We start from the raw sequence: 513,410 nt of genomic DNA on the forward strand, positions 1-513,410 counted from the left end.
ATTAAATGCAAAATTGTGAGAAAAGGGGAAAAAAAACAGCAATGTATACAGCCTTCCAGAGATAAACTTAGTGAAGAATATATGATAGTGACAAACATTTAATGAGTAGCATGTGCAAGAAATATGGATATCCTATTCAAGTAGTCAAGTTTTGTGTCCAAGTTCTGCATGTGGAGGTCCCAGCTTATGATGCAATAAAGACATTTCTAGCCATTTGTCTTCCTGGTGATCTTTCTAACTACCAAGAAAGCATTAAGAAGAATATTCTAACTTTCTGTGCAGTCAGATGTATGGTCAGTGATTTTGGAGTTTAGAATAAATATGAAGGAAAATAATTTTTCCTAGGGTATTCACTTCCTACCAAAAAATGAAGTATATGTGATTAAGTAGTGACTAGACTGAGACTCTAGGTTAGAGAGATAGTTAAAGAGATATCTCTCTCTCATCCCAGGGGGTCCAATCTCATATTAGTATACATTTTTTCTGGTGGTAAATATTTGACCAAATATCTTTCACTTTGGAAATTTTTAAAAAAATGAGTTTATAGGAATTAGGGAGAGTGGCAGATTCTATTTTCCCAAGATGGTTGCACTGATACAGTTATCTCTTCCCATGGGCTCTTTGCAAGTGTGACTGACAGTCTTCCCACTGAGGTGTAGGTGTAGGCTAGCATTCCCTCTCCATATATCTAGGCGGGAGCTTGTGACTGCTCCAGACAATAGAGTATGATGCAGTGATTCAGTGTGGCTTCTAAAGCTAGGTCCAAAATAGATACAGCTTCCATCTGGCCCTCTCTCTTTGGGGCTGTCCTTGGAAGCCAGTCACCAAGTTGTGAAGAGGCCTGGGCCACGTGAAGGGACTACATGTAGGTGTATGGCTTGGAGTTGTTATTGCCATGAAGGGTAAGCCTCTATTAATCCCAGACATCTGAGGGAGCAAGCATTCTGATGATTCCATTCCAGCTGCTCAAATCTTCCAGCTGAGACTCCAAACATCATGTAGCATAAACAAGCTGTCCCTCCTATGCCCTGACTAAATACATGCTCCACAGGCTCTGCAACCATAATAAATATTTGGTTTTGCCACTGGGAAAAAAAAATTGCTCAAGTAATATTTTGGCTAGATTTGTATCAGTATAATATGAAAATATTACAGATAATATCATGCTAGGAGGTCATAGACACACATCAATGGCACCACACAGTACAGATATAACATAGATTCTATAGGAGCAAAATTTACGGAGAAATAACAGAGCACATGGAGTGTGGCAAACCCTCATTACCCCACCACTTTGGCCAGGCATGGATCATCTGTATGCACCGTGGCCAGCGTTCAGCAGAGGAAGGCCAGCTTCCACCAGCAGTTAGATGCACAAGAAATAGCACTGCTGAAGAAATGACCCATCCTCACACTGTGTGACACATTTAGGTTGTCATAAACTTAGGTTGGCCTAGGAGGGTACAGAAAATACCTAGACTCTCTAGATAATGAGAAATATATCAAGGGATCTCTGAGCCCAGGAACAACAGTAGGGAGAATGCACATCAAGAGCCCAGGTCTATAAGAAGAGTCAAAGTCTGTATATTGAGGGCCTTAGGAACAGCCTTGAAGAGTCTCTGTGTACCTGGGATGCTGACATCTGCCAAAGGCTTTGCAGCCCTCTGCAGACTGGCTCAGCCTGGGAGGAGGCAGGGGCCCAGGTCATGCAGATTTGTGTCCCATTAAATATAAGGAAACAAAATGGAAGTCTCCCCTAACCTTTTCTTCTGTCCTCTTTTCAAACCAATTAAAATAAGATCGAGTTATTTTTCTATCCTCATACTGACAGAATTTTAAAGATTAATAACATTCAGTTAGTGAGCACATTGAACAAGGTGTATGCCCATAATACTCACATACTCAGGAATATAAATCAATATAGCCTTTTTAGGCAATTTGACAGTATCTATATACAGATGCTCCTCAACTTATAATGGGGTTGCATCCCAATAAACCTATTGGAAGCTGAGACATATCATAAGTCAAAACAGCATTTAATATACTTAAGCAACTTAAGCTTAGCCTGGCCTCGCTTAAACACGTTCAGACACGGAGTACTCTCAGTCTATTTTATAACAAAGGTTTGACTATCTCAGATAAGGGTATCATACCACATGTCACTATTCCTGGAAAAGATCAAAATTCAAAATTCAAAGTAAGGTTTCTACTGAATGAGTATTACTTTCACACCATTGTAAAGTTGAAATCATAAGTCAAGCCATCATAAGTCAGAAATTGTCTGTAATCTATATAAGCAATTTCAAATATGAATGTCCTTCAACTCAACAATTCTACTTCTATTCTAGTATAAGTTTTCTAAAGAAGTACTTCAGCACTTGTTCAAAAAGATATCCAATGCAACAAAATATTGGTAATACCAATAGAGGGATGAGCAAATACATTCCGGTGCATTCTTCTGTAGAATACACTGTTGCAGTTAAAAAGAATAAAGTAAATGTATACATAAATCGAGCTCTAGAATGAGTTTTTGTTTGTTTACATTGTTTTACTTGGGTTGTGTAAAAATTTCTTACTTATAACTCTGGTTTAAAATATCCAATTTATTAGTGCTACAAAATTGCTATGCTGCTACTAGTAGTGATATCTTTTTGCTCACCAGCAGGTGAAGCCTGGAATACAGTGATTCCATTTGAATCCCAGAGCGTCTTAGAGTCTAGTACATTGTATTTACTCAAAAACTTTTTAATTAATTAGTGGATTATTTAGTTAGTTAATTGATGAAACAGACCAACAGCTCCAACTGCCTTCCAGCTTCAGTTCTTTGATTCTAACTGGGGAAAAACTGTCCTTATATATAAAATGATCATGGCAATAACTACCTCAGAGAGCTGCTGTGATGACAAACAAAATATGCAAAATTGAGCCTGAGGTTATAATTTGCTCTACAAATTCTAGGAGCTATTTATTCTGTTGTTAGTCTTCATTGGATAAAAGTTACTACTATACTGAGTTCAGATTCATTCTGGGACGTTTCAGAGAGCCTATCTCAGTGTGTATATAGGGAGTGAAGGAGAGAAGAGGAGGAAGTGTCAAACATTAAAAATATTTGAGAACCAAAGTGGCGCAGGCTTGCCAGTGGCAAGTGTCAAGCCTGAGTCCTAGCCATGTCAAAAAAAGGAACTGTCACAGAGAGGGAAGGCCTCACACTTGTTAAAACACTTTATGTACACAGACCATATTTGATCCTCACAACCAGGAAACTCTTGAAGTCAGAGATACCTCCGGAGAAGTTCCAATCCAATTTCCTCGCCCGTCATTCTTTGGTCATGCTTGATGAAAACCTAGATTACAGGCTTTTAAAAATTACTGGAGCAGAGACAGTTTGTAAACGTGTGGATTAGGGTATGCTGCTATGACAGATGTCCACAAACAGGGTGCCTTAAAACAACAGAAATGTATTCTCTCACAGTTCAAGAGGCCAGAATATGAAATCCAGGTGTGAGCTGGGTAGGTTCCTCCTACCCAGAGGCTCTGAGGAAGACTCTGTCCCTGCCACTCCCCTGGCTGCTGGTGGCTGCTGGTGGCAATCCTTGGCATCCCTTGGCTTATAGACTCCTCACTTCAGTCTCTGCCACCATCCTCACATCATCTTTTCTGTTTCTTCTTTCCTGTCTCTCTTCTCTTTGTTTTCTTCCCTTTTTTGTGTAGATCTAAGGGGCACAAGTGCAGTTTTGTTACATGGATATATTTCATATTGGTGAAGTCTGGGCTTTTAGTGTAACCATCATCCAAATAATGTACATTGTACCCATTAAGTAATTTCTCATCCCTTCTCGTCCCTCACCCCGCCCCCACACTCCCAGCCTTCCAAGTCTCCAGTGTCTATTATTCCACACTCTATGTGTGGACACATTATTTAACTCCCACTTAAAAGTGAGAACATGTGGTATTTGACTTTCTGTTTCTGAGTTGTTAATACTTAACATAATGACCTCCAGTTCCATTCATGTTGTTGCAAAAGTCATTTTTTTCTCACATAAGGACATGTGTCATCGGATTTAGTGCTCACCCAGATAATCCAGGATGCTCTCACCTCTAGATCCTAGACGTAATTGTATCTACAAAGACCTTTATCCTCAAATAAGGTCACATTCAGAGGTTCTGGGTGGACATATATTTGGGGTGGGGGCATTCAACCAGCTACAGCTTGTTTATGTGATTTTAGTGTTAGAAGAAGGCTACTAAAACAGAAATATCAACTGAATAGAAGTAAAAGCAAAATATAAAATGAAGGAAAAGCTAAAAATAGAAAATGGACAGTTTCCTGGACAGTTTCAAGCTAACAGATGCAAGTGGTTTGTGGTATCCGTTTCAAAACTTTATAATATCCTTTTAAAAAACTGCTTTGACCTAGGAACATTACTAAAACATTTACCACTTATCAAATAAAACATATCATCCTCCCAGTTTCCCTTCATGGAATTTAGTTACAGAAAACAAATATTCACAATTATAATATTCTGAGATATATAGTTACTTGAGAGGGAAAAGCATAAATAAGCCATTTAACAGAGTTCGAGGTGTCGTCTACTAAATTTAGATCCTGTTTTCCAGTAAGGTGATGAGCTAAATACCTGAATAAATCTTCCTGTTTAAAACAGCTAAAAAACTGACAAAAATCTTTAAAAAGTCAATGAACTATCAAGACTCTCATGAAAATAAATTCTCAAATCTGGGACTCTGTGAAGACAGGAAACTGCAGGGAAGTTGAGAGAGCATTAGCCAGCTATTTGTCAAATGGGAGAAGTGAGGAAGAGGAAATTGTAGTTTATATTTAATGGCCTTAGCAGGCACCATAGACACAGCCCAGAGCCTGCCCATATTGAGGAGTCTAATGGACATATTGCCCCAAAAAGTTGAGATCACAGCCAGGGATGGGGAACCTGCACCCTTAACCCCACATGTGGCCTTCTAGGTCTTTAAGTGCAGCCTTTTGACTGAATCCTAATTTTACAGAACAAATCCTTTTAAAAAGGGGTACAGCAGAGAAAGATAAAGCTTTTCTTGCCTCCTTTGATGCTTAAAAAAGAACAATCTTGAAATGAGAAGGCACAGAGAACTAGAAATAAACCCATATTAGCTCCAACCCCTCACTTCTCTCATCTCACCTCCAGCTCCAAAGAACAGAAAAGAAAATCTCTTAGATCAAATTTTAGGGCCAAGCTGAAATGAGGAAAAAACAGCCTTCTAAATATTAAAAACCAGAACCTGGACTTTGTACATATTTGCTGTCTAAATTCACACTACCTGAGAGAACTGGAGAAATCTCTTGCTGAACATTTAATTTAGAGTGACTCCAGAATAGTAGTTCTCAAACCTAAAGGAAGCAAATGAAAATCCTCTCTGAAGGACCCCATCTTTAACCAGCTAAAGAGAATTTCTGCAGGTAAAATTACAAAGTATCAAGCAGCTCATAGTACAAAATAACTAAACAGCCAAGGCACAATGAACAAGAACCAGCAAAAACAACAGACTGCATAAATATAAAACAGACCCACAATGTTATGATTAATATTTTGATTAATTCAATTCTATATGCCTGAGCCTGAAATATGTGTTTGTTTACATACTTATACATATGTAATATATATGAAAGTAAAGAAATAAAGATTGTAACCAAGAGAAAGCTCGTATAGACATATTACCAATAGAGAAAAACACCTTTTTTTTTTTTTGCAACAGAATCTCACTCTGTTGCCCCAGCTAGAATGCTGTGGCATCAGCCTAGCTCACAGCAATCTCAAACTCCTGGGCTCAAGTGATCCTTCTGCCTCAGGCTCCTGAGTAGCTGGGACTATAGGCATGTGCCACCAAGCCCAGCTAATTCTTTGTATTTTTGGTAGAGACAGGGTCTCCCTCTTGCTCAGGCTGGTCTCGAACTCCTGAGCTCAAAGGATCCCCTGGTCTCTGCCTCCCAGAGTGCTAGGATTACAGGTGTGAACCACTGTGCCAGCCAGGCCAGAGAAAACACCTTTTTTTTTTTTTTGAGACAGAGTCTCACTTTGTTGCCCAGGCTAGAGTGAGTGCCCTGGCATCAGCCTAGCTCACAGCAACCTCAAACTCCTGGGCTCAAGTGATCCTTCTGCCTCAGCCTCCCGAGTAGCTGGGACTACAGGCATGCGCCACCATGCCTGGCTAATTTTTTCTATATGTATTAGTTGGCCAATTAATTTCTTTCTATTTTTAGTAGAGACAGGGTCTCGCTCAGGCTGGTTTCGAACTCCTGACCTTGAGCAATCGCCCACCTCGGCCTCCCAAAGTGCTAGGTTTACAGGCGTGAGCCACCGCGCTCGGCCAGAAAACACCTTTTAAGCAACAAACATTAGCAGCAATAAAAGGAGTTGCTCCTGCTTGAGCAGAGCCATATCTTTAATCTTAATGCCCAAGAGCCAGCATCATGCCTTCATTTAGCTGATATTCAGAGAAATATGTATGGAATGAAGAAATGCAACCAATCTTAAAGCTAATATTTATTTGACAATCCAATGGATTTTATCAATGAACCTGGCGAAATCCACCTTTTTACCTTTCTCTGTTCAAGAACTCAGCAAGCATTTCCAAGTATCTCTATTTCCTGAATCAGGTCATGAAAATATGTTTCTCATAAACAAGGAATTGTGTCTTAGGCTTGTGTATTAAATCTTTACCACACATCAGACACTGTACAAAGTGCTTTATAGACTTTATCCATACAGTCTTCAAAAGGTTTGAGAAGAGGATTTTGACTGTGCCCATTTTACAACTGGAAAAACTTGAGGTTTAGCAAGGTCAGCAATTCCAGTAGTAATGGCAGAGTTAATAGCAAAACCCCGATATGAGAATGCTAGCCCTCATGTACAAATAAAACTCTGTATGTGTGTGCCCATACTCACAGAGTTCCCAAGTTTATAAAATTAGAGGTTGGTCTCAATGAGCCCTTGAGCCCTGACAAGCCCAGGACTCAATTCCATGAACATAAAAATGTTCTTTAAAATTTGGGATCTAGGTTCATTTCACTTAGCATAAGGTCCTGGTTTATCCATGTTGTTGCAAATGATACAATCCCCTCTCTTAAGGCTGAATAATATCCCATTGTGTGTGCATATATATGTATATTCTTTATCCATTCACTCATTGATGGATATTTAGGTCCATCTTGGCTATTGTGAATAACGCTGCAATAAACATAGGAGCACAAACATCTTTTCAAGGTACTGGTTTTTCAAGTCCTTTGAATGTATAGCCAGAAGTGGGATTGCTGGATAATATGGTAGTTGTAGTTTTGGTTTTTGAGGAGCCTCCCGACTGTTTTCCATAACAGCTATACCAATCTACATCACCATCAACAGTGTACAAGGGATCTCTTTTTTTCCATATTGTTGCCAACACTTGTCATCTTTTACCTTTTTTATAATAGCCATTCTAACAGGTATGAAATGATGTCCTATTGTGGTTCTGATTTGCATTTCCCTGATAAGTGAGGTTGACACATTTTCATATACCCGTTAACTTTTTGTATGTCTTCTTTTGAGAAATTTTTATTGAGGCCCTCTGCCTATTTTTAAATCAGATTATAGGTTGTTGTTTGTTAAAAAAAAAAAGAGAGAGAGAGAGAGTTGCTCCTTAAAATTAAAAAGATTCAATTCTTCAGAAACCATAATATTTAAAATTTATATTTACTAATAATAGCCTCAAAACATATTGACAAAACTCTAAACAGTGAAATGACTAATTTACAATTATAGTACATTTTAACATATTTCTCTCAGTAATTGATAGGAGAAATATGTAATGTATTTTAAAGTAAAAATAAAGAAGATTTGAACATCACAATGAACAAACTTGACCTAATGGACATATGTAGAGAACATGCCACTCAACAACCACAGAATATACATCGTTTTTCTGCACACATATAATGGTTACAATAACTGATCATATACTAGGCTGAATCCCACAAATTTCAAAGGAATAATATCATATAGAGACACAATATTGCATATAACATAATGCAACTAAGCTCAGAATAAAAAAAAATGATAACTAGTAAAATTCATTGTTGGAAATTAAGACACATGTTTATATAATCTATTGGTCAAAAATAAATCATAATAGATCAGCAATTGTTTAGAACTAAGTGCTAATAAAAATATATACATCAAACTTGTGAGATACAGCTCAAACAATAAAGAGAGGGAAATGCTAGTAATAGAAACAGAAAGTTTAAAATTTAAGAACTAAGCATGAATCCCAAGAAATTAAAGAAAGAACTGCAAAATAGGCTGGGCATGGTAGCTCACTCCTGCAATCCTAGCACTCTACGAGGCTGAGGAGAGAGGGCTGCTTGAGCTCAGGCATTTGAAACCAGTCTGAACAAGAGCGAGACCTCATCTCTACAAAAAAATAGAAAAATTAGCTGGGAGTGGTGGTGGGTGCCTATAGTCCCAGCTACTCAGGATCCTGAGGCAGCAGGCTTGAGCCCAGGAGTTTGAGGTTGCAGTGAGCTCTTATGATGCCACTGCACTCTACCCAGAGCAAAAGAGTGAGACTCTGTCTCAAAAAAAAAAAAAAAAGAAAGAAAGAAAGACTTAACTTGACACGCTCTCCTTCTTTGTCAGATTTGACACTGTATAGCTATTTAAAAATTATAACCGCTGCTGCTTTAAAATTTTTCTATTACAGAGAATTTCAAACACACACCAAAGTAGGCAGAATAGTATAATGATCTCCCACGCACCCATCACTGAGCCCAGCAATCACTGATCTACAGCCAACCCCTGGTCCCATCCACACTCACATCCACTTCCCCATCCAGTATTATATTAAAGCAAATTCCAGATCTCATATCATACACATGTATTAACATATGAATCTTTAAAAGGAATGACTTTTTTGAAACAAAACCAGTTACCAATGTTACATCTAAAACATTCCTTAATATCTTCAAATATCCAGTGTTTCAAATTTCCAGTTGTCTCATAACTGTCATAAATGGAGGGTGGGTGTTTTATTTTAGCATTTTTTAAAAGTCAGAATCTAAATAAGTCCCCCACACAGTGATTGCTTGGTATATCTTATAATTCTCTTTTCATTAATAAGCTCCCCTCCCTCATCTCTTTTTCCTTATAATTTATTTGTAGAAGAAACCAAGTTGCTTGGCCCTTGGAGTTTTCCACTGTCTGTATTATGTAGATCTCATCCTGTCGTATAAATTAACATGTCTCTCTGCCTTCTTGCTTCCTTTAAATGGCTCTAAAGGCCTGATTCAGATTCAGGTTCGATTTGCTTTACAAGAGTTTTGCATAGGTAATGCTTTATTTATTCTATCAGGACGCCCATGATATCAGATCATGTCTTTTTTTGTATGATGTCAGCAACTACTGATGTTCAATACTGTGATCTATCATTTTACTAGGGGCTAGCATAATGGCAAAATTCTATCATTTCTTTTTCATATATTAACCACAATCCTTTCGTGGCATAAACTTTCCTTTATCTGTTACAGCTTGGTTATCCAATTGTAGAGTCTGTGAAGGAAAGAAAGGATAAATGCATGCTTTCGTTTCTTCAATTGTTTTTCAGAATAATGAGCTGGTTTCCTAGGATCCTCTAATTTGTTTTGGTATCATTATGGATTCATTGAGCTAAACATATTTGATGAGCTTGAATTCTTCCAGTTAATATTTGTATTAATGCTCAAATCATCTCATCTTATCCAGTGGGAAGCTTTTCTTAAATTGACAAATAAAAACTGCATATATTTAGGGTATACAACATAAGCCAGGCACAGAAAGATAAATACCACATGATGTTCTGATATATGTATACATTGTGGAATGGCTGAATTGAGTTAATTAACATATGTTAATTAACTATTCACTATTCACTATTGAAATTCACTATTAACTATTCACTATTAACTATTCACTATTAACTTCACTATTAAAATTCACTATTCACTATATGAAATTCACTATTTCATATGTTTGTCATTATTTCTTGGTGAGAACACTTAAAATTTACTCTCTTACCAATTTTCAAGTACACAATGTATTAACCAGTCTCTGTGACTTACAAAAGATCTCTTTAACTTATTCCTCCTGTCCAACTGAAATTTTATATCCTTTAACCAATATCTTCCTAATTCCCCCACATCCCAGTGTCTGGTAACCTACTCGCTGTTTACATGAGTTTGACTTTTTAAAATTTCACATTGCTATGGTTTGAATGATGGTGTCCCTTCCAAAATTCATATTGAAACTAAATAGCCATGCAACAATATTAAGAAGTATGGCCTTAGAGAGCCCTCCTGAATGGGATTAGCATCCTTATAAAAGGGCTTAGGTTGAAGGAAGAGTTCTCTTGCTCCTCTGCTCTTCTGCCATGTAAGGACACAGTGTTCCTTCCCTCCAAAGTATGCACCAAATTCCATCTTGGAAGTGGAGATCAACCCCTCACCAGACACCAAACCTGCCAGCACCTTGATCTCAGATTTCTCAGCCTCCAAAACTGTGAGAAATAAATTTCTGTTGTTTGTAAATTACCCAGTCTGTACTGTGTTGTTATAGCAGCATTAAACAGATTAAGATACACATATAAATCAGATCATGTGGTAATTATCTTTCTGTGCCTCACTTATTTAATTTAACAGCATGTCCTCAAGGTTCATCCATGTTATCACAAATTACAGTATTTCCTTCCTTTTAAAGGCTGAATAGTATTCCATCATATAAACATATATATCACATTTTCTTTATCCATTTATCAATTGATAGACCCCCTAGGTTGATTCCAAATCTTAGCTATTGTGAATAATACTGCAATAAGCATGGGGTGCAGATATTTTATTTTAAAATATCTATTTGACGTATTGATTTCAATTCCTTTGAATATAGACCCAGCAGGGGCATTCATTAGTGGATCAGATGATAGATGTATTTTTAATTTTTTGAGGAGCCTCCTCAAAAAGGAGGCTGTTTTCCACAATGGTTGTACTAATTTACATTTCCACAACAATGTGCAAGAGTTCCCTTTTCTCTACATCCTCACCAGTACATTATCTTCTGTCTTTTTGATAAAAGCCATTCTAACAGATGGGAGGTGGTAAGTGGGAAGTTTTCCAAGTTGGCTCTTGTGTGTCATTGTGAGATAACCCCAACAGAATTTGATAGTTCCTTGCCTCCTGTATAACAAGACAGTTCTTGTTCATCTTGTATATTTCTTGTTGCAGGCCTCAAATCAGCTATTTCTCCTAAAAGTTTTGGTTCCTCTTGTTGGAAAAAGGATCTGGAAACTACAATCTGCGTATTCACGATATAACTACTCTTAAAAGACATGAATTTTCTCACGTCTTTTGAAGGTCATAAGGAATTTTCTTCAAACTGTATACAGTTCTAAATACAATTGATTATTGTATTAGAATTATTATTGTAAAGAATTTTATTACAATTTATTATTGTAAAGAATTCATGACTGTGAGCAGTGGCCCATCCCTGTAATCCTAGCACTCTGGGAGGCTGAGGCAGGTGGATCGCTCAAGGTCAGGAGTTCAAGACTATCCTGAGCAAGATCAACACCCCCGTTGATCTACTAAAAAAGATCTACTAAAAATAGAAAGAAATTAGCTGGACAACTAAAAATATACAGGAAAAATTAGCCAGGCATGGTGGCGCATGCCTGTAGTCCCAGTTACTCAGGAAGCTGGGGTGGAAGGATTGATTAAGCCCAGGAGTTTGAGGTTGCTGTGAGCTAGGCTGACACCAGAGCACTTTAGCCTGGGCAACAGAGCGAGACTCTGTCTCTAAAAAAAAAAAAAAAAATTCATTATCTGCAGCCTGAGCAAGAGTGAGACCCTGTCTCTGCCAAAAATGAAAAATTAGTTGGGCACGTTGGTGTATACCTATAGGTCCAACTACTCTAGAGTCTGAGGCAGGAGGATTGCTTGAGCTCAGGAGTTTGAGGTTGCAGTGAGCTATGACGACGCCACTGCACTCTAGCCTGGGCGACAGAGGGAGACCCTGCCTCAAAAAAAAAAAAAAAAAAAAAAAAAACAAAGAAAACAATTCATTATCTGGATCTCTTGTTTTTTATAGCTGCTTATATGTCTGTATCCTTTCTGAGGATAGGAGTTCTGAGGATAGGAGAACCATAACCTCTCCATCACCAGTACCCTAGCCCAAAGTTTGTAGCATGCTAGACACTCACAACATATTCCCTGAATGAGAAAAATCAGGCTTTAGATTCTGAGAGAAATTACCAAAAATGAGTTTCAGAAATATGAGAAGAAATGGCAGCATAATTCTAATTACTCAGTAGCCTCCAAAGACATTATTTTAACAGGCTGTACATTTCCTTTGATGTTAAATTCACATGTTGCTTTAAAAAGCAATTACTTACGTTACAGATCTATTCTGTATTTTGAAAAGAGCATTTCTGTGAAAAGACACAAGTCTTAATTTCCTATATCAGATAATCCTCACTGGAGCATCTCAACCTACAATGACTGTTAAATAGAGACAATCAAGGACAAGGCAGGTCCAAGATAACAGCTGGCAGTGTGGACAACTGTGCTGAGAGTAATGGAGATCCAGCCCTCCCTGTTGGGAAGGGACTGGCAGTGGCAGGGTGCATGGCTGGTTGGCTGAGACGAGAGGCATTTGGTTGGCTGGCTGGGGAAGCACATGGATCAAATGTGCCTATGAATACAGATTGGCCCCGGACAGTTTGGAGCCTTTGACTGTGAGGAGTGGGATCTAAAGGGTAGGAACAGAGGGCTCTGAGAAAAAGGTGGGTAGGATGGTAGAGGAGGATCTAGTTCTTATTAGGGGGCAAGGAAAAAATGGGCAAAAACAGTTGACTTTTCTTCCTCTGTCTCTCTCCAATTCCTTATCTAGATTTCTGCTGAATTTTGCTCATGCAAACTCCTTCATTGTTCTTTATCCAGCTGCTCTTTTACTCTGTCTTCTATTCCTCTTTCTAACCAATAGTTTCTTTCTCTAGTAGACCTTAATTGGCCATAATTTGCAATAGAGGAATGACATTTTTCATTACTTATGGCGAAAATCCAACTCTGACTACCTCCAGCAAAAGACAGGTTATTGCAAGAAAATTGGTAGCTACAAGAATCAATAGACAAGCTAAGAGAATGGGACTTGGAAATTGGCAGGATCCAGGATAGCTCTAAATATGAGAAAGCAAAGGATTGGTTTCCTAGCAGGAACAATCTGGTCAATGAAGTTGCTGCTGGGATAAAATCTCAATGACTTTGCTCTGCCAGGTCATAAAAGAAGGCTCTTCTGAAGGAAGAGGCAGACCACTAGATTTACTCTGTCACTCAGAGTACACACAACAGACATGTTTGGAAATTGCCAGTGCGTGCCCAGAAGATGATGTTTTTTTACTCAGACATCAACTTATCATTGTTATTATTACAATAATTTAGTGATTCAAATTCTGTGATTTCTGTATTGAATTTTTTAAATTAATATTCTCTGTTTCTTAAAAACAACTTTTTAATTCAAAACTTATGTCCTGGTTTGGTTTTTTTCTTCCTGTGAGTCAGTGACCTTAAGAATACAAATCTGCTCAGCCCTGGACTGAGGCCAGGAGTAAACATCCTTTACTAAGATTAGCTTACCCAGAAAAAAATGCTCTCTTCACCACCCTACCCCAAGTCCTTTCACAACTGTTCTCTTCCCCTCTAGAAATAATCAGCCATTGAAATCAAGTGGGTGTTTTTCAACTCATAATGAAATATTTCATAATATACAAATATAGAAAGAATGATATGATAAAACTCCTTGAGCCAACTTCAACAATTCATCTCTATTCACACAGTCTCACATGCATGCACACACCCACACACAATTTTGTTCCCCTCAGGAGAATGATTCCAAAGACAATTGTAGACATCATATGATTTTATCCTCCAATATTTTAATGTGATCTCTAAAATATAAAGGATTCTAAAACACAATCACAATGTCATTACCAAACCTAAGATATTTATTTAACAATTTTTTATATCATCAAATATATAGTCAGTGGTCAAATTTCACCAATTGTCTCACATATGTTTCTGGATCAAATCAGGATACAAATGTGGTCTGTACATTCCAGCCAAATTTTTTTTTTTTTTTTTTTTTTTAGAAAGAATCCCCCTCTGTTATCTGGGCTAGAGTGCAGTGGTATCATCATAACTCATTGCAACCAAAAACTGCTGGGCTCAAGTGATCCTCCTGCCTCAGCCTCTCGAGTAGCTGGGACTACAGGCGCATGCCACCACGCCTAGCTAATTTTTTAAATTTTTTGTAGAGATGAGGTCTTACTGTTTTCCCCAGGCTGGTCTCGAACTCCTGGGCTCAAGCAATCCTCCCACCTCAGCCTCCCAACGTGCTAGGACAGGTCTGAGTCACTGTGCCAGGTCCTCAGCCAAATTTTTAAGATCCCAATAACTGCCCAAACTTTTATAATCTCAATTTTAAATTTAAACACAACTTCTTCATTTCAATTTTCCTTTAAAATTTAGATTCTGATTGGCTGGTAGTCTAAGTCCATCTAGGCCCTGAAGCTGCCGTTGGTTGCAAGTGTGAAGTGATTCAGGGTTCCTCAGCCCATATCTGCAGAGTAAATAAGTCTATTTTAAAGTTTAGTTAAGAAAAACTAGCCAAGCCTTTCTTAAAAATGTTCTTTTTATTTCTTTTCAAAGAGTAGAGAAAATAGTAACTGTTCTCCAAAATGTAGAGGATATTTATGGTAACATTGTTTATGATAACTTCAGATTGGAACCAACCCAACTGTCCATCACAAGGGGTTTGGTTAAACAAACTACCATATGTCCAACCAATAGGAAACCATGCCACATTTTGAAACAATGAGGTTACTCTATCTGTAATAGCATCTGTAATACTGTATCTGTGTTAAGATATATTGGTGAATAAAATATTAAACAGTTTGAATAATGTGATCCATTTTAGCCTAAAAACTATGAGTTTCTATGTATACATAAAGAAATCTCAATGAATAAGCACCAAGTCTTGGAGGGAGGATGTAAAATTATGAAGGAATTTCACTGTTTACATTTTTGTGTCATGTAAATGCTTTTTACAGTAATTGTATATTAGCTTTATAATGCGAAAAATAGATACTCCCATGTTGAAATATTACATAACTTTAAGGTAATGTGTAGGTGGTCTTCCATCTTCGTGTAATCTTTCTCCAACATCAGAAATAATTTGGAGGTAACTCCACCAACAAATACATTGTTATCTTCAATTGGAAGAATATTGGAAGATATAACTCAGTAATCTTCCTCAAATCACAACAATAATATTGAACTGTGACTATATGACAAAGACCTAAGCTTTATACACATTATCTCATTTAATCTCTCAGATTCTGCTGATCCATGAGCATGGCATGTTTTTCCATCTGTTTACATCCTCTGCTTTTCATTTATCAAACCCAGGATTCTTTTACAAAAGTCCTTAGAGTTTTCTAGACATAAGATCACATCATCAACAAACAGAGATAATTAGACTTCCTCTTTTCCAATTTTGAGGCCCTTTCTTTCTCTTGCCTGATTGCTGTAGCTAGGACTTCTGGTACAATGTTGAATAGAAGTGCTGAAAGTGGGCATTCTTGTCTTATTCCAGTTATTAGGGGAAATGCTTTCAACCTTTGCCCATTCAGTATGATCTTGGCTGTGGGTTTGTCATATATGGCTCTTATTATTTTAGGGTATATTCCTTCTATGCCAAGTTTCTTGTGGGTTGTTATCATGAAGGGGTGCTAGGTTTTATCAATGTTTTGTCCACATCTATTAAGAAGATCACATTTTTTTTTGTTTTTAATTCTGTTTATGTGGTAAATCACATTTACTGAGTTGTGTATATGGAACCATCTTTGCATTCTTGGGGTGAAACCCACTTAAAAGTAAATCACCGGCCGGGCGCGGTGGCTCACGCCTGTAATCCTAGCACTTTGGGAGGCCGAGGCGGGCGGATTGCTCAAGGTCAGGAGTTCGAAACCAGCCTGAGCGAGACCCCGTCTCTACCAAAAATAGAAATAAATTAATTGACCAACTAAAAATATATATACAAAAAAAAAAAAAAAATTAGCCGGGCATGGTGGCGCATGCCTGTAGTCCCAGCTACTCGGGAGGCTGAGGCAGTAGGATCGCTGAGCCCCGGAGATTGAGGTTGCTGTGAGCCAGGCTGACGCCACGGCACTCACTCTAGCCTGGGCAACAAAGTGAGACTCTGTCTCAAAAAAAAAAAAAAAAAAAAAAAAAAAAAAGTAAATCACCTTTTTGATATTCTATTGGATTCTGTTTGCCAGTATTTTTGTTAAGGATTTTTATGTCTATGTTCATCAAAGATATTGGTCTATAGTTTTCTTTTTTTGTTGCATCCTTTTCTGGTTTTGGTATTGGGTGATACTGGCTTAGTAGAATGAGTTAGGGAGGATTTGCCTTCTTCTCCATCTTTTGGTACAGTTCAGTAGGTTTGGCAGCAGTTCTATATGCATCTGGTATAATTTGGCTGGGAACCTATCTGGTTTTGAGCTTCCTTTGGGGGAGTTTTTTTTTATTATTACTGATTCAATCTCACTACTCATTATTGGCCTATTCAAGGGTTCCATTTTCCTGGTTCAATCTCAGGAGGTTGTATGTTTTCAGGAATTCATTGACTTCTATGTTTTCTAGTTTGTGAGCATATAATTGTTCATAATATTTGCTGATGATATCTCATATTTCTGTAGTATCAGTTTTAATAACTCCTTTTTCATTTCTGATTATGTTTATTTGGATATTTTCTTTGTTAGTCTAGCTAGTGATTTATCAATTTTGTTTATCTGTTTGAAGAAACAATTTTTCATTTCATTGATCCTTTGTATTGTTTTTTGGTCTCTATTTAGTTTAGTTCTGCTCTTATCTTTTTTATTTCTTTTTTTCTGCCAACTTTGGGTTTGGTTTGTTTTTGTTTTTCTAGTTGCTTGAGGTGCAATGTTAGGTTGTTAATTTGTGATCTATTTTTTTTTTTTTATGTAGGCATTTAATGCTATAAACTTCCCCCTTAGCATTGCTTTTGTTGTATCCCACAGGTTTTGGTATGTTGTGTTTTCATTTTCATTTCAGAAAATTTTTAAATTTCTATCTGTATTTCTTCATTGACCCAGGGATCATTCAGGAGCAAGTTGTTTGATTTCCATGTATTTTTATAGTCTCTGAAGTTCCTCTTTGTATTGATTTCTAGCTTCATCCCACTATGGTCTGAGAAGATATGATTTTGAGTTTTAAAAATTGTTAATGTTTGTTTTGTGGCCTAACATGGTTTATTTTGGAGAATATTCCATGTGCTGATGAAAAGATTGCATATTCTGTAGTTGTTGGGTAGAATGTTCTATTAATATAAATGTCTGTTAAGTCCATTTGGTCTAAATTCTAAGTCCAATGTTTCTGTGTTGATTTTCTGTATTAATGATCTGTTTAGTGCTCTGCCTGGGGTGTTAAAGTCCCCTACTATTATTGTATTGTTTTCTCTCTTTCTTTAGGTTTAGTGATACTTGTTTTGTGAATCAGGGTGCTCTGATTTTGGGTACATGTATATTTAGGATTGTTAATTTGCTGAATTGATCTCTTTATCATTATATAATGACCTTCTTTGTCTTTTTTTTACTGTTTTTGATTTAAAATCTGTTTTATCTCATATAAAGATAGCCACTCTTACTTGCTTTTGTTTTCTGTTTGCATGGAGTGTCTTTTTCCACCCCTTTACTTTCAATCTTTATGTGTCTTTATGAGTAAGGTGAGCTTCCTGTAAGTAGCATATACTTGATCATGTTTTTTATCCATTTTGCCAATCTATATCTTTTAAGTGGAGGATTTTATCCATTTATATTAAAGGTTATTATTGATATATGAGGCTTGGCTTTTATCGTATTGTTAAGCATTTTCTAGTTGTTTTATAAATTCTTTATGTCTTTCTTTTTCTCTTTTTGGCTTCGTGGCTTGCTGAACTTCTGTCATGTTGCCATTTAATTCCTTTCTCTTGCTTCTTTGTGTTATTGTTTTACTAGACCTTTCAGTTTTATTTATGTGTTTTGTGACAGTAAATATTGTCCTTTCATTTCTATGTTTTTGGGGGCTTTTTTTGAGACAGAGTCTTGCTCTGTTGCTTGGGCTAGAGTACCATGGTGTCAGCCTAGCTCACAGCAACCTCAAACTCCTGGGCTTAAGCAATCCTTCTGCATCAGCCTCCTGAGTAGCTGGGGTTACAGGCATGCGCCACTATGCCCGGCTAATTTTTTCTATGTATTTTTAGTTATGTAGGTAATTTCTTTCTATTTTTGGTAGAGATGGGGTCTCACTTTTGCTCAGGCTGGTCTTGAACTCCTGACCTTGAGTGAACCTCCTGCCTTGGCCTCCCTGAGTGCTAGAATATAGGTGTGAGCCACCAGGCCCTTCCTTTTTTATTTATTTATTTATTTATTTTTGCTTTTGCAGCTGAATGCCTTGATCTACCTTATACAAGGCATTTGATATTTAGTATCTGATTATAGCCAGAAAGAATGATTCATTGAGGTTTGAAAAGAAAATGAGGGCTATATTACAAAAAACTTTGTTGTCCATGCTCAGGAGTGTGAAACTCATTTTGTAAACATTAGGGGCCACAATATACCACTTTTTTTTTTTTTTTTTTGAGACAGGGTCTTGCTTTGTTGCCCAGGCTAGAGTGAGTGCCCTGGCGTCAGCCTAGCTCACAGCAACCTCAAACTCCTGGGCTCAAGCGATCCTGCTGCCTCAGCCTCCTGAGTAGCTGGGACTACACGCATGCGCCACCATGCCCGGCTAATTTTTTCTATATATATCAGTTGGCCAATTAATTTCTTTCTATTTATAGTAGAGATTGGGTCTCACTCTTGCTCCGGCTGGATTTGAACTCCTGACCTCCAGCTATCCGCCTGCCTTGGCCTCCAAGAGTTGCTAGGATTACAGGCGTGAGCCACCATGCCCGGCCCAATATATCACTTTTAAAGGGAAGCGATGGAGCTGGAGAGACAGTGGAGGAAAGCCTGAAATAGCTTATGATCATCTCAACAAATGTAGAGGAAACAGAAAGGAAGAGCAGCTGTGCCCAAATCCAAATACTCTAGAATGCTTGCGCACAAAGTAAAATTATCCTTGCTTTGGACACTAGCAGCAGCCCTTCCTCGTGTGCCTGATTCTTTCCTTATTGAGCAGTTTTGGTGTGAGCATGCCCAACCCATCTACCTTTCAAAGTCAATAGTCAACTATCCTCTTCCCATTATGGAAACAGATATACAGGCCATTGAGAGAAGTTACTCCAACTACCTATGCTATTCAATTTTGTCTACTTTACAAATAAATGAGCCCCTATGGTAGGCAGAATAACGGTCCTACAAAGATATTCATGTCCTAATCCCCAGAACCTGTGACTATCTTATGTTACATAGCAACAGGGAATTAAGGATTGCAATTGAAATTAATGTTGCTATTCAGCTGACCTTAAGATAGGGAGATTATTCTGGATTGCCTGGGTGGGCCCAATGTAATCACAAGGTCCATAAAAGTGGAAGAGCAAGACAGAGAAGATCAGAGTGATCTGAGATGTAATATGGACTTGACCTAGAATTGCTGGCTTCGGTGATAGAGGAAGGGGCCATGAGCCAAGGATTGTGAGCAGCTTTGAGAGGCTGGAAAAGCAAAGAAATGAATTATTTTCTTAGAACCTTGAGAAAGGAATACAACACTACCAAAACCTTGAGTTTAGTCCAGTGAAACACGTTAGATTTCTAAGCCACAAAATTGTAGGATAATGAATTTTCATTGTTTTAAATTCTTAACTTTGTGGCAATTTATTAATATTACATTATCTGTAGAAAACTAATACAATCCCAATGACAAAAACCATTAGCATGACAGAATTAACATGATAAATAAACAAATGACCTCTTGGAAAATGACTGAAATAAGAGTTCTGATCTGAGAGATAGTTATAAATTTAAGTATTACAATTGACTGCTGTTTCCATTTTCTAAAACAAAAATAAAGCTACTACAGGTCAACAAGTGTATAGTAACAAAAAAGAATGAATAAAGAGAAGATCCAGCCTTGGCACTCAGCTAGTTGTAGGATCTTGGTCTACCAGCCTGTCTGAAGCAGTTTCACCGTATATAAAGTGAGGTTAATAACTGCCCTGGTTAATGCAGTGTTGATTGAATTAAATGTCCATACAGCAAGTGCTACACAAACATGAAGTATTTTTTAATCATTATTATTGCTAGCTTGTGGCTAAATCAATAGTGAGGGGACCACCTAAGCAATCATAGATGTTCTCTGTGATTTGGGGACCATCCAAATGATATCGTCATCACATTTCATACTGTACACTCAATAACTGTTATTGGCAGACATATAGTATGTTGTTTAAAAGCTTAGGCTATGGGCCAGGCGTGGTGGCTCACGCCTGTAATCCTAGCACTTTGGGAGGCCAAGGCGGGCGGATTGCTCAAGGTCAGGAGTTCAGCCTGAGCGAGACCCCGTCTCTACCAAAAATAGAAATAAATTAATTGACCAACTAAAAATATATATACAAAAAATTAGCCAGGCATGGTGGCGCATGCCTGTAGTCCCAGCTACTCGGGAGGCTGAGGCAGTAGGATCGCTGAGCCCCGGAGATTGAGGTTGCTGTGAGCCAGGCTGACACCAGGGCACTCACTCTAGCCTGGGCAACAAAGTGAGACTCTGTCTCAAAAAAAAAAACAAAAAAAACTTAGGCTATGGATTCAGACAGACATGAATCTTGTCTCTGTATGCCATTAGGTAAATTATTTAAATTGCTTTCTGTAAAATGTGAATAATAGAGTTATTGTAAGAATTTTAAAAAGTTAATGTCAATAAAGCACCTACCTAGCACAGGGCCTAGAATGTATCAAAGACTCAACTAATGGTAGCTATCATCATTAATATACATTAATCATTATTAACAGCAAATACTTGACATAAACAGGACATCAACCACCTTTGATCACTTAAGGAATTTTTATACATATTTCATTTGATTAGCACAGCCTTCTGCAGAAAGAAGAGCAAGAACTAGTTCCATCTGAAAAGACTTATGGGGAGCTACAATAGCTAGAGTAGTCAAGGAAGAAATTTTCTTTTGCTCCAATCAATAATACAAGATGACTAGCAGGAAATAAATAATGAGGATCTTCAATATATTTTATTCTTAAACAGCATCCAGTAGAAAGACTGTGGCATACTAGAAAAGGAGAATTCAGATGGATTTAAAAGAGCCAAACCTAGGACATGGAAATTTTCTCTTGCAGGCCATTCAATGAAGGGAGGTCAAAAGAGGGAAAAAAAAACCCTGCCAAGTATGTTTGGTCAGATTTTAGAGGATAAATCATGATAGGATCTACAAGAGGAATTGGAGCCATTACAAAATAAAGATCTGTATTTTTTCTCATTATCCAAAAGAAAAGCAGAGGATAAAAATAAACCTTACATGTGATCACTTTAAATAAGACATTTGGAATGCCTTATTTCCCATTACCTCATGGGAAAGTTTTCTGTGAGTTGCTTGGATTTTCATCATTTGAAAATAATAAAAGTCTAATGAGAATAAAAGTTTATTAAGAAAAAATAAACAACATTGGGAGGATTTTTAAAAAGATGTTTCTACCATTGGTATGGAGAAATCGCCTAGTGGTTCAAAATACAGTATAGGTATATGTCAGACAGCTACTGACATGATACCAATGATATTTTCCTTCTTTTTTTCTCCTTTCTTTCCTCCTTTCTTCCTCCTTGCCTCCCTCCCTCTTTTTCTGTATCCTTTCCCTTTTTGTTCTTTCTTTGACTTCTTCCCTACCTTCCTTCCTTAATGAATTAACTCAGTACCCTCTCACCATTAGAATCAGCTCAAGCCCAGCCACCTTCTCTGAGAAGTCTCTTCAGCCCCTGGTCTGTAACCCTATTATAATATTATCATACATCACTGTTACCATTTTGTTTCATTCTATGTATGATAAAGTAATATATGCAACCTGAATGTCCTTATAGAAGAGTAGTTAAATACATTTAAAAACATGTTTTTGGAGAATATTTAATGTCATGAGAAAGTGTTAAGTGAAAAAGCAGAATTTAACTGCATGTAATATATTTGTATATACATTTTAAAAAGTGATAAGGCTATACATCATATTGTTCCTTATGATTGCTCCTGTAAAAGGGTGAGTAGGACAGGAAGAAACAAATTTTATTTTTTACTTCATACACTTTTAAATTGGTTAAAGGGATTTCTTTTCTTTTCTTTCTTTTTCTTTTCTTTTCCTGCCTTTTCTTTTCTTTTTGAGACAGAGTCTCACTCTGTTGCCCAGGCTAGAATGCTGTGGCATCAGCCTACCTCACAGCAACCTCAAATTCCTGTGTGGTTGAAGGGATTTCTTCCCCCAATAATATTGCTTTTGGATTTTGAAATCAAACTGCTACAAAATAGATGCAAAAAAAATCTTACCAACATAATAACAACTCAAATCCAGCAATACAGGGGAGGAGGGGATGGGTATATACAAACACAATGAGTGAGATGTGCAATGTTTGGGGGATGGTCACGCTTGAAGCTCTGACTTGAGGGGGGAGGGGGACATGGGCAATATATGTAACCTTAACATTTGTACCCCCATAATATGCTGAAATAAAAAAAAATCCAGCAATACATAAAAAAAAAAATACATCATGACCAACTGAGGATTATCCTAGGAATGCAAGGTTAGTTTAATGTTTGAAAATTAAACAATATAATTCACTATATTAACAGAATAAAGGAGAAAATGATACAATCATTTTAGTAGGCATAGAAAAAGCATTTGACAAAATTCAACATTATGATTTCATCATCAGTTTTCATAAAATCTCCACAAGTTAGAAATGAAAGGAACTTCCACAATCTGATAAAGGATATCTACAAAATACCTATATTTAACATCATACCTGGCCAGTATGCTCACATCTGTGAGCTCACATGGTGGCTCACACCTGTAATCCTAGCACTCTGGGAGGCTGAGGTGGGAGGATCGCTTGAACTCAGGAATTCGAGCAAGAGTGAGATCCTGTCTCTACTAAAATTAGAAAAAATTAGCCTGGCACAGTGATGTGTACCAGTAGTCCCAGCTACTCGGGAGGCTGAGGCAGGAGGATCACTTGAGCCCAGGAGTTTGAGGTTGCTGTGAGCTAGGCTGACACCACAACACTCTAGACATGGCAACAGAGAGAGACACTGTGTAAAAAAAAAAAAAAGTCATACTTAATGGCAAAATAGCAAATGTTTCCCCCTAAGATATAACAACAAGGCAAGGATGTCTACTCTCAACACTTCTATTCAGCATTGTACTGGAGGCTTTAGACAGTGCAATAAAGTAAGAAAAACAAATAAAAACATAAATATATTTGTAAGATCTTCAGCAAAAGTAAATACATGAACCAATATAAAATTCAGTCTTACTGTAATTTTGGTTTGTAATTCCACTTCTTATTTTCTATAGGATTTAAAACACAAATGCATAAACATTTATTGCAAATCTATGTTAATGGGTGCATGATGTATAAAGATGTAATTTGTGATATCAGTAACATAAAGGCAGGATGGAGCTGTATAGGAATAGAGTGTACATGATTGAAGTTAGATTGTTACAAATTCAAAACAGATTGTTATAATTTTATTATATGTAATCCCTATAGTAATCATAAAGAAAATATCTATAGAATACACTCAAAAGGAAATGAGAATGTAATCAAAATGGGTCACTACAAAAAATCAACTAAACACAAAGGCAGGCAGTAATGGATGAAATGGGGGTGGAGGGAAGCTATGACATAGAGAAAATAAATAACAAAATGGTAAAAGTAAGGTCTTGCTTATCAGTAATTACAAGCTACAGCATGGATAAATCTTGAAAACTTTATGACAAGTGAAACAAGCCAGATAAAAAAAGGGCAAATATTGTGTGGTTCCGCTTACATGAGCTATCTAGAAGAATCAAGTTCATAGAGAAAGAAAGAACACTAGTGGTTACCAGGGGATGGAGTGAGGGAAGAACAGGGAGTTGCTGTTTAATGGGTACAAAGTTTCAGTATGAGATGATAAAAAGATTTTAGAAATGGATAGTGGTCATTGTTGCACAACAATGTGAATATACTTAATTCTACTAAATTGTACACTCAAAAAAAGTTAAAATTGTAAACTTTATGTTATATACATTTTACCATAACTTCTTTTTGAAAAAATGGTACGTTAGCAATTAGCAAATTAATTCCCTCCACATTTCCACCAGCATATGTCTTTTTCTGCTCATTTTTTCACTTTTTTGAAACTACTTCCTAGTAGAGCAGGTGGATCCTGATGTATTCTTTTTTGTTTTGTTTTAGTTTTAGTTTTTGTTTGTCTCTAGTTCCACTGTTCTCATAGGGTAGAAAAATTCTAATGTATTCTAATGCTCTGTTGCAGGGGGGGAAATCATATGACTAAGAGGACAAATTAAAAATGACTTATCTAGAATACAAAAAGGTCTTCCACAGACACATTTATGATGTTGAAAACATAAAAACCATAGAAGAGAAGAGTGGAGCTGTGATTAGATCTGATAAAGCATCCAGTGAGGCACTGAATACTATTTTCAGGAATATTATGTCCTTGCCCAAGGCATTCACATTCTCTTCATCAGGAAGACAAATTAAAGATGGTTTTGAATTATTATGTGAGGTTACTAGAAAGGAAAACCACCATATATAAAGACTACTTCTTATCATTTGCTTCACCCCCAAGTCATTGTCCAACTTTGAAAAGCTCAGGCTATAAATTGTCATTATTAATAGCTCTATAGCATCTCATTTTGTTATTCCCCTTTAATTGAATATTTGGATTGAATCCAGTTTTTTTCATTATTATTAATATAAACAATCCTACTCTAAATTTAAAAAGTGCTAAATATAGTTCACTGTACATACAGTATATATGGTCTCGAATTCATATACAAAAAATCAATCTAGGCCGGGTGTGGTGGCTCATGCCTGTAATCCTAGCACTCTGGGAGGCTGAGGCAGGAGGATCATTTGAACTCAGGAGTTCAAGACCAGCCTGAGCAAGAGTGAGACCCCGTCTCTACTAAAAATAGAAAGAAATTAATTGGACACTAAAAATATATAGAAAAATTAGATGGCCATGGTGGCACATGCCTATAGTCTCGGCTACTCGGGAGGCTGAGCCAGGAAGATTGCTCGAGCCCAGGAGTTTGAGGTTCCTGTGAGCTAGACTGAGGCCACGGCACTCTAGCTGGGCAACAGAGTGAGACTCTGTCTCAGGAAAAAAACACAATTTATACCACTGTGCATAGTCATTGCCTCCCAATACTCATTCCATCTCTAATTACTGTGTAGCAGCTATGTGGTTTTAATGGGACTGACAACCCCCTCAAGCCAACCAGGGTTGCCATACCCCTTGTCATATTGATTAGTTCACATAGTCCTGACTTGAGCTAATCAATGCCTGGAATTGATTGATTTAGAAGTAAGCACCTGACCTAAGATACTCTAAGTAGTGAAGCTTAGGAATCTTTAATAACAGCTCTGAGAGGTCTCTCTGTGGATAGGAACAAAGATGCATGTAGCCCCAGATGCTACTGGCAGCCATCTTGTGACCCCAGAAGATGACTAGGGAATAAAACTGGCACACAAGGAGAACAGAGCTAAAATTCTCCCAGAGAAATAAAGTCAGGGTACTGATTGAACCACAGCTAAATTTGGCCTTAACTCTGGACTCAAAGAAAAAAATTTATACATAGAGAGAGACAAATGTAGAAAATAATATAACAAACACCTCTATTCCCCCATTATGTTTTATTGTATTTTAATATGTTACCTATTTGCCTCAGGAATAAGATTTTTTCTATTGCCTTTTCTAATCAGTATACAGAATACTATGGATTTTTGTGCATTGATCGGTCTAGAAATGCTGTTGAAGTCTCTCATTGATTCTGTTAGCTTGAAATATTCCTTGGGTTTTCTACACAGATAATCATATTTATGCAAATTAGTTTATTCTCTTCCTAATTCTATATTGGATACCTTTTGTTCACTACTCCTGACCTCTTTGCCTAGTTTCACTTACATGCAACCTGATGGTATCTCACTATGTCCTAGAAATTCTTCCTGCCCTGGGACTTTCCACAGCCGCACTCACATACAGACAACCCTAAAGTGGGGCGAGGGGATGGGGGTTAATGCTCTATGAGGCAGTCCTTGACAGATGGGGAATTGGGGCAAATGGAAAAGTGCTTTCCCCTTTCTTCTTTGCAGACAGTTCTGAGATGCATTTCATAAGGCTTCTGAGAAAGTCCTACTGGCTCAAGCAACCAGTATCTGTAGCAGACATTTCCTATTTCTTTTTCAGGTCTCACCGCATTAGCCAAATTCTCTCTACAGCGTTGGCTGAAGTAGTGATAGCGGGAGTGCCTATCTTATTTCTGACTTTAATGGTAATTCCTCCAGTAAAAGAGGCATACGGATGACTTTCTTGGAATAGGCACGAAACGTGAATATTTGTGTCCCATGTGAATGCTCACCAAAGGGCAACCACTGCAGACGGACAAAGCAGCTTCTTTCAGTCAGCCTGTTTCCCCATACATAAAGTAGCCATAGTGGCAGGGGTCAATACTATGGCATTCCCCTCTCCAAGGCTGGCTGCCACCGTTATTAGATGCCTAATGTGCCAACAGCAGAGACCAACCCTGAGTCTCCAATATAGCACCATTCCCCAGGAAGAATCAGCCAACCAACCACCTCTTAACAGATCGATTATATTGGGCTCCTTACATCATGGAAAGGGAAGTGATTTGTCTTCATGTGAACAGACATTATTCTGAATTTGGATTAGCTTTCTCTGCCAGAATATGTACTAGCCAGCACCATCTGTACTTATGGAATACCTTATTTATCAGTATGATATTCCATACAGTGTTACTTCTAATCAAGAAACTCATTTCACAGCAAAAGAAGAGCAGCAACGGGCTTATCCCCATGAAATTCACTGGTCTTACTAGGTAACCCATGACCAGGGAACAAGTCATGGTAATTTAGCCAGTACCAGGCCTATTGAAAACTCAGTTATAGATAGTACCAGTTAGTGCACAACACCCTAAAAGGAGAGATTCTATCTTACAAAATGCCATGTAAGTATATGTAGATGTATGGTAACTCATGGTGCTGCTTCTCCTATCAGTCCAGGAATCAAGGGATGGCTGGGGGAAGTGATTCCTCTCATCCTCTTCTATCTAACAACTCAATTACAGGACTTTTCCTTCCCATCCCACAACTCTGAGCCCTGTTGGTTGCGGGGTCTTCGTGGCAACAACAATTGCTTCCTTGAACGGGAAGTTAAAACATGCCCCTGGCCACGTGGGGCTTCTCCTGCTACTGAAACAAAGAGCTCAGAAGGGCAGTATTCAATTGCAGAGGGGATAGATCTCGTTTACAAAAGGGGAATTGGATGGCTTCTATACAACGGGGTCAGGGAAGTCTGTGTTTAAACCCAGGGGATTCTGCCGGACATCTCTAAATAGCTCCGGGTCCAAAACTAAAAGTTAATGGAAGGTGCAGGGTCGGCCCCGGAGAATCCAGTAGAGCCGTGTCCCTGCGCAGGGACCCGGCGCCGGAGCTTCACGGGCGGGAAGCCGAGGAGGGGGAGGGGAGGGAGGCCAGGGCGCTGTTGGTCGGGGTTGGGGACGCCTTCTTCACTCTGAGGAAATGCAGCCACGGTCACTGAGAGCGGTGCCACCGCGCAGCACCCAGGCCTGGACTCCAGCTAGCCACCCCAGGCTTCTTTACAGCCGCGAGTGTAGACGGTCCCCGGTGAGTCTTCGCTCAAGTCTACTGTCTTCGGCCCCAGCTTGGGCACGGCCCCAGCCTGCTGGCGCTGTTGGACGTGATCAGGCCTCGGGGCGCCCGGGCCACCGCACGGAAGGCAGAGGGAAAGCGGACGCGTCTCCGCGGCAACCCGGCGCTTGCAGCGCGTCCCTGTCCTGGCCCACGCGGAGACCAGGGACCTGGGACCGGCCGCTCCAGGCCCTGGAGGGCGCCAGCCAGCGGCGGAAATCGGTGCAGAAAACGTCAAACCAAACCCATCTGAAGGAATCAAAGCCAGCTCTTTTCAAGCGACAGAGACACCCGCCCCCGCCCCGCCCCATTACAGTTTGCCCTTTCGCCGGTTTGGATTGCCCGCCGTCCTTTCCACAAGATCTTACCGTAAGCTGGACAAGCTTGCAGTTTATAGGCTGAGTATCAGATGCCCGAGAAAAGAGTGATTTTTTTTTATTTTTTATTTTTTTGAGACAGAGTCACGCTCTGTTGCCCAGACTAGAGTGAGTGCCATGGCATCAGCCTAGCTCACAGCAACCTCAAACTCCTGGGCTCAAGCGATCCTCCTGCCTCAGCCTCCCAAGTAGCTGGGACTACAGGCATGCACCGCCATACCCGGCTAATTTTTTCTATATATTTTTAGTTGGCCAATTAATTTCTTTCTATTTTTAGTAGAGATGGGGTCTCGCTTTTGTTTCGAACTCCTGACCTTGAGTGATCCACCCGCCCTGGCCCCCCAGAGTGCTGGGATTACAGACATGAGCCACCGCACCCCGCCAAGAGTAATATTTTTGGTTTTTGTTTTGATATTGCATGAAAATTCTCTACAGCTAACAGAAATGGAGGCCAAAACAACCACAGAGCAAAACTCAAAGAAAGCTTGAACAGGGAAGGAAAATTCCTATTTCAGGCTCTGAATGGCTTGGTATTGGGTATCACTATAGATCTTTTATGCTTCTCCTACTTTACAAGAGTCCTTGGGTTTTCTGTCTCCCGTGTTGCACATCAGAGAGACGTGAAGTTAACCACACGGAAGGCAGAGCTGAGATGCAGCGTCAGCCAGGCTGGGCATTAAACCCTGCAGTGAAGCATCTGCAGAAAGGGCTGATGGGGCTGATGGCCTCCCACAGCTCAGCAGGCTGTTATACCCCAGGCCAGCTTCCTCCACAAACTCTTCTTTTATGGAAATGTGCTTCCTCTGCCAATTACAGAGTCTGTTGGATAATTCATCCAGATTCCAGTCAATGAATTCCCAAGAGAGGGTAAAGGATCTTAAGGGACACACAAGAAAGGGAAAGATGGATCTTTATCTCCATCTGCCTTAGCTTTTATTCAGTAGCTGCTCCAGCCACATTTCAACCTCCATTCATATTGAAGTCTCAATAAAAAGCTTATTCTCTAAAAGTAAACACAAACTAGACTTTACACCTACTGCCTGGGATGCCAAAGGAAAAATTGTTCTATGACGTACTGAAGCAAAATGGTGCATGTGAGGATCAGGCCTCTGATATGCTTTGTTGAGCCAAGAACCACATTGCATTGATTAAGCCTGAAGAAAGAGGCATGATGGTGTATGGGCTTCTTACCAAAAAAGGCAATGGTCCTGGATTCAGTTAAAGATACTCACAGTTTCTAAAAATGGCAGGCTAGATTATATCCGTGCAATTCAAAACTGCTCCCAAATGAAGGAACAGAGCATTTACAAAAACAAAATGGACATTGCTTTTTATGTTTACCACTGGAGAAGTTGTCATGTGTGAGATTACCAGTCCTTTCGGTGCCATGATGGAACTCTTACTAATGAGGACTAACAGTAGCACTATTGGAAAAAAATCTGCTACCGAATTAACTCTAAATAAGGATTCTCTTAAATTCTAGTTTCCTTGTGGGTGCTATTATGCAACAAAATAGGTTCCGGTAGTTCTATCCTGTTTCAAATATTACACCCTTTGAAAGCAGCTTTTTAAGTGAACGTGTGCATGACAGCAGTAACTGTGCAAGATGATGTTGTGCCAGATAGAAAATGTCAACGTCCTGAAACATGAGTCTATTAATCCATCTCAGGAAATGAAATTGATACCTTTTGGAGATCATGCAAGTTTCTTTCTATATAATAATTATAACGACTTGTGTGGGACAAGGGAAAACTTGGACATTGGTTTTGAAGATATCAAACACACACAGCAGAATGAGGAGTTTTTCAGATCTGACTTTCCACTGAGGATTTTATCTATTGGTGTAACAGAATAAATCTTGCCTTATGTCCAAGATTCTTTTTATAAGTCTACCTTCATGTATTAGGGTCACCAGCAGCAACAGTCCTTGGTCCTCAGCTGAAGCTGCGGAGTAGTTACAGCCACCACAGCAGCTATAGCCCCCACAAAGGTATGAAGTGAAGCAGCAGCAACTGAGTCAGAAAATGAGGCATGGCAAGTTAATGGCAACTTACAGGTTGGAATTCTAATCAGTCCCTGTCTTTCAGTTGTCCCCGGCAAGACCTACAACAGTATAAGGTCTTCCCTAACTTCTATGCCACAAATCAAATTTTCCATAGAAATCTGAGCTTAATACTATGCCTCATATACAGAACTTGATTGCCTGTAACCAGTCTATGTCGCAATAGTATTTTAAGAGTACTCAATTGGACTTCCCTATAGGAAGTTTTGAACCATTGCTATATCCAGCTACTTCTAATTTAGAAGAATTGGTCAGTTATTTATAAGTTTCTGAAAACCAACAACATGAAAAAATGCAGTCTATGGCAGTCATTTCTCAGGCATGCTATGCCGGGGACATGTCAATATATCGGTGCTGGCTGAAAACTCTACTCAGCCATATGAATCTGATGGAATACAATTCAACTCCAAGCTCACAGACATTTTAAAACAACTTTCAGAATGAAGAAGTTTTTTTTTTTGTTTCAAAAAATTTAGAGGGTACAAGTGTTTTTTGTTGCATGGATGAATTATATCATGCTAAATAGGGCTTTCAGTGTACTCATTACCAAATAGTGTACGTTGTATGTGGTAGGTAGATTTTTATCCCTCACCCACCTCCCAGCCTCCCTACTTCTTAGTTTTCAATGTCCATTACACCACTCTATGACCAAATACATTCCTCATTTGGCTCCCACTTAGAAGTGAGAACATGTGGTATTCGTTTTTCCACTCCTAAGATACTTCGCTTAGGATAATGGTCTCAGGTTCCATGCAAGTTGCTGCAAAAGACATTATTTCATTCCTTTTTATAGTGAAGTAGTACTTCATGGTGTGTGTGTGTGTGTGTGTGGGTGGGTGGGTGGGTGTGTGTGTGTGTGTGTGTGTACCACATTTTCTTTATCCACTCATCAGTTGATGAGCACTTAGGTTAGTTCCATAGCTTTACAACTGTGACTTGTGCTGCAATAAACATTCAGGTGCCGGTGTCTTTTTGATATAATGACTTGTTTTCCTTAGGGTAGATACCCAATAGTGGGATTGCTGGATAGAATGGTTGGTCTACTTTTAGTTCTTTGAAGAATCTCTACGCTGCTTTTCATAGCGGTTGTACTAGTTTACACTCCCACCAACAGCACGTAAGTGTTCCCTTTTCACCACATCCACACCAACATCTATTGTGTTTTGACTTTTTAATAATAGCCATTCTGACAGGGGTAAGGTGGTACCTCATTGTGATTTTAATTTTCATTTCCTTGATTGTTAGTGATGTAGAGCATTTTTTCATATGTTTGTTGGCCGTTTGTCTATCTTCATTTGAAAAAATCTGTTCATGTCTTTTGCTCACTTTTTGATGCAATTATTTGTTTTTTTTCTTACTGATTTGTTTGAGTTCTTTGTAGATTCTAGATATTAGCCCTTTGTCAGATGTATAGTTTGCAAATAGTTTCTCCCATACTATAGGTTGTCTATTTACTCTGTTAATTAGTTCCTTCACTGCACACAAACTTTTTTGTTTAATTAAATCCCACTTATTTATTTTTGTTGTTGCTGTATTAGCTTTTGGGGTCTTACTCATAAATTCTTTGCCTACGCCAATGTCTAGAAGAGTTTTTCCTACATTTTCTTTTAGATTTTTTTTGGTTTCAGGTCCTACATAGAATGCAGGAGTTTTAAATGAAACATATCCAGCTGAATTAAATTGCATAACACTCAGACTATATTATACATCTGCAGCCTCTTCATTATCCATCAGAAACCAGACTTTCCCAGAATGACATTCAGTGAGTACTTTTAACTCCAAGCCTGATTTTCACCTTAGTTTTGGATACTATATAAATTAGCTTATAGAAGGTTGCAGAGTGATAAAACTGTGAATGTTCATTGTCAGCAAGTTCACATGGAGGCATTGATGTATATTGTTGGTATTGTCATTCCAAACCAAATTGTCATTTCTGTTCTTAGAAGATGAATTAAAAAATAAAATTTATATATGCAAATATCAGCTACTAAAATAGAAACTGTGCTGCTACAAATAGCAACACACTGTGTTTCACCTTATTCTGAGTACCACATTATATAAGATATTTATTTCAGCAAAAAATGTGTCTTTAAGATGCTTTCAAGTAAGACAGAATTTTCTCTAATTTAGTTGCATCAGAATAGAAATGAAATGCATGGGGTTTGAACTTCTGAGCTGTTATTAATATACCAAATACAAAGTTAAAGACTCTTTCTACATTTTTAGCTTCTGTTTCTATCTCATATGTTAAAATAAGTAGCGTGGTGTTTTTATGAAGAGAAAATCTTGGTCGGGCGAGGTGGCTCATGCCTGTAATCCTAGCACTCTGGGAGGCCAAGGCAGGTGGATCATTGGAGCTTAGGAGTTCAAGACCAGCCTGAGCAAAAGCGAGACCTCATCTCTACTAAAAATAGAGAGAAATTAGCTGGACAACGGAAAATATATAGAAAAAGTTAGCCAAGCATGGTGGTACATGCCTGTAATCCTAATTACTCGGGAGGCTGAGGCAGAAGGATGGCTTGAGCCCAGGAGTTTGAGGTTGCTGTGAGCTAGGCTGATGCCAGGGCACTCTAGCCCAAGTAAAAGAGTGAGACTCTGTCTCAAAAATAAATAAATAAATAAATGAAAAGAAAATCTCAATGTTTTCTTCTTTCACTTTAATCTAAATGCCTTATAATTTTTATGATCTGTAATAGTATAGGATTTATATTTTATATGAAATATACCATTTTCTCATTTAATTAAAATATCACTTCTGTACACCAATATTTCATTTCTTACATCTAATAGTTTTTATCAATTCTGAAATGTTACACTTACTTGCTGTATTCAGATAATATAAGGTAAATGGCAAATAATGATTAAAAAGAGAAATATTGCATAATCTAGTGGCTTCTAGACTTTAATGTTATATACCTAATAGTAAAAAATGTTTAAAAGGAAAATGAAAATCTTCTGAATTATTTCTTAATATTGATATATATATTAAGATGGTAGTAATTAAATTTCATAAATGTTTTCAGAAGAAAAAGATGTACTAATTCTTACTTTTATTAAAATCTCCATAATGATCATTGAATGCTGCTTAAATATATTTTTGAACTTTTGGAATGTGTAAAAAGTCTGCTGTTAAATGCCACCATTATTAAATTGCAATCAGGAGGGCAGAGAGTTAATGAAAATCTACAGCAAACAAGAAAAGATGGGACCACTGAGGATTCAACCCTTCAGAAATGGAGGTTTATTCACCTACGAGGTAAAACACCCTCACTTGCTGAAGTTATGGCTGAAGGTAAAGAAAACATGTTGCACAAGAAGTTATAAATATCAACTGCAGTTCTCTTTAGGTTTTCTAATTATTCTTGAATTAGTTTTTGATGCTTTATATTTTTCTAGAAAACACTGCACTTTGTTCAAGCTTTCAAATGTATTGCCATGAAATTATTTATAGTAGTCTCATGGTTTTAAAAATCTCTAGTATAGTTAAGAAGCAGCTGTTAGTTTTGCTGATGCTCTGTATCATTTTGTTTGTTTTTTAATTCCTTATTTTCTGCTCTCTTTATTATTTTCTCCCTTCTACTTTCTTTAGGTTTATCCTAGCACTCTTTTGATAGCTTCATGAGTTAAAAGCTTAATTCATTTATTTTCAGACTTTGTTATTTTTTAATAAATGGATGTAAGTTTATAAATTTCCCTTTAACTTAAAGGGAAACTTTAAGGGAAACTTCACAACTTCAGCAATGTCGTACTCCTCTTGTCATTCAGACATAAATATTTTGCCATTTCTACTATAGTTCTTCTTTAACCTGTATTTGGGGATTCACTATTATGTTTCCAAATATTTAGATTCATTTAAGTCTCTTTGTTGTTTATTTCTTATGTGATTATTACGATATGGTCAGATAATATGATTTATATGACTTGTAAAAATGTTTGATTTCTTTAAAGTTAAGACTTTCTTTGTAACTTAGCACCTGAAGCAGGAATGAGGTATGGTAATATTTGAGATTTGAATTGGTTATCATTGGAATTTAAACAAAATGGACTTTTAATAAGTAAAACTGACCCTACAGTTACTAAATGTGCCCAAGATGTCATTAAGGGTCAGTAAAGGGATATTTGGCAGAGCAGGGATGAAAGTAGTGACTAGAAAAAAAAATTTCTGTACACTTAAACATCTCCCACTGAAGAGAGACTTTTCAATAAGCTAATTACAGTAGGTCCTCAATTCATGCTTGTTGAAAAAAGTCTCTAAATCTTTTATCTTATATTGGATACAAGCAGAGCTAGACTTAGACAAAATTGGAAAGTTGAAAAGGCTGTTTTTATTAACTTCTCATCTCCCTTTCCAAGTTCTGGCATTTCCCCCTCGCCCACTTTCCGCCCAGTCTTTGCTCACTAGTCCCCCCTCTATGTGCTGTGGCGGAGCTGGAGGAAATACTTAACAGACCCAGGCACTCCTTGCACCCTACCTGAGGTGTACCCCAGAGCCATGCACAAACATTCTTCTACTTTCCCTCCATTCCTGTCAACAAGTCCTCGCTATCCTTACATCACACATCTCCAGTGTTAAGGAAAATTCTTTGATTTAATGAAGTTCCGGGCTGTGAATAACACTAGCAGGGATGTTTGTGACTTTAAAGAACTGCTACAAGGACTAACAAGGACATCCCACGTTGTGCCCAACAGGGGACGTGGGAGGGTCTCTGTGGCTTCCTTCAGTACACACCATAGCTGCCACCTCTTATCTTGTAGAGGTCTTGAATCTTTCTCATCACCCTTCCAGTGAGGCCACTGGGCCTCTCATTCTATTTTCTTTCTTTTCTTCCACCTTTTCCCTCTTAGGTATCTAAACTAACTTTCACAGTGTTTATGGTAAAAAAGATAATATATAGTTCAAAAATTTGAAAATGACACCTGTAATTGTGTTGATAAGTTATCTTTTGATATAAAAAATCATATGTAAGACTTTTTAAACATTTTTATGATAAATTACAGAGATGCCCCTGAAATGTACGCCAGTGTCTCTTGAGGACGATCGGCAATCCTGTAAGAGAACTGAAATGACCAAATCTAGACTTGTTTCCATGGCTTCTTGCATCTAGAAACTAAAAAAAAAAAAAGAAAAACTCAAACAACTGTAATCTGACAGCTCCTATCAGACCTGGAAAACATAGGCACCACTCTTGCATGTATTAAAGGGTGAAGAAGGAAGTAAAATAGAAAAAAATATATGATTTATTCAAGAACCTGAATCTTCCCAAAATGACTTTACATTTAGAGTCTCTTTTGCCTAACTCTGCCCACCTCAGAGGTCTTTTTTTTTTAATCCTTATCTGCTTTTATACCAAGTTTAATAAAAATTCCTGGCTATTTCCAAGTTGAAAAAAGCCTTTCTTATTTTCTGACAGTCCTCTGAGTTCCTAAGAGGATGCATTATTCTTTGGGTTGCTTGATGAATAAGAAGTTCTGCGTTTTACTTTCCCCAACAAGGAAGCAAGTACCTTCTTACTGTCATATTCTCTGGCTGTGTTGAAGAAAACCCAGCATTTCTAGAACTCTATACTAATAGGCCACTGGATGTCAGTCCTGAGCTGTAATGTAGGAAAAAAAGCGCCAAGCAAAGCAAGCAAACCAGAGTGAGGGATAATAATTTTGAGGGAGGTAACATGAAGTGATAGAAGATCAACCACTTTTGACCAATAGTGCCAAAGTAAGCAAAAGAAACCATAGCAGGAGAAAATGGAGGTGGTTTCCCAAATGTGAACTAAAATTTCCCAAGGTGCTTAAATAAAATTGGTACAAAACATCTCTCCTTTCCCTTTTATTATCAAGGTAACCTGCTCCAGAGTGGAGCTGAACGTTGACCCTGGGCTGATGGGCTCCTACCAACTCACTCTTCCCTTGTTTGCTAGGACTTCAAAATAAAGCACTAGAACTGACACTGTTTTACTCTACAAATCCCAACCCTGGATTCATCCTGAGTCCCCCTTCTCTGCTTTTATATCTTAGTGAATTAAGGCTGCTACAGAGACGTATAACCATGAGAACTGGTGTCTTCACAAATGTATAATTTCTAATCTCAGAAGGATTCTCAGTTCACCTTGTCAATACTTTTTCTTACCTGAGAGCAGCCTCTCTCCCTCCTCCTCTCTCTCTCTCTCTCTCTCTCTCTCTCTCTCTCTCTCTCTCTCTCTCTCTCTCTCTCTCTCTTTCTCTCTTTCTCTCTCTCTCTCCAAATGAACTTATCTCCATAGGGACTACTGAATCCACAAACCCTCAACTCCTCACTCTCCCACCTTGCCCCTGTACACATCCTGCCCCACACAGGCTTATCTTCATTTTCACTGATTCTTACTTCCTGTCTCACCAACCACAAGAAATAAGACAGACACCCTCCCATCTCCTTCAAGTGTCTTCCAGCACTTTGCTTCATGAATCAATTTCTGTATCTCTATAAACTTTTTAATCCCAAAATGTTAATGTAACTACATGGAGGAAAATTAAATTCTCTTAGCAAATGGCATGAAGACTCCCCTTGGTGATTTCTTAGAAAACTTTGTTGATAAGCCATTGAGGTTGAAGTGAGCTCTTGACTGTGGGATGATCATTCAGCTCTAGACAAGGAAAATAATTGCTCTAAAGAAGGAGAGAGTTGGGGAGGGTGGAAGAGAAGCCCTCAGGATGGCAGAAGCAGTGTAACTACCCTCAGGAGCACCTCCAAACTTACCTTAAAGTTCCTTATAAATTATTGATCCAATGGATTACTATTAATATAATTGTGGTTGTTTGTGTAGAAACTGGTGAAAAGGCTGAGATTTGCACTGAGGTGCCATAGGATGAAACTGAGACCACAGGGATAGATGTGGGAGTGGACAGCAAAAAATCCATGGAGGAGCAAGCTCTCAGAAATGCACTGACATCAGGACAGGTACGGTGGCTCACACCTGTAATCCCAGCACTCCGGGAGGCCAAGGTGAGACGATTGCTTGAGCTCAGGAGTTTGAGACCAGCCCAAACAAGAGAGAGACCCTGCCTCTACTAAAAATAGAAAAATTAGCCTGGTGTCATGGTGGGAGCCTATAGTCCCAGCTACTTGGAAGGCTGAGGCAGCAGATCACTTGAGCTCAGGAGTTTGAAGTTGCAGTGATCTGCAATGATGTCAGTGCACTCTAGCCTGGGAGGGCAAGATCCTGTCTCAAAAAAAAAAAAAAAAAAAAAAGAACAAGAAAGAAGAAATTCACTGAAATCATGAAGTCATGAAAGGAACCTTGGACTGTGGCTTTGGACCAAGTCTATTGATATCTCTCAGAAGCAGGGAGGCCCCAACTGACATTCACTTGCTCCAATTTCTCCCACCCTAAACAGAAGCCTTTCTACCTTGGGCCCTGTGTAGCTCCTTGTCACACTCTCATTCTCTCCCTCTCCAACCTTCTTGGAAGCATGGTCTACAATTGTCCTTGCACCTTCAGCACCTCTCATTAATTTCACAACCTCTGCCATCTGGCAACTGCTCTCACCAAGGTTATCGATGACATCATTGTCTCACAGGACATCTCTTCTCCATCATCCACTGCTGCCTGTCCTCCTTCTGCTGCTTAAGTGCTGGTGTTAGAGCCTGAGGAGCTGCATTTCCAACCAGTGTCCAGAAGGATTCTTATGTCCCTGGACTAGGGGGGATTGAATTTGACTACAGTTAAGTCACAAACTGAATGGTGCTGATAGAATGTGAATAAAGGAAAATAGGAAGGAACAAAGGGAGGAAAAGTTAGAAATGGCAGGGAAAAGAGGCCAAGAATTTTCTTGAATATTCTTGAAAATATTATTAGGAAGAATATTCTGAGAATAATATTGAGAAAAGTATTCTGAGAATAAAAGGAATGTAGTAGTCATAGAGCCAAATTGCAATGTGAAGAGAGAGGGTGATACTGTGAGACAAGATGCAGGTGTTCAGAGATAGGAGGAAATAATGTTATAAAAATGAAACTATATTTGTATGATTTAATAGAAGGCAAAGTAGCTCCTTGACAGGAAAAAATAATGGGAGTCACTGTACTACATAAATGCTACTTGAAATATGTTCATGAGGACATTTATCATAATCTTTCTGGGTCAGTGAAATACAATGATGTTCTTTTTATTAGCTACAGTAGGCGGCAGTGTCAAAAGGCATTCAGATTATGTTCACATTACACTCTAACAGGAAAATCAGTCAGTTCCCTAGATAGGTATTAACTATAAAACAGTGGAGCTTTCCAAAACATAAAATTTACCTGGTTTGTAAAACCAAATTTTCTTTCCTAGTAGATGCATGACCTTTCTTTGAAAAGCTTTGTCCTTATTCAGCTGTCACGCATGTGATGACAGCAGAGTTTCACTATAATCCTAGCTATTCCAATCCAGATTTTAGGATTGAAAAGTTCCATCTTGGACTCTGTTCAAGAAAATGAATCAGAAGAACTTCCAGAAGAACTGAAATACCCATTTATAGCCCCACACTGTCTTATATGGTTGCCATAGCCACCTGGGGCTACTTAAAGTTAAATATCATTAAAATTAAATAAAATTGAAAACTTTTTTTTTTGAGACAGAGTCTCACTCTGTTGCCCAGGCTAGAGTGCCGTGGCATCAGCCTAGCTCACAGCAACCTCAAACTCCTGGGCTCAAGCCATCCTTCTGCCTCAGCCTCCCAAGTAACTGGGACTACAGACATGTGCCACCATGCCCAGCTAATTTTTTCTATATATTTTTTAGTTGGCCAATTAATTTCCTTCTATTTTTAGTAGAGATGGGGGTCTCGCTCTTGCTAAGGCTGGTCTCAAACTCCTAACCTTGAGTGATCCACCCGCCTCAGCCTCCCAGAGTGCTAGGATTAAAATTAAATAAAATCGAAAACTTAATTTCCATTAAACTAGCCACCTTTCAAGCACTCAGTTACCACATGTGGCTGGTGGCTACTTCATTGGACAGTCAGATGAAGAATATTTCCATCATTGCAGAAAATTCTGTTGGACAGCATTGACACACACACACGCAAACACACCCTATAGTCATCAGTTAAGGACCATCAGAATAGCACTGAAGTAAAATTTCTATAGCAGCGCAGGAGCCATACACCAAACTTTAACGTCTATATCCCAGTTTTAAATTATTTGATCACCAGGTTATCTTATTAAACTAATACGTATTATTAAGATAATCCCCTCAAGTGTATGCCAGTCATTAGTTACTAAACTGAGTTACTAATGGATGTTATATCATCTCCTTCTATAAAAAATAATTTGGGGCCGGGCGTGGTGGCTCACGCCTGTAATCCTAGCACTCTGGGAGGCCGAGGCGGGTGGATTGCTCAAAGTCAGGAGTTCGAGACCAGCCTGAGCAAGAGCGAGACCCCGTCTCTACTATAAATAGAAAGAAATTAATTGGCCAACTAAAAAATATATATATATACAAAAAATTAGCCGGGCGTGGTGGCACATGCCTGTAGTCCCAGCTAATTGGGAGGCTGAGGCAGGAGGATTGCTTGAGCCCAGGAGTTTGAGGTTGCTGTGAGCAAAGCTGATGCCACGGCACTCACTCTAGCCTGGGCAACAAAGCAAGACTCTCTCTCAAAAATAATAATAATAATAATAATAATTTGGAAACTGCCCTTCTTGAAAGCTGGTAAATAGAGTTATGCATTCAGGAAACTCTGTCTGCATATATTTTGCTCAAACTGAAAGATTTTCACATCTAGCAAAATTCACAGTCTCCATAAACAATGCTAGCTTATATGTGCTTACTAGAGCCATGTATGTCAGGTCTCAGCTATACTGTTAACGAGATTATTTAACTTCCCTGAGACTTAGTTTCTTTGACCATAAATAGGGAATTATAATATCGATGTCACAGATTTGTTATAAAGATTAAGCATGAGCTGGTGCATCCCAGCTACTTGGGAAGTTAAAGTAGGAGAAGGATTGCTTGAGGTTAGAAGTTTGAGGCTGCAGTGTGCTATGCTGTCACTTGTGAATAGCCACTACACTCCAGCCTGGGCAACATAGTGAGACCCCCATCTCTAAGAAAAAAAAAAAAGAGTCCATGACTTTGAAAAAAAAAAAGAGTAAATGTGATACTGTGTAGGAAAGTGTAACGTTCTAGGAAGTAGGCAAGGAATGATTAAACAGCAACTGTCCGTGGTTGCAAGTCAGGTGGAGTGTTAAAGATTTAAAATTTTAATGACTTCCGTACCTTGATCTAGGAATTGCTTTTGTTACCAAAGTGCCAGAGGTTTGCAGAAAATCCCTCCTCTCACCACAAAGAGTGCAGAGCAGAGACCTAGTTCACAAGTAATCATTGGTGGATACACTTTGTGAGATGATTTTGTGATCATAAAAAGCTGCCTGTCAAAATACATTTGTACACCTGTGTTCTTAGCAGGTGTACAAGTGTTCTTATTTACAATAGTCAAAAAGTGGAAACAGGCCGGGCGCTGTGGCTCACGCCTGTAATCCTAGCTCTTGGGAGGCCGAGGCGGGCGGATTGCTCAAGGTCAGGAGTTCAAAACCAGCCTGAGCAAGAGCGAGACCCCGTCTCTACTATAAATAGAAAGAAATTAATTGGCCAACTGATATATATATAAAAAATTAGCCGGGCATGGTGGCGCATGCCTGTAGTCCCAGCTACTCGGGAGGCTGAGGCAGGAGGATCGCTGGAGCCCAGGAGTTTGAGGTTGCTGTGAGTTAGGCTGACGCCACAGCACTCACTCTAGCCTGGACAACAAAGTGAGACTCTGTCTCAAAAAAAAAAAAAAGTGGAAACAACCCAAATGTCCATTGAGACATACTAAAAATGTAGTATATACATACAATGGAATATTATTCAGCCATAAAAAGGAAAGAGAATTCTGATACGCCATAATACGGATTAATTTTGAGAGCATTATTCTATGTGAAATAACCTGGTCACAAAGGACAAATGCTATCTGATTCCACCTTTCTGAGGCACCTGGAGTAGTCAAATTCATAGAAACAGAAAGTAGGATGGTTTGCCAGGGGCTGGAGGGAGGAGGGAATGGGGAGCTGTTGTTTAATGGGTACAGAATTTCAGTTCTACAAAATGCAGAGTTCTGAAGATTGCACAATTATGTGAATGTGCTTAACACTTAGAAATGGTTAAGGTGGTAAATTTTATGTTATGTATTTTCTTACCACAATTATTTTAAAGCTGCATATAAATTATATTTATTACTATAGGGGTCAAGACTTCATGAGGAGGGGGGAAGGCTGCTCTTTTCAGTTGGAAGGCACACTTTGGTAGGCTTTAACTGTGCATAACAGGGCCCAGAATCCTGCTCTGATGATAATATTAAAACCTCTTTTCATTTTGGATAGAACATTGGTGAGCACTGTCATGTTGGATCCTGAGGCAAAAAGACAAATATATGCCCCTATATACACATACAAAATAAACTTCAGTATTTTGAACCAAGTGGAAAGAGTTAATAAAAGCTCTACAATTAAAAAACATGACATAGATAAAGCCCCCCATTGCCCAATCTGTTCACACACCAACATCACCCCTCATAAGCATGCCTGGCAGGTGGGCCCAGGAACCTCAAGCTGGTCCACAGCACCAGTTCTTTTTTTTTTTTTTTTTTTTGAGACAGTCTCAGAGGCTCGAGTGCCATGGCATCAGCCAACCTCACAGCAACCTCAAACTCCTGGGCTCAAGCAATCCTCCTGGCTCAGCCTCCCAGATAGCTGGGACTACAGGCATGCACCACTATGCCTGGCTAATTTTTTCTATATATTTTTTAGTTCTCCAGCTAGTTTCTTTCTATTTTTTTGGTAGAGGTGGGGTCTTGCTCTTGCTCAGGCTGGTCTCCAACTCCTGAGCTCAAATGACCTGCCCGCCTTGGCCTCCCAGAGTGCTAGGATTACAGGCATGAGCCACCGCGCCCAGCCATGCATCTGTTCCTTATTGCACAAAAATGCAGAGTCATTAAATGAACAACAACCTGTCTTTGCTTAAACTTTTGATATTTTGTTCATCATCAATTTTTTGCATTAATCTTGATTTTAACATATTTCATTAACATATCAGTGCTTTTGATTATCGAGTTTTTTGGTGCACCTTCAAATTTGTGCCCAAGGGCCTCATTGCCTTATGCTAATCTTGTCCCTGTGTTGAAGGATTATCATGAGGCTAACTCCTATTCCCTATGACTAGAGCTAAGAAAATGGGATGATGGAGCCATGGACCTTAGGATGAAGGAGAAAGTCAAGGAAATTCCCGTCTGTGTCAGTGGGGAGCAGACCCAGTGCTGTGGTCTAATGTTTGTATTCCCCAAAATTCATGTGTTTAAACCTAACCTCCAAGGTGATGGTTTTAGGAGGGGAGGCCTTTGGGAGGTGATTTGGTCATGAGGGCAGAGCTGTCATGAATGGGGCTAGTATCTTTATCAAAAGGACCCCAGAGAGCTGCCTTGTCCGTTCTGTGATGTGAGGACACAGCAAGAAGACTGCTGTCCGTGAATGAGGAACTGAGCTCTCGCCAGACACTGAATCGATTGGTGCCTTAATCTTGGACTTCCCAGCCTCCAGCACTGTGAGAAATGAATGCTTGTTATTTATAGGCCACCCAGTTTATGGTATTTTTGTTACAGCAGCTAGAACAGACTAAGACGGTAACTTGGAGACATCAGTGGGAGTGAGAGGGCAGGGACAATGAGGACCAGAGACAGCCTTTGTGAAAGGCCATGGCTGAAAGGCTTCAGGAGCAATGGGATCTGAGGGCCAACCCAGGGCACAGACTTTCCTTTCTGCATTGTCATTCTTTGACTTTATTTTCAAGTCTTCGGTAAACTTTGTTAGATTCCACAGTGATTCTTTGGGGGAATTAAGAAAGAAACCAGTAAATATTCTTCTAGACATTGGCCTAGGCAAAGAATTTATGAAAAAGACCCCAAAGGCAATCACAACGACAACAAAAATAAATAAATCTGACCTGATCAAATTGAAAAGCTTCTGCACAGCCAAAGAGAGCAAACAGACAACTCACAGAATGGGAGAAAATTTTCACAAGCTACACATCCGATAAAGGGCTGATAACTAGAATTTATTTAGAACTCAGGAAAATCAGCAAGGAAAAATCAAACAACCCTATCAAAAAGTGGACAAAGGACATGAACAGAAATTTTTCAAAAGAAGACAACATAATGGCCAACAAACATATGAAAAAATGCTCAACATCTCTAATCATCAGGGAAATGCAAATCAAGATGGCAATGAGATGTCACTTATCTCCAGTAAGAATGGCCCTTATCAAAAAGTTCCCAAACAATAAATGTTGGCATAGATGTGGAGAGATAGGAACACTCCTACACTGCTGGTGGGACTGCAAACTAGTTCACCCTCTGTGGAAAGCAATATGGAGATACCTTAAAGCGATACAAGTAGATCTACCATTTGATCCAGCAGTTCCACTACTGGGCATCTACCCAAAAGATCAGATGACACTCTACAAATGGGACACCTGCACTCGAATGTTTATAGCAGAACAGTTTACAATCGCAAAGTTGTGGAAACAACCCAAGTGCCCATCAACTCATGAGTGGATTGATAAAATGTGGTATGTGGCCAGGCGTGGTGGCTCACGCCTGTAATCCTAGCACTTTGGGAGGCCAAGTCAGGCGGATTGCTCAAGGTCAGGAGTTTGAAACCAGCCTGAGCGAGACCCTGTCTCTACCAAAAATAGAAATAAATTAATTGACCAACTAAAAATATATATACAAAAAATTAGCCGGGCATGGTGGCACATGCCTGTAGTCCCAGCTACTCGGGAGGCTGAGGCAGGAGGATCGCTGAGCCCAGGAGTTTGAGGTTGCTGTGAGCCAGGCTGACGCCACGGCACTCACTCTAGCCTGGGCAACAAAGTGAGACTCTGTCTCAAAAAAAAAAAAAAAAATGTGGTATGTGTATACCATGGAGTACTATTCAGCTGTAAGAAACAATGGTGATATGGCACATCTTCTTGTATTTTCCTGGGTAGAGCTGGAACCCATTCTACTAAGTGAAGTATCTCAAGAATGGAAAAACAAGCACCACATGTACTCACCAGCAAATTGGTATTAACAGATCAACTCCTAAATGGACATATAGGAATAACATTTATCGGGTATCGGGCAGGTGGGAGGGGGAGGAGGGGATGGGTATATACATACACAACGAGTAATATGTGCAACATTTAGGGGATGGTCACTCTTGAAGCTCTGACTCGAGGGGGGAGGGGAGCATGGGCAATATATGTTACCTTAACATTTGTACACTCATGATATGCTGAAATAAAAAAAAAAATACATTAAAAAAAGAAAGAAAGAAACCAGTGACCACAGGAGAGACAAATTGGCCAGGAGAAAGCTGCAATAGCAAGGAAAACAGTTACTTCATTGAATAGATATATATGAAAAAAAAAAAAAAGCAAAATCATGACATTATTCAAGTCACATGCATGACTTTTATATTCCCTTGACACTGATTAAGATTCTAAGTCCTAAGGCCTCCAAACTCATGCTGAGATGCAGGAGCGAGACCTAATGGTAAAACCACACACTGTGGTCATTAGATAACTAAGTCAAGTCAGGTCTGGAATGAAGGAAAAGGCAGACTAAGTAGAAAAAGAAATTACTGGGATTTATGAAATCAGATAAAATAGCTGGTATCTAGAATCATAGCCTAAAGGAAAAACCATGTGGGGTTTAAAATGTGGAAACAGGGAAACTTCAGAAACTTCAGAAACATCAAAGGTTGGATTGATGTGAATTGGAGCATATTTATAGTCCTTCAGTTTCCACAGGCAAGCATGCTAAGAGTCACTAAAAGACTAGATGCCTTACTAGAAATTATTGAGGCTTTATGTTATACGAGAAATACAAGAAAAGTTGGTTAAATATTGAATAAGTTTTTATGGCATTTAAATCATATTTCTGAACTTAAGAAAATCAATGTCAGTGGAAACAATGATCTGTATTAGACAAATGGTACCTACTGTACCTGGAAGGGCTTCATGGGCAGACATTAGAAGGTGGAACACACAGGGCATGACCTAAAATTCATTTATAGGAATTTTCATAAGTTCAAAGACACTTACTAGGTGGAAATTAAAGATTGCTATAAGTGTTGTTTAGACCCCTCGGAATACAAAGAGTACATCACTTCTATGTGTCCAGAAGGGAAACCGTGGAGAAGCTGGGAGCTGTGGAGAAGCTGAGCAGAGCACTATAGAGTGAGAAGTGAAAAGCAATACCTCCAAAACATATGTTCCCTGAGAATCCAAATACTTATTATGACTCAGAATGGAGTCCTAGGTCCTGATTGTCTGAATATTAAAGTGAAAAGTGACAACTGTTATTAGAAATCCCAATGGAAGAGTGTTCATGTTAGGACAGACCCACCTGCAGTATATAAGAGGATAAGTAAAGAACACGGATCCTTCACAACCGACAATATGCCAGGAGTCAGGTCCCAAAACAGAATAGGACCCAGAATGGATGATTTGCCTACATCTAAGATTTGGCTTGAAATCTATTTCCTTTCTATATTCTTTGCATATGTACCTACTATGAGAACCACACAATACAACTTGGCTGCACCTAGTAGAGAAAAATGGGGATTTGTCATTGGAATGACACTGCCTATAACTTGTGACATATACATTCCTGCTTGGGTTAAATGTTTAGCAAATTGTACTTAGTTCTTCTTCTATAATGTGTTTTCACTTACTATCAATGGATGACAGCAAAATAAAATTCATAAGATTCTGAATTAAGGAGCCCCTCTGGAGAATGCTAAAAATGATACCCCCAGCTGACAGCAATTCAAATTCTAGTGGGTTGGATTAGTCTAGAATGGGCAGAGTAATTAAGCAGCATATCTGACTTAAGTGCCAGCCACTTGAATTAGAATCATCTGGAGTGCTTGTTAAAAAACACAGATCTATAAGGCCTACCCCAGACTGCCAAATCTGAGTTTAGGAATCTGCCTGTCAACAACTTCCCCAGGTGGTTCTTAAGCAAACAACTGGGGGTGGAGCTTGTATTTTATAGCAGAAAAATGAGGGCATTCCCACTAAAAGGGGGGATTGAGATCTGAAATTTCTGCCTTTCTGAAAGAGGTTAAGGTGGGGGAGCCTCCATCAGCCCCCACAGCTGGCCTTTGAGGACCAGATGACACCTGCCCCTTTGAGCCAAGCCCAGGACTTTCCCAAATAAGTAGAAGAAAGTGGCCGCCACCAGCACCTATGGTGTGGCCAGATGGAGACCCCTAAGACCTCCATTCTTCAGATTTTAATCAGCCCCCCAAGAAAATCCATGGGCAAGATCCTAGAGAAACCTCCCTCCCCACCCCACCATCCTGCAGGATGGAAACTCTCAGGGATGCCACATACCCCTGCAGGTGTACAGCTGGAATGTTTGGAGAAAGAACTACTTCAAATGCTGGGGAATCGGCCTTGCTACAGGCTTCGCTCTTTAACACAGATATAACAGAAGCGCCTAATTAACCACCCTCAGTCTTTTTCTGTGCTCTTGAGAACCACTGGCTTGCACCCCAAACATAGGAAACCTCAAATGTGAGTTCCCAAACAATAATGTTTGGGAACAATTTAATGTTTTTACATTAAAGAAAATAAACTCCTTAGTTATAAATAAACAATAATATCCCAATGTCAGTTTTTTTAGCTTTGACAAATATTCCATGATAATGTAAGATGTTAACGATGAAGGAAACTGGGTGAGAGGTATATGGGAACTCTTTGTACTGCTTTGCGATTTTAAGTTTGAAATTAGTCCAACATAAAAAGTTTATTAAATATAAATAAACAAACGAAAGCCACCTGCTGTCGTAGCCTGCGGTCCCCCAGGTGGGCATGTCTCCTCTCACTTCTTTTTCAGATTCTGGCCTGTCACATGGTGGCTCAGCCTCCATGAGTGGGAGATTCTCTTACTCATCCTCCTTCAGGATGAAGTTCTGGCTCTGGCTTTCCTTCCCTAGTGGGACTGTTTATGTGTGCCTTCGCTCAATCATTTGTGTCAGCACATCCAGGCTGCTGTTTCTTGCCCCTGTCCCCTCAGCTCCATCTCCTGGGAAACTATTTCCCTCTAGTTAAGACCCTAAGATTGAAATCATGGGGAATTGATTTGCCCACATCTAAGATTTGGCTTGAAATGTATTTCCTCTCTGTTTATATTCTTTGTGTGTATACCTACTATGAAAACCACACAATGCACTCTGGGGAGGAGAGATTAAAGAAATAAAGATTTTGAGTTCATCACCTTTGCTTGAAATACTTGATGAGAGCATAGTTTAATTTTTTTTTTCTTTTGGAAAGTGGGTTCCTTAAGTTGTGCTCCACCGTGCTTATTTTCAGATGTAACTATTAAGAGGGACAATTTTTTTTACTTTGCAGTGAGTGTTGAACCTTTTTTAAACACCTCATTAAAAGAATATGAAGGAGGAAGAGGGAAATATTCTCTTTGTGAGGGAGCTCTGAATGGAGTACATTGTGTGAGGCTAAAAGAAAACTTCATTTGGGTAAAATTTTAATCATATTCTTCCATATTGTGCCAGAGGAGCTGACAACCTATATTTTACTTCTCAAAAAAGAAAATACAAGGCTCAACTTGTTTCTGATGCAAAATTCAGGTGCTCCTAAAAGAACAAGTGGAATGAAAGATTTCCTTTTTTGCTTTCTTCTTTTTCAAAACTGTTAATCCATTGTTTGGTTGGAAACAGTTGATGTGGTGTGCAGTATCCAGGAACACAAGAACTGACCACTTATTTATGCAATCTATTAAGCATACTGTGCTTGCCTAAAGCTGTGAGAGGCATAGCCTGTGCCAGTGCAGTATTCAATCTAGAACTCCGACATATGTTAAATTGGCTTCAGTATAAAGCAGTGGTTCCTAACCAGCAGTGATTTTGTTCCCCAACCTCTGACATTTGGCAATGTTTAAACACATTCGATTATGACCATTATGGCAATTATAACAACTGTGCAAACAGTGATGTAAATAATGCTGCTTGCATCTAGTGAGTAGAGGCCAGGGATGTCGCTAACCATCCTACAGTCACGCCTGTAATCCTAGCACTCTGGGAGGCTGAGGTGAGTGGATCGCTTTAGGTCAGGAGTTTGAGACCAGCCTGAGCAAGAGCAAGACCCTGTCTCGACTAAAAATAGAAAGAAATTAGCTGGACAACTAAAAATATATAGAAAAATTAGCCGGGCATGGTGGCACATGCCTAGAGTCCCAGCTACTCTGGAGGCTGAGGCAGGAGGATCGCTTGAGCCCAGGAGTTTGAGGTTGTTGTGAGCTAGGCTGATGCCACGGCACTCTAGCCTGGGCAACAGAGCAGGACTCTGTCTCAAAAACAAACCAACAAACAAAAAAACCCTAAACATCCTACAAAGTACAGGACAGCTCCCCGAAAATGAAAAATTATTTTGCCTGAAATGCCAACAGTGCCAAAGTTGAGAAACCCTGAATATAATGTAATTAATGCAGTGCACTCTGTGTGATACAAATGAGGTGCTCTAGAAGAGCCAAGAAAGAAAGAAAGGTCATGGCCCAGCACAGTGACTCACGCCTGTAATCTTATCACTCTGGGAGGCTAAGGTGAGAGGATAGTTTGAGGTTAGGAGTTCAAGACCAGCCTGAGCAAGAGTGAGATACTGTCTCTACTAAAAATAGAAAAAATTAGCCGGGCATGGTGACATGCTCCTGTAGTCCCAACTACCTGGGAGGCTGAGGCAGGAGGATCACTTGAGCCCAGGAGTTTGAGGTTGTTGTAAGCTAAGTTGATGCCATGGCACTCTAGCCCAGGCAGCAGGGTGAGACTCTTTTCTGAAGAAAAGGAAGGAGGGAAGGAAGAAAGGGAGGGAGGGAAGAAGGGAAGAGGAAAAGGAGGGAAGAGAAAAGAAAGACACATATCTAAGTGGGATGACAATCAGAGGTTTTAAGAACTCTTCAAATGGCTTTTTCTGTGATCCAGGGTTCCAATTTTTTTTTTACTGAATGTCTTAGAAGGCATCTAGGGTCCCTAAATATTGTATCTCTCTATTTCAGTCACTAATTAGTCAGTGAAAAGCCTTGCTTGGCCAAGTAACTCAATATCTCTGTGTTTCAGTTTTCTCTGCTGGAAAGTGACAGATTTGTTTAGAACCTCCAAGGTCTTTCCTTGCTTTGAACAAGTGACAATTCTCACTTTAACTCTCTACCTGGTGACCCTATAATCCATAAGACGTGATTCTCAGTCTTTTGTGGGTAATACACTACTTTGAGACTCTATCTCACCCAACATGCATGGAACACAACATTTTGTTTATAATTTCAGGATATCCATAGGCCCCCTGAACTCCGTCTCTGGACCCCTCTAAGAGAACACAAGCCTCAGAATAAATATTTCTGCTCCAGATGTTTCTGAGCAACAAAATCTTGTGTCGAGTCTACCTTATCCCTTGGAACTGACCCAGGTGTGTTCCCAAAACTACCAAACTCTCTCTTCCATGCCACGCTCACCGGTCTCACTACTGCTTCACCAAAATTATTTTAGCTAATTTCATGGCTTTATCAAAATCCAGTTCCTTTACCTGATGCTCTAACTCAGGAGGATAGGCTATAGCTATTAAATATGAAATGTCTGATTTTGACTCAAAAGTTTAGTTTATTATATCTTAAATAAGAAGCAATGCAATTAATCAAAGTATGCACCTAAACTATTGACATGGTTTTGCCATCTTTTTTTTTTTTTTTTTTTTTTGAGACAGAGTCTCACTTTGTTGCCTAGGCTAGAGTGAGTGCCGTGGCGTCAGCCTAGCTCACAGCAACCTCAGACTCCTGGGCTCAAGCGATCCTTCTGTCTCAGCCTCCCAAGTAGCTGGGACTACAGGCATGCGCCACCATGCCCAGCTAATTTTTTCTATATATATATTAGTTGGCCAATTAGTTTCTTTCTATTTATAGTAGAGACGGGGTCTCGCTCTTGCTCAGGCTGGTTTTGAACTCCCGACCTCGAGCAATCCGCCCGCCTCGGCCTCCCAGAGAGCTAGGATTACAGGCGTGAGCCACCTCGCCCGGCCAGGTTTTGCCATCTTAACGGTAGCTTGTTTATGCCAGCAGCAAAGGACTTCTGTTTTTGTTTTTTTTTTTTTCTTTTTTTGAGACAGAGTCTCACTTTGTTGCCCAGGCTAGAGTGAGTGCCGTGGCATCAGCCTAGCTCACAGCAACCTCAAACTCCTGGGCTCAAGTGATCCTCCTGCCTCAGCCTCCAGATTAGCTGGGACTACAGGCATGCGCCACCATGCCTGGCTAATTTTTTCTATATATATTTTTAGTTGGCCAATTAATTTCTTTCTATTTATAGTAGAGACGGGATCTCGCTCTTGCTCAGGCTGGGTTCAAACTCCTGACCTTGAGCAATCCACCAGCCTTGGCCTCCCAGAGTGCTAGGATTACAGGTGTGAGCCACCGCGCCTGGCCTAGCAAAGGACTTTTGACTGAATCCAAATTTTATAGAACAGATCCTTTTTATTAATTCCCTTTACAAAAATAAAGGAATTAGTTCTGTGAAGTTTGAATTCAGTTGCTGGGCCACACTTGGGGATCTGGAGGGCCACATGTGGCCTTGAGGCCATGGTTCCCCACCCATGAAAGGGTCTAGGATTTGTAACACACATTTATATTTAAAAAAAAAAAAATTTAAATGAAGATGGGGTCTTGTTGTTGCTCGAGGCTGGTCTCGAGCTCCTGGCCTCAAAAATCCTCCTGCCTTGGACTCCCAAAGTGCTAGGATTATAGGTATAAACCACTGCACCTGGCCAGGAATATACATTTAATTGTTCAGCACATGATCTCTTAGTGAGAATTACCAGTGTTTATGCTGTGACCATAAACCTTGAGTCAGAATTCCCTGGGATGTTGGTGACCTACCAGCACTCATTGCAGACACATACAGATAAGTTTTTATTATTAACTGGGGTCAGCCCCAGCAGTTCATTTTCAATGGTGAAATACATAGGCTGAGACTATGTAAATATCAAATATTTTACCTACTAATTTTAGCATCCATTGATGTTTCTTGGCTCAACTAATCATTACTTTGATGGTTGCGAGATGGTGATTTTCTAAATCTAAAATTCCTTTTATTTATTAGATGGAATTCTACTGTAAGATAAACTTTTTCTTCTCCCCATTTATTTATTTATATTTATATATAGAATGGACACATGTAATACTAGTTTATTCAATGGGTTATAATTTGTTACTATCATTATTTATTTTGAAACTCACATTGTCTCAGATTTCTCCAGTGAAAGCCCTATTGAAGCTAATTCTCACATCCTTTTAACTTGACTGCATCATTCTTTGATCACTTTCTTACTTTCTAGCACAAGATATTCCAAGATCATCTTATACTTTCCCTGTCCCAGCCTTGGGATCAGCCATTTCTATAGGAAACCCTGGTTCATTTTAGTGAAGCGTGATATTTAAATACCATGATCTGGGCATTAGGTGTGTTCATAGCTATTGGAGGGTTTGTGTTGCTCCTAGGACCTCTCAGTGGACAGAGCTGAGGAATTTACATATGTACCTACACATACTGTCGTCCCTCAATATCCATGGGTCATTGGTTTCAGGACCTCTCACAGATACCAAAATCCACAGATCCCAAAATGATGTAGTATTTGCATATACCCTACACAATCCTCTCATAGGCTTTCTTTTCTTTTATTTTTTTTGAAACAGAGTCTCACTCTGTTGCCCAGGCTAGAGTGCCATGGTGTCAGCCTAGCTCACAGCAACCTCAAACTCCTGGGCTCAAGCCATCCTCCTGCCTCAGTCTCCCAAGCAGCTGGGACTACAGGCATGTGCCACCATGCCCGGCTAATTTTTTCTATATATTTTTTAGTTGGCCAATTAATTTCTTTCTATTTTTAGTAGAGATGGGTGTCTCACTCTTGCTCAGGCTGGTTTCGAACTCCCGAACCTGAGCGATCCACCCGCTTAGGCCTCCCAGAGAGCTAGGATTACAGGCGTGAGCCACCGTGCCCGGCCCTCTCATATGCTTGAAATCATCTCTAGATTACTAATAGCACCTAATACAATATAAATGCTTTGTAAATAGTTGTTATACTGTATTATTTAGGAAATAATGACAAAGATTAAAGTCTGTACATTCCTTACTGATAATCCACAGTTGGTTGAATCCATGGATGCAGAACCCACAGATTCAGGCGGGCAACTGTATATGTGAATACATATTGATATTTTTATTTGCTTCTATATATCGATATCCAAATATGTGTTGAAAACTACAAATTCACACTGATAACTGCAGTCCCAATCCAATAGGACAGGTACATTCCAGTTTTCTCTCTTTTCATAATTATAACTCCCTTCTCTGACAGTGAGAAACCAGATTCCCATTATCGTCAGTATATTCACTTATTGGTTTATTTCCCCTTCCACTTACTAATAAACTGCTAATCTCCCACTGGTGCTACCATCACAATCCCTCAATCTCTGTGGGTGTGAGCAACCTCTTCTGGGCTCCGACACCCTGTGTGAGCCCACTGCCGCTGCCCCACATGTGAATACCGTTCTCACCCTTCTTGGCTCCAACTCCTGAACTTGGATTGCTATGGATACCACCAAGCCCAGATGCAGATACCCTTCTCGCTCCACTTGGGCTACAGGACCTCATCTGGGGCATGAGGCTGCCTGTCCTGCCAAAGACCTCCCTCCCTCTGCCCTTCCTCATAACTTTGAACTGAATTATTCAGGAGAGAGGGCAGGAAGGTACACATCAATTAAAATATCTTTGAGACAATTTGGAGCACAAGTATACCTATTTTATAGCTCCTTAGGACAGCCTAAAAGGTTCTTCACAATCTCATCTTATAGTAGAGTCAGGTGTGTACATTGTCAGAGTGTGCTCTTAATGTACAAGTGCATCCTTTCCATCTGTAAGAGGAAGCCTTCATTTAAAATGCTACTGTGGAGCAGAATATTCATTTTCACTGATACATGCCCTTATAAAAAGAAATCTCTGTTTATTAGAGTCAACATGATACTTAGTATCCTGGGTAAAGTTTTTTTTAATGATATCTCCTAAAATGATCTATGAGTTCAATTCATAGCAAGGAATTGATGAATGTTGCCAAGTAAGCCAATAATATTATGGAGAAGCAGTTGGGTAGAAAGTATTTCTCCTTCAGAATGAATTGCTGTATGAGGAATCACCATATCTAATAGAAAACAATGTTAAAGAGTCCCAGCCTGTAATCCTAGCTCTCTGGGAGGCCGAGGCGGGCGGATTGCTCGAGGTCGGGAGTTCGAAACCAGCCTGAGCAAGAGCGAGACCCTGTCTCTACTATAAATAGAAAGAAACTAATTGGCCAACTAATATATATAGAAAAAATTAGCCGGGCATGGTGGCTCATGCCTGTAGTCCCAGCTACTTGGGAGGCTGAGACAGAAGGATTGCTTGAGCCCAGGAGTCTGAGGTTGCTGTGAGCTAGGCTGACGCCATGGCACTCACTCTAGCCTAGGCAACAAAGCAAGACTCTGTCTCAAAAAAAAAAAACAAAAAACAAAAAACAAAAAAAAAAAAAACAAGTGAGTTCCAAACAAATAAAGGTTCTTCAGTCACTTTTCCTTCACTAAAAAAGAAAAAAAAAAAAAAAAAAAAAAAAAAAAGAGTCCCAAAGCACCACTGAAAAATGAAAAACATTACTATAGTAGAAATATATTAGAAAGAAGAATTAGAAATATGTGTCTATAACTACTTCAAGATAATGTATATAATAACTTAAGGCAATGGTGGCCCAGGCCACATATACATAGAAAGAATACATATACATATGAAAGAAATAAAGATACATGTGTATATGTATATCCTCCAAAATGCATAGAAACTGTGAATATTTTGAACATTTGTTTCCTAAGACTAAGAGATACAGTATTAAAAATAATAGAATTTTTTCATCAAAGTGACATAAAATTACTATAATAAATATAACAGAGCAGAAAAAGAAAAGTAGTATTCATATATACCTACCACCCAGATTTAACTCCTTATTAATATTTTGGTATATTAATTAGATCGTATTATTTGTTTTCAGAAATGGGATCATGCTATACATACTGTCTATATTTTGAATTTTTTCACAATGACACATCAAACATATTACCCATCACATTAGATATTCAATGACATTATAATTTTAATGCCTATACATTATTTTGTTGTATAGATGCACCATAATTTATTTAACCAATTTTCTATTATTGAGTATTAAAGCAGTTTCTACTTTTGGATATTAAAAATGATATTATAATAAACATCTATATATAAATTTTTCTTCATTTTTATGACTATTTCTTCTGAATAAACTTTCAGAAGTAGAAATTGAGTTGCTGGAGCAAATAGTATTAATGTAAAATATTATCTTAATACCATAGTTGTTTGTTTTTTTTTTCATAAATAGAGATGAGGTCTCACTCCTCCTCAGGCTGGTCTCGAACTCCTGACCTCAGGTGATCCTCCCACCTTGGCCTCCCAGAGTGCTAGGATTAGAGAAATGAGCCACCACACCTGGCCAATATCATAGTTTTGATTATATATAAATCAATGGGAAATGCAGAAAAGAATAGTGTACTTCATGAAGTATGTAACAGTTCATAAATATAATTAATTTGCTTTGTTAGCATTTTGGTTGAATTGTGTGCTTAACAATCTCTAGGAAGACCAAAGAACAAACTGTCCTCCAATAGTGTCAGAAAAACAGAATTACTACTTTTGTTCTGGGTCCAAGGGCCTTCCTTAGTTTTTATAGTAATAAAGAAATTATTGCCTCATATCATACTGGCAGAGTAATATATTGATTTTGGAATATCTGCTCTCTATCTGGCAGGGCTTTGACATTTAAAACCCTTTTCAAAATATTTCAGAACCACAAAGTACAATAAGCTTTGACTAAAGAATTAATTGAGCTGTTTGATCAATTTTTTAAGAGCCAAAAAAAATGTGGTACACAATACAATTAACTATTAGTTTTGAATAATTTGCTTAAAGGCAGACTGGACCAGAGGACCTCTTGAGATTCTTTACAGCTCAATAATTCCAACTTTTATATTCAATGAGCTTTAACTTGGAGGACTTGCTCAACCAAACCCTTTCCTCTTTACCACATATTTTCTTCGTGTTTTAATTTTTCTTTTATATTCAGAGGGTGTCTGCCAACCCTCCATTGGTATAATTATGGCAATGTTTTTATGGGAACATTAACAGTGAAGGAAACAAAGGAGCAGAATGCCAAGTTAAGAAATGCTTTTACAGTCATGAGCATGAAACATTCTTAGAACATTAAAAAAAAATTAAGTCTTGGTTTAAAATCTGACGTAATGTGACTGTACTTCAGAGTACAAGGAAATTTCTCAAATGCTTAAGCCTTAAAGTGCAAGGGAAAGTCGGTGCTCTTTTTCACATAAAACCTTCTACAGGAAACATGAAAGAAAAACTATCACAATGTCATGTATTATTTATCCTCTCTAGTTTAGCAAACTATAGTTTTGTAACTTAATAAAATTCTTATTTTCCATATGAGTATATTGCTCTAACATACTCTATAAATAATTTATGTTCACTTTTTGGTTATTTAGTTGTTGCAGGTTGCTGTGGGGTGGGGGAGAGAGAATCTATGTCAAACACTATAATGTTTACTTGTTGACTCCCCAATATCCATGGCCCCCTTAACATTTCCTAACAGTCCTTACTTCTCTTGGAGGTCTGTTGCTACCCTACCCGCAACTATCCCATTTCAGGGGTGGAACAAATGACATATAGTGGGCCCAAAAGAACATTCTATTGCACTGACTGCAGTCATTACATCAGGCATGGGTCTGTGGTCTAAGCCAAGAATGGATGTCAGGATTTTTGCTGGCAGTTCTAAAACACGTTTCTGTCTTTCTGCATAGTGTGCAATGTGGCTGTAAATTTAGAACTGCTATCCTCTCTTTGCCACCATGTAGGATGTTAACCTTAGAATGAATCCAACACACAAAGAAGGGAAAACGGCGAAGATTAAACAGAAATTTAACTCTGATTGATCCACACCTGAAAGAATAAATCCCCTTTGTTGTGTAGGGCAGTTTGAATTAAGCTCTCAGTTACTTATAAGTGAATTTATTCTCACTAATGCAGAATCTCAGAAATGGATATGGCCTTGGGAAACATGGAAGAAGCCAAAGGATTTTGGCCTTCTCCAAGAACAATGCCTTTCAAGAACTTCTTGGTTTAGGAAGAGACTAAGGGGAATTTTGAAGAGAGGAGAGGTCAACTCCACATATTTTAATTTCAGCCATCCTTACTGATTTTTTGCTGAGTTGTTCTATCCATTATTGAGAGATGAGTAGCTGGGACTACAGGCATGTGCCAACATACCCAGCTAGTTTTTTCTATATGTTTTTAGTTGGCCAATTAATTTCTTTCTATTTTTAAGTAGAGACGGGGTCTCGCTGTTGCTCAGGCTGGTTTCAAACTCCTGACCTTGAGCGATCCTCCCACCTTGGCCTTCCAGAGTGCTAGGATTACAGGTGTGAGCCACGGTGCCTGGCCTGTGTTTTTAAAAGTCTGGCCCTTTTGGGAGTTTTCCTCTTTTCCTGAATAATCTGTTAGTCAACCAAATATTTGGACAGAGAATATACTCAGATTTTATGGACTCTCTGTGATTTCTTTGCTTCTGGGAATTCCTCTCTAATTTTCAACTTCTTTGCCAACCTTGGACTCCATTCTATTATACCTCAAGTATGGCCTTAGCTTTCTGCTACCTGAGCAGTATATTATTGGGGAATGCACTCAGTTGAAAAGCAGGAAACTCACAGATCTCACTGTGTGTAACTCTATTCTTTGAGAGTAAAATTGTTTCTTGTCTCTGCCTGCTTTTTCACTATACTCCTTAGGTCTCCCCCAGGCATGCATAGTTAGTACAATTGATCCGATGAAACTTTAATTTTGGATATTGTTTTTTTTTTTCTTTTTTCTTTATTCTTTCTTTTTTTTTTCTTTCTTTTTTTTTTTTTTTTTTTTTTTTTTGAGACAGAGTCTCACTCTGTTGCCTGGACTAGAGTGCCATGGTGTCAGCCCAGCTCACAAACCCAAACTCCTGGGCTAAAGTGATCCTCCTGCCTCAGCCTCCTGAGTAGCTGGGACTACAGGCATGGACCACACCTGGCTAATTTCTTCTATTTTTAGTAGAGACGAAGTCTTGCTCTTGCTCAGGCTAGTCCCAAACTCCTGAGCTCGAGCAATCCTCCTGCCTTAGCCTCCCAGAGTGCTAGGATTACAGGCATGAGCCACCACACCCCGCCCAGATATTGTATTTTTCTGTTCTAGAAAGTCCACTTGATACTTTTGTTATTAATTCCAATCTTCTTTTAACATTCACCTTTTTATTCTTTTTATCTTTTTTCATCCATTTTAACATATTAATCATGATTATTTATTTATTTATTTATTTATTTTTGAGACAGAGTCTCGCTCTGTTGCCTGAGCTAGAGTGCTGTGGCATCAACCTAGCTCACAGCTATCTCAAACTCCTGGGCTCAAGCGATCCTCCTGCCTCAGCCTCCCAAATATCTGGGATTATAGGCATGTGCTACCATGCCAGGAAAATTTTTTTCTATTTTTAGTTGCCTGGCCAATTTTTTATCTATTTTTAGCAGTGACGGGTTCTCACCCTTGCTCAGGCTGGTATTAAACTCCTGAGCTCAAGCAATCCTCCTGCCTTGGCCTCCCAGAGTGCTAGGATTACAGGTGTGAGCCACCTTGCCCCATCCAATCATGATTATTTAAAAATCACTGCTAACTTCAACCTCTGAATCATTCTTGGGTATACTTCTATTGTTTGTTTTTCTCTTGACTTTTAAGTCACATTTTCCTACATTTTCACATATTTTGTAATTTTGATTGTATTCTGGATGTTGTGTGTAAAAAGAATCATGGAGGCTTCAGATAGCATCTTCTTCCACAGTGAGTTTTCTTTTTCTTCTGTAGATAGGGTGAGCGATTGATTACCTCAATCCAACCAGTGATTTAACTGGCTTGAGGCCACATAGTAATTTCAGTAAGCTAGGTCTGCTCTGGTTCATCCCTGATTTTTAGACATGATCCTCCAAAGCTTTTGATTGAGAGCCTGGAAGTCTTTGTCTCCTTAGTCCAGAGAAAGTACAGTACCAGTACATTCTGTTCTGCTCTCTGGAAATTCTAAGCTTATCTGTTTAGCCTCATTTCCTTAAAGCTTCAAAAATGGCAGATGTATTGGGGGGGAGTCCAGCTATGTATTTGAAGCAGGCCCCTTCTCACTAGCAGAAGTTTGTCTTCTAAGCAATGCAGAATTACATTAATAGTAGATTTCATTCTGCCTTTTTAAACCTAGCCTCTCAGTTCCTTTCTTACAACCCCAGAACCCGACTATTGTTTCATGGTAAAACCAATCACATTTGCAGCTCCTCAAATTTCCCATCTGTCTTGCCAGCCTTGCACAAAGCTTCACTGGTTTCTTTTTCCTCCTGCAGAGTCCCACTGTATAGCTAATAAGTCTGATCCTCCTTAGGTTCCTAGATTCAGCAAATGCCTTAATGAAGAAAACAGCAGGTGATCATCAGCTTACTCTACAAGGACTCCCCTGCCCTCTGGAATTCCAATTCATCTAGTCTGCGTTGTTCTCACAGCTCTCTGGTTTCTGAAAAATGTGATTTTTATAATTTACCCAGTTTGCTTGTTGCACAGGAGCATTATGCTACCATTACCTGTTTCATCTTACTTGAAAGTGCAAAGCCACTTATGGGTAACATCTTAATAAAACTGGTATTCTTGTGGAGTGACACAGAACTGGTCTTGATATTAGATCGTACTAGTTATCTGACCTTGGAGAATTTACTTAATATCTCTTAGGGACAATAGTGGCTACTTCTTTGTGTTCTTATATGAGTCAAGTGAAATAGTATTTATATAAAGCACTTTCAAGGTGTGAAATGCTTTAAATAAAAAGCAAGCTTTTTATTTATTTATTCATTCAAAGACACTGAATATTTATTATATGCTAGGCATTTTGCTAGGAGGTGGGTGGGAGAAATGAATGAATAAGACTGGAAGACACTATAAATAGAAAAATTAATTGTACAACTAAAAATGTATAGAAAAAATTAGCTGAGCATGGTGGCGCATGCCTGTAGTCCCAGCAACTCAGGAGGCTGAAGCAGAAGGATTGCTTGAGCCCAGGAGTTTGAGGTTGCTGTGAGCTAGGCTGATGTCACAGCACTCTAGCCTGAACAAGACTAGACTCAGTCTCAAAAAAAAAAAAAAAAAAAAAAAGATTGGAAGACAGTCTCACAAGAAGCTCACAATTCTAGTTGGAAAGAAGAACATGTAATTAAATAGCATTATATTTGTACCATTGTAGATGTATGTATAAGGTAAAATGGCAGCATAGAAAAAGGAGTAATTCATTATACTTTGAAAGGCTAGAGATATTATGGAACATTTCCCAGAAGAAGTGAGAGTTTTAGCCAAATCTTATGGACTTATAAGTGAAAATTAACCTATTGTTGCAGCTGCTACCTGTTGTTCACTTGAATCCATTCTCCATTTCTTCTGTAGAATAGAGACATAGTTGGAGATACAGCTACACAACTAGAGAATATAATCTCCCTTGCATGTAGGTATGATATGACTATATCTAAGTTCTCCCTTAAGTGAAAATAAGTGAAGCTTGCTATGTGTGGGTCTTGGCTTTAAAACTTCATATATCTTCCATGTTTCTTTGCTCTCTCTCTTTCTAAAAGCTAGAGTACAGACATTCCTATACTCAACTTAGCCATGCAGACAAAGACAGCGACCTAGGTGATAGTTGAGCAACAAGATGCAAGAAATTCCAGTCCCGGAAAAATCATGTGCAGCAGAGCCATCTTACTAACTTGGACTGCTCACCTCAAAATTGTTACATGAGAGAAAAATAAATTCTGTTTTTTTTTTAAGTCACTCTATTTGGTAACTATTTGTTGTAGAATCTTAGCTGTACCATAATTGCCATAAATAAATATTTATAAAAAATCAATAACTCAAATAGAAAATGGGCAAAGCCATGAATTATCAATTTATGAAGGAAGAAATATAGACAGCCAATAAACATATGGAAACAAATGTTCAAATTTATTAGTAATTAAAGAAATATAAATGAAAAATGATGTATTTTTGCCTATCAAATGATTATATGTAATAATATAACCTAGCAATTTACTTTTTTTTTTTGAGACAGAGTTTCACTTTGTGCCCAGGCTAGAGTGAGTGCCATGGCATCGGCCTAGCTCATAGCAACCTCAAACTCCTGGGCTCAAGCGATCCTCCTGCCTCAGCCTCCCAAGTAGCTGGGATTACAGGCATGCGCCACCATGACTGGCTAATTTTTTGTATATATGTTTTTAGTTGACCAATTAATTTCTTTCTATTTTTAGTAGAGGCGGGGTCTCGCTCTGGCTGGTTTCAAACTCCTGACCTGAGCAATCCGCCAACCTCTGCCTCGCAGAATGCTAAGATTACAGGCGTGAGCCACCGCGCCCAGCCTGCAATTTACTTTTAAGGGAATGTTTTTTAGAATATGGGAATATGTTTAGAGTTATTATAATTTATGTAAGTCAGAATTTGGAAATAATTTATATGCCCAACACCAGATTATTGAGTTAAATAAATAATGCTATAATTTTTAAAAGAATTTGCCTATTGAAGAATGTTTGATTATCCAAAATATAATGTAGTGGAATGCTATTCCATTATAAAATAATGATCTGATATAGGCCCAACAGACACTTCTTTTTTTTTTTTTTTTTTGAGATAGAGTCTCACTTTGTTGCCCAGGCTAGAGTGAGTGCCATGGCATCAGCCTAGCTCACAGCAACCTCAAACTCCTGGGCTCAAGCGATCCTCCTGCCTCAGCCTCCAGAGTAGCTGGGACTACAGGCATGTGCCACCTTCCCCGGCTAATTTTTTCTATATATATTTTTAATTGGTCAATTAATTTCTATTTTTAGTAGAGGCGGGGTCTCGCTCTGGCTGGTTTCGATCTCCTGACCTCAAGCAATTCGCCCACCTCAGGCTCCCAGAGTGCTAGGATTACAGGCGTGAGCCACTGCGCCCGGCCTCCAGCAGACAATTCTCGAAGTGAAAATAATCCTGGCTGACTGAGCAGTCATGTTTGAAGGACTATATTTATTTGTGGTCCCAGAGCCTAAGTAAAGAAAGACACTTTAAGAGACTGAGCCCAAGGCCGGCTGCGGTGGCTCATGCCTGTAATCCTAGCTTTCTGGGAGGCCGAGGCAGGCGGATTGCTCGAGGTCAGGAGTTCAAAACCAGCCTGAGCAAGAGCGAGACCCTGTCTCTACTATAAATAGAAAGAAATTAATTGGCCAACTAATATATATAGAAAAAATTAGCCGGGCATGGTGGCACATGCCTGTAGTCCCAGCTACTTGGGAGCCTGAGGCAGCAGGATCGCTTGAGCCCAGGAGATTGAGGTTGCTGTGAGCTAGGCTGACGCCATGGCACTCACTCTAGCCTGGGCAACAAAGCAAGACTCTGTCTCAAAAAAAAAAAAAAAAAAAAAAAAGACTGAGCCCAACCCAAGGTTCAAAAAAAGAAAGTTTGTCATTTTTTTCCAAATCCTTGTTAGTAGGAAAAAAAATCCCTAGAAGTTTTGGCTGTGACCTGGCAAATGAAGAAAATTATGTGACTTGTATAGGGCCCTGCCTAAAAAATTATTCCATGACAGTTGAACGTATTTGCTTAACTGCCGTGGTTCTGGCTCACCACAGACAGAGAACCCATAATAAAAATATAGTGGGTGTTTTTCTGAGGCTTCTCATAACCATGAAACAACAACACAAATTCTGTTCAACAGCAATTTAACTTTGAGTGTGGCTTCAACTTCTAGAGGAAGAAAACGTAAGTGAATTTTGTAGCCCTATTGGGGTTGTGTTAGATTGTTTTCTTATGTTTACCAATAGTGCAGTTGCCCTCAAACTACAGCATACAAGCCGCCTAGGACATTTATCCAGCCCTCCGGGTGTTTTTGCCGCCACTGCCTGTCCTGCTTAGCAGCCGACTTATCCCCGGGCCCACAGTGTGCACTCTCCAAAGGTCTGAGGGACAGTGAACTGGACGCCTGTTTAAAAGTTTGAGGGCCGGGCGTGGTGGCTCACACCTGTAATCCTAGCTCTCTGGGAGGCCGAGGCGGGCGGATTGCTCAAGGTCAGGAGTTCGAAACCAGCCTGAGCAAGAGCAAGACCCCCATCTCTACTATAAATAGAAAGAAATTAATTGGCCAACTAATATAGATAGAAAAAAATTAGCCGGGCATGGTGGTGCATGCCTGTAGTCCCAGCTACTCGGGAGGCTGAGGCAGCAGAATCTCTTGAGCCCAGGAGTTTGAGGTTGCTGTGAGCTAGGCTGACGCCATGGCACTCACTCTAGCCTGGGCAACAAAGTGAGACTCTGTCTCAAAAAAAAAAAAGTTTGAGGACCCCTGGTTTACAGAAAGAAAAATAATAAATCTCATTTTGCTGCTGCATTGAGTTGTTGCCTTTTATTAAGTCATTACTCAAAAGTGAATGAATAATATATAATAAATTGGTTTAAACTAACTTTAAATTGTCATTTTAAAAAACGCCAAACTAAGTATGATGAAAATGTTAAGATTTTAAAACAAGATAAGAAGACCATCTTGTTTTGGTTCCAGAGCATATTAGTAATATAGCTAAGTATGTGGATGCATATTTATTGCAGTTTCATTGAAAGGCTTTGTCTATTAAAGAATATTTGATTACCTAAAATACCTCAAAACATAAGGTTTCTAGAAATATATCTATTCTGAGAACTAGAAACTGTGGAGAGAATCAAAACCTTTTTTATTTTAAAGCCATATAATAAAACCACCAATGAAACAACAATCTACTTCACAGCAAAGTTGAAAAATAATCTGAAAGAAACATTTTCAACCTCAACAAAGTAAAAGTGAACTGTAGAAAATTCCTTTGCTGAAATTTCTTTTTCTTTTTTTCTTAGCAATAATTGTGCCTTGGATAAACCTCCTTGGCTATAATACTGCAACTGCACAAAGCTTAAAATTTCTAATGTTGTTTAAGAATATTTTTGTTAAAGCTGTCCACATGAATATAATTTATACTTCAATGAAGAAAAATGAAAGATATCATTTGTTACCAGAAAGAACAAACAGCAATCGCCATTAAGATTGTTTTATAAGAAAACATTTAAATGTGTATAAATATTTTCTTATGTTGAAAAGTATTTAAAATATTTTTAATGGCAAATAATCAACATTAATATTTTATCCATACTGAGATAATATGTAAGAAAAATATCACTATTTTTAATAAGCCAATATATTATGATATCAATAACTTAAAAAATAAAAGCCATTATGCTTCTGACATGATAAAATATATCTATGAAATCTGGGGGTTCTGCATTCATATAAAATGTTTTTATTGAAACTGACTTCACACAGTTTATGAAACCCAAGAATATTTTTGGCATCTCTGATTTTTGCCAGAATCAACATGACATGAACACATGGATGTGTATATTCCAGAAGAGAGGTGAATATTATTTTGCAGATGCTGAACTCAAAATGTTTATGGAATTAGCTAATTTACAGTCCCTTTTTTACTGTATGTAGATTTCTAATATCTCTAGTTCTATGTCATTTAAATTTCTTTTATTTGAATAAATTCACCATTTCTAGCTATTGCTTTTTAAAATATTATTTCATGGAAGTACATTTATCTACACTGGAAGATCTGCACAGTATATTAAAGGGAAATAGTAGGCTATGAGCTTTTTTTGTGAAAATATGGTGTAAGCATAGAAAAAAGTCTAGAGCAGATACTGGTTGTGTAGTAAGAATCACCTGGGGTGCTTTTGAAAAATCCAATGGCCAGACGCTACCTCCATCTGATTAAGTCAAAATCTCTGGGTAGGGATCTCAGGCATCTATGTCAAAAGCTTCCCAGGTGATTCTGGTGTACATCCAAGGTTGAGAACTACTGGTTTAGAAGCGTGTGCGCACATACATACACACAAACACACACAGTATGCTCACTCTGACATACGCTTACTGTCTGAGCCAAAGCCACTACCCCACTCCTAAAGCTCACTTTCCATGGTGAGGAGACAGTAGTTGAGCAAAAGGGCATTTTCCTTTTTTCTATCTAAGAGAAAGCCATTAGTCTTTCTTGTTTTTTTCACTTTTGTAAAAAATGGATACCTTGTTAAAACTTTTTAGGTGCCACTTATGCCCAAGAGCACCTTCTGTTGCTTATCCTTGGGTGACCACAGATTCTTCACTATGTAAAGCTTCACAAATCACTGTTAGACAAACTGTCTTGGCCTTCTACTGAAAGAACAGCTGCCACTACTTCCTAATAATGTCCCATCAATACATTTTTAAAAACCACCCAGATTTCTTTGAAAATGTGGCCAGGCCAGAATGTTGTCACTTGTGTCTAAATGCACAATCATTTTGCTGTCAGCCAGCATGATTTGACAGCTAGCAGCAGTAGATGACAAACAACAACAACAACAAAGAGAATCTAAGGGACAAAAGCTATAGAAGCCAGATAGAGTCAGGCAAGAGAAAGATACAGCTTTAATAAGTAAATTAACCATTTAAAGTAGTCTGTCAATCAAGTTTTTTTTAATAAATGAAGGTATAGAGCCCAACTTCCTTTTGTCACATACGTTTTCATATAGTGTCAATGCTGCACATCTGCATTTCAGTAATATATACTTTTTTGATTAATGGAAAATTTTTAAGTTAAAATGAAATCATTCTGATTTCTTCCTGACCTTATTTTTTATCATCTCCCTCAAGTTCCCATTAGACAAATCAAATATAATTACAAAATTTCAACATAGGCGGGGTGTGGTGGCTCATACCTGTAATCCTACCACTCCAGAAGGCCTAGGCAGGAGGATCGCTCAAGGTCAGAAGTTTGAAAGCAGCCTGAGCAAGAGCTAGACCCCGTCTCTACTAAAAATAGAAAGAAATTAATTGGCCAACTTGTCCCGGCCTGCGGGACCTTCTGTTACTCGCGGGGGCGAGGGGGACCGTGCCTGAAAGAGATGAGCGAGAGAGAGAAACGAGACCAAGCAAATGGTTGTCAAGGTCTGCTTTACTTAGATTTTTAGTAGGTTTTATAAGCATACAAAAACAAGGAAGTCAAAACAAAAAATAGAGTGGTGACGATGAGGCTTGGGTCTGGGTTGATTAGCCCTAATCAGTGTCTTATCAGTAACCTGTTTTTGACTGATTACTCATCTCCAACCGGAACATTTGCAGTCAACACATCCTGGAGCATTCCGTGGTCAGCACGTCATGGACTGCATTCTTCTCGGAGCTATAGCTGGAATTTTCCAGGGCGAAGTCCGTGCATTGGACAAGTCATAGGGGAGTTGAGGGTCTTTGAGGGTCCTTGCCTCTAACATCTCCCCCTCTCTTTATTAATATGAGGGAGGTTTATATAAGTTGGTGGAGAGCCTGTCTTAGGCTACGCGATGTGCTTCTGTGACTAGCACCCCAAATATAAGATCTGGCGATTAATGTGAAGGTGAGGCCTCTGTCTTAGGCTATGTAGGTGGCATCTAGCTCCGGCACTTCTGATTATGAAGCGTGCCCCCGGGCATGGACCTACAATATTCCCGTCATGGAGTTACCTCACTGCTGGCGGGGTGTGCACCTGGTACGCGGCATCGCGATAATCCCGTCATGGGCGTCTCCACAGCCTTTGGAACCAACTGCGTTCCATGTCTGAGGCAAGGTCTGAGAAATTTAAACCCTCTGTGGCTGAATGGGGAGACTCTGTATGGAGGTCTTCTCTGGAGCCTCTTTGTTCTAGCCGTTGGTGAAACACGGAGACCGATTTTTGTGTGGCTGCGTCTACCTGTGACTGCCATGTATAGTTGTAGATCTGATGGATGTTGGTTGCGATGGTGCTCTTGGTCACGACTAGAATCAGGCATAGGAGAGGCAGCACCTTTTTTCGGGGAGTCATTGTAGTTCTGGAAGAGAACAGAATTAAGAATTCTTCTCAGGGGATTCCCTGGGTGGGTTATATAACTTAATCGCTCTCTCTGGTAGCCATCTGGCGTTTCCTGCCTGGGTATCATAGATGCAGGCATGTCCTTTTCCCCATATGAGGACAGGGTCAGGCCCCAGCCATTTGCCTGTAAGCGGCTCTTTCCATAAGGTCTGTGCATAAGTATCTGTGGTGGATGGGTGCCAAAGGCGGTCGGCGGCCATTTTACCGGCAGTGTCAAAGCTGAGAAAGTTTAAAATGAACAAGGCATGATTAAGTAGGGTTTTGGAATTACCTGTTAAAGGGTACAAAATTCCTCCTCCCGATTGTAGTTTGGAGAGCGTATTTTTTAACGTCTGATGAGCTCTCTCTACAATACCTTGGCCCTGAGGGTTGTATGGAATGTCTGTAATATGCTTAATGCCTAACTGAGCACAAAAACTTTTGAAATTGGAGCTGATATATCCCGGGCCATTGTCAGTCTTAATAACTTTAGGCTGAGGGAGGGAGGTGAGACAGGCTATAACATGGCTGATAACGTGGCGGGTGGCCTCGCCTGTTTGTAGGGAAGCAAAGATAAATCTACTGCAAGTATCTATAGAGACATGTATATATTTAAGCTTTCTGAAAGGGGGGTAATGAGTGACATCTATTTGCCAGAGCTCCCCAGGGATCAGGCCGCGAGGGTTGACTCCTAGGTGTGGCTCAGGGAGAAGGGTAAAACAGGCCCTGCATTGGCGGACGATTTCTCTGGCCTGTTCTCTAGTAATAGAGAATTTAAGCCTGAGGGTATGGGCGTTGATATGGTGTAAATTATGAGCTTGGCGTGCAGCACAGACAGGATTAACAGTGATATTGCAAACAGCGCCTGCAACGCGAGTCGCCTGATCAACAAGATTATTTCTAGCTACTGGAGGCCCGGGAAGGCCAGTGTGGGCACGAATATGGCCTATAAAAAAGGGCGCAGAACGGGAGTGAATGAGTCCTTGTAGTTGCTGGAACATTTGAGTAGTATTGTTGAAGGGCCGAATATGAGGCACAGTTTCTAAGGTGGCGACAGCATGAGCAACATAAGAACTATCAGTATACAAGTTAAATGGTAATTGATCTACGTATTTGAAGACTGCGACTAAGGCTGCTAACTCAACCAGTTGAGCAGAGGAGAATCTGGTGGGAAAACTGCGGACCTGGCCATTAATGCTATAGGCCGCGGTGCCTGAGGAGGAGCCGTCGGTAAAGACTAAGGCGGCTCCTGGAATGGGGGAGACTCTTGTTTTTTGGGGAAATATTACAGGTGTTTGATAGAGGAACTGAATTAGTTTATCAGGGGGGTAATGATTATCTAGTTTGCCCTGGAAAGACGTACAGTTAACTGCCCAGTCATCATCATTCTGTATTAGCCACCGAATTTGGGAAGCATTGTAAGGGAGTATTATGATATTTGGATCTTTTCCAAAGAGTTTAAGGGAGTTTTCTCGCCCCAATCGAATAATCTTAGCTACTAAGTAAGGGTAGGTGGGAAGGACTTTAGGGGAGGAAGCCGATAGGTGAACCCAAAAAAGAGGTTTGCCCTGCCAAAAGAGTCCCGTGGGCGAAAAGGGGGTGGGGAGGACAATGAAGTACAAGGGGGAATCGGGGGAGAAGTAGCCAATGGCCTGGGCATTTATGGCCTGCTCGACTAAATCGAGTGCTTGCTGCCCTTCTTTAGTTAGGGAGCGGGGAGAGGTTGGGTCAGTATTTCCCTGCAGGATGTCAAATAGGGGTTTTAACTGTCCTGTGGTGAGTTTTAAATATGGGCGAAGCCAATTAATGTCGCCTAGAAGACGCTGAAAATCATTAAGGCATTGAAGAGAAACTTTTCTGATCTGTACTTTTTGGGAGAGGACCTTGTTGGGGAATAATTCAAAACCTAGGAACAGGTGAGGGGGGCAGACCTGAATCTTTTCGGGGGACAGGCGGAGGCCTCGAGCTTGTAAGGCCGAGACAACCTGCATAGTAACTTGATGTAAGGTTGCCTCGTTGGCTCTGGCTAAAAGAATGTCATTCATATAATGAATTATATATAGTTGAGGATGTTGAATTCTAAAAGAATCAATTGTCTGAGCTACATATTTTTGGCAAAGGGTAGGGCTGTTGGCCATGCCTTGAGGCAATACTCGCCACTGGAAACTCGGGGAGGGTCCTATACAATTTACTACCGGAAGACTGAAGGCGAAGCGCTTACGTCATCTGGGTGCAATGGTATGGAGAAAAAGCAGTCTTTCAGGTCAATGACTATCTTATAGTAGCCTCTGGGGATAGCTACGGGCGAAGGCAAACCAGGCTGGAGTGCCCCCATGGGAACCATTGTTTGATTAACAGCCCGCAAGTCTTGTAGTAGCCGCCACTTGCCAGTCCTTTTTTGAATGACAAAAATGGGGGTGTTCCATGGTGAAGTAGAGGGCTCTATGTGTCTAGCAGCTAATTGTTCCTGCACCAATGCTGTAGCTGCAGCTAGCTTGTTAGATGGGAGGGTCTACTGATTGATCCAGACAGGTGAGTCACTTTTCCAAGTGATTTTATCTGCCTGAAGTGCAGGGGGATCAATGGCCCTTACAAAAAATGTTCTTTGAACCCTAGTCCTGATCTGTCTGACTTAGGGAGGGTGGTTAAGGGTGCTCTTAGTCCCTGACCCTCTTTGCCTAAACCCTGTCCTGGGAGGAATCCCTGTTTAAGCATTTGGCTGGCTACAACTTTATTGGGGCTGCACATAATGACATTCATTTGTGCAAGAATATCACGCCCCCATAAGTTAACAGGCAGGTTTGGGACTACAAAGGGTTGAGTGGTGCCTTTGTTTCTCTCAGGGTCTTCTCATGTTAAAATTTTTGAGCTCTGGAGAGTATTATTAGACTGTCCTATACCTTGTAAGTGCGTAAGGGAAGGCTGCAGTGGCCATGATTGGGGCCAGGCGTTCTGGGCAATAACTGTGGAATCGGCGCCAGAATCAAGAAGGTCTTCAAAAAGTTTACCATCTAACTTTAACCGCAGGGTGGGTCGTTTTTTGGTGATAGCTTGGACCTAATAAAGATCAGAAGAGCCAGGGCAGGAAGCACCTCGGTTAGAGGCGATGGCTGGGAAGGATGTATTAAGGGGCAAGGGCAATGCCTGAGCTAAGCGCTGTCTCTTAGAGACACACACAGGGCCGGTGAGCGCACTGGCTAAGATGTTAATCTCCCCAGTAAAGTCACTATCTACTATGGAGGGGTGGACTATGAGCCCTGCAAGGGTGGAGGAGGCTCAACCCAGAATAAAAAAGAACATGTTAGCCGGTGGGGGTCCAAATGAGCCAGTAGGCAAAATTTGGACAACATCTTCAGGTCTTAATATTGTGTCGGAGGAGGCACACAAGTCCACTCCTGCGCTCCCTGTGGTCGCTCGGAGGAGTCTAGGGGCTGGGGATCCTCTTGTCGGCTGTTCCCCGAGGCCAACTGAAATTGAATAGGACAAGGGGCCCGGGGCTGACCCCTCAGGCCGTTTCCCGAAAGGGGTGGCAAGGGATTTCCAAGGGCATCGGTCTTAGAACGGCACTCACTAGCCCAATGGTATCCCCTCTTGCAGCGAGGACAGAGGGAGGGGGGCCGGGTTGGCCTGCCTGGTGGTCCACTGAGGTTAGGGGCAGCAGAGGAGGTGGCTAAGGGGCATTGCTTCGCAAAGTGTCCTGGCTGACGGCACTTAAAACAGCCTTTCTGTGCCACAGTGCCTTGAATGGCAGCCCCGACCGCAAGCTGCACAGCCTGCGACACCTTATGGGCGAAGGGGTCAGCATCATTACACATTCTAATCATGTCATTAAGGTCTTTATTTTTGAGTTTGCCCCTGAGGATGGCCCTGCAAGCGCTGTTAGCATTTTCATAGGCCAATTGTTTAATAAGCCTATTATTCTCATCCTCGTGCCCGAGGGTTTGTTCAGCAGACTCTAAAAGCCTGCCCACAAATTCACTAAAGCCCTCCTGAGCTCCCTGGGTAATTTTTGTCAGGGGAGTGAGAACAGATCCCGTAGAGGGAAGTGTTCGCCAGGCGCCGAAAGCGGCTGCGGCGGTCTGAGACAAAAGCCCGATTGGGAGTCCCCTTTGGTGCTGTTCAGTGGCAAATTTCCCTTGTCCGCTAAGTTTTTCAAGTGTCCAAGAGGCAGAATTGGGGTTTTTAAAATTATTAGTAGCCGTAGTTTGACAGCGGTCGAGAAAATCGGCTTTCCACGAGAGGAACTGCCTGAACCATCTTGGTCCATTCTCCGGGGAGCAGGTAGCCGCCTCCCGAGGCTGCCTCTAGGAGGGAGTAGGTAAAGGGTGCAGTGGGCCCATACGTCCTAACAGCAGAATTTAATTCTTTTAAAGTCTTAAGTTTTAGTCTGCGGAACTCAGTAGGCTCTGCAGTGGGCCCCGGGACTGCCTCCTCTGGGGGGTCATCACTATCACCTTCCCTTTCTCTCCCTTCCGTATCTTCATTATCTGAATCTTGGGGCGGGGACTGGCTCGAAGAAGGGGCGGCAAGGTCTCCTTGCCTATTAGACCTGGTAACTACCGGGAATGCTAGGGCTTTATGGGAGGATTTTAAGGATTTCTTATGTAAGGTGACGTGAGACTGGGCGATCTCATGACGTGGGTGGCTAATGAAAACCGAATCTTTAAGCGTATCTTGGAGGGAGGACAAGTCTTTGGAAAGCTGGGCAAACTCTTTTTGAAGTTGTAGAACATCCTTTAATTGCGTAACCCTTTGACTTAAGTCTTCTTTGGTACGCAAAAGTAAGGGCATTGTAAGGGGAGGTATTAACGAAGGTGCGTAAATCTGGGGCGTGTAAGGAGGCGGCCATTTGGGATCGTAATATTGGGCCGCTTCCTCTCCGAGGGTTGCCTCTTCGGCGGGGTCGAGGGACTCTCGGGGGGATTGTTTTTTGAATACCGGGTAATTAAATGCATGAGGAGCCGTAACCTCGGGTAAGGGAGGGTAGAGGGCCTTGGTGTCTGGCCTACTAACCGAGGGCTCATCTTTAGATGTCTGGAGCTCAACCAATGGGTCTGGAGGGGGCATATTAATACAAACTGAGGGGCAAGGGGAAGGGCATGTTGATCTTTTAGGATTATCAGGGGGGGCTGACCCTTCGGCCGCTTCTAAAGATGTTTTTGAAGCAGACCGCGACACGGGTCGGAGGCAGAATTCTGCTACTGAGAGCAGCTGCTTTTGATTGGGGTCTGAGTCTGCCCCTTCAACAATATCTCTGATTAGTCCCCAGTACGAAAAAACAGATCCAGGGACGGCATCTGGGCCTTGATTTAGAAGTAAATCGTTTAAATCTCTACCTACTTTTTGCCATTTGTGTGGGTGAATCTCAGGTCCACCAATAATAAACCAAGGACAAGCACGATCAATGAACACAAAAAACTTTACTAAGTCCTTTTTCTTAATTCTAATTCCTCTCTCTCTCAGTGAGGCCTTGAGATCCTTAATAAAAACGGCCTCCTTAGACAATGAATGGCCCATCTCAATGGGGTGACAATGTAAAAATTTACTCACCAGACCTTCGACTCTGTGAGCGGCAGAACGAGGGTCTCTGTAGGGTTTCCTTCGGCCGAAGAGCGCTCCGTGGCATCACCCGACAAAGGTCCGTACCTCGGGCCCCACGTTGGGCGCCACTTGTCCCAGCCCGCGGGACCTTGTGTTACTCGCAGGGGCGAGGGGGACCGTGCCTGAAAGAGATGAGCGAGAGAGAGAAACGAGACCAAGCAAATGGTTGTCAAGGTCTGCTTTACTTAGATTTTTAGTAGGTTTTATAAGCATACAAAAACAAAGAAGTCAAAACAAAAAATAGAGTGGTGACGATGAGGCTTGGGTCTGGGTTGATTAGCCCTAATCAGTGTCTTATCAGTATCCTGTTTTTGACTGATTACTCATCTCCAACCGGAACATTTGCAGTCAACACATCCTGGAGCATTCTGTGGTCAGCACGTCATGGACTGCATTCTTCTCGGAGCTATAGCTGGAATTTTCCAGGGCAAAGTCCATGCGTAGGACAAGTCATAGGGGAGTTGAGGGTCTTTGAGGGTCCTTGCCTCTAACACCAACTAAAAATATATATAGAAAAAATTAGCCGGGCATGGTGGCACATGCCTGTAGTCCCAGCTGCTTGCGAGACTGAGGCAGGAGGATTGTTTGAGCCCAGGTGTTTGAGGTTGCTGTGAGCTAGGCTGATGCCATGGCACCCTAGCCCAGGCAACAGAGTGAGACTCTGTCTCAAAAAAAAGAAAATAAAAAAACTTCAACATATTTATCAAGTTACTTTAGTTATTGGTTGGTAGCCCCAAATAACTTCAGAACCCCATATGAGAAACCTAAATAACCTCAAAGACAGGGCTGGTTTATTTGTTCCAAGAGTCCCAAATGCTCGAGGTGGTGCCCTTGACCAACTGGTCTTTCCTCTAATCCCATTTGACCTATGTCTTCCCAGGTAGTTTTATTCGGTAGGATGGTGTGGAGGAGAGAACACAAGCTCTGGAATCAGGCTATTCCGGATTTGAGTCCTGGCACTCCGAGTTATTGGTTATATGAGCTTGATAAGAATTGTCTAATTTCTCTCAGCCTTAGTTTCGACATTATGAAAACCGAGATTAAACTTTTTCCATGTGCTTCTTAGGAAAATTTCAAAAGTAAACACATATAAATTACTTAATATAGGGTAGGCATTTCACAACTGTTTGTATACACCCCACACCTGATGAATGTTAATATTACTCCTGGCCCACTTCTGCCTTCAGCATATCATCTCATTCAGTTATGGTGGTTCTCTCTGAAAGTCATACCACATTTTTTAGGAGACTACATGCTCACTGAAAGTCGGGACAATGCCCAATCTTTTATAAAGATCATGTAGGCCCCAGCTCCAGGAATAGATAATAACTGATGTGTATAGATAAACCGAACTTTCAACCAGGTATACTTTGGACATATGGCTAGGCCAGTGCTTGTCAATATCAGTTGGTTATTAATACACTCTGTTCAGAAAACCTGACAATGGCTGTCACTTTTCTTTTTTAGTTCTAGCAAGGTATTTTCAATATCCTATCAAAACAGATTTTTAAACCATTTAAATCAATACATGCTTGGCAGCAACATTTGAAAACATGCACTCCACTAAGACAGCAAATCAGTATTTTAGGGAGGTTATTGACTTTTTTATTTGCAAACACATGAGTCTAGGCTATCCTACAGGGCCATGCTGCTGGGCCCATTCATAGGTGAAACCACATTATAAAAAATGTAAAGTTTGTTGCTCTCTAAAATGGGGTCCAAGACAAATAGGCCGTAGAGCAAATTGTCCCCTGAGTCTCATAGTCTTCCAGATGCAACCTGTTATTTTGCCATCTTTGAGGTAGCTTCTGAACTATCTGTCAACTGAAAAATGTTCACTGATCTATAATATAAAACAGTGTGTGCCTCTAGGGAAAAGATCATACCATATTCATCTCAGCTACCTTTGTAGATCAGAGCATATAGTACTATAAATTCAGTAGGTGCTAAATAACTGGGTTGAATTGAACCTATTGATCAGTGCTGATATGTTTGAGGGCAGAAAGAATTAATGGACTGAAGAAATACTTTACTTTTCATGTTTTAATTTAAAGAGTGATTCTCACAATCTTATCAGCACCAACTGATTTTTCAAGACTGAGGTACTTGCCATCAGTTATAAAGTTTGTTAATTATGTGTGGAGGTTTGGATGTAGTTGTGAATAATCGAATTCCTTCTAAATATTCTTGCTTGCAAATATTTGTTCTCCAAATTCTGTCTTCTTCAGTTTCAAGCAGTTTAAAATATAAAACAGGGCTTAAATCAAGCTACAAAAATGTGAAGTCTAAGCTGACATTTGGAAAAGACAGGCTTCCCCATTTGTACATCAAAATAATGGGATGGGCCCGGCCCTGTGGTTCGTACCTGTAATCCTAGCACTCTGGGAGGCCAAGGTGGGAGGATCACTTGAGGTCAGGAGTTTGAGACCAGCCTGAGCAAGAGCGAGACCCTGTCTTTACTAAAAATAGAAAGAAATTAGTTGGACATAGTGGTGCATGCCTATAGTCCCAGCTACCGGGAAGGCTGAGACAGGAGAATCACCTGAGTCCAGGAGTTTGAGGTTGCTGTGAGCTAGGCTGATGCCATAGCACTCTAGCCCAGGTGACAAAACAAGACTCTGTCTCAAAATAAATAAATAAAATAAAAATAATGGGATGACTGAACATCATTCCAAGTGGGAGTCATTCCCTGTTGCAGAGATTGCTTTAAGTAGTTAAAAATCCCATTTCAGTGAACTGGTGAAGTGGTAAATTAGATATATTGCTAATTATCATGTTGTCCTGTAGCTGTAAACAAAAGCCAAGAGGGAGGCACCAGTTACTTCTTATTGAAATAGCAAAACTGTAAAAAGCTATGATATTCAGTGCCAAGGGAGTCTCAGTGAAACTGGTGCTCTTGGGCACTGCTGACTGCAACATAGAATGATAGCTTTCTGGAAAGCAATTTACGAAGCCACAAAAAAAGTTCATAGTCTCCAATCCAACTTCTGGGATTTTATCCTGAGAAACTTGTACTAACATGAACAAAAGCTATATGCCTGAATACATCCATTACAGCACGATTTATACTGGTAGAAAAGGTGAAGCAAAAAAAAAAAAAAAAAGGCAGTGTTTAAAGAAATTACAGTATATATACTCTATGGGCTTTAATTTCAAGAACAAGTAAAAAATTGGCTGGGCTCATACCTGTAATCCTAGGACCTTGGGAGACAGAGGCAGGAGGATAGCTTGAGGCCAGGAGTTTGAGACCAGCCTAGGCAAGAATGAGACCTCCCCACCCACCCCAGTCTCTACTAAAGGGGCATGGGCTTGTAGTCCCAGCTTCTCGGGAGGCTGAAGCAGGAGGATTGCTTGATCCCAGGAGTTTGAGGTTGCTGTGAGCTATGATGACGCCACTGTACTGTAGCCCAGGCAACAGAGCAAGACTCTGCCAGGCCACAGAGCAAGACTCTGCCTCAAAGTAAAAAAAGAAAAAAAAAAGAACAAGTAAAAAGAAAAAATCAACTGCAATATAAATAATGCTTAGAAAATGTCAAAGTAAAAAACAAATGAAATTTGTAAAATATAAAGTTGTATATTGTGTATTAGGAACAACTATGTAATCAATATACATAATTCAAAAAGAGTAGCCAAAGATACACCAAAAATGATAATAGTTGCTTTGTTAGAATTATATTAGTATAAGAGTATAGGCAATTTAAAAGCATTTTTATGTCCCAAATATTCCCTACTATGGTTACATTTAATAAGTTTAAAATACTAAGACCTTCAAAGAAGGAAATTAAATATTTTTCCTCTTTCTCCAGAGAGCAAGAAATTTAATTGTCGGTGAAGTCTTCTTAAAGTGCAATTTGCATTTCTCATGCTGTGGCTTAGGTATATTTTATCTTGCTCTGTTGTAAAGATAAAATTTCCATCCTCTTTATTTGTTATTTTGGCTAAGGGCACCATATTTCCATGTTAGAGTTTCTTTAGTTCCTTCTGTTGCCTTGAGATTTTATGCAGGTATCTTTGGAACAGGAGGTTTAAACTATAAATACATATTTAACTTAATAAAGAACTTTCTTTTTAAAAGCATGTTTCTCCAACAGTTGGTTAATAGGGCAATCTAATGAATAGTGTACTTATAGTTCTAAAACTCTATGGTAGTTTCTAGACTCCATTTGGGGGCTTATCATTTTAAGTAAGAAATCACATAAAAGCTTTACTTAAGATTAAACCAGGTTGGTCTGAGTGCAGTGGTGTTTACAACTAATCGATCACAACGAGTTACAGATTCCTTTGTTCCTTCTCCACTCCCACTGCTGCACTTGACCAGAAAATAAAAAAAAAAAAAAAGATTAAACCAGAGGCATGCCTTTTCTTTTACTCGAGAGCTCCTCTTAGCTTCAAGCTAAGTAAACTGGTATTATTCAGCTTTTGTCCCATGATAAGAAAATCAAACTTTTATGGTTGTACATTGAAACTTCACATTCCTTCTTTTCTTTTGAGTTGTGGAAACCTGAGCTATATTTATTCAAAAATAAAATATCCAAGATTGTCTTCTTTTGGGACTCCTTATGATGGTGGTGTTTGCTATTGTTGCTTTGTATACCTTTTTAGTTCTACAAACAAACTTACCTAATGGTGGTTGAAGACGTTTGCCTTAGCAATAACAGGTATAGTAACATTATAGCTAAGAATCTAGGTTAAAGTACTAGCTGTTTCACTGACAAGATGTGGCCCTTTGTTGAACAAAATAAATCAAGAGACTAGGCATGATGTCTCATGCCTGGAGGCCCAGCCACTACGGAGGCCGAGGTGGGAGGATCACTTGAGCCTAGGAGTTCCAGGTTGCAGTGAGCTATGATCTGGCCACTGCATTCTAGCCTGGGTGACAGAGCAAGACCCTGTCTCAAAATAAGTAAGTAAATAAAAATTAAAAATAAAACAACACAAGAAACTTTCATTTCTTATTACTTGTTAGTAAAAGTGAATAAGAATACCTAATGAGGATAATTTTTTTAAATGTATGATTTTTTTAAAAATAAATTCTGGGTCAGCCGCGGTGGCTCACACCTGTAATCCTAGCACTCTGGGAGGCCGAGGCGGGCGGATTGCTCAAGGTCAGGAGTTCGAAACCACCCTGAGGAAGAGCGAGACCCCGTCTCTACTATAAATAGAAACACATTAATTGGCCAACTAACATATATATAGAAAAAATTAGCTGGGCATGGTGGCGCATGCCTGTAGTCCCTGCTACTCGGGAGGCTGATGCAGGAGGATTGCTTGAGCCCAGGAGTTAGTTTGAGGTTGCTGTGAGCGAGGCTGACGCCATGGCACTCACTCTAGCCTGGGCAACAAAGCGAGACTCTGTCTCAAAAAAATAAATAAATAAATAAAAAATAAATTCTGGGCCAGCCGCGGTGGCTCACACCTGTAATCCTAGCACTCTGGGAGGCCGAGGCGGGCGGATTGCTCGAGGTCAGGAGTTCGAAACCAGCCTGAGCAAGAGCGAGACCCTGTCTCTACTATAACTAGAAAGAAATTAATTGGCCAACTAATATATATAGAAAAAATTAGCCAGGCATGGTGGCGAATGCCTGTAGTCCCAGCTACTTGGGAGGCTGAGGCAGAGGATCGCTTGAGCCCAGGAGTTTGAGGTTGCTGTGAGCTAGGCTGATGCCATGGCACTCACTCTAGCCTGGGCAACAAAGTGAGACTCTGTCTCAAAATAAATAAATAAATAAATATAAATAAATAAATTCTGAAGTGTTCTAAGATGTAAAATATATATATGTGTGCATATAGATATACATAATTATGCATTACTGTGTGGGAATCCAAGACATCAATACTAAGATGATGGTTATGTGATTGACACTGAAATATGCTTGCTCTGCCCCCCCCCCCCCCCCCCCGTGAAGCCAGCTACAGATTTTAAACATCTCAACAATTACTGACTATGAGCCCATGGGGGGCATATCAGTTGTAGACTCCTTATCACATTTCTGTCTTGAAAAGTATTTTTAAAATTACAAGAACTCTTAGCCCAGATAATCTCTGCTGTCACACATGGAATAAATATCAGATGTGTTGACATATGGATCCTCTCAGCCAAGCAGGGGCTGGGGATGTGCCAGAGCCCCTGGGCAGACGCCCTCCAGCTGAGAGCTGCCTTATCTTTTTATGCCAGTGTGCTGAACAAATAGACTCAGTATCTGTATGTGCACATAACAGACCTTTGCCTCACTGTAGATCATTTAGACATTCAAGTAATATAAAATACTTCTTTGACTTGCCTTGACTTTTCACACTAGATCTCATTCTCTCTCTCTCTATTTTATTGCTTTAAATTATTTATGCTTTTCCCACAGACAGTGCTGTGCTGCCTTTCCACATGTGGGGAGTCCAAGGACTGGAGCATCTGTTAATGAGCTGCAAGGCTCCTGGCAAAGTTTGTATCTGCTTGGAGGCATCATTAAAATGACCTTAGAACCGTGACCCAGAGCTAGACAAGACAAGAGGGAAATGCAGAATCAAATCAGATCTCAGTTACAAGACATGAAAAGAATTTCAGAATAAAATTAATCCTTAAATAAATTATTTTAATCTAATCAAATGATGCTCTAGATTGAGTTGCCAAACTAACCCAGCCTTGACACTTATGTAATGTGTCCCTGGTTCTCAGTGGACTTGGGCTGTGAGTTCACCCCATGTAGAGGGCTTGGAGTGGTTTTGGAGACTTCTACCTGCTTCCTGTGGTCGAGAAGAAAATTGCCCTGGATGTCTCGACTCAAGCTCTTTACCAAAGTCTCAGATGTGATATTGAGAAGATTGAATTGTTTTCTTCTTAGAAGTGAATTAATCCTGAAAAGACCTAGAATTTTATAGCAGAATGCTTTTTAAAAAATGTTATCTCTAGTATTTTAGGTTTATATTTGTGGATAAACTATGACTAATGTGGTATTTTAAGTAATGTAATGTTTAAAAGTTTTTGAATATATTAATTACATTATTGAATATATTAGTTTAATGGTTTCAAATTTAAAATGTGAAACATCATCATGGATCTGGACTTATTTTAGGTTGAAAGGTTCAAGACAATTTTACATAATTTGTAATGACTCACCAAAGATATGTTTACTTATTAAGTTTATTATGCTTATTTAAATACTTAGGAAGGTGGCCAGGTGAGGTGGCTCATGCCCATAATGTTAGCACTCTGGGAGACCGAGGCAGGAAAATTGCTTGAGGTCAGGAGTTCGAGACCAGCCTGAGCAAGAGCAAAACCCCGGCTCTACTAAAAAAATAGAAAAAATTAGCCAGGTGTGGTGGTGCTGGTCTGTAGTCTCAGCTACAAGGGAGGCTGAGACACAAGGATCCTTTGAGCCCAGGAGTTTAAGAGTAGCCTGGACAACATAGCAAAACCCTCATGCCCCCATCTGTACAAACAATTTTCTAAAAAATACCTGGGTGTGGTGGTATGGGCCTGTAGTACTAGCTACTCAGGAGGCTGAAGTAGGAATGTCGCTTGAGCCCAGGAGTTCCAGGTTACAGTGAGCTGGGACTGGGGTACTGCACTCCAGCTTGGGAGACAGAATGAGACCCCATCTCTAAAACAACAACAACAACAAAACAAATTGAAAATATTATGTTTATAAATGTCGCTGGAAATATTTAAGGAAGTTTAAGTTTGCAAATGGAACCAAACAATAAGCAAAGTCCATCAAAAATGTTAATTTTAAAATGCTGCTTTTATTTAAAAATAGAATTTTAAAATTTATAAAAAGAACTTACCTGTAAGAAAAAACTGAGCTTTTGCATCTGTTACTTAAATGAATCAAATGTTAATTTCAAAAACCCAAGTGACTGCTGAATAATTTGTAAGAATGATTAGAGATGCAAAACACTATTGATGAAACGATATCACATCCAAATGGTTATTAAAACATTCATTGTGAAGGGAAAATTTGTGAAATCAGTTGTGCTAAAAATGATAAATAATAATGTGTTTCATATAAAATAAATGTACTTATTGCCTAATTATGAAATTAGCGTTTTCATCATTAAAAATGGATCTCTTAGATCCACAGTCTCATTGATTACTCAGGATTTAGAAATAATTATTTTTAACTGAGTTAAATAGAGCTCTATTTTTTAAAACTTGCTATTAGCTTCAGAAAGAGTAGCAAATTTATAGGACTGAAAACTTCAGCTGATTTTGGATGAAAATTGGGATCTTATGTTTAAGCATGAAGGACATCCACTCTCCCTTGTTTATTTCAGTCTTTATCTCAGACACATTTAGAAGTAGAAGAGATATGTATAGTCAAGGTCAGCCTTCCCTATTGACAGTGAGAAAGCCTAAGATCAGAAATGTTAGGTCTAATTTGAGCAAAGATATATGGTGAGAGGCACAACATGGTATGGTTGATGGTATTTGGAGTCAGAAAACCTACTGGGAGTTTTTTTTGGGTTTTTTTTTTTATGATTTTTTAAAACCACATATTTGTTTACTAATAATGAACATTTACTGCATCCTTTAAATATTTCAATATGTATTACATTCATTTATTTCATTTAAATTCCAGAACAACTTAGTGAAGTGGGTGGTATCCTCATTTTATAGATGGGAAAATTGAGGCTCAAAGAGGTTAAGATACTTATCCAAAGCTGGGATTTAAAAATTTACATTCAGAAGGCCTGGTTTTAAGACTGGCCTTTATCATTTGTGCCCTGTGACCCTGGGGATGTCTTCCTACCCAGACCTTACTAACCTGGGGATAAAATCCTACTAGCTAGCTTAGCAGATTTTTCTGGGGAGCAAAAGAAAAGTATAGGAAAACACTATCTAAAAGGTACATATTATTAGTTAACAATAAGGCAAAGCCTAGAACCCATTTATCCTGATTCTTAATGATATTTTGCTGACTAAGAAATCAAGTGGTTTTTTTTTTTTAGTTTCAAATGATTCTATTTTCCATCTTTGCCCATAGTGACCAATTTTTATTGAGTATGCATCTTGTTCCTGGCACCATTTGAGTATCATGCAGGGCAAGGTATATGAACACTTGGCTCAAGCTATCCAGAGACTTCATGGTATGATGAGAAATGCAGAAACAAACTGAAATTCTGATCTTCACTTATTTCCTTCACCTTTATGAACCTCAGATTTTCCATCTATTATATAAAATGAGTGACAGTACTACCACATGAAAAATCATATAAAGAATTTACCACAGTACCTAGTAAAAGTAAACAAATACAAACCATATGCAATAGTATAGATGAATTCTAGTAGAACAATTATCAGGGAACTGAAGCTAAACAACTCCCAGAGGACTGGAAGAAGTTTAATTTCTGACCAACCAGAGTAGAAAGACCTTGCTGAATACATGGTATATTTACTAAAAACCCCAGAAAAGCTGCACCTTAGGAGCAAAGCTAAGGTAGCTAATGGAAACGGCTACTCCAGACCACCCCTAACAAAGATTAAAACAACCTTTTAGCCAGAAGCAGTGCCTGTAGACTCAGCTACTCAGGAGGCTGAGGTGGAAGGATCATTCAAGCCCAAGAGTTTGAGTCCAGCCTGGGCAACATAGCAAGACCCTGTCTCAAAAAAAAAAAAAAGAAAAGAAAAAAGAGAAAGAAAGAAAGGAAGGAAAGAATAGAAAGAAAGAAAGAACCCAAACTTTGAAAGGATTGAGCTGATCAATAAGGTTGAGAATAAAACTCAAAAGCTGTTATCTTGAAAGAAAGATAACGAAGTCCATACACTAACTAATATAACCTTCATAATGTGCAGTATTCAAAGATTCTCATGCAAAGAAGCAAGAAAATGTGAACCAAAAACAAAACCAGAAAAACAAATAATCAATATATAGAGAGATGGCTCGTGCCTGTAATCCCAGCACTCTGGGAGGCCGAGGCGGGAGGATCACTTGAGGTCAGGAGTTTGAGACAAACCTGAGCAAGAGGGAGACCCCGTCTCTACTAAAAATAGAAAGAAATTAATTGATCAACTAAAAATATATAGAAAAACTTAGCTAGGCATGGTGGCGCATGCCTGTAGTCCCAGCTACTTGGGAGGCTGAAGCTGGAGGATAGCCTGAGCTGAGGAGTTTGAGGTTGCTGTGAGCTAGGCTGACGCCACGGCACTCTAGCCCAGGTGACAGAGCGAGACTGTCTCAAAAAAAAAAAAAGGAGAGAGAGAGAGAGAGAGTGTTTAGGAAAGCAAAAGCAACCAAATGATAAATCTAATATTTAAGATCAAGATATCCTTTGAGGGAGGTGCAGTGGGATAAGACAAGAAAGGTATAGGTAGGTAAATATAAGTTCCTAATAACATTCTGGTTCTTGGATTGAATGGTGTGCATGATATTATTAAAACAAAAGGTACTGTGAATGGATCACAGTTGATGGTATATCAACAATCAAATGAATGACTCGCCCTATTTTACTCATCTGAAGTGCAGGGGGCGGAGGAAGGTGGAAAGTAAAATGAAAAGAAAAGAAAAGAAGGCAGCACAAATGAAGAGCCTATGGCAGGAAACAGGACAACCTTCTAGAGCATGAAAAAAGGCCAATGTGAACATGGATGGAACTAGAGGACATTACGTGAAGTGAAGTAAGCCAGGAACAGAAAGTTAAACACTGCCTGTTCTCACTCATATGTGGAAGCTAAAAAGGTTGATCTCATAGAAGTAAAATGTAGAACAGAGACCCTGGGAGAGGTAGGGGTAGGGAGAGATAGGGAGAGACTTGTCAAAGAATACAAAATTACAGCTAAGATAGCAGGAATAAGTTCTAGTGTTCTATACCACTGTACAATGATTATAGTTAACAATAGTATATTACATAGTTTCAAATAGCTAGGAGGATACTCAATGTTCCCAAAACAAAGAAATGATAAATGTTTGGGATGATGGATATGCTAATTACCCTGATCTGATCACCAGACATTATATATATCAAAATGTCCCGGCCCGCGGGACCTTTTGTTACTCGCGGGGGCGAGGGGGACCGTGCCTGAAAGAGATGTGCGAGAGAAAGAAACGAGACCAAGCAAATGGTTGTCAAGGTCTGCTTTACTTAGATTCTTAGTAGGTTTTATAAGCATACAGAAACAAGGAAGTCAAAACAAAAAATAGAGTGGTGACGATGAGGCTTGGGTCTGGGTTAATCAGCCCCAATCAGCGTCTTATCAGTATCCTGTTTTTGACTGGTTACTCATCTCCAACCTGGCAGGTGGTCGGGAACAATTGCAGTCAGCACTCCCTGGAGCATCCCGTGGTCAGCACGTCATGGGATGCATTCTTCTCGGAGCTATAGCTGGAATTTTCCAGGGTGAAGTCCGTGCGTAGGACGAGTCATAGGGGAGTTGAGGGTCTTTGAGGGTCCTTGCCTCTAACATCAAAACAATAGTATGTACCCTACGAATATGTACAATTATTATTATTTGTCAATTAAAAAAAGAAAAGAAAAAAGGCCAATGTGGCTGACACATAGAAAATCAGCAAGATATGTCTCTCAGGGTAGACTCTCACCAATCAATCCCATAGAGGCTATTATCTAAGCACGAATGTTCATTTATTAAATGAAATAAAGAATGTTCATTTAAATCACAATGTAAAGTGCAACAGTCATAAAGTCTGGAATGTTGAACCCACTTAGAGTGGAAGAGGGTAGAGAAAGCGCATAGTAACACTCAATAAATGTTAGTTCACAACCCCTCTGTAACTATAAAGTTCTTCTACACAAGGCAATATTACTGTTTATTATTCACATGGAGAAATAAAATAGAACAAGCACGATATCACGAAAAGAGCACTTACAACGAGAGTCCTGCCTCTGTCAATAACTAACTGTATGATATTAAGCAAATTATTCTCATTGGGTTCCATCTGTAGTAACCAGAGTTTGGTATATTGGAAATTTCCAAATTGAGTTCCACAAAACATTAGCTTCCCTTAGGTTGTTAAAAGGAGCTTAATGAGAAAGAATTTTGTCATTATACAAGTTGGAAGTGTGTTGTTATGGACTGAAAATCTGTGCCCTCACCCCAAATTCATACTGAAGCCCTAACTTCTTCTTCTTCGTCTTTTTTTTTTTTTGAGACAGTCTTGCTCTGTCACCCTGGGTAGAGCGCAGTGGCATCATTGTAGCTCACTGTGACCTCAAACTCTTATTGAAGCCCTAATTTCAAGAGTATTTGCTGGGGCCTCTAAGGAAGTAATTAAGGTTGAATGAGGTCATAAGGGTTTGGACCTGATTTGAAAGGATTTGTGTCACTATAAGAAGAGTGCTCTCTGCTTCTCTCCAAGGCCACCCTCCAAGGAAGGCCATGTGAAGATAGAACGAGAAGACACCTAGCTATATACAAGCCAGGAAGAGAGCCTTCACTGGAAACCTAACTGGCCAGCACCTTGATCTTGAACTTTCAGCCTGCAGAATATGAGAAAATAAATTTCTGTTGTTTAAACTACTCAGCCCATGGTATTCTGTTATGGCAGCCTGAACTGACAAATATCGTTGTATATGTCCCCCCCTCAGAGATTGCTAATGCACAGTAGCATGTTAAATACTTAGAAAAGTTCTACAGTGAAAATACCAAGGGAACTTTACCTAACATACTGTTTCTAAAACGTATGTGTCTATAAAATACCTTTTTTTAAAAAAATTACCATCTTTTGAAACAGGCCTTGGGAAATAGCCAGGATTTTTCAGCTCTTTTTCAGTCTGAAACTAAGATTCTTTCTGAAATCTATAGCGTGAATGATAAAGCTAGTTTAACTCAATTTATAAATTAGGCTAAAGCAATGATATGCAAATGAGGTATGTAAGGGCAGAAGCAGTGAAATTAATAAAGTGAACAAGTAAAAAAACAGTATCATTTTTTTATGTGGAGGTAACCATCATATTCTTTCAGGATAACTTGAGAACTTTCACCAACAAAACCTCTTCTGAGATCTCCATTTGTTCATTCCACAAATATTGATTGAGTACCTACTATGTGTCAGGCACTGTTCTAAACACTGGCATGATAGAAGGCTCCATGTGACACCAATGTGTCAGAGTAGAGCTCCTCCTTATTGCAAACCTGAATTTGTCTGTCTAGCTACCACCTGAGCAAGAGCACAGCAACTCTGCCAACTACCGGCAGATGGCAGTAGCAGCCACTTCTTAAGCGGAATTTTAGATTTAGGAACAAATAGAAGTACTATAAATCTCTAACCCAACCTGTAATCAAAACTACTCTGTGGGATTGATATGTGACCCACGGACAGTTATTTAACCTTCCTGGAGTGAAGTTTCCTTATTTGAATAAAAGAGATAATAAAAGCACCTACCTCCTAAGTTGTCTTAAGAATTAAATAAGATATTTAAAGTGCTCAACATGAAGGAAGGGCTCATAAATGGTTTTTTTTTGAAGAAAACTGTAAAACTTTACTGAGATAATTTTAAGTCAAAAAGTTTTTTCAAGAAAACTGTAAAACTTTATCGAGATAATTTTAAGTCAAAATTTTTTTTCATAAATGTTAAAGCTATTAGTATGGCTGATACTGTTTTCATGCCATTTGACAAAATATCTGTTTGACAAAACAGGAATAAAACCAAATGTCTAAAAATAGTATTGTTTCATAGAGCCATGACAATATTAGCAATAAAGGAAAAGAAAATCTAAATGATTAAAAATATAACAAAGGGTACAGTACAACCTTATTTGAAAGAAGGCAAGAAATTAGACAGATTTTTAAATTATTGCTTTTCCCACAGGTCACTTTTAGAGTATCTTGGTTGTCTGATAACTCCCTAGCTGCAGCAACTCAAAGTAAATGTGAATTATTTGTACAGTTTCTATTTATCAGAGGAGTAGTTGGCTTACAAATAGAGTTCCTAGCTGGATAGGCAAGGGAACCACAGGGCTATTAGAAAGTTAACAGTTTCACTTAAGCTTATTGTTTCTTGAACAAAGGAGAAATAGTTTCAAGATTTGGACCTCCAGAATTACTCAGTTAGTTGAAATGAGCCAGAATTCAGTATTTAGAAAGAAGTCTCAGAGCCAGCTTTCCTCATTTCTTGAAAAGATTTGAGGGAGAAAAACTAGGGAAAACTGAGTTGGGGTTGAGGTGTGGGTAGGAGGACTGGAATCCTTTATATACCCTTGAGAGCTGTCTGGACAGTAAAGATTTCCAAAAAAGGTTATGTCTAGAGATAATCCACATATGAAAATATAAATGTGTATTGATGAATTCATCCATATGGGAGTGATTATGATGCTTCAGGGCATAGATGATTTCAGTACAGTCTCAAGAGTTCAGTTAAAGAGGAAAACTGTGCTTCCATTTGCAATCCAAACACCCCACACATTTCTCTAGCAACTAATAGTGATGTCTCAAAAGAAATGTTATCCTTTTTGGGTGATCTCCACAGCCTGAAATGATGAGCAACTGAGCAGTAATAATCTTATTTTTATGACAATTCATGTGATGAAATTGAACAAGGGTAAAATAGAAGATAATGCTGATGAAATGTGTCAAGGGCTTAGCATCATTGAATGGCAGCCATTATTATTACTTTTACTTCTCATGTGACTTGATGTTTTAACAGAGAATTTTCTTTTCTTTCTTCTCCTTTTTTTTTAGATACAAGGTGTTTTCTGTAACCCAGGCTGGAGTGCAGTGGTGCAATTATAACTCATTGTAGCCTCTAACTTTTGGGCTCAATCGATCCTCCCACTTTAGCCTCCCGAGTAGCTAGAACTGTAGTAGTTAGAACTATAGGTGTGTGCTAGTATGCCCAGCTAATTTTTTTATTTTTTATACAGACGGGAGTCTTGCTACACTGCCAAGGCTGGTCTCAAACTTCTGGCCCCAAGCAATCCTGCCTTAGCCTCCCAAATTGTTAGGATTACAGATGTGAGCCACCTTGTGTAATTAGGGATTTGAAAAGATTTCACAAACTGCTATCTTCTTTTTTTAACTTGACTTATTTTTTTTATTTTTTTATTTTTTTTATTTTTTTTATTTTTTTTGTGAGACAGAGTCTTGCTTTGTTGCCCAGGCTAGAGTGCCATGGCATCAGCCTCGCTCACAGCAATCTCAATCTCCTGGGCTCAAGCAATCCTTCTGCCTCAGCCTCCCGAGTAGCTGGGACTACAGGCATGCGCCACCATGCCCAGCTAATTTTTTCTACATATATTAGTTGGCCAATTAATTTCTTTCTATTTATAGTAGAAACAGGGTCTCGCTCTTGCTCAGGCTAGTTTCGAACTCCTGACCTTGAGCAATCCGCCCGCCTCGGCCTCCCGGAGTGCTAGGATTACAGGCGTGAGCCACCTCGCCAGGCTAACTTGACTTATTTTTTACCCCCACTCCAAAGATGCCTTCTTGAGAGTGCTCCCGATGTCAGGTTCCAGAGAAGATAAGTAAATATAAAGGTTAATCCTGAGTATATAGATATTAATAAAAAAGAAAAGGAGTGTGAAAAATAATTACATTCACTAATAAAAAGCACTTTAGTATCTTACATTTCGTGATTGATCAATATCCTAAAAATGCAAAGCACATACATTCACAATCCCCTCCATGTTCAGTAAAGCAAAATAGAACAAAAACAAGTGCAGCCCATCATTCAGCATCCACAACACCATGATTTGCTGATATTTCTCCTAATTATTTTTTTCTAAGTTTTATGCAAACCTTATTGTGGTAGCAGAATTCTAAAATGCTCCTTGCCCTGGTATATTCCCTCCCCCAGAGGGTGGAAGGGACCTGTGAATATTAATATGATGGAGTATCCCATGATTAGGTTACATATAACCTGGGTGACCTAAGACCAAGGGGAATAATGATGACCTGAAAACTGTAGTGGAAGTGAATCCATCTCAACCTATGTGTGAATTAGCAGCAAAGTTTGACATTACTATTCCAACAATGTTGGACCATTTGAAACAATTTGGCAAGGTAAAGAAGCTGGTACTGTATGAATTAAATGAGCATCAGGAGAGAAATCATCTCAAAGTTTGTCTTTTTTTTGCTGTCATGACAGAAAGACGAAGCATCACTATATTGTTACGTGTGATGAAAAATGGATTCTTTTTGGCAATCACAAGCGTGCAGCACAATGGTTGGATAAAGTGGCAAAACACAGTCCCAAACCAAATATTCATCAAAAAAAACTAATGGTGTCTGTTTGGTGGTCCCGTGCTGCTATTATGTACTACAGCTTCATGAAAGCTGGTCAATCAATTACAGCACATGTGTACTGCAACCAATTGGACAAAATGATGAGGATGCTCATAAGCAGCCCAGATTGGTCAATAGAGACAGGCCAATCCTCTTGCAAGACAATGCTCAACCATGTGTCCCACAAACAGCGTTGCTCAAACTACAGAGGCTGGACTTGGAAACTCTCTGTCATCAGCCGTATTCACCAGACCTTGCACCAACTGACTACCACTTCTTCTAGGCTTTGGACCACTTCTTGCAAGGAAAACATTCAATTCTCACAACACTGTGGAAAACGTCCATTGCGATTTCATTGCCACTCGCTCTCCTTTGCTGCTGCTCCTCAGCTTCTCCTCAGCTTCTTTGCTGCTGGCATAAAGAAATTACCATTAAGATAGCAAAGCTGTGTTGATAGTTTAGGTGCATACTTTGATTAATTGTACTGCTTCTTGTTTGCGTTACAATAAACCACACTTTTGGTTTGAAATCGGACATTTCATATTTAAAAATGACCTACAATGATAGCATAGTTGACTTTAAGAAAGAGAGACTATACTTGGTGGTCCTGACCTACCCAGGTAAGCCCTTGAAAGTAATAAATTTCTTTCTTTTTTTTTTTTTTTGAGACAGAGTCTCGCTTTTGTTGCCCAGGCTAGAGTGAGTGCCGTGGCGTCAGCCTAGCTCACAGCAACCTCAAACTCCTGGGCTCGAGTGATCCTTCTGCCTCAGCCTCCCTGGTAGCTGGGACTACAGGCATGTGCCACCATGCCCGGCTAATTTTTTATATATATATCAGTTGGCCAATTGATTTCTTTCTATTTATAGTAGAGACGGGGTCTCGCTCTTGCTCAGGCTGGTTTTGAACTCCTGACCTTGAGCAATCCGCCCGCCTCGGCCTCCCAAGAGCTAGGATTACAGGCGTGAGCCACAGCGCCCGGCCTTAAATTTCTTTCTTGAAAGGGAAGAGATTAGAAGCATGAGAGAAATTGATAAAAGAAAGATTCTAATTTTACTCACTTTGAAAATAGTGTGTGTGTGGTGGGGGGCGGTGGGGGCCAAGGAATGTGAGCGGGCTCTAGGAGTTGAGAACTGGTCCTGACAGCCAGCAAGGAAACAGAGATCTCAGTTCCATAACTACAAGGAACTTAATAAATTCTGTCAATATCCTGAATGAGCTTAGAAGCAAATTCTTCCCAAGAGATCTTGGAAATGAAAGTTCCTGGTAATATATTATAAAATTCTGAGAGTTCTTTTATCTTCTCTGATTTCTAAAAATACTCATGGGTCTAATTATACTATTTACAGATATTTTTATCAACCTCTTTGTGTATAATCTACAGACAATAAAACATAATCATTGTAGGTTAGTTTAATGAGGTTAGACAAATGTATGCATCCCTGATACCACAACTACTGTCAGGACACAGAACATTTTCATTGTTACCAATGGTTCCCTTTTGCCTCTTCTTAGTTAATCACCTCCTAGCCCCAGACCCCAGGAAACTGATCTGCTTTCTGTCAGCGGAGATTAGATTTGTCTTTTCTAGAGTTTTACATCAATAGTATTATTCAATATATAATCTATTGTGTCTAGGGTTTTTTTGCTCAGCATGTTTTTGAAATTCATCTATGTAATATTACATAATATTAGTTATTAGTTTCATTCTGTTTTATTGCTGAGTATTTTTTCATTGTAAGCAAATGCTAAATGAATTTATCCATTGATATGTTGTATATGCTTTGTTTGAGTCAAGTTTTTGGCTATTATAAATAAAGGTGCTGTAAACATCATGTATAACTCTTTGTGTGGACATAGGTTTTTCTTTCACTTAGGTAAATATATAGAAGCAAATTGCAAGGTTGTATGTTAAGTATTTGGTTAACTTTAGAATAAACTGCCAAAATATTTCCAAAGTAATTATTTGACATTCCTACCAACAATTGTATGGGAGTTCTAGTTACTCTATGTCTTCACCAACACTTAATATTGTTAGCCTTTTTAATTTTAGCCATTCTAGTGGATGTGGTAAGACCTCGATATGGTTTTAATTAGCATTTCTATGATGACTAATGGTATTGAGTACCCTTTCCTATGCTCTTTGGTCATCTGTATATTTCCTTTGGGGAAATGTCTGTTCAAATATTTTGCCCATTTTTAATTATTGAGTCATAGAGTTTTTTGTATCTATATACCATATTTTGTTAAATATATGTACTGAGAAAAAATTTTCCCTTTTCATTTTCTTAACAGTGTCATGCAAGGGCAGTAGTTTTTAATTTTGATGAAGTTCAATTTATCAATTTTTTTTCTTTTATGGTTTGTGCTTTATGTATACTATCCAAGAAATTTTTGCCTACCCCCAAACCATGAAGATTTTCTAGCACGCTGTTATCTATAAGTTCTATGGCTTTAACCTTCTTTTTCTTTTTTCAAAGATTAGTCAAGTGCAGTAGTGAAAAGGGGGAAGGGAGTAGAATAAGGAGTTCAATCCGTAAGAGATTGTGAACAATCAATTGAGATAACTTACTACCTTTGGACCAGCCTATAGCTTTAACCTTTATGTTTAGGTTTTGATCCATTTGGAGTTAATATTTTTTATGGCATGAGGCAAGGTTCAAAGATATTATGTTCCCATTTGGATAACCAGTTATTCCAGCAACATTTGTTGAAGAGGCTACTCTGTCCCATTGAATAATCTTTTCATCTTTGTAAAAAATCAATAGATCAAATGTGTGCAGGAGTATTTCTGTACTTTCTATTCTGTTCTGCTGATGTATAAATCTATTCTTACACCAATTTCATGCATCTTAATTGGAATAATTTTATAGTAAGTCTCAGATTTAGGTATAAGTTCTACACTTTTCTTCTTTTTCAAAATTGCTTTGGCTAGCTTATCTCCTTTAGATTTCTATATGAATTTTAGAATCATCTTGTTAACTTCCACAGAAAACAGAAAACCCTCCTTGTATTATTATTTTTGAGATTTCATTAACATCTCTAGTTCAATTTTAGAATTAACATCTTAACTATATTGAATGTTCCAATCTATGGAAATTGGTATATTCTCCAATTATTTAGATCTTCTATACATTGTCTGAGCAATGTTTTGTAGTTTTAATTGTATGTCTTACATATATTTTATTAAATTTATCCCCAAACAGTTAATCTTTTTGAGGCTATCATAAATTTTATTTTTAAAATTTCAATTTCCAAGTTTTCATTGCTGGTATATGGAATTACAATTCAATGTGTATTGACCTTGTGTCATGCAGTCTTGCTAAATTCACTTATTATTTCTAGCAGCATTTTTTTGTTGTTTGCTTAGAATTTTCTCTATATATAATCATGTCATCATCAAATAAGACAGTCTGTTCTTCCTTTCTGATCATTAGGCCTTTCATTTCTTTTTCTTGCCTTATTAGGATAGCTAAGAATTCTAGTATAATGTTGAATATAGGTAGGAAAAGTAGATATTTTTTTCTTGTTTCTGATTGGGGGGGAACTTTTAGTCTTTTGTTTTTTCTTTTTTTGTTGTTGAGACAGAGTCTCGCTCTGTTGCCTGGGTTGGAGTGCAGTGGTGTCTTCATAGCTTACTGCAACCTCAAACACTTGGGCTCAAGTGATTCTCCTGCCTCAGCCTCCTGAATAGCTGGGACTGCAGGCACATGCCACCATGCCTGGCTAATTTTTCTAGAGATGTTTTGTAGAGATGCAGAGCTTGCTATGTTGCCCAGGCTGGTCTTGAACTCCTGGCCTCAGGTGATTCTCCCATCTTTGCCTCTCAAAATGCTAGAATACAGGTGTGAGCCTGGCCGGTAATTTGTGTCTTCCATCTTTTTATCATAATCAATCAACCAAGGTTTGCATCAAATTTAATGATTTTTTTCCCCAAAGACCCAGACAAGGTTTTATCGATTTATTTTTATTTTTATTTTATTTATTTTTTTTGAGACAGAGTCTCACTTTGTTGCCCAGGCTAGAATGAGTGTTGTGGCATCAGCCTAGCTCACAGCAACCTCAAACTCCTGGGCTTAAGCAATCCTACTGCCTCAGCCTCCGAGTAGCTGGGACTACAGGCATGTGCCACCATTCCTGGCTAATTTTTTCTATATATATTTTTTTAGTTGGTCAATTAATTTCTTTTCTATTTTTAGTAGAGACGGGGTCTAGCTCAGGCTTGTTTTGAACTCCTGACCTCGAGCAATCCGCCCACCTGGGCCTCCCAGAGTGCTAGGATTATAGGCGTGAGCCACCACGCCCAGCTGGTTTTATTGATTTAAAAAAAGCATTTGTCCAATTTCAATTTCATTGATTTCTTCTCTGATCTGTATTATTTTCTTCCTTCTATTTACTTTGAATTTTATTGTCTCTTCTTTTTCTAGTTCCTTAAAGTCTCCACCTAAATGTCCATGCAGATGAGAATAGATGACTTCTCATTTTGGCTGGTCACAACTCAAATATCTCTCTGCCCTGTGTGATCACTAGGAATAGTTCAGCTTACAACTCTCCAGTTGGTTTTTGCCTGCTTTGTGGAGTTTCACCCTACACATGTCTGGCCTAAGGACTCAGCAAAGACTCAAGAGGACGTCTCTGTAGATTTCTGGAACTCTTTTCAGCACAGCTCCCTCCTCCTTGGAACTCTACCTCATGATATTCAGCTTCCTCAGTCTCTCTGCATTTTACATCTTTGTGACTCTGTGAACTCTATTTAGGATCCTCCTATTCACACCCACAATCTAGGTTATTTCCAGAAAGAAATCCGGGGCATAGTGCTCACTTTGCTTGTTTCCTTTCTTTTACAGCTTACAATTCTACATCTAGTCCTACCTGATGTCCTATCTGATGTTCAATGCTTGAAAAACTAGAGTTTTTTTTTTTATGCTATACAGTTTTTTAGCTTTTGGTGGGAGGGAATGTCTAATCCTTGTTATTCCATTATAGCCAGATGTCAGAGGTCATCCATTGTCAGATGCACCATTGATTCAATAACAGATTTTATATTTGTGTTGGGGGTGGGGTGTGAGAAGCATGACGTTTACACCAGTTGTAAATGCATTTTGATTTCATTAACATTAAAATGAGAAAATGCTTTTTTGAATCAAGACAATATAGTGTTGTTGTTTTTTTTTGAGACAGAGTCTCACTTTGTTGCCCAGGCTAGAGTGAGTGCCATGGCATCAGCCTAGCTCACAGCAACCTCAAACTCCTGGGCTCAAACAATCCTCCTGCCTCAGCCTCCCAAGTAGCTGGGACTATAGGCATGTGCCACCATGCCCAGCTAATTTTTTCTATATATATATTAGTTGGCCAATTAATTTCTTTCTATTTATAGTAGAGATGGGGTCTCCCTCTTGCTCAGACTGGTTTCGAACTCCTGACCTCAAGCAATCTGCCCGCCTCGGCCTCCCCGGCCTCCCCGAGTGCTAGGATTACAGGCGTGAGCCACTGTGCCCAGCCGACAATATAGTGTTTATTGAAGTGCTCAAGTGTTCTGATTGGGAAACCCTTATATAACTGTGAGCTCTGATTATGACACATTCAAATAGATGTTTTCTGAATTAGTGACTGAGTTGATTTTCTTCCTTGTTCAGTCATATCTGTCTGTTTGTCATGCTTTACTATTATTGTTATGGAACATTTCAAACACACACAAAAGTAAAAGGAATGAACTCCCATATATCTGTTATCCAGCTACAATGAAAATCAACATAAGGCCATTTTGATTTCTTTCTTTTTTTCTTTTTTTTCTTTTTTTGAGACAGAGTCTTGCTGTGTTGCTTTGTTGCCCAGGCTAGAGTGAATGCCATGGTTGTCAGCCTAGCTCACAGCAACCTCAAACTCCTGGGCTCAAGCAATCCTGCTGCCTCATCCTCCAAAGTAGCTGGGACTACAGGCATGTGCCACCATGCCCGGCTAATTTTTTCTATATATATTAGTTGGCCAATTAATTTCTTTCTATTTAAAGTAGAGACACGTCTCTCTCTTGCTCAGGCTGGTTTCAAACTCCTGACCTCGAGCAATCTGCCTACCTCTGGCCTCCCAGAGTGCTAGGATTACACGCGTGAGCTACAGTGCCCGGCCTTGATTTCATGTATATCCCTATTCAATTCTCCCCCTCTAAGAACATCCTCCATGGATTAACAGATTTTCAAGCAAATCTCAGGTCTGATATAATTTCATTTGTAAATACTTCAAGTAGTGTTTAATAGCCATTTACCTCCCATTGTCTTTATTTATTTATTTATGTATTTATTTTTGAGACAGAGTCTCACTCTGTTGTCCAGACTAGAATGCTGTGACATCAGCCTAGCTCACAGCATCCTCCAACTCCTGGGCTTAAGCGATCTTCCTGCCTCAGCCTCCAAAGTGCTGGGACTACAAGCACACACCAGCACGCTAGGCTAATTTTTTTTTTTCTATTTTTAGTAGCAATGGAGGGGGGAGAAGGAGGGAGGAGTGGTGGTGTCTCACTCTTGCTAAGGCTGGTCTCAAACTACTGACCTCAAGCAAACCTCCCACCTCCTCAGCCTCCCAGAGTGCTAGGATTACAGGCAGGCAAGAGCCACTGCACAGGGGCCCCCATTGTCTTCTAATCAGAGATAAACTAAGCTTTTTTTAGAGCTGTTTGCAAGCTTAGTTTGCACTGCATACTTCTCCTGAAAGGTCTCCATTAACCATGTTGGTAAATATACACTTCCATAAGACGGCCTCTTAACTAATGGTAGGTAGTTACTGAGTACCTACCTACTAATGGTAGGTAGTATTGAGTTTGTGAAGTTAGTCTTTAAATCATTACTTGAGGATTGAAATGCTATTGGTTCCCACGTTTCTGAATACCTTCCAATTTTAAAACCAGTTCTACATGCAGTAGGCAAGATCAGAGACTGACCTAGGTGTGTGAGGTTTTTTGTTTTGTTTTGTTAGTTTGCTGAATTCTTCTTTTTTGTTTGTTTTGTATCCATGAGTTTAATCATTATACGATACAGTTTTAATGATAGTGCGTTGGGTCATTATAGAGATATTCGGTATTTTCAGCAAATTCTTTCAATTGAGAGAGTGTTTTCTCACTATTATGTATTACCAAATATACTATATAGATATGAATGTATGCCCATGAATTAAAAATAAAATTCCATCCCAGCACTTTGGGAGGCTGAGGTGGGAGATCACTCACTGAGCCCTGGAGTTCCAGGTTACAGTGAGCTATGATCAAACCACTGCACTCCAGCCTAGGTGACAGAGCTAGACCCTATTTCTTTAAAAAAAAAAAATCCATGTATGATTTTCCAAAATAATTTTATCACTCAGTATATATTAAATTTGTTGCCAATGTGTTTAACATTTTAAAAGTTCAAGTGCAGTTAAGATTCTCTGAAAAACTTTTCTCTGACTAGCAGGTTTCAGATTATCGGTACCAGCTGTAATGCTTAAACACTTACTTAGATGAAGTTATGGCCAATCACATATGCAATAGCAATCAGTATAGTATAGTAGTTTGACCACTCCTTTAATTCACAGTATATAAGCAGGGATGAACTTAAAAGTTGGAAATTGGAGAGCAGGTATGGTCAGAAAAGTCTATTTTTGCAGCATTAGGAGGAGTGGGCAGATTTCAGTGAACAAGCACACATTTCAGAGTGTGAATTGCAGTCTCTAAGCTGGCACCAAGGTTTTACTGTGCTAGGGATATTTACTGCTTGTTGGGTTTTACAGCTTTATAAGCAGTGCTCCTTGGAGTTCTCTACTTGCTTTTCTGAAATATATTTGAGTTTTGCACCTAAGAAATTAATGACTTTGATTTCCAAAATCAAGTCATTTTTCAGTATTGTGATAGGAGATTCATTGGAATCTATTTCTTCAGAGGTGTAGGAGCCAATCAGGATCCTGCTGCAGTGAAAATGATTCTTTCATTGAAATCCCAGTTTCCTTTAAAAGAAGCCAAGGAGTACTGTATTACAGAACTGCCATACAGCCTTCTCTTTATTCTTTCCACTACCCCAGGACATAGAAAAAAAAATCTTTTGTTCTTATTTTCACAAGTTATCACATGGTTTGGAACCTTCAGAGCTATTTCTGAAACTTCACTGCATGTGCCAAAAAAGTCCTCTAACACACACGGTTGAATGAAAGACAGTTTTGAGACAATAATTTCCATTTAGTGTAGAAAAGAGATGTTTAATGCACTAAAGAAATGTCTAGCTTAAAGAAGTTGCTAATTTTTTTTTTTTTTAATTTTTTTGGGACAGAGTCTTGCTCTGTTGCCCAGGCTAGAGTGCTGTGGCATCAGCCTAGCTCACAGCAATCTCCAGCTCCTGGGCTCAAGTGATCCTCCTGCCTCAGCTTCCCTGAGTATCTGGGACTACAGGTGCATGCCACTATTCCTAGCTAGTTTTTTCTATTTTTAGTTGTCTGCCTAATTTATTTCTATTTTTAGTAGAGATAGGGTCAGGGTCTTGCTGAAGCTGGTCTTGAACTCCTGACCTCAAGTGATCCTCCTGCCTCGGCCTCCCAGAGTGCTAGGATTGCAGGCGTGAGCCACCTGCTCTGCCAAGTTGCCAACTTTTAGATGTGCACAGTGGCTCATGCCTGTAATCCTAGGACTTTGAGAGGCTGAGGCAGGATGATTGCTTAAGACCAGGAGTTCATGACCAGCCTGGGCAACATAGCTTAGAACCTGTCTTTACCAAAACAACAACAAAAATTTAGCAGCCTGAGGTGGCATACACCTATAGTCCTAGCTACTTGGGAGGCTGAGACAAAGGATTGCTTGAGCCTAGGCGTTCAACGTTGAAATGAGCTATGATCACACCACTGCACTCCAGCCAAAAAAAGAGGGAGAAACGAAGAAATTGCCAACTTTTGAAACAAATGGTTGGGGATCTGAGGTCCAAAGCTCTAAAATCAGTTTTAAAATGTTTATTGAAAACCTACTTTGCACAAGGCTGTTGAGAAAGTTCAAAACTCCAAGATAAAGTCCTGCCTTCAAATTGCCTACAGTTTAGTTGGGCAGAAAACCCCAAACTCAGGGAACACTGCAAGAGTTAAATAGCAAAACTAGACAAATACACAAGTAATGTCACAAGGCACCCTATGGTTGGGCTTTTGAATGTTTCCGGCAATACATTCTAGTGGTTTAGGGATCACAGTGATCTGAAAAATCCCTGGAAAATCTTTACAAAGAAGGTACACATTGGGATGGATTTGAAAACATAGATAAGAAACAGATGGCCTTTAAGAGGAAGGGAGGAAGTAAATAGCGAGTCTGGAGGTAATAGAATGGGAGGTGGGAGAGGTTGGGAGGGTGGGAAGGGGCCAGATTGGTAAATTCCATAGGGGTAATGGCTGGCCCTGAGGCTGAAGATTATTATCAGGGATCCAAGATCAATAGCAATGTTTAAAACTGAATTACCAAATGCGTGGGATTCCCTCTCCTTTCCTCCCTTCCCTCTTTCTGTCCTTTATAAGCAGAACCCGATTCGACAGGCTGGAACGTTCCCAGCCGCTGGGCTGTAAAACAGCGATGGAGGCACACATATGTATTCTTGGCCCTGAAACTTCACCCTCCGGGGAGACCTCAGGGAAGTCGGAGGGTCAGGTAGGATCAGATCTATCAGCAGGCTTATTCTGGCTTATGTGACTAATACTTAGCTCCCCAAATAAGCCCTGAGGATAAAAGAGGCTCCACTGCGAGTAAAAGGCATTTTCCAAGGCGCTCTCACAACCCCATGTCTGATATTGCAAGCGGAGGCTGCAGAGCAGCCGCTGAGCACACACAAGAAAGTGTCTTCTCACCATATGGTTAGTGTTTACAGGCTTCGTCTAGCTCTCGCTCACAAGAAATGGAAAATTAATAACGCTGGTGAAATGACATGCCACAGGGAGGATTGAAAAAGTGTGTAAAGGGTCCTGGAAAAACCAGCTTCCGTGCAGACGGGTCTGCAGAATCTGCAGTCTCCCGTCCTCCAGGTCCCTCGGCCGCCGGGAGGTGGGACGGAATCGGGAAGCCCGGGCCCAGCCGGCTCTCCTCCCTCGCAGCCAGCAGATGGCTCCCGGGCTCTCTCTCACGCTCCCTCGCCCCCTCTCCAGACGCAGGGCTTCTGCGGTTCGGGAGGGAGGCGGCGAGAAGGGGCGCCGTGCCCGCCAGCCGCCGCGCGCGGAGCGTGTCTCCCGGGGGTGCGCCCCGCACCGGGGACCCGGCGCCCGGGCCCCTGAGGCCGGCCTGGGACCGGCGCGGAAGCCGGCTCTCGCGAGGTGAGGAGGGAACGCAGGAGCAGGAGGAGGAGAAGGAGGAGGAGGAGGGCCGGAGCTGCCCCCGCCCAGCCGCAGCCCGGCAGGAGAGCGAGGAGAGCCTCCCACTCCCCCGCCGCGCGCTCTCCCCGCCCTCCCCACGCCTTCCGCTCTACCTAGGGCCCTAGGTGCGGCGCCCAGGCCGGCCCGAGCTGCGCCGCGGACCAGCGAGCCGGAGCAGCCGCGCCCGCCCGCCCGCTCCGAAGCCTGCCCGCTGCCCTTTCCGCCGCCGGGAACTGCGAGGAGGCGTCATGTAGCTGCGGCAGCAAACCCACCTCCTATTTGCAACTCTTTTTTTTTTTTTTTTTTTGTGGGGCGGGGGCGCGGCAAAATTGTATCTCCGCTCCCCCCCTTTCTTGCCCACTCTCATTTGCAAGCTGCATCTGCCTCTCTCAAAAAATTGAGAGGTTCAGGGAAGAGCGGGGGGCCGTCAATCAGAGTTAGACCTGCAATACCCCCCGCACCTAGAGGGCAACCATGACCGAGGAGAGCGCTGATGTTCCCAGGGAGTTGATAGGTAAGCTTCGCGTGGTTGTTAATTTTCCATCTTCCTCTGCGTGCTCCTCACCTCCACCTCCACCTCCCTCCCACCTCTGCTTTCCCGCAGGTCCCGCGAAGTCTCGCCGCCCCGTAGGTCGGAGTGGTGTTGGGCAGGGGCGCTGGGGGGCGCCGGGAAGTTTGCTCCCCTTCGACCTCCTGGAGCCAAGCCTGGAGAGGGGAGGCGTGGGGGAGAATCAGGAGCCCCCGAGGGTCTCTGCCGGGAGCCCCAGGCGCCTCCTCCAGCCCCGACGTGGGGTCCGGGTTGGCGGAAGAAGGGGGCGGGCTACCTCAGTCTTGGGAGTTCTGGAAGCGGGAAGAACCGTTTGCGGCACCCAGCCCACAGCCCCAAACTCGGGAAAGTCCGGGGAAACCTAGCAGAAGGACAGCTGGCGAGCACACAGTAGGTCGTCTCCGGCATGTGTCAGGCACCCTCGAGAAAATGCCCGTGGGAGGGGCCCCTCGACACACAGACTTGGGGGGAGGGGGAGCTGGTCTGGTAAAATTGAGTGGGCCCGGCAAGGCGTGGTTTGGTGTAGCGAGCTGGGAGCGAAAGGGTTACGAGGCTGACGCAAACCCTGGCCAGGAAATTGAGGGTTAATGATACAAGCCTTATTTTAATAATGATTAACTTACCAATTCTCCCTACCCCGGATCTCATAGGGAACCAGTGTGTGGTACCCCGTACAAGGTGACCCATTGTTTGAGTCCCTTAAGGTGTTTTTTTTTTTTTTTTTTTTTATATGGGGCGGGGGAGGTTGGATTTTAAGTCTTGGGTTTAACTTAATTATCTGGAGGGTTAAAATGGCAGAGCTAAAACAGGGTGGATAGGAGTGTTCGAAAACCTAGCGTTTAAGCGTGTGTGTGTGTGTGTGTGTGTGTGTGTGTGTGTGTAGAATGTTATATTGTAACAAGGTACGTGTGTCTGTTTAGATGTGTTTGGGGCCCCAGTGACCTATATTCCCTGCTGTACCATCCTTGGCACACTACACAGCTTTAGCCCTCGGGTAGATGCTGTTTAATCGGTGCTTACAACAAGAGGAAGTTCTAAGCCCCCATTTATCTCTATGTGGAATTTGGCCCTCTGTAGCTAGTTTTATCCATACTTCGGAGGAATTTGTGTGTGCCCTTCCATTAGTGACTTAACTCAGCAGGTAAAACTTGAGGTAAAGAAGCTGTTGCTAGATTTGTACAGAAGCCTCTACTTTTGTTGAATTACGAACAAACCTGACCCTTTATCAGAATTTAGAGTATGAAGTTCTTCTCTCTCTTTTTCTTTCTCACTCACACACACCCCATCATACTCCCAGCAGGTCCTCTTTTCTGTTCCCAACTGAGTGGAGGCTGCCCCTTTGCTGGGGCGAGTGACCTATCTGGTTCTGGAGGCTGAGACCTTTCCAACACTCCACTGGAAGAGGAAACAAACGCCTGAGGCTCTGAAGATACCTTCATAGGGAGGTCCTGAGAAATGGTTTAGGGAAGGGCTTGCCTGGCTGGTCAGGCAGGGGATAAGGATTAAGAGGGTGGCAGATTTTTAATTTGTGTAATGAGTTGTCCTTGAGCCTGGTAATGAGAAGTTTAGGTAATTATGTAGACTCAAGTGAAGGGTGAAGGATGGAGTGGAAATAAGGTATCTGGTTTGTATTAATGGTTTTCAAAATAAATAGTTTGGTATTTTTTAAAAGTTAAATTTGACCCGTATTTTGAAATAGAACTTTTGTGTGTATTGAATATTGCCTATGTCATAAGTCTTTCAACAGAGTGACATACACTTTTGTGATATGCCTGAAGTGATTTTTCTGGGCCTTTCACGGTCAAGTTCCACTAGTGTGATAGGGGAAATTCCTGCACCTGCTTTGCTCTCTAATTGCAAATGCTCATAAGAGCTCTGTTCTTATCAATTCAAAATGGCATCCATGTGAAAACCTCAGTATATTTACTTAAGCTAATCCCCTAAGACATTTAAAAAACATATTGTATATCTTTCTGATTAAAAAAGTAATACTGGATTTTTGTAGAAAAAATTTTAAATGTGGATGAGATTATAGGTCACCCATATTACCACTTAGGGATAACTATTTTTCATCTTTTGGTGTATGACTTCCCAGTCTCTTTCCTTCTGTGTATACTCTTAATTCGGTTTCAGATGCCCATTTACCACAATTCTTTTTTTAGGAGAGGGAGGAGCAGCCTGTACTTGTTTCAAGTTCTGATAGGAACTGGGTAAAGAACTCCCAGTGCAGTGGGCTCCCACACATGTGCTCTTGCCCCAAACATTCCACCTCATTGCCCTTCCTTGAACAGGCTGTGCTTTCTTAGGTTTCCATGTTGTTCTCTCTGCTGATAATGTCCTTTTCTCCCCCTTTTCACTTTTCTTTTTTTTTTTTTTCTACCCATCGTGTCTTACTGAATTATTATTATTATTATTATTTTTTTCACTTTTCTTATCTAACTTAGTGGCTCTAAATTTTTGTGATGGCTCTAAATTTTTGTGATGGTGTGTTCCCAATAAGAAAATTTTGATCACCCCCTAGTAGACATATATTTGTTAAACTACATAACGTACTTCAGTTAGTGTGTAAAATCTAAAACATAACCTGAAAAACACACTGTAAATAGAAGTAAAATTTCTCTTTTTTTCCTGCATCTCAGTGGATTGTTTTGTACCCTCCACTTTGGAAACCAGTGTTCTATTTCCTATGTCTTCAAGATTCAGCTCAGCGATTCCTTCCTACCTGAATGAAGCCTTCTTGTGCTCCCTAATCCATGACCTCGGATACTGTGTGAAGATTTGTTTCCTAGCATTCCGTCCATGGCCTCCACTAGATTGTAAACTCCCGTGATAAGCAGAGACCGTTTCGATCTAGCACTGAGTAGAGTACCTGACACACAGGTGCATGTATTTGTTGAATATATAAATGAACCAAAATGATCATGGAATACAGAGCTGTGGTAGCATACAGGAAGGAGCTATATTTTGAAGGATAAGTAGAATATAACCAGGAAGAGAATAGGGAAAGGGCATCCCAGGAAAGAGAATAATATATAGAATCCTGCTGTAAAAGATGACAATATCAGGGATGATTGGATCTTTAGGTGTGTGCTGAGATGTTTAGCTGAAAAAATGTGAAAGACCTTGAATGGCATGCTGTGAGGTTTGGGTTCATGCAAAAATGACTGCAGCTTATACACCAGGATGGACCTGATCATACTCATGATTTTGGAAGGGTTTCTGTGGTTATGGAGGTGACAGTGGCTGATAGATTAGAGGCTGTGGTGAGACATTCTGAGGCTTTCAATGCAGTCATGCCCAGGTGGTCAGGAGCTGTTTAGAAGGAAGGTTTTAGGAGATTCACTTCCTATCTGAGAGAAAGGAGTTGTCAGTAAGCAAAGTTTCTAGCTTCAGTAGTGGCCAGAGGAGAAGATAATGAGTTTGATTTGGGACATGTTCTGTTTGTGGTACTCATGGGAGTCCTAGGAAGACTTTCAATCTTTCTCTCCCAATTTCTCCTTTTCCATTGCCTTTGACCACTATTTGGGGTGTTGTGCAGTAATGATTTTGAAAGGACAGATGGCTGGAAGTGTCCTCTGGCTAAATCATTTGGTCCAGTTCTGGGTTCTTTGTTATATTCCCCACCCATCATGTCAAGACAGTCATAGAAAATGCTAATATTTGTATGGCCCTGTGATGAACCAAAAGGTTCCTGGGGACCAGAGGTAACCAGCCAAGGGTTGAGGGAATTTATGAATTTCTGTTGTACTTACGGTCTCCATGCAAGATAGTATGCATCATACTGCCCTGTGTTGCTGCTTTTTTTTTTCTTATGCATGTATCCTGTTTTCCAAGCAAGACTATGTCATGTCTTGCATGAGCTGGTATTATGTTAATATGCTTTTATATTTGCCTCAGCATGTGAGCACACAATACAAGGTACAAAGTAGATGTTTATTAAATACTTGATGGCTATTAAAACAAATAAAAAAAAGACAACAATAAAAACTATACTCCTCCAAATATCCTCTCTTCCCTAATGCTTTTTTTCTTATTAATAAAAGACTGTAATGAAATTATTCCCTTCTTTCAGAAAGCATAAAGGATGTTATTGGCAGGAAGATAAAAATTGCAGTGAAGAAGAAAGTAAAATTGGAACTTAAGGGAGACAAAGTTGAAAACAAAGTGCTGGTAAGTATTATTGTTTATTTTTACTAAAATGTTTGGAAGTGAAAATATCTCTTCCCTAGATTGTTTTGATAGCTTAATTTTCATGCAGCAGTATGTCGGTTGTTTTATATATATATAAAAATATAAATTTTCGATTGTTAATTCAAAAAATAAAACTTTTCTGTTTTTCTGTTTTCCTCTTATAGCTTCGGAGAAGACTAGAACAATTATTCATATATTTACATTAATTGTGTTCTATGTTTTGTTCAAAAGTTCTGATGACCAGTTTGTCTTAGATTACTTGGAATATTTCTTTGTCAAAAGTTAAAAATGGGGCAATTAGGCCGGGCGCTGTGGCTCACGCCTGTAATCCTAGCTCTTGGGAGGCCGAGGCGGGCGGATTGCTCAAGGTCAGGAGTTCAAAACCAGCCTGAGCAAGAGCGAGACCCCGTCTCTACTATAAATAGAAAGAAATTAATTGGCCAACTGATATATATATAAAAAAATTAGCCGGGCATGGTGGCGCATGCCTGTAGTCCCAGCTACTCGGGAGGCTGAGGCAGAAGGATCACTCGAGCCCAGGAGTTTGAGGTTGCTGTGAGCTAGGCTGACGCCACGGTACTCACTCTAGCCTGGACAACAAAGCGAGACTCCGTCTCAAAAAAAAAAAAAAAAAAAAGGGGGGGCAATTTAAAATTTAGAGATCAAAGGCTTTTAAATTATATTTCTCAAAGTTTTATTTGTTTACTTATTTTTGGGACAGAGTCTTGCTCTGTTGCCTGGGCTAGAGTGCCGTGGCATCAGCCTAGCTCACAGCAACCTCAAATTCCCAGGCTCAAGCAATCCTCCTGCCTAAGCCTCCCAAACAGCTGGGACAACAGGCCCATGCCCACCATGATAGCCAGCTAACTTTTTCTATTTTTAGTTGCCCTGCTAATTGTCTCTATTTTTAGTAGAGACAGGGTCTTACTCTTGCTGGTCTCAAACTCCTGACCTCAAGTTATCCTCCTGCTTTGGCCTCCCAGAGTGCTCAGATTACAGGTGCAAGCCACCATGCCCGGCCTCTAGGTTGTAATAGTCAGTTACCTATGTTTACATCATCTCTTAGAGCCTGTTTTCATATTATTCAAAGTTTGATGTTAATTAGAGCTTATTTATTTGATGTAGTGGCTGATTACATGACTTTATAAGGTCTTGTGGAGGAGTTTTGAAAATTCATCTCATCTTGGTTTAATTATTTAATTCAAATTTCTCAAATGGTTATATCTGAAAAATGTGATGATCTGAGAATGTGAACAAAATGCTGGTCATTTTACGTAGGTTTTGGTGTTTTGGCGGGAAATGTCTTCTGGAGCCAGTATGCATTAATGTGATTGGACTTGGAATTGCACCCTGTTTATGAGAAGGGTTGTTGGGGACCCAGGGATTAGACCTTGCTGAGCACAAGTTCCTAGAGACTCATCAGTGACTGAGTTGTACTTTTAGAGAGGTGAAAAGTCTTTTGTAGTATTTTATTGGTTTCTAGGTTAAGATTATGGCAAATCTAAATTTAAGCTTAAGTGGAGAGAATATTCTGTTTATCACTGGAAATTCTCAAACATATGCAAACAAAGAATAATACCTTGAACCTTGTGTACTTTTCATCCCAGCTTCAATAATTTTTGGCATTTCACCAATATTGTTTTATCTATCTACTTCATTTTTTTTTTCTTGGAGTATTCTAAAACAAATTTTAGGTTTATGGTATTGAAAGATAATGAAAGAGAATATTCCATTTCTTCAGTTGAAGTTGCCACAGAATTTGAAGTATCTTTCTGATAACATCTGTCTTGAGAATCTTCTAAAATATCTAACCCCAGGTTATGTGTCTGTCTTTTCTTACAGATGTAAGTAAGGATTATGTTATTGATGTATGACTTCTATTTCTTTGTTGTCTATGTATACAAGTCAGGATGGCAGAGGCTTTGAAGTAGGAAAACCTGAGTGACTTTTGCCCTGCAACAAAATATGCTCATGTAAACTGCATGACTAAGGTTATCAATAGCTGAAATGATCGATGCCATTGTTCTATTTAGCTTAATAAGGAGTACATTTCCTTAAATTATGTTTTTTAAATGTTGTGTTACTTTTTGGAGGTGGTAGTATAGAGAGAAGAAATATTGCTTCTATCATGTTTAAAGTAGATTTTTAAAAAAATTATTGATTTATTTTAGAGACAGGGTCTTACTCTGTCACTCAGACTAGAGTGCAATGGTGCAATCATAGCTCACTGCAACTTCAAACTTCTAGGCTCAAGTGATCCTCCTTCATTGGCCTCCCAAAGTGCTGGATTATAGACTTGAACCACCATGCCCAAACAAAGTTTTTATTATGTAATAATTTACAGGATGAACCCACCTCTCTACAATTTAAATGTCAAGTAGTGGTTGCTACAAAAGTATAAAAAAAATGGTACTTTGGTATTATTTGGTGTGGACACACTATTCATTATACTAAGAATAAACCCATGTCACAATTAAAATTGATGATTAAATTTCAAAGACAAATTTAAATGTCCAATATAAAATAACTATTTAAAAGTAGTTATGAGTCCTTAATGTTATGATTTTTTTTGGTTCATTTTAACATTAGCTGGAGTTGATTAAAGTTGTAACCAAATTACAAATATATTGAATTTAAGCATTTATCTCCCCAAATTTGAAATCTAAGTAGTTTCTAGGAGCTTGGCCTAAACTTATGAGGGCTGTTACTTATGTGCATAGGCAGGAATTATTATATTGTTAGAAATACTCAAGGTCCGGCTTTCTTTGAAAGGCTTCAAGTTTGATCAAGAAGATTTAAAAAGTAACCTGAGTAGAGTACAGTGGCGTCATCATAGCTCACAGCAACCACAGATTCCTGGGCTCAAGCAATCCTCTTGCCTCAGTCTACTGAGTAGCTGGGAGGGACCACAGGCCCATGCCACAACACCTGGCTATTTTTTCTATTTTTAGTAGAGAGGGAGTCTCGGTCTTGCTCAGACTGGTCTCGAACTCAATCAATCCTCCTGCTGCGGCCTCCCAGAGTGCTAGGATTACAGGGGTGAGCCACCTCAAGTGGCCTGGAGTTTTTGACTTTGCAGAAATTTAATTACTTGTTAGTCCACTAAAATAGGTGATAAATAAATAGATTTAATACTTTCAGTACAGTTTCTTTGAGTTGCTCTCCTGTCCCTTTTTTCCAGGGACCACTATCATCTACTTTTCTTTTTATAAAGTTGGGAGTGTGTTGTATTTATTCCTTCTTTTTATACTTTGAGACTTTATACTAGTTCTAGTTTATCTTTTGTAGAGAGTTTATCTTCTTTCTTCTCATGATCACAATAGCTAATATTTACTGAACACTGACCAAGTGCTAGAGACTGTGCTGAGTACTTAATTATGCATTACCTTATCTGATCTATAACCCTATGAGGTAGGCACTTTTTACATCTCCATTTTCCAGATGAGGAAATTGAGATTTGGAGAGGCTAAAGTAACTTGCTTCCGGTCATCCAGGTACAGAGCTGGGATTTGTTTGCAGATCTGCCTCACTCAGAGCCTATCTGCTTTGCCTTTATGCTCCAAATAAGGAGGAAACAGCCTTGTTTAGTGGTTGCTGACTTCAAGCAATGATAGGGGATATTTGGACTTTAAATGGATCAGTACTCCCCATCTGTGTTTGATTTGATTGATTTATCCATTAATTTGTTTCATATTTATTGAGCATCCACTATGTAGCAGGTGTATGGTATGTACAAGATGGGTGCAGTCTGCAACTTCATGGGATTCTGAGCTTACAGTCTAGTTGGAGAGGTAAACATGTAGGTGGTTTGAATGTGCTATGAGTGGATGAATGGGGACTTCGAGAGCACAGAGGAGGAACCCCAAACTTAGGCCTGAGAGTCAGGGAAGACTTCCAGATGGAAGTGAAGCCTAAGCTGACACTCAGTGGATGAGTAGGAGTTAGCCAGGGGAAACAGTGGAGATGTGCTCTGGAGAAGGGGAATAGAATGTACCTGGAAGTGCGAGAGAGCTTAGCATGTTAGAGAAACAGTAAGTACAGCTAGGGTAAGGAATGCAAGTTGGAGATGGTCAGGCACAAAGCCTGATTCCTTTCTTTGCATTTGGGATATCAGGTGAAAGTTGGGACTGGTTAGACAGGTCTCTTCTTGCCACCTGTTTCTGATGAGCTTCACATGAACTTTATTCTCCCTTCTCTCAGGAGGCAATAGAGTTAAGGGCACAGATTTTGGAATCACACTGGGTTCACACTGGTGCTCAGTAACTTTATAACAATGTTATTAATAAGCATCAATTCTTTTCTCTAATGAAACAAGCATTATAACAGTATCTTTTTGGACATAATTGCTTTGAAGATTAAGTAGAATATATTTAAATACTGGTTAGCACAATGCTGCACATGGTAAACACCCAACAGATGATAAAGCAAGAGAAACCAAGGGGTCCTGCATTGTGTTTTCTCAGGGGCACAAAAGAAAATTTGTCTGAGCATGGTGGCTCACACTTGTTAAGTGCAGCACTTTGAGAGTTTGAGGTAGTAGGATGGCTTGAACCCATGAGTTGAAGGTTGCAGTTAGCTGTGATCATGCCACTGCACTCCAGCCTGGGCAACAGAGTGAGACTCTGTCTCATTCATTCATAAATATATACATAAGACAAACAATAAACATATAATGAAGACTAAGTATCTGTTGCTTCTATTGAGGGGTTGAGATTAGTTCACTATAAGGCCAAGTTTGGAGGATTGCTTGAACCCAGGAGTTCAAGGGTGCAGTGAGCTGCGATCGCATCACTGCACTCCAGTCTGTGTGACAGAGTGAGAACCTGTTTCTAAAATGAATGAATGAATGAATGAATAAATAACTTTAAACATATAATGAAGCCCAAGTATCTACTGCTTTTATTGAGGGGTTGAGATCAGTTCACCCCAACGCCAAGAGGGTTTATTTCAGTTTGTGACACCTTTTTAGCAGAATAGAGGGCAGCAGGCTAGATCCAAAATTTCTATGGTGTGCTCTGGTCAAATGAAATTGGAAATGCTAGAAGAGTGTTCTATGCTTAAATAAATTTGATGATTGGGTGTTAAAGATAAATCAGTTTCTTTATGGCTTTTCAGAGACATTAATACACCTCTTTGCATTTTAAATTTCTACGAATTGGATAAGGTATGCTAGCTTTCCCAAAATTATTTGACTAATAATGACCATAGGCTGTGAAACTGGGATGGACAGGCCAGAGCTGGTGCCACTGGGGCAGTAAAGGAAAGAACAGGCTGGAAGAGGCTATCCATCGTTTAGAGTGTTCTCCTGGGGAATGGTCCTTTACCCCCCTCCCCCTTTTTAATCTAAATGGTGAGCAGGTCTGCTCTGGGCCACACTGGCATGACATGTCATCTGTTGCTGTAATACCTTTCTTCACTGTTTTCAGAGGATGTCATTAGAAAGAGATTCTGTGTTTCTTAGACTCTTATTCCCTTCTCCCACTTTCTAATTGAATCTTCAGCCAATTTTTCTAGGACTCAGACTTTTAAAAAATGTATTTTAATTTATGTATTTTTAAAAATTAAACCTTTCATTTTTAGATATAGATTTATATTACAGTTATAACAAATAATACAGAGAGGTCCACTTTATGCAGTTTCATATCTTGCAAAATTATAGCATAATATTACAACTAGGACACTGACATGGATAGTGTGAAATGCAGGAGGTTTCCATCACCACAAGGATCCCTCATATTATCCTTTTATAGCCATGCCCCCATCTGCTTCTTTGACTACTGGTAGCTGCTAATCTGTTCTCCATTTTTATCATTTTTGTAATTTCCAGAACATCATATAAGTAAAATCATGCAGTATATGCCTTTTGGGGATTGGTTTTTCTCACTCAGCATAATTCCCTGGACCTTCATCCAAGTTGCATGAATTATTTCCCTTTTTTTAGCTGAGGTGTATTCCATGGTATGGAGGTACTACAGTTTCCTTACCCATTTATCTGCTGATGGACATCTGGATTGTTTCCAATTTTGGGCTATTAGGAATAAAACTGATATAAACATCTGTGTTCAGATTTACGTGTGAACGTACTTCTCTATTTCTGTGTGATAAATGCCAAGGAGTGCAATTGCTAGTTTGCATGGGAATTGCATGTTTACTTTTATGAAACTGGTAAACTGTTTCCTGGAGTGGCTATACTGTGGCTATGGCCCTTGTCCTACAAGCAGTGTGTGAGGGATCTGGTTTCTCTAAATCCTTGGCAGCATTTGGTATTGTCTGAATTTTTTGGACTTTATTTATTTATTTATTTATTTTGAGGACTAATGGTTGAAAGAAAAATATTGTCAGGTGGGAGCAAGGGCCTTGGTGACCTCTTCCAACTCACACTTCTGTTGTTTGTCTGGGGGAGAGGAATGTGACACTCCTCTCTCTCTAGGATTGTGGCTCTGAAGTGTGTGGAATGTTCATTCCTGGTCTCAGCTTTATTTTTTTCTGTTTGATTTTGGAATTTGGGTTACATCATCTTTGCCAGCCCCTTGTTCTTCCACACCCATAACAAAATGGGTCAGAAGCAAGATTCTCTTTCTTACTAGACTAAGTAGGTAGGGAAGTGGCATGCCAATTTAACCATTTGGTTTATTCACCTATTCTCTTTAAAACTATTCATCCATTGTCCATTTATTTTGTTTTGAAAAGTTAATCTGAAATCTCTTTAACATATTTCTTTTGTTTGGCTATGTATTTATGCCTTTCAGTCAATCTTAATTAGGCTTGATTGGAATAACTGTAACTCAATTTTTATTTTTACTTTATTTTTTTATTTTATTTTAGTGTATTATGGGGGTACAAGTGTTAAGGTTACATGTATTGCTCATGCTCCCCCTCTCCCCTTGAGTAAGAGCTTCAAGCGTGTCCATCCCCCAAACGTTGCACATCTTACTCGATGTGGTTGTATATACCCATCCTCTCCTCCCCCCTCCCACCCTCCCGACACCTGATAAATGTTACTCCTATATGTCCACTTAGGTGTTGATCCGTTAATACCAATTTGCTGGTGAGTACATGTGGTGCTTGTTTTTCCATTCTTGAGATACTTTACTTAGTAGAATGGGTTCCAACTCTATCTAGCAATATATAAGAGGTGTTAATTTTTAAAATGTTGAAAAGTATAGGGACATTATTTTGGGTAACATGTATTCCTAGAATATTTTGGTGGCAGTGCCAGCTTCCCTTAACTCAAAATGTAAACTTTACTCCTACCTGTTTATTTAAAAAAACCCAAACATTAAAAAGGGAACATCTCTCACAGAAAAGTGTTATAAGCATTTGGTTTACTTAATCAATTATGAATTATGTTAAATTTCAGATTTTCTCCAATAAAAACCACTGTTCTTTTACACTGGATCATGGTCATTTTTCATGGCCAGTCTGTTTAATGTTTTTCCAGTTTCCCAGTCTTTAATACCTAACTTGATTGAGTAGCACAACCTGTGCCATAGTCATTTTTCAGGCAAACATCCACTTAGAATTTGTGTTGTGTAGCTCCTTTCGGCTGATGTCAACCTTGGGTAATGGTTTCCAGGCTTCAAAAAAAATTTCACTTGTACCATTTAAAACACATAATTTTTCATGGAAGCCATGAAGTAGTGATATTTTAGGAGTATATTTTAGAAGTTCATAGTTAAACCTAAAATAATGTAAACCTAATCATTGATTTCAACAAGGCTGTTTTGATGAACACAAATTAGAAATAGAAAGGGAGATTGGATTTTGTTCTGGTTGCACGGTATAGAGAGATTCCCTATTCACCATTTAAGCAGTATAAATATCACAGTTTTTTAAATAGCTGGTCTTGTAATCTCAGGATGCTTTCCAAGTAAATAGAGATGGCAGGAGAAGCTTTATTCTGAGTTCTGCACAAAAGTGGTTATACTGGCAGCACAACTTACCTCAGTTGATCTCTGATATGTTAAATGTGGTGTAACACATCTGAATGTGTGTGTTGGTGTTTTATTCCAGTAGTTAAAATAGCTGTAAGACTGAAATTCATATCAAATGTTTGTAGACGGCAATGGCTTCTGAAGAATGCTGTTGGAAAAATCATTATTCTAGGCCCCTGGGTTTGCATCTCTCTGTGAGAGGCTCTTGTACCAGTTGTCGGGTAATTTGAACAGTTCCCTTTGTGGTACCATTAGGAGTCTCAACTTTTAAGGATCACTTACAATTCTGTGCATAGGTGATTTTCAAAGCGCCTGGGTGAAGTTACATGGCTCTAGAAAACTGAGCTTTAGAAAACAGCAACAACATTGAAATGATCTTCAGGAGCGGGTTATCAGAGAGCATGCATTGTTGCCAAGGATCCTGGCAAAAGTTCTGGGAAATTCAAAATAAAAGAATCCATATTTGAGTGCTTTAGAATTTACCTGAACTCAAAACTGGAGTCAGCTCCCACCTGTTTCCACTGATCTCTGGGTAGGGGGCAGGGTGGGGATGTGCATAAGTTTCAGGGAGGCAGGTCTGGAGACTTGACTTGTTATCTGAGCTGCATTTACACTCTACTCTCTCCTCATCTGCAACTGTCCCAGTTTCTTCTGTAGTTAGGACAGGCGAGTCAAATGACCTTGGGCAAGTAAGCTGTTGAACATATACCAGGCTTGGTGTAACTTTTCATTGTTCTTAAAAAGATACTCTTTTTCCAGTCTCTGGGATTTAGTCACCCTGGAACCAGTGCATTTAGGTAAACTGGAGAGGGGAGGGAGGAAAGCAAGGAGGAGCAGGAGGGTAGTATGAAAGGGACATAGTGGAAATTGAGGAGCCAGGAGATCTAATCAAAATATGGAATGAATAGGGAGAATTTGTTTTCATAGTTATAACATAGTTACAGTGAAAAGAAAACAATAGGACTTTAGCAAAATGTTACTGTAACACCTTTAGGTTTCATTTTATTTCATTGGAAACAATATCTGTTGTTAAAGCAGATTCAAAAATGCAACTAAAATTAGATGAGGGTTAGATTTTTTTTCCCTCCTTAACCATCTTCCATTTTCTAAAATGCTTTTTATTTTTTAATAGAATATAAGAATTTGGATTGGTATATATGGACATAGTGTTGTCTAAATCTTTGTTACTGTGTCCTATTACTCTTTCTCTCTCCCTCTCTCTCTCTGTCAATAGATCACTTTCCCCCACTCTGAGGAAAGAGGAGTAAACGGGGAAGGAAGGATGCTTGGGGTGTGTGTGTGGGCTTGTGTGTGTGTGTGTTGGCAGTAAGCAAAACAGACTGCTTACTTTCACTTGCTAGATTCTTTTCCTCATCTCTGTTTCTTGGGAGAAGGTTTTTCTTTTTGAAAAAACATTATCTCAAAAAAAAAGTTATCTCTTGTTGAACCTTGATCAACAGGTGCCTTGGTTTCTTTAGATATGGGTAGAGGCATGAAGTCCCTCTTACAGGTAGAAAGCAGGCATTGTACAAATGCCCTGAGCTGTGCTTATAGCATCTTTAACCTTTGCCAGGGGTTTGAGACAAATGTGCTTTGTCTGTGCAGATGACTCCATTGTTCAAAGTATATATTTATATGTAAGCATAGAAAAATATGGGAAATACTTACTGATTTTTTTCCAATGATTATATCTGAATTGACAGGATTAGATAATGTTTCATTTGTGCTCTCCGGTGTTTTATCATTTGTTTTAGTAATGCAAATATTGTAGATACTTCCGAAACTTAAAAAACAACAACAAAACAATGCCAAAGCAATGTGTAGCTGGTATTCTTCAGCTGGTATGCTGCACCTAGGTCAATGTTCCCCACACTGTCTAAAGGAGCAAAGATTCTCTGATGCCACATGCTGCATATCCCCTTCAAGAGGCAGAGTTCACTGAAGCTCATTAAAAACTCTGAGAAAGTCTGTTTAATTCAGTTCAAGAGTGCCATTTAGGGTCCTTTCATATCTGTCTGCGTTGTCTGCTACTACAGTGTTTTTGTAGGAATGGCGAAGGCCTGCGGTTCTTTGACTGCAAATGTGGTTCCAGGATCACAGCTCCTGAGTGTCATTGTCTCTGCAGAATCAGCCGTAACTTGTCCTTGGCCAACCATAACTAGGTGTGAGACTGTATTATATGACTTAGATCTTCGGCCCTTCTTGTGGGACTTTCCTATCTTGGGTCTTTGAATGCTTTAATAAATGGTAGTTGAGTAGATTTGCAAATGATAAGGCACATGGCACTTTTTTTTTTTTTTTTTTTGAGACAGAGTCTCGCTTTGTTGCCCAGGCTAGATTGAGTGCTGTGGTGTCAGTCTAGCTCACAGCAACCTCAAACTCCTGGGATCAAGCAATCCTCCTGCCTCAGCCTCCCGAGTAGCTGGGATTAACATGCACCACTATGCCCAGCTAATTTTTTCCATCCATATTAGTTGGCCAATTAATTTCTTTCTATTTATAGTAGAGATGGGGGTCTCGCTCTTGCTCAGGCTGGTTTCGAACTCCTGACCTTGAGCTATCTCCCCTCCTCGGCCTCCCAGAGTGCTAGGCTTACAGGCGTGAGCCACCACGCCCGGCCCACATGGCACTTTTATTAGGTGAAATATAATTAACAAGAACCATAAGCTAATATGTATGTAGAGCTAGTCCAGTGTCTAATAAGGTAATACAGTATCATAATGAAAGAAGACATTGCTTTTCTCCCCAGACAGTTCTGAAGCCAGTCAACTTCACCTGTGTAGCTAACAACTATCTAAGTCCTGTGCTCCTTCCTTTTATTCTCACTTAACTCTCCCAGTCCTGAGCCTTTCCCTGTTCCCCTGCTGGGGGCTGGGGGAGGGGTCCAGGCGATGAGACCTGTGGAGAGTCTCTTCGGCTATAAGTAGCTCCTCATGGAGCCCCTTTCTTCTTGCTGAGGCCCTCATGGGTTTAGCCTGCCTTTGTATTTTTTTTTTCTTGAGACAGTATCATGCTCTGTTGCATGGGCTAGAATGCAGTGGCATCATCTTAGCACACTGCAGCCTCAAATTCCTGGGCTCAAGCAATTCGCCTGTTTCAGTTTCCTGAGTAGCTGGGACTACAGGTGAGCACCATGATGCCTTTTTCTATTTTTTGTAGAGATGGGGTCTCACTCTTGTTCAGGTTGGTCTTGAAATCCTGACCTCAAATGGTCTTCCAGCTTCAGCCTCCCAGAGTGCTAGGATTGTAGTTGTGAGACACCACACTTGGCTCAGCCTGCCTTTCTCTCTCGTTCAAAACTGCCGTCGTGTACTACATTGTTTGTGGCTGTCTTTCCTTCCAGCACTGGTAGATAGGATGACATTTCTCTGGGACTCCATTATTTGCTGCCTCAGAAAACAAGCACATGGGACCCTTTCCATTTTCAGGATGCACTCTTAGTCACTCTGCAACAGGCAAGGAAAAACAAGAGAACCAGCTGTGGGAAAGTGACTGAGGTTTCAGAAGCCTTGCAGGGTTCTTTTAAGGAAATCTTTTTGCTCTCTGATTCCTGACTCCCCTGCCCTACAAGGCACAGCCACGTTCTCTTGTTGAACCTGAGCTAAAATATGATCAGAAATCCGGGCTGGTGGGGTAGGGTGTTATCAGTGGGCATTTTTTTGGTTTTCTGAATCCATCTGTCCTAAATCAATTGTCACTAGCAACCAAAAAAAGATTGTATCATCTGTCATAGGCATGACCTAAAGAGAAGCAGCTGTGTTTTAAATTTTGCTAAGTCTTGGTCAGTTCAGTTTGGCACTTAGAGCCTTCCAGCTCCTTTTCTTTTAAATTGCTGTGGACTAGTTTCTCTTCTTTGCCTGTGTCCTTGGGACAGCACAAATGTTGAAGTTTGGAGAAACATTTTGTACTTTGTTCACTGAGTCACAGTCACTGCTGACGTTGATGATAATCAAAACTAGCCTGCAGATAGTGACTTAGTTTAATACTTGGCTTATGTTTACAGATGTTTCCATTTAAGTCTCTTGGGCATCCTGCTCAGAAATTTTAACTCCCCAAAATTCATTGTTTGTGAATTAACTGAGAAGTTCTACAAGTTATTTCCTTTTCAACAGCTCGTCTCTCTAGTTCAGAGCTTAAATAGCCCTTAACCCTCTCTCATTTTACTCTTTCTTAAGTGGTCTCCCTGGGGAACGTGTTGGGTCTTTTCTGTTCAGTATTTTTTCTCTCTTTTTTTGGACAAGGCCTGGATGCAAGAGGTTGGTCCAACAGTGTTTTCTGTACAGTGTTGCTTGTTAACAAAGCAACTGGAGCAAAGGAGAAGCTATATTGGCACCTTGTCACTTAGAGTTTCTTAAGCACTGTCCCATTTGTTTGTTCTCACTGCAGAGATTTAATCAAAGTGGCATCTGTCTTTACATCTGCCATATGCAGGTTGTCTGCAGAGCTGAACCAGTGGTGCCAGCAATGTTGTATATGCAGGAAGGCTTTACATTCAGTTCCATTTTATCTGGCTGTGTTCTCTGGGAATAGCCAGTTTCTTTATTCATCAGAGTAGGGCTCTACATTTTACTATTTTAGAGAAAAATGCTTGTGGTGTATTTAGTCTTAAATTCAGGAATGGCTTGTTTTTTCAATGTCTTGACAGACATTTTATGCCTCCCATTCTTTTAGGAGCTTTCTCTGTGTTGATAGAGGAGTTTGTCTGGGTTTGAATTCTGAAACGGCCATTTGCTACCATTTAACCTTTGGCAAGTTATTTAACTTCTCTGTGCCTTACTTTCCTCATCTGTAAAATCTACTCAATAGATTTATTTTGAAAATTAAGTGAGATATTACATATAAAATGTTTTAAAATGGTGCCTGATGCATAGTAAGTCATCAGTAAATCTTACCTGTTATTGTTGTGGGGGGTAGTGTACTGATAATGTTAAATGCTTTGATTGTAAGACTCTGTATGTTCAAAGTCAAAGATTACTCCAGTATATTTTATATAAATATTTCAAAAGAAATAACTCAACTCGTATCTCTTCCTGGCCCTGCACCAGGTACTTGTGATGTTTTCTCTGCTCAGAGCTATTTTAAGCTGGTATAGGCTATCTACAGAAATGGGTTTAGGATTTTTCCCCCCACTCTGTTCCTCTTAAAAGAGGGTACATTGCTTTTAAAAAATCTTTTGTTAAGAAAGCGTTTAAGTACATTGTTGAGAAATATGTCTCTGAAGACAGCACTGTGCATTTTCTGTGGGTATTTTCTTTTGCCTCCCTTTTATTGCAAATCTGAATGTATTTAGGAATATGCTCTAGCCCCTTGTTCACTAACACGTTACTCAGATAAAAAAAAAATCAGCAGTTGGCTCCTGTTCATCATCCACTTAGGGATTTTTGGCCCTTTTGGGGCACTGCCGCTGGTTCCTGGTGCCTCAGATTGCTTCCTGCTGGATTTCAGTTGCGATTGCTTTTGTACTGGGAAGTGGGGGTAGGGGTAGGGGTGGGGGTGCATTATTTGGCTTGTGTAGCTCTGTGTCCCACACTCAGGAGGATTCCTGGGTCTGCTGGATTTTTAGTCTCCAGGCCAGGCTGGACTCTCGCCTTCTACCCAAACCTGGGGGTTCTCAACCTCAGCACTATTGACATTTTGTGCCAAATAATTGTTCCGGGGGCTGTTCCATGCATTATAGGATGTTCAGGAGTATCCCTGACATCTACCCTCTGGATACCAGCAGTATCACTCACCCCTCCTGCAATTGGGACAATTAAAAATGTCTCCAGACATTGTCAAATGTCCTCCTTGTGGTATAATAGAATTGCCCCTGGCTGAGAACCACCGGTTTAGGTCAGTGGGTTCCAAAATGTCAGAGAGCAGATGTATATCTTGTCATATTTAGCTTCTAGAGTTATACTTAAGTCTCAAAATTTGCAGTTCTATAATATTTAGCTATGGTCAATTTATCTAAAAATCTATTTGCATTTGAAAGTACTTAATTTTAAAGTATTTAGATACAAAAATCTCTATAACAAAAGTAACAAATCCTACCACAGTTTTTTTGTTTTAAGATAACTAATAGGTTAGCCCAGTAGTTCTCAGTATATAGTCCTGAGACCAGCAGCATTAACATCATCTAAGAACTTATAAAAAATGTGAAATGTAGGGGTTTTATCCAGACCTACTGAATCAGAAACTCTGTGAGTGGGACCCAGCAATACATTTTAATAATACCTTCAGGTCATTTTGATGCACATTGAAGTTTGAGAAACACTGGATTACTTAGGTAACTATGTAAGTTACTAAGTTACTTTAGGTAATTACGTTAGCTCCAATTAGATACCCATAGGATAAGCCTTATTGAGAAATAATCATAATAAATCTGCTTGGAAAGTGACTTTTACTAGACAGGTCATGCTAGGCGTCTGCTGGTCATATTGGCCCCCTCTGGGAGCCTGTCAAGCCCACATCTTCCTTTGAGGATTTCCTTTTGTCAATATCCTCAAACTTGGTGCATGAACCTCCACCTCCACACCACACTTTGGCTGTAGCTGATTGACCTAGGGATGCTTATGCCTGACCACAAAGGCAAGCATCTGTAGGCTAACCAACAGCCTGTATTGGGCAGAGATTCTTCCTTTTGGGAGTTTGAGACAGAGAGAGGGACACACACAGAAATGAGAAGAAAGCAAAAGGCACCAGGCAGGTAAAAACCCTTATTGAAGTGGAAACCATGAGGAGGTGGAGAGGCTGTTAGTGAGGCTGTTAGTGAGCTGGTTGTTGTGACAAGAATAGTAGAAGAGGTGGCATTATGTGAGAGAGCTCTAGGTGGCTGCTTTGGAAAGGGTGACTCCTAAAGTTGAAGTTAAATCAAACTATGTTAACATGTCTATGCACAATATTTTTCAGTTCTCTATGAGGCCCAATTGAGCACCTGCTGATAGGGGTCCCTGTCTTGCTTTTTTTCTAGGAAGCCTCATACTGGACCATTACTAACTGAAGCAGCCTCAACATATGCCTATTCCTTGTTGCCTGCAAGAGCCCATCAAATATGTACCTGTATTAAAAGACCAAGTGGTCTCTGCAGATGGGTTTCATGTCAGGCTGCATCCTTAAAGCAGTGATTCTCAGCCTGGCTGTGCCTCAGAATCACCTGGGTAGCCCCTGCCTCTTTGTGTAGAAACACTGTGCACATGGGATTCTGATGTGCAGTTGAAGTTTACATTACAGGAAAGAATGAGAGAGGGATGCTTTTCATTTTAGCTTGTTAATATGTTGACTTTTCCAAAGGAAGCCTGCATAGGGCATATTTCAGAAAACCTCAGGCCCTGCTTCAGTTCCTTAGATCAGACCGAAAAGGCCAAGCCAACCATATTCGTTCCAGAAATCTGTTTCTTTAACTCCAGTAACATTTTCTCTTAACATTTCCTGTTAAGGTCTCTCAGTACCATCTCATTTGAGGGAGATGCTAATAGTTAGAGCCTTCAAACAAACAAACAAAAACAGTGGAAATACAGGCAATAGAGTGTTGAAATCAGCCTTGTGAATCATTTTCTAAAAATTCAGTAAGCCCAAAGAAATTTATTTCTATTTTGAATTATTGGCATTGACCTGTCCAATTGGTTAGTGCTTCCCTTATCCTTCCATTCATTTCTTCCTTCCTCTCTTTCCCATGAAAACCAGGGAAAGTATACAAGTATGTACTCTTTATGCAGCAAACCCACTGGATTCTCTCAGGCAAGTCAACCCAGAAGGCATTGAGTGGAGACACAGAATGTTTTACATTGTTGCTCAGATGGCTGGCTGAGTTCCACTAGGGTAGTAGATTCTAGGAATGTGGGCGAGTGCTTGTTTTCAAGGCCAGTTTAAAAGATTTGGGGTTTGGCTGGGCCTGGTGGCTCATGCCTGTAATCCTAGCACTCTGGAAGGCTGAGGCAGGGGAGGATAGTTCAAGGTCAGGAGTTTGAAACCAGCCTGAGCAAGAGCAAGACTCCGTCTCTACTAAAAATAGAAAGAAATTAATTGTCCAACTAAAAATATATGGAAAAAATTAGCCAGGCATGGTGGTGCATACCTGTAGTCCCAGCTACTCGGGAGGCTGAGGCGGAAAGATTGCTTGAGCTCAGGAGTTTGAGGTTGCTGTGAGCGAGGCTGACAACGTCACGGCACTCTAGCCTGGGCAACAAAGTTAGACTCTGTCTCAAAAAAGATTTGGGGCTTGACCAAGAAGATAATCAGGATTCTCTTATTCTCAAGCTAGTATCCTTGAGGAGATTGTAAACTACTCTAGAATCCAGGAATATTCCCTTATTATACTTTTATATTAAGTTCCTTTACCCCTAATGGCAATCTTTTCATGATATATACAGAATATTTGCCCAGTAAATGACCCAGGCCTGGAGTGCAGATTTCAAGCCCAAACTGGTTTTCTCAGGGGCCTGGTATGTCTCTTTGCTCAGCAGCCTTATCTGTCGTAGCCCATCTTTAATTTAGCTTTGTGCAAGATGCAGGGATCAATAACAGTGATGCAGGGAGGGAGGGAGGAGGGAGAAAGGCCAGCTGCAAACAGCCGCCCATTGGCAGCACTTGAACTGAACTCTGCTTTGGTCAGAATGATTAGTGCAGTCAGGAAAGCCATCAAGTGCTCTCTGACTAGTTTATTTGAGCTCTGCTTCCCATTATACCCAGCTTCGAACCCAGAAGATTACAGATGCTTTAAGAAGAGAGGTTGTCACGTCTCCCTGTCGTAGTGCTGTATAATGTTTGTGCCAGTGTCTCAGGAATGTGAATCACAGTGCAAATGAGCTGCTTCTCTTGTTTCCTTTTCTACACGTTATTTCGGAGCGAGTGATTTATTTCCTGTTTGTGAAGGCTTGATCTCATCATTTAGATGGGAGAGAAATGGATGTAGTTTCAACTTTTGGCTGGTTATAGGCTTCTCCTTTGCCTGGAAGAACAGGTTTTTTTCCCCCACATTGTGAAACTTGTTTATGCCCATTGAATGAAAAGATTCATTTTCTTGGGGTTTCAGTGATGACATTTCAATTCTCTTGTGTGATAAAATTATAATGTGTGATTTTATTATTTTTAAAAAATAAAACTGTCACCTCAAATTTCATCTAAAGTTGTTGGAAAAACCAAGAGAGGGTTCCATCTCCTATTGATTCCACGGGCAACCTGTTTTAGCATATAAACCAGAGGCCTTTGTATAGCTTTAAGCCTGTGTTTTTCAAACTGGGAAGGTAACAGACCCTCTCCCCAAGATATGAACAGGTGTCTGGGAGCAAAGTGCTCTGTGCTTAAGGACTTTGACCCTGCATTTTCCAAACTTAAAAAGTTTCTCCGTTTCTCTATTCTCAGAATCTTTGGCATTCTTGTACTTAACATATGTTGCACGTTTCATGAAGCACCAATTAACATCTCACAGGACACTAGCATTCTAAGGAACTCAGAAAAAAGCTGACAGGTTATTTTAGCAGTTTTTAGATAGAAACTGTGTATTAGAATTTGCCATATTTACTTTTGACATTTTACAAATTAGCCAGTTGGAAAAAAATATGTCAAATATGGGTGAACAAGACACATTCATCCATCTGACTTTTAGGCAGATCACTGAAACCTTTCATTTGCCAAATAATCATTGAACACCATCTGTGTGTAAAGGAGCTGTGTGTTAAAGGAAGAAGGCAGTGACTTGGAAATTTACTGGCATAAAGTCAAGGAAGAAGTCCTTTTTCTAGGTATCTCCTTCATTGGGTTTGGCTTGAGAGGATCAAGTCAGATTAGATATTGGTCTGCTTATTATTAAATGTTTAAAATAATTTCAGATCATTCTGTTTTAAAATGTATTGAGAAATGGGGCTGGGAAAGGTTCGTTTAATATATTTAATTACTCTTCTTGGTTGCCTGCAGTTTATAGTATGAGCCTGCCTCCTCCACAGGTGTGCTCACGTATGGGGGGGGGGCTGTCACAGTGAAATAGTAGATTTATTATCTATGGTCCTGAACTAGGCCAATGGATACAAACTACAGGGGAATGAGGATTGGTTTGAAACTCAGAAGAATCTTTCTAACAGAGCTGTCCAATAACAGAATGTGCCAATTTGTGGGGGTGGGGATGAAGGGATGGGGAACTGAGTTCTTTTCAGCTGGCTAATTTCAAGTATAGAATGCTCAGCCTCTTAATGGGATGTCCTATAGGGCATTCAAGTAGGAAAATGCTTCCTTTGGTCTAAGATTCTGGAATATGCAATGTCGTTGCTTATATGTCAAGTGATATATGTTAGATCTTATAGTTATCACAATTTGACTGTTTCAAAACTGAGAACTTCTGTTAATGAGGCCAGGACAGAGCAGTTGCTAAGGACAGTTGAACCTCACTGACTGGATTGGTTCCATGTTTTAGGATTGAATACACATTATCACTTTGATGAGATTTAAAATCCAATTAGGGAGTCTGGCCCTTTGGCTACTGGCTGGGTTTGCTGCTTTTAGTTCTAGTAGAGATGTGAGAAGCTTTTTGCAACCATAGTTAGCAGCATTTGATTTTGGTACTTCTGGATCTTATTCTGAGAATAATTTTCTTCCTGCTTTCCTGGTGGCAAAAGACAATGGACATTGTGTGTCTCTTTGGGAAAAGATACAGGGGCATTTAAAGAGCCAGTCTAGTTTGAGGAACTTAGGAATCAGGAGACCTGAGGACTAGTGCTAATGTTTTAAAACCATCCATAGATCTGCAATTTTAGTCAGTAATGTGGGGATCAAACAGCCTTTTTCCAGGAATTTTGTGAAAGCAAGTGGGACATAGAGCTTTTAGAATTTTAGGAGAAAAGGGCCTGGCTAGTTCAGTTAATAATAATACTACATGAAGAGATTTTATCCTTTCAGATTTCTTATTTCTTTGCTTTTCAAAAGGTAAGACAATCCGTTAGCTGTTTTTTTTGTTGTTGTTGTTTTTGTTTTTCAGGTGAATTGTAGAGTTTTCCTCTAAATAATATGGTGTTAACTGACATTAACTTTGCTCAGTGAATAAAAGCAATAGCAAGTTGATGAGGTCTCTGCTAAAAATAGAAAAAATTAGCTGGACATGGTGGCATGTGCCTGTAGTCCCCGCTACTCGGGATGCTGAGGCAGGAGGATCGCTTGAGCCCAGGAGTTTAAGGTTGCTGTGAGCTAGGCTGATGCCATGGCACTCTAGTCTGGGCAACAGAGCTAGACTCTGTCTCAACAAAACAAAACAAAACAAAACAAAACAAAACAAAACACCAAAAACATTGACTTCTCATTCTACCTTCCCTTAGGTGGTGGGTAGTCACTAATCTATTTTCTGTTTTTGTTTTTGAGACGGAGTCTCACTCTGTTGCCCAGGCTAGAGTGCAATGGCATTATCATAGCTCACTGCAATCTCAAACTCCTGGGCACAAGTCATCCTCCTGCTGCAGCCTCCCAAGTAGCTGGGACTAAAGTTGTGCAATATGGTGCCTGGCTAATTTTTCTATTTTCAGTAGAGATAGGGTCTTGCTCTTGTTCAGGCTGGTCTCGAATTTCTGACTTCAAGCAATCCTCCTGCCTTGGTCTCCCAGAATGTTAGAATTACAGATGTGAGCCACCATGCCTGGCCTTACTTTGTTTCTATGCATTGGCTTATTCTAGATATTTCATATAAATTAAATTATATAATATGTGGCCTTTTGTGTGTGGCTTATGTCATTTAGCATAATGTTTTCAAGGTTATTCCATGTCGTGGCATATATCAGAACTTTGTTACTTTTCAAGGCTGAATAATATTCTGTTGTATGCTTATACCCTTTAAAAAAAAGTTCATCCATCTCTCAATGGATACTTGGGTTGTTGTCACTTTTTGGCTACTGTAGATAATGTGAACATTGGTGTACTAGTATCTGTTTGAGTCCCTGCTTTCAGTTCTTTTGGTTGCATATGCATAAGTGGAATTGCTGGATCACATAGTAATTCTATGCTTAACTTTTTGAGGAACCACCTGTTTTCTGTAGTGCCCTGGTCATTATAAAAGTAGGCAGTAATACCTGTGCTTGCAAGAAATGTTCACAAATACTTATCAACTCTTTGGAACTTTAAGTTACAAAAGTGAGTGGAGTGTGTTTTTTAGCACTTTGATTATATACTTACATTATGTCATAGAATTTGTTATTTGTCTTCCTTGAATGTCAGTAGTTTGGGTACCTGTCTGTGTTCCCCACTTTATTAAAAGTTCCTTGACCTGAGCCACATTTTTCCATCTTTGTTCACCTTTTTTGTATCTCATACAGCAATAAATGTTTGTTGATACATTGATTAGATGTGCAACATATTCTAAAGTATTATTTTAAAAAGCGAAATCAGTTTACAAGAAACACATTAGAATTATTTCCAGGTTTTGTTTTGCTAAAGTTGAGATATAATATTATTTGTTCATTTCTCTTGGTTGCAGAATAGGGTGTATTCCTGCTGTTAACAATAAATGTTAAAAAAGAAGTAGGAAGTAAACAGAAAAATATTCAGACATTGGGGAACAGCTTCCATGGGAGCTGAAATAGTGTGGGTAGAGACTTGATATTGTTGGGGTAGTTGTATGCCATGTTAGCCCTTATTTTGTTTAGATAATGCTTTGGGGTGGGGGGGCCACTCTGCAGGCATCTAAATAAAAGTTTAAAGCCTTTTTTTTTTTTGAGAGATGAAGGATGAGTAAAAGATGGGTTATTATGGTCGTTGGTTTTGTTTTTAATAGACAACCAGAATTTTCATCTCTTGGGTTAGAGTGTTATCCACTTATTTATAGCAAGCATGCATTGTTATGGCAGGTGGCTGTGGATATTGGCATTCAGACAGACACTGATAAGACCTTGAATGGGGTAGCCATCCAGTTATGTTCAGGCTAAAAATGGCTGTGTGCGGATTGAGCTACATATTTCACGCAGTTATAAAAATTATACTTTTATTAAAAAATGTAGCAGTGTATTGCTTTCGTGTTTTTCGTTTCCCTGAGCCATTATTTCTTGTCTCTTTTGGTGGTTAACTCTTGTCCATAGCTGAGCTGAAGCTATATTTGCAGAAATTAAGCTTAAAATAGGCAGTTCGAGGTTGTAGTCAGCTGTGGAGTATGATAAAACTTTGAGCAACACAGTTTCCAGCAGCACCCCATTCTCACTGTGGTTGAGAAAGCATTTATAAAAGCAGGATTTCATGTGAGGGGCTATGGAACACACTATTGTATAACTTTTTTTTTTCTTAAAGAGTAGAATAGGGAAAAATATTATTTCTTTAGAAATGTTTTCAGTTTATAATCATCAAGTATATTATTATAGAATCTGGATATCTTGTAAGTGAAGGTGGAAGTCAGTTAATGAATGAAATCCAAGCCCATTTCCTTCCTTGAGTGATTAACCTAGGGCTGCCCCAAGGTGGAAGATTTACCTGGCCATGAAAGCCCATCCGGCCATCGTCATAGTCAGTTACTAAGTCAATAAATACTCACGCAGCCTTTGCCACACATCTGGTCTTCTGCTGGAAGTCAGGGATCAAGGGTAAGACAACTTCTGCTCCTGCCTCCTGCAACTTAGTCCGCTTCCCAGGTCTCCTGCTAGATTTCTCTCTTTTTAAAAACAGCTTTATTAAAGATGTAATTCATATACCATATAATTTTAACTTTAAAGTGTATTATCGGTGGTTATTAGTATATTAACAGAGTTGAGCATCTATCACCACAATCAATTTTTGAGCCTTTTTTTGGTTTGTTTTTTACCCCCCCAAGAAGAAAAACCATTACCCTTTAGCTCTTACCCCCAGTCCACCCATCTTTCTCAGCCCCTGGTAACCACTATCTTTCTGTCTTTATGGATTGGCCTATTCTGGATACTTCATATACATGGAATTATATAATATATGGCCTTTTGTGTCTAGCTTATTTGACTTAGCATAATATTTTCAAGGTTCATCAATGTTGTGGCATGTATCAGAATTTCATTTATTTTAATGGCTGAGTGATATTTCATTGTCTGGATATACCACATTTTGTGTATCCATTCATTCATTGATGGGTGTTTGGGTTGTTTTCACCTATTGTGAATAATGATGCTATGAACATGCATGTACACGTTTTTGTGTGGACATACGTGTCAATTCTCTTGGATCCCCTCGGTGTCCCACAGATCCAGGCCATTATACCACAGAAAAATGTAGAAGGATCATAAGCTATGGGAGCATAAAGGAAAGACACATAGCCCCAATTTAGGGAGTCAGGATCATCTGTCTCTGAGGAGACCATGTTCAGGCTGAGTGAGACTTGAAAGGTTATATAAAAAAGTTTTCAAACAGTAGCTGATATCACTTATTACTAGGTTGTGAAAACAATTTAATGAATCATGGCTAGCATTTTTTAGTAGGTGAACTAAAATAGAAAAGTAGATATCAGAGAACATCCCATGTAGTAAGGGTAGGTATTGTTGGTGAAATTAATTTATGCTAGCCACCCGAGCACGTATAGTGAATTGCAGTTTAAGATGTATTCTGTATTCTGGTTTGCAGTTAGAAAGTGTGAAAGCCACCGAGTTAAGGAGTTTTGAAAAGGAGATTGGATTAGTTATTAATCTGGAGCTTTAAATATGGTTCTACTAGAAGATGGAGAGACATAGGACTAGGAGAGAGGATAACCTAGAAATCTGAAGATCCTTTAAAAGTTTAAAGTCCTGTGATCTTTACACTTTTAAAATTACTCATTTGTTCAACAAATATTAAAATATAAACTGTGCACCTAAACCATGCTGGGTTCTGGTAGCATACTGTGTGACCCCCTTTCTTTTGGACTTTAGAATCTGACAGGGAAGACATACAGTTAAAGAAGCAATCACAAAAACTTCTGATAAAACGTGGTGGGTTGAACACATAAGTATCTCTAGTTCTTCCAAAATACTTCTAAATGAGAAAGCAATAGAATAAAATAGATAAAGGTGTTAGGTTTGTTCCCGGTGGGCACCCCAAAAATATCATAAAGCCTGTGAAACAAAAACCGCAGGAGGCTGGAGAGTCCAAGGTCATAAATCCAACTTTGACCTGCAGCCAGCTGGCCTTCCTACCCCCACCCCACCCAGATAAGGACGGAAGCTATCCCCTCCCCTGTCTCTGTAGTTGTTACTCCTCCAGGAGAAACCCTCTAGAAAATCCAAGGCCTTCCCTCCCTCAGGGTAGACACTTTTTCGCCTCCATCCATCTGCACCCAGATACTCCAAATAATCAGCATTTTGCTACATACAAGGCTTCAAGTGTCTGTCTCTCTCTCAGCTCCGAACCTAACATTTGGTGCCAAAACCTGGGAGGGCAATCGGGTGGACACGACTTCCGGGACTCTAGCAGGCAAGGCTTGTAACTCGGGAAGCAGTAGCAGCAGCGGCTCATCCTGGGCTAACTCCTGAATCCTGCCTTCCTCTGAGTCCCTGGGTCACCAGTAAGGTTTCTGTGGATCTTTGACTAAATTGAGAGGAGCCAGTCCCCTGGGTTGATTATGTCCCCTTGAGACACGAACCTCCGTTGTCTCTGACGAGGTGGCTGGGAGAAGTCCTGAACCGGGCAGGGGTCCGCTCTAACTTGTCTCTGCTCCTGGAGTGTAGGCAGAGTGTTCTAGCTCAGCTGAGGTAAGGTAATTGTCCTTCTGGACCCTCCTGAACCAAACTGAGAGAGAGAGAGAGAGAGAGACCCTGGGCTGGGACTCAGATCATCTTTGCTGACCTCCAAAATCTACACTCTCAGATATCTTGTTCCTGGTGAGTGGGGAGCTCACAAGCCCATTCTCGTTTCCCAATTTTTCTCATTCTTGCTTATTCCTCTAGACTGGAAAAGTCCTACTGGTAAGCGGGAGGACTCTTGGCCCCTGGGGCCTTTTTGGACACAGGGATGCCTGATCTGACTCACCTAGCACTGGTCGTTCTCTGGTCACTCCTGTGCAATTCCCTCGTTCTAGGGAATGCCTGGAATTGAGTAGAGTTGGCCTCATGTGACCCCTGCTCTTTTCAGGAACATGGGAAACTCTCAGTCTGCTCCTCCTAAAACTACCCCTTTGGGATGCCTCATCTGAAGCCTTAAGACCCTAGGTCTCACTACAATTTCTGTCACTGAAATGGCAAATGGCCCGACATTTCTTTCCTCAATGTGTGTATTGTGGCCACTCCCTCTCTGTCTACATCTCTCTCTCTCTCTCTCTCTCTCTCTCTCTCTCTCTCTCTCTCTCTCTCTCTCTCTCTCTCTCTCTCTCTCTCTCTCTCTTTCTTTCTTCTTTCTTAGGGAAATAAATAAACTTCTACTTCTGTATATCCTAATTACTGTCTGAGAATTCTTTTTCCCCTCCAGTATGGACTTCATACCATAACATTTGGTGGCCCATTGGGGAGGAGAAACTGAGTCACTGAGTCTCTTCTCTACCTCCGTACAGGGAACTCATCTTTCATAATTGTCATCAGGGACAAGATTAAGTTACATGACAAGAAAACCAGGCCCAAAAATGAATCCTTTAATCACAAAGCTATTCTGCCACTCAACTTTCTGTTGCCACTGGCACAGCAAGGGGGTCTAAAGTTCTTTATGTTCAGCCCTTTCTTAAAACCTGCTAGAAATCCTAATCTTCACTCTGCCTGCCATGTGTTACTTTTTACTGCTGTATTACTTTTTACTGCTGAGTCTGTCTTCACTTTTCAGATAAGGTTTCTTTTTAGTCTCCCCCTGTTCCTCCTCCTCCTCTTCCTTCTCTGTCTCCACCACCCTTGCCTGGCTGCACTTGCTAAGGCCAGCGAGGCTCCCTCCCCACCTGTACGCCAACTCCCTCTTTGGGAGACTGCAGGGATCCGAAGACATTGTAAATTACTCAGAGCCGGGATAAAAATCCAGTCCTTTTCCTTTCAAAACCGTCCTCTTTACTACTTAGATCCTGAAACTGGAAAGGGACAGTCCCTTTTAACAATGCACTTCATCTCCCAGTTAGCCCCTGATATTCCATATAATTCCAAAAACTTAAAACGGGGCCTGACTCCGCAAGTGGAACTTTTAAACCTGGCCTTCAAGGTCTTTAATAACAAAAATGGGGAGAGGAGAAGGCAAAAGAGTGGGACTGACAACAGTCCCAAAACAGGAAAAGCTTTTCAAATAGTGGCTGCCCCTATAAAAAACTTTTCTGGAGAGTCACTCAAAAAGGCCCCAGGCAGGTAGACAACAAGGCGACAGTCCACACCCTTCTATGGGAACTAAAGCCTGCTTCCACTAGGACTCTGGGTCCCTTGAGTAAAAATGCCCCAGGAAAAGGGCTCTCCAGGACTGTGCCCCCTCTGAGGAAGGGCAACTGGAAGAGCAGTGGGGAGGTCGCACCTGCTTTCGGAACTGGCTGCCTCACCCTGAATAGGCATCCTCCATCCCCACGGACCCTCTGACACTGCTTCAGTCTGACAGGCACATCAGGCTTTGAAACACTGAACTTTGACACACCGGGCTGGCCACACCTTAGGTAACTCTCTGGCGCAGGTAATAACTAATGCTGGAGCCACGTCCTCTGCTCTTCCTGAATTTTCAGTGCCTCTGTTTCGCTCCCCTACCCCCATCATCAGAGTAAAACATAAAATACAACCCCCTGTGTATTCTACAGCTTCTCTGTAGCTGGGAGACAGTCTTTGCCCACCTGCTTTTATACTTCCCAGTTACCCCCACTGGGAAAAGATCGTATGGCTTCCTTCCTCTGACTTATGGAAAACACTTAACTAAAACTTTATATGCAACCTTTTTCCTTCTTTTGATATACTCTAAACTTTCAAACTGTAGAACTTTCTGTCTTGTTTCACCTAAAATTGGCTACTTCTATGTTTGTGTGTCCATATATGTCATATATATGTAGTGTTTCCCTACCAAAATATGCTGGGAGCCCTAATAATAACCTTATATTCTATCCCCCCACCCCACTATGGACGCTCTGTGACATCTCTATCTGCCTACAGTCCAAAAAAATCCCTCTACTTTTCTCAAAACTATGAGCTCTTCTCACATTATCTGATCTTAAGCTCTTAGCTAAAGCCCCTGGTGACTGTACTTTCAGCTCTCATTTTCAAACCCTACAATCTCAACTATCTAGTAACATTCATATAAAACCAAATTCAGGCCCTGTTTCTCTTCAGTAAAACCCCATCCTGCCTCTATTCTAACTTCAAGAAGGTCCATTCAACCCCTTCCCTTTAATAATTCAAACGAACTCCATAAAAAGATCTCTTTACCCCTTCTCAGTTTAGAGTGGCTACAGAAGAAAGATCTCCACCCATTTTCCCAATTTTTGAGTTCATTTTACTTAAAAATTTAATTTTAACAAAAGAGGGAGTAGCTTTAAATCTCCCAATTTTCTTTTCTTTTTTTGAGAGTGAGTCTGTCTTTTGTCACCCAGGCTACAGTGCCATGGCATCAGCCTAACTCCCAGCAACCTCGAACTCCTCGGCTCAAGCAGCTGGGACTACAGACAGGCATGTGCCACCATGCCTGGCTAATTTTTTCTATTTTTAGTAGAGACGGGGTCTTGCTCTTGCTCTGGCTGGTCTTGCACCCTGAGCTCAAGTGATCCTCCTGCCTCAGCCTCCCAGAATGCTAGGATTAGCCACTGCACCTGGGCCTAATTTTCTAGTAACAACTAAAAATCAATTCTGAGCTCTCCCTACTCTTTGCTGTCTCTCTACCTAACAAGCATCCTTGCTGGAACTCTGTTTTCACAAACACCTAAAAGAGCCCAGAAAAGAAATGTAAATCTTTCTCTTTACATTTCCCCAGCCCACAGCTTTTAGAATTTGTTTTACCGCCGGGGAGTAAACTCCAGGCCTTTGTTTTCTGCCCCAAACTATATCTCAGGGGCAAAGATCACATCCCCTACAATAGGCCTGATTACATTTTAGAGAGAACCAAGTCTCCAGAAACTGAAGAAACGAGAAAAATAGAAAGATAAGGACACCTACTTCCCAATCTTTCTAATTTTAATGTTTTCCCTTTCCATAACTTGTGCTTCCTTTTCTTATATGTATTTAATAAAAAAGGGTGGAATGGTAGGTTTGTTCCCAGTGGGAACCCAAAAAGTATAGTAAAACCTGTGAAACAAAAGCCTAAAACCTGTGAAACAAAAGCCGCAGGAGTGTGGAGGGTCTCCTGGACCAGCTACCCTGTCCCCTATCTCTGCAGGTGTTATGCGGGAGAAACCCTCTATAAACCCAAGGCTTTCCCCACCCTCAGGGTGGACACTTTTTTGCCCCTCCCCATCTGCAGCCAGATGCTCAAAATAAAAAGCATTTTGCTACACTTGAGGCTTCGTGTGTCTCTCTCTTGGCTCCGGACCTAACAATAGGCACCCCAAAGATAGGATAATAGGAAAGGAGACCACAGCAGACAATAGCCACCATCAGATTTTCAGGAGGAAGGAGCCACTGTCTTGGCAGAGTAGAAGAAGCTGGAATTTAAGGGTCTCAAAGAGGAATGCTTATAGTCCCAGGAATTGAAAGCCTCAGGTCTTGCATAAGGCTGCTGGATATGGAGCTGAAATGGAGGGCGTTAGATGAAGATCTGTAAAAGTTGTTAAACCCCAGTTTCACCCATCAGATCCAGGTGACAACTCCTCCCCTCATCCTGAATGTTATATTGTGAAGCTGTAAATCATTAGCCACCCCCCAAGACACACACTTGAGCAATCTGACCCACACCCATCAGAAACAATGGCGCCATTAGGCAGTGATTCTCAAATGGAGTCTGGGAGGAGGAAGGGGGGAAAGAGGCCTAACACCTATGGATTTCTCATAATCTTGGAGGGCTGAGGAGGTGATTCTGAAAACACTATCCTCCCACCCCTGCCCTTGCTTCCCAGACACTGATTTTGACCCAGGAGGCATTGCCACCCATCAGTCTGCTGGTACATTATTTTCCTCTTAGTCACTAAAAGCAGTTTGACATCCATGGCGCATACCGTGTGCCTAGCCTTGTGCTAGTTCTCGTGAGAGGCAACAGTGACAGCAAAAGTGTAAGATGTTGTTCCATGTTCATGAAACTTCAAATCTAGTTATTAGATATTATATAAATTCTAAAATACTTTCAAAATATGATATTTTGTCAAGGCGGAGGGTAAAAACCTTTCTGTTTCAATCTGTTCCCTCTCTCCTCTCACCCTCTTCCATTTTGAGAATTTTAAAATGGAATAAATAAACCTCAAGGCACCTAAGATTTGTAGCACTCCCTACAGCAGCCTTGCCAAAGACTGGGCTTCCTATTTGTAATAAACATGTTGAAATTTTGTTTGACTGCTTTAGTGCAAGAGTATATGTTCCCCAAGACAAGAGACCTGAGAGTTTTCCCGTGGTTAAGATACCAAGAATGATTTCCAAATTTTAGGCATCCTTCCCCTTGTTCCACCAGTTTTTTTTTTTTCTCTTGGGAAAATAGCCAGGATGATTGCAAAACATAAGCTTTTAAAAAGCCAAAATTCCATGAATGTAAGAAAGCAAAATTTTCTTGAGGACCACACCCATAATAAATCTAGGATTTTCATTTTAATTCCTAACTCATTTTTTTAAAACTCAAATGTATCATAATTCTCTTTAATTGAGGTCATTTATTTGTTTGGGAGATTAATATTCTGATGTGGAAACTTTCTTTTTAGAGTTGATATCTTTTTTTCCTTTGGTTACTTAGTATTACTATTGGGGTAGCTTTTGGAATTCTCCAGCCCCCCCCCTTTCCAAATTACTTTTGTCTTTTTTTTTCACCCTGAGAAATTACTGTGGACATTTTGAAATGTTGCCAGGTTGTAAGAAGATTTGCATTATTTAAGGAAACAGCTGGCAGATCTCCTGTAATGTCCCACCTCTGTTTGTGCAAGTGCCCCAAATTTCCTTTGCATGACTCAGTAGAAAAAAGCCAGGGGAAGGGAATGAGTGGGGAGGAGAAACTCTTATTTCCCTTTCTGAGTTGCAAAGTGCTTTGAAGATTTTCATTTAATTTTGTTCCTGTCCTCTAGTGGATTGTAGCATGTAACAAATTCAAAGAAACCCTCTTTCTTCCCAAATAGTCCTAGAAGAACTCTGCAAAAACTGTGTATGAGTTGGGCTTACCTCCCACAATTTTAGTTTGAAAATAATTGTTTTCCCTTGCATAGTAAACATTATCATTTTCGTGAGTGTGGGAATGATTAGTTTAAGAAAAAAACAAACTGCTTAGATTTGCAAGATGGGTGACCTGAAGTTTTGCCTGGAGGGAATAGGGTCCTTTCTTCCTCCCACTCCTTCCTTGACTGCCTCTGCAGCCTGCCCTGGGGGAATGGGCTTCCTCTCAGGGTAAATATGCCCCCAGGCCTAGCTCCCACAAACTGGCCTGTTTCCCTGGTGCTTATTCTCTGCTGCCCTTATCTTTTTTTCAGTGCTGGTATGCACTTGGGTCTATATGGCTGCAGATATAGTGGGCAGAAAGATGCGGCAGTGAGGGCACTTGGCCTGCAGCCTATCTGGAGGGACTGTGTGTACCATGAGGATGAGGGGCAGGGCCCTTTACCCAGGGCCACAGCTAACCAGTTGGCAGTCAGGCGAATTGTCGAGGACAAAGACCTTCTTGTATATATTGATAGTGCCAGCATTTTTAAGATCTTTACCCAGGGAAAGCAATGTTTTTTTTTGAAGGTTATTTGGGAGAAACCAGAAATAGTGTAACTTAAAAAAAACAACAAGACATCTTGTACTTCCAGTTAAATGTGTCTCAGGGCTCACTTATCTGGGAGTTGGCTCATTCCATTCTCTCTCTGACTTCTTGCCATTCAACTATTTCTTCATCTCCTCAGAGTGGGCATGAGAAACTACAGGATATAAAAACATGGAGTGAATTTTGTTAAAGCAGGCCCCGGGAGACTTGGAGGAGACAAGTGATGAAAACTATTGAGTCCAATGAGATTTTTAAATTACGTGTTCAATTATTTATTCTATATTTTCTTTTCAGGCAATCCTTTTCTAATTACAGTGGTTCTAGCGTTTGAATGTAGGGAAAATATGCAAGGTTAAAGGATGTAAGGAATCTTAGAGGAAGTCTAAACTCCAAACTTTAGGCAAGTCTCTTTCTGCCTGAATTTTAAAAGTAACCTTTTCTTTTTCTTTAAAAAATGTGTGTGTGTGTATATTCACAAGTATAGTTAAGCTAATTTTTGCTCCCCCCACATCAGTATGTCTGCTATATCCATGTTTCCTGGTATATATATATACAGCTGTTTCCTTTATGGGACCATCTCCATCTTTTTCTCAGATATTTACTAACAGTTGAACATATACTTGGCTTCATTGCAAGACCTGGCTATGATACAGATGGATGTACTTTGTATAAATGCCCCAAAATAACTTTTATTTGTATGATGGTTAGGTTTTGCCTATATATTTAAGGTTTTGCTGTATACACTGATTTCCTTTTGAGTCAGAAAAATAGAATCAGACTCTGAGAAGGGACTGAAAAAGTATCACTGAATCATAGGATGTTATAGCAGGAATGGAACTACAGAGATAGCTTGTGCGTCTGTTTTGTGAAATAGAGAAAAATAGTTATAGCTCCCATTTATGAAAGGCTTCCTGTATGCTAATACTATATGTGTTATCTATTTTAATCTTCATAATACCTGTGTGAGTGGGTCCTACTATTATCTTCCTTTATGGATGAGGAAAGGGAAGCCAGAGCCTTTAGGTGGCTTCTCAGAGTTGTGGAATGAGAGGCAGACAGTGGAGGAGGCTGTATGCCTCAGATTATAAAGACAGTGCTCATTTCCATTGCATTAAGGAAAATGTCCTAGTCTACCCTGTTTCATCCTAGGAACCCTGTGGTATGGTGAGGCTTTCTTCAATTCCAGCCTCAGCTTGGATCCTTTGTTTTGGTAGGTGTGGACTTGTCATCTGTTGCTCACTGGTGAGAATGGCAGGCACTCCTCAGTTACAGACATCCCCCTCGCCAATGTAGGTTGTACACTCTTGCTCCCTCCGCTGTCTACGCTAAGGGCTCCCCAAGTGCCCACCTGTGGTGGAGGGTGCCAGACTGGCATCTGAGCAGGTCACTGGCCCTGCCACAGTCCCTTCTGTGCCGTTCTCTTCCCTTTTTCTCTCTGGCCTCTTCTCACCTCCTCCCCCATCTTTTTGCCTTTCTCTCTAGGCAGGTTAGTTAATTCCGTTTTGGATAATATCTTATTTTTTCTATAACACAATGCATTCTTATTTTTACAGCACTGTTACACAAATAAACTCTTTCCCATAAATTGGGGATTGGCAGGATTTGATTCATCAGTATTCTTAGCTTTTAATTTTTCTTTCACTGTGTTCACCCAGAACAAAATACAACAGAATTAAAAGAAAAGAAAAAAGTAACAGATACTGTCTAGTACCTTGCTACTCAAATTGTGGTCCTGACCAGCATCATTGGCACCCTCCTGGGGGCTTGTTAGAAATGCAGACTCTTCTTTTGCTTTTTTTCCCCTTTGGTTCTTTCTTTAAGACAGAGTCTCAGTTGCCTGGGGTAGAATGCCCCTGTGGCCTCAGCCTAGCTCACTGCAACCTCAAACTCCTGGGCTAAATAAAGTGATCCTCCTGTCCCAGCCTCCTGAGTAGCTGGGACTACAGGCGAGTGCCACCATGCCCGGCTAATTTTTTCTATTTTTTTATTTGGGCAGATAATTTTTTCTGTTTTTAGTAGAGACGGGAATCTCACTCTTGCTGAGGCTGGTCCCGAACTTCTGACCTCAAGCAATCCTCCTGCCTCCACCTCCCAGAGTGCTAGGATTACGGGAGCTGCTAGCCCACCTGAAAGGCAGACTCATCCCCTCCCAGAGCTACACAACCAGATCCTGTGTTCTAACATGAACTGAAGGTGATTATATGCACATTACATTTAAGACACACTGTGAACCTACTCTACTTTGTCTTTTTTTTTTTTTTTATAGGCTAAATTTTAAGACTTGTTCACAGCTGAAAGCCTTCAATGCCATTATTACAAATGATGCTGATACTGAGGGGGTTTGTGTATGACATTAAACTGAGAAATGATTCTTGACATTAAGCTGAGAAATGCTTCTAACAACCAGGAAGATAGAATTGAAAGTAGCTTTAATTAATTAGTGCTGTGATTACTCTAAAACAGGCTAAAATTCTTTGGGGAACAGCACCAGCCTGGCGAAATATTGTGTGGTGTAAGGCGTGGGCATAGACACAACACTCAGGTGTTTTGCATTTGTCAAGAAACACTGTTTTCAGATCCCAGGCCTGGGGGCTGTTCCCTGGGGACTGCCAGGGCCTCAGTTTTGAATTGCCTTAACGATTCTGGATGAAATGGTTTATGTTACAGAGAGCTAATTGTTAAATCCTCATTATTCTGTTGCTGTTAAATCAGGTTGGTGGAAAGATGTGAACCTAGAGATCTGGTACTTCTGTCCTAGCCTGGTCTTTCTAAAAGTAAGATTTAGCATTAATTAAGCCCTTAGTTTTTAAACAGGAAGTTGAGCAGATAGGGAAGATTTGAGGACCGTTTCGACAATTTTAAAACTAAAAACTGTCACTGAAGGTACTGAACATTTTGTTTACTCTCTCATGCCCAATTTTGTGAGATAAGCTCCTCTCAAAGTTGCGTTAGGAAGATGTTTTCCTGTTTCCTTTTATTCAATAATGAGAGCCGTAACTAATAATATTATTTCTGTATTCTTCTTGTCTTCCAGGAATTCCTAAATATTAGAAGCTTCCCTTTATTTAGGGCTTCTAATTCACCTTCCTTTTCCTCTTGTCTTGTAGTTCTTGTTTTGTAGGTTTTTAGAATCTTCATTTTAAGTCGTCTCAAATTCCTTTTGGAAGTAGTGAGGGACTAAATATTAACGTAGTGTAATTTGAAAAAAGAAACCACAAAGTGTATTAGATTTTTTTCTGCTTCATTAACTCTACCTTATTTGAACATCAGCTATATTCAGGGCTCTGGGCTTGGAATGGGCTAGACCACGCCATCTTTAATTTAGTTCTCTTTGAACTGAGGAGCTGAGGAAGTGTGGGGCGAGAGTGGAGTTCTGCTTGGGAGGGTTGCCCTGGCAGCTGTGTGCACAGTGGATTGGGAAAGGTTGGCAGGGTATCAGTTTGGCAGCTGTCTCAGTCGTCTCAGGCTAGAGCATTCACCCTGAAATTGGAAAGGAGAGAGAGGATGGGGATGGGAAAGCCCTTCTGGGGACAAAATGGGCTGATTGGGCTACTGGTGAGGTGTAGAGAGTAAGGAACAGGGAAGGATGTATAAGACCCTGGTTATCAGGTTTTGATGTTACTTTGAGAAAGTCCTCTCCAGTTTTTAGTATTCTTTTCTTGTATCTGCGGAACTTGATAAACTAAACCTTAAGTCAGCAGAGTTGCTTTCTTTGTTTTTTTATCCTTTCTGCTCTCTTTGTCATAAATCCTCCGAGGGAAATGTGAGGCAGCTGCAGTTAGGTGCCTAACCTTTTCTTGTTTCTTTTTCTCTGCTCCATACCTCAAGTTCTCCGCCGCTAGAGAGGAGGTGGACTGAACTTCCTTAGCAAGATCTCTCTCTTTGGGAATATCCTTTCCTAATACAACTTCTGACCCATCTTTACGTCCTGGGTGTGAAGCAAGAAGAAATGTCTCTGAGGCAGCCACCCAGGATGCTGTGTTCCCTTTGCTGGGGAGAAGCTCCTGGGAGTTGAGTTGGGAAGGCCAAGTCAGTAACAGATGGCTGTCCTGGGGTGCCTGGCTGTCAGCCCAGCCCTTTTCTTCAAGGCTGTTTTTTGCACTGGTTTGCAAGGGATTCAGCAGGGACACAGGTGCAATTAGAATAGGATGAAATGCCCTTTTTCTTTGGACCTGAAATGGGACCCCATACTTAGTGAAGTCTTACTCAGTGACTACCAAAATTTGAAAATTGTTGTTTCTTTGAGGCTGGGCTTGTTGACTGCCATTAGTTCTTTATTTATGAATTAGGAAATTTAACGTGGGTATTGGAGGGTAAATCAAATGGGAAGGAATTGTCATGTTTAAAACAGCTGAGAACATAGACTCTTTTTAAGGGGTCCTGCTTCAGCCTACAGAAGCCTAAGCTTACTTGTTGAATAAACTAATTAGACTAATTGTAACTCATTCTGATTTATTCATCAGAGAAGTCTTTTGCTCTACAGCCTGTGCTGGGCTGGCTTCTTGTTCAAACTTTCTGTGACTGTTTGCAAGTAATAAAATAACTTTACGATTCATACTTTGTAGTCATTTAGTGTAATAATTTAGGTAAGGCTTTATTGTGTATAGTAGCATGCATACTTCTAATCTATGCCCTTTGATACTAAAAGTTATGCTAATTTCAAAGGGCTGTATTTCCTTAAAAGGAAGGGAGTCTATAAATCTGGTAGTGGCTACTGAAGAGAAGATGACAGTCTTTTCAGTAGGGGAGGGGGATGCACACAGTTTAGTTTATGTTTTTGAGACTAACTGTCCTAATCTAGGACCCCTTAGCCTCCTGAAAGTTACATGCAAATTTAATATGTATTCACTTTTCTGGGACACACAGCTTTTATTACATTTTCAAAGGAGTAGATGGCTCCTAAAAGCTAAGAACCTCTGCAAAATAATTTCTTTTTCTTTATTTCTCTTTTTTTCTTTTAACACTATGTTGTGAACCTTTACCTATTTTTGCTGCTTTAAAAAATATATTGTTATAGCTCCCTGAATTAGTTAAGTCCTGTTTACCCTGCCTATCAGCAAAACCCACTTCCACATTTTATGTCCTATTAGTCAATGAAGATTAGTCATTGATGACTAGAACATGAACAATCTTGCTTCAAGACCCAAATGTGCCCAGAATATGGTGTTAATTGTGCTAGTTTATTACATTGTTTCTAAAGAGAAAAAGCACTCCGAAAATGTAGGTAAGATAGTATATTCTGTGTTCTCTTCTTCCTGTCTACCTCACTGTAGAGATTAGAGACAAGTTTTGGAGGAGGTTTGGGCACTACTGGGTGATTTCTAGTGGGGTTAGAGTAGGGCTCCTCAAACTTCTTAAACAGGGGGCTAGTTCACTGTCCCTCAGACCATTGGAGGGCCAGACTATAGTTAAAAAAAAAACTATGAACAAATTCCTATGCACACTGCACATATCTTATTTTGAAGTAAAAAAACAAGCGGGCAAAAATACCTGCATGTGGCCCGCTGGCTATAGTTTGAGGACGCCTGGGTTAGAGAAAGCTAATTTGCTGTGTCCACCTAAGCGAAGACCTTGCTCTAGACTCGTGGAGGCAGGTATCCTCTGTTTGTTTGTCTGTTTGAGGATCATGATTTCTCAGGTTTGTTAATTTGCATGGTGACTGAATAATGAAACAGTGGACACTTCAGAGGTAAGGAAAATAGCTATCACAACAATGTCATGATTTACCTTTGTTCTGATTGAATGGAAAAAAAAATGTTAATAGCTAAGGATATTGAGTACTTACCATTTGCCAGGAATTGTTTCTAAGTTTTGTTTTGTTTTTTTTACATATGATAACTCATTTTATCCCCTGCCCACCAACAAATTGCATGGTTTGAATAGGCCTTGTTGATAAATAAAAAGGAAACAAGGTTGTGGTCTCTTCCTGCAGGCCGGTTGGATGTTTGAGATAACATTCTGTACTATTCTTGGTTGAAGTGGTGATTTAGCTGTTGCTTTGGCGTATAGGTGGGAGAGGAGGTAGGCTTTGGGTCTTGCCAAGGATCTCTGGAATGGGAGGGACTGGGAGAGACTTTATCAATCTAGACCTTTCTATACTACTTGTGTCCACCGCCCCCCCCACTCCCAAAATACACATTTGACATTCTCTACACACTAGTTGCTTTCCCTTTGCTTGAATAGCTGACTACCTGTCTTTTCTGAAATTATGCTTTGAGGAGAGATTTACAGTACCTTATAGCATAGTAAAATAGGCAACTAGTAGTTGGCTAGTAAAATGTGGTTGTTTAATATGTTTCAACCTTTATTGAGCAGCCACGCCCCTAGGTTGCAGAAATTTAGGATGCAAAACAAAGATAAAGATTCTTTGCACTTGATTTGTCCCCAGACTTGTGGGGATCTACAGGTAACGTAGGCATTCTCATGAGAGGTGCTGTACAAGATGTTTTGATAAGCTGAAGGAGGATCTGGTTCAACCTTGAGGATATAAGGAAGGTTTGGGGAAGGTGGCATTTGAATGAATGAATAAATTAGTGGTAAAGGTATACTTTTTTTTTTTTTTTTTTTGAAGAGACAGCATCTGGCTCTGTTTCCCAGGCTGGAGTGCAGTGGGACAACCACACAGAGCTCACTGCAGCCTCAAACTTCTGGGCTCAAGCAATACTCCTGCCTCAGCCTCCTGAGTGGCTGTGACTATGGTTATGTGCCACCATACCCACCTAATTTATTTTTATTTTTTTGTAGAGGTGGAGTCTCACCATGTTGCCAAGGCTGGTCTTAAACTCCTGGCCTCAAGCAATCCTCATTCCTCTGCCTTTCAAAGTGCTGGGATTACAGGTGTGAGCCACCATGTCTGGCCAAGGAATACTGTTTATTGTAAAGCTCAAGAATGTTACAGCCTTTAATATTTTACACAAATAGAAAGGTTAAGGTGTTTTTTTTTCCCAAATAAAAGAACAAAAATAGCTTCTAAAAATGGTGATAACTAAATCAACAAAACACAGGCAAAGAAAGTTAAGCATTTGATACTGTTTTGACTGAATCTTTCATTCTTTCAGTTAATTTTAAAGAAATCCAGTACTTTTATACAAAGGAATAAATAGGGGGCTTTTTAAAGTGCTCTCTCTCTCTCTCACTCTCACTCTCACTCTCTCACACACACACAGTCACTCACTCACTCTGTTTAGGCAACAAATGTGTGTGGCTATCAGTGAAGGCTGTATTTTCCCTAAGTTTGTAACCTTTCCTTTGTTAACATTGTCTCTACATTATGATGGCCTTAAAAAATGCTACACCATAGTAGTGCTTTCTTTGATCCAACTGGAGTTGGATCAAAGGAGTTACCAGGTGAGTTATTCCAGGCGAGTCCATCTTCATTTGGAAGGCTTCTCTCACAGTAGTCTGCTGTCTAGGTAGCTTTTGAATTCCAACAGATACAAGCAGAGACACAAAAATCTGCTAGTTAGGTGGGAAAAAAAGTGACTTTTATCTTGTGCATCTTACTTGGATCAATATTTGGAAAAGTATTGATAGAAAATATTATTCTAAGCGAGAAGGGGAAGGAATGGGTAAAAGAATGTGAACTAAACAGTAATTCCTAGAGCTTGGTTAGTTGTCTTAGTTACAGCTGTACTTAAGGATTTATAAATCATTGGGAACATTTTTGAAAATCATAAAGGTAGTTCTTGGTTACTTTTTCTAGTTTTCATGACAGCTAATATTTTGGATAGTCACTAGATTATGAATCTCTGGAGATTGGGGGTATTGCATTAATCTTCACATTCCACACTGTGCAAAGCACAGTTTGCTCATTTGTTTCATTTTTTTCCCCCTCTCAACTATAATTTTCACATGTAAATGATCAAATTATAAGAGATTAAAAGATAGTTTAGGATTTGAGGTACTTTGGTTTTCTAGCTCAGAATAGAAAGATGAAAGAGCAGCGATCAGTTGTAGTAATTAACCATTATTGCAAAAGGAAAAAAGGCATAGAGCAAAAGGAAAACATGACTATTCTGGCTGGCAACCCAAGTCTTTAGGTGACTGGTTTGGGAGTGCATGGTTCAGTTAATACTCCAGGTTATCAGAACTCCATTTAATGTCCCACAAAGAAGTAGACCTGTAGGAACACCTTTTCCTCTCTGCAGCTGCCGCATAGGGTAGCAAACCTCATGCTAGGGAGTGCAGAGGAGACTGGGCATGCCCCTGGAGGGAGATTCTGCTACGCTTCACTTACACAGCTGGGAATGCCCTGAATAATGTCAGAGCTTACAATGCAAAGTGCTAATTATGTTCAAGAGTCTGATACCTCAGGATTCAATAGATTTTTTTGGAGGGGGGGGACTCATACTCATATGCCATTTATAGAGGGATTATTGGAGTAAAGCTCTCTTAGACATTAAACATCCTGGTGGGAAGAAAAAGAGAAGCAAATTCCTGATGTCGGGAAATTGCAGCAGGTTTTTGCAGCTTGCTTAAGCCTGACACAGCAATCCTAAGGGTGCTGTTCAGTTTCATAGTTTTTCCTCTCATATAGGGCTGAATGTAGCTTGCCCTTCCTTTATTTAACAAATATTGGATCTAAACACTTTCTAGGTGTTGGGAGTAATGCAGCAAGCAAAGCAAACCCCCGATCCCTATGTTCTCGTGGGGGAGACGGAGAATAAACACCTGATAAAGCACCTGGTAGTCATAGGCTGGGAGGATAAGGAGATGGAGTGGGGTGCAGGGGGCTGCTGAGATGCTGTGGGGACATTTGGTGGAGACCTGAAGCGAGGGAGAAGGTGTGCTAGGTGAGGGTGCCAGTGTGAGCATAGGCCCTGATGTGGAACTGTGTGTGTGGCCCAGTCAAGGAGATAGACCCAGGAGGCCTGCTGAGCTGAAGTAGAAGCACCAGGGAGGAGGGCTGGGGGTGAGGGTAACCAGGGCCCAGGCCACACAGGCCTCGTGGGCACTGAGCTTGCTCACTGGGCTCCCCTTCCTCTGCTTTGGAGCCGCCTTTCCTTTGCAGCAACATTAGTTCTAGGATGATAAATACTAGTGAGAAAATATTAGTGGGGAATTTCCATATAAAATTTACTTCTGGAAACAGAAGGATTCTTGCTTAGACCTCAGCTGTTGTTGGGTGGTGGATAAAAGGCCTTTTCCTCAACTTTCCTTCTTTTTTTATTTGTGGTAAAAAAAAAAACAAACAAAAAAAACCCACATAGCATAAAATTTACCATCATAGCCATTGTTAAGTGTATCATCCAATCAGTAGTGTTAACTATATGTACCTTGTCATGCAACAGAACTTTTTCATCTTGCAAAACTGAAACTATCCGCATTGAACAACAGCACCCTTTTCCCTCTCCCTGCAGCCCCTGGCAACCACTGTTCTACTTTCTGCTTCTAAGAGTTTGGCTACTTTAGATACCTCATGTTAGTGGAATCATGCAGCTTTTGTCTTTTTTGTGACTAACTTATTTCACTTAGCATAATGTCCTCAAGGTTCATGCATGTTGTGGCATATGACGAGATTTACTTTTTTTAAATTTAAGCATGAATAATATTCCATTGTGTGTACATGCCCCATTTTCTTTATCCATTCATCTGTGGATGGATATTTAGGTTGCTTCTACCTTTTGGCTATGGTTACTTTCTTTTGAACACTGCTTGTGTCAGGCACTGTGCTAGGTGCTTGGATAGGAAATGAAGGCAGCCCAGATCTGACCCTTCAGGATGCCACAGTGTAGTCAGGAGGAAAGACTGTTTCCATATGGTCTATGGAAGAAAAGCTATGGTGGAGATAAATGCAGACAGAGGCATTTGGGACTACATTTATTTCACATAACAGCTTTGAAGGAAAACTAGAGGGAGTCAGATCAGGGTGGAGATGGTCTGTGGAAGGGCTACTGGGCAAGGGACCTTGACCTGAAGGAATACAAATTTGGTTACACAATTAGAAGAGATTAGAATGTGGGAGTGTTGAGAAATGTAGCTGGAAGCATAAGCTGCAGCGGAAAAATAGATCAGGAAGGGTCTCTTGAAACATGCTGGAGAGCATAAAGTTTTCTTGAAGGCCTCTGGGAGCCACTGGAGGATTTGGAGAAACCATTGGAGAAAGCCACTGGGGAAAAGTGATGGTGTTTTAGAAGGAATACACCAGTGGCAGTAACATTACAGAATATTGCTGAAAATGCCCATGATGCATTATTTTATTTGTTCCATCCTCAATAAATATTTGTTTAAAGAGCAAGCCTGGAATGGGTCTTCTATCAGGGACCAGAGATGAGCAGACACTATTTTTGAGGTTAGAGGTAGAGGTTTATTTGAGCTTTAATTTGCCTGATTTGTCACTGAGTACCTATGGTGACCAGTTCCCTGAACTGTGCCCTGAGATGAGGTTTCTGTCACCATGTGGTAAGAGAATTCATTGAAACTTGAATATTTCCCATCAGGTGAGACAGGAGTATATTTTCTATGAAAGGGTGTTTGAAATATTTGTCATATGCCATGAGCTGTTTAATCTGGAAGTATTTATAAAAGTGTCATCTGGTGTGAAGGCTGATATTTAATTATCTTAAGAAAATACTGGAAAAGACGATTCACTTCCAGATTTTAGGGTTTTGCTGTGGGTTTGTTTTTGTGGAAATGATTTGTGTTCAGTGTGTTTCCCCCACCACAGCTCTCATATGGTATTGTTTTGACTTGTTTGGAAGATAATTTACTTATGTTAAAGAGAATGCTTTGAATAATCTGGGAAGTGTGTTTAATCACATTAGCTAGAAATTAGAAGTTATTGCCTGTGTTGAAAGGTTCATTATTTATTCGTTCATTTATCCATTCATTTATACAATACAAATTCACTCAGCATGTACTATGTGGCAGGCACTGTGCTGGGACATATAACAGATATGGCTTGACTTGTTTTGCTAGGCAGCAAGAGAAACAAACAAGTAAATGTATGCATACACATACACACTAATTGTGGTAAGGGCTAAAAATTGTTGAAAAGTGCGTAGTGTTAGGGAATTTGGAGTAGGGTAGGGAGCTATGTAGGGTAGTCAGATGATACATTTTTGAGAAAATGACATTTAAGAGGCGACCTGAAGGAAAACAGAGAGCCAACCATTTGAAGAGTAAGGGGAAGGGGCTTCTAGGCAGATTCAACAGAATGTGCAAAGGCCCTGGGGAAGCTAAAAAGATAACGAGGCTTGAATATCAGGGAAGTCATGCTGGACCATACATACTGTGGTTAGTAAAGAGCTTGGATTTTATTTTAAATAGGGAAATAACAAAATCAGATATATTTAAAATGATTACTGAGGCTTTTAAGTAGAGAATAAATTAGAGGGAGGCAAGACAATGGGAAAAGTAATAAGGCATTACAGTAGTAGAGGTGAGAGGTTAGGCTTGGTCTAGGGAAGTCTTCTCAGAGTGGGATCTCAGGATCAGCCCCATCAAATCACCTGGGTGCTTATTAGAAATGAAAATTCTCAGCCTTCTCATGGACCTGCTGAATCAGAAACTTTGGGGCTGGGGCTTAGAAATCTGCTTCAACGAGTCATCTGGGTGATCTGATGTACAGAACAGTTTGAGAGCCACTGGTGTAGGGATTGCTAGAGAAGGTTTTGAGAGGTGGACGGATTCAGGATACATTTTAAATACACAAATGATAGAACTTGCATATGGGACTTGAGGAAAAAGGTGAAATCAGTGACGAGTTTGAGCGACTGGGTAGATGTGGTCCTTATTTAGTGTGCTGAGGGAGATTGATGGGGGTGGGAAAAGCACCTAACTTTTGTATACATTTTGATTGAGTTTGGAATTTCCATGAAATGTTCAAGTGACAATGTTAACCTGTTAATGGCAATTTGAGTATACAGCCCTCAGAAAATATGTTTAGTTTCAGGAAAGGAGTTGGGACTTGCCAGTGTACAGGGATTATTTAAAGCCATTGGAGGCTGGGTGCCGTTGCTCACAGCACCTGTTATTCTACAGCACGCGTTATTCTACCACTCTGGGAGGCCAAAGTGGGAGAATTGCTTGAGGGCAGGAGTTTGAGACCAGCCTGAGCAAGAGTGAGACCCAGTCTCTACAAAAAAATAGAAAAAAATTAGCCAGGTGTGGTGGTGCCTGCCTGTAGTCCCAGCTACTTGGGAGGCTGAGGCAGAAGGATCGCTTGAGCCCAGGAGCTGGAGGTTGCAGTGAGTTATGATGATGCCACTGCACTCTAGCTGGGGCAACAGAGGGAGACCCTATTTCAGAAAGAAAAGAAAGCCATTGGCATAGGTGTGACATCACTCACAGAGAAGGGTAGAAAGAGACAGAGGGCACACACACAAAGAACTGCGAGCTAGAAAAAACTCTGGACATTCAGAGGAGTGTGAGCCAGTGAGAAGAGAACCAGGAAAATGTGGTTTCATGGGGAAATATTTCAAGACCAGTGCTCATCTGTGCTTAATGCTTCTGAGAGTTCATTGTGATGAAGCTGAGATTTGTAGCATAGAGATCCATTAGCTAGGCATTCTATTTGGACTGCCAGTGAAATTGAAATAAAAATTAAGGATCAAGTTGATTTGCATCAGGGGTTTAAGATTAGAAGAAACCAGAGAAACACAGCCCCAGTTTCTATTTACTAGTTTTCCAAACAGTGAGTTTTCATTGATTTCCCTGGCTCCCCTCCGGCTGCTACTTGCTGTGCACAAATAAACTCTGAATGAGCATTTTGTAGTCCTGAAAAGGAGTAGCATATGGGCTTCAACAGCCGGTCATATTTTCTTTTATTACTATATTTAAAACAACATCCAGGATTTAAAAAAAATTCCTGGCAACTAGCATAACAGGCTGCAATAAAAATTATTCCTGACTATTGATACCCACTTAAGCCCACTACTTAAGGGCCTCATGTCATGTTACTGAATCCAACTTCTTGGAATTGATAGTCTTAGATAATTTGTCACTCAGCAAATTTATATTGGTGAGTAAGAAGAAGTAAAAGAGAATTTATAGCTTGCATATCTCTACCAGTTTCTGTTTCGTATGGTCAATATTTGAGAAATTTCTATTTTTAACATTTGGGTTATAAACTATAAAACATTGGGGCTTAGGTGGGAGGATGTGAGCTTGCAGAGAGGAATGGATGTTGGACACCATTTATGTTTGAACCATTCAGCTAGGGTCTTTAGAGTTATTTCATCTGACTCCTACTCTAAGGTAGGTGGTATTTCCCTCATTAGGAGATGAGGAAATGAGCTAGTAAAGAAAATGCCTATTTAAATCTAGGTCTAAAACATCCCTTTCTTCTGTGCCAAGCTCCTGTGGGAAGAACATGTATGGAAGAGGAGTTGTGGGCATTGGGCTCACAGAATGGTGTCTAGCAAGACAAGCCGGAGGTATAGGAAAGGAATAAAGGATAATGAGATACTTTAATGGAGATTGAACCACAGCAAGCCATTTAAAATTTAGTTTTACTGGCAAGTCCTGCACAGAACAAAAAGAATCTTTAGGTCGGGGGCGGTGGCTCACGCCTGTAATCCTAACACTCTGGGAGGCCGAGGCGGGAGGATCACTTGAGGGCAGGAGTTTGAGACCAGCCTGAGCAGGAGTGAGACCCGGTCTCTACTAAAAATAGAAAAAATGGTGGTATGGGCCTGTAGTCCCAGCTACTTGGGAGGCTGAGGCAGGAGGATTGCTTTACCCCAGGAGTTTGAGGTTGCTGTGAGCTAGGCTGACACCACATCACTCTAGCTTGGGCAACAGAGCGAAACTCTGTCTCAAAAAAAAAAAAAATAGTCTTTATATGCTCAGTGTATAGCTTGGTCCTTAAAGGATGGCCTCGGAGTTTTCTAGATGGTACTATGAGTCCTGCATTAAAGTAGCTTCAGACCATGAGCTCTGTTGGTCATTTCATTAAAAGCCTCCTTTCTACTTTGATGTCCTATTTCTTTCCCTCTTGTGTGCCTGTTTAATTTATTTACCTTTTCTTCCTTACTGAGCTGCAAGGCCTTATTTCTTTTCTATGTAAGTTACATTTCTCTGAATTCAGATGTCACCTCTTCCTTACCCTCTCAAGTTTCACTATACTTATGACAGTCTTCACCTCTTCTCTCCTGACTTCTTGTAAAACCAGTGATTGAAGTAATTAAATTGAAATGTCAGGGGAAAAGAATCTCCTGAAATGGTGAGCTAGACAAAACTTCATGTTAGCTAACATGGATATTTTAATACAGCTGTTTCTGAGCACAGGTCATTAAGTCTTTGGCTCTACAATGGGTGCCAGTCTTAGAAGGGTCTAATGTATTTCTAGTCACAAAAGATCTTTCTGTTGTGTTGGAGAAGACAAAAGTTCATAAGAATCAGTTGGCCATTTAGAATGATAATGGGCAACTAAGCCTAAAGCAGATGTCACAAGCTGGTGGCTTGCAGTCTGCTCCAGTGTACTTTAAATATACAGTGTTTAAAAAATAGAAATTGGTTCCCAACGTGTACACATTGGGACATTTCAGCCATAAGTTGATATTCTACCTTTTCTTTAAAAAAAGGAAAAAGCAGACCTAGGAACGCCAGGCCTAGTTTGTGCCTAGCAAGAATCGGAAGAGCTGGGTAGTGACCGGGCCCTTTCTTTCATCGGTGGTAGGCTCTCTCCAGTTTGCTACAACCCTCAGAATGCCCTAGTGTTTCTCATTGGCCCTGAGGCCCATGCTGACAGCGATTTGTCATTGTCTGCAAGACTGTTGTTTTCCATTCAGACTGCTTTGCTTTTTTACAAAGTCACCTTGTCCTTCTTATACATTTGAGTTTGGTGGCCCTTGGCCTAAATGATCAGGATGTGGCACATTCAGAAGTTTGTAGTATCTTTGCAAAAGCAGAGGATGGGAAAAATCATCCTGTCTACTAAGACAATGCTGGTATTCAGATCAAGATATGAGTGAGAGAAAGCACATATATAAGTGGAATGCATTGTGATCTTTTGGAGAGGTCAAACAAGAGATCTGATGACCCGTTCAGTCATACCTAAATGCAGATTTCTTCTTGTTTCAGACAGAATTTTTCAAAGATACTCAAAGTATCTCAGCTGTTGTCTCTGTATATGTATTTTGAAAGATAGGATTGAGGAAAATAATGAGAAAAGAAACAGGGACATCTTCCCTCCTCTCCCCCCCCCCCCAAGTCAATCAGGCTGTTCCTTGTAGAAGAGGATATTTACAAAGTTTCAGTCCCCAGCCTGGGCATCAGCTCATCATTCATCTAGGGAGACATTCTTTGATATGAGTTGTTTAATGATGACCTTGTGAAAAGCATGTGATCGTATTCAGCATCAGGGATTTATGGTTAAAAGAACCCATTTGTGTGCATTGAGGTACACAATTATAGGTCAGGAAATTGAAAGAAGGGAGTGGAAGGGGAAGTAAGGTGAGTTTCATTCTGTTATTATTAATAGTTCAGCAAACACCAGTGGAGTGCCCTGATGGGTCAGGCCTTGTGCTGCTACTAGGGGTGGGAGATAAGTAAGACAAAGAGAACATGCAGACTCCAACAAAGAATTTCAGTGCAGTGTGGTAAGACGTATGCCCATGGCACTGTTGGATTCTAGATTGGCATTTGGCTTAGTCCAGGGCTAGCAGGATGCTCCCCCAGAGAAGTTGATGACTGGTTGAGCTTTAAAGGCCGAATGAGAGCTACCTAGGTAATGACAAATGAGAGAGGAATTTAAAGGGTGAAGTTCAATTTGGGGAATAGAGGGGCTAAGTCATAGAGGGCTTTGCTGAAGATTTTGGGGAGCCAGGGAAGGAGAGAGATGATCAGATTTATATATATTTTTAAAAATTTAATTTTAAATAGAGGCAGGGGTCTCGTTGCCCAGGCTGGTCTCAAACTCCTGGCCTCAAACCATCCTCCTGCCTCAGCCTCCCAAAGTGCTAGGATTACAGGTGGGAGGGACTGTGCCAGACATCCAGATTGCCATATTGTCTGCAGTGTGGTAACTGTATTACCGTGTGGTAGGATGGAGACTGGGAGACCAGGCAACTTGCAAGCTAGTTAGAAAATCCTTTTCGGTTGTGGAAGACAGGTGAGGGTGGGATCTGGAATGGCCCTAGCTATGATTTACCTGCTGCATTAGGTGAGACACTTTTCAGAAGTGCTGGCTCTTTGCCATTTTGAAGAACCAGTTTAGATGCTCCATTAAGGGCTTAGATTGAGAATGGATTGTTGATCCTTTTTATCATTTTGCTGATTTATATTTCAAGAGATTTTTTTGTGTGTGTTTTTGAGGAGGAGGGTAGGGGAAGAGGGAGCTTAAAATTTTGCTAAAAGTTTTGCAGAAGTGACTCATGTTTATCAAAATAAATTGTATAAATTCGTTTGAGTATAACATTGTTACTATGGGGAATCAGGCTTCAACAAGAAGCCCCAAACTTCCTGGGAGGAGGCAGGCAGGCAGGCAGTATATTCTTCTGCTCCCGAGGAAGCTGAAGATTGAAGCATTACCTTTGCTCACACACTGGAACTAGTTAATTCTAAGCCGCCTCCAGCCTCCTAGTATAAAAACAACTTTTCGGCCTGGCGAGGTGGCTCACACCTGTAATCCTAGCTCTCTGGGAGGTCGAGGCGGTGGATCGTTGGAGCTCAGAAGTTTAAGACCAGCCTGAGCAAGAGCGAGATCCTGTCTCTACTAAAAATAAAAATAAAAAAATAAAAAAAAAGTTAATTGGCCAACTGAAAATGGAAAAAAAAATAAAGGAATAAAAAAAAATAAAAACAACTTTTCTTCTGTTTATTATTATTATTATTCTGTTTATTTTATATGGAAGCTGCACAATTCAAATGTTCTGTGCTATGCAAGGACCTCCGTAGAGGATGCTACAATAGCCCTCCACAAAATATTCTGGGAAAGGATTGCATGTTCCTGGGGCGCCACTACTGTAATAGATACTCCACTGATGCAGCAGCTAAAGAGATTTTGTAGGTACTAAGTTCAATTAACATTTAGCTCAGGCTGTCATCACCACCATTCTCCATGAAAACTTCAGTAGCCTCTTTAGCCCCCACCCCCCCACACACACCCAGCCTGTGATCTTTCTCTGATCCATTGTCTGGTAGAGTGATTTTCTGAACTGCAAATCCAAGTCTATCATTCCCCTACTTAAAATCCTTCAGCAGTTCCCCAAAGCTCACCAGTGGGAGTGGGAAGGCAAGAATGTGCATCTGTCTGCCCCTGCAGCCTACATCTTCCTACTCTGCCTCACCAGCCTGTGCCGGACAGTGAGGCATCTTTCCCCAGGGAGTCCGGTTCAGTCCTCCTTGTTGTCGGATCTCTAGAGAGCTACCTGGCTTGAACCCCACTATCCTACACTCCTGGAAGCCCACTACTTTAATTTTTTGATGTTTGTCTTTGGCTTTGAGCAAAAAGTTGATATGCGAAGCCAAATGTGAAGGACGTGTCCATGGTTTTTATTTTTGTTAAAGGAATCATCAGGCCGTTTTGCGATTCAGTGCTTTATTTAAGGACCTATGAATATTTGTTGAATGAATAGCTCCTATTCTAAATTGCTTTTAGCATTTAGTGCCAGGAAAAAAGAGCTTTTCTCATTTAAAACTTGTATGCTTCCTTTTTAAAAAATCAATCAATTATAAAAATGCTGTGTTTGCTTTTTACTTTAGTTGCCAGGAGCCTCAGAGCTAAAGATTTCAGTCATAATAGTCGTAAAAACCCAAGTAGTGGTTGAACGGGCAATCTGCTGTTTTTGTCTGCCCAGCCTAGCAGCTCTTTTCCTATTTATCCATTTGTTTATAAATATTTATTGAGTGGTTGTCATGTGCCGAGCACTGAGAATATTGTGACTAGGACAGGCAGGCAGAAATGGAAGTGGGTGGACTGCCCTCGTCTGGGTATGAGGTAATGGTGGCTTGGGTGAGTGTTAGCAGTGAAGGTGGAGAGAATTGGGTGGGTTGCAAATATATTTTTAAGGTAGAATCAAGTGGATTTGCTGAAGTTTAAAAGTGAGGAGTAAGGGGAAAAGAGGAATCGAGGATGATGCTGAGGTTTTGATTAGGTATATGACAGTGACTTTTGTTGAGGCTGAGGACGGGAGGAGCAAATTGGGGAGCAAGGGATGTAGAGCTGAAAACATCTGGGTTGCCCTAATTTGAAATACTGGTTACATATCCAAAAGGAGATGCCGTTTAGGTAGAGATTCTGTCTCCACTCCTTACCCACGCCCTCCCTGCACAAGTACGCACATATGCAAGGCTTCTTTTAGGAAACTTCTTGCCTGACTGCGACCGTGCGATTCCAGTGTGGCTTCAGCTTCCCCAGCCACAGAAGATCTGATGCTTCTGTGCCTGCTGGTACCCATGCCCTAGTCCCCTGGCCACAGTGATTAATCCAAGGGGTAAACATGTGACCCAAGAGTCCTTCATTGGGGTCGTTGGAAATACTGCGTTGGAAAGAGCCCCTCTCTTTTCCCTGGAGAGACTAGTACATGCTCAGAGCTGCCTGTGCTGTGGTTTCTGCGCCTGGAGGAATCTCATCTGAGCAGTAGCGAAGGATGCCTCATCTCCCCGCTGTTTGCTACACTGCATCCCTTGGAATGCCAGTTTCAAAGGTGTTAAAGGAATAAAGTTTCCTTTAGTCAAATAAGTTTAAAGAAAGAAGGGTCTTTCTTTAAACAGCTGAACTTTTCAGAGCCTTTAATATTGAATACGTTTTGTGCTTTGTCAAGAGTGGGATTAGTACGCAGTGTTTCCCAAATCTACGTGACAGTGGAGGCTTTTTGTTTGTTTTTTTAAGTGAGACATCTATAAATATCTCTCAGTAGAAACCCAGCTTGAAATGTTGCAACAGGTTGTCATTTTCTTGGGGGTGGGGGTGAGGATAGGGTTGTTCTTTCTTTCTGGGAAAACCGGGGGGCTCTGTATTACCTTTGTTACTTCTTGATGTTTTATAGGTTATTAAGGAGACAACAGCCTTTTTTCTTCCAGCATTTTAACATGTTAATACCAGACATTATACTTAGGCATGAATTTTGGTTCAGAGACTTGCTCAGCATCACTGCAATGAGGAGTCACAGAACTGACCCTGAATGTACTTTCTCTGTATTTTTTCTCCTCTGCTGGTGTTTTCTGAGGGTGAGTGAGTGTGTGAGTGTGTGTGTGTGTGTGTGTGTGTGTGTGTGTATTCAGGATAACACTTAAAACAGTTATTTTTGTCAAAGTGCTGCTGAACACACCCCTGGCGGCTGATGCAGCTCAGAGTTGAATAGTGATTCTGGTGTTAAAGGTTACAGAAATTTGTTAGAAAAACTTGCAGCTCATAGTGGCTACCTCAGGCAGAGGGTAGAACAGAGTTAGGGGACCATGGAGCTATAGGTCTTCCTGCTTCGAGAGGTTGCTGGAAATAGCATCTTGGTTTCTCCACTCTCATCAATTCACTTATACCAATTAATTACTTAGAGTGAATGAAATTGTGTGAACTTGTACTCACTCCTTGGCTGTCTCTCATGCTTTGGTGATTGTGGTAAGGATAAATTGCTTTTTTGGCTTTTGTAAATTCTGTTTTCTGCTATGGACTGCTAATCATTAACGCCTAAATCAAACAGGGAATTTGCAGCTACTCAAGTTAAATAATCTCCGTGTTCACATCTCTGGGTTCTCGTCCCTTTTTTACTGTCCCAGATCCTAGAAAACTCATTCTGGATTTTGTTATCAAAACCTTTTCAACTAGATACTTGATATAATATTATTTTATTAATAATCTAATTCTTTTAATTAATTAATTATTTATTGTCATTTGCTGAGTTGGTAGGTATTTATCTTGTGATTTCTTTAAAAAATAGCTCTGAGATGGACCTCGATCAGTCCCATTCTGTGGCAGTCTACTAAGAATGATATTGGGGTTTCTGGAATGTTCTGAGACAAAGGTCAGCTGCTTGCAGACCTAAGGGAAAGGATTTGCTGGCAAGTGTTTAAATGGCCAGTCTTGACTACATCTGATCAAAGTCGGGAAGTGAGCCGTTGGAGATGACGACGTCTTCTGAATCATGAGCAGCAGTAATCTGAAATCATAGACTCTTTCCCATCTCTTCTGTCATCTAATCTTCACCACAGTCCTGTGAAATATCCCTTCTTTACAAATGAGGAAACTGAATCTTACATCGGTTCAGATACTTGACTGAAGTCATACAAATAAGCTGATCTGGAAGATAAACTCAGGTTTCCTGTCTTTTCAGTTCATTTCATCGTTCTGTGTGGGTTTATATATTTTTCTTTCAATGAAATTTAGAAAGGCTTGTCTCTCTGGGAATCACATGTGCTGATCTCTGTGTATGTGTGTGTGTGTGTGTGTATTTTACTTTTTTTTTTTCTTTTTTTTTTTTTTTTTTTCTTTTTTCCGTTTAAACAGTTTGAGGATGTGTGTGTATTTTAAATTGCAATTTATGTTGCAACTTGTAGTTTGGGTTTTTGTATTACTGAGGCCTTTTCTGTAGATGGGTAGTCAATCTGTGAGAATCCTGAAAGCATGAAGTTCTGTTGATTTGATTTCCTTATAAGATAAGGAATGGATAATAACTCCAGGGTTTAAATGATAAGGATGTGTAAAATTATGAAAATGAAATGAGGTTTCTGAAAATTCTATATTCTCGAAAATGTCATTAAGCAGTTTCCATTTTGATGCAATGTTTATTTTTTTTTTTTGAGACAGAGTCTCACTTTGTTGTCCAGGCTAGAGTGAGTGCCGTGGCGTCAGCCTAGCTCACAGCAACCTCAAACTCCTGGGCTCAAGCGATCCTCCTGCCTCAGCCTCCCGAGTAGCTGGGACTACAGGCATGCGCCACCATGCCCGGCTAATTTTTTTTTTTTATATATAGATCAGTTGGCCAATTAATTTCTTTCTATTTATAGTAGAGACGGGGTCTCGCTCTTGCTCAGGCTGGTTTTGAACTCCTGACCTTGAGCAATCCGCCCGCCTCGGCCTCCCAAGAGCTAGGATTACAGGCGTGAGCCACAGCGCCCGGCCGATGCAATGTTTATTTAAAAAGATGCATTTTCTAAGAATGTGTTGGTGCTCTTAGTTTTAATCTCTTTGTGATTTTCCGAAGCTGCGCTTGAATGTGAACAATTGTTTAAACTAATAAAGGAGAGAAATAGGATGGAACATTTTACTAATTCTGACATTTTACTAATTCTCCCCAAGTGAGAGATGATATTCAGAGAAATGGTATTCAGAGACTACCTATACAAGGAGGGGACTTACGGTCCATTGCTAGCCTGATTGCAGAAAACTGAGCACCTGAGTGGCCACATGCGCTGTTCCAGGTTGCCCGCTGTGGACTGGTGGGGTGAGAGCTGAAGCCACGAGCCCATTTTCAATATGCCTTCCTTCCCCCTGTGCTGGCCTCTGTAGTTTTGCTTCTTGTCTCTAGTCTCCACATCCCTTGCAGGCAGTTAAACTCATTCTATGTAGAAGATGTGCATGTCTTTTATAGGAAGGGTGTGCGTGCCTGGTGGGGTCTCCCTTCTGCTCTGTTACTGTAATGGTTGGTCTCCTGACCATTTCCATCACTTCGGTGTAGGCCCCTAATTGCTTCCAAACTTGCCTCCTTGTCCAAGTTCATCCCCCTTCCACCTAGAGGAAAAAAGAAATAAAAACCCTTCAAACACCCATGGCTCCCCTATCCCTAGCTTTCAGGTATTGTTTTCTGGTCCCTCCCCCCCTTTCCAGCTGTTTCTCCTGCCTCTCCTTGTACTTTAGGAACTACTTGCTCTCTTGACAATTATGGGCTTCATCTCTCCAGGCTTGTGGGTTGTTGCACCACCCGAAGACCAGAATACCACCCTCTCCCATTCCCTTCAGGACTCAGTGTCTGTGTGTGCTTCCTAGGAAGCCCTTCCAGTGACAACTTCTCTTCACTACCCTCCCTGAACCCCATGAGAGGCTTAAAGCCACATGGTGGCAATGAGTTATGGGCTGTGGTCCCAGATTGCTCGGGTTCAAACCCAGCTTCCAGCTGTGTGACATTGGACAAGCCGCTTAACTTCTCTGTGCTTCAGCTCTCATCTGTACATAATAGTATATTATTTGTCTCCTAGGGTTGTTGTTAGGATTAAATGGCTTAATGCATGTAAATCATTCATGAAAATGCCTGCACAAAGATCCTATTACTTATTATTTATATTTTTAATCTATTATTACAAGCTTTTATTAAGCCTGAAAAACTAGTCTTATTCCATTTTTATATCCTTAGGTCCCTTTTATAGTACATAGTATAGTACATGGTAGTCAATAAATGTGGTTTACATGAATAGGTGAATCAAAACAATTAATAAACATCCAGCAATTATTTTAGCATTTGTCAAGTTATACTCTGCTTTGTTCCAGAGAATGATTTATTTCACTCACTCTTTTAGATGTGCCCTTTTAGGAACAATGAATATACACAAACTTTAGTTTCTATATCTTCCTCAGAGTCAGGAACCATTTAGAATTTCATTTTGAAATTCTCTTTCCACTAACACTTATAGTTTTGGCTTAGTTGCCCTTTAAAAGGCTCTTTAAAAGTGTATAGATTAAACCTAAATATATTGGGTTTCAATAAACTATGCCTGCTCTACTAAATGAAGTACTTACCTGTCGGGCAGTTATTATGTTAGATTATGATGTTATAAAGTTTAAGAAAATTAATGCTTATCATTTATTTGCCTTTTCAAAAATGTAGAGATGTCCAAAATATATTTCTTTACTTCCTTATTGTCATACATCTGTAAGTTAATAAATGTCTTACTGCAAATCAACCATGTATCTATTCGAAATTCAAATGTTGGTGGTTCAGCTCCCAGTATTTGCTCCCATATATTATATTTTCACTTCGTATCATTTCCCAAGAACTGTTTAAAACTCATTTAACATTATGAACTATCAGAACCTATTTTCTTTGTGCATTTCTGTTTTGTTATTTGTATTATGGTAATTGGTCACGTTTCTTCTGATCTTGATGATCTCATCTCTCTATAATATAAGGATGTTGGAAGTAAAATGAGATCTAGACCAATTCTTAAAAAATGAATGTCAAGTTAATTGTCTTATCACACAATGGTATAACCAGCCAACATCCTCTAAAAGATCCCATGTCCCTAATGGCATCATTGACATCTGAACTGTGTAGTGTTGTTCTCTGAAAGGTGCTATAGAGAAAACACAAGTGTGAAGGGCGATTGTGGTGGTTGTGGGTCAGAGGCTCTTCAAGTGGAGTGAATGAGACCAGCCGGGAATGAGAACAACAAGTGAATGATTCTTTTGTTACATCGTGAAATAAAATACTAGAAAATGTTCTCTTCACAAAGAGTGCTATTTGGTCAGAGTGGACATGACATAATGAAGAGTTTTTGCAAACTTTCATTTAGTGACTAATATTTTTAGCTCAGTAAAGATATGAAAAACATTTCTTCAATCAAAAAGGCTTAGAATACAAAGAAAGGTACTATCTATTATAGCTATAAATAGTCATTAACGTGACAGGAACATGATACTCCATTTGCTATGACTGTACACTGCTAAGTTTTATCAGCAGAACTTTTGCCCCCTGGTAGACTGTCTTATGTACAGGTTACTTGTCAGATCAGTCTACGTATTTTTTGTGCATAAGATGTAAATAGCATGCAGGTTATTTCACAGATGGCCCTCGTAGTTCTGTCTTTACATGTTAGTTTTACTGAAAAGAGCTGGTCCTACTTTGTTTATTTCTTGACTGGTTTTATTAGGAGAATTTATATTTTTGGTAATGGTTTTGCCATTATGTCATTACCTATGAGCAAATATAAATTGTTGCATTTATTTTATACGAGCAGCTCAGAAAATTTTATTCTAATGAAATTGTTTGTGCTCAACACTTTTCCAATGAGTGGACCATTGATTGGATTTTAACAACTGTTTTGATGAATGAGTTGTTTTGTTTATGAAATAGGATTTCACACTTAAATGTTGCTCCTGGGGTTGTGCTATTTTTATTTTTTATGTAACTTCTGAAAATTATATAAAATGAAAATAAACAGCACATAAGTTTTATATGCTGAAAACTGAAGGGTGATCCCATTATTTTAGAATTTGAGTCTCTGCCAGTGTTAATCCTCCCTTAGAGGACCCCTAAAGGCTATATTATAGTTTTGATGGAATTCGTACATTCCATGAATGAAAAAAAAAAAACAAAAAAACACAGAATTCCTCTTCTTGGCTTTTATCATTATCCTGGTTCCCGTTTATTCCCCTACTAATATAACATAAATTAAAATCACCACAATAAACTCAAGGAGGTGAAAATCAAGAAGTTGTTGCTTATACTATTAGACAGGTCAATAGAATCACTACTCCCATGCACACCCACAGTCTCTTAGCCTGGGCTGGGAAGGAAAATGATTTCCTATCCTTAGCCAATAAACCCTCTTGGGAAGTCATTTGAATATGTGAGTTCTGGACACTGTAGATAAATAGCAGGCTTCTAGCTAGCATATGAAGGTAGTGTTAGGTTTTCCTCACCTCCCCCCTCCCTCTTCTCTTCAGTGAGATTCATGGAGGGGCTAATTGGAATCTTCCCTGCCACAAAGTTATCCCCTTTAATATAGCATAGGGAAAGGAGGTCTTTTTCCTTTTATAGATCCTGGCTGATCCTTTTTGGGCTCACTTTGATTTCTGTCATGGAGTCTGTCCAGTTTTCAGTCTGCCTCCTTGTGTGGTAGATATTAAGGTATTAGATATTTCAGCTATTCTTCTTTGATTAGAATAGCATCTCCTAGCAGTATGGCCTTAGGCAATTTTGTGGTATTTTTGTCTATAGTGTCCAGTATCAGTAAGGGCACAGAAGCTTCAGTTCTTAGAAGGGTCAAGTTTGCCTCTGGCTGGGAAGAGGGCATCAAGATGCAAGGATGCTGATGCAGACCGAGGACAGTGAGTGAGGGCTTTGCACCTTCAGTCCCACTCTTGCTCTGTGTGACTTTGGACAAATTACTTACCCTTGTTAAATTTCAATAATCTGTGCTGTAAGGGCCCTTATAAAGATTAATGAGGTATAAAATAAAAACACTCTTAGCATAGTCATTTACTGGCACATGCTCAGTATGTGGTAGAGGTTGTGGTGATTTCAGTAAAATAGAGTTGACTATAGATGCCTCCCTCCCCACTTTATAAGATCCCAACATCATGCCCATTCTGCCTGCGTTGTTTTTGAACTTAAACTGTCAGCTTCATTATTTATTTTGCTCATTGTCACTTTTTCCTCCTTACAAGTTCATTGCTTATCTTCTTAAGATGTTTTCTTTAGCCTTACTATAGTCAAAAGACTATTTTCTAAATAAATCTAAAATAGAAATTTGATTGAGCCTCTTAATCTGACCCTCTCCCCAGGTAACCCAGTGGGGCAGATCTTCCTTTAGCCTGTCATTTATTTTTCAAGCTACATGTAAAGAAGGAGAGGGTGTCTTGGTGTCTAGTTACTTCTAAAGTCAATTTCCATTAAAATCTTTAGTGTTCAGTGTATATCTTAATGTCTGTTGAAAGGATTATTGTTTTTTTTTTTTTTTTTTTTTTTTTTTTTTGAGACAGAGTCTCACTTGTTGCCCAGGCTAGAGTGAGTGCCGTGGCGTCAGCCTAGCTCACAGCAACCTCAAACTCCTGGGCTCAAGCGATCCTCCTGCCTCAGCCTCCCGAGTAGCTGGGACTACAGGCATGCGCCACCATGCCCGGCTAATTTTTTTTTTTTCTATATATATTAGTTGGCCAATTAATTTCTTTCTATTTATAGTAGAGACGAGGTCTCGCTCTTGCTCAGGCTGGTTTCGAACTCCTGACCTTGAGCAATCCGCCCGTCTCGGCCTCCCAGAGAGCTAGGATTACAGGCGTGAGCCACCGCGCCCGGCCAGGATTATTGTTTTTGAACTAGTGTTTATGTCACAACATTTTAGGTATAGAATATTGGTTACCTGACAACCCTCAACTTATAGGACTTTATGAATGACTAGGAATGATCTGATTAGAATGTGTTGCTTTTGGCTAAAGCCCAAGAATGTTGGGTCATTCGTTTAGGGTTTAATACGTAAAAGAGGCCAAAGACCAGAGGCAGAGGTTTAATTCTTAGATAGGCCAGTTAGTGTAGCTTTGTTCCACAACTTCAGATTGAACCCCGATCCCTGGCCATCTATATTTGAAATGCATGCCATTGGCTGTGAGAGCATTGGTCACCCTGGCCAGGGGATAGCAAGGTTCAGAAGACCTTGGGCCACTCACTACAAAGAGAAATCCAGAATGCCCCGTGTGCAGGATGGTCAGTAGAATCAACTTCTACAATAAATGCTGGAAAAGGCTATTAAGGAAGTTATTGTTAAAATAAAAAGCTGAATAAAAATTTCTAAGTGACAGATAAGGTTCTAGAGGTCAGGAGAGTTAGGAAACTCTGAGATATTTAAGTTCTGACCATGTAATAAATGATCCCATTGCAGAAACTAAGGGGAAAGTACCAAAAGGAGTGAGTGTAACAATGTGGTAGTTTTCTAATGAACTTGAATCTTAAAAGGAAACACACAAAAGATAGAAGACTCACAGTCAAGGGGGACCTGTGGTCACGTGCTGTCAGGCACTCTTCTGAGCACTCTATGTCCTTATTTGACCCAGGATAACTGTATGAAGTGCTGTTATTATCGCCTCTTTACAGAGGAGTAAACTGAGGCACCGAACTTTTGGGTGTTTTCTGTAGGTCACACTAGTTAGGTAGCTGAGCTGGGATTTAAATTGAAATAGTCTGAATCCAGAGAGTTCTGAGACTTGCAGAAGATGCCAGGGACATTATAAAGATTGTTAATATACATATTTAAAACTAGAAGAAAAGAATATAGTTGCATCTGAGTGGAACTGGTGGTGAGCATAACCACAGAGCATAACCCTTTAATTCCTATTGTCTGTTTTTTATTTACACATACGTACACACACAGACACACACACCCAGAATGTTAAAAATACTAATATGTTGGAGAAGTAATAACAAAGACCTAGTTTTTCTAAATGCATTTAAACCTCTTAGCCCGACAGAATTTCTTCCTAGGGTCCTGAGAACATTATGGATACAGATTGTTCAACCGTGTCCATGATCTTTGAGGAAGCACAGAGAACAGAAATCAGAAATAATACTGGAAAGGTGGAGGGGGCACATGTGTACCTTGGTGAGGAAAAGGCTGGAAAGCGTTGCTTAAAAGACGTTTCTATCTTTAAAGCTTACTGTGGTTAGTCGTCTAAAGTTGCAGTGAGTTTCTTCATTAGCTGGGAGAGGCCACATTTGGAAGAATTCAGGGGTAAGATGTGAGAGACTTTGGCATAAGGATATTGTGGATGGGACAGGAACATCATGGGGTGATTAGATCATTAAGATTTCTTGAGAGAAAGTGACTTAGTATCTATGAAACTGGGCCTGAGATTTATTTGGATCTTGCATTTTCCATCTGTGAGGAGGTCGTTTAATCTCATTTTCTGATGAAGAAACTCAGGTTCAAAGAAGATGAGAGAGTGACTTTCCAAGGCCACTCAGTTGTTTGGTGGCAGAGGCAGGCTGGATGCCTCCCTGCTCTCTTCCTGCTCTTCTCTTACTGCACATCACAAGGGGATGGGGCCATTGGGAGTCTCTAGGAGGCAGCACCAATTTGGGGCTAGGCCAACCCAGGTTCAAATCCTAGCTCTGTCACTTACTCTGTAACCTTGCTAAATTGTTGTGAGGAAAAGGTGAAAATGAAGTGCTTTAGCATATAGGAAGGGCTAAGTATATGTTCTCTTTCTAGTAAAGCCTGAAATCTTTCTTTATTTTACATACATATTATTACTGATAAATTTTCCAGCATCTCTCAAACCATGACCAAGAAGTTTCATTTTTGCCTATTTTTCTTGTTGGATAATTTTTATAAGGACTTTTTTTTTTTTTTTAATAGTTTCACTATATGCAAAAACACTGTCTAGGGTATTTAGGTGAAGGATTCAACCACAGGGTCTTTAGAAATCCTTTCCAGGTTTGAAATTATGAGATTTAATTCTTTTTGAAAATGATGCCTTCTAACTTTCTCCTCCTCCAGCTGTGTACCTAGTTTACTGGTTACCATGGTAACCACACTCTAATAATCCTGTCAGGAAATATGATGCAACTATCTGTCTAATCTTATTTTCCAGACATAAAACAAGCACACAGCTTCCTTCTAAGAATCCTTCTAAAGCGCTCTGGCACTACTCCTTATTGTTCTGATGCTGTGTGAGATTGTACTTGGAGAAGAACACACCTCATGGGGTCTTTCCTCAATTTAGAATGTTTATAGTATCCAGTGACCAATGTGTCACCTATGTGTTTTTCTGCTCACTCTGCTGTGGTTGATGACATTTTGAGTAGTTTGAACTGTGATTTTTAAAAATGCAGAATAGTGGATTCTATGGGATTTAAATTTCTTTTGGATGTAAAGGATCTGAGGTTATTGCTAGGATAGCTATCTCAAATCAGTATTTCCACTTTTTTTTTTAAGAGCCAAATTTTATAAAACATCCCTCTGCTGGCTCATGAGCCATGGGTAAGTTTGCACCTCCCCAGCCCCCTGCCTTCCCCACCCGAGGACAAATGGGATCCCTGGGAAGACCCCCTTGAACTCCCAGCCTCCCCACCAATCTGTGCCTTGACCCTCAGAAGCAACCTCCTCACACCTCTTATCCCTGTTTATGTCAGTCACCATAGGAAGCCTGGCCTCCCCTGTCATCCCTCACACCTGTGTCCTAATCCTCATTTGACTCTTTACTTCAAGTTTTCTAATCCTGCCTCTCTCCCCTTGGGAACTTGTGCGAGAACTTGTGCTGTCACAGTCAGCCACACCCACCGCCTGCCTGTGCCTGTGCCTCCGTATCCTTGGGTACAGTATCCCATCTCCATCCCCACACCCTACTCAAGGACACTGCTGCATGAAATACCCCCCCCCTTCCTATGTCAGCATTTTTCTTCTCTGGACCAAATTCCCACTGGCATATAAGTGATTATTTTTCCCATTAAATAAAAACATCCTCTCTTGACTCTGATTTTTCCTCCAGCTGCTAACTACTTTTTTTTTTTTTTTTTTTTTGAGATAATCTTGCTCTGTTACCCAGGCTTGGAGTACAGCAGTATAATCATAGCTCACTATAGCCTCAAACTTCTGAACTCAAGCAATCTTCCCAGTTCTGCCTCCTGAGCAGCTGGGACTACAGACATGCACCACCATGCCCAGCTAATTTTTAAAATTTTTTTGTAGAGTTGAGGTCTCCATACAGTTCCTAGGCTGTTCTAGATCTCCTGGCCTCGAGTGATCTTCCTTCCCCTCCCCAAGTGCTGGGATTATAGAGGTGAGACACCATGCCCAGCCTAACCAGTTTTTTTTCCCCTTGCTCTTATAACAAAATATTTGAATGAGCTTTCTGTATTCATTATGTATAATATCTCCTCTTGCATTCTGTTCTGAGCCCATCACAGTGTGGGGGGTGCACCCTTCTTTCCTGTTCCCACTGGTGCTGCTCTTGTCAGGGCAGTGACATTCCAATGCTCAAGCCCATGGTCAGGTCCTTTTACTTCATCTACTAGCAGTGTTTAACATCATTGATTCTGCTTTTCCATGAAATACATTCTTCACTTTATTGCCTGGACTTCCCTCTCATGGTGTCCCTTCTCTGGCTGGTCTTTTGGAGTCTCCTTTGTTGGTTGTGCCTCAGGGTACTTGTTCCTCTTCTCTGTGCTCATGCTTCAGATGTTATCTATGTGGTAAAGACTTTTCGTTTATATCTGTAGGCTGGCTCTCTCTCTTGAACTCCTTTATTAATTATGTATGTATATGTAAATAAATGAATGAATGAGACAGAGTCTTACTGTGCCGCCCTACGTAGAGTGCAATAGTGTCAGCATAGCTCACAACTCCTCGGCTCATGCTATCCTCCTCCCTTACTCTCCTGAGTAGCTGGGATTGCAGGTGCCCTCCACCACACCCAGCTAAATTTTTTCTGTTTTTGGTAAAGATGGGGTCTTACTTTTGCTCAGGCTGGTCTAGAACTTCTGACCTTCCTTAAACCATCCTCCCACTTCAGCCTCCCAAAGTGCTGGGATTATATGTGTGAGCTGCCATGCCGGGCCTCTGAACTTTATCTGGCTGCCAGCTGTACATCTCTACTGGAATGTGTCTAATGGGCATTTCAAACATAACATGTCCAAAAGGGAGATCCTCATTCTCCACTCATCTCCAACCTAACCTGCTACCTCACAGTCTTTCCCATCTCAGTTAACATCAGCCTATTCTTGCACTTACTTGGGAGAAGACATTTGGAGTCATTCTTGATTTCTCTTTCTCTCATACCCTGTCAGCAAATCCTGTAGACTCTACCTTTAGAATATATTCAGAGTCGATTTCTTATCACCTGTGCTGGTCTGAGGCACCATCATTTTCAGCTGGACTAATGGAGTGTCCTTCTAACTGGTCGTTCTGCTTCCGGCCTTATTTCCTTCAGGCTGTTATCAGATGTGCTCAGATCATGTCACTCCAAAGTGATAACTGGGACTGACATGACATTTTGAGCTCTCCATTACCCTCTGACTTCATGCCCACTTCCCTCCCATTTGCTTTCTGTATTTCCTCCACTCTGATTTCCTTGTGTTTCTTGAATCAGTCTAGGCCCACTTCCACCTCAGAGCTTTTGCATTTGTTCTTCCCTTTTCCTGGAATTCCCTTTCACTTCTCAGCCTGTGTCCATGTGCCTGGCTCCCTCACTTCCTTCAGGTCTTTCCTCAAATGTCACTTTTTCAGTGAGGGCGTCTCTGTCCATCCATCTTAACTTTCAGCACCCCTCCCCAGACTTTCTGTCTCCCTAGCCTCATTTATGATTCCTTAGCATGTAGCATAATCTAATAGAATATATATTTTGTTTATTTATCTTGGTACTTATCTCTTCTTTTACCTACTAGAGTGTAAGTTCCACGAGGCCAGGGACCTTTGTTTTGCTCACTGTTAATTCCTAGGGCCTAGAATATAGCTTTTGTCATGGTAGAGCTTTATAAATATTTGTTAAACAAAAAATGACTGCTTTTTGCTCTGAGCCTTCTTTTGAATAAAGTCATTATAAATCTGCTTGCCACAAATCACTAATAAAACTATTTTATTTCATGTTTTCTTTTAAAGTATATTTATTATACATGTCAAATTGATTTAAGACCATAATAATAGGCATGGCAGACAGAATGCAAATAGAGAAGAGTTCCTACAGCTTTTCACGCTGTTTCATTTAAGTGAGTACCATTCTTTGTATGGTTCTTTCTACATACCTTTGAAATATATCAGCTTATTTATTTATGTGTATCTTGCCTTATTACAAAAACAAAAAGGATTTAAGGGGGCTGGTTAGAAATGTGATGATGTAAGGATGCTGTGACTTACCATGCTGTTTCAAGTGCTGGGTGATCTAAAGAGATAGTGCATTATTTATGTCAATAATCTCCTCTCCAAGAGGTACTGATATCTGCCTATTGTGCAGTTTGCAGTATTCCATGCCAAAGTTTTTGTATTTATTATTTCAGTTCTGCCTCTCTTGTTTGGGAAATAATGTCTCTAGTCTTCCAAATGTAAGCGAATTTATATTCTAAGGCAAAAGCTATTGAGTGTTTGGAAACTTCTCAATCAAAGCCAAATTAATCATACTTATCTAAATTTAGCCATTTGATATTTTACTAAAAGTCCATTGATTTTGTGCCCCACTGACTACTTATTGCACATATACTGTAAAGCAAAGGATAATACCCACTCTGGTGCATTCTGGTTTTCCTTAGTCTCATCATTGACCAGAGTGAAGAAGATTCAGAGCAATACATATTTCTACTTACTAGTAGAACTATTTACTAGTAAGTTTTTTAAACATTCCATTAAAAAATTAAGATACTGTAAAATTTGTATTTTTTTAGTAGGTTGTGGTTCTCTGAGCTTTTTTAAAAAAACATTTTTATTTGAGAATTATTTTAGATTTATGGGAGAATGGCAAAGATAAAATAGTCTAGATAGTTCCCATGTACCTTTTACCCCGCTTTCCCTAATGTTCACATCTTACTAAACTGTGGTAAATTGATCAAAACCGAGAAATTAACTTTGGCATAGTACTATTAACCAAACTACAGAACTTCATGTGGATTTTTACCAGTTTTTCCACTCAAATCCCTTTTCTATTCCACAGCCCAATCCAGGTTATCATGTTTCATTTACTCTTTGTCTCTCAGTCTCCTGCAATCACTAGCACCTCTTTCAGAGCTTACATGTGTAGAGAAGGGAGTTAGAGAAAGCTGTAGTAAAGTTATGAGAATGTGCAGAAAGTCCTCACTCAACATCATTGATAGGTTCTTGGAAACTGTGACTTTAAGCAAAACAACACATAAGTAAACTACTTTTACCGTAAGATAATTGATATAAATGAGTTAAGATCCTACTCCTTATTTCTGGTCACAAAAACATCACCAAACTTCTACATAAAGACCCAAAGCTGTTATAATAGTAAACATCGAAGTAACTGTGAGTTATGTATATATTTAAGAAAGATTAATACAAATAAGTAAGATAATTGTTTACCCAATTTTTGGCGTGTAAATCTGCTTGAAGAGAGCAGAGAGACCAGGAAGCGACTGCAGTCACAGTGGTGGTGGGTTCAATAAAGGAATATATGTTTGCAAACTAGAAGTTGTAAGGAGCCCCTCCTACCATCTCACAGTTGAAAATCAAACAAGAACACATGTGGCGGGCTTGCCGAGCACTTTAATACCGCATCGTTTATTGTTGTGCATTTGTTTGATTAGCATATGCTTGGCAGATTTTTATTTGACAGTAACATGTATTCATTCATTCATTCTTTTACAACCTGCTTATTCCAGTTCTGGGTCAAGGGTGGCTGGAGCCTTTCCTGGAAGCTCAGGGTGCAAGGTGGGAGCCAGCTCTGGACGGGATGCCATCCCATCGCAGGGCACACTCACACCCTCACCCACACCAGGACCATTCAGACATGCGATTCACCTGATTTGCACGGCTGTGGAATATGGGAGGAAACCAGAGTAGCCAAAGAAAAGCCATGCAACATAGGGAGAATGTCCAAACTCCACACAGACAGTGGCCCGAGCCTAGGAATTGATTTTTCCCCTCATCTGTGTTATAACCAAAAAAACATTGAATGAAATGAAATTATTCGAGTATGTGCTGTTCAGGTGTAAGGCAAGTAGAATATAGGGGCTGGGAGATGCTCTGATCCAGGGGCCACAGATAAATGGCCTTATGGGCTGAATGTGGCTTATGTGGTATTGGAAATATTTGAATTTGTGAAAATTTAGTGATTAGAAGATTTTCCAGAAAAATCTATATTTTTGGCTTCTTTTCAAGAAATGGGTGGCCGCTGCTATGCTGGGTCTGTGTTCACTGCTGGGATGATCATGTCGCCTGAGAGGGGGGTGTCCCTTCTCCACAGGCAAATGTGTTCCAGCTCACCTTGGATCCTGCCCTCCCAATGCTGCCCTGACCCAAACCAGCACCCCCATTTTGTAGATGAAGATGCCCCAGGAGACCAGCACAGTGGCAGAAAGCTGCCCTGCCTTTTCAGGCCTTCTTCTCCTTTGGTCTCAGAGAGGGCACAGCCCATTTGGTAAGGGCTCCTCTCTAGGACAGCAGAGGTGACGGCTGAAACCAGACGCAGTATTAACTCCCCTCATGGTCCAGCTCCACTCTTAGTATTTTTGCTTGTTTCCTCAAATACCAGAGTTTGCAAACTGCTTCCCCAAGGCTGCATTTGCTTTGTAGTTGCTTCCCATTGAGTTGTGCATTGTTACTACACTATTATAAGTGGTTAAAAGTTAAAAATCAGGGGATGAACCTGAAGATCCAGATTTGTGACTTTTGAGAAATCAGATGACCCGGCAGCACTGGGGCCACATTCTCAGGGGCTCTCAGGCTGGGGTTAAGGCTGCCCCCACAGATGGTCACAGGCTCACCTGGCCCCTTGTTCCCGGCATTTGAGTTTATAATATTTGCCTTAGGTTTTTAAGTTGAAAATCAGAGAAGCCCCAGGAGTTTTTGTGTTTTTTAATAATAGTTATTCTTCACAAGGAGTTACTGAAATAACTCCTTCATGTTCTTGTGAAGAAAGGGAATTTGGAACAGGGACTTGTGATAAGATCAGAGACAAGATGTGCTGAAAGTTAGCCATCTGATTTTGTGTTCTGTGGCCTGACCATCTCCCCATGCATGTGCTGTCAGTTCTGTTTATGCGACCTAAGGTTTAATAACGGACAGATATTAGCTTACAGTGTTCCTCCTTTCATGGGCATTTTTGTTTAAACACAACTCAAAGCACACTATATTTAAAGAAGGAAGTGGAAGCTACTATGGCAGAATTTCAGGCATTCACTGGCTGGTATTCCTGTAATCCCATCCCAGGAGTGTATAAGCATAGAAACGAGAGCAGAGCATTCCCTCTTTGGATTGTTATAGAAACATGGAACAAATTATTGAAGGGTATTGCATGTGTGTGTAACTCTAAAGGTCTAGATATGTGTGGCCCTATATGGTGGCTGCTAGTCACCTGTTGCCACTGAGCACTTGAAATGTGCTTGTCTGAGTTAAGATGTCCTGTAAGTGTAAAGTACATCCAGGTTTCAGAGACTTAACTATGAAAGAAAGGTTGTAAAATGTCTCATTAATAATTTTTTTATATTGATTACATGCTTAAAGTATAATGTTTTGGATATATGAGGTTAAAGAAAATACTATTAAAGTTAACTTCAACTTTTCTTTAAAATGTGGCTATAAGAACATTTAAACTTACATACATAGCTCCTATTCTGTTTCTATCGAACAGAGCTACTCTAGGTTCTGCTGTATTTTATAGAAAGGGTGAGCAGCCTGTTTTCTAGGCCTTGGTAAAGTGCAAAGAACAAATGTGGATGGGCTGCAAATGGTAAATTGTTTTCACAACTCTTGGCTTTATTAATAAAGTTTATACTTAACTGCTCACTTCATAAGTGGATTTTTTTCCTATTCACTATTTTCATGGCACAGGTTTTCATTATATTAGTCTCTTCTTGATGTTCAGTATTTATTAAAACCCATCAGTGGACTAAATGTTTGGGAAAGTATTGGACACCTTGAATTTTTACAGAAGTTGGGAGCATATATATTGAGTACAGTAAAGAGAGTATATTCATCTACGGGTTACTACATAAATGACCCCAGGTAACAGGAATTGGACAAGTGAGAATGGGCGCAGTCACTAAAACTGATGTGATATGGGAAATGCTGACCTGGCCATGTTGCTCTCTTTCTTTGTGGTTTTCAGGTACTTGCTGGGTACTTTGTAAATTTTTTTTTTTTTTTGAGACAAGGCTAAACTTTTATTATATGCCTTCAAACTTCAGTAGTATTCAAACTTTTATTGTATGGTTCTGGAACTTATTAAACTTAGTGTAAGATTAATGTTTATGACCCAGGGGAGCATCTGTATAAATTAACTACTAGAGAAATTCTGATGGGGAAAAATAGGGTATCAGGAAGAATTGATAGTTTGTGTGGCCTTTATCCTTTCTGTTTTGGTCATGAAAGAATTGGGACCCAGAAGCTGGGAACTTGGGCAGAAGGCCCGTTGGTGGCCTGCTCACAGATAACAATGCACAGATTGATGAATTTTTTTTTTAACAGTTTATCTATTTTCTCTATGTCTGTTAAAGACACTACATCAGTCATTCTCTGGTTCACACCCACGTCTCTTGTGCTAATAGAAGGCAAGTCTTGTATTTCCTGCTTCTTTCCACTGTTTGACTTTGCTTGGCAGTGGCTTTTCAAATGATTAACAGAACTCTGTCTTGCTACAGTAGCTCTCTGTTACCTATGGACAGTTTTATTACATCCATATCAATCAGATAGCATACGTAGGAATGCTTTCCAAGCTAAAATCCCTTTATAATTGCAAAGTCTTATTACTAACCTGACCATGCCTTGACATTCACTTGATTTCATCACAGGTCCCAGCCAACCCCTCCTGCCATCACCTTTTGGTAGGTGTGGATGGTGCTTCTGTAGGGCTTCTCCTGCCACCCTGCCTGGATCTCAGCCAGTATCCTGTGGCCATCAGGAGCCTGGCTTTTCCCACCAAGTACAGTTTCTGGCTGTCCTACTCAGGATACGACAGCCACTCTTTAGCAGGTATCCTCTGATTCCTGACATATGACCCTCTCTTCCTGAATTATTATAATATTAAATAATATATAACTCTCTAATAATAATAGAGGCTAACAACTGATTGTTTACTATGTGCTAGATGCTCTTATAATTGATTTGCTTCTCTCAGTAATCCTAGGAGATAGACATTGTTCTTTTTTTTTTTTTTTTTTTTTTTTTTTGTTTTTTGAGACAGAGTCTCGCTTTGTTGTCCAGGCTAGAGTGAGTGCCGTGGCGTCAGCCTAGCTCACAGCAACCTCACACTCCTGGGCTCGAGCGATCCTTCTGCCTCAGCCTCCTGAGTAGCTGGGACTACAGGCATGCACCACCATGCCCGGCTAATTTTTTATATACATATCAGTTGGCCAATTAATTTCTTTCTATTTATAGTAGAGACGGGGTCTCGCTCTTGCTCAGGCTGGTTTCGAACTCCTGACCTCGAGCAATCCGCCCGCCTCGGCCTCCCAGAGAGCTAGGATTACAGGCGTGAGCCACCGCGCCTGGCCTAGACATTGTTCTTATGCCCATTATTCAGATGATAAAACTGAGGTGCCAGACGGGTTAAATGACTACCCCAAAGGCTTAGGTTACAGTCTGTCAGAGAGTGGATCCTGAGCTTTTCACCACACTTGTTTTCTGATCTTTGTTTATGTTGTTTTCCTTCTTTCCTGCCACCTGTATAAATATTTCTGGTCTTCAAATACAAGTTCTACTTCTGAAGTGACATTGTCATTAAGGACTCCAGGCTACACTCTTATGTATTTTTATCCCCCTCCCCCATCTGAAACAACTAAAGGATGTCCTGCTTGCCTCTGTGGTTTATCTATCCTTGTATTGTTTATTTTTCCCAGTTGACTTTTTGTGTATCAATCCTGATTTTCCAAACTTTATTGTCAGTACTTCTAAGATAGGGGTACTTTGTATGTTTCTCATAAATTCTCCAACATAGTTAGCATGGTAGCAAGTAGGCTCATTAAGAAACATTTAGGAACTAGGTATGGAGAATTTGCTGCAGATCTTGTTGGTTGACTTGGGCTAATCCATTCACTACTTTCTTCATTTACCCTCCAGAATGGGGATTATTAGTCTGAGTGGTTCTTAACCAGAAGCAGTTTTGCCCTGCAGGGGAAGTTTGGCAATATCTAGAGACAGTTTTTTGTTTTTGTTTTTGTTTTGAGACAGAGTCTCACTCTGTTTCCTGGGCTAGTATACAGTGTTGCGTCATTATAGCTCACTGCAGTTTTGAACTCCTGAACTCAAGTGATCCTCCTGCCTCAGCCTCCCAAGTAGCTGGGACTACAAGTGTATACCACCTAATTTTTAATTTTTTTGTAGAGATGGTGGTCTCGTTATGTTGCGCAGGCTGGTCTCAAACTCCTGGCCTCCAGCAGTTGGGATTACAGGTATGAGCCACCATGTCCGTCTTGGAGATAGACATTTTTTATTGTCACAACTGAGGGTGGGATGCTACTGGCATCTAGTGGGTAGAGGCCAGGGCTGCTGATAATGCACAGATAAAAAAATTACTTGGTCCAAAATGTCAGTATTGCTGAGGCTGAGAAACTCTGGTCTAGATATAGCCATATGACATGTTCTAGCCAACTAAATATAAGTGGATGTCTGCTTGACTTTCTAGGAAAGTTTTGCTTTCCTGAGTCAAGAGCTGCCACTTCCTGTGTTCAACTCCTTCTGCCTTCAACATGGGCTTGAGCCTGCAGGTAGGATATCCATCCATGTTGTGACCAAGAGGCAACGGACATGAAGATAAAAGTTAGTATACTAAGGATGGTGGAGTGAAAAGATAAAAAGTATTTGTTTGTTTTTTTCTTATTTGTAGTCAGAGATGAATTCCTAAGCTAATATACCATAAGAACTTGAGTTGGTAAGGACCTAAGTTTAGTGTCTCACCTAACCAGAGCCTTCCACTCCAACATTTCTGGTCACATAATGCACTGCTTATGGAGGGAGTCTGATATTGTTGCAGATCTATGACCATTTAAAAGTTCTCCCTTACAATGAGTGAAATTTGACTCATGAAGCTTCTTCTCATGGACCTAGTTTTATGCTCACCTGGGATTTACCTGGACAGTCTCTCCCACACTCTCACAGTCACTGGAGGGTTATCCTGATCAGGTTGGCATGTCTGCTGACAGACACCTTCTTCCAATATTCTGGAGGGATGTACATATAGAACATAATATCCTCTTCTGGGACAGGTCTTCAGAGCCACGATCTAAAGGCAGGCCCATCAGTAAAAAGAGGGGATGTTACCTTTGCAACCCCTAAGCCCTTTGGATTCCTACCTAGGACTTTGGAATCAACACAGGTATCCTATGTGCCTCTGATATTACGACCACATTAATGGGCTGAGAAAGGAGCTTTCAGTGGCATGAGTGCCTTAATCTGTCTTGTGTGTCTTAGATGAGACACCAGGAATACTGCCTTCCTCTTGATACCTTATTTTCAGTCCAGTTCATAAAGAAGTGCCACAGGACCTCTCAGAGTAAATACTTGAGATCTATCATCTTGACCTGCTACAGTATGGGATGCTGCTTCTGCTGAATATCTTTTTTTTATTTTTTATTTTTATTTATTTTTTTTTATTTTTATTTATTTATTTTTTTATTAGTACTGCCTCTATGGAATCTTTTTTTTAAATTAAAACATTTTTTAGGGCTGGGCGCAGTGGCTCACGCCTGTAATCCTAGCACTCTGGGAGGCCGAGGTGGGCGGATCACTCAAGGTCAGGAGTTTGAAACCAGCCTGAGCAAGAGCGAGACCCCTGACTCTACTAAAATAGAAAGAAATTAATTGGCCAACTAAAAACATACAGAACAAATTAGCTGGGCATGGTGGTGCATGCCTGTAGTCCTAGCTACTCGGGAAGCTGAGGCAGGAGGATCATTTGAGCCCAGGAGTTTGGGGTTGCTGTGAGCTAGGCTGATGCCATGACACTCACTCTAGCCTGGGCAACAAAGTGAGACTCTGTCTCAAAACAAAACAAAACAAAACATTTTTTAAATTGTAGTAAAAAAAACACATGAAATTTACCATGTCAACCATTCACGTTGCTATGCCACATGTCTCTAGAACTTTTCCATCTTGTCTGCTGATTCTCTTTTATGGCAATGTAGGGTGAGACATATCTATATTACATACATATTCATTTACTGCTTGCCCTGCTATTTGCACCCCTCCCACAAAATGCTCCTAGCTTATAGTGCAAGGAAAGAGGTTCTTTTGGCTGGACTTTTCCTTCCTCTAAGACTTCTTGGGCCAGCCATACAGTGAGTTTGCTCAAGTTCTCGTACAGTCTTTACAATCTCATTAGTTGGAAGTCTAATTAGAGGTGGGTTTGAAAAATGAGAGATTTGGTTTAAAGAGAGGGAATGTCTGGGGACAGCAAGGATTCTTGGTTGATAGGGTATAAAGCTCACCAAGTAACTCAGCTGAAAATACTCTCCCAACCTAGCACAAGAGCCCAGCATGGAAAAATATACACAAGGTTGTTTTTCCTGGCAAGTCTCCCTCCCAAATGTCCCATATGGTAGCGCCCTTAGTTTTTAATGCCCTTTGGCAGCCAAGTCCTTAGCTTGCTGGAGCTAAATCTAGGTGTTGGGTGCTGTTTAATTTTGAGTTAATTGGGCTTTTTGCTGCTAGAGTCTTCTGCGGTGGTTTCTTGAATTCATGAATTAGTCATGAAGTTGTGTTTACCAGGCAAGCACCCTGGCAATCTGTGGTCTGTCCAGCTGATCTCCTTTTGGAAGGATGCTCTTTGTGCAGACTTCAGCAAAACGACAGTGGGAAAAACGGAATCCTCTTCAGGGACCCTTTAATGGCAGCTTTAAAAAAATTTTTTTATTTCCAGCTCTAATCTTTGCAGGTGGGTTTGGGCCTTAACTTCAGAATGGCTACTTTATTGGGGTTATCTATGGGGTGGGATGGGGGCTGTGTTCTGAGACTCGAAAGAAGTGGTTGTGTTGTTTTTGTGGCAGCCTATAAAGGATAAGGAAAGTTGGTTATTTGAATAAATTTTTCTCACGAGGAATCACCTCTAGAATAAACTAAATTAATTGGTTAATTGGAATTTCCTAGGTAAGTGGTTGTCCTAGGTAAAGGTTGTCAAGTTCTGTTTCCTTTTTACAATTGTGAAGGCATTTGAAATTTCAGATTCACAAATACCACAAACAGTCTAAAAGCACATAGATATTTGTGGTGTTATTCTAATTATTTAATGTTTAATAAGCCTTGAGAGGCTGTAGATCACTCCATCATGAGTAGGGGTAAGTCCCTCAGCTTAGGGTAAACAACCTGTAATTCTGTAGTTAATGAAATAAGAAGCTCTAACTACTTTCTTAAGTTAGAAGTACCTTTCCAACAATTACATGGTAAATGAAGTGAACAGAACTATTTAAGTTTTAATCACTAAGGTTAAATTAATGTAGTAGAGCAGGCACATTACTTTTGATGGAATATTTATGATTGCTTTAGATTTCTAGATGCGAGCATCTCAGAGTTTGAAATCATACACTTTATGACTTTATGCCAGTGCAGGATGGACCTTTATAAACCTAGCTGGTTGTAAGCTTTTAGCCCGTAAGCTTGGGCTGACTTGTCATTTATACTAGTTTTGTCCATAGAAGGAGTATCACAGAAATGCCCTACATGCATTTTAAAAGATCTTTTTGGTAATAAAAATTAATAATTGTATTATGTCTTGGCTGCTGCCTTAAAAACATCAGCAGTGTCACATTGGCTTTATTATTTTCCCATGGAATAAAAGATGAATTTCACTTCTGGGTGAAACATTATAATTGTCTTATACTTTGTTTCTGGTCATTTAAGTAGGTGGTAGGAAAGAAGTGGATGTGTCACGGTAGGAGAGGTGTTACTTTAATGTGATGTGAGAAAAATATATCGGGTTTTCTGGGTGTTAGAGCACATGCTATAGATAAAGAAGAATCAAAATTAGAAAATCAATTAAGATATTACCTATTACACTTAAAACATTACAATATTTATAAAATATTTCATAAAGTATATAAAGTGGTCATTATGAACTTTCCTCACCCCAGGTCAAGCATAAGTCCTTTCTCAGGGAAAAAAATCATTTGGTAAATCCCTCACCCCACAATAGTTAGGGCATCTACAGTCATTTTATTATAAAGAATTGCTGTATGTGTGAAGTAAGTACTAAATAGTCACTAGCTTGTGTGAGAATCTGTAACTTTTTCAAAGCTGAACTCCTAGCAGACAGTGGCAATGTGTACCATGTATTTCTGAGAAATAATGCTTGGAAATGCTCTGCAAAACAGAAGGACTTAGTATGCATATAATTTAAGAAATATAATGACTCGGCCAGCTGGGCGCAGTGGTGCACACCTGTAGTCCCAGCTACTCAGGAGGCTGAAGCAGGAGGGTCACTTGAACCCACAAGTTTGAGAACAGCTTGGGTAACATAGTGAGACCCCATCTCTTTAAAAAATAATAGTAATAACAACTCAAGGAGGATCCAAAGATGGGAACGGTTATGGATTCTCACATGTTAATGAAGGCATTGTACTATAGAAATATCTTAATTGTGGCAATTTTATTATATGGTTCTTGTGACCAACAATACTAATCATTTAGTCCAGTTTTGGAAGCTAAATGTGAATGTATTATCATGCTATGTACGATTTGTTTTGTGGTGTTTGTGCATTTATTATTGGGATCATGGTTTGTCCTTTTTCTGCCAAGATAGAGCCTGGGCACCATGGTCACAGGCTTCTTGGGTGCTATTAAGGGAAGGCTCCCTCTTGGCTTGCCCTGCTGGGCAGAAGTCTGTGAAGGCCATTATGGCTAAGAGGCTCTCCCATTTTGGCCAGAAAAGGAAGCCGGAAGGACTTGGACTCACTGATTTGTGCTGACACCCATTCAGCCCTGCTGCTGGAAGCCTTTAATGTACTCTTCAGTGAGTTGCTGTTTCAGAACCGCATGACAGGGCACACTGATTTCTCAGTCGCACGCTTCTCTGATTGCTGGCTTATTCTAGCTCACTGAGGCCCATTCTGCCTCTTGATAAGGACGTCCTGGCAGATTTGACGCTGGACCCTGAAAGGTAGCATCAGCCATTAAGCTGGCCCAGGACTCGAAGATAAACATGAAGATACTCAACAGAGCGAAACTTTGAGGCTGGCACACAAACTCTTGGCGCAATCTAGCATTTCAGGCACGCTGGTTTGTGTTTGGAATTTGAGAGGAGGCACTCTGATGATCCAGCAGCCATTGCGCTCCAATGGCATGCTGATTTTTTTTTTTCCCTAACACTGGAATTGCCTTCCCTTGACTATTGTAGCAGAGAAACAGAAACGGGAATCATTTCCTGTGGGCACCCTATGTGCAAGTGGGCGGAACCAGGAAGCCAACCCAGAGGCATTTTTCTCATTTCTGGATCCAGGAGTGTGTCTCTTCCCCTTAAGGGTATTGAGCCAGTTGCTACGGTATTTCCTACTGTGTAAATTGAATGTTTGGCCAAATCTGGCTGAATGGTTTAGTCTTTTATAAAAACTAAAGCAGGCCGGGCGCGGTGGCTCAAGCCTGTAATCCTAGCACTCTGGGAGGCCGAGGCGGGTGGATTGCTCAAGGTCAGGAGTTCGAAACCAGCCTGAGCAAGAGTGAGACCCCGTCTCTACTATAAATAGAAAGAAATTAATTGGCCAACTAATATATAGAGAAAAAATTAGCTGGGCATGGTGGCGCATGCCTGTAGTCCCAGCTACTAGGGAGGCTGAGGCAGCAGGATTGCTTGAGCCCAGGAGTTTGAGGTTGCTGTGAGCTAGGCTAATGCCATGGCACTCACTCTAGCCTGGGCAACAAAAGCAAGACTCTGTCTCAAAAAAAAAAAAAAAAAAACAAAAAACTAAAGCACTCTTTCAAAAAGATGAAAAAAATGGAAAAAAAAAACATTTTAACTTGTTTTTGAACATTGCATTATTTGCCTAAATGAAGTCAGGCATGTTAACAGAGTAAAAGGGAGAACTTTTTACTGCAGTTTGGCAGGGCCTGTCACTTTGCAGGTGTATCAGTGTCCAAATGGGGGGCTGCCAGATAAGACAGCATGCAAGAGGTTTCCCCAGAGGTGGGCCACAATACAGTCATTGTTCATTGTCTTCCCACTTACAGTATTGTAAAACCTGCACTACATTTAAAATCCTATTAATAGAACATTGGAATAGGAAGAATACCTATGCTTTCCCCTTCTTCCATCAGTTTTAAAAGGAATTTAGGAAAATCACTATTTCTTGTGTGTATAAGTGGGAGAGGGAAAGAAGGAAAGAGAATAGAAACAGACTCACTTTGCCTTTGAAATAGGGAAAAGAACATTTTGCTGTGAAGCACTGAGAATTTACAGGATTGCTGAGCTCCTTTGTAAGACAGCTTTCACAGACCAATTATTCAGCAGGTAGATTTTTAAGTTTTCTATTGACTTTCTTATCTCCAATTTGTTTAGTCTGTGGGGGCCTTGATTTCTGGAAGCTCATTGGAATCACTGTGAAACCATATAGACACCTTTCCCCTTTGTATCAGGTTCAGCTCATCTATAAGAAAATATCTATCTTCCTTTCCTTTCCTTTCCTTCCCTTTCCCCTTTCCCTTTCCCCTTTTCCCTTTCCCCTTTTCCCCTTTTCCCCTTTTCCCCTTTTTCCCTTTCCCTTTCCCTTCCTTAATACTTAATTTTTTTTCTCCATCGTATTTTCTGGGCTGATGAGGGGAGAAGGCTGGGACAGCCAAGGCAAAAGCTGCTCAAATTACTGTGCCCAAAAGGACAGATTTGGCACCATGGCACTGCAGGGGGATTCTGAGAAAGATGGGGAGGGAGGGGTCACATTGGGAGGTGTGCAGCTTGGACTTCCCAGCTGAAGTCTTGGCTTATTTGAAGTGCTATGATTACACCTAGCCTTGTGCATACTTAGGAATGGATATGCTGACAGCCATAAGTATGTGATTTTAGGATTATTAAGTGTAATAGAATGTTCAAACCATTGCTCAGTTTTACATAGAAACCTTCAAGAACTGGAATGCTTGGGTAGCAAGGCTCTCCCAGTTAAATGGAGGTTTTATCTGAAGCCCATTTTGTTTTGGAACATGTTAGAAATGTTCCTGAAAATGTATGGGTATGCTCAGTGAGTCTTTATTCCTGTCTTTTAGTGATTGAGACATTTTATATAGTATGTCAGTAGGGCTTATGATAAATTTGTCCTTTCTAGATCTTTACGTAGAAGATGTGTGTAATTGAGCTGATTTTGAAGTTTTCCTCAAATGTTTTATGTAGTTTTTTTAAAAATATACATTTTGTACATTTTTTCTTATACATTATTCTGATTAGTTTTTCTTTTAAAAGTAGCAATGTTTTTCAGTTAGTTTACCTTTCTATAAGTTGGAATATGAGTTATTCCTATAAATGGAAATGTGTAATTGTAAAGCTGCCATTGGCCTTGATTGACTTGTGAATTAAGTGAAAAAACCAGTTCTTTCTTTCTCTTGGTCTTTACCGTCCTCCCTCCCATTCTTTTCCCTAATCTAAGCCTGATCTCAGCAAATTCTTTGACTTTTGCTAATCATTTCTATGACTTTAACCTTAGGTCATCTTTACGAAAATGACTTAACTTTAACTTGTTTCCTCTTATTTATTTATTTAATTTATTTATTTATTTATTCATTCATTCATTCATTCATTCATTCATCTACCATTATTAGAGCATTTTCCTTATTTTTGGTATGAAAAACTTATATACTGCTCAAGGAATTTTGGGATCTATAGTTTTGATATTTTTAGACATGAGCTTTGCTGTGGTTTGAATGTGTCCTCCAAATTTCATATGTTGGAAACTTAATCGCCAGATGCATACTTTGATTGCATTTGAAGGCGGGGCCTTTGGGAGGTAATTAGGATTAGAAAAGGCCATCAAGGTGGGGGACCCCCAAGGTGGGACTGGTGGCTTTGTAAGTAGAGAAGGAGAGACCAGAGTTGCCTTAGCTGGCTCACGTGGTCTTGTCCTCTCGCCATGTGACACCCTCTGCCGTGTTACTACTGCAGAAGGCCCTCACCGGATGTGACCCCTCGATTCTGGACTTCGTAGCCTCCAGAAACTGTAAGAAAAACATTTCTTTTAAAAAATAAATTTCCCAGTTTGTGGTATTGTGCTGTAGCAACAGAAAACACACTAAAGATAAGCTTGTTCCCAGAAACCTTATAATCACATCAGGTTGTAAACTGCTGCTCCACTTGTGAACAGCTGCCACTCAGGCCAGAGACTGCTGGCATAATGGAAAGTCTTTGCACCTGAAAGTTTCTAAGGTGCTTTCAGAAAATTCCAGACAGGAGTACTTTTGTTTTCTTTACTAAGTGAGAAACTAAAAAAGAAAATCAGCAAGTCACTTCCCCTATGTCTGGAGTTGTCATCCTGAAATTGTACTTGTATTAAATTCAACTCAGCAAATATTTATTGAAGACCAACTGAGTGCAGTTAAAACCACTACACTAACTGTAGAAAAAACACTCTTTTCTCTTCTAAAGTATATAATGGGTGAAGAAATGAGGTAATAAATACCTGAATGATTTAAAATGACTTTTAAAATTCTAGTCGGCACTCTGGGAGCCCAAGGTGGGCGGATTGCTCGAGGTCAGGAGTTCGAAACCAGCTTGAGCAAGAGCGAGACCCCCGTCTCTACTATAAATAGAAAGAAATTAATTGGCTAACTAATATATATAGAAAAAAAAAATTAGCCGGGCATGGTGGCGCATGCCTATAGTGCCAGCTACTCGGGAGACTGAGGCAGAAGGATCACTTGAGCCCAGGAGTTTGAGGTTGCTGTGAGCTAGGCTGACGCCATGGCACTCACTCTAGTCTGGGCAACAAAGTGAGACTCTGCCTCAAAGGAAAAAAAAATTCTAGATTTAGGAGCATTTCTCAGGATGCCAGTAGAAATGAAAAATGTCTTTTGAGCAAGTACATTTGGATAAAGGTTAAGTGAAGTTGGATAAGGATTTTCTTTTTTTAACTAGAACTTCCAGAGGGGGGTGGTATATGCAGCATTTCCCCAATTTATTTGGACAGGGATCTCATTCATTCATTCATTCATTCAGGAGCATCTCAGGGAATTAGTGTTTCATGGAGAACATTTTGGCAAATGCTGCTCTAGACCACGAAATAATTGACCCCCCCTCCCTTTTAGAGTGCTTTTTTATAATGGTGTGTATGTATTCATTACTTGGAGATAGAAAACTTTTAATACTGTGGTGAATGAATTCTTGTTTGTACGTTTCTATATCAGTTATATAAAGAGTGTTTGCATTTCCCTTGGATATTAGTGAAGTTTTGAAGGGATAGGGTAACCACCATTGAATGAGCTCTTACTTGGTGCCAGGTACATTGCTTAGCATTACTTCTACAACCGCATTAGTGTGAAGTAGAAATTAACAGTTATGATTTATAGTTGAGAGGATAACTTTACCAATATGCCATTTATGGAACATTTACATTATGCCAGGCATTACTATAAGGTAATGAGATTTTAGAAAAACATTATTTAAATTTAGATCTGTGTGCCATTATAAGAAATAATAAAGAGAGATCCTGTGTACCTTTCTCCCAGTTTTCCCCAATGGTAACATGTTGCACTATGATATTACAGTAGCATAATCAAGAAATTAACATTGATACAGTTATCAACCCTTTTTAGATTTCATAGGTTTTACATACACTTTCTGTATGTGTGTTTAGTTCTGTGCAATTTTATCACATGTGAAAATTTATGTGACCACCACTGTAGTCAAGATGCGGAACAGTTCCATCACAAAGATCTTGGATGGTACCCTTGCATAACCATAGCCAGCCCTCTCTCCCTCCCATCCCAACCTGACAGCCACTAATTCTTCATCTCTAAAATTTTGTCCTTTCAAGCAGGCTCTGTAAATGGAATCATACAGCATGTAACCTTTTAACATGCTGGCTACTTTTAATCCACTGTTGCCAATCCTGGCAGCAATTCTACAGGGTAGGGATTATGAATTCACAGGTGAGAAAGTGAAGCCTTGGAAAAGTAAAATGCCATGGCCAAGGCCACACACCTAGTGGACCAGGGAGACAGAAAGGAAACCAGTTACCTCTGACCCTCAGCCTTGGCTTCTTTCACTGGGCCTTGCCTTTCCTCTGGGTTCTGACTATTCACATTTTGTTTTTACCTACAAAGTTCTCCTTTTCTTCTCCTCTGTATTAGACATAAAGTTTCTTATGCTTTTTTTCCTTTTTAAGTTTTAACTTTTTAGAAAGAAGATCACTATTATTTTGGAAGTGTAAAGATTGGGTATTTTTTTCCATCCAGCTCTATTTTGGGTTTGTTACAATTTTCAGCATTTTTCTGTGCTGACCTTCTTCTCCACCTTGACATGGCACAAATGATGAGGATGGCTGTAGTGTAGGGAGTAAACGTAGAGATTCTTGCATACTGTTTCTTGAATACATATCCAGGCATCTTTGGCTTGTGCATATCTGAGTGCCACACTGGGCCTACTGCCTTTGGTTGCTCTGGTGCTAAACGTACTCCCAGAGCCCTTGGGACTTAACTCAATGCAGACAAGAAGCTGTCAGTGCAGTTGGGGATGGTGGGAGAGCAAAACACTTGAAATACTTTGAAATACATTGAAATACTTTTCAATGAATCACTGTAGTCCCAGATGCCGTATATGTAAGAGAAAATTTCAGTCTGGGGAAACAGTTAAGCCTTTTGAAATCTCTGTGTGGGATGCAGTTTTTAACAAGATATGAAACAGCAAAGTGTAGATTATTGTTGCTTATTGAAACTCTCCTCATCCCAACATGGTCTTCTTTTCAGCGTCTTTGATCTCTCTGTTCCCTCTGCTCGGAAAACCCTTTCCCAAGATTTCTATGTGGCTTGGCTCACTTCCTCACCTTCCTGAGATCTCTGCACAATGTTACCTTTTCTCAGTGGCCGCCTTTTATATTTAACATTGTAATACCCCATTCATCTCACTTTGATAGCGTTGAACACGCCTATGTATTGTTTCCCTCTGCTAGAATGTAAATCTCCTGAGGGCAGGGATTTTTGCCTATTTTGCTCACTGTTGTATACCCAGCATCACTATATCTCAGTAGATACTTGAATAAATTAATGTTTTCAAGAGTAAAGATCTGTTTGAATTAAGTTGAACAACAGCACCCTCTTACAGGACACAAGAGAATAATCATATCTGTACAAGTTAGCTCTTGGTAAGATGCTCATTTAAAAATGGTTGAGTCAGTGTAGTACAAATGTGCTCTTTTCTTGCCTACTTAGAACATGTTTCTAGCTGTGACTTTGCTGTTGGAAAATGATTGACTTTGGGGAAACGCTTTCAGATGTAAAGGAAATTAACCAGCAGATCTAGGTAATTGAACCTTGCAAACTATCCTAGAAATGTTTATACTTCTGCCAAATTGAAGCATGAGTTCAATGTTTGCATAACCACCTGTGTAATTACTCACATTAGCATTTCAGCATCTATTTGCTAAGCTACACTCTTCAATTTTGCAATAAAAGTATTTTCACATGTTGGCTGCTACTGTGAAAATTAGTTTGGGGGTGTGGTCTAGTGCTGTATAACATTTGTTTTTTTGGTGGAAGGGGAATCCATGATAGAAATAAACTTTTGGTTCAATTTCTCTTTTTTGGAGCTGTTTCTTTAGTACTGGGAATAGAAAAAGAAATAAATATTGCTCTAGGGATACTTTAGGTAACATATACTCTGGTTGAAAAAAACCAAACAATATTGTCTTTGACAAAGTTGGGTTTGGTGTGATGGAAGCTGCTGAGCCTGGTGAAGATCTGGTCTCCTTGGGGCCTTGGGGCTGTTTTGTGGTTTGGAGTGTTGCAGCAGTGTACAGCTAGCGTTACAGCTTGTCACAGCTCTTACTCATTTGACCAGGGAAAGAACCAAGCGGCACACAAAGAGTCACAGAACAGCCTTTATCCTTCTACAGCAGGCTCAGCACACCTAGTATTTCGACTTTCTTGATGTCTTCTGATCTTCTCATCCTTCTGCCCCTTCTGCTCCTGCTTTTATACCCTTGGTAGGGCTCAAGAAGCGTCCAATCAACTACAAGCTTTAGCATCCAATCAACAACAGTGGTATTCAAAAATTACCCAGTCAGGATCACGCATGCAGCCTGGCCAGCACGTGGGCCTGGGGGCATTCCGGCAGGGGGCCCTGGGCTGCTCTCTGCTGCAGGGCCTGGCCCCAGCAGCGTGCCCTCTGGGCACGCACAGCGCTGGCCTGCGAGCAATGGGGAGGCGACAAGTGGCAAGTGGCGGAGTCCAGGCGCCTGACATTTTCTGTATCAGGAGGATGGCTGCAGGAAAGGGGTTTTCTGCTGGGCCTGGAAAGACCTCCTAGGGGAGAGCCAGGACCTCCTCCCCGATCAGTGCCCCAGAACTCACAGCTGTTAGTGTTGTGTCTGTGTGTGCCCTTGCTGTTACTTGGTCCCTCTGGAGTTAAGGATGCCCGGGAGGATAAGGCTTGGACAGGGAAGAGTTAAGGAGAGAGAATGCTAATGCAGTAAGGAAGTAATTCATATTTTGGGACATGCCCTCTTGTGAACGGCTTGACTTCCAAACAACCCGCACTTTCTTTTGTTATTTACAGACACCCCTACACCCCGCCTCTCCTGTACTGCATTCAGGCTTTTCTGTGTCAGCTGAACTATCAGGAAAATTCTGAATACAATTGTGGGGGAAATTCAGACAGAGTTCAATCATTTGGTATGCCAGAAGCAGAGCACCCTGATCCTCATTGGAGTTGACTACAACACCTTCTCTTTGTTAGTTAAATTTAAATAGCTAATAGAGGTCAGACACTACTTACTTAGTTTCTGAGAGCAGTTGTTAGCTGTCCTTTTCCCAAGGGAAATAAGCTCAGTTGAGTTACTTAAATCACAGTTTTTCCATTTCTTGAAATGATTTCCATTTCCCTGCCCCAGAAAAAGTAGGCGGCTGCAGAGAGATTGACGGAATTATAAAGCCATTTGGGTTAAATTAGCACAGTATATCACTCTCAGAACTCATTGAACAGACAGCTCACACCTTCTATTTCATAATAAGCACCAGCTGCATACAGATCAGTATTTTTCAAAGGAAACCAAAGGCGGGCAGTCAATTAGGGAGACAAAGCAGACATGACTGAGGAATCTCACGGAATCCCTGATGCAAAATGATATGGGATGACCAATAATATAAGACCTACCTGATTGTTAGTTCTGTGAATCTTCCTATTAAAATGTTTAAATTTTGCACCCTTTTCTCTTGAGTCTTCTATCCACCTGACTTCAGAAATGGTTAAAATATCTAGATGTGTAATTAATGAGACTTTGCATGTCTGTAATCTTGCTTTATGTACTTTAATATGATAAATGGCATCACATATGTATATCATTGTCCCTTTCCCAGACTCTTGTGTTTTGACTAAAATGTTTAATTGGCCAAAATATATTGTATTGATCAATATATATTATATAGAAAGATGCAATTATTGATTTACTGTAAATAGTTATAATAGAGCAATTCTGTTAGGAGGGTTTGTTTTTGCCATTTTAGCAAGGAAAATTTCATATGGTCCTATTTGCCAGTTATTTTGATTGAATTGGAAACCCTTACATGATTAGATTAGATGTGTTTTGATTTGTGTTATAATGGAGGAACATAGCAAACAAAGTTTATCTGAAATTTTAGGAGTCTCTTTTTAGGCTCAAATTAGTTAGTCTGGTGTCTATCCTGGGCCTTTGTTAAAGGCTGGATTTAAATATTGGGTGGATCTGTCTTGGATCCTGTTCTAGGGAATGCTTCTTGGAAGTCCCAGACGGGGAACTCATTATAACCTGGTTTTACCCCGTAGCATGGCCCTGTGCCATGGACACCATTAGAGCAAAACTCAGTGTCTCAAGCTTTGGTTCTATTTTCAACCCATTGATCGTTCTTGCAGTCTACTTAACAGTCAAATGCAATGCTGTATTTTGTTTTTGTTTTTTTTTTTCCTCCAAAACTAGTTCAGGAATTACCACAGCTGCTTTTCAGTTAATCAGATGCTTAAGACACCCGTTTCCACAGTGCTTGGCTGCTACATTTTTATAACACCACAGCTGTTTGGGTCTAGCTTATGCCCCCCACCCCTACCCCTTTCCATCTGCCACCTCTCACTACTTCCTCACTTGCTATGCAGTGAGGTGGCAGATTCCCAAATAAACTGCTGACTTTCCTCCTCTGCAGGAAGGCTGGGGCTTTGGTTCATAGTAGCTTCTTTCACCAGGAAAATTCTCCTAGGCTAGGAACCAGCCCCGGGGGGCGGGGGTGGGGTGGGTTCTGCTGCTCTCAGAAGTACAGAGGTTTCCTCTGGAGCTTGGCTTTGTATGGTTGGGTGTTGATTTTCCCCCTTGACTTGGAAACTTTCTGGCAAAGAAACTGAAAGGTGCTTTCAAATTAAGTAGCTATGGCTTCCCCCTCCCATCCACCCCGTTGTTTTTAAAGCTCAAAGTCTCATTGAAGTGAGGAGAAGGTGGGTAGGTTGCAGTCCAGGCTCCCCTGTTTATGAATGGTGCTGCTAACCTTGGATAATCCCTCTTCCTAAGGGCTGCAGTTCCAGTCCTGGCCTTTTTCCATATGTGTGTGTACCCTTCACTGGGAGCTGTTTTTCCTCGTCACCTCCTTTAAAGCTTATTCAACTCCATCTCCAGTGTTCCCTCAGCAAGCTGTTACAGTAAGCATAAAAACAAGCGCATTAAACTAAGAATAAAATGCCAAGTTTCTATCTCCTTGCCAACCTCATTAGAAAACAGTGATAAAGTATGTATGCATATAATTACAGTAATTAAACATTTGAAACCAGCTCAATAGGGGACCTTCTTAATGCTTTTATAAGTATGGTATTTTCATTTTAGAACTGGAATCCTGGTGGCTTCTGTTCTACACAAGACCTTCATCTTTAAGGCCATAGGAGGGGAGGGTGAGGGAGAGGAGGATGTTCCTTTTGACCACAGTGCTGAGCTTCTGCAAGAGTGGCTTTATTACAAACATGTTAGCAGGGAACAGACCAACCTTTCCATCATTGTGTTTATTTTTGAGGGTGTGTAGTCAGATGTAAAACATAAAGACATGAATGACCTGGCTAGTAAAAAAGACACGTGGAAAATAATCCTAAGCTGTCTGTGTCATATGCTTGCTCTTAGGAGTAAAACACAGGAATATCTTGTCTTTTGTGCCTCCCCAATGTGGTCCTACAAGCCCCTGTTTTTGTGGAATGATGGATTAGTACTATGGGGTTTGTCTGCTTCATAGCTCTTCCCGCCCCCCCGCCCCCATCCCCGAGAGCTTTTCTGAGTTAGAAAGTAGAAAGACTCAAGGGCCAGCTGTAGGTTGAACCAGGATTTTGTGTCTGTCTTTATTCACTAAGCAGGTTTAATTGAGTACCTTCAGGGTGAGAGAGGTAGTGTATAATTTAAGGACCTTTGCCTTGGAATTAGACCATGGCCAGAATCCTGGCTCAGCCACTTTCTAGTTGTATGGCCTCCAGCAAGTTTAACATCTTAAGTCTCAGTTTCCTTATCTGTAAAGTTGAAAGGTGGCAATCACACCCACCCACCCTTGGGATTCCTTTGAGAATTAAATAAGATAATGCATACAAAGCATTTAGCACAGGGCAGGACTCAATGCTATTTGGTGTTAGTGTCATTATTTTCTTGTATTACTGAAGTATATGGTGCAATTCCTCTCTCCGGGAGATTGCAGTCCAGTGGGGCCCTAAGACACATATTTAGGAAAGAGAAAGGAAAAAATCAATCTGCTGTGATGTGGATGGGAGAGACTTTCTGGAGGTTTTGGGGCCTCTGTATTGTACATCCCCAGGGAGCATCATTCACACCATCATCTCTGTGAACGGGTCCCTCTGGCGTGATACAGTTGCACTGGTTGGGGTTTTGAATGGGACCATGAAGGATATGTGGACTTTGGATAGATGGAAGAGATGAAGTTGGGTTTGGTAGGAATAAAGTTTCTTTCAGAGGATGGTGAGACCTCTCAGCTGGCAGGAAAGCTTTCTGCATTGAGTAGAAATAGGCAGGCCAGGTGGCTTGACTAAGTCCCAGGGCTTTGCTTCTTTCTGATCATTGAAAATTGAGTGGAATGAACCTTCTGGTGGGATGGATACAAGTCAGGGAGAAATGCCTTTGTTTTCTTCAACTTGTCTTTATTGAGCCTCTTTTGCGCAGGGCTGCAATTGTTGTATTTCCAAAAGAGCACTTTTCTGTGATGGCCTTTTTGCTTTGGTTAAGCAAACCAAAAGGTTTACTTGCTTTTTCTGCCATTTCTTTTTCTTTGACATTACTGAGACCTCATTTTGTTAAATATCACATTTATGCAATATGTAGAGTGATCAAGGTGTGTGTGTGTGTGTGTGTGTGTGTGTGTGTGTGTGGTTACAGCCTAGTTTTATTTTGTATAGCCTTAACTTTTTAACTTCCTTCTGCAGATTCTCCCCCCGCCCCCTTCTTACCTCTATGAAATTTATTCTTCTCTTTAAGGATGCTCAAAGGCTTTAAGTAGATAATGGCATAAATTAGGTGGTAAGAAAGGTTTTTTATTAATAGACTTTTTTTTTTAAGCCATGTCTTTGGTAAGTTTCAATTGTGAAGATATAAATAAAACCATACTGACCAGAAGCAAACAGAATATCCAATCATTTTGCAAATAATCTTAGCTCAGTACATCTTCCAACTTATTTAAACAAACACTATATTTTACTGAATATTCAATAGTATATGATGCCCTGAAACAGAGGTCAGCAAACTTTAACGCTAAAGAGCCAGTTATTTTAGGCTTGTAGGCCAGTTCTCTATTGCATGTACTCAGTTCTGCCATTGCAGTATGAAAGCATCCATAGAAAATATACAAATAGGTGGATGTGGCTGTTTTGCAATAAAACTTTGTTTATATTATAACAATAGACAGTGGGCCTGATTTGGCTCTCTGAAGCAGTTTGCTAACCCTTACCCTAAAGGAAAGATAGTTTTTTGGCTTAGGAAGGTAAGTGGCAAATTAAAATTAGATGAATTAAAAAATTTTCAGGTAATTAATGCTATAAAAGGCTAAAAAAAATACTTTTACCATTGTTTGAATTAAACTTCATGTTTGATAATGAGTTTGTAAATAAACCTCAAATATCTTTACGTACAGTTCTTTTTCTAATCTAGCATTTGAGGTTCAAAACAAACCTCTCCTTATTAAGCAACCATTCATTATTTTCTTTGTACCAGGCACTGTGTAGGTCATTGGAAATTTACAAATAATTTAGACACAGATTTTCCCTTTAGGGAGCCACAGTCTAGACTGTGCACTCATTTTTGCCAGATGTGGGCTCATGCCTTGGACAACATCAAATATTTGGCTTAAGGTAACAAGGAACCTGCATTGCAAAAGGGACTTTTGGGGGTATGCTCACCTTTTTTTCCCTCTTTCTCCTGCATATGTGTTTGAATGGCTATATTTCTGTTTCTCTTCATTTGTATGTTGTTAGAGAAAGTCTGCTAGAAGAATTTACAAATGGTAAAAAATATTTTAATAATTTAGTTGCCAAAATTCCTAGTCTTGATGATTCAAGTGTTATGTTTTCCTACTCTTTATAGTTTTTACTTAGTCATCTTAATTCCTTTCTTGAATTTCTGTAAGTTCTGCCTATCCAATTATAAACAAACCTACTAGATCTCAGAGGGTTATATTCTAATAGCATTAAAATACACAGTTATAAAAAAAATTATCTCATCTGTTTCTAGTAGCCCCTCCAGAGTGTTTTCCTTTGGACCTGAGTCATTCTGGCCCTTGCAAATTGGGTGGGTCTGTGATCTGCTTCTGCTCACAACACTTCTGACACCAAATGGCTGAGTTTTTTTTCCTCACACCAATAAGCAATTTTTCAATTCTGCAACCAAGAGGGCATCTGACAATTCAATGCAATTTGGACATTCCCCAGAGTTAGCACAGACCCCACGGGTTAGGGGCTCAGAACAACAAGACTGTTCTCCACTTCACATTCCAATTGCAAGTTTGGGCATTCTGTACTTCCGGCCAACAGATTATAAATATGGGGTTCCTATGAGCCCCCTCCTCCAATTCAAAATTTGTTAGCATGGCTCACAGAACTCATGAAGTCACTTGACTTACTATTACTGGTTTATTACACAGGATGCAACCCAGGAATGGCCAAATGGAAGAGATTCATAGGGCATGATATGGGGGAATGGTGAGGAGCTTCCATGCCCTCTCTAGTTCACCACTCTCCTAGCACGTCTGTGTGCCCACCGACCCAGGAGCTCTCTGAACCCTGTAATTTAGGGGTTTCATGGAGGTTTCCTTACATAGGCATGGTTGATTAAGTCATTGGTAGTTGGTGATTGGCTCAATCTCCATCCCTTTTCCCCTCCCCAGAGGCAGGGCATTGAAAGTTCTATCCCTCCAGTCACATGGTTGGTTCCTGTGGTAGCCACCAGCCCTCCTCCTGAAACTGTCTGGGGGCCATCAAGAGTCATGGCATCAGCATAAACTCAGGAGTGAATGAAAGGGGCTTATTAAGAACAAGAAAAGATGCTCTTCTCATACCTATCTCTCAGGAAATTCCAAAGGTTTTAGAAACTCTGTGCTAGGAACTGGGGGTGAAGACCAAATACACATTTCTTATTATATCTTAAAAATCACAGTGGGGTTGGGTGGAGGTGAGGGAGGGCAGTATATGAAGGAGAAAGGCTCTGAAGTCATTTGAGTATGGAATGTGGACCTTTCTAGCCTGAGGAGTAGGGCCCATTAAGCACCTGGGAGTGATTGGATTGGACAGTGATTGGATTGGACACTTTAGGAGCCACAGAGACATTTAAATGTGATGGGATAGCAGAAGAGAAGGAAGATTGTTCCGTTAAGTAGGGGAGTGGCATGAGAAAATGGGGCTTTAGAGAGATGAGTTCTTTCATCCACAAATGCAAGAAGGTTGAGGGAGAGAGGGAGAAGAGAGATGACATAATGGCTTCAAGATAAGAAAGGTCTGGGCTCAGGTGACTGTGGAAAAGGTTTAGGCAAGAAAGAGGCCTTTCATTTCCTTCTGCTCTACGTAATTATAGCAAGTATCTGAAAGAACTGCTTTTGTAGAGTTTATTGAGGCAAGAGGAAGTACTTTGGGTTATGATGAGGAATGAAGCTAAAAAGATAGAAAATAAAAAAATAAAAAGATGTTTCTACAAGTAGAATTGGCAGAATATGTTAATGAGGAAAACATGATGAGAGAAAGGCTTTTTTTTTTTGCTTAAATAGTGTCTTGTTTTGAAATATAGGGAAATTCTGCTTTTCCCTTTGGGGTCATGAAGAGTCTGCTGGTGGGAATAAAGTAGGCTCTGATTGTAGTTTTTGAGGGTGCCAAGAAATGGCCATATAAGGTTTTAAACATACATAAAGAAGAAAAATCTTATCTATCTAAAGAATTTTAGAAATGAAAACCAAAAATAATATATTTATTCCAAAGGTACAAATAATTCCAATAAATATATAATTCATAGACCAGAATATAATCTGCTTCTGGTGATACTGAATTATTCTCTACCAGGTGGAATGAAATCTATGTTTAAATCTACTGGAATTAATATTAGCATTTTGGTATTTTCCTTTCAACAAGATAATCTTGATAACCTCACTTTCTTGCTTTTTGTGTCCTGATTACTTTGGAATTAAAGTCCTGAAATAGGAAGACTATAACTTATATGTTTTTATAATTTGTATTATGCAAAATTTCTTGAGAATAAATCATTATGGAAATTTTTAAATATATGCAAATAGAATAGTATAATGAATATCCCATTTACAGTTTTTGTTTTTAAGACATGAAACTTTCAAAATGTTTGCTTTTAAGAAATAAAGACTGATTTTTATTGTCCCAATGCTTTATTTGTGGGCAAAGCCTGAAGTACAGGAGAAGGACATGCTGGGACATCTGCCATCATTACTAACACAGCCCAGACATAGCAAAACACTTTTTTGTCTATTTTAGGTAGTGTTGATTATCAGCTCTCCCATGGCCAGCAACACCTAGCACCTGTGCTAAACGTGACCGCCTCAATTAAGACACAAACTGAAACTGTTTTCTGTATAGAAGTTTGTGCAGTGTCAGCCAGTTGTACCGCAGGTACTCAGGCTTCCGGTTACTTCCTCTTCTATTGGAGAGAGGGCTGGGGCTAGGGTGTCCCCTGGGTGATGGCTGAGGCTGCCCTGAGCCAGTCCCTCTCCTGGTCCACTGAGTGGAAGCTGTGTGTGCCTATGTGGTGCTGCATGGATACCAGTTTGTTTTCCTTAGCATTGGCTGAAAGCCATTTATATTTTTAGATTTGCCTTCAGAATGTTATCCCTGGAGCAGAGAATCCAAGAATATGTAGCTACCACCTCATCTCTCCTTTCTCAGGGTTATCTATATCTCACTGTCTTGAGAAATTAAGTGAAAAATCCCAGCAGGTACTGTCTTACATGATGAGTATAAATTCTATAATCATTGCTAATAATGGACAGTATTTTGTTATGAAATTTACTTAGTTTTATTTTCTTTTCCTCTCAGCAAGCCTAATATAGTCATCTTCAAAAGCATGGCTGCCTATAAATTTTTCTGGGTAGGTGTAATACTATTTCATTTTGCCCATCCATTCATCTGTGCACACATCCAGTAAACATTTTTTGAGTACCTACTATGTGCTGAGTACTTTTCTAGATGCTAGAGCTATACTGATTAACAAGATAATCTGCCCTGGCAGCAGAGCCCCACCTTTTTGGCACCAGGGACTGGTTTCATGGAAGACAGTTTTTCCACAGAACACAGTCACCTAAGGCATCCAGTTTGTGGAAGGGAGGAGAGAACACCATGCAGGATGTAGGCGTGAAATTCGCTATTATTGTCTGTAGTCAAGGCCAAGAGTGGTGAGAGAATACCCTAGAGATGTAACAAAGGTGCTCTGTGACAGACAGCTTGCTGGTGAGGTGTAACGAAGTCTGTGAAGGGGAATCAACAGTTGAGTGACATGGTTATATTTATGTTCTGGAAGAATCCTTCTAGTGGCTACGTGCAGTGTGGTTTTCAGGGAGTGAGGACTGGAAACACAGTAGATAAGTGAGTGTGCTGAGAAGCCTAATTATTCATTCATGCATTTTACTTAGTAAATATTTATTGAGCACTGACTATGTGCCATGCCCTCTGTTCTAGTTTCTTGGAATTTATGTTCACATAGACAAAAGAGAATTATGAGTAAGTTTGGGAGGGGGGTTGATTGATACCAAATAAATTATGATGTGTGCTGGTTTTGATCATGATAAACTTTTGAATACATGCTTATTTTCTAGTAGAATAAATTGATTTGGGGATATTTTATCTTGGATTTTGGAGTCTGTCAGTACTAACATAAAAAATAGTCTCTTCTGTAGTACAAATGAGTTTTAGTGTTTTAGTGTCAGCTCTTGAATTTTTCTAGGACTGGTTATTCCAGTCTGTAGATTATTCTGGGCCTTGGACTCTCATTTTCTGCTCTTTAGAACCTCAAAGAGTAGGGAGGTGGGAGAAGAGAGAAACTTAAGTCTGACTTTGCACTTGCTAGCAAATTTGACAAAGAAGGTGATGAAATTAATATTTTGTTTTCAAAATCAGGTTGCAGATTGTCTTTGGGCTTCTTCATGTCTGCAATTCTTGCTTTCTCCCAAGCATGGATAACTCAGTCTCTAGATATATCTGAGTATGTGTACAATTAAACTTGGAAATTTGGTATAGATAAATAGCTCAAGAATTAATGCATTTTTTAAAATAAAAACCCTTATAAGGTTAAAAAAAGAATTAATACATTTAATTATTTTAGCAATCACATTGGTCATTTGCAGTGTCAAAGCAGTTACCCTGCTATGATATAAAAACATGGACAATTTATTTTGTTATTTGTAATCTAATTTCTTGTTACTTGAACTTTTTAGTATAATTTGGGGTTAGAAACTTTAAAATGAAAACATACAAAAACTGCAGGGCATTGAAAAGAGAACAGTATCCACCTCATAGGGTTGTCTTGAGGGTTAAATGAGTTAATATAAGGAAAGCCTAAGGTCCAGCACCCAGGAAATATTCTATAAACGCTGCCCATTATTATTGATTTGCTTTTGAAAATCAATTTGAATGACAGTATCAAGCAACAGGTGAAAATCGTGATAATGCTAGATAATATGAGACAACATGATAGACTAGATAAATACCATATCGTGTCACCTTTTCCTTTCCTAGCAACACATTTAAAGTGCAGACTTTACATTTTTAAATGCTCAGATTCAAGGAGAGTTAAAAGTGCTTTATAGTTGTAGACCTGTGCTTGAAAAATACTTGTTAAGAACTGAGGAATAGGCAAACACAGCATTTTGGCCATGACTTTTCTTCAGCAATCCCCAAAATAATAATTCTGAAAAGCATATGCAGAGACATAAAAGCTGACGAATAAGTGAATAGCTGAATCTATTGAGCACTATGCTCACAATTCCTATTTCAAAACAAATGAAACATTAATGTAAATTGTTCTAAATTTTCTAAGTGAAGATCACTATTCTTCCTTAAGATAAAGGATTTATAAACTTTGAAGTGGCAATATATATTCTGCAATCCAGCAGCTTTTTAATCTATGATTTTTAAGACCATCTTTCAAAGATGCAGGATTTAGAATTCCTACTTGGGGGCATTTCATCCAATTCAGTGAGTCATTTATGAGATCCAACTGATGAAGATAATCAACACAGTGAGAGTGAGGGGTGGAAGCGAGAGCCACCTGTTTCTTGCCTGCAGTGACTTCTAATTGAAAGCTATACCAGCTATACATGTGGATAGTGATGACTTCATAATTACAACGAAAATATTTTCAGCATAAGAAGAAGGCCTCAGGGTAAAGAAGTAAACATATATGCATTGTATGAAATGGAGAATAATCACCACTTAAGACTGTGGGCCCCTTTTCCTAGTGGGTAATGGCTGCTTTGCCTCTAGCTGTGAGTTGGCACATGGACTTTGTCATTTTGGAAGAAAAGGGAGAAACAGCTATGAGGGAAGCAGTTCATAAGAAGAAAAGGGAAAAAGATCTTGAGCTGACAGGCAAGTGGGAGAAAAAGTTGTAACTGTGTGGGGCCTCCAGACCTTGTTGAACAATGGTTGTGATTGTAGCATCACATCTACAATGTGTCTGCAGGCATTCTGGATGTTTCAGAAACTCTTTTGATGTAGAAGCAATTTTTTTTTTTTTTTATATTCACAAGTTGATAAATGTTACATTTGGCATCCTTCTCTCTAAGAACTCAGAACTCCTGGAGAGTAGAGGCTGGAGAGTACTGAAAGGCCAATGTTTCTTTTGATGATGTCTGCCCTAGTTAAAACAGCTAAAGTTCTGTGATAGAAATGAAAGCTTCGTGTTACACTAACACTGTAGGCTTCCTAGGTATTTAGCACAGACAACAGGTTTGATTACTTTTTCACCTTTAGATGTGGATTTCTCTACTAGTTATAATAGGCACTGCCAATAAAGTAGGAATGACTGCCTGAGGCGGAATTCAGCTTCCACTCCTTTCTGTGGTGATTTCCTCCCTCCACTACTGGGGAAATCCACGTGTCCAAGTTTGTACATTCAACACTCATCAGGCATTTTTAAGTGCCTGAAACTGTGCTGCATACCATGCTTCTCTCACTCCTACTCTTTCCTGCTAAAAAATGGAGTGGTTTTAATTCAGAAGAGATGAGGAGGACTTCCATTTCTTATTTGGCATCTGTAGACCAACTTCTAAAGAATCTGTCCTTCAGCTTTTCATTAAATGTTTAAAAATTATGGTACTTTCCAGTGTATGTTTTTCATAACTTTAAGTCTTCTTTTAGTCCAAAAAATTTTTTTAAATACAGGGTTTTGCTATGTTGCACAGGCTGGCTTCAAACTCCTGGGCTCAAATGATCCTCCTGCCTCAGCCTCCTGAGTGGCTGGGACTATAAATGCAAGGCATAGTCAAATTGTTTCTCAGAAGTGTTAGCTGCTTAAGATTTTCGTCACATTGTATGTCATTGATCTTTTCTCCAAAGTCTAAAGTGGAATAATTGCTGGAGGTGAATATTGGTGCTTTTAATTTTAGACACTATGAAACATGACTAATGGTATTGGGAATACTTGAGTCAGCACGTGAAATAAAAAAGCAATGCGTTCAGCTTCTGCCCAGTGATCAGAGCCAATTAAGCAGGGTTAGGCAAGTTAATGTTGGTGTGGGCTGCAGCAATGAAGATTTCTTCTGCCTTGTTCTCTGGGCGTACGACTCATAATAATTACAAGAGGCATGCAATATCAGCAGAATACAGTTTAGGAATTAAGAATCAGCAAGCAGACACTGAGTTTCCTGCATAGGAAAATTTCCTGTATGAGACTAACCAGTGGTGTTGCATTTATGTGCTAGGAAACATTTCGCTCAGTTGTTAAATATATGATCAGCTCATAATGTGTAAGATTTTTCTTGTAGCAATTGCCTAGTTAAAAAAAAAAACCTTTAAAACATTGCAAAAGTAAAATATTGCAAAAATAATAATACTTTCCTAGATGCATTATGAAGTACTTCCTAAAATTAGTCATGATTAGGCACTGTCCTTTCACATGTGCTCATTTGAGGTCTGACTCTCTAGTGCTATAATGATCAATATTATTAATTTATAGGTTAATAGATTTATTGTCAAGCTTCTTTGAAACTTCTGGAATATGCCTGTTATTGACTTTATCTGGCAATTTTTAAAAAGGAAAGTTTTCTAGACTGTTTACATTTTTTTAAAAGAAACAACTGAGACAGCTCTTTAAAAAGTTACACTTTCAGGCTTTGAATATTTGTGTGTTTTCTAACTTGTAAAAGAGCTTTTATGTTGATTGCATAATTTGATTTGAAAACTAAAATAAATCTGATGGTGTACTTCATAAGAGATAGTTAACTAATTTAGAAGTAGCTGTTTGTATCCAAGGAACATTATTTTTCAGTAACATTTTTTGTTATTACCAGATATTTCAGTGATAAACCATTAATGTTTTCATATTAGGGTAAGTGGCTGGTGGTATTTCACATAGGGCATTGCTCTTCACAGGTCATCTTTCCAGGAAGGCTGATAATTACACTTCTTTATATTTGAATGTGGAGCCCAGCTCTGGACATGCAGAGGATAAAGGGCTAATGGGCTACCTGACCTAGGCTACAGGGTTGATAATGAACTGGACAGGCACTAGCTGGCAGAAGCCCTAAGGATCTTCTGTTTTGGGGCCTCAGATTTTTATCCCTCTTCCTTTTAATACAGCAATTTATGTGGTATTGAGATCTTGGAGGAGATGATGGGTTGAGATTGGTTTGGGATTTGACTCTCACCTTCCGCAGCCTTGGCAGGCATCATTAGGGATTTACTGTTCAGTATGGTAGCCATGAGCCACATGTTGCTGATTAAATTTAATAAATTACAATGAGATAGAATTAAAATATTTTAATTAAAAATTCCTCAGTTGCACTAGCCACCTGGCGAGGGCTCAGTAAACCACACGTGGCTAGTGGTCACCATATTGAACAGCAGGGCAAGTTCCATTGCACACCGACACCTGTAGAGGTGTGGCAGCTTGCTCAGTGTCACATCGCTAGTCAGTGCAGAATCGGGAGGAGTTTGGACTAGTTTAGCAATTATGCTCCTACATCATGCAGCCTTTAAATTGTAGGTATTAAAACTTGAGCTAAAAAGTTTGTTTCCGGCATATCCACATTCTTCTAAACTTAGAAACTCAGCAATATAGTTAGAATTTAGTTCTTACTATATAATTCTAGCTTTACAAATATTTGTGATTCATTTTAGACAGTTTATGTGTGTGTGTGTGTGTGTGTGTGTGTGTGTGTGTGTGTATCACATGTGATGTGGTGGCAGTTTGCCATCCTTGCCATATATGGCTACCCTGATCTATGTGATGCCTATCCATAGGTTTATATGGAATCTAGGATCTCAGGTTATTGGACTTGGGCAGGATTTTTGAAGGTATCTAGCTTAACCTTATATATGTGTAGAATATTCCTGACAAAGCTGTCGATGTTGAGAGCCCTGCCTTATAAAAGAGTTCATTGCTTTCTATAACTTCTTATTGATCATAGAGTTTCCTTTATATCAATCAAGAATGTTCCTTCCTATAATTTCTATATATTGGTACCAGTTGGCTCACACAGAAGAAAGGTTTACTCCCTCTTACATATGCATCCCTGCCATTATTTAAAGACGATTTTCCTATCATTCTTATGTCTTTTCTCCTATAGGCTAAGCCGACCTAGTTCTGTCAGCTATTCCTTATATGACATGCTTTGCAAGCTGCTCACCACCCTGCCTGCTTCTGCCTGGACCAACTTCAGGGGATGGTTCAGATCTGTGTGATTGAAAGTTTTGGCTTTCATCTGAATGGGGATGTCATGCTAGATACATTTGGAAAATCTCAATAGGCCTTTCTTGAGGGGGAAAAATGGTAACTAGTATCCACATGTAGGAAATAAATTAGTTTCATTGGTAAGAAGTAGTACAGTTGTAATAAATGTTTTACTTTTATAATCAGAAAATATGCAATTTTAGTAAAAGTAATACTTCTCTTTACAATCGCTATATTGGGTAGAAATTAGATCTAGTAAATGGAACACAAATTATGTTCCTGATCTTCCCTGCTTTCTTCTTTCCTTTATTCCATCCATTCAGCAATCTGTGTGTGCCTGCTATGTGTCAGTAACTGTGGTGTTAAGGAAATAGTGATGAACAAGAAAATGGATTCTTTCATGGAGAGAGAGGCATTAAATGAGTGATTTAATTATTCTGATAATGGGAAGCATGCAGTAGAACTCTGCTCAATTCTCTGTTATAACTTATTGACTGCATGATCCTCAGTAGTTCTTTCATTCTGTTCTTGTTTTTGAATTTCTGAAATGGGAATGATGCTTAGAATAGCTTCCTTATAGGATTGTTGTAAGACTTTTAAAATAAAAATGATAGAACGCAGTTGGTGAGGTTTCTATAAAGATTAAGGTTATTATTGCCATTGCTGTTATCGATGAATAATACTTTTAAGGGGAGCTATATGGCCAATCTTCCATGCTAATCTCTCTTTCTTTTTCACTTATTTCTACCCTTTATCTGGTGATTTTGCTATTTTCTTATGAAAATTTTCAAACATACAGAAAAGTTGAATGTTACAGGGAACACCCACATACCACCAACTAGTTTCTACCATTTATTTACATTTTACTTGCTTTATCACATATCTATCCATTCCTCTGTCATTATCCAGTGTTTACAAACTTGCATTTACAGAGAAAGATGGTAGTTATTTTCCCTGGGAAATGGATCCCTTTCCTACCGTGATTTGCTTCATCTTCTTGGCAGTGATAATGATGGTTATGATGATGACACAGTAGCCAGCGCAGAGTACTATACTGTTAACTTAACAACACTAGGAGACAAGTGCTATATTTCATCTAGAAGGGGAACCTAAGGCACAGAGAGGTTAAATGATTTACCCAGTATCACATAACTACTGAAGGGCAAAGTCAGAAATCTGGTAATCCCTTGGGTAAGCCTTGCTTGTTTGTTTTTAATCTGTAGAATTAATTGAAAGAAGGACTGAGATACCATTTAGGAACAGGAAAAATAACCTCCCTTGCAGCTCCTTGTGATTCAGGTTGATTTGATGACTGCTTTGTGGCAGCCATTGTGCCAGACACTGGGTTAACACAGATAAATAAGCCATGGTCTCTCCTCTCAAGCCAGTCTAATGGACACAGCTACTAGGAGTTGTGGGAAGGACTGATATTTTGGTAGAAATGACTTTATTGGAATAATTAGAAATGGAGGGTTTCAGTAAAGGAGAGTTACATATCTAATTTTACTAAAAAGAAATATTTATGCATAAACATTTGCTTTTTGAGCAGGTTTTGTGAGAAGATAGATTATTCCAGCAAATGAGCACTACCTATTTGGAAGTGTCTTACGTTTACAGATTTTTTTTTCCTTTTGCCTTAGGAGAGAAAAATAATGTAGGAAAAGTGCATCAAGGAATGTTTACTTTAACCATAAAATATATTCCTATTAACGGTAGCTCTTAGACTATTTATGGTAAGGTGTATCTAATTACATTTTACAAGGCATCTTGTCACTTGAAAAAAAGATCATCCCTTCAATATTTTCCCCCTTTATCTCTTCCAATTATTTTCTCTAAATTTACCAGCACGGCACACACACACAAAAGAAAATTAAAATTTTGGTGGGGCCAGCAGCTTGCTGAGGTGGCTTCTATCAGTGTGAGTGTATGGACATGGTTCTGTGTGTTGCTGTCCTCAAGCCCATTGCCTTAAGGACATGCATTGTTGGGATGAGGATGGGGGGAAGAATTCACCTGGGAGAATGTACAGGATGCAGAAATAAGTGACCACTGTGAAATCATTAGTCAACATTGGTTGAATGACAGAGTAAAGAATTTTTATACATCAAGAACAAAGGCATCCTCTGTGATAAATGATTAGTGCCATTGAAAATGTAGAACCTTCTTGCTCCAGGCTAATTAGCTTCTTTGGGCTGCATAAGGCCTTTTTAAGTTAAAACAAACTCCAAGTTAAAGGAAACTATTTTTTGTTGACCCTCATTGTGGCCATTCCTTGATCAATATCTCCCTGAATAAGATTATTAAACTGAATAATGCATCTTCTGTAGAAAACGAGATATGGGAGACAGTTGGCAGTTTTGTTTTCATTCATTTCTTTTTGTTACAAAATTTAAAAAATGACATTAATTGTTAAATTTTTTTTTGTTTATACATAAATAGATAATCATTTATTTGGGGACTCTCTTTAATGATTTTTTATTTTTTATTTTTTTGAGACAGGATCTTGCTCTGTTGCCTGGGCTAGAGTGCTGTGGGATCAACCCAGATCACAGGAACCTCAAACTCCTGGGCTCAAGCAATCCTCCTGCCTCAGAGTCCCAAGTAGCTGGGAGTACAGGCATGGGCCACCACACATGGCTAATTTTTGTATCTTTTGTAGAGATGGGTCTTGCTACATTGCTTAGGCTGGTCTCGAACTTGTGGCTTCAAGCAGTCCTCCTGCCTTGGCACTCCAAAGTGCTAGGATTATAGGTGCCTCACCTGACCTTTAATGATTATTTATATGGTATTATTTACTTTTTGAATCAGTGATCTGCCTAGGCATTGCAAGTGATCCTTCTTAGCATTACTTTAAAGTTGCTGTTATAAATGATACTCTGAAGTTGCTGTTATAAATGATACTTTTGTGCAGAGGTTGGAGGAAACAAGAAAATTGCATTCATCTTTCTGTCAAGGTAAGATATAAGCAAGTGGAAGGGTAGTTTCCAGCCAGAAATGAAGCCTATTGTTCAGGCTGCTTACCCAACGAGGAATGGTTAGTTAATGGCAGAATTGGGATGAGAACTCGACTTCTGATCGCCAGTCCAGTGTCTTCTCCAACACGTGGGGCTGTGTAGTGTGAACCATCTCTCATATCCCCCGATGATTAAGAATGTTTGTGTGCAACCTAGCTGATGAGAGAGATTGGTGAGAGGCTTCATTGAGGACGTTGTCTTCTGGGGAGGCAGTGATGGGGAGATGCCAAGATGAAGATGACTAAGCCACTGTCCTGCCCTCAGGGGGCCAGCAGTCTAGAAAAGGGTTTCCAGGCTTATTTACAATTAAGTCTTACAAAGAGTTAAGTGTTCTTAAAATTCTTTCTAGCTCAGTGATTCAAACTTCTTTTTCCAAAATCTTATTTTCACATCTCCACAAAAACAAGTGCCTCTTGGTCAAACCATCGTAGAAGGAGGTGAAGTGCTGGTGTGTGATGTCTACGACCTGGGGCCCAATGGATTAATTGTGGCCCAAGTCCCATATCAAGAGGGTGTCTTCAAGCAGGTGGTCAGAATGAAAATCTTGATGGTTTTTGGTAAATGGCAGCAATAGACCTTGGAAAATAAGCAGTCAACAGGAATGAGGGCACCTGGAGCATGGGCTGGGGTGGATAGCAAGTCTAAAGAGGCAGAGGGAAATTGATGAAAGTTGCAGCTGTAGCTTCCAACCAAAGGGGGGCTTTGTGTGCACTTTTGCCACTGGTTATCAAAGGCACCTGCCATCACAGTACCTGTGAAGAGGCCATTTTTTGACATACTGAGGGTTTCATTAAAGTGAACAGCACAGTATTCACAGGGCTGCTTAGGGAGTGCTATTATCAGGGTAAAAGATGGTGCTGTCTCGATTAGCTCTAGTATGTTTTCTTCCCTGGGACATCATCTCCTTTCCACTAATGCAATCTTAGGCATTCCTCACTCAGCTTAGTTTTCCTGGAGAATCCATGAAATGTGAAATCTTAATTTTAGACATGTAAAATTAGGAAAAAGCATATACACAAATTTCAAATAAATTTAGGTTTATCTTCTGTTATTCCAATAGCTCTGTGTGTGTGTAGTGAGGGGAGATGCTTATATCTTTTCTTGGAATATCATTTAATATTGATGCCATTTAATGTAAATTTGAATGATTTAAGAATATTAAAGGAGAAAGAATTACATTTTCTAAGCAATCAGAAAAGAGCCATGTCTCTGAATATTGGGGTACTGCAAAAGAGGAACAACTGGATAAAGAGCTGTTTCAAAATTAATGAACAAGATAATTATGACATTTTCCTGATAAGGGTGGAACTTTGTACTTCCTCTAGTGAGACTCCATGATGTTCATGTCTAGAACCTCTTCCACCAGGAGTTATCAACTAGGGATCATTCATTTGTTTGTGTTCAGAATTCACAACCATGATAAGCCTCTTTGATGACCAGTGACAAAGGAAAATCTTTGGTCATAAAAACTCAGAGAAATCAGCAAGTATGTTAAAATAATGGATACTTTTCTTTCCTTCCCTAAAAGTCTTCCACATAGGAGTGTCAGGAGTGTTCTTGATATGAGTTAATCCTTTTCTTCATTTGAAGTGCTTACCAGTGCAGGTTTTAACTACCGTCTAGCTTGTTAGTGAGTAGAAGGAGATTTGTTTCCAAAGCTTGATGTTAGCAAGTCCTGCTCATGTGATAATCAGATGGAGAAGACACAGGCTGGCTGCATTCTGGTTATGAGAAGGGGAGATTTAGGTCAGACAGTTGTCTTCTTTATACCAGACACTGTGCTCCGTGAAGTGTGACACAAACTAGCCCTTCAAAGGGCATATCAGTTATAGCTCAACATGAAATTTCTTTTATGAGTAAATAAGGTAACTAAGGATACGTGTCTCAATAACTGGTTTGGGGCATTGATGAGAAGCATGAGCAGTTAGCGGCTCACCTCATGGGGTGCTTACAGGGAACATGAATTTTGAAGCTGAGAGTCATGGGTTTGTATTGTAACTTCTATCAGTGCCATTGGGGCAAGTTAAATTGAACTTCTCTTAGTCTTGGTTTCTTTGTCTGTAATGAGGATCCCGGTACATTCCTCACAGGGTTAAATGTGCTAAGGAAAGTACATTGCCAGTCCTGGCTTACAGCAGATTTCAAAAACATCCTCCTTTATATCTTCCCCTCTCACAGAGTTTCAGATAAGGGAGAGCTATTATGACCTGCGGTGTAGAGAGATACCTTTTGATCCAGAGTACAGGCCAATGTTTGTGGTTAGAAAAAGGCTTGAGCCACTTGGTTTTGCAGATATAATACAGATAGCAGGGGCTGCATTGCATAGCTGCCGTGACAGTTGTTCCAAGTATGTCTGCTAAGGATTGTGGATGTCTTAGTGTTGGGCTCTCAGAATGTAGATGTAAACCTGCCCAGGTGAGCATGCAGCCCTTACATTAGGGAAGCCCCTTAGCACTCATGGTCCCTTTGACTGGGGAGGCTGATAGACCCAAATGGCCTACTTCTGTTGCAGATAGTTGTGTGTTTGTTTGGTGACTGGGTGCAAGGCAGTTTCCTGGGAATGGTTGCAAATTGGCAATAGCTGCAATGGTGCAAATTGGTTGTAAAAATAGTAGAGACATTGAAACTAGATATCAACCTAGGCCCTGAACGTTCAGAAAGTATAACAAACTGACTTCTAATTAGTGGAAAATGAAAGTTCTGTTTAACTTATTAAATTTGAAAATAACACTAATTATTGTGGAGGGATAGTTTGAGTGAAACCTGTTCTGTGTGGGTCCTTCATGTAATCGATACAAAACATGTTAAATTATTCCTGGAGGGAATTTTATTTCCAATTTAGTAGATTTATTGGTATGTTAAGGGAATTTTAAAAATATTTAGCTTGGCCTTTCAGAGGGCTGTTATTACTATTTGAACTATGACTATTACTGTAATTATCATTAGACAACTTATATTTATTGAGCCATTACTGTTGGCTCAGGCTCTATGCTAGAAAGCGTTTACACATATCCTCTCTTGTAATCTTCATGACCCGCAAGGTGGTGGATACTGTCTTGTATGCATTTACAGCTGTTATGTGAGGTGTAGGGGATCAGGTAACTCGCCCCAAATCATATGACAGGTAAACAGTGGAGCAGGTCCAGGCCTGTCTTGAGAAGGACTGTATCATGCACCTACAATTACGTCTATAGGAATTGTCTGACTTGCAGAATCCGTGTGGTACATCTGCAGCTTCCATTTCTGTACTTAGCTTCAGTTCCTCTCTGTCTTTACCCTAAAATCTCCATGTAAATCATGCTAACTGAGCACAATCCGCGGTACACCCACTTGGCATTTTCAGGGAAAAGAAATCAGGACTGTAAGGCAGAGTCCACACCCAGTGCCTGGTTCTCTCTGTGCCCGTTCCGATTGCTTTATATTCTCTGCTTTACACCAGCACATGTCTTCCTGGATGCTTTCCCTTCCTGTCTGTCTTTGGAAGAATTCCCAAGCAGAATCAGAAGGATGTTTTAAGCATAATGACAGAAAATTTTGACTCATTACCTTTTATTCTAAAACACTTTGTAGATTAGAAATAAATAGATTATATTTCCTCCCACACCCCTACCCCAGCTGTGCTTAATGGTAATGACCCCCCCCCCCCAAATGTTCAGGATTAAGACTGGGAATTTTTGAAATTCATATCCTTAAGCTCTTTTTATAATTTATAACTTGAGGAACTAAAACAAATCACTGGTGAAGGAAATGTAAAGTTCTCTAATAGTGGCCATCAAAATGATCATAACACAGCCAGCAGCCTTCTTTGGGCAGGTAACCTATAGCAGAGTGAGGACTGCCTTATTCTAGCATTTCAAAAACCAGTCATCACTAGCATCTTCCTTGTCATCACGAAACATGGATAAAGCCCCTGCCTATGTGTAGATGCTCCTTGACTAATGATGGAGTTGCATCCCAATAAACACATCTTAAGTTGAAAATGCATTTAATACACCTAACCTATCGAACATCATAGCTTAGCCATGCCTACTTTCAATGTGCTCAGAACACTTACATTGGCCCACAATTGGGCAAAACCATAATATCTCATGTAATTTATTGAATACTCTGCTAAAAGGGAAAACAGAATTGTTATTTGGGTACTCAAGGGTAAAGATCATACTGAATGAGTGTCACTTTTTGCATTTGCACCATTGTAAAGTTGAAAAATTAAGTAGAAACATCATAAGTTGGTAACTGTTTTTTTTTTTTTTGAGACAGAGTCTCACTTTGTTGCCCAGGCTAGAGTGAGTGCCATGGCGTCAGCCTGGCTCACAGCAACCTCAAACTCCTGGGCTCAAGTAATCCTTCTGCCTCAGCCTCCCAAGTAGCTGGGACTACAGGCATCTGCCACCATGCCCGGCTAATTTTTTCTATATATATTAGTTGGCCAATTAATTTCTTTCTATTTATAGTAGAGACAGGGTCTTGCTCTTGCTCAGGCTGGTTTCGAACTCCTGAACTCAAACCATCCGCCCGCCTCAGCCTCCCAGAGTGCTAGGATTACAGGCATGAGCCAGCGCCAGCCCGGTGTAACTGTCTGTTTTACATTTGAATTATTGCTAAGGTGGGGGAGTAAGTTTGAGTGTCTCTGCTCACTAAGAGAAATTGTCAGTTCAGACTTGCCCAGGCTCATTTAGAAGACCAGACCAACCAAGTCATCATTAAGAAAAGGCCTTCTAAATTCCAGGAAGCAAAAAAATATTTTTTTTTTACTAAACAGCTGATATACTCATTTTGGTTTAGATTTATGATATAGTTTTGGCTTTATGCTTTTCCTACAGACTGCATAGTACTTTTGTCCACACATATAAATGTATTTGTTATATTTATGCTTATTTTGCTGGAACTAACACATATAATTTTAAATTATTTTAAGTTTATATTTGTTTTATCTGTGCTTTTATAACATTGTTATGTCTCAGCTCTGATTTAATAATGTTATTCAAGGATGCAGTCACTAATTTTAATATCCCCCATGGGAGAAATTTTATATATATTTATGACACTGATGATTTTGCAATCCTATAGTTTCTAGGAACACATTAGAGTGAAAAGCAAGGATAGTCAGACAGCTCCTTTTAACTGCTTATGCAAGACATAGGAACCCAGGTTTGTTTGCTTGCTTGTAAAATGAATAAAATTGTGTTCTTTTGGAAATGTCACCATGTTTGTGGGACTCATGTTCCTCATTCTCAAAGAAGGAATTTAACTGATGACTTCAAAGATCAGCTCTAAACTCACTGAATTGCCCTATTAATCTCTTGGGTCATGCAACTCAGTGATATAACCAGGGTTAGCCTGAGTATTTCAAAGGCAAGATTAATGAAAGCTCATTCTCCAGCTGTTCCGGTTAGGAGATTATTCACAAATGTTGTCCTGTCATTTGAATCTGGTAGGGTTTGCTGATGAATAAATGAACCCTTGATTAGGGACAGCCACCTCCCTAATTGAGCCCAGCCTAGCCTCGTTATCCTCTTTACCTTCCGGTTCTGTCGCCAGCAGCTTGCCAGACCTCAGGGACATTGTTGGGACTCGTGGAAGTTCTGAGATATAGGCCCCAAAGGACCGACAGTGCCTCCAACTGTATTTATCAGTCAGCATTTTTGAGACCTGGCTCTTAGCCTGTTTGAATATGACAGCCAGGGATTTGCATGTAGTTTTCTTTTTTTTTCTTTAATTTTCAGCTGATTTTCCTTTTTATACCTTCTTAATTCGTTCTCTTTTCTGACTAAGCTATAGATTTACACTGTGAGATGGAGTGTCACTAATCTTTCCCTGCCTTGATTTGCTGAAAAATGGCGATACTAATACTAATGCTTTCATTCACAGTGATCTTGGGAGGAAAAATGAGATAACTGATGTCAGAAAGTACTTTGAACTTACAGCAGGAGGGTAGTTCAATTATAATAAGACTCTTCTATCTTTACTTTTATGTGACATTTAAAATGTTAACAATGAATACTCATTAGGGAAAGAAATTGCATTTTGAACGACATTGATAGAATGATGGCCCATAGGATATTAGAGTTGCATGCAAAAACTGGGAAGATATGTTTAAAAACTGTTAAGACCAAGCCATCTACACGGTTTCTTTTCAAAGAATATATACAGGAATAGGAGAATTAAGTGATAACTTAAAAAATAAAAATATGTGCTTTCAGATTTTACAAGTCAATTTTGTGCTTATCTTTATTTTATAATTAAGTTTTAAGAGAAAAAGTGTAATGTATGGTTCATGAATGTTTTGCTATCTAGTAACTTTTTTTTCTTTTAGAGCTGTATGGTCCAGTATGGTAGCCACTAGCCACAAGTAGTGATACCTATTTAAAGCAAATAAAAATTCAGTTAGTCATACTAGTCACATTTCAAGTGCTTAGTAGCGCATGTGGCTAGTGGCTTCTGTATTTGGATGTGCAGATATAGGACATTTCCAGAAAGTTCTGTGAGAAAGCACAGTTCTAGGGGAACTGAGAAAAGGCAAAAGGACATGCCATCCACCCTCTTCCCAAAGTTGCCTTTTAGAATTCAAATAGAATTTCTGGGTTCATATTACAGGTATTATATTTAAAATGTACATTTAAAATTACTAAAGTATGAGGATGGTAGTTGGACAGGAAAGCACAATTCACCTCAAAAGATCAATTTTCCTTCTGAGAACAAACATACACTTAATTTGATAATCTTCAAAAGAACACTTGAAAAATCTTGAAACCAGTTTGTCACTTTCAAGTTGCACTTCTTCCATAAAGATATTCTTACTTTATTAGGTGACATTACCTAGACTAATCCAGGATTCAGTTGATCATGTGCCATCTTGAATTGTTATCTAATTATTCTCTGAGTATAAACCAGACTGTCACCTTTAACAAAATAATTAATCCTCTGTTACATTCCAAGTTCACTCCATCAACAGAACCAGTTGGGCACGATCATCAGAGTATATCCAGAGTCTGACCACTTCCCACCACTCCTACTGACCACCATGGCTTACCCATCATTGTCTCTTGCAAATCATTGTAGTTGTCCCCTGGCTGGGTCCCTGCTTCCACTCTCATCTTCTCACTCACTTTTCAGTCTGTTCTCAACATGGCAGTCAGAGCATCGGCCTTCAGAACCATGATCAGTTTTAACAAAGTGTGGACAGTAGCCTATAAGGACTCACAAACCCTGTGGCTCCTTACTCTCACCTGCACCTTGTCACCTCTCTGACCTTACCAGTGCTTACTCTTCTTCAAGCCACAGTGAGCTCTTCTTTATTCTTCAATTGCCCCAGGGTCTTTGTATTTGCCCTTACCTACTCTGCCTGGACTGCTTTTTTTTGGAGACTGATTCTCCCTCTGTTGCCTTGGGTATGGTGGCATCATAGCTCACTGCAGCCTCAAACTTTTGGGCTCAAGTTATCCTCCTGTCTTGGCCTCCCAAGTAGCTGGGACTACAGGCACATGGCACCACATCTGGCTAATTTTTTCTATTTTTGGTAGAGACGGGGGTCTCAGTCTTGTTCAGGCTGGTCTCAAACTCATGACCTCAAGTGATCTTCCCCTCAGCCTCTCAGAGTGCTGAGATTACAGGTGTGAACTATGGTGCTGGTGCCAGGCCTGGACTGCTCTTATTCGAGATATCCATGGCTCATTCTTCAACATCGCATCATAATGAAGTCTTATCAAACTATTTAAACATCCACCCACCTCCCCACTATCCTTCTCCACAATCCCCATGGAGCAAGCATTTTCTATTCCCTTTCCACATTATATTTTTCTCCATAGTGCTTATTACCATTCCTATACTAGTGTTTTACTTATTTTGTTGTGTGTAATCTCCTTTCAGTAGACTATAAGCTGCTTGAAGGCAGAGCTCTATGTCTTTTTATCCTTAGTATCCAGCTCAAAATAGGCACTCAATAATTATTTGTCAAATGAATGAATGAAAGGAATAATTGCTCAAATATTTAATGACAACTGATAAATGCTACAGAAAAAGAGAATAGACTAGAATAAGTGCATTTAAAAGGGAATTATATTTTTTGGAAATAAAGAATGCTAACCTACTTGAAATTCATTTTAGCAAGAGAATCACAAAGACACATGCTCTGGTGTAACCCTGCCTCCTCCCCTACTTCTGTCTAAGATTACTCTGATTTCAGTCTCTGCTTTCTGCCTGACTCTACAAGGGGCCTCTTTCCCTCTCCTTCCCACTCTTGAGGAACCACATAGAGGGGAGTTGGAACCAGGGCTTCAGGGGCTTTTGTGTGGACAACTTCTGAGAGAGAGGGAATTTGCGGCCTCCAGGCTTGGCTGGTCCCATGGCTGGCCGTGCAGTTCTTTGTCACCATGCCAGCACACTCAGAGAAGGCAGAAGGGATCCTCTCAGTTGTGGAGCTGGGCTACTACAGGTATTTGCTTGTTCTAAGGGAGTAGGGGCCATAGGTGAAGGACCAACTCATTGTTTGCTGCCATGGAGGAGAGATGGGGAGTTTTAGAAATAGGTGGAGTATCTCCTGCCCCACACTAGGAAGTAATTGATGCCAGACTGGGGCACCCAGCCTGTTTCTGGGAAAGCGAAGGAGAGGGGAAAGCTTGAAAGGGGTTGGTGGCAATAAAGCTAGAGAGGGGTCACTTACAGTTTGCTGGTTGCTGCCCAGGCAGGGAGGAGGAGGAGACAGAGCTGTGCAGAGAGCCTGGGTTGCTAATTTCTACATTAGAGGGCGTAGCATCAGCAGTGTTTATGCCCAAACCCATGAACTTTTCACTTCCTCCCATTGTATGAAATCTGGGTCTGGCTTATAAATGTCTGCCTGAACTTTCAGTTTATCTTGAAGCTTTGAGCCTTTTGGCAAAGTGCTCCATTGGAATTCTTTTAGTAAATGAATGATGTTTCTGTGTTCTCTGAGCAAAACACTTTTCCACATAGCCGATCTCATTTACTTGAAGCTTTGAGAAAGAAAAACAAATACTTTCTTTTAAAAATAGCTTTCTTCTCTTTAGCATGCACATTGAAGCTGGCTTTAAAAGATAGGTTGTCTTATGTTTAAATGGTTTAATTGTCACTAAAATAATATATACTGATTTCTCTATTTATATAAGGTCCCCCTCATCAGTACCCTGACCCACTCTCTTCGTCCATTTGCATTGTTATAAAGAAACACCTGAGGCTGAGTAATTTACAAAGACAAGAGGTTTATTTGGCTCAGGGTTCTGTGGGCTGTACAAGAAGCACAGTGCCAGCATGTGCTTCTGACAAGGGCTTCAGGGAGTATCCACTTGTGGCAGAAGGTGAAAAGGGATCAGTCATCACATGGTGAGAGGAAGAAAGCAAGAGAGTGAGGAGGAGAGGGAGGTCCCAGGCCCATTTTAACAATCAGTTCTCAGGGGAACTAATAGAGTGAGAACTCACTCCCAAGAGAATGGCACCAAGCCATTGATGAAGGAGGGATCCACCCTCATGACCCAGACATCTCCCATTAGCCCCCACCTCCAACACTGGGGATCACATTTCAACTTGAGATTTGAAGGAGTCAAGCATCCAAACTATGTCATTCATCCTTTGTAAATTATTTAGTTTTGTGCCTGTTTGTACAATCAAGGGTAAAATCAAGATATAGAAAGCCACCAGATGTCTGAAATCTGACATCCATTGCCAGAAATGACCTTTCCAGACTATGAGAGCTGCAGGATACTAGAGCTGGAACACCCTGTCTTTCTGTAACGAATGAGTGAATGAAGAAGTTCTTTGAACCTAGTAGGCAAAAGGCAGGGATGTCACTGCTTGACACTCTATGCCTTTCTTGTTCTATTTACCTTCATTTTGGCAGGCAAGCTGGGAATTAGCTAGTAGATCTGTTTTAAGTGGGTAAGCTGCAAACAACAGGTTTTCAGGTACTTTCCTTATAGGATATGACTATTAAATAGGAAGGATGTGCCTGTCAATTACGTGGTAAGCAGCAGGAGAAAGTAGGCAGGACAGAAAACTTTATAATCAGGTTCACAGATTAAACAACTTTTTGCCTTCTAAAAGCCTGAATTTTCACAGCTGAAAATGGGGCGAGGAAGAGCTGTAAATCTTGTTGCATTCAGTCATTCCACAGATATTTGAGCACCTACTTTGTGCCAGGCACTGTACTGGGCACTGGGAAAAAAAGCTTTAAATAGGACAGACATGGTCCCTGCTCCCAGGTACCTTATGGTCTAGTGGGTCTGGTAGATATAAAATATATAACCCCACTGATGATTAAAATTGTGATAGGTATTCATAAGAAAATGTGCAAATACTGTATCAGTATATGAAAGGGAGACTTAGTGTAGTCAGACTATCTTAGAGAAGTCCTTTGGGCTGAGACCTGAAGGATGAGTACATGTGAGCCAGGTAAAGGTGAAACATGGAGGGGATGGAGAACACTTAAGGCAGAGGGTGGGGCTTTCCCCTTGGGAGATGAACAGAGGGCCAGTGTGGCTGGATTGAAGTGAGGCTGAAGGTGGAGGCAGGGGCCAGTGTAGTGGTACTGACCCAGAGCAGAGGAGGGATGTGATAGTGTTCACATTTTACAAGATCACTTTAAGGCTGGGTATGGTGGCTCAAACCTATAATCCCAGCATTTTGGGAGGTAAAGGTAGGAAGATTGCTTGATGCTGGGAGTTCAAGACCAGCCTGAGCAACATAGCAAGACCTCCTCTTTACAAAAATAAATAAAACAAAAAGAAAAATTAGCCGGGTGTGGTGGCACATGTCTGTAGTCCCAGCTACTCAGGAGGCTGAGACAGGAGGATTGCTTAAGCCCAGGAGTTTGAGGTTGCAGTGAGCTAGGCTGATGCCAGTATACTCTAGCCTAGGCAACAGAGCAAGATCCTGTCTCCAAAAAACAAAACAAAACAAACACACATACTCAAAATAAAAAGATCACTTTAGATCTAGTGGGTAGTTGATTTGAGGGGACAAGAGTGGGTCTGTTTGGAGGGTATTACAGGTGGTCAAAGAACAAGACGATGGTGGTTTGGAATAGGCAATGGAAGGAATGGAATGGATGAAAGAAGTATTTAGGGAGGTAGACTGCATTGAACTTGGAAAATGACTGAGATAGAAAGTGAAGTTACAGGTTCTTGAAAGTTCCTGCAAAGGGGTGTGGGTTGTAATCCAGAGCCCAGGTGAAGGGATGGGCATTTATCCACAGCACTTCAGAAGAAGAGGAAAGAGCAGAGGATGGATGCAGCTGCAGGTGCAGGCAGTTGTGGAGGTTTGGCGTGGGATGGTAAATGATGGCATTCTGATAATTTCTGTTTTCTCTGTTAAGTAGGAGGCAAAAGTCATCTTCCCAGATGGAGGAAGTAGAATCAGCTTGCTGGGTTAGATCATTTCTCTAGCTGTGCTTGGCAGCTACCACTGCAAGCATGGAATAGGCGGCCATGGTGGGTTCATCCAGGGTTGAAGTTGTATTCTATGTGTATAACAAAAGGACAAGGAACACGAGGGCTGAGGTATTAACAATGGAGGAATGATTTCAGCTGGGTTTCAGTGGCACGAAGGTAGGTTAAGGCTGATGGAGAGTGACCTGACAGCGTTGGGAGCAATAAGCATAGTGCTGGGAGTACCTGAGTAGAGGACTAGCTACAAGTGCTTCTCCGACTGTAGTGTACATATGAATCAACTAGGGATCTTAAGAAAATGCAGATTCTGGTCCAGCAGGTTGAAGCTAGGGCTGCAGATTCTAACAAGCTGTTTCTAACAGGCTATTCCTAAGGAGAAATTAAAAGGTTGTGAGCAGACAGTGGGAGGCCTGAATTAGAAATCCTAGAAATGGTTTCAGTGCCTCAGTGGTTTCACACCCAGGGTATGATAAGAAGGTCCAACAGTGAAAAGACTTCCTGATCATCAAGTCTCTAAGGATGCACGGTTAGTGATGCTAACACTGACTATTACCAACACTTTTCTAAGCACCTTGTGTGTATTGCCTTGTTTAATCCTTACGACAACCTTCAGTGAAGTATGTATTATGATCCCTTATTTTACAGGCGAGAAAAGTGAGGCAGTGAGAAGCCTTTCCCCAAATCATCCATGCTTGAGAATGATGGAGTCAGAATTCAAACTGTGGCAGCGCATCTTCAGAGCCCAGTGCTCTGTGCGATTGGATGCTACATTGTCCCCTGATGAAGGAAGTGGGTGGGTGCATATTGAGAGCTTTTGAGCCAGGCATTAGCATCACCTGTGAATGAAGTTCAATGTGTGTAGGAGAGTGCTAGTCGTAGTGCTAGGTTTTTTACACGTTATCTTGTTTAATCCTCACAACTGTCCTACAGAGTCTATATTATACCCATTTTATAGGTAAGAAAAATAAGAGGTTAGGTAGTTGATGAATGGGGGAGGTGGCAAGTAAATTTAGATTGGTCTGGGTTCAAAGCCCATCTTCCTTTATATCAGGTTTCACTGTATCACCACATAGAATGGAAATTCTCTTCTAATTCTTAGACAGGTTATAGTTATCATGGGTTTAAACTTCTCCTTGCACTGAGTTAAGCCATATCCTGGAGATGATGTGTTGTGAACAAGGCTGAGATCAGGAGATCAGACTTCTGGGCTTGGCTCTCTTTCTAACTAACAAGTGTACATACATCTCTGTAGGCTTCAGTTTTTTATCCCTATAGATCACGTTCAGAGCTGTATTCTATAAGTATGAGGACAATTATAATGGCTCCTTTTATATTATTAATAGTATCTACAGTGGCTCAGCACTTGATAGGTTATCTGTATTTCTTGTATTAGGATACATATGGCCTCCAACTTAGAAGTGAGGAAACTGCAGCCTGCAGATTTAAAGTAACTTAATACCCCATAAACTCACAAAATGGCAAAGCTATAATAGGATTTCTCCTGAAGTTTGTCTTGATTCTAAAGTTCATGTTCTTGCCATCTGATCACACTACCTCACAGCCTCACAGTGGATTATGCTTATAGGAGTTTATGGTGCCATAGGCCAGCATTTATCAAACCTTCAAAGCCTGGACTCAGAGTGAACAGTACACTTTATATTGATATTGAGAAGTGCACACACACACACACACACACACTTGCAGGCAAGTGCTATATATATATTGATATCACTGAAGCACATTTCATGAAACAATGCTTACATTTTCTATTTGCAATGCCTTGACTTTCTTTTCTACTTCAGCTTATTTTATTAATATGCTCATTACAATCTATTGAATTATTTTAACCACCACCCACCAATAGGTTATAGCCCTTAGTTTGAAAAGCACTGCCATAAATAATGTCCACACCTAGCTTTCTTGATATAATCACTCCAAATCCTCTATTCTACTTTTTATTTCTTATCACTGAATTTTACGAAGACTCTCTCCCTCTCTCTGATTATTTATTTAATGGCATTAAATCTAAACCAAGCCTCCTGCTGTGCGCAACCACGTTTCTGCAAAGTGGGAGACTATTTCATAACTTTGCTTTGAGAGAAGGAAAGAAAATGTGTTTTTTTTCATTTGATGAAAATACTAATGTGACAAAAAGAGAGGAAAAAAGAAGTGTCATTTTTGCTTCCTTGGCTTGAGAAGATGAAGACATAAGGCCAGGAAACATAGGCAAGTTAAAATGATGTCGTTTGGTGAGAGACTGCAGCTATAGACTTACAGTAAAAAACAAATGACACTTATTTTTTGTTCTAACTCTGCCATTTAGCTGGTGGTTGGCTATTATTATTACACTTGTCCAATGATATGCATTTATTAGACTCCTTCATGTGCCAGAGTATTTCACATGTATTATCTCAGTAGGTGATACTCTTGTCTCCGTGTTTTTACAGGTGAGGAGACTGAGCCATAGGAGGCTACGGTCACCTGCCCAAAGTCACATGGCTAGTAGTGAGTGGTCTAGTGGGAATTCAAAGCCAGGTTCTCTGCCCCAGGGAGTCAGTGCTCATTGTCTCTAAGCCATAGCTCTCTTGTGTCTTCTTTTGAGTAATTCTATGGTCTTTTTAAAAACAAATTTTAATTAATTAATTAAGGTGAAGGGAATGAGGAAGGAGGTTCAGTTTCTCAATTTTCTTTCTTTTTTTTTTTTTTTTTTTTTCCTGTCACCCTGGGTAGAGTGCAGTGGCGTCATTGTAGCTAACTGCAACGTCGCACTCCTGGGCTTAAGTGATCTTCCTGCCTCAGCCTCCCAGAGTGCTAGGATTACAGGCGTGAGCCACTGCACCCGGCCTCTGCATGGTTTTTATTGGGCGCCTGGCCCAGTACAGGGGACTTGTGTCCCTTAGGTTTTGGATCTTGAAGAGAAGTCATGCTAAGGCGAAAAGTGATTACAATCAATTCATTGCACAGGGCAGCTAGAAGAGACTCCTCTTTAGTTCCTGCTTCTCCCATCTGTACAGTCAGTGCGGTTTTTGTGTCTGTTGAGCTCTGATTGTTCTTTTGATAATGAGAGCTACTCCATTTCCTTTAAATTTATTTTTGCTTAGAATTCCATTACTTGAAATAAAGAAGGAGCCCTAATGGAGGCAGAGGAATCGTTTAGCCTTTGCTAGTCTGTTTCCTCATCGTTAAATAAAGGAAAAAGACACACCCATCCCCAGATACTTCTTAGCTCTATGATTATTGGCTAGAAATGGGTTCTAGTGATTCTCTCATGGATGTGTTCAAGAAGAGGCTGGCTGGCCCTGTATTGGGGAAGCAGAAGTTTTGGCAGTTAATTGTGTTAATATGAGCTTTATAGTCATGTTGTATTTTTTCCGTACCCCTTGCATAACTGTGACTCTATCGCTTGTGAATTTATTTAAAACTTAAATATGACAGTGATGACCAGACAAGGTCTCTTCCCATGCCTGCCCATGCAGACCTGTGAGCCCCCTGCTCACCCAGTGCTGACAGGCCTGGGCAGGATCTCTGCCACATGTGAGTGCCTTAACAGGAAACCTTTCTGGACATGCGGGACTGGAGCTAAGTGACTTTTCTTCACCCTTAGCCTAAGAGGTGACCCTATCCTAAGAATTATGGTCATGCCACCACTTAAAGGAGGCATGGTCATGTTTGTGTGTTGCTGCTAAAGTGCTGTCATTAAAAATGGTGTATCATTACTCTGCCTTTAAAATAGATTATTCTAAAAGAGTGTGGCAGATTCCAGAACTTTTTATCAGCTAGTGCTTTGAAAAGAGGATCTGAGATGTAGTGGCCCCTGTGTGTACCTGTGGGGAAGTATTAGATATGTTTGTTTCTTTCATGCTTTGATAACACTTTACACCTTGAAATAGTGGGACTGTGGAAAGAATGAAGTGATCACTGTGCACAAGCTGTATGTAAACATTCCATTTCTGCGTAACGTGAAAAGAAATGGATTTGCACAGGTGTAAAGTGTAAAGACTTCCCCTGGAACTAGACATTAGAATAGAAAACCAAACTTAGGGGCTTCTTGCTCCCCTATTGAGGGAGCATCTGTCATTCCAAGGACCAGGGTCCCAAGGAAGAATTAATTCCTCTTAGCAAATATTTACTGTGGACTTGTCATGCCTAGAAGTCCACACAAACTAAAGAGTGGGGGTGGGGAGGAGTCTTAGGACTGGGAGAATCCCAGGGAGAGCCAAAGTCATGGACCCAGAGTACAGGAAGGTAACCTCTCTTCTTAGTTTAATACCATTATGGACATATTTTAATTTTAAAATGTTAAAGCATAAATAAATAATAATGACAGATACCATGTAGCACCTCCCATGTGTGAGCACTCTTCTGAGCACTGTAAGTATTTTAACTCATTTAACTCCTCACAGCTCCATGAAGTGTGGGTACTATTATTTCTCTTAATTTAAAGAGGAGGAAACTGAGGCACAGAAAAGATTCAGTAATTTGCTCTGTGTCACATAGATACTAAATAATGATGCTTGGGTTCAAACCCGGGCAGGCTAACCCCACAATTTGTACCCTAAGCCATTAGATCAGGGGTTGGCAACCTGTTTTGTAAATATTTTGGGCTTTGTGAGCCATGAAATCTCTGTTGTGTGAAAGCAGCCAGAGACAATACATTATATAGATGGGTGTGGCCGTGTCCCAATAAAACGTTATTTACAAAACTACTTGGAGGGAGGGTGCTGCCTCTGGCCCATGGGGCTGTAACTTGCAACTAGACTTACTGCCTTGTCAGGGCACCCTCATTAATGATAGTATATCCCACAGCTGCCTGTGAAGTATGATGCTCCAATTTTAAAAATAATTTGGGGCCAGGAATTGCACGAAAAGGATGCATTTTTTTGGTGTTCCTTTTGAATGAAATGCCCTGCATCGGCCAGAGAGAATGGTGGCCATCAGAGCTGTGTGTGGTGTTAGGAGGCTTAGAGCCAGGAGAGAGGTTTTATTCCCCCTCAACTTTCTGGGTGACCTTACTTAAGTCTCTTAGCATTTGTCACTTCTAACTCTCCACATGGTGATAAGGAGCCTCTCTCCCTTACCTAGGTGTGCCTCTTGGATTAATGAGGTCTTATTGGTAATGCACTTGGAGCTGGGGGTTTGGAAAAGGGGAAAAGTATTAAATGACATTCATCATTTAGTTGATTACAAATGAGAGAACACTTTAGGGGGTGTAAGGCCACTTGTTGAATGTTTGGCACACAGACCCCAATTTTAAAAGAAAGGCATGAGAAAATGTGGATTTAGAGGGCATGAGTTTATGGATTGCCTGCACAGCAGTAGGCTTTAGACAATGGAGTTATTTAAGATGGTGAAACAGGTATTTATTTCAGTTTTTAATAAGTGCACAATAAGATGGTTCAATAGCCAACATCATTATACATCACCTCCATAAGAAAATTTAGGGCTTTGTGCTAAACTGTGAGTCTTAACAGGAAGGAGAATTTTTATAAATGTTTCCAAGTGCAATTTTGAAGTTAAAAGTTGAACCAAGAAGCCTCTGAGGGAACTGGGCTGCTGCTTGCATTTCAATGAAAGGGAGAGGAAATTCATTATAGAGGTTCAAAATGTGGTTTGCATGTTAAGGCCTTAGTGGAAGAATGGGCCTTCCCGGGGGAGGTGGCAGGGAAGTTATAGCTTGGCCTTTGTGGTTAGGGTTCCTTGGCTAAGCACATATACTCCCTCTGATGCCCCCTAATTTTTTTTAACTTTGCAAGAAAATTCTCCTTCAAGGTCAAAGTTGTATTGAACAGAAAGTTTCAGCCCAGAATAGTCTCAATATCTTTGTCTCAATATCTTTGTGGTTTTTGTTGTTTGTTTTGTTCTGTTGACAAAAACAGTTATTTAAAAATCCAGTAGATATTACTGCTTAATCTTACTGGGGGAATCTAAATCTACAAGGCTACTACTTAAGTTATAATAAGAGCTGATATTTAGAAAAGACACACGAGGTGCTCGGCCTGGGCTTTATCTGCATTTGTATTTTACTTATATTCTTGTTTGAGCACCTCTTGTATGAGGCACCTCAGTTTGCTCAATTGTAACTCGGTTACCTCTAAATGTCTAGAGGTTAACTAACTTTATCAGGTTTATGCAGATAGAAAGTGGCAGAGTCAGAATTTGAATCTAAGCCTTTCTGATTCCAAAATTCAAGCTAGTAAGTTGATAACAGTCTTGATTTTCTGGGATGCAGGATTCTCAGCACTAAAACGTTTCCTGTATTGATCAAACGGGAAGAATTGGTCAATCTACCATTAAGATACTTCCTATCTCAAGCACTGAGGAAGTGCTCATTATCAAGAAACATTATTTCTGGTAAATCAGAGAGGAGTTTTCCTGTGCAGTTCTCTCCCCATCCTGCTAGAAGCCATACGTATGTGCTGTAAATCCTCTGAGACTGTAAATAAATCCTAGGGCAGTTTTGGAGGCAAACAGAGAACCTGGGAGAATGAGTTCATTGGGATTCTCAGTGTGAATGTATAGCCCCATTTATTGGCTCAAATTTTGTTGACAGGGCAAGAGGTACAATTCTGCTTGGAACAGTAGCATTTATAGTTTTCACTATTGCTTCATAATATTGCTATACTATTTATTGTGCTTGCAAGTGAGCAGTCTTAGCAAAGACTGGGTCCACTTTGGAAGATTTCCCACATTCTCTCCCATGCCCTTTCATCCCCTTGTTTTTGGGGACCCTAGCTGACCACCAGAAATGGGGACCAACCAGCACAAAGCTTTTGTGGCTTACTGGTTTTTCTTTGAAGCCCGGCTCCCTCAAAGATATGTCTTATTTCAAACAAATTATTTTGGCCTGTGTCCAGCTTCTGAAGGACACTGTGTACTTACACTGCCTTTAAGATATTTCTTTAAAAAGAGAGTTGACACATAGGGCCACAGACTGTGAACTCTATTACTGCCAGGGTAAAAGCAGAAATGACCATTATATATCTCATATATCTATATGAGATCAAAAAGTTGATCTTTAAGCAAAAGGTGAATCCATGTGAACACTGTATTTTTCCCTCCTTTTGTTTTAAATGCACTGACCTTATTTAATGCTCTGTCGGTCCTCCCTAGAAATCCCCTATGGTGACCATTCTGGAAAGGGCAGGTCAAGGGAATAGGAACAGGTCATCTGATACTTCTGGCTGGCTGTGAGAGAGTTATTCCCCAAAATACAACAATTGTCAAAGGGTGGCATGGCCAGCCAGTGCCTTGTGCTAATGATGACTGCTGTATTTCAGTTGTTAGGGTGCATATTTTGAGATTGGTCTTTAAGACTTATTAATTACACTTACACAGGGGACCTTGTAATCACTTAATTACCAGCATGCTTATTGTGTAATGATGTCAAAAATGGTCTCATCATTTGTAGTTCATTTTTTGTTGAGGTTTCTCTGTGACTGTGTTACAAATGAAATACTCTTCCAGAATGCAGTATTTCTTCTGTGATTGGTGTCTATTGTTTTGCAAAAGACATAAATAAAAGAACAAGCTCTCAAATGATTCCTGTAGAGAAAGGACTGAGAATAGAGGACCAGAATTAAGACAGGGAGGGTCCCAGGGGAGGGAAAAGAGATGGTGCAAGATGGGGTGGGCATGAGTAGGACACCAGCTGCGACAGCACAGAGGGAGGTCAGAGGAAGGATGAGGAGCCAGCAAGGAGAGACACAGGTAGATTGAGAGGTACGTGTGTAGAATCACGTAGACAGATACAGAATAGAGACAACAGAGATGGAGAGAGAGTAGGCGCACGTGTGTGCAGTACTAGGGGCATTGGTCCTTTTTCTTATGGTATCCAAACATTTCTCATTCTGATGACCATTTTCCTGTTTCTTTCTTTCTGGTGTTAAAGTTCTGTGACTTGTCTACATTTCCATATGTGCAGACTATCAAGGAATCTGGTTCTTGGAATGGTGAAATTGGAGAGCCAGGATAAGTAATGAGGAGCACTGTCTCTGGAACCACTGGTTAGAATAGCAGTTTGCCACTGACTTACTGAGTGACCTGCATGAGTTACTCTATGTGCCTCAGTTTCTGCATCTTAAAATGGGGATAATAGTAGTGTTTCCCTTATGGGGTGCTGTGGAGATTAAATGAGATAAGGTATGCAAACCTATTAGAACAGTGTGTCCAGCAGATATTGGCTACTATTAACTGCTATACTTGTAAAAGGATTGTGGATTCCTTTGAAGGAATGTTTGCAGAGCTAAATAAATTTTTATGAATACTGAAAAGGTTACAAGTTTCTGTCTGGGGCTTTTGGTCTTAAAAACCTTGTTGCTAATCTGAGGTGAGAGTGAAAAGCTAATAGGTTGGAAGTGAGGAGTTGCAGCTTTTAGTTCCAGCTGTGCCATGAACTAGCTGTGAGATGGTGAGTTTCTCTGGACCTGCTCTCACATTATATATAAACTCAGGGGTTTAAAAACCCTGTCTTTGACCATGTGATGTTGGGACGTTTCTGGATGTGACTTTTATGATTTGGCTAATATTTTACCTTTATGCGGAGGTTTTATGGACTTAGAGCCTTGAATAGATCAGGAACTGATCATACAGGTGCCCCTGGAAGAGAGGAATATATGTGCTGCTTTGTAAATAATAGCGGGCGAAATGGTGAGAATGGGGGTCTGGCTTCCTGTGGCTGTGCTTGTGAGCATGGCTGTCAGCATTATCATCCTCTTTTCTGTTCCGCTGTGGGGGAGCATCAGTATTTGAAAGAGGGGTCATATCCTGGGGCTGAAGTGAGATTGGAGACTCTAGGTGTGCTATGGAGCTTGGTTCAGGGAAGGCGAGTATTTCATTTTTTAATGTGAGTTCTGATCTCATAACCTGCTCTCCAGACCTAGGCAAATGGCAGTGCAGGCTAAGCCTGCCTCTGGTGCTTTTTGATCTTACTTTCCAAATTCCTCTTTCTTATTGTCATACCTCTTCTATCTGACATTTATTACTGAACCTTGCAACAAAATTATCTCTCGCCCTTTCCTAAAAGGCCTCCAAACTCTTAATTCCCTGAGTGCTGCTGTGTGAGCCAAGGATTGACTAGTGGAAATGGTGGAAGAGTTTAACTCTGTGGGGCATACTTGGGATTTTAAAAAGAGAATTTTAAAAAAATTGTTGAAATATTAAGAAATGTACCCCTTGGAGCTGGGAGCTTTATGGGTCTCTCCTGGTCACAGGCTGCCCTCTGCTATCCCTTCCTACCCCCACCCTAACTGACCTGCCAGGGGCTAAAGCACAAGGAGGCAGGATTGGGTGGTAACATGTAAGTATAGCCTGGTGATTAAGAACATAGGTTTTGGTGTTAACAGACAAAGCTACGTGTGAATTCTATTTCTGTCCTAATTGTGACCATGGAGTGAGTTACATCACTAGGTCTTGGCTTGCTAATCTATAAAATGGAAGTAACAATGACAACGAATGTGGTGGTTGTGAGTATTAAACGGGTCAGTGTATTGAAAGATGTTCCCCATTCGTGGCACATGGGGAATGCTGCTACTCAGGGACAGCTTCATGGCATGTAACCTGTACCGTTGCACAGGACACCATGTTCAGAAGTGCCTTGCACTTTAGGTGAATGCTTTGTTGTCATCATCTTGAAATTCTTAATAATTTTTGAACAATGATCCTGCAAATTATTTAGCCAGTCCTGCTACTACTGGGCTACACTTTACCTTCACTCACTCATCCATGCTTTGTACACTTCTCTCTCCTTTCTGCTGCCTTTGCTTTGTCCCATTCCCGTACCCCCAAAGCCTCACTTTAAAAAAACAAACAAAAACAAAACAAAAAACCAAGATTCCTTAGGGAAAAGCTGTGATTTGGTTCATAGCATATGGAATATTCAAACATAGATATCATCTGTTGTCTATACTTTTAGAAGTCATTTTATTAACGGGTTTGCAGAGCATGTCAACTCTAAGATGAAGTAGTGACAAGGATACCAGGTAAAAATTGATTCTGTGCATAACAGTGACTGTGGCATTTTAGTGGAAGGTCTTGAAATGGGCCGTGCCTCTTTCTTCTGCCCTCCTCAGACTCTCCCAGCCAGTGTTGGGTTACTTCTCTTGGTCATCTGTCTCATAAATAGTCCTGGCTTGAGTTATCCCCTACAGTGGTGACCTATGATTATTTGTAGAAGGGTTTTATAGAAAATACACTGTTTCTGTTTGGGGTTGGGAGCCTGCAGAGAGAGGCACAGAGCAGGCCACAGAGGCATACTCATTGATTCACCACCTGTGCTCAGATCCGCAGTTCGGCCTGTGGGTTGAGTGGGTAAAGCTGTGCGACTTTGAATAAGTCCTTTAACAACTTGGGGATCCAGTGTTCTTGACTTATTATTTCTAAAGTTTTGTTCAGATCTAGCATTCTTAGACTAGCACAAAAGCATCACTTGCTAAATATGGATTTAGTGACAAGGAAGTTCTTTGGAAAGTGAAAAAAGGCAATCCTCCCATCAAGACTTGAGGAGCCTTGGGGTCTTTCTTGATCTCAAAGGTTCACGAGGTCTGCCTGAACCTCAGAGTTGCAGAATAGATGGTTAGACAGTGAGGGTTGTGGACATGGGATCCCTTCTCAAAATTTATACTCCTAGTTCAGCCCTTTTGCATTCATGAAGGTCCCTGCTGGGCAAGAGGGGCCTATAGGCATATGGGGGCTATATATATATGGGCTATATATATGTTCTTAGCTGAGTATCAGAAAGGAAATTTCCATGAATGTTCTGAGATGGAGAGAGGCACAACTGGGAAGCAAAGTTGGGGATGATTTTTTGGAAGCTTAACCTGATTTTGCTGCCTGTGCATTACATAAAAGTTATCAGCTGGAGTACAGAGAATGGAAAGCAAAAGGGCAAATGTGGGTGGTGGTTGTAATTTAGGGATTGTGAATGAGTACTTGGCCTTTTCATTAAGTTTCCTGTTGATATAGTGGGGCTGTGACTATTTATAAGATACCTGTATTTTAATATCACAGAGACCTGTCTTGCTTACTCAACCAAAATCTGTTGGTCCTTTGGACTGCAGACTGAATTTTCATCTTGACATTTTACAGGTGACTTGTTCAATATGGACCTTGATATGGGGACTCTTAAATTAAAAATAATTCTATAGGGCCAAGAAGCTGTCTTGGGTCACTTAATTATTCTTACTTAACAGGAGCCAAGCCATGTAGCCTTTTGAGGCTTAGGTGTCATTAAAGTCTGGTGGAGAACACCAGAACCCACCAGGCCCACTCACTGGTACTTGTACTGATGCTGCCCTCCTGTCTTGCAGGTGCTTACATCATGCCGAGCCTTCCTTGTGACAGCGCGAATCCCCACCAAGGTAAGCATTGATGAGCTTCCGCCTTCTCCCTCTCTCACACACACACACTCTGCACATTCCTGTGCACACTCACATGCACACACACGCTTACCTGTACTCCAGCACAACACACACGCACACCTCACTTACATACTTATGATTTAGCCTAATGTGTTCAGACTTCTCTTAGCACACTCTGTTTTCCTTCCTTCTCTGCAGACAGCAGCTAACGTTTGTGATGACAGACATTTTTTACTCTTTTGTTCTCTTGTTATATAAAGACATCCCAGGAAAAGTGGTGAAGCATTTTGTGTCCTTGTGTCCCTGAGGCTTCATGTCCCAGTTGTTGTTCCTTCACATTTGGGGCTTAGTTTCCACTTTCTTTAAGTCTACTTCTTCCTTCAGTCCAGTACTGGCAGATTTTTCTAAGGCTGTAGATCTGTGGGAAATGACCTTCATAACTTTAAAGGTTACACTATCTGTAATGTAACCACTTTAGCTGTTCTCCATGTACTCTGGTATTGCTTATAAAAAATAACATGGCACCACTCTGTTCCTTAAAAGATCTATATAACATTTTTTATGAGATACCCTTTATTGCATGGTGCAAATTAAAAATTGAACTGGTAGCTAATGAATTAGGCACAGTAATGGCTTCTTTTGTTTATGGTAACTAAATCATTATAGGATGAGGACTGAATGGTAACAGGAAATTCGGATTTTTTCCTGCTAAAAAGATAACTAAAATTTAGTAACTGCTGTTTAAGTAAATAATTTAATCTTTAAAAGAATCTCATGAGAACCATGGGTCCTATTATTATCCCCATTTTATTGATAGAAAAATTGAGGCACAGGTAGGTTTAGTAATTTGCCCAAGGTCAAACATGTAGGTGATAAATGATTCTAATAGAAGGAATCTGGCTACAAAGCCTCTGCTTAACTATACTCTTATTACTAGAATTTAATAAGTTATGTACTAAGTGTACTATTATTATTATTATTATTTTTTTAGATACAGGGCCTTACTCTGTCACCCAGGTTGGGGTATAATAGCACAGTCACAGCTCCCTGCAGTCTCGAATTCCTGCGCTCAAGCGATCCTCCCACTTTAGCCACCTGGGTAGCTGGGACTATAGGCAAATGCCACAACCCCTGGCTAATTTTTAAAATTTTTTGTAGAGATGAAGTCTTGTCATTTTACCCAGGCTGGTTGGTCTCAACTCCTGGGCTCAAGAGATCCTCATGCCTCCCAAAGTGCTGGGATTACAGGCGTGAGCCACTGAGCCCAGCCCTTAAGTGTATTTTAAGTTCATTATCTCAATTTAATTCTCACAGTAACTTTGTAAGATGCAAAATTGACTTGTCTAAAGATTCACAAGTAATGAATGGGAGAAAGTGGAATTGGACTCAACATGTCCTACGTTTTTCTACTTTTTACTGAGCTGAACTGCCTCCCCTGCCCGCATACTCAGGAAAATGGGTGAGGTTTGGTACATGTTTTCAGCCTATTATAATACGATGTTTGGGCTGCAGTGTTATTTGCTCATTCTCTTGGTACTTTTTTGTTTCTTAAAATTTAACATTTAGCCACTGTTCTGTGAATTTCTACTTGTGTGCCAAATAGAATGCTATATAATGTTACAGGTACAAATGAAATGGATCTTTTAGAATTTACAGTCTAACGATTTGCATGATTGTCACTGAACTTTGGTAAGATACCAACCCACCATTTGCTAGTCATAGGCTTAGGGTACTTGCTGCTTTTTTCCCTTCTGATCATATAAATTGTTAGCTTTTATAAAGTTTCGCCAAAGAATAAGGCTTTTGGTCTCAGCCCTTTTGATAATATAAAGTGATTCTGTATGTTTATAATGTTATACATAAAATCAATTATTATGTTAGTGAAGTTGGACTAAGCTACCTATGCGTAAAATGCCTGAAGGTAGGATAGTGATAAGGAAGTGAATTAAGTATTATCCCACTGGTGAAAAATCTAATTGTATAAGGAAATTTTATGAGCTTAATAGTCAAACACCCTGTTGAATAGAAGACTCCTGAATAATATGCATATCCTAAGATGGTTCCATGCCATGGAAGGTGTATTACCTCTTGGGAATTCACCTGCCTGCCTTCTGCTGGACGATCTTATTCTAACCCCTTCTTGGTCTATTCCTGATGGAAGGCCTGGCTTCCTCTCATGATACGTATAATGTTCACAGCTAGTCTGACCAGGGTAGTTTGGACATTGGTTGATTTCTGATATTGTCACCATCATAAAAAAATAAAGGCAGATTTTCCCCTTGGAAAAGGCTGATTTTCATGTGCCAATGTAAATTGTTATTTTCTGGGTAAATAATTATTTTCAGAACATTAGTGTAAAATAAGCACTGCTTATGACATAGATGTCTTCTCTTTCTTTGGGGGCTGATTAATATGTTTTTCCTTTGACTTTTTATTATGAAATGTACCACATATATAGTCAAAATGAGCAAAACAGATTTACATCTCAGTGATTAATTACAAAGCAAATCCCTCTGTAGTCACACCCAGATGAAGAGAGAGAACTTTTCCATGACCCCAGAAGACCCCAGCTCTGCTTTTAGGGGTTAGGTAATTATCAGATCAGGGAAGGGTTTGCAGAGAAGGCTGTTTGAAGAGTCACCTGACATCAGCCTGGCAAATAAGAGGTCTGACACTGGTCAACGGCTTAGCAGTCTGGAAGACCACAGTGCATTTGGGTAGTGGGAGTGTGGGCTGAAGGTTGTAGAGGAGGCTGTGGTGGGAGGGAAACAGCTTGGAAAGATGGGCAGGACCTAGGCCTGGCTGCATAGCTGAGCATGGACTGTTGCCTGAGGAATAGCAGGAATTGCTAAAGGATGGCCACATAATCACACTTAGATTTGCTCTGCCCTTGCTAGGGGAATGGAGTGGGTGAGCAAGAGACTGGTAGAAAAGCTATTGATAATCTAGGTTAATTCCTTCTTTTTAACTAATCCATCACTAATATCTAAGGTTCTGTCTCAAAAATGTCCTCAAGTCTTCATGCAGCCTGCATCTGTCTCAACTTCCTATCTGTTCTTCCTGCCTCCTCCTGCCTGTACATCTAATCTAGTGACATTCTTTAAACTGTCTTTGGGGTGGGCTGGAGTTGGGGGGCGCAGTTATCATTTGTGGGGACTAGGCTCAAAGGCCTGATAAAAATAGCCATGGATGAAATGAGAGAATGATTTGAACCTTGCTGTGATGTCTTTCAGTATGTCTCAGAGACTTCTTTTCCCACTGTTAATAATAACCTGGGACTTTGGCTAATCATAGACTCAGCTAGTCATTCCTTATTGATTGGTGACACTGCAGGATCTACTCCTTTTAGTTTCTGCCTTTTCCTAGTACTTATAAAGCCTCTATGCTTTTGCAGATTCTTTTTCTTCTGTCTGAATTTCCCTTTCCACCCCTTGTTTGCTTGACAAACCTGGAGTCATTCTTTAAGGGCTAGCTGAAGTGTTAGGAACCACTCGTTCCTAACTCCCAGCACTTGGCTATCCCAGGAACAGCCCTCGGATTCGGTAGAAGCATCTTAATTGACCTCCCACTAATCTTGCTGGACCACATTTTGGCCAAAGGTGCCCATTTCTGTCCTGATGATGCTGACTGATGCCAGCTGTATTTTCACAGCTGTAAGAGTGGAAATACAGCTGCTCCCACCTGCTCCCACCCATTGAATGAGATGCCATTGAGGGTCAGTGCTTGGTCCCAAACCTGTTCATAGCAGTCATAATTATGGTAGCAAATGTTTTTAATGAAAGATATTTCACGTAAAATGAAATATGAGTGTAAAAAGAGTGTGTATGAAATACTGAATGTTGATAAAAGTGAATTGCTTAAAAATATGGCTGTCTTAAGAACCAGACAACTGTTAAAGTCTGAGGAATGCACGGTGTGAGGAGCATAGTAATCTAGGAAACTTCTACCCTCAGGTTGCTTTACAAGTGTCTTCCAGTTCTCTCTCCATTTTTAAAGGGACTCTCTCCATTTTTAAAGGGACTTGAACCAGTAGCTGGAAGCCCTTAGTGTGGGTGTGACTCACAAGAAAAGGCCACTGAGTGCCAGCTTGTGTGCTTAACTCAAGAAAAACATTGGCACTATGTTAAAGCATGGCAAATGCAAATATGTTTATAAATTAAAACCACAAAGGGAGACAGGTATATAATTCCTTGCTTTAAATATCTTTCGAAAACCAAACCATGTAGAATGTTAATAATGACAGGTAAGAAAGCTTCCACTTTAATTGAATGTTTTTAGGCATGTGCCTTCAACACTGCATTTAATTCCTGCAGGACAAAACACACGTCTCATTGCTCTTTCTAGTTCCAGTGCCTCCACATAGTAGGCTTGTCATAAATGCCTGTTGGTTGACTGAGTGAATAGTGAAGGCATGAGTTCTCTTTGTACCCCCAGCCCTCATCAGGATACTTTGAGATGTTTAACTGGAGATTTAGGGGTTTTCTGCTCTAAGCTTTATCCTACCAATCAATGTATCATGATACAAAATACCACCAGAACTAAATCCCTTGTTTAGAAAGAGAGGAAAAGCAACAATAACTTTATCCTGATGTGTGTTTCTGAAGCAAAATTTTGAAGTGAAAAAGGGAAAAATGTATATTTAGAGGGTTCCTAACATACATTCATTTCTCACTGAATAAATAGTGGAGAAGTGCAAAAACTTGCCTTGGATTTGTCCCTGGATGAAATTCAGAAAGTCGAGCATGCAACTTCCTTTCCAATCCCTTAGTAAAGTGAATAATACTTTTTCCAAAATATGGTAAATTATGGTTCTAGATCATTGAATGAACAGAGATATTAAACCAGCCTGCCTTCAGAGGATACCCAGTATCTTATTTGCTCTTGGGCTGTTTCTAATTATAGTGTTTTTACCTTGAATTATATATTTTAAAACCCTCATTACAAGTCTGTCTTTCGCCTTTTCCCCTCATCACAGCTCGAGTTAACCTTCAGCTATTTGGAGATTCACGGTGTCATCTGCAGCAAGCCAGCTCAGGTGAGTATGAGCGATAGAGAGCTGTCACTGCAAGGTCGTGGTCTTTCTTGAGTTCCTGAACCCATAGAATGTTTCCTATTTTGGTTTTACTGTTGCAGATTTCTTGAGACAATGTGGATAAACAGGATTAGGAAAGGAGTTTTCAGAATGAGAGACTCCGACAGTGGCTTTGTATGCAGGGGTTGGAAATTTGCTCTGATAAGGGAAACACATTCTCCATAACCCAGTTGGAGAAGAACTAATTAGCTCTTACGGTAGCTGGCTATGTAAACATGAGACTACTGTTCCTTAGAGAGTTTGTACAACAAGCTTTAGTGCTAAACTTTCATAGCTATTATACAGTGCTATATAAGGTCTTTCTGGGAATGTGATGATAAATGAGTTTTCTGTTATTAAGAAAATATAGATTTTACAAAACAGCATTATTAAGCTATAAGTAACTGCAGTTAACTACAGTATACACGTGTCAACACGTGCATGCCCATGAAACCATTGCCACAATCAAGATGCCGAATACACTCATCATCTTGCCGTTTCCTCGTACACCTCAGTAAACACTTTCTCCCTCCTCTTCCCCATCTGCAGTCAGCCTACAGATATCTGCTTTCTGTTGCTATAGAGTAGTTTGCATTTTTAAGAATTTTTATATGAATGGAATTATACAATGTATACTCTTTCCTGTATGTTTTTTTCCCAGTCATTTTAATTATTTTGAGATAGATTTATTTTGTTGCATATCTCAATAGTTCATTCTTTTTATTGCTGAGTAGTGTTCCATTGTATAGCTGTATCACAGTTTGTTTACCTGTTCACCTGGTGGTGGGAATTTAGGTTGCTTCTCATTTTCGCTATGACAAATAAAGTTGCTATGGATATTTATGTACAAGTCTTAGACTGAACTTTCATTTCCCATGGGTATATATCTGGGAGTGGAATGGCTGAATCATATGGTGGGTATATGTTTAACTTTTTGAGAAAGGGGGCCCAACTGTTTTCCAAAGTGGTTATATCATTTTACTTGCTATTGGCATCATATGAGAGTTCTAGTTCTATATTCTCCCCAACACTGGTATCATCAATCTTTTTAATTTTAGCCATTCTTATTGTGGTTTTATTTTTTTTTATTTTAGCATACCCCCATTTTATTTTTTATGGGGGTACAAATGTTAAGGTTACGTATATTGCCCATGCCCCCCCCTCAAGTCAGAGCCTCAAGCGTGACCATCCCCCATACATTGCAGATCTCTCTCTTTGTGTTTGTATATACTCATTCCCTCCTCCCCCTTCATTGTGGTTTTAATTTGCATTTTCCTAATGACATAATATGTTGAGAATCTTTTTATCTGTTCTTTTGTCATTGTATATCTTCTTTGGGTAGATATCAGTTTAAATCTTTTGCCATTTTAAAAATTGGGTGTTGGTTTTCTTACTGAGTTTTGAGAGTATTTTTAAAACCATATTCTAGATAACAACACCTTTAAAGATATTTTCTCTCAGTCTGGCTTGTCTTTCATTCTCTGAACAGTGTCTTTCAAAGAGCAGAAATTTTAATTTTTTTTTTTTTTTTTTTTTGAGACAGAGTCTCACTTTGTTGTCCAGGCTAGAGTGAGTGCCGTGGCGTCAGCCTAGCTCACAGCAACCTCAAACTCCTGGGCTTGAGTGATCCTTCTGCCTCAGCCTCCCGAGTAGCTGGGACTACAGGCATGCGCCACCATGCCCGGCTAATTTTTTATATATATCAGTTGGCCAATTAATTTCTTTCTATTTATAGTAGAGACGGGGTCTCGCTCTTGCTCAGGCTGGTTTTGAACTCCTGACCTTGAGCAATCCGCCCGCCTCGGCCTCCCAAGAGCTAGGATTACAGGCGTGAGCCACAGCGCCCGGCCTCAGAAATTTTAATTTTTAATGAAGTCCAGTTTGTCAATATTTTCTTTTATGGATTGTGCTTTTGGTGTCATATTGGATAAATCTTTGCTTAACCCAAGGTCACAGAATATTCTATATCTTCTAGAATTTTTATAGCTTCAGGTTATACATTTAGGCTTATGATCCATTTTGAAGTAATTTTTGTATATAGAGCAGTGTATAGATTGAAGATTTTTTTATTTTGTTTTTCTTTTCCTGTGCTTTTTTGCATATGTATCATCTATTCACTTGTTCCAGTACTATTTGTTTGAAAGACTATTTTTTCCTCACTGAGCTTGTTTTTGCCTCTGTTGAAAATCAATTGTCCATGTAAGTGTAAGTCTATTTCTAGACTCTGAATTGGTTCCTTTGGTCTGTTTGTTTTTCTTTATGCCACTATCATCTTGTCTTGATTACTGTGGCTTTACAACAAAACTTGAAATCAGTTGGTGTTAGTCCTTCAACTTTGTTCTTATTTTCAAAATTTTTTTTTAGGATTCTAGGTCCTTTGTAATTCCAAATGAGTTTTAGAATCTCCTTAGTTCCTACAAAAAGCCTGCTGGGATTTTGATTGGGATTGTGATGAATCTATTGATCAATTTTGGGTGAATCGACATGTTGATAACATGGAGTCTTCTAACCCAAGAAAACTATATTTCTCCATTTGTTTAGGTCTTTTTAAGTTTCTCTCAGCAGTATTTTGTTGTAGCTTCCAGTGTACAGGTCTTATATATCTTTTGTCAGATTTATTTCTATGTATTTTATACCATTTTGATATCATTGTGAATGGTATTGTTTTTTAAATTTCAATTTCCAGTTGTTTCTTATAGGTATTAGAAATACAATTAATTTTTGCACATTGATCTTATATCTTGCCACCTTGCTGTACTAATAGCTATTAATTCTAGTAGCTTTTTTAAAAAAATAGATTCCATCATTTTCTACAGAGATAATGTCATTTGTGAATAGGGATGGATGCCCTCTATTGCTTTTTCTTGCCTCATTGCTGTTGGGAGATACTCCTCTGTTAGTCTCTCATGCTCCTACATGTCTTGCTGGGTGTGCAAGAAATCAGTGCTGTGAATACTTCCTACCAAGGCTATTTCTCAGGGTTATGCTTGCAGTGAGCAACCTCATGGGATGATGGAATTTTTCTCTTTTGAACAAAGAATAGGCTTGCTTACTCCTTACCTTGAAGACAGTAGAATGGGATTCCCAAAGCCCAAGGGTTTCTTTCCTGTAAGCAGTCTACTATGTGTACAGGCATCCTTCTGAATCCCTCCCCATCACCCTGTGGGACTTTGAGGGCAGGGGGGAATCTATGCAGACATGGTGCATAGATTGTTGTGCTGTAAACAGTAAAAGCCTATGTCTGTGACCCAGGCATTTTCTGTCTTCTGCCAGCATCTATGAAAGAGTAACAGGTTCATAAGTAGGGTAAACTCAAATCTCAGACCTTGACAATTATATGGCTACCACCTCCAGGACAGTGCTGAATAGACGTGGCAAGAGCAGACCTTCTTGTCTTAATCTTGATCTTTGAGGGAGAGCATTTAAGTGTGATGTTAGCTGTAGAATTTTACAGATGCCCTTTGTCTTATTGAGGAAATTCCCTTGTATTCCTTTCCTAGTTTGCTGAGAGTTTTTATCAGTAATTAGTGTTGGATTTTGTTAAGTGTTTTTTCTCTGTCAATAGAGATTATTGTGTGGTTTTGTTGCTTTGTTTTGAGCTGGTTAAAATGGTGAATTATATTGATTTATTTTTGAATATTCAATCAACCTTTCATACCTAAGATAAACCTTACTTGGTCATGAGGTATTATCCTTTTTAGGTTGATGGATTCCATGTGTTAAAATTTTGTGGAGAATGTTTTACATCAATGTTTGTGAAGAGTTACTGGTTTATGGTTTTCTTTTAACAATTTTGGCTGTCTTCTGTATTAGAGTAATCATATTTATAGAATGAATTGGGAAGTAGTCTGTCCTCCTCAATTTTTTATGTTGAGTTGTTTATTAATTCTTCCTTAAATGTTTAGTTGAATTTACCAATGAATTTATTTGGGCCTTGAGTTTTCTCTTTGGGAAGATTTTTTACTATAAATTCTATTTCTTTAATATATATGGATCAATTCATGTTTTTCTTCTTGAGTGAGCTTTGACAGTTTGTGTCTTTTAAAAAATGTGTCCATTTTATGTAAGTTAATGAATTTATTAATATATATAAAGTTACTCATATTATTCACTTATCCTTTTAATATCTGTAGAATATCTTTTTTGACATTGCTAACTTGGTTCATTCTCTCTCTCTCTCTCTCTCTCTTTATTATCAGTCTGCTCAGAGGTTTATCAATTTTATTGATCTTCTCAAAGAATCTGCTTTTTATTTTCATTGATTTTCTTTGTTGATTTCATTGATTTTCTGTTTTCTGTTTCATTAATTCTTGCTCTGATCTTATTTCCTTTCTTCTACTTTTTGTTTTAGCTTTTAAAACTATAAAGACAGTGTGTGTGTGTTTGTGTGTGTGTGTGTGTGTGTGTGTGTGTGTGTATGGAGTTTGTTGGTAATGTCCCTAAAAGAAATCGTCAAAATTGTCACTTTTTGTTGATCGAGATGCATACAAATCCTCGGAATGTTCTATAGTTCATCTTAGAGAATGTTTTATCTTATGTGTTTATCATTCTCCAGAAACGAGTTTAAAAGGAAAATCACAGCACCATTTGTTTGCCCAAATGGTCAAACATATGCAGCAGTGAATGATCACTCATGAGTGATGACATCATGACATACCATGTCCTTCTTGCTGGTCTTAATTCCAGAATGTTTATGATTTGGGGGCAGAAGGGCATTAGTGAAATACTAATACCAAGTTTATATTTAAAATATGATTTGACTTTGGCATTTAATTATGAGAAAGTATGTTGATGTGGCAAGACTAATTTTCCCATTTGGCTGCCAGAACTGGTCTTACCATGCTTTGTAGTTCTGCCCTCTTCAATATGCCCATCATCCAGAGGGACTATACATAAAGCAGTCTACCTCAGCCCCATGGAGCTCTTCTATCAGTGTAAGTACCAAAATAATAGCGTTACAATAGTTCTTTAGTTTATCTTTGTCTCATGGTATGGACCTTGGAGAAGAAATTATAGTGAAACATTGATATGACTTCCACAAAGGGGCTAGCAGTTCAAAGACTGGCAATACCAGCAACCTATTTGGTATTCAAAATTTGATGTGTTTCAGAATTGCCTGTGGTGCTTTTTAAAAATACAGATACCTTCAGCAGTACCCCTCTCTCTATCACATTACACCTCCCTGTACACACACATACACACACACACCCCATACACACAGGACCGTTAGGATTCAATGTATCTGGGGTGAACATTTGTATTTTTATCAGGTGTACCATTTGACCCTATTGTGTTCTGAAGGTTGAAAACCATTAACCTGTGTAACCTCAAGGTTACTTAATTCTCTGGTTTTGGTTTTGTCTTACATAAAATCATAAGGATGGTAGTCTGCTCACAATCTAGCTTTGTTTAGGAATTCTTTTCTAATGTTTCCTGTGATTTATTAATTTTTTGTCATCATTATTTAATTATGGTTTGTAAATTCTGATAAAATACCTGGGACACACCCATTGCATTGTGTGTGACAGTGAGTGAATGTGTCATTGAGTTAGTGAAATGTGACTTTTACTATTGCTATTTTCCTCTTCTTTGCAAAAATGTGAGAGATGTTAATCTTATTTTACAAGTCTCAATGCGATAGCACTTACTGGTACTGCAGTTCTATTGCTTTCATGGTTAGTAAATTGAGGCCAGCAGTTATAGAACAGTTTTACAGTTATGGATTTTGGACCATTTCTTGTACAACTGAACATCTGCTGTGATTTTTTTTTTTTTTTAATTATAGGGTTAATTGTTTGCTGTGTCACAGAGTGATAAAACATCCCCCTGGCTATTTCTGTTATAGGAGAGAAAAACACCTCACACGTCTGTTGGCTGGCCTTTAGTAAAAAAAGGCTACCCTTAAAGTTTAGTCAGGTTTTTCTACCTTAACAAAACAATTGGGGTGGGATTGAAAATTTGAATCATAAATAAGTTACTATGAGCTTGTATCTCTGATTATTATTTTAAATGTGTATCAGAGATCATGGGTCATGTCCTGCTAAGTGTCTAAGGAAAATGTGTTTCAAACATTCTGTTCCTCCCCAGCTGAAATGGGAAGGAAAAGGATATTTGATAGGGAGTTCTTTTTTCCTCATGAGATGATTTATTGTACTGGTTCCACCTCTATCACTTTGTTGCAGCCTTTATATTATGCAGAGGTGGAGACATCATTCCCAAGGCTGTGTGAACGCTCTCACGTGAGGTCGAATTGAAAGCCCCATTTCTTATCCCACCTGTCACCTTTTTTCCTTCCCTGTCATTCTATTCAATCCTGTGCAATTAAGGATGATTAGGTGTTAAGATTAAGTAGAATTAGAATAAGCTAATTACTAATTACTCACACCCAAGCTGTGAACTGAATAGATGCACTAGATGTGAAGAATGTAAAAGTACCCTGTAGTGAAAAATATAATTACCCATGGTGGGAAGGTTGGGGGTGGAATGTAGAACGCAGACACAATGGCGCACCCAAAGTGTCTGGCTTTTAGAAATATGCAAATGCACAGATACGTGCACATGAGACATATGAGCCTAACTGCACAAAGTGGCTTGAGTCTTACTTAAGACACTTCATGGACTATTGGGATTGGTTAATAAACACCTCCAGGTACAATAATGCTTGCTGGGTTTTTTTGAGAGAAATACCTCTTGGGCCAGCTTTTACAAGACAAATGTAATCTTTACCTAGAGAATTTGAAAGGCTTTGATGTTCATTTCCTGAGGAATACGCTGAAAATTAGGATATTTAAATTTTTTTTTGCACACAACTAATTGGCACAGAGGTGGTACTTCTTAAATATTTTTTGACAGATTCCTCTAGGGGGATTTATGAATAAGAAACATCTTAAAAACTCAGACCACTTATATCCTTTTCTTTGACCTCATCATTTTGACAAATATCTTGCATTACTTTTACTTTTAACAGAAATATTATGAAAGACTTACATTATTATTATTTTCAGTTTGACTAATTTTAGGAAAATCTAATGCAAAATCTAAAAATTGCTTTCTTAATGTAATTGGGTATTTGTACGTTATGGGCACTGCCCCCTCATCATATTTTTATAGAAATAAGTAACAATAGGAAGTAAACATGTGAGGATATTTTGATGCAGTCATAATCTAAAAGAACTACATTTACATAATTATTTTTGAGATTCAAGATAATGGCTTTTTTTTTAAGTGGTTAAAGTTGATTCTTTTTATTTGAAATGTGTCCATCTTTAACCTGTTGTCCCTTTGGAACCAGCCCTCTTTTTCAGGTTGATTTATGCTTATCCGACTAGCTGTGTGACCTCAGACTCAACATTTTTTTTGGTATTTATTTTGGACATTTCCAGCAGTTAATTATAGGAATGAATCTTTGCCTAGCACTAAACCTAACACTAAACATTTTATTACCCTGTTACCTTAATATAATTCTTTCTAAGTATCCTCCTTTCTTAGAAAGGTTGAAACTTTTATAAGCGTTTGATTTTTCTTTTGCTCCCAGGCAAAAGGCATTAACATTTCATTTAAACATCTCGCAAGGTTTCTTGTCTTTTAAGTGTGTTTTTTTGTTGTTGTTGTTTTTTGTTTTTTTTTTTTTTTTTTTTTTTTTAGAAAAGGTAGCTATCAGATTGTCATTGGGTCTTCACAGGAGGAGATAGTCATAATCACAATGGATAGCAGGGCTATGACAACTTTGAAAGATTGTGTCTCAAAACAAAACTTGGCAAAAGAAGTTCTGTTTGAATGTGGGAGTTTATTCTTTATCACATAGGTCGTCTATTTGAATCTGCCAGCTTGATCCTTAAAAACATTTGCTTCAGTGCCTGGATGTTTCTGACAATACTTTCACCCTTTACCCAAACTCTTCCTTGAGTATTAAAAGTATTATTTTAAGGAAGTGTATTATTATTAAGTGTATTCATTATTAATTATTATAATTAATTGATTATTAAGTGTATTAATAATATCTAAGAGTATTATTTTAAGGAAGTGCTTCTTAAAAAGGGGATATCATAATATATTAGTACATAATCTGTGTGACTATGTAGTTTATAATATTTAGAATTAAAGATGGAAAGAATTGGACTCATCATTAAGAAATATCCAACCCTGTTCTTGCAGATGGTTGTGGAAACTGAGAAGTGCAGCATCTCCATGAAGATGGCGTCGCCGGAGGACGTCATTGACGTGCTGGCTCACGTTGGCACCTGCCTGCGGAAGATATTTCCTGGCCTCTCTCCAGTGTGAGTTCCCCTGGGGGAGGGGGAGGAGAGCAAGGAACTTGTTCTTCCTCAAAGTGGTGACTGGGAAACTGCCTTTCTCTTGCCCCTTCACTTATTTCCTCTCTCAGACTTCTCTTCTTAACCATTACATATCAAAACCCTAATCAAACTCTTGTGTTTTATGTGTGACGTTTTCTATAATTCTGTGCCTTATTCTTTAATGAACTTGAGTGATGAAAGGATTTGGCAGTCTTTTAATTTCTACTCACAAGTCTAAACAAGGAACATTTTTTTTTTTTTTTTTTTTTTTAATATTAATTTCGTGGACGAGGTTCTGGGGCCCCCAAGAGCAGGGGGCCCCGGAAGTCGCCCTACAAGGAACATTTTAAATAGAATTTCAGATTTATCCTAGCCTGAATTTTACTCAGAGTTATTAGCAGACTGCCAGGGGCTGCATGCTTTGTGTAAAGACATCAAATATAGGGTTAATGGAAAAAAACAGCTCTTTATTTCCTTTGCTTTTTGCTTTTCAGTAAGAGGAAACCTAAAAATATGGAACATAAAAATTAACTTTTTCATTGTCTTCTTAGTTTTTTGAAATATACATTATGGATATTACTAAATTTTGTCTGTCCATGCCTATATATATGTGTGTGTGTGTGTGTGTGTGTGTGTGTATTTGTTTTATGGCAGGGTCTCCCTCATTGCTTGGGCTAGTGTGTAGTGACACCATCATAGCTCACAGCAACCTCAAACTCCTGGGCTCAAGTGATCCTTCTGCCTCAGTCTCCTAGTAGCTGAGACTACAAGCATGTGCCACTATGCCCGGCTAATTTTCTCTTTCTTGTAAAGACAGGGTCTCGCTCTTGCTCAGGCTGGTCTCAAACTCTCGACCTCAAGGGATCCTCCTGCCTCAGCCTCTCAGAATGCTAGGATTATAGGCATGAACCACCTCTCCCTGCTCCCTCATATTTTTGTTAAGCACTTTAAATCAGGATTATGTGCTTGGCCTGTCAGTTTGTAGTTGGGGAGCATGTGGGCTGCTAGAATCGGGGAATTAGATTGGCTGAAGTGAAAGATAGAGAGCTGCTTATGTCAGAAAGCTTCCTAAGATAATAGTTGCTCATCAAAATACCTTCCTGTTGGAAATGCACAATACACAGATAGCAGAAATGCCTTCTCCCATCACTCTGCCAGCGGTGGAGGTATACACAGGGGAGGCTGGGATGTGGGCTGTAGCACAGTTAGCTTTGCCCTTGCTCAATGGGGGGTGGGAAGGGAATTTGGGGGACTGTTGCCCTTCATGGAACATGTCCTTACAATGTGTCACCTGCAAATGAAGAGGCAAAGCAGCAGGAAAACCTAGCCTAGCCTTCCAGTCTTCTACATCTTTTTTGTGTATTTGGAGACAGAGTCTTGCTCTGTCATCCCCGGTCGATTACAGTGGGATGATCATAGCACACAGCAACCTCAAACTCCTGGGCTTAAGTGATCCACCTGCCTCAGCCTCCTTAGTAGCTGGGACTGCAGGTGCGTGCCACCACACCCAGCTCATTTTTTCTATTTTTAGTAGAGTCGAGGTCCTACTCTTGTTCAGGCTGGTCTCAAACTCCTGACCTCAAGCAAGCCACCTGTCTTGGCCTTTCTGAGTGCTAGGATTACAGGTGTGAGACACTGTGCCTGGTCTCTTTCATGCCTTCTAGGTGACTAAAAGTGGCACTGTGGGGACAGGAACTTCTTTTCAATGTCATTGGTCTTAAGAGGATTGTGCTTGGTTCTCTTCATGGATCTTCGTTGGGCTTTCTCCTTGTCTCACTTTGCAGGAGGTGACCCACCAGGACATAGGGGCAGGCCCTGTGCTTGCTGGCTGTTCACTTTATGCTCCCTCCTGTCTGAAGCTGAAGTCTTCTTGTGCTCCTCTGATTATGAGGGTGGCCGCTTGCTGAGGGAACCAAGTGTCAGTGGAGTGAGGGGGCGAGTTGGGGCTGCCCTCTGACTTCTGCCTGGCTAGCATGCCAGGTATGAGGTATCATAAAGGCAAGTCACACTTCCTGGTGTGTGTGGAGGAGGGGTGTGGGCCAAAGGGGGTGGTAAGATGAGGTGAGAGGTGAATCAGTAGTGGCAATGGGGAAATAGCCGGAAGTAAAACTTTCTTGGGAATGGTTTCCACATCATCCTTAAAGCTGCCAGAGAACTATATGGGGTAATCATGAGTTAGCAATAACTGCAACCCATTTTCCTAAACTGCATTTAGTAATTTGACTTTGTACATGTGTTTCCTTATAATGTCCTCCCTTGTATTCCTAATTAACATGGATGAAAAAAGATATTAAGCACAACCTTATTTAGCAAGAGCTTATAATACCCTGAGCTTTAAAGATGCTTCACAGCAATATTGAGAATCTCTCATTTCTTTAAAATGCAGCTGCATTTGTTTAATATTCTAGGATTTTGGGGGGAATTACCAGTTTTATTTTCAGTTTGCATACTTCCATTTTTCTTTCCCAGAGAACAGAGAATAATGTTTTCATTTATATCTTCCAGTTAACTTCTTGTTAACATCTTCAGGCAAGTATTAAACATCTCTGTTTCTCTAGAGGTAGTCACTTCATATATGATGGTTTCTAAATCTATGACATCCCCTGTACCCAGTTCTTCATCCCTACCTCCCAGCTGCCTGTTGGACATCTCCACAAGGATACTTCTGGCACCTCATACTCAGTATGTCCCAAACTGAACTCCTCACTTCTTTCTCTAAAACCTACCCATATTCAATATTTTATTTCAATTAATAGCTTCATTGTTGTCATTCACATAGTCTCAGAAAGCTGAGCTATGTTGCTTACACGCGCTCGCGCTCGCTCGCTCTCTCTCTCTCTCTCTCTCTCTCTCTCTCTCTCTCTCTCTCTCTCTCTCTCTCTCTCTCTCTCTCTTTTTAAAGAGACAGTGGTCTCACTCTGTTGCCCAGGCTGCTGTGCAGTGGTGCTAATATAGCTCACAGCAACCTCAAACTCCTGGGCTCAAGCGATCCTCCTGCCTCAGCCTCCCAAATAGCTAGGACTACAGACATGCACCACTATGCCTAGGTAATTTTTTAATTGTTTTTTAGAGATGAGGTCTCTCTGTTGCCCAGTCTGGTCTTGAACTTTTGGCCTCAAGTGATCCTCCTGCCTTGGCCTCCCAAAGTGCAGGGATTACAGGCAGGAGCCATTGCTTCCTGACAATCTCTTGGTTCTTACTCTTACATTAATTAGTTGCTACAGTTTTGTCGTACTATTTTAACATCTCTTGGTCTGATCCTTTCTTTTTTCCAGTACATTGCCGTAGTTCAGACTGTCTTACTTCCTCTAGTGCAACATCTTTCTAGCTAATCTCTCTGCCTCTAGTCCTCCTTGCAAATGATCCTTTATACAGTCCTCAGAGTTATCTTTCTATAATTCAAACAGTATCTCTTCCTTGCATGAGCTCTGTAATGATTAGCCTTCTTAATAAAATCTAAATTGGATAGCCTGACACAGAAGTCCATTGCTTTCCTGCCCCATAAGCCAGCCTATTCTTGTACTCTTCAGACTCTTTCATATTTTTAGCACCATTTTATAGGCTCTAATCCTGACAAATTCCTACTCCAAAAGATATAACTCAGGTGTCTTCTCATCTGGAAAGAGTTTGTTTATTCATAGTTGCATATAACTTTCTGATCACTTCTCATATTAGCACATATCACATTGTGTTATAATTGTTTGTTTATACATTTATATGTTCAGGGAGTATTTCATGAGTTCCTACTGTCTGTTAGGCAGAGTGCTAAGTGTTAAGGTCCATGCCCACGTGGAACTTACATTTTAAATTGGGGAAACAAACTTCCCAAAGAGTGAAATGCATAAATTCAGTAACTACATTTGAGTAAGTGCTGAGTAGAACTAATATAAAAAATAAACTTCTGTCTCTAAAGGCTTCCCTATCACCATGGTAACTTGTACAGACCAAGAGGAAGAGAAGGAGCCTAGCATATAAAAATAGAAGCAAAGAATATTTTCTTCCCAGGGCCTTTGCTCATGCTATTTCTTCTGCCTAGAAAAGGGTTGGTGTCTCTGAGGAACTGGCAGTTAACAACTTTGGCTGGAGTAGAACAAAGAGCAAAGATGGGAGGGGAAGAGGAATGGGGCAGGAGGAGGCTGGCACCAGGCCCTGGCCAGTTGACATAGAGCCTCATCGTGAAGAGTCTGGCACTTAGTAGTCTTTCCTTGGGAGGCCATTATAATGTTTTAAGCAGGAGTGTGGCATGAATCCTTATATAGTTTATGAACATCATTTTTGCTGCTAGGGGAGAGTAGACTGGGAGGTGGCAAGAGCAAATGCAGAAAGCTAATTTGGACACTTACAGTGATCTAGGAAAAAGATGATGGTGGCCAGGAGTGAGGCAATGGTGTTAGAGAGTTAAATAAGAGAGAAGGTAGATGTTAGCTTTATCTTGGACACAAGACTTGCCAATGGATTTGGTAGGTGTGGGTGAGGGCAGGGAAGAAAGGGAAGAACTGAGAATGGCTCCTAGCTTTCTGGCTTAATAACTTAGTGACTAATGTGCCCTTTTACTGAGATGGAGAAGGCCTGGGGTAGGTGTGGGGATACGTTTTTTGGGGGGGAAAATCCCCAGCCATTCTATTTTAGGCATGTACAGTTTGAGCCTCTATTTAGGACATGTAGGTGGAACTGTCACTGGGCAGTTAGATATGTAAGGTGGGGCTTGGAGGAGAGGTCTGGGGGTGGAGCAAAGGTGAGCACTAGGTGTGTAAAGATGGTCTTTAGTGGGTGGCTGTTGGGGAGGTCACCTAGGGAGAGATTTGGACCTGTGACAGAAGGTGTTCTGGGAATGAGCCCAACATTTAGAGGTCAAGTAAAAGAGGAAGAACTGCAAATGGAGTTGGGTGAGGACTGTCGAGGTGGGAAGAAACCCAGTGTAAAGCCAGGGCCTGGGAAGGAGTGGGTGGCTCTGCAGAATGATGCAGGGGCCAGACAAGTTGTGGGCAGAGAGGTGTCCAGGGGACAAGGGTGTCCAGGGGACTGGCCATGGAGGGCACGGGCAGCCTTGGTGAGAGCAGTTCTAGGGGTTGGGTGGGGAGGGGCAGACTGCCATAGCTGAGGGACGAGTGAGGAAGTAGACATGGCATAATTGGGCAACATCTTAGAAAACTTCAGCTGTCAAGCAGAGCTGGTCAGTGGGATGTGGCTAGAGCACTCCGAGGAATTACAGGGGCTTTACGTTGGTATTAAGAATGGGAATACTAACGCATGTGGCGACAATGAGGGGCATGTCAGTAGAGAGAGACTGTTGCCAGAGACTGCCGTAATAAGTAAATCAGCAGTACCCTGGTGAAGGTGTGAGGGATACAAAGTGCAAGTTGTGCCTCTTTCCTTCTAGGAGCTGCTTGAACAAAGCCCATGTTTTTACTGACCTTAACTCCCTGGTCCACAGCACATGGTAGACACTGACCAAGGTTTGGGTGAGCACGTACAATTTATGCTTACTCTGCTCCCTGTCCCATGGTGAGTGATGTGATGTGGGATGTAGGGAAGTCAAGACAGCAGCCCTGCCTTCTAACCAGGGACTTGGGAGCTCAGATGACAGGAAGCGGATTGGACAGTCAGTGATTGGGTGTACGTGGGAGGTGAGGGAACACAGGATGGCTTTGCTGAGGACACTCACCCAACAAGGGCAGAGAGAATTTAGAGGAGAGGGCAGGGAAAGGAGAGGCAATTCAAATGAAGAGATCAATATGGGAGAAGGCGCAGATTACAATTTAGAAAATGACTTGGCAGAGAAATAAATAACTATATATAGGTGACTTACATTTCTTTTTCCTACCCAGCACACAGCTTGTCACAATAAACTCTTAATATTTTGTGGGTTGTATATTATACTTTTCCTCTGGAAGTTCCTTAGATTGTATTACATGATTTTGGCAGGGAAAATGTACAGTTATATTGATATTGGTTATTGTGGCTAGAGACAGTGGAGAGGTGGGTAATCGTACACTTTCTCCTGCATTCCTACCATGAGTAAGTCAAGACTGTCAGTAGGGGGAATATTTCCTTTACGTAAATAATATAGAACATGCAAAGTAAAATACGTTTCCAATTATGTCATACATACCACTCATAATAAGTTGGAGGATATGAAACTATATTTGAATCCTCAAGCCTCGTATAAGTCATTTGTCCCACCAAATATATTGCCTGGGCCCCTCATGGGGACCTTGGGCCCCCAGCCCTCATCCCTCTCCTTGCTCAGGACATTTCTGGTTGGGACCAATGAACAGGAAAGTGTCTCATGAGCAGGTATCAGGAACCAGAAGAATCAGGAGGAGGTAGAGCTAGGGCAGCCCTCAGTTTGGGTGATCTCTTCTTCAATAATCTATGTTTGGCTGTATGTAAATGAAACAACAACCTCTAACGATCTGGATTTTTGTATTTACTCAATTCGAATTGTGAAAATAACATCCAGGATCAAAATCAAATATATAAAACTTTAAGAATATAATCAGTTCTTTTGTAGTCAAGAGAATACAGGTAGGAAAATAATGAAGAATTTAAATTTAAATGTATAATACTCACATGTAGTATTTTCTCCCCATGTCTCACTTAGAAATATATGTTAGCATGTTTATCTCTCTTTCCTTCCCTTCTAAAATGACATTTTCACCTCATTAAATAAGGAAAGTTTATTTTAAAATATAGAGAAAAGAATATAAAGAATAAAGAAGATAATTTAAGGTACATTTAAAAGTTACCCCAAATCAAATCACTGTTAACATGTTTTAGTTAACATTCCCATCTTTGCCGTTCACTATCTTTGGAGGCCTTCCCTCTAAGACGGTGACAGTTGGGGGGACACTGGGGAAATATTTCCAGCCTCGGTGTTGTTGGTCTGTTTCCACGGGGTTGTCTGTGGCGTCCGTTCTCTTCAGGAAGAACTTCTGTGTTAGAGCCTACAGCTTTTCTCATATCAAGAACCTCGGCTGTTCTCCAAAGCAAAGCTAAATTTTTTAAAAGAACATTAAATGAAGTCATTAGAACAGGTTAGAGTTAATTTAGTAAATGTTTACTGAAGAACCTCCTCAGGCATATGCAGATGAGTAAAAAGTTTCCTGTCCTCTAAAGAGTTCGTAGCCTACAAAGTTCCACAAATAATATAGTGAAGAAAGTGAAGGTAGAGTCACATTTAACTCAGGATGGCAAGAAAATAACCTTTGATTTTTGTTTGTTTTCTTCATTTTTTGAGAGGAGGAATTTTTGCTGTATGGGATGAGCGTGGGGAGAATTCTGTGGGGAAAGGGTGAAGGAAGTGAGGCTGGAGGCTGGGAGAGAGAGGGGACAGAGGGCAGGTGCCACTTGCTGCTAGGGGACAGCCACCAGGCTAACCTAGTTGGAGTTGTGGAGCCTGCAGGTACTACCATGAGATTAAAGGTGAGGTCCCGCTGTAGAGGGCCTTGAATAAAAGCCTCAGTGACGGGCACTAGGGAGCTGGTGAGGGCTTTAGAACTTTAGAATAAAATACTAGTTACTTTAAAGGAGGACCAGTCCTGTTGTGCTGCTCTATGAACCTGAGTGGAGAGAGCCTGAAGGTAGAACTGGAAGCTGTCAGGTTGGCTGGGTGTTTTAGAGGGTGAAACTGTAGGCAAGTTAATTCACTTTTCAATGCCTCATTTTAAAAATGGCAATAATGATATAAATTCAGTTTTGTGAGATTTGCATTAACTCCATGTAAATTGCTTGGGGAATCTGTGGCCTTAAGGCCACACATGGCCCTGCAGATCCCCAAGTGTGGCCCCTCTACCAAATCCAAACTTCACAGGACAAATCCCTTTATTAAAAGATTTGTTCTGTAAAATTTGGATTCAGTCAAAAGGCCACACTCAGGGATCCAGAAGGCCACATGTAGCCCCATGGCTGCAGGTTCCCCACCCCTCTGGAAATAAGTTGCTTGTGTAAAAGCATTTCTTTGGTGTTTATGATTTTTTCAATAATTAAACATAAGTTGATTGCATTTGTGTGTGTGTGTGTTTTGGTTAAATGTGGCTAATAGCATCCTTTTCAGATGGCAGAATAGTAGCCTTCTAACATGATTTTTTTCCTTATGCCTTTGGCATGCTTGATTCTTTCATGTATGTTACACATTTGAAAGTTGGCTGAGTGTTAGTATCTGTATGTTAGAACAATGTTTTCTTACTACTATAATAAAAATGGTATTGAAAATTCCTTTATGAAGCCAAGAGCCAACTGAAGTATGAAAATGTGTGAAGAAAAGTGGTGAAATAGAAATTTATATATGAACAAGAGAAAGGTAGTTGACATGTTCTGGTAGTCCCTTCACTTTGCAAAGTGCTGTGTTATGGTTTCCATTATTAAAGCATGTATTATTCTGGGGACAGTTGCCATATTACATAGGATGAGCATTGGAATTGAATTTTAAAGAAATAAATTATTTTAGTTGGATTAAAATAATTTATAGGTTTTTTTTTTTTGATCAACTATTTATCATGAGATTTGCATAGAGAGAGAGCTTGTCATCTTGTAATGATGTGCTTGTCATCTAGTTTGCTATTTCTTGCTGCCACATATAACTATTTTCTGACTCTTGGGTAAATTAAATGTACATAATGCAAATGTTGTTGATTCAACTCTAGTGCAGCCTGCAAGTGAGTGACAGGCTTTGGATATCTGTTTTCTAGGATTTTAGTTTACCTTTCATGATACTTACTCTGACAGCAAATCCTTTGTCAGTCTGTGTGACACTCTCTCTCTGTGTGTGCATGTACTTACACGTACATGCTGGTGTCCTATAATATTAATACTTACACTGATGTGACTCTTTGCTGTCATTTAACCATATGCAGAAATCCACTTCTGTAGAGTAGATTTTCTTCTCATTATTGCTGTGCACAGTGGTAGAATATCTAAGAAACAGTTCCTATCTCCTGGAAATTTAGTTCTTAAAACTTTATCTCTTATGGAAGTTAATACACGTTCCATGCAACTTCTTTAGCTCCTGAAACCTCAGTTAAAAAAGGAAGATGAAATTAGCCAGGTGTGGTGGTGCACACCTGTAGTCCCAGCTTTTTGGGAGGCTGAGGCAGGAGAATTGCTTGAGCCCAGGAGTTTGAGGTTGCAGTCAGCTATGCTGATACCACTACACTCTAGCCAGGGTGACAGACCTATCTCTGAAAAAAAAAACAAAAAAGAAGAAGATGAGAACTATTAAACAAATGGAACCAGTTGAAAAAGCCTAGCCAGACAACTCTGTAGATTGGTTCACAAGAATGTCCATACTAGCTGCTTTTGGAGTAAAAGTGAGGCTCTGGTTTCCAAATCTACCATAAAAAGATTAGTTTGTTTCTTTGTATAATCCTAGCCTGTGAAAGATTTTTGCCTTATTTTCTTCTTGCTTTTGAGTAGCTAAACTCCATCTTCGGTGTCATTGAAATGGCATGTCCTGCAGTCTTGTTGAAACAAAGTCAGAATTTTAAAAGAGAAATGTGATTCCAGATAAAGGCAGACAAAAGTCTAGCTTACTGTGTTCCAGGTTTACTTAATTCAGCTGTATAAATGCCTGGGTTTGCTTCTGACAGCACTTCTGTTTCTTTGCATAATATCTAGCTTCGCTGTAATGATGTAACCAGTATATAATGCACTAAAATACCAGATGGTGGTATTGAACTTAGGTGAATCATTCTAAATTGCCAGATTCTGTAACATCACTTTAATTTTAAATGTCTTCTTAAACACAGTCATCCTAAAATTAAGTACTTTTAGAATAATAATACTTAATCACAGGTGCCTTCAGGTAAAATATACAAAAATCATGCTACACTTGTAGATTTTATGCATTTACACAGAACTCTCAAACTCTGTTGCTGCTTTATCAACTAAGTTTATCTAATAGTCTAAGTCCTTTATTGTTATTTTACCAATTTTCACAGCATCTTCACCAGGAGTAGATTCCATCTTAAGAAACCACCTTCTTTGCTCATCCATAAGAAGCAACTCCTCATTCGTTACAGTTTTATCATGAGATTGCAGCAATTTAGTCACCTCTTCAGGCTCTACTTTTAATTCTAGTTCTCTTGCTATTTCTACCACTTATCAGTGACTTCCTCCATTGAAGTCTTGAACTCCTCAAAGTTATCCATGAGGGTAGGAATCAACTTCTTCCAAACTCCTATTAATCTTTATATTTTGACCTTCTTCCATGAATCATGAATGTTCTTAATGGCATCTAGAATGGTGAAGCCTTTTGAGAAGATTTATAATTTACTTTACCCAGATCCATCAGAGGAATTACTATTTATGGCAGCTATAGCCTCACAAAATGTATTTCTTAAATAATTAAGACTTGAAAGTAGAAATTACTGTATCCATGGGCTGCAGAATGGATGTTGTGTTAGTAGCCATGAAAACATTCATCTCCTTGTACATCCCTATCAGAGCTCTTGGGTGACCAGGTGCATTGCCAATGAGCAGTAATATTTTGAAAGTACTCTTTTTCTGAGCGGTAGGTCTCAACACTGGGCTTAAAATATTCAGGAAACCATGCTGTAAACAGATGTGCTATCATCTAGGCTTTGTTGTTCCACTGATAAAACACAGGTAAAGTAGATTTAGCATAATTCTTAAGGGCCCTAGGATTTTTAGAATGATAAATGATCATTGGCTTCAACTTAGAGTCAACAGCTATCAAGAGAGTCAGCCTGTCCTTTGAAACTTTGAAGCTAGTCATTGACTTCTGCCTAGCAATGAAAGGCCTAAATTTTAGCCATCTCCTTCCAGTAGAAGGCTGTTTTGTCTACATTGAAAAAATCTGTTCTTTAGTGTAGTTACCTTTATCAATGATCTTAGCTAGATAGATCTTCTGGATAACTTACTGCAAATTCTACATTGGCACTTGCTGCTTCACCTTATACTTTTATGTTATGGAGATGGCATATTTCCTTAAACCTTATGAACTAACCTCTCCTGGCATCCAACTTTTCTTCTGTGGCTTCCTTACCTCACTCAGCCTTCATGGAATTGAAGAGAGTTTGGGTCTTGCTATGAATTATATTTTGGCTTAGGGAATGTTGTAACCCATTCAAATCTTCTATCTAGACCACTAGAACTTTCTCCATATTAGCAATAAGGCTCTTTTGCTTTCTTCTCACTGCTGTGTTCACTAGCGTAGCACTTTTAATTTCTTTGAAGAATTGTCCTTTGCATTCATAACTTGATTTTGTTGTCGTTGTTGTTGTAAGAGGCCTACTTTTCACCCAATCTCAGCTTTTGACATGCTTTCTTCTCTAAGCTTAATCATTTCTAGCTTTTGGTTTAAAATGAGTGACCTGTGACTCTTCCTTTCACTTGAACACTTGGAAGCCATTTTAGGGTGATTAAAGGACTTAACTGTAATATTGTTATGTCTCAGGGAATAGGGAGGCCCAAGGAGAGAATGGGGAAGAGCGTATTGGTGGAACAGGCAGAACATCACACCATTTATCAATTGGGTTCACTATCTTATGTGGTTGTGATTTGAGGCACCCTAAAACAATTACAATAGTAACATCAAAGATCACTGATCACAGATCACCATGACAGATTAATAATAACAAAATTGTTTGAAATATTGCAAGAATTACCAAAATGCGACACAGAGGCACAAAGTAAGCACTTGCTGTTGGAAAAATGACACTGATAGACTTGCTCAATGCAGGGTTGCCACACATCTCCGATTGGTAAAAAACACAATACCTGTTAAGTACAATAAAGCAAAATACAATAAAATAAGGTATGCTTATACCTGATTACATCTTGATCATAAAAACAACAAATTAGTATGAGGAATATTTTCAGTGCTAAGAGAATGTTTATATTTAAATGCTTTGGTATGTATTCGAAGTTTTCTCCAGGAGTAGAATAAGCTGACCAGGCAAAGTGTCAGGCTCTTGAGCAATTTATGTGGAATCCATCTGCTTGGAAAATGGGTATAACAGGGAATATTTTCTTCTAGTCTCTACAAGATGATTGAAGTTCATAAAGATGTCTGGGAGAGCATTATACTTAGCAGGGTGCTTTTACATCATTAACGAAAGATTAAAATATGTTCAATTTGACTTAAAATAAAATGTTTCACCACCTTATACCCAAGTCGTGTCATGGTTCTGAGTAACTGATCTACCAGCACCCTTCTTTCCAGCTCATGGCCTTCATTCACCTTTACCCTACTTTATCCACTTGCCTCGTGGCCACATCCTAGAGCTTGTCATCTCCTGAACAGCTTCTCCCATGATGAAATCACTATCTGGGTCCCTCTCTGACTACAGCCTTTCACTCTCTGTCCCTTGGAAGTACTTGGACTTTGTCAAGGATTCCACATTGGGGATGCTTTGGCTTTCTCTCCCCCCTCCATCCCCTTCCTGCCTTCCCTTCCTTCCTAACCGCTCAGCCCACAGCATCCATGACTTCAGCTAGGCCTTGTCAATATCCTCCACTCCTTCTGTCCCCACTGTTTTTCTGGCACACCTTTCTGGAAATCCCGCAACCTGCAGCAAGCCAGCTGTCCCCTCCTCCACACACGATTGGGCTTCTGAGGGCTGCAGGAGAAAACCCCCCAGCTATTCAGCCCTGTGCCACTAAAAATTCATGACCTCCACTGTTAGCTGGGCTCTTAACAGTCCTGTGCTTTGTTATTTCTTAACCTGTATTTCTCTCCTTATTTCACAGCTTTGCCCTGCTCAGGCAGACATTTGTTAACAGTGCCTGTCTAATCATCTCACACTCCCGCTGTTGTTAATACATAATCCATCATGGCCCCTCATTGGCCTGAGAATAAAATCCAAAGACTTTAACTTGATCTGTAAGGCTTGCCATGGCCCAGTTCCTGCTTAGCATCTCAGATTCCTCTGTTACCCCTTTCCCTGTCACACATTATTTGCTAACTATTTTGAGCTGTATTTGGTTTCTGATAAGCATGTGCTTTCTCATGTCCAGGGATTTGCTGTCCCTTTATCTGAAACACCTGGTGGACCCCTGGCCCCTCCTCCTCATTCCTGGTTCACCTGAATCTCTTTTTGTCCTCTCAGGTCTTAGCATAGATATATTATGTACCAAAGAGTGTCTCTAAGCTCTCTACTCTCTGCCCCTTCCCTCCACCAGAAAATAAAAGCACCTCAACTTTGCCCTCTCTTCTACCCTGTGCTTCCCCCGTGTTAGAAGTTCTCCTCCCATATTGCCCATTTATTTGTCTGTTTCTCAGAAGAGACCACTGGCTTTGCGAGTGCAGGGGCAGCATCTGTTTGTGATTGTGATTGTATTCCTAATACCCAGTGATGGGTCTTGGCATTCTGTAGACCTTAATAAAAACATTTTTAGTTAATTAATGAATTCACAAATTATTTGTTAAGTGATCACTATATGATAACTGCAACAGCTTCAGCTGACATTTATTGAGACTTCACCATACACCAGGGATTGTTATAATAACTCTACAGGTGTTATTATTTTTTTTTGTTCTCACAATAACCCTAATGGGATAGGTTGCCTTATTTTATGAGTTCTATGAATAATGAAATTTTGGGGTGGTAGCTGCACTTTTTAACAACTACTTTGTCCTTCCTCTGCATAAGTGGGCAGGAACTTTGTGATTTTCTGAGAAGGAGGATGGGGTTTGGGAGGAGCTGCACATGTTCTCTGCCCTAGAAGAATCATAGCCCAGGGGATGAGAGAGTAAAAGGAATAACTATTCCAATATGAAATGATCGATTTCCTGATGGACTTTTGATCAGGGCATTATGGAAGTACAGAAGAGATTTTTTATTTTAATTCTTTGAAAATTAGCAATTTAGATTTGGTATATGTATAATCTAATAACTCAAGTAGAACACAGTATTTTCTAATTATTCCAACAAAATCTAATGTTTATAAAACAATAACATAGAGACTATTTACATTGCTAACTATCTTTTACTTACAAAGGAAAGTTAAATAAAGGGATTTGTTGTTAAGTTCCTATAGATTTTCATCTCCTTAGTGCTCAAAAAATAGAATTATATTTGCTAAAATTGAAGTGACCCTCATCTTTGTTTACAAAGAAGACATTTGACAAAATATATCTCTATGTGCAATTCAAAAAACTTGGTTTGTAAAATTTGTTGTTTTGTTGATCTTACAGGAGAATCATGAAGAAGGTGTCCGTGGAGCCATCTGAGCGCCTGGCTAGTCTCCAGGCTCTGTGGGACAGCCAGACCGTGGCTGAGCAGGGCCCCTGTGGTAAGTGTGCATTTTAAGACCAAAATGTGAATGGCTGGATGGATATCCCAGTGCCAGGAAGTTAAGTCTATTCCTAGTGTGCTACTGTAAAGGTACAGTTAGTTTTAAGGTGTAATTAGCAGCGCACTGACTTTAGATTTAGTGGACAAAGTCCTATATTTAAGCTGTATTACATCCTGCTGTGTACTTACTATAGAACAGGGAGGAGAATCTTTGCTGTTTTCCCCCAAAAAGGGAAAAGGATAATCAGCACTGTCAACACCGGCCATATTTAAGCTTTTAAATTTTAATTTAAGAATCATTTTGCCAAAAACCCATCAACGTTTCTGTTGTGTATTTCAGGTGGATTTTCTCAGATGTATGCCTGTGTTTGTGACTGGCTTGGATTTTCATATAGGGAAGAAGTACAATGGGTAAATATATCTGTGTACACGTATGCACATGCACGCACACACACACACATACTCCTAGAGAATATTCTAATACTTGGCTGACTTATTTTTCTTTTTCCCCCACCAATTTTTTTTTTTTTGCTTAAAATCTTTGTTTCTGAAATTACATAAAAAGTCTACCTTTGTCATTGTTTAATTCTTTTTGCATCTCTCTTAACTTCCTTGATCATCTACATGAACTAATTACATGACTGAATTATATTTCAAATAGGATGTGGATACAATTTATCTGACACAAGACACCAGGGAATTGAACTTACAGGACTTTAGTCATCTTGACCACAGGTAAGCCACTTCTTCTCTTCTCTTCTCTTCTCTTCTCTTCTCTTCTCTTCTCTTCTCTTCTCTTCTCTTCTCTTCTCTTCTCTTCTCTTCTCTTCTCTTCTCTTCTCTTCTCTCTCTTCTCTTCTCTTCTCTTCTCTTTTCTGCTAATCCAATTTTTTTTTCAGAGCTACAGTTCTCTGTTGGCACTTTGAGCTGTACATTATTGCCAGAGAATCATTTTATAAGGGGAATCAGGAGAATCTAAGAATCTCTAGATATTGCCTTTTAAGTAATAGTTTCAAATATATTCATCACTACAGATGGCTTGTCAAGGGCCACATATGTACCTAAAATCTAGTATGTGCTGAATTTCACCATAGAAGCAGCTTTTATACCACCCTACAAAAGTCTATTTACTCTACCCTCTATATGAATTGTTTTACCTAATTGCCATTTATATCATTTTGGGGGGATGAAATATTTTACTGAAATCCTAACAAATGACTTTTAGTTCACAATTTATTTATGAATTGGGCATTGCTAAGATACATATGCATATATTGGTGAAAATTGCTTTGCCAATATCTGCCTTTTGATAGTGATAATGAAGTCATGAAACCTGTTATAAGTTATTTGAGAAATTTTTAGGTTTTAAGATTTTCACTTGAATATATTTAGGGCTGTTGCTTGTATGATCAAAACTCCAGAGAAAAGCTTCATTTGGTTCCTGTATCTCTTAGCAAGAGTAGACCTGGAAAATTTATTTAGTTCCCAACAAAGTCAAGTCTTAGTTCCCCTCCACTATGTCTTTTCTGGTAATATTTATCCTGGACTATCTCAATCTCTTTAGTCCTAGGTATGCTGCTGCTACTTGCAGGTGGGCAGATACCGGTCCCACTGTGATGAATCTTTTTACTTTGTGGTCAATAAATCTTTTTACTTTGTTTGGAATTGAAAGGGAAATCTGGGATTCCAGCAGTACCTTTTGTACCATTTGGACAACTGGAATGTCATGGAGGGTTGTTGTTGCCCATAGCTCATCCTAGCCCCAGCATCTTGCCCCCCAATCACCATTTCAACTTATTTTTCTACTTATCTAGCAGGAAATCCAGAATTGCGGTGGCTCCCTGAAGAGTTCTAGCCAATTGAATTGGGCAAGGAAACAGTATGCTAGATGGGCATGCCTCCTCTTTGCACAGTCTGGGTCAAGGGAGGCTGGTGAAGCAGGCTCAGCTATGTCTGTATTTATGGCTATTGTGCCTCAAGCCTCCAGTTCTTAAGGTTGGATTTGCTTCCTTTTTGTGGGAGCAGGCAATTTTCTCCTGCCTGAAGCGATTCTTCCCTCTTCTTATATGTGAGGGACTTCATACTCTCAAATTTAGTCAAGATGCTTCCTGTGTGGTTCATAAAAAAGTAAACTGAGGTAAAAAATGGAAATATTTAACTTTGTAAGTATTTTCCAATAAAACAAGAAAATAGCCTGTAGAGTAAGATAGGAAAAGTACATAGACCTGCATTATCTGGTTTTAGTGTTTTTTTGTCCCAGGACCCCTGTATATTCAAATGATTGATCTTTTGTTTATGTTGCTCATCTCTATTGGTATTTACCATATTAGAAATTAAAATTAAAAGCATTTATTAATTAAAAACATAGCATTCATAAACCATTGCATGCTGACATAGATAACATTTTAATGAAAAATAACTATTTTCCAAAACAAAAATAAGTCAGCAAGAAGCGTGACATCAGTTTAATTTTTTGTAGCTCTCTTTAATGTTTGACTTAATAGAAGACAATTGAATTCTTATATCTATTTCTGCATCCAGTCTGTTGTGACATGTTGTTTTGAATGAAGTATGGAAAGAAAATCCTGCTTTACATAGATGTGTAGTTAGTAAAGGGAAGATTTTTAATAGCCTTTTCAGATAATTGTGGATATTCTTTGATACTTCATGGCAACTCAACAAGTGATAGTTTCTTAAGGATTAATTGCAATGTAGAATTGGAATCTGTATCAATGAACTTTTTGTATTTTGTTATATTAGAATCCATTTAGTCTGTCTTGTACTTTGAATGGGTCTTATCCATATATGATTTTGTAGCATTGTGCATTGATAATTTAGAAAATATTGGTTAACTGAATTATACATAGTCTTCAAATATTTACTGTTGTATAGTAGCAAAAACCCCCACATTTGTTAAGTATCAAACTGATTTTATCAGAATAGTCTTAAATAGTGCAAAGCTATCCAGCTCATAGTAGCAGATAAAAAGTTTCCATAATTCAAATTTTTGCTTGAAAGAAGTAATGTTACTATTGGTAAAAAATACTATTGGGTGATTTTCTTAAAGTGACTAGCTAGCTCACTTCTTACATTTTAGAGGGAATGTCTACCTAATCTCAAATCTGAATAAGTGTACTCTGTCATTTTTTTTATGTTATTCCATGAAAAAAGCAAGTTCTGCTTACAACTTTATCACAAATTTGAGACAATTTTCACTGTGGTATATAGAGGAAGCATTTTGTACATATTTTCCATTTTGTTATACAGAATATTAAAAGGCATATACTCAGGGCCCAAGATTTAATTAAATGAGTAATTTTTACTGCTTCATCAAGGACATTCCAGAATGAAATTGACATTTGTTTGTTGTTTTTTTTTTGTTTTTTTTTTAAAAAAAGACAGTGTATGGCAGTGAATATTGCTGCGTTGGTTTGTGCTCAGGGGCCAGCAGGTTTCCCCACCATTGCTTTTGCATTTCCATGCAAATGTTAACATAGTGAAAAGACAAGTTTGTTTTAGTGTTGTTATGAAAATAGTTTTGATTTTGTGAACCCCTCAATGGATTTCAGGGTCCCCCAAGAGTCCATGGACCATGCATAGAGAACATCTGGCCAACAGGAGTGAAGACACCTTAGGGCAGCTTAAGGTGTTTCCATAGTTGGTTTGTTACACCTTTAATGGTTTTTATGCCATTAATATTAATAGTTCATGCATGGAGTGAGGGCTAAACTTCTAGTTGATCTACTGTGCTTCATTTAGTCATTAATCTGTCAGCAAAGGGAAACTATTATTTAAAGAAGCCACTAAGTATACTTACCTGAAATATGAGTGTAGTATTCAAAATTGAGAATCTTCGTCAAAACTTTTAGAATTTACCTGCAAGTGGATTTACTAATTCCTTAGCTGGAGAATTTTTAGTTCATCAGTAAACACCGCATTAATGGGATAGACCAGAATCATCTACTTTTCTTCCTTGATAAGGGGCTAAAAGGAAGTTTTTCATTATTGAGATTCTAGACCAGGAGTAGGAAAATTTTGTCAAGGGCTAGATAGTAAATATTTTAGACTTTATGAGCCAGATAGTTGCTGTTGCAATTATACAACTCTGCTGTGGTAGCTTGAAAGCAGCCCTGGAAGAAATGTGAATGAATGAGTGAGGCTGTGTTCCAATAAAATTGTAATTGCACTAATAGGCATTGTGGGCTGTAGTTTGCTGACCTTGCTATAGATCAGTGGCTCTAATGTGGAGTGTATATACTCAGGGGAAATCCAAGATGAGCTACAAAAAAGCATTAGACCTTATATTTATTATTGACTCATTTTAAAATTTCTTTGTTTTATAATATGTATAAATATTACTAGTATTTAGAATATAATAAATGAATATTAAAAATTAGGTGATTCTTATAAAAATTCTTTTTTACTATAATGGGCTCAATCTATAAAATATAGGGATCACTGCTCTAGATGCCATCTCTACTGCTAATGCCTAAATACCTTGACTTTTTCTCAGAGCTCTGTCTTAATCACTTTAATCTTCAATGTTTAGCCCTTCTTCTTCTTCTTTTTTTTTTTTTTTTTGAGACAATCTTGCTCTGTTGCCCTGCATAGAGGACAGTATCATCATCATAGCTCACTGTAGCCACAAAGTCCTGGGCTGAAGCAATCCTCTTGCCTCAGCCTCCTGAGTAGCTGGGACTATGCAAAACACCACAGCACCCAGCTGATTTTTCTATTTTTAGTAGAGATGGAATCTCACTCTTGCTCAGGCTGGTCTTGAACTCCTGAGCTCAAGCCATCTTCCCTCCTTGCTTGGACTCCCAGAGTTCTAGAATTATAGGCATGAGCCACCGCTCCTGGCCCTGTTTATCCCTTCCTTTCTTTAGAATTTAATTTTTTCTTGTGAGTTTTCCTATTAAAATTAGAGCCAGCTTCTACAGAAAAAGGTTATTCTCCTCTTGGATGGCCTTTTTTAATAGTCGATTCACAACATGTTATTCGGTGAACATTTCTGTGTAGCAGAAGTGTGAACATACTTATCCATGAAAGAATCAATCTGTACTTAAATAGTACAGTTGTCTGGAAGGATTCATTGTGGCATAATCTGAGCATGATGTGGGTCATTTTTTAAATCTGAGAGGTTTTTACAGAACTTTTCCAATACCTCTTCTGGTATTTTTCTTATTTGGGTGTAAGTAATAGAAAAGAGAATGGAGGGGTTAGGCAAATTGGAAGTGTAAGAGCAGACATTAAATGGGCTATGAGTCCAACTCAAGTTACTTAATAGTTTCAAATAAGGGCAACAGTTCTCATATGTATACATGAATTTTCCCACTATGGCAATAGTTTTCCATGTTATCCTTATTGAACATAATTCAGATACAAGTAAGTAATCTTGTTTATCATTTGCATTTATTAAAATAAGATTCTGCGTGCATTTGTAAGTAGATATCCGAACTTACTACTGACAGCCAAACTTCATTGGCTGTACCCATTTCATAGGCTGTATGAAGGCTGTACCCATTTCATAGAGTTAATAAGAACACTTTCCTGCTTGGCAGTCATTCAAAGCTTTCCTTTTTTTTTTTCTTTTTTTTTGAGACAGAGTCTTGCTTTGTTGCCCAGGCTAGAGTGAGTGCCCTGGCGTCAGCCTAGCTCACAGCAGCCTCAAACTCCTGGGCTCAAGCAATCCTGTTGCCTCAGCCTCCCAAGTAGCTGGGACTACAGGCATGCGCCACCATGCCGGCTAATTTTTTCTATATATATTAGTTGGCCAATTAATTTCTTTCTATTTATAGTATAGACTGGGTCTTGCTCTTGCTCAGGCTGGTTTCAAACTCCTGACCTTGAGCAATCCGCTCACCTTGGCCTCCCAGAGTGCTAGGATTACAGCGTGAGCCCCCGTGCCTGACCAAAGCTTTACTTTTCATTCCACTTTTTCTTACCATTGTATTTAGTCATCATAGTTAGAAATGTTCATTCTTAATAGCCGTAAAAGCTATTAGTGTCATGGGAATGCAAATTCAGTGAGGACTGGGCTATGTCTGTCTTGCTCATGCTTTATGAAATGATACTGTCAGTTAAACCACTGTCCCAGAATAAAGGATTGTCAAGGGAAACTGATCTTCTCTAGAGGAGAAAATCAGAATACTGAGAGGTTGAGGGATTGTTTTGAGAAAGCCCATCAGATTACTGGAATACTTTCTCCCCCATACTCAGGCTGGCAATTATTGCTTTAGTGGCATTCTTAACTCCATTTTGCTCCTACCCATGGCTAAATCCTATCTGGATTCTTATACAGTTCCATATGTTTCATTTAGTTTATTCACCCATGTCATTGTTTTTTGTTTTTTTTTTTAATACCTCTGGGTTCATAACTACCATTTTGCCCAGGGCTAGTTTAGATCCAAAGCGGGAGACTTCGGTCATTGATACAGGTCTGGAAACAGGGAGGACTTAATGTGGCTTTGGCAGCCTGTTCAACTGAAGCACAGAGACGGAGGCAACAACATCCTGTGTGCGTGCCCCCCTCACACACGTGGGAGGTGGTTTTAGAAGAAGGCACAGGTGTGGCGAAAGGGCAGTTCCTTTGTCACAGCTCTTATCAAAGAGACCCTATTAATGTTCTTACCTCTCCAATTTGCCTTGGATCTGCTCTTCTTCAAAGATAGGCCCAGTTTGAGGACACTATGACCCTTATGTCTTGTGATCTGTTTAGCCTCATGAACTGAGGACTGGAGAGATAGGTGCATCATCCCAAGGCTTCTTTTATTAGTCATCCAGCTGGAGTTCGCCCTTCTTTATAGAATAGCCATTCTGTTTCTGTATATTCTGCTACCTATCTGGTGCTTCAAGGGAGATTTACAAGCAACTTAAATTCTGCAATAATGTTTCCTTTTCTTTATTTATTTACTATGGCTTTATCAGAACTGAATGTAGGGCCCTGCATCTGTTGTTGCCAAATAAGCATCTAGGTGTGAGGATGAGTGTGGTTATGCTAGATCCATCCAGTTAGTCTCTTGAGAACAGTAATTAGGAAGTACTTGGAGAAGTGCCCACTCAACAGTTTTTTATAGGTTTCAAAATTTTATTAAAGTATATTATTTCAGTTTGTTCTGGTTTTGGTATCAGTGGGCCAAAAAGAAGCATAGACTGAAAAAGGCATTATAAATTTCTCATGGGATCTCTTGAAGGTCTGTGAGCTGACATGTTAAAAATGTAATTATACTGTAATTTTGACTGGCACAGAATTAAGAGGGTATAGGTAATGGTGCCAAGGGGAAGAGAATATGTAGCTTTAAATACATCGATTTCTCTTATTCCCAGCAGATTTTTAGGAGGAGCTAATCTCATGAATCCTTCAAAGACTTAACAACATGCATCATTGAGTTTAAACTTGGCTCATGAGAGCCCATCCAGCAGACTCATGCTTTTGTGTAGTCATATTTCTTACTCATCAAGGTGACATTTTTGGGTGTGATATCAGGAAAGAGTTCTGAGTGTGGATTATGTTTGACAAGGTTGTCCTAAGGGCACTGGTGTAATTCTTTCCGTATCAAAGCTCCATTTTTTTTATTCCTGTGCTCGTTTAAAAAGGAGGAAATACCATTTGGAGTGTGGCATCAGGTGTGTGCAGCATTGGTTTCTGTTTCCATTCCTCACTATTTCTCTAAATGATTGTTCTGTAGAACAGTGATCCCCAGTCTGGGTGAGATGAAATCAGTGGGGTGAATAAAGAATAAGGTGATGATACATTAGAGAATGTGAAGCTAATAGTAGAACTTTTTTGTTTATTTTTTTCTTATCCATTTTATTTATGTGTGTGTATGTTTTATACTGAGCCTAATATATGAGTACAATAGCACATGTATATGATTTATAAACACATTTTTTTTGGGGGGGGGAAGAAATGTTCAAAATACTTTGATGTTAGGAATAAATGATCAAAAAATTTAGAAACCACTCTCTTAGACCCCTGGGACTGTCCTCATGTTTCAGGTAGTCACATCCTTCACAGTTGGTGAGTGGTCAGACTAGTAATTTAATAATACACAGGACATGTCTCTGTATGAGTTAGGATACCAGGAAGGAACAGCTAATTCATGACATTTTAAACATTTTAAAGATCTCCAACTTCCATTTTCAAAGTAGATGTAACAGAGAAAAGACTCAAATGTCCCTAGAAAGGCTGTCAGTGACTGTCAGGAAGGTGATAATGCTGTGACATGGAGTTTTCCCAGCCTTGCCACAAGTCGTGTTGCATTGTGTGCAGGCACAGAGCATGAAGAGTGGCAAGACATTGCGCTCCTGCATAAAACACCTCCTTTGAGCCTTTAAATGTTTGTGAGATTTATTAGGGGAAATCTTCACTCCTCTGGTATGTGGATAGACTAAAAATAATCATGATGTTGTTCATTGAATTATTATTGCTCTCTATATTTGTGCTTTCCCCACATAGTAGATTGTGGGGCTTGCTAGACAGCCTTCAAATCTGTCAATTATTTTTGTTCTTTAACACTTTCCTGGCAGATTTCACACTGTCTATTTAAAAGTCACAGTGTTTTTACAATTGCAGGGAGATGGCAGGCAGGGTAAAGGGAATCAGGAGGGAAATTTTGCCTGAAAATAATAACTGGGAAAATTAAATTCTTATGAAATCACACAGATCAGAAAGATGAGTTTAATAATAGGATGAGACCAGTTTAATAATAGGTTATCTGGAATCTAGACTAGCAAAGAATTTGGCAAGAGATCTAGACTCTGAATCTCTCGCTGATTTCTTAGTTTTTACATTTTTCTTCTTAAAATAGCCCCACATATTAGCAGTTTATTGTTGATGTTTAGAAACAAGAGTAGTATACAATTGTTATTTGAGAAATCACTTCAGAATACATATTAGATAATTAAAAAAAGAATACATCTTAGTATTGACTTTAAAATCAGAAACCAAATGATTGACTAATTGTGATGACAAGTTTTTGATTCTTCAATCTGAAAACCTATGGACATACAATCCTGGTTCCTTTCTAGAGTAGGCTGAAGATTATTTTGACAAAATGATGAAAGTCAGATTAGTCATTAGTGAGATGATAGTCCAGTGGTTAAGACATGGGCTCCTGAGTCACAATGGCTGGGTTTGAATCCTGGCTGTACCTCGACTAACTTTGTGACCATAGGTAGGTTATCTAACCTTCCTATGCCTTGACAGTCTTCATCTGTAAAATGGGATAATAATAATCCCCCCACCCAGTTATTGTGGAGATTGTATGGATTAATGTATTTTAAACCATTTTGTGATAGTATTCAAAATGTTCACATAAATGGTTATTTCTATATCCAAAAAGGTTTGTCTTCTTTTTAAATGAATAATTCTATAAAGTAGATGAGTTTCTGAATTGAAAAAAAAAAAGAATTAAAGTTACAAAATCCCTACATTACAGAAAATTCTGGCTTTCCAGAGGCATCTTTTCTATGATGTTCTTATTTTACCAGTTTTATGATCGCTTTTTCTTATAGAAAGATATAAGAAATAAATTTGATTCTTTTGAGTTTTAAGGGAATTTTTGGATTATTCAGAAGTGTCAACTGAAATAAGAAATAAAGATGCCAACTTTTCTCACAACTCATGATCGGTGATTAGATTAAAAACAAAACAAAACAAAATAAAAAACTCTGTATAATAAATTTATCTGTAAAAATATTAGTGAATGTTGACTGTCTCATCTCTCTTCAGTGTTGTGTAAGAAAGGATTATGCCATGTGGCTCTAAGAGATGTTAATGCTGTACTTTCTCAGGCTTTGAAGTCTTAAAATATTTTTGCTCCCATTTTAAGGAAATGGTAGAAGTGACATATGGAAATGGAGAATGCTATGTTGCCATGTAGCTAAGACTCATGAGAGCGTTCCCTAATCTGTTCTAACTCTTTAAGGCTAACTTTCCTCTTCAGATCAAAGGTCACATTGTAATTAAGATTTTCTTAGGAAGTCAAAGCAAAACACAGTGGGATGAACAATAAATGTCATGGACTGATGGCAAAAAGCTGTTCCCACTTCTCACCATGAGAAAATCAGTCAGTAAGATAATGGCTGATGTTTAGAAACCCTTCTACTTGTGTAATGTAACCACAGTGGCACTTAGTGAACACATGAGTAAGGGTTCTCATAAAAATAAACTCCACTGGAGGAATCCAGGTAGTTCTTTGCAGTGAGGTGGTATCAAAACAGCAGTGGGGAAGCCCATGTGAGTGTCAAATTGAATATTTATCCAAGGTTTGCTTATGTGCTCACTTATCCAAGATTTGCTTATGTGCTCACTTATTATTGTGTCCTAAGAAAGCCATCTGGGAAAATGAACTCTCAGAAATGAAATTACTTATGTACTGTCTTGTATATTTTCTATTCAAGTAGGACCGCATCAGAGTTTTGATTATTACTGTCTCCACAGTTTTTTGATGTATGCAGAATTATTTGTTGCATGAAGCTTGGGTCTCCCTGGTCCTTAGTCTCCATGTTTGTTTTAGCTGCCATGGTGGCTTGATGCCCAGAGAATAATGAATTCTAGAAGTCCTGAATGTCATTCAATTTAGACCTTGACTTTAACATAGGTGTTTGCTGAGGTACTTCCTGGGGATTTGGTCTTTTTAGACTGAAAGTTCCTCATTCTCTGCATATTGCAGCCAGATTGAGAGGTATTAAGAATCTAAGAAATAGAAGTATTACATGTTGATGTGTGTAGCTATAGTTTATTTACTTTTGTTTCTGTTTTATAGTCTAGTATATGAACATTTCACAATTTATTCATTTTACTGGATGTTGGCCAAACATTTTGGTTAGCCTATTGCCTTTTATGAACAATGCTGCTAAGACCATCCTTGTACTTGTCTCCTTAGAGAAAAGTGTGTAGAGATGTACTAGGATGCAAATAATTGTGAATTCAACCACTATGTCCACCACTTTAGGTAAAGAAATAGGCTGTTGCCTCTCCTTAGAAGGCTTACATATATCAATTTTAATCACAGTTCTCTCCTTCTCCCCCTCCCCTGCCCAGTTATAATAATTATCCCAGTAGTTCTTGTGTTTCTTTATAGTTTCCTCATAAAAGTATGCATATTTTGGCCGAGATTGCATTAAATCTATAAATTAATTTGGAAAAAATTCTCTATTTTGCTTTGGCTCTTATTTAGCCCCTCAACACACCTGCTGCTTCAGACTTCATTTGCATCTCTGATACATCCTGCCTGCACTGCAGAGACTGTTACTTTGCCTCTGATACCTCCTAGGGACGTTGCAGAAATTAACTTTCAAAATATTTCTTGCTTAAAAGCTTTCTATGGCTACCTTGCCTGCAGTCAATGCTTCCTTAGTGTAGTTTTCAAGACTTATTTCTAGATACTAAGTGTTCTGTTGTCTATTGCTGTGTAATAAACCACCCCAAACTCAGTGGCCCACAGCAAGAACAATTATGAGTTACAGTGAAGGCTTTCTCATTCACTTGTCTTGTGGTTAGATACTGGCTATCTGTTGGGAAACCAGTATGTGGCCTTTCTGTGTGGCCTGGACTTCCTCACAGCAAGGCAACTGGGTTCTGTGGGCGAGTTTGCCAAGAGAGAGAACTGGGTAGAAGCTGTGTTACTGTGTTTTCTAACCTATCCTTGAAAATCATGCAGTATCTTTTAAGGACATCTGTTTCCAGGTTCTTGCAATTATGAACACAGTTCTTATAAATAATAGCATATAAGTTTTGTGTGAGCAGATTTTTATTTCTTTTCAGTAACTACCTAGGAATGAGATTTCTGGGTCAGATGGCGAGTATATGTTAAACTTAAGATGCTGTGAAACTGTTTTCCATGTTGAGTGTGCTATTTTGCATTCTCGTTAGCAATGTTTGAGAGTTCTGGTTGCTCTGCGTCCTTGTCAGCACTTGGTATTATCTGGGATTTTTTTTTTTCTTCTTTTTTAAGCTATTCAATAGGTATATGGTAGTGTCTCATTTTGGTTTTTCCCTAATGCATTTCCCTAATGCCTAATAATTTTGAGCATCTTTTCATGTACTTATTTTCTATGGATATACCTTATTTGGTAAAGTGTCTATTTAGATCTTTTGCCCATTTAAAAAAATTGAGGTGATTGTTTCTTATTGTTGAATTTTGAGAGTTCTTCATACATTCAGCATGAAAGTCCTTTGTCAGAAATGTGATTTCTAAATATTTACTCCCTGTATGTGGCTTGTCTTTTCCTTCTCTTAACATCTTTTTCAGAGCAAAAGTTTTTTATTTTGATAAACTCCAGTTTATCATTTTTTTTCTTTTTGGATCATGCTTTTGCTGTCAGGTGTAAAAACCCGTAGACTAAACTATACTTTGTTGCCCATTTCTTCTGCCTAGATTATATGTCTCATCCCACTCCCTCATCTTTGAGGGCTCAATACCTTCCCATAAGAAGCCTTTCTTGACCTGCTTGATGAGCATCCCTTTTATATGCACCCATAGTATCTTGTATTCCCCCTACCCTGTGGGGCTTATTTCACTCTATTATATTAATAGTTGCTTTTCCTTCCAGAGTCTCCTGCTAGGCTGTGCTAGGCCGTCACTGTCACAGGGCAGGGAACATTTGCTATGTTCATTATTATGTCTAGGCCAGTGATTCTAGTACAATGGGAGGCACTTGTTGATTATATGAATGGATGGAGTTGCTGGGCGTGTTCAGGTTTCCATGCCCGCATATATGCTGTTATTAATTACTTGAAATGCTGTATTTTTATCTTCCTGCCTGGTTGGCCCCTTTCTATCTTTTAAATCCTGTGAACGCTTCCCCATCTACTCCAGACTGAATTGCTTACTGTTCTACTGCGTTCTTATGGTTCTTTTTAGCATTCCCTGTATTCAGCATGTCTCCCATTGTGCTACAGATAGTTGAGCAGAGGTCTTTCCTCCCCCCTGGAGTGTGGCAAGGAACAAGATCTACTCCTTTTACTCATGTTTTAGCCCTCAGAGCCTAGTAACCCTGCCTTGTACTTAGTAAGTACTAAATAAATATTTACTGAGTGACTTAAGATATGTGATTGTCTCCTTCTAATTTTTATTTATTGATTGATTGATTGAAACAGAGTCTCGCTTTGTTGCCCAGGCTAGAGTGCGTGCCCTGGCGTCAGCCTAGCTCACAGCAGCCTCAAACTCCTGGGCTCAAGCAATCCTGCTGCCTCAGCCTCCTGAGTAGCTGGGATTACAGGCATGCACCACCATGCCTGGCTAATTTTTTCTCTATATATTAGTTGGCCAATTAATTTCTTTCTATTTATAGTAGAGACGGGGTCTCGCTCTTGCTCAGGCTGGTCTCAAACTCCTGACCTCAAGCAATCTGCCCGCCTTGGCCTCCCAGAGTGTTAGGATTACAGGCGTGAGCCACCGCGCCCGGCCAAACTGTTATTTTTTCAATCATTAAAGAGCCTAGACATTAGTATAAGTTAGAGAAACCTGGTATCAAACCATGCCAACATGCTTTATCTCCATCATCTTCATGGATAATTTTTTCTAGAACAAAATTGTATTTATACCATCCTTAGAACATTTAATTTTATAACTCTTTTAGATTATATATGTGAATCATTATAGAAAAAATTTTACAATAATACAAGAGTTTTGTTAGAAAAAAATTAGTATCACCTTTAATGTTAACACCTAGACAAGGTATCCTTATGATGTTTTATTATATAAATTTGTGAACATTTATACCCATCATTTTATATGTAGTTTTTATCATAATTGTTGACTGTCACACAAATGTACATCTAGAATGTTGCATTTTAAAAAATTTAATGCTATTATATACCATAAGCATTTCTGGTGTTATTAAGTATTAGATTTGACTTGTATTGTACCAGAATATTTTTTCCAAGGGGTTTGCATATTGTATGTGGAGATGATGCTGTTTCACCCACGCATGCATCTAAAACCTGGTTCTATTCATGATGTGCCCTTCAGTTCCTGAAAGTGACTTTCTCTATGACAAAAGCCAGTCATACTTCAAATCAGATTCAGTGAGAGAATAGAATACACAATAAAGAGGTTCTGAAGTGTGGTTGCTTCTTGACATAGAATCCGCAAAAGGAGATGAGATGAGAATGCTTTGGCATAGTTCTGAATGTTGAAGTGTTTAACAAATCCCTTGAACAATGTGGGCTTTGGGGCTCTCTCTAACAAAATAGAATTCATTCTCAGAGAAGCTACAACCTGTCATTAGGCAGTAGGGAGAGATGCTGGAACTTGTTCTGAGCACAGAGCACTTGGTCAATGGAAGGGGATGAAGATAGGGAAGAAGACCATAAAACAACTATGAAAGAGTTATTTTCAGTTTTTAATCTAAAACTTCTTTTTAAATTTTAAACTTATGGAAAGTTAATAGAGAGCCTTGTCAGTAGAAAACCTGGCATATGGAGACAGATGACTGGGCCTACTTATTCCTTAAACGATTGCATTGTTTTTCCCTACTACCTGTGGGAACTCATTTTTTTAAAGCATGTCTAATGAAACTGCACACATGTGGTGCCTCAGAGTCTGGATTCACCATAGTTCTGTCCCTTTGGCCTAGTTTCACTTTATTTTCTGAACATCTGTTCCTTCATCTGTAAGATGTAAACAATAATGCCTTCTAGAGTTGTTTTGAGATTTAAATGAGCTGGTCTATGTAGAGTACCAAGCACAGGGCCTGGTACCCAGAAGCTATCAGATAATATTGATTCTCAGCCATCTTTCCACCTTCTGTCTTTCTTTTCTATTTCAGTAAAAATTGAGTATCTGCTGTTTGTCATGCACTGATGATAAAACTGATACGGACTCACTAAAGCCAAAAAACTGAAATAGACGATGACTTGGTTTTCAAAGAACTTAAAATTGAGGGTGGCAGGGAACAGATGCTTAAGGCAACAAACTATATTAGAAAATAGAATAAAATAAATGCTAAATAAAGATGCAAGCAATGTGCTAGGGGTTGAACAGGAGAGGAATTAGAGGAGAGAATATGTAATATAGTCATTTAAGGACACATAGATTTTCATAAGTGAACACAGCAGTAAAAGATAATTCCAAATATGAAATTGCATATCATGTTAGATGAGTAGCACATTGTTGGCTTTTTTTTTTTCTTGTGTATGAGATGGGACATGTTTTGGGCGCTCAGGCTGGAAAATTAGAGTGGAGGCAAATCTCTCACGCAAATAGCTTCACTTTCTGGCTGAAGAGCTGATATGCAGCATTGGATGAAAATGCACCTGGACGATCTCATGGATGTAATCACTTCTAAGAACAGAAAAAAAAACAAAAAACAAAAAACAAAACCTACCAAATGGTTGCAAAAATGCTTGCTAAGCATTGGAAATCCATCTGATGTCACTTATTGTCAGGGTAGGCACAATATTTGCTTGCAATGTAAATTCCTGACTAGAGACTTCTCTATGAGATAATTGATGGTTAAAAATTTATGAAGTAGCAATCTAAACAAATAAAACTTGTTGGTATGGAATTCGATGTATGATTTCTCTTAGATCAAAGAGATTCTCCAAGCTACACTGCTGCCAACCCTGTTTCCTTTGGGAGTAGGAATCAGAGTCCCTAGAGGCAATTTACTTCAACTTTTGGGAATTCTGCTTGCTTTGTATAGAAGACCTGTCTTAGAGAATTTAATTGTTGTCCAGTGGTCAAAATAGTTTAGGCTGGATATTGGGTTTGTGAATAATACGAATTAAATCTAGATGTCATGTATTAAAAATCAAGTACCAATGTTTCTTTTGTAAGAATACTTTCATGTACTTTGTTATTTCTGCTTTTAGGGACCTAATACCTATCATTGCTGCTCTGGAATACAATCAGTGGTTCACAAAGCTGTCCTCTAAGGATCTAAAACTGGTAAGTGATCAAAGATACAGAAAATATTGCTTGGCTTTGCTGAATTTCAAAAACCTGATAATTGTAAAAATACCAAAATGTTTTCTACCATGCTGGTAAGCTACATACATTTTGTTTCTTGAGGAGCTATTTTCCTGTAAATGATTTGCATAACATTTTATAAAGTTTATATTGTGAGATGCTTCAAAGAAGTATTTCCTCATATTTTTAGCTGCTTCTGGCAATTTTAGAAGATGAACTGTGGATGAAATGTGGAAAGATACATTTAATGTAGCCTTCAGTACAAACTCATTACAGTTACATCTGCACAGCTGCAAATAGCAGATTTTATATTCCTGTCCTTTTGTCTCCACAAAGATTCCCATCCTGAGAATTTAGGAAAGAAAATGTTAACAGGTAGACCTGGTTGAGTTATGATAGTTAATGTTGATTTTCTGAATGGGTTTTTAGGCAGATTTATTTGTAAGTAAAATGAAATAAAAGTGAAATCAGTTAGTTTTCATAAGGTATGGAGAAGTCAAATATTTGGACTATTTTACTAGTGGAAAATAAGATTCTCTGTTGGGGATTTTGCAGGTTCAAAGCAGTCATGTAGACAGATGCTTATCCATGACTTAACTTTCTGATGCTTCATTTTAGGATGAGAAATAATTTAGATATTGTTTTATTGGAGACTCTTAACATTCAAGTCTCCAGCTTTCAGAGATTGTGGAATCTGGGGGTTTAAGATTTTCCTAGTGAAGAGATTGGATTTGGATTGAGAGATGGATCTGTATGAAGTAGAGGGTTGAGACTGGCTAGTAGGCGGGCTCATGGTTCCCTGAATTTGCCTAGAGTTGAGGTGGCTTGAGGGATTATGAGAGTGGGCTGAACTCATTTGGGGTCTCTTAGGAGCCATTGTGGTACAGGAAAAGAGTGTGGACTTGGAATCAGAAGCATCAGTTTCAGATTATGACTCTTATTACAAGGCTGTGTGACCTTAGATAAGTTACATGACCTTCTAGAACCTCAGCTTCATACGTACCTATTGTTGAGAGCTACTTGGAGTTCAGTTCTTATTCATCTATATCCAGTCCTTATCACATGGTATAGCTCATAGTAGTACTCAGTTAAAATTGGCTTAATTATAGATGTCAGATATCAAATAACTTTGTTAAATGAACATAGCAATATAACTAATTTGCTGGTGGTTGAGATGAATAAATGATGTGTGTAGAAATTCTAACATAATAGCTGACATATTGCAGGCATTTCATAACTGTTAACTGTTGTTACCATCATCACAATCAGACTAGCTAAGAGATTGAGAAATGAATAAATATGGGAGTGTGAATTACATGAACTGTTTCGATGGAACAGCAGTTATGTTCGAGCAGTGATGATGGAGCTAGGGGTGGCAGGAGTGGGAGCCAGGTGAGCCCTCAGGGAAGATGGGTAGCCATGATGGGAGCCTGGGAATAGAATATTCTTGTTTGATGCTTGATGATTTGGGATCCTTTCCAGGACTGAGCCAGCAAAGATTATAGGTGGGAAAGGGGAGGCATTGGAGGAATGAGAGGTAGATTAGCCCAGGGATCGTGGGATCGGAGAAAACAATGGCTTGCTACCAAGTCAGTTTTCCTGGTTTATTCAAACATTCATATATGCTCATGGTTTTCAAAATGGGGTTCCTCCAGAGGGTTTCCAGAAGGTTGTGGATATCCCACTTTTGGAAATTGTTCCAAGTTACTATTACAGGAAGGTGTCCAAGCAATTGGTGCTGTCATTCAGTCATTATTCCCCCCAGGTATCATCTCCTTTTAGCTGGCTTCGATGCTTAGGACAGAAAATATTCACCTAATTTCAGCCCTGGCAAAACAAAGCATGTGAATGTTTGTATGCTTTCTTGAGTGTTCTGGGATGAAAGGAAGTAGAGTGACAGGATTTGAAGACTGCTGCTATTGCTTTTCTATTAATTGAGATTTAAACACAAAAATACATTTGCATATATTTTTAATATTTGGTATTTTAAAATAAAACGTGATCTTCCTAGCTATCAATATACAGGTCTTCAAAAATAATACTAAATTCTTCATGTTTTTCACCCAAAGTTAAAAAGAAATGATACTTTTCCTTTTGGTGGGAAATGGGCAGTCTCAGAACACTTTCTTTTTTTTTTTTTTTTTTTTTTTTTTTTTTTTTTGAGACAGAGTCTTGCTTTGTTGCCCAGGCTAGAGTGAGTGCCGTGGCGTCAGCCTAGCTCACAGCAACCTCAAACTCCTGGGCTCGAGCGATCCTTCTGCCTCAGCCTCCCGAGTAGCTGGGACTATAGGCATGCGCCACCATGCCCGGCTAATTTTTTTTTTTATATATATATCAGTTGGCCAATTAATTTCTTTCTATTTATAGTAGAGACGGGGTCTCGCTCTTGCTCAGGCTGGTTTTGAACTCCTGACCTTGAGCAATCCGCCCGCCTCGGCCTCCCAAGAGCTAGGATTACAGGCGTGAGCCACCGCGCCCGGCTCAGAACACTTTCTACTTTGGGTTTATTTGAAGGAAAGGGCAAGATGGAGAAGAACATCTTCTTTGGATTTTTTTAAACATAAAGTGCATGACAAAAATAAGTGGCTTCTTCTCAAATTAGATGAGCTATCTGGGTTAAGATTGTTCCTAGCCCATTAAAAGCCTCCTGTGCTAAGGTACCACAAGAAAAATAAGATTTATTTTTATGCTTTATGCTTATGAAGCAAATTAGTAGTCACTCTTCCAAATTTAAATAAAAGATTTTTTTTAAAAAGCTACCAAGTATTCTGCCGTTAGGACTATGTTTCTGCCCAATAGTTTTGATTCATTTAAAAAGCAGTAGAATTGGAGTCTTGCTCCACTTCTTTAGTTTTGTAACCCAGGCAAGTTGGTGAGCTTAATGGCATTTTGTTTTTTTTTAGTCTTTTAAAGATGATGTGGTTGGACCAGATAATGTATATGGTTTCTTTTAGTTCTAAAGTTCTGTATTTACTTTATTTTTATTTTGTACTATTTCATTTGTTACTTTATAGTGCCTTTAGTTTTTGTTGTATACGTTTGATTTTTAACTAAATGTAAGCTCTTGGAGAATCATTATATTCATTTTTAAAAATTCTTCCTAAATCAGTGAACATAGTGTTGAGCATGCAAGTAGGCATCTGGCAAGTACCATTGTAATTATCACATTTTACTTAGTATCTAGGTTTGTGTAGCTCTTTAAATATTGCATTTCTGTATATTCTTCAGAGGAGAAAATAATGCTTTTCATATAGTTGGCACTTAATAAAAATTAGTAAAATGCATGTAATCATGAATGACATGTTACACTTCTCCCTTACTGGCATCTGAAAGAAAGCTGAATATAATTTCCTAAATTTTCTTTAGTAAATTTTTATTATAGTGTTTATACCCCAAAGGGCATTAACTCTTCAAAGCCCTGTTTTGGTAAATTATTTTCCTGGATGCTCTCTGCAAGGTTGCCTAGAAATGGTAATGATCCCAAGGATTATTTCTGGAAATTAGGATAATCCCTGCAAAAACATTATCTAAGCAATCACTTTTTATCATGACAACACAGAATAAGATCAGTTCCCTTGAGTATACATTGTCAGAGAATTATACTGATAAGGGTGTTACCACTTTGAAAATCATAACCGTCAGCATAATGTAAATTTCAGGCATCAGGTCAATTGGAATTAATTTTTCTCCTTCCTTCCTCAATCAGAGAGAGACACTAGAATCCCAGGAATAGTGTGAAAATGGCATTATAGACTGAATGGAATCCAACAGCATTTAAGAATTATGAGAGCCCTTAGATGCTGTGGGACTTGGGATGTTTCCAATTTAGGTTTTCTTAAGGACATTTTAGCTAGAGAACTTGTGCTACATTTCAGAGTCTGTTCCAATTATGGTTAACCCAGTTGGGTATTTGTGATCTGATAAGTCAAAGAACTGTAAATCTTTTTTTGTGGTATTGTAAGAAAATAAAGTGCTTTGACTACTGTATGCCATGGCACACAGAACATGCTTTCTTTTCTCTTCTCTTCCCCTTCCCTTTTCCCTTTCCCTTTCTGTCCTATCATAAAGGATTTAAGTAGCACCTAAGTTGTAATGAGATTTTAAAATCACTTTTTAATGTATATAAGGTTAGGAGCCACCTTCAGTTAGTTTCAGAATAAACTGAATTCTGTTTCAGAATAAACTGAAACTTCATTGGCAGGATATAAGTAAATATAGAAACATTAATAAATATTCAGAAGGGAAAATTATGCACAATTCTATCACCAGGGCACAACTCTTCATTTTTCATACTCCCTTCAAGATTTTATTACATATATTAGTCATTTCAATTATTATAATCTTATTAACATTTTATTCTAATTATGCGTTTTTATTTAACATTGTATCGTAACCATTTAAAATATTTTCATAGACATAATTGTTATATAATTGCATTATGGCTTTTTTTTCTTTTAATCCAAATTCAGCATATTCAGTTTTATGTTCTTTTTTTGAGAAATATCTAAAATGGATTCAAAAGGATTAACATTATCAAACAATCACTCATCTAACTGTATGATTTCAATACAGTTTGATACAATAAGAAAATAAAAACCATAAAAACATACATTTAACTTTAAAAATGTTTAAAACTACTCATTTATTTATTGACTACTACAAAATTTTCATTCTTTAGAATTGGAAATTTCTAGGATTACCACATGTGCCATGAAGTATATTTTTAAAAGGCAAATGTATGCAATTGGAAACTACAAAATTAAAAATCAAACTTATATTCATTTTATAGTATGTCAAAATAAGTCTCATATTCAATAATCTAATACATAATATATTAAAATTATGCTTTTGAAATAAACTTATCACTAACCTTCCTGTTAGAAGCACACTATAGGATACATAATATTTTAAAAATGGTATCCCAAAGTTTATAAGAGCACTTTATTAACATAAAAGGCATAAAAAATATGCCTTTTAGGGTTGTAATAACGATTTAAAAACAATAATCAATGAGGCGTATTTGTTGCTGATTATTCTTCATATGCTGTTAATATGCTCATCCTGCGGGAGGGCTCTTTCCCATCTTCTTCTTCAGTGGTTCTTGTGCACCTTTGCATGAGTTAAGATGTGAGCTTTCAAGTTAAATTTGACTGAACAAACCTCTTGCTTCAGCCTTGAAAGGGACACACAAAACATTTCTCCCCAGTGTGGATGCGTACATGTGTATGCAAATTGAAGTCCAGGGAAAAGCACTTTCTGCATCCTTCAAAAGTGCACTGAAATGGCTTCTCTCTGGTATGAACCAGAAGATGTCCCTTTAGTATGAAGCTCTCAGCGAATGCCTTTCCACATTCTGCACACAGCGTGGTCTTGGGCAGCATGAATGAGGAGATGCTTTTTCAGGGCAGCTCTGTACCTCAACCTTTGTGGGCATCCACTCTCAGGACAAGTGATTGACTTTGGAGAATCATATTCTTTATTTTTAGGGGGCTTCTTTCTAGCAAATTCTGCACTACCAAAATTTTTTTTTTTTTTTGAGACAGAGTTTCACTTTTGTTGCCCAGGCTAGAGTGAGTGCCGTGGCATCAGCCTAGCTCACAGCAACCTCAAACTCCTGGGCTCAAGCGATCCTTCTGCCTCAGCCTCCCGAGTAGCTGGGACTACAGGCATGCACCACCATGCCCGGCTAATTTTTTGTATATATACTTTTAGTTGGTCAATTAATTTCTTTCTATTTTTAGTAGAAACGGGGTCTCGCTCAGGCTGGTTTCGAACTCCCGACCTCGAGCAATCCGCCCGCCTCGGCCTCCCAGAGTGCTAGGATTACAGGCATGAGCCACCGCTCCCGGCCAAATTTTTTTTTTAATCATTATTGTATATTTTCTGTGTCTTAGTCCCTTCATGCTTAGATTGGGTGGCTTATAAACAACGGAGGTGTATTTCTCACAGTTCTGGAGGCAGGGAAGTCCAAGATCAAGGCTCTAGCAGATTTGGTGTCTGGTGAGGGCCTGCTTTCTGGTTCTTACATGGTGTCTTCTACCTGTGCCTTTCTTCGGGATAAGGGACAAGGTAGCTTTCTGGGGCCTCTTTTATAAGGGCACTAATCTCATTCATGACGACTCCACCCTCATGACTTAGTCATCTCCCAAAGGCCCCACTTGCTAATACCATCACATGGGGCATTAGGTTTTCAACATGTTGGTTCTTGGGGGGACACAAACACAGACTATAGCATTCTTTTTGATTGTTTCTCCTGCTGGATGGCACACTTTTGAAGGCAGGGACTTTGTCCTTTATGTTATTGTATTCTCAGGATCTTCATTGTGCTAGTACATACTAGTAGATGCTCATTCAAGCTGTATTGAATGAATGAATGTATGAATGAATGTTGTATTCAATTTAAACTTTGCATTGCATAGATTTATAACAATGAAATGAAGCTTTATTCTTTAGATTTATGGAGTAGTTAAAGAATGTTTTCTGTTACAGTCCACTGATGTCTGTGAACAGATCTTGAGGGTGGTGAGTAGGTCCAATCGACTGGAAGAATTGGTGTTGGAAAACGCTGGACTTAGAACGTGAGTATTTTCCTGAATTTATGAATATGTTACTTTAAAACTTTATGCTATTTGTTCTGCTAATTAATGCATAGTTTAAAAGAAAGTTGGGCTACTCACATACACAGTGCTTTCCCTGCTGAGGAAAAAAATCCCTGTGATCCCTATCATTATTGTGAAGACCAAGAATCTGATAACATCTCTTGCTGTTGTATCACTTGATTTTTTTTTTTTTTTTGAGAAAAGATCTTGCTCTGTCACTAGAGTGCAGTGGTGTCATCGTAGCTCACTGCAACCTCAAACTCCTGGGCTTAAGCAATCCTCCTGCCTCAGTCTCCCAAATAGCTGGGACTACAGGCACTTACCACCATGCCCATCTAATTTTTCTATGTTTTGTAGAGACAGGGTCCTGCTCATGCTCAGGCTGGTCTTGAACTCGCCTCAGGCAATCCTCTCACCTCAGCCTCCTGGAGTGCTAGGATTACTGGTGTGAGCCATTGCACCTGGCCTTGATATTATTGAGGGCACATAGTATAGTGGCTAAGAGCATGGATCCTTCAGCCAGAAGCCTCCTGGCTTGTTTATGCTTTCTGTGCCTCAGTCTCTTCACCTTTAAAATGGGAATAATAATAGTGCCTGCTTTGTAGAATTAAAATTGTGATGATAAATGAATTAATATATGTAAAGTACTTGAAAAAGTACATTTCACATTGTAGATGCTATGCATATCTTTTATTATCATCACGGCTGGTAGTTGTGGTAATAATATACTTCATGTGATTTTACCGCTTTGCTTTGATCAGTTTTAGTGATCTCTCTCCCTTTTCAAGTTAACACTTTTATATAGTCTTTATATAGTGGTTTAGTAGTCACTACCTAAGACTTACTGTTAGGAGCATTAAGAGTTAGAATCTGTTAGAACAAAGATTTTACTGCTGTTAAGTGAGGAAGGTTGACAGTTTCATAATCAAAGCACTTAGTATGTTTTTTCGAGTTACACATAACTAAAATAGTGATTTTGATTTTGTTAAAATTGTAGCCTTTAAACTCAATAATTAGAGTAATCAGTTTTGCATTCATGAGTGCATGAAATGAGAAATAAGATATAGTAAATAGCCTAACTATAATTTACACGAAAAGCAGGTTCAATCCAATATATATTTTTAATTATGGAGGGGCCAAGAAGTACTATTAATAGCATACAGCAATGTATCTTCAAAGGGGCAATTTTATATTTTCTTTTTGCTTTTGGCCAATCAAAATGAACTATCTTCTGGCTTTACAAATTCTCTAATGAAGTGTTAATGGGTATTAACAAATATATGATATATAGACTAATATTTCAAGGGAGGTTTCTCTTTTTTAGATATTACTCTGTTCTAAGCTTTAAATGTTTTATTTGAACAGTCTTATACTTTGTGCTATTTAATCTTATTGTTTTGTTTACTTGCAGAGATTTTGCACAAAAACTGGCCAGTGCTCTAGCGCATAATCCCAACTCAGGACTCCACACAATTAACCTTGCTGGCAACCCACTGGAGGACAGAGGTACTGTGGTGTTCATGTTATCACTGATGCCAGAATTGTAAGAGGATTAGGCAGTTTTAATTTAGCCATGCCTGAAGAGAGTAGTATCAAGCTAAGTTGTAATTAGGTTATAAATGCTATTGATGATCTTGTTGGTTTCTAGTTCTTTTTACCCTTTCATGAAAATACTCATGCTAAAATTTTATAATCTGCTTAACATTTTTTGCAGTATGATACAAAAGGAAAGGAAGATACTGTTTTTAAAATATCTTATTAGTTATCTATTGCTTCATAACAAATTGCCACATACTTGGCAGCTTTAAATGATAACAAATTTATTATTTCATAGTGTCCTTGGGTCAGTAGTCTGGGTATAGGTCTAGTTAGCTGAGTTCTGTGCTCAGGATCTCTCTCATAAGATTGAAATCAAGTTGTCGACAGGGGCTGCAATCTCATCTGGGACCTGTAGTCCTCAAGTTCACTGGTTGTTGGTGTAATTAATTTCCTTGGGGATATAGGACTGAGTTCTCTGTTTTCTTGCTAGCGAGGGCCACTTCCAGCTCTTAGAGGCTGCGCTCCTAGAAAGGTCCACGCCATGTGGCCCCCTCCTCTCACAATACAGCAGTTTGCTTTGTGTTTGAGGCCAGCTGGAGCACATCTCTCTGACGCTTTAGTTGCTTTTAAACAGCTTACTTAACTCAGGCACACCCAGGACAATTTCCATTTGATGAATTCAAAGTCAACTGATGAGTAACCTAATCATGGTAGTGATATCCCATTACACTTAACCCTTGAGCAATGTGGAGGTGAGGGGCGCCGACCACCTGAGTAGTCAAAAATCCACATGACTTTTGAATCCCCCAAACTTGACTACTAATAACCTGTTGAATAGAGAGGCCTTACCGATAGCATAGTCAATTAGCACATATGTTATATGTTACATGTATTATATACTGTATTCTTATAATAAAGTAAACTAGAGAAAAGAAAATATCATTAAGAAAATCATAAGGAAAAGAAAATATATTTCCTATCCCTTAAGTGGAAGTGGATCATCATAAAGGTCTTCATTTTCATCTTTATGTTGAGTAAGCAAAGGAAGAAAGGGGTTGGTCTTGCTGTCTCAGGGGTGACAGAAGTGGAAGAAAATCTGCATATAAGTGGTCCTATGCAGTTAAAATCCATGATGTTCAAGGGTCTACTATTCACCAGCCTCCCTAGTACCTGAAGTAATTGTACAGGGTTTGTATACTAGGGCTGAGAATCTTGAGGGAACTATTTAGAATTCTGCCTCCCATAAATATCTTTTAATATTTAATAAGATTTGAGTGTGAGAATAGGGGGAGGTTGAAGAACTAGAGTTTGTGATGAGTCAGAAAGTTTCATTAAAGGTGTTTGTGTGGATTGAGGGAAGAGTCAATAGGTTTAGAAAGGGAAACTTCAGAATTTGAATTCTTAGTAGTAGAACATCGATGGACAAAGTTTAAGAAAGAATCGGTTGATCTCTAGTGGGACAATTTTGTTTTCATTTCCTGTTGCAAATGTTTTCCAGCTTTGTTGAATAAGGACCTTTTACTTTTTAGTGCTATATATTTAGTGCTATATATTTACTTTTTAGTGCTATATATTAATAATTATTAAACTAAGTGCAAGATACTGATACAGATGGTCAGTTTTTCTTTTTGTCCCTGGTATAGACATTGTTCTGTGTTGAAAAAGATACTCGTGATATTCAAGCAAAAATCTCAAGTAACTTCCCAGTATCTGAAGTAGTGAATCTAAGGGAAGTTTGAGACTGAATTAGAAAACTAGATCACATGAAAATCACCCTTATAGAATAAGCCAAAAATGAAAATAATGGATGCATAGTACTGGAATAGGAGTTTCCCTGGGGTATACTATTAATATAATAATTTCTAAGGAAGACAAATGTTTCTCTGTTTATCAAATGCTATAGAGAGGTGAATGTGATGAAGTAGAAATCATGGAGATAACTTTTTTATAAAAAGGAGGGTTATTTTGGTTTTGTTTTTAAGATGGAAGGACCTCAATCATATTTATCTACTGACAGAACAAATCTTGTAGAGGGAGATAGTTGTTGGAGGCAGGTCTTTAAGCAAATGAAATTCAGAGTTCAGGTGGACCAGGAATGGGGCACTCCTTAGTCATTAGGGAAATGCAAATTAAAAACCACAATGAGGTACCTACGTGACAGCCAGTAGTATGGCTATAATCAAAATATGTGTTGGAGAGGATCAGAAGAAACAGAAACTTATACATTAATGGTGGGAATGCAAAATTGTACAGGCACTTTGAAAACCAGTTAGGACTGTTTCTTAAAAAGTTAAACTTGAATTTGCCATGTGACCCAGCAATTCCACTCGTGGGTATATTGCCCAAGGGAAATGAGACACATGTCCACACAAAGACTTGTGAGTGAATGTTTACAGCAGTATTATTTATAATAACCCCAAATTGGAAACAACCCAAATGTCCATCACTGGTGATTGGGCAAATAAAATGTGGCTTATGTATACAATGGAATACATAATAAAAGACAAATTCTGACACATGCCACAACATGGATGAACCTCAAAAACATTATGTGGAGTTAAAGAAGCCAGACTAAAAGACAACATATTGTTTGAGTTTGGGGGACTGGGAGGGGAGAAGGAATTACCCTTTGTTTCCTTTCCTGTTGTGCATCTCATGTTCCCTAAGGTGTAGCCACATCTGGCGGTTTGTTGCCTCAGGCATAAAGTTTCTTCTATCTTGCCCTCACCTTGGAGCCTCTGTGCAAACTTCTGTGATAGCACTTCCTTCATTCTGCCTGCATTATAACTAGGGGTGGATGATTCTTCCCCTAGAAAGTGCCTCCGCCACCTTACTTCCTCTCATCCCAACTCCTGGCCCTTCTTTCTCCCTTTCCTTTCTAGGACATACAGCATCTAGTGTAAGACCTTGCACATAATAAGTAGTTTCTTTAAATTGAGTTTGATTTTATTTAACTCTCTTATATAGTACTTGAAATGGCACTTGAAAATCATGGTAAAGTGTATAGAGGTTACTTATGTTTGGAGTGAGAACATGTGTTCAAAGATGGTGTTTGCCTGCCTTTCCCCTCTGCATTCCTGCCTCCCAGACCTGGTTTTGTGTCTTTTCATCTAGTTGCGCACTGTTTCCAGGTGTTGTCATCACGAATCATTCCAAGGATGGTTTCTTTAGCCTCAAGTGTACATACCAACACTCTAGTGTGACTTCTGTTTGCATACCCTCACATTTTGGCATTCTTGAAAATATTTTCACAGGTCCAGACTTTTCTTATTTCTGCCCCTCGTAGATTCATTCATTGCTGTATTTGCCAGGCCTCATGGACAGCTGCCAACACCTGTATTTCCCTCTTTTCTTCACTCTTGGGGCTGAGCCTCCTGAACACAAATTCTTTATTGTTTCTTTTTATTCAGGCTAAATACCTGAAGATGATTGGTAGTTTTTCTGCTCATGGATGGAAACCTCACAAGAAATCCAACTGAGTATAAAATATTATTGAAATTTCAATCTAGAGAAAAATTTTAGTCATTTTTGTTTCCAAGCTTTTCAATGATGGTATTTTATGTTTGAAAACAAACAATACAAAGGATGAGAGTGGAGCCTGTAATTAAATTGTATAGAATATAAAGCAGACCAAACCAGGGAACATTATTTACAAGGAAAATCAAAGAAACACAAGGCAGATAGCGTCTAGTAGTTAAAAAGCACAGAATTCGGAGGAATTTAAATATCAAATGGGATGTGATTTTGCACCTTTACCATCCACTCAGAGGCTTATTTGGAAACTCTCAGAGAGAAAGTTTGGCTCCTTACAGTTCAGTCGTCTTGTCACACCTATGTATAAAGGACAAGCCTGCAGCCTTCTGATTGTTAAGGGGCATATGGTGAAGCAGGTTAAAGTATGATTTAGTCAGTAGAGGTACAGTGTATAGGAGGAATGCTTCAAATGCGGGGTGCCCTGCCCCTTCTCTGCAAGAGCCACTCAAGGTGGTGAACAGACCACCCACACACAAGCTATTCTTAACCATGGTCACAAGGCCACACCTGCTCACCAGCTTGCTTTGGCCTTCATCTAACGCAGTATTTTTTCTTACTGTGGATCAAAACCCATTGGTAGGCCATGAAATCAGGCTAATAGTTCATGACAAACATTGTTTTTTTTTTTTAAAGAAATGGACTAGAATAGAAAATGTCAGAATACATTATTTAAGGAAAACCTTTAGTTTTCTAATACTAATGTATGTGTGTGTATTTATTTTTATATGAAGTGCCTACATCATGATGTCAAATCTGTTTCTTTATGTGGATCACGGTAGAAAAGGCTTGAAAACTTCTGCTTCGTAGCAGAAGATCTGAATATTAACTAATTTTGTGGTGAGTCCTCTTGAGATGAACAGGTACCTGCACCAGGGTGTTCTTAGCCATTGTCATGTGACTCTTTGGATCTGACATTACTTCTTGCTAAAGCTGAGTATTTTCAGAGAATGCAGTTTTCTCTCTGCTCATATCACATGCTTTACTTCCCTAAACATTGCAAACTCCATGTTCTAGTCTTCCTATTTATCCTTCCCAGTACCCTAATTTTTATGATCTCAGCCTTGTTAGGAATATTTGTCCTCATTTCTTCCATTCATTTCATTGGAAATTAGATTATGTCATTTAAAAACCATTTAGATGGGATCTGATCAAATTAAAAAGTTTCTGCACAGCCAAGGAAACCATCAGTAGAGCAAATAGACAACCCACAGAGTGGGAGAAAATATTCGCTCTCTACACCTCTGATAGAGGTCCAATAACAAGAATCTATGTAGAACTTAAAAGAATTAACAAGAAAAAAATCAAACAATCCCATCAAGAAATGGGCGACAGAATTGAAGAAAACTTCTCCAAAGAAGACAGAATAATGGCCTGCAAACATATAAAAAAAATGCTCAACATCTCTAATTATTAGAGAAATGCAAATCAAAACCACAAGGAGATACCACCTAACCCCAGTAAGAATGGCCTATATCAAGAAATCCCAAAACAACAAATGCTGGCGAGAGACAGGAACACTCTTACACTGCTGGTGGGACTGCAAATTAGTGCAACCTTTGTGGAAAAGAATTTGGAGATACCTCAAACAGCTAGAAATAGAAATAGCATTCAACCCTGCAATAGCATTGTTGGGCATCTACCCAAAAGAGCATAAGACATTCTGTTATAAAGACATCTGCACCCAAATGTTTATGGCAGCACAATTCGCTATTGCACGGTCATGGAAACAACCCAAGTGCCCGTCAATTCATGAGTGGATAATTAAAATGTGGTATATGCTCACAATGGAATATTATTCAATCCTAAGAAATGACTGTGAGCTAGCACTGTTTATGCTATCCTGGATTAAGCTTAAGCCCGTTATCCAAAGCGAGGCAACACAAGACATGGAAAATGGGCCCCACATCTACTTGCCATCAAATTGGTACTGACTGATTAAAACTATGGTTTTCAAATGGTGGCAATGCTCACCAGGGATTTAGGGGGGAGACCCAATCTTAGGAATGTGGTGGGCATTTTAGAGGGGAAGGGCATAACTCTAACCCTTCTTAGGGAGAGGCAAGGATATACAATGTAACCAAAATGTCAAAAAAAAAAAAAAAACACAACAAAACAAGCAAACAAAAAAGGGAAAAAAACCCACAAAACTTTTTATCGTGTGGTGGGCAGGCGGGGCGAGGGGAGGAGGAAAGGGGTGTATGCTTACATGGCGTGTGGTGCACACCACCTGGGGGTTGGACACATGGGGGGAAGGAGGGGGGATGGGGGCAATGTTTGTAACACTAGCAATATTTGTGCCTCCATAATATGATGAAATAAAAGCGAAAAAGAAAAACCATTTAGAATCCTAGCTCAGAGTGTTTTTGTTTGTTTTATGTTTTTGTTTTTTGTTTTTTTTTTTAGCTCAGGATCAGTTAATATCAGAGTGTTTTGTTGACCTGATATACCCCAGTATTTTTTTCCCTCCAACTCTCTTGTGGTGACTCCGATTTGATCTTCCAAATTAGACAAGAGAAATAGATTCTAGGATTGCTTCTCTTTTCTTTTCTTTTCTTTTCCACCCTTTCCTTTCCTTTCCTTTCCTTTCCTTTCCTTTCCTTTCCTTTCCTTTCCTTTCCTTTCCTTTCCTTTCCTTTCCTTTCCTTCCCCTTCCCCTTCCCCTTCCCCTTCCCCTTCCCCTTCCCCTTCCCCTTCCCCTTCCCCTTCCCCTTCCCCTTCCCCTTCCCCTTCCCCTTCCCCTTCCCCTTCCCCTTCCCCTTCCCCTTCCCCTTCCCCTTCCCCTTCCCCTTTCCTTTCCTTTCCTGTTCATTGTATATACATCAGTGGGTTCTTGAGTCAAAATACATGGGTTTAATTCTGTGGTCCACCACTTTCTAGCTAAGTGTCGTTGGACAAATTACTTACTTTCCCTTTGCCTCAACTTCTTAATCTTTTTTTTTTTTTTTTTTTTTCTGAGACAGAGTCTCACTTTGTTGCCCAGGCTAGAGTGAGTGCCATGGCGTCAGCCTGGCTCACAGCAACCTCAATCTCTGGGGCTCAGCGATCCTACTGCCTCAGCCTCCCGAGTAGCTGGGACTACAAGCATGCGCCACCATGCCCGGCTAATTTTTTTTTGTATATATATTTTTAGTTGGTCAATTAATTTATTTCTATTTTTGGTAGAGACGGGGTCTCGCTCAGGCTGGTTTCGAACTCCTGACCTTGAGCAATCCACCCGCCTCGGCCTCCCAAAGTGCTAGGATTACAGGCGTGAGCCACCGCGCCCGGCCCAACTTCTTAATCTTTAAAATAAATAATTATAGTACCTACCACATATGGATGTTCTAAGGATTAAATGAGATAATACACACAAAAGAATAAGAATAGCATTTCACATATTGTGCAATAGTAAATGTTAGCTTTTACTTCCTCATTTGATTCAGAAAATATAGCCTTGTGAATTTAAATGTTACACATGTTATTATTTCTGTTTTATGGATGAGGAAACTGAGTTTACATGTTGTGGACAAAGCTTGCAGAAGGGTATCTAATACCAATTGTACTCCCTTCTAAGAGATCCTGACTAATCAGTCTCTCATACTGTAGTTTGTGATTTTCTGTTTGGTTATCTTGATTTCCTTTGGAAGTAGAAGGAAACACTTCTGTGCATGCTATTTGAAAAAAATTGGCTTATTTCATATTATGTCAATAAATTTTCTTAAATAATCATTTTAATGTTTGAAGATGCCAGGTTAACAGAAAATAGTTTTCTTTGGATACATGATTTTAGACATATTTAATTGATATTTTAATGGTTACACAAGGTAAAACAATATTTTTTAAATGGCATAGATTTAGATTTTAGGACATTCATTCAAAAGTTGGGTGTGTTGACTCCATTTTTTTCCAGCATCCCTTTGTTCTTATATTTCTGGTTCTTGATTCTTTCTCTCAGCTTTATTTTTGAAGTGGAAATATTTCATTGTATTTTATTTGTTTATTCACTTACTTTTTTCTTTAGTGTTTCTGAACTCTCTAGGGAAGCTATAAAAATTGGTAGCAATCTAAAAATTTTAACTCCCCTAGGTTCTGACATCTACAATGTCCCAGTCTATATGCTTTCTGACAGAGAAGAAAGGCCTTTCGTTTCTCCTAGAAACCACTACCAAGATCAAGAAATGGAACATTATTAATGCTGTCTAGTCTTACCTTGTACTTTGCCCCAGTGATCACCACCCCTGCCTTCTATCTCCTCAAAAGATAACTGCTATTCCAACTTGTATCAGGATAGATAAGCTTTGCCTATTCTTGAACATCATAAATATGAAATTACATAGTATATACTATATGTATATTTGCCTCATTTTACTTCTTTTTGTGGACAGATTTGTTATAATGGATTTGGTTTTTTTGAATAGATAGAGAACTATTGAGAATATCTATTACTTCTTATATTAGCTTTGGTCAGTCATGATTTTCATAAGGAATTTGTCCATTTCTTCTAAAATGATAATTTTTTGACTTACAGATTTTTTTGATACCCTTCAGTTATATCTGCAATGTCTGTAGAATCTCTACTGATATTCTTTTTTCATTTGATTTTAATAATTTGATCCTTCTATTTTTTATTTATTTTGGTTACCAGTCTTGCTGGGATTTATCAATTTTGTTACTGTTTTTGAATAACCAGCTGTGTTAAATTTACTTATTTTTACAGCTGCTGTCTATTTAATTGATTTCTTCCCTTTTCTTCATTATTTCCTTTTGTTTACAAAGTTGGGATGGGGATTGATTGCTATTCTTTTTCAAACATCTTGAGATGGGTAATTAGATAATTACTTTCCAGCTTTTCTTCTTTATTTATATATATATATATGACTATGAATTCTCCTCTAAGAATTGCTCCAGTTATATCCCAAAAATACTAAGTCATAGTTTTTTATTTAACTCAAAATATTTTTAAAGTTTTCATTGTGATTTTTTTCATAGACTCATTTGTTACTTAGAAATACATTGCTTAAGTTATAATTATTTGGGAATTTTTAGTTATCTTCTTATTATAATTTCATAGTGATGGTAGCAGAGAACATACAAGTAGAGAATATTCTCTGTATGATTTCATAGTACTTAAGGAACATTTTATTATTTGTTGGGACTTGCTTTATGGCTCATCACATAGTCACTTTGGTACATTCAATGTGCACGTTGAAGAAGTGTATTCTGTAGTTATTGGGCATAGTGCTTTAAATATATCAATTATATCTTATTTCATTAGGTAGTTGATTATCTTCTATGTCTTTTTTTATCAGTTACTGACAGAGATGTGTTAAAAACCATTATTTTTACATATATGTATGTGTATACTTGTGTAATATATACATTTTTCTTTTTTTACTGTCAGATTTACTTTATATATATTTAGGCTAGGCTAATCAGAGCATACAGATTTAAGATAATTGTATCTTCTTCATTAGTGAAATGTTCCATTTATCTCTATTAGTGCTTCTGAAAATCTAACTTGTCTTATTACTGCTACACCAGATTTCTTTTGGTTAGTATTGGTAGCATATGTCTTTTTCCACATTTCTACATTCATTTATTCTGAATACTAGCAGCAGGTGTGTCTCTTGAAAACATCTGATAATTTTATTGAAATAAGCTATCTTTGACTTTTTTTTTTTTTTTTTTGAGACAGAGTCTCACTCTGTTGTCCGGGCTAGAGTGCCATGGCGTCGGCCTATTTCACAGCAACCTCAAACTCCTGGGTTCAAGCCATCCTCCTCCCTCAGCCTCCCGAGTAGCTGGGACTACAGGCATGCACCACCATGCCCAGCTAATTTATTCTATATATAGTTTTTAGTTGGCCAATTAATTTCCTCTTATTTTTAGTAGAGACAGGGTCTTGCTCTTGCTCAAGCTGGTCTCTAACTCCTGACCTTGAGCGATCCACCTGCCTTGGTCTCCCAGAGTGCTAGGATTACAGGCGTGAGCCACAGTGCCTGGCCTATATCTTTGGCTTTTAATTTGAGTCTTAGCACATTTATATTTAGTGCAATTTTTTATTTATTTGGGTGAAAGTCTGTATTTCCATTTTTTCCTCTTTTTTTTTTTTTATTCTTCCCTTTCCTTTTTCTGTATTTTGGATTAATCAGGTTTTAAAATTATTCCATCTTTCCCTCTCTCCCCATTAACTTATTAGTAATTAATTCCCTTACAAGAGTATATCAACTAAATATTAGGCCTGGTTTCATTTTGTAATTTACAAAATGGATCAGCATGTTCAAGTCTCTAGATATAGTCCAATAAAAATCCTGTTTAACATTATTTAATACAGTGACTTTTAAACTTCTTTGACAATGAAACACTGTGGGGAACTAGTGGCTCCCAAAATACCCACTGTCCTTAGGGATACACCCATTTCAAGGCTTATTCAAGCTGCATGATCTTTATGTTGTTTCTATGTAGTTATTTCTTGTAAATTTTGATAAGATTTTTAGAGAGTTTGGGATTATGTAATAGGTCAGTAACCAGCACAGTAGTTTCTTATTGCTACCTAGAGTTTGAGAATTAGTCTAAGGGAATTAGTATTAGCTTTGTTTAAGGAGGCTTCCTGAGAACATGCCCCTGAGGAAATTATAGCTCACCTGTAGCAGAAGGACCTGTAGGAAGGGTATATATTTATGTTACTTATATTTTCTCAGAAAACTGTCTGTGCTCATTGCAATCCTTGGATGAGTGAGCTGGTATTTCCAGTCTCCCACTCCGGCCATTAAATTTAGAGGATATCTGATTTTAAATACTGTAAATTCCTGGTGAGTTATTCACAGTTACATAACTTACCTTTAAGAAGTGAAAACATACTCTGAGGCTCTGAAGTTGTTGTCTATAAGCCGATTAAGTATTGGAATCCATCTGCTATTATCTGAATAGTTACCATTACTCCATTTTTCTTGACAATAATTAAATAGCATACATCTGCTCATTTAGAAGAGAGATCAACTCATTAAGATAGAGGTTAAAAAGAAAAGAGGGGAAAAGTTATATCACCCTTCCCAAGAGGGTTTACATTTGAAATTAGATGATGAGAAGAAGTTAACACTTGGCCCAAAGAAAAATATCTCTAATGGAAAAGTTTCAGATATTGTTATGCTTAATTGAACAATCTTCCTCTTCTCCTATCTTATAGGTAGGATAGAAATGAAATAGCATGATGGTAAATGATTACAAAACAAGGTCTGACATTAAAGAGAAAAATATGATCACTTCCATTGGAATTAAATTTAAGTTAATTTTCATTCATTGTAAAACAAATGAAATTCTGAGAACTTAAAAATTCCAATAATCTCTTTTCTTTCCTTTTACAGGTGTATCCTCTTTAAGTATTCAATTTGCCAAACTCCCAAAGGGATTAAAGCATTTAAATTTATCTAAAACCTCATTATCACCTAAAGGTATAGTATTTCTTATTTACTTAACATTGGGTCTATAATATTTTCACTGCATCTGCTACCATAAATAGCTAGAATTACTATTATATACTTGCATTTATTTATTTTCCATTTACTAACCTCATTTTTTAAAAATTTTATTTTAATAGATTTAGGAGGTACAAGTTGAATTCTGTTACATGTATGTATTGTGTGGTGGTGGAATCCGGGCTTTTGGTGTACTCATCACCTTAGGACTTGTACCTAAATGTAAAGATAAATGTATTACATTATTCTGGCAGTTTGAAGGTAAAAAAGCATTATGTAATTCAAATTCTGATGCTTTAAAGTTAAGTGATTTCGTAGTAGAAAATAATTTTGAAATACACATACAATCTTTAGCTTTTTAAACTTCGAGTCAAGGAACTCTCACCTGGCTGCCTCTAGCCTCATGCCTCACCTTCCTAGAGGCCCCTGGTTGTGTTTCTGTGGTTTATCCTTAGAAAAGCCAGTAGGCCTTTCTGACGGTCAGATAGACTGCTTTCCAGAAAATTGTTGAGCCAAACTGCTGGGTGACTGCTGCAGCTCCACACCTTCTATTTCTGTCTCTTGAGATTGCCTTATCTTCTTCCCAGGTCCATTTCTAACCTCCCTCATTCCTCTCATTTATCCAGTTACTCATCATATCCTTTCAATTCTATTATTTTATCATACCAGCCCCTTCATAATAATATTACAGATTACCTTGCATTTATCGTGCCTTCATATAATATATCTTCATATTCTGCTCTGGATGCCTGAAAAGTTTTTCTTGTATCCCCAGATATTCTTGTAGAGCTTCACTTTATTTTATAAAACCTTTATCTGTAATCATCTTTGCTCAAATGTGTTCCCTATTCCTGAGGCCACAAGAGAATCAATTATTTTCCCTTTGTTTTACTTCAAGATTTTACATATATCAATTATATATATTTCATATAATATATATATTATAAGTATTGTGTTTTTCCCACTAGCCTGTTGTGGCCTGTGCTTCTCTCATCTCTATATTTGAAGTACCTGGCACAGTGCCTGGACAACTCTTCAATGAAAGTTTCTTGAATTTAACAACTTGCCATTCCTTAGATAGATCACCAGGGGCAGTGTGTGCAGTGGTTCAGAATGTCAATTCTCTAGTCTGATTGTCTAAAGTTGAATCCTGACTTTTTCACGTACTATAAACATGCTTTTATAATTTCTTTGTTCCCAAGTTGTCTCATTTGTAGGATAGAAATAAGAGTATCTACTTCTTCATAGGTAGTTAGGATTAAATGATTTACTATGGATACAGTGCAGTTTCTAGCACAAAGGGCTTAATAAATACCAGCAAGCCACTGCCACTACTATTACCACCACCATTACTATCGCCATTGCCATCATCACTACCGTCATCTTGTGCTGTCACATGTTTTTGTATGCTTTTATTTTTTTTGAGACAGAGTCTCACTTTGTTGCCCAGGCTAGAGTGAGTGCCGTGGTGTCAGCCTAGCTCACAGCAACCTTAATCTCCTGGGCTCAAGTGATCCTCCTGCCTCAGCCTCCCAAGTAGCTGGCACTACAGGCTTGCGCCACCATGCCCGGCTAATTTTTTGTATATATATTTTTAGTTGGTCAATTAATTTCTTTCTATTTTTAGTAGAGACGGGGTCTCGCTCAGGGTGGTTTTGAACTCCTGACCTCGAGCAATCCGCCCGCCTAGGCCTCCCAGAGTGTTAGGATTACAGGCGTGAGCCACCACGCCCAGCCTTGTATGCTTTTATTTTGCCCTGGGACAACCTCAGTGTCCCTCCCTGCATATCTCCTGAATTACTGCCCATCCCGTAAGCTTCTGTCTCGCTTCTCTTTGAAACCTTCTTGGGCAACCCCATTTCACTGCATCCTACACAACTCAATGTTCCTTTTCTGTGTTCCATAGCTCTTTGTAAATTCCTCTCTCTTAGTGTGTTTCCCACTGCATTTGATTGTGTCTTAGCCTAGAAGTTTCTGGACAGTAGGGGCTTTGCCTCAATCATTGCTCTGTCCTGGCACTTGGCAGGCTCTCACTGAGTGTAACTTGGAGAAATGACTGAAGCAAAGCTGTCCCTTCATGATTTTATATCCATCCCAATCATACATTATTCTGCATATGCAGTTTTATTAAGAATGATTCGAGATTGGGATTAGTCCCATGATTTTGTGTGCACACATTTATACAGGCATGTTTAAGATTAAGGCATTACAATAAACTACCACAGGGATTTTCCCAGGAGTCAATATTTTCTGACCTAGTGCCTGAAGCCATCTACAGATCTTAAAACTGATCTTAATAATATCTACAGATATTAATAATCTACAGATATTAATAATCTTACATTATTCCTTTCCTACTTTAGCAAATCAGTTTTGTGAAAACCTCTTTCTGATAATTATCAATGCAGATGAATTTATGGTAAAGATTTAGAAGATACCGAAAAGTATAAATAAGAAAGGAAATGTTACTTTTAATGCCAGCAGCAAACCATTACAAGAGTGCTGCTGATAACAATTTGGTGCCCATCCTTTCATTCTGTTTCTGCATATACAGTTTGTGTTTATATATATATATATATACACACACACACACACACACACACACACACACACACACACAAACACACACATGCCTATATGGGATTACTGTGCTTACTATTTCATAAACTTTTCCCCCATATAGTGTATTGTGATCATTTATGTCAGTAAACACATGGTCACTTTCAATGGTGACATGATATACCAGAGTATGGAATTATGTTCCATAGTTAAAGTAGTTTGTTATTGTACATTTAAATAGTTTTTAAGTCTTTAGAAATGCAAACACCACTAACATGAAGCTGGTTGCTAATTATTGATCATTTAAAAAATTTTTGCCTTGGGATAAATTCTTATAAGTAGACTTGCTAGATAAAGAGTATATGCATTTTTTAGAGCCTTTTTTTTTTCTTTTTAGTATGTATTATTAACCTGTCCTCAAATATTTAGTACAAATTTTTTCACCTTCTCACCATCACTAGATATTATTCTTCCCTTTCATTGTTTGTCAGCCAAATAAACAAAACTGATGTTTTAATTTTGGTTTCTTCAGTGATTGCTTAGGTCATTGTCACCCCATTGTCACCCACCACCATTGTTCCTTAGTCATTTGTATTTCCTTTGGGGAAATTGCAAATTTCACATTTTCTGTTAGTTTTCTCTTTATAGTATTAATCTTCTTTCTTAATTTATATGACTTCTCTACCTATTAAAACTACTCATTATTTATCATGTGCTCCATAGATCTAATTTAAGTCTTTTAATAAGATAGAAGTATTTTTGAAAAACATGATTATATTTATAATCCTTAATTATATATTTTTATTTTAATTCATTTGTTTGTTACTGGAAAACAAAGAGATGCAGTGATGGTTTACCCTTCCTAGGGCAAGTTTTATTCTGAGGTCCCTCAGCGTCACCCTCCCCGATGTCCCTGTGTCCTCCTTCCCACCTCCCCACGTCTGAGTGAGGAGCCCCATGGGCAAAGCCGGGCTCCTCAGCATCCTTATGATGAGAACGGCCTCACGTTGCCTGTACCCTCCACAGATAGGGGTCTCCCCATGTATCTCTTCCCTGCAGTAAAATATGTATACATCAAAAAATGTGTTTTGAGAGTTAGCATTGTTTTATAACCTGAATAATTTTAAGTTGCCCTTTCTAAGACAAATACCTTGAAATGTTTGGTTTCTTTTTTTTTTTAATTGATTTCTTAAAGTTTTTTACATAGGATCTGAAAGGTTTGCAGATTTAAAATAATTCAGATTAAATTGCAGTGTTAAACTTCTGCAGAATTTCACTAATAGTTATATTTTGCTTCTCTGAAAACCATTTATATTCATGGCTCAATAATTCAAGATAGATTTTAAAAAATCTCCCCATGACATCCCCACTGCCTACAAATACCCTTTCTTTACCTCAGATGTAGCTAACTGATAGTTTTCTGGATTTCTAGCAAATGTCCTGCTGGTTGCCAGATTATGTCAAGGCAAGGCCATCTGGTACCACCTTTTTCCAGCTGTAAACACTACAGTAATAAATAGGAAGAATAGTAAAAATCACTAGGCAGCCAGAATTGAGAATGGCATGTAAATCTCTCTTTAGTTTGGGTTGGAACAGTGTTGATTTTTTCCCTCTAGTCCTTATACTTTTTAAATTTCCTGCTATTAGTGGGCTTATTAACACAGGCCTCACGTGAACGTGGGCTCAGGAGGCAGGGGGAGGAAATCCTTCATTCTGTTTCAGAAGCATGAAGCTGAGCTGATAACATGATTCTCTCCCGAGTCTATTCAGATGTTGGCCAACTGCCAACACCTGCACTTGTCGAGGAGCATTTTGCTGTCAGGACTAATTTGGCCTTCTAATTTTGGAATTTATTTACTGAGTTTGTTACACCTCGCTAAGGAAATGATTTTACAAATGATTGTCTTGATGAGAGTCTGGTATTCTCCATATGTTTTGGACTCAATTATTCCATTTTTAAAAATACAGTAAAACTAATAGGACAAATGAAAGGAAGTTGGTCATTTAAACAATCATAGAAGATAACCTCTAGATATTAACCTTTTCTATAGGCTACCGCAGATCCTGCTTATCTACCACAATTAAATAAATTTCCACCTCCTCTACTGCCAAGCTCTTGTTCCTTGCCCCTTTGATAGTTGTTGCCTTACTGGATCACGATTATTCAGCTGTCTGTGTCTCCCACTGAACTGGCCTTAGCAGGTGAGATGATATATCTCGGGACTCAGAAGCCTCTGCCTGGTACACAGTAGGCTTTCAATAAAGGATTGTTGAAATGAATATATATTCCTTGTGTAGCACTGACTTTTTATCCTGGAGTCCAATTAATTTTTTCCTAATGGTCTTTGCACTTTTTGAGGGTAAAAATAGGTCTTATTTACATTTATCTCCCAATCCCCAGCATTTTGTAAGCATTGTATCAGTATCAGTACTTAATAAATGGTGAGTCAATGGCCAAGAAGTTCTTTCTTATACTTAACTAAAATATTTTTCATTCAAAGCCTTTGTCTCCTCCTTCTACATGCCTAAATGTGCGCTCATCGGTGAGAAATGGCTCAGTAGCCTTTACTAGGCACACATGGAATGAGTTCTTTGTAATTGTAACTCTCTGAAGCTAGAGGATAAGGCAGTGTCCCCTTCATTATCCACACACTGAACATTCTAAACTCCTAGCAGGAAGGTGCTCCAGTGGGAGGCTGTACCTATATAGCCCTCAGCTCTTTTCTTAAGAGTTCCCTCATTGGATCTTGCCACTGTGACCAGCTCTGTCTTACTGGCAGGCCTGACCCCTGGTCCCTTATCTGTATGAAGGCTCTGCCCAAGTGTGGATAAAAACACCCTTTCCTGGTTCTCTTTAGTGGGGTTGAGACAGGCTGGGATTTGCAAAAAAAATAATTTTACTGAAAAATAAGAAAACTAAAATAATTTATAAAAGTATACCCAATTTGGAAATAGCCATATTTTAAAATATAATTTGGTATCAATCATGGGCTTTTAGTAGAAACATGAAGAGCTTTGTTATATCCCATATTCACATTATCCTAAGAATAACCATCAGTGATATTGTGAGTGTATTGAGTCCCAGTCAGTAACCAGACTCATCTGGGCTCCCAACACACCTCAGAAAGACTCTACTTTCTATGAGTACAAGTAGTCAGATAAAAATCTATCCACTAGAAGGCCATGACTAGCAGGCCTATGTCTATATATCTACATATAATAGAACGTAGTTTTCTTCACACATGACAGTCACCCTCCTTGTGTATTCAGTCTTTGTTTTCTGAGATGGATTTGTCAGCTTAGTTCACTTGACTTTAACTTGAGCCATTCATGTTATATATGTAAAGAGTGTATAGAGTGTTATTTATACATTTTTTCTTTTGTGCTTACATTGTGTACAGGTCATCTCCTTATTCTTTGTAAAATTCATTTCAATCCAAATCTTGCCTTGAGTGTAATACATTTAATTAGAGCTATAATATATATTCCTTTATTAACTTCTCAGTACTTTACATAGCTTAAATTATCTGAATTTGGACATGCATCATTTAAATATCATACACTAAATCAAGAATCACCCGGCAGGATTAAGAGCAGGGTGAACATTGTCAATTAGACTGCTTGCATCCTTCTAAGGCTTCAAAGTCCTTAACGCGCTTGGACACATCAGATGTGTTGCAATGTGAAGCAATTGCTTCTGGATTCCATTGCTGATTCCATTGCTCCTTCTGATTCAGTGTCTGTGACTAACCTGTTCTTCTGAGCGTGTGTCAAAAGAAGACACAATTATAGTGCCACCTTTTGGGGATGGTGCTATGGTTAACCTCAGTCCTGCAATTTGATGGGACTCCTGGGCCACTGGTGGAGACTCACAAAGCTCATTTTGTTTCCTGGGATGGAAATTGAGTCTGGATTTTCTGGATGTTGCAGGGGTGAACAGCCTTTCTCAGTCACTCAGTGCCAACCCATTGACTGCCTCTACCCTCGTCCATCTCGACCTCTCAGGGAACGTCCTTCGTGGTGATGACCTCTCGGTAGGTTTTCCTTATTCAATCTTCAAAGAAGCTATATTTAATAAGCTGGGAATGATTCAAACTTGACTTTCTAACTTATTTCCTGTATCTCTCTTTCTCATGCCACCTTAAAATCATTTAGTTACAAGCTTATGAAGCATTTTAGTGAAAATTCCAGAGCCTTCCATAAATGTAGCCTGTCACCATAGTTGGTTTTTTCCTTATTTCACAATACTGAAGTTCAAATTTTGGGGGGAAATACTTTTTCTGAAGGAATTTTTTTTTTCGTGCAAAAACATTAGTTCATTTGTCAGAATTGCTTGATAAGAAAGATTGGTAACATAAAATGAACTATTTCATCAGTAAATAATATTGTTGGGAAGATTGGTAGTTATTTGATAGTTTGTAGTTGAAAAGGAGTATTGGGATAAATCCCAGTTCTGGTCTATTCCACGAATAAAATAGGGAGACAGGTGCGCTAGATGTAACCTGGGGCCACTCTTTAGAATGTGAAGGCAAAAACTACCCCCTCAATTATAGTAATATTTTTTATGTAGCTGAATCAATAACATAAATGTTTTGCAGATCTTAATGACACAATGAATTAGGTATGATCTTATTGTCATATGTGGTGAAGGGTTTCCTCTGGTCACCATGATATAATTTAGAAGAAGTGCTTCTTCAGTGGCCATCTTTGAAGGGCCCAAATTTGCATTCCACTGCTTTTCCACAGGGCTGAAAAACAGTGTGAAATTTATTCTTATTTCTCTTGTTTTACTTACTTTACCTGTAAGACAGGGAATACAAATGAAGGCCTTTTTGTGTTTGTTTTTTTCCTTTTCCCTTCCCTCTTGCTTGAAATCATTTAAATAATCTTTGTTTTCTGGTGTGCCATGACTTTTTCAATACATTTTCCAATTTCAGTTGTCACCTTCACTGATGGATTCATAAATCTACTCCCTTCCCAAAATGCCATAAGGAGTCTGATGTGAAACCACCAAAATATTACCGTGACAAAGGAAAGGAGTAGAGGGAAGGGTAAAAGTAGAGACTGAAGATTAAATAATAAGACTCAGCTGAAGTAGAGGCATTAATAGTCACCTAAGACAATAAAATAGGCTAGGATGGGTCTTGTCCCAGCTTGCGTCTGGGGAGAGGGAGTAGTAGAATGATGAAGCCTGAGTGACAGTGGACTTCCAGCCTGGGGCAGGTTGAAGTTCTGTGAGCCTGGCAGCAGGTACAGGGGCTTACTTGGCCCTGTGCCCTCAGGGTAAACAGCCTAGGCAGGCCTGCCTCTTTGGAGAAGTATTGGCTAAGTCTGGTCCCCGTTTCATGGTGATAAGAGCTCCCCCAACTGGTGGCTTGGAGCAAAGCCACACTAAACTGAAAAATCTCAAGGCCCCTCATCCTAGCAGTGACAGAGGCAGAGGATCTTCATGTGCATAAGAGCAAAGTTGAGTTTTCCAAATCAGAACTTTTGATAATACAATCCGTTCTGTGTGTATGGTTATTCTAAAGTGTTTACAAACTAATTTTTTGCTCTTTTGAAATCCTTTATAGAAAGGATCTTTCTGAAGGACCATATAGCTATAGCCAAACTACTGCACTTAAAGTTTGCAAGGACCAAGACATTTTCCCTACAAGCTTGTTTGTTTTTGCAAGCATCTGGTGGCATCTAGTGAGGCAGAGGAGAGTTCAAACTATTTGGCTGGTGGCAAGGAGGTTGGACTCAGTTTGTTATTGGTTGGCTCTAGCAGTTGCTACTTAAACAGGGTAATTAGAGAACAACTGAGAGTGATCAGTTTCATTTTTTGATGGCTTTGCATGAAGGAACTAAGGAAATGTAGGCATTGTGACCCCCTGAAACCCAAAGTGTCTTAGCTATTTGTGAAATTTTAAAAAAATCACTAATAGTGCTGTAAGGCCATGCTTGTTAGATTTTGGAAATAACTAAGGATAGAAAAATCATTATGTTCAACAGAAGAGAGTATATAGCCTGAGACCATCCTGTGGTTCAAATTCAAATTAGCGGTTCCTCGAACACTTTCAAAAGTGATTAGCATTTTGATAGGGTGACTGCAATTCAGGTGGTATTTCAATCTCAAGAGTTAAAATTAATTAGCACTGTTCCAAAATTGTACCAATAAAATTGAGCTAATCAGGAAAACTAAGTCATGTGTAACAAAAAGGGGGGTTGTAGTCAAGATTCGATTTTGCTTTTTTTTTTTTATTCAAACATAATTTGATTTCAAATATTATTGTGGTTTTTTTGTTGTTTGTTTTCTTTTGCTCTCAGAGAAGGTAACCGAATGACAGAAAATTCTGCTAATCCTCTGGGGAAGAGCAGAGAATGATCTTGGAATGAGGGCAACTTCCTTTTAAAACATTAACTTACATTTTGTGTGTGTGTTTCTAGATTCTAACATTTATTTTTGTTTTTTCAAGCACATGTACAATTTTTTGGCCCAGCCAAATGCCATTGCTCATCTGGATTTGTCCAATACAGAATGTTCCCTGGACATGGTAATGTTTTTTTTTATATTGCTCTGGGGGTCTCAGAACACCTATTTAGATGGGACATAGGGGCTTTCTCTCTAATAAAATATTCTCATGGACCGAGAAATATTTGAAAATAAGAATGCCTTATTTCTTTCACAGGTCTGTGGAGCTCTTCTCCGTGGATGCCTTCAGTATTTAGCTGTGCTTAATCTCTCCAGAACGGTAGTCTCTCACCGGTATGGATTTATTTCTGTTATCATTGTTATCTAGGAGTTTCTTTCTCTGAGAAAAAGTTGGAGTGATAATGAAAACAGAGTGATAAAGGGTGAATATTGCACACGTTGAAGGTGGTTTTAACCATTATCTGTGATTATTAGACCTTGACATTTCAAGTTTTGTTTTATCTTTTTTAGTTCCAGGTTAATGCTCTTGTCAATCAATAACTCCAGCCTGCCTATATGAACTATATGATAATGTACTATTTCTGATATGTGGACTGGCACTCTCTCTTAATATAGTAAAAACCCTTTTAGAAACTTCTATTGGTATTTCTCAATGATGAACTTAGAAGTGGGTATAAGCTACTTGGGGAGCAAAAGCCATAGTCATCCTAAATCTTATGCATAGAAAAACAGGATTCAAGAGTCTAAAGTGGGATTTGAACACCTAGCTTGAATAAGTTGCTTAAATTTCTACCTTCCTGACTTATAATTATTTGGAAAATAAGGCAGTAGATTATAAGCAGCAAGGATTCACACAGCACAAACTCAGAATGGAAAGAGAATACAGAGGAATTAGGAAAAGTACATGGGTTATATAGGTTTGGAATTTGGGGACCATCTAATGAATTATTACGGTTTAATACTTAGCATTCACAATTATGACCACAAGTTATAAATAATATTTTAGCCATTATGTACTCTTTAATAACATGGAGTGTTACATAATATTAGAAATTTCTTCATTTTTACTAGTTAACTTTTTAAAAGCTTTATATATTTGAAAGGATAACTCTTATGTGGAAAATTCAGTTTGTGACATGCATTATTTCATAATTATGCCTTGAAAAACACTCTAAATTTTAAAGCATTATTGATCTATTACTTCAACAGTGATGTAAATCCTTACAATAACAAAGATATTCCACAAACACCTCAATAGCATAAGGTTAGGGATTGTGACGTCTGAAAATATAATGGTAGGAGAAGTTGAGTTTTCCAAGATACTTTATATTAGGGGACATTTGGAAGTATTAATTGAGGCTACCTACTCAACTCATGTATTTTAAGACGACTTATAAAACCATGCTTTGATGGAACTGTAATTGACTGGGGAACTGGTTTACAAGATGATAGCATAGACCAGCAGTTCTCAACCTTTATGGTACCGGGGACTGGCCATGGACAATTTTTCCACAGATGAGGCAGGAGGGTGGGGGTTGGGGGGAAGGTAGAACTCAGGTGGTGATGTGTGGCCCAGTTCTTAACAGGCCACGGGTACCAGGCTGCGGTCTGGAGGTTGGGGACTGCAGACATAGACTGTAAAGGTTTTTGTATAATCACTACTTTTGAGTTCACAGAACTGTGAATTCTGTGATGACTGGTCTTCAGTAGAACTGTTAAGCTTGTAGAGCAGAATTGCACTAACAAATTGCCTTGTCTTCCAAATGAAAGGTTGTGATTAAACTGTTTAATACTAAGTACCTTACTTACATGTAGTTGTAGAAAGCCTTTAGTAATTATGTGGAAATTACTGCATTTACACTGAGGTGTGGATTGTTAGGCTATTTATACTTTTGTTCACAGATAATTTCATAATTGTATCAGTCAGGACAGGTTAGATTGTTCTACAGTAACAATGACCCCTTGCCTCCAATCTCTGTGGCTCTCAGCAGCAGTGGTTTTGTGACATGTCCACTGTGGGCTGGCCACATCACCTCCACTCTAGGAGACAATGGCCTGTATCTCAAGCATTGAAAGTCACATAGCAGAGAAAAAAAGAGATCATGGCAGTATACGTATTGGCTCGTAAGCTTCTCTCTGGAAGTCATATACATCATTTCTGCTCATATCCCACTGCCAAACAGACTCACATGGCTAAGGGGCAGTGAATACTTGGAAACAGTGGAGCAGTCAATGCCAAGACAAAGTAGCAGGAGGAGAAGTATATTAAAGAATAATAGCATTTGCTTATCAAAAAATGAACAGGAGAAAACAAGCTTATATTGTTGCACTATCTGGAACCAGAGTTGTTTGAATTGTCTTATGTCTTATATACTACCAGAATTTTCTTTCCTCTAAGTTTTATTTTTTGTCTTCTCAGAGATTTTGGTTGCTTAGCTATTTCTTCTCAAATAGACTGAAATTGTTCTATTCTAAAACTTTATTTTAAAAAAACCTGTCAAATATCGTGAGGTTTTCACAGACACCTGTATATTTAATATTATTGAATATTATCTAGGATGCTTTCTGTCCTGAAATTCTGTGAGTCCCTCCACAGAATAGGTATAACTATAGTTAAATGAGTGCTAATTGTGCGTCAGGTTAAATGCTTTACATATGCCAACTATTTAAGCAAAGTGTTCAAATTCTATCTTATTTTTCTTAAACCCTTATAGTGTGGTTTTGACTCTAACATTATTGAGCTGTATGATTTGATCCACTTACTTCCCTCTTTAATAGCAAGAGGACATATTTGGAGGTTATAGCCATTTCATTTTGTAGTTTTATCTTTATTCTAATATTTGAGCTGAAATGATTAGGTTTGTGTATGGATGTAATAGACGATTTGTAATGCAGGCTTCATGCCATTCAGACTTCCTATGCTGTTCCTCAGTTCAATATCTGGTCACAATCTTGTTGCATCTGAAACCTACATCTAAAAATATTGCCAAATGCAGGTAGCGATCCTTAACATTTTTTACCACTCAATGAGAAAACTTTTTAAATTGGTGAGAAATGTACATCTTCCCTGACCTATTTTTTTTTAAAACTCCAAATTTGGGGTTTCCTGAAGATCAAGAGGTAAAATACAATGAGTTCATTGGCTTTAAAGAATAGGAATAAATTATTATGTGGACTTAATGATATGTCTTAACCTTTCTTGTGTGATTCCTTTAATTGTAAGGGATTTGATCATTTAGGCTTCAGATATTTGTTTCTGTTTACCTTAAATTTCTACTGAAAATGTGACTGATTCGTAGATCACTTTATAGTGTCTTAATAACTAACAAGTAAATTTGATGGAAGTATAACCATTTGATGATTCTTGTGTTTTTTTCAGTAAAGGAAAAGAAGTACCCCCATCTTTCAAGCAGTTTTTTAGTAGTTCAATGGCTTTGATGCACATCAACCTTTCAGGCACAAAACTGTCTCCTGAGCCGTTGAAGTAAGTGGTTCATTCTTTTTCTCCAGAGCTTTTAAAGTTCAGCTTGTTTCTACAAATGTGCTCAAGAGAAGGGAAAAGATAATCCAAAGACAGAAAAGGCAGGTGAGAATGCCTTTTTACTCTGGTGCATGAGACTTAATTAAAATTTTTTGAAGTACATTGTGTACTCTTGAAACTATTGCATCTTCTATGAAAAAAATCTTTTGATTTGTGACCTTGGCAGTAGTCACCAATTTATAAAAGTTGTGCTCCCAGGTAGTATTGCTTTTATTTTAACCTCTGTTCAGTTCTTTCTAGGCATATCTGTGTGTGTGTGTGTGTGTGTGTGTGTGTATGTTAACATTTGTTCTAAATATTTCTACTAACTATAATAATCAAACTCCAAACACATTGTGTATATGCAGCAGAATCAATTTTTGGGGTGCTTAGGTTTCTGAGTTATCCAGATCAGTATAGGCTATTTGGCATTTTTACTTGGCAGCCAACTTAATGTTATGGGTTAATATTCCTGGTGTAGGTATAGAGGTGAAACTAAAATGTTTAGCCAAATTGAGGTTTGAGAATGAGTTGTTCTCCTTGAGATTTCAGTTTACCATTGCCAGAAAGAATCAAAAGTTCAGTGTACAAGTTCAGTGAATTTGACTGTAGAGTCAAATTCTCTGAGTCTAAAAGAGATATTTTCAGGTAGTTACGATTATGCAAGTTGTCAGATATGCTCAAATATATGCACAGATTTCTCCTTTCCCCGGCTAATTTGTAAATCTGCATTTAATTTTTTCCTTGCAATTTGTATGAAATGTTAAAACTAATGTCTGCTATTCATCTTACTAGAAAATTAATCTTCAACTAATTTATAAATTACCTTTTCTTTCTTCTTTTTCCCCGTTTTGAGAGATGTGGAGTTCTTGATTCTGCATAGTACCATATGACTAAAACAATGGATGCCTTTAAGAAAAGTGGACAATGCTAAAAAAAAAAATGTCTGATGTTATAATGGCCTTTTAAAAAAATATTTAATATATCTGAGGTCTCTAATGTGAAAGTCACACATAAGCCTCATGATTTGGCTCTTTATGTGGATATTAAAGAAGATAGCAGAATTAGTATTCTAAAGGGGTTCCATTATAATAATCACAGTCACTTATTCATTCAAGTAATATTTATTGAGCATCTACTATGTGCTAGATACCATGAGGGCACTGAGTAGAAAGCAAAACCAGACATGGCCCTTGTCCTTATAGTGTGTTAGAAGGAAATTAGCATATTCAAAATGGTTTTAGTGATAGGTACTGGTATTCTAATTCTTTCAATGTTTTTGACTCCTGTATAATATAGAGCAACTTTTCATTGGTTAACATAATTTATTTTATGGACTATTCTATACCACGATGATACTGAATTTATTGTAGTTTATTATAAATATATACTTGTAAATTTTCTACTTCAAAGATATTTTGTATCTTTGACCTGTTAATTATATGAATGTTTAATAATGCTAAATTTGTAGCCTCTTCAGCTCTGTGTTTTACTCCATTAAAAAATGTTAATGTGAGGGAAAAGGCTTCATGGTTGAAGATTCTGTAAAAAAAATTCCATGCATACATTTAATATGATACAATAATTTGAAAAGATAGCACAAAACTGAGATACTCAGGTTTACCTGTGGAAGGGAATTTGCAAAGAACTACCCTAAGCTAGACACTGTGCTGAGTGCTTATATATGAACTGTCATTTTATATTGCAGCAGTTGTGGGAAATTGATATCATCATCTCCATTTACAGTTGAGGAATTGAGGCTCAAAGATGCTAAGTAATTTGCCCAAAATCACTGTCACAGGTTGGGTTTCCTGGGAAACAGACTTTGAAGTAGAGGTTAGTGTGTAGGGTATTTATTAGGACATTCTCTTGGGATTACCACCTGTGAAGAGGGCTGAGGGAATAAAGCAGGATTGGACAGAGCGGGGAGTTGAACTAGGAGGCCATGCTAATGAAGAGGACCGACCACTGAGGGGGTTCTGGGAAGTGCTTGGCAGCGTCCACTGCTCTCAGCCAGCTGTTAGGGCTCAGTAGTGTTCCTTACCCCATATTGCCTTCCACTGCACCAAGAGGGCGGAGGAGGTACCTTGTTTTCTTGAAGGGTTTGGGATCAGTAGCCAAGAGAAAATAAGCTAAAGAAATGCAGTTTCATTTGAGAGTAACACTAAGTTTGGACACATTATTTTTGAGAAGTTTCTTGCTTAATTTGGGGTTCTTTAAAAGCGAGACAAAGAATATGCTTGCTTCTTAGTTAACTATGCTTTCCTTTGAGGCTCTTTTTAGTCCACATTAATGTATTTCAAGGGCTTTAAAGAACACTGTGCCACTGTTTCTTGGTGTTTCCTAAAATCTCCAGAATAGTGTGGCTCATGTGCGTCCCAAGGGTGCTCTTTGCTCCAGTCACTCAGAGTATAGCATGAGTTCCTGTTTACTGCTCATTCTTGTTCTTTCCCTTTCTCTCTCCCTAACCCCTCTCTTTCTGGAGCCCTCCTTGGTCTCCTGTCATGTGGTTCCCCTGTCTCCCATCTCTCTGACTATTTTTAATAAACCTGCTGAATGTGCTACCCCCAAATTATAACTAGTATCAACTATCCAGAGCTGGAAAAATTAAATACAGATTCTTCTCTTAAGCAATTTTGTAATAGTGATTAAGGATTGAAAAGATAATTGTTAAGGCAATTTGCCATCGTGAGGATAAAAGAAACGACATATTTTGCCATAGAATTTTCCCTGGTGCCCACTGTGCTTTATTGTAGTTGTTCTGTTTTGTTTTATTTTACTAAGGACAATTTATATGGGTTATTTATTTTTGCTAGTCTCATGAGTATTTGCCTCCTAATCATTGGCCTTCTATAGTTGAATATCTTCAAGCATATCATTTGTTTCCTTCGCCTTAATTAAGCACATGTAGGAAAAGTAGGAAGTATTTTTCTTTCATTGAAGCATTATAAAAATGCAATGTTGAAATTTACGGCTAAACCCTAGAAACTCAGCATATATTAGAAATACTCTCAATTCACTGATGAGAACCTGAGACACACATACAAAAAGTGATGTACTTAAGGTCACACAACTGTTAGTAACAGCCAGGACCCAGAGGACTGGCCTTTTGTTTTTAGTCCCAAGCACTTTCAGTGACTCAATATTGCCCCCAAGAAAGAAAGGGGGGGAAGGAATTTTTAGGAAAAGAGAAGTAATTTAATGAGTAATTGAACATGTACACAGATGAGATACATCCAGCCTTTCTTACAGGACAGTATTTTAGAATAAGGGACCAGTGAACTGGATTAAAAGAGTAAAAAGAAAGGCACTCACCTTCAGCCTCTTCATGGGGGTATTATTTTCATAGGTGGAGGCAGCCAAGCTATACCTGTTGCAAACCACTTCTAGAATTCTCTGTCGGTGAGTGAGGCAGAGGATTGCTAGAAGGAGAAAATCTCAGAGGCTTGGGCAAGAAATAATTCCCTACCTTCTCACCTCACCTTTACCTTGGGGTATTTTTGGAATATTCTGGGTGGAAGTCCTTTTTCTGGGGACATGGAGAATAGGTAGTCACCCCCAGGTAGCAAACTGTTGCCTGGGTTCCACTCTTCTGGCAATTGTCACTGTCTGTCTTGTATGAGAGTTATTTCTTTCCCTTTCTTGAGAGCATGAATAGTCTCATGTTTTTCTCCAAAGTCTCACAAAGTCTAAGTTAGAGTCTTCTGTCCATTCAGTGTAATTTAATGGATGTGTGTGCATGTGTGACTTTTTTGTTTCAAGTTTGCTTGGTGATGTTGAATTATATAGGACTGATTTGTAAAAGTGGATCTGAGCGATTAATCTCCTCAATTTGCAGATGACAAAATTTCTTTTCAGCGCTGTGCTGTGGTTTGTCCTGGCCCAGTAGGGAGTTCAACAGGCAGGATCCTGGACTCAAATTCGAGACATGTGCCTTCTGGTCTATAGTGGTTTTATACCCTTGCCTACCCACTACTGTAGGTCATCTAATAAACTCATCTAGATATAATTTTACATCCTGGAATACTACAGAGCCTGACTTCCTCCCTACCATATTCATTAGGGACAATGAGCTTTACTTTGCTACTCTAATAACAATTGCCTAATAAGATTCTAAACATTATTAAAGCTGTTCTCAAGCAGATGCAGGTGGGAATTTATCTGTGATGAACACAATTTAATTTCAATATGCAATTAAGTGTGCTGTTGGTTTATTTGCATAGGAATAGCAGTCCTGCCAGGTTTTACATTTATGATGGGCTCTCTGCCTGTCAGACAGAAGAATGCTGCAGAGTCATTTTTTCACTGTTGTTGGGAGGCAGAAATGCAGTTGGCATTTTAAAAAGTGAGAGAGTGCCTGGTGCTTGACCTGTGATTCTGAAAGGGCATTTTCCTTTCTCTGGGCTTTGTTCAGTGGGCTTATATATAGTTTCTCGTTGCATTGTGTGGAATTTGTATCTAATGTGTGTGTTTCCTCCCCTCAGAGCGCTGTTATTGGGCCTGGCTTGTAATCATAGCTTGAAAGGGGTTTCTCTTGATCTCAGCAACTGTGAGGTAAGAGCACTTTTAGACTATGCACTGGAATAGATAACAGCTTCAAAATTGCCTCATCTTTTTCATGGAAAAAGTATGATACTGTGATTCCACAGGGTGTTAACAAAGCAGAAAAACACATTATGCAAGTTTCTGATGTTCTATATTTTGCAAGTTTTATCTACAAACAGCCACAGAGCACCATTCAGAAAGCTTTCAAGTGTGTTTTTAATGACTTTTTTTTTCCCTATTGTTGGTGCCTATTGCCTAAGTATTTTATGATGAAGCCTTGAGATATAAGCCATAAACTAGCATGAAAATGAAACATATAGCATTCGTTGCAGGGGACAAATCTGTACAACCTAACTGGGATTTGTAGAGTGTGAAAGACAATGGCCTTCTTGTCATTAATTATACTTTTTAATATCATGATATGAAACAAGAAAATTATAATGTCTCTGGAAATTATAGCAATTTCAAACACTTCCTACTAAAGAATCTAGAGAGAAGAATTGAGACTAAAAGCATCTACATTTTAGAGGGCATTTAAACTTTTACTATCTTGAAACTTTTAGTTTGTGTGGTGATAAGTTAGAAAATACTCAAGTGCGAACCACTTGCCCTATTCAGAGCCTGACTTTACCCGACATATCAAGCTCCATCTCTTCTTAGGAATGGAGGTGGGTGTCTCCTCATTCCTATTCCTGGGCCTTTACGCCCACTGTTTTCTCTCCAACTAAGTCCATCTCCCCCTTACCCCCCAGGGCCTCCCTCTCTTTGAGGATCTAGCGCAAGTCCAGTCTCCTACACACACACGCATCATACTCTCCTAGGTTATACAATCCTAGATGAATTGGTTACTATCACTAAATCTCAATTTCTGTACCTGAAAAGTAGAAATAGTATTAATATCTCTCCCAGTGGGTTGTTTCGAGATTTGAAGGAGCCCTTCTTTAAAAAGTGCTTCTGGCACACATGAAGGTTGTTTGCTCTTGCTGTTTTCCTGTCTATCTGTCTGCCGAAGTTTTTCTCTGACTGCTTCAGCCCTTTGTGATCTCGATCTTTTCTAATTGTCTAGCACTTAATGAGAGTAGCATGCATTTGGACACTGAACCACACAGTGCCTTGCATAGCTATTAAATTGGCTCCTATATACTCTCCCAACTAGGTTATAACTTTTTGGAGGGCAGCATTTGTGTCATACTTTGTTTTGTGTTTCCCTGAGCTCCTAACAAAATTCCAGGCACCAAGCCAACACTAAATATTGAATACAATTAATGCCTTGCTTCTCTGAAAATTCTAGAAACTGGCAAGTCTGAAATTTTACCATATAAATTGTTAGTGTAGAATTTTTCCTTAATTTTGAGATGGGGTGAATACCAACTATGTGATTTACTAGTCTTGTTTTAAAAAAAGAAAAACAAATAACAAGCACACACACAGAAAAAACCCCCAAAACATAAAACTCTAAAATACTATCCTTGCATTATTGAATTTTCACCTCTCATTTATAAAGTTAGATTATAAAGTCGAAATCAACCAGCACTTTATTAAGGTGTATGCCAATAATAAATTTGTTTTTCATTGGAGGAAGAATGAAATGAAGGGGGATGGGAAGAGCTAATCTATCAAAAAAAGCTAGTTGGTATAAAGTTGACTACTCTATCAGATCAAACTACTGAATTAGCAATGACTTCTAGTATGGTTTTACTATCCCGATTAAATGTCATGACTGCTACCAATCTAACATTTTTCATTTAACTCTATGATAAAGCTGGAATGGGCATAAATTATCATCTGGTTACCATAGTTATAGATGAGGAAACAGATCTACAGAAGCTGAAATAATCCAGCTCACTAATGACAGCGCCATAATGAAAATAAACTGTCCCGATTTTCTGTTGTTAACAATATTGACAGTGGTAATTATTAGAATATTAAGTATGGTCAGGCATTTTCTTCTCACATAAGTTGATGAGGCCATGTGCCCAAAGAATGCTATTATATTGCTATATACTTTGTTCCTTAACCTCCTTTGTGATCTCTTGGGACTAACTTTCAGACAGTTATTTTGGGTGAACCATGTAAAATTGACATTTTTGTATGTCAAAAATAGCAGACTATTATTAATTTCATAAGGTTCAACCTATTGCTAGTAGACTTTCTTTTATAACTTTTTTTTATTAAGGTAGGAATTCAGATGATTAATCTCTGATGATGTGATTGACCTTTATTATGATGATAATTCCAACTTCATTTTAGCCTTTTTTTTTTAATGGATTCTGTGGTAAATTGAGATGGGGGAATCTTAGAAGTATTTTAGTACCATTCCCTCACCATCGTATAGCTTGAATTATAGTACTGGTGTCCACATTTATAAAGTCACACATTATTATGCTGCTCATGAAAATTGGTAAAACAAAATTATTTTTCTAAACTATATTGCAGTGTTTTGTCACACTTTGTTTCTTAGGTCTAGATATCCACATTTAACTATGTTTTAGTTTGTTTCTCTTCATGATATAGTAAACCTCCCCACAAAAGTGTTTGAATTTACAATAGAATCCATATTGGAAGGCTTGACACTTGAGTGTTAACCATTAGTCTTTAATCATCTATATTTGGTATTTCAGAGTTTACATGATCCTCTCAGAAAGAAGCTTTCACTAGCTGGGAAGTTTAAAATCATGCTTATTTTCTTTCTGCTCATTTTCTAATTATCCACAGTAGACACAGACTCTCTCCACTCTTAGCATACCAGTTGAAATCATGGAAACATTCAGCACTTAACTTTTCCTGATGATCAGATAAATCTAATCTTAAAACCTAAAAGGTGGTGAGAAATGAAATTTCTCGTGTTGGGAGGTCATTTCTACAGGGATGACTTACTCAGGCTGAGGGGCTGGCAGACCCGAGATGAGTCACACGTCTGGAGCACAGTGCTGGAGAGTGCTTAGCAATGTTGTCCTGCAGTTTCTGGTGTGGGCACTGTATGAGTTCAGCGCCACCTACAGGTGCCCCTAATGCAACAGTCCATCCCAGCCTTGGGAACAAGGAACAATTGTAAAACCTTGATGTAGTCTTATAAATAGGTAATTAACTTTAATATGAATCATCCGCCATGTAGAATTTTTGATCCAGATTTACTTTTTCTCCTGGGAGGGAAAAAAATTCAGTGATTGATTTTAAAATCAGACTTATTTGCATGTCATCCAAGGTAAATGATGATAAAAGATGGTGGTTGAGATTATTGGGAGGAAAGGGGAAAATAGCCTTAAAGTAGGAATCAAAAGTGTCTAGATAGGAAACTTAGAATAATTTAAACAAATTATTTTGGCTTTTATCATAGGCTGGTTTCTTTACTGTTCATTCTTACCTTTCCTAGTGTGTTGGTTTGTAGTTCTTGGGCAATTTCTTTATTCCCCGAAAGAGGCATTTCACACTCATCAATTTGAATGAGAAGAGATTTATACCTTATGCTATTAAAAAAAGTACCAGGTATTATGCAGTTGCTTTCCTACAATTCAAACATCATTGTTATTTGGAAAACTAAATCCAAAATTTTGGTCTCTATTCTTTTGGATTTGTGATGGCCAAGGTAATAAGTACTGAAATTAACCTTACATTTACAGATAACGTCTATACTTACAAGAAAAAAACTTATGTGTTTTTTAAGGTGGTTCATATTAATCATTATCACTTCTTTTTCTTTCCCTTGGTCTTTTAGTACTGAGAAGGCGTCTCTTTTGTATAAGAAAATGACTCATATTAGTTGTGGTAGACAAAAGAGTGTCATAGCTAATGGCAGGCACTTTGAAATTAAAAGGTCCCCCTTTGAAAAATGGCTTATCAAGTGACTTACCTTCTTTCAGCCATTGTTTCTTATCTGTTGAATGGGTATGATAATAGTGTTGGGGGCTAGCATTTGGCACAAGTCACCAGGCCAGGCCCAACATAGGTGAGCCATTTTCTGGAGTAGGAAGACGATTACTATGGAGGAGCTTTATTCCAAATGTCAAAATTTATAGGATGGAGCAATATTGCCTTTCTAAAAAAATTTTATTTAGAAGCTTTACATTTTTTTGGAATTGCCTTCAAAGCTATTTTATGCCTTTTCAGAAGAATTAGTCTCATCAACTTTTTGTTGAGATTATTTTTTCTTGAAACTTGATTTTTTTTTTTTTTACATGAAACAGTATTACCTTCCATGGCCTATTTGCCTCTGAATGGTCATGGCTGATCCTAATTCACTCTCAAAGGGTAAGGATTTAGCATGAGTACAGATGTTCAAAGAAATGTGTGTGTTTTACTGCTCTCTTCTAAAAGAAATGTTTCAAAACTGTTTTATGTGGTAGTAGGGATGTAGGTGTTTATGTTTATTTTCCCACATACCCAGCTGTCTGAAGGGAGTCAGTGGATCTATGCATTCTGGTCTGTCTTTAAAAATCTTATTCCTCATAGCCATACTTCAAGAGAATAATTGGTAAATGCTGGAACCAAATTCTTCAAACTTAGTCTCCTTCCAAATGAGAGAGAAAAATCTGATACTTCAGACAAGATGCAAAGGCTAATTATAACTAAGGATTGGTTGTAGGTCTGGGTGTGGGAATTAGTTCCTTTAAAGTGAAAACTTTTCTGACGATTATTCCAATAATTCATTGCAATTGAAGATGAATAGGAAAAAAAAAAAAGCCCCAGACATTAAGATTTGTAATGAGTAGTACATTGCAATAAGAGAATAGAAACTTTCCAGGCAATTCTATTGGATTTGGTAGTCACTCTGCCAGCCTTGAGTGAGCATCATTGTTGCACCCCTCACCTATGACCTTCCTATCAGCCCAGGTACAGAATGCAAAACTACATGTTTCATGTGACAGGGTGAATGCATGTATAAAGCAATAAAATGCATGCAACTATTTGCCCCTTGAAAATGGCTATATTTATCTACATCTTTCTCAGGTACCAAATTGCCATTTGGTATCAAACACTGCTAGCAATTGGACATTTTGAACTGGATGTTGTCTAATCATTTTTTTCTGCCCTTAGAGAAACCTACACAATTCAGTTATTCTTTTCTTTCTTCTTTTTATGTTAATATAGAGATGGGGTCTCACTTTGTTGCACGGGCAGGAATACGATGATGTGGTCACAGCTCACTGCATCCTCCAACTCCTGGGCTCAAGTGATCCTCCCACCTCAGTCTCCCAAGTAGCTGACACCATTCAGTTTTCTGTGTGAAAATTTATCAGGATGAAAATTAATTTTTAAAAATTAAAATTGGAATCCCTATAACAGAAAAGTAGATAATTTGGGGGTTATTTTACATTTAATTTTATAATTTCTGCCACATCTTTTTAAATGGCAAATGATCTTGAGGAAGAAGAACAAATTATTAAAACTTCTCACTAGATTTTAGTTTTTGTTGCTTCCCTTGTCCCCATGATGGATATTTGAGTATTACATGTAACTTTTCACTTGGAACTATGAATAACATCTGAAATGTTCCACCTTCCTTGAGTGAGAGGATACTACTCCCTTGAAAGAAATGTAATTTTATTTTTAATGTTTCGAAAAGTGTTCAGTGATTCAGTCCCATTTACTTCTCTTTGATCTTGCTGTCTTTTAAATAATGCTAGTGTGTGGGATCCACATCAGGGTAATTGAAAAACCAGTTTTACATGCACACATGCAGACACAGCCTCTCATTATGCAAATTCATTTAAAAGGATTTTCATTTACAGTAATGGAAAAGCTTTTACTGTTTTGGGAAAGCTTTAGCTTTTGGGGAATTTTAGGCATTTAATAACCTGTGACTTCAATTGAATGTTCTTGGTAACTGAAGATCAGTTATTCTCTTATTTAAATTTTTGATTTTATTTTAGGGAGAAAATTGTAGTTCAAAGTATTTTTTTCTGACTCTTTGCATTTTTACATTGTGTATTGATAGAGACTGTCAGGTCCTTCACTATTCTTGTTCTACGTACTGCTGATCATGTTTTTTGTTTTTTTTCCCCTTGGGCTTTCCTTAGCTTGGCCACTGTGTAAGTACATTATGAATCAATAAATTAAGATATGTTGATATATTTGATTATTCTTTAAGCATTGGAAAATGTTTTATATATTAATGTACATTTTATAAATACCAGTAAAAATATTTATAAAATAAACAGAATTAAAGACTTAATTAATTTAACTTAATTAATTTACCTATATTTCATATAAATAAAATATTTTCAGTACACTTTACAATGATGGAACATAAAGATTTTCTTGTGGAAACTTATTTCTCAACAGAATGATGATTATCAGCACATATGAAATTGTAAAGACTTACGCACTTATGTTTATCTTCTCAAAAGCATACTTTTTTTCATGCTCTCAAAATCAAGTTATGGTTTTTTGAAGTATTTGCTTAAATGAATTCTTGCTTTAACTTTGACGTAGTCTATGTACACATTTACTTCTTGAAGTGTTAACAAGCTGTGACCTGGAGCAGTGCTTTTCAAAACTATCTGTTTTATTTTGTTTTTTAAATTTCCAATCTATCATAAAACAATATTTTTATAAAATATAATAGAAATGAAATACAAGAAAGATTTAGAAAGACATAAAATATGTAATTCTAAGTTTGATTATTAGATGCAAAAGACTTAAAAGTTTTTACTACTAAGATTTCTAAAATGTTTATACTCAACTTTTCTGCTTTATCTTGGACTAGTAGCAAACTGTTTGCAGACTAGCACCAGTCTGTGGACCACTCTTTGAGTAGCAGGGTGCTGGGGAAGATCTCAAGGTGGCATTTGGGTCATCTGGAGAGTTCCTGAGAAAACAACAAAGGATAGTAGACTTGGTCTGGTGCTTATTCCTAACAGCAGTTTCGCACACTAGAGTTAGTTAAAAGCCCTCCAGCCATGGAGTTGATGTAGGTTTTCCTGAAGTATGTGGACCAGTCTTTTTGAGAAATCTGCCTCTCTGTAATACTGTGCTTCAAGCTCACCTCAGAGCAGTCTCCTGTCATCTTAAAAGGTAGGAATTTCCAGTAATGGTGGTGCACTCCTGTAATCCCAGCTTCCTGGAAGGCTGAGGTGGCAGGATCGCTTGAGCTCAGTTGTTTGAGACCAGCCTGGGCACATAGCGAGGCCCTGTCTCAAAAAAAAAAAAAAAAAAAAAAAAAACAAAACCAAAAAAAACCTACAAACAGCTGAATTTAGACACACCAACTGAAATACTCCTGAGCGATCCCAAAGATCTGTGCAGAATTCTGCTTATCATAGAAGAGACCAGAGATGTTGACAGATTTTAGTCCCAGATACTATAAAAATATTGCATCTGAAATAGGGAAATGAATTCTTTAAATTCTTATGTCAAAACTTAGACAAATAGAAAATAGCACCTTGTATTATAAATTTGATGTTGACATTTATATAAATTTTAATTTTTCTACATGAATAAAGTACTTGCCATGTTCTTTAGTTCATAGCAGATTCCCAATAAATGATAGGTTCTTTTTCCTCATTAGATAGTAAGTTTACTGAGCAAAAGGGCCACAGCTTGGGAAACTGCATCTTTCACAAATACATTACACAGGGTAGGAACTCAGCAAATATTTGCTGAATGGAAAACAAAAGATATTGTGAACTCTGTGAAAAATGCTTTGGTTTCATGGGAAAAGATGAAAAGTATTATATTGTGTTTTTCAGGTTGTCTTTCTCATTGAAATAGGAAATGAGATGAGAATAACAATTCATTCTTAGTTTTGTTCTATACCAATCATAATAATAATATTTTGATTAATTCACCATATTTTTCTTCTGTAGCTTAAAGATTTTGTGCAAATTATTTTGTAATCACTTTCAATTATCTAGTATCTGCTTTATAGTAGTGAGACCTAACACCCATTTCTGTAGAACAGTTAGGGTTGGGTCCTTCCTAAAGTGTGTAACATTCAAAGTAAGTCTTTATTGTCCCCTTTGATTGTTTGGCAGCTACTTGAGTGGAGAGTGTATACCTTGAAATCATCAATAATCAAATACACAGTGACTTTCTCATGTATAAAAGGGATTTGTTAGATTTCCAAAAGTCAAAAATGAAGAAAGTTCTTCTGGATTGACACGCACTATCTTGCTAGTAGTGGGCCTGGGTGGTCTCTATCTTTTTTCTCTGTATTTTTCCGTGATGATTTTAGGTTCTATTTTTGGATCATGTAATACACAATGATGGCGCCAGGTGCAGTGGCGCATCCCTGTAATCCTAGCAATCTGGGAGGCTGAGGTGGGAGGACTGCTTGAAGCGAGGAGATCAAGAACAGCCTGAGCAAGAGTGAGACCCCATCTCTACAAAAAATAGCAAAATTAGCTGGGTGTTGTGGTACATGCCTGTAGTCCCAAATACTCAGGAGGCTGAGGCAGGAGGATCACTTTAGCCCTAGAGTTTGAGGTTGCAGTGAGCTATGATGACACCACTGCACTTTAGCCCAGGTGACAGAGCAAGACCGTGTCTCAAAAAAACAAAAACCAAAACACATATACACACACAACAGCAGCAGTGACTAGTGATTGGCTCTTTACCATCAACAATAGCTTTTTTGGAGTTGATAAACTTTCACTTTTTCTTTGATATTAAGTTTATTTTAAGACCATCTCTCTCCCATTTTTAATTTTTTTTGATTACACTTTTAGTAGGGTGAAGACTTTACCTTGTGTTTGGCTTGTGTTTCTCTAGCTGAGATCAGGAGGTGCTCAAGTGTTAGAAGGCTGCATCGCTGAAATCCACAACATCACCAGCTTAGACATCTCCGACAATGGTAAGTCAGAAGTCAGAAAAGAAAAGAAACCGAGATATTATTTGAAGCAAGTTAGTAAAGGGAAAATGATCCACCCTAATCTAGACAACACCTTAATAGAAATATTACTTCATTTCTTGACTAATAGCGCTTTTAAATTTAACAATAGACTTTATTTATAGAATAAATTTCTGCCAAAGTCTTATGAAGTTAATTCCATGGCCAAATATGCAAGATCTATGCAGTAAAACAACTCTCTCAGTTAAAAAAAATATCATCAGTACATTGATAAAGTTTAACCTTTTGCATGCTTGGTGTCAATAAAATTTTACTCTTATTTATTTATTTGGAAGCTTATTTCAGTAGTTTTATTTCTGCTGATTATAGTACCATGTTAGGATGAACCTGTTAAATTTTTGTAGACAACTTTAATTTTAGTTACCTCCCAGTGTACGGTATGTTGGAATCTTCTCTCACAAAGTGATGGGGAGAGATGAAACTTTCTGCTGTTATTCATTCCCAATTCCTGCTGACTGCGTTTAGCCACTGATTGTGTAAGAGATTTAGATAAATCTTTGTAGAGAATGGGTTTATCTCCGTGAAATAATAGGACATGAAAAGAGAGCAAAGTGCCTTTGAAAATAAAAGATGAGAATCCCAGGGCCTTCAAATGGTAAAGGAAGTCATCCAACTGCATGCCACCTTTGCGTAATTGTGTTCCAGCTGAGAATTCATTTATACACATGTGTTTTGATGCTTTACTTACTCTGATTCTTTCCAGGTTTAGAATCTGACCTATCTACCTTAATAGTGTGGCTCAGTAAAAACAGATCAATACAACACCTGGCGTTAGGCAGAAATTTTAATAATATGAAATCCAAGTAAGAGTTTTGAATTTTTTTATATGACAATGATGAAAATAACCAGCCTCCTGAAAGCTTTTGATTTGATTCCACTGTCCACATCTTTAAAATCTCTTTAGAAATCTGACACCTGTATTGGACAACTTAGTACAGATGATTCAAGATGAAGAATCAGTGAGTATTATTTTAAACACTTTTGCCTAAAATCTTTTGTTTATTGCCATTCTTACTGATTATTTCTACTGCGTTAATGCCAAAATGCTTTCAGATAATTTCATCTATGTGTATATTTTCTATTACTGTTTTTTTTAAATGGAATAAATATGTATGCTTTAGTAGAGTTATAGAATGTATTTAAAAATTTACTTATTCTTCATTCAACTCACCACCAAGTAAAAGAAGATCGTAATGGATTGAAAGAAGTATAAGTTGACTCCGGATCCTATCTTTTAATTAGCCTTACTATTTCCTAACTTCAGTTATTAAACTAATCTGCAGGCATGAATTTTTACAATCTAGTTGACTTTACGACCTTATATAATGCTAAGAAATATCATATTGCTAATTTGAATTTCATGCAATAATTATGCAGAACTCCAAGAGACTAAGGAATTTTTCTTCCATCTTAAATTGCTTCTTGAGCTCTAGTAATTCTCCTTGTATTTTTATCCCCTTTAGAGGTTGCTAAGGCTTAGTTCAGGGTAAAGAAATTTAACTTAAAATAGTATCATATCTTGCTGCCCTTTAAAATGCATTAGAAAAAAGAAAAGATATTTTATGGGTAAAGTAAGAAGCACTCTACCATGAATATATTTAATTTAGAGCTGGTATGTCACATCTTATATTTTACTGATGGTTTTTAAGGTTTTCGTCCCTTTCCTTTCAAAGTTCTATTTGGTCACCAAACCTAAAACCTAAATCAATTTGTATTCCTACTATGAAGAGTCACATTATTCATGTTTTGTTATAGTTACTTTTATAGCTCATGAGGGCAAACTTTTATATTAATCAAGTGAGGTAATGTCACATTTTGAAAAAGTATCAATTTCCCTTTTGAGTTCATACCAGGAAATAGCAAATTCTATCACGACTGTAAGCTGCCTTTTCTGAGAAAGGTAAGGGGCCGGGGGAATGAAGGCTGGGACCTCTCCCCACTTCCCCCTGCCCACACTGCTTTGGGGCTCTGAGCTGGTGGGCAGGAGAGAATCCTGTTCTCTTGCCTCTTCATTGTGTGGATATAATTTCTAACCTGTGGGCTAGAAAATGAAATTCATTATTTAATGAATTCAGGTACTTCTTCTTGTCCTCATTTGCTAATAAACCCCACATTGTGTTATTCTTAGGCTGGGTTATTAAAATTAAAGGTATGATTAGAATGTAATTTACACTTTTCAGAGTTTATGCTATTTGTTTTACGTATTTAATTTTAATTTACATCACTGCTGTATTTGGTTTTTCTTTTTTTTTTTTTTTATCTCAGCCACATTGTAAGGGAAATGTATTTGCTTTCTGATTTCCCAGTATTGGCCCAGTTTGAAAATATTGGGGAAACTAATATTGCAGAATTATACTTAATATTCATCCAAAAATATTTGTTTCTTAGCACATATTTTAGGAAAATTTATATTTTATGTAAAGTATATTTATTTTCATATTTTTCTTATTATACAAGGATTTTCAAACTATTTCTGTAATTTTAGAAGTCTCTTACTTAAAGATAATCTTGATAGTTAAAACACACCTAAAAACACATTTGCAGTTGATAAAGTTTGCTATGGAAATGTGAATCAAGTCATAAATTTGAATAGTGTGTAGCTAATAATGCTGTACAATGAAAAGCTTTTTATATTCATGTCATTGAAAAGTAGGTAGCTTTTTTAGAAAGCAATTATCTTTTTTTTTTTTCTATTTCTGAATCAGTAATGTGCAAAACAATTTAAAATAATTAAGAGTTGAGTCTTGTGACTATGGACAATAGCTAGTACAATTAAGTTCATTTTTTGTTTTATTTAAGAGTTTTATGTATATATAAAAGTAATTAATTTACTTGCTTTAATTTTCTTGCTTTTTACCTTCTGACCTTGTATTTGTGGAGCTTGTTCTTTGATAGCCCATGGAATTCCTTATTCACTCAGTGTGGCACATTACCTTAAGTTGAAAAATCTAGACACCTGTGGGTTCCAGTATCACCTTCCGCTAGAGACAGTGGTTTTCAGGCTGCTGCTCCCAGAGACATGGGATTTGAGGGGCCAAGATGACAGGGAAACATGTTCTGAAGTATTACATACAATCTCATGTTGTAACGAAGAGAACAAAATATGTTTCTCCTGGAAGTGCCTATAGCCAGGAGACAGATTTTCAGATTAAGCATATTCAGCTATGAAGAAGAAATAGTAAGATTTCAAATAGTAATGTTACAAGGAAGTACAATAAATCAAGGAGGGATGACCTTATAAATATGCATGCAATCCAGGCTGTTCTGTTCGCATTAATGACTCTGCCTATTATTTTTAAGTGTTAACTGGGGTGTATTAGAATTTGAATATTGTACTAGAATTGACACTCACTAGTTTGAAGAGTTGGCAGTTTTCCAGTATTATGAAGAAGCCATAATATATCATTTTTGTAGTGGTTGAATAGAGATTATTGAAATGATGAGAGAAGTGATTACATCTTTATATTAAAGCACTACTGCATTTGTTTTTATTTAATATATTGTTTCCTAAGTCTGAAGCATTTTTTTTTTTTTTTTTTGAGACAGAGTCTCGCTTTGTTGCCCAGGCTAGAGTGAGTGCTGTGGCGTCAGCCTAGCTCACAGCAACCTCAAACTCCTGGCTCAAGCAATCCTCCTGCCTCAGCCTCCCAAGTAGCTGGGACTACAGGCATTCGCCACCATGCCCGGCTAATTTTTTGTATATATTAGTTGGCCAATTAATTTCTTTCTATTTATAGTAGAGACGGGGTCTCGCTCTTGCTCAGGCTGGTTTCGAACTCCTGACCTTGAGCAATCCGCCCGCCTCGGCCTCCCAGAGAGCTAGGATTACAGGCGTGAGCCACCTCGCCCGGCCAAGTCTGAAGCATTTTTAGTTGTCTTTTCCATTTACCTGAATGTAGGATGTTAAGAAAATTGAAGCAACCCCACTAAATTTACCTGAGTCTAAACATATGCAGGCTTTTTGGCTAAGGTTTTAATGGCCTCAGCACTTAGCAGTCCATTTTATAGATTTGATTCTAATTAATATAGTATTACCTTTTGATTTTATCATAAATGTATTAAGTTTGGAAACCATGGTCAAATTTAGATAATAAGGGCTATAAGTATAGTTACTTGGTACTAACCAAATGCATAGTGATGCTTTGTTGATATCTGAGTCTTAAAACCATCAACACCCTCATCCTATCTCCTACAGCCCCTTGGGTAGATACACTTCTCACAGGTATTGCTTTGGAAGTCAACGTTGAGTGGTTGAGTGGACACAGATACACCCCAGGCTGTGTGTGGGACCATCATGTAGACCACCAGGCACATCTTGAGAATACCAATCCTGCAGGCCACCACGGGAACTTGATCCTAAATAACCCTTCTAGCATCTACCTCTCTATAATGTCAGAGTTGCTTACGCAATAAGCATGTAGAATTATTTTGTGTGGGTAGGACAATATAGACCACCCCAACTAACCCAGAAGACATCCAGATCTCCCAGGGAGGTCTGAACTTTTTGGCCACATTGGTTCAACATGGTTAACCTGGAATTCTCAGCTACTTTGTTAACTGAGGTACAGTTTAAATCCAGGATTGCAAACTCAAATGACCATGAGGTTGGTTAGGAAGACAACATAAACAAGTGTAGCAAGCTTGGTATAATTACAGAGCCTATTTTCTTTCTTCCTTTCTTTCCTTTCTTTTTTCTTTTTTTTAGTCAAATACTATGCAGTCCAATCAAAACCTGCCTCCAGGCAGAATGGCTTTCAGTCTCTGACTTAAATGGACAATGAATGGGCTTGTTTGAATTCTCCATACAGCTTACAGTAAAATAAAAGGTCACACAAATGTGCTTTTTAAAATTGTAGGTGTATCTTCTGATTGATACTCAAAAGATAAGGGGTGATAATTAAGGAGATCTAAAATAAACTAATGAGGGAATGTGGTATAGGGTTGAGAGCATGAAATCTGAAACCAGATCTCCTCTGGATTTGAATTCCAGTTCAGGCACTTTCTAATTATGTGACCTTGGTTGAGTCACTTAACTTTTGTTTCTTTTTTGGGAAATAGGGATAGCCATAGCACCTAAGCGTTGGGTTACTGGGAAGATTCAGTGAATTAATATATTTAAAAATCTTAAACAGTAGCTAAACATAATTGCCAAGTAATCATCTATTATTAGTATTGGTGGGCTTTTCTTTTGCTTTCATCCTCTATTAATATTTTAAGGTATCATTTCACCTTATATAAAAATGAAATGGGTAAAAAGAGGTAACATAATCATATTGAAGCTGAGAAATTTTGTGTTGTGTTTTGATTTATCTCATCCCTTTCTCCATTTAAACAGAGCTGGCACTTGTCACCCTACATGCCTTTCCATGGCTTCCCTTAGAAGCGGTAGGTGGTATTCAGCATTAAAACACAGGTTCTCCAAGTATGACTCTAGAGGTCCGTTTTTTGCCAGAACCTTGAGGTTCCATTCACCAGTGTCTTTGAGGCAGCGGTTCCAAAATCAGACCCTGTGCAATGTGTCCATGCCCTTGTGATTCTCCACAAACTGGGTTTTCTCTTTGATGAGACTGTTGAGTGCTGCATGTTGTTTGTTCCACAGCCTCTACAGTCCTTGTCCCTGGCTGACTCAAAACTCAAGACCGAGGTCACCATCATAATCAATGCCCTGGGAAGCAACACCTCCTTGACCAAAGTGGACATTAGTGGAAACGGAATGGGGGACATGGGAGCAAAGATGCTGGCCAAAGCACTGCAGATCAACACCAAGCTCAGGTAGGCAGGTGCCGCCCTCGTTCCTGAAGAGTGGTTGCTCCTCATGAGGAAGGCCTGGAGCAGATTCTGAACTGCAAGTGGAGGAAAGAGTCTGTGCCCGAGGGGAGCCTGCGCTTCCCATGAGGCCAGCTGGGAAGAAGAGGCGACAATGTCAAGACTTGTCAGAGTAGTGGGGAGGGCATTCCCACATTTAGACACAGCAGATCCTTCAAACTGTTGTCTTATATTTTTGTTGTGGGTAAAACCTGATTGAGAACTGTCACAGTTTCCTGTTTCACACCAGTGTTAACAGCTGACTGATGTGTGGGTAAAGGCAGTGAGAAGCAAGGAGGGTTTTGGAGCCAGCACTAAGTGAGCAGAGCCAGGCAGTATGAAGTGATGATACAAGGGGTCTTCCTGTACTTGGCTGTGAGCCCAAGGTCTTATCTCCACCTCCCTGCCAACATAAAGACTTAAGACACGTGCAGCATAAGAGAACCACTGGTCCCAAGGCAAGTTCACACTGGGTGCTAACGGTTCTGTTTAGTTGTTTGCATCCATCGTGTTCCCCAAGCATGGCTTTTCTTACGGACTCCACAGTCACCCCAGTCACCCATCATTCAGAGAGGTGAGGGTTGCTACCTCGTCCAGCAGTCTGGTGAATGAAGAGTTAATTCATTCCTCATTGTTCCTCAAGGGCTCTTCCGTGATATTTCCCTAGGGTCTGGCATAAGACAGAGTCTGAACCTTCTGTCTAAACTGAAACCCAAAGCAAAAAACCACAGTGGTTTCTTGGAAGGTCAGTATATATGTAAAGAAGGTCATTGAGATTAGGAAGACAAAAGCAATACCAGTTGTGAGCCTGGGATCATCCAGACAAATCTATTTTATGTGTCAGGGCGAACTGACAAATCCTATAATACCTCTGAAGTATACTCATTCTGAAGGTAAAATGATATTTTTCTTCCAAAATAGATTTTGTGTTTAAAAAGTAAATAACCTCCTATTGATAGTAATAGGTTTTGCCAGCAGAGTGTGCCAAGTTCCTAGGATTGTTAATTATGTCATGTCAGGGAAATGATGAAAACATAAGGAAATATGACAGATTTTCTCTAGTGTTTTAGAATGGGCAAAAAGAAATCTCAGTAGCTGAAATCCTTTATGTTGGGCTTGGGACTGTTTAGCATCTTGTGTAAATAGCTTTAGCCTCAGACATGAATACTAGAATACTATTGGGAAAATATCAGAGAAATCAGGTTTTATAGTTTTCCGGCTAGTAAAAGTTAGATAACATGATAATTTAATGTTTGTGCTATTGCTTTTCAGTACAGCTTTTCTACACTATCCAAGTGGTAAATGTGTTAAGATTAAAATGTTGGGAGAAACGCTAATACTTGTTTTGTTCAAAATGAAGATGAACATTTTTCCTCTGCTGTGCTGAACTATCTAGACAGTGGTCCTATAATAGGTTTACATTCAGTGGGAGAATCATTTCCTCCATTCCTAAGTTGTCTGATCATTTATATGATTTGGTTTACAAACAGGACTGTGATATGGGACAAGAACAACATCACTGCACAAGGCTTTCAAGATATAGCTGTTGCTATGGAAAAGTAAGTTTTAATTAGGAGTCCTTTCTGGAAAAATACAGAAGAACCAGTGATGCCTGTGTTATCTGTGGGATCGTACAAGCAATAACAGATTGGAGATCAGAAAATCTGGGTCTGACTTCAGTCTATTGCTGGCCAGCCATGGGATCTTGGAAGATACTGACTTTCTCCTGGTGGGAGAAAGTATAAAATGAGGGCAGAGTTAGCCTGTTTTGTCAAAGACACTACACTGTCGTGGGGATTAAACAAGATTATGGGAAAGGGCCACATGATGGTTGCCTTATTTCCTTTACCCTTTGTGGTTTCATGGTCTATTTCCACTGTCCCTTGCTCTTTTGCCTATTGTAACAACTCTGAATTCACTTGAGAGAAGAAAACTGGGATCCAGAAAATAAAGGTGAAATTGATAAGTGGCAAGCTCAGGGCTAATTCGCTTCATTACTGTAAAAGGCTTTCTTTATTACTTCAATAACTGAAGCCTGCAATTATTATTTATTGTCAAATTTACTTTCCTAGTAAACTAAATGAAGAAATAGCAATACTAGCTGTGGTTGAAAATAGTACTAGGAATCTGGTTCTTTCTGGGCTTTTCCATCCTCATATTATAAAAGCCAAAATAGTCAAAAATAGATTTATAGCATTAAAAATGAGATGCTATAAAATGTGTGTGGGAAATTAGAGACCATTAGCATAGAAGCCATTTCCTTGGGGAAAGGGAGGAAGTGCCCATTATCCTGTTTCCCCAAATTCCTTTTATATGTGAGGCCTCCTGGGAGGGTCTCTCATGCCAAACATTTCCTAGACCAGGAATTAGGAGTCCTCCATTCAGTCTTCAGCTCTGTCACCAACAAGCCTAAGATCTTGATCAAAACATTTTACCTCTCCGATTAATTCATTTTTTCATAAAGTGAGACGATTAGAGTAAATGATCCTAAGTGCCTTCCAATTCCAGATCCTGTTGCTCTACTTTACCCAGGAGGTTGAAGTTGTTACACTAAATATCACAAAGGCTTGGCCCCTTGGCCCTTTTTCTCTACTGACCTCAGGCCATCACTAAGTCTGGGTAAGGCAGCTTCCGCCATTGAATCACCATTGCCACCTCTCTCCAGAGCCTTCCACAACTGCTGAGCCACCTATGGTTATTCCTGTTGCACCGCAAAACCTCGAATGAGAACATTTATTTACATTTAGCTGCATTGGGGTGCTAGCAACACAGTTGTCACTGTGATGTTGCTGTAGATTGTCAACCCAGACCGCTGCCCGAGAGAAGCTGGGAACACGCACACCCGATGCCCCGTGTTTCCAGATTGATGGTAGGGCTCCCCAGATCTGCTCCAAGATGCCAATGCTTCAGAATCAGTTTGGTTTAAATAAACTAGGCTGGTCTGTAACATAAAAATGGGATGAGGATAAAGAAAATTTCCAAGACTGTAAAAAAGACATATTGTCTTTTCGTTTTAGTTGGCTGGCTCCTCTTAAGGCAAACAAAAACAATTTTGCTAAAAAAAAAGCTAAGATAAAAATTAAAGTTATAGAAATTACAGTTTTCTCTTTGATTATTTTACATGAAACCACCCTATAAGTTGGACTGGCTGAATATTTTTTTCCATAAAATAATACCCATCTAGACTATTACTATTATTAAGGTGGTTGTTTTCTTTATTATTTCTTCATTGTACCTTATTTTAGGAATTCATTGTTAATTTGCTCTTCCAGTGGATATCATCTAAAGATGCCTGAGAGGCACACTGTGAGTGCTGCTGTTGGTTTAGAGGCCTAAACAAAGCAACTGACTGTGCAATTCCAATGTCCCAGTTGCCATCAAGTGGCCCAAAAGGACATTCTTCCTGACTGCCGTGTTATATAAAGGGAAAGATGCATTTTGGGGTGGGGAAGAAAAGACATTGTTAATGCAGGAGTTTGCGGTAGAAGATCAGGTGTTAGTGGTCCTCTGGGCACATAGCAGTTTGTAGCAGGGTCAGGATCAAAGGCTGGGGACCAGATTCAGAGTTCTGTGTGTTCTCCTCACACAAAAATGACTCACCCCTGCACTCTTATCTGCCTGCCAATAGCAATGAGATAATATATGGACATGGCACTCCATAGTTGTTTCACTTGGCTTCTGGTGAACTTGGCTGATCTTGGAAAACTGAAAGGGCCTGGAGAGATCAGAGGCAGCCCACCCTTTCCCAGCAGCTCATACAGAGACAATCCCTTGTCTTGGACTTGTTTATTTAAAGCTGTGGTCCCCAACCCCCCAGCCAGGGACCTGTCCCAGTCCATGGTCTGTTAGGAACCTGGCCCCACAGCAGGAGGGGAGCAGCAGGTGAGGGATTTGTATTTTGTATTTGTAGCCACTCCCCATCACTTGTATCCCTGCCTGAGCTCCGCCCCCTGTCAGATCAGCCTGGCATTAGTTGCAAGAAAACAAGCACAGGGTCCCTGGTGCCAAAAAGGTTGGGGACTGCTGATTTAAAGGATCCTGGAGACTGAATAGACTATTTTGTGGATGCTAATGGCCTTACTTTGGAAGCAAATGTTTTTTGTTTTGTTTTTCTTTTCTTCTATGAGTTACAAAGACCCATGTAGCAAATTGATGCTGGACTTTTTTTTCTAGGCTTCTCTCAGTCCATCTTTCCAGTCCCAGAGTGAAAATTCTGTCCATGATATAATTCAAAATTGAATTCCCAAAGTTGTGTCAGTTCTGCAAAGACAGTATGAATTAAAAGGCTTCCTGTGGTGATGTATATGGGGATATTAACGAAGACTAGTCTGCAGTCTAGGGCCTTAAGATCTGGTGATTTCAAATTTTCTAGGCTACTCCTGTAACTATCCTTTTGGTTTTCAAAAAAAAGAATGCTGAATTAAGGTAATAGGAAGTATTTTTAAATGACTGTATTATTTTCTCCTTTTTTCTAGGAACTATACGTTGAGATTTATGCCAATTCCTATGTATGATGCTTCTCAAGCCCTAAAAACAAACCCTGAAAAGACAGAAGAAGCTCTGCAAAAGGTATTAAAGATTCAGTAGCTTGATTATAAGAAATTCACATTTGAATTGTGTTAATAATAATTCTGAACATATGAACAGTACTTTGTTATTTTACATAACTTTTTCCCCCACGCTATCTCATGTTCTTATGATCACTGCTGTCATAATGCATAGCTGGGGGAGGAATAAAATAAGGAGGACTAAAACTTGTCATGCAGTTTAAGTGGAGTAAAATAACATTCTGACAACATCAACATGCCAGAGCTTTAGCGTAGTTAACTTCCTGACGGTCCTTTGGAGAATGTGTGGAACTGAATGTCAGTTTGTACAACTTCCCTCCCCTTCATCCTCAACAGATAGAACCTGTTAACTGAAGAAAATGACATGGCTTATATATTTGGAAAGGAGAGCTTTATTTTTCATAAAAGGTTACAGCCTGTGGGTGGCCATTCCAACTGCCTGGGAAGCAGAGCCTCTAGCCAGAAGCCAGAAACACATGCTTCTTGCTTGGAGGGAGGGACGAAGATGGGAAAGGAATATATGCTAAGTGGAGTGGCCAAATATACATATTGAACAAGCATGGGAGTCATGAATATTTATGAAAGGAGAACATATGCCTACACATGCTAGCTTTATGCCCCTTTATGGGCTCCATATGCAGAAAATGGTGGCCCTCTGATGTCAAATTATGAAGTGGAGGACATGAAAAACTTCTCCGTGCATGGTCTATAGTCAGGGTAAAACCACTCCAGCGTTGGGGTGGTCTCTTATGGGCAAGAAAGCTGGTCTGGATCCTGAGATTTGTTTCTGTTTAGCTCTTAGGGTGAAGAACTGATGGCTGTTAGCAAGGGACAAGGGGGTGTGAGGAGGTGTGTCTGACCTCCCACCCTGTGTGTGGGGGGGAACCTCAGTTTTAAGGTTTCTCTGGGTACCGTTGGCTGAGAGGGGGTTTTTTCAGTCAGCAGAGGGAGGGTAGGATTTTATCTTAGTTCACAAACATTCCTCCTTTCTTCATCAAGAAATTTAAAGTATTGGCCAGGTATGGTGGTTCACACCTATAATCCTAGCACTTTGGGAGGCTGAGGTGGGAAGATCGCTTGAAACCAGGAATTCAAGATGAGCCTGAGCAACTGAGAGACCCTGCCTCTACAAAAAAATTAAAAATTACCCAGGCATTGTGGCATGCACCTGTAATCCCAGCTACTTAGAAGACTGAGGAAGGAGAATCACTTGAGCCCAGGAGTTTGAGGTTGCAGTGAGCTGTGATAATACTAACCACTAGATTATCTGGCTAGATAACACTCTAGCCAGATCGCAGAGCTAGACCCTGTCTCAAAAAAAAAAAAAAAAAATTAAGATGTTATTGAGCTCTCACGTCACCATATTCATCATAAATATATCTAAATCCACAGCCATTCCTTTCTCCTTTCTGACAAACTCAGAGGATGATAAGCACCTTGCCCTTACAAGCCCAGCCATTCACTGGTGGCTTTGACCTCATATTCTCTGCCTGGTGCTGGAAACCTGCCCTGAGAGCCATTCCTTTGCTCTTCCATGTCTTCACCCTTCTCTTTCTATGGCTACCTCTCTCTCCATTTTAGATTGCTCAAATTTTCACATCTGAAAAAGCCTATTCCGTCCACACTGTGGTGTTACTTGGGGACTCTTTTAAGTCCTCCTCACTTTTTCTCTTTTCTTGGTGGTACTATTACCCAAACCTCAATAATTATTCACAAGGCAGAATCAGAAGAATAAGGACAAGTTTTGGGGGACAAAGGAAAGAGATACTTTATTACTTTGTCAGCAGAGGAGGAGGATGGAGACTCCTGTCTAAAAAGCCGTCGTCCTAATAATAAGCTGAAATCAGAGCTTTTAAAGGATGGGCTCTCAGCTCCAGGCAATTACTGTTCATCTACAGTCCCATCAATCTCAGGACCTCCACTAGGACCTCCCTTTACCAGGTTTGGGCTGAGGCTTCTCCTTTAGCATAAATACCAAAAGATTTACCCTGCCCCTCCTAACCACTGGCCTGAGGCAGGGATGCAGATTTTAATTCTCAAATAAGGAGTGCAGGATGTTTTAAAGAGACAGAAAATATTTTTGCCATTTTTTCAGGCCAGTCCCTCTGTTACATATTCCCCACTCTCAATATTTCCCTTCCATATCTATGAGAGGAGGGGTGACGACTATGTCACAGTACCACTCTCCATCCAGTCTTCCAAGATTGCCTTTCCTTTCCCACATCTTCTGCAGCCAGCCAGTCACCAAGTCCACTGATTCTATAGCATAAATCTCTTCAGTTACTCTGCTTTGTTCCTGTTACACCTTCCTTCAAACCTCATCAACTCTTACCTGGATTACTGTCACATTTGCTTCCTCCTGTTAGTTTTCCATGTTTGGGCTATTTTCCAAAAATAGCCACCATATTTCTGGTCAATCTGAGCAGACTAAAACCATCACTCTGTCTTTCCCTAGTGGCTTTCAGAATACATAAAGCCTGGACTTCTTAACACAGCAGAACATTCTATGCAGGATTTGCCTCCTGTCCACCTCCCACTTCATCTCTTACTAGCTCTTTACTTTTTGTTTTGCTTCTCAGGCAACTCATTAGAAATGCAAATTCTCGAGCCTCAGGAACTAGGGTAGGATTTAGCAGTTTGTGTTTCCACAAGCTCTCCTGGTGATTTTTAAGTTGGAGAATCATGGCCACACTCCAGGCATCTTCCTGCTTTCCCCACTGTCATGAACAGCTGTTGAGATTGAAACCAAGTGTCAATTTATCTGGAAAGACTTCTCAGAGTCCCTTCCTTCCCCTAGGTGCGAGGTCTTCCCAGGATTTCCTGTTCTTTTCTCTGTCATTGGCCTTGTGACATTGTTTTAAGTTACTTGCGTCCATATTTTTTTCTTCTAATGAGTGAACTGTGAGCTCCTTGAAGACACAGTCTGTATAATTTTTCATCTTTTTTATTCCCAGGAGCTAGCACAGTGCCCAGCATGCGTGCCTGGATACTTCTTAGGCATTTGTTGAATTAAATGGAGTAAGATTGGGGGTGAGGGAAGAGATAGCTGTGGTATAGCAAAAGAAATTATCCAAGATTTGGATTCAGATCTGACTTCCAGTCAAACTCTTCCTGTAACCTCCAATAAGTTGCTTGATTTTTCTGATTTTTTTGTCATCTATATAAGTAGGAAAAATAAAGCTATACTGTAACTATGTTTAGCTGACAGTTAACATATAGTTATTACTGGGTGTCTGGCACTGTTTTAAATGCTTTACATACATTAATATATGTAGTCTTTAAACTGCCACACTAGAAAAACATTTTTTTTTCCCTTGGGGCCACAGTGTTTTATTGCAAAAATGAATAAAAACTTCAAAAACAGAATGATCCTTTCTAATTTAATGAAAAATTTGTTATTTTTATATTGTTTTCTTTGTGTGAGTTTACTTGGCTCCCAAGGTGAAGAGACATGTGACTCATGAAACACAGAGGCCCCGGGCTCAAAACTAGCGTGAGTTAAATACAACTCACATGGCAGTTAACGTGTTAAGATAAGCCCACGAAATAAGCTCTATTATTACAGATAAAAAGAATGAAGCCCTGGGAGAAAAAGTAGTTTGCCAGAGGTGACCATGGAGATTCAAGGAGGTAGTATGGGTGAAAAGCAGTTTGTTAATAAATGTTAGATATCTTTATATTTTCTAAAGGGATTAGTCAGCGTCAAATCAGTGACATACTCTAGGGAAACCAGGTTTCTGGTTTCAGATTTGACATCTAAAGAGCTGGAAAGTCATCACTCCCATACTTACAACAAGGAAAAAAAAATGAACAAACAGAAAATCAACTTTTCTTTGATCTATCAGACAGCTGAGGACACAAGGCAAGCTGTCACCCTGGAAACTGGAGAGACGGGCAAGTACAGAGAATCACAGTGAATTAGTGAATCATTGCCAAGATCCGATACCAAAAGCCAAAGCTGGTAGAGTCAGTAACTCAAAGGAGCACTTAAACAGTAACTGATGAATTGCTAGAGGCTTAGTGTAGAATAGCTTAAGAACTAAAAACACTTAGGAATCTACTTTTAAGGAAGCCCCAATCTTTTCATGGATTTTATTTCCAGAAGCTCCATCAGGCTGTCATGGTAAAGAATGGAGAAGACTTCCTTATGTTTCTGGCAGGGAGAAGGGGGAGAAATTTTGAAATACACCTAGTATATTCTGTTCTATATAACAAAGGCCTACTAGCCAGAGAACTACTTTACCAGAGCCTAATCCAAATTTGAGAAAAGATAGACAACTCAGCCCCCTATAGCTCTTCTGTCTTTCATAAGGGGAAGGGGAAAAAAGGCTAAGAAACATTTCTGAAGGCCACAGCCCAGGGACCCAGGACCCATTTAAAAACCCCTAAATTTAATCATAAAATTATAGAATGCTTCCTCTCCCTAACATCTTATCACCACATCAAATAAAGTAACAGTGGATTACAATTGAGCAAGCTGCAAGACACAGACTCTAAGAAAGAATTTCTGGGGAAACCTCAAAATGACAGGGAAGACAAAGACAAGAACACTGGAGGAAACTGAAGCCTCTGGCCCTTATAGATACAGCAAATATTAAACACAGCCCAACTCCCAGCCAGGTTAACATAAAAGCCTGGTTATCATAGTTCCTATTACTGGATATATCATGCCCAGCTTTCTACCAAAAATTGTAAGACATGCTAAAAGGCAAGAAAAAACACAATGTGAAATAGACAAAGCAAGCATCAGAGCCAGGCTTGTATATGACACAGATTTTGGAATTATCAAACAGGGAATTTAAAATAATTGTGATTAACATGGTAAGGGCTCTAATGGAAAAAGCAGACAGGATGCGAGCACGGATAGGTAATGTAAGCATAGAAATGAAAACTCTTAAGAAAAAAATAAAAGAAAATGCTAGAAATCAAAAACCTGTGGCAGAAATGAAGAATGCCTTTAATGAGCTCATCAGTGGACTGGACACAGCCAAGGAAAGAACCATTGAGCTCGAAGATTCTTCAATAGAATCTTCCCAAACTAAATCACAAAGAGAAAAAAGAATGAAAGAAAAAAGAAGAAAAATAATAAACTATCCCAAAACTGTAGGACAATTATAAAAAGATGTACATGCATGTAATGGGAATTCCTGAAGGAAAATAAAAACAGAAAGGAAGAGAAAAAACTTCAGAAGTAGTAATGGCTGAGAGTTTTCTGAAATTAATGACAGGCACTAAACCACAAATCCAGAAAGCTCAGAGAACACCAAGCAGGCTAAATGCCAAAATTTAGGCATATCATTTTATGCCTAAATGATATGCACATAGGCATATCATTTTCAAACTTTGGAAAGACAAAGACAAAGAGAGAACTTTAAAGAGAAAATTTTTAAAAAAATATTTAGAGAGAAAACAATCACCTTACATGTTGACAAACCAGGATAAGAATCACATCAGACTTTTTGTCAGGAACCATGTAAGCAAGAGGAGAGGAGCATGAAATACTTACAGTGTTGATACCAAAACCCCCAGCAGCCTAGAATTCTATGTCCAGCAAAATTATCCTTCAAAAGTGGAGGAGAAAGACTTTCTAAGATGAGCAAAAGCTGAGGAAATGTGTCACCAGTAGATCTGACTTGCAAGAAATGTTTAAAAATTCTTCATAGAGAAGGAAAATTATCTGAGTTAGAAAATTGGATCTGCATAAAGAAAGAGCATCAGGGAATAAAAGAAAGTAAATAAAATCATATTTTCTTTGTTATGAATCAATCGAAGAGATGACTGTTTTTTCAAAGTAATAATAACCACAATGTACTAGGTGATTATTTAGTATATGGGTAAGTGAAATGAATGACAGTAATGTTATAGGATCAGAGGGGGGAATTGGCACTATCTGTTGTAAGGTTATTTGAAAGTATACTTGAATTATTTGTAAATGTATATTTTAAGCACAAGGACAAGTACTAAAAATAATTTTAAAAGAGATATAATTAATATGCTAAGAGAGAAGAAAAATGTAGTCATTTAAAACGCTTAATTAAAACCATAGAAGGCAGAAAAAGAGGGGAAGATAAAAGAACAAATGTGATTAATAGAAAACAGTTACAAATGTGGTAGATATTAATCATGTTATATCAAGATATATTTTATAGGGCAGAAAATTGAAAATAGCTACAGAAAATGGAAGCTAAGGGCAAAGGAAGGTACAAATATGTTAATTATAAAATTTGTGCTCTTTAAATAAACAATTGGTGACTTTAAACGCAGATTTATTGGATTTCCTTATAAAACTCACTGTGCTCATTTATTCAAGTTTTCATTTTAACAGATAGGTCTCTGTCTTCTGGAAGAAATATGGCAATTAACTTTTATTCTACTAAAGAAAAAATATTGTGATTCAATACTCAATCTTTGTAAGTTTCTTTTTTAAATACAAGATTCCTTTACTTAAATATAGTTTGTTGGCTTCTTATGCTGCTACTATTTTCAGCAGAGACTGGAGATGTCTAAGTGGCTCCAGACTACCTTCCAGCTTGCTCTCTGTTGCCCAGGGGCCTGGGTGAGCATGATAATGACCCTTTGGGTCCTTCACTTTCTGTTTGACCTTAGCCAGGCCCTGAGTCCGTAGCCTTCAGGAGCTGTGTTTTCTGTCCTTATCCTGAAATGGTGCCTACAGGCACCATTACGCTGTCAGTCTAATATGCAAATCATTTCAATGGTGATGTGTACATGACTTATTATTTCAAGAATAACTTGAAAGTTGTTATTCTTTCTTCCTCTTGAGCTGATTTTTAGAAACAACCCTTGAGTATTATTTTTCTCAAAAATTCCTTTCTGGCTTAAGTCTGTGAAGCACCACTAGTGCATCTGGGGAAAGGTCTGGAAAGGCATGAGGCAGCCTTGGGTGCACTGCCTGTGTGTGAGATGGGCCTCTTGAATAAGCAAACTGCTCTCAGACCCAGGCCACGGCCAGCACTCTGTGAGGCCAAATGTAAAAGAACAAATAACAAAGCAAAAGGACTTGAAGCTGAGTGATAGTGTGTGCCTGTCATGTTTCAGGCAAGAATCTTACTAGCAGAAAATTTTGCATTGATGGTCATGTCACCTTGAAAAGAGATGACTTCTTGGGAAGCAGCAAGAGAAAGTTAATGTAATATAATGTCAAGGCATTAATGTGTCACTTTAATGATGTTTTATTTCAGAGATCTTTTCGTTTTTACAATTTCTTCATTTGTGTTTAATAGAAAGGTACATTTTGTTCTGCTTTGTAGTTTCCAGGGGTGATTGTAATTATAGTCTGTACTTTAATTGTTCCTAATTGGTATTAAGTAGTAGTCATTTTAGCATATGGAAAATTAAAATAAAAATGTAGTAATACTTAGAGCTTCACAGTTATTAGACGTTCTTAACCAGGGAAATGTTGTGACAAGTTAAAAGCCAAATGGTTAAGTAGTGTTATTAAAAATAAACAAAACCAATAAGGAAAACAAAACAACAGATGGCATAATTTACCCTCCTCAAATTATTCTTTAGAAAGCGTCTTTACAGGTCTCCATCATTCCCAGTAGTTAACACTATAGTTTTTTCTTCAATGTATATTGGTTGCAAATGGGTCCTCTTCAATGCTTTATTTCAATCTAGTTATCATTTGTACATGTGAATTTTTCATAGGAGATTCTATATGTGTAAAAATACAGATTGTCAAGCAACTTAAAGGTTTCTCATTTTCTGTGGAAATCCGTTTGCTTATTTTCTATAATTTTATTAAAATCAGTCTTATTTTGAGAAAATATGAAAATTTGATGAACTAATGAAATTGGTCTGTGTCTTTGAGTTTTACTAGCCTGTTTCCTTCAAATTTTATAGCTGTTTTCTGTATCTCTTTATACTTTAAAATCATGAATTTTCGAAGTACTGGTGGATTCCATGACTGGAATAAGGCTAAGAGATTCAGAGAGTACCATCCATGTTTTCTTTGGAGCTATTTATTTAACTTCTGAACTGCTGAATGGTTAAAAATTCATAAGGGAAAAGGATTGCATTGTGTGCTGAAGAGTGATGAAAAGTCAGGAGGTGGGGTCTCTGATCCTACAGGCCATTAACCACTTGCTTATCTTCCTCAACTGAGTCACATAACAATTCCTCCAACTACCTGCAAGTTAAATATGTTTTTTTGTTTTGTTTTGTTTTGTTGGTTTGTTTTTGCACCCCAGTAAGTTGAAAGCAAGTTAAATTTCTAACTAAAAACACCAGTAATAAATCACAATAAAAGCCAGTTTTCTCATCCCATGTGTTTTGTGGGGTCAAAGCACTGTGGCAGGACGTGTATATTAGTGCTTTAGTTTTTAAGTTCAGCAACTGTTTCACTCACAATTTTATACTCCGCTGAGTTGAAACATGTTCTTGAGGAGTACATGTGCTTAATTTTCAGATAGAAAACTATCTGCTGCGAAATCACGAGACTAGAAAATACCTTCAAGAGCAGGCTTACCGCCTACAGCAGGGTATTGTCACCAGCACTACTCAGCAGGTAAGTGAGCCAGCAACTTTCTCCTTTTACTACTACCTGACCCTTCTAAGAGCAAAGGACTTTGCACATTTGAATCATTTTCAACGGGACAATAAGGACTGGCATCTGAAAGTAACAACGAATCTAAGGAGAGCTTGAGGGAATATGTAGAGGGAGGAAAATGTAGTCTAATTCTTGTGCTAAATATGCACTTTTAATTGTTGATGATTTTGTTCCTTTTAATATTGCCAGTAAGATACATTTTAGATTTATGTACAAATATTAGGAACTTCTGCTTATAGGCAAAAAATCTGAAGCTGATTAAATTTGCTCTTTTGGAGACATTCTGTTCATTTCTCTCTATTCCTTCACACTTCTGTGAGTAGGCCGTACCCACGCACGCCTGCTTGCTGAGCGTGGCCTGGAAGCCCTGGTGACACCGGCAGCTGTAGGAGCCCGGTGCGTTGATGCAGTCCCCGTGGTGACAGGGGCTGCTGGTGCACTCGTCCACGTCTACGGGCAGAGGACCCTGAGCTCCCAGCTCGGCAGGACTTGCCGTCCCCCTGCTCCCGGCCGCCGCTCACCCACGCACCGGCCCCGCATGCCCGGGGCGTGGCCCACGCGGCACTCGAAGCGGTGGCTGGACGGGGCGGGCCGGCAGCGGCCGTAGGGGCACGGGTGGGTGAAGTGCCGGCACATGTCACTGGTCTGGTTCAGGGCGACGGTGCCTGTGGGTGGGGCTGGTGGGGGCACCTGAGCACCTGCTGGGCTTTGCCTCTGGGTCCCCCCACCCGCTCCAGTGCTGGGACCTGGTCCCCCTACGTCCCGGAGACGCCTGCCTTAGATTCAGACCCCAGTCCAGAGCCTAGACCCAGCTCAGACCCTACGCCGGGCCGGACTCCCCCTGCAAAGCCCCGATCTTCTCTCTGATGCCTGACCCAGGTCCCCCCCTCCCACCCCCGTCTCGGAACCGTCCCCGGGAGTCTCAGGCCTCACCAGCGTCGGAGTTGCCAGGGCCCAGGCTGGGGACCCCACGCCCACTGGACACGTGGGGGCCATGTCGCGACAGCCCGAGGCCAGGACCCGCACCAAAGCTCGGGAGGCGGGGGGAGAGGCCAGGGCGGGCGGGCAGCAGGGGGAGCCCCTGCGTGCACAGCCACTGGAACTTGTCTGCAAGGAGGCAGGGGTGAGGCTGGGTGGGTCCTTGGAGCTGCGGCCCTGGCCCCCGTCCCCATCTAAAGGAACAAGCTTGACTCACCAGAGCCCTGAGGCGGACACAGCTCCGGGATGGGCCCGGCCGCCCAGCACCTGCCCTTGTCACAGCAGCACTGCCTGCGAGTGTGGAGGCCGCCGAGCCCTCTGGCGCAGTGGCCCCCCAAGAGCGCCGAGAAGCAGGTGCCTGCCCGGTGGTCTGCAGGAGTGAGGGCGTGGGGCCGGTGAGCACAGGGAGGGGAGTCGGGGGACATCAGCTACCCGGCCTGGACCCAAATCCCAGCTGCACCAGCACTGCCTGTAGGACGGGTCTCCCTGCCTCTCTGTGCCTCAGTTTCCCCATCCATAAACCGGGCACATTCTGAGCACCCACCTCATCTTGCAAGTGTTGCCCGGATGATAAGTGTGGCACGTGGCCACTTCTCACTCAGTGCCATCTTTTCACAATTTTTTTTTATCTTTCCCTATGGGGCCCACAATCATAATTTTGTAACTACATTTTAGAGGGTTTAAAAATTTAATATCAACTTAGACAAGAAGGGCAAACGTAATTATGGTTACATAACAGAATGTAAATGTTGAAAATCTTGATAACGTAAAAGTAATGAAACTAAAATTAGGGGTTGAAGAGGGAGAATGTTGAATGGTAGCATAAGTATGCTAAATTTTTAGTCTTTTTTTCATGGAATCAACTACTATTTTCTCTAATTCATAAATCAGAAATATAAAAATAAGTATACTATTTAAATTTAAAGTGGAAGCCATCAGAAATAATAAAGAAGCAGGAAGTTTTCAAAAATGTTTACCTCTGCAGATTGAAGGGAACTGACTGGTAGGGAAATTTTTGTCATTTTAAACCATTTTGTATGGTTTGTACTATGTTTTTTTCACCTTATTCAGATGCCATTAATTTTTTTGTTCCTTTTTCTTAAAAGAAAATGAAAGAAAAGTGTCCACAATAAATAAATCATATATAATATTCCAATTAGGTAAAGTTTGGATGACTGCATAAATATGTATAAAGCTTTGTAAAAGGGTGTTCATCAAAATGTTAATGATGGTTATCTCAGGTGATGTGATTAGGTACATTTCATTCTTTTATACTTCTCAGTATGATTTGAATGTTTTGCAGTAAACATGTATTTTTAAATATGAAAAAGTAAACCAGCATATGTTGAGGAAAAAAATAGTTATATTAGTGAAGTAGCAGGACTTTTGCAGTAAACATGTGTTTTTAAATAAGAAAAAGTAAACCAGTATGTGTTGAGAAAAAAAAAATAGCTATATTAGTGAAGTAGCAGGACTTTTGAGAAAGAAAACATTATTTTGACTTTACTAGTGCCTTAAAAATCTAATTTCTTTTCCTACAAGAGACTAATATTAGCTTAGTACTTTATGGTTTACAGTTATTTCCTGGTTTGAGTGTTTAACATTAAAAGCAATGAGAGTTACATTAAAACTTTGCTTCATGTTCCTTTATGAGCTACCATAATGCAGGCTTCTTTTCTTAATACAGTATCTTTCCAACTTTTTTCCTAATTCAAAGGGGATTTTGCTCATCCAGAAAAATTACTGCAGCAACCTGTAATGCTCACTCTTAAAAGTACATTTCATCAATTGAGAGAAAATTATACACAAGAGGGGTATGTGGATGTTTAATTCTGCATAGATGGCATTATTCTGAATTATTTGAGTCATTATGCAGTAGGTATATTGCCACCATTTCACTTTGGGAATTTCTTAGGACATTATGATTAGCAGTTTTCAGACTTTAATCATTTCAGTCACTTGAGGAGGGATTTACCTTCAAGTTTCCAGAAATCTGAATATAGAAAGAATAGACCCTCTGTGACTAATACCCCTGCCAATTCCATAGCCATTCATCATTCTCAGGTGACACTGAGGCATTAATGTGTAATATGTTTTCATGAAACATTAGTCTCATAACTATTCACATACTTCTTGTTGTCTGTTGACTTTGATTTAAAAAGATTTTTATAAGATTCAACCTTCCCCCTCTGCTTTTGATCTGAGAAAACCTCTTTTCCATCTGAGAAAACCTCTTAATCAGGAGTCAGCAAACCTTTAGTGTAAAAGGCCATATGGTAAATGTTTTAGGCTTTGAATCGCAGAGGGTCTCTGTTGAAGCTACTCAGCTCTGCTGTTGCAGAGTGACGGCAGCCGTAGATAGATGTAAATGAATGAGCATGGCTGTTATGATAAAACCACACTTATAGAAACAGGCCCAGAGCTACCTGTCATTTACCAGATCTTCTCTTTAGTCTTCTCACCCAAAAAAAGAAAAGAAAAAAGGCAATTTTACTGCTTAGAGCTATTTACTCAGCATATTCTTTCCATTCTTTCATATGCAGATTTTTATACTGGAGTCATGACCACAGTTGCCGTCCAGTCACTTTGTAACCTTTTGAAACATGGCCTCTGTACCTACATATGTACTGAAACGGCTCTCTCAATGGTCATTTCATTACCAAGTCCTGGGGGCTTTTTCTCATTCATCTTTTGATGAAAGGAGGCAGGAGAGTACTTAGGAACTTGGACTCTCAAATCAGATGATCCCAGATTTAAATCCAGGTTCTGCTATTCCCTATCTGTGTGAACTTAGGTTAGTCATTTACTAACCTCTTTCAGCCTCATTGTCTTCATCTGTAAAATGGGAATGATGTTAGTACGTCCCAGAAGATATGTTAGAATTAATTGAGATAAGACTTGCAGTATGGTACCTCACCAGGAAACATTAATGTTTGTGACTGTCATTTTTTTCATGATTGCCATCATTATTATTGACCACCTTGTCTTTTTATAACTTACTTCTCAGTTCATTTGACAGTATGACACTCTTTCTGCCACTTTTGTGTCTTATCTGTCTCCTTACTCTACCACTCTTTCTCATCTCCCAAGTGCAGCATTTTTTCAAAGCTTCATACTTAGTGTTCTTTTCCTTTGGCTAGCTAATCGACTTCTATTTGAACACTCTCATCTATGGATGACTCCTACATCTAACCCTTCCTCTTTGTTTCCAGAAAGTCCTATCTTTTCGATTACTTTTTCAGCATCTCTACTCATGGCCCTCTGAGATATCAGAGTCATTAAGACCAAACTCATCCTTATGAACTCCTGATTTTGCCATGTCTCTCAGTGATGTCATCATTCACTGAGGATAGAAGCCTTGGACTCATCTTGGACTCTTAATTTGCCTTCCTATCCAATGCCCTGTCCATTTACCTTTGAAGGATCGTTCGCAGTCATTCTTTTCTTTGTGTTCTACTGCTCTCTTGCTAAGGTCTTTTCACTAACTCCCTCCTACCTTTTTAACAAAAACCACAAGAACTAATTTTTCCATCTTCCATGTCTCCTGCTTTCTACATACTTTGTATCAGGGAGGCTGAGCCACCATGAGTGTTTATGGGGCAAGGGATTCCTAGAACCTCACAATCATGGAAGGAGCTGGGAAAGTCACGCTTTGTGCCTTGGCCATTTTGTTCAGCCTCAGCCTGTGCTGGAGTCCTATATCGTCGTGCCTTAACCCAACATTCCCAGTCTGATCTCACTCTATAAGGTGCCTCTGTTCCCAACCAGGAAATAGGAGTTACAAGTGGCTGGATGTGTCACTGCTTAGGTTTGTTCTTTTACTTAAAATCCCCGTGTCTCTTTTCAATCTGTAGAAATCTTTCAGATTCTACCTAGCTGAAAAGCTGTCTTTAGCCACAGCTAAGTGTGATTCCTCCTTTGGCTGAAATTTTTTAGAAGTTTCTATCAATTCATTTATCATTGAACAAACACTTACAAGGGTCTATGAAGTGGCAAGCACTATTGTAGGAAATCAGAGTTCAGCAATGAAGAAAATAAGATGTTCATGTCTTTGTGGATATTATTTTATGTAGCTCTTTATATCTTGTGTTGCTGTTAATTGTGAATATTTCTTTCCACTTTTAAGTTTTTAAGTTGCTTGATGGCAAGGGATATATCCTGTTAAGGACTGTATCTCCAGGTGTTCAATATATCTCTCAAGAACTGACTGGAGAAACAGACATGTAGGAAGATAAAATTTTCCATGAATAAGCTGTTTGCTGGAACTAAGAACAGTTGTAGCAAGTTATGAGGAACAAAAGATGACATTTATTGCCCATAGTTCTGAGTCCTACACTGGGGTTTAATAGCCCTGCATATTTGAAAAAGCCTAAGTAGTCACCAGCAAGCATGATATGAATTAGTGGCATGACATGGCTGCCAAAGAAGCCAATTTGACTTGTACTACATTAATGGATGTATATGTTACATTGTATAGTGAGAAAGGTGATTCCTGTGTTCAGCTCTGTGCTTACGGGTCCACAATCCATTTTGCTGAGGAGGGCATAGCACACTAGATGAAAGACAGAATGCAGAGAAGTGACTGGGGAAAGCGGGTGAAGGACTGCAGAACTATGTCACTGTGAGAATGGTAAAAAATGGTAAAACACTGGCAATGTTAAACCTGAAGAAAAGAAGATTGAGAAAGAAAAGATATGTATGCTCAAATATGTGCAAGACTGTCACATGGAAGAGAGTGTGTGATTGTTCACGGGGTTCTTAAGTGGAAGATATGGGATCTGTAGGAAGGATATAGGAAGACAGATAAGGACTCAAAATAAAGAAAACCAAGTCCAAGAATATAAGCTACATTTCCTTGGAAATAAGTGAGCTTCTCAAACTGTGCCATTCAACAACTTTTCTGTGTTGCTTTAGAGAGACTGAGCATCTGGGGGTTAGGGGGAAGTAGGGATGTTAGACTGAAGAGCTCTAAGACTGTCACCCACCATGAGGTTTTCTGATGGGATAACCCAAGAGATTGCAGTCTTTCAGATTGTATCTCCTTTAGTTTTCATATGTATATACTTTAGGGACTTGGATTATGAATTGATAGTCAAACTCCTTGATTTACTTTTTAAAAAAATTTTAATTTGCACTCTGTGTAATCATTCTATGTCATCTTAAATAAATAGTTTACCATTTCTGAGTCTTGAGCTCTTTCATTATTAAGTATCCACATTTGGTCTGTTGAGCTGTGCTCAGAAGAATCTTTGAGACATGAGGTTTTGTGTCTATTTGAATTGAAGAACTAAATTTTTATGCTTCTTTTGGATATGATTTAAAAAATGTTCCACTTAGCCGGGCGTGGTGGCTCACGCCTGTAATCCTAGCACTTTGGGAGGCTGAGGCGGGTAGATTGCTCAAGGTCAGGAGTTCGAAACCAGCCTGAGCGAGACCCCGTCTCTACCAAAAATAGAAATAAATTAATTGACCAACTAAAAATATATATATACAAAAAATTAGCTGGGCATGGTGGCACATGCCTGTAGTCCCAGCTACTCGGGAGGCTGAGGCAGTAGGATCGCTGAGCCCCGGAGTTTGAGGTTGCTGTGAGCCAGGCTGACGCCACGGCACTCACTCTAGCCTGGGCAACAAAGTGAGACTCTGTCTCAAAAAAAAAAAAAAAAAAAAAAAAATGTTCCACTTAAAGACCATTTTTGTTGAGTTCATTTTAACCCTCTCTCCTTGGTGAATGCTTAATAATATATATTTCAGGAGTCTCTTTGGTCTCTCATGACGATTAACAATGATTAGCTTTATAGTGCTGCATCCATATGCCTCTCAAATTAGTCTTTTTTTTTTTTGTCCCAGGTGTATATTAGTTCCTTTCTTAGTGTGTGGTGTGTGCCTCTTAAAATTAGGTATTCATTCTTGGTAAGATATGAATTATTGATGACTATTTTTGCTTTAGGAAGCACAGATCAATACAACAGTTAGAAGAGTTAGAATTTATATCAATTAAGAAGGTTTTTAAAAACATCTATTTAGCTCTATGCAGAGCATTGTGTAAACATAGAAAGTTAAGATATGATTCCTGCCTACAAGCTTAGATTTTAGTTGGAGAGAGAATATGACATGGGAAGCATTATCCACATAACTGCTTTTTCCTACGAGGAGCTCAAGATAGCTCACTTATGTAGCCTCAACACACGTACAGCAATAGGAGCTGCTCTTAATATACATCAGTGTTGGCATTACTCAGCCTTTGTCAACAGAGTAGATGCTTTGAGTGGTATTATTTTATTGAATTGTCTTCTTAATACACTAAAAAAAGAAGATGGGGTAGACATTATAAACCCGATTTTACAAAAGAGAAAGGCAAGAGAGATGACGTTGCTACAGCAAGTAAACACAAGTTCTATAATAAGACCATAAATAATCAGACCATAAATTTTCTGGATAGTGAAGTTAAGTTTCTGTCATTTTGGAATTTATGGGGGAAGGAGGGCAGACTTTAGCTTCCCTACAGTTGTGATATCAAATAGTTCAAAATAGATAAGTTTGAATTTAACAAAAAAAGAATATTTTTAGATTCTCTCCTCTGCCAAATGAATTATCTGATGGGATGGGACTCTTGACATGTAAAGTCTCTGAAGAATTAATAATATTTTTTAAGAACATGAAATAAATAGCCTGCAGCTCTGATCAAAATAGTGGAGAAGCTTTTTAAACCACACTGTGGTTATCTTTTTCTACAGACTTCTCTGCTTTCTTTGTAAGTACAAAAATAGAAGAGCATACTCTTACCCTTCTGTAGTATTTTTTGTCTACCATAGTGATCCCCCATTTCCCCTTTGGGTTTTGTGTTTAAGTCCATGGAACAGCTGAAAATGATTGAGCTGCAGTTAACCTGGGTGGGAGATCCTATTGGAATAGAAATTAGAATGTTATTAACTTTGTCATTACTTTTGTTAATATAATGAAACCTCAACTTTTGTTTTTTGGTGACTCTTAATTTATAAATATTTGATGTAATTAAATTAATTTTAAAAATATCAATTTTCAGGGGATTTTTTTGTTTTTGTAATATTGACAACTGACTGTGGGCATCATTTTGCAGTCATTGCAACAATCTCAGCATTCCACATTTCATTTCTCTTGTTCCTCAGTACCTAACACTATGATGCACATATAAGACACTCAATAAAAGTTAATGACGGGGAGTTACAGCAGAATGTCACTGAATAGCTACAAGATTCTGAATCATCAAGAAGTTTTCACTTTTGTTCTGCATGCTTTATTTCCTAAGGCAGGAAAGGGAAACCAAATTCCTTAAAAGGTTTTCTGGAGTTAATGTTGCCAAAGGTTTCTTATATGAATAGTTAAGTTAATAATTGGATATAAGCTGCAGTCTTGAAGATCCCAGTTAAATATTTTCATTCTTGTACATTCTGCATTTCCTGAAGTTTTCTCATCTTCCTTCATTCTGTTTCCTTCTATCCAAACATCGGCTGGGCTGACTGGGATGCTTGCTGTCCTTTTTCTGGTTTGAAACAGATGATTGACAGAATATGCGTGAAAGTACAAGATCATCTCAATTCCTTACGAAACTGTGGGGGAGATGCTATCCAGGAAGATTTAAAGTCAGCAGAACGGCTCGTGCGTGATGCTAAGAACTCTAAAACGGTGAGTTTCACCTCAGGCTATGTGAGAGACTGGTGTAATAAAAAGATTTTTAAAAATTTAATTTTAGAAACTGGTTTCAACTTTATTTACCTCTCTACCCAATTCCAAGGTTACTAACCAGTGGCAGAGTAAACTGAGTAAGTTTTTGCCTCCTTTCTGTAGCTGTGCTGATTTACCAGTAATCAAGATGTAGGATAAAAAGAAGCCAAGGACCAGTGTGACTTACAAGGGTATGATTGGGCCTTGAATAACTGAAAAGGCAGTTGTAGTTTAAATGAGTAATAACTCATTTAAAATTGTTCTACTTCTAAACTGATAACATGGAACTCCCCTTTGTCACCTCTAAAAGGAAGCTTCTCTCCCAGTAGAATATGGTTCTCAAAATGTACCTCAGTAGAGAAAGGACTTAACTGTGAGTCAGAAAAACTGGGATCTGATCTTGGTTCTGCTATTAGAATCACAGTCATTGAATGTCATGAGTATGAGGCATCTTGTGGATGAGTCAGATACTCTTGCGATGCAGTGATACCCAACTGGGCAGCATGATGGCAGTATGCCGATCATTGGTTTATTCACGAGGCAGCCAAGCAAGGAGATGGGAGAACAGGTCTCAAAACTGCCTTCTAGAAGATAGGGTTTAGGGATAATTATGGGATAAAGAAGCAGGGTGGACTTGAGGCATGGGAAAAGGTGATTGGTGGTGAGAAAAGTGAGGTAACTGCTGGTCTGCAAACAGTCAAGCTCCGTGGCTCTTTATGGCATGTTCAGGAAACAGTGGCATTAGCATGATGAGGGTGGAGTTTTTGGCCCTCTGACATTAAAAGATCACACATTGGACAGTTGCACAGGTCCAAATTAAAGGGTCAGTGGTCTTATCCAGACTGAACTGGGCAAGGGCTGACTCTAAGTTTCTGAAAAACAACTTAGGCAATCATTACTGATCCATTTGTCAGAGATGTTATCTATAAGGAAGCTCGTGGAGATTTAGTTATGCTTAGCTACATGACCTTTAGGTATATAGCTATAGAGGTTTTAAAATCAACTAAAAACAAATGTCTAAAAGCAAGCAAAGCAGGTTAAGTTTGATGGGCTCAGTTTCATAAGAAATATATATTTGTTCTTTATCCTTAATTCCTGGCTCAGAGCTCCTAAAACCTTTGCAATTTCCTGAGTGATAGAGATGATTTGTTATTGATAACAAACCCCTTTCACCACACCAGAGTTTATCCTAATGAGGTGACTCTTCGTGGGCCCCTAGCTAGCTTTAGGATGAGGGTGTTTGCTAGACGAACCAACCATGAGGTTAGAGCTTTGGGTCTTGCAGCTCCACTCCCTGGACCTCCTGGGAGGGAGAGGGGCTAGAGATTAATTTTAGTCACAATGGCCAATGATTTACTCAGTTGTGCCTATGTAATGAAACCTCCATAAAATCTCTAAGCAGTGGGGTTCAGAGAACTTCCGGTTGATGAATTCATCAAGGTACTAGGAGGGTGGTACACCTGGAGAGGGCATGGAAACTCCCCACATCTCTCCCACCCCCATACTTTGCTTTATACGTCTCTTGTTTGGCTATTCCTGAGTTGTTTCCTTTATAGAAAAACACTAATAGTAAGTAAAATGCATTCCTGAGTTCTGTGAGGTCTAGCAAATTATCCAACCTGAGAATGGGGTTGTGAGAACCCCTTGAATTTATAGTTGGTTGGCCAGAAGTACCAGTGACAACCTGGGACTTGAAACTGGCATCTGAAGTGGGGTAGCCTTGTGGGACTGAGCCCTTCACTTGTGTGATCTGATGCTAGCTCCAGGTGGATAGTGCCAGAATTGAACTGAATTGTAGGACACCCAGTTGGTGTATGTAGAGAATTGGAGAATTGTCTGCTGTGGCAAATGCCTACACTTTGGCAGTAGAAGTGTTGTGAGTAAAAGCAGCTCAACTCTTATACTCCAGATGAGACATTAAGACACAAGGGAATAAGGTATTTTTCCTATGGCTTTAAAGTTGACAGAAGTGATCAAAATGGAGGTCTCCTAATCGCCAATCTTTTGTTTCATAGGGTTGCTGTGACTTATTGAGTAAAAATGAATGCCTCTTTTATTAATCTGGGCAAAGAGCCTTTGGTCGAAGATAGATTATCCAGGCTGGGTGTGGTGGCTCACACCTGTCATCCTAGCACTCTGGGAGGCTGAGGCAGGAGGATTGCTTGAGCTCAGGAGTTTGAGACTAGCCTGAGCAAGAGCAAGACCCCATCTCTACTAAAAATAGAAAAAATTAGCCAGGTGTGGTGGTGCCCGCCTGTAGTATCAGCTACTCAAGAGGCTGAGGCAGGAGGATCATTTGAGTCCAGGAGTTTGAGGTGAGCTAGACTGACACCACCAGGCTCTAGCCCAGATGACAGAACAAGACTCTGTCTCAAAAAAAAAAAAAAAAAAGATAAATTATCCCTAATAATATTTCTTCACCTTTTCATTAACTCTGCAATGACTCTGTGCTTACTAAAATATTTGTTTAGTTATTGAGAGGATACTTTTTATTTTTCTTACAGTTGTTACCAAATTTATACCATGTTGGTGGTGCGTCTTGGGAAGGAGCCACTGGTTTATTATCCAGTCCAATTCAGGAGACCCTGGAATCAATGGCTGGTGAAGTTACAAGAGTTGTCGATGAACAACTAAAGGTTTGTGGGTTTTGTTATTTAACTATGTGTGATAGCGTTTCATACCATACTATCTATGTTTCATAGATTTGTGGGGCGGTTCTGTGCATGTCAGACAGATACACCTGTGGTAAAAATTGAATACTATGTCTTTTCCAGCTTCACTTATAAGTTTTGGGATAACTTCTTACATACTTCAAGTAAAAATCAATTTCATTTTTAATGGTAAACCTCTAAGTGTACTTTATCTAATAGGTTGCCACTGATAAGGGAATGGGTGATTTCTGCTTAGACTAGGGCAGAAAGACAAGTATCCTTCAGGACAAATTATCTTCTTTTATTTTTTTTTAACTAATTCTTTTTTTTTGGAGGCAAGTTCTTACTCTGCCACAAGCTAGAGTACAGTGGTGGTATTACTGTTCACTGTAACCTTGAACTTCTGGGCTCCAGTGATCTGCTGCCCCAGCCTCCCAAGTAGCTGGGACTATAGACACACACCACCATGCCTGGCTAATTTCAAGTTTTTTTGTAGAGCCTGAGTTTTGCTATGCTGCCCAGGCTGGTCTTGAACTCCTGTCCTCAGTTGACCCTTCCACTTTGGCTTCCCAAAGTGCTGGGATGAGATACCATACCCAGCCAGGAAAAATTATCTTCCATTGTTACCTTTGATTTAGAGAATGGGAAACATGACAGGAACTGTAATTACAGTACCTAGATCACTGCTTATATGAGGAGCTTGCCACTAAGTAAATAGATAACAATCCTTGTAAAAAGCTGATTGAAAGACTAGGAAAGGCATTTAGAATACAGTTGCAAGGTACCCAAAATAGCAGAGACCTACCTATAGGCTCACTAACTGGAAAAAAAAAATAGGAAAAAAGTCTCTGAAATTTTTTAGGGGGTAGGGTAAACTAAGACTAGGTTTTTCTTAAGGTAACTTCAAAAAACAGCTACATCTGAGAAATTTTACATTCAGAAAGTTTACATTGTTTCAAATCTGTTTTTCAAGGATGCCTTAAAAACCTAGTATGAAGTTCTATAATTATTTGGTCTGTTTTCTTCTGAGAACACAATTTCCTCTGCTCATAGGGATTTGATATGCAACTCAATAAAAACTTTGCAACATGCTAATTACTGTCTTTGAAAATTAAGTTAATGAGAGAGAAAATGTTGTGGAGTTTTGAGGGGTTTAATTCCCTGTCTTCCTGTGCATATAATACAGAGAGACTCTTGTGGGTCATTTTTATTTTATTTAATTGTGGTTATTTTGAATCCATCCTGAGACAGATGGATAGAAAAAAGGACTGTTGAGTTCTGCCAGACCATTTGTTACCTAATAAATAGCACTTGTTTTATCCTTCATGAAGAATAAAATATGTAAGAAGGATACTTTCTTACATATTTAAAACAAAATCAGCCTTGTTGCGTATTTCTGACTACAAAAAATGAAACTTACTCATTGTGAAATGTTTAAACAATACTAACAAGGGGAAAAGAGGAAAGTAAAAATCATCTGAAACACCAAAGATAGTGTCGCTGTTAATATTTTAGTGAATTGCTGGACATTCTGTGCCTACACATACAATTTTATATGTATACGATCATACTATACACACTGATAATAACCTTTTTATATCTGGCACAATGTCATAAATACAGTTCTGGATAGCAATAATCATTATTTTTAATGGCTGCATGGTGTTGGGTTATATGAATAAACCAGCATAATTTATTTTCTAATTTCTGATTAATTCTGTTAGAGTCAATCCTTATAATTGATCCATTGCTAGACCAAATATTAATAGTACATATATGTTTTGTACTTTAATATATATTTACAAACTGCTGTCCAGTAGTACAGGCAATTGCTCATTTTGCTACATCCTCTGCAATACTGAGTATTTAATATTTCAATATTTTTCAATGTAAGTTGGGTGCACTGGCACATACCTGTTGTCCCAGATACTCAGGAGACTGAGGTGGAAGGATTGTTTGAGCCCAGGGGTTCGAGTCCAACCTGAGCAACGTTGTGAGACCAGACCCTGTGTCTCTAAAACAGGGATCCTTAAACTTTTTAAACAGGAGGCCAATTCACTGTCCCTCAGACTGTTGGAGGGCTGTTGGAGGGTGCGGCGCACATTCCACACATGTGCACTGTGGGCCCAGGACGAGTCGGCTGCTAAACAGGGTAGGCAACAGCGGCAAAAACACCCGGTGGGCCACAGTTTGAGGATGCCTGCTCTAAAAACGAAACAAAACAACAAAATTTTCAATGTAGTGAGTAAAAAATTAAAAATCTCAGTGTATCTTTTGGATTTCTTCAGTAACCTAGTGATTCATCAAATAATTTTATTATTTATTTGTATTTCTTCTTTTGTGAAGTACCTATTCATATCTATTGCCTAATTTTTTTCTTTAAAATATTTCTTACATACTAAGACTTGGCTGGCATTTAAATCAGCATGAAACATTGCAGCAAGACCTTCACTGTCAAAGAGCTTCCAATTGTCAATTGTTATTTCAAATGGGTCTGAATCACAAATTATCCCTTATACCTTTGGTGTCCATTTCCTTTTCATCTCATCAAATCTTTGAAATGGACTCCTGCCAGTCTTTCTTAGAAGGGAATAGAAGGCAAACATCAGCCAGGCGTAATGGCTCATGCCTATAATCCTAGCACTCTGGGAGGCCCAGGCAAGAGAATTGCTTGAGGTCAAGAGTTCAAGACCAGCCTGAGCAAGAGAGTGAGACCCCATCTCTACTAAAAATAGAAAAATTATCTGGGCATCATGGTGTGTGCCTGTAGTCTCAGCTTCTTGGGGGCTGAGGCAGGAGGATTGTTTGAACCCAGGGGTTTGAGGTTGCAGTGAACAGTAATGATGCCACTGCATTCTAGCTGGGGTGACAGCAAGACTCTGTCTCAAAAATAGGAAGAAAAAAAAAAAAAAAAGAAGGCCAATATCTGAAGTGCCAGGCATTTGAATTTTTAAGGGCCTGAAATACTATAAATATATTTAGGACCCAAAATATTTTAATGTAAATAGACATTCCCTACATTTTATTTTTGATGTTGACTTTTCTGACTCCTTGTTAAATGTTACCAGTTCTCCATTCATCAATGCTTTCTTATTTGCAAGTATCATAACATGCTTTTCTCTCATTCTCACTGTCTCCAAGTTCCCAGGTCCCCAAATGGCTTGTTTTTTCCTACTCACTTATTTTCAGTACTTTCAGTTTTTCTGAGTTTCAAGTTTCCTTCCTTTTGGGGACGTCTGGCATGAATCAGAGCAAATCCTTAACTAAACTTCTTAATTAAATGTTATTTATTAATTTTCTTTTAACTGGGTACACATTTAGTTTTTGATGCTTTCAGTAGAATATAGGCAGTTTGCTTCCTTTCTATTTCCTTTCAATTTACCTGAGAAGTGGACATCCTTTTGCCATTTAAAAAAATTTCCCCATTCATCTATTTATATAGCCTCTAATGCATTGATTTTCTTAAAATTATGTAGGAAAAATATCTTTTTAATACAATCAGATTGCAGTTTATTATTAAACCATTATTGCCATTATTTATTTCACTACTATTGTGATACCAAATTTTCCTGACTAAAAAGAATCTTTTTTCTATTTCCCAAATTTCCTAAAATTAACATGTGTGCTAGCAAAACCTAAAGTAGATGCGTTAGTTTGTAAAAACAGTTATGTTATTTTGTAAAAATAAGTTTTTATTATATTGAATAGGGGGAAAAAGGAAAACCAGGAGCTAGCAGGCCTAGATTTGTGTCCTGGTTTTGCCACTACCTGTGTGTCTAACTTGTTTGGACCAAGTTTCCTTGTGCAAGATTGTCTTAGTCTCATGATATTTGTTCCAGCTTTAATATTTGATCATTCTGTATCGTGGCCAGTGATAGACATTTTGAATATTGGATGAGAATAAGTTCAAATAGCTCTTTGAACCATCTTTCCAAAGGGTTATTTCAGAAAACAAAAAAAATGGCCAGATAAGCCACCTTCTTCAAACTTTCTGGAGCAGAAGAAAGCAATAAGTTTGGAGAAACTCGTCTTTGAAACAGGGGGTGTTTTCTCTGGACTGGCCTGATTTAGGTGTTTTTAAATGATATCTCTCCTCCTGTTTTCCCTCTTTTGATCCTAACATTTATTCCTGGAGTAATAGTAGATGAACAAGTGGGATTTGAGTGTTTTAACATAAGGAAACTTTCATTTTTCCCTTCTGGACTTAAATTTTAGGGTATTTGTTTTGGCCTGGCAAATTCTTGATTTCACTCAAGCATTCAATGGTAAAATACTTCACTGGTAAATTTCAGATTTACTTAGGATATGAGGCCTGAGGGATTAGGTGGCATATTGTCAACTATTAACTCAGTTTGGCCAGAAGAGTTCTCTGAGTTTTCTTTTTCTACACTTTATATTTTCTAAAGCAAGAGAAAAGAAGATTTCAGGGCATGTCAATATAGAACTTGTATTTGCTTGTAATGAATTGCAGCAAGTTATTGGCTCACTGCAAGAATATAGAAGGTCTGTCCGGAAAGTATTCCGCCATGTAACATGTTCTCATTATATTAACAGTGGCTGGATACTTTCTGGACAGCTCTTGCATGTATGAGCATAGCTGCCATCTTAAGGATGTTTATCCAATTTATTTTACAACTATTATGCTGGTTTCCTAATACTACTTGTTATTTATTTTTACAGTTAAGAAATATAGACTCTCATAAGTGTCATGAGGGAGATACATGAACAGGCCCGTTCACTTGACATTGTCTGAAGGTAGTAAAATACAGAGAGACTAATCAAAGGAAGAATATATAAGAAAAGTTAAGAAGCATGGATACAATGAGAAAGTTTAACATAAGCCTAATTTAGATTTCCAGAAGGAAAGAAAAGAGAAAATAGGGGAAGTTAACATTTGAAGAGATGGTGGCTGAGAATTTCAGGGATCGATGAAAGACCAGAATATTTTGATTCAGGAAGCTCAGTGAAACCCAGGCGGGATAGGTAAAAGCAGAGGCACATCTAGAATCTCCATAATGAAAAGGTAGAGAACACCAAAGACACTGAGAAGATCCTAAAAGGAGGCCAGTGTGGGGCGGCTTTTTTTATTACTTAAAAAAAAGACCAATAGTAAGACTGAAAGCTCGCTTCTCAACAGTTAATGGAAGCCAAAAGACGATGAAATAATATCTTTAAACTTCTGAGAGAACATAGTGTCAACCTAGAATGATATACCCAATGGACCTACTTTTTTCTTAAAATTAAGAAAAGGATAAAATTAAGACATTTTTATCAAAACAAAAACTAAGATAGTTTACTGTCACTATCCTACACTAAAACAACATCTAATGATATACTTTGGAATAAAGGGAAAATTATCAGAGAAAGAGAATCTGAGCTACAAAAAAGAATAATGAGCAGGGAGATGCCAAATATTGGTAAATATTAATAGAAACATTAACTAAATGAAACAAAGACATTAGTGTTTAATGTGCTATAAAATTTTAAAAAGCAAATAAAGCACTAGAAGTGAGCACATGAGTCAGTAGGAGGTGAGTTAAAGCAGTCCAACATCCTAGTTTTATTCTAGAGAAGAGTTAAGAGCTCAACATTAGACCTGCATTTTCCAACATGTTTCCCATTAACCACATGTGGTCATTTAAATTAAAATACAGATTTCCATTTGCACATTTCATGTTCAATAGCCATGTGTGGCTAGTGGCTCCCTCATTGCACAGCACAGATATTCCCATCATCTCAGAAAGTTCTATTGGACAGTGTTGCTTTAGACATGAAGTAAATATGCATGTTAAAATTTCTTATGTAACCACTAGAACAGAAGCACTAAACTGTGGTTGTTTGGCATTCCTAGAGGAGCATTAGGAAATATTGGGCTATATTTAGTTGTCACAGTTACTGGCAAGGGCAGCTGATAGTGATTCTAAACATCCTGTAATACATGGTTCAGTTTCACACCAGAGTAATTCATCCCACCCAAAGTGGCAATAGAAGAGACATCACTAGAGATAAAATATGTCAGTCAATAATGACAAATTGTCCAATTTTCTGGAAATATGTAACAATTTCAAGTGTGTAAGCATCTAATCATATGGCTTTATACACACACACATATGTAAATATAAATGAATGAATAAGTGGACAAAATTACAACAAAAAATTGACATTTGCCCATTGTGGTAGAGATCTTTAAAAATGACTATCAGTAATTGGTAGTTCAAGTAAATTAAGAAAGTAATGATAAAGAAGATTTGAACAACAGAAATTTCAGTTGTGATCTAGTACACCTATGTGATCAGTGCACAATAGGAGAATATCAGATTTTTTTAAGGGTACATGGAATATTTATGAAAAATGCCTATGAAGTCATTAAGAACAGCTTAACAATTTTCAAAGACCATATTCTCTGGTCCCATTTCAAATAATTTAGAAATTAAGAACAAAAAAACAACTAAAAGAGAAACTCACATTTATAAATTGAAAAATTACTTGTAACTCATGGATCAAAGGGGAAGGCAAGCATAATTTAAAGGATATATAGAATTGAACAATAATGTACGTAGTAATATCAGACACTGTGACATGCACCTAAACCAGTACTTAGAATGAGATGCATAGTCTTAAATAACAATACTGGAAATGAGGAAAGGCTGAAAACTAATGAGAAGCATAGCTAATTTAAGAAGTTAAAAAAAAAAAAAAGAAGTTAGGAGTCAGGCTCATAATGACTACAGCTTGCTTTCACATGTTTCACAGAGGGAGAAGCACATGCCACAAATTATTAGCTAGTAAATTTTAAGAGAAGGGTGTTTGTGGTCCTATTCTTTTAACTTTTTGTAGGTCTGGAAGTTTTTGAAATGGGGGGAAATGTAGTTCTTTTAAAATCAAGAATAAGGGAAAGATGTTCATTATCACCACTTCTATTCATGTTTGTACTGGATGTCTTAGTTAATGCAATATGACAATCAAAAAAATGAACAATATAAGAATTATTAAAAAATTGGCCATAATTTGCATATTTTATGTTGGCCTACATAGAAAACACAAAAGAATCTGCAGGTAAGTAATTGAATTAGTAAAGTAAGGTTTCCAGACATAGAGCAATATGTAAAAATCTATTACATTTCTACATGTTCAGCAACAATTAGTTAGAAAATATCATTAAAAATAGTCACCATATAAAGTAGCAACAGAAGAATGTAAAGTACCTAGGAAATAATCAAAGATGTGTAACACCTCAATGGAGAAACTTAATTGAAAGACTTGAAAGAAAGTCTAAAATAAATTAAAATATGTGTCATGTTTATGGGTAAGGAAAGTTATTGTCACGGATGTCAGTTTTTCCTAGATTCATCTATTATTTGATAACAATTCTAATAAACATTCCAATGGGTTTTTAATAGAACTTGAAAAAGCTGTTTCTAAATATATGGAAAAGCAGTGCTCAAGAATAGCCCAGACACAAGAAGAATAAGAAGATTGGTGGTCTTCGTCTACCACATGTTAAGATTTATGATAATTAGGGCAGTATGCAGAGGTAGATGAACCAAAGATACACAGAGATTCCAGAAATAGACTGTACATATATACAAACTTTAGAAATGACAGAGGTAGCATTGAAGATCAGTAGAGGCACTGTTCAGCATCCATGCTCAGTGAGTCCCTGGGCCTGCAATACTTTTTATATTTTCCTTAGGGATTGTTTCAAGAAATATGCTAGGCCCTGGGGATATAGGGTAAGACTTCACACTTGCTGTTAAATCCAAGTTCTGTATCTAGAGACTGGTGACCCTAGCTCTCCATGAACTTTCAAAATTATATGTAAAATTGAATACTAATTTTTCTGGATGAATATTCATCAGATTCTCAAAGGGGTTCCTTGGTCCCAAAATGTTTAAAATTCACTAGCTTCTTGACCATATTACATATTTGATCACTGAGTTTCCCACTGGGTATTATGACATCACCTAGGAGTATGTGCTATCAAATACAGCTTAGAGTATGAAGGGAATAGGGGGAGAAAGAAAGCTTCTCAAAGAGAAATACTGAGCTGAGTATGGGGGAGTACAAATGATTTGTTCTGGCTATAGAGGGAAAAAAGATAAAAGGAGGGATCTAGGCTAAGAGAACAGTGTGTGCAAAGCATGGAAACAGAGCCTGGATCATGTGGGGGAACTGCAACTGTGATTGGATTATGATTTGTTATAAAGGAAATATAGAGATATGGCAAGAAATGAGGCACGAAAGTTCTGCATCTGCCAGATATATTTTGTGAGTTTTTATTCTGTGCTAAAGAATAATTGGACATATTTCCACTTTTGTGGAAATATCAAGGAGGAGATTTGGAGACAGATGTGGTGGAAAGAATTGAGGTAGGTCATGTCTAGGGAGACTTACAGATTTCTGACTTAGTTTGATGCCATTCCTCACAATAAAGAACTTAGCAGGAAAGGCTGATTATGTGGCTGTAGTTGTTATTGTTTGGGTGGGGGAGGGGAGGACAACACATATTGACCTTTCCATGGCGGAAGATCCTGGTGGCAGTGCTCACTGGGCTGTATCCTATGTGTATTATGTCATATGTATTATATAGGTGACTGTAAATAAATATTTAGTTGAGACTCATTAGAATATAGGTAGTAATTGGAAACCATGGGAAGGAAGAACAGGGTCTGCTATGCAGAGAACCATGGGACTTGGAAGGATATGCTGCATTCTTTCTCCCAGCCCTGCACACAAAGTCTACCTGGCTGCCTTAGATACCTTTAATCAAGGGAACAGAGGAAGAAACTTTTAGGTGAGGAAACAGAGAGGAAGAGGACATTACTTTGACCAATGATCAGAGTATTAGATGAAGATGGACAGTGTAGGAAACAGAAGACCTAAGTCCCCATCTCACCACTTTGAGTTACCTGCTGAGTGACCTTAAGCAATTCACTTATCTCCTCTGATCCTCAATTTTCTCATGTATAGAATGGGGGTGCTAAAATCTACCTTCACTTACAGAGTTGTTATGTGGATCATAGGAAATCATGGATGAAATTATTTAGTAGAGTGTAAAGTGCCTCATTACGCTTTCGATCAGTATAGGGGTAGAGGTGGTGGTAGGGAACTAACACCAAAATGTCTGTTGAATTGAATGCCTATGGCAGGCTAAATTCCTTTTTACAGGGTCAAAGTTATGCAATCATGGATTTGCACAGCAGAAAGAGGCCTTAAGTAATTTTATAGGTGCAAATGCAGAGATCTGCAAAGGTTATTCACTTAACATTCCGCAGCAGTTTCACATCGGGGCTTACACTGGAAGCCAGGCCTCTTCTCACTGGGTCTGGAGTTCATTTTGACTAAATTAGCACTGTCTTGCAGGGAGACTTTTCAGAAATTAACTAATATGCTGATGAACATGACAGAATTAAAACAGTATTGATACCTGAGGTTGTTCTTATCAGTAGTGCTGGACTCCTACTCAGTGTGGAACACAATGTGTTTATTCCGATGCCAAAGAGGAAAGTAATTAGCCTAAAACTGATTTATTTGTATCTCTTGCAGATGGTTGGCCTAGGGACTTTCTTGAAATAATGTAATAATTCAGTGATTATTCAACCAGAGTTATAAGAGGAACAGAGCACTGTCAAAATGGAAATGGCTTTTGGACACTTCTCAAGTGGTTGCTTCCCATCCTCTTCCTCTGGTTTCTACACAATCCTTATAATCAGCCTACTACTCTATGGCTTATCCTGCAGTGTACTGAGGCATTTTACTAATGGGAATGTGCTTTGCATTTGAATATGTGAGCAGATATACCCCTGTACAAGTCTTTCAATAATAGTGCTTCATTGGTTCTTGTTCACACTGGAACAGTAAAAGGATCCAAGCCTGGCTTTCAAAAGCTAGGTTCTTATCATTAAGAATAGAGCCTCAGAAATCAGATTAATAATAATATCTGTGATATACTGAGCTTTCATCGAGTGCTAGAGACTCTACTGAACAACTTACATATGTAATATTATTTAATCCTCAGTAATCCTATGATGTCAGAAATTCTTTTTATTAATATTGCCTTTCATAGGTAAAGAAAGTAAAATTGAAAGATGAGTAGCTTTGCCCAGTGTCACTCAACTAGGTTTCATATTTAGGTCTGACACTAACGCTGATGCCCTTTTCCCACTTTTTGGCTATATCATCCATCTCTGGCAAATCATTTAACTTCCCTTAGTTCACATTCTTCAACTATAAAATGGAGATCACATGAATAGCTGCTCTACCCATCTTCACAGATGTTGGAAAGATAAAATGTGCAGAAACAGTTTTCAAATTCTAAAGTGTTATATAAATATGTTTTGACCATTACTATGAATGCTGTTTTATAAAGTGCTCTGTAAATGTTTTTGTCTGTTATTATTCATATTATTTATTGTTGTCATAATAATCTTATCTAACACTAAGCATTTTCTTTTTAAAAAGTAAAATTGGCTGTAGTTTCTGTGATTTTTTTCTGCTACAGCTGTTAGAAGAGAGCAATTGAATGGTTCCCTAATTTAGGGTTTCTGTGATTTGCAAAATCTCACAAGCATTCCAATCTGATGTATTTTCTAGGGATATATGTAACTTTATTTTCTAGTCTCAGGAAGAACAATCTGATGGGATAAATTGTTGTATAAAGGCTTGATATTTTTGTATTTTTCAATCTTCTTCTTACTGGCTTTGTGTTAAGTAGAGCTGCCACACCATAACACTTCAGATGCCAGCGTGAAGCTCGCGTCGTTCTGCCAAGTGTCTGATTTAAAGTGATTACCAGAGATCAGGGATCATCCAGCAGTCACAAGTCATGCCAGGGCAGCTCAGAATCCTTGGTTGTGCCCCGGGACTCTATTGTGTCGCTGTTCTCTGAGGCTCGATGTCATATATAACCACCTTTCAGTTTTATGGCGGGCGCCTCTGGTGCAGCGTCATCATCTCTTCCACTCCACTTGTGCTGCATTGCAGGCATTGCTTGAGTCCATGGTTGATGCTGCCGAGAATCTTTGTCCCAATGTGATGAAAAAAGCCCACATTCGACAAGACTTGATTCGTGCCAGCACCGAAAAGATTTCCATTCCACGTACCTTTGTAAAAAATGTCCTGTTGGAGCAGTCTGGAATTGATATCCTTAACAAAATTAGGTAGGTTTATAATGTTAATAAACCTAAGATCTGCAGTTTCTGTGAATGCAGTCGAGGCAGTTGTAAAGAGGGTTATTGTTGGCTTTATCCATATAGAATGTGTTTAGGCATGTTTAATAGGCAGAGACTGTATATAAATATAACTGTGCATAATGCAGAGGTTTTTTACATTTCCAAAATAAAATGACCACGTAAATGCCTGCATTACTTAAGAGCATAGAGTTATCTACTCTCTTTAAGAGCTTTATGTTTAAGAGGGGGGTACATGTTTGTAACCCCTATTTGCTGCTTCTGAAGTTTATCTTTCACCTTTACAAAGCACTAGCTTGAAGATAGAGATCCGTTTGCTGTTGTGAGTATACTGTTGTGAGCAAATACACAGCCTATAAATAGGCAAAGAGGCCCACTCTGACCTTACCTAATTTTCCTTCTGGGTTATTTTGGTGGGTTTGTGATACCATGTATATGTTAGTGGTGCCTTTGGGGTGTTTACATAAATTTTTGTTTGAAAAAGTTTGAAAAATATGACAAGATATAAATATTTAGAAGCTGTGATTACTGGACACTTTCCTGAATTTTTCCATGGAAACTAATAAGTATTACATTATAACTCAGTTATTATGAGATCAGTTAACTCTCATAATGTTTCTTAGTTGGGGAATCTGATTACTAAAAACCGATTTCAGAAACATTTTTAATTTCCCACTTTAACCATTTCTGAATAGTGATAAAATATTTAGATGTAGCAGGAATAATAGCTCCTGTCTGAAGAGTTGGGAGTGGTTTTAACACATAAATGACAATCCATAAGGAAAATGGAGTCAAAAACAAAACAAGCCAAAAATTATAGTATCACTCTCTAGATATCAAAGACTGACAACCTTAAAGCTGTTATTAGATTATGTAGAACTTTGAGGACTTAGGAGTTCTGCAGTAACTGGATGGTCTCGGGTCTAAGGTACAGCTATTTTTTTTTTATTGTTTTTAGTTTGTTTTAATAAAGCTTCTAGAACCTACTTAGCTGAATTTAAAGCAATTGGTAGGACTTGAGAAATTAAGAAAATACTTTTAGAGAGTTTGTAGGACCCCATAGATTAGCGATTTATGAACTCTTGCCCTTGCTTGGTATGCTTACGTATCTCTGTAACCTGTGGTTTCAAAATTTTTCTTGAAGGCCCTTAAATATTAAGGAAAAAATGTATTGGCCACTATTCTTTTATAATAGTGGGTTCAACACTAATAGATCATACTCTGGTGCCTTTACTGGAGTATAGAATTCTGTCAAATATGGTCACTTTCTTTGAAATGGGCAAATCCTGAAAGTTGAACAGGAATGAATCAATTTTATGCTCATTGACTCCTTACTTAGCTGTTTGTAATGCATTATGCTGAGCGTTGATAGAATGAAAATATGCACGTCCACACACGCATGTTTGTATACATTCATATACATGTGTACATATGCAGGTTAAATTGATTCATTTCCTCTAAAACTTTTGCAAACTGGAAGCTCAATAAGGAAGCATAGTACCCAGTAGCAAAATAATGGAAGAATCCTGAGACATTCAAAAATAGTTGCATTTTTAAGATTCTGTCTTTTTTGGTATAATTTGGAACAGATAAACCATTCCTCCCCGCCTTCAGCGAGAGTGAGAGAAAAAGACAAACTATTGAACCTATAGTTTTACAATTCCCAAACACATCTAAAAATAATGAAGTATTTGCAATTAGATTTCTAGGCTCCTCTGGAAATTTGGGATGGGACCTAGCAATCTGTATTTTTAATATGAGACCTGTGTGACTTACCAGTGGACACCTCTGGGGAATAATAAATGAAGTATGAGATAAACCTAATAGCTGGTGAGACCTTGTTTCGGGGATGGGAATTAAAGAAACATCCTTTTATCTTTAGCCCAGAAAAAGTTTTACTGTAAGGCATCAAAGAGTTCGTGCTTCATATTCTTCTGCCCCATCATCAGAAACCTTCCTGTGCAGAGAAATCTCCATACAAATTATTGCCTTTAGGTTAGCAAGATTTTTTCCTATTACAGAAATACATTTTCAACTTCAGCTTACAAGACAATATTGGAATATGGCTATATATTTCTCTAGCACATTTACCTTCAAATATATCGTGCATTTATGTACATTTGTATATATGTGCATTAAGGTATTCCTACTGAAAACACATATGGAAGTTGAATTGTTGGGAATACTAAATTGTGAAAATGATAACCAAAATGCCAGCCATCTTACTGAAATGTTAGTGACTGCATCTGTGTATTATTGAAAACTACAAGCCGCTTTCTGTTATCTGAGCAACTTTCTGAAGTCAGGCAAGAGGCACCCAAACTGAAAATTTTAGGAATCTCTGTTCATAAAAGAAAAGGGTTACTGTGAATTTATAACCATTCAAATTAAGAAGGTTAGTCAAAGCAGAAGCAGTGTAATATGGTGCCATTTGCTTGGTGAGAAGTTTTTTTAAAGGGTGGGGGATATGCATATTAAAGCAATAACTGATTTAACAACTAGACTAGACTTTCTTAATTTACTCGAGCCCACATTTGTTTTCATTTATATCAATGGATGAATTGTTCCTCACCACATGGTACATCTGGTTCCCATTAAGTTTGTCTCTATTCAGATGTTTTTCATTTCTACCATTAAATCTTGGGTTTTGATTTGAGGCAGGTTGAAATTGGTGAAGAAAGTCTGTTACCTGTGTGTTTATGGGAGTGTATAAAGCTTATTTTTAGAAATCTTTAGCCCTGTTCACGCATTCTTATATTCCAGTATTTAAAGAGAGAAATAGAATCATAGTTGATCTTATCAGCATAGCATCAATGGTGGATGATTCTTTTCCCTTTGCACATATTAAAATGCTACTCTATCCTTTTGATTTTCACATAGTGAAGTAAAGTTGACAGTGGCTTCCTTCCTGTCTGATCGAATTGTGGATGAAATCCTGGATGCACTCTCACATTGCCATCATAAACTGGTGAGTGCTGTGCACATGTTGTGCAGGACCTCCTGTTTCAGCTCTGCTGAGATGAAGGATGGCCTCCAGCATGGGGGGTATGGTTTCTTTTCTACATTTTTTTACTCCTTTGCAAATTTATGGGTTAAGATCCTAGTTTTCCTCATGGCTCTTTTCCATCACTTGTAGCCATTCTGGAGCGTGTTTCAATTTCTCAAGAGGGAATGACAGGGGAAAGTAAAAGTGATCATATCCAGAAATCTTGTTCATTTATAGTACATGCCAAAAGTTTTGGTAGGAGATGATGTTGAGACTGAGGTTCAAAATTATCATTTTAGTTTATTTAATATATCTGTACTCATTTTGTTGCTGTCTGATAAGATTATTTGAGGATGGACTATTCTGAAAACATGGGAGAAATGAAACATTTGGAGGCTAAAGAAAGTATAAGAGTAGAATGGGCATAATCTAGTGATAGCTGCTGACTGCCCAACAGGTGCTTCAGATATAACCAAGGTGAAAAATTAATTTCCTTCATCTAGAATCTGGTTCTATATCCAGGTAAGGGACTTTACTTCCAATATCAGTGCATATGAAAAAATATATCAAAAACTTCATGTTTCTCAAACTTCAGGAAATTTTCTGAGGCACAGATGAATTTCTTAGAAGTGGTTATATGTTATGTCTCAAAAATATTAGCAATATGATACAGTAGAAATCTCCCAAGCAAGTTATAACAGCATTCTAAGAAAAAATTTCAAGTTAACTGTGTAGGGTGGAGACATCCAGTTTCATGCCATTGAATTGTTGGATGATGCTGGAGAACTGAAATAAGAGGAGCAGCAACAGCTTCTTCTACATGAAGCAGACAAAATGCATATTTTGAAAAATTCATTTGAGAAAAATATATAAGACTATCTCCTAAAATTTAAAAGAATAAGACAGACATCTCTAGTGCCACTACTCAAAGTATTGCCTGTGGACCGGAGCTAGCCCACTGATGGCTCCCCAAGAAGCAGCATTGAGAAACATCTCGAGAAATTTGAATGGCCACAATATCCAAATACATGTTATTTTTCTAATTTTTTGTTTATATTGTACCATGTCAATATGTTGGTTTGTGCCAAATTGGGCATATAAAAAACTGGTTCGTCATCACATTGAATTTAAGAAGCATTGTTCTCTAGTTCCTGACACAGTAAAAACCTACATCAATTCAGGCCTTTCTTTTTTTAATAAGCACAAGCAAAATCATTTTAGAAACCCATTTTGGGGTTTATTGATAACCCATAGCTTCAGGAACTGCCTCAAAATGCTCATGTGATGACACAAATACTGGATATTGTATCAACATAACTGCATGTGACAGCTACACCGAAAGTTTGAATTTTTCAATTCTTTGCATTTGTCCTTTTTTGAAGAACTTACTCAGAGTTTGGACTTTTTTTAATAATTGAAAATGAATTGCGTGAATGCATTTTTGTCAGTTTGAACTTCATTTTAGCATTAATACTGCTGATTTGGATTATAACGAAAGAGATTATTGTATGCAGAAAATAGTATCGTCAGAATGAAACTTTGTTTTCAATGACATTCAGACACTGTTTTCTCCAACTTAAATTTAGAAGTGTTCCCAAAGGTTTGATGGACTTGTCAACTAGTTTTCATCATTTCAAAATAATTAAAGTTCATGGTGTTGGATCAGCTTAGCACTGGAGTTTTTTCATTTCAGCCTAGTTTATTCTACCTCATACTATTTAATTTTTATTGTTTATCTAAAGTATAACACTGCACTGAAAATTAATTATATCAAATATGGTAATCATTATATGAAAACAGCGAAAGCTAGCAATAAATAAAATTTTGTTACTGATTTCCCTCCTTTAAGTCCTTTAAAAATAACAATAGTTGGAATCGTTTTATTTCCCTCAGATACTTGTAAGCACTAGTTATAGGAGATTCCTTCAGAGGAAATATCAAATAAAATTAACAAAAAAAGAACACTATTTTATTCTAGGCTAAGTAGTTTCCTCATTTACTAAGGGAGATTTGTCATTTCTTTCTTAAAACACTCTGTTCTCCAAAGAAAGATAATAAAAAAGGTAAGTTATTCTGTTGTAAATTTATTAAGAATTGAGCTCTAGGAGGAAAAAAAGAATTGTCATTAACCGCTTGTCAGCATCGTCCTCCACTGCGCCATCTTGTGGAAGACATCTTCAGGAGTCCGGCTAAGCAGCTCTTCCCTTGTCTCTGAACTTGAAATTCTCCTTGTACATGTCTTGACCCTCTAGGCTGACCATTTCAGCAGACGTGGCAAGACCCTTCCTCAGCAAGAGTCCTCAGAGATCGAGCTGGCCGAGGAGAAGCCAGTTAAACGCTCCATCATCACAGTGGAGGAGCTAACAGAGATAGAGCGTTTGGAAGATCTGGATACCTGTATGGTAAGACACAGCCTTTGGCGGCACCATTATCCCAACTGGACTGTGCTATTGTTTTTCTAGAAATATCTCACTTTTTGAAATCCATCCAAACAACCCCCTCTCGCTCCCCCAACCTTCCAAGACAATTCTTTCAGAAACTTATTGCCATGCAGAGGATGCTAATGAAGTTAATAAATTTGTACAGCCCCCTTCTAAGGCCCTGTAGTCATAGTAGAAAAAATTCATAAATTAATTAGGAGAAATGGATTAAATAACTTATAAGGTCTTTTGTAACAGAAAAATATCTTTAAATAAAACTATAAATAAGCCATATAAGAATGGGAAAGGACTTTTTCTCAACTAAAATATGTAGGATGACTATTTCTTGGTCCTATCATTTTTTTCCTCTATTGCTGTTTCCTGTTTTTGTTGTTGTTGTTGTTGTTGTTATACAATTTTTGGTACTCCCTTGAATTTGGGTTTCCTGTTTAGATGAGATTCTGTTTCATTCTCTTGACTCTATGTGCTTTAGAAGATGGAATACACACTGAAGTGTTTACTTAAGCAGTAGGTCTTCATTCCTTACCCTTTTCTAAATTTCATATGGTGCATCCATCTGGCCCTACAAAAAGCATTTAGATTGTTGATACTTTTTTACTCTGAGAATAATTTTACTTTAGTCCTTCATTATTTTAAAATTCATATTTATCAGTATAGCTACTTCTCACTTTATCATGAAAACAGTTGTATGTGCCCATTTAATCCTCTGGATTCAATGTGTTTATGTTTTCCTAAAATATTTACTTTTTAGTAATTCCTTATAATCTGAGAGGATGGTAATAAGACTAGGTTTCATTATATACCCAAATGTTCCTATGTTAGTTTTTGATTTTAGTAATTTTTTAGATGCAGCCATTGTTAAGAAATAGCACTTACTTTTATGGCCAATACTATTTTTCTAGCCAGGAAGACAATGTAATGTGTCCTTATTTTTAACTGCTATTATCATTTTGTAAATTATGGAAATAAAATAGTCAAGTACTCACCATGTAAAGCCCTGTCATAATATAAGGAGAGTCACAAAGAAAGTCTAAGGTATAATCCAAGATTTCAAGTGACATTCTAATATCACTATATAAAGCTGAAAAATGACTTTTTATGTTACTACATAAATCTACAAATATATTTGATCTGTGTGGAGGGAATTATCAAGTTTTTGAAACTTTGCTTATCCAGTACATTGTAAAATGTATATTTCATAAGTATTTTAAATCTGTTTGCATTTTGAGGTATTAGAAGTCAGACACTATGTTATCATAGGGTAATTGTCCTGGAGAGCTCTTAGACTAGCCCTAAAAGAAGATAATTAATAGGAAATATATTTGAATTAAAAATTTAAAATTAAGTCTACATATCATGTTTCCTGCCAGAATTACTGGTCATGTGTAAGCTAGAAAGGGGTGAAGGAAACATGAGCTAGTGAGATGTATCTTGCTGGGTTTAGAGGTGACGCAGTTTGGGATGAGGGAGAGCTGGTTGTGAAAAGCTCACTCAGCCACTGTAACATTGGTTTTTAAGTTGTGTAGGCTTTGTTTGAAAGTTTGTTTTGTTTTTTTGTTTGATTGATTTGATTTGATTCTGCAAAAGGGAAAAAAGGTTGTTATCTTTAAAGTGGGTGAGGTGAGGGTAGTGGAGAGGAATCATTTTTTAAAATGCAGATGCAGGACCTCCGTGAGAACCTAAGGGAGAGGCATGCCGCAGGTGTACCCCACATGGATGGGCTTCCATGTTGTAAAAACGTCCGTGTCGTCATGATGCATACAGAGGCAGGAGTAGATGTGGATCTCTTTGAACAGAACTCTCAGGACAAACTGGGATAGGAGGGTGGTATTTATGTGGTTCAGAGGGCCAAGGAGGGTAAGCAGTGAGGACCAGTTTTGAGATGAGCACCTGTTGAATCTCAGGGTGAGGAGCAGGGCCCTGGGTGTGGGAGTGACGGAGAAACCCAAGACAGAGCTCTCTATAGAAAAACAAAAACTTAGATGAGCAGACATTTTAGTTGTGATAATAGCATTTTTTTGTCTAATATATTTTGTCTTCAATCATTGTTCTAACTAATAAGTTGTTAAGTAGTAGAAAACCAGAATTAAGTTTACTGTTAGTTTAATGAAAAAGAGTACTTTTTTGTGTAAAAAGGGCAAGTGAGTGGGTTTTGTACCGTAATGATTTCTCTATACTCTTAGTCTAAGCCACCCAAGATAGCACCATTTACATGGCAGCAGCTACCCCAAGTACAGGGATCTCTCTCTTAAAGTAAATCTATTTTCTGAACTTGAAGTATCTTATTCTGAACCAGTGGTACAGCTCACAGCTAACTTGGAAGAAGTAGAGTATTAGATTGGTCTTTTAAAATTACCTGCCCTTCCTGCTTTTATAATCAAAGTAGCAAATCATTATTGTTTTCATTGACATCTATTACCAGATATTTCAAGTTGTGATCCTCATGACGTTGCTTGGGGCGGTAGGGGGAGCAGTACATATTTCAAAGGGAGTGACATTTAATTTGTGATGGTTCTCTAATTTTCTAAATGAGCGTATGCATTTTCCTTGGCAGCATTTCTATCTTAAGTGATCCAGAAAATTAGGACACAAAAGTAACTGTTGTGTGGAACATTTCAGAAACACAAGTACATAAATACATGCATTTAACCTTACCCTCATGGAATTAAAAGCAGGTAGAAATTGTGCCAGAGATGGAGCTAGAGCACTGTTGAATTTGATTGCTTTGGGTGATGTTGTAGCTTTACTATTACCTAAAATCGTTTTTTTAATAGCCCAAAGAACTGCGAAACTTTCCCTAGGACATTCCAAAGTGACTTTGACACATCACCAACCTTCTATTCACAGATTTAAGATTGTTAACAGATCCTGGCACTTTTTGTCCAGATGTTCATGACATCTACTGAATCCATTTTTGAACATTTCTTTAGCAAACCTAGTAGAGATCTAGCCACCTCTTTTTTCCCTGACCTTGGATTTCTGATTTTCATGTTTTCTTCCATTTCCCCCTGGTCCAAAAGTCAATTATGTTTCAGTGCTTAAGTGTCTTTAAAGAACCAGTAGTTATAATTGCACTAGGGAACGTGTAAGGGCGTAAGTTAGGCATAGAAATTCATGTTAATTTGAATTTAAGGATTACATTCCTGGAGTTTAAAAACAATAATCCATATGATTGATTTCTTTGAAAAGAATTCATCACTTAGTCAACAACTATTAAACTTTTGCTTTGACTAAGTGAGGGCTGCAATAAGAATGATTGAGTGATTCCACGGGGCCTGTTATCTGCTGGAGGCTGACCAAGCTTCTAATCAAACTTAATTTTATAAAGTTAAAGAAAAAGGCTGTTCTTTTGAAATAGAGTGTCAGAAAGAGGAATTATTTAAAAGAAAATTTGTCTTAAATAAGATAAATTATTTTTTTCTTTTAACTACTAAGAAACTAAAAGGTAATCTAGTTCACCTGGTGGGATAAGGCAGGCAGGAGAGGATCAAGAACTATTAGAATAACCTGTGGGGTTTTTCAACCGATATGCACTCTCCCAGCCCAGAGGTTCATTCTGATACCCATTTAACTCCAGAGCAGAAAACCAAATGGTTTAAAAACTCTTCTTCGTGTTTTAAAACACTTGTGTAGTACTTGTGACATACTTGGCACTATTCTAAGCTTTTTATGACTGTTAACCAGTTGAATCCTCATAACAACCTATGAATAATTCTTATTCATATCTTCTGTTTGACAAATGAGGAAACTGAGGCAGAGAAAAGTTAAGTAATTTTTCCAGGGTTACCCAGGCAGGCATTTTGGTACCAGAATCTGTGTGTTTAACCAGCCTTCTATAATCAGTATATAGATTTTATCTGTGATATTTCCTATGATCAGAATTAAATTTTGCATTAGATTCAATTACACCATATTGATTTCTGTAAGATAGGTGCTTCCTAATCCCAGATGAACATGTGAACATAAGTAAAAGGCATAGTGTTAGATAATCATAATGAAAGCCTGGAGTTTTTAAACATTGTTGGAAAAAAAGTGTGTCAAAAATCTGCCGTGCTCCATGGTTATCCAATTGTTAAAAGTGATTTTTCCCACTTTTGGCTTACCTGTAACAATCTGTGCCTTTCTATGTGTTTTTTTGTTGGTGACAATGACTAATTAGCTTTCCTATATAGTTCTTATCATTTCAATCGACATACCTTATATGTCATGCTGAAATGTGTATTTCTTTAGAATCTTTATTGTTCATAGACCATCTGTTCTTCTGCAGTCAGGTGCTCTCAGGAAATCAGTATTCATAACTGTATCTTTCAATGTATTGGCCCTTGGGGTATTGAAGGATGCAGTTCTCGCTCTAATGATTAGTTATCTCTAAATATGTAATTTGTCACCATGTATAGTATACTACCTTTAAAAAGTAGCAGAATTTTGGGATTTAGGGTAGTGTGCCAAGTCAGTGAAGAGCCAGTGTCTGCTCCTTAGGCGTAACTAGTTCACTAATTGTATGTAATTTTTTCAGTTATTTTAATGAGTGTCATACCCATTTTATTTTTTTTCTTTTTTTTTCTTTTAATGTTTTTTTTGAGACAGAGTCTCACTTTGTTGCCCAGGCTAGAGTGAGTGCCGTGGCGTCAGCCTGGCTCACAGCAACCTCAATCTCCGGGGCTCAGCGATCCTACTGCCTCAGCCTCCCGAGTAGCTGGGACTACAGGCATGCGCCACCATGCCCGGCTAATTTTTTTTTTATATATATATCAGTTGGCCAATTAATTTCTTTGTATTTATAGTAGAGACGGGGTCTCGCTCTTGCTCAGGCTGGTTTTGAACTCCTGACCTTGAGCAATCCGCCCGCCTCGGCCTCCCAAGAGCTAGGATTACAGGCGTGAGCCACCGCGCCCGGCCTTTATACCCATTTTAAATCAAGAGATATTCATGCATAGAAGCAGTTCATCTGCCTATTGCTATTTCCTAGGAAAAGAATTTTAAAAGACTTGAGTTATTACAGAATATATCTTTGTGAATCCTGTCTCCAATGATAAAATAGCAATTATTTTTCCTTAAAAAATTCAACCTCAAATTTCAATGTATAATTTTTAATCTTTTTTATACAGACTAAAGACCTTTTTCCCTGCAGGAGATAGAGCAGACTTCACCCCCAGAGCCTTAAAGCTCCCAGTAGGAACCAAACTCCCGACAGAGAAGATGGGGAGTACTTAAAAAAAATCCCTGCATAAAATGACTTCAAACATTAACCAGTTGTGACAAGTCAGGATTATTCCAAAACCAGCCTCCACATTGGGCATCTGATTTGTTGATTGGAAATAATGATTCTTATGACCTAAATTTTGACATGTAATGATAATTATAAGGGACAATTTTGGTCTTCCCTCATGAACTGAATTAAACAAGTGACTGATAACCTGCAGGTTTGCAAAATAGAAACCATGCCATTGATTACGTGTATGGAGGAGAGTGTGGATGACACTGAGGTATACCTACACTTTCCTAAAAGAGAAAAAAACTTTTATGCTCATCATGAACTGGGTTTAAAATAAAAGAAAGAAAAAAATTAAAAATTTTAAAAAATAGAAAAAAATTTTAATGAAGTCCAAACTAATGAAGTCCTTTACAAGCAATCACAAATTTAGGAGAGCCAATAATAAATAAAATAATTTCTCTAAATTCTCACTTTTCAACTCTTAGAAACCTCATGTTTTCAATGTATCACAATTACATTTGCTTCAATAAACTTTAATGTTAAAAAGCTCCAAATTCTCACTAATTGCCAATTAAAATCAAAGACCAAATCCCTGTAGGATGAAAAGTTTTCTTTTTAATTGCTAAACAAAACAATATTCCAATTGGAGAAAACAGGGATATTTCCTTTAACTACGAAGGAAATTCTTCTTGTATTGTGAAAGAACCTGTCTAAAGAGAAAGAAAATAGGAGGTCCTTAAAGAGGACATTTTTACCTGAGTGATAGGGTAAAGGAAAAAGCTGGAAGAAGACAGGTGTTGGCTCTCAAAAGAGCCCAGGGGACAAGATGGAAATACTTAATGTTGGTGAAGTCTTAGGTAGTGGTGAGCTATCAAAAGACCTCTGAGCCAAAAATACAAACCAGAAGGCCATTCATTTTTTCAACAAATGCTTAGTGTTGATCACTGTGTACCAGGTAGTTTTGGCTTCTTGCTAGGAATGGAAGGTGAATGAACCAACATATCACCCACCAAGTTTGCTGTGTTTAAGGGCAGAAGTGGCAAAGCTAGTTATGGTGATCATAGATCTTCCATCTGGGTAAACCCCACACATGAATTTGCTTGGATGCTGGAAGAAATGAACTCATGAAGAAAGACTTGAATTCATTTAGGATACATCTTTCAACCCTTTGGTCAAAATCCACTAATGAGTCATGAAATCACATAATGTTGTGACCAGGATTTTAAATAAAATGATCTGAAATAAAACAAAGTATCAGATTACATTCAACGTTTGTTTGTTTTACACACAAGTACATATTAATTGGGGTGTGATATAAAATGTATTCATACAAATGAGTTACAGTCAAGAAAGTTTGAGAAACTTTCATCTACAATACTTTACCTGCTGTGTTTCAACCTTCCCAGAGTACTAAGCACAAAGCAGCTCCTTGCATTGACCTTATTATTTTCCCTGCAGAGATGCAGAGGTAGAAGAGATTTGGTATCCTGGAGAGTCTCTGCTAAATCAACTTGCTCCTTTTTCTTCATATTGTTTTGAACACCCATAGAATTGCGTTTCTGTAGTATGCGTTTGCTTTATGTCATTAATCATTATTAAGTACTACTTTAATAAATAAGGAGACATTGCATGTCATTATGAGGAGTTCCTAGTAGTTTGCTCTGTATCTTGCAGACAAAATGAGTTTTGCCATGACTGTGTCTCACTTGGGTATCGTCATTTGAGAGGCTCAGAGCTGAATGTGCGTTTGACCTATAAAAAGCGTTCAGTACTTGAAGAAGTGGAGTTTGTTGTGGTCAGCCGTAGTCTGGCTTCATTTTTTGTCATCTTTATCTTAATTTACTCATTAAAGAAAAATCTTGCTGTTATTTATGGTTCCTCAGATTATTTTTGGATCGAGGTGGTTATCTATTAATAAAGTGAAATAGGCCAGTCATGGTGGCTCACCCCTGTAATCCTAGCACTCTGGGAGGCCAAGGTGGGAGAATTGTTTGAAGTCAGGGGTTCAAGACCAGCCTGATGAAGAGTAAGACCCTGTCTCTACTAAAAATAGAAAAAAATTAGCCAGGCATAGTGGCACAGGCCTGTAGTCCCAGCTACTCAGAGATAGGAGGATCACTTGAGCCCAGGAGTTTGAGGTTGCTGTGAGCTAGGCTGACGCCACTGCACTGTAGTCAGGGTGACAGAGTGAGACCCTGTCTCAAAAATAGATAAGTATGTAATCCTAACACTCTGGGAGGCCGAGGCAGGAGGATTGCTTGAGATCAGGAATTCAAGACCAGCCTTAGCGAGAGGGAGACCCCCATCTCTACTAAAACAATAGAAAGAAATTAGCTGGACAGCCAAAAATATATAGAAAAAATTAGCTGAGCATGGTGGCGCATGCCTGTAGTCTCAGCTACTCAGGAGGCTGAGGCAGGAGGATTGCTTGAGCCCAGGAGGTTGAGGTTACTGTGAGCTAGGCTGACACCATGAGCCTCTGTCTCATAAATAAATAAATAAATAAATAAATAAATAAATAAATAAATAAATAAATAAATAATACAGAGTGAGACTCTGTCTCAAAAATAAATAAGTAAAATAAAGTGAAATATTAGATATAGTGGGAAAGTGCTCTGATAGAGGTAGGTAGGTTACTATGGAAACACAGAGGCTCTCAGCCTGGGGGAGGGGCATTGTCAAGGAAGACTTCCTGGAAGAAGGTTCTAAGCATCACGCCTGGCACATAATAGGCCCTTGGTAACTGTTGGTGCAATGAGAGGTGGCATTTGAAAGAAAATTTAGCTGGGAGGAAAATGAGTAAGTAAATTTATTAGAGCAGCACATATAGAGGCTTGGAGTAAGAACAGCGTAATTCAAGGAACTGTTGTAGCATTATGGGATGACAGGAATAAAGGCTAGGAGAGAGTCCTTGTGGTTAATCAGGCTGTGCTACTTGCCCTGACTTTCAATTTGACGGTTTTCCCTCTTGCCTTACAAAATCTGAGATTTAACCAAATATCCCCTGAGAGTATAGACTTACTGAGAAGGGAGCAAGCAGGGTGGAATTACTTAGGCTGAAATTTGGGAATGACAAAATCTACAGTGTAGATTTGGATGGGGAAAGGAAACTAACATATAACTCTGCATTATGCATTTGATTGTCTAAGTTAAAAATAGGTCAGGCTAGATAAACTAAGTGATTATGTCTAAATTTCTAACTATACCAGTTGTAGCTTAGAATCACTGATTGGGGTTGGGATGAGTTAACTCGCATTCTTTAGCTCACATGTAGAAATTCAGAGAGTGAACTTGGCCTACCCAGATTCTTAGTTTCCCCAAATGTGCTTCAGAGAAAACTTCTATCACTGCTGGAATTTATATCTAAGATTTCTCCCATCTTTCAGGGCTCAGGCCAAACCTCCATCACAAGCTCATCCCTTAACAAAATTAAAATATAAAGTAAATGGTTTTAGCTTTGGCCTTTGAAGTGTATACTGAAGAAAACCATACTGACTTTCATTCTGAAAACCACATGTAGAAACTAGACCAAGAAATTACTTCCATGCTCCAGATATAACTGCAAGGAGTTTCTTTGATATATTTTTGTCTAGATTGTGTAACCTTATGTAAATGTATTTGTTGGATTTATATGTGTTCTGACTTTTTTAAGAAGCTATTTTAGGTGGCAATTTTAATAATTAGTAGAAATTTAAAGTGGGTGAATAGAGTTAAGAGGAAAAAAAAAACCTGAGGGAGTTATAGTAAACTTAAGGATCAGTCCCCATGGTAGGACCACATGGTACTCTGTTCTGCTTGCTGGTTAAGGGTGGAGCTTGAACTTGGGAGCTAGTGCTACAAGTTTTAGACTTAGCATTTGATTATCAAAATTGAGTTACATGATCATTTCTCTTGCCCAGACAGAGGACCATCTAACTGGAGCTGAGCTGTAGGGTGGGTACCTATAAATCAAGCCAGGACTTTTCTTTGGAAGCAGCTTTAAATCCACTTCAGCCCTTGAGAAAATATGCAATTGAAATTTACAAATACTGTGCTCAATTCAGCATGGTCAAAATGGCTTTTTCGTGTAAAAGATTTCAGAGCATTCTCTTTCATGGCCATAAAAATACCTCAATGATGCTTCTAGCTGCACACTATGTAGCCTGTACTCCCCAGGTAACTGAATGAATTGGCCACCTGTATGCAGTTATTTGATACTGAAACCTTAAATATTGGAGAATGTCAATGAAAGATTCATATAAGGTTTGTTTAAGTGAACATTAAGTCAGGACAACAGATAAGAGACTGCACCCATATGCTCTCAAAGCCAGCTTTGTTTTATTATAAAATAATGTCATAATGGCATATAAGAAGTGTGTTGGATAGAAAATTTACCCGACTTTTCACTGTAGCTTGGCTATAAATCATCAATTCATTCTGAAACAAGATCAAAGCAAATGAAAAATCCGAAGTGACAAACAGTATTGCATATTGTTATGGACAGATGTTCTCATAGGTGGGATGCAATATATTAATAACACTGATGATCTAAAGTTTTTAGAAAATAAATATCAAAATAATAGATCTATAGAAAGGGTTATCTTGAGAATCTACCCTCTTTTGAGAATCTCACTTAAGAGATTCTCATCCATTCAGAAGGGATGTTAATTAAAAGAAATTAAATTGAACATGACAAAGATCTTGGTTTCCAAGCCAGACCAGGTTTCTCAGAGTTTGGTAGTAAGCCATTTTTACCTGAAGATCTATTTGAAATTGTTTGTTTTGTTTCAGATAGTCTCACTCTGTTGCCGTTGCTAGAGCACAGTGGTGTAATTGTAGCTCACCACAACCTTGAACTCCTGGGCTCAAGCTACCCTCTTGCCTCAGACTCCCCAGTAGTTGGAACTACAGGCACATGCCACAATGCCCAGCTAATTTTTAGTAGAGACAGAGTCTCACTCTTGCTCAGTCTGATCTCAAACTCCTGAGCTCAAGCCTCCCGGAATGCTAGGCATGAGCTACCATACCTGGCCTCTAGTTGAGGTTGAAGAGTTAAGATAAAGGGATTTTCAGGACCCAATTTCAGAAAAGCATGTGGATCCATAATGTTTGAGTCACTTGCTCAGTGAGTATACATCAGGGAGAACCAGACGTCCTGATTACTGCAGTTCCCACCAGAGTCATGTCACCAGGCCTTAAATTCACCCTCCATTCTTTTTACCTGGCACCATTGCAGTTTATTGGACTTAAGTTTTTGAAAGCAGTAAAGCAAATTATTATAGGATTTAATCTGACTCCTACTGGTGGTTTTGGTAGTATTGTTGTTAACGGTTAATTTTTGTCATCTTTATAGAAGTAATAGTCTATGGAGGGAGCAAAAAGCATTGTAGGCTAGTTGTGATTATTCATCTTGATGTTACTGAACCATGATATCCATTTTAGAGGAGAGTATTTAAATCTTCTCCTAAATTCCTTATTCTTGCCTTCCATTCTAACATGGACTTTCTAAGATCTAGACTTAAAATACATCTCTCAAGTTTAATACGCAGTGGGGTTTTCCCTTATTGTTTATTCTTTCACAATAAATAAAATGTTAAAGTGCTATTTAAGTTTTATGACCACTGGAGTAACATTGTACTTAATAGTGCAATAAAGTAGTTAAAGAATTTTCCCAATTTCTTTTTTTTTATTTTTTTTTTTATTTTTTTTTTCCAATTTCTTTTTTATTATAATGCTACCGGGGCATATACTTGACCTTTTATCAGTAGACATCATGCTTCTGTGCCCAGCCCAACTAACATATATTCTCAGGGTAAGATATTTGCTTGAAATCAGTACCAGATAACACCATTCTTTAGAGTGCTTTTAAGAAAAATGTGTTAACATATATTCACTTTCTAAGGAAAATATTCAAGTATGAAATTTCACTTATGTGTCAGTTGCAAGATGAGTTAAAATGCATAAAAAGTGAGCTGTTTCCTAGACAAAACATGGCAAAGTTAGAAAGATAAAGATTTAATTTTCTCATATCAGAAAATTATACAGATTTGGAAAATAAAGAAATGAACCATTTTAATTTCAAAATAGCAATCTATCCTGATCTTTACAATAGTCTGTCATCATTGCTGTTCCCTGAATGTTTTGTTTTAATATCATGATGCCAGTTTAACTTTTATGTGAAATGAGACTCTGGATATAAAAGTTAATGAGTGTAGTGTGAATAGTTGGATTTAATGTTGTGTTCAGTAGGAAATGTGGCACATCACTAAATCTCTGTGTATCGTTCTTCCTTTGTCCATCGATTTATTGCAGCCTTCTCCGAGTTATGGCTTCTATACACCTACTCTTCCTAGGTTTTCAGGAGAAGGCTCCCTGCTGCCCAACAGTCATAGAAAGAATTAAGCATCTCGTTTTCTCAGTGGGATTTATACCACATCAGACTTTTTAAAGTGGAAAAGCATAAAAATTACTTTTTCAACCACAAATGTGATAATATGTTAGGTTAAATGTTTGAGGAAAAAAATCAATTAAGAATTACTGAGTTTTGGTCCCCCTGGAGCATTGACTCAGCTGAAAAGCTAGTAGGAAATATTTAATTTTTATAATCTAGTTCATTAAACAGGAATTGCCCATATCCATTTTAAAAGTGCACAGAAAAGCACAAGGTGAGCCTAGGATATCTTGTAATAAAAAGCAAAGATTGGCTGTATATCCAATAGAATTATTTCAAAGAACACAAAATCTAGATTGAAAGGGCTCCAATGGGACACGCTGAGCACCAAAAAGAATGATGATAGTGAAGATTTATGATACATTGAATTAATGAAAAAAATCCATGAGTTCACAGTAATGCTTAGAAAATATAAAGAGAGATGGAAGTGCAGAAGGTTTTAAAAGAGGAAAAGTTGATCTTTACAGAGGAAGGGCAGCTAATAAGTATAAGAATAAAGAAAGAAGTAGGGCTGCATGCGGTGGCTCACATTTGTAATCCTCACACTGGGAGGCTGAGGCCGGAAAGTTACTTGAACTCAGGAGTTCAAGACCAGCCTGAATTGAAAAATCAGCTGGGCACCAGTGGCACACACCTGTAGTCCCAGCTACTTAGGAGGCTAAGGCAGGAGGTTTGCTTAAGCCCAGGAGTTGGAGGTTGCAGTGAGCTATGATGACACCACCGCACTCTACCTGGAGCACCAGAGTGAGACTCTGTCTCAAAAAAAAAAAAGTAGAAAGTTATAATTTTGTAGCTCTGATCATATTCATTAATTCAGGCAAGAATTGTCAATGGTTGCTTAAAAGTAGGTTCATCCACATGGACTAAAAGTATCGCCTCATAGAGTTGTTAGTTACCAAGGAAAATGGTACTTTACAATGGAGCATTTGGGAGGTCTGTACCCTAGATAAACTTAGCCCCACCAGTAGTGGAACAACATGACATATATCCACCGTTGTGATTAAGTCAGTAGTTACAGTGTCCCTAGGTGGCATTTGTGCTAAGAATGTTTCACTGAATCTAATTATGAGGAAACCATCAGACAAATACAGAATATGGTACAGCCTATGAAACAGTTGGCCTGGATTCTTCAAGAAAGTCAGTATTATGAAAAAGAAAGGCAGGGATGGTGGCAAGGCGAGAGGATTTGTTAGGTGGAACACCCAAAGAGACATTACCATATATAATGAGTAATTCTCCATTAAGATTTCAAAAAGGGAGAGGTGCTATAAGGCATTCCCTATTGAGGAATAATTGGGGGAATTTGAATATGGACTATAGTGTTTACATTAGATATTATATAATTGCTGTTAATATTCTAGGCATAATAATCATGTATAGTTATGCAGGAGAATGGAATTCTTAGGATATTCATGCAGAAGTATTAAAAGGTGAATGTCAAATTATCAACAACCTTTAAATGGTACAGCCAAAAATTTTGCGTGTGTGTGTTAGGGAGAGGGAGAGAGAGAGAGAGGGAGGAGAACAGAGGAAATAAAGTAATTTTGTGTGGCAAAATGTTAACAATTGGTGAATCTAAGTGAAGATTATACTTGTATTTATTGTGCTATTCTTGTACCTTTTTCTTTTTTGGTAAGTTTGGAGATGTTTAAAATAAATAGCTGGGGGGAAGAGTAGGCAGATATTGGAGAAGTTTATTAGTTAAAGAGGTGGGCACCAGTCCATGAACCACTAGGGTCCATGAGGAACTCTTTATCAGTCTTACATGAAATGGGAAAAATAAAGACACCAGAGGAAATTTTTCATGAAAACAAATATATCTAAAGGACTGTTAATTTATAATAGATATGTCATTCCTATTTTATCTTTATGCCTAAGTGTTCTTTTTGGTAACAATGGTTGTAGTAGTAACAGATTTTCTTTTTAAACAAGTCTGTACAATATGAATGCTGGGAGAGCACTGGGTTAAAGGTTCAGTTCACTCGGTCATTCGACAAATGCTTCTTGAAAGCCTATTACAAAGCAAGCCGTCTCCAGGCTCTGGGGCTCTAGAGGTGAACAAGACAGAATCCTGGCTTATTCTTTCCACCCAGAGATGTTCATTTTTGTCTTCCCCGGGGATGCCCATGAGTCAGTCTCTAGGCATTTTTCTATTTCAGCCAAATTAGCCCCAACTATGTATTTTTGACACACTACTTAAGATGTTTCAAAATGTATTCTATCAAAATGAAAACACATGATAAGAAAATCACTGGTTTTGTGGTAAAGGATGCCGTAGTGAATTTTTTGGCCATTAACTTATAGAAACAGTTTATCTCTGCCTATGTGCCTCCTGTTTCTATTCTCAGCTTATTTTGTAAAGTAAATATACTTGACTAGATGTTGAAATTCTTGTAGGTATGATACTTGTTTTCCCCTGGAGACTGAGAGAGGGCTGATGAGGTAAGGGCCAAATGGCCCCTCTGCCAGTCTTTGGGCAGATTTGCCTAAACTGCTGTGCTTGGGGGTAAACTCTCCATTTCCTTATTTTTCTAACTAACTGGCTTTTCCCCCTCTTCAACCAGTCAGTTCACTTCCAACAATCTAGTCACCATCTCTGCTCTTTTCTCTTTTTTTTCCTTTTTTTCACACCCTTCCACAGAGACTAATGTGGCATCTCTGTTCTTTTATTAAAAGGAAGTGCTAAAGTGGCTGGCAAAATATTTGTTCATTTTTGATAATTACAGGGGTTCCCAAAAGTTGCTATACATAGGGAAAAATGGGAAATTTTAGGTAAATGTACCCAAAGGGTACAAAATTTTTCAAAGGATTTTATAATGAATATACTTTATAATGAATATACTCTAAATAAAGGCATATTTAGCTACGATTTCCTTATGTATGGCAACTTTTGGGACACCCCACAGAGTGAACCCTCTTAAAGTTGATATTAATTTTTTTAAAATCCCTCACATGTGAGGTTCAAGATAAAGAAAATGAAGAGCGTGGATGTGGTACTAGGTTTCTGTTTTAATTTGGGTTCTTAGACTCTGGAAAACAGTATCCCCTAAATGTTGGGGAGCCCCAGCTATTCTTGAACACTCAACAGGGCAACAATAACACTTATACAACACTTACATATACTAAACAAACAACCCTGAGTTACTTCAGGAACCTTTAAATTTCTTTCTATGTGTAATAGTAGATTATTTTCCACCCTGAAACTATTATAATCAAATCGAAGCCTTTGTCATCATTAGTGGTAGGAGTATATGGTCATTTAGACATATGGTCATTTAGCATCTGCGAAGTACGTCCAGATAATCAGTAAACACCATGACCAGACTGATTCCTTTAAATATTCCTAAATAAACTTTTGGGGAATTCCTAAGAAATTATACAAAATTATCCCCAAAATGCCTGTGTTCCCGCAGCTTTGAAGAGCAAGCTGTGAACACATTAGAAGCTTTGGTTTGCCAGTGTACGCCAGAACACCAGCTTGAGGAGCACAAGAGCGCATTTGTCTTATTCACTGCTACACCTACGGCTTTCTCCAAAAGTACACACTGCACAGTAGGTGCTTTACTAGTATTTGTTGAATCTTGAATAACGTAAAACATTACAGATAACGTTATAGCTTCATTTGACCACCACTGACAAACTCACTCCTCTTTTCCCTTCTCCAGAAGCACCCTCACAAGTTTAATTGGATACTTCCTCTTTGTATTTTGTGTTCAAACATACATGTTTTCATGAACAATATATAGTGTTGTTTTGTATGGTTTAGAGTTTATATAAATGGCACCCTACCATGTGTATCTTTCTGAAACTTGCTTTTTTCACTCTATGTTACCATCTGAGATTTGTTCATGTTGCTACATATAAAGTTTTTTTTCCTTTTAATGTTGTTCCTTCATGTGAATATACCTCATTTGGTTATTCATTCGCCTACTGAGATGCTTTTAGGTTGTTTCCACTCTTTGGCAGTTATAAATCTACCTCTTATTAATGCCCCCTCCATTCCCACTATTTGAGAATAGAAGAACGGAAAAATTGTAATATTAACAGTGCTCATAATCACTGTGATACACTAGAAGGTCACTGATTGGCACTATGTACCAAGCACTGTTCCAAACACTTTTTATTCATTCATTATCTAGTTTAATCCTCATAACAATTTAGAAAACTGCAAACTAGAAAACTGAGGCCTGACTATACGACAACATTGGCCACAGTCCTACAACTCAGTAAGTGGCAGATTCAGGATTCGAAACCAGTGCCTGAGGGCCAAAGCTGTGAGCACAAGAAAGAATGGCCTGTCTTCCCTCACCACTGCTTCCCTCATCCTGACAGGGAGATGCTGAGTTCCACAAAGTGTATAGGAGTAGAGGAATGAACTGATGATCTCCACCCCATTGAAAAGCTGAAATGCCTGTTACCATGGTTTCTCTCTTCATAGGAACATTTTTGCTTGACTGTCATTTTAGGAGCTAAACCAATTGAAAGGTCCTTCCCCTTCACTTATAATGATATTTAGGCAGATAATTGGGACAAAGTACTTGTCTTATTGAATTAACCTTTCACAAAGAGACAGAAAGTCTAAAATTATTCATGGAGCTTAACCATCAACAGTAACTCTCTTATGTATGTATCCATAAAGGAAGCTTCTGAGGGGGATGTGTGTTAAGATAGGGGCAGGAGTCTTTACTTTGGGCAATTCAAAAATATTTGAAAATGTATTTTTACTTTTTCTCCTTTCATTCAGCAAGACTATTTACATGCTAACATAATGAGTCATAAAATGAGTTATATCTGAAGAAAATTGCCTAATAAAGTATGAAATTGGAAGTCTAAAGATTGAAACTTTTTCAGGACATTGCTGATAGAAGCCTTTCTGATAAGCAAATATCATTGATTATGATGTGGTGATGGTGGTGATGGTTATGGAGAATGCTTTTTACTTCCGCGCTGCCTTTTCTCTGAAAAGACCCAAACATTCACAAATTGAGGAGCCCTGTATTGTCATCCTATCTATGTTGAGAACAATTGACACACAAAACATAAAGAATTTAGAAAAATGAAGTCAGCCCCAGGAGGAGGGCATAGCTGACCTTCCTTAGCGTGTGTTTTCAGGAGCTTTAGAAAGGATTCCCCAACACCCCCCCCCCAACAACTAGACTAGACTTCTTGTTTTTTTGTTTTTCAAATGCATTTATAAATTTTTAGAAAAATAAGAAAATGCTTCAACAACTGTTAATGATGACTAATGGGGTTTTAAATATTATTTAATTTGAGATTTAAAGTAAAATGTGAGGTAACACCTCAATTCCCACTAATGTATAAGGTATTAATATTTAATTGCACTGAGGGTAGGTAGCTATGCTAAATCCTGGCATCAGATACTTTCCTGAAAAGCTTTAATGACTAAGGAGTGAAGAGAATTCACAACTACTGCATCCTAAAAGGCAATGGGGAACATAGCATGATGCAGATGGCTCCCAGAAGGGACACCTGTACATGTTCACCGGTACACTGTCCCAGCTGTCTTGTGGGACTAGCCCTATGGCCCAAAAGCCAAGGCCTGCATGAGATTTTCTAATATCCCAGCTAGTGTTCTGTCCATTATGTGACTTTGGAGCTGATAATGCCACTATCCGCCAAATAAGGTTAATGCTTTGTGGAGTTGGTAAATGGCATCTTGTACACACTTAGCAAAAGAGGTAATATCTGTAGGTATGAATTTCTGCAATTTTTCAAGCTGTAATTGTGCTTCTGCTTATAAAAAGCTAGGTTGGATGCCTTAAGCCATTAATATTTTGGCTTCATTCTTGCCTTATTCTTTTGCTATGATGGCTTTTTATGTATTTTAGCTTTTTTATTTCATTGTTTGTGAATAGTGTCTTTCTTCCTCCCCTTTTCTAGTAATGCTATTGCTTTATCTCTCTTCCATTCATATTTTTTTCCTTTCTTTTTGCTGCATGGAGACTCTCTGCTGTACAAGTGTAAGTATTTTTTGGTGGCTCTGCGGTTTCTGGCCATACTAGTTTATATTCTTGTGTTCCATTTGCTTCTGTGCTGCTTGGCTGGTCTCCCAGGAGACTGTAGTGTCGTCGTCCATCTGCAGATCCTGAATGAAATAGGCAACAATTTAGAGATAAGATTGGATTTTACAAGATGGTTCAGCTAGCAAAACAGCCGATGAATTTAAAATATCCCCAGTCATGTGCCTGAAAGCAAGCAGAGTGTTGATGAAGAGGATACAAACATTCAAGAGAGAAAAAGTGCTTACTCCATTTATGCAATAATAAAAATGAAAAGACATGATTTACTTAAATTTCCAAGGTTTTTTTTCCTGATTCTTGTCATATTACTTGTTTCGGGCCCTGGCTTATGAAAAATCAGCTCTACGATTTGCTTCTTGTATTAGAAGAATTTCCCTAACCTGTTTCCCAACTGGTACTGTTTTGCTTTTTTCTTTTAAGCTTTGGTGGGGGTTGAGAGAAATTATAAATTCTTGAGCCTGGAGTAAGAGTGTTATTTATTATTCTTTGTGCAAACTTGGCAAAAACAAACAAGGAAACTACCTCATCCTATTTTTGTTGTAATAACAAGCAATTTTTAACTGTCATTAAAAAGTAGTATGCATAGGAATTACATGCTAAAAGTGAGTTTGACAGGAAAATATGTTGCATTGTTTGTAAGGTTCCAGTGTTAATCTTTTAACTTGTGGTAAAAGTGGACAGAACTCTGTTGAGCTACAGGCAGAATAGTTTTAAATCCATTGTAATCTATTATAAAAATTGGATGAAATAAGGTTTCAGAATAATGTAGATATTGATGCTGCCTTTGGATTCTTAGGAAATAAAGCTATGGCATATTGTCTGCCACAGTGGGGATTTATTGATGCTTTATGATATTAGGACAAGAAATCTGTTGGGGATTTCCCTTCTAAATTACATTTAAATTAAGAGTTTAACACATTTTTTTCTGATTTCTTTAGGGTGTGACTATTGAAAATTACTTATTACTCAAAATGCATTTTTAAGATAAGTTAATTTATCTAGGCTTAAAGTTGATGTTAACCATGAACTGATTTGTGAAAGGTCCATTTGGAGTGTGTATTTCTTCTGTCTCAGTTGCAGCCCCCTTCGTCTGATGGGCAGTTTGTGATTTCCCTGACTCAGAAAACACTTAGGCATTGACCAGTGTCAAGGGAAGGTCAACAAAGACTAAGAAACAGTCTGAAAAAATTAACCCTTTCACTTTGATACAAAAAAGGGAAGAGAGCTAACAGTTCCAAAGAAGATGGTAAAATCAGATTTTTTTCTCCCTAGGATGTAATTTATCAGTAAATCCAACAGTTGAGGGGAGGAGGTGGGAAGAGTGAAAATAATCCAAATTTCTAGAAAAACATTGAATATTTGCTCCTAAATATACACTTACGTGTATTAACATAGTCCATTTTTACATTTCTTCTTGCTTTAGATTTACATGTAATGGGATTGTAGGAATAAGCCAATAAGATTGAGGAGGTCCAAATTTTCTGTAAAACTAAGGAAGAATAAATTCCAAAGTAAAGTAAGAAAAATATGAGGGAAATAAGATTCGTTTTTTGAAATCTCCATTGTTATACTGAAACCCCATGAAAGAAAGAGATAGAAACTAGGTTTCATTCTTCAGACCAATTGCAGAAACTAGCCTGATTACAAATTTTTCTCTATTTTAGCAAAAGTCCATTGGCCCTGTTGCAAAACTTTAGAACTAACAGATATGATAAGTACAAGTGAAAGGGTTTTGTGGGAAATATAATTAGAAGTTATTTACACTTGTAAAAAGCACACAAAATAAGAGGAAACAATGAAATGCATTAGAATGCATTTTTCTGGCATTCACACTTCGTATACTGGGCTTTGAAGCATTACAAAATGAGACCAAGAGAAGAAAACTGGTTCCCCTTTGATTGATGGCAACCATCAGAAAATACTGATGATTTTGTGTTTCTTAATGTCTCTAAAATTAGGTTGAGCTGAATGATTCATTTACAGATGGACATCAGTTTGTAAATGAGTCTTTCAATGCATATTATATATTCTGTCCTTTTGTATGTATAACTATATTTTCATATATTTAAAAAATTGCACTGTATTTGAAATGTCATAATTTTCATATATTTTACATGTATTTGGTATCTATTATAAAGGCTTCAATGATAGAGAAACTTGAGCCAGATTATTTTTGCTCATGAATACCCTTCCTATAAAATAAAATCAAGAGTCACAGGAAACAAAAGATTTCTTCAATTCATGCATTTTTAAACTTGTTTCCTATTTATTTATGACTATGTAAGTGAAATTGGCTAGAAATTATATCCCAAGCTGCTACTTGATTCTTTTTCTACCATGTTTGTATACAAGGCGGATAAAATACTGAAGAACTTTTCACAGCTAAACACAGCATGTATTTTGGTAGTTTATATCTCATGAGAATTAATTATTTTCAGAGGTTTCACCTGTGAATAGATTAGTCCTACCACTAACTTATTCAGCCAACTGCAAGACCAATTTTGGGGAGAACTGCCTTCAAATTGGATTTCTTTCAAGTTGCATTGAGTTGACTATGTTTTTATTGAACCTGCAAAGCCTGTTGCTTTATAAATAGATACTCCTCAGATGTCTGCCTTTTAGAAAACCTTGAAAGAACCAAATCAGCAAATTTCATTTTATATTTTAGGAAAACCAGCCTGGATTTAAATACAATTGCTCATCATTTTTTCTTTCCCTTTTCTTTTCAACAATTAGTAATAGCAAAAGGATATTATTATTAAAACTGGCATATTTATTTGTCTAAACTGTAGAATTGTTTGCTTAAAGGTCAGTATGAACAGATTTTTTTCTTTGAGCCAAAGAATGTTTTTCAACCATGTGGATTTTTATTATTTTTTTTTTTTTTGAGGAAGCTTTAGATGACAACCTATTAAATGAAGTGAAAGTATACAAATGAAGTTCTTTCAGTTCTGTTAGCTCTTAGTTCATACAAGTACCAGTTTCTAGTACCAAACCAGTTAAGACATCCCTACAGTCCATCCATCTGTATATTGGTCATGAATGGGGTGGCAGGAGGGACACTGAGCTCCTTCATCACTGGCTTCTGTCCTGGCACTGCTCCTACTGCCAGTTTGAGTGTTAGCCTTTATCATCTCCACGACTCAGTTTTGTCCTTCGAGTTTCTTTGTATAAATGATGACAAAAGGTCCCTCCACCTTTGACATTTGTGTGATCGTGTTGAGGGAGAAGATAATACCTGTCTGAGGGTTGGCTTTGCACCATAAATGGTTGACACCAATGCTAGGAAAATGCTGTTAAGTTTTGGCCTTGGTTTGAGTTTGGGATTCATTTTTTTAAAAGACTAGCAGGATCAAAGTGGTCTTACTGAGAAGTGCCAGCAGATACAGACTTTTGAATCCTGGCATCTTTTCCTGGTCTTTGCCCATGATGGAAAAATCAAAATCTCGGTGGCAAAATGTGAAATAAAAGAGTTAAACCACTTAAATCATTGAAGTAACACAGAAAGAGTTCAGGGATGTGTACATTGATGTTGCTGTGACAATGAACAGTGAAGATTTGTGTTTTCAATTTTCTGTGACTGATTTTTGCTGTCTTTGAATTTTATTTTTATATCTATTTTATAACATCCTCATGTACAGCTTTGAGTTAAATTCTCTATCATACATTTTTCTTTCCAGCTATATAAATAGAATTTAGCTGGTTAGGCTGGGGGTAAAAAGTAAGAAGTTATTTGAGAAATTTAAATGTTTAGAAATACATCACTTCAGTCTTTTCAGTTAGGCTACCAGCCATCCTCTAAAGCAGTGAAAATGATGTTTAAATGCTGAATTTAAATAATCAATCTGGAATGTTTCTAAAGTTTGAAAGGGGAGTTTTCTGTGACTACTTGTCTAAATGTTTTCTTTATTTTATTGCTAGATGACTCCTAAATCCAAAAGGAAGAGTATCCATAGCCGAATGCTACGGCCTGTTTCTAGGGCCTTTGGTAAGTGAGTATTTTGCTAATGCCAGTCATTTCCTTGTACCTGTGAAATACCCTCAGCAAGGCTCTCAGACCATTTTAGGGATGTCCCTTAGGGATGTGGGTAAATACTAAGAAAGAGAGTTAAGTGATTTGTGAATGAGTGTTTGCTATTCCATGATAAAAATACTTTTAGGAATTTTTTTATCCATTTCTATATTAAGCTTTGGCCTTGGACTTTTTTTTTTCAATTTTAGAGATGGAGTTTGATCTAGATAAAGCACTAGAAGAGGTGCCGATTCACATTGAAGACCCGCCCTTCCCATCCATCAGACAAGAGAAGCGGAGTTCAGGATTTATCTCCGAGTTGCCCTCTGAAGAGGGGAAGAAGCTGGAGCACTTTACCAAGTTACGCCCCAAACGGAATAAGAAGCAGCAGCCCACACAGGCAGCGGTAAGTGGGCCGGGAGGCCCCATCTCTCTCTCACCCTTTCCTTCTCCAGGTAGGACGTGGGGAAGCTGGAGACTCTTGCTGCATTGCTTTGCGCAGCACGAAAGCTATAGTTAAGGAGACTAGCCCATCTATACGTGTGATATGCATGCAGAGTATCTCAACTCTGTGCTCAATTTTGGAGAAGACAATGCTGTTAAATGACCAACTCTTGAGAACAAAGTCACCCTTGGAAATCCCTAGAAAAATATCAGACATGTGGGTGAGGTAAATAGGGCTGTGTCTGTAGCACTTTGCAGTGTCTGGGCAAAAAGATGTAAAATAAGTACCAAAAGTATTTATTTGTTATTAAAAATTGTTTGATTTTGGGGTGTACACAGTTGCTCCCCCCACCCCCATGCTCTGTCCTGCTGTGGTCTCTCTAAAGAGGCCGTATGTGGGAGCACCAGTGTGTGACTTCACTTTCTGTCTTTCTCTTCCAGTAGCAGATTGAATTGTATGTGCTGATGAGCCTTAATGTAATTCACCCTGTGTCTCCCTCTGGCTTAGGTCTTTTCTTTATAGCCAAACTTCTTGGAAAGTTTGCTTGTGCCTACTGTCTCTCTTCCTCACCTTCCTGTCACTCCACAATCCACCAAAATCTTCCTTCTACACCTGCCCACTCCAAACTACCCTACCAGGGTCACTCCTGACCTAATCCTGTGGACTCTTTTCAGCTGTCTGTCATCTTATTCGATGTCTCAGCAGTTCCTCGACACAGAAAGCTCCATCCTTCCCTAAAGGCAGTTTCCTGTTGGTCTCTGAGTTGTCACACTCTTTTCTTTTCTGTCCACTTCTCTAGTGACGCCTTCTCAGTTTTCCTCTGCCCGGCCTTTAAACTACAGCCCTGTCTGCTAAGCTCCAGATTTCTAGATATCTACTTGCCTCCTGAACTTGAGCATACCATGGCACCTTGGGCTCAGCAAATTCAAAACTGAGAGCCTATCTTTCCCTACAAACATGATGCTCCCCTCAGATCCTCTGTTCTTCATGAGACGTTATCAGTTGACAGGTTAGAAAGCTGAATGTGATGCTGATCACCAACTCTCCAACTTCCTCCTTGGTATCTCTGCCTCCCATCTTGGGCGCCAGTCCTCTAGTGCTGCACCCCTTTTCTCATTGCTTCCCCCTGCCTTCTGGGCTGATAACTACTCTTAGATTTTTCAGCTCTCCACTGAGGCATGGTTTCTTCCAGGAAACTGTCTCTACCTGTCTCTACCTCTGGGCTCCCACAAAGCTATGGTTACATGACGCCAGGGAAGGTTGTTCTCAGACTAGCTGTGCTCAGTGCACAGCCTGAACAACTCTCCGTGGAGGCCCTGGCTTCTCTAGTGCCTGATGCTTACTCTGTTACAGCTCTTATCACACATTGTTTTCACAACTCTCTCTTTGTCTGTAAGTTCTGTGTAGACAGGACCTGTGATTCATTATCAGTGGTAATATGCTCAGTGCTCACTGTGGGCTTAAACTATAGTGAGTTTTCAACAATACTTATTGGATAAATAGGTGGATGGCTGGAGACATAGGTGGATGAGGATTACAACAGTTTATTTGCATGGTCAATAATTGATTCCTTTTAGATCAGGCTTTAGTTGTGTTTGGTTTACTTCTCTCATTTGAAGCCAAAGAGCTTGACACAGTTTCAAAAATAGACCAAAAAAAAAAACCCACAAACATCTAGTGCACTGTTTTCTGATTTACTTGATTTTAATTTTTTTAGTGCATTATTACATATTCTTAAAAGGATAAACTTTTCTCTCTCTCTCTTTTTTTTTTTTTAAATATAAGGGAGAGGGCTTTGCAGATGGGAAAAGAGACAGCCCTTACACACAGTAACCTGTCTCCAGATATGAGATTGTTACTGAATAAAAGGTTTCTCTTTGGCTCTTTCCATGCGGAGAATCATTAACAGCATAACTTGCATGTGAAATGATGGCTTAAGTTTCCCTTGATTAAGTTAGTGACTCATGGAAAGATGATTTTGTGTATTTTTTTTTGTACATTTAAAAAACAAGAAAGAAGGGATGGAAGCTGTGACAGAGTCCTAGTGGAGGTGCACACTAAATATTGCAAGGAGAAAAGACTTCTTTTCTCATCCATTGCTGAGTTCATGGCTGAAGCACCTATAACTAAAGGCAGATTTATAAGAGAAAAGCATAACCAAATTTATTGAGTGTAAGTTTTACATGACATGGGAGCCTTCAGTAATGAGGACCCAAAGAAACGTGGAAATGTGTGTTTTTATGCTAAGTTTGATGAAGTAGAGGAATATGATTGGACAAGGGGTATGATCTAATGGTAATAAGCTAGGGGGAAGTTAGCAAAGTCTGTTCAGATTCTTTTCTCTTTCCCCTTGTCTTCAGAGATACAGACATTTCTTTCCTGTGGGTATAGGGAAGGCACCACTTGAGTGAGGATTTTTACGACCTGCTTCAAGGGAGAAGGCAGAGGGAATAGTGGGAGAGACCTTCCTATTTCTGTTGTTTTCTCAAATGCCAAGTTGCCGTATGTTGGAGTAGCATGTCCTGAATCCCATCAACATATTCTAAACAGACTTGACCTCTGTTCACCCTAAGGCTGGGACTCACAGGGTCAGCATACCCCGGGGTTTTCCCTCTTAGGGACTCTGTAATACAAAAGTGAGTCCCAAAATGATGGGTTATGGCCATGCATCTAAATAGATCTGGCTTTTTTCCAGAGCCTTGGTGGACTGAGAAACATGGATTAGCATGCTTTTACTTGGGCTTATAGTGAAAATATAATACCTTTATGATATCATAATGCTTACCATTTTCAAAGTGCTTTCATGTCTTAACAACCCTGTGAAGCTGCCACACAGGCATATTATCCGTATTTTTCATGGGGAGTCTGTGGCTTACTTTTGTTACTAGTGTTTAGCAGCAGCAGCAGTCATTACCACTTACCTTTGTTTTTCTTGCTAGAATTGAATAGAATCTGTTCATCCTAAATCCATCTTAGCTTTTCTAGAGCTTGTCCCTAACCTCTAATGCCCCCTGTGAGCCTTTCCAGGTATTAGAATTCCCAACGTCAAGGCTAAGTCAAATGCCAACATGACACTGTCTTCTGGGCCAAACGTATTGTTGTTCTAACTATTGGCTTTTGTGCCAAAAATATGTAAATAATTATTTATGTAAATGTGAAGAGTAGATAACCTATTTTAAAATATAAAACCTATTTTTAAAAAGTAGGCACAAAAATTTAATCTTAGGTCAAACCACACTGGTTTTAAACTACCAGACATTGTATGAATAATGGATATAGACATTTTAGCTATACATTTTAATTCTTTCCTATACTTCTACAAAAACAAGATTTAGTTTTAATAATAAATAAATTATACCAGTTTTATTTTTTTTCCTTAATTAAAATATACAAGAATTCTTAAATATTGCATTATAGCTGGTTAGCCCACAGAAGTTAATCTTCTGTAGTAGTCAGAGCAGGATGTTAGACTCAGCCAATGAGCTCTCCATTCCCTCAACTCTCCATTCCCTGGCAATGTGTGTCTGGACAAGGCATGCGATTTTTTTTTTAAGCCTGAACCAACTTGTTTCTAAAATATCAGCATTGCCTACACCATTGAGTTGTCATGAGAAATAAGTATTAAATAGAATAAAAGCACACAATCCTTTATTAAATGCAAATATTGTTCTTCAAACTAGTATTTCTATTTTATTAATATGAGCTATCTTTAACAGTATAAATAATAGATTGGCTTTTGCCTTTATTCCTTAGTTCGCCTTTCCTTTACTTAAATGGAGGAAGAAGAGAAAAAAAGCCCCTGGAAACTGATTTAATACCACCCTTAGGTATCCTCCCCCTAATTTAGGGCATTCTTACCCATGTTTATTAAGGAGCAAATCAACTCACTTCACAACAGTTTATATTAAAAAATTATTTCCTCAGTTGAAATGACTTTCAGAATGTCTTTGCTTTTGGGAAAAGAGCTTCACATGGATAAATAAGAGTAGAAATGCCATTATTGAAGGTATCAGAATGTTCCAGCATGCCTGTCAAAGGGTATAGCAGAGAAAAAGGTGTGTTTGTAGAGTACAGTTGGCCCTCTGTATCCATGGTTTCTGCATTTGCAGATTCAACCAACTGTGGATTGAAAATATTCAGGGAAAAAACCAATAGAAAATAACAATACAGCTGTAAAAAACACATTAAAAATACAGTAAAACAACTATTTACACAGCATTTACATTGTGTTAGATATTATAAATAATCTAGAGATGATTCCAAGCATATAGGAGCTTGTTCATAGGTTATTTGCAAATAGTGTACCATTTTATATAAGGGACTTGAGCATCGTCGAGTTAGGTTATCCAAGAGAGTCCTGGAATATCGGGGGATAACTGTATTAGGTAAGATAACACTAGTCCACTGCATGAGATAAACTTTTACTATGTTGAAACTCTAATATTTTGTATTTTATTTCTCACATCATAGTTCACTGTGGCTGTTTCTTGTCAGGAGACCCTACAGTGGTCATTCAGGGATCCAAGCTGGTTTTGCTTTGTGACTCCACCCTCCTTTTTGGTCCTTGGAGCCTATCTATTCAGGTGGAGGTTGATATAAAGCACTAAGGTTCATATCCATGAGGTCTTATGGGCCAGGTCTGAAAGTGATGAACTTTACTTTCAGTTGAATGCCACTATCCAGAACTTGGCCACATGGCCACCTAACTCCAGACAAGCCTAAGAAATACTTTCTAACCAGGGCATCTTAGAGTGATGGAGGGGTGCTCACTTGAGCTTTATACCTATCCACTACCACCTAGCTATTGCTTCTTTCTACTTTCGCTTATTATAGCTATAGGTGAAAAGGATTCCCTTAGGGAAAAAATTTACATAGAGGAGTGGAAAGAACACTGGACTGGGATATAGTCCTGACTCTGCCACTATCTAGAATCACCTCCCAGTGGAAGGATTTTTAAAGATTATCTACTCACTATTCAAGGGAATATGAAGCCCAAGGGAGATAACTGATTTGCCGTGGTCATTCTCTATATTATTATACCATGCAGTGGCTTTGGTTTGCATGATTTGTCAGTGACTGTCAGTTTGTCCTATGTGCTTGGCATAGCCCCACACTACTTGGCCCAGTGATGAAACACAGCAACTTTAACTAAAATCAACTAAACCAGGCACAGTGGTGCATGCCTGTAGTCCCAACTCAAGAGGCTGACGCAGGAGGACCACTTGAGCCCAGGCGTTCAAGGCCAGTCTGGGCAACATAGTACAACCCTATCTCTAAAAAAAGAAATGAATAAAAAAGTTTTTTTAAATGCCATAAAAATTTTTAAAAATCAACCAAATCCTGGGTAAGAGATTTTCTCCTATGTGCTTTGAATCACGATATCCATAAGGGTGGAAGGGATTTTGAAGTCATCTTGCCTGATCCCTCATGAAGTATTTAAAAACCACTACAAGCCATCAGTTGGCCTTTCCATCTGTAATGATCTCTTTCTATGTAGCCACCATTTTCTAAAAGCTCTAATTATTGGCAAAATCTTTTTGTGCTGCTAAAAATCTTACTTTACAATTTTAACTTAGCCATCTTGTTTGTGTCTTCTGGAGTGGCACATATTTAAATCTCTTCTACTTAGTAGACTTACCAGTATTTATGGATCAAATCTAAATTTCCTCAGTTCTTTCAGTGTTCATCATATGATATAATCTGGAATTCATTTACAAGTCTTGTTACTTGGTTCTGAGTATATTGCAAGGTACTTTAGTTAGATTGGCCATATCACTTCCCTCCTTTTAAATACTATACTCTTTATTCAACCACAGGTTGCATTCACCTTCTTAATGGCCAGATTTTCCAGGTGACTGGTATTGGTCTTATTCTCAGGCAAGGCCTATAATCTTCTTTAATAAGCATATTTCAGACAGAAGGAAAGGGGATACATGCCTCAGGGAATCTGAATTTAACCCAGAAGTCCTAGTATGCTTCCAGTTACATCTCACTGGCCAGAAATGAACCATATTTCCACCCCCAGCTGCAAAAGAATCTAGGAAGATAAGTGGTCAGTTGGTCGCGTTGATATTCCAAGTAAGTCAGGATTGTGTTACTGAGTAAACAAGAGAGAATAGACACCTAATAGACACAGCAGTTTCAAATGTTATTTATTCAGTTGAGAAAGTTTTCTTCTATTTTGCTATTTTTTTTTCAATGAATGGTTGTTAAATTTTATTTTATTTCAGTATTTATTGAGATTGATAATTTTTCTCTTTTAATCTACTATTTTGGTGAATCATGTTAACACATGTTTTCTGATGTTATAGCATTCTTGATCATGATATTTAATATTAGGATTTTTGCATCTGTGTGCATAAATGAGAGACTTGTTATTTTTTGTTCTTTTTGTTAGGTAGAACATCGATCTAGTTTGGGTTTCAAAGTTATACTATCTCATAATATTGGTTGGGAAGCTCTTTTTCCTTTCCTATTCTCTGGAACAGTTTGCATATAATAGAGATGGTCTCTGCCTCTCCTGGGAAGCCATCAGCCCAAAATGTGGTCTATATGCGATATACATTTGATGCTTATGTGTAAATATTTTACTAGGGATTCACTTTCTTTTATCATAGATCTATTTGGGTTACCTAACTTTTCTTGAGACTATTTTCATAATTTATATTTTTCTAGGATATTGTCCACTTAATCTACTTGTTCATTTAGTTGTTTACAGAATTCTTATTTATTTATTTATTTTTCTTTTATTTCAGCATATTGTGGGGGTACAAATGTTAAGGTTACGTATATTGCCCATACCCCCCCCCCTTGAGTCAGAGCTTCAAGCATGACCATCCCCTAGACATTGCACATCTCACTCATTATGTTTGTATATACCCATCCCCTCCACCCCCCTCCCACCTGCCCGACACCCGATAAATGTTATTCCTATATGTCCACTTAGGAGTTGATCTGTTAATACCAATTTGCTGGTGAGTACATGTGGTGCTTGTTTTTCCATTCTTGAGATATTTCACTTAGTAGAATGGGTTCCAGCTCTATCCAGGAAAATACAAGAGGTGCCATATCACCATTGTTTCTTAAGCTGAATAGTACTCCATGATATACATATACCACATTTTATTAATCTACTCGTGAATTCATGGGCACTTGGGTTGTTTCTACAACTTTGTAATTGTGAATTGTGCTGCTATAAACATTTGATTGCTGGTGTCTTTTTCATAAAATGACTTTTGATCTTTTGGGTAGATGCCCATTAGTGAAATTGCTGGGTCAAATGGTAGATCTACTTGTATTGCTTTAAGGTATCTCCACATTGCTTTCCACAGAGGTTGAACTAGTTTGCAGTCCCACCAGCAGTGTAGGAGTGTTCCTATCTTTCCGCATCCACTCCAACATTTATTGTCTGGGGACTTTTTGATAAAGGCCATTCTTACTGGAGATAAGTGATGTCATTATGGTTTTGATTTGCATTTCCCTGATGATTAGAGATGTTGAGCATTTTTTCATATGTTTGTTGGCCATTATTCTGTTGTCTTTTGAAAAATTTCTATTCATGTCCTTTGCCCACTTTTTGATAGGTTGTTTGATTTTTCCTTGCTGATTTTTCTGAGTTCTAAATAAATTCTAGTTATCAGCCCTTTATCGGATGTGTAGCTTGCTAAAAATTTCTCCCATTCTGTGGGTTGTCTGTTTGCTCTCTTGACAGTTTCTTTGGCTGTGCAGAAGTTTTTTAATTTGATCAGGTCCCATTTATTTATTTTTGTTGCTGCTGTGATCGCTTTTGGGGTCTTCGTAAATTCTTTGCCTAGGCCAATGTCTAAAAGAGTATTTCCAACGTTTTCCTCTAGAATTCTAATGGTTTCATACCTAAGGTTCAAGTCTGTTACCCAGCATGAGTTGCTTTTTGTGAGAGGTGAAGGGTGTGGGTCCTGTTTCAGTCTTCTACAGAATTCTTTTAAGAGTTTTTCATCTCTCCTGTATTGATAGCTATGTCCCTTTTTTCATTTTAATATATTTCTAATTCCTTTTCTCTTAGTTTTGTGGTTGTCTCTTTTATTAGTGTTTTTCTAAGAATCAATTTTTATCAATTCTCTTGAGTTCATTAATTTTTGTCTGTGATTATGTTCTCATTTTACTTCCTTTGGTTTCTTATCTCTTGACTCGATTGCTTAGTTCATTAATTTTCCAATATATGCACATAAGATTCCATGATTATTCACTTCACTAAATAGCACTCTTTGGGTATATTTATTCAGAGAGTTACTAATATACCTAATTGTCCTTGTTTCCTGCCCATCTCTCTATCCGGCCTATGAAGACAGAGAGATTTGGCAGCAGCCTTGTCAAAATCCAGGTGCACTGCCTGCTGTGTTCCCCTGGTGTATTTTCTTTAATAATCCCTGCTGAGGAAAAACAGAGGGTGGTCTGAATTGTTTTTAATCCTCATAATCACTGGCCTATTTTCTAAGCATTCACAAATTATCCTTTTAACACTTATATACCAGAGGTGCAAAGTCTACTTTCTTTATCTGATATCAACAGGGGGAGGAGGGGGGGAGGAAGGGATACCTGTTTTCATTTGTAAAGAAGCAAATGAAGTGGGTTCCCCATGCTAGCTCAGGGCTGAGGTTACTGTTCTTCCTTTCCAACAGCAGTGCTACCCTTTTTAGTCTGAAATTTATTCTCCTTGACAGAAAAGACCAAAAGCAGATGAGATTTTGAGAACTTATGATATCTCTATGTCCTTTCCTTTTATTAGAAAAGGAGCTAAAACAGCATGCATGTTTGGCCTTGAACTCTTTTACAAACTACATTTCAGTCTTCAGTATTTCTACTGCTCTTTTGCAGGCTGACTCCGCCTCCTGCTTCTATTTTAACAGATGCATTTTAAACTGTCTCATTGAAGATCTCCCAGTGTTTCTGAACTTCTCTTAATTGTCTACTCTCAGTCTCTTTGTCTCTAAAATGACAGGGGTGGACTAGGGAATCTGTAAGGGCCAGTCCAGCCCTAAAAGCTCATCTGTCCTGCAGAAAAGCAGACTGCTTTGTTCAGCTCTGTGCTTCCATTTCTGAAACCCACTGATGTTCCCCAGAGAACCCTTTCTGCCAGTTATGAATTCTGTTTCAAAGCAGGAAAAAAGAAATTTTCCTGAGGGGAGAAATTATACAAGTAAAACTTAATTTTTTTTCTCAAAATGGAAAGGGGAGTCACTTAAGGGGAGCAACTTAAGGGGAGCTGGAAGGAAGCACCATGTTAGGACCATATGTCCTGGGGTCACATCCTTGCTCATCTACCAGTCAGGTGACCTGTGTGGGCACCCCTCATACTCTGAGCCACTGTTTGATCTGCAACTAGCCAAAAGAAGATAAAACTATCTTTCCTTTTCTTTTCAAAGGGTAAATGTGAGGGCGAAATAATAATGTATAAAACACATGTAAACTATCAAGCAATCTTATAAACTTAGGAGGCTATTATTGCTATAGAGGTTCTATTCTCCATTCTTTTCCAAAAGGAAAAATGATAATACAGTACAAGCAAATTCTCTACTACTTTACCTTTTGTAATCAAAATGAAAGTTCTTTTTTTTTTTTTTTTTTTTTTTGAGACAGAGTCTTGCTCTGTCACCTGAACTAGAGTGCCTCGTGTCATCAGCCTAGCTCACAGCAATCTCAAACTCCTGGGCTCAAGCGAGTCTCCTGCCTCAGCCTCCTGGGTAACTGGGATTATAGGCACACACCACCTGGCTAATTTTTCTATTTTTAGTAGAGACAGGGTCTTGCTCTTGCTCAGGACTGATCTCAAATGCCTGACCTCAAGTGATCTTCCTGCTTGGACCTCCCAGAGTATTAGGATTATAGACATGAGCCACCGCTCCCGGCCAAAATGAAAGTTCTTCAGTGAGCTTTTTTTGTCCTCATAACTGAATTATAGAATTTTGTGGATCCTCTGCTCAATTACAATGTACATGAAAACCTTGTTCCAATATAAAGTACCATTCATATGAGAGGTGTAATTGTTTTTATTCTTCACAATTCATAGGGTACTTTGTCAGTTATCTGTTGTTGCTCGCTTTGCAGCATTTTACAAACATAAACTCAAACACACAGTTCATTTTCATAATAGAAATTTCTCGATGAATGAAATGGATGGTTGTTTAAAGGAAACAATTGGTCTTTTCTTTAAACAATTCCCATGCAGATATAAGCCACGTTCCCTTTAGGCTCCTTGAGACTTGTAAACAAGATTACAGAAAATAATTTTCCCACCACTCTCTGGCAAGACATCTAAACCAACCACATGAGAATTTGTCCCCATACTCAACAGCATGGGCAAGATGCATGGTCTTTCTCCATGGCCTGCAACCTATGTATGTGAAATATTAATTTAATATACCATTGCAGACACAAATCAAGCATCTGACTAAGCTCATTATGAGTTGTCCATTCAAAGAAAAACACTAACTTGGTAAATAGTTTTGTTAAAGCTTCTCATCAGCTTCTCTCAGGAGACCTGAGTTTTTGGCTGCCTGCTGGATGCCTGCCCCTGGATTTCCCACAGTACCTCAAACACTTGAGAAGATGAGACGCGTCATGTTCTTCCCCAAATGTGATCCCTAGAACATCTAGACCATGCTCCCATTTACCCAGCCTACAGATTTTGACCTTATCTTGAGCAACTCTTTTCTTTCCATTCTTCATTCATTTCTCTTCATTAGTCCCTCGTAACCTCTAGATTAGATTAGATTGGATTATTGTAGGAATCTTTGATTTGAGCTCCTGAACAGGTTTTCCTACCTCCAATTTCTGCCTTTCCAGTTGGGAAGAATTCAACTGGAGGTTACAAGATACCTAACTAGAAGTGACTTCAATAATACAAAATATTTATTTTCTTACCTAACAAAAAATTCAGAGGTTTCAGGATCCAGGACTGCTCTATTCAGAAGGACAGCATAGGCACCTAGGTGCTTTCTACCTTTCTGTTTTGTCATCATCAGCATGTGACTTTTTGTCCTCAGGCCTCCTCCTTTCGTGAACTCCAGTTGGTGCTGCAGCTCAGAATCATATCCTCCCTCACATGAACTTGCAGAAAAACACATTCTGTCCTCTCAGGGAAACCTGCCCGTGAGCCCCCAGATTTCCCCTAGCATCTCATTGACCAGGATTACATCCCACACCCACGCCTGATCAGTCACAGGCAAGAGGATGGAATTACAGTGTTTGGCTTACAGGGATCAGTATTCACAACCTGGAATCAAGGCTCTTCTAGCAAGAGAGAAAGGAGGCAGGGCAGGATTTGGAGCAGCCAGCAAGGCAGCCTTTGTTAGTACTATTGGTATCTGCCAGGTACCATCCTTACCAGTCAGCCCCACCCACACACCTCAGGCCTTTGGAATGACCACCACTCTCAGAAGCCAGTGTGTGTTTCATTATCCCATGCATTCGTTTCTCCTTACCACATGCCTGCAGTGCCTTTCTCTGTCTTTAGAAACACTTGACCCTTCACAGCCTGTTAGGTCCAAGCTCTTTCTGATATACCAGTCAGTATGACCCCTCACCAGGCATTGTGTTTATAGTGCCTGCTTCACTTTTGTTTCTTTGTGTCAATGTTATGGTTGTATACAGGGCTTCTATTCTAGTAGATTATGTGGTCTCCATTTTAGTGAGTCTTCTCCCTCTAATGGCCCTTATCACAATGGGTAATAGAGTAATAAATGTTTGCTGAAATAAGGTGAATGTGAATTAATATTACATCTGTTTAATTTGCAGGTCTGTGCTGCCAACATAGTGTCCCAAGATGGTGAACAGAATGGTCTTATGGGGAGAGTGGATGAAGGTGTAGATGAGTTTTTCACCAAGAAGGTGACCAAAATGGATTCCAAGTGAGTCCAGAATTATTTCACATTTAAATTACAACAGTTGCAATTAAACTTAATATACTAAGTGTTATTATATGTATATATGGGATTTACTATTCTGATGGTCTGCAAAACACACTCTGGGCCAGCAATACCAGTGTCACCTGGGAACATGTTAGAAATACAAATTCTCAAGCCCCTTCCCTAGACCTAGTGAATCAAAAACTGTGGAGGTGGCACCAGATTATACTGAGACATGCTCTAGTTTGAGAACTATTGTGCTGTTCTAAAGTAGACCACAAAACATACCACCCCAAAGTATTTTTTTAGGGCTTTATCACATTCACCCAGATGGCTCCATAATAGGGAATGATCATTGGCATGCTGGAATTATGTACTTTGATATTTTCCTTGTTCATAAGTTGATATATTTTGGGAGGGGGCTAAGTCACTGCTAAATGGCATGATTGAACAGTATCAAAATGACAGCAGAATTAGTGAAGAAGCTTCCGAGTTAGCCTGTAAAGAGTTTTCTCTGCATTTTTGTATTACTAAGAGTTTCTGTAGAAGACAGTTCAGTGGTACTTTTGTTAATAGTTGTTTCACTTGAAACACTCTAGTCTTTAAGCATGATTTATACAAATTGATTTAATCCCCAACTAAATTCAGATCCATCCCAAAATATACTCTTGACAAGGATTTATGTCTATGAAGTATTCTTCACCTTGAGATATCAAATTCAAGTAATGAATTTAAGCCATACTGATAAGCTGGGGACAGCTGGCTGGGCACAGGTAGGGCAGGAACTAGTCCATTCTGTAGATTGATGTGCCTTATCTTGCCTCAGCAGGATGGTGAGATGGAAGTAAGCTAAATTTTTATATCCATAATAGTGTAACTTACTGAATCTTATAAGCTTTAAGACCCAATTATTTGTCTTCTTTGACACTGACCTTGAAGTTTAGCATACTATACTTGGCAAAATTCTATTCTCCTATCTTTCAAGAACCAACCTAAATGTCATTTATTCTTTGAAGCTTTCTCTTTACTTCTTCACACACCCCCTCCAATTAATTGCTATTTCTCTACTGCTGACTTAATACTTTTATTCCATCCTCTGCACACATGTCTTAGAGAACAGATAGTCCTTTAAGAGTTTGATTTTTATTTTATTTTTTTACAGCACAAAGAATAGATGAGAGTATATTCAATGTAAAATATTCAAGCAATGTCAACATAAACAGAGCAAACTGGAAAAGTCCCTTTTGATGATTTGCTTTCAAGTCTTTTTTTCCCCAAAGAGAATGCTATTCCTTAGAAACGATACCTGATTCTTGTTTTTCATTATAACTCCAGGGTCTAACACAGCCCATAATATATAGTCTACCTTCAATCACTGATGGTTGAGTGAATTGAGAACAATCTTGTTTCCATATACCCTACATTTATCCATTGTAGGCTCTTCTTAAACTTTACAAATTTATATTTAGGTAGTGGGGCAGTTCATGAGCATTTCATCTGGACTATATGTATTGTTATACCTGCCCCTTTATGATATCCTCTCCTGTTAACGCTACTTTCTTCTTTAATAGGCTTTGAATGGAAATTGAGTAAAGTGTATAACGTGTAAAATTCATTTTCTTCAAACATACTGCTCTAGGAGGAGCCTGCTCATGTTCCAGTGCACAAATAGAAGTAGATACATTAATTTTCATCAAATAATGATGAAATCTAATAACAGTTGTGATTTTTTTCATTTTATTTTGTTATAAAAGATAGACTGCTGTCAATCTGGGATGTAAAGGACAAGGCACAGGTGAAATCTTGGAGTAGTATGAAGAAAGTTTGAAAATCAAAGTTGTATAATACATGCTCATACTATAAAGTGTCAAATATTCTATAAGACTTTTAAAAAAGTCTTTTGTTTCTGTCTCTATTCCCTATTCCCTGGAGGCAACTAATTTTTATTCTTCCAGCTATTTATTTTGCCTCCATTTACCTTGATAACATGCTTTCTTTCTTTTATATGTTAATTCAGATAATCCCTTATATGAAATGCTTGTGACCAGAAGTGTTTCAGATTGCAGATTTTTTTTTTTTTGTTTTGGAAAATTTGCATTATGCTTACTGGTTCAGCTTCCCTAATCTGAAAATCTGAAATCCAAAATGGTCCAATGAGCATTTCCGTTGAGCATTGTATGGTACATAAGAGTTTCAGGTTTTGAAGTATTTCAGATTTTGGATTTTCAGATTAGGAATATTCAACCTATATAGCTCTTCTGCACTCTGTTTCCACCACACAGACAGACAGACAGACAGACAGACAGACAGACAGACAGACAGACACACACACACACACACACACACACACACACACACACTTTTCCTCTCCCCGTCTTCTTTATTTAATTTGAACATAATTGTTGATGTCTTGGTCCATTTTCTTGTGCTATAAAAATGCCTGTGATACGGTAATTTATAAAGGAAAGAAGTTTATTTAGCTTATGGTTCTGTAGGCTGGGAAGTTCAAGACTGGGCAGCTGCATCTCGTTGGCTTCTGGTGAGGGCCTCTTGCTGTATCATAGCATGGCAGGGAAGCAGAAGGGGAAGCAAATGCCTGCAAAAAGAGAGGAGGGGATAGGGGAGGTTGACACATTTCACAGCAACCCACTCTCTTGAGAATTAACCCATTCCCATGAGAACTAATCCAGTCTCATTAATCCATTTTAATGATATAATCACCTCTTAAAGGCACCACCTCTCAACACTGCCACATTGGGGACCAAGCCTTAACATGAGTTTTGGTGGAGACAAACCATAGCAATTGGTGAGATCAATATTTAGTGTTTGCTGCATTCTAACCTTGTAAATATTCACAGCTGAGTTATATAATATGCCATGATTACATTTTCTTTCCTATTTTCTTCAGCTTTTTCCCCCCTGTAGTTAGTAATTGTCCCAATTTTCATTTGCTTAGTTTTCTACCTTTCTGTCACTGACTTATCCCCTAAATCTACAGTAATGATATAAATGTCCTCTCAATTTGTTTAAATGTTCTGTTTTATCTTCCTGGACACATCTCTCACCAGTATGTGACCTCCAATGTGACCTCAAGGCTTATCCCACGGCTGTCTTCTGGGATCTCCATCATCATCTGCTGAGGGATCCTCTTATCTCATTCCTGTCACTTTCCTATTTCCATTGTCCTGTGTCTGTCTTAGTTTATGCCTTTTTTGGGGTAGAGTACTTCCTTGGGCTGCTTCCTGAGAAAGGGAGCATGGGAGGTGTGTTGCTATAACTTGCATATCTTTCATTTTGATTAATAGTGTCACAAAGTATAGAATTATAGGTTGGAATCCATTTTACCTTAGAAGTTTGAAAACTTTGCTCCATTATCTTCTGGCTTCCAGTGTTGCTAGGGGAAACCAATGTCCCCTTGAGTCCTGGTCTCTGGAAGCATGTGGGATCGTCTCTGTGTTCTCAGTGTTTGGAAATTGTATGATGATGTGCCCTAGAGTGGGTTTTTTATTTTTTCAAACCAATTTGCTGAGCACTCACGGGCCATTTTCAATTTGGAAATTCATGTCCTTTGGTTCTGGAATTTTTCTTGAATTATTTCTTTCCTAATTTCTTCCCTTATCTCTACACTCTTCTTGTAAACTTTCATTCTTTAGATTATGTATTTCCTCTCTTAATCCACTCTCTCTTACCTTTTTAATCCTGTTTTCTCATTCTTTGTATTCCTTTTCCCCTACTTTCTGGCATGGGCCACAAATGAGCTTCTTGGAAGTTTGTGGGTATGGCTTGTCTACTGGTGGGCTTCAATGTAGGGTAGGGTCTTCCTTGACCATTTTGTTGGGGGAGGGTGGTCTCCCTGACTCTCAGAATCTTTAGATCTTTTCTCCTGGGCTTTGGAAACTTTGATCTGCCTGGAGGGTGTAAACCTGCCTTCCTGATTCTAGCATCCAGAGTGAGAGAAAGGGAGTAGGGGATATCCCTTTACTCCATGCAGGCTTTCTTGAGCCTCCCTGGTTTTATTTCCTACACTCAGCTCAGCTTGGGGTGGGATGGACATCATTGGCTCTGTGGTTTGGGGAGAGGATCTAATGGTTTTATGAATGGGCTTTACAGAGAAAAGAGTCTTCCTCTCTTAAGCTCCCCCTTCAATTCCACTTCCAGAAGTGCCTGCTGCTCCTCCTTCTGCAGCCAGCACAAATCCACTTGCTTCTGGGCCTTTCGTACTATCAGCTTTCTCAAACCTATTAAGTCAATTTTCATTTGTACTCCTGTATTTTAGCTTCCAAATTCTATTGTTTTTGCCTTTCCTCTCCTGTGAGGCTTATGCTTTCTTTCTTTCTTTTTTTTTTTAATCCCTTGCTGTTATTTTAATGGAGATTCATGGAAGCTACATGGGTAGTCAGTTTGCTAGCCTTGAATGGGAGGCAGTTGTCTGTGGTGCCTACTACTTAGCTCATTTTGTTTACTCTTTCTCCCCTTCCATTTCCCAAGTTTCAGAACATCCTCTTTCTCAAAACTCTCTCCCAAAGCTCACTCTCTGCCTTTGCATATTGTTGCTTCTTTCAGTGATACTACATTTAAACAAGTGGATTGAGACTAAGGGTGGAAATTCAGATGTTATCTAATAATTATGGAAGAATTGTTAGGCGATTATGGGGCAATCTGGCTCTTTCTAGTGTCCCCCCAAGTTAAATAAGATGGTCATCCAGCTGTGTCTCAAGTGAAGCCAGCTTTGCTGGAGGTTCTCACTCATAGAAAGGCCCTTGACTACAGCATTTAAATATTTAAAAAACTGCCCTCTGTTCCCAGTCCTACCATTGACACCTTCAGATTCTCATTCTTAATGTGTGTGCCTCAGTTTCCTCACATGTGGACATAAGATTCCACATTCTTTCTTATTTCCTAAGTGCAATAACTCAAATCAGCATTCTTAAATGCTTCAGAATGGTTGCTGTATATGCAGCAATCTCCATATTTACATTTTGACTGAGTCCGGCTGAACCTTATTTACAGTAAAACCCACAGGATCTGTGTTTTGGTTTCAAATGCAGGAAATGGTCAACAAGAGGCTCAGAGTCCCATGAGCTTAGCGAAGGAGGAGATGAAAAGAAAAAGCGAGATTCTTGGAAAAGTGGTGGCTTTCTCAATTTAATCAAATCCCGGTCCAAATCAGAGCGGCCACCAACAGTCCTGATGACAGAAGAACCCTCCTCCCCGAAAGGGTCAGTCAGAAGTCAAGCTGTGGACACTCCCAGGAAAGACACTAAGGCAGCCGAGCACATTGGCAGTTCTGAACGGATAGAGGAGATAAAAACACCCGACTCCTTTGAAGACAGTCAAGGGGAAGAAACAGGGAAGGTGGACCGGAGTGACAGCAAGAGCAGCCCGCAGGGTGGGCGAAGGTACGGGGTGCAGGTGATGGGCAGTGGTCTGCTGGCAGAGATGAAGGCCAAGCAAGAGAAGAGAGCTGCTTGTGCACAGAAGGTAAGGATGGGCTTGTTTCTATGTATGTATTTGATACATGATAGATGTACGTGTTTTCAGGATATATGTGTTATTTTGATATATTCGTATAATGTATAATGATCAAATCAAGGCATTTGGGCTATCCATCACCTTAAACATATAATTTTCTTTATGCTTGGAATGTTTAAATAATTCTCTTCTACTATTTTGAAATATACAATAGATTATTATTCACTGTAGTTACCCTACTGATATATCAAACGCTAGGTCTTAATTCTTCTGTCTAACTATATTTTTGTGCCCATTAATCAGCCTCCTGCCCCCTCCCCTTCCCAGTTTCTGGTAGCACCAATCTACTCTCTTTCTTCATGAGATATAAGGATGGGTTTGTTTTTACTTGGTTGTCCTTGTTTGAGGTTTTTGCCCCCACTCAGTTTTTATGAGCAGAGAGGAATGTAACCAACATATGTTGGTTACATAAAAATCCCAAAACAAAAGACTTATTCCTGAAGAACCTGGAGCACAGACCATGGAGGCATGGCCATGTTTTCATTTTGACCCAGCGTCATGCCCTTGTGCAGAGCACAGCGTTTGAAGGTACGCCATTGGCTTTGAAGATGCCGGCCTTTTCCCACCTGCCCAGGTGCTTCCTGTGCCTGTCATGCAAGCATGTGAGAACTGTTCTGGGAAAATGCTCACATCTGGAGGAAAAGACTGAGTCGGTCGAATCCAAATGGAGAACTAACAGATGCAAATAAAAATGCTGAAACCAGATTAAAATTATATAAAGGTAGAATTTATTTTCCAGTTATTTCATAATTTATTTCCTTTTCCAAACCTAAAAATTCTTGCTATAATCCAGATTTAAATGACAAAGAAAAAAAAGGTCAAGATATTCTGTTAAAATTAATTGAATATTTGACCAGTGGTGTTTATTGTCTATAGCTACAAAGAAAAACTTTGTGATTTAAAAATTGCTGAGTTCCCCCAAAATCTGATGTAAAGTATTACTTATTCTTTTTCTTTTTCTTTTCTTTCTTTTTTTTGGGGTGGGTGGGTGTGGGGACAGGGTTGTTGCTCTGTTGCCTGGGCTAGAGTGCAGTGACATCAGCCTAGCTCACTGAAACCTTAAACTCCTGGGCTCAGGCAAACTCCTGGGCTCATCCTCCTGCCTCAGTCTCCTGAGTAGCTGGGACTACAAGCATGTGCCACTACACCCAGCTAATTTTTGTATGTTTTGTAGAGATGGGGTCTTGCTCTTGCTCAGGCTAGTCTCCAACTCCTGGCCTCAAGCAATCCTCTACCTCAGCCTCCCAGAATGCTAGGATTATAAATATGAGCCACTGAGCCTGGCCCATTGTTTATTCTTTGAACTTCCTCTTAAAGTAGAAGGTTGTCTTTTTTCTTTCCTTCTTACTAGCTCTATTTTCTCCTATAGCTACTTGAAGGATTGTATCCTTCTGATCACTAAGATGAATGTTACCATGTTCAACTCAGGTTTTGGTCTCTGTCCATTATCCTGAGCTTTTTTTTTTTTTGTGAGATAGAGTCTCACTCTATTGCTCAGACTAGAATGCTCTAGTGTCAGCTTAGCTCACAGCAACCTCCAACTCCTGGGCTCAAGCCATCATTCTGCCTCAGCCTCTGGAGTAGCTGGGACTACAGGCATGCACCATCATGCCTGGCTAATTTTTTTCTGTTTTTGATAGAGACAGTGTCTTGCTCTTACTCAGTCTGGTCTCGAACTCCTGAGCTCCAACAATCCACCTGCCTCAGCCTCCCAGAGTGCTAGAATTACAGGCGTGAGCCACCGCACACTCGGCCTATCTTGAGCTTTTTTTACTTTCACACAGCTGGTTCTCCAAATAAAGGAAATTGCACATCTATTTTGTTTGAAGTATCAGAATGAAACAGTTCATACCGTGAACCCTTGATTTTTAGGAAGTAATGGTATACTCCATACCAGGTGTACAGGATTCTTTTATATTACTTCTAAACAACTGATTGTTGTTGTTGTATTAAATCCTGCATCCCATATAATTTTACAACTGTTCACCAAAGTTCGCCCATCAACACCAACATTATCTAACCTTTGCCTAGTTACAGATTACTCCTAATTCACTCACGAACCCTTAGAGCAGTTAGGAGAGACCATGTAACTATATTCTGCTAATTTAACAAAGCAGGCATCATGTGGCCTTCATTGGTTGGAACAACTACAACACCATCGTTAGTCAGTCAGATGCCCAAGGAAATGTTTAAACTTTAATCCATTTTGTGAATTTATAACAATGTGTGCTATTTTCACTAATATATTGTTTATTTTATCATTGTTTCCAGTGATGAACAGCTTCTTTTTGGTGGGAAGATGAGAAACACTAGAGTATTTTGTTTATATGCTTTGGATTTGATATGTAAATTGGCTCAAAGTGACAAAATCCTTATGGCTTAGTATTTGTGCTTGTTCAGGGCTTGCATAGGACTAATGATCTGTTAGCGCCATCTAGTGTCTGCTTGTTTATTTATTTATTTTTATTTTTATTTATTTGTTTATTTTTAAGACCAGCATCTCCCTCTGTTGCCCAAGCTAGAGTGCAGTGGTGTGATCATAGTTCACTGCAACCTCAAATTGTAGGGCTCAAGTGATCATTCTGGCTGGGCTTCCCAAAGAGCTAGGAGTATAGGCACAAGCCACCACACTGGGCTAATTTTTTAAAATTTGTTTCTAGCAATGGGTTTTCACTTTGTTGCCCAGACTGGTCTGAAACTCCTGTCCTCAAGTGATCCTCCCACTTTGGCCTCCCAAAGGGCTAGGATTATAGGCATCAGCCACTGTGTCTGGCCAAGTGTCAATTTAAAACAATAACCATCATTAAAAATCTTTGGTGTTTAAAATTCAGACTAGTCATAGGTCTTCTATCAGAATAATAAAATAGTAAGAGAAAGTTTTTAAAAAATTAATCTTAGAATATTTTCCCTAAAGTGCCATGACTGTGTTCTTTATAAAGGTAGCAACATAAACATCAGTGGTCAATATACTGTTGATAAAATATATGGTGTCTTCACCTTCTCCGAGTAATCTCTTTACGTTATTGGCATTTAATATACGTATTTAAAGAAAAAGAACAGCGCATAAGAAAATACATTATCTATTATTTATTAACAAAGGAGAGTGGCAGCTAGTGAGTGCTTATATGTTTTCTTCTGGGGGGGGGGGCACCAAGTCAGCTACCTATACACAAAGACAGTGGGCATTACATTATTGTATTATTATTCCATACAGTCATTTTTGGGATTTATAATTACCCGAGAAGACCTGGCAGGGAAAAGAAAAAACAACTCCAGGATTGTTTTTGAGATGCAGGCAAATGAGGTGCCCAGGGTACAAAATGTAAGGAGTCCTCACTGTCGGGTGCCCACCCTGCATGTGGAAGAGCCTGAAAGGGAGGGGTCCTAGATGGGGCTTCATGGCCGGTCCCCATCCCTGCCTAGCAGACCTACTTGTCCTAGCACAGGGGGCTAGCATGGGGCTTCCTTTCCTTGGGATCACTTTTCCATAGTGATGCCAAGTAATGCGCCTGTTTTAGCTCTGGTCCTTATGTATACATTTCTTCTCAGAGACCTGCTCAGCATCCTCCTCTAAGTGAAGTAATAGCTTTTGTAGTCTTGCTGAGAAATCCCCCAGCCTTCCTGCTACTTGGGGGCTGCCTTCTGATAGAGCCAGCACTCCTGGGGAGTGTGTGGCTGGGGTAGATTGATGAATGCAGGAAGTGAGGCTGATCTCACATGCGTTGCAAACAATCCTTCATATACCTTCAAAAACAATTTAAAAAGCTAGGAATTGGCTGAAGATTCTTGCCTTTTAGGTTTGTCCAAAGTGTGAGATGAGCAGGAACAAACAGGCTGAAGGTCAGACTTTGTGCCTCTCGATCTACCTGTCTACCTCTTCTATTATTTAGACAAGAGGTAGATGGAGATCATCTCTGCCAATAGGATTCTTAGGTATTATTAAGCAAACACTGGACTTTGCTTTTCATATATTTTTGGTATCCAAATGCCTCACTAATGTGGACTTCCTGCACTGGGAGGGGAGAGGCTGATCCTAGCATACCAATTATAGCTCCTACCCTGAGACAGTGGCCTATCACCTTCCCCATCTTTGCCATCACTAATTCCTCCCACCTGCAGACTTTTTAAAAATTAATTCAGGCCCATTCATCTGTATTTGCCTCCTAAATAGTACATCTGTGTCCTTTGGCTCTACTTCAGGAGCAAGGAAGATCTTACCTGTTTCAGGCCCCTTTCACCTATACTGACTGTATATTGAAGTTAGAAAAGGTTTCCACTGCTTTTCAACTAAATTTTTGGAAAACAAACCTGGAGGCGATCCTGTAAGTTTCTAGAGTGTAAAGCTTTGTGGGCTGCAGAGCCAGCATAGTGTTTAACAAGAAATATAGGAAAGATCACCAAGCCCACTGACTTTCCCTGGCCACATGCACCTCTCATCTGTGGGGAGCCTTCTGAGGAACCGGCCACACTTTGGACCCCAGAGCCTATCTGTAAACACAGAATAGGATGTGTTTCTCCTAGCTTGGTCCCTGTAGGAGAGCCTCCAGAGACAGGTCGGGTCCGGTCGCTGTAACAGTGGTCAAGCTAAGGAGCTATTATTTGTAGTCACTTATTATCTGCATTGTTTTTTTCCTTATGCATTAAGTAAATGTGCACCTTTTTGGGTGATTATGCTTGAATTTTTTAGAAACTTGGGAATGATGCCGTATGCCAGGATTCTTCTAGCCCAGCCTTGAGCAGCATGGAACGGCTGGATGGCGGTGGGGCAGGTAAGTCAGGCCATTGCTGTCACCCCCTTAGGGAAAGCACTTTGCCTCTGGTTTCAGTTGTCACATGTGATTGACAGAAGGTAAATAAAAGTGGCAAGGCTAGAATGAGCCTCTGTGTTGTTTTCAGCTCTTACCTGAAAGACCACATCCCTTTGCCGGCCCCAGCTCCACCTGGGGCACACTTCCCCCACTGTAGCCTGTGCCTGGGCAGAGCATCTTTGCAAATTAACAAAAGGGAAGAAATTCTGATTACTTTTTCATTGAGGACGTCCAAATTATGGGCATTTTGGCAAAGGAGGGAGGAAATGGGGACATAGCTGATGTTTTTCAAAATAAGCCATATGTGGTATATGGAAGATTAATGGCTATTTTGTTTGATGTGAGGAATATTCTTCCCTTGCAACTTGAATACGCCTGAAATCCAATATGTTTTGTCCCTCTGACTTTTTAGGTGTAATAAAAGAATAAGATGACCAGGCGTGGTGGCTCACACCTGTAATCCTAGCACTTTGGGAGGCCGAGGCAGGAGAATCATTTGAGCTCAGGAGTTAGAGACCAGCCTGAGCAAGAGCAAGACCTTGTCTCTACTAAAAAAATAGAAAGAAATTAGCTGGACAACTAAAGACACACACACACACACACACACACACACACACACACACGTATTAGCCGGGCATGGTGGCACATGCCTGTAGTCCTCGCTACTCAGGAGGCTGAGGCAGAAGGATTGCTTGAGCCCAGGAGTTTGAGGTTACTATGAGCTAGGCTGATGCCATGGCACTCTAGCCTGGGCAACAGAGTGAGACTCTGTCTCAAAAAAAAAAAAAAAATATATATATATATATAAAATAAAAAAAATTATCCTATGATATTAAGTCTCAGGAAAAAAAGAATAAGATACTTAAGAAGAAAACTGGGCAATAACATGTATTTTGTGTGTTAGAATCCTCATTTTGCCATTTGAAGTTCTTGTACTTGGCTATAGTATCTTTATGCAGTAAGAGTTGGACAATAAATTCCATTTTACTGGCTTTTTTGTCAGTTGTCTGGTTAAATTAAGGCAGTAATATGGATGGAGACAGAAGATAGGATGGCATTTCTGGAGCCCTTCTCACTAGATATGACATTGTGGCTGTCATCGTAGCCGCTCTGACTGGGGTCAGAGCCTTGATTACCATCCAGAACTATGGCCCTCGCACTGGGTCATACCTGTATCTTGTGTCAGATCTGAGAAAGACCTGAAGCCTTCAAATGCATTAAGAACCACTATTCTCTTTACACATGGTTATAGAGCTGTACTCTATTAAATGTAAAGTTTGTCATCTCTGGCCTAGGTAAGGGTGAGCAGAAAAGCCCCAACAAGTTTATTGCTTTTTTTTTTTTTTTTTTTGGAGACAGAGTCTCACTCTATTGCCCAGGCTAAAGTGCTATGGCATCAGCTTAGCTCACAGCAACCTCAAACTCCTGGGCTCAAGCAATCCTTATGTCTCAGCCTCCTGAGTAGCTGGGATTACAAGCATGCACCACCATGCCTGGCTAATTTTTTCTTTATATACTTTTAGTTGGCCAATTAATTTCTTTCTATTTTTAGTAGAGATGGAGTCTTGCTCTTGTTCAGGCTGGTCTCGAACTCCTGACCTTGAGCGATCCACCTGCCTCAGCCTCCCAAAGTGCTAGGATTACAGGCGTGAGCCACCACTTCTGGCCTTAAGTTTATTGCTTTTTCTCTGAAGAATTTTAGTCTTTCACCAGCATGTTTTATTTCTAAAAATATGCTAGAAGAGCATGTTTCTGTTCTAAAATGTCTATAATGAGAAATGACAATAAATGAGTATAACAGTTTGTACCAGACTTCTAGCTTCAAATTATTGATGTCTTTGACCTTTTATTTTTAAAGTAAAGGTGTGTGCTTTGTAATTTTAGTGCCTAAAGTGCACCCAGGTCTTCCAGAAAGCCGCTTTGGTTTGGGAACACCAGAAAAGAATGCCAAAGCCGACCCCAAAGTGGAAGGGGGCTCCAGGTCTCGCAGCTCTTCCAGCACACCTACCAGCCCGAAGCCCCTCCTGCAGTCCCCCAAACCCAGCCTGGCGGCACGGCCCATCATCCCGCAGAAACCAAGAACCACCTCAAGGCCTGGTAAGGGTTTTGCTGGTCAGGAAGTCGCATCATGACTAGGTGGCTTCCCAGGGCCAGCTGGATGGAGTTCCACAAGTGGTTTAAAGAGCCACTGCTGAATGGGGTACAGGGGCTTCTGCAGGAGGGGGTCATGAGAAACTTGCTCAGAGCTGGGAAAATGATGAGGGCTGGAGGATTTCTTTCTTCAACTTGAGACCCACTATGTGCAAGAGTTGGAGACTCTGAGACTGTCCTTGCTTTCAGGGTTACAGGTTGGTTGGTGGACAGGCAAGACAGGAAAATAAGTCTCGTGTCGTGTTGACCCATCTGCAGTGCTTGACTTGGCGTTCTGAAATCTGTCTCCAGGGTGTTCAGACCCTTCAGAAGCCCGCAGTTTAAGAATGAGGGCCACAAATGAGGAAAGCACAAGCACTTCTGCTTTTAGGCCATTTCTGTGACATATCAAGGGTTTAGAGCAGGTCTTGGCAAACTGTGGGCCTGTTTTTATAAATAAAGTTTTACCGGACACAGCCACGCCGCTTGCGTGGCTGTTGTCTGTGGCTGCATCCACACCACAGTGGCAGGGTGGAGTAATTGAGACAGGCCATACGGTTTGCAAAGCCCTTCACAAAAATGTTTGCTCACTATCAGTTTAGAAATCTAATGATAGAAGAAACTTAAATATATAAGAAATGGATTATGTTCTGCATTATTCTCTTCGCCAAAAAAGACCACATCTTTTTTTTTTTTAACTTTCTATTGTAGGCATTTTCAAACATTTACAAAAGTGAATGGGTAATATGATAAACCTCATATCAACTTTTCACCTCTTCCCTTTATTCCCCTACAAAAATTAGGCAAACAAGGATAGAAATATATAGTCAGATTATTTAGAGACATATAATCAGATCCTCCTCCTCCTCCTCCTCCTCTTCATCATCATCATCAGCAGCAACAGCATCAACATCACGGCTAATCTTAACTGAGTGTGTAACTCTGTGCCAGGCACCATTCTAAGTGCTTTATGTGGATGAACTCCCCATGTCCCTGTCACCACTGCATTTTACATATGAGTGACAGGGATATTAAGTTTGCCAAGTCTGACAGCTTGTGAGTAGTAGCCAAACACTGTGACTCCACCACCTGTCAAGGTAATCACTCTTCTGCTGACCTCTCCCACCATGGCCATACATATTGTGAAGTAGGATGACCAGCTCATCATAATAATTTATCCATGTGCAGGTGATTTGGGTAGAATGAGAAAAAAGGCAGTGTCTTGTTATCCAAACTCATTCCACTTATAGATCATTCCCATTTTCTCTCAACATTCCTTTCATTCCCTAAGCAGCCAGCCTCGTCCTCACAGCCCATCAGTCCCTTGAGAAACCCAGTGAACAGTCTCCAAAGAGAAGCCATAAAGAAAAGGGGACACTGATTTATTTTAAGAAACTAACACTTAAAGTAAACCACTTAGGACTTGCTAATTCTACTAAGACTTTTTCACAAACCAAAGATCTTTATGATGGGGCACACAAAAAATTTCCTGGTGCACACAAGATGTCTCAGAAAGGGTGAGGTGGAGGTAAAGAAAATAGTTTGCATAAAAATTTTTTAATAGAAAACAAATAACTACCCAAAAAGGAGACTTGCTCCTGAAATTTTTATCAGTGAGGTGTGTCTCTGGTCTGAAGTGAGGAAACAGCTCTTAAGAAATGAATCTAACCTAGTTTGTAGAATACAATAGTCCCCCCTTATCCAAGGTTTCTCTTCCTGTGGTAATAGTTACTCATGATACACTATAATAAGATACTTCAAGAGAGATCACATTCATGTATTAATAACTTTTATTATAGTATGCTGTTATAATTGTTCTATTTTATTATTAGTTATTGTTAATCTCTTACTGTGCCTAATTTATAAATCAACTTTATCATAGGTATATGTATAGCAAAAAACATAGTATATATAGGGTTTAGTACTATCTGTGGTTCAGGCATCCACTGGTGATCTTGGGAAACTCTCCTCCTCAAATAAAGGGGGACCACTGTATTTTTGACTCCCAGTTTGTAATGCGGATTATAAAACTAGCTGAATTCCCAATGCCCTGTTGGAAGAAGCTTATATTTTTAGTTTATTTCCTAAGTGTGTTCATGTATTTCATAGCACTTAGTATATCAAGAGTTATCTTAACATTGAATGTTTTTCTAGAGCTTAAGAATTCATCAGGCATTTTCAAATATGCCATCTCATTTCCTCTCCACCACAGTTCTGAGAGATTATGAAGGTGGATGGTGTTATCTTCACATGTCTTATCATATCCCTGTTTATATGATGAAGCAAGTAGGAGACTTGAAGTGTAAGGCCAAAGAGAACCTGGCTGTAGGTTGTCTTCTACACGTATGGCACTCACACCAACTTGAGAATTACCTAGCTGTTAATAGTGCAGAGAAAGGAGTGAAATTCAGTAAATCCTTTCAATTAGAGTGAAACAGCACTGGCTTTGTATTGAGAGACTAGAATTCTAGTCCTAGCTATCATCTTTTTAGCTTAGTGGGTCATTTAATTCTTCATTTGTCCAATGATCAAAGTCCTTTCTGATTATAAAAGTCCATGGTATCAAGTCATTCTTAGTGATCTCAGTATGTGTATGTAGGTGCATGTACCTGCATACATACACATATATGTATGTATATATGTACATACATTGCACACATATATGTATGTATATAGGTTGTGACTAATTTACTTTGACAGCAGGTAAAGTTAGTGGGTTACAAATATTACATATTTTAAGAAAACCAAACTGCCTTTGTGCTTGAGGCAGAAGGAACATGTGGTTCATATACAGTCTAATTTTCAAATATCAGTTCATTGAAATTCTGTATCTGCAGGATAGATTCACATCTGTGGATTTTAACCTTTATAACTTCACTGAGTAGAGACATAAAACTAATTTTGGGCCAGAAAAATTTATGATGCTTTTTATAAAAAAATAAGTCATTCATATTTAAATGTTTACCAGGTTTATGTTCTTGGAATCCAGTTTATAGAATGGTTTGATTCCTCTGTTTGTGTCTCCGTAGAGGACATCCCAGACTCTCCATCTGGCTCAAGTTCCCATAAAGTTGCTCTTCTTCCGCCGGTCCTAAAAAAAGTTCCTTCAGACAAGGAGAGAGATGGCCAGAGTAGCCCACAGCCAAGTCCCAGGACGTTTTCCCAGGAAAGTAAGATTTTTTTTTTCCCTCTGAATTAGCTCTCCCCAAGAAGGGTCATTTCAAAAGAATTAATCCTAGACTTACTTAATATCTTAGAGTATGTTAATGTCAGCATCTCTTAAATTTTTGAAACCAGAATAGTTTCTTAATTCAGAAACCCAATTTGATATTATTGATGACATTAGATCTTAATGAAGAATGAAAAACAAAGCCAAGATATACCCAACCTAAAGGTCTAACTTTCTTGCCAGAAGGTGTTACCAGAAGGCGCCAGAACACCTATTAGTAGGTGTTCCTGAACTGGCTCCCAGCAGGTTTGGAGCTCCATAAACATGATTTTATGACCTATTTGGTACTATAGGTAGCTAGGTCTCTTTATTTCCAAGAAAATCTTCCCCTAGTTGTGCTAAATTGCCATTGCTAAGGTTTAGGAGCTGCTCACCCAGACCTGAGTGACCTTATAGCTGTATGTGCTCACTCAGTCGTGAGGTGAAGTGTTCCTCATTCTCAAAAAGTACGGCACCTGCATTGACATTGTCAGTGTCATTGAACCAGTTTGTGTCATTGAACCTCTTTCTAATTTGCTGGAGTTAGGAGCACAGCAAGATACTCCTGTGGTTTGAATGCTTTCTCCCCAAATCAGAATTGTGATCAGATATTATCAGAGGTGAGGCATGGTTGTGGCTTAGCACCTATGCCATTTGTTTCACCCACCTCCTCCATGCTTTTAAATGTGTGATTGATTTGGGTTCTGTCCTACCATAAGGTATAATATAAATGCTGTCTGTAAAGAAAGAACCCTGTAAATATAAGCCCTGTCTGTAAAGAAATTCTAGAGCCATGCAAGTCATCATCTGTGTCCAAATGGCTGTCATTATGGTTTGGAGTGGCTGCGTTTTCTTTTATATTTATTTGACACTTTAGAATCCTTTGATCTCTCTGGCTCTGCCATCTTTCTACATTGTTCTGTTTTCTTTTATTGATAAAAGTCTTAGGTTGAAGTTTCATTGAAAGTGTTGTTGAGCACTGTCTTTGTGACTTGGGAATCTAATAAGAAATTAACATTGTTATTCTCATCTCCATCCTGCAGATTTATTTGGGGGGCGGGGCGGGTAGAAGCTTCACTCACCTGTTGGCTATAAATAAAAGAAGGTGGAGTTTTGACCAAAGCTGGTAAACCACTTCTGTCAAATAGAGAAACTAAAGCCACAAAAGGCCGCTGCTATCTGTTTTACACAAAGTAAACGAAAACGGGTCAGTGTTATAGGCAAAGCCTCTAGAAGACTTGGTGTAAAAGTAAAAAAAAATTGGTGGTGTCAGTTCAGAGTGGCCTAAGCCAGCAAGTGTGTCCCCCCTCCCCCATAGCCCAGTCCTGGCCAGCCAGCACCTCCCCATTCCTGCCCTTACCTCCTTCTTTTCTGTAACTGCTGACTTTACATATTTACTTTTAAGGAAGCTTTAAAAATGCCTGAAAGAATCCAGATGGAGAGAAAAAGGAAGGTGGGAAGGGGTGATAGTGTTAAGTAGGAACGTTCATCTTGTCAAAGCAATTGAAATATTGAAGGAGTTACCTCCCAAAAAAGTCAAAAGGTTGAATAAAAAAAAAACCCTTTTTTTTAACATTTTTGGAAAATGGTGTTTTGTAGATGCCTACAGATGATCAAAGCAGGGCCTAGAGTAACCCACCAGCCTTCTGAGTAAGAATGTGTGTCGTGGAGCCTCTCTCCATCTTAACAAAGTGTCTGAGATACCAGATACCACTAGCAGGCTTTTCCCTGCTGTGAAAAATCAAGTGTTCTTTTCCAAGGAAGTTGGAATTAGAGTGTGTTGCTCCTCAGATGTTTCGGAGCTTCAGGGATAGATGTTTCGATTCCCTTTCTCACTCGCCCCAGTAGCAAATATGAGGAACAGTTCATGCTCCCATCTTTCCAGTCAAGTGGTAGGGACGGCAGAGCTGTGGAGACTGTGACTTTCCCATCGGGATCCAGAATAAGGTACTCACAGGGATCATCCTGATGGTATCACTTTGTATTGAAATTGGACTGAAAATATACATGAAGTCTGAGGACTTTCTGTAAATGTCAGATATGGTAAGAGTCTGACTTTATTTATCAGCTTGTCCACTAAGGTGGCCTAGGAATGGTAGCCACTTGTGAAGCCTGTCTTGGTCTTTATAAACTGTTTCTGTTGTGCTCATTTCTGTTTTCTTATATATTATTCACGCTGGTTACTTCATTTCCGTGTTCTGTGCTTCCCTTTGGACTAGCGTGCCCAACTAATTTCTGAAACAGGTAAATTACTATGATTCTTCTGGATTATTCCATAGTGAATGTGATTTTCGTTAATCCATTGTGGAATCAAAATGATAATACTGGGGTCTTTTTGTTAGTACCTTTTTGGGGCAGACTCAGAGCTCACCTCATTTTGCACGACATTTCCATAATGTTGGCTGTTGAATTCTGTAGATAATGCTGTATCTGCCCAGGACCAACACTGTAGGTTCCTTGAATCCTAAGTGGGGCGGGTAAGCTGATATTTCATTTTAATATTGATATTTTTAATATTAATGTCAACACATTGATGTATGTGCTAATATAAAGGGTAAAATGAATCCCTTTTCCTCAGTAGTGCAAAGAGGAGATTATTACAAAAGACATTCAGATCATGACAATGGCAAGCCTTCCAGTAGAGGGAAAAGATCTTCAAAACTGTACTCCACCATTGCAGAAGAGGAAGTGAATGCAATTGGGCACAGGAAGTCACAGCCAACAAATGGTTAGAGCCTTCAATTATCATCCCCCACTGACCCAAAGCTTATGAACTGGCACTAACAAAAATGAACTTTAATTGAGTACCTTCTCTCATGGGACTGGGTCAGGGATTAGTCATACAAAAGAGTTGGGTTGTTTTTGTTTTTCTCAATGGCAACAGGATGGTCCTTCCATTTGGGGCAAAAAAATATTGACTTAAAAATCTAAAATTAGAAATTCTTATGAGGAGGATTAAGTTACTTTGGTGACTTTTCCTTAAATTTTTGTGATCATGTAGGTTTGTTTTTATATTTGGGGTCCTATTCTGCCTCCTGTTCTCTTCCTTTAGATCCTGATTCTTCTGTTAGGTTTCACCTGTGGTTGGACCAAAAATTCTTAGAATAATAGAACTTGTATCTTTAGAGAATATCGGCCTAACACCTTACACTCTTTTAGGAAAGGATCAATAAAAAACCACTAATAAATGCAGACCTTGGGTCATGATCTTTCAGTGGACATTTAATGACCCTTTAGTAAGACAAAAAAAAATACCAGTTAACTTGTTAACCTCCAGAAACAATTTATTCTATTTTCTAGCAGTTCTCTATGACTTCTGTCTTCCATTTGGCCCAGTAGTAAATTCTATAACATTCTCTTCTTGTGAAAACATCCCAAGAGACGAAAAGAAGACAGATTTCAAATCAGCTTTATCCTTCAAGGAGAAATTTTAGAACAAGCATTGCTGACTCAGAGAGGAAATGTCTTTCCCATGACTGATGTACTCATCAGCTTCCTAGTTAATAACTTTTTGTTACATGACTGCAAAAATCTTTTAAAGGAAATTATAGTATCTTTAAAGAATATAAATATTCTGGTATGTGAGATTTCCTTAAAGGACTTCTACTTTTGGAATGAGATTTTGTCTTCCTGTAAAATCAGGGGTTAACTGATTTAGGCTCAGTTAACTGTATTTAGGGGTTAACTGTATTTAGGCTCCAGGGATTTGATGCATGGCCCAGCATTCTAGCTGCAACTCCATGCCCTTCACTGCCTCCTAAGAAAGCATTTCAGAATACAAGTTAATGGGAGTGAACTTATTGTAGGGATACCTTGTCTTTATTGCAAAGGGATATACCATTCTCAAATGTTAATACTTTATTATTGATAACAAATGTCTTGTGATCCACCTCACAGCTTAACAGCCCAATGTTCTATGATACCTGAAGTGGGAACTGTTGTCTTTAAGAACCTTCCTTGATATAGAATTTAAAAAGCATCAACCCAGCTACCCACCAGCAACAACATTGGGAGTCTGCCTTCTCAGCCAATACTGAGGGATAAGGCACGCGTGCTTACTTGCCTGGTGTCCCAGCACATACTAGCTAGGTGACAGAGTGGAGTTAAGGACACCATTCACAGCATAAAGCAAACTCTATAGGTCATATGAGGAAAGAACTTTCTGTTTGGACCAGGTAGCACCTGCCCTAGAGTAAACCAACTGAGTTGGCACTTCACTTTTATTTCTTGTGTAGTAGACCTATTTATAGAAACAGTCCTTCTCTCTCTAAGAAATTTTCTCTGATACTGCCAAGAAAATCTCTGTTATCTTTGGTCATAGAAAAGTTACATAAATGAACCCCTAAGACAGTTATTTTCTAAAGAGAAGTACAGTTATTTCTGAGACTATATTAAGCCATAATCTCTGCCTTTTTATTGCCTTTTTTGTTAAAGACACTTAAGGTTACATAGGTGTTTCTGATTCTGGAAGTTTACATTTAAACTATTATATCTGTTGATTTATATCACTTCATTATTAACAAAGCACCAATGATGCAATGGTCCTTCTTCAAGAAGCCACTAAAATCACTTTATACGACACACAAAGAGACACCTTCTTCCAGTACCACACTGATAATACAGTAAGGCTTTGAGTTAGAGTAAAAAGAGGATAGATACAGAGATAACCCAAATCACAGAAAGGCAAGGAGAAGAAATTCTGTGTCTGTCTCAGATCTTTCCATGACCCCTTTAGCTTTAAATTCTCATTGTGATGGGCTGTGTCAAATTTTGATGGAATTAAATAGGACCATCTTGTATTTGCTTTTTTGCTTTGATTTCTTGAAATAAAGACAGGCATCAAAAAAGTAATTTTTACAGGAGCTTCAGTTAAAATAATTTTATATATAATATTTTAATTTTGTTTTGTTAGTGCCGATTCCTAGCACTTGACCGTCTTCACCTTTGAGAACTGCATAGCAGTCTGCTTTCTGAATAGTTTCCGGTTAAAAAATAGCATTTACCAAAGCCATTCTTTTAAATCATTGTGTGTACTTTCTTTTAAGTCTTTTAATAATAACAGCTTTGTTTACACTACAACAGCTTTCTTATTTCCCTAAATTATATATTTGTGAAACAAACAGAGGCTATTGTTCTCAAAGCATGCTGCATATTTTTTATCGTGATTATTGTTTTAATTGTGTGGCTATTTTAATATTGATTTGACAGGTAAAATGCTTAATTTCTTTCACTAGAAATATTTGTAACTGCATCATTTTAATTTCATATCATTTCCTTTCTCCATTTAATTAGAAATTTTGATGGTTTTGTTAGAGTATATCCTGTTTTCTTGAAGAAAATAGTTGGTTTCAGCTTTGTGTGCATTGTAATGGCTCCTATGTGTACAGGGCATCTGAATTCTGGGATTCCTTTTATATATCACTTGCTTCTTCCATAATCCAACCTGTAGCCAACAAATACTTGGCTGTGGCTTATAGTCTGTAAGCCAGTGCTCTGTTCTACTTTTTCTACCAGATCCAAGTTCTATTTCCCCTATATGAATTCTTCAAGATAACTTTAACAGTTGGTTGGCATTTAGGGCTCTTGCTAGAAAGTAGAAAAAATCAGGGCTGACTACTGAATACTATTTTAAAATCATCATAATGTTTTCCTCCTGGACAATATGGATGTCAGTGGAGCTGATAATGGAGAAAACATCAAATTTTCATATGAATTTCTTATTCTGAGTTTATATGCATGTGTCAGAGCTTTAAAATTAGTGCATATATATGAAAAGTCAAATCATCTTCAAGAATGACAGATTTCACGTTTGAGCCTCTCTGCACCAATTATTGCCACTAATCAACAGGATGTGACTATACATGGAGTGTTTGTGTTGAATAAATTACCTGTTCATTTACTCAAGTATCTTCTATTAATTTTAATGGTATGTGGAATAGTAAAAAATATGTGTACAGACACGTGCATAGAGATGCTCCAGCACTCTTAATTGTACAAATAGTTGCATTGAAGAGGTGTTCATAAAAAAATCTGATTTTTTTTTTCCCCTGCGTAAAATCAAGCATTAAATCAAGCTGCCTAGGAGGTGGCCTGCCTAAATTAGTAAAATGTCTAAATTTTATAAATATTTTAAAAATAAACTCTAGAGTTTTAAGTTTCAAACAGACATGATTCTGTTTAGACCATCCTTTAATAGAAGCCTGGCCAAACCTACTTCAATATTATTATAATTAGCATCTTAATCATATGCAATCAAGTAGATGCTCCCTAAGGGCTCAAAAACAAACTTGACAAAGACATTCTCTCCACAAAGTTGTTTGCACTGGGAATCTGGCCTAATAAGGCTGGAGCCTGGAAGACCAAGCACTTTGGCTTCCAAACTCACCACATTAGATGTGTGATTTTAATTCCTTGATATTGCTATACTTCAGTTTCTCTATCCATAAATGATGCTTACCTATTATATTAAGGACATACCAGCCTGGGACTAGTCTCATTGTCACATACACATTCACAATTAGTAGAGTTTCATCAATGAAGGTGAATATACTTAGAATGAATTTTTAAATAATGTCACCACCATAGTGAAATGCTTCACCAGCCCTCTTGAAAGAACATGCCATTTTTCCTTAGTAACTGTGTTGGATAAATTGCAGTATCTCAGTTTTTATCTACAACAAACATTTTTGGTTACACGAATTTCTCTATTTTTAGAAAATACTCTTATGTCATATTATGTAACATGAATTAGACCTGAGATTCCCAGGAAGCTAAAATATTGGAAAGGATAAAAATTTGATTGTTCTTTTTATCTAAGAATTAGAACAAATATATTTGCTCTGAAGAGAAATTAGCAATGTATTACCATATTTATTTTCTCTCTTGAACCTGTAGTGTTGAAAGTTTGTTTTTGAGTCAATTTATATAGAGAAACAACTTATTTTGGTTTCAAAATAGAATGAAAAAAACTAGCCAGTATCACAAGTAATGGTCTATTTTGAAGTTGGATTTATTGTAAAATATCTTCATGGTGAAGATATGCATCTTTCCTCCTTCCCCCTATTCTTAGTATTTAAAGGACTTTTGAGTATCAAATTGGTTTTATGATAAAGAGCAAAATATTTATAGAAATGTATTTACCTTCTTTCTCCATACCTGGCTTATTAACAGCTTTCAAATGACCAATAAAACAAGTACCTCTAATTTTTTCACCCAATGCAAGCTTAAAATATAGAAATCAATTGTAATATTTGTTTATTGCTTTCTTCCCCATCTGAGAATTTGCTTGAAGCTGTTGAACAAAAAAAAAAGTCAAATTTAAAAAAATTATATACTTTTATGAAAAAGTAATTTTCTTTTCAGAATTTTGGGTAATTTCAACTTAATATCATTAACTAAAAATTTAAATTTTTATTGTTTAGAGATCAGAGTCTGGCTTTAACATCCAATTGGCAAGAGAAGTACTTTATTATATTTGCATTTTGAGTATAGGCTTAATGAACTTCCTTCCTGAAACACTCTTCAGTGGATTAAACATTTAAATAGCTAGCTCCTGGCAAGATGGGTTTTTCAGCAGAATGCAAAAATCAAAATGATTAGAAGCATCAAATGAAACATGTATTTTTCCAGGACTAATGCAATGTGTTTTTCATTAGATCATTTGAACTTCTAAGTGATGAGGTAGTTGCATCTTCCTTTAAGCCACACAAGGTGTGTGGTTTAGTACTTTTAGCTCAAGTGGTGTCTATACAATAGACGAGATGAGTAGTATTTAATAACCCTTAATAGCTATGCTAGAGTATAGCATCTGAACCTTTTCCCAAGGTATCATAGCAGTGAAGCTATGTTCTAGTTGGAAAGAACATGGGCTTTGGAGAGACAGATCTGGTTTAAATCCTGGTTAAATGTATCTCACAGGGTAGTTGTGAGGAATGGCAATAATAAAATTGAGAGTGCTTGACATGTAACAAAGGCTTAGTTCCAATAATGATTCTCCCATCATGCTTTGTAAAGACTCAGTGGATTCTTCATATTTATATGTAATCAGAACAGGTAACAATAATGGTAATTCTTTTACCTGGAGGTTGATTCCAAAAGAGTTAAATGTATCATAGTATTTAATTTGTTTTCATAAGACATTATTCTTTAAAGTATGCTTAGAGAATGAAACTGAGGTTTTCTGAGACACAGAATGTTCCAACAAAGATTCCTGGGGTCTTTCCTGATATCCTGCCCCCAAAGCAGGGATGACCAGCCCTAAATCCACAGAAGGCATCAAATGGCAGCCATCTGTGTAGCCAGTGTGTAGACTGTGTCTGCCCTGTTTTCTCTGCTGCGTGAGGGGTCAGCTATGACCCCCTCACACAGCAAAGGAGTTCTCCTGGTGGAGAACAGAGTCAGGGTGCTCCTCCTTCCTGCTCCTCACTCCCCTACCATCCTCGCCCTTGGTCCTCACCTCAGTTTCTTGACCACATCTATGATGGGTTCACCCTGTCATAGACTGGTTTTTGTGTGTCTTCTTAATTTGTTTCTGCTTTTGTTTTAAATTTCTGTCTGGAGTCTCTAAACATAATAGCATGTTTGTTTCTGAGAAAATTCATCCTGAGCCCCTCCCCACACCCCACTTTTCAGGGCTCCTGCCTCTCACCCCACTGTTGGTCAGGCCTCTGCTGTTACTTTGCACTAAACTGAACGACTTCCCTTTCTATTTCAGTTTCAAGGAGAAGCTGGGGCCAGCAGGCCCAGGAGTATCAAGAACAAAAGCAGCGCTCCTCCAGTAAAGATGGCCATCAAGGCAGCAAATCTAGTGACTCCGGGGAAGAAGCAGAAAAAGAGTTTATTTTTGTGTAAAGGTCACCCCTGCAGAAGTCTTCCTGTGCAGGGTGCTTTTGTTAGCCATCAGAGAGGAGCCAAGGGCAATACCTCTTCTTCCCAGGCATTCTTCTCTTGGTGCTTTATTGTCTTCTTTTTCTTTGTTTCTTTCTTTTTTTTTTTTTCTTTTTTCTTAGAGTATAGAAACATCCATTTCTTGGTAATTGAAGCACATTTGTTTGGTCTTCCTCCAACCCTTAGCATTTAAGTTCTAAACATTCCTTCATATGCCTTTAACAAAAGCCAGCAATGATTCCATGGGCCCTACTTGAATTTCTCTGAGGCAGCTACAGATTGCCCTGCAGGATGAGTTTTTGGAGGTAAAGGAAGTAACTGGACATACACTCATACAAGTAACACCCCCCAGCAGACCATGGGGTACTGCTGAATGTACCTGTGTCAAATATGCACATGACTCAATATAGCAATTTATTCTTGATGTATATGCAATTGCACATTGTAATTATATTAACAGAGCACACTAATAAATACTTTGTATAAATTATATATATTAGATCTTGGGTATAGTTTTTACAGTCTCCCATGGGGAACTTCTTCCTTCCTGACATGGAATTATACATTTAAAGTTGGTTGGTGACCTTTGCATACCATCAACAAGCACAGCTAAGAACAGAGTGAGAGAGAGAGGCCCACAGCTGAGTCTACCATGTGCCCTGATTAATGTATATAGTTGATTGGAATGAGGTTTTATGAATATTCCTGTTTTTTGAAGGCCTTTACTTTCTGTCTGCATATTCGCTTTTAATGTGTGATTTTAAGAGAAAATACTTTGACACCTGTAAAAAATCAAATTAATACTCTTTATAAGACATTGCAAAAATATTCACTTACATTATAGGCTGAAGGTATTTTATTCATATGTATATTTATACCAATAACATGATTTTACAAGTGGAATTTTGACCTCCTTCAGTTCTCAGATAATCTGGGAACCATTATAAATAAATGTAACTTGCTAATGCCACTGCCTGCTCTCATCATGTGGAAAAAAGAGAAGATTTAACGGAAAAGTATAGAATTATAAGTTTGATCCAGTTCCCATCACTGTGAATTGAGGGTCCTGTGAGGGATGCGGGTGTGAGCAGCGATGTGTGATTTGAAGGACACGCAGGGTACTCGTCTGTCAGATACAAGAATCATAGGAGGTTGGGCTTGTGTGACATGACTCTTTCCTTCATCATCCATTATACCTCCCCTACCTGGATGCCTGGCGTATGAGTAAGTGCCAATAACGTAGACTGGATGGTTTGCTGCCATTGCATGACTTCATGATGGCAGACAGACACAAGATTGTGTCCTTCAACTGTAGCTCTGCTGTTATAAATGACGATGGGAACAGGTACTTTTAGTGGCTGTCAAGTGGGAGAAGCATCGGAAGACAAAGCTGGGCATGTGCCTCCATGAGCAAAGGCCATGTGGAGGGAAGCAGACCCACAACCCAACTAAATGTAACACAACGTGATAGAGCCCACACTCGTCATAGAGTGCTGTGGAAAGGGATTAGTTCCATCTGTGATGCTCAGGAAGCCTCAAAGGAGGTGATGTTTGTGCAAGACCTTGAAGTAATACCTTCGTAAGTACAGGGTACCCTCTATAAATATATGATGTGACCCATATCAGACCATAGGGAGATATAGTACGTGCTCAGTCTCAGAGCAGTCAAGTTCACATTCACTTAGAATACTGTGATAAAAGACACACTTGTTGCTGGTGAGGCCCTCTCTGGGTTTTAGCATAAGAGCTGTTCCTGAAGAGAGAATAAGTAGAAGGCCAGATAGTGAATAGCCCTTTGTTTTACTAAGAAGCTGGAACTCTGTATGCAGTAGGAGCCATTGCATATTTTTTTAAGCAATAATGCTTAAAAAAGACCTGCACCAAAGCTCTTCCCATCCAAGTGTCCTTTCCTCCTTCCTAATCTCCTTTCAAAATGTGTGGGCTTTTGTGCTTGTTTTATGGATATGTTAGAATCTATGGCATGTTCCTCAAGTGATACTGTCAAGGCAGAGAGTGAACTTATTGACTTCTCAAGGTCCTTTGGGACTTTGACAAACCAGATGCCACCTTGATTCCTGTTATCCTTGTAAAGGACCAGTGCACCCAGGAACCCAGTGAAGCTAACTGCCAGAAGAGAAATGGAGCCCTTCAGGAATTGCGGGTCCCAGAGAGCCCCCTTGGACAGGCCAGAAGGCAGGGAGCCATTCATGGAGCAAGGGTCAGAGCCTTCCAGAAAACCCCAAGACCCTGTGAGATGAGCAGAACCACTGTTAGAAGGAGTCTAGGAATCTTCTTGTAATACTAAATCGTAGATCATGGTTTTTTTTTTTTTTATTTCGGCATGTAGATCATGTTTTTGTTTTTTTCTGTTTAAGCCATGCACAGGCCTAAATTAAGAATAAAAAGATAAAGAATTCACACTCCATCTCAAATATACAAAGCAGGGCGAAATAATCCAGGTATCACTTCTGGTTTTTGTGTAGATGCATCCATTATGTGACTATTGAGCAGGATGGTTTTCCAATTTTATTTTTCTTTAGTTTAATATTGGTCAGTTTGGCTCTACTTAGCATAGGCCATTGGCCAGCAATGGGTCAGGCATGTGTCAGATGTTGGAGAAAAGTCAATTGCAATTAAAAATCGACCACTCAAAATTCAGGAAGAGGATAATGGGCACCTGGTTTATTAGGAAGAGAAGAATAGCATGCAGTGGAAAAAATATCTCATGACTTTGACCCTGCCCTATGTTAGCTCATTTCCCCATGTGATCCAGCTCCTCTTGTTGACTATTCATTTTAATGCTCCATTTGCAAAACAGTATTCCCAGAGAAAACAATTTTGCAACTGAAGGGAAAACAGAGTGATACATTTTCTATTGCACCGTAAAAAGGAAGTGAATTGCAACAGGAAATCTCAGTAGGCAGGACAGCGTTGATTTTTCAACAGAGAAGTTATTATACATCTGTCCTCAATCCCACGTGTGAAAATCCTAAATTGAGGTGGCCTTGAAAGGATTTTTTATTTAACACTTTTTCACTTGCTAGATTGAAAGCACTGCCTAAGTGTGGCCCTGCAGTAAAAATGGTGGCATTTATTCATTCTCAGTATATCCTGCTTTGCCTTTTCCCCTCAGAGCAAGAACATGAACCAACAATGCCTTCTATAGCTCCTCGGGGAGCCCCAGGGGAGTCCTGGTTAGAAGGCTGTAGATTGTGGTGCTGACCTTAGTATCTACTCTCTTTGAAAGGTGCTACAGAAACAATAGAGGTTTCCTAGACCCTCACTGTTGTCACTGCCACTTTGGGATCCTGTTCTTAAGTTACTCCAAATAGAAACCTACACTCCTAAACTCCTTAGCCCAGAGCCCAACCCCCTGACCAAACTACTATAAACCAGAGCAGGGAGACAAAAGTTAGGAAACAAAGGACAACAGAAGGAGGAAGAGAAAGAATTTTTTTTTAATCTTTGTGTGTGTGGGGGTGGGTGTTTGTCTTTTGTCTCTCCTGAGTTTTGACTGGATGAAACAAAACTAACTAAAAGCCATGCTTTGAGGTGGCCTGGCCTTCTCTCCTCCTCCTTGACAGTACAGGCCTGCTGCTCAGCTCACTTACACCACGTCACAAGGCTGACAGCAGGAGTAGGCTAGATTCACTGAAATGTACCATAATTTAATCTGGCGTCATAAGTAAGGTGAGTTCAGAGCTATGTGGTGTTTGCATCACAAGCAGACATGGGAGAATGAGAGAATTCAGCTTCTGTGCAAATGGCCATCGCTAGCCCATAGCCAGGGTGGTCAGCGTGTTTTTTTGAATATTGATCACTGTCTTACACTGCCACCAAAATCACTGAGGCTCTAAATATAGAACAAAAGCATTTGAGACCCACAGATTGCATGTCAGGATTTCTTAGTCTCAGGTTAGATTTTGTCTTGTTTCATAATCACAACTTGAATTTTTAGCTTCCTTTTGGGGATAATTTACATGGAGATTGTATCTCTATAAGTCACACCTGAAAATCTGTCTCATGAATGGGAAACTCTTCATGTGTCAGAGATTTTTCAAAACTTGTAGAGCTGAAATGTTTTCTCCAAGGGGACTATCCTTGCTGTTATTGGATGGTTGCAAATTTGAATAGAACTAGGATAATCCATCTATACTTTCTAATTGCAGTTTACATTAGATTAAACTCAAAATGAGGCTGTCACTTATACTGTGTACACACATTTCATGCATCCATACCCAACCCACTACTTTCAGGATTGGGGCACCTGCACCTCCTTTGACATACAGTGATCATGAGGTTTCTCCTGACAGTAAAAGCATACATTTAACCTTAGTTCCCAGAGGTATGAAGGAAAGAATTATCTCAAAGATGAACATTATTAGGGTGGAGAACACACCAACTGGCTTATTACCACATGATCAGAGGGGCCTGGATGCAGAAAAACCACTGCTGGGAAGATACGCTTTAGCTTCTAGCATTGAACCCCTACGGAGAATTCAGGGATGGATTGCACAGGGATCCTTCCATGCAGAGGTGTCCTTACCCATGGAGGAGTCTGGGACTGGCCCTGTGGAGTGGGAGGTGTCAGTGCAGGTGTAAGCTCATCTTAGGGACATTCCGGGACTAATCCCAAGGGGTCAGCAAGTCTCTCATGCTCTTCCCTCAGGTGCTCAGAGGAGGGGTCAGTAAAAGCAGGCTGCTTCCCACTTAGAGCAAAGAGTCCAAGTGAACATTTGCCCTTTGGCAGCTGCATTCATAAGGAGGCCTGGCCAGCTCTGGAAGCCTGTTCTTTCCACGATCATTTTGAGGCTGGCTCCTTGTGCACCATTTTCTCACTTGTTACTTCCCCATGTGACCCTAATTCCTTCCAAAGCCAACAATTCATATCTTTGCAAGGATGTCTCCCTCGTCTCTTGCTTTAGCCTAGTCTTATTCAGCATCATTATGATGATGTGTGGGCATCAGAAACTCTGTGTGTGCAACACAGATGATTCATGAGTATAATACAGAGACCAGGCGGCATGCCCAGGAATGACATAATCAAATTCTGTTTTACCCAGAGAGATCTCCATGACTCCGCTCTCTGGAGATAAACAGCCAGAACCACCATGTCTTTCCGTTTCTGTAGAGCACAAAGAGGGATTTTAGCCAAAGATCACTGACCTTGCTCCTGCTCCACTCCAGGCACCCTTAGGGGGCCTTCCCATTGCCACCATTACAGTGGAAGGGTGTGGCTTTTCACCCTGCAGGTGAGAAGGCAGGGAGGACCATTTGCAAGCAAGGACGTGCGTGTGCTCCAGGTGAGCTGAAGCCAGCCCTGCTGTGTGGCCCAAGCACACTCGGCAGAGGAACCCAGCTCCTCCACCCGCTACTGATTCTCGAAGCTCTAGACAGGCTGCTTATCCTGCAGGCCATGGGCTAGGGAGGATGCAGGGCCTCCGTGAGCTTAAGACTGTGGGGAAAAAAATTGAAATCATTATTCATTAACCTCATTAACAGTTTAGCATTTCCATCAATTTTGAATATATGCCACAAACCACAATAGTCTATTAGCAGTTCTTGGGACAACGGAAACCACAGATACCTTCACATCAGTTTACAATCATTGAAGGGATTGAGAAACACCAGCACCCTCATCATTACTTCAAATTTATGGTAATTATAAGAGCCTCTGCTATGTCATGGTATCAAAAGTTGCTTAACAAATATTTGTAATTAGTTTCCTTTATAATATTCTGTATCCTATTTGTTCATATAAAGTCTCTATTCTGCAAAGGTGCCCCTAGACTTCATCAGGCTGCTGGGGGTGGGGGGTCCACCCACGGTTGGGAACCAGCTTGAAGAGCTGCCACCCCAGGCCCAGCAGTGCAGAATGAGTACGCGCAGAGGTTCCTGGAAATGAACAGGAAAAGGCTCTTCTCATGGATACATGCCCCTTTCAATTGTCTTCTCAGCTGCTTTTTATTCTCCTCTACTGTGTGTCCCTGAGAATTTCTTTTTCACTGGTTCCTGAAAATGTATAAAAGTTAAGTCAATATTTGTGAGGATAAAATGGTTTCCAAAGTTGGAACTGGAGCTCACCCTTCAGTGTGAGGCGGCGTCTGCGAGGCTGGCCCGGAACGAGTGTGGCGTGGGCTCTGCTCTGGGTGCCCGCGGCTCTGGTCAGGTACCAGGGGACAGACGGCTCTCTTCCACCAGAGTGAACAACTAGACAGGACTTCATCTTTCAAGAGAGGGCCCAGAAGGCTATTTTGCAATGTAGGTTCTGTTAGTATTCCGGTATGGCGAGGTCAGCACCTCAGGAGACAACTGCCATTGAAAAGATGGTTGGTTACTTACAGTTCCCAAGAGGAAGGGACACACCATGCCATGCAGGGCCACATGGGGAAGCACCAGGTTAGGTCAGGAGGCAGAGAGAGCTAGGGAGAATGTGGGCAAGAGCTTTTATTGTGTTTCCCTTGAGAAGAAATGGTGAGGTAGGGAAATCAGGTTTAGGATTGGCTAGTTTGAATAATTTCAGTGGGCTTGGGTATAGTAGCTGTCCAGAGTTGTCTCGTACCTGGCCCTGGGGTGATCAGGGGATCAGCATCCTGGAGCTTGAAAGCCACTTGCACTCAGAGGAGGTTGTGGGATGGGTTGGTTAGTTTGTATGTGATATGCACGCTTCTGGGTAGAAAAGGAGCTTGGCTTTCTCAGCTCTGTGGGTCTGAGTGGAGGGTAGCACCCCTGAGTGTCCATGGCTCTGAGGGCAATCTTACAGTCCAGAAGTGGCTGGCACAAAAGACGGCTTTGGGGTTGACTGGGTTGGGCCTGTCCAATAAGAAAAACAGTCAACCCCATCTTGTTGCTAAGGGAGCACCACTCAGGGGTATCACAAATGGCTTGTTCTGAACAGGCTTTGCAAGCCATCAGCCCTTCCAATAACTTAAAAAAAAAAAAATCTATATCACTAGTAAGTTTAACTGAAACAGAAGAGATTTATAAAGTCCTGGGAGCATGAACATGTTAATTAGGTTGATTCTGCTTGGAAAGGGCAGGAGGAAGAAACTTCCATCTTGCTAAATCCAATTTTGTTTAATTGCATTATGGGCAGAAGTTAGTTCTCCAATCACTCCTGAAAGGCAAACAAAATAAGACCCTGAGGTGAATGAGGGGATGTCAGGACAGCCCAGATGGCTTGCACTCTGTGTTGTTAGCATTAATATGCAAGGAGCCACCACGGCAGCAACTGACACAAGCAAAGCAGCAAAAACTCCACATGTCATCTGAGTTTCTTGCAAGTTTTATGCCAGCATGCTGTTTTTGAAATTCCAAGTGTTCAGGCTATGGTTTCTCATTTTGTTTACTTGTTCAATATTTGTTGAGCATCCATTATGCATCAGGAAATGATCTGGGTGCTGGTTTTGTAAGACCAAGTCTCTATCCTTTGGCTCATGGAGCTAACAGTCTAAAAGAGGAGAGAGAAAATAAACAAATAAGTAAATGATTGACATAATTTTACAAAATAAATGCTTTGCTCAGCAAGGAACTAGACAATGACTGGAGACAACTATTTGAACATGGAGGGCTTTTTATTTTCTACATTATTGTTTTCTATTAATTTATGCTCCCCAATTGTGGTGGATGCTGGAGTGTCCACCTAGATTGCCCTTTAGGAATAACAGGTTTCTTGTTTTAACTGCCACTGGCAGGGGACTTCAGCTGTCAGATCCCCGAGGGACTTGTCTCAGCTGAGAGCCAACTCACCCAAGGTCATACCCCCTTCCCTAGCAGCTCATCAAATACCTGATCAAGAAAGAAGCATGAAGGTCCAGCTCCTCACCCCAACCCAGGTTAGCCGTGGAAGGTCATCCCATCTTCAGAACTCTCCTTAAGGTAGGCTGAGGCCTCCTTTGGGACAGCATCACAGCTCAACTTTCCCTCTACCCAATCCCGATTCCTCCCTTCCCTTCCCTTTCACAATTGTTGATTCCAAGAACATCTTCAATAACCCTTCTGAACACCAGTTTCCATCTCAGAGCTAGCTTTCTGGTGAACCCAACCTGTGACAACTTTGAAAATATGCATTTACAGTGATTCAAATTTATGATGAACTTATGTAACAACATATTTATAATTCATATCCAACACTCATGGGGTAGGCTTCGTGGAGACTCTGGGAACTCCTGGAACTATACACCTGGACTCCTCCCCTGCAAACACTGGCCTTCTATTTCTTTTCCCAGGATGGCTTTGGGAGACCAGAGGAACCTGCTTTTCTCATTCAGCCTCTTGGCATTTCCTGGCTAGAGGGAGGGTGCACTTTGTAGAAGAGGTCTGCCCCCACCCCGGCAACTTTCTAGGAGAGCGAACTGATCTTCCATTAGCAGAGGTTGCATAGATTAGTTTCCAGAAACATCCAGGAGTTCCCTTTCAGCTTCTTCCCAGCGCCACTGACATCTCTGTTACCCTCCCAGAGCTAGGCTGTGATCTCTCCATTAACCATTAACCATTAACAAATATTTACAAAGCTTCTGTTATATGCCAAACACTAGCCTATGACTCTCCCCGTTCCCTGGAAACCGCTCCTGATCCAGCGTCACCAGAGACCTGACCAGCCGGGCAGCACCCCAGAGAACTTAAGCCTCTTCCAATTTTTCCACCTTTTCTGGAAGGTGTCCAGAGCAAAGCTGGGTGTTAAGACAGCTCTGCATGCCCCGTAGCTCTGCCACCTGCCCTCAGCATGGGCTGCGTTCTGGGCTCTGGCAGCTGGTGGTGCAGAGTGGCTGGTCGTTACCTGGTAGAACCACTGAGCGTTGGCCCTTCTCCTTGCTAAGGAGGTGGCTGTCATGGGATGAAGGGTGAGGGGGAGGCGTGTGATGCACAGCCCTGCAGCCAGAGGGTGCAGGGTGTTAGTTGAAGGCCCTTAACCCCTTTAGCTTGAGTTTGCCGTTTTATTTCTTTCCTTTTCATCATATTTTTTGTCTCTTGGCTACAATATCTTCCTGTCCCCAGGGGAGCCTCCACTTCTCTCTCTCTCTCACTTTTCTTGTTACTCTCTAATGGTATATCCAGTGTTATGCTCTTAGCATCTTAAACTTCCTGGCTTTGTGAAATATCTTCAAATGTACTATTATCCACAGTTTGCAGGTGAAGAAAATGAGAAAGAGAATGGTTAGGGGCCTTCTGAGAGTCCTCCAGAAAGATGGAGAAAAGACAATAAGAACGGGCGACCTCTGAGCTTTGACTATAAGCCAGGCACTTTACATGCCTTCTATTCAATTTTCAGAGCAACATTGGGAAGTAGATAGTGTTACCATCCCCATGTACAAATAAAGAATTTAAAGCTCAGAGAGGTTGAGTAACTTACTCGGGGTCACACAATTCGTGGCCTAGGCAGTCTATTACCAAAACACTGACTCTTAAACACCATACTATAGCAGCTCATGTCCTGATTGCCAGCCCACAGTTGTGGGAAGCAAGAGTTGAAGCAGTTGGAAGTGAGAGAAAAGTGTGCAAAAAGCCAGTTAAGACTCAAGGTTTACCTACAATTACATGTGAAGGGGACCTTGTCTCTCGCCAGAAAAAAAAGACTTTTCTTGCCTGATGTCCTGGTGCTAATTACATGTTAGTGAGCAGAATCCAGGCTCCTCCAAGCACAGGGGGGTAGGCCCCATTCCAAGAGGGGTTATTTCCTTACAATCAGGAGCCCCAGGGGCCCTGAGCAGCCAAGCTGGTAAAAGCACTGATTGTAGCTTGAATAACAGTCACATGCAGAGAAGGGGCATTGATTAGCTTACAACTCCCTCACAAGTAAAAGTTAGAGAAGTGGCTGGTCAATTTAATCCATGCAGGTGGCATCAAAGGAGCCTTGTACTTTCCTCTACTCCACACCTCAAGGCTCCAAATCATCTCCTTTGTGATTAAGCCCTGTGAAGCCTAGATTGTTTCATAAAGTGTTTTTTTGGAGACCTGGAAAAAACGGTCCAAATGTCTACCTTCTCTTAAAAAAAATGAAAAATAAAAAGTTTTTAAAAGCCCAGTGTAGGGAGTTTCTCTTAACTTTTCAGATGCACAGAGTGGTGATTAAGAGATTGGGGAAGCAGCAGGGGAGGAAAGGGCCCTGTACCCGTGGAGTTCACTGGGTGCATGGCTCTTGCTCCTTTGCTGGCACAGGGACTGTGCTGGCTGATTTGCAGGGCCTGGAAGAAGTGACTTGGCTTTTCTTCCACAACATGGAAGGTGTCCAGAGCAAAGCTGGGTGTTAAGACAACTCTGCATGCCCCGCAGCTCTGCCACCTGCCCTCAGCATGGGCTGCGTTCCGGGCTCTGGCATCTGGTGGTGCAGAGTGGCTGGTCTTTACCTGGTAGAACTACTGAGCGTTGGCTCTTCTCCTTGCTGAGGGGGTGGCTGTCATGGGATGTAGGGTGAGGGCGAGGTGTGTGATGCACAGCCCTGCATCCAGAGGGTGCAAGGGGTGGGGGTGCCTGCAGGGAGCAGGGACATATATATACAGAAGTGCTGGGTGAAGCCCATAGGTTGCCCCCGTCCTGCAAGTGTGAAGGAGGCAAGAGTAGGAAAGCAAAATCTGTACTAGGGTTGGCTGTTGGACTTATGCAAATTCATTAAATACTCAGATGAATTTCTTCATCTGGAAACTGCGGATAATGACTACCCGTCTCTAAAGGTTATAGTGAAAATTGAATATAAATTTATAAAAAGTGCCTGGCACAGCGTTAGTATTCAAAAAATAACTACTGCTCTGATGATGATGACCATGACTACTATTACTATGCTACTACTGAGAACAGCGGAATATCTGAGGGGAGTGGCCCTAGATGGTCTTAACCAGGATAAAGTGGTCTCTATCCACAAGATCCCCAGGGATGCTGAGTGGTTCTCAAGTCAAACCCACCCACTGAGCCATCTCAGACAGGCTCTTGAAAGGAGTCGGGGCGAGAGAGAGTGAGAGAGAGAAAAAGCTGCCTGCCTACTAAAGCAAATTGTTTGCCTGCCCAAGGACTGTTCACCATTTTGGAAAATCACTTCACCAACAGCAATATTGCTCATGGTATTTGCATCACTAATTTAAAACACTGATGCAGTCTGTATTTTGTAACTGTCACGTTCTTGGGAATTCTATGTAGGTTGAAGCCCCTGAGTATTTCATCATATCTGCTAGTGCAGTCGTTGATATGTTGCATCATATCTTCTAGTGCATGTTGTTACATGTCATGATTTGTGTTGTTTTATTATGATTTATTTTCCTTTGCATTACAGCCAGGACATTATTTTATTGCTTTTTAAAAACAGCCTTATTGAGATATAATTCACATACCATACAATTTTCCCGTTTAAAATATATGATTCAATGGTTTTTAGTATATTCAGAGTTAGGTGCCCATCACCATAATTTTAGAATATTTTCATTCATGTCCCAAAGAAATCTTGCATTCCTTAGACTTCAGCCCCAGCCCCTCCAACCTCCAGCTCTAGGCAGCCACTCATCTACTTTCCATCTCTATGGGTTTGCCTGTTCTGGATTTCAAATAAGTGGAATCATATTACATATTGTCCTTTGTGACTGATTTCTTTTAATCAACATAATATTTCCAAGATTCATCCATGTTGGAGCATGTTCCAGTACTTCATTCCTTTTATTGCTGAATAATATTTCATTGTATAAATATACTACATTTTATTTATTTATTCATCAGTTGATGGATGTTTGGGCTTTTCCACTTTTTTAGCTATTATGAATAATGCTACTACCAACATTCATGTACCAGTTTTTGTGTAAATATTATTTTTTAAAAAAACAAATAATATATATTAGAAGATTAGTTTTCAATGAACTTTTTTTCAGGATAAGAAAGGACACCTTACAAAATATTTATTATAAAAAGGGGCTATGGGTCTGATGGGACTGAGAACTGTCATTTTAATGGAAAGAAAACAAGATTTGACTTCAGAAAGACCTGGATTTGAGCTACAACTCTGCTACACACTGCCAGTAATTTTGCAGAAGTTACTTAAATACTCCGCATCCCAACTTGCTCATCTGTAAAAAGAGGAATAATAATATCTACATCTCAGGCCTGTTGGAAGGATTCATAAGATAATGTGGGGAAACATCTAGCACCCAGCAGATATTCAGCAAATATAATTCTCTTTCTCCAGCCTCTTGATTTTGCATCTTCTGAGTGCCTTGCATAGAGTTTTGAGAACAAGTGCTAAATAAATATTAAATTTGAACTGAGAAGATAGCATAATCACTCCAATTGCTGACCAGGCAATGGCTAACTTCCTCTCATTGTGTAGAAAGGAGCTTTTAATCTGCCCTAAAATTCACCTGCCCTAAAATTCATTCCTTTCAGCTTCCAAACATTCTTTGTGAGATACCTGGTTTTGGTGCTGGCATCATGGTTCCCATGTCCCTTCCCTGTATATACATCAGGCTCTGTCCATGTGGCAGATGATAATGAGTGGGTTTTTGCTAAATACTCAGGAGTAGAAGGCCTTCCATCTCAGACCATATTTGTTTTCTTTCTCTGTCTCTATCCAGGTCCTGCTGTGTCTTTCTTAAACTGTAGCAATGTACAAAAAAGTACATTTTGATATGTCAGTATGTAAAAGCACTGCTTTTTATCACCAAAAAAGGAACAAACCAGGTGCCCACACTCCATTCCCAGGCCTTAGCTAGCTCCATCTCCCACCCTGGCTAAGGATGACACGGGCTAGACAAGGGTCAGAGTTGCAGTGAATATGCTCATTGCACTCATTACATGGGTATGTTGTTAGAGGGGAACACTTAACGGTTTGTTTTTAGTTCACATCTAAGTGTGTGGCACATCAAAACAACTCAGTCAAGAAAACCCTCTTATTCCTGCAACAGAGACCATTCCTAGACCTGTGTAGCCAGCTGAAGCGTGACAGGTCCTTGTAGTTATTTGACCATCAGCAAACATGGAAAAGCTTGGGTTGGGGACACTGCCATGAGGATCTGGGCATTTAGGAATTGGGACTGCACAGTTTTCCTATAAAGCTTAATGTAGACTCAGCATGCCCCAGCTTTTAGGAATTTTCCTCATCCATACTCATATTGAAGCCTGGAAGTGAGTCATGCAAACTCTCTCTGCTCCAATTCAGACAACAAAATTGAGCCACTCTCCTGGAAAGGCCCAGCTTTCTTCCCAGCGTCTAGGCCAATAAGGCAACTCTAAACCTTCTTCCTTAAATTACTGGATCAGGGATGAACATCTGACACACAGGGAATCAGTCAGGTTTTTTTCCCAAATTTGGAAAAGTGGAAAAGAACTAGTTCAAGGGTTGGCAGAACATGGCTCATAGGCCAAATTTGGCAAAGCCTTCTTGTTAACATATTGTCTGTGATTGTCTATAGTTTCCATAGAGCTTTTATGGGTCAAGAAAGCCTAATATATTTACTATCTGGCTCTTTACCGACAAAGCTTTCTAACCCCAGGGCAAGAAATTCACAGAGACTTGCATGCTGAGGCCATTTGGAGGCAGGAGGCCATGGGCATGTAGAACAGAGGAAACTGTGATCAGAGACATGCATGAGAGAGAGACACAGAAAGAGAGACACAGAGAGAGAGCGAATGAAACAGAGGTTGCCAGGTGAAGCAGACAAGCAGCTCAGAGATAGGGCAGAAAGGACCTGACACATGGTTCCTTGTGCTCCGTATCTGTGATAGTCCCACGTATCATGGCATAAATCCTTTTTAGCTCCACAAGACTGAATGTGTTTCAGTTTGTTTTGTTTTGTTTTGTTTTGTTTTAACAAATAAATCTTAACTGAATCATCCATAGGGGCCATTATGTGGCTGCAATAAGTAAGAACCAATTAAGGTCTCTGGATCCATTGCTGCCTCCCTTGATGAGTCCCAGATGGAGTTAAGCTTAGTGAACAATGGTCGGCAATAGAAGGTGCTTGTTTATATGGACCTTTGGCTCTTAACCCATGGATCCCCTGATCCTGGTTAGTTGTGCTGGTCCACATTTGAGTGAAAAAGGCCAATTTTGCCCTCTATCCTAAAAGGTCTGGACAAAGCAGACCTTTCCCTCTGGGGCAGCAGCAAGACTCCAAGAGGGACTTTCAGCAGAGGCTGCCTCTGGCCTCCCAACCTGTCTGGTGAGGAGTATATAGAATTTGGAGACTGAAGAATAAACCAAAAGGAACATGGGAAGATGTGCATATCATTAGTTGGCGGAAGTGCCATGATAGTGGTATCTCTGATTTCATGCTTTGGTTCTTTTCCAGAGATAAAGGTATGTTCTCATGGTGATTGTGCTTGGGAAGTACATTGTAACTTTCATTTATATCATGTAATTTAGAAAAACATTGCAATAATTTTATAAAGTAATAATATCACAAAGCTATATAGACAGTAAACGGGAAGGTGGTCCAATAGCTAAGACACTGATGAGAATAATTAAAATGATTCAAACCTTCCTTTCTCACAAAACCAGAAGCCAGAAAATTTTGACAATTCCAACTCTTATTACATAAAATTTCAAAAAAATGACCATAAGGAAAGTTAAAAGATAAATGACAAACGGGGAAAAAAATGTTTGCAACTTCTATTACAGACACTGGCTACATCATTATTTATTTAACTGAATAGTGTTACTATTTTCTTCATTCTAGTGGAGTTTCCTTCTTTTTACCTTTGAAGAAATCACTGTTAATTTTCAAAGTAATCACTACAATGTTCGGGTATGATTTTATCTATTTATTTATTTACTTTTCTAGCTTCTCTCTATATATTTTTTTTATTTCAGCATATTATGGGGGTACAAATGTTAAGATCACATATATTGCCCATGTCCCCCCCCCTTGGGTATGATTTTAAATCTGGCAAGAAGCTGCAAATGACTGGCAGAGACCAGATTGTAAAAAAAAAAAGAGATTTAAATTGTCATTGGGAGAGATTATCATGAGAGCTTCAGATTAAGATGATAGGCTGAGCAGATGTGGGAAGCCCTCCCTGCTATCCTAACACCTCACACCAAAGATCCAGAGCCAGAAAGGGGTTGTCCTATCCATGTATACATAAAATAAAAAAAAAATTCCTCTTTGGGCTAAAGACTTTTCTACAATATGGGACTGTCTCCATAAGCAAGGGGGAAGGCATGGGATTACCATGAAGATGAGCTCACAAACAAAAATTATAAAGCAACAAGAAAACCCACAACCAGTGATAATAAAGCAACCTGAATGGGACTTAAAATAAGGATGTTAAAAATATGTAAATATTAAAAAAGGACAAGACAAAAGCATCAATTTATTTTAAAAGAACAGGAATTTTTTGAACACCAGAAATATCATTGTGGTGGATGAAAGACAGTTGAAAATTTTTTACAGTGCCTTGGTTTGAAAGGCAGAGTCTGGGCTGGCCTTGCACTCTGTTTTGGCAAAATAGAATGTGGCAATGGTGGTATTGTGTAAATTATGAGACTGGGCCTTAAGGTATCTGTAGCTTCTGTGTCTCTTAGAATGCTCCTTCTTGGAACTGTTAAAGAAAAAATATTCAATTACACTTGTTAAATCATAATAAGGAAGACTTTATTCAAAGTCAGGGGGGCTATCTACATAGGTATAGGAATCACAGTGATGGGATTTTGCTGTGGGGGAAGAGAGACTGGTCTTATACAGCATGGACAAGTGGAAATTTATAGCCAAGAAGCAGTGTGAGGGTGGTCAGTGGGTGAAAAATTACTAAGAGGAAACATCAAGGGTAAGGACGTTTCTGGCTAGACTGACCTAACAAGATGCTTGCTGAAGATCAGATATTACCTGGGGGATGGTGCAGGTTGAAGATCCCAGTCAGATATCAAGGGTGATTAGATATTCAGATTGGAGGTGGGCAAGTCTTGCTAAACTGACTGACTTAGCAGAGTTCTTGCTAAAAGTGGATTTTATAAGAAGTGCACAGATGGGCTCAGAAGGTTTAGGAGCCTAACAAAAGTTTGGTCAAGCAAACAATGGTTCAGAATCCAGCTATTGTGCTATGAGGAGCCCAAGTGAGCTACATGGAGGGGAACCGGGGCATTTTGGCAGATAGCTCCAGCTTAGCTCCTGGCTGACAGACAGTACCAAGCGCCAGCCATGTGAGGGAGGCCATTCGCAGACCATTCAGGCCCAATCAAGGTGATGGCACAGGCAGCAGCGGTAAGCCTCCCCTGCTGAACCTGGGCCAAATTACAGGACTGTGAGCAAGTAAACGACTGCTGTGCTCTAAGTTTTGAAGTTGTTTGTTACACAGCAATCAATGGGGGGGGGGGGAGCCATTATGTAGAAGTCACAGTTCAGATGAAGAAATGGCACATACCTCCATTGCCAAGTTTCTTTTGGGTGAGCTCTGAGGCAGATACCACGCAGGCCTTTGTTGGAAGGGAGTAAAACCAATGTTACCCTGGAAGGGAGCCACAGATGGAACAGAGAGCATGACACATACAACATTGAGGAGGGAAATAGCTGGCAATAAGCAGCCAGAGCTGAAAATGAGTGCTAAGTCACCCAGTAAGGGGGGAGAAAAGTTTGATTGCTGTTTCACAACAGGAAAGTTTGTTATTTTAAATAATTAACTTGGATCTGGTACTTTATATTTAAAATTTCACTTGTATTACATGTTGTTCATTAGCAAAAAATTCATTGTATATGTTCTATTAAATTAAAGGTCTTTGCAGAGAATTCACTGGTGGGTAAATCATATGCACTATACTTGCTTCTCGTGGTTACTCTTCCTTGAGACCCTAACTCCTGGGCCACAAATCTCAAGTCATCTGTTTTTGGTTTAGTACCAACTATCTGCAGCCAGTGACTGTCTCAGACTGCACTCAAGATGTTCCTGGCACTGGGTGGGCAATCAATAAATATTTAGACAATTGAACCAAATTGACTTCTGGAATGAATATACTGTGGGTTTCCAGGGTCCTAAGGGATTTCAGGGGGCCAAATTTTCCTTATGGGCAAGCTAGGAATAAACTGGCCATTTTAAATAGCTCTATAAACCCAGACCACTTATGACAAAGGGTTACTACCTCCCCCTGATGGGCCTGACTTCTTTCCTCATAGAACTGAGAAGCAATAAATATTAATGGAATGGAGTAGAATTCATGTTGGCAAATGCCGGCTTTCTCTTTTTTTTAAACAGTGTCAACTTTTTAACAGCTTTACTAAGGTATAATTTATGTAACATAACATTCACTCACTTCTAATATAATTTGATGAGTTTCAGTAACTTTATACAATTGTGCAAACACCACCACAACCCAGTTTTTTAACACTTCTATCACTCCAAAAAGTTTCCTCATGCCTGTTTTTGGTCAAACTTCATTCCCTTTTGGCCCCAGGCAACCACTGGTCTGCTTTCTGTCTGTAGAGTTCTGCCTTTTCTAGAAATTTCATATAAACATAATCATATAGTAGGTATCTTTGTGTCTGGCTTCTTGGAAAAATCTTTTTTGCTCATTTCCTGTTACTTCTTTTTTTTGAGACAGAATCTCACTCTGTTGCACAGGCTGGAGTACCCTGGCATCAGCCTAGCTCACAGCAACCTCAGACTCCTGGGCTCAGGTGATCCTCCTGTGTCAGCCTCACTAGTAGCTGGGACTACAGGCATGCGCCACCATGCCCAGCTAATTTTTTCTATATATTTTTAGTTGGCCAATTAATTTCTTTCTATTTTTAGTAGAGACAGGGTCTTGCTCTTGCTCAGGCTGGTTTTGAACTATTGACCTTGAGCAATCTGCCCGCCTCAGCTTCCCAGAGAGCTAGGATTACAGGCGAGAGCCACCGCGCCCGGCTCTGTTACTTCTTTTATACTTCATTTTGTCTGGTCATATTCACTGGCAGAAGCAGGAATGTGGTCATGGGAAGAAGCATGGAAACTGGAGATCAGACTTACAATCCCGGGTCTGCCACTGGCAGCCTGTTTCCCCATCAGGAGCATTAGGGTCGCCATGCTTCCTTAGTCGAACCTTAGAGGTAGAACTCAAAATTCAGGAGATATGTCCAGTACGACCACACCAGTTGGTACAATACTGAAATAGTTCCTTACCAATTGATAACCAGCCACTGTCCGGGCACGCCCAGATCACCTCCCCAACCATCCCAGAAAACTCAGCCTCTCCATCAAGGACCCCTTAGACCTTCCCATAATCTGGCCCCCCCAAAACAGTAAAACCTGATACAGCAGGGGCAGGAGGGGCCTTGGACACCTCCCTCCCTGTCCCCTGCTATCCCACACCATAGCTAGTGTCCTTTCTGATTGCTCAGTGCCATGCTACACTCAGTGTTAAATAGTAGGACTAAAATCTCTGCTTACAGAAGGCAGTTGACATGGAATGAGAAAGTGGAGGTGAGGGGAATTTGGAGTTGGGGCTTTGGAAGAGAAAGGCTATTAGATTAGACTGATTAGAGTAGAGCCAACACATTAAAATGTATTAGGGCAAAACAAAGTCCTACATTTAAGTTTAGAAAAATAAGGGCACATAATAGAGTGGGGTGCCCTGATGGGTGAGCCAGAGACCTAAGTATTATAACCAATTACAAGCTTTCTATAAGCTACTAAATAATATGGCAGAACATTCACTAAGAAGTGAATGACAGAACAAATATTTACTTACATGAGAAGGCTGGCCAGGGGCCCATGAGCCCTCAGCTGGGCACCAATGCATGGCCCAAAGATCAAAGCGAGGAAGGAAACTGCTTATCCTGTCCATGGCTGCAAACACACCTGAGTCTGGCCTTGGTGGTGGTGTAATAATTAAGTGGCACAGAGAACTTGCCACACCCTCTGTCCACTCAGACTGAACCGGAGTAATGAGTTCAAGTCCCCAGCAGAGGACCCTGACGGCCAGAAACACACCAGAGTGGCCTGAGAACCACTTGGTGCTGCTAAGGGCCCCATGTGTATTTAACCTGGGGAAGAGTAAGGAGATAAGAGACAGATAAAGCTGGCAAGATAAATTTACTTTCCTTTCTCTAAATGGAAAACTACAGTTACATCGTTATCTACTCTTAAATGTCTAGAAATATCTAGATACTATTGGGAGAGGCTGCAGCCTTAGTCTGTGTGGCTCTACAGGGCTCAAGTTGGAGCTCTGTGTCGATGTAGCAGGGGGCAGATTTGACTGAAGGCAATTTTCCCAGAGTCAGAGTTCTCCACAGGTGAAGAGAAGGGAGGGATTTTGTTCCTTGGTATTCAGGTCAGAGGCTGGGCATACCACCTGTCAGGGACACTTAGAGGGGGCATTCCTATGGGGGGCATGCTAGGAAGGAATGCTTGTTTCCTTCTCCTTGATTTCCACAAAAGGGCATCTATTTCTACTCCATGCTCCCAGAGGAGAAATATAAACAAAATAGTTCCCATTTCTCTCCAGATGTACATATATCTCCTCTCACCTGCCCACTGGTAAATTTAGTGACTTTATGAATCTGTTAATTTAGAAAAGAGCCTCTATTATTCTGTTTGAACTGCCATAACAAAATACCACAGACTGGGCAGCTTAAACCACAGAAATTCATTTTCTCACAAAACAAAGGCTGAAATGATCAAGGTGCAATTCTGGTTGGTTTCTGGTGAGGCCTCTCTTCCTGACTTGCAGACAGTGGCCCTCTCACTGTGAACTCAAGTGACCTTTCACCTATGTACATAGGGAGAGAGATCAACCTCTGGTGTCTCTTCCTCTTCTTATAAAGACTCCAATCTCTTCAGATTAGGGACTCACACTTATGACCTTATTTAAGCTTAGTTACCTCCCTAAAAGTTCTATCTTCAAATAGTCACATGTGGGCTCACAATTCACCATACAAATTGTGAGGGAACACAATTCAGTTCTTAACAGGGGCTGAGCATGCTGGCGCTACAGATCTGCCTACCCACAGAGAAGGTGTGCTCTGTCCCCTTCCTTACCACATGATACACTCGGCAGGGCAGCTTCTGCCTGTGAGGGGGAGCCTGTGGCTTCCCAGCCCTGCCTGTGGCAGGAGGTACATTTCATTTGGAAATCAGAAAATATCAGGAAGCCTATTGGGACCTCATCTTAGCCACAGACTCCATTCTACTTTTATTAGTAATACGGCTGATATTTTGATTTTCACCTGCCTAACTCTGTGTCTTATATCTCAGTTGTGGGAAAAAGGAGTGTTATTTAATGGATTCCTAAAACAAACAGGGGAGGAAGCTGGAAACATGACCTCCTTCTAAGATCACACCCCATTTTAGTCCCATGTGTTTCTTCCTATGTCTGGTTAGAAGCCACAAGCAGCTAAACTTTTTGATGCGAGATAAATTTGTGCTTGGGATAAAGATGTTACCCATGGGTCACTCTGCCATTCCTTTTAGAGTTAGCATGTATTTAGCATCCAGATTTGCCAAATTTCTATCAAGGAAATATCAGCCCAGGTGATGTCGGCAAAACAATATGATGTCTCTCCAGGTAAATATTGACCTATTTCTGAGCTTTCTGAAAAAGCAAACATCTCAACAGTTGCTTATAGCCTCATGAAATGCTTTCTGTTCAACACAGATGTGGATACCCCAGGAAACAAATGAATCCTTGTTTGTTCTGTTTATTTGAGGGATTTAGTAAGTCTGACTCTCCCATGAAAGTTTGGATAAGCTCCTAGAAAAATAGTAACCTTCTGAAAAGAGGCTCACCATTTGGCTACTTCACCCAAATAAAATGCATTAATTCCTGGAAAAAACAACAGTTTAAATTAGGTGCAAGAGATGAGAAGGCTAGTGCCCTCCTATGCATATCCCAACTTCTTCCTCTCCTTAGAAGTACCCCATCAGGCCAGGCACAGTGGCTCACACCTGTAATCCTAGCACTCTGGGAGGCTGAGGCAGGAGGATCACTTGAGGTCAGGGGTTGGAAACCAGCCTGAGCAAAAGTGAGGCCCCATCTCTTTAAAAAAAAAATAGAATCAGCTGAGCAACTAGAAATAGAAAATATTAGCCAGGCGTGGTGGCGCACCTGTAGTCCAAGCTACTGGGGAGGCTGAGGCAGGAGGATTGCTAGATCCCAGGAGTTTGAGGTTGCTGTGAGCTAGGCTGACACCACAGCACACTAGCCTGGGCAAAAGAGTCAGATTCTGTCTCCAAAAAAAAAAAAAAGGAGAAGAATGCCTCCTTCAGTCCCAAGCAGGAAACTTGAGCTCTCTTACTGTGCACTTAGAGGGCTCTAGATAGCCATAGGCATACATACACGACCATGCCCTAAAGCTACTTGCCTTTCTCTAAACGGAAAGGCAGTTACCCAAATACAAGCCTTGGTTGGCATTTCAGTGGTGCACTAGAAGCCATCACAGGCTAGATGGGGCTTTGCGCCCAAGAGACTTCCAGTTTGAATGAGGCAGAAACTGGAAAAAAATAAGCAACTCACTGAGACCCTGCTGATCTTCACCCTCCACTATCAGGCTTTGAAGAATAGAGTAGTTTGTTCTCTTAATTCTTAAAAAGATCCTTCTGAAGGTAAAATCCCTAATGCATAGTTCTTTGTTGCTTTCTGGACTTACCCAGGTGCCTACATGTGCCCATTGCCAAACCTGGGCAATTGGAAGAAGATGATATAAGTCGGTTTTTTCCCCTCCTTCCAACTTCCCAAAGATGTAGAGAAGAGGATACAAGACAGCTAGTCAGGAATCCTGGGTGACCTCAGGCATCTCATTTCTCTGGGTTTCCTCTCCCTCAATAATGCTACATCAGTGTTTCCCAAATTTTGTAGATAATTAGAATCTCCTGGATAGCTTTTAAAAATACAGATTCTAGGCACTTGCTCTAGGAATTTTAATCCATTAAGTCTTGGACAGGAACTAGGAATCTTTATATTTTATGAGTACCTCTAACCCGAATCAGACTATGAGCAGGCAAGATTTAGAAAATACTGAATTAGATGGTTTTTTTGTTTGTTTTTTTTGAGACAGAATCTCACTGTGTTGCCCAGGCTAGAGTGCTGTGGCATTAGCCTAGCTCACAACAATCTCAAACTCCTAGGCTCAAGTGATCCTTCTGCCTCAGCCTCACTAGTAGCTGGGACTACAGGCATGCACCACCATGACTGGCTAATTTTTTCTATATATTTTTAGTTGTCCAATTAATTTCCTTCTATTTTTAGTAGAGACTAGGTCTCGCTCTTGCTCAGGCTGGTTTCGAACTCCTGACCCTGAGCGATCTGCCAGCCTCGGCCTCCCAGAGTGCTAGGATTATAGGCGTGAGCCACCATGCCTGACCCTGAATTAGATGGTTCTAAAAACCCTTTCCAGATATGGTGAAGGAAATCTTAGATGGATCATTTCAATTCAGCAGGGGAGTAGCTGTCTGTCCCCAACCCTTACCCATTCAGATGACTTAACTGTGTGGAGCACGTTGAGACCAGCTCTTTCTTGGCAGGGCCTTTGTAACTAACTGCAGTCAAGGAGCTAATTAAATGTCCAGAATACCTGGTAACTTTGTACTTATTCCTTCTTGTGCTGTAATTTACCAGCTAGTTTTATCCAAGTCTTCAAAAGTTTGCAGAAAATGTTTTAGTCTATAATAATAACATCTCTGGAATTCAAGGAGTGACAAAGATGAGATATTATTACACAAACATTATTATGCATGCTTTCATAAGCATGTGTAACAAACAAATTTCGTTGATTCCTCTCTTCTCTTTTGTCTTCTATTGTCTTTTATTTTCTAGTGTCAAGCTTCTATTCTCAAAAAGAATACCACTGGGTAGAAGAAGAACTTTATAGAGTTGAAATGAGAAAGAAAAGAGAAGGGAAGGAAGGAAGGAAGGAAGGAAGGAAGGAAGGAAGGAAGGAAGGAAGGAAGGAAGGAAGGAAGGAAGGAAGGAAGGAAGGAAGGAAGGAAGGAAGGAAGGAAGGAAGGAAGGAAGGAAGGAAGGAAGGAAGGAGATACACTAGATATTTTTATCACTGTAAGCATTGACATTTTGAAAAAATAAAGTTTCATGCTTTTTAATTCAGCATCACACAGAAAAATGGAAAATTTTAGAAGGAGTTTTGGCATTAAAAACTCAATGATTTGTGTTTCTAAGAGGATGGTGGATGAGGTATGCTGATTGCCCCACCCACTGAAAAATTACTGAAAATGCTGTATGGACCACTTTCAAACTCCGACGCCATCATGTCGCCCGAAGATGAGCTGGACGGGTACGAGCCGGAGCCTCTCGGGAAGCGGCCGGCTGTCCTGCCTTTGCAGGAGTAGGTCGGGGAGGCCAGTAATGGCTCCGGCACGGAAGGGTCCCTGCCCTCGACGCCGCCCCCAGCAGAGGAGGAGGAGGAGGACGAGTTGCACCGGCAGTCGCTGGAGATTATCTCTCCGTACCTTCGGGAGCAGGCAACCGGCGCCAGGGACGCAAAGCCAATGGGCAGGTCTGGGGCCGCCAGCAGGAAGGCGCTAGAGACCTGACGACGCGTCGGGGACGGTGTGCAGCGCAGCCATCACACGGCCTTCCAAGGCATGCTTCGGAACTGGACATCAAAAACGAAGACGATGTCAAATCTTTGTCTCGAGTGATGGTCCATGTTTTCAGTGACGGCGTAACAAACTGGGGCAGGATTGTGACTCTAATTTCTTTTGGTGCCTTTGTGGCCAAACACCTGAAGAGCATAAACCAAGAAAGCTGCATCGAACCATTAGCAGAAAGTATCACAGACGTTCTTGTAAGGACAAAACGAGATTGGCTAGTCAAACAAAGAGGCTGGGATGGGTTTGTGGAGTTCTTCCATGTAGAGGACCTCGAAGGCGGCATCAGAAATGTGCTGCTGGCTTTTGCAGGTGTTGCTGGAGTAGCAGCTGGTTTGGCATATCTAATAGATAGCCTTGTATGTGCAGTAATGGGCTTCTAACCAACAACAGCCACCAGAACCACATACATCTGTGAAATCAAATGTATTTATGAACTTGGACTTAAAGCTGGCCAGGCTGTAACCTCCAAGAGTTCCACTCTAGCAGCCTAGCCAGAAAAGCAAGTGGCAAGAGGATCATAGCTAACAAGAATAAATACATGGGAAAAGTAGTCCCCCTTGATTGAAGAGTCACTGTCTGAAAGAAGCAAAGTTCGGTTGCAGCAACAAACAAACCTTGGGAGGCCATGGAGGAGGACTTTCAGATTTAGTGAAGATAGTAGGGTGGAGAGACTTACTTCCTTGTTGAGAACAGGAGAGTGGCCAGTAGCCAGGCTAGTCATAGAGTTTATTAAATATGCCCACGAATTTATTAATTTCCTGTAGTGTTAAAAGAGCACTAACAATGCCAGTGACCTACCTGTATGAAATGAATTTAAGCTACAAGTAATAGAACTATGACTACAAGCCTCAGTACTGTACAGCAGAGTGTGAAGGGAAGCTTTTCCTCTCTCTTAACTTTCCCAGGTGTAATTCTTGGAGAATGGAAAGTCCAAGTGTTCAGGACTTTTATACCTGTTATACTTGGTTTGAATGATTGTTAGTTTAATAGCCTAGTAATGGTCAAGAATACTTGACTTAAGCCTGAATAATTGTAATATTGAATATCCTCAATTTTTAAGACAGAAACAACTTGAAAATGTATTTGTCCGTAAAAATTGTATATATTTTTACAGAAAGTCTATTTCTTGGAAAAATAAAGGGGGGGGAGTATTGAATTTAAATTCATATTTTTTTTTCATATCCTTTTGAACTTTGCAACTTCTGTAGTTAGAAACCTATTTTTTACAGCTTTTCTATGCTAAACTTTGTCCTGGTCAATTCTAGAGTGTATACAGAACTGATTGATATAATTGTGTGCAACCTGGCTGTAATGGAACAAATTTGATTCATAACTATGCAGGCTTTAATTTTCCCATCTGATTTTGGTAAGTATTCCATAGATAGGTTTTTCTATGAAAACCTGAGATTGAGAGGTTGAAGAATGGAAATTAATCTTTTCACTTTGTTATATGTAGGTTTTCAATAATTGGGTCAAAAAGGAGTTTTATGGTTGGGGGGACTGTACAAATAATGGGCTCTGATTGGGCAACTACTTATTTGAATTCCTTTCATTTGATCTAATTTAACTGATGAAACTTAAACTGAGTTCATGAGTTCATCTTTAAAGCTTATACTAAAAGATTTTCAGCTGTTCCAAATGGGACTTGTTACTGTGTATAAAAAGATCACATCAGGTGGATGGATGAGAGAGATTTGATTCCTTGTTTGCTTAATAAACTGTAAAATAATGGCTTTGAAAAGCAAGTTAGAGTCTAACCATGGTGCTATTATTAAGGCTTGCTTGTTAAACACAGGTCTAAGCCTAGTATGTCAATAAAACATACTTATTGTTTCATTTCTGTTAATGATTCCCAAACTTTGTTTTCAAATTTTTGTGTTGGCATCTCTTTGGATTTCAGATTTGATGTTCTGTGAAACTTACATTTTATTTCTTGTTCTCCCTTGAAATATTTGCTGCTTTTTTCTGCTCCCTCTACTGATATTTTTAAATCAATTTCTACTTTATCCTGCCATCCCTGAACTCTTGATAGCCCTTTCAGATTTTGGCAGTGTGAACACATACTGGGAACCTGAGTGACCACACCACCACCAGGAATCCAAGAACTCTTCATCTTTCATGAATTTTATCCTATTAGGAGGTGGTAAAAACCATGGGTGACCTGATAGTAACAGTCATTGGGGTAGAAGTCCTTTTTCCTTGGACTGGTATCTTTTCAGTTGTTGCTTGATCCTGTCTTCGAGGAAAAAGTATCTAAAGTCACCTTAGGAATTTTCAGAGGAGGGAACATCTTATATAGCTTTCTCTAAAGTTTCTTTTGTATTTCAATATGCTCACAAATTTACAGAAAGACTTACATAAAAGCTACTGGTAAACTGAAGAAATCTTCCGTATTGTAACTAGTGTCATTTGCAAACTTCAACCTCAGAACATGACCTTTAGTCTGTGGATTCCAGATAAAAATAGGCATGAATAAGATGACTAAGAATGTAATGGGGAAGAATTGCCCTGCTTTCCCATCTTGGAGCCATAGGTCATCTTGCTAGAGCTATTTTTACCTATATATTTGTCATTCTTGATCATAAACCACTTATTTATGTCATATCTATCTCTAAAGACCTAAAAGCACTTTATGTAGTTTTTGATCTTAAGATCTGGTTATGGTGACTAAAAGGCCTGTTTCCCAAATCCAGTTGTGGAAATAAGAGCATAGATGTGAATTGGTGTTTAGGGGCCCCACTTCCCAATTCACTAAATGTGGCTGCTGGAATAGAGATGAGGATTTTAGTTGGTATTTTGGTTTGGGACAGCAAGGGCTTAGAGACCCCAAGTGGTTTGGGATAGCAGACCGGGTGGTTGGTTTATAGGGAGAGGAGGCACATGGTCTAAGTGCTGACTGGCTGCATATCAGGCAAATCCTCCAAAGAGAAAGGGAGGGTCTACTTGGAAAGATGGCTGTCAGCGACTTCTGTTTGTCTTATGCTTCTCTCAGGGAAAAACATGCAGTCCTCTAGTGTCGTCCATGCACATTCTATGGGTGAGGAGAACACATTGGTTCTGGTTAAACAGCTAGTGCTTTTGACAGCTGTGCCAGGAAGGGTTAGGACCAACTACAAATTAATGTGGGTTGTAAAATGTAGTGTGTTTCCTTAACTTCCTGTTTTTCCTGAGGAAAAAAAATAAATCTTTTATTAAAATGCAAAAAAAAAAAAAAAAAAAAGACACATTGATGCACAGAAAATTAGCAAAGGATACCAAGGGGTCATAGCTAAATGAAAATAGGAATTCAGAGAGGTAAATGTAGGCTGAATCTAGTTTCTGATTTGAAGGTATTTGGCAAATCAGGTGAACTTGTTCCTCACATTTCACAGCATCAAGAGACAAAGCCTGTGGTAGGAATCTAATAAGAGACTCACCTCATGAAATTGGAACCCTAAATAGCTATATCATAATGTTAGAGTAATCTAGCAAGAAGTAACACCCCCAAGGGGCTACACTAAACAGTATCTATTCCAAACTATAATGCAAGTTGAAGGGAAAACCATCTATCTTTTTTAAAAATCTCTAATCACAAACTGGCCTTTAGACATGTTTACTACCTAAATTCATTCTACCTGGGTGTTAAAGAAAACACAACAAAAACTCCCCCAGTCTATGAATTTAGTTTAAAGTTGCCTTGGACTGATAATGTCATAGGCACCTGGCATAAGCAAATGCAAACCCTCTCTGGAGAAACTCATCTTTAATTTAGGTTTTAAAGTATTCCCATAGATAGTTTTATATGAGTTTATAAGACAGTCAGAATTACAAAAGACACAAGGAAATAAGGAATCATTTGTGAGATCTAGTAGAATCAGACTTCAGATGTGGGAAATTAAAATATTAATTGATTCCAATATGTTTAAATAAACAGAAGAAAAGATGGACATATGAGAAAAGAACAAGGAATTATGAGATATGATCAAGCATATTTTTTGAGACAGAGTCTCACTTCATTGCCCAGGCTAGAGTGAGTGCCGTGGCATCAGCCTAGCTCACAGCAGCCTCAAACTCCTGGGCTCAAGCAATCCTGCTGCTTCAGCCTCCCGAGTAGCTGGGACTACAGGCATGAGCCACTATGCCCAGCTAATTTTTTTTCTATATATATTAGTTGGGCAATTAATTTCTTTCTATTTATAGTAGAGACGGGGTCTCACTCTTGCTCAGGCTAGTTTCGAACTCCTGACCTCGAGCAATCCACCTGCCTCGGCCTTCCAGCGTGCTAGGATTATAGGCATGAGCCACCACGCCCGGCCGATCAAGCATATTTAAAAAAAAAAAAAATTGATGATGTTAAAAGCTTAAATGGTGACTTTAACAATTGATTAAATACAACTGAATTGAACATTAGTGAATTAAAAGATGGATCTGAAAAAATTATACAATAGCAGCACAAAGGAACAAAGAGGTAGAATATATGAAAGGAAGGCTTAGAGTGAAAAGGACTAATATGCTTCTAACTAAAATTCTCAGAGGAAAAGGGGAGAGAAATGGCTGGATGTGGAGAGAAAGAAATTGAAGAGAAAATTGCTGAGACTTTTCTAGAGCTAATGAGAGATATCAAATCACAGATTCAAATAGCCCTATGAATTTTAAGCAAGATAATAAAAAGAAACCCATCCCTAGACACATTGTACTGAAATCACAGAACTCCAAAGACAGAGAAAATCCTTAAAGCAACTAGGACAAAAGGACAGACACCCATAAGGGAATTACATATAGAGCAACAGCTGACTTCTCAATAGTGGCAAAGGAATCCACAAGGCCATGGAGGAAATAAAATGTTCAGTGTTCTGAGAGAAAGTAGCTGTCAACACAGAAATATCCAGCAACATTATTTGTTAAGAGCAAAGGTGAAATAAAGACATTTTCCGACAAATGTTAAGTTTCTTGTTAATAGACCCTCAATAAAGGGGATTTTGAAGGATGCATTTCAGGAAGAATAAAAGGAATCCCAGATAGAATTTCTGAAAAGCAAGAAGGATTAGGTGAGCAAACACATGGCAAATATGTGGGAAAATCTAAGAAAACATTACTGGATAAAAAAATAATTATAACACCCTGTGGATTAAAAATACACTTAAATTAATAATAACAATAACATGTAAGTTGGAATGAGGTGATCAGTTCTAAAATTTCATAAGGTTTTTATGTTATATGTTATTTTTCCCCAAAAAGGGAAAAAGTGAGGAAGAAAATAAATTTAAAAAGCTACAGAATGCTTTTATATTATTAAATTTGTAATATGATTGATGGCTGTATAAGTGGCTGGAAAAATATTGACAGTTTCAATTTATTTTAACAGACCTAGAGATTTTAAAGAACTGGGTTTGTGCTTCAGTATAGGTTATCAAAGTCTCTTTCCTTAATTTAGTGATATACAACTCATTAAGAAAAAAATGGTGTCATTGGGGCAATATAGAAATACAAAATAGCCACTCTTTACAAGACTCTGTGCCAGGTGCTATGGGGCAGGGCAGGAAGAGAGAAAGCACAGTGATTTTGATGAGCCATTTGAGTATCATAGACTTTAACATGTAGACCACCTCTTAATAAATCCTAAAGTTCTCCAAATAATCACCATAAAATAACTATTAACTACCATTTTTTACTTCATCCCATTCAAAGATTTGTAAACTAAAAATAAAAACCTAACCCCCCCCAACCAACTGAATGGACCCCCCTCTTGGCCAAGGGGACCCCAGAGAAACCATACCTTACAGCGTGAATCTACCATTTGATCCAGCAATCCCATTGCTGGGCATCTACCCAAATGATCCAATGACACTCCATAAAAAAGACACCTGCACTCGAATGTTTATAGCAGCACAATTCATAATTGCAAGGCTGTGGAAACAGCCCAAGTGCCCATCAATCCAAGAATGGATTAATAAAATGTGGTATATTTTGGTGGTCTAAAATGTGGTATAAATGTGGTATTTATTATTATAAAATAAAATGTGTATACCATGGAGTACTATTCAGCTCTAAGAAACAATGGTGATATAGCACATCTTATATTTTCCTGGTTAGAGCTGGAACCCATACTACTAAGTGAAGTATCCCAAGAATGGAAAAACAAGCACCAGATATATTCTCCAGCAAACTGGTATTAACTGAGTAGCACCTAAGTGGACACATAGGTACTACAGTAATAGGGTATTGGGCAGGTGGGAGGGGGGAGGGGGCGGGTATATACATACATAATGAGTGAGATGTGCACCATCTGGGGGATGGTCATGATGGAGACTCAGACTTTTGGGGGGAGTGGGGGAAATGGGCATTTATTGAAACCTTAAAATCTGTACCCCCATAATATGCCGAAATAAAAAAAAACAACAAAAAAAACTGAGTTCCTTCCCATGACAGGACAAGAAATAAGACATAGTTCATTATATCCCCACCTTTTTGCAGTTTAGACACAACAACTGACCAACATTAATGTTAAAATAGAGATCAGAAGAGGGACAGAATGTACTGTTTGAGGCAATAAGATATTAAATTATAAACAAGACCTAAGGCCGTACCAGGAAAGGATATTAAGTGACATATCCCTGCACTTATAGAATAAACTACATACTAACCACCACAGTTTTTCTTTTTCTCTGGCAGTGAAACAAGCACTGGCCTTGATAAGCAATATTAAATCAATTTGCAGCTTCACCATCAGATGCCAACCCCTACTCGCCTGTTCCACAAGCTATAACTACAGCTTTGATTGGACGAGAGACTGATTTCAGTAATTTTCTCCTGATAAGACCACTGACCATGTACTGGTTTTACACAGGCTGCCCACTTGAGCTCCTTTGTGTCCTGAAAAGAACTTTGGATGTATAGGTCCTGATTACAATACATTTAGATGTTAAGTCTCCACCCTAAATTGAATATGGATCATATGGATGATGCCTGTTTATCTAATACACATGTGGCGGGACCACCTTCATGAATATTCATAGCTCCTCCTGTAACCTATTTAATATGTATACTTGGCTAACCTGTTCAGCTTAAATTTCTGTCTTATCTCTCCCTCCCTTGAAGTGCCTCTCTCTGGTTTTTGCTGGTGGCTACTCTTCCCAGCCTGTCAGAATGGCCACTTTGCAGGCTGTAACCCTTTATAAGAAACAAAGCTCTCATCTTCAAATTCATAGATTGTGTGATTTTCAAAGTATTTTTGTTTTTATTGTTAATGGAGGGGAAAGGGGTATTCTGCTTCGCTGCTAATAGCAGTATAAGTTGGTGAAATCAAGAGGGAGACCATTGTTTAAGAATATGTGCTAAAGACTTAAAATGTTATGTATTGTTCAGCACAGTACTTGTATGTTTAGAATTTTATCCCAAAGATATAATTATGAGAGTGTGCAAACATTCAGCTGTCACAGCACAGATTATAATAGTGAAAACCTAGGGACTATTTAAAAGTCTAAAAAGAGGAAGTTAGTTAAATAAATTATGATAATACCAGCAGTAAAATGATATCATAGAAGAATATGTAATGACATGCTTCATAATATTAAGTAAAACAAGCAAGTTACAGAGTGGTATAATTCACTTTTTATACATATCAAAAATAATTGGGAGAACATACACCCACATGTTATTATTGTTGGTTTTCTCTAGGTGGTGAAATTATGAGGAAAGCTTTTCTTTCTCCCTTTTTCTCTCTCTTTCTTTCTTTCTTTTCCTTTCTTTCTCTTTTTTCTTCCTCTCTCCATCGCTTCTTTCTTTCTTTCTTTCTTTCTTTCTTTCTTTCTTTCTTTCTTTCTTTCTTTCTTTCTTTCTTTCTTTCTTTCTTTCTCTCTCTCTCTCTCTCTCCCTCCCTCCCTCCCTCCCTCCCTCCCTCCCTCCCTCCCTCCCTCCCTCCCTTCCTTCCTTCCTTCCTTCCTTCCTTCCTTCCTTCCTTCTTTTTTAGTTTTGATCTATATTATTTAAATGATCTGCACTATTCATGTGATTGCAAAGAAAACAATAAGAGCCATATTTTTAAAAAAGGATTAACTCTATTTCTAGTATTTTCATATGACAAACATTGTCCAATTTCTTTTGTTCTATTTCCTTTGCCACTTGAAGCTGGCATGGCATTGTACCAAGAATGTCTCTTTGAATTCTAAGGTCTACTATATAGTCTGTGAAGTATCCACCATGCTGGAGTGTTGAATAACTATTGAAAGATGATGCCAAGGAGAGTATTGTTTATATTTCCAGTTAGAAATATCATTCTAAGATTGTAAAAAGATGTAGATATTTTAGCTTAGAATTGAATGCATGCATCAGGGTTAATTAGCAATGCTTCAAATTATAGACCACTGCCTGTTCTTGTACAACTAACCATCAATTACCTATGCTAATGAGAAAAGCAGGAAATGATTGCAGGAGGAAATGAAATCAGTAGGAAAAGAAATAAAAAAGAAAAACAACTCATTTTAGTCTCTAGTTTTGGCTGTCTATTGTCAAAACATAACCAAAATGACTTATAAGTAGAGATGGAGTATTAATAAAAAAGTTATGGGATATTAATAAAAATGTTAATTCTTTTGAAGCTTTTTTCTTTCCTGGGTTGTCCTTCAGAGAAGCCATGCCCAAATAAAATATGGGCAGCAGCAAACTTAGAGATAAAACACTAGTCAGTGGCTCTAAAATAATTCCTAGGGGAGCTTTTAAAAATATATCAATGTAGAGGCCTCAATCCAGATCATTTAAATCAGAATCTCTGTGGAAAGGGCTAAATTAATACATAAGATGTATGATGTATCTCAAGTTGATTCTAGCTGCTGAATATTTGCTTTACTCTGAGTTCTGTGGTTGGACAGTAAGGGTCTCGGGTAAATCACCTGCAGGTCTTTCATTCCCATCCTCATCACTCCATTCCCAGGAAGGGGAATCTTTCAGGTGAGACAGTCTTAATTGTGTCTCCTGCTGATATAGTAGCTTTAAATACCTTCCTAATAGCTCTCTTCTCTGTCAAGGGTTTGATTTTGATTTTTCTCAAAAGGAAATCTTTATGTGAGGGAATGCAAAGTACATTAGCAGTACTACCTAGTGCCATGGTAGATATTTGGATACTCAGAAAACAGAAAATAAATCATTGCATGGAAATTGCAGCTCCCCAGAGAACTCCAGATGCCAGGCTCCTAGAAATTGTTCTGAGTTCAGTCTGTTCTCCAGTCCTGAGAAAAGCAATAATCCTTGTAGCTATACTTCTTTCCCTAGATTTCATTTGTGTGGCTTTTAAAAATTATAATAGTTTGCATTATATGCTTACTGTAGAAAGTTTTAAAGTAGAATTATAAATAGTGAAATTACTATAAAATCATCCATAAGTCTCTCTTTTCCCCACTCCAGAGATAAACATCATTAACATCATTAGTATATAGTCTTTCATTTTTAATGTGTAGAAACATGTATTTTATATTTTAGAGTTGAATAATAACTATGTGTGCACTTTGGTGCCTTGATTTTTAATCTTAATTTTATGTTCTGAGATTTTTTTCTGTGCCACCAGGCTTCAAAATCAAGATTTTGTATGCAGGAAAGCCCATCAGAGAGATTTACCATCATTTATTTAGCCAGTCCTTGACATTAGATCTCGATTATTATTTCTGAGATTTGCCTTGTTTTTTCTTTTTTCACTATTTATCAGAAAACAAGATCAGTCATCGACCTGGTGAGTTCATAAGGATTACTCCTCCTGACTGATGTCTGGCATGGTATCCAATAATTTCCCACCTATGATAACTGTATATACTCAGCCCTTTTCCCTCTACTCCCACTATGCTCTTCTCTAATTATACCCAGCCCTTTCTCCATCAATTATGATATTGTTTTTTTCTCTTTTAACCTAAGACACACTCCTCAAAAATCCTGAAGTTTATTTACTTATTTATTTGAGAGTCTCGCTTTGTTGCCCAGGCTAGAGTGAGTGCTGTGGCGTCAGCCTAGCTCACAGCAACCTCAAACTCCTGGGCTCAAGCAATCCTGCTGCCTCAGCCTCCCAAGTAGCTAGGACTACGGGCATGCACCACCATGCCCGGCTAATTTTTTCTGTATATATTAGTTGGACAATTAATTTCTTTCTATTTATAGTAGAGACAGTTCTCGCTCTTGCTCAGGCTGGTTTCAAACTCTTAACCTCGAGCAATCCGCCTGCCTCGGCCTCCCAGAGTGCTAGGATTATAGGTGTTAGCCACCGTGACCGGCCCTGAAGTTTATTTTACCATCTACCAAATATGTATGTGTGTAAGATTTATCATTTTATTAGCAAACTTACATTGAGTGTTTACTGTGTGTCCTGTGCTAATAGGCATATAGGAATTTTTTCATTTAACCTTTATGACAATAATCCAAGGCAAATGCTACTATTATTCCCATTTTACAGGCAAAGAAAGTGAAGCTTCTTTGAGTAACTTTCCCAATATCATACAGCTAATAAGAGGTAAGGCTGGGCCCTGAACCCACTGCTGTTTACTTCTAAACATTTTTTTCCTTTATTATTAACTGAAGTCCATATTTTTTCAAATTTTCTTAATCTTTACCTAATGTCCTTTTATTGTTCCAGAATCCCATACAGGATAAAACATTTCATTTATTTGTCAAGTCTTAATAGGTTCTTCTTTGCTATGACAGTTTCTTAGACTTTCTTTTCTCTAAACCATTCTTTTTTATAATACAGCCACCTCTCATCACCTATATATCATGGCAGCTATAATTCATTGTGCAATACTATGTGTGGCTCTAATTCTCATGTCAACCCTCCAAAGAAGATATTATAATTCTCACTTAATAGATAAGAAAACTGAGGCTCAGAAAAAAATGAAAACTAATGATGCAGGTCACAAGCTAGTAAGTGATGGAGCTGGGATCCTGATCAGGACTATTTGACCAGGAGTGTCATGTTCTTTTTACTGCTCTAGTTTAGAAGAAGGCTTATGCACGCGTGCTTTTTATAAATAAATTTGAATGTTAATATCAGAGTCAGAGTGCCATGAAGAAGATCTGTATCTAGTCCAACTTTCTTGTCTAATATCCAAGCTCTTTCTGTAGATTACCCAACAAAATGTTCTAAGATGGTAGTAAAAAGCCCTCAGTGCAATATGTTCACTCTTTGACAAAGCATCCAGTAGAATTTTGAACAATCCTGATCATTAGAAAGTTCTGTGTTCCTCCAAATGATTTTTGTCCTTTGTTCTTAATCATCTAAGCCTTTTACCCAAGGACTCTGCTGTCAGCCATGTTTCCCCCTAAACTCTCTTTTCCTGCCTAATTATCCCTCAGCATCCTAATGATGCCACTTTAAACCACAATCACTTGCAGTATCTCTATTTAGTTGCAAGTTCTTATAGTGCATGATAGTGTGGCCATATGCATGTCACACACAATCAGGGCTCCTTACTGTTGATTAACTCCTTGCTTAACAGTAACCTCTTACCACCAGCCCTATCACTCCTTGCCACCTTCCCTCCCCTCACATGACATTTCTAAATCTTCAGATCCAAAGGGCCCTAACACTGACACTTCTTCCAACCCTGTAAATGAGGCAGCTCTCCCTAGAAAACCACTCGAGACACAAGTTTGGAAGGTGAGTCAAACGTAACAGGATTGTTTTCTTTGAGCTTGACAAACAACTTAAAAGGGCAAAGGCAGTGAGCCGTGGACGCCCGGAGACAGCTCCTTTCTTCCTGAGTCCCCCACAGCGCTGAGACAGACAGGAGCTCCCCTGCGGATCTGCCAGGACAGCGCGCAGGGCGGGGCAGGGCCGGCGCGCCAGGAGCGGGGAGGGCATCCTGCAGCTGGTTTTGCTGAGAGCCCGCGGTCAGAGCTGAGGGACTGCTTAGCCACGCCAGGGCCAGACGCCCTTGCGCCCGCCCTGCCAACAGGTATTCACAGCTGATCAGAGAGCGAAAGAAGCAGGCGAGGGAGTCAGGAATCATCTTTTTTTAAAAAAGTCGTTAGCAAAGTTGTTTAGGTCCTCGCGCTCTGGTTCCTGGTCTTCGCGGTCAATACCATGGACAGCGCCCGCGAACCTACTCGGAGGCGCTTGGACGCCGCTGGCTTCTGGCAGGTCTGGCAGCACTTTGATGCCGATGGTGAGTACAGCAAGCCACTTGCACACTCAGGTGTAGACGCAGCTCCGCGCCCAGACTGCTGGAAGGACCTAGAGTTTCTTCTTTCCTGTAGGAAAAGTTGTCTACTTGCATTGTTAATACAGTATACTTAATGTAATATACTCAACAGATGTATGGTATACACATGGTGTTATACACACTTGTTATATACAAGATGGTGTTACATATCTTGATACGTTGTTAAAATTCAGGGTGGGGGAAGAGATTTGTCCCTTTTCTCAATCTCTCTTTGTGTGTGTATGCATGTGTGTGTGTGTGTGTGTGTGTGTGTATGTATGTGTGGGTTTAGGCAGGTTTAATAAAAAGCACAGCTTGTAGCATTAGACGTGCTGGTCACTGACTTTCAGGGTAATGTGCATCGTTCACTCAGAGATCCTAAATGAGGATCTTCTTAAATATATACCATATATATAGTGATAAATATGAGTCTCACCTTATGAGCTGAGACTCAGCTACCTAAAGTTAGTCTTCCCTAAATGTGCTCCTTTTTACTCAATTACTTTGTTGTACACCCCCCTGCACTCTCTCAAAGGGAGGATGAGTTTTATCCACTTTCAAAATGATCCTCCCAACAACAACAAAAAAACTACTTAAAAATAAAATAGAACTATTTAGCATTTGCTTTATTTTGTATTAATAATGAAACATAAAGAAAATATCTAAAAGGTATATTTTAACCCTGAAAGCTAGGATTCGATACTTAAGCATCTGTTAAGTTTTTCCAAACTTCAGAAATCCTTGGGTTAAATTTTATTGTAAAGCTCATGTGTATTTGTATATGTACTTAATAGTTTTCCTTTTCTAAATGTTAATATAAACATCCAGCATAAAGCATTTACTCTGAAACATGTTCACTGTTCAAATCTATGTCTTCTGGAGGTTGATATTAGCAGTTGTGGAACAACAAAAATAGTGTCCAAAGATAAAAGATTTTGCAAATTGTGAGGTTAAAAAACTTAGATAAATACTAAATGTTATAGTTGCATAAGTGACTATTATTTTTGCTTATCTTTTTGCATTTAGAAAAGGGCTACATAGACGAGAAGGAGCTTGATGCTTTCTTTTGCCACATGTTTATGAAATTGGGTACTGATGTAAGTACTTGTACACTAAGCATTAATTTATGTCTCTCAGTAAAATACAAGCATTCAAGTTTTATGTTGATTTGTACCTATTAATTCCATCTGACCTCATTTCTTCTTTGCATGCATGTAATTTGTCTCCCTCTCCTAGCAACATGGAGAGATTTAGGCAGGTTTTATAAAAAGTACAACTGTAGCGTGAGACATGCTGGTCACTGACTTTCAGTGTAACATCTGTCATCCACTCAGAGATCCTAACTGCGGACTCAGTCAACTTTGTTTTGAATGTCTCCTTGGTTATGACTCTGTTAATTGGTTTATAACTGGAGATAAAATAGCCCACTTTGTTCAAAAAGGTGGAAAAGATGTTAAGCATGTTAAGGTTCTGGGTGTTTAGAACATATAATACTCCTTTGATAGCAAACTACAAATAAACCATTTAAAATCAATTTTTATATTATTCATTTTATTATAAGAGGTTACAGATTTCTCGGGGAATGACATACCAGAAAATAACCAACATACTCAGAACCCAGATATAAATGTAAGCCAATCTATCCAGTGTCCATATCCCTTTCTGATGGTAAATCTGGCCTTGAGAGATGTAGATGAACTCTTGAAGATCTCTGTACCAAAGCACAGAAAAAGCAGAGACACATAAGCTGAGGCTAGTCTGGAAAGGGTCTCAATTTGGTGTAGGTTCCATTAGGACATGCATAATGGGGATTAACTCTGGGGACAGTTGCATTTAAATGAATCATGGAGACAGTTTATCCTCAGACTTCAGTTGTTTACCTGGAAGAATATTAAAGTGTATCACATTCTCGTGTAAGAGCTCAGGAAGGGGAACTAGAAGCTCTCTACTGAGAACAGAGGGAGAGTATTGCGGGCCAGGGAAAGCTAGCTCAGAAAAGAAGAGGCTGGCAGCTGCCTCCATCAGCCACACAGACCTCTTGTTCTCCCTCTTTGTGTCTTCTCATTTTCTCTGTCTCCCTCTCTTTCATTTTTCTGCTCATTTTTGTTTCCCATCTGTATGTTTCATGGGTCTTATCTCCCATTGTCTCTTGCCTTTCTCTCTGACCTCTCCGTCTCTCTCATCTCTCTTATCTCTTTCTAACTTGTCTATTTCTCATCTGTTTCTCCATCTCTTTGTCTCTTTGTTTCTCCTTTCTATCTCCAGTTTCTTCTCAAAGTTCTCTCTTGATCCCTCCTCTCCCCATGTCTTTCATTTATCTTTCCCTCTCTCTTTCCTATCTCTCTGTCTCATCTCTCTTTTTGTCCTTCATTTCTCTTCCTAGTTTTTTCTCCCCTTCATCTTTGTCTCTTTTTTGGTCTCTCATCTCTCTCTCTCTCCCTTTTATTGCTCTTTTTCTGCCTGTCCCCTCCAACCCCTACCCCATGCAGCCTATGAGAGAGTGGCAGATGAGGACGACAGAGATATGAGCCCCTTCTTTCCTCTGGTCAGACCATTTGCACACACTTTTCTTTATCCTTCATTCCTGCACTTATACCAGCTATGAGTAGAACTGAGTAAGCCTCCCCCAAATGAGGCTTCTGCTTCAATTGTGCTGACAAGTGTCACATGCCAACAGCCCACAGTGAAACCCTTCCAGTCGTCCCTGCAGGGCTCTTGCTTACATCTGTAAATGCCAAGGCTCATGGCAGTCCAGGAACCCGTGAGTCAGATGCCATCTTATCAACCATGGACAGGGATATTTGAGGAAAGGGAAAAGATAAAGGTAAAGCTAATCAAAAACTTGGAATAAACTGGATGGTCAACTTCTAAAAATCTATATCCCAGAGGCTTAGAACTTCACACCTTTTTATTTTTATTTTATTTTAGAGACAGGATCTTGCTCTGTTGCCCGCACTAGAGCATAGTGATGTGATCACAGCTCACTGCAATTTCAAACTCCCAGGCTGAAGTCATCCTCCTGTCTCAGCCTCCTGAGTAACTGGGACTACAGGTGTGCATCACCATGCCCAGATAATTTTATTTTTAAATTTTTTGTAGAGACAGGGTCCCGCTATGTTTTCCAGGCTGGTCCCAACCTTGTGGGTTCAAAGCAATCCTCCCACCTTGGCCTCCCAAAGTCCTGGGATTATAGACATGAGCCACCACACCTAGCTCTCACACCTTTTTGTAATAGAAAGCTTCTTGCTATAGTGATTTATAGAAAAGGAGAGGAGAAATTGCTATCAGTATTGAAACTGGAAGTTTCTCATTTACAGTCGTGGAGTTAGGATGAACATTTACTCAAACACAAGGGTCTGCTCTGCTCTAAGCTGAGGATGCTAGGAGCTGTCTTCACCTGAGGCTTTGGCTAAACTTAGAGGCATTGTAGCCATTCTGGGAGCAAAGAGGGATGTCATCTCTTGGCTGTTCCTACAGCTGCCCCTCCCTCAGATCTGGTCTGTAGCCTGTGGATCAACCCTTTTACACAAGGGAAAGAGTAGTCCTTGAGGAAAGGAGACAACAAATGACTGCTTGGTGTTTTGTGCTACTATGTTCAGTGCAAGTGTCCCTGTGGCTGGAAAAGGGGTTGGAAGATTTCAGAATATTTAGCCTAGTGCAAATCAGATTTTGATGTGCTTGAGAATTATCTATACTTGTTAAAATGCAGGTCCCTGGGTCTCATCCTATATGTATTTCAGTACATTTGGGGTCTGCCAAGGATCTTGCATTTTAAAAGCACCCTAAGTCAGTTTGTATGTCTTTTTGCCTTCTGCTCCTCCATGAACAATGACTGCCTGCTGGAGAGGGGATTCTGATAGAACCAGGCCAGTCCCACTGAGCTGTGCCCGCAGCCCCAGGCACCTGTCATAAGCACTTGGCTAGGAGAAAGCTTTTGAAGCCAGAATGATAAGTTTAAACTGTTAACCAGAAATGGTGTCATCTGCCATTGGTTCCTGTTCAAAATGCTGAGGCATTACTCTGTGGAGTGCAGTTCAGGGGCCTTAGCTGGGCAATTCTTGGTACCTTGACAACCATGATTAAGGAAATGATTTTTAATTTTGAGCTTTTCCTCTAAAGGGCAAGAAGTAGGCCCTAAGTAAGTCCATAACCACAGGGCAGGACTTCAAACGTGGACGCCCCATCAACTGAGGGACAGCCATCATTCGTTTGTGACACCTGCTTTTGATCAGTACTGCCCAGTGAGCACAGAAGCCAGCAGCAGGGAGGCCTCCACAATCAGGCAGCCCCTCACTCTGGAGTTCAGGAATGGCAAGCTGTTCTTCAGAGGCCTGGATAGCTCTACTTTCCTCTGCTGATTAGTAGGTCACAGAGATCTCAGAAGCTGTTTTGACGTTTCTAACAGCAAGTTGCCTGCTGGTCAATCTCAGAGAGGAGGCAGCCTGCTTATAGTTACCTTTTCCTTATAGCCTTTGAGGGGAGTGACTTCATGGAACCATCAGCTGCCATTTTTGCCGTTTCTGTTATTCCTTCCAAGCCTTTTCCTTTCAAATGCTGAGAATTGGCCTCTAGATCAGGTCTAGATCTTGCCAGTCCGTTGCTGAGCATTAGGCTCTCACATCTTGGGCCTCTTTCAGTGTTTTGAAGATTACACATACCCTGCTGAGGCCGAGAGTATCAGATAAGGACAGATGGGGAATTACCACTGAGGAGCCCTGGCCTCTTTTTCTTTAGGTCTAAAGGATAGTCACGGGCTTTGGGGTTAGATGTCTAAGAGGAGAGAATTCAGAATTCAAACTAAAGGTGGCATGTACAATCTGGCCACTGCTTCTTTGGCTTCACATTTATTTACTTTAAAATTTTTCCACCAACATGGCCTATGTTAGTTAACTTCCTTTGGGAATGCCCAGCCCATCATAAAGAATCATTTATATATTCAACAGATCCTATGTTCCAGAGATAAAGAAATGATTGCTCTCCTGGCAGAGTTCTTAATCGAACAGGTCAAGCTGAAGTTTGGAGTGAAGGCCCACCTTGCTGAGTGATCTCCATCATGCTTCTCCTGTATGGCGCATGCACACCCAACCAAACACACGCAGTCCACGGTGCTGAGAATACACAAGCTAATCTCTTTATGTTCAGTGGGGTGCCACATGAGGAAACCTGGTTAGCAGAAGATCCTGGAGTCTTAAAGTACCAGTTCACCTTCTACAGAGGGAAAAAATAATGTAGCTCTTTATCTCTGAAGGCCCACTCCAAAGATGCCTCATGCTGTGAGGAAAGGGCAACTATGTGTGGTGACAGACATCCAATGTTTATGTCCTAGCTCTGCATCTCTAGCTGTGTGATATCAATATGCCATTTTAAGTCTCTGCATTTCAATTTTCTTATCCATAAAGTGGGAATAAAAATGTTTTAACCTGCCTGTTTCACAATGAAGACCAATGGGAGAACATAAGTGAAAAGCACTTTTTAGTTGCAAAAGCATCCACTTATATGTTCTTATGGTGATATGGTGTCTTCTTGGGTCATTAGTTTGTCCCACGTTTATTCTTGACCCTCTTTGCTTCAGGTCAACCAGTGAGTTATCCCAGAAAGCATAATTGCTTGAAGCTTGCTCTCTTAAACACTAAAAAGCTTTTGGGATCTAAAATTTAAATACATCTATGAAAGGGATTTCCAGTTTATGAGAGCAAGTTTTCCAACCCAGGTTAGCTTTTGAAGGATGCCTTAAATCATACTTACCACCTCATGAGTGAAGAAGCCTACTTACTTAAAGGTAGACAGCAGACAATAGACAGATCATCACCTCAGGAACCCAATATACTTGCTCAATCTTAGACAAATGATCTAGGCGTTATTTCCCGTTTCTTCACTTAAGATTTTGGTTGCAAAACACTAATGTCTTTTTTTCCACATTTTCAATTTGGTGTGTTCATTTAGGAAGGTATTCATTTTTTAAAAACTATCCCCTTGACTATTCCTCATTTATAATCATCAAGTGAGTACATGCAGTTGTTAACAGAGTTAATCTGTCCAAGTCCTCTTATTTTAATCATTTTAGGTTTTTAAATACAGGACCAAAGCCATAGATACAACAGATGGCCTTGGTACGGCTACAATATACAAATCCATTTGATTGGTATATCTTCTCAATCACAAGTGCTAGTGGTTTCGGTTTACTTTTAAAAAATAGCTATATATATATATAGATGCTATTTTTGGTTCTTACACAACTTTTACTTTTTTGTAGAATGACTCACCTTCACTGCAATTTATTCTAAATGAAGTTTATTCTTCACTATCTAGCATCCATTTGGGCACTATACAAGCCATTAATTCATTTGCCTTTTTCTATTGCCTGCACTTCATCCATTTATCTTATTCTAACCCCTTCCCCAGAAAAAGGTGATGACTGGGAAAAAAGGTGGTATAATTCCATGTTTATAACTGCCAACAAGAAGTTTGTGTATAGTTGGACAGAGAAGGGGGAAAACATTGACTGACATGAAACTTGGCCATTCCCTATATTTCTGGTATCCACACCAATAGTGGAAGTATGGAAAACTCAATGATCCAATAGCTTAAATAATCTCAGCTCAGAGCATCTTTCTTCTCACTATTATAAGCCACAATCAAACATTTGCTGTGCACCCTCCTCCTGCAATGAGTTAGTGAGATAGGATGCCAATGTCACAGGTCGAGATCTTGCAATAATGTCCTGCAACTTTCCTAGCAAAAGTTGCTCTTGCTGACCGTGATTCTCCTTACCTCTCCAAGAATTGGCTTTCAAACCTTCAGGGTCTTGTAATATTTAAAGCATCCTCTTACATAACTAATTGCCAAAACCTATCCTGAAAAAATCCCAAAGCAAGTGATTAAGCTCTCCCTGCATTTTGTTTGAGCAATCTCATTTACAAACCACTCAGGGTGGGACTTTAATAACTCTGCTATAGGTGCTATCTGCCTCATCTGAAGTAACAGCAAGGTGTGGTGGAAAGTGCATTGTACCAGATAACAGAGGTGTTGGTTTCAGGTTCTGCCAATATCCTTTTGCATCACCCTTCTGGTCTGTTTCCTCCTCAGTAAAATGAAAGGGCAGTGTCTCAGAGCCTTAGAAAGTGGTGCTAAACATTCTCTGATTTTTTTCTCCTTTGGTCTTTTGCTTCCAAATCACCAAGACTGATCTGAAGGAAGCATATACTTTGATTTATTGTGCATCAATAAATAAAATTATCATGAATTGGAATATTCTCCTTTTCATGTTACTCTTCTACTAGATTTTCTAGTCTCTGGAAAATATTTGTCCCATATAAAAGACCAACTGAAGAGATGACAGCCTAGGAAGGAAAGGGCAAGACTGAAAGCCCCTCCAAGTCAGGACTGTAAAAAATCTGAAATATTTTCCCAGCCAGTGGTGGGACGGTGGTAAAGTAGAATTTCCATGTGAGAAGCTGCACTCCAAAAATGTTTATTTACTTGCCCTTTTTCTTTTTCTTGTAAATTGGATGTAGGTAGCTATTAATTCTTCACCACATTTTCTTTTCTAACACTTATTCACCTTTTTTGTAGCCCATTAGGGAGAGACTCCAGTGGAAAGGAAGGCAGGACAAAGATGTCTTCCACCAGCCTATGATAGTTTTGCTGACCATCATGTCATCAGGGGCCAGAATTGTGTGTGGCATGTGGTAGGTGCTTGAAAGAAAGCAGTCTTCCCTGGGCTTTATACCTAAGGGCAGCATATCACGCTGGGCTACAATGTTTTAGGACATCTTGCTCTAGGAGGGGCTAAAACAGAGCCCGATTGTTCCAGCAAATTCTTTCTTATCTCAAGATGTTGCGTTCCCAGCACACTCTATGGTTGATAATTACAAGTGAGAAAGGGGGGAGAACTGGGTCAGTCTAAGGCCACCCAGAGAACTGTCCCACACGCGCATGCCTGAGTGATGCGTCCAGAGAGTCTCCTGGAAGCTCAGAGTCCTCCCCACCCCCCAACACCAGCAGGGATGGTAGTCAGTCAACAGGGTCATCTCTTTTCAGCCCTTCTAACTCACAGCTGGAGAGCTTGGGACCAGGGATAGTGTGGTACTATTATGGAGAATTATTTAGCATGAATTCCAATAAGTATGGAATTTTAGAATCAGGTATTGTTTGGGATCATGTATGTCTCCCAACTGCTGCTTCAGAATTCATTCTTTATTGTTGATTATATATGTCACCTTTCCTGTAATAACCTTGAAATCCACTAAAGAAGACAATTTAATGTGTATAAAAGGTTATACATGGAAAAGAGTTGTGCCATTTTTGGTAACTCAACAATTACTTTATTATTTTGGTCTCCTCTTTAATTATTTGCCCCTTCTCATTATTGTTTCCTCAGAGAATACAAGAAACTATTAAGAGGATTGGTTATAGCAACCTGGGGATCCAGAAGAGCTTAACTTTTTAGTTAAAAATTTAAAATCTCTGAGTTCTTGGGAAGAGCATCTGTAGATTAATTACAATGCAGTCTTTTGTCACAATCAAATATTTGATAATGTTCAAATTTGTTCTTTCAGCACTCTAATCTCTAAGCTTCTTTTCATAAATGTTTTAGTAACTTGTCAACTATAAATTTTACCTAGTCAAGATTCTGATTAGTGACTGGTTGCTCAAGAAACCTCCATCCTACTGTCTCTTCTACAAAAGGGTAGGATCACTTTAAATGGCTGAGGAACCTGCTTTCCAGGTTAGAATGACATCATCAAACTGTGTGCTTTGAATATATGTTATCCTAACTCTATTTTGGGGATCCCAGTGGCTTTAATGTGGCTATTTTTGGACCATTACAGGATGCAGTCATGGAAGAAAATGTGCAGAAGTTGAAACAGCAATTTATGACTACCCAACATGTGTCTAAAGATGGTCACATACAAATGAAACAGGTACCTTTCATTATTGTATCTTTGGTGGCTGTACCTGTCTTGACTGTTTATTTTTTTCCCTTGACTTTACTTTCTTGGGCTGTAATTTCTTTTGAAAGACAGTGAAAATCCTACATTTCATTTGGGAAATCAGAACTTCCTACAAGGCAGTTGGCCTAGGGAACATTGTTGAAGTAATCACCTCTCCTTTTTCATCTGCTTAATAACAAAGAGTATGCAATTCTTTCATCATTTTATCTAGGTCAATCAGTATTTGTATCTATTTCGTAATTGGGGAATTGAGATGATAGAGGCCTTTCAGTCACTTGATCCCACATTTGTCTCTTTGTACAGTGTCCTGTTCAAATTGAACATTGATCCAAGGAAAAACTGACAATATATTAATTTAAGCTTCAGTATCAGTTCCCAGATCTATTCCTGAAGATCATTAAAAGCAAAACAAGGCCGGGCGCGGTGGCTCACGCTTGTAATCCTAGCACTCTGGGAGGCCGAGGTGGGCGGATTGCTCAAGGTCAGGAGTTCAAAACCAGCCTGAGCGAGACCCCGTCTCTACTATAAAAATAGAAAGAAATTAATTGGCCAACTAATATATATATATATAAAAAATTAGCCGGGCATGGTGGCTCGTGCCTGTAGTCCCAGCAACTCGGGAGGCTGAGGCAGTAGGATTGCTTAAGCCCAGGAGTTTGAGGTTGCTGTGAGCTAGGCTGACGCCACGGCACTCACTCTAGCCTAGGCAAGAAAGTGAGACTCTGTCTCAAAAAAAAAAAAAAAAAAAAAAAAAAAAGCAAAACAGACAATAGCTACCTTTACTTCCATTCAGCCCACCTTTACTGACTACCTACTAAAGCAAGCAACTGTGTTAAGTAAGCATGCTTAACCTTGGATGATCTACTTTCTACTTGGTCATTCCTCCTTCCAGTTACAAAAAATGTTTACAGTTTAGAAAGGATTTCCACATATATTTTGCTATTGTACTCCCACAGTAGCTAAGAAGATAGGCATGAAACCTTTTCCCTATTTTCCTAATGAGGAAAGTGTTACATTCCGAGCATCGTATGGCCAAATAAACGGTGGTGGTTTAAGTGTAGCCCCACTTATAGGCATAAATCTGTACATAAAAATGAGCTAATCTGAAACAAAAATGTTTGTTTCTTCATGAAAATTACCTGTTACACATATTACCTGACACTTGAAGAGGTAGTCTCTTGATGCTACCATGCGTGGACAGTTAATATTATTGAAGAAAATAATAGGGAAATTTCTTTAGGGAGTTATGTTAATATGGCAACATAATGTCTCTTCATAAAAAGTGGACATGTTCACCAAGAGACTGCCTTTTCAGAAAACTAATAAATTAAACTCTAGGTTTGTGAGTGTAACTGTTTCCAAAATTTTTACTCAAAGGCAAAATTATATATATAGCCAACAATTCTTATTATAATTGATGTAAAAGTATCCATTTATCCATCAAAAGAAAAGTAAGTTCAAGCATTGAGCTAGGTGCACCAAGCAAAATATTCCTGACTACATGTTCATGTTGTATTCTCCAGTCCCTAGAACAGAGCATAGCACATAGTGGTGCTCAAGAAATATTTCTTGATCTAATTAATGAATGAGTGAAACATAGTAAATAACTGAAAACTGTACTGTTATCTCACTAATGACAGACATTCCTGAGCAATTGGCCAGCCATTTTGTCATGGAGCTCTGCACACAAGTGTCATTGAGCTTATTGTTTGTAGAGAAGCTGAAGGTTCAGAACTGGGTTGTTTCCAAGGCTCCTTAAAACCTCATGAGTCTGTGAGTCTAAGGAGCAGCAAGGTCTCCCATTGTCCCTATAGTTCCTGCTGTAGCACTGGCCGTTTCACTTACTCCAAATACAGGTAATTGTGACACAAAAATCAGCCTGCCTTGACACATTTTAGATGCTCTAGCAGTATATAAGATGGGGAAAAGGCCACAACAAAAAGCCAAAGTGAAGTTTGGGGATTATCTGTATATCCAATTTGTCCAGGATTCCTCTGTGCCATTCCATCCAAAATTGAAAACAGGGTGGGTTCTAAAGACCTGGCATAAGTGAATGGCATTGTAATTGGTTTTTTAAGCCTGTGCCACACTTATATGGGTGGCACTAAAACACTGCATAGGTCTGAAGAGCAGTTTCTAGTTCTGATTGGCCTTGTGTGGGTTGGTGGGAAAAGCATAAAGTCAATATGGTGGAATATGAAAGCTTGGGCAAGTTACTTAATTAATTTCTCTGAGCCTCAATTTTATCATCTTCACCAACATGGCTGTTATCATTTATTGACTGTTTAATGTGTACCAGGTACTTAGCTAAACAGTTTATAAATATTGGCTCATTGTACTTTTAGCCTTTACATCAGCACTAGAATATCAATATTATTGTCCTCATTTTCCAAATGAGGAAATGGAGGCTGGAAATACCAATTACATTGCCCAAGCTCACATAATTAGTAAGTAATGGAGAAGGAATTTGTATCCACTTTAAAGTATATCATTTACACATTGCATTGTGCTGTCTCTCATTGGTAAAAGGGGCATGTTTATATTCATCCTGAAGAATTAGTGTGAGAATTTAATGAAATAATAAATGCAAAATACCTTATTGGAACTGGCCACATAGTAGGTACTCCATATATGATAGTTATTATTAACATGATGTGATGTATCCTTGAGCTGACAATTGGAGAATGTGGATGGGAATTGTGAACTAATCATGACTAAAACCCACCAAGAGCATTTGCTCTGGACTCATCCTGTGACATTGTATAAGACACTGAAAGAACTACTCAGTTACAGAGAAAATGACCATTGTTTATGGGAACAACTCAGAAAGAAGACAATATACACTGCAATACCCTAGATTTGGTGATGAACTCAGCCAAACCTGCATATGTGCTAAAATAAGCATTATAATCATGGAGAGGAAGAAGATATTACCTTTGTTCATGGGAGTGAGTGAAATAAATCAGTCAAACTGGTGCTTATATAGAAAGCTGTTTGGTTGAATCTGTTGCACTTGAATCAACTATTGTATTACTAGTATCGTATAGACATTAATAATGTACAAGAACATAAATCATAGCTAACACTCAAGAATCAAGCCAGACAGCAGTCATTGCTGCTTTTGCATAGGACAGTGAAGCACTGTGTCTATATGGCATCTCACCAGCAAAGCCTGGTAATTAGAAGTATGGGCTTGAGATTGCCAAGTTGAGGTCCTGACTGTACCACATGCTAATCGCACAACTTTGGCAAATTCCTTATTTCTGTGTAGATAAGTTTCCTTAACTAGAAAATAGTAGTAATGTTATGTTGTGTATCCTATAGATTGTTGTTAGGATTAAATGAGTTAGCACATGTAAGCATTATTTGCTATTTTTATTTTCTATCATTAAATATTAAATTCATTTAATGTTGAATGTCCTAAGAATAGTGCCTAGAGCATATTAAGTACTGAACAAATATATTATTCCTATTAATATTATAATCATTATTTTGGGTTGTAAGCTCATGGAAGGCAGATATTCATAATGTTTTATACCTAGCAGGAATGTGATACTTTTTTAAAGAATCGGTGAATCAAAGAATGGCCTTTAAGAGCCCAGAACTGCAAGCTAGGCTCTCCAGATGGAGAGATCTGAGCCATCCTACCCTATAATATGTATCACCATACCTTTTACCCAGGGAACACTCCTTAAATAGACCCTGGGCAGCACCCCTGACTGCTAGTCTTCCTGTTCCTTTAGCTTGCCGGTATGTTCTTGTCTGAGGATGAAAACTTTCTTCTGCTCTTTCGCCGGGAAACCCCCTTGGACAGCAGTGTGGAGTTTATGCAGGTGAGTGTTTGCTTGTGTCTCTATGGAGACAGAGGGTTGAGAGGAGGCCAGGATCTTAGCCACCTGCTGTCTCTGTCAACACTCCCGCTCAGTTCCCCAGGGAGAGCTGAGCACAGGTGAAAAGACTAAGCAAAGAGATCCTTAGTGATGAGCCAGGACTTTGGCCCCAAGCCCCAGTATTCTTAGTGCTGGCCTGGGCTGCTCCTGGGCAGACAGAGGAAGCCTTAGACAAAGGGCCAGGCAGCTATGCTGAACATTGGAATGGGAGGGGATTGGGGGTAGAGATGGGGGACTGTGGAAACTGGAGAGCTCATGCCCCATCTGAAGCTGATAGCCTTGTGGAACTTCACTGAACTGTTGCCTGTTGAAACTTCTTTCTAGAAATCTAGACTCCATGTGAAACTACCTACTTTTTTAAAAAATTATTTTTATTTCAAAATGGTACAAGTGTTCTTGTTACATGGATAAATTATATAATGTTGAAGTCAGAGCTTTTAGTGTGTTTGTCACCAGAGTAGTGTACATTGGACCCAATAGGTAAGTTTTTATCTTTTATCCTCTCCCACCCTCCCCTGTTCTTAGTTTCCAATGTGCTTTACACCACTTTATGACCATGTGTACCCATCATTTAGCTCCCACTTATTAGTGAAAACATATGGTGTTTATTTTTCCATTCCTGAGATACTTTGCTTAGGATAATGTTCTCCAGTTCCATCCAAGTTGCTGCAAATTACATTATTTCATTACTTTTTATGACTATTACTTCTCAGTGTGTGTGTGTGTGTGTGTGTGTGTGTGTGTGTGTGTGTGTATACCACAATTTCTTTATCTACTCATCAATTGATGGGCACTTAGGTTGACTGCATATCTTTATAACTATGAATTATGCTGCAATAAACATTTGGTACAGGTATCTTTTTTATATAATGACACCTTTTCCTTTGAGTAGATACCCAGTAGTGGGCTTGTTGGGTTGAATAGTAGTTCTATTTTTAGTTTTTTGAGTACTCTCCATATTGTTTTCCACAGAGGTTGTACTAATTTATAGTCCCAAAGAAAATGTGTAAGTGTTCCTTTTTCACCACATCCACACCAACATCTACCTATTTTTAAGTGTTGGCAACTAGTTTTCGTTTTGAAAGCATGGTACAGTAAATATATAACTTATTAGCCCATTGATCCAGCCAATGGGCCTTCTATCTGCAATCACTGGGCTTGAGTAAAAGTTGTTTAGGCAGAATCAACGGGCCTCTGGGCTCTTTCCCTCTGAGATACCCCTCTCTCAGCATCTAGGTGTTCCCACTCTGTTGGTGAAAAATGACCAGGAAAGGGCAGATCACGGTTTCTCCAAGGCCAGAGCAGCTGATTCAAGACAGCCACTGCATCCAGGACTCCACTCCTGAAATAGTTACCATGTCCCCACTTAGGCAATAATAACTTAGCATCGTTTGTGCTATTTTGTGTACTTTCATGTAAAATTGGGCACGCATATGCAAGGCAATTCACAGAAGAGATTTGAATGGACAATAAATATATGCCAGCAACTCAAGAAATGCAAATTAAAAGAATACATTTTTTATCAATCAAAGAGATAAAGATTTTCAAAGAATGAACAAAAATGTGTAGTGCTAGCAAGGAGGCCTGGAGATTGTCGCTGATGTCCTTTTGGTGGGCATGCACTGTGGAATAATTTTATAGAAAATAATTTTTCAAAATTTCAATAAGGATCCTTTAAATTTTTATTACTCAGAGTTTTGTTTGTTTTTTAATCTTTACTCTTTGACTTAATATTCTACTTCTTCAGGAATCTACCTTATGGATATAAGCAGAGGTATAGATAAATGTTTTCTGTATGGTGATGTTTATTAAATGTTGTGGCGTTTCTTTTGGTCAAAACCAAAAATAACATAAATGTCTAATAATAAAGGAAAAATTAGTTAAATTATGACACATTCATATAATCCATTAATTCCCCAAATTCTTGTGAGCACTGCAATATACCAGGTGCTGTTTTAGGTGCTGGAGATTCACTGCAGGAAAAAAAAAAAAACATTTTCCAACATTATGCATCCCTAAAGATCAAGTTTTCAAAGAATATTTACTGACATGGAGGAAATGCAGTATAATATTAAGAAACACAATTGTACAAGCAATATGATCTTAACTTTGCTTAAAAAGTTGTTTACCCTAATACCTGCATAGATAAAATAGTGGGTAAATACACACAAGATAAAAATTGGTTGTTTGTGAGTGATAGGATTTCAGGTGATTTTATTATATTCTTTGTACTTTTGTATCTTCCAATTGTGTGTATGATCATAATAATTTAAAAGTTATTTCAATGACATTTTAAAAATGATTTTAATTGTGTTTTAAAAAGCTCACAGAATATCTTAAATTAAAATTATATATATACCACAAAAGTGTACAATGTGACTTTCAATTTGGTTTTGTAGTGCATGTTATGGAAACATGATGGAAAGGAAGCACAGACAACCAATAAGTAATTATCTCTGGGATAGGAATTTCTGGAGATTATAAATTTCGTGTTATTGTATCTCATTACTTTTTTACATTGCACAAGATTTACTTTTATAATATTATCAGAAAAAAAGTATTAAAATGTCAGGCCTTGTGTAGTCTTGAATAATCTTGAAAAACTGGAAAAACAAATGGCACTAAGGAGCCTTCCTATCTTTTTCCTTTTTTAAATGTATTCCATTTTCCCCTCCTTTCTGGTTTGTCAATTTATTCAGTAAGGAAGAGCTATCCCTTACTCTACCCATTTTTTTTTAAAAAATATCATTGTGAATTCTTCAATTCTCTTTATAAACTAAATTTGTTATAACCTATTATATTCTATATATTTTGAGAAATTCTAAGTCAATGTCTTTACTTTTCCTCTGAACCACAGGATGTTAGCACACTATGATTCTTAACACACACCTTCCAGCTCATCTGCCATTATTGTCTAGGATATTAGTTCTATTTTGTTTTCTTTAGCCCCACAAATTTTATGTAGTTATGATTTGTTTCAGTTTGTCCACATGTCACCACATGTTACGTTGCCACCATTATCTTTGCTTGCCATTCCTTTTTGTATCTTAGATTTCCTTCTTTGTGTTCCTCCTTCCTCCTAGAGTAGCAGTCCCCAACCTTTTTGGCACCAGGCCCTGGTTTCATGGAAGACAAATTTTCTATGGACTGGGGCAGGTGGATGGTTTCGGGATGATTCAAGTGCATTACATTTATTGTGCACTTTATTTCTATTATTAGCACATTGTAATATATAATGAAATAATTATACATCTCACCATAATGCAGACTCAATGGGAGCCCTGAGCTTGTTTTCCTGCAACTAGATGGTCCCAGCTGGGGATAACTGGAGACAGTGACACCCTGAAGTGTGTTGCTCATGTCCAGTCTACTTCGTAATCTCATAATCTTGTTTTGGTTCTTACTCCCATAAGAATCTAATGCTGCTGCTGATCTGACAGGAGGCGGAGCTCAGGTGGCGATGCAAGCAGTGGGAAGTGGCTGTAAATATAGATGACGCTTCCCTCCCTTCCTGGTTGATCACCTGCTACTGTGCAGCCCAGTTCTTAGCAGGCCAGGGACTGGTACTTGTCCAAGGCCCAGGAGTTTGGGACCACAGTCCTAGAGTATATCTTTTACCAACAGTCTGTTGGTAGTAAACTCTGCTTTTGTTTGTCTGAAAGTCTCTTTACTTTACCTTCATCCTTTAAAGTTAGGCTTGTTGAATATTCATGTAAAAATCTCTGGCCCTCCAATGGCTCAGCTGTAGTAAAACTATAAAATAATTTAGATTTGATTGGAGAATAGCAAATTGATTGGAGAATAGCATTAAAAAAGCGTGTAAAATTTTTATTATTTGAAATTCTCATAGTTTTGGTATACTCACCCAATAAAAGTTAGAATATAAATCGCATTTATCTTGTTGATTTTGTAAATTAGGCTAAATTCAGATGAGAATGACTGAGACTGAAAGGAATGATGTTTCTGAATTCTTCTCACTAAATATGAGCTTCAGTATCAACATCTCCCACTATCCCTGCATAATCTGCATTGAGAATTCCGATTGTGGTTTGGAATTAAGGTCCCTGTCGCAACCTATTTAGGATCTATGGAAAAATCTGTCAACTAAAAAAAAAAAAAATACTTAGTGCACTTTTCATTTTGTACAGGAGTTAGGGAGCTTGCCAATTGAAGTGAGGCTTGTCCATGGAATAATTGGGGGTGGTCAGAGTAACAGCATTTATTAAAGAATGCAGTTCAGTGCTTTCCTTCTAGATTTTCAGCTATTCTGCCTTCCAGTTCAGTAATTGCATCTTTGGCTGGATACATGCTGCCCTCAAATGATTGAGAGGGATGGCATGCCACTGGGAATTATCAGAGGTATTTTATCCTCTCCACCACCAGAGCCAAGGCCACACAGGCAAGATTCCTTAGTGGACTTTTCTGCAGTGTAATTTGTAAAGAGTTCATCCTTTCACTAAGGTGTTGCTATTTGGAGTTTTAGTTTTAAGCAAGTACTTCAATCTGATTTCCCACTTTGCCTGGGTCCCAGAATTTGTCTCCTGTCTACCACGTGTGAAGTTTTCTGATAAAGCTGCAGGCTATGTTGCCAGAGATCAGGAGATACACCTGGGACAGGCTTTGGTTTCCTACATTACTTCTCAAGTTTGTGCTTCCCTAGCATATTGGGTCTCTTAGAAGTCCTCTCACTTTCTTGCCAGTTCAGCTATTAATATATATTTAAAGACGTGCTTTTATAGTATGCTGCATTTTAAGATATTTAGTACAGAGAAATTTTCTTAGTTTGCCAAATTGTCCCAAATTGAAGTCCATCCCTTATTATCTTTCCATCTTGAGCATTCCCAAAGAACCCTTTCAGTGAAAGCATTGTGGTCCTTTTAAGTTTCTCCAAGTGACTGCAGGAATCTATTTCCTGTGAATTCTGCCCAAACAATTGCTGTCACCAAGAAAGCCTAAAATTTTCTATGAAAAGTCTTATTTGTATCCAATTACATATTGTTCTCAGATGATGAACCATAGTAGACACTAGCATAAATCAATTCCAAATTATTTGAAGATAAATGGATTAATGACTTTTGCTATTTCAGATTTGGCGCAAATATGATGCTGACAGTAGTGGCTTTATATCAGCTGCTGAACTTTGTGTAAGTGTCACTGGGAATTGTCAATGGATAAAGGGTGGATTTGTTCATCATTGGGAATTTGATATATGTGTATCATGGGTTTGATTTCTGTGGGCCCAAGAAACATGGATTTTAATTTCTTACTTGAAAAAGATGTATTTATGTTTAAAAGGTTTAGAAAGTGCAGGTCACATTGCCCTCTCCAGGAAAGAGGCATAATTGAGCATTTACTTTTTTCCATGCCTGGAGCTATTTCCTGGGTTCCATGAGCTCCTTATCATAAACAGTGACAGCCCTCCATTCTTGGATTTATTGCTTGCTAAAAGCATTTTATTTCCTCCTTGAAACAAACAACCACAATCCTTAAAATAAGGTCTCTTGAGACACTTGCAATTTATTTTCTCACTATATAAAACATGACTCTTCCATTGGTTCCACAGAACTTCCTCCGAGACCTCTTCCTCCACCACAAAAAGGCCATTTCGGAGGCCAAACTGGAAGAATACACTGGCACCATGGTAAGTAATGAGTAGTGCAATTTCCATGAGGGCAGCTTCTCCGCTGCCTCCCAGGGCCCAGAAATAGCATCTGGCACAAAGTAAGTCCTTGAGAAATGTTTGCAGACTAAGTGAATGCATGAAAAAAAACTCAGCTCTGAAAAACACTGGCCAAAATTGAGCTGTTTTAGCCTCTCTTGGGACTAGATTGCATGTATTTAAGAGAGAAAGCTGCTCACCTGTCCATGGGAGACCTGGAAAGTCCAGTCAACAGTAGGTTTCCAAGTACAGGCCAATAACCTAAATGTTAATAAAAGTCACATAGGAACAAGTGAACATGGACCTAGGTGATCAGGACCAACAGATGGAAGCTTCCCCTCACCATGGTGGATGATTCTATTCATTCAGTGTGTTGACTTAGTGCAGGGGGGAGTCAGTTAGATGGAGGGTGTGTGTCCCACCTCTGCTACGTACTAGGTATAACCTAGCAAAAACTGTCAAGGTTCTTGACTTTATTTCTTCTGTAAAATGGGGATTAATTAATGGTACCTAATTACTGTGAGTGCAAAATGAATTGATGCATACGAAATACTTTGCATACTGTCTGGAACATAATGAGGGCTCAATACACATTAGCTCTTATTGCAGTAGATGTTATGGTCCTTGTCATTATTTCACATTCCCCTCATGACATCCTTGTCACAAATGACCTTGAGACTATTTTAATGTCAAGCTCCCTGGAAAATGGGGAAGTAGGAGAAATTGTCTTGGTGAACTCACCCTCATATTCTGTTTCTACCTTGATGCATTTCTGTCAGTACTAGTCAACACTTTGTATTGCATGAGATCTGACTCTTCCACCTTTTGCCTCCCTCTGCCTCCCAGGTATGTGCTTCATTCCTATCAAACTCTTGCTTAGTACACAAAGAATTTACTAATAAAGGCTTAATTACTTGTAGGAGTGTTACTTTTATTACATAAAGAGTTTTTGAGCACAATCACTACACTGTACCTTGTGGTGACTAGTTGGGGATATATCACTGAGAAGTCTGTGAGTTCCTGTTAATGTGTATACCACTAGGTTGATCTATTTAGGCCTTTAATTGATATTTCCAAATACTGTATTATTTCTAACAACTTCTCTACAGTGTTGACATTGTTCATGCTATTTTATATATCTAATGACTAAGGCTTAGAAAGGGTAAGTGACTAAGTGATCACCAAGTTGAATTCTTAAACTCATTCTAAAGATCAGATAACTAAGAAAAGTTGTTGCCCAGCCAAAGGCACCAGTTAGAGGCTGAGCTCTCCTTATTATCAGCCTTAAAACCCTTCTTAGCTCTCACTCTGGACTCTGACCACTCTGAATGCTGGCCCCAGCCAAGTGACTCTGTGCTGGGAAGAAAGAAAATGCTCTCATCATGAGCACTACTTGTAAATGGCCCGGGCAGGAGAAAAACCCATGCTACAGAGAGAATCAAATCCCAGGACAGGCTCTCAATTAAGGAAATAATTTGGCTTCTTACTCTGTTGACTTGTTTTAATAGCATGCAAAATGATGTTTGAAATCCTGAGTAAATATGTGCTCAGCACTAAAGGGTGTAGTGGGAAATCTCCCAGCAGTGGGCAGCAGTTTCTCAGCTACCGAAAAATCTCCAGCTTCCTTTTGACCTAAGCCCCAGTGAAATCCTCTAATAGAATAAATAATATGAAAAAAAGAAATTAGACTGAAACTGTCTGGGGGGCAGAACAAGGAAGGAGTTTTTCTAGTTGAGCATATTTTTAACATTGATTTAACAGAATGTTAGCACTGGCTATTGTTATCTCGACTTATAAAACATGAACTACCTAATAAATATATTTGCATTTAGAATCTCCAGCATGTTGCCAGAATTTCTTTGAATACCTTTAACTCAAAGGGGCTTGCCCCTATATCCAACTAACCATTCTAAGCCACTACGTTTTGACTTCTTAACATAGCTCAGTTATTTTTTCCCTACTTTTCTCCACCTGGTTCTTACTTGAAAATTCAGCAGATATCATCTTGCCCTAAAAAACTCTTCCCTAATCTTCTTCCACAGTGAACCTTCTCTGTCACTTTAGTGCCTTGCACATATCACCCTCTTAACATCATAGTCATTTATTTAATTCATTCCACAAATATTCATAAAATACCTGCTACGCCCCAGGCATTATTCTAGTCACTGGGGATCCAACAGTGAGCAAAATAGACAAAGGAGGGACTGACAATAAACAATAAATGCAATAAATAATAAATTACATTGCATGATAGAGGGTGCTGAGTGTTATGGAAAAATGCAACAATTGAGCTGGGCCAGCTGGGGTGGGGGACTAAGATTTTCAGTAGGGTGGCTAAGGTGGCCCTTTGAGAAGGTGAGAGGTGAAGAAGGGCTGAGGGTACAGCAAGTGCAGGGCCCCTAGGGCAGCAGTGTGCCTGGGATCTTTAAGAACAGGGAGAGACCAATGTGGCAGAAGCAAAGGAGGCCAGGAAGAAACTAAACAGGGCCCACACTATCTTAGGATTTTTAGGCCATTGTGAATATTTGGGGTTTAGTCTGAGTGAGATGGGAAGCTACTTGAGGGTTTGAAGCAGAGGATGTTGTGGTCTGGCCACTGTGTTGAGAAGAGCTCGAAATGGGCAAGGACAAAATCAGGAAGATCTAGCAAGAGGCTGCTGCTGCTCTCCAGGTGAGAGGTTGGTGGCTTAGACTTGGGTGGGGTAGCAGAAGAGGTGAGATAGAATTGATAGCATGATGAATGCTATCGATTCATGCCATCAATTCATCATTTCATGATGAATCAGGTGGGAGTCAAGGATGACACTGACATCATCTGTTTATTGGTCTTGTACCCCACTAGCCTGTGACTGACTCCTCAAGGGCAAGGACAGCATCACATCTCCGTGTCTCAGCCCTCACATGGGCCCGGCACATGTGGGCTACTTAATGCAAATTAAACTGAATTTTCAGTTGTTACCTAGTAGCCAGCTATGATGAAACCATAAAAAATAAGTAACATTTGTCCTTATGACCTTCTACCTCCCTTGTCTATGCTCCTTGTGAGCCTGCACTCCTAGGAAGGCTTTTGCTCTCTCCAGCTGCCTGGAAGGTTGCATATTGCACATTTTAGCATTTTGCACAGATCCAACCTTCCCCAAGCAGAGCCTTAGTTCTGAAATTCTCCTTTTCTTCCCCCGCCCCCCCCCCCCCATTAAAGCAGACCCTGCAGGGCAGAGCCAGAGAGGATGTCTGGCAGTGCTGAGCTCTCTCCTTCATGGCTCTCACTGGCATTTCAGTGCAGAGAGTCTCCGCCAGAAGGACCCCAACCAGGCAGTGGGCTTGAGCCACGCTGAGCCCAGGGGCCAGAGGCAGATGAGACTAAATGCCTAAGCTGAGGATAAGTGGTAGGAGGAGCAGGAAAACCAGGAACCAGACCTGGAGTGAGGGCTAGAGCCAGAGGCAGCAGGGAAGACAGACCAGAGCAAATTCAGAAAGCATCACCAGAGCAGGACAAGTGAGGGCAAGTCCCTGTGGATTCAGAATTCAGATCACCATGGTTGTTTTCTAAAGTCGAGTCTGGGTGCTCCTTCCCTCTGGGCTGAGAGTATTATCTCAATGTGACTCACAGCATCCTGTCCCCCACCAAAGAACTCACTCTCTTAATGCTTTTCTCTCTGGATAGAATCTGATCTGATAAATTAATGCACACAAAAATGTGAATTCAGTCATTTGACAAATATTTAGGGAGAGCCTACCAAGGAAGACATAGTCCTTACCCTTATGGAGCCTTTGAATTGGGGAAATCTGTAAAAGAGGGGAAAGATGCAAAAAATTCATGCTGGAGTTGAGATCAATTTTCCCTCAATCTTTATGTCTTATTCTGAGACCTAGTTGAAATATTTTTGAAAAGTTGTATTGATTTTTCAAAAATAAGATGCAATACGGACCCTGGACGCTACAAGGACGTAGCTATTCTTTAGCCTCAGCAAAGGCAGGGAAGGAAAAGGTAGATGGACAGGGTTAAAGTTACTGTTACAAAATATCTTCTCTACTGGGTACATGTGGTATAATCTTTTATTTTCATTGAAGGATAGCCAGCACTTATTCTAGAAGTGAGCATTTTAATCATAATAACTGTGTTCACTTTATGTTAGCCCTGTTTGAAGCACTTTTTAAACATCTCATGTGATTCTCACAACAACTTTATTAAGTAGGCATTTTCTAACTCTTGCCATACAAATGAAAAAATGAAGAATTCCAGACTTTAACTGGTCAAACATGACAAGAAGTGGAGGGGAAATTCAGATCCAAATTTGTCTAAAGCCTGTGTTTCGATCATAACACTCATGTCTAAATGTCTGAGTGTTGAATTATTAAAAAGAAAACTTTCAAAGGAGGGAGAGTAAAAAGCTCTATTGAGTGGTCAGGAAGAGAAAGACAATCCTATGAAGAAGGTGAAGAGTGAGGTAAGGACAAAACCACATAAGCAAGTTTGGAATATTTCTAAAGATAAGATAATATCAGAGCTCTGACAGCCATAGCGGGATTTATGGCCCAGAAAAACTGATTTTCACCTATGAAGCCTCTAACTAATCTTAAGAATTGATACCTTATTAAACACCAAGTAGGAAATGAATTAATAAAGGACAATGGGAAATAGGAAAGAGTTCCACAAAACTATTCTAGAGGAGAGAGGAACACTAATTAAACTGGGGAAGGGAAAAGAGTGAGAAGAGTGAATTGTGGCTGCGTAAAGCCCCGGGGTCACCTGACCCAAACAACCCCTAGGAACAAGGAGAAGCCGAGTAGCTAGTTCAGTCAGTCAGTACTTGGCCGGAAGAGATGCTGCACATAACACACCTGCCAGCAGCCCTCCTTGCCTAGAGCTCTTCTCTTCATAGCCTTCAGGTTTAAGTTTAAAAACCTTCAGGCTGACAGTGCTTACAATGGGATTTCCTGAACTCAAGAAAATCTGACAATGTGCAATTTTTTTTTTTTTTTTTGAGACAGAGTCTCACTTTGTTGCCCAGGCTAGAGTGAGTGCTGTGGTGTCAGCCTAGCTCACAGCAACCTCAAACTCCTGGGCTCAAGCAATCCTGCTGCCTCAGCCTCCCGAGTAGCTGGGACTACAGGCATGCTCCACCATGCCCAGCTAATTTTTTCTATATATATATTAGTTGGTCAATTAATTTCTTTCTATTTATAGTAGAGACGGGGGTCTCACTCTTGCTCAGGCTGGTTTTGAACTCCTGACCTCGAGCAATCCGCCTGCCTCGGCCTCCCAGAGTGCTAGGATTACAGGCGTGAGCCACCGTGCCCGGCCAATGTGCAATTTTTTGATGGCTTTGAGCTTAGATCCATAAACTTAGAGTCCTATGAAGTAGCTGATGGAAATCAAAGTGCTCTTACCCCAATTTTAATTACCTAGGTTGAGATTGTCCATTGGCCAAGAGTATCCTGTTATTCTGTGTCTGTTTCATGGCTAAAGCCTATGGCTTTTCTGCTCAAATATGCTGCAGTTAAGTACTCTTTTTAGTTTTAAGTTGTCCCATGGAGATAGGCCCATAATCTATCAAACTCCAAGTGGTCCCTCATTGGCTCCTTATCACTGAGGTGAGAGCCAAGTGTGGAGAAATCTGGTGAAAAAGTTTCCACCCAAAGATCTGAGTTTGATCAGAAGGCTAAAGTAGTTAGTGATTTTGGCCAATCTATTTCATTTTTCTTCCCTAAGTTATAGAATTGACTTATAGTTTCTAATAAACAGATTTTGGAACTGGACAATTGATTTTTTAAAAGACTTTACATTTCCCTAGAGACATCTGAGTGTACTAACTTTTAGAAACTCAACTTTCTACAAAAAACACTTCTGCATCCAGAACTTTTAAGTGATACATCAAGTGTGAAATCACATTATTGCTGCTTTAATGGATTTTTATTGAGCAATGGTCACAGTCATGGCAACACTACCTTAAAGATTTAGTCCTGAGGTTTAGCATCAAATGCTTCACTTAAGAGATGTAACCAGTTAAATGAATTCAAATCGACCTGAATAAGAATTGGCACATTTGAAAACTGGCTGAAGCATAAATTAGTTGAGGCAGAATGGCCAGTCAGAAGGGAAAAGCTAAGGTCTGCACGCCTTGTCCTGATTCCTAATTAATGTTCTGGGTGAGGAAGGAAACAGCCTATTAATAAAATCCAACGATGATACTGAATCAAGAGGTGCTGCCAAAACCAGGCAGGGGGAAGGATGAGCTGTCTGGAGATGATATTGTTAGATAATATTTAGTTTTGTTAAATTAAGCTAATACCTCTGGGAGATATTAAGCTCATGTACCAAACAAGAGCATGAACCTTAGCTGTTATAAAACAACAGATTAAAATCTGAGACCATGACAGACAAAGGGAATTATATGAGGTTAAGCTTGTCCCCATCCTCTATCCTGGTCTTGGTTGTCACCCTTTATGCGTGGATTAAAGCAGCTGGCCTCCTGGGCTCTGCTTCCTTCCCTAGGCCTAAGCATTCACCTCTGATCCAGGCCAACCTGAAACATGTCTGGGCTCAGTCTTGATGAGAGTCTGTTCTCACTCTATTGGTGACCTCAGTCAGTCTCATGGTTTTAAATACCAGCTAAAGGCTGAAGACTCCCAATTTATATCTCTGACTAAGCTGCTTCTCTGAGCTTCTTGGACTCACTTGGATGTGTATCTTCACTTGAAAGCTTCTGGGCAAGGTTCACCTCCCCGTGTACTATGTCTCCAATCAGAACATGTTTGCTGTAGAGATTAGGGTACTGCTGCCACACGGCCTCGAACACTTCGTTCCAGGAACTCGGGAACATTCTGACCCAGCATGCAGCAGCAGGGCACAGAGCCAGGGTCACAGAGCCAGGAGCAGGAGAGGCCGGCAGTGGGGCACACCCTCAGGGCTCATGGCTGTCACCACCCTGCAGTGCTTAACTTACCACCTGGGGCAGTTGTCTCTGTGCGCCAGGCCAGTATTTTTTGCTTTATATTCAAGGGTAGGCAAAATGTACAGAAAGGGACTATATGAGCATGAATCTAGTGAATGAAGTGAAAATTGACAGCCTTAGAATTGACTCAACTATCATGAAATTTCCATTTCTTTAGGGAAATTCAGGCCATTGAGTGGGGCGGGGGAGGGGCCAGGGTGGAGGTAGGATCCACTTAGAGTCTTTTTTTTGCTTTCCCAGGGAAAGAGAGGCAATTAGAACTGGTAAATACCACATTTCTAGCATAATCTATGGCACCAGATGTTTTATTTCAGAACCAAACATGAAGGAAACTAAATTCATGATGAGATACCCAGACTCTATAAAACTAAGAGCCTGGTTTTATGGAAAGAGCTCTCCTGACAGATATGCTTAGATTAAAATCTTGCTTCTTAGACAACCTCCTTTAATCTTTCTAAATGTCAGTTTCCTCTTTTGTGACATACATATAATATTGCTTACCTTATAAAGATATTGGGGTGATTAAAGAAATAACATATGTTTCTTACAAATGGTCATTAATATAGTTTTAAGATTAGGAAGCCATTATGTCCCAAATAAATATGCCAAACATTCAAAATTCACCAAAGGTTATACTTGCAAAGAAGTGTAATGTCCTAATGTCACACAAGGTCTGATTTCTAGTCTGGCACAACAGACATGTTCCAAGCTTCCCTCATTATGAAGATTGTAACTTATAGTTACAGAGGCCCTAGGAAGCAGAAGAGCAGATACAGGGGAGTCTGTGTACTTATGTGTACTGCTCATCCCCACATGTACACGCACAGGAATCTGAAAATTAAACGATTTTTTTCTGATTCTTATTTTTAAATAAACCACATAGCCAATTTTCCAATGAGTAGAAGCATAATTTATCACAGTGGTGTTTAGTGCTTTCTCAAGCCAATTTTGAGCAAAGGACCCCCCCCCCCCATTTTGAGTATGTTTGCAGGGCAATGGAGTTGTGCCCATGTCTTTTAAGGTGAGTTTCTACTGGGGGCTTAGAGCTCAAGCTAATGTAGCTTTCTATTAAGATAGAACCTCTCATACTAATGGTGTCACAGAAAATAACTCATGGCTCATGCTTTAGGAAAAGATATTGCTGCTAATATCATGCTTTTACTGGATACTGTATAGCGTTTATATTTAAGGGACATAATTGGACATGTAATATGTCCAAATGTGTAAAAATATAACCTGTGCTTTAATAGGTTCTGTAATAGACATTTTTGGTGCCAAAGTTTGAGGAGTATGGGCTTTCAAATTCATTTTAAATATTAAAAATAAACTGGATTTGGAGAGGGAGGAAGGATGTGGGACTAATGTATTTTTTAATGCAAAAATCTGTTGGATATATTTTCAGATTATCTCACTCTGTTTCCTTGTGCAGCCTCCTTACATAGATATGTTTAGAGATATTCTGCAGCATTAAAATGTTGTGAAGTCACAAAATTCATACACATTTCAACTCAGATATGCAAAGAAATGTATCTCCTCTATCTTGCCTAAATCAGTCTGGTCTTCCTGATATGTGGTTAGTGAAGAAATTTTTAATTTTTAGTCTTGTCTTGTTTAAAGTTTAGTCTTATCTAATAATGTAAATAGTTTCTTTGCACAATGCTAAGTCTCTCTATGGAAAGAAAGGTTGAGTCTCAACCTCTTTTGCCTTATATAAAAATGAGATTCTTTTATACTCTATAACGATTACTTACTCTATGATATGAGCTGTCCACACTTGGTTGTTGATATGCTGTAACATAATTTTAGAAAACTCTGACTCAAAGCAAGAATCCAGATTTCAAGCTTATAATTGTTAAGTAAATCTTATTTTATCTGTCAAATACTGTGGTAGTCTTTACTGATATCCACCAAATAATTAGTTTTCCTCCCAAGCAGATGGTAGGATTGCACTGCTTTGTCCCTTTGAAGTTAGGTGTGGCCAGGGACATGCTTTGGACAATAAAATTTTAATCAGTAAGTGATTTGCCATTCTCTCTTTCTGCCATGGCAACCAGGAATGTTGCCAGATAGTAGCTACTTTGTCACTCCATGTCCTGGAGTGTAGACAACATGGAGTAGAACTTCCAGCCAACCTTTGATTCTCATATGATATGAGTGAGAAATAAACTTGTGTTATGTTAAGCCACTGAGATTTAGGAGGTTTAGTTACTGTGACTCATCCTGACACGGAAGCTGACATGCAATTCCTTCTGTAGCACATACTAATTTCCCCCCAGACAGATGGGTTCATCAGCCAATTTTGGCAAATATATAATCAGAAGGGCAAAATAGAAAAGTGCTTTAATAACTTTCAAAATGAATTTCTTTTACAAGCATTTCTTACAACCATTTCTCCTTCTGCATTTCAGATGAAGATCTTTGATAAAAATAAAGATGGTCGGTTGGATCTTAATGACTTGGCAAGGTGAGTTACATGGAAATGATGTCATAGATTCAGAAACATCTTCCGGGGTTTGATGACATCGTATACTTCCTTTTGAAACTGTAATTCAAGTCTCATCTTGATTGAAATCAAGTGAGACATGGGGTAATTCTTCAGTCTGAGGAAATTTCCATGCAATGCAAGATATCTAGCATCCCTAGCCCTATGCACAAAATGCCAGTTGTGCTCCCTCTATCACTGTGATAACTAAAAAGCTCCCTTGCATACATCCAAACACCTCAAAGAGGTAGTACTGCTGTGTCCATGCCATAGTAGGGACTATGCTTGAATCTATTGAATAACTTCTCATCCAGTGGAGTGTTATATAGGAAGAGTGGATGAGTAGTTGTGGATTGAGGAGTTAAAGTAGCACTGAACAAAGATACAAGGCAGCAAAAATAACATATTACAGTCATCCCTTAGTATCCTCCAGAGATCTATTCCAGGCAGGAACCCTGCGGATACCAAATCCGCAGCTGCTCAAGTCCTACAGTCGGCCCTGCAGAGCCTGTGGATACTGAAGGCCGAGTGTATTTCAAAACTAACTTGATATGGAATTTAAAAATGTCGATTATGGTAGGTCTACTGAAGATGTCCGCATATTAATACCTGGAATCAGTGAATACGTTACATAGCAGGCATGAACTGAAGTTTCAGATAGAATTAAGGTTGCTAATCAACACACTTTAAAATAGGTTATTCTGGTTCGGGGCTGAAGCAATAACAAGTGGGGCTGAAGTAATAACAAGGGTCCTTTAAATATGGAAGACAGAGGCAGAGGTCAGAGAGAGATTTGAAAATATAATAATATAATAGAACTATATGGTTTGGAAAATTTTACTCCTCTGGATGTCCAGGGATTTGAAAATGCATGTTGCTAGCTTTGAAGTAGAAGAAGGGGCCACAAGCCGAAGAATGTAGGCAGTCTGTAGAAGCTGAAAAGGCAAGGGAAGCAATTCTCCCCTAAAGCCTCCAGAAAGAATACAGCCCTGGTGACATCTTGATTTTTACCCACTGAGATCTATTTCAGACTTTGACTTCTAGTACTGTAAATTAATGTCGTTTATTTAAGCCTCTATGTTTGTGGCGATTTGTTACAGTACAGCATCACTAGGAAACTGATACAACAACAAAAAGTCTTGAAACATTTACACATGGGAATTTTCTTTCTCTAATTTTAGCTCTGCAAAGAAGCCCAATTACTCCACATAAAGCTCCTCGCAAGTATATATCCCCTGACTGGCAACATGATTTAGACTGTGTGGTGCCAGCAAATAATAAGGACAGTGTTCCTTGCAGGCTCTCAGGATATTCTATCTTATAACTGACTCAAATGAATTCTTTCCACCCTGGGCATTCAGAGGAGCAAAATTTTCCAAAGCATATAGTTGTCATATATTTTTTTACTTTTCTCTTTATATATACCCATGATTATGAATATAGCATGAACCCAATGCTTTTAGTCTATTGAAGCGGACTTTATTTCATTAAAACTGAAAAGAGGTAGAAATATATTTGTTTTCTAAAACAAAAAGAAGACGATTTTTAAAACTGATATATAATTTACATATCATAAAATTTACCCTTTTAAACTGTAAAATTCAATAGATTTTAATATATTAATAAGGTTGTTCAATTATCACCACTATCTAATTCCAAAACATTTCATTATGCCAGAAAAATATCCAGTACTCATTAGCAGTCACTCCCCTCTCCCATCTCCTACAAGCCACTGGCAACCACTAATCTACTTTCTGACTCTATTGATTTGCTTATTCTGGGCATTTGTATAAATGAAATCATACAGTGTGTGCCTTTCTTGTCTGGCTATTTCCCTAAGCATTATGTTTTCAAGGCTCATCCACGTTGTAACATGATCCATACTTTATCTCTTTTTGTAGCTGAATAATATTCCACTGTATATATTTATCACATTTTGTCCACTCATCAGTCGATGTACATTTGGGTTGTTTTCACATTTTAGATATTATCAATAATGCTATTGTGAACATGTCTGCTCAAGTTTTTGTGTGAATATATGTTTTTGATTCTCTTATACCTAGGAGTGAGATTTTTGGTTTATTATAGTAATTCTATGTTTAATTTTCTGAGGAACTGCAATATTATTTTCCAAAGTGGCTGCACCATTTTACATTCCCACTAACAATGTAAGAGGGTTTTAATTTCTTCATTCTAATCAGCACTTGTTATTGTTTGCATATTTTGATTATGGTTATCCTAGTGGATGTGAAGTGGTATCTCATTGTGGTTTTGATTCGCATTTTCCTAGTGACTAATGATTTTGAGCATATTGTCATGTGTTTACTGGCCATTTGTAGATCTTTTTTAAAGAAATATCTGTTCAGATCTTTTGCCCATTTAAAAAATTTGGTTATTTGTGCTTTTATTGTTGAGTTGTAAGAGTTCTTTCTATATCCTGAGTAGTAGACCAGATAGTTTAGTCTAGTATCCAGATACATAATCAGAAAATACTTTTTCCCATACTGTGAGTTGTATTTTCATTTTCTTGATGGTGTCCTTTGAAGTGCAAAAGTTTTTGATTTTCATGAAGTCCAATTTGTTTTTTGTTGTTTTTGTTTTAGGTGTCATATCTAGAAAACCATTGCCAAAATCCAAGCTATGGAGATTTACCCGTGTTTCCTTCTAAAAATTTTATTGTTTCTGTTTTATGTTTTGGTCTATGATCCATTTCATGTTAATTTTTTATATGGTGTAAGGTGGAGGTTCAATTTTATTCTTTTACATGTGGATGTTTACTTGTCCCAACACTATTTCTTGAAAAGACTATTCTTTCCTTACTGAATGGTCTTGACAGCCTTGCAGAAAATCAATTGACCATAATGTATGTATCAGTTTATTTCTGGACTCTCAATTCTATTCCATTTATCTACTGTCTGTTTTCATAAAAGTACCAAATTGTCTTGATTCCATAGATTTGTAAGCAAGTTTTTTTTTTGTTTTTTTTGAGACAGAGTTTCACTATGTTGTCCCGGCTAGAGTGCAGTGGCATCAGCTTATCTCACAGCAACCTCAAACTCCTGGGCTCAAGCAGTCCTTCTGCCTCAGCATCTGGAGTAGCTGGGACTACAGGCATGTGCCACCATGCCTGGCTAATTTTTTTCTATTTATATTTTTAGTTGGCCAATTAATTTGTTTCTATTTTTAGTAGAGACGGGGTCTCCATCTTGCTCAGGTTGGTTTCAAACTCCTGACCCTTCAGTGATCCATCCACCTCGGCCTCCCACAGTGCTAGGATTACAGGTGTGAGCCACTGCACCTGGCCTATAAGCAAGTTTTGAAATCAAAAGTGTGAGTCTCCCATCTGTTCTTCGTTTTCTAAGATTATTCTGGCTATTTTGGGTCATTTGCATATCCACATGAATCTTAGGATCAGATTGTCAATTTCTGCAAAAAAGCCTACTTAGGTCTTGATGAAGATTGTTTTGAATCTATAGATCAATTTGGGGAATATTCTCATCTTAACAATATTCAGTCTTCCAATATATGAACATGGGATGTCTTTCCTTTTACTTAGTGCTTCTTTAATTTCTTTCAATGATGTTTTGAAGTCTTCAGTCTATGAGTTGCACCTCTTTTGTTAAATTTATTAAGCATTTTATTATTTTTTATGCTGAAGAGAATGGTATTCTTAATTCCTTTTTTAGATTGGTGATTGAATTTTTGTATTGATCTCGTATCCTCTAAACTTGCTATTTGTTTATTAGCTCTCATAGTTTTTTGTTGGAGTTCTTAGGAATTTCTATATACAAGATTGTGTCATTTATAAATAGATACAGTTTTACTTCTTTCTTTCCATTCTGCAAATCTCTGCTTTTAGGGGAGTATTTAATTTACATATATTTTATGCAATTATTGATAAGTTAGAATTTGTTTGCTACTTTGCTATTTGTTTTCTCTGTGTCTTGTGTCTTTTTTGTTCTTCAATTCCTCCATTATTACCTTCTTTATGTTAAATGGATATTTTCTAGTGTACTATTTCAATTCACTTATTTCTCTTATTGTATGTTTTTTGAGTTATTTTCTTAGTGGTTGCCTGGGGGATTATGATTAACATCTTAATTTAGAACAAATCTAATTTTGGATTAATATTGACTAATTTCAATATTGTACCAAAATGTTACTTCTATCATAAATAGTTGAAATCCCTCCCTTCTCCTTCGTGTTGTTAAAATTACATCTTTACACATTGTGTGCCCAAAACCACAGATTTTTAATTATTGTTTTACAAAATTGCCTTTTAAATCAGATAGCACAAAAAAGTTACAAACAAAAAATACTTTTATGCTGTCTTTTATATTTGCTTCTATAGTTACCTCTACTGGTGCTCTTTATTTTTTCTCTTTATTTGTGGATTCAAGTTACTGTCTAGGATCCCCTTCATTTCGGCCTGAAGGACTCCCTTTAGAATTTCTTATAGGATATGTTTGTTGTTGATGATTTTTGTTGTTGTTTATTTGTTTAGTGGTTTTTCTGAACTAATTGTATAAAGTCCGTATTCTTTGTCACATGTGTCCATTGAAGTCTCTGTTCGGTATCTCAATGGTTAGTTTGTAAGTGGACAGAGATTTTCTTAAATGCCTGGAACCAGTAACTCTCCCAGTCTTTACTAACAGGTTCTGTATATAATATGTGTTGGGGTAAGTTAAATGCCACAACCTTCATTGCTCTTACCAAGATTCAGCTATTTTTTCAGAATAAACACTCCCTAGATTATTGTAAGATTTTAACTATTTCCCAGAGTTCTGAAAAAATTATTCTGACTATTTTTACAGCTTCCTCATTGCTTTTATGGAGGAGAGAATTTTCAGATGCCTATACTCTGTCATTTTTCAACACGAGGAATTTTTAAGTCTCTCTGTGGTGTCTACTAATTCTTATGAGTCTCTCCCAATTAATTTCTTTATTTTTGTGATGTAGGAATTCCTGCATTTTAAGCACCTATTCTGTTCTGTGGGACAGTGTGGAAATTGTCTGTTCTTTCCACACACCAGAGCTATAAATTTGCTTATAACTGAGAGCTGATAGATTATCATGTGAATTTTCATTTTTTCCATTTAGGATTTTGGCTCTTCAGGAAAACTTCCTTCTCCAATTTAAAATGGATGTAAGTAGTGACATTTCTCTAGATGGGTTTATGTCATTCATCTTTCTCTCTGAATTTGAGGAGAGAAGAAAGGTAAGTATCCATTTGTCCTACCTTTTATCTAATAACTTATTTAGAAAGTGACAAAGCTCTGAGTAGAATTCAGCAATCTTGAGGGTCATTGACTCAAAGTTTATAAAAGTTGCCCAGGACCCTGAAAAAAATTGTACAACTGAAGTTTCACATTGCTGGACTGACATTAAGTTTTTGTCCATATACAGGCTTGTTCTACTGAAGAAAGGAAGAGAGACTTTGAGAAAATCTTTGCCCACTATGATGTTGTAAGTGTGTCTCGATATTGTGCTGGCCATCTTTGGGTAGGAAGATTGTTTAGCTCCTGTGTGGGGTCATCCTACCCACAGACCCCAAACTTATATGATGAATAGCAATCTCACTTTGTGTCTCTAAGCCAAAGTACCCTCTGCTTCTCTATATAGCTTCTGAGAATCAAGTAAAAATAGCCAAAGGAGTGTTTTATGGTTGAGAAGAAAAAAAAAAATCACAATATTTTTTTGCTTCTTGGATTCAAACTAAGAGAAGTTTTCTCCTTATAGTACTAAAAGTCCATTTATAATAGTATGTAAAACAAACAAAAAATCCCCCATATTTAACCCAAAGAAACAGAGGCAAAGTCACACCTATTTGTCATAAAAACTATTTTTCTTATAGGACCAATTATTTGATCCTTCTTTAGAGGGAAGACAATAAAAATTCTAAGGCACCAAGTATGGCAAAGAGATTGAATTTCCTGAGGACTTGGTAGGATAATTCAGGAAGCAAAAAAAGCAGAAAGTTGGGAAAGGTCATAGAGATGTCTCCCTAAAACTAATCGGACTCAATATCTCTGTGTCATATTCTGAGCAGAAAAGAGTCTCACCTGGGAGAGGTAGTGTAGCACACAGGTGGTTAAGCATGTGGCCTCTGTGACCAATTACTTAGGTTTGAATCCTGGCTTATTAGCCGTGCGACCTTGGGCATTTCCTCGACCTCCCTGTGCTTTGTTTCTCTTATTTGTAAAATTAGGGTGATAAGGATAATAATAATACTTATCTCATTGGGCTGTTATGAAAATTAAATTGATTCAGATTTATAAAACTTTCATGAGAGTATACAAGTGTTTGGTAAATACACTAAGGGAATGGAATTTTTAAAATGATCCGTTAAAGGTTCAAGATTGAGAAAACATGAAGAGAGTGGATGAATTGTCATAAGTGGAACTGAAGGGAAGAAACTGAAATATTTTAGTATGTATTGTATTTAATAGATGTTCAGGCCTGCATGGGTTTGTAAAATGGGTAGAAACAATAAAGATCTCTGTATAGACTAAATCATAATTCTAATATGCTCTTTCAATGTGGTCTCCCTTGATTTAAAATCTGTATTTCAATAATCACCAAGTCATTGCTAAATCATAAAACAAAATAAAAAAATTTCAACCTATCCTTCGGAGAATCAATATGATGTACAATTAACACATTTGAACTGGAGCCTAGTATCTGTGAAGCAAGTAAAGTCAGTATATGTCATGTGAATGCTATTTGCAAGAGCCAAGGAACTCAAAACTGCTGCTTCTCATTTGGCTACATGGAGCTATTTCCAATGAGTTATTTTAATTCATGTGGAACATTCACATCCTACATGAAAAACATAAATTGGAACATGCCATTTTCTAACTCAGTTTGCAGTTACACAAGAATACTGATTTGGTCTATTTGCCTAATTTATTCTTTAGCTTTTTTACTTCAGAAAATGATATTTGGGTGATTGAATCTTTTGTCTTTCAGAGTAAAACGGGAGCCCTAGAAGGCCCGGAAGTGGATGGGTTTGTCAAAGACATGATGGAGCTTGTCCAGGTGATTTCATGAAGCTGTGCAGATTATTCTCACCGTGAAATGGGGGTGCCATTGTTCATTTGTGGAAACCAGTGGGACTGGAGGTTAATGTTGGAGAAAAAATCTAGGGATGTAGTCTATTTAATAACCTTTGAACTTCTATGAAACCTAACAAACCTCCCTTGCTTTCTTTAGATTGTTTGCAGTTTAAATTACATGAAACTACCATAGAGACATCTTTTTATTATCACTTAAAGGTCATCTATTTTACCAAAGCACTGCAGTGCCAATGAATATCTTACTGTTTTATTTTTTGATTACAGAAACTACTTCTTTTCCCTGAACTCAGTTATTAGAATAACAAAAATTTTAATTTAATTTTATGTCATAAATTTCATCTTCAGGGTTCTAATATTTTTTTGCCAAGGGGCTTCTCTAACACCTAGTCTAAGATGGTTACTCACCTGTTGAGACATTACTGTTTGGTGGTGGTGGTGGGGGGGTTGATGCAATTTAGATTATATTTACATTACATAGCTGCCTTATGTAAGGTAGACAATGTTTTATAAAACAATTTCCTTTGAGATCCTGGTGAACTGTATTGACTGGCTGTGTGATCCAGTTAAGCAGATAATTTCCAATCCCTCCTTTTCCATGGGACCACGTAAATAATGAATTTAGTAGTCTTGCATTTTTTGGAAATTTTAAAAGTTTGCTCAGGATGAAATAATTGTGTCCTTGTTGGCCCAGATGGTGATGAATTAGAATAGCTATTATTGATTGTTTTTGGAGTTCCATACCTCTTGGAAAATCTGATTGAAACCATGGAGCCTTGCAACAGAAAAGGTATCCAGATATTAATTTTTGCATAAATCTGCAGGAAGTTCAAATACTGTGACTGAGCAGGCATGGGCAATATTCTTTCTGACATCTGGGTGACTGAGATGTCTTCTAAGACTCCCAAATTTTGTTGTTCCCATCCCAACTGGTCCCTTGCCTCTTCAACTTCTCCCTTCACTTGTTGCTCCTGCAACAGGAGCAACCTCTGTGGAGATTTCACCGACATTTGCGTAGCCAGAATAAGTGATGGGTATGGGTGTGGTATTATTGCCTTTTACATTGGATGCTAAAGGAAAATCTCATTCTACTCATTATGTATTTCATGCCAGAATGACTTCTGTAATTACAAACTGAGTAATTATCTATGGGATATTAAAGTTGTATGGCAGAAGAACTTGCCAAATTAGAGTTGTAATTTGCTTTTGATAGAATGAATGGGACGGCAAGCCTGTTTTGGAGAGCTGCCTGGCCACCTCTGTGCAGTAGAGCTGGGGGTCAGTAACCACCTGAGTGTAGAGCCGGGGGGCTTCAGATCCATACACACCCCCAGGCCTGCTGCTTTTCCATGGTCTGTACACGCAGCCTAGCAGTCAGTGTGGATGCCCAGCTGGAGTGAGCAATCAGTCCTTAACCAAAAGAATCTTTCTTTTTCCTTCTTTAGTCTTATCTCAAATTTGTAGGGAAACAAACTTGCAGGGGTGGAGGGGCGCTGATGTGTCTTTTGTTGCTGAAAGCATTTTCGGACATCCCATATCTTTGCCAGTCTGTGGGAGGCAGCCGGACAGGGCTGAGGGATTGAGCTCTGCTTGAATCAGTTTCCATCTGATGCACAGATTTTGCAATAGTGATTTCCAGAGGGGCTGCCATGGTGGTGGTGGCTGCTCTTACTCCTCTTTTGTGCCCTAAGTTTTGCTCTCTTCTTTTTCCTTTCCTTTTCTATAAAAAGAATTAATTAAAAACTTTTTGCAGATGAGGCAGTATAAGATGGTAGACAGTGCTTTGGACTCTAGCAGATCTGAGCTTTAATTTCAGATCAGCCATTTATTATCAGTATGTCTGTGGGCAAGTTACTTAAACTCTCTGATGCCTGTCATGAGGTCCAAACAAATGGGCACAGTAATATCTACTTACCAAGGCTGTGTGAAGACTAGGAATAGCATAGACATCTATCACAGTCCCTGGAATATAGTATGATTTACAAAAATAATGATCTTTGTTATTTTGTTAGAACAAAGCTGTTGTCATCTTTAGAATACATTTCTGAGCTTCAGAATAGTTAGCAATTGAAAGGAAATTTCACAAGAGGAATCCTCAGCTCAACACATGGCCACGCCATTATACTGGACAATCCTGTTCAAAATAATCATGTAAAAGAAGACTGTGCCAAAGACAGCTTGTTTTTAAAAAATAGGTATGACTATGTCAGATGGCAATTAACTTACATGCATAATTTAAAATTTTAGAATGCATAATTTAAAATTTTTTACTTTCTTTTCTGATTATAAAATTACCTCTGCATATTGTAGAAAAATATTAAAAATAAAGACAAGTAAAAGTCAAGAAGCTGATAAGAACTCAAGCTAAGAATTCAGGTTCTAAGCCGATCATCCTGGGTTGCAGACCAGGTTTTACCACACGCAGGCAATGTGACCTTGTACAAATCACTTAGCATCTCCAAACCTCAGTTTTAGCATCTGAAAGATGGGAATTATTATAGAACCTATCTCCATAATGTTTTCATATAGATTATGGAAGAAAGTCTTTATAAAGCATATAAGTATTATGCTACATGACTAATATTATCTGTAATACTAGATTATTATTGAGAATTCAATAAATATTAGTTGTTATGACTATATCACAAATAAACTGGAAACTGATATAGCTCTCACAACTTCAGTTACTATGATCTTTGCTATTTCTGTATGATTTTTCTAAGAGAAAGCCCAGATACCTATATCCAGTGTAATTTTGCTGGATTTGCTCTTAAAAATCATCACTTTTGAATATGGATAATCTTAAGAATTTTCAATGATTCTGCCTTTCAGTTGTCACTGAGTTTGACAATAGTTTCCAAAGGTCCATAGGAGAAGATGGAAGTAAAATCCAAACCAACAACATAGTAGACATTTTGTTTCCAGAGACAATTAAAACAAAGGACAAGTTCTAGACCAACCAAAAAGATTAGTGGAGAGCAGAGGCCAGCCTGGCTCTTTAATGAACTCTTATCACCTCCATGGGAAATCAGAAGATCCCCACCCCTTTTGTCCTTGCCTCTCTATTTCAGTGGAGCTGCTGAGGCGGCAAAAAGGCACCTCCCAGTGTAAGCAGCAGCCAATTTGAGACAGAGCTAGTTTCTAAGGACTGAGTCAGACTGTGATCAGTAATACAAAAGTAATTTATCAGGGTTCTCCAGATGATTTGTTGAGCTAAAAAGTATGTACACAATAGTTGATTCTCCTCTGATGCCAGATAATTGAAGGTGCATACCTTTATTGTGTTTTTCCTAGTCTTATTTTTGATCTTTCTTAGTCTTTTAGGTTTCTTTAAAAATATTCACCATATAATTTGACAGATGTAGCCAAGAGAATGACCATTAGTTGAATCTGACATTTCTTGGCTTTATAAAGAGTCTTCTCCTGTGACTTTTTTCTTTATTTATATTTTATAAGAAAGCTTCATTGACAAGTAAACAAATCAATATCTGAAATTTATATTAAAAGCAACTATCAGAGAATGATCATCGGATCAGCAAGGAGTTGACCCACTTTCTAAGTTTACAGCCTGGGTCAAGGTCTTTGATGTTCGCAGTAATAATGCTGAAGTAAGCTTATTTTATTGTCTTTTAATTCTTGAACAACCATACATGATGCATATGTTGACTCTGTATTAACAAGATTATTTGATTACCAAAAAACCCCAATTCTCAAGCTCTGAAAAATGGTATCCAAGTCCTCTGTCAGTCTGAAGAGACAGGAAGTCCCTGAAGCAACAGACACAATTTCTTATTTTTAACCAACTTATTGATATATGATTGATGTAAAAAAGCTGTACTTTTATATATAATTTGATGTGTTCGGGAATACGGATACACTTATGAAACCATCATCACCTATAATGCCATAAACTTATCCATCATCTGCAAAAGTTTCTCCAGCCCTGCCCCTCCCTTTTTTTTGTTTGTTTTCCCTTTTATGGTAAGAGCACTTAACATACCATATACCCTCACAGCAAAATTTTAAGTATATGATACAATATTGTTAATCATATACACAATAATTTTTTTTATTTCTTCATATTATGGGAGTACAAATATTGGTAGGGTTACATATCTTGCCCCTGCCCCCCATCCTCCACCTCGCTATGCCAGAGCTTCTAGCGTGTCAGCCTCCAGACAGTGTGCACTGAACCCACCCGTGTGAGTACATACCCTTCCCCTCCTCCCCCCTTCCACCTGCCCACTTCCCGATTACAGATTTTTTTTCAGACATTTTGGTTACAATGTATGTCTTTATCTCTCCCTAAAAAGGGATAGAGGTAATCCCTTCTCCCCCTACAATGCTCGCCACTTTCTTAATACGTGGGTCTCCCCCCTCCAATCCCTGTTGAACACTACCATTTTTTGAGCACCGTAGTTTTAGTCAATCAGTACCAATTTGATGGCGAATAGGTGTATAGCCCCTTTCCCAAATCCTGTGTTGTCTCGCTTTGTATTACAGGTTTAAGCTTAATCCAGGATAGCATAAATGGCGCTAGCTCATTGTCATTTCTTAGGATTGAGTAATATTCCATTGATATGCACAATAATTTCAGCAAAAGATTTTTTAAGAGCCTGCAACTCACTTAGCACAGTACAAAAATCAACACAAGAATATACAGCTTAAACTAGAAAGTGCAAAGGCAAGAAATCCAAGATTTCCCAAGAAGAGGTAGAAATGTGAACAATAATATTGGAAGCCAAACAAATGGGCTGCCAGAGATGACCCTGATGTCTGCCTGGGGGTGAGGAGGGTTCCTGCCCCCAGGCCTTTCCTAAAGTTCCTTCTTTTCCCTGCTAGACACTGAATCTCCTTTTCTTTGCTATTGACAGGAAGATGGTTGACAAGAGGGGACGTTACCTAATCTAAAGGAGTAAATCTAAAATGTGCTTCTCCAAAGAACTAGCCCTTAGCACAATTTTTATTATTACTTTTTAAATTGTAGAAATAATAAATACATCATAGAGAAATTTGAAAAGAGAGAAAAAATACAGAAACATAACCTCTACACTCGAAGACTCACTATGAACTGGTTTCTCTCCTATGTATGTTTTATATATATAGTTGAGATTATACCAAATAGTAGTATTTATAATATGATATTATATATGATATATATAGTATACTATATAGAATCTATTATATTAATAGAATAATAGTAATGGTCATTCAGCAACCATATACTATTTCATCTTTAGTTAGATCATAACTTACCTAAACATTCCCCTATTGTGAATAATTTAGATTGTTTTCCATGTCTGTGATTCAAAATAACACTATAATGAATATCCTTGTGCATAAATCTTCCTCTGTCCCTGGCCTTTTCCTGGGAATAGAATTACTAAGTCAAGTGGTTTGTACACTTTACAATTTCTGGCACCCATTGTCAAATTTTAGCCAACTTTTGATGAATGAGCAGACATGCTTTCTCATTTCCTTCTGTGAAGTCCTTTCCTCCAACCCTGATTTTCTTCTCCTCCCTACCCAGAAAGCCAATGATGGTGACTTCATTTTGAATCAGATTTATCTATCAAAGAAGGTTCTGGTATAGACATCATATATTTTCTCACTATGATGTTAGTGACTTAATGTGCTGCTATCCCTTGGCTGATAAGCAACCTTTCAAAGAGAGGATGAGTGGCAAGAAGAAGGCAATGTAATCCAAAAAAGTGAATATCTAGCGAAAGAATGTTGGGCATTGTGGGAACTGGTGATGGGAAGACAGTTGGCAAACCCAAGAAGTTCTTCCTGAGCTTCTCAAATGACAGCACAACCACCTGGTATGACACTCTCTAGGAGACTTCCTTCATATCCGAGGAGTCACATCCATTTGCCTGGTGAAATATCCTAAAGGAAAACCAACATAATCCCTTATTTTCATTTTAAATAGCAGTGGCAGGTGATAATGGGAAGAAACAGGGGACAGGACTGGCCTGGATGTGGGATTTATTATCATTATTTCTTGGTGACAAGCAGAGCTTTATTGGTAGGGGCCTGGATTGACATCTTAAGCAGTAATGCCTTGGCCTCTGCCTGGCAACTCAATGTTTTCAGACACCTGTGTGGCCAGTAAATAGCAAAGTGGAGACAGAGAAAATCGTAACTTTGCACAGTTAGAGAATGAGGTTCTGGAGAATTAAATATTCTTTTTTTTTTTTTTCTGGTAGAAAATCATCATGAGTGGATTACAATAAAATGCACTTACCACCATCAAAACTATAATGCAGTCCTTCTAATAGAACATGGTGCAGGGCCTCTAGGACAGAGATTTGGGGAGTGCTGGTTAATAGAGGGCTTGGAGCTTGCTTTCATTGTTTCAAGATAATTGGAATGTACAGGAAAGAGAGGGCATGTGACAAAAACATGAAGACTGCATTTGAGGACAGTCACTCACCAATTCCACAGATGTAATTGAGCACCTACTATGGGCAAGCAATGGACAGAGAGGGCCAGGCCCCAGAGGTCCCCCCTATTGCCAGGATTAAAGGAGGCAGATAAGCAGTTTTCAATCGATTTTTACCTCAAGTCCACTTTCACACTTTCCCATGCAATGAATGAGAAAAAAGTAACATTTTTAGATAAAAGATCATGACACAGTGTAGTGATGCACACTGGGGCCTCCCTGTGAGTTTGTAGCCTGGTGCCAATATGTGCCAGCTGTGTGACAGTGGGTAGGTTAATTAGCCTCTCTGTGCTTTAGTTTACTCCTCTGTAAATTAACATTGAAAATAGATACAACCCCTTACGGTTGTTCTGAAGATTAGAGGTAATATGTATAGAGCCCTTAAATCAGAAACCTACCTGAACTTAAATTGGTGACTTGTTATTAAAACTGTTATTAAGACTGAGACCCTAATGATTTCAGGTGACACATGCTCCTGACTCATACTGAGTTGCCCAGCATTAAAAATATACTTAAAGGTTTAAAGAAACTTCCCTTACATACATCCACATTTATACCCTCCCACGCCCCGACATACACACACATTCACACATCAAAAATATTTCCCACTTGCTTGAAGGAAATAATTACTATGGCAGGAAACAAAGCTTATTATTCTTCAATTCACAAAAAAACTTAGAATAGTTTGAATGAGGTAAGTACATTGGCAAATGAATTCGTGCTAATGTGTAAGTGACTACCACTTGAGTCTTTTCTAAGAGTAGGATTTGCCAAAAGGATCCCAGGGCAAGGTGCCACTTATTGGAGAAAAGTTACAGCAACAAGTCATTGGAGATGCTGAAAAGCAACATCCCCACTTTGCAACTGTACAACAAATGAGCTAACATGGGGCCTCGGAGTGCAGCATACCTTTTTCAGGATCTCTGAGCCATATTTCCTTGGGCTGCACCTATACTTACCTGGTATTGCCAAGGAACTATCCTTGTGAGTCCCAACCAAGGGAACCTATTGCCAATGTGTTACATCTCCGCCTCACAGTCCCATCATTCAGGGCACCCTCGACATAGAAATGAATTTGGCCAAGTTTATCTTCTGGCCCCAGATCCTCTGACCTCCTGCTATCTCCCTGAATCCTACACCACTCTGGTGTTTATTCCCAGTTTCTGTTGCTCTCTTCCATCCTTCTCCCTGTTTAAAACTTGCTATCAGGGATAGATTTGGTATCATTGACCCTGTTGGACAGTGCAAATTATTGTGTCTTAATGTACCTCTCTAGTTAAGGAATGAAAAGTTTTGTTCCCTACTGAAGATCTTTTAAATATTTCTTTGGAAGTGAGGAAAGCTTGGGGCAGGTTTGGGTGGTGGGAAACTCTGCTCAGTGTCCCAGAAATCAAACCCTGCAGGTAGTTGTCTTCTCCGTTCACTCATAAAATTATTGCAGTAATCAAGGAGCTTGGACATCTTATTAGTTGGGTTTCTCTTTCTCTCTGCACTTTGACTTTAAAGTTTAGATTCATCACAATTCACATGGCTTCATTAGGCCAGCCTTTCCTCCGTGGCAATGGTGTGAAATAGTGGAATAAGAACTCAGCTGGAGTCAGAGGCTTGGGATCAAAAATGCTACCACAACTTTTAGTTTGGCAAGATATTTAAGCTCTCTCTGACCCTCTGTTTCCTCATCTGTAATAGAGGTGTAATTATTTACCTCCTAGGCTTATTGTGAAAATTAAATGAAATAACCTATGGAGAATCAAGTAGTTTAAGCATTGCTCACTTTGCAGGCTTTTGAGCTTAAGGTCAAAAACTTTTCCTAGCTAGGATGCATCACATTTCTAGCTAACATTTCTTCTTAGCCCCTATAAAATATCCTTTGGAATAAATTTTATATCCCTAGCTCAACAACATAATGTTCTAGTTAGATTTCCATTCAGTATAACCTTTTTAAAAATGAGAGTCACAAAAAACTCCCGCAGGGAGATAATAAAATGTGTCTTCTCTCATCAGTGTTGCGAGATGGAATTTATGATCATGATTCTCTACTTTGAAGCAAAATATCTTTATTATGGTTGCTAATAAGGTAGGCTTTCTATAAGAACTGCAGGGAAGTGATGTGGAAATAGACTTTTTTCTTTTTCTTTTTTTTTTTCTTTTGCCAGAAGGGACATGCTGAGAAATGAAGCTAATGCAGAAAACTTACACTTGGCAGCATTTGGCAGGCTGAGGAGACAGGCTCATTTCCTCACTCCCCCGTGGCCTGGCTCCTCTGAAGCGCTCTCAGAAGGCAGGACACCCCCTGAGCTTAGGGAGCTTCAGGGAGGGTGGTAAAGGGTGAGACTGGCACTTGCTTGCCTAATGACATGTAACTTTTGTCACCCTCAGCCCAGCATCAGTGGGGTGGACCTTGACAAGTTCCGGGAAATCCTCTTGCGTCACTGCGACGTGAACAAGGATGGAAAAATTCAGAAGTCTGAGCTGGCTTTGTGTCTGGGGCTGAAAATCAGCCCATAACCCCCAGACTGCTTTGCCCTTTGCTCCTACCATGTTTCTGTGCTCTTGCTGCTAGGAGTGTGTCTGCCCATTGCTGCTGGGAACACTGCGGGCAAACTTTCTCCCAATTGATGTGGTGTGCTTGGGCAAGGGGAGGGAAGCCAGGGCCTCCCTGCCACCAGCATGTGCACCCCTGCCTCGCTGAAGGCCCCCCCTGCAGTGTCTGTGTTGTTTTTCCCCTGACCCTGGGCTTTCCTGTCCCCACAAGATCCAGCTACCCTGTTAGATCTGCTCTGCCTTCCCTTCCCAGTCACTGGGGACCGTGGCAGCTGAGTCCATCCATCTCGTGCCCTCATTTGCTTTCTGCTAAGTCTGAATGGTGTGTGGTATTCATGGCAATTCTCTACCTTCTACAAGTAGATTTTTTTGTGTGGAAATAAAAGTGCAATTGGAAACAAAGCAAACTGGCAATTGCTTTTGTCTTGTGACCTTCGAAATGTTCTACCTGATGGTTTGACAGACAAACCACTTACCTAAGGGGGGAGGATGCGGCCTGGAGAAGGAATGAAGGGCAATATCCTAGAGGAACCCACACCACCAATCCTTCCAGGGTTCTCAGATGCCCTCACTGGGGCTGACTTCCTGTTGAGCTAGTATGAAAGTAGGGGTTGCTATTAATCACTCTTTACTGGATGGAGAAGACCAGACCACGCCTCCTGGACTAGGGTTTGTTCTTAATGCTTGGTGAACTCACATGGTCAGGCAGGTAGAAATAGAGAAGAAATTAGGACACAATGGTTGCCAGGTAACCCAAGCGTCTGCCCCTCCACTCCAGCCCTTCCTTTTCCAACTGCATCCTCTAGGGAATCCAGGATCACTGTGGCCTTCTCCTAGGCCCCTAAGTGTCTCTCATGGCACCTCTGTGTGCTCCTGGCTCCACCATGGGACCTGCTCACTTCACTCCCAGAACTCTGACACCGTCCCTGGGAGAGGGGCTTCTTTCTCCTTGGGCAGGGGCAGAGGGATTGATATGGAGCAGGCCTCACTTTCCTTTAGTGTCCTCACACTTTATTCTCCATAACACCCCTACTTTGTAGCAGACTGCAGGAATTTCAGGCTTAATGAAGTGCTATAGATAATTCAGAAAAATTGCAGTGTAGAATGGTGTGTTTAGAGCTGATCACAACCCAAGCATTCCATGGTTCCCTGGAGTTCCCTTCATTGCACACTTTGGTCCTAACCTACCTCTCTTCCCCTCAGGTCTCCTTTACCTCCAACATGCAGATAATTGATATTAAGAACTACTATTAATATTTACTGAGTACTTTCTATATGCCAGATACTTCTAGGTGCTTTCCACACCTTAAGTAATTTAATCCTTACCAAATCCCTATGAGGTGCATACTGTCATGATACCCATCTTAGGGATGAAGAAACTTAGGGAGGCAGATAGAATAAATAACATGTCTGTTATCATACCTCTTGCAAGTGTGGAGTTGGGGAGTCTGGATCCAGAGCCTGTGCTCATAACCACCACTTTAATTACAGCCAATTATCATGCACTTTTCAGGAAAACTTGGCCCTTCCCTACAGGTTTGGTCTCACAGTGGGACCCACGGCAGCCCCTGGTGGGTCATTTCTCCAAGTCTGGGTCATTCAGTCCAGGGTTACACTTCATGGGAGCTTAATGAAAGTCCAGGAAGCAGCACAGGGCAAGTCGAGCATGCCAGAGCCTTCTGATTGTCTAAATGGTGAGCTAACTGTGCACATGCACACATACACACACATACACACACACACACACACACACACACACACACCCTTCAAAGGACAAACATCCATTTTTAGGGTTGAGACAGTCTAAACCCACAAGGAGAAAAAAACATTCTTTATCTCTAGGACATCACATTATTCTCAGTGCATTCATTCCTCTTCTTAATCTCCTGTTTTCTTTTTCTTTCTTTCTCTTTTTCCCCAATAGCAGAAGCTCTTTCTTTTACATGGTTGGATTTATTTTCTATTTATTTACTGCAACAATTTTTATGTTTGGTTTGAGAAATCCTGCTCCATATGTCACAAATATATCTCTTCCACTATTATTTTTTCAAAAGACAGAGTCTCACTCTGTTGTTCCAGCTAGAGTGCAGTGACATGATCATAACTCACTGCAACCTCCAACTCCTGGTCTCAAGTGATCCTCCTGCCTCAGCCTCCTGAGTAGCTGGGACTACAGGCATGCGCTACCATGCCCGGATAATTTTTCTATTTTTTGTTTTTTTTTTTTTGTAGAGACGGGGTCTTGCTATTTTGCTCAGGCTGGTCTCTGAAAGGTGATGTTACTAATAAACTCACAGTACAGGTGCTCTTTGTTATGTTTAATTAAACAGCTGTGGCCTAACTTGTTATCTCTAAGAGCTCTTTCTCAGCCTCGAAGACCCCTAAGTGGACAGCAGGGTACGAGTTCCCCACTCCAACTCTCTGCCTCAATTCCCACCAAAAACCAGATTCCAAGGACTCAGATAAAGTCACCCTCAGAGAGAAAGGAAAAAATAAATAGCACCAGCAACAACTTTGTCACTGCTTCTGTTATTAGTCTGCTAAAGCAGAGGGGGGAAAAACCATTTTTACCCTTGAAAACTCCAAGCAACTTTCCCTCAGTGGCCCACCATTTCCTTCCTTCCACTGTGTGCCATGGCCATTCCCTCCTTCTCTCTCTCTCTCTCTCAAAAAAATAAATAAACTTTTACTTCTGTATATCCTAACCACTAGGTGAAGGAATCACACCTTTTCAGTCTCAAACTCCTGACCTCAAGTGATCCTCCTGCCTCAGCCTCCCAAAGTGCTGGGATTACAGCACTGTGCTCAGCTCCCACTACCATTTTTAAAACTTTTTTTTTCTATTGTGGTCACATGTGCATTATGTATGTGTTTTGTATCTCTGTATGTGTGTACAGCATAAAATTTTCCATTTAACCAACAAATGTATAATTTAGTGCCATTAAGTGTGTTTCTGATCTTGTGCAGCCATTGCCACTATCTATGTCTCAAACTCATTTATTGCCCCAAACACAAACTCTGTACCCATTAAACAATCACTCCCAATTCCCCTTTCTCCCATCTTCCAGCCCTGTTAGCTTTTTTTTTGTTGTTATTTATTTATTTATTATTTCAAAATATTAAGGGGATACAAATGCTTTAGGTCACTTTTGTAACTCTTGAGTCTCAGCTATAGGTGTGTCCATCACCCAAATAGTGTTCATTGTACCCATTAGGTAGGTTTTTGCCCCTCCCCTCCCCACCCCTATCCCCTGGTTGATTTCCACTGAGTTTTACTTCCCTCTATGTGTATTCATCATTTAGTTCCAATTTAATAGCAAATGCATATGGTGTCTGTTTTTCCATTCTCGAGATTCTCCACTTAGGAGAATGGTCTCCAGTTCTATCCAGATTTTTGCAAAAAGTATTAATTCATCCTTTTTATGGCTGAGTAGTACTTCATTGTCCCGGCCCGTGGGACCTTCTGTTACTCGTGGGGTCAAGGGGGACCGTGCCTGAAAGAGATGGGCGAGAGAAAGGAACGAGACCAAGCAAAGGATTGTCAAGGTCTGCTTTACTTGGATTCTTTGTAGGTTTTATAAGCATACAGAAACAAGGAAGTAGAAACAGAAAAATAGAGTGGGGTGACCATGAGGCTTGGGTCTGGGTTAATCAGCCCCAATCAGCGTCTTATCGGTATCCTGTTTGTGACTGATTACTCAACTCCAACCTGGCAGGTGGTCGGGAACAATTGCAGTTAGCACTCCCTGGAGCATCCCGTGGTCAGCACGTCATGGAATGCATTCTTCTCGGAGCTATAGCTGGAATTTTCCTGGGCGAAGCCCGTGCGTAGGACGAGTCATAGGGGAGTTGAGGGTCTTTGAGGGTCCTTGCCTCTAACACTTCATGGTATACATATTTCACATTTTATTAATCCATTCATGATTAATGGGAACTTGAGTTGATTCTACATCTTTGCAATTGCAAATTGTGCTGCTGCAATTAACATTTGAGTGCAGGTGTATTTTTGATGAAAATTCTTCTTTTCCTTTGGGTAGATACCCAATAGTGGGATTACTGGATTGAATGGTAGGTCTACTTTTAGTTCTTTGAAGAATCTCCGTACTGTTTTCCATAAGGGTTGTACAAATTTGCATTCCCACCAACAGTGTATAAGCGTTCCTTTCTCTCTGCCTGCTAACTTCTAATCTACTTTCTGTCTCTATGAATTTGCCTATTCTATATATTTTATATAAGTTGAATCATACAATATTTGTCCTTTTGTGTCTGGCTTCTTTCGCTTAGCATAGTAATTTCTTGATTCATCCATGTTGTAGCACATATCAGAACTTAATTCTTTTTTAGGGCTGAATTATATTCCATTGTCTGGATATTCCACATTTTGTTTATCTATTAATATTTACAGGTTGACAGACACTTGGTTTGTTTCCACCATTTGGTTATTGTAAATAATGCTACAACAAACATTGGCATATGAGTATCTGAGTCTTTGTCTTCAATTGTTTTATGTATATATCTAGGAGTGGAACTGCTGGTTCATATATTAATTCTATGTTTATCTTTTTGAGGAACTGCCAAACTGTTTTCCACATCGCTGCAACATTCTGCAACATTTTACATTCCCACTAGCAATGTAAGAGGGCTCCAATTTTATTCTCCTGCTCCTAAATAGAGCTCTTTCTGGAACTGCAAAAAATAAGAACTGGACCCAGGGCTGAGTTATATCCACTGAATTCATGACTCTTTCTTTAGCTACTTGAAGAAAATATATTTGAGTTATTGCTCTAGGAATGAGTGTACTAAATTCTTAGCCTAGATTCTTAGTCCCCATCCTTCTCAGTGTCTGTCTAGTGGTGGCTAAGATGCACATGAGGGTGGGTAGGGGAAGGAAGGTTTATTCTTTTAGGAATAACTTGTTCAGATCCACAGAGGGTAGCTTCTTGCCTTGAGTACCAGCAAGATTTTAGTCATGGCACATAGCTGAGACTCTTATCAGAAGCTTTCAGGCTTCTAGCCCAATTATAATGTTAAGTTGGCAAAGACCTTTCCAAGCATACAAAGAAAGGGCTGGTGGAGATCCAAAAACCTTGTTTTAGACTTTTTCGCATAGCAAACTGCAGTCATCCCTGCCAGCCCACTGCACAATCACACATCTCCTAGCACAGTGCCCAGTGCAGATGAGACACTTATGGTATCACTGTGTAATGGAGAAAGCCTCACTTATGGGGCTGGTGACCTGGTATTTAGTTCTAATTCTGACTTTTCCCTAGCTGTATAGCCTAGGGAAAATCATCTAATCTGTCTACATATCTATTTACTCATCTGAAAAATACGAATACTGACTTTCAGTGTATGTTCAGGCTTTGAGCACACCTGTCCCCCTCCCACCACTCCAAAGGCATAGCAGTGTCAGAATTGGTAAGGAAAAAACAATTGAAAAAATGATGCTCACAAACAAGACAAGCCTCTTCCTGTAGGGTAGAGCAGGACTTGAGGTCTTGCTGGGCTCCAGACTCTGAGGCACGAGTGGCAGCAGCAGGCACTAGAAGGGTCCTTGGGGAAAGAGGAAGGAGTTGGTCTCACTGCTTGAAGATGAGCTGGGGGTGAACTTCCCAGGTGAAAAAGAGGCTGCAAAGGCTGAGAGGTGCTGCTGGGCCTAAGGCAGATGAGTGGCTCATACCTAGAGGTCTTGGAGGAAGCTGACCCAGCTTTATAGCCTGTGCCCAGTCACCCACTCTGCCATCATGTAACCTCTAGCATACCCAATATTTCTAGAGGAAAGAAGTCACAGGCTCCCAGTGCAAGATGTAGGTTTTGTGTATTTAATAAATACAACATACCAGCACTATTCTGGGTGAGCAGTACATAAAAGTACCAAAGACACGAAGTCTGCCCCCTGTTATCTTATATCCTGGTTTATGTACAGTTCCTCTCCCACACCTACCTGCTGATGAGAATTTTATTTTGTTTACTGTGTTTCCACGCCTCTTTTATGCAGAGTGAGGGCACGGTAGAGAAAGAATGGCAGAAACCAAGAAGGCTTACATTGGAAAGAACTGAGTCACTGGGAGAGGGACAGATCCAAAAGAGGAGAAAAAAGGGGAGAAGTGAAACAACAGTGTTTGGGAGAGTTTGAAAAGAAGAAGGAGAAAATGGAAGCAGCTATGCATGAAAGTTATACAGAGAGAAAGATGGGCAAATAGAAGTTTAAGAAAGTTTACTGTGTTATAGTTATGGTATCCTTTTTTGAAATAGTTTAATAATGATTTAAGTTTTCATGTTTGTCAGATTGGTGTTTCCTTGAACAAATTACTGCATGAGAGGGTCACAAAGCTGCTCAATTTTAAATGGGTAACACTTGGTAGTTAACTAGTGAGGCCATGTGATATGTATGGGGTCCACTTCTATGAGAGGCTGGAAGATATCCCCTGACAAACATAGTGTGGTAGAAGAGGCACTGATCCTGGGGTTCAGAATTCTGAATGTGAGTTCCAGTTTAGGCCATTTTATCTCGGACAAAGTCGCCTGACTCTCCTGGGATTACATGTCTTCTATGTATTAATAAAATGGGAAGTCCCACTGATTAATTTTTAAGGTCCTTCCAGCTCATAACTATACTCTTGATTACAAGCCATGTTGCAGGATGGATAACATAATGGATCAATTTTTGGTGTGATTATGAGTATTGTAATCTTTTTTTGTTATTGCTTTTTGAGAACAGTGCTTTCCCTCAAATGAGTGGATAAGCATCCACTAAACACAGGCCACTAAACACAGGCCTGTTCTAAAACACAGGCCAGTGGGAACAATTTTAGTGAACATGGATGCCTCTTAAAGTTTCCAACATCAAGTAACATGAAACGACTGCCTTCTTTGGTTTCTGTATGTGTTTCTTTGTTTCAGCTCTTTAGAAAAGAAAGAAGAATCTCAGGGATGAGAAAGGAGCTATGAAGGAAAACACAATATTTCTCAGTTATCTGACAGAAACAGAAAAGTGGTCAACTTGCAACTGGCCGGCCACATGGAAGAGTCCCATTGTAAACCATTCTGGCTAACTTACGAATTCCAGGTGGACTTTTCCTTAACACTAATCAATATTCTGGATAATCTCCACCATAATTGCCCTTACCCTCAGGGCCACCCCAATGGAAGAGGTAGGGGCTGTATCAATTAACATTTGCTGTGTAACAAATAATCACAAAACCTCAGTAGCATAACAGTGTTTCTTGCTCACATGTCCAAGATCAGCCGGGGGATAGCTACATCACTTTGTTTGTCTTGGCGAGGATAGCTCAGATAGCTGGAGATTGGCTATCTGTTGGCTGATATAGGCTGACCTGTATCCTGAGACAATCTCAAGAAGTGCTTTTAACATTCCAATGTTCTAAAGGAAAAGAGTTGAGTAAACATCCTTATTTAATCAAATTGTCCTCAAGAACATGAAGAAGTCAGGGTACATCTAGAGAAATCCTTTATAGTTTTGACTTCTGTTAAGACAGAATTAGAAAATGATTTTATAGCTAGCTCCCTTCACTTGCCTGAAAAAATTTTTTAAGTATGGAAAAAAGTATTTGAGAATATGAAAACAAATCAAAGCCAGATTGTTTTGATCTCTCTTTCTTCCTCTCTCTTTCTCACATGTGTGCGTGCGAGATTGCATGCATGCTTATGGTTGTTTGTAGAATAATAAAATGTCACTAATGAAAACAATAGCTTGTAAATGAGCAGACCTGCCAGCATCAAAATCATGGAAATATCTGCTATGATGGAAGAATAAACAAATGTTTTCATTTTGTACTTTAATTACATATATTATTGTTTAAAATTACTTGCTAGTAACTATTGACCCAAAGACAATTCGAAGCTAAAAGTTGTTTTTATGCACTAAAATGTTTCCTGGGGCAGGTCTGGATGGCTGTATTTAGTAATGGGGCAAATGCAGACCATTTGGGCCAAACAGATGCATCCAATGTTAGAAAAGCTCTAGGGCTGCATTCCCCAGCTCCCTGGCAGGGGACTGGTACTGGTCTGTGGCCTGTTAGGGCCTGGGCTGCAGAGCTCTGCCACCTCCACCACCCCTCGCCCCATGGAAAAACTGTCTTCTGCGAAACTTGTGTGTGGGGGGGTACACAGCAGGAAGTGAGTGGCAGGCAAGTGAAGCTTCATCTGTATTTATAGCCATTCCCCATCTCTGGCATCACTGCTGGAGCTCTGCCTCTTCCCCCTCTCCCCAGTCCGTGGAAAACTTGTGTTACATGAAACTGGTCCCTGGTGCCAAAAAGGTTGAGAACTAATGCTGTAGGTTATTTCAGGTCGTAAAGAACGCGTAATAGAAAAAAACCCTATACAAATGAGAAGGAAAGTATCTGAACTTGGAATCAGGAGACCTGGTTAAATTCTTGAGCCTACTACTCATTAGCTATATGTTATGTGTACTCATGCACATCTATGTATATGCATCCTGTACAACCTGTTTGAACCTTAGATTCTTGATCTTTTAAATTGAAATAATAACAATAATAACATCACATGGTTGGTGAAGAGATCGTATGACTGAATGAACTAATGAGTATGAAAACATTTTATAAACTATAAAGCTCTACAAACATTAGGTCAGTAAGATACTAACAGTGGGAGGAATACAGGTGGTTTTCATTCATCATCATAAGTTACAAAGCTTAAAATAGTCTGTCATTCCCTTGTTCCATCACTGCTTCTGAAACTCCTTAAATGTGCTCCCAGTTATCCAATAGTCCCTCATGGGTCTATACCACAAATATTCATGTTGATGGTGAGTCCTGACTTTATACCCTTGTGGTAATCTTAGGACTCATTCTGCTTGCATTTTTTTCTCTTTTAAGCTTGGTTCTTGTTACTAAACTTGAAATAGTAAATCTTTCCAGCTTCCCCATTAGGCCTGTATTTAGTCCAAGGAACCTAGGGATGGCTAGGCCTTTCTGTTGCCTCCAAGCAGCTGTGTACAGCTGACCATCTTGAAGTAGGAACTGATTTTTAACAAAGGAGAAAGCTGTGATGGAAGGTACCATTATTATTTCTATTTTACAAATTAGAAAATCTGGGCTCAGAGAAAGGAATTAAATTGTCAAAGGTCTCCCTCCCAGCTAGTAAGTGACAGCAGAATACAAATGACAGATGTTTACTTCATAGAGTGTATTAGAATTTTTTGGTTGCAAACATGGGGCTTCCTTTTTCTCCTCTTGGCCTTTACTCAGGTGTCAAAGGGGCTTTGACATAAAGTTTCAACCTTCTTTTCCTTTCATCCAAGTGATAATATGGTAAGCATTTGTTGATCACTTAATAAATGTCAGCCAGGCCAGGGACTAGAGTTGAGTAAATGAGGCACTCAGCTCCGAGCAAAATTTAAAGGGCCACAGAAAAATTCATTGTCTAATACTGTTCTGGCCAGTGGTACAGCTAATGTTACAGATCTTGACCAGGGAAAGAACCCAGGGCACATGGAGAGTCAGAAAACAGCCTTTACTCCGCCAGCAGAGTGAGCATCAATTTGGGAGCCCCTTCCTTTTTCTCCTTCAGTTTTTATACCCTGGGTAGGATTCAGAAAACATCCAATCAGCAACAAGCTTTAATATCCAATCAGCAACAAGCTTTAATATCCAATCAGCAACAAGCTTTAACATCCAATCAGCAACAAGCTTTAATATCCAATCAGCAATAAGCTTTAACATCCAATCAGCAACAAGCTTTAATATCCAATCAGCAGCAGGATTCAAAAAGTATCCAATCAAGATTGATTGAGCAGTGCAGCCCATGGAGACGAAGGGTGCCACCAAGAACGGGACCCAAGGCTGCTGCTCTAGGGGGCGCTGTGCCTCGGCCTAGTGTGTTGGAAGCGGGTGAGAAGTGGGTGAGGAGCGGTGGGGAGGCAGCGAGTGGCCGTGTCCTGGCGCCTAAGGGTTTTCCCTGTCAATACAATAGTTTTTAAAAACTACAATGCACAAAATCCCATGGAGAAAAAAATCAACATATTAAATAAAAACAGGATCAGTATTATTGACGTTTGTCTTAGCTTCAATGGCTTGGCCTCTGATGCCAGCTATGTGGAGATTTCAACATTGGGAAGCATTGTGAATGAAATTTCTCTGAAAAGGAATTTAGAGGAAAGGGACTAATAGTTTGCACACCTGGGAGACAACTTTCAGTGTGAAAAGGAAGGTGTGGTGGAGAACAAAAGCAGGGTTTGGATTTTACAGCAAAAGTTCCTGCCCAGGTTCTGAATCAGGCCAATTTATGCAAATGAAGAATTCAAACTTGCTTAGTTCTGATTGGTTGCCAAAGCTGAATTCTGATTGGCTGATAAAGGTGAGCTCTGATTGGTCTATACAGCTGAGACTTGATTGGTCAATACAGATGACCTTTGATTGGTCAATACAACTGAGCTTTGATTGGTTGGTTCTGATGAGCTCTGAAAATCACAAAGTTGAGCAGAGGTATGGGACCTGAGTAAATGTGAGACGTCCAGTTAGCAACTGGTCACTTGGTTCTATTTTAAATTTAGGCCCAGTTAGCCAATTGCGGTATATCTTAAAGGATTGGCTCTTTTAAGTTCACATTTGTTCACAACATCTTTGCATTTTACAGTTCTCTTCTTAATCAGCAGGTGAACAGCTTTATGCTCTTCACTGCCTGCGGGGAGGTTCATGGCTCTAGGCTGCAAGTCTCCCAGGTTTTTATCTTCCAAGAGCCTAAAAAGTTAGTCCATGGAGCAGATACTGAAGAGAAAGAGGATTTTGAGGGGGGAAAGTAGAGGGTCTTGGAGAACCAGGAATGCAAGCTGGGCTCCCCACTCCCAAATAGACAAAAAAAAAATTCCTTTGGCTAGAATAAGAAAGAAAGTTGTTTGGGTACTGGAATTGGACCTAGCTTCATGGCAGAACCCAGGTAAACAGCAAGATCTTGGAGAAGAGACTTCCTTCCCTGTGTCACATCAAGGTTCCCTGTGACCCGAGCATAACAAAGAATCTTGAGAACCAGAAGACCCAAACAGCCTTCCTTTGTACATCAAATATAGTGTTCATTTTATCCTAGGCATTGAAGCGAAATTTTACTCCCTCCCTTTACTCCCTTAGTTATGTGAGTGCAGATGGTCGAAAAATTGAGAGAATGTGGCACACAGGTGGGAGGAGGGGGAGGGAAGAATAGTTTATGTGGAAACCCTTTCTTGGTACACACTATGTTTTTTTCTTTCTGTCTTTCTTTTTTTAATAAATCTGTGCCCTTCTGACTCAGCATTGATTACTACATACACAATTATAGTAATCTGCAGGCAAGCATTAATATTGCTAATGATATTGCTTTGCAGAGTGATTATCTGAGAGCTGTTGCATCAGGATTACAGCATTTGTGTAACTCCAAATCAAGCCAGTGGTGAAAAAGCCAGCACTTGTTCAGTCAAAAAGAGCTGACAAAGAGGACAGCCAGCAATTAGATCAAGCATGCTTGTCACTAGGGGGCTGGCAGGCCTGGTTCACATGCTCAAGGGTTGGGGATGACCTTTAACAGATGTAGATTCTCAATATAAAAACCGTTAAGTCCAGAGCAGATAAATGAACAAAGCTTTGTATCTGGCTGCTCCATATTTCTATCTCTGCTTGAATAAGCATTTTCTGGGCTTATGAAAGTCATTGTTGACATCTCAAACCAGCTAGTCCCATGTGTAATCTTGTGCTTGGATATCCCAGGAGTTAATTCAACCTAAATCACTCACTTCTGCCAGTCCCTTGAACATTTTCTGGGTATTTTGCTTTTTCCTTTTTTTTTTAGACAAGAAAACTTCATTTCCAAATGTTTTGTCTAATATTTTTACCTTAACTGGGTATACAGAGTCATCTTCCAAACACAGAGGATCACTCCTAATATCTAAAGATTCAGGCCATCTTCTCAGGAGAGGGGTGCCTGCTTACAGGACTGAGCTATTCAGTATATTTCACTGAATATTTTCCTCTCCACTCCCAATCCTGCCTTGGGCAGCAAGCCAAAGAAAGAACTTGCTTTTATGAAAATGAATTTGGAGAGGACACAATTCAGTCTATAACAAAGCCCTTGGGAAAAATCCTCTCAGTTTTCCGATTTGTAAAATGGGGATAGGATAGGAATAACCTCTCACAAGAGTCTTTGGAAGGGTTACTGTATGTGACTACCCAGCACTGTGGCTCAGCATATGTTATAGTCCGTCTGTTGTCATTTCTGCTTTCTGCTGTCTTATCATGCTTCTTACACCTGTATATGAGTGGAAGAAGAGAAGAGGGGAGGTAAGACACAAACGTAACTAATAGTTCCTCACTGGGGGAAATGAGGGCATTAAAACAGCTTCTATAGACCAAGCACCAAGCTAGGCAAGGATATAAGCAAAGAGCTTACAGTCTTGTGGAGGAATGCTGGTGCCAATGACCCTGCAGGCAGACACAGCCCTTGCTTGGCAGGTAAGTAGAGCAGACCTTCCCCCAAATGAGTAGAGATCAGCTTTGGTAAATTCTTCCTCAAAATTTTGTTTTGTAATAAAAAAAAATAAGTACAAGAAGAAGAAAAGTTAGTTTTTAAATCTCAGCACACATGTACATTTTGTATTACTTACACTTTTTTTTTTTTTGCTCTGAATTACATAAGGTTTGGGGGATGAATGGTCTACCATAAACTTTTCAGTTGCTCAATGCCTCCAAAGACCTTCCAAGAGCCCTAGGGGAGCTTGGCACAAAAATATGTAGTTACATTAAAAGAACAAATGATCCTGAAGAGAAAGAAAGGGAAAGAATTGTTTCTAAAGAGAAAAGTGTGATGGCACAGGAAGCTCTGACGAATTCATCAAAAGGATCTGATAAAAGGCAGAAAGAAAAATAGTTTTGCAAAGACACAGAAGCATTTAAAAACAAAACTAAAGCCCCAAGTACTGTGTTTCCCCGAATATAAGACCTACCCATAAAATAAGCCCTAGCAAGATTTCTAAGCATTTGCACAATATAAGCCCTACCCCAAAAATAAGACCTAGTGATGGGCATGGCTACGCAGCGTATCTGCACAACCCATGCATTTCCTCGCTGAGCGGTAAAGAAGAGGAGCAGCCCTTCTCATCTGCCCCATTGTGACAGCTACTATCTCAGAGGTGACTGGAAGTGCGGGCAGCCCTAGCAAATGTTAGGCCGCAGAAATGTACAGCCCGTGTGGGGGAGAGACGACCGCCTAAAAAAGACTCAGAGTCCAGAGACTTGATGCAAAAGCATGAGGTTTTATTTCCAGCGCAGCGCAGGGGCAAGCGAGCTAGGGAAGCTGCCGCGCCGGCCTTTTTTTCCTTATGATATTTATAGGCAGAAACCACATGCAGGTGGCTAGGGATCACAGGGTGGGGGGAAATTCCATGGGCTTTGACCTTGCACAAACATGTACCAGATGGGCTAATATCGGGAACTTCTAATCTTGATCAATAAACTCCAAGGACTAACGGCATGCGGTTTTCGGGGAGTTACAGAGTGGCGCCGGCGCCAGCTGGGGAGGGACGCCAGCGGGGGAAGGGAGTAGAGTTGAGCAAGCGGAGTTTACAGAAGCAGAACGGTGGGTTAGATTTTTCTCCACACAACAAGGTGGGCTCCCCCTGTCAGGTCCCAGCCATCCTGTGTGTGCTGCAAGGCTTTGAGGGGAAAATAACACATCCCCTGAAAATAAGCCCTAGGGTGTCTTCTTGAGGAAAAATAAATATAAGACCCTGTCTTATTTTGGGGGAAACACGGTAAGATGAGGTTGGAAAATCACATTCAAGATCTTTTTTGAGTTAAGTTTGAAAGAAAGAGGTGAAATTCAGACCAAAGAAGAGGGAGCTAGAGGGTAATGAGTACATAATGTTATGTTATCAATGGCAGAGAGTGGAAACTTTTTACCTCTTAGCATATCTTTACCTTTTTTTGCCAAGAAAAATGGTTGTCAGGCCCAAAGAATCAGAATAACTATAATTAAGGGAAAATCAAAGCCCGAGATGGGTGAGAAGTTTTCAAGAACACCTAGATTCTACTACTAGGTGGTTCCCAACTTAAATGCTTTCTTCTCCTAACTACACTCCGTCTCTTTCTCTTCCTTCTCATCCTTTCACCTGAAAAGAATGTTCTGAATTGTTTTCTTCATTTTGTCACCTCCCACGGACTCCTCAGCCTGTTGTAAGCTGCCTTCTATTAATATGTCCACTACTTTCCTGTAAAGGACTCTGTGAGGTCAACAATGACTACATAATTGATAGATGCAACAAGCACATGTCACACCACTGGGCCCTCTGCTGCATTCCACTGTGTTGTTCACTCCCTCCTTCTTAAAACTCTCTCTACCTTTGATGTTCAAAATATCAAGCTCTTTTGTTTGCCTCTTTAACTCTGAATTTTCCTTGCTAGCCCCTTAAAGCTCAGTGTTTTGCAGGGTCCATTCTTTGCCCGTTGGCTTTCCTAGTGATCTCACCCACTACTGTGGACATGCTGGCTGGTTTTTAGCATCCTTTCCACATCAGATTTTTAGCCTTTGGCAAAAAATCATAGCAATTTAGTTCTCCTTGAGTGATCAGTTTATGAATGGGTATGGTACCTAATGCTGATCAAAGAAACAATGGTGGAAATATGCTGGGGGCCTTTTGAAGAATTTTCCTCTGTCCTAAGAGAGAGCCACAGAAATTCTCTTCCTTAGATAAAGTCATGTCCGAAGAGGACACCCAGATCAGCTGCTGTAATCTTGCATGAGTCTGAAGATGAAGCCCACAATATGAAGAATAGCAAACAGAGAGAAGAAAAGAACTTGAGTCCTCGATGATATCACACAGCTGCTGAATCAACCAGCCTGTGACCCTGTTTAGGGTGCTGTTCATGCTATGTCTCAAACAATGAGCATAAATGATGAATTGAGAATGGACACACAGGAGGTGCTCATAAATGTGAATCCACTGCCTCTAGGTGTCAATTTGAGGCCACACAATCATAATTCAGTGGTAATTTCCAAGCTTGGCCACAGAACTTCTGGGCAGGTAGGACTCAACAAACAAAGGAGAGGGGAATTGTGATGTATATTTGCAAAGCACCAAACAGTTGAAGTCCACATAAACCTCATAAGGGATTCATCCTTCCATGCTACAAAAGAGGAAATGGAGGCTGGAAATGTCAAGAGACTTTCCCAGTACCTGCAGGGAGAAAGGAGCAGAACCAAGACTCAGAGCCAGGACTTCTGACTCAGGCATTTTTCTCGCATGCACTATTGGTCATGCATGTTGGGCAGAAGTGGCTGTTCTGTCTTCCATAGCTAAATAGAACCACAGGAAACTCCCCAGAACTGAGAGAGGGAATGTGCTAGGATCAGGACATGAGAGCTGTCCTCACCTGGGCCCATTGTGCAGAAAAGGGCCCCTGTGCCCCCAGCATTGGCCATAGCACAGGCCAGCACTTCCACAGAACTGCTGAGGAAGGATCCAGCACATCGTTCTCAAGCAATTCTAAATCAAGGGATGGCAAGACCTGGGAAGTGTCTCTAGATTGCTCCACTGGAGTGCAGACTGCCAAAGGCATCCGTTGCACTCTGCATCTTCTGCTCCATGGACTGGGTTGCTGAAGGTGCTCGCTCTCAAGTAAAAAAAAAAAAGGTGGTGTTCTCTGCACTTCCCTCACTCTTTCCCACTCCCACACTCACAGACTGTTATAGGCCATAGTTTCATTATTAGGCTGCAATCCCCTCAATGGCGGCACCTTTACATTTCATTTTATTTCCAGAAACCCATAAACACAACATAGATTCTCTGCAAGGAGTATTGATGTATTAGATTTCTCTAAATCAGGTTTTCTTAACATTAGTGCATAATACTAACTTAGCATTTTGAGCCAGATAATTCTATGTTGTGGTGGGCTGTCCTGTGTTTTATAAGATGATACATTTAGTAGCATCCCTGGCCTCTACCCATGAGATGCCAGGATCACCCAAGCAGTTGTGACAATCAAAAATGCCTCTGGACATTGCCAAATGTTCATTGGGGAGCAAAGTTACCCCTGGTTGAGAGCCATTGCTCTAGATGAAGAAAAACTAACTTATTAGAGTGTCTGGTATGTGTCAGAAACTTTATTTGTGATCTCAATTTGATCTTCACAATAACCCTGTGAGATAGGCATTACCATGTACAGGTGGGGAGAGAGAGGCAGGAAGAGATTAGGTAACTTATTCAAGCACACTCAGCTTAGAGATAGCAGGGCTAGGTTTTGAAGCAGGCCTTTCTGATTCTCATGCTGATGGGAGGCAGAAATAACAACTGAAACTGATAAGGGAAACCCCCATCTGTTACTTGGTGCATCAGGCACAAGAGACCACCCCCCCCCACCCACATCAGCATAATACTAACCTGTTTCTTGACCCATCAACTAGTCTATTGCCTGGCATCAGCATAACACTAAATCTATTGCATAATATTGACCTATTGAATGACCTAAGTTATGCCTGGAACTAACTTACACCTGGTAGCCCAACCCTCGACCACCCCAACTTAATAAAAGTGGGAAAAATCAGGTAGATCGTGCTCAGAATTTGGTGGTGAGGCCCCTCTGAGCCCACCAGTGAATAAACTTTGATTCTCCGATTCTCTTTGTGCCGCTCCATTTGGCCTCAGAACCACGCGCTTTAACACTTGCTGTAACAAAATAAGATCTGTATAGGCATTTGTGGGTGTTCTACAACTGTTGTCCATTTTAATCATCATTCTTTTTTTATGTCTTTCCCAGTTCACCGAAAGGTGGAAGTCTGAATGTGCATTTTAAGCACTGATTTATATTCTTTTTCTCTAGAACTATTAAATGCAGCATTCATAATTTTACTGTACATTTTATCCAGCATCATTTCAGAAATGCATTAAAAATTTGATAACTTCTCACATGGAATGTCTACAGCACTCCCTCTAGTGTTGGCTATGATTATATTTGACTTTAAAAGAGCTCATGTATGACTACATTTCATGTTAATGAGAAATTTGTTGTCAAGAGACAGTTTAAAAAATTGAAGTGGCTATCATTGACTGTGCTATAAAATTGTCTTACTCATATTTTGCAAATATTCTATTAAGGGCTTAACATAAGTTTTATAATGTTAAAAAA

At 39.2% G+C, this 513,410-nt stretch overlaps 2 protein-coding genes and 1 pseudogene across 8 annotated transcripts; all 3 read left to right on the top strand.

Annotated features, from left to right (window-relative positions):
- Positions 1-98,814: 98,814 nt before the first annotated feature.
- Positions 98,815-417,604, top strand: CARMIL1 (capping protein regulator and myosin 1 linker 1). Of its 7 annotated transcripts, none has more exons than XM_012741297.2 (39): positions 98,855-99,240; positions 103,346-103,443; positions 222,548-222,598; positions 227,574-227,633; positions 235,824-235,945; positions 250,122-250,219; positions 250,562-250,632; positions 250,883-250,956; positions 266,045-266,120; positions 272,631-272,719; positions 274,152-274,246; positions 285,157-285,243; positions 291,757-291,860; positions 294,285-294,362; positions 294,498-294,574; positions 297,621-297,725; positions 302,246-302,315; positions 311,016-311,097; positions 311,858-311,957; positions 312,059-312,113; positions 316,754-316,926; positions 318,450-318,518; positions 321,435-321,528; positions 329,956-330,054; positions 338,611-338,739; positions 341,283-341,414; positions 352,413-352,588; positions 355,499-355,586; positions 357,857-358,006; positions 375,654-375,671; positions 379,653-379,719; positions 379,953-380,149; positions 391,961-392,073; positions 397,119-397,551; positions 402,290-402,371; positions 404,295-404,507; positions 407,570-407,710; positions 410,327-410,476; positions 416,462-417,604. In XM_012741297.2, exons 1-39 carry the CDS (start codon positions 99,201-99,203, stop codon positions 416,596-416,598), a joined length of 4,293 nt encoding a protein of 1,430 aa, XP_012596751.1. In that variant the 5' UTR covers positions 98,855-99,200; the 3' UTR covers positions 416,599-417,604. The 7 variants fall into 7 exon arrangements, with proteins under 7 accessions (XP_012596755.1, XP_012596751.1, XP_075866617.1 ...); XM_076010502.1 differs by having other exon boundaries at positions 410,330-410,476; XM_076010503.1 differs by lacking the exon at positions 410,327-410,476 and having other exon boundaries at positions 98,856-99,240.
- A 22,088-nt stretch (positions 417,605-439,692) lies between these two features.
- LOC105858331 (induced myeloid leukemia cell differentiation protein Mcl-1 homolog pseudogene) lies at positions 439,693-443,344 on the top strand (annotated as a pseudogene).
- Positions 443,345-451,834: 8,490 nt separating this feature from the next.
- SCGN (secretagogin, EF-hand calcium binding protein) lies at positions 451,835-496,688 on the top strand. The gene is made up of 11 exons (XM_012741395.2): positions 451,835-452,243; positions 453,306-453,376; positions 461,111-461,203; positions 464,977-465,066; positions 470,211-470,267; positions 470,687-470,764; positions 480,146-480,201; positions 485,320-485,365; positions 485,626-485,685; positions 487,189-487,257; positions 496,117-496,688. Exons 1-11 carry the CDS (start codon positions 452,162-452,164, stop codon positions 496,243-496,245), a joined length of 831 nt encoding a protein of 276 aa, XP_012596849.1. The 5' UTR covers positions 451,835-452,161; the 3' UTR covers positions 496,246-496,688.
- Positions 496,689-513,410: the final 16,722 nt, after the last annotated feature.

This window comes from Microcebus murinus, chromosome 15, assembly GCF_040939455.1.
Source record: "Microcebus murinus isolate Inina chromosome 15, M.murinus_Inina_mat1.0, whole genome shotgun sequence".
NCBI classification, from domain to species: domain Eukaryota; kingdom Metazoa; phylum Chordata; class Mammalia; order Primates; family Cheirogaleidae; genus Microcebus; species Microcebus murinus.

Coding starts and splice junctions, on each gene's coding strand:
- CARMIL1 (XM_012741297.2), top strand. CDS start 99,201: ATGACCGAGGAGAGCGCTGATGTTCCCAGGGAGTTGATAG. Junction 311,958..312,058: donor TTTAATAATATGAAATCCAA/GTAAGAGTTTTG, acceptor AAATCTCTTTAG/AAATCTGACACCTGTATTGG. Junction 316,927..318,449: donor CAGATCAACACCAAGCTCAG/GTAGGCAGGTGC, acceptor GTTTACAAACAG/GACTGTGATATGGGACAAGA.
- SCGN (XM_012741395.2), top strand. CDS start 452,162: ATGGACAGCGCCCGCGAACCTACTCGGAGGCGCTTGGACGCCGCTGGC. Junction 461,204..464,976: donor GTCACATACAAATGAAACAG/GTACCTTTCATT, acceptor CTGTTCCTTTAG/CTTGCCGGTATGTTCTTGTC. Junction 487,258..496,116: donor ACATGATGGAGCTTGTCCAG/GTGATTTCATGA, acceptor TGTCACCCTCAG/CCCAGCATCAGTGGGGTGGA.